Below are 419,853 nucleotides of genomic sequence, written 5' to 3' on the forward strand. Positions count from 1 at the left end.
GCCACAGTGAACTCTGGACATTACCTACAAAGCAGTGTGTGTGCCAAGGCCACAGTGAACTCTGGACATCACCTACACAGCAGTGTGTGTGCCAAGGCCACAGAGAACTCTGGACATCACCTACACAGCAGTGTGTGTGTGTGCCAAGGCCAAAGTGAACTCTGGACATCACCTACAGCAGTGTGTGTGCCAAGGCCACAGTGAACTCTGGACATTACCTACACAGCAGTGTGTGCCAAGCCCACAGTGAACTCTGGACATCACCTACACAGCAGTGTGTGTGCCACGGCCACAGTGAACTCTGGACATTACCTACACAGCAGTGTGTGTGCCAAGGCCACAGTGAACTCTGGACATTACCTACACAGCAGTATGTGTGCCAAGGCCACAGTGAACTCTGGACATCACCTACAGCAGTGTGTGTGCCAAGGCCACCGTGAACTCTGGACATCATCTACCCAGCAGTGTGTGTGCCAAGGCCACAGTGAACTCTGGACATCACCTACACAGCAGTGTGTGTGTGCCAAGGCCACAGTGAACTCTGGACATCACCTACACAGCAGTGTGTGCCAAGGCCACAGTGAACTCTGGACATCACCTACACAGCAGTGTGTGTGCCAAGGCCAAAGTGAACTCTGGACATCACCTACACAGCAGTGTGTGCCAAGGCCACAGTGAACTCTGGACATCACCTACACAGCAGTGTGTGTGCCAAGGCCACAGTGAACTCTGGACATCATCTACACAGCAGTGTGTGTGCCAAGGCCAAACTGAACTCTGGACATCACCTACAGCAGTGTGTGTGCCAAGGCCAAACTGAACTCTGGACATCACCTACAGCAGTGTGTGTGCCAAGGCACAGTGAACTCTGGACATCACCTACACAGCAGTGTGTGTGTCAAGGCCACAGTTAACTCTGGACATCACCTAAAGCAGTGTCTGTGTCAAGGCCACAGGAACTCTGGACATCACCTACACACCAGTGTGTGTGCCAAGGCCACAGTGAACTCTGGACATCACCTACACCAGTGTGTGTGCTAAGGCCACAGTGAACTCTGGACATTACCTACACAGCAGTGTGTGTGCCAAGGCCACAGTGAACTCTGGACATCACCTACACAGCAGTGTGTGTGCCAAGGCCACAGTGAACTCAGGACATTACCTACAGCAGTGTGTGTGCCAAGGCCACAGTGAACTCTGGACATTACCTACACAGCAGTGTGTGCCAAGGCCACAGTGAACTCTGGACATTACCTACAGCAGTGTGTGTGCGAAGGCCACAGTGAACTCTGGACATCACCTACACAGCGGTGTGTGTGCCAAGGCCAAAGTGAACTCTGGACATCACCTACGCAGCAGTGTGTGTGCCAAGGCCACAGTGAACTCTGGACATCACCTACAGCAGTGTGTGTGCCAAGGCCAAAGTGAACTCTGGACATCACCTACACAGCAGTGCGTGTGCCAAGGCCAAAGTGAACTCTGGACATCACCTACACAGCAGTGTGTGTGCCAAGGCCACAGTGAACTCTGGACATCACCTACAGCAGCGTGTGTGCCAAGGCCACAGTGAACTCTGGACATCATCTACACAGCAATGTGTGTGCCAAGGCCACAGTGAACAATGGACATTACCTACAGCACTGTCTGTGCAAAGGCCACAGTGAACTCTGGACATCACCTACAGCAGTGTGTGTGCCAAGGCCACAGTGAACTCTGGACATCACCTACACAGCAGTGTGTGTGCCAAGGCCACAGTGAACTCTGGACATCACCTACAGCAGTGTGTGTGTCAAGGCCACAGTGAACTCTCGACATCACCTACAGCAGTGTCTGTGCCAAGGCCACAGAGAACTCTGGACATTACCTACACAGCATTGTGTGTGTGTGCCAAGGCCAAAGTGAACTCTGGACATCACCTACAGCAGTGTGTGTGCCAAGGCCACAGTGAACTCCGGACATTACCTACACAGAAGTGTGTGCCAAGCCCACAGTGAACTCTGGACATCACCTACACAGCAGTGTGTGTGCCAAGGCCACAGTGAACTCTGGACATTACCTACACAGCAGTGTGTGTGCCAAGGCCACAGTGAACTCTGGACATTACCTACACAGCAGTATGTGTGCCAAGGCCACAGTGAACTCTGGACATCACCTACAGCAGTGTGTGTGCCAAGGCCACCGTGAACTCTGGACATCATCTACACAGCAGTGTGTGTGCCAAGGCCACAGTGAACTCTGGACATCACCTACACAGCAGTGTGTGTGTGCCAAGGCCACAGTGAACTCTGGACATCACCTACACAGCAGTGTGTGCCAAGGCCACAGTGAACTCTGGACATCACCTACACAGCAGTGTGTGTGCCAAGGCCAAAGTGAACTCTGGACATCACCTACACAGCAGTGTGTGCCAAGGCCACAGTGAACTCTGGACATCACCTACACAGCAGTGTGTGTGCCAAGGCCACAGTGAACTCTGGATATCACCTACACAGCAGTGCGTGTGTGCCAAGGACACCGTGAACTCTGGACATCACCTACACAGCAGTGTGTGCCAAGGCCACAGTGAACTCTGGACATCACCTACACAGCAGTGTGTGTGCCAAGGCCAAAGTGAACTCTGGACATCACCTACACAGCAGTGTGTGTGCCAAGGCCACAGTGAACTCTGGACATCACCTACAGCAGTGTGTGTCCCAAGGCCACAGTGAACTCTGGACATCACCTACAGCAGTGTGTGTGCCAAGGCCAAAGTTAACTCTGGACATCACCTACACAGCAGTGGGTGTGCCAAGGCCAAAGTGAACTCTGGACATCACCTACACAGCAGTGTGTGTGCCAAGGCCACAGTGAACTCTGGACATCACCTACAGCAGTGTGTGTGCCAAGGCCACAGTGAACTCTGGACATCATCTACACAGCAGTGTGTGTGCCAAGGACACAGTGAACAATATACATTACCTACAGCACTGTCTGTGCCAAGGCCACAGTGAACTCTGGACATCACCTACAGCAGTGTGTGTGCCAAGGCCATAGTGAACTCTGGACATCACCTACACAGCAGTGTGTGTGCCAAGGCCACAGTGAACTCTGGACATTACCTACAGCAGTGTGTGTGCCAAGGCCACAGTGAACTCTGGACATCACCTACTCAGCAGTGTGTGTGCCAAGGCCACTGTGAACTCTGGACAACACCTACAGCACTGTGTGTGCCAAGGCCACAGTGAACTCTGGACATCACCTACGGCAGTGTCTGTGCCAAGGCCACAGTGAACTCTGGACATCACCTACACAGCAGTGTGTGTGTGTGCCAAGGCCAAAGTGAACTCTGGACATCACCTACAGCAGTGTGTGTGCCAAGGCCACAGTGAACTCTGGACATTACCTACACAGCAGTGTGTGCCAAGGCCACAGTGAACTCTGGACATCACCTACACAGCAGTGTGTGTGCCAAGGCCACAGTGAACTCTGGACATTACCTACACAGCAGTGTGTGTGCCAAGGCCACACTGAACTCTGGACATTACCTACACAGCAGTATGTGTGCCAAGGCCACAGTGAACTCTGGACATCACCTACAGCAGTGTGTGTGCCAAGGCCACCGTGAATTCTGGACATCCTCTACACAGCAGTGTCTGTGCCAAGGCCACAGTGAACTCTGGACATTACCTACAGCACTGTCTGTGCCAAGGCCACAGTGAACTCTGGACATCACCTACAGCAGTGTGTGTGCCAAGGCCACAGTGAACTCTGGACATCACCTACACAGCAGTGTGTGCGCCAAGGCCACAGTGAACAATGGACATTACCTACAGCACTGTCTGTGCCAAGGCCACAGTGAACTCTGGACATCACCTACAGCAGTGTGTGTGCCAAGGCCACAGTGAACTCTGGACATCACCTACACAACAGTGTGTGCGCCAAGGCCACAGTGAACTCTGGACATCACCTACACAGCAGTGTGTGTGCCAAGGCCACAGTGAACTCTGGACATTACCTACAGCAGTGTGTGTGCCAAGGCCACAGTGAACTCTGGACATCACCTACAGCAGTGTGTGTGCCAAGGCCACAGTGAACTCTGGACATCACCTACAGCAGTGTGTGTGTCAAGGCCACAGTGAACTCTCGACATCACCTACAGCAGTGTCTGTGCCAAGGCCACAGTGAACTCTGGACATCACCTACACAGCAGTGTGTGTGTGTGCCAAGGCCAAAGTGAACTCTGGACATCACCTACAGCAGTGTGTGTGCCAAGGCCACAGTGAACTCTGGACATTACCTACACAGCAGTGTGTGCCAAGCCCACAGTGAACTCTGGACATCACCTACACAGCAGTGTGTGTGCCAAGGCCACAGTGAACTCTGGACATTACCTACACAGCAGTGTGTGTGCCAAGGCCACAGTGAACTCTGGACATTACCTCCACAGCAGTATGTGTGCCAAGGCCACAGTGAACTCTGGACATCACCTACAGCAGTGTGTGTGCCAAGGCCACCTTGAACTCTGGACATCATCTACACAGCAGTGTGTGTGCCAAGGCCACAGTGAACTCTGGACATCACCTACACAGCAGTGTGTGTGTGCCAAGGCCACAGTGAACTCTGGACATCACCTACACAGCAGTGTGTGCCAAGGCCACAGTGAACTCTGGACATCACCTACACAGCAGTGTGTGTGCCAAGGCCAAAGTGAACTCTGGACATCACCTACACAGCAGTGTGTGCCAAGGCCACAGTGAACTCTGGACATCACCTACACAGCAGTGTGTGTGCCAAGGCCACAGTGAACTCTGGATATCACCTACACAGCAGTGCGTGTGTGCCAAGGACACAGTGAACTCTGGACATCACCTACACAGCAGTGTGTGCCAAGGCCACAGTGAACTCTGGACATCACCTACACAGCAGTGTGTGTGCCAAGGCCAAAGTGAACTCTGGACATCACCTACACAGCAGTGTGTGTGCCAAGGCCACAGTGAACTCTGGACATCACCTACAGCAGTGTGTGTCCCAAGGCCACAGTGAACTCTGGACATCACCTACAGCAGTGTGTGTGCCAAGGCCAAAGTGAACTCTGGACATCACCTACACAGCAGTGTGTGTGCCAAGGCCAAAGTGAACTCTGGACATCACCTACACAGCAGTGTCTGTGCCAAGGCCACAGTGAACTCTGGACATCACCTACAGCAGTGTGTGTGCCAAGGCCACAGTGAACTCTGGACATCATCTACACAGCAGTGTGTGTGCCAAGGCCACAGTGAACAATAGACATTACCTACAGCACTGTCTGTGCCAAGGCCACAGTGAACTCTGGACATCACCTACAGCAGTGTGTGTGCCAAGGCCACAGTGAACTCTGGACATCACCTACACAGCAGTGTGTGTGCCAAGGCCACAGTGAACTCTGGACATCACCTACACAGCAGTGTGTGTGCCAAGGCCACAGTGAACTCTGGACATTACCTACAGCAGTGTGTGTGCCAAGGCCACAGTGAACTCTGGACATCACCTACTCAGCAGTGTGTGTGCCAAGGCCACTGTGAACTCTGGACATCACCTACAGCAGTGTGTGTGCCAAGGCCACAGTGAACTCTGGACATCACCTACAGCAGTGTGTGTGTCAAGGCCACAGTGAACTCTCGACATCACCTACAGCAGTGTCTGTGCCAAGGCCACAGTGAACTCTGGACATCACCTACACAGCAGTGTGTGTGTGTGCCAAGGCCAAAGTGAACTCTGGACATCACCTACAGCAGTCTGTGTGCCAAGGCCACAGTGAACTCTGGACATTACCTACACAGCAGTGTGTGCCAAGGCCACAGTGAACTCTGGACATCACCTACACAGCAGTGTGTGTGCCAAGGCCACAGTGAACTCTGGACATTACCTACACAGCAGTGTGTGTGCCAAGGCCACACTGAACTCTGGACATTACCTACACAGCAGTATGTGTGCCAAGGCCACAGTGAACTCTGGACATCACCTACAGCAGTGTGTGTGCCAAGGCCACCGTGAATTCTGGACATCATCTACACAGCAGTGTGTGTGCCAAGGCCACAGTGAACTCTGGACATTACCTACAGCAGTGCGTGTGCCATGGCCACAGTGAACTCTGGACATCACCTAAAGCAGTGTGTGTGCCAAGGCCACAGTGAACTCTGGACATCACCTACAGCAGTGTGTGTGCCAAGGCCACAGTGGACTCTGGGCATCACCTACAGCCGTGTGTGTGCCAAGGCCACAGTGCACTCTGGGCATCACCTACAGCCGTGTGTGTGCCAAGGCCAGAGTGAACTCTGGGCATCACCTACAGCCGTGTGTGTGCCAAGGCCACAGTGAACTCTGGACATCATCTACACAGCAGTGTGTGTGCCAAGGCCACAGTGAACTCTGGACATTACCTACAGCAGTGTGTGTGCCAAGGCCACAGTGAACTCTGGACATCACCTACACAGCAGTGTGTGTGTGCCAAGGCCACAGTGAACTCTGGACATCACTGTAGGAAAGTACCATCTTGCCTGGCATGTTACCCCCATTTTTCACTGTATATATGTTGTTTTAGTTGTATGTGTCACTGGGACCCTGCCAGCCAGGGCCCCAGTGCTCATAAGTGTGCCTGAAAGTGTTACCTGTGTTATGACTAACTGTCGCACTGAGGCTCTGCTAATCAGAACCTCAGTGGTTATGCTCTCTCATTTCTTTCAAATTGTCACTAACAGGCTAGTGAGCAATTTTACCAATTTACATTGGCTTACTGGAACACCCTTATAATTCCCTAGTATATGGTACTGAGGTACCCAGGGTATTGGGGTTCCAGGAGATCCCTATGGGCTGCAGCATTTATTTTGCCACCCATAGGGAGCTCTGACAATTCTTACACAGGCCTGCCACTGCAGCCTGAGTGAAATAACGTCCACGTTATTTCACAGCCATTTTACACTGCACTTAAGTAACTTATAAGTCACCTATATGTCTAACCTTTACCTGGTAAAGGTTGGGTGCTAAGTTACTTAGTGTGTGGGCACCCTGGCACTAGCCAAGGTGCCCCCACATTGTTCAGGGCCAATTCCCCGGACTTTGTGAGTGCGGGGACACCATTACACGTGTGCACTACATATAGGTCACTACCTATGTGTAGCTTCACAATGGTAACTCCGAATATGGCCATGTAACATGTCTAAGATCATGGAATTGCCCCCTCTATGCCATCCTGGCATTGTTGGTGCAATCCCATGATCCCACGGGTCTCTAGCACAGACCCTGGCACTGCCAAACTGCCTTTCCCGGGGTTTCACTGCAGCTGCTGCTGCTGCCAACCCCTCAGACAGGTTTCTGCCCTCCTGGGGTCCAGCCAGGCTTGGCCCAGGATGGCAGAACAAAGGACTTTCTCTGAGAGATGGTGTTACACCCTCTCCCTTTGGAAAATGGTGTGAAGGCAGGGGAGAAGTAGCCTCCCCCAGCCTCTGGAAATGCTTTCATGGGCACACATGGTGCACATTTCTGCATAAGCCAGTCTACACCGGTTCAGGGACCCCTCAGCCCTGCTCTGGCGCAAAACTGGACAAAGGGAAGGGGAGTGACCACTCCCCTGACCTGCACCTCCCCTGGGAGGTGCCCAGAGCTCCTCCAGTGTGCTCCGGACCTCTGCCATCTTGGAAACAGAGGTGCTGCTGGCACACTGGACTGCTCTGAGTGGCCAGGGCCAGCAGGTGACGTCAGAGACTCCTTCTGATAGGCTCCTTCAGGTGTTGCTAGCCTATCTTCTCTCCTAAGTAGCCAAACCCTCTTTTCTGGCTATTTAGGGTCTCTGCTTTGGGGATTTCCTTAGATAACGAATGCAAGAGCTCATCCGAGTTCCTCTGCATCTCTCTCTTCACCTTCTGCCAAGGAATCGACTGCTGACCGCGCAGGAAGCCTGCAAAACTGCAACAAAGTAGCGAAGACGACTACTGCAACTCTGTAACGCTGATCCTGCCGCCTTATCGACTGCTTTCCTGGTGGTGCATGCTGTGGGGGTAGTCTGCCTCCTCTCTGCACTAGAAGCTCCGAAGAAATCTCCCGTGGGTCGACGGAATCGTCCCCCTGCAACCGCAGGCACCAAAGAACTGCATCACCGGTACCCTGGGTCTCCTCTCAGCACGACGAGCGAGGTCCTTTGAATCCAGCAACTCTGTCCAAGTGACTCCCACAGTCCAGTGACTCTTCAGTCCAAGTGTGGTGGAGGTAAGTCCTTGCCTCCCCACGCCAGACTGCATTGCTGGGAACCGCGACTTTTGCAGCTACTCCGGCCTCCGTGCACTTCCGGCGGAAATCCTTTGTGCACAGTCCAGCCTGGGTCCACGGCACTCTAACCTGCATTGCACGACCTCCTAAGTTGTCCTCCGGCGGCGTGGGACTCCTTTGTGCAACTTCGGGTGAGCACCGTTTCACTCCACTTCGTAGTGCCTGTTCCAGCACTTCTGCGGGTGCTGCCTGCTTCTGAGAGGGCTCCTTGTCTTGCTCGACGCCCCCTCTGTCCCCAGACGCAATTGGCGACATCCTGGTCCCTCCTGGGCCACAGCAGCATCCAAAAACCCTAACCGCACGATTTGCAGCTAGCAAGGCTTGTTGGCGGTCTTTCTTCAGGAAAACACTTCTGCACGACTCTCCACGGCATGAGGGGTCCGTCCTCCAAAGGGGAAGTTCCTAGCCCTTGTCTTTCCTGCAGAATCTTCAGCTTCTACTGTCCAGTAGCAGCTTCTTTGCACTCACAGCTGGCATTTCCTGGGCATCTGCCCATCTCCGACTTGCTTGTGACTTTTGGACTTGGTCCCCTTGTTCCACAGGTACCCTCGTTTGAAAATCCATCGTTGTTGCATTGCTGATTCGTGTCTTTCCTGCAGAATTCCCCTATCACGACTTCTGTGTCCTTTGGGGAACTTTAGTGCACTTTGCACTCACTTTTCAGGGTCTTGGGGTGGGCTATTTTTCTAACCCTAACTGTTTTCTTACAGTCCCAGTGACCCTCTACAAGGTCACATAGGTTTGGGGTCCATCCGTGGTTCGCATTCCACTTTTGGAGTATATGGTTTGTGTTGCCCCTATCCCTATGTGTCCCCATTGCATCCTATTGTAACTATACATTGTTTGCACTGTTTTCTAATACTATTACTGCATATTTTGGTATTGTGTACATATATCTTGTGTATATTTCCTATCCTCATACTGAGGGTACTCACTGAGATACTTTGGCATATTGTCATAAAAATAAAGTACCTTTATTTTTAGTATAACTGTGTATTGTGTTTTCTTATGATATTGTGCATATGACACTAAGTGGTACTGTAGTAGCTTCACACGTCTCCTAGTCCAGCCTGAGCTGCTTTGCTAAGCTACCATTATCTATCAGCCTCAGCTGCTAGACACCCTATACACTAATAAGGGATAACTGGGCCTGGTGCAAGGTGCAAGTACCCCTTGGTACTCACTACAAGCCAGTCCAGCCTCCTACTATCACCTACACAGCAGTGTGTGTACCAAGGCCACAGTGAACTCTGGACTTCACCTACACAGCAGTGTGTGTGCCAAGGCCACAGTGAACCCTGGACATCACCTACAGCAGTGTGTGTGCCAAGGCCACAGTGAACTCTGGACATCACCTAAAGCAGTGTGTGTGCCAAGGCCACAGTGAACTCTGGACATCACCTAAAGCAGTGTGTGTGCCAAGGCCACAGTGAACTCTGGACATCACCTACAGCAGTGTGTGTGCCAAGGCCACAGTGAACCCTGGACATCACCTACACAGCAGTGTGTGTGCCAAGGCCACAGTGAACTCTGGACATCACCTACACAGTAGTGTGTGCCAAGGCCACAGTGAACTCTGGACATCACCTACAGAGCAGTGTGTGTGCCAAGGTCACAGTGAACTCTGGACATTACCTACAGCAGTGTGTGTGCCAAGGCCACAGTGAACCCTGGGCATCACCTACACAGCAGTGTGTGTGCCAAGGACACAGTGAACTCTGTACATTACCTACACAGCAGTGTGTGTGCCAAGGCCAAAGTGAACCCTGGGCATCACCTACACAGCAGTGTGTGTGCCAAGGACACAGTGAACTCTGTACATTACCTACACAGCAGTGTGTGTGCCAAGGCCACAGTGAACTCTGGACATCACCTACACAGCAGTGTGTGTGCCAAGGTCACAGTGAACCCTGGGCATCACCTACACAGCAGTGTGTGTGCCAAGGCCACAGTGAACTCTGTACATTACCTACACAGCAGTGTGTGTGCCAAGGCCACAGTGAACTCTGGACATCACCTACACAGCAGTGTGTGTGCCAAGGTCACAGTGAACCCTGGGCATCACCTACACAGCAGTGTGTGTGCCAAGGACACAGTGAACTCTGTACATTACCTACACAGCAGTGTGTGTGCCAAGGCCACAGTGAACCCTGGGCATCACCTACACAGCAGTGTGTGTGCCAAGGACACAGTGAACTCTGTACATTACCTACACAGCAGTGTGTGTGCCAAGGTCACAGTGAACCCTGGGCATCACCTACACAGCAGTGTGTGTGCCAAGGACACAGTGAACTCTGTACATTACCTACACAGCAGTGTGTGTGCCAAGGTCACAGTGAACCCTGGGCATCACCTACACAGCAGTGTGTGTGCCAAGGACACAGTGAACTCTGTACATTACCTACACAGCAGTGTGTGTGCCAAGGTCACAGTGAACCCTGGGCATCACCTACACAGCAGTGTGTGTGCCAAGGACACAGTGAACTCTGTACATTACCTACACAGCAGTGTGTGTGCCAAGGCCACAGTGAACCCTGGGCATCACGTACACAGCAGTGTGTGTGCCAAGGTCACAGTGAACTCTGTACATTACCTACACAGCAGTGTGTGTGCCAAGGTCACAGTGAACTCTGGACATCACCTACACAGCAGTGTGTGTGCCAAGGTCACAGTGAACTCTGGACATTACCTACAGCAGTGTGTGTGCCAAGGCCACAGTGAACCCTGGGCATCACCTACACAGCAGTGTGTGTGCCAAGGCCACAGTGAACCCTGGGCATCACCTACACAGCAGTGTGTGTGCCAAGGCCACAGTGAACCCTGGATACCAGCTTCACTTGCAGTCGGGTCACTAGGGATGGGCACTCACCCCCTGCTGTGCAGGAGGGCAGCCCCTGCCAGAAGCCGTGTGTCGGGCACAGGGCGAGGGTGCAGGGGGGGTCTCCACCGGATGGGTCAGGGGCTCTGCGGGAGAGTTTGGGGTGTCCAGAGGGAGTGTGTGGCCTTCCCTGCCCAGAGAGATGTCTGTGGTGTTGCTGATGCCACGAGGCCGCCTGGTCCTGACCGCACCGGGGTGGGAGACGGGCCTTAGGACGGGGCGCAGTCCCCCCACTCCTGGGCGTCCTCCCGTGTGCCCCCCATGTCTGTCCTCTCTCACTGGCCGGTGGTGGGCTCGGGTGTTGCCTCTGGTTGTCCACTCAGGAATGTAAGGTGCTCGGGTAGGGGGTGAGGTCAGCTGGGGGGACCTCCTGGGCCCCCCGTGTGGCGCCTCCGAGGCTCCCATCACCAGTGACGCTCCTCGGAGTCCAGAACTGATCTCCTTCCTCTGCCCCCCTCTCCCATCACTCCCTCACCCGTCTCTTCCCCGCCCTCCTCACCTCTCGCCTCACCCCTCTCTTCCCTTCCCTCCTCACCTCTCTCATCCTCACCTCCCTCCTCCCTCCCTCTCTCCTCCTCACCCCTCTCTTCTCCTCACCTTCTCCCTCCCTCCTCCCTCCCTCTCTCCTCCCTCTCTCCTCCTCACCTCTCTCTCGCTCCTTCCTCTGCACCCCTCTCCCATCACTCCCTAACTCGTCTCTTTCCCGTCCTCCTCACCTCTCGCCTCCTCACCTCCCTCCTCCCTCCCTCTCTCCTCCTTACCTTCCTCTCTCCTCACCTTCTCCCTCCCTCTCTCCTACTCACTTCCCTCCCTCCCACCTCCCCCCCCCTCTCCCTCCTCTCTCCTCCCTCTCTCGCTCCTTCATCTGCACCCCTGTCCCATCACTCCCTCACCCGTCTCTTCCCCGCCCTCCTCACCTCTCTCCTCAGCCCTCTCCGTCTCCCTCCTCACCCCCTCACCTCTCTCCTCACACCCTCTCCCCATCTCCCATCTCCCTCCTCCTCTCCTCCCTCCTCTCCTCCCTCCCCCCTTCCTACTTCTCTCCTCCCTCCCTCCTCACCCCTCCACCTCACCTCTCTCCTCAGCCCTCTCCGTCTCCCCTCTCCCTCCTCACACCCTCCCTTCTGTCCTCACCTCCTCACCCTCATCTCCCTCCTCCTCTCCTCAGCCCCCTCCATCTCCTCCTCAACCCCTCCTCCTCACCTCTCTCCATCTCCCTCCTCACCTCTCCACCTTCCCTCTCTCCTCCTCACCTCTCTCCTCAGCCCTCTCCCATCTCCTCCTCAACCCCTCCTCACCCCTCTCCATCTCCTCTCTCCCTCCTCACCCACTCACCTCTCTCCTCAGCCCTCTCCGTCTCCCTCCTCACCCCCCTCCTCACCTTTCTCCTTACACCCTCTCTCCTACTCACCCCATCTCCATCTCCTCTCTCCTTCCTCACCCCCCTCCTCACCTCTCTCCTCACACCCTTTCTCCTCCTCACCTCTCCCCCTTCCCTCTCTCTCACCTCCCTCCCTCCATCTCTCCTTCTCACCTCCTCTCTCCTCCTCAGCTCCCTCCCTCTCTCTCCTCCTCACCTTCCTCCCTCTCTCTCTCTCTCCTCCTCACCTCCCTCCCTCTCTCCTCACCTCCCTCTCTCTCTCTCTCCTCCTCACCTCCCTCCCCTCTCACCCTCCCTCTCCCCTCCTTACCTCCCTCCTTCCCTCCTCCCTCCCTCCATCTCTCCTCACCTCTCTCCCTCCTCACCTCTCCCCCCCCTCCTCCTCCGCTCTCTCCCCTCCTCTTCACCTCACCTCTCTCCCACTGTCCTCAGCTCTCTCCCCTCCCTCTCTTCCTCACCGCTCTCTCCTCCCTCCTTCCTCCCTCTCGCCTCCTCACCTCCCTCTCCCCTCCTCAGCTCCCGCCCTCCCTCTCTCCTCTCCTCCTCACCTCCCTCTCTCTCCCTCCTCCCTCCATCTCTCCTCCTCACCTCCCTCCATCTCTCCTACTCACTTCCCTCCCTCCTGCTCACCTCCCTCCCTCCATCTCTCCTCCTCACCTCCCTCTCTCTCTCCTCCTCTCCTCCTCCGCTCTCTCCCCTTCTCTTCACCTCACCTCTCTCCCACTGTCCTCAGCTCTCTCCCCTCCCTCTCTTCCTCCTCCCTCCATCTCTCCTCCTCACCTCCCTCCCTCTCTCCTCATCACCTCCCTCCCTCCCTCCTGCTCACCTCCCTCTCTTCCTCCTCCTTCGATCTCTCCTCCCTCCCTCTCTCCTCCTCACTTCCCTGTCTCTCTCCTACTCACTTCCCTCCCTCCTCCTCACCTCCCTCCCTCTCCTCACCTCCCTCCCTCCTGCTCACCTCCCTCTCTCCTCCTCAGCAACCCCCCCCCCCCTCCACCGCCGGTGCCAGCGCTGCCTCCCCATGGCCCGGCCCTGCACTGGGAGCTCCCGGGGTGTGACAGGAGGACGTCTCCAGGCAACAGACAACAAGTCCGGCCAGGAAACTCCTTCATAATTCATCGGAGAAGCGGCCTGTGAGGGGGAGCACCTTTCACTGCAAGCCAGGAGCACCCCCACTGCAGGTCAGGAGCATCCCTCACTGCAGGAGCACCCCCTTACTGCAGCAGCACCCCTCACTGCAGGAGCACCCCCACTGCAACCCAGGAACACCCCTCACTGCAGGAGCACCCCCTTACTGCAGCAGCACCCCTCACTGCAGGAGCACCCCCACTGCAACCCAGGAACACCCCTCACTGCAGGTCAGGAGCACCCCTCACTGCAAGCCAGGAGCACCCCTCACTGCAGGAGCACCCCCTTACTGCAGCAGCACCCCTCAGTGCAAGAGCACCCCTCACTGCAGGTCAGGAGCACCCCTCACTGCAGGAGCACCCTTCACTGCAACCCAGGAACACCCCTCACTGCAGGTCAGGAGCACCCCTAACTGCAGGAGCACCCCCTTACTGCAGCAGCAACCCTCACTGCAGGAGCACCCCTCACTGCAACCCAGGAGCACCCCTTACTGCAGGAGCACCCCTCACTGCAAGCCAAGAGCACCCCTCACTGCAGGTCAGGAGCACACCTCACTGCAAGCCAGTAGCACCCCTCACTACAGGGGCACCCCTCAATGCAACCCAGGAACACCCCTCACTGTAGGTCAGGAGCACCCCCACTGCAGGAGCAGCTCACACTGCAAGCCAAGAATACCCCTTACTGACAGAAGCACCGCTCACTGCAACCCAGGAGCACCCCCCACTGCAGGTCAGGAGCACCCCTCACTGCAGGGGCACCAATCACTGCAGGTGCACCCCTTTACTGCAGCAGCACCACGCTGGAAGCCAGGAGCACTCCTCACTGCAGGTCAGGAGCACCCCTCACTGCAGGAGCACCCCTCACTACAAGGGCACCCCCTTACTGCAGCAGCACCCCTTACTGCAGGAGCACCTCTCATTGCAAGCCAGGATCATCCCCCACAGCAGGAGCACCCCTCACTGCAGGACAGAGGCACCCCTCACTGCAAGCCAGAAGCACCCCCACGGCAGGGGCATTCCTCACTGCAAGCCAGGAACACCCCTCACTGCAGGGGGTACACCCCCTTACTGCAGCAGCAGCACCCCTCACTGCAGGAGCATCCCTCACTGCAGGTCAGGAGCACCCCCTTACTGCAGCAGCACCCCTCACTGCAGGAGCACCCCTCACTGCAAGCCAGGAGCACTCCTCACTGCAGGAGCACCCCCTCTGCAGGTGGTCAGGAGCACCCCTTACTGCAGGAGCACTCCTCGCTGCAAGCCAGGAACACCCCTCACTGACAGGAGCACCCCTCACTGCAAAGGCACCCCCTTACTGCAGCAGCACCCCTCACTGCAAGCCAGGAGCACCCCTCACTGCAGGAGCACCTCTCACTGCAAGCCAGGATCACCCCCTCCCACCTGCTGGAGCACCCCTCACTGCAAGCCAGGAGCACCTCTCACTGCAGGTCGGGGCACCCCTCACTGCAGGGCCACCCTCACTGCAACCCAGGAGCACCCCTCACTGCAGGTGCACCCCCACTGCAGGAGCACCTCTCACTGCAAGCCAGGATCACCCACCCCACTGCAGGAGCACCCTCTCACTGCAGGTCAGGGGCACTGCTCACCACAAGCCAGGAACACCCCTCACTGCAGGGGCACCCTCCATTGCAGGAGCACCCCTCACTGCAACCCTTAAGCACCTTTTACTGCAGATGCACCCACCCCCACTGCAGGAGCACCTCTGACTGGCAGCCAGGATCACCCTTCACTGCAGTGGCACTGCTCACTGCAGGCCAGGAGCAACCCTCACTGAAGGTGCACCCTCCACTGCAGGGACAGCCCTCACAGAAAGCTAGGAGCACCCCCCACTGCAAAAGCATCCCTCACTGCAGGTCAGAAGCACCCCTCACTGCAGGGGCACCCCTTGCTGCAGGCCAGGAGCACCCCTTACTGCAGCCCAGGAGCACCCCTCACTGCAGGCCAGGAGCACCCCTCACTGCCAGGGCTCCTCCCACTGAGAGGAGCACCCCTAACTGCAAGCCAGGAGCACACCTCACTGCCAGGGCTCCCCCCACTGAGAGGAGCACCCCTTACTGCAGGTCAGGAGCACCCTTCATTGCAAGCCAGGAGCATCCCTCACTCCTGGAGCACCCCTCAGTGCAAGCCAGTAGTATTCCTCACTGCAAGCCAGAAGCACCCCTCACTGCAAGCCAGGAGCAACCCCTACTGCAGGCCAGAAGCACCCTTCACTGCAGGCCAGGAGCACTTCTCACTGCTGGCCAGGAGTACCCCTGACTGTAGAGTGAACCCCTCACTGCAAGCCAGGAGCACCCCTCACTGCAGGCCAGGAGCACTCCTCACTGCAGGCTAAGACCAACCCTCACTGCAGGAGCACCCCTCACTGCATGCCATTAGCAGCCCTTACTGCCAGGGGCACCTTTACTGCAGGCCAAGAGCACACCTCACTGCAGGCCAGGGGTACCCCCCATTGCAGCCAGGAGCAGGGGGAACCCTCACTGTAGGAGCACCCCTCACTGCAGACCAAGAGCACCCTCTACTGCAAGTCAGGAGCACCCCTCACTGCAGCAGCATTCCTCACTGCAGGTCAGGAGTACCCCTCACTGCAGGTCAGGGGCACCCCCTCACTGCAGCAGCACACCTCACTGCAGGGGCACTCCTCACTGACAGGACCAGTTCTCACTGCAGACCAGGAGCAGCCCTCACTGCAGGAAGAGAGACACCTTTCATTGTTGAAGCAGGAGTGGCTGCCAGTCTCTGGACCTGTCCTCTGAACTCTTACCTTCAGTGACCCAGAGCTCTGAACCCCACCTCCCTGAACCCTGTCTCCAGTGGCCTATGTCAGTTAGCCCTCCTCTCTCTGAATTGTAGTCTCAAGTGACCCAGAGCTCTGACCCTTGAACTCTGGACTGGCCTACAGTGGCCCCTGAACTCCCTTCTTGTGTCTCCCCGACACCCAGGACTTCACCATTCCCTGGACCCTGAGGCATGAAATGCACAGAGGTACTTCTGGTGAGACCCTCTAGGCGCTAAGCACTCACAGAATCGGAGACCGCCCTCTGCCCTAAGTCTCGCAGGAGGCCCACCCACCCCTCTCCTGACCCTCTCATGAGGTGCCTCAAAGGCCCACCCCTCTCCTGACCCTCTCATGAGGTGCCTCAAAGGCCCACCCCTCTCCTGACCCTCTCATGAGGTGCCACTGAGGCCCACCCACCTCTCCTCCTCCTGACCCTCCGAAAAGGTGCCTCTGAGAACACCCAAGTCGCCTGGCTCCTCTGAAGAGACTGGATCATGGATCAGATGCTGCTGCTTTGAAGGTGAGTGACTGACCCTCTGTTGGAGACTCGTGGGGAGGGAAGGGTCCCTGGGAGCGGGGGTCAGTGAAGGATGACCAGTGCCACCTCCCTTTGCCCCCTCTGAAACGTTGTTTTTCTTTGACTGAACCCTGGCAAACTCTCTGCTCCTGTCCTTAGACAGCTGCCTCTGTTCCTCTCCGTAGTCAGCTGCCTCTGCTCCTGTCTGTAAACAGCTGTCTCTGCTCCTGTCCTTAGACAGCTGCCTCTGTTCCTCTCCGTAGTCAGCTGCCTCTGTTCCTCTCCGTAGTCAGCTGCCTCTGCTCCTGTCCTTAGACAGCTGCCTCTGCTCCTGTCCTTAGACAGCTGTCTCTGCTCCTCTGTAGACATCTGCCTCTGCTCCTGTCCGTAGGCAGCTGTCTCTGCTCCTGTCTGTAGACGGCTGCCTCTGCTCCTGTCGGTGGAAGGCAGCCACTGCTCCTGTCTGTAGACAGCTGCCTCTGCTCCTGTCTGTAGATGCCTGCCTCTGCTCCTGTCTGTAGACAGCTGCCTCTGCTCCTGTCCTTAAACAGCTGCCTCTGCTCCTGTCCTTACACAGCTGCCTCTGCACCTGTCTGTAGACGCCTGCCTCTGCTCCTGTCTGTAGGCAGATGTCTCTGCTCCTGTCTGTAGGCAGCTGTCTCTGCTCCTGTCTGTAGGCGGCTGTCTCTGCTCCTGTCTGTAGGCGGCTGTCTCTGCTCCTGTCTGTAACCGGCTGCCTCTGCTCCTGTCTGTAGCCGGCTGCCTCTGCTTCTTTCTCTAGATGGTGGTCTCTGCTCCTGTCAGTAGACGATGGTCTCTGCTCCTGTCCTTAGCTTTCTCTGCTCCTGTCTTTAGCTGCCTCTTCTCCTGTCTGTAGACGGCTGCCTCTGCTCCTGTCTGTAGGCAGCTGTCTCTGCTCCTGTCTGTAGGCGGCTGTCTCTGCTCCTGTCTGTAGGCGGCTGCCTCTGCTCCTGTCTGTAGTCGGCTGTCTCTGCTCCTGTCTGTAACCGGCTGCCTCTGCTCCTGTCTGTAGCCGGCTGCCTCTGCTTCTTTCTCTAGACGGTGGTCTCTGCTCCTGTCTGTAGACAATGGTCTCTGCTCCTGTCCTTAGCTTTCTCTGCTCCTGTCTTTAGCTGCCTCTTCTCCTGTCTGTAGATGGCTGCCTCTGCTCCTGTCTGTAGGCGGCTGTCTCTGCTCCTGTCTGTAGGCGGCTGCCTCTGCTCCTGTCTGTAGTCGGCTGTCTCTGCTCCTGTCTGTAACCGGCTGCCTCTGCTCCTGTCTGTAGCCGGCTGCCTCTGCTTCTTTCTCTAGACGGTGGTCTCTGCTCCTGTCTGTAGACGATGGTCTCTGCTCCTGTCCTTAGCTTTCTCTGCTCCTGTCTTTAGCTGCCTCTTCTCCTGTCTGTAGACGACTGCCTCTGCTCCTGTCTGTAGGCAGCTGTCTCTGCTCCTGTCTGTAGGCGGCTGTCTCTGCTCCTGTCTGTAGGCGGCTGCCTCTGCTCCTGTCTGTAGTCGGCTGTCTCTGCTCCTGTCTGTAACCGGCTACCTCTGCTCCTGTCTGTAGCTGGCTGCCTCTGCTTCTTTCTCTAGACGGTGGTCTCTGCTCCTGTCTGTAGACAATGGTCTCTGCTCCTGTCCTTAGCTTTCTCTGCTCCTGTCTTTAGCTGCCTCTTCTCCTTTCTGTAGACGGCTGCCTCTGCTCCTGTCTGTAGACGGCGGTCTCTGCTCCTGTCTGTAGACAGCTGCCTCTGCTTCTGTCTGTAGACTGCAGTCTCTGCTCCTGTCTGTAGACGTCGGTCTCTTCTCCTGTCTGTAGACGGTGGTCTCTGCTCCTGTCTGTAGACGGCTGTGACCGCTCCTGTCTGTAGACGGCAGCGTCTGCTCCTGTCTGTAGACAGCTGCCTCTGCTCCTGTCCATAGACGGGTGTCTCTGCTCCTGTCCTTAGACAGCTGCCTCTGTTCCTGTCTGTAGACAGCTGCCTCTACTCCTGTCCATAGACGGGTGTCTCTGCTCCTGTCCGTAGACAGTTGTCTCTGCCCCATCCTTATGGCTGTCTCTGTTCCTATCTCACAGCCCTTCACTAGTGAATGACCCAGTTTTTCCATGGTTGCAGCACGTCTCACCACCTGGGCCCTCCATGTTAAGGACAGAGCCATGTGTGCGACTGGCAGCCCCAGAGAGGAGACACCCACTGTCTCTTGTTATAAAACAGAGGAGGGGGTCTCCTTTATTGGTGGCTCTTTATCCAGCAGTGTCTGATGTCGGGCCTGGGGCTGGGTGCAGTCTGGGGGAGCATGAAATTACACCGTTGCCACATTCATCATGCCCGGGTGTAGACAAACTGTGTCATGCCAACTTCACCGTTGTTTTGTAGAAATGCGAGCTCAGCAGACCCCAGACTGCAGTACCCCGGGCCTGGGTCAAAGCTCCATCAGGCCCAGGGGTGCAGTCACCTGGGCTCCATTAGCCAGCCTGCCATGATACAGAGGGCCCAGGACGGGGTTAGCAGGACCCAGGAGGGTTCCCCTGCTTTGTTGGGGTGGAAAGCTATGACCTCATTCAGTGCTCCATGAGGTGCCTCCATGCCTGGTTCTGCCCCCTGTCTGTGGGGTCCTACACGCCCAGCTGGACCCTCCAAGGGCAAGCAGAAACTCCCCTCAGATGGCTGTTACCCAAGCCCAGGCAGCTGGTGGTGCTCTTCCATAATGGTTTAGATCTTCCCCTGCAGTGGTGCAATCTGTTCTCCACCTACCACGTGGCCCAGAAAAACCACTTTCCCCTGCCCTATCTGGCACTTTGAGGCCTTGATAGTGAGGCCTGCCTTCTGCAGGGCCTCCAAAACTTTCCACAGGTGGACCAGGTGCTCATCCCAGGTGGAGCTAAAGACAGCTATATCATCTAGATATGCTGCACTAAAGGCTTCCAGCCCTTGCAGGACTGTGTTCACCAACCTCTGAAAAGTGGCAGGTGCATTTTTCATTTCAATGGGCATAACTGTGAACTGATAGTGCCCTCCAATGTTTTTGGTTTAGCATCTTCTGATAACTTAATCTGTCAATACCCTGAAGTTACATCGAAAGTGCTTAGATACTTGGCAGAAGCCAGTGCATCTATCAGCTCATCTACCCTGGGTTTAGGGTGAGCATCAGTTTTTGTTACCTGATTGAGACCCCTATAGTCCACACAAAATCACATTTCTTTTTTTCCATCTTTACTATAAGGTTTGGGGGCAAGCACCACTGGGCTGGCCCAGGGGCTCTCAGAGAGTTCAATCACTCCAAGATCTAACATTTTCTGTACCTCTTGTTTGATACAGTCTCTGGCATGGTCAGGCTGTCTATAAATATTACCTTTGATAGGTAAACTGTCTCCAGTATCAATTGTGTGCTCACACCAGGTAGTTGTGAGAAGGGGTCAAAGAACTGATCACGGAGATTTATGCAGTTGTCCTTCTGCTCAGCAGTAAGGCAATCTGCCAATACAACTCCCTCCACTAAGCCATCAGCCTCAGTGATGGAGAGGAGGTCAGGGAGAGGGTCACTCTCTTCCTCCTGCCCCTCATCTGTGGCCATGAGCAGGGTTATGTCATAATAAGGTTTAAGGCGATTGACATGAAGCACCCTAATGGGGCTTCTGCCAGTGCCCAGGTTCACCAAATAGGTGACCTCACCTTTCTTCTCCACAATGAGATGGGGTCCACTCAGTTTGTCCTGGAGTGCTCTTGGTGCCACAGGCTCCAATACCCACACTTTCTGTCCTGGGTGGTACTGAGTCAGAACAGCCTTCTGGTCATGCCATTGCTTTTGGCTGGCCTGGAGGTTTTTACTGGCCTTTTTCATGTACTCATCCATCCTTGATCTGAGGCCAAGTACATAGTCCACAATGTCTTGTTTGGGAGCTTTTAAAGGTTGTTCCCAACCCTCCTTTACAAGGGCAAGGGGACCTCTTACAGGGTGTCCAAAGAGGAGTTAAAAGGGGCTGAAGCCCACTCCTTTCTGGGGTACCTCCCTATAAGCAAAAAGGAGGCATGGCAACAGGACATCACATCTCCTCCTGAGTTTTTCAGGGAGTCCCATGATCATGCCTTTGAGAGTTTTATTAAACCTATCAACCAATCCATTTGTTTGTGGATGATAAGGGGTGGTGAACTTGTAGGTAACACCATACACCTTCCACATTGCCTTGAGCTATGCAGACATGAAGTTACTACCTCTGTCTGATACCACTTCCTTAGGGAAACCCACTCTGGAAAAGATTCCCAGGAGGGCTTTTGTCACTGCAGGAGCTGTAGTGGTCCTTAAGGGTATAGCTTCAGGATACCTAGTGGCATGGTCCACTACTACTAGGATGGATCTATTTCCTGAAGCTGTTGGAGGATCAAGGGGGCCAGCAATGTCAACCCCTACCCTCTCAAAGGGCACCCCAACCACTGGAAGTGGAATTAAGGGGCCTTAGGTGTGCCACCAGTCTTGCCACTGGCTTGGCAGGTCACACAGGAGCGACATAACTCCTTGGTGTCCTCTGACATATGAGGCCAGTGAAACAATGGAACAAGTCTGTCCCATGTTTTACTCTGGCCCAAATGCCCAGCCAAAGGAATGTCATGAGCCAAAGTCAGAAGAAACTCCCTATATTGCAAAGGGATGACCAATCTCCTGGCAGTTCCAGGTTTAGGGTCCCTTGCCTTAGGATAGAGAAGGTTGTCTTCCCAATAGACTTTGTGGGTATCAGTGACATCCCCATTCTGCTGTTTGACAGCTTGCTGTTTTAAACCCTCTAGTGTGGGACAGGTCTGCTGTGCCACACTCAGCTCTTCCCTAGCAGGCCCCCTGCCCCCAAAAGCTCAGCAGTGTCTGCTGCCAGCTCATCTGGTGTAGGTTCTGCACAGGGAGAGGATTCCTCTTCCTCAAAAGGGGAATCTTCTGGAGAGGAAGGGATAGTGGGCAAGGATTTACCCTTTCTTCCCCTAGCTTTTGGGAGCACTTGGTCCATTTTTCCAGGATCCAAGTTTCTCTGTCCTCCTTGCTTCTGGGCATGAGCCCTTGTGAGAGCAAAGATATGCCCTGGAAGGCCCAGCATTGCTACATGAGCCTCCAACTCCACTTCAGCCCAAGCTGATGTTGTAGGAAAGTACCATCTTGCCTGGCATGTTACCCCCATTTTTCACTGTATATATGTTGTTTTAGTTGTATGTGTCACTGGGACCCTGGTAACCCAGGCCCCCAGTGCTCATAAGTTTGCCTGAATGTGTTACCTGTGTAGTGACTAACTGTCTCACTGAGGCTCTGCTAATCAGAACCTCAGTGGTTATGCTCTCTCATTTCTTTCCAAATTGTCACTAACAGGCTAGTGACCATTTTTAGCAATTTACATTGGCTTACTGGAACACCCTTATAATTCCCTAGTATATGGTACTGAGGTACCCAGGGTATTGGGGTTCCAGGAGATCCCTATGGGCTGCAGCATTTCTTTTGCCACCCATAGGGAGCTCTGACAACTCTTACACAGGGCTGCCACTGCAGCCTGAGTGAAATAACGTCCACGTTATTTCACAGCCATTTTACACTGCACTTAAGTAACTTATAAGTCACTTATATGTCTAACCTTTACCTGGTAAAGGTTAGGTGCAAAGTTACTTAGTGTGAGGGCACCCTGGCACTAGCCAAGGTGCCCCCACATTGTTCAGAGCCAATTCCCTGAACTTTGTGAGTGCGGGGACACCATTACACGCGTGCACTACATATAGGTCACTACCTATATGTAGCTTCACAATGGTAACTCCGAATATGGCCATGTAACATGTCTATGATCATGGAATTGCCCCCTCTATGCCATCCTGGCATAGTTGGCACAATCCCATGATCCCAGTGGTCTGTAGCACAGACCCTGGTACTGCCAAACTGCCCTTCCTGGGGTTTCACTGCAGCTGCTGCTGCTGCCAACCCCTCAGACAGGCATCTGCCCTCCTGGGGTCCTGCCAGGCCTGGCCCAGGATGGCAGAACAAAGGACTTCCTCTGAGAGAGGGTGTTACACCCTCTCCCTTTGGAAAATGGTGTGAAGGCAGGGGAGGAGTAGCCTCCCCCAGCCTCTGGAAATGCTTTGTTGGGCACAGATGTGCCCAATTCTGCATAAGCCAGTCTACACCGGTTCAGGGGACCCCTTAGCCCTGCTCTGGCGCGAAACTGGACAAAGGAAAGGGGAGTGACCACTCCCCTGACCTGCACCTCCCCTGGGAGGTGTCCAGAGCTCCTCCAGTGTGCTCCAGACCTCTGCCATCTTGGAAACAGAGGTGCTGCTGGCACACTGGACTGCTCTGAGTGGCCAGTGCCACCAGGTGACGTCAGAGACTCCTTCTGATAGGCTCCTTCAGGTGTTAGTAGCCTATCCTCTCTCCTAGGTAGCCAAACCCTCTTTTCTGGCTATTTAGGGTCTCTGTCTCTGGGGAAACTTTAGATAACGAATGCAAGAGCTCATCCGAGTTCCTCTGCATCTCTCTCTTCACCTTCTGATAAGGAATCGACTGCTGACCGCGCTGGAAGCCTGCAAAACTGCAACATAGTAGCAAAGACGACTACTGCAACTCTGTAACGCTGATCCTGCCGCCTTCTCGACTGTTTTCCTGCTTGTGCATGCTGTGGGGGTAGCCTGCCTCCTCTCTGCACCAGAAGCTCCGAAGAAATCTCCCGTGGGTCGACGGAATCTTCCCCCTGCAACCGCAGGCACCAAAAAGCTGCATTACCGGTCCCTTGGGTCTCCTCTCAGCACGACGAGCGAGGTCCCTCGAATCCAGCAACTCTGTCCAAGTGACCCCCACAGTCCAGTGACTCTTCAGTCCAAGTTTGGTGGAGGTAAGTCCTTGCCTCACCTCGCTGGGCTGCATTGCTGGGAACCGCGACTTTGCAGCTACTCCGGCACCTGTGCACTTCCGGCGGAAATCCTTTGTGCACAGCCAAGCCTGGGTCCACGGCACTCTAACCTGCATTGCACGACTTTCTAAGTTGGTCTCCGGCGACGTGGGACTCCTTTGTGCAACTTCGGCGAGCACCGTTTCACGCATCCTCGTAGTGCCTGTTTCTGGCACTTCTCCGGGTGCTACCGGCTTCAGAGAGGGCTCCTTGTCTTGCTCGACGTCTCCTGCTGGTCCAATTTGCGACCTCCTGGTCCCTCCTGGGCCTCAGCAGCGTCCAAAAACGCTAACCGCACAATTTGCAGCTAGCAAGGCTTGTTGGCATTCTTTCGGCGGGAAAACACTTCTGCACGACTCTCCACGGCGAGAGGGATCCGTCCACCAAAGGGGAAGTCTCTAGCCCTTTTCGTTCCTGCAGAAACCTCAGCTTCTTCTGTCCAGTAGAAGCTTCTTTGCACCCGCAGCTGGCATTTCCTGGGCATCTGCCCTTCTCCGACTTGCTTGTGACTTTTGGACTTGGTCCCCTTGTTCCACAGGTACCCTAGATTGGAAATCCACAGTTGTTGCATTGCTGGTTTGTGTCTTTCCTGCATTATTCCTCTAACACGACTTCTTTGTCCTTAGGGGAACTTTAGTGCACTTTGCACTCACTTTTCAGGGTCTTGGGGAGGGTTATTTTTCTAACTCTCACTATTTTCTAATAGTCCCAGCGACCCTCTACAAGGTCACATAGGTTTGGGGTCCATTCGTGGTTCGCATTCCACTTTTGGAGTATATGGTTTGTGTTGCCCCTATCCCTATGTTTCCCCATTGCATCCTATTGTAACTATACATTGTTTGCACTGTTTTCTAAGACTATACTGCATATTTTTGCTATTGTGTATATATATCTTGTGTATATTTCCTATCCTCTCACTGAGGGTACACTCTAAGATACTTTGGCATATTGTCATAAAAATAAAGTACCTTTATTTTTAGTATAACTGTGTATTGTGTTTTCTTATGATATTGTGCATATGACACTAGGTGGTACTGTAGTAGCTTCACACGTCTCCTAGTTCAGCCTAAGCTGCTCTGCTAAGCTACCATTATCTATCAGCCTAAGCTGCTAGACACCCTATACACTAATAAGGGATAACTGGGCCTGGTGCAAGGTGCAAGTACCCCTTGGTACTCACTACAAGCCAGTCCAGCCTCCTACATTGGTTGTGCAGCGGTGGGATAAGTGCTTGAGACTACTTACCACTCTTGTCATTGTACTTTTCATAAGAGAAAAATATACAAAACAAGGTCAGTGTATATACACATAGCCAAAAAGTTTTGCATTTCCTCTTTTCACTCTTTTCTAAGTGCTGAAAAGTACTTATAACTTTCTAAAAAGTTCTAAAAAGTTTTAAAAGTTTTTTTCTCTGTCTTTCTAAAAGCTCTGACAAACTTTTTATCTTTCACTATCACTTTAACTCTCTCTAAAAATGTCTGGCACAGGCCAAAATGTTGATCTGTCCAAACTTGCATATGATCACCTTAGCTGGAAAGGAGCAAGGAGTCTCTGCATAGAGAGAGGTTTGAGTGTAGGGAAGAATCCTTCCTTAGAACTGTTAATTAACATGCTTAGAGTACAGGATAAGGCCATATGTGCCCAATCTGTAGAAAAAGTAGCTAATGGTTCTCAATCAGATCCAGGGACTCCCCCAGGAAAAGATTCAGGAAAGAAACTCCCTAGCCTGCCCATTACTAGACAGTCTAGCATAGTTGGTAATGATGATGAGCCACACCATATAAATAGTGTTGTCTCACATCATAGCAAAAGCATTTATTCTCACCATACTGGTAGTGATGTTTCTGTTAGCCAAGCTGTTAGGGTGGCTTCTGTAAGGGACAGGTCTCCTTCTGTCCATTCTCACCATACTTCTGTTTCAAGGCATGTCCCTCTCACCCACCCTGATGACAGATTGTTAGAAAGGGAGCTCAATAGATTGAGAGTGGAACAAACCAGACTGAAGCTCAAGAAGCAACAGCTGGATTTGGATAGACAGACTTTAGAAGTAGAGAAGGAGAGACAGAAACTGGGTTTAGAAACCCATGGTGGCAGCAGCAGTATTCCCCATAGTCATCACGCAAAAGAGCATGATTCCAGGAATCTGCACAAGATAGTTCCCCCTTATAAGGAGGGGGATGACATTAACAAGTGGTTTGCTGCACTTGAGAGGGCCTGTGTTGTACAAGATGTCCCTCAAAGGCAGTGGGCTGCTATCCTATGGCTATCATTTAGTGGAAAAGGTAGGGATAGGCTCCTTACTGTGAAAGAAAATGATGCTAATAATTTCCAAGTTCTTAAGAATGCACTCCTGGATGGTTATGGCTTAACCACTGAACAGTACAGGATAAAGTTCAGAGAGACCAAAAAGGAGTCTTCACAAGACTGGGTTGATTTCATTGACCATTCAGTGAAGGCCTTGGAGGGGTGGTTACATGGCAGTAAGGTAACTGATTATGACAGCCTGTATAACTTGATCCTGAGAGAGCATATTCTTAATAATTGTGTGTCTGATTTGTTGCACCAGTACTTGGTGGACTCTGATCTGACCTCTCCCCAATAATTGGGAAAGAAGGCAGACAAATGGGTCAGAACAAGGGTGAACAGAAAAGTTCATACAGGGGGTGACAAAGATGGCAACAAAAAGAAGGATGGTAAGTCTTCTGACAAGGGTGGGGACAAATCTAAAAATGAGTCTTCATCAGGCCCACAAAAACACTCTGGTGGGGGTGGTGGGCCCAAATCCTCTTTTAATCAGAACAAGGAAAAGAAACCATGGTGCTATTTATGTAAAATAAAAGGCCATTGGACAACAGATCCCAGTTGTCCAAAGAAAGGCACCAAGCCTCCTACCACTACAACCCCTACTGCTACACCTAGTGTCCCTACTAATAGCAGTGGTGGTGGGAGCAAACCTACTAATAGCCAATCCAAGGGAGTAGCTGGGCTCACTATTGGTAACTTAGTTGGGGTTGGCCTTGTTAGGGAGGCCACAGAGGCTGTGTTAGTCTCTGAGGGGGCTATTGATTTAGCCACCTTAGTTGCTTGTCCCCTTAATATGGATAAGTACAAGCAGCTACCCCTAATAAATGGTGTTGAGGTTCAGGCCTAAAGGGACACTGGTGCCAGTATGACTATGGTCATAGAGAAACTGGTCCACCCTGAACAACACCTACTTGGTCACCAGTACCAAGTAACCGATGCTCACAACAACACACTTAGCCACCCCATGGCTGTTGTTAATCTCAACTGGGGGGGGGTTACTGGTCCAAAGAAAGTTGTGGTAGCTTCAGATTTACCTGTAGACTGTCTATTAGGGAATGATTTGGAGACATCAGCTTGGTCAGATGTGGAGTTGGAGGCCCATGCAGCAATGCTGGGCATCCCAGGGCATATTTTTGCTTTGACAAGGGCTCAGGCCAAAAAGCAAAAAGGACAGGGAAGCTTGGATCCTGGAACAATGGACCAAGTGCTCCCTAAAGCTAGGGCTAGTAGAAGCAAACCACTTCCTACTATCCCTCCCTCTACAGTGGATTCTACTTCTGAGGAAGAAGAATTCCCTCCCTGTGCAGAACCTACACCAGAGGAGCTGGAAGCAGACACTGCTGAGCTTTTGGGTGAAGGGGGGCCTGCCAGAGAGGAGCTGAGTGTGGCACAGCAAACCTGTCCCACATTAGAGGGTCTCAGACAGCAAGCTGTCAAACAGGCTAATGGGGATGTCAGTGACTTTCACAGAGTTTACTGGGAGGACAACCTCTTGTACACTGAGCATAGGGATCCTAAACCTGGAGCTGCCAGGAGATTAGTGATTCCTCAGGAGTACAGAAAGTTCCTCCTAACCCTGGCACATGACATTCCCCTAGCTGGGCACCTGGGGCAAATGAAAACTTGGGACAGACTGGTTCCATTGTTTCATTGGCCTAGGATGTCTGAGGACACAAAGGAATTTTGTAAGTCCTGTGAAACCTGTCAAGCCAGTGGCAAGACAGGTGGCACCCCAAAGGCACCCCTTATTCCACTGCCTGTGGTTGGGGTTCCCTTTGAAAGGGTAGGGGTTGACATAGTTGGCCCCCTTGACCCTCCTACTGCTTCAGGCAATAGATTTATCTTGGTGGTAGTGGACCATGCCACAAGATATCCTGAAGCTATTCCTTTAAGGACCACTACAGCACCTGCAGTGGCAAAGGCCCTCCTGGGAATATTTTCCAGGGTGGGCTTCCCAAAGGAAGTGGTATCAGACAGGGGAAGCAATTTCATGTCTGCATACTTAAAGGCCATGTGGAAGGAGTGTGGTGTAACGTACAAGTTCACAACACCCTATCATCCACAAACAAATGGACTGGTGGAGAGATTTAATAAAACTCTCAAAGGCATGATTACGGGTCTCCCTGAAAAACTCCGCAGGAGATGGGATATCCTTCTACCATGCCTCCTTTTTGCCTACAGGGAGGTACCCCAGAAAGGAGTGGGCTTCAGCCCCTTTGAACTTCTTTTTGGACACCCTGTTAGGGGTCCACTCACACTTGTAAAGGAGGGTTGGGAACAACCTTTAAAAGCTCCTAAGCAGGATATTGTGGATTATGTACTTGGCCTCAGATCAAGGATGGCTGAGTACATGAAAAAGGCCAGTAAAAACCTTCAGGCCAGCCAAGAGCTCCAGAAGCAATGGCATGATCAGAAGGCTGTTTTGGTTCAGTACCAACCAGGGCAGAAAGTGTGGGTCTTGGAGCCTGTGGCCCCAAGAGCACTCCAAGATAAATGGAGTGGACCCCACACAATTGTTGAAAAGAAGGGAGAAGTCTCCTATTTAGTTGACTTAGGCACTGCCAGGAGTCCCCTTAGGGTGCTCCATGTCAACCGCCTTAAACCCTACTATGACAGGGCTGATCTCACCCTGCTCATGGCAACTGATGAGGGACAGGAAGAAGACAGTGATCCTCTACCTGATCTCTTCTCTTCCACAGAACAAGATGCTCTGGTGGAAGGTGTAGGTTTGGCTGATTGTCTTACTGCTGAGCAAAAAGACAATTGCATAAATCTCCTAGATCAATTCTCTGAACTCTTCTCTACTGTGCCAGGTACCACTTCTTGGTGTGAGCACACTATAGATACTGGAGACAGTTTACCTGTCAAAAGTAAGATCTATAGGCAGCCTGACCATGTCAGGGACTGCATAAAGCAAGAGGTCCAGAAAATGTTAGAACTGGGAGTGGTTGAGCACTCTGACAGTCCATGGGCTTCTCCTGTGGTACTGGTACCAAAACCCCATTCCAAAGATGGAAAGAAGGAAATGCGGTTTTGTGTAGACTATAGAGGTCTCAACTTGGTAACCAAAACTGATGCTCACCCTATACCCAGGCCAGATGAGCTCATAGATACACTGGCATCTGCCAAGTATCTAAGCACTTTTGATTTGACTGCAGGGTATTGGCAGATCAAATTATCAGAAGATGCTAAACCTAAGACTGCATTTTCTACCATTGGAGGACATTACCAGTTTACTGTAATGCCTTTTGGTTTGAAAAATGCACCTGCCACTTTTCAGAGGTTGGTGAACACAGTCCTGCAAGGGCTGGAAGCTTTCAGTGCAGCATATTTGGACGATATAGCTGTCTTTAGCTCCAGCTGGGATGATCACCTGGTCCACCTATGGAAAGTTTTGGAGGCCCTGCAAAAGGCAGGCCTCACTATCAAGGCTTCAAAGTGCCAGATAGGGCAGGGTAAGGTGGTTTATCTGGGACACCTTGTTGGTGGGGAACAGATTGCACCACTTCAGGGGAAAATCCAAACAATTATTGATTGGGTTCCCCCTACCACTCAGACCAGGTGAGAGCCTTCCTAGGCCTCACTGGGTATTACAGGAGGTTCATTAATAACTATGGCTCCATTGCAGCCCCTCTTAATGACCTCACATCCAAGAAAATGCCTAAAAAGGTATTATGGACAGCAAACTGTCAGAAAGCTTTTGAGGAGCTAAAGCAGGCCATGTGCTCTGCACCTGTCCTGAAAAGCCCTTGTTACTCTAAAAAATTCTATGTCCAAACTGATGCATCTGAATTAGGAGTAGGGGCAGTCCTATCACAACTTAATTCTGAGGGCCAGGATCAACCTGTTGCTTTTATTAGTAGGAGGTTGACCCCTAGAGAAAAGCGTTGGTTCGCCATTGAGAGGGAGGCCTTTGCTGTGGTCTGGGCTCTGAAGAAGTTGAGGCCATACCTGTTTGGCACTCACTTCATTGTTCAGACAGACCACAAACCTCTACTTTGGCTAAAACAAATGAAAGGTGAAAATCCTAAATTGTTGAGGTGGTCCATATCCCTACAGGGAATGGACTATACAGTGGAACATAGACCTGGGAGTAGCCACTCCAATGCAGATGGACTCTCCAGATATTTCCACTTAGACAATGAAGACTCATCAGGTCATGGCTAGTCTTATTGTCCTTCGTTTGGGGGGGGGTTGTGTAGGAAAGTACCATCTTGCCTGGCATGTTACCCCCATTTTTCACTGTATATATGTTGTTTTAGTTGTATGTGTCACTGGGACCCTGGTAACCCAGGGCCCCAGTGCTCATAAGTGTGCCTGAATGTGTTACCTGTGTAGTGACTAACTGTCTCACTGAGGCTCTGCTAATCAGAACCTCAGTGGTTATGCTCTCTCATTTCTTTCCAAATTGTCACTAACAGGCTAGTGACCATTTTTACCAATTTACATTGGCTTACTGGAACACCCTTATAATTCCCTAGTATATGGTACTGAGGTACCCAGGGTATTGGGGTTCCAGGAGATCCCTATGGGCTGCAGCATTTCTTTTGCCACCCATAGGGAGCTCTGACAACTCTTACACAGGGCTGCCACTGCAGCCTGAGTGAAATAACGTCCACGTTATTTCACAGCCATTTTACTCTGCACTTAAGTAACTTATAAGTCACCTATATGTCTAACCTTTACCTGGTAAAGGTTAGGTGCAAAGTTACTTAGTGTGAGGGCACCCTGGCACTAGCCAAGGTGCCCCCACATTGTTCAGAGAAAATTCCCTGAACTTTGTGAGTGCGGGGACACCATTACACGCGTGCACTACATATAGGTCACTACCTATATGTAGCTTCACAATGGTAACTCCGAATATGGCCATGTAACATGTCTATGATCATGGAATTACCCCCTCTATGCCATCCTGGCATAGTTGGCACAATCCCATGATCCCAGTGGTCTGTAGCACAGACCCTGGTACTGCCAAACTGCCCTTCCTGGGGTTTCACTGCAGCTGCTGCTGCTGCCAACCCCTCAGACAGGCATCTGCCCTCCTGGGGTCCAGCCAGGCCTGGCCCAGGATGGCAGAACAAAGGACTTCCTCTGAGAGAGGGTGTTACACCCTCTCCCTTTGGAAAATGGTGTGAAGGCAGGGGAGGAGTAGCCTCCCCCAGCCTCTGGAAATGCTTTGTTGGGCACAGATGTGCCCAATTCTGCATAAGCCAGTCTACACCGGTTCAGGGGACCCCTTAGCCCTGCTCTGGCGCGAAACTGGACAAAGGAAAGGGGAGTGACCACTCCCCTGACCTGCACCTCCCCTGGGAGGTGTCCAGAGCTCCTCCAGTGTGCTCCAGACCTCTGCCATCTTGGAAACAGAGGTGCTGCTGGCACACTGGACTGCTCTGAGTGGCCAGTGCCACCAGGTGACGTCAGAGACTCCTTCTGATAGGCTCCTTCAGGTGTTAGTAGCCTATCCTCTCTCCTAGGTAGCCAAACCCTCTTTTCTGGCTATTTAGGGTCTCTGTCTCTGGGGAAACTTTAGATAACGAATGCAAGAGCTCATCCGAGTTCCTCTGCATCTCTCTCTTCACCTTCTGATAAGGAATCGACTGCTGACCGCGCTGGAAGCCTGCAAAACTGCAACATAGTAGCAAAGACGACTACTGCAACTCTGTAACGCTGATCCTGCCGCCTTCTCGACTGTTTTCCTGCTTGTGCATGCTGTGGGGGTAGCCTGCCTCCTCTCTGCACCAGAAGCTCCGAAGAAATCTCCCGTGGGTCGACGGAATCTTCCCCCTGCAACCGCAGGCACCAAAAAGCTGCATTACCGGTCCCTTGGGTCTCCTCTCAGCACGACGAGCGAGGTCCCTCGAATCCAGCAACTCTGTCCAAGTGACCCCCACAGTCCAGTGACTCTTCAGTCCAAGTTTGGTGGAGGTAAGTCCTTGCCTCACCTCGCTGGGCTGCATTGCTGGGAACCGCGACTTTGCAGCTACTCCGGCCCCTGTGCACTTCCGGCGGAAATCCTTTGTGCACATCCAAGCCTGGGTCCACAGCACTCTAACCTGCATTGCACGACTTTCTAAGTTGGTCTCCGGCGACGTGGGACTCCTTTGTGCAACTTCGGCGAGCACCGTTTCACGCATCCTCGTAGTGCCTGTTTCTGGCACTTCTCTGGGTGCTACCGGCTTCAGAGAGGGCTCCTTGTCTTGCTCGACGTCCCCTCTCTCTGCTGGTCCAATTTGCGACTTCCTGGTCCCTCCTGGGCCTCAGAAGCGTCCAAAAACGTTAACCGCACGATTTGCAGCTAGCAAGGCTTGTTGGCGTTCTTTCGGCGGGAAAACACTTCTGCACGACTCTCCACGGCGAGAGGGATCCGTCCACCAAAGGGGAAGTCTCTAGCCCTTTTCGTTCCAGCAGAAACCTCAGCTTCTTCTGTCCAGTAGAAGCTTCTTTGCACCCGCAGCTGGCATTTCCTGGGCATCTGCCCATCTCCGACTTGCTTGTGACTTTTGGACTTGGTCCCCTTGTTCCACAGGTACCCTAGATTGGAAATCCACAGTTGTTGCATTGCTGGTTTGTGTCTTTCCTGCATTATTCCTCTAACACGACTTCTTTGTCCTTAGGGGAACTTTAGAGCACTTTGCACTCACTTTTCAGGGTCTTGGGGAGGGTTATTTTTCTAACTCTCACTATTTTCTAATAGTCCCAGCGACCCTCTACAAGGTCACATAGGTTTGGGGTCCATTCGTGGTTCGCATTCCACTTTTGGAGTATATGGTTTGTGTTGCCCCTATCCCTATGTTTCCCCATTGCATCCTATTGTAACTATACATTGTTTGCACTGTTTTCTAAGACTATACTGCATATTTTTGCTATTGTGTATATATATCTTGTGTATATTTCCTATCCTCTCACTGAGGGTACACTCTAAGATACTTTGGCATATTGTCATAAAAATAAAGTACCTTTATTTTTAGTATAACTGTGTATTGTGTTTTCTTATGATATTGTGCATATGACACTAGGTGGTACTGTAGTAGCTTCACACGTCTCCTAGTTCAGCCTAAGCTGCTCTGCTAAGCTACCATTATCTATCAGCCTAAGCTGCTAGACACCCTATACACTAATAAGGGATAACTGGGCCTGGTGCAAGGTGCAAGTACCCCTTGGTACTCACTACAAGCCAGTCCAGCCTCCTACAGATGTTTCCAAATAATTTCCTAGTAAGCAGTCTACGGGTAAATTAGTGGCTATCCCAACTTTCTTTGGGCCAGTAACCCCCCCCCCCCCAGTTGAGATTCACAACAGCCATGGGGTGGCTAAGAGTGTTGGTATGAGCATCAGTCTCTTGGTACTACTGACCAAGTAGGTGTTGTTCAGGGGCAACCAGTTTCTCTATCACCATGGTGACACTGACTCCTGTGTCCCTGTAGGCCTCAACCTCAACACCATTTATTAGAGGTAGTTGCTTGTACTTACCCATATTAAGGGCACAGGCAACCAAGGTGGCAAAGTCAATACCACCATCAGAGACTAAGTCCCTCATTACAACCCTGGCGTTCAAAGACCGCCAGGGCTGTTTCGTCAGATGCACCGCCAACAGGCTGGCGGTGCAATTCTGTGTATTACGACCGCGGCAGAAGCCCCGCGGTCCCACCGCCGGGACTGGCGGTTTACCGCCACAGTGGTCCCAGAGGATTTAATCCTCCGGGGCAGCGCTGCTTGCAGCGCTGCCAAGGGGATTACGAGTCCCCCTCCCGCCAGCCTTTTCATGGCAGTAGTAACCGCCATGAAAAGGCTGGCAGAAAGGGGAGTCACGGGGCCCCTGGGGGCCCCTGCACTGCCCATGCCTTTGGCATGGGCAATGCAGGGGCCCCTTGGCACAGCCCCATGGAGCCCTTCACTGTCTGCATAGCAGACAGTGAAAAGCGCAACGGGTGCAACTACACCCATCGCACTGCCGCAACACCGCCGGCTCCATTTGGAGCCGGCTCCCGTGTTCCGACCGAGATCCCCGCTGGCCCAGCGGGGATGTTGTAATGGCCACCGCGGAAGTGCGGCTGCTGTGGTTACAACTTGGCGGGCGGCGGTTGCCGCCCGCCAAAGTTGTAATGAGGGCTGAAAACAGCCTCTGTGGTCCAACCCGTACTACACTACCAATGGTGATCCCAGCTACATGCTTTGACTAGCTATTTGTAGTGTTCTTCCCACCACCACTGCTATTACTAGGGGCACTAGTGGATGCAGTTGGGGTTGTGGTGGTGGGAGCCTTGATGTTTTTCTTTTGACAAGTGGGGTCACTTGCCCAATGGCCTTTACTTTTACATAAATAACACCATGGCTTCTTTTGATTGTGTGAAGAGGATTTGGACCCGCCTCCCCCAGAGGATTTTTGTGGGCCTGATGAAGACTCAGAATTCTTTTTGTCTTTGTCCCCGCCCTTGTCATGAGACTTACCATCCTTCTTCTTCCCATCCTTGTCACCTCCTGTATGAGCTTTTCTGCTCACTCTTGTTCTGACCCATTTCTCTGCCTTCTTTCCCGATTCTTGGGGAGAGGTCAGATCTGAGTCCACAAGATACTGATGCAACAAGTCAGACACACAATTATTCAAAATATGCTCTACCAAAATTAGATTATACACGCTTTCATAGTCAGTGTAGGAAAGTACCATCTTGCCTGGCATGTTACCCCCATTTTCTACTCGTGTGTCAGTTTGTTTTTGCCTATCTCACTGGGATCCTGCTAGCCAGGACTCCAGTGCTCATAGTTGTGGCCTGAATGTGAGTTCCCTGTGTGGTGCCTAACTGTGTCACTGTGGCTCTGCTAATCAGAACCTCAGTGCTTATGCTCTCTCTGCCTTTAAAATTGTCACTGCAGGCTAGCGACCATTTTTACCAATTCTAATTGGCACACTGGAACACCTTTATAATTCCCTAGTATATGGTACCTAGGTACCCAGGGTAGTGGGGTTTCAGGAGATCCTTATGGGCTGCAGCATTTCTTTTGCCACCCATAGGGAGCGCAGACAATTCTTACACGGGACTGCCACTGCAGCCTGAGTGAAATAACGTCAAAGTTATTTCACAGCCATTTTACAATGCACTTAAGTAACTTAGAAGTCACCTATATGTCCAACCCTCACTTGGTGAAGGTTAGATGCAAACTTACTAAGTGTGAGGGCACCCTGGCACTAACTAAGGTGCCCCCACATAGTTCAGGACAATTTACCCGGCCTTTGTGAGTACGGGGACACCATTACACACGTGAACTACATATAGGTCAATACCTATATGTAGCGTCACAATGGTAACTCCGAACATGGCCATGTAACATGTCTAAGATCATGGAATTGTTCCCCCATTCCAAATCTGGTATTGGGGTGCCAATCCCATGAATCCCCGGGGCTCCAGCATGGACCCCAAGTACTACCAAACTAGCTCTTTTGGGTTTTCACTGCAGCTACTGCTGCTGCCAACCCACAGACAGGCTTCTGCCCTCCTTGGGTCTGGGCAGCCCAGTCCCAGGAAGGCAGAACAAAGAATTTCCTCTGAGAGAGGGTGTTACAGCTATCAAGGCTTGTTTGCGGTCTTTCTGCATAGAAACAACTCTGCATTCTCCAGCACGCCGTGGGACGTCTGTGCAAAGGAGAAGTTCCTGGCATCTTCCGTTGTTGCAGAATCTTCAGCTTCTTCCATCCATAGGCAGCCATTCTGCACCTTCATCCGAGGTTTAGTGGGCTCCTGCTCCCCCTGGACACTTGCATGACTCTTGGACTTGGTCCCCTTCCTTTGCAGGTCCTCAGGTCCAGGAATCCGTCTTCAGTGCTTTGCAGTCAGTTGTGGTCTTTGCAGAATCTCCTATCACGACTTTAGTGTGTTTCTGGGGAAGTAGGGTAACTTTACTCCTACTTTTCAGGGTCTTGGGGTGGGGTATCTTGGACACCCTTAGTGTTTTCTTACACTCACAGCGACCCTCTACACACTACACTAGGCCTGGGGTTCCTAACTGGTTCGCATTCCACTTTCTTAGTATATGGTTTGTGTTGCCACTAGGCCTATTGCATCCTATTGTATTCTACAGTGTTTGCACTACTTTTCTAACTGTTTACTTACCTGATTTTGGTTTGTGTGTGTATTTTGTGTATTTTACTTACCTCCTAAGGGAGTATAGCCTATGAGATATTTTTGGCACATTGTCACTAAAATTAAGTACCTTTATTTTTAGTAACTCTGAGTATTGTGATTCTTATGATATAGTGCTATATGATATAAGTGGTATAGTAGGAGCTTTACGTGTCTTCTAATTCAGCCTAACTGCTCTGCTATAGCTACCTCTATCAGCCTAAGCTGCTAGAATACCTCTAATCTACTAATAAGGGATAACTGGACCTGGCACAAGGTGTAAGTACCAGTTGGTACCCACTATAAGCCAGGCCAGCCTCCTACATTGGTGGTGCAGCAGTGGGATAAGTACTTGTAACTGCTTTACCACTTTCTCATTGGTGCTTTTCATAAGAAAACCATATTCTAAATTCTTAGAAATATACACAAGTAACCTTAACAGTCTTACTTTCACTCCAAAAACTTTCTGAAAAGTCGCCACTTGGGAGAGGAGACAGAGTGTGCCCTTAGCAACGTAGAGAGCCCACGGACAAGAAGGAAGTACCCGCAGAAGTCCTTGAACACAGGTTCAAGAAGTCTGAACACAGCGGTCATCTCAGCACTGCAAAGAGAGGTCCTACGACACCCGAGATCAACTCAGGGAGCTGAGCATCGCAGGACAGAGTGCTGGGGACCTAGGCTCAGCTGTGCATGCAGAATGTCTTGGAAATGTGCACAGAAGCCCTTGTAGCTGCAGATCATGTGATGCACAGGATTACTGTCTGGAGAGGGGAGGCAAGGACTTACCTCCTCCAAATTTGGACAGTTGGACCACTGGACAGTCTGGGTCACTTGAGTCCACCACCTGTGTTCCAGGGGCCACGCTCGTCAGGATGAGAGGGGACCCAGAGTACCGGTGATGCAGAAGTTTGGTGCCTGCTAGAGCAGGTGGAAGATTCTGTCGACCCACAGGAGATTTCTTTGTGGCTTCCAGTGCAGGGTGAAGGCAGGCAGCCCCCAGAGCATGCACCATCAGGAAACTGTCGAGAAAGCTGGCAGGTTTAGGTGCTACAATGTCGCTGGTAGTCTTCTTGCTACTTTGTTGCAGTTTTGCAGTCGTCCTGGAGCAGTCAGTGGTCGATCCTTGGCAGAAGTCAAAGAGAGAAGTGCAGAGGAGTCCTGCTGGATTCTTGCAAGTCGTTATCTGAGGAAAAGCCCAGTGGAGAGACCCTAAATAGCCCTGAGAGGGGATTGGCTACCTTATAAGGTAAGGACCTATCAGGAGGGGTCTCTGATGTCACCTGCTGGCACTGGCCACTCAGAGCACTCCTGAGTGCCCCCGCACCTTGCAAAGCAAGATGGCTGAAGTCTGGGACACACTGGAGGAGCTCTGGGCACCACCCTTGGGGTGGTGATGGACAGGGGAGTGGTCACTCCCCTTTCCTTTATCCAGATTCGCGCCAGAGCAGGGCTAGGGGATCCCTGGACCATTGTAGACTGGCTTATGCAAGGAGGGCACCATCTGTGCCCTTCAAAGCGTTTCCAGAGGCTGGGAGAAGCTACCCCTCCCCCGCCTTTAACACCTATTTCCAAAGGGAGATGGTGTAACACCCTCTCTCAGAGGAAATCCTTTGTTCTGACTTCCTGGGACTGGGCTGCCCAGGCCCCAGGGGGGCAGAAACCGTCTGAGGGTTGGCAGCAGCGGTAGCTGCAGAGAAAACCCCAGAGAGCTGGTTTGACAGAACCCGGGGTCCATAGTGGAGCCCCGGGGATGCATGGAATTGGCTCCCCAATACCAGATTTGGAATGGGGGGACAATTCCATGATCTTAGACATGTTACATGGCCATATTCGGAGTTAACATTGTGACGCTATACATAGGTAGTGACCTATGTATAGTGCACGCGTGAAATGGTGTCCCCGCACTCACAAAGTCCGGGGAATTTGCCCTGAACGATGTGGGGGCATCTTGGCTAGTGCCAGGGTGCCCACACACTTAGTAACTTTGCACCCAACCTTTACCAGGTAAAGGTTAGACATATAGGTGACTTATAAGTTACTTAAGTGCAGTGGTAAATACACATTCAGACCACAAACTATGAGCACTGGGGTCCTGGCTAGCAGGATCCCAGTGAGACAGTAAAAACCATACTGATACACATGTAAAATTGGGGGTAACATGCGAAGAAAGATGGTACTTTGCTACACATAGTGGAGCGTTTGGTGGTCCAGACCATTTAGTGGTAGCATCTCAGGGCAGATTTGAGCATATTTTCAGTCTGCATTGTCCTGGTTCATTCTCCACTGTTTGGAGTGGCATTTCATCAGTCTGAGTTCATCCTGGGACTAACTGACCTGGGGTCTAGATCTTGTTATGGTGCTGCGTTTGTTAGGGTTCAGGGATTCACTGAAAGCAGTCATCTGGTTATTGAAATTCTTGGTGGCTTTGGTGAGGCGGCTGTTGTGTTCGGGTCAGTGGATGTTGACAACGGTCTTCCAGTCTTTGCCAGCGAGTTGGTCTGTCATTGTTGGGTGCACGTTGGACTGGGGCAGGGATACTGAAGTTGACAAGGGTGTAGTCTGGCCAGGAGGCTTGTTAACTCCGATATTGTTGAGGTGGTGAAAATATGGTCCAGGAAGTGTCTGTCGATATGGGCATGCCCCTTTACTCATTGGATGATGCCAAGACTCCAGGGTCTTTGACAAGTGCTTTTTACGGGGTCTGCATAGTCTTCCAGGTGGAAGTTCTGGTCACTGCGTACGATGTAATTGCTAGCGTTGAGAGTGGGTGGTGCTACAAAGTCCATGATGGTGTTGGTAAAGTTGGTGCTCAGTCCCAAGTTGTTTATTGATGAAAGAGCTGTTTAGCATGAAGCTGGCTGTGATATTGAGGTAGAATGACGTGTTCATGTTGGAGGATGATGTGCTCATTGAGGTGACGTTCTTGTGGATGATGGCGATTCTGCCTCTGGGCTTGAGAAATCAGACTTTCCTGGCAATCTTGTAGTTGGGGAGGATTGCATTGTTGATAATGGTGCAGATGCTGGGTTCACACAGGTTTCCGCGAAGAAAAGTAGGTCTGGCGCATTGTTGTGCAGCAGCTCCCAGATCTCTGTGGTGTGTTAGGTGATTGATCGGGTGCTGAGGAGCTGCATGCAGGAGAGATTGGTGTTGAGCGCTGTCACTGTGGATGCAGTGAGCGTCTGGTGTCTGTGAGCACATGAACACTTGCAGGAGGTGAAGGTGAACGCTCCCTCTGTGTTCAGGGTGCTGCAAGGCAGCAGCATGTGGAATGGCAGCCGAGGTTGAGGGTGCAAAGGGTTGCAGGAGGGTAGCGGTGAAACGGGTGAGAACCAGGTCTTCTGGGCCTTAGCATGGCCCAGGTGCTGATGGGCCTCCGGCGCGCGAGCACTGCAGCATCACCGTGCCCTCCATCGAGTAGCCCCTGGGAGGGAGAAGGAGTGATGTCATGTCATGTGCAGATGGATGATGGGAAATCCAGTAATATCACTTCCTGTGCAAATTAGTCCCCTTGCTTGGCTTTTTCTTTTAAAAACAGTTTTGGCTTGAAACAGTGATGTCACTTTGTGTCCTCCGTCACTATTCCTGATTGGATGATTTAGCGAGGCCCTGGGATAGGCCCTGCTGTTGCCAGATACGGCCCTTGCAGACCATTGAGAGGACAATCAAACTTCACTATCTAGAGGAAGTGAAAGTCATACTTTTCTGTAGATGAAACTCTGGATGGATCCTTAAGGTTGTAGCTGCCTGTGTGACCGTGACACCCTGGACCTCGGCTGCCTCCCAGATGGAACCAGTTTAAGTACATCTATCAGTTAACACTTTTCCACTTTAAAAACACATTTTGGCTAAAACATCACTAGGGATGCTTTGTTCTCTATATCAGGCCAATGGACAAATATGGGTGTTCTAACGCTGAATCTGCCCAACAACCATGTATTATTTTTGTACTTAAACATCACAACCAAGCAGTTGTAATTAATTTTGCACATCCCTGGTACATTCCTGTCAGAGCCCACAGGGTAGTCCAGTGCCTACACTGTGGCTCAAGGACTATGTTAACTTTCTTCCAGGCCAGCCCCTTATCTAAGGCTCCAGGTCTGCACTTTCTGATGACCCCTGTCTTTCAGCAGCTCCAAGGTTCATCTCATGCCCCACTCGCCCAGGCAGCGTCACAAATGACGTAGGCCTTCCTCAGTGGATCCTGACTTTGGAACACAGTAGCTGTCTCTTCGACCCAGAAGATGTCAGCAAGTCTAAGCCCATCCCTTTGCTTATCCACGAAAAGCGAGTGACTAATGATTATCTCATTGTCTCTGTCCATGGCATGACCAGCTTGAGGATGCCATCTGTGGTGGGGAGGGGAGCTCTGCACCATGTTTACACCGTGGAGCATCTTTGAGATCCAAAGATTGGCAGAGTGGGGAATCACTGGCACCACATTTATTAGTTTGGGCCCTCTTCCTTCTTCCTTTCAGGTGAAGAGGTTGGCAGTTCCTCCGTGCCCCCCACATTATTTAACATTAACTGGGGTTGCATGAGGAGCGTACTTTGGTAATTCTAGTGTTCTCCCACATCTACCAAGAAAATGTAGTTTGAGGCAGAAGTCTGGTAACAAAAAGCAGGGTCCATAAACAACCAGACAGTGGCTACACAACAAATGTTTAGGCATCGGCTCCTGTTCTTTGAAGTGCACCTAAGTGTGCTATTCTGACACACCAGTAGATCTGTCAAGCAGGTCTTGACACTTCAGCAGGATTTGGCACTGTGATGTCAAGAAGAAGCCCACTGTGATTGGGGCAGGTATGGCTGACAGACAAGAGAGTAATGCAGGCCTGGGTGTTAGATCTGCTTCTGACAGGGTATGCCTCTTCAAGGTAACCATGTTCCTGAGCCCAGCCCACAGGCCATCCTGCCAAGGGCACAACAACACCTCCCCACAGCCAGGACATTATGTACTGTCCTGGGAGCAAGCCAACACCTATTCAGAGGCTAATAACTGGCTGACATAAGCAAGAGACAAAAATAGGTTAGCATGCGTGCTTTAGTATAATTGTGTTTAGTTTAATCTGGTTTGGATCGTTACTAACCACACCAAGCATGCACCATATGATTGTTTCCTACTATACGGAAGCCATTCAGAGCATCCCTATAGATGTGAGAAGTACCATTGCATAACGCTGAGCATGCGAGAGCGTCTAAATTGTTACCAGTCAAGACAGTTGAGGTTTGACTAGCATTTAAGCACTTTTCAGAAGATATAAGTCTGTTTGAACTCTAGTTGTGCATGCCATGCATGATTGGGTACTCCATGGAGTGAAGTAACAGATATTAGTCAACCCTGGACTGGTGCACCGGTTGAGTAATGGCAGAAAACACATTATGGTGATTTGAAATCTTCTCTTCTCGTAGTAATTTCATGTAGGAAGTTGGCTCTGTAAATACTATATCAAAGTGGGAGATAGTGTGCACAGAGTCCAGGGGTTCCCCAGAGGTTAAAGTAGATAATACTAATGCTCTATTTTGTGGTAGTGTGGTCGAGCTGTAGGCTTATCAGAGGGTAGTGTTAAGCATTTGTTGTACACACACAGGCAATAAATGAAAACACACACTCAAAGACTTAACTCAAGACCAATGGTTTTTATATAGCAAAAATATTTTTTTCTTGATTTATTTTTCGAACCACAAGATTCAAGTTGCAGGTAAGTACTTCAATAGATTCGTATCATGTATCAACAGTACTTTCTGTGAATTTGATAAGTTATACAGTTTTTTAAATGTTGGCAATAATCTGTTTTAAAACTGGACACACTGCAATTTTCAGAAACAGTTCCTGGGGGGAAGAAAAGTTAGATCATTTTACAGGTAAGTACAGCACTTACAGATCCAGTCTCTGGGGTTAGGGAGTCTGCAGGTTGGGGTTCAAGATAGCCCCAAACACCCACCACCAGCAACAGGGGGCTGGCCGGGTGCAGAAGTCAAAGTGTGGCAAATTTATCATGGGCTCCTATGGAGACTGGGGGCACTTGGTTTCAGATCTGCAGGCAGGTAAGCACCCATGTCTCCGCAGCGCGGACCTGGGAGGTTTAGAGGAGCACTGGGGGGGCCACAAGTAGGCACCATACATACACCCTCAGCGGCGCTTGAGGATGGGGGCGGGTGCAGGGTGCAAACAAGGTGTCGGGTCTCCAGTGATTCTCTATGAGGGAACACCGGGGGTACCTCAAAGGCTGCAGGCGAGGCCCAGGGGGTCGTCTCGGGCAGACCACAGGCTGGACAGGGAGGAGGGCCACCTGCTGAACGTTGCTGTACCGGGTGTCGGTTTCTCCAAGGCCTGGGGTCTGCGGTGCACTGTGTCTTTAGGCGTCTGATATCTTCGTCCAGAGCTTTCGCGGTTAGGGATTCCCTCTGCAGGCGTCGTGGAAGGGTGGAGAGGTCTACCCAGGATGGGCACTTGCTGGGAATCACCTGGGGATCCTCTAGCTGGTTGGGCCACCTGGTCACGGGCCGTGGGCGTTGGGAGCAGAGTGGTTAGGACTCACACATTCGGAGTGAGGTGGGAGTTCTTAGTTGTTTTTTTCTTGGACAGGGCAGAGGGATGTGGTCCCGCTGGATGCGTCGCTGTTCTTTTGCAGGTTCTTTGAAGCAAGAGACAGGCTGGTAGTGCTGGGGAAAAATCAGTTGTCATCTTCCTTCTCCTCTGTTGGGGGTTCAGCTATGCAGTCCTTCTTCTTCTTGTGGGTCACCAGGAATCTGCTGAGCTGTGTTCAGGGAGGCCCTTAAATCCTAGATTTAGGGGCATTTTAGGGCTCAGAGGGCAGTACCCAATGGCTACTGTCCCTGAGGGTGCCTTCTCCCTCCTTGTGCCCACTCAGTTTGGGGAGGAGGGCAGAAACCTACTCCTATTGGTCCCTAGACTCCAAACCAAGATGAAGGATTCTGCAGAGAGGGGGTCACCTCAGCTCTGGATACCTTAGGGGTGGCCCTAACTGGGGTGGTCACTCCTTCCTGTTTCCCCTAATTTTCTCACGGACTTGCCGCCAAACGTGGGGCTTTGTCCGGGGGGAGGGCAGCTCCACTAGCTGTAGTGCCCTGGAGTGCTGTAACAAAGGGGGTGAGCCTTTGAGGCTCACCGCCCGGTGTTACAGTTCCTGCAGGGGGAGGTGAGAAGCACCTCCACCCAGCACAGGCTTTGTTCCTGGCCACAGAGAGCACAAAGGCTCTCACCCCATAGGGTTGGAAACTTGTCTGAAAGTGGCAGGCTGGCACAGATAGCAGTTTGGCTAACATACAAGGGGCATCTCCAAGATGCCCTCTGTGTGCATTTTCCAATAACTCTCACACTGGCATCAGTGTGTGTTTGGGCTGAGAAGTTTGATACCAAACTTCCCAATATTCAGGGAAGCCATTATGGAGCTTTGGAGTTCGTAATGACAAACTCCCAGACCATATACTCTTAAGGCTACTCTTCACTTACAATGCCTAAGAATGGCCTTAGACACTGTAGGGGCATAGTGCTCATGCAGCTATGCCCTCACCTGTTGTATAGTGAACCCTGCCTTAGGGCTGTAAGGCCTGCTAGAGGGGTGTCCTACCTATGCCACAGGCAGTGATTGGTGGGCATGGCACCCTGAGAGGGGTGTCATGTTGACATTGCCTTTTTCTCCCACCAGCACACACAGGCTGCATAGGCAGTGCACATGTGCTTGGTAAGGGGTCCCCAGGGTGGCATAATACATGCTGCAGCCCTTGGAGACCTTCCTGGGCCACAGGACCCTTGGTACCATGGGTACCTTTTACAAGGGACTTAACTGTGTACCAAGGGTGTGCCAATTGTGGAAACAAAGGTACAGATTGCGGGAAAGAACACTGGTGCTGGGGCCGGTTAGCAGGGTCCCAGCACACTTTCAATCAAAGTTGGCATCAACACTAGGCAAAAAGAGGGGGGTAACCATGTCAACAGTGGCACTTTCAGACATTTCACACGTGTTGGTGGCATAATTTGTATCTTTGGAGTGGGAAACAACACATTTATTTATGTGTTTTACAATTGTAATGTATTTACTTCACAAATCTTGTGTGATAGATGTTTGAGTTCTATCATATTTTCCAATTATTAATTACCTTTGTGCTTCTTCGAGGTTTAAGTTAGTGAGCAGCTATATCTTCACCCTGATGAAGGATACCCAGTCCAAAATGCATTGGGAATTATTTTGATAAAAGGTTGGATCATCGTTTTGATTGCTGAGCATATGGCAGATGCCATTGAAAGACCACCAAAAAGATTTTGTTTTGAAACAGTTTTTGAAGAAAAATACATCTAGAATGTGTTCTGTTTAGTACCGCAGTGGCCATCATTAGGCTATTGTCAGTGGACTGTTGCTGATCTTTCATCATTAAATTCATACTTCTTGACCCCTGCTTCTTCTCAGTCCTCCATACTGTGACTTTGTACGGTTGTAGGCACCTGGGCACCTAGCTTGCCTGTTGCCTGTAACTTCCTGTTCCTGTTTGTTCCAGCCTGATCCAGTTGCCACCGATTGACCAAGCCACTCTGCTGTTTCCCTCTCACCATTCTTCCCACCAACAGAAGCCCCAACCACCCCATGACCTACTTAATGCAGGCTGTAGCACGACAGCGCAGTGGATGCATGCATCAGGAGCACCGCCAGCACGTCAGAGATAAGGTCGTCGACCCATGGATCATGCCCATTGAAGAACCCTGGCTCCATAATCATGCAGAGCAACACTACGGCCACAGCTGCCACGGAGCCAACAGACGCCACCACTGCTCCTCGGCCATCCTCCATGACCTCACAACACACACCAGCAAACACATGGCACCCACACATCCCCCACACCATGGTAGGGCCTTTCTCCTACATACATTGTTATTTCACTTGTGACACCTCAGATGCCAATACCACTACCTCCTAACAACCAACGCACGCCACCTCCTCCATCCCACCCCAACTATCTGCCATGCTTCTCGACATCCATCCCTTGGGAAACACTCCACCGAAATATGGGACCCCCTCAACAGCAACACATCCAGCCTTCTCTTCCTGGCCGAAACATGGCTGAACCCAGCCTCCCACCCAGACATCATCGCAGCCATCCCACCGGCCGAAAAAAACATACACCAAGACGACCGACCCCCAAACCAGGTGGAGGACTCACGATCATGATCTACAAAACCATGATTTGCCTGCACAACCTCCGCGGACTCGGATACCAACCTCATGGAACACCTACACTTCAAAATACGAACAAACTACAACGCCACCCTGAAGGGATCCCCGCCTACCTGTCCCCTGGGCCACTGAGCGAAATTCTGCAAACACATTGCAAGCTTCATCGCTCCCTTCCCATCAGATCAACCAACTACATCAACCAAGTACATCTTCCACCACTCAGACGGCCCGCTCACATGGTCTGACCACTACATCATACACTTCTAGATATCTGCCCATGAAGCCACCACACCAGAAAAACCCAAAGCATCATCAAGACATTGAGGTAAAATATCCAAAGAAAACTCAACCAAGACACTACAGGAATGCCCACCCAACCACACTGGGAACCTCGATGTTGACACCAAGCTGTTCAATAAACGGCTGACAGACTGCACCAGCCGCACTACTCCCATCACAAACAAGACCTTCAAAAACAACAAACAACCCAGCAGGTACACAAGCGACCTCAGGGAGTCCAAGCGCCACTGCAAATAACTTGAGAAAAAATGGAGACTTGACAAAAACATGACCGCAAGATCCATGTACAAAGACACCCTCATCCTCTACCACCAACAACTACGAGGCGCAAAGAAAAAGGCCCTAACTGACTCAAAGCCAGCCCCAACAATGCCAAAGAACTCTTCACCATCGTCAAGGAGTTCTCCAACCCTGCAGATGCCAACAACAACATCATCCCATCCCAAGCACTGTGCAATGGCCTCTAAAACTTCTTCAGACAAGATTGCCAAGAACTACAACACATTTGACCCACAGCATACCAATACAAACGTCAGACAGGACACCTCTCTCATTGCCAAACAGCATCTAAGCAACTGGAAGCCCCTCACAAATGAGGACACCACTGCCCTGTTGTGTACCATCCACTCAGGAGCCCCCTAAGGCACATGCCCCCTTCATATCCCACTTTAGATGAACCACCACCTCCCCTGCGCTCAGTGGTAAAAGCATAAATCAACACCCTATTGAAGAAACCAACAGCGGATCCCAACACCCTCTGTAGCTACAGACCCATCTTGTTCCTGCCTTTTCCAGCAAAAGCCATGGAGAAATCAGTCAATACCCAACTCGCAGACCACCTTGAACTCCATCAGCACCTAGACAGCTTTCAATCTGGCTTTCTCACCAATCACACCACAGAAACAGCCCTCATTGCAGCCACCTATCACATCGTAAGCATTCCTAACTGAGGGGAAACACCACACTCATCCTCCTTGATCTCTCTGCAGTGACAGTCTCCCACAGCTCACTCAGAAAGCTGCAGCACATGCGCATCTGTGGACCAGCCCTCAGGTGGATATCAGTATTCCTCACGGACAAAACTCAAGGTGTTAGATTTTCCGCCTACATCTCAGAATCCAAGAAACTCATTGTAGGAAAGTACCATCTTGCCTGGCATGTTACCCCCATTTTTCACTGTATATATGTTGTTTTAGTTGTATGTGTCACTGGGACCCTGGTAACCCAGGGCCCCAGTGCTCATAAGTGTGCCTGAATGTGTTACCTGTGTAGTGACTAACTGTCTCACTGAGGCTCTGCTAATCAGAACCTCAGTGGTTATGCTCTCTCATTTCTTTCCAAATTGTCACTGACAGGCTAGTGACCATTTTTACCAATTTACATTGGCTTACTGGAACACCCTTATAATTCCCTAGTATATGGTACTGAGGTAACCAGGGTATTGGGGTTCCAGGAGATCCCTATGGGCTGCAGCATTTCTTTTGCCACCCATAGGGAGCTCTGACAATTCTTACACAGGCCTGCCACTGCAGCCTGAGTGAAATAACGTCCACGTTATTTCACAGCCATTTTTCACTGCACTTAAGTAACTTATAAGTCACCTATATGTCTAACCTTTACCTGGTAAAGGTTAGGTGCAAAGTTACTTAGTGTGAGGGCACCCTGGCACTAGCCAAGGTGCCCCCACATTGTTCAGAGCCAATTCACTGAACTTTGTGAGTACGGGGACACCATTACACGCGTGCACTACATATAGGTCACTACCTATATGTAGCTTCACCATGGTAACTCCGAATATGGCCATGTAACATGTCTATGATCATGGAATTGCCCCCTCTATGCCATCCTGGCATTGTTGGTACAATTCCATGATCCCAGTGGTCTGTAGCACAGACCCTGGTACTGCCAGACTGCCCTTCCTGGGGTTTCACTGCAGCTGCTGCTGCTGCCAACCCCTCAGACAGGCAGCTGCCCTCCTGGGGTCCAGCCAGGCCTGGCCCAGGATGGCAGAACAAAGAACTTCCTCTGAGAGAGGGTGTGACACCCTCTCCCTTTGGAAAATGGTGTGAAGGCAGGGGAGGAGTAGCCTCCCCCAGCCTCTGGAAATGCTTTGTTGGGCACAGATGTGCCCAATTCTGCATAAGCCAGTCTACACCGGTTCAGGGACCCCTTAGCCCCTGCTCTGGCGCGAAACTGGACAAAGGAAAGGGGAGTGACCACTCCCCTGACCTGCACCTCCCCTGGGAGGTGTCCAGAGCTCCTCCAGTGTGCTCCAGACCTCTGCCATCTTGGAAACAGAGGTGCTGCTGGCACACTGGACTGCTCTGAGTGGCCAGTGCCACCAGGTGACGTCAGAGACTCCTTGTGATAGGCTCCTTCAGGTGTTAGTAGCCTTTCCTCTCTCCTAGGTAGCCAAACCCTCTTTTCTGGCTATTTAGGGTCTCTGTCTCTGGGGAAACTTTAGATAACGAATGTAAGAGCTCATCCGAGTTCCTCTGCATCTCCCTCTTCACCTTCTGATAAGGAAACGACCGCTGACCGCGCTGGAAGCCTGCAAACCTGCAACATAGTAGCAAAGACGACTACTGCAACTCTGTAACGCTGATCCTGCCGCCTTCTCGACTGTTTTCCTGCTTGTGCATGCTGTGGGGGTAGCCTGCCTCCTCTCTGCACCAGAAGCTCCGAAGAAATCTCCCGTGGGTCGACGGAATCTTCCCCCTGCAACCGCAGGCACCAAAAAGCTGCATTACCGGTCCCTTGGGTCTCCTCTCAGCACGACGAGCGAGGTCCCTCGAATCCAGCGATGCTGTCCAAGTGACCCCCACAGTCCAGTGACTCTTCAGCCCAAGTTTGGTGGAGGTAAGTCCTTGCCTCACCTCGCTGGGCTGCATTGCTGGGAACCGCGACTTTGCAGCTACTCCGGCCCCTGTGCACTTCCGGCGGAAATCCTTTGTGCACAGCCAAGCCTGGGTCCACGGCACTCTAACCTGCATTGCACGACTTTCTAAGTTGGTCTCCGGCGACGTGGGACTCCTTTGTGCAACTTCGGCGAGCACCGTTTCACGCATCCTCGTAGTGCCTGTTTCTGGCACTTCTCCGGGTGCTACCTGCTTCAGTGAGGGATCTTTGTCTTGCTCGACGTCCCCTCTCTCTGCTGGTCCAATTTGCGACCTCCTGGTCCCTCCTGGGCCCCAGTAGCGTCCAAAAACGCCAAACACACGATTTGCGTGTAGCAAGGCTTGTTGGCGTCCTTCCGGCGGGAAAACACTTCTGCACGACTCTCCAAGGCGAGAGGGATCCGTCCACCAAAGGGGAAGTCCCTAGCCCTTTTCGTTTCTGCAGAAACCTCAGCTTCTTCTGTCCAGTCGAAGCTTCTTTGCACCCGCAGCTGGCATTTCCTGGGCATCTGCCCATCTCCGACTTGCTTGTGACTTTTGGACTTGGTCCCCTTGTTCCACAGGTACCCTAGATTGGAAATCCACAGTTGTTGCATTGCTGGTTTGTGTCTTTCCTGCATTATTCCTCTAACACGACTATTTTGTCCTTAGGGGAACTTTGGTGCACTTTGCACTCACTTTTCAGGGTCTTGGGGAGGGTTATTTTGCTAACTCTCACTATTTTCTAATAGTCCCAGCGACCCTCTAGAAGGTCACATAGGTTTGGGGTCCATTCGTGGTTCGCATTCCACTTCTGGAGTATATGGTTTGTGTTGCCCCTATCCCTATGTTTCCCCATTGCATCCTATTGTAACTATACATTGTTTGCACTGTTTTCTAAGACTATACTGCATATTTTTGCTATTGTGTATATATATCTGGTGTATATTTCCTATCCTCTCACTGAGGGTACACTCTAAGATACTTTGGCATATTGTCATAAAAATAAAGTACCTTTATTTTTAGTATAACTGTGTATTGTGTTTTCTTATGATATTGTGCATATGACACTAAGTGGTACTGTAGTAGCTTCACACGTCTCCTAGTTCAGCCTAAGCTGCTCTGCTAAGCTACCATTATCTATCAGCCTAAGCTGCTAGACACCCTATACACTAATAAGGGATAACTGGGCCTGGTGCAAGGTGTAAGTACCCCTTGGTACTCACTACAAGCCAGTCCAGCCTCCTACATTGGTTGTGCAGTGGTGGGATAAGTGCTTGAGACTACTTACCACTCTTGTCATTGTACTTTTCATAAGAGAAAAATATACAAAACAAGGTCAGTGTATATACACATAGCCAAAAAGTTTTGCATTTCCTCTTTTCACTCTTTTCTAAGTGCTGAAAAGTACTTCTAAACTTTCAAAAAGTTCTTAAAAGTTTAAAAAGTTTTTTCTGTCTTTCCAAAAAGTTCTGAAAACTTTTTTCTCTTTTTCTATCACTTTAACTCTCTCTAAAAAATGTCTGGCACAGGAAAAAATGTTGAACTGTCCAAACTTGCATATGATCACCTTAGCTGGAAAGGAGCAAGGAGTCTCTGCATAGAGAGAGGTTTGAGTGTAGGGAAGAATCCTTCTTTAGAACTGTTAATTAATATGCTTAGAGTACAGGATAAGGCCATAAGTGCCCAATCTGTAGAAAAAGTAGCTAATGGTTCTCAATCTGATCCAGGGACTCCCCCAGGAAAAGGTTCAGGAAAGAAACTTCTCAGCCTGCCCATTACTAGACAGTCTAGCATAGTTGGTACAGAGGTTGAATCACATCATACTGATGATGTGCTCTCACATTATGCTGGTAGCCAAGCTGTTAGGGTGCCCTCTGTAAGGGACAGGTCTCCTTCTGTTCATTCCCATCATACCTCTGTATCTAGAAATGTCCCTCCCACCCACCCTGATGACAGATTGTTAGAAAGGGAGCTCAATAGATTGAGAGTGGAACAAACCAGACTGAAGCTCAAGAAGCAACAGCTGGATTTGGATAGACAGTCTTTAGAAATAGAGAGGGAAAGACAGAAGTTGGGTTTAGATACCCATGGTGGCAGCAGCAGTATTCCCCATAGTCATCCTGCAAAAGAGCATGATTCCAGGAATCTGCACAAGATAGTTCCCCCTTATAAGGAGGGGGATGACATTAACAAGTGGTTTGCTGCACTTGAGAGGGCCTGTGCTGTACAGGATGTCCCTCAAAAGCAGTGGGCTGCTATCCTATGGCTATCATTTAGTGGAAAAGGTAGGGATAGGCTCCTTACAGTGAAAGAAAATGATGCCAATAATTTCCAAGTTCTTAAGAATGCACTCCTGGATGGTTATGGCTTAACCACTGAACAGTACAGGATAAAGTTCAGAGATACCAAAAAGGAGTCTTCACAAGACTGGGTTGATTTCATTGACCAGGCAGCGGAGGCCTTGGAGTGGTGGTTACATGGCAGTAAAGTTACTGATTATGACAGCCTGTATAACTTAATCCTGAGAGAGCATATTCTTAATAATTGTGTGTCTGATTTGTTGCACCAGTACTTGGTGGACTCTGATCTGACCTCTCCCCAAGAATTGGGAAAGAAGGCAGACAAATGGGTCAGAACAAGAGTGAACAGAAAAGTTCATACAGGGGGTGACAAAGATGGCAACAAAAAGAAGGATGGTAAGTCTTCAGACAAGGGTGGGGACAAATCTAAAAATGAGTCTTCATCAGGCCCACAAAAACACTCTGGTGGGGGTGGTGGGCCCAAATCCTCCTTTAATCAGAACAAGGAAAAGAAACCATGGTGCTATTTATGTAAAATAAAAGGCCATTGGACAACAGATCCCAGTTGTACAAAGAAAGGCACCACAGCTCCTACCACTACAACCCCTACTGCTACACCTAGTGTCCCTACTAATAGCAGTGGTGGTGGGAGCAAACCTACTAATAGCCAATCCAAGGGAGTAGCTGGGCTCACTTTTGGTAATTTAGTTGGGGTTGGTCTGATTAGGGAGACCACAGAGGCTACTTTAGTCTCTGAAGGGGCTATTGATTTAGCCACTTTGGTTGCTTGCCCCCATAACTTGGAGAAGTACAAGCAACTAACCCTAATAAATGGTGTTGAGGTCCAGGCCTACAGGGACACAGGTGCCAGTGTCACAATGGTGATTGAGAAACTGGTGCACCCTGAACAACACATACTTGGACACCAGTACCAAGTAACCGATGCTCACAACATAACACAAAGCCACCCCATGGCTGTTGTAAATCTCAACTGGGGGGGGTAACTGGTCCAAAGAAAGTTGTGGTAGCTTCAGATTTACCTGTAGACTGTCTATTAGGGAATGATTTGGAGACATCAGCTTGGTCAGATGTGGAGTTGGAGGCCCATGCAGCAATGCTGGGCATCCCAGGGCATATTTTTGCTTTGACAAGGGCTCAGGCCAAAAAGCAAAAAGGACAGGGAAGCTTGGATCCTGGAACAATGGACCAAGTGCTCCCTAAAGCTAGGGCTAGTAGAAGCAAACCACTTCCTACTATCCCTCCCTCTACAGTGGATTCTACTTCTGAGGAAGAAGAATTCCCTCCCTGTGCAGAACCTACACCAGAGGAGCTGGAAGCAGACACTGCTGAGCTTTTGGGTGAAGGGGGGCATGCCAGGGAGGAGCTGAGTGTGGCACAGCAAACCTGTCCCACATTAGAGGGTCTCAGACAGCAAGCTGTCAAACAGGCTAATGGGGATGTCAGTGACTCTCACAGAGTTTACTGGGAGGACAACCTCTTGTACACTGAGCATAGGGATCCTAAACCTGGAGCTGCCAGGAGATTAGTGATTCCTCAGGAGTACAGAAAGTTCCTCCTAACACTGGCACATGACATTCCCTTAGCTGGGCACCTGGGTCAAATGAAAACTTGGGACAGATTGGTACCATTGTTTCATTGGCCTAGGATGTCTGAGGACACAAAGGAATTTTGTAAGTCCTGTGAAACCTGTCAAGCCAGTGGCAAGACAGGTGGCACTCCAAAGGCACCCCTTATCCCACTGCCTGTGGTTGGGGTTCCCTTTGAAAGGGTAGGGGTTGACATAGTTGGCCCCCTTGACCCTCCTACTGCTTCAGGCAATAGGTTTATCTTGGTGGTAGTGGACCATGCCACAAGATATCCTGAAGCAATTCCTTTAAGGACCACTACAGCTCCTGCAGTGGCAAAGGCCCTCCTGGGAATATTTTCCAGGGTGGGCTTCCCAAAGGAAGTAGTATCAGACAGAGGAAGCAATTTCATGTCTGCATACTTAAAGGCCATGTGGAAGGAGTGTGGTGTAACTTACAAGTTCACACCACCCTATCATCCACAAACAAATGGACTGGTAGAGAGATTTAATAAAACTCTCAAAGGCATGATTATGGGACTCCCTGAAAAACTCCGCAGGAGATGGGATATCCTTCTACCATGCCTCCTTTTTGCCTACAGGGAGGTACCCCAGAAAGGAGTGGGCTTCAGCCCCTTTGAACTTCTTTTTGGACACCCTGTTAGGGGTCCACTCACACTTGTAAAGGAGGGTTGGGAACAACCTTTAAAAGCTCCTAAGCAGGATATTGTGGATTATGTACTTGGCCTCAGATCAAGGATGGCTGAGTACATGAAAAAGGCCAGTAAAAACCTTCAGGCCAGCCAAGAGCTCCAGAAGCAATGGCATGATCAGAAGGCTGTTTTGGTTCAGTACCAACCAGGGCAGAAAGTGTGGGTCTTGGAGCCTGTGGCCCCAAGAGCACTTCAAGATAAATGGAGTGGTCCACACACAATTGTTGAAAAGAAGGGTGAAGTCACCTACTTGGTTGACTTAGGCACTGCCAGGAGTCCCCTTAGGGTGCTCCATGTCAACCGCCTGAAACCCTACTATGACAGGGCTGATCTCACCCTGCTCATGGCAACAGATGAGGGACAGGAAGAAGACAGTGATCCTCTACCTGATCTCTTCTCTTCCACAGAACAAGATGCTCTTGTGGAAGGTGTAGTTTTGGCTGATTGTCTTACTGCTGAGCAGAAAGATAATTGCATAAATCTCCTAGGACAATTTTCAGAACTCTTCTCCATTGTGCTAGGCACCACTTCTTGGTGTGAGCACACTATAGATACTGGAGACAGTTTACCTGTCAAAAGTAAGATCTATAGGCAGCCTGACCATGTCAGGGACTGCATAAAGCAAGAAGTTCAGAAAATGTTGGAACTAGGAGTGGTTGAGCACTCTGACAGTCCATGGGCTTCTCCTGTGGTACTGGTACCAAAACCCAATTCTAAAGATGGAAAGAAGGAAATGAGGTTTTGTGTAGACTATAGAGGTCTCAACTTGGTAACCAAAACTGATGCTCACCCTATACCCAGGGCAGATGAGCTCATAGATACACTGACATCTGCCAAGTATCTAAGCACTTTTGATTTGACTGCAGGGTATTGGCAGATCAAATTGTCAGAAGATGCTAAACCTAAGACTGCATTTTCCACCATAGGAGGACATTACCAGTTTACTGTAATGCCTTTTGGTTTGAAAAATGCACCTGCCACTTTTCAGAGGTTGGTGAACACAGTCCTGCAAGGGCTGGAAGCTTTCAGTGCAGCATATTTGGATGATATAGCTGTCTTTAGCTCCAGCTGGGATGATCACCTGGTCCACCTTTGGAAAGTTTTGGAGGCCCTGCAAAAGGCAGGCCTCACTATCAAGGCTTCAAAGTGCCAGATAGGGCAGGGTAAGGTGGTTTATCTGGGATACCTTGTTGGTGGGGAACAGATTGCACCACTTCAGGGGAAAATCCAAACTATTATTGATTGGGTTCCCCCTACCACTCAGACTCAGGTGAGAGCCTTCCTAGGCCTCACTGGGTATTACAGGAGGTTCATTAAGAACTATGGCTCCATTGCAGCCCCTCTTAATGACCTCACATCCAAGAAAATGCCTAAAAATGTATTATGGACAGCAAACTGTCAGAAAGCTTTTGAGGAGCTGAAGCAGGCCATGTGCTCTGCACCTGTCCTGAAAAGCCCTTGTTACTCTAAAAAATTCTATGTCCAAACTGATGCATCTGAATTAGGAGTAGGGGCAGTCCTATCACAACTTAATTCTGAGGGCCAGGATCAACCTGTTGCTTTTATTAGTAGAAGGTTGACCCCTAGAGAAAAGCGTTGGTCTGCCATTGAGAGGGAGGCCTTTGCTGTGGTCTGGGCTCTGAAGAAGTTGAGGCCATACCTGTTTGGCACTCACTTCATTGTTCAGACAGACCACAAACCTCTACTTTGGCTAAAACAAATGAAAGGTGAAAATCCTAAATTATTGAGGTGGTCCATATCCCTACAGGGAATGGACTATACAGTGGAACATAGACCTGGGAGTAGCCACTCCAATGCAGATGGACTCTCCAGATATTTCCACTTAGACAATGAAGACTCATCAGGTAATGGCTAGTCTTATTGTCCTTCGTTTGGCGGGGGGTTGTGTAGGAAAGTACCATCTTGCCTGGCATGTTACCCCCATTTTTCACTGTATATATGTTGTTTTAGTTGTATGTGTCACTGGGACCCTGGTAACCCAGGGCCCCAGTGCTCATAAGTGTGCCTGAATGTGTTACCTGTGTAGTGACTAACTGTCTCACTGAGGCTCTGCTAATCAGAACCTCTGTGGTTATGCTCTCTCATTTCTTTCCAAATTGTCACTGACAGGCTAGTGACCATTTTTACCAATTTACATTGGCTTACTGGAACACCCTTATAATTCCCTAGTATATGGTACTGAGGTACCCAGGGTATTGGGGTTCCAGGAGATCCCTATGGGCTGCAGCATTTCTTTTGCCACCCATAGGGAGCTCTGACAATTCTTACACAGGCCTGCCACTGCAGCCTGAGTGAAATAACGTCCACGTTATTTCACAGCCATTTTTCACTGCACTTAAGTAACTTATAAGTCACCTATATGTCTAACCTTTACCTAGTAAAGGTTAGGTGCAAAGTTACTTAGTGTGAGGGCACCCTGGCACTAGCCAAGGTGCCCCCACATTGTTCAGAGCCAATTCACTGAACTTTGTGAGTACGGGGACACCATTACACGCGTGCACTACATATAGGTCACTACCTATATGTAGCTTCACCATGGTAACTCCGAATATGGCCATGTAACATGTCTATGATCATGGAATTGCCCCCTCTATGCCATCCTGGCATTGTTGGTACAATTCCATGATCCCAGTGGTCTGTAGCACAGACCCTGGTACTGCCAGACTGCCCTTCCTGGGGTTTCACTGCAGCTGCTGCTGCTGCCAACCCCTCAGACAGGCAGCTGCCCTCCTGGGGTCCAGCCAGGCCTGGCCCAGGATGGCAGAACAAAGAACTTCCTCTGAGAGAGGGTGTGACACCCTCTCCCTTTGGAAAATGGTGTGAAGGCAGGGGAGGAGTAGCCTCCCCCAGCCTCTGGAAATGCTTTGTTGGGCACAGATGTGCCCAATTCTGCATAAGCCAGTCTACACCGGTTCAGGGACCCCTTAGCCCCTGCTCTGGCGCGAAACTGGACAAAGGAAAGGGGAGTGACCACTCCCCTGACCTGCACCTCCCCTGGGAGGTGTCCAGAGCTCCTCCAGTGTGCTCCAGACCTCTGCCATCTTGGAAACAGAGGTGCTGCTGGCACACTGGACTGCTCTGAGTGGCCAGTGCCACCAGGTGACGTCAGAGACTCCTTGTGATAGGCTCCTTCAGGTGTTAGTAGCCTTTCCTCTCTCCTAGGTAGCCAAACCCTCTTTTCTGGCTATTTAGGGTCTCTGTCTCTGGGGAAACTTTAGATAACGAATGCAAGAGCTCATCCGAGTTCCTCTGCATCTCCCTCTTCACCTTCTGATAAGGAAACGACCGCTGACCGCGCTGGAAGCCTGCAAACCTGCAACATAGTAGCAAAGACGACTACTGCAACTCTGTAACGCTGATCCTGCCGCCTTCTCGACTGTTTTCCTGCTTGTGCATGCTGTGGGGGTAGCCTGCCTCCTCTCTGCACCAGAAGCTCCGAAGAAATCTCCCGTGGGTCGACGGAATCTTCCCCCTGCAACCGCAGGCACCAAAAAGCTGCATTACCGGTCCCTTGGGTCTCCTCTCAGCACGACGAGCGAGGTCCCTCGAATCCAGCGACACTGTCCAAGTGACCCCCACAGTCCAGTGACTCTTCAGCCCAAGTTTGGTGGAGGTAAGTCCTTGCCTCACCTCGCTGGGCTGCATTGCTGGGAACCGCGACTTTGCAGCTACTCCGGCCCCTGTGCACTTCCGGCGGAAATCCTTCGTGCACAGCCAAGCCTGGGTCCACGGCACTCTAACCTGCATTGCACGACTTTCTAAGTTGGTCTCCGGCGACGTGGGACTCCTTTGTGCAACTTCGGCGAGCACCGTTTCACGCATCCTCGTAGTGCCTGTTTCTGGCACTTCTCCAGGTGCTACCTGCTTCAGTGAGGGCTCTTTGTCTTGCTCGACGTCCCCTCTCTCTGCTGGTCCAATTTGCGACCTCCTGGTCCCTCCTGGGCCCCAGTAGCGTCCAAAAACGCCAAACGCACGATTTGCGTGTAGCAAGGCTTGTTGGCGTCCTTCCGGTGGGAAAACACTTCTGCACGACTCTCCAAGGCGAGAGGGATCCGTCCACCAAAGGGGAAGTCTCTAGCCCTTTTCGTTCCTGCAGAAACCTCAGCTTCTTCTGTCCAGTCGAAGCTTCTTTGCACCCGCAGCTGGCATTTCCTGAGCATCTGCCCATCTCCGACTTGCTTGTGACTTTTGGACTTGGTCCCCTTGTTCCACAGGTACCCTAGATTGGAAATCCACAGTTGTTGCATTGCTGGTTTGTGTCTTTCCTGCATTATTCCTCTAACACGACTATTTTGTCCTTAGGGGAACTTTGGTGCACTTTGCACTCACTTTTCAGGGTCTTGGGGAGGGTTATTTTTCTAACTCTCACTATTTTCTAATAGTCCCAGCGACCCTCTAGAAGGTCACATAGGTTTGGGGTCCATTCGTGGTTCGCATTCCACTTCTGGAGTATATGGTTTGTGTTGCCCCTATCCCTATGTTTCCCCATTGCATCCTATTGTAACTATACATTGTTTGCACTGTTTTCTAAGACTATACTGCATATTTTTGCTATTGTGTATATATATCTTGTGTATATTTCCTATCCTCTCACTGAGGGTACACTCTAAGATACTTTGGCATATTGTCATAAAAATAAAGTACCTTTATTTTTAGTATAACTGTGTATTGTGTTTTCTTATGATATTGTGCATATGACACTAAGTGGTACTGTAGTAGCTTCACACGTCTCCTAGTTCAGCCTAAGCTGCTCTGCTAAGCGACCATTATCTATCAGCCTAAGCTGCTAGACACCCTATACACTAATAAGGGATAACTGGGCCTGGTGCAAGGTGTAAGTACCCCTTGGTACTCACTACAAGCCAGTCCAGCCTCCTACACTCATCTGCGGAGTCTCTCAAGGATCTTTGCTCAGCCCAACACTCTTCAACCTCTGCATGATGCCCCTCGCGGATATCGTCAAAGCCCACAGCAGCAACATAGTATCCTACACCAATGACACACAGCTGATACTCTCCCTCCCTCAACCAGCACCACCAAAGCAAACCTCACTAACTGCATGAGTAACGTCACTGCTTGGATGAAAAACAACTGCCTCCAGCTTAACACAGACAAAACCAATGTACTTATCTTTGGTAACAACCACTCCTTCTGGGAGCCTCTTTGTGGCCCTCTGAACTTGCCCACCCCCCACCCACTCCTCCAGACTATGTCAAGGACCTGTGGATCACCCTGGACACCAACCACTCCATGAGCAGACAGATCAACGCCATCGCCTTATCATGTTTCCACATCTAGCGGATGCTACCCAAGTTTTTCAATCAGATCCCACTTAACACCAGATGAACAGTCACCCAGGCTCTTATCACAAGTAGATATGACTACAGAAACGCCCTCTTCGGTATCCCAGCCCATGTTCTACAACGTTTCCAAATCACCCAGAATGCCGCTGCCATACTCATCTTGAACATCCTGCAAAATAACCACATCTCTCCACACCTCAACAATCACCACTGACTCCATGTCCAGAAAAGATGTAAGTTCAGGCTACTTACCAACCCTACAAAGATCTCAAACAAGACTGTCCAGCATACCTCAACCTCCGCCTCAACATCTACCCACCCACCAGACACCTTTGATCTGCGTTCCAGGCAAGAGCACTCCTCCCTCACATCAAGAAGACCAGAAGAGGAAGATGCTCCTCATACCTTGTAGCCAAGACCTGGAACGGCCTCCCACAACACCTCAGAACCTCCCCCTCCCTCATGGATGTCCGAAGGGACCTCAAGACATGGCTCTTCCAGACGACAGGGATGATTCCTCCCCCGACCCTAAATCCCCGCCAACAGCCCACTCCCCAGCTAGGCCTGCCCTACTCAGAGCCTGGATACCCTCAGCGTGATTAGCCGTGCCCTACAAATCCACATAACATAACACAGTACACGCTGAAAGCTGTAAAAACATTCATTGATCTTATTTCTTATAATGAATACATCTGAAGAAGAATAGATTACACTGAGAAGAGATGCTTATTGTGTCAAGTAAAAATGCATTTGTATTATGGATGGATGCTGTAGGAAGTTGGCTCTGTATGTGCTATTTCAAAGTAAGGAATAGCATGCACAGAGTCCAAGGGTTCCCCTTAGAGGTAAGATAGTGGCAAAAAGAGATAATACTAATGCTCTATTTTGTGGTAGTGTGGTCGAGCAGTAGGCTTATCCAAGGAGTAGTGTTAAGCATTTGTTGTACATACACATAGACAATAAATGAGGTACACACACTCAGAGACAAATCCAGCCAATAGGTTTTTGTATAGAAAAATATCTTTTCTTAGTTTATTTTAGGAACCACAGGTTCAAATTCTACATGTAATATCTCATTCGAAAGGTATTGCAGGTAAGTACTCTAGGAACTTCAAATCATCAAAATTGCATGTATACTTTTCAAGTTATTCACAAATAGCTGTTTTAAAAGTGGACACAGTGCAATTTTCACAGTTCCTAGGGGAGGTAAGTATTTGTTAGGTTAACCAGGTAAGTAAGACACTTACAGGGCTTAGTTCTTGGTCCAAGGTAGCCCACCGTTGGGGGTTCAGAGCAACCCCAAAGTCACCACACCAGCAGCTCAGGGCCGGTCAGGTGCAGAGTTCAAAGTGGTGCCCAAAACACATAGGCTAGAATGGAGAGAAGGGGGTGCCCCGGTTCCGGTCTGCTTGCAGGTAAGTACCCGCGTCTTCGGAGGGCAGACCAGGGGGGTTTTGTAGGGCACCGGGGGGGACACAAGTCCACACAGAAATTTCACCCTCAGCGGCGCGGGGGCGGCCGGGTGCAGTGTAGAAACAAGCGTCGGGTTCGCAATGTTAGTCTATGAGAGATCTCGGGATCTCTTCAGCGCTGCAGGCAGGCAAGGGGGGAATTCCTCGGGGAAACCTCCACTTGGGCAAGGGAGAGGGACTCCTGGGGGTCACTTCTCCAGTGAAAGTCCGGTCCTTCAGGTCCTGGGGGCTGCGGGTGCAGGGTCTCTCCCAGGCGTCGGGACTTTAGGTTCAAAGAGTCGCGGTCAGGGGAAGCCTCGGGATTCCCTCTGCAGGCGGCGCTGTGGGGGCTCAGGGGGGACAGGTTTTTGTACTCACAGTCTTAGAGTAGTCCTGAGGTCCCTCCTGAGGTGTTGGATCGCCACCAGCCGAGTCGGGGTCGCCGGGTGCAGTGTTGCAAGTCTCACGCTTCTTGCGGGGAGCTTGCAGGGTTCTTTCAAAGCTGCTGGAAACAAAGTTGCAGCCTTTCTTGGAGCAGGTCCGCTGTCCTCGGGAGTTTCTTGTCTTTTCGAAGCAGGGGCAGTCCTCAGAGGATGTCGAGGTCGCTGGTCCCTTTGGAAGGCGTCGCTGGAGCAGGATCTTTGGAAGGCAGGAGACAGGCCGGTGAGTTTCTGGAGCCAAGGCAGTTGTCGTCTTCTGGTCTTCCGCTGCAGGGGTTTTCAGCTGGGCAGTCCTTCTTCTTGTAGTTGCAGGAATCTAATTTTCTAGGGTTCAGGGTAGCCCTTAAATACTAAATTTAAGGGCGTGTTTAGGTCTGGGGGGTTAGTAGCCAATGGCTACTAGCCCTGAGGGTGGGTACACCCTCTTTGTGCCTCCTCCCAAGGGGAGGGGGTCACAATCCTAACCCTATTGGGGGAATCCCCCATCTGCAAGATGGAGGATTTCTAAAAGTTAGAGTCACTTCAGCTCAGGACACCTTAGGGGCTGTCCTGACTGGCCAGTGACTCCTCCTTGTTTTTCTCATTATTTTCTCCGGCCTTGCCGCCAAAAAGTGGGGCCTGGCCGGAGGGGGCGGGCAACTCCACTAGCTGGAGTGTCCTGCTGGGTTGGCACAAAGGAGGTGAGCCTTTGAGGCTCACCGCCAGGTGTGACAATTCCTGCCTGGGGGAGGTGTTAGCATCTCCACCCAGTGCAGGCTTTGTTACTGGCCTCAGAGTGACAAAGGCACTCTCCCCATGGGGCCAGCAACATGCCTCGGTTTGTGGCAGGCTGCTAAAACTAGTCAGCCTACACAGATAGTCGGTTAAGTTTCAGGGGGCACCTCTAAGGTGCCCTCTGGGGTGTATTTTACAATAAAATGTACACTGGCATCAGTGTGCATTTATTGTGCTGAGAAGTTTGATACCAAACTTCCCAGTTTTCAGTGTAGCCATTATGGTGCTGTGGAGTTCGTGTTTGACAGACTCCCAGACCATATACTCTTATGGCTACCCTGCACTTACAATGTCTAAGGTTTTGTTTAGACACTGTAGGGGTACCATGCTCATGCACTGGTACCCTCACCTATGGTATAGTGCACCCTGCCTTAGGGCTGTAAGGCCTGCTAGAGGGGTGTCTTACCTATACTGCATAGGCAGTGAGAGGCTGGCATGGCACCCTGAGGGGAGTGCCATGTCGACTTACTCGTTTTGTCCTCACTAGCACACACAAGCTGGCAAGCAGAGTGTCTGTGCTGAGTGAGAGGTCTCCAGGGTGGCATAAGACATGCTGCAGCCCTTAGAGACCTTCCTTGGCATCAGGGCCCTTGGTACTAGAAGTACCAGTTACAAGGGACTTATCTGGATGCCAGGGTCTGCCAATTGTGGATACAAAAGTACAGGTTAGGGAAAGAACACTGGTGCTGGGGCCTGGTTAGCAGGCCTCAGCACACTTTCAATTGTAAACATAGCATCAGCAAAGGCAAAAAGTCAGGGGGCAACCATGCCAAGGAGGCATTTCCTTACACAACCCCCCCCCAAACGAAAGAGGATGAGACTAACCTTTCCCAAGAGAGTCTTCATTTTCTAAGTGGAAGAACCTGGAAAGGCCATCTGCATTGGCATGGGCAGTCCCAGGTCTGTGTTCCACTATAAAGTCCATTCCCTGTAGGGAGATGGACCACCTCAACAGTTTAGGATTTTCACCTTTCATTTGCATCAGCCATTTGAGAGGTCTGTGGTCAGTTTGAACTAGGAAGTGAGTCCCAAAGAGGTATGGTCTCAGATTCTTCAGGGACCAAACCACAGCAAAGGCCTCCCTCTCAATGGCACTCCAACGCTGCTCCCTGGGGAGTAACCTCCTGCTAATGAAAGCAACAGGCTGGTCAAGGCCATCATCATTTGTTTGGGACAAAACTGCCCCTATCCCATGTTCAGAGGCATCAGTCTGCACAATGAACTGCTTAGAATAATCTGGAGCTTTTAGAACTGGTGCTGAGCACATTGCTTGTTTCAGGGTGTCAAAGGCCTGTTGGCATTCCACAGTTTCTTGGGCATTTTCTTGGAGGTGAGTTCAGTGAGGGCTGTCACAATGGATCCATATCCCTTCACAAACCTCCTATAGTACCCAGTCAAGCCAAGGAATGCCCTGACTTGAGTCTGGGTTTTTGGAGCTTCCCAGTCCAGAATAGTCTGGATCTTGGGTTGGAGTGGCTGAACTTGGCCTCCACCTACAAGGTGGCCCAAGTAAACCACAGTTCCCTGCCCTATCTGGCATTTGGATGCCTTGATAGAGAGGCCTGCAGATTGCAGAGCCTTCAAAACCTTCTTCAGGTGGACCAGGTGATCCTGCCAGGTGGAGCTAAAGACAGCAATATCATCAAGATAAGCTGTGCTAAAGGACTCCAAGCCAGCAAGGACTTGATTCACCAACCTTTGGAAGGTGGCAGGGGCATTCTTTAAACCAAAGGGCATAACAGTAAACTGATAATGCCCATCAGGTGTGGAGAATGCTGTTTTCTCTTTTGCTCCAGGTGCCATTTTTATTTGCCAGTACCCTGCTGTCAAGTCAAAGGTACTTAAGAATTTGGCAGCACCTAATTTATCTATGAGCTCATCAGCTCTTGGAATTGGATGAGCATCTGTCTTGGTGACAGAATTGAGCCCTCTGTAGTCCACACAAAACCTCATCTCTTTCTTGCCATCTTTGGTGTGAGGTTTGGGGACTAAGACCACTGGGCTAGCCCAGGGGCTGTCAGAGCGCTCAATTACTCCCAATTCCAGCATCTTGTGGACTTCCACCTTGATGCTTTCCTTAACATGGTCAGATTGTCTAAAGATTTTGTTCTTGACAGGCATGCTGTCTCCTGTGTCCACATCATGGGTACACAGGTGTGTCTGACCAGGGGTTAAGGAGAAGAGTTCAGGAAACTGTTGTAGGACTCTCCTACAATCAGCTTGCTGTTGGCCAGAGAGGGTGTCTGAGTAGATCACTCCATCTACTGTGCCATCTTTTGGGTCTGATGACAGAAGATCAGGGAGAGGTTCACTCTCTGCCTCCTGATCCTCATCTGTTACCATCAACAGATTCACATCAGCCCTGTCATGGAAGAGCTTAAGGCGGTTCACATGGATCACCCTCTTGGGGCTCCTGCTTGTGCCCAGGTCCACCAGGTAGGTGACCTGACTCTTCCTTTCTAGCACTGGGTAAGGGCCACTCCATTTGTCCTGGAGTGCCCTGGGAGCCACAGGCTCCAGAACCCAGACTTTCTGCCCTGGTTGGAACTCAACCAGTGCAGCCTTTTGGTCATACCAAAACTTCTGGAGCTGTTGGCTGGCCTCAAGGTTTTTGGTTGCCTTTTCCATGTACTCTGCCATTCTAGAGCGAAGGCCAAGTACATAGTCCACTATGTCCTGTTTAGGCTCATGGAGAGGTCTCTCCCAGCCTTCTTTAACAAGGGCAAGTGGTCCCCTTACAGGATGACCAAACAGAAGTTCAAAGGGTGAGAATCCTACTCCCTTCTGTGGCACCTCTCTGTAAGCGAAAAGCAGACATGGCAAGAGGACATCCCATCTCCTTTTGAGTTTTTCTGGGAGCCCCATGATCATGCCTTTTAATGTCTTGTTGAATCTCTCAACCAAGCCATTAGTTTGTGGATGGTATGGTGTAGTGAATTTATAAGTCACTCCACACTCATTCCACATGTGCTTTAGGTATGCTGACATGAAGTTGGTACCTCTGTCAGACACCACCTCCTTAGGGAAACCCACTCTGGTAAAGATACCAATGAGGGCCTTGGCTACTGCAGGGGCAGTAGTCGACCTAAGGGGAATAGCTTCAGGATACCTGGTAGCATGATCCACTACTACCAGGATATACATATTTCCTGAGGCTGTGGGAGGTTCCAGTGGACCAACTATGTCCACACCCACTCTTTCAAAGGGGACCCCCACCACTGGAAGTGGAATGAGGGGGGCCTTTGGATGTCCACCTGTCTTACCACTGGCTTGACAGGTGGGGCAGGAGAGGCAAAACTCCTTAACCATGTTGGACATATTGGGCCAGTAGAAGTGGTTGACTAACCTCTCCCACGTCTTGGTTTGTCCCAAATGTCCAGCAAGGGGAATGTCATGGGCCAATGTTAGGATGAACTTCCTGAACAGCTGAGGCACTACCACTCTCCTAGTGGCACCAGGTTTGGGGTCTCTGGCCTCAGTGTACAGGAGTCCATCTTCCCAATAGACCCTATGCGTTCCATTTTTCTTGCCTTTGGACTCTTCAGCAGCTTGCTGCCTAAGGCCTTCAAGAGAGGGACAGGTTTCTTGTCCCTTACACAGCTCCTCCCTTGAGGGTCCCCCTGGGCCTAAGAGCTCAACCTGATAAGGTTCAAGCTCCAAAGGCTCAGTTCCCTCAGAGGGCAGAACTTCTTCCTGAGAAGAGAGGTTCCCTTTCTTTTGCTGTGTTGTAGTTGGTTTCCCAACTGACTTTCCTGTTCTCTTGGTAGGCTGGGCCATTCTTCCAGACTCCAGCTCTACTTGTTCACCCTGTGCCTTGCACTGTGCTCTTGTTTTCACACACACCAGTTCAGGGATACCCAGCATTGCTGCATGGGTTTTTAGTTCTACCTCAGCCCATGCTGAGGACTCCAGGTCATTTCCAAGCAGACAGTCCACTGGGATATTTGAGGAGACCACCACCTGTTTCAGGCCATTGACCCCTCCCCATTCTAAAGTAACCATTGCCATGGGATGTACTTTTCTCTGATTGTCAGCGTTGGTGACTGTGTAAGTTTTTCCAGTCAGGTATTGGCCAGGGGAAACCAGTTTCTCTGTCACCATGGTGACACTGGCACCTGTATCCCTCAGGCCCTCTATTCTAGTCCCATTAATTAAGAGTTGCTGTCTGTATTTTTGCATGTTAGGCGGCCAGACAGCTAGTGTGGCTAAATCCACCCCACCCTCAGAAACTAGAATAGCTTCAGTGTGGACCCTGATTTGCTCTGGGCACACTGTTGATCCCACTTGGAGACTAGCCATACCAGTGTTACCTGGATGGGAGTTTGGAGTGGAACCTTTCTTGGGACAGGCCTTGTCTCCAGTTTGGTGTCCATGCTGTTTACAGCTATGACACCAGGCCTTTTTGGGATCAAAGTTTTTACCCTTGTACCCATTGTTTTGTGAAGAGGCTCTGGGCCCACCCTCCTGTGCAGGTTTTTGGGGGCCTGTAGAAGACTCTTTACTATTTTTAGCTTTGGCTGTCTCATCACCCTTCCCCTGGGGAGTCTTTGTGACCCCTTTCTTTTGGTCACCCCCTGTTGAAGTCTTGGACACCCTTGTCTTGACCCAATGGTCCGCCTTCTTTCCCAATTCTTGGGGAGAAATTGGTCCTAGGTCTACCAGATGCTGATGCAGTTTATCATTGAAACAATTACTTAACAGGTGTTCTTTCACAAATAAATTGTACAGCCCATCATAATTACTTACACCACTGCCTTGAATCCAACCATCTAGTGTTTTCACTGAGTAGTCAACAAAGTCAACCCAGGTCTGGCTCGAGGATTTTTGAGCCCCCCTGAACCTAATCCTGTACTCCTCAGTGGAGAATCCAAAGCCCTCAATCAGGGTACCCTTCATGAGGTCATAAGATTCTGCATCTTTTCCAGAGAGTGTGAGGAGTCTATCCCTACACTTTCCAGTGAACATTTCCCAAAGGAGAGCACCCCAGTGAGATCTGTTCACTTTTCTGGTTACACAAGCCCTCTCAAAAGCTGTGAACCACTTGGTGATGTCATCACCATCTTCAAATTTTGTCACAATCCCTTTGGGGATTTTTAACATGTCAGGAGAATCTCTGACCCTATTTATATTGCTGCCACCATTGATGGGTCCTAGGCCCATCTCTTGTCTTTCCCTTTCTATGGCTAGGAGCTGTCTCTCTAAAGCCAATCTTTTGGCCATCCTGGCTAACAGGAGGTCATCTTCACTGAGAGCATCCTCAGTGATTTCAGAAATGTGGGACCCTCCTGTGAGGGACTCACTATTTCTGACTAACACAGTTGGAGACAGGACTTGAGGGGTCCTGTTCTCCCTATTTAGGACTGGAGGAGGGACATTGGCCTCCAAGTCACTAATTTCTTCCTCTGTGATGTCATCATCAGAGGGGTTGGCTTTCTCAAACTCTGCCAACAGCTCCTGGAGCTGAATTTTGGTAGGTCTGGAGCCAATGGTTATTTTTTTGATATTACAGAGAGACCTTAGCTCCCTCATCTTAAGATGGAGGTAAGGTGTGGTGTCGAGTTCCACCACATTCATCTCTGTATCAGACATTATTTTGCTAAAAGTTGGAAGACTTTTTAAAGAATCTAAAACTGTTTCTAGAATCTAATTTCAAACCTTTAACAAACTTTTAAACTCTAAAAGACAATGCTAAACAGGGACTTAACACACAAGGCCCTAGCAGGACTTTTAAGAATTTAGAAAAATTTCAAATTGCAAAAAATCAATTTCTAATGACAATTTTGGAATTTGTCGTGTGATCAGGTATTGGCTGAGTAGTCCAGCAAATGCAAAGTCTTGTACCCCACCGCTGATCCACCAATGTAGGAAGTTGGCTCTGTATGTGCTATTTCAAAGTAAGGAATAGCATGCACAGAGTCCAAGGGTTCCCCTTAGAGGTAAGATAGTGGCAAAAAGAGATAATACTAATGCTCTATTTTGTGGTAGTGTGGTCGAGCAGTAGGCTTATCCAAGGAGTAGTGTTAAGCATTTGTTGTACATACACATAGACAATAAATGAGGTACACACACTCAGAGACAAATCCAGCCAATAGGTTTTTGTATAGAAAAATATCTTTTCTTAGTTTATTTTAGGAACCACAGGTTCAAATTCTACATGTAATATCTCATTCGAAAGGTATTGCAGGTAAGTACTCTAGGAACTTCAAATCATCAAAATTGCATGTATACTTTTCAAGTTATTCACAAATAGCTGTTTTAAAAGAGGACACAGTGCAATTTTCACAGTTCCTAGGGGAGGTAAGTATTTGTTAGGTTAACCAGGTAAGTAAGACACTTACAGGGCTTAGTTCTTGGTCCAAGGTAGCCCACCGTTGGGGGTTCAGAGCAACCCCAAAGTCACCACACCAGCAGCTCAGGGCCGGTCAGGTGCAGAGTTCAAAGTGGTGCCCAAAACACATAGGCTAGAATGGAGAGAAGGGGGTGCCCCGGTTCCGGTCTGCTTGCAGGTAAGTACCCGCGTCTTCGGAGGGCAGACCAGGGGGGTTTTGTAGGGCACCGGGGGGGACACAAGTCCACACAGAAATTTCACCCTCAGCGGCGCGGGGGCGGCCGGGTGCAGTGTAGAAACAAGCGTCGGGTTCGCAATGTTAGTCTATGAGAGATCTCGGGATCTCTTCAGCGCTGCAGGCAGGCAAGGTGGGAATTCCTCGGGGAAACCTCCACTTGGGCAAGGGAGAGGGACTCCTGGGGGTCACTTCTCCAGTGAAAGTCCGGTCCTTCAGGTCCTGGGGGCTGCGGGTGCAGGGTCTCTCCCAGGCGTCGGGACTTTAGGTTCAAAGAGTCGCGGTCAGGGGAAGCCTCGGGATTCCCTCTGCAGGCGGCGCTGTGGGGGCTCAGGGGGGACAGGTTTTTGTACTCACAGTCTTAGAGTAGTCCTGGGGTCCCTCCTGAGGTGTTGGATCGCCACCAGCCGAGTCGGGGTCGCCGGGTGCAGTGTTGCAAGTCTCACGCTTCTTGCGGGGAGCTTGCAGGGTTCTTTCAAAGCTGCTGGAAACAAAGTTGCAGCCTTTCTTGGAGCAGGTCCGCTGTCCTCGGGAGTTTCTTGTCTTTTCGAAGCAGGGGCAGTCCTCAGAGGATGTCGAGGTCGCTGGTCCCTTTGGAAGGCGTCGCTGGAGCAGGATCTTTGGAAGGCAGGAGACAGGCCGGTGAGTTTCTGGAGCCAAGGCAGTTGTCGTCTTCTGGTCTTCCGCTGCAGGGGTTTTCAGCTGGGCAGTCCTTCTTCTTGTAGTTGCAGGAATCTAATTTTCTAGGGTTCAGGGTAGCCCTTAAATACTAAATTTAAGGGCGTGTTTAGGTCTGGGGGGTTAGTAGCCAATGGCTACTAGCCCTGAGGGTGGGTACACCCTCTTTGTGCCTCCTCCCAAGGGGAGGGGGTCACAATCCTAACCCTATTGGGGGAATCCTCCATCTGCAAGATGGAGGATTTCTAAAAGTTAGAGTCACTTCAGCTCAGGACACCTTAGGGGCTGTCCTGACTGGCCAGTGACTCCTCCTTGTTTTTCTCATTATTTTCTCCGGCCTTGCCGCCAAAAAGTGGGGCCTGGCCGGAGGGGGCGGGCAACTCCACTAGCTGGAGTGTCCTGCTGGGTTGGCACAAAGGAGGTGAGCCTTTGAGGCTCACCGCCAGGTGTGACAATTCCTGCCTGGGGGAGGTGTTAGCATCTCCACCCAGTGCAGGCTTTGTTACTGGCCTCAGAGTGACAAAGGCACTCTCCCCATGGGGCCAGCAACATGTCTCGGTTTGTGGCAGGCTGCTAAAACTAGTCAGCCTACACAGATAGTCGGTTAAGTTTCAGGGGGCACCTCTAAGGTGCCCTCTGGGGTGTATTTTACAATAAAATGTACACTGGCATCAGTGTGCATTTATTGTGCTGAGAAGTTTGATACCAAACTTCCCAGTTTTCAGTGTAGCCATTATGGTGCTGTGGAGTTCGTGTTTGACAGACTCCCAGACCATATACTCTTATGGCTACCCTGCACTTACAATGTCTAAGGTTTTGTTTAGACACTGTAGGGGTACCATGCTCATGCACTGGTACCCTCACCTATGGTATAGTGCACCCTGCCTTAGGGCTGTAAGGCCTGCTAGAGGGGTGTCTTACCTATACTGCATAGGCAGTGAGAGGCTGGCATGGCACCCTGAGGGGAGTGCCATGTCGACTTACTCGTTTTGTCCTCACTAGCACACACAAGCTGGCAAGCAGAGTGTCTGTGCTGAGTGAGAGGTCTCCAGGGTGGCATAAGACATGCTGCAGCCCTTAGAGACCTTCCTTGGCATCAGGGCCCTTGGTACTAGAAGTACCAGTTACAAGGGACTTATCTGGATGCCAGGGTCTGCCAATTGTGGATACAAAAGTACAGGTTAGGGAAAGAACACTGGTGCTGGGGCCTGGTTAGCAGGCCTCAGCACACTTTCAATTGTAAACATAGCATCAGCAAAGGCAAAAAGTCAGGGGGCAACCATGCCAAGGAGGCATTTCCTTACAGATGCGTTTCCCAGTTGATGAAATATTTCCCTCCATATTTTTACATTGTGAAGAATTATAGATTCTGAGATCAATAGGGAAATCTTAATAAAATATTTTACTACTGCAAGTTTAATATGATTTTGGAGGGCTTCGGTAATTTTTGTGATTTTCTGTAGTTTTAGGATTTAATTGCCTGGACTTTGCTTCATGTTCCACTAGTGTGGTTTGTCTGTTGCATCGTTACCTGCCCCTCCGTGCTCGGTCTCCCACCTGGAGAAGAGCAGTGCCTGCACTTCAGAGCCTCGATCCCCCCGGGGCAGGATTGACTCCACTGAGCCACGGCCGGCCCACCTCTTTCCTGAGGTTAGTCTAAGACCACGGCCTCTTCTCAAGTGCTAGAATTGCTCTCTCTTGTCTCAGTATAGTGCCTTCCAGTGTGTTTGTCTAACTGCTAGCATCCCACAGAAACAATACATTCTCTATTTTTTTTTTCAAATAGGAGATCCGTGTATGTACCTTCCCTAGTCGGTGCAGCTCGTTATGTGTACAGCTGGTAGGAGCCAACCACAGTGACCTCCATATTAGGATGGTAGGAGAGTCTTCCCAAAGCAAAGATGGAGCGAAGGAGCCTACCTGGGTCTCAGAGCAGGAGCCGTGTATCGGTGAGTCTGGGTTTATACCCTTGCTTCCCAGCCATCACATCTTGTGTTTCTTCCAGTCGTGCCTCTTTTGTCTTCCATGTGCTTTGGGTCTTTCATTTGTGCCTTGTGTCTACTCCTTTTGTGCCTCGTGTCTCATCCTTTTGTGCCTCGTGCCTCGTGTCTCATCCTTCAGTGCCTCGTGTCTCATCCTTTTGTGCCTCCTGTCTCATCCTTTTGTGCCTCCTGTCTCATTGTTTTGTACCTCATGTTTCTCATCCCTTTGTACCTCATGTCTCATCTTTTTGTGCCTCGTGTCTTCCCTTATGTGCCTCCTTTGTCTTTCTTCTGTGCCTTGTGTATTCCATGTGTGCCTCCTGTGTCTTGCCTTTTATGCCTCACGTGTCTTTCTCTTTATACCTCGTGTCTTTCCTTTTATGCCTTGTGTCTCATCCTTTTGTGCCTCATGTCTCATCCTTTAGTGCCTTGTGTCTCATCCTTTTATGCCTCGTGTCTCATCCTTTGGTGCCTCATATCTTATCCTTTGGTGCCTCGTGTCTCATCCTTTGGTGCCTCGTGTCTCATCCTTTTGTGCCTCATGTCTCATCCTTTAGTGCCTCGTGTCTCATCCTTTGGTGCCTCGTGTCTCATCCTTTGGTGCCTCGTGTCTCATCCTTCTGTGCTTCCTGTGTCTTTGCTTTTGTACCTCATGTCTAGCTTCTGCACATCACCTCAGAATTGTTTATTTCCGTGCACATTGTTAGGCTGGGCACAGAGAATAACAGAAACTCTTAACAAAGTAAACAGTGACACACTGTGAAGATTGAGTCAATGAAGGTTTAATAATGGTTGAACTGGTGCAAACTGCTGTTTTCTTTGCACCTTTTTGAGGGTGAGAGAGAATGCAGAGATGTTTGTTGCCAGGTTCCTATGCTTATCTATTTCTTATGATCTAGCATATTTTGCGTTTGTCATTGTTTTCTTCGAGAGCCCAGATTACAGGATATTGGTAATCAAGAGTCTGCAAAAAGTGCCAGACCCCCCACCACCCCCACGTCGCCCTGGTGATGTCACTGGTGGTTGTCCTGCTGCTGCCGCCTCCCCCAGGTCCGCCATTGAACCTAGCGTGACATTGCCATGGTGACAAGTCAGTGATAAAGGCAATAGGCCTGGTAGCTTCATTGAGAAATGTTATGTTGCGTGCCATAAGTCCGATCTGTTTTGTGAAGATCTTTGGTTCACAGTTGAGAGCCCAGTAGTCTGATAATTATTTATATGAAATCTCACAGGTGGTCTCGTAGGCCAGGGTTTGGTTATTCCCTCTCATGCACTGGGTTAGTCCACAGATGGTCTTGTAGGCCAGGGTTTGGTTATTCCCTCTCATGCACTGGGTTAGCCCACAGGTGGCCTCATAGGCCAGGGTTTGGCTATCCCTCTCATGCACTGGGTTAGTCCACAGATGGTCTCGTAGGCCAGGGTTTGGTTATTCCCTCTCATACACTGGGTTAGTCCACAGGTGGGCTCGTAGGCCAGGGTTTGGCTATCCCTCTCATGCACTGGGTTAGTCCACAGATGGTCTCGTAGGCCAAGGTTTGGTTATCCCTCTCATACACTGGGTTAGTCCACAGATGGTCTCGTAGGCCAGGGTTTGGTTATTCCCAGTCATGCACTGGTTTGCACTAGTCAGTGGGTTAGCCCACTTCAGCCACTGGCTCATTGCTATGTGAGTGACCACATTTCACCTGAACACGTGCACAGCTGTCAGAAAATGTGTGCTTCAGTGCCATGGCTGGTGGACTGGTATTTCTATTTTTTGTTCCAGTACTTGGAAACTCCACAGGCAGTGCTGCTTGGCAGCTCACTTGGTGGTCATTGTTGTGGGCCTCGAAATCAGGTGGCCATCTTGGCATGGTTTTGTCTGTAGTGTATCATTATTTTATCATTCCAAGATTGCCATCATGTTTAAAAGCAGCATGTTGGCAGTTTTGGATCACTAAAACAATAATACATTGTGCGCAATACCATTCCAAGAGGGTTGCCAATTGCAGTGTTTACTGAGCACTCATCTTACATCGTGCATTCTGCATGATGTATCATTGTTGTACTGTTCCAAGATGACTGATGCACTGATTCTAAACATGGCAGCCATGTTGGAGCTTTAAAGCAATGATACATTATTCCCAACATCATTTGAAGACAGCAGTTTTTAGCTATATATTTTTTTTTTTTACTTTTTCCATTTTAAGTATACGCTTGGCACATTTAGGCAGCTACATCTTAACTTTTTTTTATTTTTATTTGCATGTAGGATTCTTAGGGTGCTGTGATCAGTGCTCTCCGACTCCTGTAACCGGTGAACCTGAGCCTGTAGACGGGTGTCACCACCGTGCGGGATTCCCAGGATGTTTTGGTCAGCGCTGTCTGACTCCTCTTACCAGTGACGCTGAACCTGTAGGCCAGGCATCACCGCCTGTAAGATTCTGAGCCTGTAGACGGGTGTCATCACTGTAGGAGGCTGGCCTGGTTTGTAGTGGGTAACAAAGGTATTTACACCTCACACCAGGTCCAGTTTTCCCTTGTTAGTGAAGTGTAGTCAGTGTCTAGCAGCCAGGCTGCCAAGGGGTAGCTGTAGATGAGCAGCCAAGGCTTATCTAGGAGACATGCAAAGCTCATGCAATACCACAGTAGTCACACAGCATTTACACACATGAAGGAACCACACAGTGTTACAAAAATAAAGGTACTTTATTTTTAGTGACACAATTCCAAAAATACCTAAGAGACTATACTCCCTTTGGAGGTAAGTAAAATACACCGTATATACACTAGAATGCAGAAATAGTTGTAAAAACAGTTAGAAAACAGTGAAAATAGTGAAAATCATAATTGGTTGCAATGGGTCTACAGGGAACACAAACCATATACTAAAATAGTGGAATGCGAAAGTTGGTTTTCTACCTAGGCAAGTGTAGTGAGTAGAGGGGCGCTGGGAGTGTAAGAAAACACCAAAGGTAAGTACTAGGACCCACCCCAGAGCCCAGGAAAGCAGGAGTAAATCACAGTAAGTTTCCTAGAACACACAAGAAGTTGTGATAGAAAATAATGCAAGAACCAGAAGAGACTGCAAGACACCAACAATGGATTCCTTGACCTGAAGACCTGTGGAAGAAGGAGACCAAGTCCCAGAAGCACTGAAGAGTCCAGGGAGAACAGGAGCCCCTGCTAACCCGGATGAAGGTGCAAATGAAGAACCACCGGTGAAGAAGAACAGTCAGTACACACCCAAGAAGACGGATGTGGGTTCCTGGTTGGTGCAGATGATGTCCCACGCCGGATGGATGATTGCAGTCTGGTTTGCGTCGCTGGATTCCGCCAACAAGCCTTGGCACACGCAAAGCTCACGGTTAGTGGAAAATGGCGCTGCCCAGGAGGGACCTGGTGGCCTCTACCCAGGGGGGAGAGACAGAGGGGGCTCTCAGCAACTCAGAGAGCCCTCAGAAGACCAGGCAGCACGCACAGGAGTCCCACAGCACGGAGACGAAGGAGGTGCAAATGGAGGCACACCGAGCACTACACAAAGGATCCCACGACCCCGGAGAGGATGGAGTGCTGGGGGCCAGAGCTGTGCTGTGCATGAAGAACTTCATGGAAGGTTGCACACAAGCCTTGGCAACTGCAAGTCACGCCGTGCACGGGGGTACTGTCTTGCGTGGGGAGGCAAACCCTTACCTCCACCAAAGTTGGACAGCTGGACGTTGGGGCCATCGGGACAATTTCAGCCCACTACCTGTGTTGCTGGATCCACGCACTTCTTCAGGAGAGGGGACCCACGCCACTGGTCATCGCTGCAGAGAGGTGCCTGTTGAAGAAGGGAAGTGACTCCTTCACTTCACGGGAGATTCCTTCGGTTCTTCTGGTGCAGGCTGAAGGCAGGCAGTCCTCAGAGGATGCATGATCTGGACACATTTGCAGTAGCTGGCAGGAGCTGAAGATACATGTTGCAGAAGTCGTCTTTGCTTCTTTGTTGCAGTTTGTAGAGTTCCTGGAGGGTCCAGATGCAGTTTTGTTGGTAGAAGGTGAAGTAAAGGATGCAGAGGATTCCTGCTGGAGTCTTGCAATCCGAATCTGAGGAAACACCCAGAGGAGAGACCCTAAATAGCCCTGAAAGGGGGATTGGTCAGCTACACAGGTAATCACCTATCAGGGGAGGGCTCTGACGTCACCTGCTGGCACTGGCCACTCAGATGCTCCCAGAGTCCCCCACCACCTTGGAATCCAAGGTGGCAAAACCCAGGGACCCTCTGGAGGAGCTCTGAGCACCACCCCGGGGTGGTGATGGACAGGGGAGTGGTCACTCCCCTTTCCATTGTCCAGTTTCACGCCAGAGCAGGGGCTGGGGGGTCCCTGAACCGGTGCAGACTGGTTTATGCACACAGGGCACCAAATGTGCCCATCAAAGCATTCCCAGAGGCTGGGGGAGGCTACCCCTCCCATGCCTGTAACACCTATTTCCAAAGCGAGAGGAGATGTCATTACCATTCAGGATTCTGAACCTGTAGACAGGTGTCACCACCAGGCAGGACTCTCAACCTGTAGACATGTGTCAGCACCAGGGAGGATTCTGAACCTGTAGACAGGTGTCACCACCATGCAGGATTCTGAGCCTGTAGACAGGTGTCACCGCCATGCAGGATTCTAAACCTGTAGACAGGTGTCACCGCCAGGCAGGATTCTAAACCTGTAGACAGGTGTCACCGCCAGGCAGGATTCTAAACCTGTAGACAGGTATCACTGCCAGGCAGGGTTCTGAACCTGTAGACAGGTGTCAGCACCAGGCAGGATTCCGAACCTGTAGACAGGTGTCACTGCTATGCAGGATTCTGAACCTGTAGACATGTGTCACCACCAGGCAGGATTCTGAACCTGCAGACAGGTGTCAGCACCAGGGAGGATTCTGAACCTGTAGACAGGTGTCACTGCCAGGCAGGATTCTGAACCTGTAGACAGGTGTCACCGCCAGGCAGGATTCTGAACCTGTAGACAGGTGTCTCCACCAGGCAGGATTCTGAGCCTGTAGACATGTGTCACCACCAGGCAAGATTCTGAACCTGTAGACATGTGTCACCGCCAGGCAGGATTCTGAACCTGTAGACAGGTGTCACCGCCAGGCAGGATTCTGAGCCTGTAGACAGGTGTCACTGCTATGCAGGATTCTGAACCTGTAGACATGTGTCACCACCAGGCAGGATTCTGAGCCTGTAGACAGGTGTCACCGCCAGGCAGGATTCTGAACCTGTAGACAGTTGTCACCGCCAGGCAGGATTCTGAACCTGTAGACAGGTGTCACCCCCATGCAGGGTTCCTAGGGAGTCGTGCAGAGCTGGCAGTGCTGCAGCGTTGGTGCACTGCAATGGAATCCAGACTGAGGCTTGTTCAGAAGGGTGGATATGAGGATAGGAAGCTGGTGCCTGAGAAGGGAGGTTTGGCTACTGGTATGAAGTTCAAGGGCTGTAAGGGTTTGTGGATTGGCTTGAGTGAGGGGGAATAATGCGCTCTTACTGGCTGCTGATGATGTTTCGGGGTACAGAAGAGGTGTCTGGAGCCTGAGGGTTAACAGGTTGCTGGGATAGGATCAGCGGCTCATCGAGGGTTAGTAAGTGTTTGACTCTAGCGGTTGGAAGGCTTCCCACGTAGTAATGGTTCTTGCTGGAATGTGAGAGAGCTATGCATTTTTGGCAGTGAATTTTGGTTCCTTTTGCATATTTTGTATTTTGTCCGAAAAGATGATAATAGCTTCTGTGCTGGTCATTTTCTGGTGGTGGCAGGGTATGAGCGCTGCAGGGCGCTGTGCCCTGGAAGAGAGAGGAACATCTGGAGGCTGCTTTGATTTGGTTTCTTCAGTGAATTGGGTCAGGCATTTGTAATCTGGTGTTTATTTTTCTCTGTGTTCGTTTCTGCAGGAGCACTGAAGGATTGTTTATGAAGCTCAGTGTTGAGAGGTGGTAAACACTGGTGAGGGATTCAGTCGAGGTTTGGGTGTTTCCTGTATTTATTTTGAGCTCCTCTGAGAGTGTTTGCTGGAGATAGTAAGTGAAATACATGATGTTAGAATCCCTTGGAGAACCTTTGGAAGCAGGATGTAGAAATCAAAGTACAGTCCTTTCACTCCCAGGACAGAAGCAGCAAGCAGCAGGCCAGCACAGCAAAGCGACAGGCAGAGTGGCAGTCCCTCCAACAGCATCCAGCTCTTCTGCCTGGCAGCATGTCCTCAGTCCAGAAGGATTCTAACTGTGTGGGGTCAGAGGCCCTGGATTATACCTGTTTCTTCCTTTGAAATAGGCAAACTTCAAAGAGAATTCTTTGTAGTGCATAAGACCCTGCCTCTTCCTACCCTAGCCCCAGAAACACTCCAGGGGGTTAGAGACTTTGTGTAAGGACAGACGGAGCCCTGGTGTAAATGTCAGCTCGTCCCACCACTCTAACTCAGGAAGACCCATCAGGATATTCAGGACACACCTCAGCAACCTTTGTGTGACTGTCTAGAGTGAATTCACAAACAGCCCAACTGTCAGTCTGACCCAGACGTGTATTCAGCAGACAGGTAGACGCACAGAATGGTTAAACAAGGAAATGGGCAGTTTCTGAAAGTGTCATTTTCAAACTTAGAATTTAAAAAACAACTTCACCAAAAGATGTATTTTTAAATTGTGAGTTCAGAGACCCCAACCTCTAAATCACTATCTGCTCCCAATGGGAAATGACACTTAAAATATATTTCAAGACAATCCCCATGTTATCCTAAAGGAGAAATAGGCCTTGCAATAGTGAAAACCGAATCTGGCAGTATTTCACTGTCCGGACAAGTAAAACACATCAGTACATGTCCCATCTTTAACATACACGGCACCCTGCCCATGGGGCTTCCTAGGGCCTACCTTAGGGGTGCCTTACATGTAGTAAAAGGAAAGGTTCAGGCCTGGCAAGGGGGTACGCTTGGCAAGTCGAACTGGCAGTTTAAAACTGCACTCAGGGACACTGCAGTGGCAGGTCTCAGCCAGGGTTACAGGGCTACTAATGATGAATTAATTAATACATTTATTGTACAGTTAATGAAAACCATTACAAAAGTACATTTATATTTGTCACTTTAAAAACAATAATTAAAGTATAATTAAAACACATTAATCATTCCTCAACCTGAAGACCTGTGGAAGAAGGGGACCAAGTACATTAATCATTGCATTCTCTTTTAAAAAAAAAAATAGACATTTTTAAACAAGGTCAACAACCACCTAAAATGAGTTGCCTGCACCCTCTCTAAAGATATGTTGTAAGGATATCCTTGTTATGAGAGAACAATTTAAAAAAAAATATTGATTAATTGTCTTCATTAGTTACAATTCGTGCAAAGTGCAATTGTGCATATACATGTCCGCAGATGAATTCATAGACAGAATTTAAATGGATGAGAGGAAATCTTTTCATTTCTCAAGTTGTAATAAAAAAAAAACTTCCAAATATTTTACTTTTAACCAAACAGGCTGTTCTTTTATTTTGTTGCACTTTTATAGGCTCGGACAACAAAGCAGAAGGGTATTCTTGATTTAACATGTCCTGCTTTCCTGGCTTCTAACCACTTACAGCATCTTAAGTAAGGGTAATAAACCATTTATCTGTAACAGTTAACAATTATATGAACTACGGTTGCGCATGTCCAACATAAAGTTAGGATATATACAAATGTAAAGGAGCAATTAATTTGCTTAACGGACATTGCAATTACTCACTGACCTGCTGTGGCGGGGAGTCTATACTCCGATTTGCTAACACCACGTATTGGTGTCTTGAAGAAACATCTCTGCCGCTTTTAGGAATTTAACCATATGTGAATTCAGGATTGGATCATGTGGTTTAAGACATGCAATTACTGCTTGTCTACATGTTCGTATTCCAAGTTGGTTAAAAATATATTTTAACAAGAATCTTCTTTCCTGCGCTAAGGCGGGACAGACACATAGAAAGTGTGTTAGATTCCTCCTTCCGTCTTTACATGACCTACAACTCTCCATCAAGGTCTCCCTTTCTCGAAATGTCTTACTGTGTTCACCAGGCAGTTATCACAATCGGAAATGCATAAAGCCTGTTTTTAAAACAAAGGAGCACCCAGCTGCAAAATACAGTTGATATCAAAGGAACTTATAGTCATTCAACATCCCCCATTCATGTGATCTTTTTGATAATAATTCTTTATCTTTCAACAAAGACAACCTTTTCATATTACTGTTTACTACTCTCTTAAAGCATGCCACCGATAGAGCACTTTCCCAGATGTCACTCAAACCCAAACTCCAAACAGAGGGACCTGGGGGTTCTGCTGCTTCTTCGAAGTTCTTGCCGCAACGCCTGACGCAGTTCATTCTTCTTAGTCATTCCTATTCGGTACCAAATGATCTGGTTGACTTGCCCTGGTGGTGTCTTTGTGGAATGAAGAATAGTTGTCTGTACATTTTTATTATTATTGTATTTAAGCGTACTGACTCTCGTCCACGCAGTGCTTCACCACTGTAAATTAAGCTCGGTACCAACTTGGCTGATATCACTTTTAATAATGGTGAGTGCTAGGGCCAGTCAAAGATCTTTTTAAGGAAGAAAATGCCAGGCCCAACGGCGAACCTTTTCTCTTTAGCTCTTTCATATGTTGAGTAAAACATCCACATAAATCAAACAATATTTGAATTTGCTCCACCTGTTCTGCGTTTAAATACACTACAACTCATGTGGGTGGCACAATCAGTGCTGCAGGTTTACTAATAGCATTTGATTTACAGGCCCTGGGCACACCTGCTGCCCTATACTAGAGACTTACTAGTAAATCAGATAATGACAGTCATGGAGAAACCAATCACCACTTCATTTTAGACAGAAGGCAAATGCACTTTAGCACTGGTTAGCAGTGGTAAAGTGCCCAGAGTCCTAAAGGCAACAGGTCAGAAAAAACTGGAGGAATAGACAAATAATTTTGAGGTAACCGTGCAAAAAGTGCCATTTTCAACACTGGACTGTAGTGTTTAGTTGTCTGAAGTAAAAAAGAGAGAGCAGTTATTTGAATTGTAGGAAACAACATTTTTTGTGTTGTCAGAACACATTGTGTTTGTAAAAGGAAGATATTGTTGAAGCTGTTCTCTAAAACGTGCAGCTAACAATGGGCACAGATTAGGATTATAATCTTCAACGTTTGTGACCTTTCTTTTAATAGATTGTGGATAAAACAATAGATAATAATCTGAGCCATGAGATAAAACAATGGATTATGGTTGATCCAGTTAATAAAACAATGGATAATAATCTGAGCCATTAGATAAAATAATGGATGATAGTCTGAGCTAGTAGATAAAAGAATGGGTAATAGTCTGAGCCTGTGGATAAAACAATGGATGATAGTCTGAGCCACTAGATAAAATATTGGATGATAGTCAGAGCCACTAGATAAAACAATGGATGGTATTCTGAGCCATTAGATAACGTTTGTCCCCTTTCTTTTAATAGATTGTGGATAAAACAATGCATAATAATCTGAGCCTTGAGATAAAATAATGGATAATAGGTGAGCCAGTTAATTAAACAATGGATGATAATCTGAGCCATTAGATAAAACAATGGATGATAGTCTGAGCCAGTAGTTAAAACAATGGATGATAGTCTGAGCCAGTAGATAAAACAATGGATGATAATCTGAGCCAGCAGGTAAAACCTTGGATGATAGTCTGGCCCAGTGGATGAAACAATGGATGATAGTGTAAGCCAGTAGATAAAACAATGGATGATAGTCTGAACCATTAGTTAAAACGTTGAATGATATTCTGAGCCACTAGTTCAAACAATGGTTAATAGTCTGAGCCAATAGATAAAACAATGGATGGTAGTCTGAGCTAGTAGATAACACAATGGATGATAGTTTGAGCCAGTAGATAAAACAATGGATGAGAGTCTGAACTAGTGGATAAAACAATGGATGATAGTCTGAGCCAATGGATAAAACAATGGATGACAGTGTGATCCAGTAGATGAAACAATGTATAGTAGTCTGAGCCAGTAGCAGTATGTGATCAATGGCAGAGGGTATACTGCAATATTACACATTTTCTGCACTTGCAACATAATTTTAGGAGCTACAAAATATGTTGTTTCAAGCTCAAGGTGATGAATGCTGCATATTTTGCTTTTTTTAATGTATAATTTAGAAAACTCTGCTGTATAATTCAACCTTCCATTACTACATAATAGCAGTGGCCCTGGTAAATGTAAAGCCCGGAAGATCCACAATTTCAGAATCATCCTCCTGTCCCTGTTAATCTCAAAGCTCCTAGAATTACTAGTTACTGCATAGTGCCAATCTTGTGTTGTAAAACATAATATCTGGGCTGCTACCCAGGCTCGTTTCAGACGTGGCTTTGGAACTGAACCCTTCATCACTTCAGCCATCGTTGACTTTGGAACGATTGTGGATAACGGGGATTCATGAGTTGCAGTCCTGGACAGATCTGCCGCGATTGACACCATCGACCACAAGATCCTGCTTCAACATCTCAAACGCGTTCATGTAGGAGAGGAGGCCTTTCAGTCACTAGAGTCCTTTGCCTCCACCAGGACACAACGAGTACAACTAGGAGAGTGTTCATCCTTCTGTACCCCCATACATTGGGGCGCTCCACAGGTGTCCACTCTCACGCCTGCATTTAAGTCTCCAGGTCCAACCTCCAGCCACTTCAAGGCGACCGCCTGCTTATTCATTGATGACACACAACTCACCATCGGCCTAAATGAGGATTCAACTAAATCTACCTGTGGGTTCCCAGGAACTGTGAATGTTATGTACATCCGGATGGGACAACATTTCCTCATATGTCATGTCAAAATTAGAGACATCATATTTAATAATGTCAATTTATGGGACACATCATTATGGCCCAAGCTTGGAATCTGCCCTCATCCTGTGCCATCAGTAGAAGACCTAGGAGTGATCCTCTAGTCTGAACTGAATATTGAAAATAAAATTGTAAATGTCACTAACTCTTGCCTTGTTTGGATTCAAGGCCTGAGATGCGATTAAGCCTTTCATGTCCTTTGCGCATAAAATCATGGTCGGGAACACCTTTGTACAATCTCACCTTGATTATAGCAACTCCTCCTACCTGGGAATCTTTTTTTTTTTCACTTTCAGAAAATAAAAATGTGATCCCTATGTCAAATTACCTGCCCTAACTCTGCTCTTCCTGTACAGAAGCATATTCTTCTAAAGCCTTTTTTATGAAGTGCATACGTTCCTGGTAGAAAAGTTGAAGAATATGTCCCTGTCAGAAACCTCAGATCAGAAAGCCATGCAGAATGTGTGATTCCCAACCCCAAATAACCACCCGCAGCATAGGGCTGTGGGGGGTCAGGGTGCTGCGCTCTGGAATAAGATCCCGCTTAAGACCCGGACTCTATCCCAGATCCTAAACTTCAGGAGGGCTCCACGAACTGCCTCCTTCCTGAACAGCCGACCTGGTCCTTGGCTACAACCGTATTCACCTGCTCCGGAAAACCAAGAAACTGTTCTTGAGTGCAGCTGCCTTACAAAATCCAATGAATGAATACATAGATTTACAGAGGCACATAATTACCATATTTCACAGCTCCCTCTGAAAAGTGTTGTTTTACACTATTGCATTTTGTCCAACAAAAAGCATCCCAAATATGTAATATATGTAATATCTACAAGTCTAATCTGCCTGACTCTAAAGGTGGCTTGTTTCTGGTGACCACCGAGGTTGCCGGTCCGTTTGTTCTGTCAAACGTTCAACAATCGGAATTAACACAGCACTTGTGGAGATGTGTGTGATTCCGTTATTCACAAATATGCCATCCTGTTACAGGATGGTAAAATTACACGCGGGTGGGAATAAAGGAATCACACAAATCTCTACAAATGCTCTGCTCTTTAGAATTGTTGAAGGTTTTTGCGCGTGTCTATGTGTGTGTGTGTGTATATATTTACATATTGTGAGAGGAGGCCTCTTTTTGTATGGTTAGCCCCCACTTTTTGCCTGATGTTGATGTGTTCTAGAAGTTGGTGGTGCCCGGGGCTCCCGCTAACCAGGCTCCCTGGGCCAGAGCTCCTTCCCTAAATCTGTTGTGCTGCCTCGATTCACTCTTACCTATCACTGTAAGAGCCTAGTAAATGGGTGCCCAGGACCCAGGGCATGGGATAGTATGGGTAGGCCCCTGAGGGCAGCCGCACTGATTGTGCCACCCTCTAGGGCCCTGCACCCAGATACCCTCAGCACTGCCAGTGCAGGCTGAGTGTACTGGGGCAACCCTAAAAAGGCAAACTCAACATGGCACCCACTCTGTGTGCCTGACCACCCTGCACTGCACATGACATGGGTAAGTCACCCCTCTGGTAGGCCTTACAGCCCTAGGGCAGGGTGCACCATACTCTATGTGAGGGCGTAGCTGCATACGTTGTTATATTAGATACTTATGAACCCCTGCGTTCGTTTTTATATCACACTGATCAAATCTTTTATTATCATAAGCATTTCACTATTCGAGAATTGAGGAAAAAAATGAATGTTAGAAAAGTACACTCAATAATTAACTTCAGATATTACAAATCTTGAAAGTCTGTGTTTATACAATACTGCTTTTCTTCTCATATTATTATACCCATTATTATATTCCTTGAACATATATTCCCTTCCTGTGTATTTACATATCTATTTATTACTCTAGCGTACTGTACTAGAATTGGTCCAGGAAGCATACACACCAGGGCAGGGTATAATTAAGGAAGACACACACCCCCTTACTTTTTTGGAATATTGCAGGCCTAACTAACAAGATAGGTAATGATATCTGGGTGAACTTTATAGAAGATTTCTCATGTATTTTTCTACAAGAGACTTGGCTTTTAAGTCCTGTCCATATTAACGGCTACAAAACATTTCACACACCAGCCGCCCAGACTAGACATGGTACACCAAAAGGAGGATTGTGCACGTACATTTCTAACAAGTTACGCTTACAGAACTTAGAGGTGCAAACCATGAGTCTGCACTATCAGATGATAGAGAGTAACCTGGATCATAAGACCCATCTAGTAATCATTAACTTTTATAATAACGCATCTCCAGGACAATTCTTGAATATTCTAGTGGCGATGGGAAATGATCTAAAAAAAATATGTGCAAATAACAATCGCGAGATTCTCATCATTTGGGGTGGTGATTTCAATATCCATCCTTGCAAAGAAATCTGGGATAAGGGATGTGGCTGGGATCCTGAAGGCGCTGGTCTAAGACTCCACTTCTCACATAACACTCAAGGAGACGCAAGGAACCTAATGGCTCAAACTTATAATTTGTCCTTTGTAATGAATTACACTTGGATGAATCTCAGTTTAAACCAACTTATAATGGAAGGGGCGCTAACACTGTGACTGATTATGTCTTAATGTCAAACCATTGTGCACACTACCTCACGAATTATATTCTGCACAACATTGCAATTAGCGATCACTTCCCCCAGAGCCTGAACCTCGCACTAACTCCTTTTATAGCAGCTAGGGGCAATAGGGCCACGCTGGTAGATGATATTGAATTAGTGCCACGCAATGGATACACACTGAAATGGTCTCAGACAGACCCAAAGTCTCTGCTGAAACAGTTAATATGTGATTGCAATCAAGCCTTTGCAGACTGTCTCACTGAGAACTTAGACCCAGGAATATGCTTAAGTGCTTTTACACAGATCACGCAAGCCATAAAAGAAGCTCTTACTATTAGAGGAGGTAAAATTGGACAGAAAAGGGATACTGGATGGTTTGATCACAACTGTACAAAAGCACATAAGAGATTAAAAAAGACTTTAACCGCCCCAAAAAAATCCTTGACTGATATACGTAAGTGTAGACAGGAATACAAGACAGCAATGAAGAAAAGAAAACTGACCTTGAAAAGTACCTTGTGGGAACTCTACATACAGCAAGCTGCACGAAAGATAATATCCTTTCTGGAAAACAATAAATTCTCCTGTGCTAGGGGAGAGAGATACCCCTAGGATGGAATTTGCGATCTCTGAAGAGGACTGGATTGCATACTTTTCCAAAATATGATCCCAGGCCAGTGACATAGAGCCCGCAGATCCCGTACATGGCCCAGGCCGACAGGAAGGCCTACGTCTGTTCATAACCCCTCAGTTCAGCCTAGAGGAGATAGAGGAAGCCATAAATCTAAGCAAATCAGGGAAAGTGCCGGGCCCCGATGGCGTTCCGATAGATTTATACAAGGCCAATATACAGCTATGGGGCCCTGTATCAGACATTGAGGGCCATTTGCATACGCGGACCCTTACCATCTTGGCGAGACTCCAATATTATCCCAATATACAAAAAAGGTGATCGCCATAACCCAGCTTGCTACAGGCCAATCTCCTTGCTGGATACAACAGCTAAACTAGCAGGGAGAATTATTCTGAATAGACTGCAAATATGGGCGGAAGAAAAGGGCGCTTTATCCTTAGTACAGTATGTCTTCCTGAAAGGAATTGTGACAGTGGAGCAGAGCCTGAATTTAAGTATTATTATTGGAAAGTATACAAGGATCAGAGCAGGTAACTTGCATTTGGCCTTCATAGACTTATCATCAGCATTTGACTGTGTACTACATGACAAGCTATGGGACATCTTAAGCAGCATGGGGGTAGAACCAACTATAATTCAATTCATACGGGGATATATACACAGGGTGTAGAGCAAGAGTAAGGTATGAGCTAAAGGGGGAATGTACTCGCCCTTTTGGCATATGTAGGAAAGTACCATCTTGCCTGGCATGTTACCCCCATTTTTCACTGTATATATGTTGTTTTAGTTGTATGTGTCACTGGGACCCTGGTAACCCAGGGCCCCAGTGCTCATAAGTGTGCCTGTATGTGTTACCTGTGTAGTGACTAACTGTCTCACTGAGGCTCTGCTGATCAGAACCTCAGTGGTTATGCTCTCTCATTTCTTTCCAAATTGTCACTGACAGGCTAGTGACCATTTTTTACCAATTCACATTGGCTTACTGGAACACCCTTATAATCCCCTAGTATATGGTACTGAGGTACCCAGGGTATTGGGGTTCCAGGAGATCCCTATGGGCTGCAGCATTTCTTTTGCCACCCATAGGGAGCTCTGACAATTCTTACACAGGCCTGCCACTGCAGCCTGAGTGAAATAACGTCCACGTTATTTCACAGCCATTTTACACTGCACTTAAGTAACTTATAAGTCACCTATATGTCTAACCTTTACCTGGTAAAGGTTAGGTGCAAAGTTACTTAGTGTGAGGGCACCCTGGCACTAGCCAAGGTGCCCCCACATTGTTCAGAGCCAATTCACTGAACTTTGTGAGTGCGGGGACACCATTACACGCGTGCACTACATATAGGTCACTACCTATATGTAGCTTCACCATGGTAACTCCGAATATGGCCATGTAACATGTCTATGATCATGGAATTGCCCCCTCTATGCCATCCTGGCATTGTTGGTACAATTCCATGATCCCAGTGGTCTGTAGCACAGACCCTGGTACTGCCAAACTGCCCTTCCTGGGGTTTCTCTGCAGCTGCTGCTGCTGCCAACCCCTCAGACAGGCATCTGCCCTCCTGGGGTCCAGCCAGGCCTGGCCCAGGATGGCAGAACAAAGAACTTCCTCTGAGAGAGGGTGTAACACCCTCTCCCTTTGGAAAATGGTGTGAAGGCAGGGGAGGAGTAGCCTCCCCCAGCCTCTGGAAATGCTTTGTTGGGCACAGAGGTGCCCAATTCTGCATAAGCCAGTCTACACCGGTTCAGGGACCCCTTAGCCCCTGCTCTGGCGCGAAACTGGACAAAGGAAAGGGGAGTGACCACTCCCCTGACCTGCACCTCCCCTGGGAGGTGTCCAGAGCTCCTCCAGTGTGCTCCAGACCTCTGCCATCTTGGAAACAGAGGTGCTGCTGGCACACTGGACTGCTCTGAGTGGCCAGTGCCACCAGGTGACGTCAGAGACTCCTTGTGATAGGCTCCTTCAGGTGTTAGTAGCCTTTCCTCTCTCCTAGGTAGCCAAACCCTCTTTTCTGGCTATTTAGGGTCTCTGTCTCTGGGGAAACTTTAGATAACGAATGCATGAGCTCAGCCGAGTTCCTCTGCATCTCCCTCTTCACCTTCTGATAAGGAATCGACCGCTGACCGCGCTGGAAGCCTGCAAACCTGCAACATAGTAGCAAAGACGACTACTGCAACTCTGTAACGCTGATCCTGCCGCCTTCTCGACTGTTTTCCTGCTTGTGCATGCTGTGGGGGTAGTCTGCCTCCTCTCTGCACCAGAAGATCCGAAGAAATCTCCCGTGGGTCGACGGAATCTTCCCCCTGCAACCGCAGGCACCAAAAAGCTGCATCTCCGGTCCCTTGGGTCTCCTCTCAGCACGACGAGCGAGGTCCCTCGAATCCAGCGACACCGTCCAAGTGACCCCCACAGTCCAGTGACTCTTCAGCCCAAGTTTGGTGGAGGTAAGTCCTTGCCTCACCTCGCTGGGCTGCATTGCTGGGAACCGCGACTTTGCAAGCTTCTCCGGCCCCTGTGCACTTCCGGCGGAAATCCTTCGTGCACAGCCAAGCCTGGGTCCACGGCACTCTAACCTGCATTGCACGACTTTCTAAGTTGGTCTCCGGCGACGTGGGACTCCTTTGTGCAACTTCGGCGAGCACCGTTTCACGCATCCTCGTAGTGCCTGTTTCTGGCACTTCTCCGGGTGCTACCTGCTTCAGTGAGGGCTCCTTGTCTTGCTCGACGTCCCCTCTCTCTGCAGGTCCAATTTGCGACCTCCTGGTCCCTCCTGGGCCCCAGCAGCGTCCAAAAACGCCAAACGCACGATTTGCGTGTAGCAAGGCTTGTTGGCGTCCATCCGGCGGGAAAACACTTCTGCACGACTCTCCAAGGCGTGGGGGATCCATCCTCCAAAGGGGAAGTCTCTAGCCCTTGTCGTTCCTGCAGTATTCACAGTTCTTCAGCCTAGTAAGAGCTTCTTTGCACCAACCGCTGGCATTTCTTGGGCATCTGCCCATCTCCGAGCTGCTTGTGACTTTTGGACTTGGTCCCCTTGTTCCACAGGTACCTTCAGACAGGAATCCATCGTTGTTGCATTGCTGATTTGTGTTTTCCTTGCATTCTCCCTCTAACACGACTATTTTGTCCTTAGGGGAACTTTGGTGCACTTTGCACTCACTTTTCAGGGTCTTGGGGTGGGTTATTTTGCTAACTCTCACTATTTTCTAATAGTCCCAGCGACCCTCTACAAGGTCACATAGGTTTGGGGTCCATTCGTGGTTCGCATTCCACTTCTGGAGTATATGGTTTGTGTTGCCCCTATCCCTATGTTTCCCCATTGCATCCTATTGTAACTATACATTGTTTGCACTGTTTTCTAAGACTATACTGCATGTTTTTGCTATTGTGTATATATATCTTGTGTATATTTCCTATCCTCTCACAAAGGGTACACTCTAAGATACTTTGGCATATTGTCATAAAAATAAAGTACCTTTATTTTTAGTATAACTGTGTATTGTGTTTTCTTATGATATTGTGCATATGACACTAAGTGGTACTGTAGTAGCTTCACACGTCTCCTAGTTCAGCCTGAGCTGCTTTGCTAAGCTACCATTATCTATCAGCCTAAGCTGCTAGACACCCTATACACTAATAAGGGATAACTGGGCCTGGTGCAAGGTGCAAGTACCCCTTGGTACTCACTACAAGCCAGTCCAGCCTCCTACATTGGTTGTGCAGTGGTGGGATAAGTGCTTGAGACTACTTACCACTCTTGTCATTGTACTTTTCATAAGAGAAAAATATACAAAACAAGGTCAGTGTATATACACATAGCCAAAAAGTTTTGCATTTCCTCTTTTCACTCTTTTCTAAGTGCTGAAAAGTACTTCTAAAACTTTCAAAAAGTTCTTAAAAGTTTAAAAAGTTTTTTCTGTCTTTCCAAAAAGTTCTGAAAACTTTTTTCTCTTTGTCTATCACTTTAACTCTCTCTAAAAATGTCTGGCACAGGCCAAAAAGTTGAACTGTCCAAACTTGCATATGATCACCTTAGCTGGAAAGGAGCAAGGAGTCTCTGCATAGAGAGAGGTTTGAGTGTAGGGAAGAATCCTTCCTTAGAACTGTTAATTAATATGCTTAGAGTACAGGATAAAGCCATAAGTGCCCAATCTGTAGAAAAAGTAGCTAATGGTTCTCAATCTGATCCAGGGACTCCCCCAGGAAAAGGTTCAGGAAAGAAACTTCTCAGCCTGCCCATTACTAGACAGTCTAGCATAGTTGGTACAGAGGTTGAATCACATCATACTGATGATGTGCTCTCACATTATACTGGTAGCCAAGCTGTTAGGGTGCCCTCTGTAAGGGACAGGTCTCCTTCTGTACATTCCCATCATACCTCTGTATCTAGAAATGTCCCTCCCACCCACCCTGATGACAGATTGTTGGAAAGGGAGCTCAATAGATTGAGAGTGGAGCAAACCAGACTGAAGCTCAAGAAGCAACAGCTGGATTTGGATAGACAGTCTTTAGAAATAGAGAGGGAAAGACAGAAAATGGGTTTAGACACCCATGGTGGCAGCAGCAGTATTCCCCATAGTCATCCTGCAAAAGAGCATGATTCCAGGAATCTGCATAAGATAGTTCCCCCTTACAAGGAGGGGGATGACATTAACAAGTGGTTTGCTGCACTTGAGAGGGCCTGTGCTGTACAGGATGTCCCTCAAAGGCAGTGGGCTGCTATCCTATGGCTATCATTTACTGGAAAAGGTAGGGATAGGCTCCTTACTGTAAAAGAAAATGATGCTAACAATTTCCAAGTTCTTAAGAATGCACTCCTGGATGGTTATGGCTTAACCACTGAACAGTACAGGATCAAGTTCAGAGATACCAAAAAGGAGTCTTCACAAGACTGGGTTGATTTCATTGACCAGGCAGTGAAGGCCTTGGAGGGGTGGTTACATGGCAGTAAAGTTACTGATTATGACAGCCTGTATAACTTAATCCTGAGAGAGCATATTCTTAATAATTGTGTGTCTGATTTGTTGCACCAGTACTTGGTGGACTCTGATCTGACCTCTCCCCAAGAATTGGGAAAGAAGGCAGACAAATGGGTCAGAACAAGAGTGAACAGAAAAGTTCATACAGGGGGTGACAAAGATGGCAACAAAAAGAAGGATGGTAAGTCTTCTGACAAGGGTGGGGACAAATCTAAAAATGAGTCTCCATCAGGCCCACAAAAACACTCTGGTGGGGGTGGTGGGCCCAAACCCTCCTCTAATCAGAACAAGGAAAAGAAACCATGGTGCTATTTATGTAAGATAAAAGGCCATTGGACAACAGATCCCAGTTGTCCAAAGAAAGGCACCACAGCTCCTACCACTACAACCCCTACTGCTACACCTAGTGTCCCTACTAATAGCAGTGGTGGTGGGAGCAAACCTACTAATAGCCAATCCAAGGGAGTAGCTGGGCTCACTTTTGGTAATTTAGTTGGGGTTGGTCTGATTAGGGAGACCACAGAGGCTACTTTAGTCTCTGAAGGGGCTATTGACTTAGCCACTTTGGTTGCTTGCCCCCATAACTTGGAGAAGTACAAGCAACTAACCCTAATAAATGGTGTTGAGGTCCAGGCCTACAGGGACACAGGTGCCAGTGTCACAATGGTGATTGAGAAACTGGTGCACCCTGAACAACACATACTTGGACACCAGTACCAAGTAACCGATGCTCACAACATAACACAAAGCCACCCCATGGCTGTTGTAAATCTCAACTGGGGGGGGGTATCTGGTCCAAAGAAAGTTGTGGTAGCTTCAGATTTACCTGTAGACTGTCTATTAGGGAACGATTTGGAGACATCAGCTTGGTCAGATGTGGAGTTGGAGGCCCATGCAGCAATGCTGGGCATCCCAGGGCATATTTTTGCTTTGACAAGGGCTCAGGCCAAAAAGCAAAAAGGACAGGGAAGCTTGGATCCTGGAACAATGGACCAAGTGCTCCCTAAAGCTAGGGCTAGTAGAAGCAAACCACTTCCTACTATCCCTCCCTCTACAGTGGATTCTACTTCTGAGGAAGAAGAATTCCCTCCCTGTGCAGAACCTACACCAGAGGAGCTGGAAGCAGACACTGCTGAGCTTTTGGGTGAAGGGGGGCCTGCCAGAGAGGAGCTGAGTGTGGCACAGCAAACCTGTCCCACATTAGAGGGTCTCAGACAGCAAGCTGTCAAACAGGCTAATGGGGATGTCAGTGACTCACACAGAGTTTACTGGGAGGACAACCTCTTGTACACTGAGCATAGGGATCCTAAACCTGGAGCTGCCAGGAGATTAGTGATTCCTCAGGAGTACAGAAAGTTCCTCCTAACACTGGCACATGACATTCCCTTAGCTGGGCACCTGGGTCAAATGAAAACTTGGGACAGATTGGTACCACTGTTTCATTGGCCTAGGATGTCAGAGGACACAAAAGAATTTTGTAAGTCCTGTGAAACCTGTCAAGCCAGTGGCAAAACAGGTGGCACTCCAAAGGCACCCCTTATCCCACTGCCTGTGGTTGGGGTTCCCTTTGAAAGGGTAGGGGTTGACATAGTTGGCCCCCTTGACCCTCCTACTGCTTCAGGCAATAGGTTTATCTTAGTGGTAGTGGACCATGCCACAAGGTATCCTGAAGCAATTCCTTTAAGGACCACTACAGCTCCTGCAGTGGCAAAGGCCCTCCTGGGAATATTTTCCAGGGTGGGCTTCCCAAAGGAAGTAGTATCAGACAGAGGAAGCAATTTCATGTCTGCATACTTAAAGGCCATGTGGAAGGAGTGTGGTGTAACTTACAAGTTCACAACACCCTATCATCCACAAACAAATGGACTGGTGGAGAGATTTAATAAAACTCTCAAAGGTATGATTATGGGACTCCCTGAAAAACTCCGCAGGAGATGGGATATCCTTCTACCATGCCTCCTTTTTGCCTACAGGGAGGTACCCCAGAAAGGAGTGGGCTTCAGCCCCTTTGAACTTCTTTTTGGACACCCTGTTAGGGGTCCACTCACACTTGTAAAGGAGGGTTGGGAACAACCTTTAAAAGCTCCTAAGCAGGATATTGTGGATTATGTACTTGGCCTCAGATCAAGGATGGCTGAGTACATGAAAAAGGCCAGTAAAAACCTTCAGGCCAGCCAAGAGCTCCAGAAGCAATGGCATGATCAGAAGGCTGTTTTGGTTCAGTACCAACCAGGGCAGAAAGTGTGGGTCTTGGAGCCTGTGGCCCCAAGAGCACTCCAAGATAAATGGAGTGGTCCACACACAATTGTTGAAAAGAAGGGTGAAGTCACCTACTTGGTTGACTTAGGCACTGCCAGGAGTCCCCTTAGGGTGCTCCATGTCAACCGCCTGAAACCCTACTATGACAGGGCTGATCTCACCCTGCTCATGGCAACAGATGAGGGACAGGAAGAAGACAGTGATCCTCTACCTGATCTCTTCTCTTCCACAGAACAAGATGCTCTTGTGGAAGGGGTAGTTTTGGCTGATTGTCTTACTGCTGAGCAGAAAGATAATTGCATAAATCTCCTAGGACAATTTTCAGAACTCTTCTCCATTGTGCCAGGCACCACTTCTTGGTGTGAGCACACTATAGATACTGGAGACAGTTTACCTGTCAAAAGTAAGATCTATAGGCAGCCTGACCATGTCAGGGACTGCATAAAGCAAGAAGTTCAGAAGATGTTGGAACTAGGAGTGGTTGAGCACTCTGACAGTCCATGGGCTTCTCCTGTGGTACTGGTACCAAAACCCAATTCTAAAGATGGAAAGAAGGAAATGAGGTTTTGTGTAGACTATAGAGGTCTCAACTTGGTAACCAAAACAGATGCTCACCCTATACCCAGGGCAGATGAGCTAATAGATACACTGGCATCTGCCAAGTATCTAAGCACTTTTGATTTGACTGCAGGGTATTGGCAGATCAAAATGTCAGAAGATGCTAAACCTAAGACTGCATTTTCTACCATTGGAGGACATTACCAGTTTACTGTAATGCCTTTTGGTTTGAAAAATGCACCTGCCACTTTTCAGAGGTTGGTGAACACAGTCCTGCAAGGGCTGGAAGCTTTCAGTGCAGCATATTTGGATGATATAGCTGTCTTTAGCTCCAGCTGGGATGATCACCTGGTCCACCTTTGGAAAGTTTTGGAGGCCCTGCAAAAGGCAGGCCTCACTATCAAGGCTTCAAAGTGCCAGATAGGGCAGGGTAAGGTGGTTTATCTGGGACACCTTGTTGGTGGGGAACAGATTGCACCACTTCAGGGGAAAATCCAAACTATTATTGATTGGATTCCCCCTACCACTCAGACTCAGGTGAGAGCCTTCCTAGGCCTCACTGGGTATTACAGGAGGTTCATTAAGAACTATGGCTCCATTGCAGCCCCTCTTAATGACCTCACATCCAAGAAAATGCCTAAAAAGGTATTATGGACAGCAAACTGTCAGAAAGCTTTTGAGGAGCTGAAGCAGGCCATGTGCTCTGCACCTGTCCTGAAAAGCCCTTGTTACTCTAAAAAATTCTATGTCCAAACTGATGCATCTGAATTAGGAGTAGGGGCAGTCCTATCACAACTTAATTCTGAGGGCCAGGATCAACCTGTTGCTTTTATTAGTAGAAGGTTGACCCCTAGAGAAAAGCGTTGGTCTGCCATTGAGAGGGAGGCCTTTGCTGTGGTCTGGGCTCTGAAGAAGTTGAGGCCATACCTGTTTGGCACTCACTTCATTGTTCAGACAGACCACAAACCTCTACTTTGGCTAAAACAAATGAAAGGTGAAAATCCTAAATTGTTGAGGTGGTCCATATCCCTACAGGGAATGGACTATACAGTGGAACATAGACCTGGGAGTAGCCACTCCAATGCAGATGGACTCTCCAGATATTTCCACTTAGACAATGAAGACTCATCAGGTAATGGCTAGTCTTATTGTCCTTCGTTTGGGGGGGGGTTGTGTAGGAAAGTACCATCTTGCCTGGCATGTTACCCCCATTTTTCACTGTATATATGTTGTTTTAGTTGTATGTGTCACTGGGACCCTGGTAACCCAGGGCCCCAGTGCTCATAAGTGTGCCTGTATGTGTTACCTGTGTAGTGACTAACTGTCTCACTGAGGCTCTGCTGATCAGAACCTCAGTGGTTATGCTCTCTCATTTCTTTCCAAATTGTCACTGACAGGCTAGTGACCATTTTTTACCAATTCACATTGGCTTACTGGAACACCCTTATAATCCCCTAGTATATGGTACTGAGGTACCCAGGGTATTGGGGTTCCAGGAGATCCCTATGGGCTGCAGCATTTCTTTTGCCACCCATAGGGAGCTCTGACAATTCTTACACAGGCCTGCCACTGCAGCCTGAGTGAAATAACGTCCACGTTATTTCACAGCCATTTTACACTGCACTTAAGTAACTTATAAGTCACCTATATGTCTAACCTTTACCTGGTAAAGGTTAGGTGCAAAGTTACTTAGTGTGAGGGCACCCTGGCACTAGCCAAGGTGCCCCCACATTGTTCAGAGCCAATTCACTGAACTTTGTGAGTGCGGGGACACCATTACACGCGTGCACTACATATAGGTCACTACCTATATGTAGCTTCACCATGGTAACTCCGAATATGGCCATGTAACATGTCTATGATCATGGAATTGCCCCCTCTATGCCATCCTGGCATTGTTGGTACAATTCCATGATCCCAGTGGTCTGTAGCACAGACCCTGGTACTGCCAAACTGCCCTTCCTGGGGTTTCTCTGCAGCTGCTGCTGCTGCCAACCCCTCAGACAGGCATCTGCCCTCCTGGGGTCCAGCCAGGCCTGGCCCAGGATGGCAGAACAAAGAACTTCCTCTGAGAGAGGGTGTAACACCCTCTCCCTTTGGAAAATGGTGTGAAGGCAGGGGAGGAGTAGCCTCCCCCAGCCTCTGGAAATGCTTTGTTGGGCACAGAGGTGCCCAATTCTGCATAAGCCAGTCTACACCGGTTCAGGGACCCCTTAGCCCCTGCTCTGGCGCGAAACTGGACAAAGGAAAGGGGAGTGACCACTCCCCTGACCTGCACCTCCCCTGGGAGGTGTCCAGAGCTCCTCCAGTGTGCTCCAGACCTCTGCCATCTTGGAAACAGAGGTGCTGCTGGCACACTGGACTGCTCTGAGTGGCCAGTGCCACCAGGTGACGTCAGAGACTCCTTGTGATAGGCTCCTTCAGGTGTTAGTAGCCTTTCCTCTCTCCTAGGTAGCCAAACCCTCTTTTCTGGCTATTTAGGGTCTCTGTCTCTGGGGAAACTTTAGATAACGAATGCATGAGCTCAGCCGAGTTCCTCTGCATCTCCCTCTTCACCTTCTGATAAGGAATCGACCGCTGACCGCGCTGGAAGCCTGCAAACCTGCAACATAGTAGCAAAGACGACTACTGCAACTCTGTAACGCTGATCCTGCCGCCTTCTCGACTGTTTTCCTGCTTGTGCATGCTGTGGGGGTAGTCTGCCTCCTCTCTGCACCAGAAGATCCGAAGAAATCTCCCGTGGGTCGACGGAATCTTCCCCCTGCAACCGCAGGCACCAAAAAGCTGCATCTCCGGTCCCTTGGGTCTCCTCTCAGCACGACGAGCGAGGTCCCTCGAATCCAGCGACACCGTCCAAGTGACCCCCACAGTCCAGTGACTCTTCAGCCCAAGTTTGGTGGAGGTAAGTCCTTGCCTCACCTCGCTGGGCTGCATTGCTGGGAACCGCGACTTTGCAAGCTTCTCCGGCCCCTGTGCACTTCCGGCGGAAATCCTTCGTGCACAGCCAAGCCTGGGTCCACGGCACTCTAACCTGCATTGCACGACTTTCTAAGTTGGTCTCCGGCGACGTGGGACTCCTTTGTGCAACTTCGGCGAGCACCGTTTCACGCATCCTCGTAGTGCCTGTTTCTGGCACTTCTCCGGGTGCTACCTGCTTCAGTGAGGGCTCCTTGTCTTGCTCGACGTCCCCTCTCTCTGCAGGTCCAATTTGCGACCTCCTGGTCCCTCCTGGGCCCCAGCAGCGTCCAAAAACGCCAAACGCACGATTTGCGTGTAGCAAGGCTTGTTGGCGTCCATCCGGCGGGAAAACACTTCTGCACGACTCTCCAAGGCGTGGGGGATCCATCCTCCAAAGGGGAAGTCTCTAGCCCTTGTCGTTCCTGCAGTATTCACAGTTCTTCAGCCTAGTAAGAGCTTCTTTGCACCAACCGCTGGCATTTCTTGGGCATCTGCCCATCTCCGAGCTGCTTGTGACTTTTGGACTTGGTCCCCTTGTTCCACAGGTACCTTCAGACAGGAATCCATCGTTGTTGCATTGCTGATTTGTGTTTTCCTTGCATTCTCCCTCTAACACGACTATTTTGTCCTTAGGGGAACTTTGGTGCACTTTGCACTCACTTTTCAGGGTCTTGGGGTGGGTTATTTTGCTAACTCTCACTATTTTCTAATAGTCCCAGCGACCCTCTACAAGGTCACATAGGTTTGGGGTCCATTCGTGGTTCGCATTCCACTTCTGGAGTATATGGTTTGTGTTGCCCCTATCCCTATGTTTCCCCATTGCATCCTATTGTAACTATACATTGTTTGCACTGTTTTCTAAGACTATACTGCATGTTTTTGCTATTGTGTATATATATCTTGTGTATATTTCCTATCCTCTCACAAAGGGTACACTCTAAGATACTTTGGCATATTGTCATAAAAATAAAGTACCTTTATTTTTAGTATAACTGTGTATTGTGTTTTCTTATGATATTGTGCATATGACACTAAGTGGTACTGTAGTAGCTTCACACGTCTCCTAGTTCAGCCTGAGCTGCTTTGCTAAGCTACCATTATCTATCAGCCTAAGCTGCTAGACACCCTATACACTAATAAGGGATAACTGGGCCTGGTGCAAGGTGCAAGTACCCCTTGGTACTCACTACAAGCCAGTCCAGCCTCCTACAGCATACATAGAGGAGTGCGCCAAGGCTGTGTTCTCGCCCCGTTCTTGTTTTCAATGTACATAAATAATTTAGAAAACGAATTGGCAAGTAAATGTAAAGATCTACCCCAAATAGGTAATCGCGCTGTCCCGGTATTACTCTATGCAGACGACGCAGTATTAATGGCCAGGGCCCCACTGGCTCTCCAAAAACTCTTAACTACTTGTATTACTTTTATTTCAGACCTGGGACTTGCCGTCAACCGTTCCAAAACGTTTATTATGAATTATGGTGGGAAACGCGGTAAGACTTACAACACTACCACCCAGGACGGGAGGGTTGAAATCGCTCGAACATTTTCATATTTGGGCATAATGTTTGACAAACAGGGTTCCTGGGCCAACTGTATGAAAACAAAAAGAGATAAGATTATTAAAACAACAGCAGCTTTAACGCTTTTCTCAAAAAGGCTCGGGGGGATTACCCCGCTGAATATGATAAAAATTTATAAAGCTAAGTGCATTCCGGCTGCTATGTATGGGTTAGGAATATGGGGGTACGCTAACTACAACCCGGTTCAGACGGTGGAAAATGATTTCTTGAGACATCTGCTGATGGTACCAAATGGTACATCATCGTACATCATCCACTCGGAACTGGGGGTCCCCTTTATTGCAGACTTGATAAAGATTCAACCATTATTGCTATGGCATAAAGTCTGGACCTCAGAATATACTGGATTAAATAAGGCCATTCTGTCTGACTGCATGAAGTCAACATACTCAACGAGGGTTCCTTGGTTGAGATATATTATGACCTTTTTTTAAAACATGGGTAGTAAAGACTATTGCACAAACCCAGCCTCGCTGGGAAAAATCACCAGGAAGGATAAATAAATAAAAATAATATAAATGTACTCTCTTGTAAGCTTTACTCTCTCTCCCAATCACCATATGTCATGTCTCTATCAGTCTATCCTCCATCCCACTCTGACTCATTCCAAACCCATTCTACTACGTTCATCTCCTAAATAACCCTGCCTAAGCTCTTCCCTCCTCTTCCACATCTAACTCACCCAAACCTCCGTTTAGTACCATGATCTCCCAAACACCCTACTAAATTCTCCCTCATTTATCTCACCTTTGACTCTTCCAAAACCCCTCCTGCTACTATGATCTCCCTCACCCTTTCCACAGACTCTTCCCTCCTCCATCACTCCTTTACTCATCCCAAGCCTCATCCTATTACTATAAACTCCCAATTAACACTTCTGGATTCTTCCCTCCTCCATCCCCCCATTACTCCAGTCAACCCAACTAACAAACTCACACATCCGCGGCTCAAATTAACTCATAAACATACTAAAACTGCACTCATATTTCCCTATTCTAGTACTGTACTCATACCTCCCTATACTAGTACTGTACCCATACATCCCTATACTAATACTGTACTCATACCTCCCTATACTAATACTGTACTCATACCTCCCTATATTAATGCTAATGCTGTACTCATACCTCCCTATACTAATACTGTACTCATACCTCCCTATACTAATGCTAATACTGTACTCATACCTCCCTAAACTAATACTGTACTCATACCTCCCTATACTAATGCTGTACTCATGCCTCCCTATACTAATACTGTACTCATACCTCCCTATACTAATGCTAATACTGTACTCATACCTCCCTATACTAATACTGTACTTATACCTCCCTATACTAATGCTAAAACTGTACTCATACCTCCCAATATTAATACTGTACTCATACCTCCCTATTATAATGCTAATACTGTACTCATACCTCCCTATACTAATACTGTACTCTTACCTACATATACTAATGCTAATGCTGTACTCATACCTCCCTAAACTAATACTGTACTCATACCTCCCTATACTAATGCTGTACTCATGCCTCCCTATACTAATACTGTACTCATACCTCCCTATACTAATGCTAATACTGTACTCATACCTCCCTGTACTAATACTGTACTCATACCTCCCTATACCAATGCTAATACTGTACTCATACCTCCCTATACTAATACTGTACTCATACCTCCCTATACTAATGCTAATACTGTACTCATACCTCCCTATACTAATACTGTACTCATACCTCCCTATACTAATATTGTACTCATACCTCCCTATACTAATGCTAATACTGTACTCATACCTCCCTATACTAATACTGTACTCATACCTCCCTATACTAATGCTAATACTGTACTCATACCTCCCTATATTAATACTGTACTCATACCTCCCTATACTAATACTGTACTCTTACCTCCCTATACTAATGCTAATACTGTACTCATACCTCCCTATACTAATACTGTACCAATACCTCCCTATACTAGTACTAATACTATACTCTTACCTCCCTATATTAATGCTAATACTGTACTCATATTTCCCTATACCAATCCACACCTAATTCCTCTTGGTTTCCGGAGTAACGTGCGACTCGCCAAAAAGCGATTTGACGCCTCGTCAGGGGTAGTATGCGCTATATAAGTACTATTACAATACAATAAAATGAGCAATATGCCCCCACTGTGTCCTTGCCAAACCTGAGACATAGTGAGTGAACAGAGCAGCCACTTTTAGTACATGTGCTGGACACTGGTCAACACGAGTTTCCCAGCTACATGATGGCTACTCTGAATCCTGGGTTGTTTGGTATCAAACAACTCTGACTGATAAATCCAAACTGGTACCAGTATTGGATTTATCCCTCAATGTACCCAGGGGTCACCTTAGAGGTGTCCTCTGAAAAAGCTAACCTAACTGGCACGGGTGCTGACTGGTTTCATACAGCCACCTCTAGACAGCCAATATACAAACCTTGGGGGGAGCCCTGTCTTTCTGATTTGTAAGACAATGCCCTTCCTGGGTGGAGGAGCTAAGACCCCCTCCCTTTGGAATGTGCACTCCCCTGGCCGTGAGCTTCAAAGGGCTACCGCCCTTGAAACTCAAGTCCCCGGGCCTGTTGCTAGCAGCAGATAGCCTCCCCCTTTGTCAACCCCCACTTTTGGCAGGAGCAAAGGTGGGAAACCACACAAAGGGTAGGAGGAGCATGCATCACCCCTAGGGGCTTGCAAGCGAAGTGGACCCTCCATTTCATTTTCCTCCATGTTGGATTGCAGGAAAATAGCCGGAAAAAAGCCATTGAGGTTTAGGGAAGTGGCCCTTCCCACAGAAAGTGGTCACGCGTAGTGGGTGTAGCCAACCAGGGTAAGTGCCCCATTGGACACTACGAGGTTCCCCCTAAAATGCCCACTAAATTCAGTATTTAGTGGGCTCCCCTAGACCAAGAAATCAGATTCATCAGGAAGAAAAGAAGACGGCACCAAGGAACCCAACAGCACGAGAACGGAGGACCTTCTGCACCAGAAGAGGCACCCAGACCCCTGCTTGCTGCACCAGTGTCCCCACAATTGCCGCTGCAGAGGAGATGACCACTGTACCGACCTCAAGAGACCCAAAGACCCTGCAGGCGTCGCAAATAGCCAAAATTTCCCTCCTGAGTGGAGGCACCACTCAAGAAACCAAAGAAACCTGCAAAGAACCAGCCAACCGGTGAGGGTCACTTCACTGACCAGACGATATCTCCGCAACCGGAAGTCGCAGCTGGACCCGACGACACACCAACGACAGCCCCAACGAGACCTACAAGTGTGCCAGCTTTGGTGGCACAGTGCCCTCCTGTTGCCGAGTTATGCCAATACCCCAGGTACTGATCAGTACACGTCAGACAATAGCAAAACTAGCTCCCCCAGAGCTGCAACTGGACCAAGAGGAAGCCCCAATCGAGGGACTTCAGGAACACCTTGGACCTCCCATCAGACCATCCTAGTTGTCCTACAAGGCCCCCGGAAGAAGACTTACCTCCAGCTCCAAAGGGTTCCATTGCGCACAGCCTCCAAGACCTCCAACTCGCCCTGAGCCCTGCATTGTGGAACCAGACGCATGCCACGGGTCCCTGACCCCTTGCGACCTCAACAGCCCAAAGGCACCCTGAAGCACCACCTTTAATTCTGCAAACCAGCTCCTTTTCCAGGTGGCCCCTCCCAGTGGCCCTGTGCCAAGAGACTTTCCCGCTCTGCTCTTGTCGGAACCGGGAGCCGCTCGCGCCTCTCCAGCTGGCCACGCCCTGCGACCAATCCAGCGCCGTGCGCTGGTTGGACGCCTGGGACGGGTTCAGTTCAGGCCACAACCTGCACCCAACCCTACACCGTGCGCTTGGGGTTGACTGCCTGAGAGGGGTTGAGATCAAGCCACACCCTGCACCCAACCCTACACTGTGCGCTTGGGGTTGACTGCCTGAGAGGGGTTGAGGTCAGGCCGCACCCTGCACCCTACCCTACACCATGCACTGGGGGTTGACTGCCTCAGAGGGGTTGAGGTCAGGCCGCACCCTGCACCCAACCCTACACCGTGCGCTTGGGGTTGACTGTCTGAGAGGGGTTGAGATCAAGCCACACCCTGCACCCTACCCTACACCATGCACTGGGGGTTGACTGTCTGCGAAGGGTTAAGGGCAGGCCACACCCTGCGACCAATCCTATAGTGTGCACTGGGGTTGACTGCCTGCGAGGGGTTGAGGTCAGGCCACACTCTGCAACCAGCCCTATGCCATGCACCGGGGGTTGGATGCCAGAGATGGATTGAGTTCAGGCCAGACCCTGCGCCCAACCCTACACCGTGCACTGGGGGTTGACTGCCTGCGAGGGGTTGAGGTCAGGCCACACCCTGCGGCCAGCCCTATGCCATGCACCGAGGGTTGGACGCCTGGGATGGGTTGAGTTCATGCAAGGCCCTGCGCCCAACCCTACACTGTGCACTGAGGGTTGACTGCCTGTGAGGGTTTGAGGTCAGGCAACACCCTGCTGTCAGCCCTACCCCATGCGGCCGGGGTTAGATGCCTGAGAGGGATTGAGTTCAGGCCACACCCTGCACCCAACCCCACACCGTGCCCTGGGGGTTGACTGCCTGCGAGGGGTTGAGGTCAGATCACACCCTGCGGCCAGCCCTATACCATGCACTGGGGGTTGGATGCCTGAGAGGGGTTAAGTTCCGTCCAGGCCCTGTGCTCAACCCATGCACTGGGGGTTGACTGCCTGTGAGGGGTTAAGGGCAGGCCACACCCTGTCCATGGTCTGTAGTCTTCTAGTGAGTTACTTGGTGATCCTGCATAGAGGGTGTTTGCATAGTCCAACTTGGTGGTGAATAGGATGTGAGTAACATTTTTTAGAGTTGCTTGGGAGCCATTTAAAGATCTTCAGAGTGTGGAAGCAGGACACAATTACGGATTTGAGTTGTGCAGTCATGTCCACTTTTTGTTAATGGGTGTTGAGGTTGTGCGCATGGATGACGTTTGTCAGAGGGATCATGTATGTGTTGAAGAGGGTGGGACTGAGAGATGAACCTTGAGGCACTCTACAGATGGCTTTGCAGTATTCCAAGGAATAATGTGCCAGGCTGATAGCTTGTCTTGTGTCTGTTAACAAGGAGCCAATCCAGCGGAGATTGAGTCCATGCAGATGCCTGATGAGGATGGGGTGTGAGACTGTCAGTTACTTCAGAGAGGTCCATGGGAATGAGGGCTTCTGTGTCTCCTCTGTCAAGGATCATGCAGTCTGTGACAGCAGTGAGTGTTGTTTCTTTACTGTGGTTGGGCCTGAAACTGGACGGCGTGGTCTCAAGGAGCTGGTGGTTGCTGAGGTGGTCAGTAATGTGTCTGTTAATTTGTTTCTCTAAAGGCGGTGCTGCGAAATCTTAGATGACGGTAAAGATTTCCTTGGTGCTGTTAGTGCTGGCGTTAATGCGATCTGCAAGAGCTATGCGCTTGGTGCTCCGTCTCTGCTGGTGGAAGTGTCTAAGGACTAATTTGAAGATGCCTTTATATGCGGTGTCTTGACTTTTTCTCTATCTGAGCTCCAGTTGCAAACAGTGGCATTTTGTCAGTCTGACTTTGCCAGCATACCACCTGGCCTGCGGTCTGGCTCTTGATGTTTAGTTTTACTTGAGGAGAGATTGATGACTTCCAGCAAATCACTTGTGCGCTTGTGCCAGTGCTTGGAGAGGGCAGAAGCCCACTCCTCTTCTGACGTTCTTTTCCAGCTGCAGCGTGCAGTTCCGGGTGTGGTAGGTCTGTGATGGTGCAGGATGGATATTTTGAAACTGATGCGGTGTGATCTGATCATAGTTGCTGGCTTGTTGACTTTGATGTTGTTGATTGAAGAGAAAATCGGGTCCAGTAGGTGTCCGGTGGAGTGGGTGGGCTCTGTAACATGCTGAAAGAGACCAAAATTTGCGAGGTCTTTTAGGAGGACCGTAGCATTTTGGTCAATGAGGTCTTCTCTGTGAAAGTCCAATCAGTAATTTGTTAAGCGCGCTACTCACCCGGAAGGGTCTCAAGGCGCTGAGGGGGGGGGGGGGTGCTACTGTTCGAAGAGCCAGGTCTTGAGGGGCTCCTGAAGGTCAGGAGGTCCTGGGTCAGACGTAGGTTGACGGGGAGGGAGTTCCAGGTTTTGGCGGCGAGGTGGGAGAAGGATCTGCCGCCAGTTGTGGTACGGTGGATGCGGGGAGTGGTTGCGAGGGTGAGGTTGGCGGAGCGGAGCTGGCGTGTTGGGATGTGGAAGTTCAGACGCTCGTTGAGGTAGGCAGTTAAGGTCTCCAAGAAGGATGGAAATGGTGGCATTGATAATAGACTGTTGTGTAGCCATTTTAGCGATAGTTCCATGCACGTTATTTTAACACACTAGGCCGCTGTGCACTCTAACCTAGATATATTTTATTCAGCTTTATTTTATTATTGTTACAATAGCCACTTTTACGGTCTTGTTTTATTTTCCGTTTATCTAACAGTTTTTGCCTAGGCCAGCACTCTGTTCTCAAACAAGACATTCTTGCTCACTCTGTGCTTCTTCCAAGGCTACAGCACAGTACATTGCCGGTGAACGTGGTATAAGTTTAGTCTCCGACATTCGTAGAAAACACACACCCTTATGTAGGGACACTTTTTCAGAATATTAGCTGTGTTATTATAAAAACACTTCCCTGTCCCTTACACGTTAGAAGGAGATTCCAGCCAGGGAACCACGACTGTATGCTGATTGTTGAATGCTTCGCTACAGATGCTAACGCAGACCGCAGGCCTTTGCTCAGGTATAGGTGATGATGTCTTCCCAGGGGAACCTGAAGGGCAGAATTAGAGCTTAACATGCTGTGCTCTATCATAGCCCAGGTACGAGTTAGTCCATTGACTCTGGTGACAATATGATAGCGTTATTTCTATGCTTCACTCTACTCGTCACAATTTTACTACTGTTATGCTGTGTCGTCCTGGTTATTGCAGCTCACGCTTTGCTATCTAAGATGCGGTTGTTTTATTAAAATCATTATTAAAACACACACTGCCTCTGTTTGTCATTTATATATGAGACTAAGGTAACTGAGAGAAACGCATAAGACCTGAGTGACCACGGCTTCCCTGAGAAACTAATTATGTCATGGGCTCGGCTGCCCAGTCATCCCCACCCGTCGGTGGAGATGAGGCACTGCTAGTTGCCCAGAGCAAAACCCGGATTGGAGCGACAGGCGTCACCCACAGTGGGTCAGACTTAGGGGGTCATTATGAACACAGCGGTGTTTACCACTGTGTTCATGCTGACGGTCATTTCACTGACTGCCAGCCCCCCTGGCGCCCCGCCGGCCCTGCAGAAAGTATGGCCGGGACATTGGCACTGTGTGGCGGGTGCAGCTGCACCCGTCGCGCAGATCACTACCCGTAAATCAGGCAGTGACCTGCGTGATGGGGAACTGCACAGGCGCCTCTGTACTGCCCATGCCAAATGCATGGGCAGTGCAGGGGCCCCCAGGGGGCCCCAGAGCACCCCTTCTGCCAGCCTTTCCCTGGCGAAAGGCTGGAGGTAGAAGGGATCATTATCCGAGGGGCAGTGCTGATTGCAGCGCTGCCCTGTTGGAAAATTATTCCCTCCACTGTCAGGCTGCCTGTCGGCTGCAGCCTGGCGGTGGAGGAGGGCCGCCAGAGACGGCCCTCCCTGTGTTGTTTATATGGCGGTTCAGACCGCCATGCCGGTGGCAGTCTTTTTTACGCCGTCGCCAGCATGGCAGTCTGAACCACCATGTACATAATGAGGGCCTTCGTCTCCCACTCCGCGGGCGATTCTGCCGCTCAGAATCCAGTAGTCTCATTAGAATAATGAGAACCTACACGACATGGCGCCACCAATGTTTGGTCAGGCTCTAATTTTTGGGTCCTCCAGAGTATCTCCGTCTCATTATATACAATAATACCTCAATACTGTATATGGAGACGTCCGTGGTACTGAGGATTTCCGCCCGAGCTACGTAGGTTATCCTATCTGGTGCTGGAGGTTGTTCAAGCTTGAACTCTAAAAGGAAAAACCGTATTTGGTGTGCCTTCTCTGAACATATCTTCTGTCTAGGATGGCGAATCCACAGGAGGTAGCAATAGCTGTCAATATGAGACAATCTCTGACTACACATTTATTAGCAAATGGCCTAACGGCCCAGGGGGATCCAGTCACATTTGTGGTGGACGCTCATCCAGCTTATAGAACACAACTCGCCTATTCTCGGGTCACATTTCCAGCAGTTCATGGGAACACACACACATTTCATCATTATACACTTGCACATAAGTGCTATTTGAGGCCAACCACAACTTTAGTGTGGGTCAGACACAGAAACCAGGTGTAGGAAGTTGGCTCTGTATATACTATTTCAAAGTAAGAAATAGTGTGCACAGAGTCCAAGGGTTCCCCTTGGAGGTAAGATAGTGGCAAAAAGAGATAAATCCCATGCTCTATTTTGTGGTAGTGTGGTCGAGTAGTAGGCTTATCAGAGGATAGTGTTAAGCATTTGTTGTACACACACAGGCAATAAATGAGGAACACACACTCAAAGACAATTCCAGGCCAATAGGTTTTTATATAGAAAAATATCTTTCCTTAGTTTATTTTAAGCACCACAGGTTCAAGATTTACAAACAAAACCTTAAATGAAAAGTATTTCACATAGGTACTTTAGGAACTTTGAATTATCACAATAGCATGTACAGTTTTGGCAAAAATGGCAATAAGCTATTTTAAAAGTGGACACAGTGCAAAAATCAACAGTTCCTGGGGGAGGTAAGTAAATGTTAAGTTCACAGGTAAGTAAAATGCTTACAGGGTTCAAAGTTGGGTCCATGGTAGCCCACCATTGGGGGTTCAAGGCAACCATAAAGTTACCACACCAGCAGCTCAGGTACGGTCAGGTGCAGAGGCCAAAGTGGTGCCCAAAACACATAGGCTTCAATGGAAATAGGGGTGCCCCGGTTCCAGTCTGCCAGCAGGTAAGTACCCGAGACTTCAGAGGGCAGACCAGGGGGGTTTTGTAGGGCACCAGGGGGGTCACAAGCAGGCACAGAAAGTACACCCTCAGCGGCACAGGGGCGGCCGGGTGCAGAGTGCAAGCAGGCGTCAGGTTTTCAGAAGGAATCAATGGGGAGACCCGGGGGTCTCTTCAACGATGCAGGCAGGCACAGGGGGGGGCTCCTCGGGGTAGCCACCACCTGGGCTAGGCAGAGGGTCGTCTGGGGGTCGCTCCTGCACTGGAGTTAGGTTCCTTCAGGTTCTGGGGGCTGCGGGTGCAGTGTAGTTTCCAGGCGTCGGGTTCCTTGAAGCAGGCAGTCGTGGTCAGGGGGAGCCTCTGGATTTCCTCTGCAGGAGTCGCTGTGAGGGCTCGGGGGGGTCAACTCTGGCTACTCACGGGCTCGCAGTCGCCGGGGAGTCCTCCCTGTAGAGTTAGTTTTCCGCAGGTCGAGCCGGGGGTGTCGGGTGCAGAGTGGAAAGTCTCACGCTTCCGGCGGGAAACGTGTGGTCTTTAAAAGTTGCTTCTTTGTTGCAAAGAGTTGCAGTTTCTTGAACAGGGCCGCTGTTCTCGGGAGCTCCTTGGTCCTTTAGATGCAGGGTAGTCCTCTGAGGCTTCAGAGGTCGCTGGACCCTGTTGGATGCGTCGCTGTTGCAGTTTTCTTCGAAGTAGGGAGACAGGCCGGTGGGGCTGGGGCCAAATCAGTTGTCGTCTCCGTCTTCACTGCAGGGCTTCAGGTTAGCAGTTCTTCTTCTTCTTTAGGTTGCAGGAATCTATCTTCCTTGGTCTGGGAGCCCCTAAATACTCAATTTAGGGGTGTGTTTAGGTCTGGGAGGGCAGTAGCCAATGGCTACTGGCCCTGAGGGTGGCTACACCCTCTTTGTGCCTCCGCCCTGTGGGGAGGGGGCCACATCCCTAATCCTATTGGGGGAATCCTCCATCTGCAAGATGGAGAATTTCTCAAAGTAAGAGTCACCTCAGCTCAGGACACCATAGGGGCTGTCCTGACTGGGGATTGACTCCTCCTTGTTTTTCTCATTATCTCCTCCAGCCTTGCCGCCAAAAGTGGGGGCAGTGGCTGGAGGGGCGGGCATCTCCACTAGCTGGGATGCCCTGTGGCGCTGTAACAAAGGGGGTGAGCCTTTGAGGCTCACCGCCAGGTGTTACAGTTCCTGCAGGGGGAGGTGAGAAGCACCTCCACCCAGTACAGGCTTTGTTCCTGGCCACAGAGTGACAAAGGCACTCTCCCCATGTGGCCAGCAACATGTCTGGTGTTTGGCAGGCTGGCAAAAACTAGTCAGCCCACACCGGAAGTCAGGTATGTTTTCAGGGGGCATCTCTAAGGTGCCCTCTGGGGTGTAGGTTACAATAAAATGTACACTGGCATCAGTGTGCATTTATTGTGCTGAGAAGTTTGATACCAAACTTCCCAGTTTTCAGTGTAGCCATTATGTTGCTGTGGATTTCGTGTTTGACAGACTCCCAGACCATATACTCTTATGGCTACCCTGCACTTACAATGTCCAAGGTTTTGCTTAGACACTGTAGGGGCATAGTGCTCATGCACCTATGCCCTCACCTGTGGTATAGTGCACCCTGCCTTACGGCTGTAAGGCCTGCTAGAGGGGTGACTTATCTATGCCATAGGCAGTGTGAGGTTGGCATGGCACTCTGAGGGGAGTGCCATGTCGACTTAGTCATTTTCTCCCCACCAGCACACACAAGCTGGCAAGCAGTGTGTCTGTGCTGAGTGAGGGGTCCCCAGGGTGGCATAAGACATGCTGCAGCCCTTAGAGACCTTCCCTGGCAACAGGGCCCTTGGTACCAGGGGTACCAGTTACAAGGGACTTACCTGGGTGCCAGCATTGTGCCAGTTGTGGAGACAAAGGTACAATTTAGGGAAACAACACTGGTGCTGGGGCCTGGTTAGCAGGCCTCAGCACACTTTCAAATGATAACTTGGCATCAGCAAAGGCAAAAAGTCAGAGGGTAACCATGCCAAGGAGGCATTTCCTTACACCAGGTTTGACCCAATCTGAGGATTTACCTTGGGACTTAAGCCCTGATTATGACTTTGGCTGTCTTTTTGCAAGACCGCCAATGCCACGGGCGCCAGAAGACCGCCAGTGCTGCCAGTCTTCTACCAACCATATTACGAGTACTGCTGGATTTCTACCACATTTTGGGCCGAAATCCAGCAGTAGTCGTGCTGGCGGGTGGAGGCGCTGGGGCGGTACCACCACCGGCCTGCCCTCCAAAAGGACTCCGCCAGCCGTATTACGAGCTGTAATACGTCCTGGCAGTGTCCTAATGGCGGGGCGCTGCCGGAGGTGGAAGCGCTCAATCCCTGCCAGACGACCTCATTCTCAGACCAGGTAAGTTGATCATCCGACAGGGGAGGAGGGTGGGAGGGTGGAGGTGTTGTGTCTGTGTGTGTGAGTGGGTGTTCTGTGTGTGTGTGCATGTATGTGTATATGCGTAGTTGAATGCGTGTATGAACGTAAGTGTGAATGTGTGTGTGTATGCATGTATGAACGTTGGAGTGAATGCGAGTATGAACGTTGGAGTGAATGCGAGTATGAACGTTGGAGTGAATGCGAGTATGAACGTTGGAGTGAATGCGAGTATGAACGTTGGAGTGAATGCGAGTATGAGGGGCAACCTCACTGACCTGGTCAGTGATCTGCTCTTTTGCCGCGTAGCTCCACCGGCAAGTGAAGCCCGTCTGTCCCTAAACTCTGACCTTTGTCAGTAGTTCGAGGCCCTCCTCAGTCACAGGCTTCTGCCTGCGCCTCATCCCCGATGTCTAGCTGGAGAGCTCTGCTCTTCTGCTGGGCTGCCCTCTGCCTCTTTTCTCTTTTCTCCTCATTTTTTTCTTTTGTTTGCTGTATTTTGTGCCTTTCACTTTCTGCGCTTTCCTCTATCTTTTCCTCGTTTTCTCCTCACTCCTCTCTTTCTCGCATCTCTCTCTCCTCCCCTCTCTCTCACTCACCTTGCCAATACGGCCCCGCCCCCTCCTCTCTCTCATTCTCGCCGCCGATGCTGCCCTCACGGCCGTACCCCCCTTTTTCCCTCTGTTTCCCGCTCCCACTCCCGCCTCCCAGCTGTCTTCTCCTTCCCCCTCCCTCCTTGATTGACGGCCGCTGGCGCGCCAAATTCAAGGCCATCTGCACCCGACCGCGACCAGCGCCAGGACCCCTGGTCCTGCCACCCGCCGCCTCTACACATAAGCAGCACTCGTCGCACTCAATCCAGGACGCAACAACAACCACTGCAAGCAAGTATCACCAGCCGACACCCACGGTCCCTTCAGCTGCCTCCGCTGCCGCCAAACTTACACCACCACCAAGACCTAGGACCAAGCACAAACCACCGGCAACAACACTCTGACCACAAAAACTCTGAAGTACATTCTCCTCAACGTCCGCTCCCTCCATAAATGCGCTACAGAAATCTGGGACCTCCTTGACAACACCACCCCGGACGTCGCGTTCCTCACCAAGACCTGGACCAACACCACCGCAGGCCCGGACATCGCCATCCCACAGGGATACAAGATCACCTGGAAAGACCATCCCAGCTGCCCTGGGGGGGCAGAGTCAGTGTCGTCCACAGGTCCAACCTCCGCCTGAACACACACTCTGAAGAAACTGGAGAAGAATAACCAACGATTACCTCACCACCGCCCTTGCCATCACCGCCCCCACCATCGCACACATCGACGTCCCAAACACCGCAGCACACACCTTCTACAAGTAGATCGCCGACTGCGCCAAGACCATAGCCCCCCTCAAAAGGAACAACAACACCCATGCAAAGAAAGCCAGCTGGTTCACACCAGAACTCCGAGAATGTAGAAGCACTTGTCGCAGCCTCGAGAAAATCTGGAGAAACACCAAATCCACAGAAGCCCATAGCAACTTCAGAGCCGCCACCACCAACTCATCAGAAACACCAGAAAGAAAGCTATACAAGACATGCACACAACACCAAGGAACTCTTCAGCATCATCAAGAAATTCGCCCAACCCAACAGTGAAACAACGGACATCCCACCCTCACAGGACCTCTGTGACAGACTCAACACCTACTTCCACCACAAAATCAAGACCATCTACGACAGTTTCAGCAAGGGCAACCTACGCGCATAACCCCCTCTACCAAAACCGGACACCAACAAACCAACAATCACCACCTCGACCCCCCTCACCACCGAAGATACGCTGAGAACAATGAGGTCTGTACACTCCGAGGCCCCCATGGGCCCATGCCCCCACCACATCTTCAACAGAGCTGCAGACACCATCTCCCTCAAGCTCCACCTCACCATTAACCGCACACGAGCTGCCGCCAACTTCCCCAACGACTGGAAACACGCTGAGATCAATCCCCTCCTCAAGAAACCCTTGGCAGACCCCATTGACCTCAAAAACCTACTCCCATTTCCTGTGAATGTCATCGAAAAAGCAGTCAACAGCCAACTCGCCACATTCATAGAAGTCCACAACATCCTCGACATCTCCCAATCCCGATTCAGGAAAAACAATAGCACCTAAACAGCCCTACTGGCCGCAACAGACGACATCCCCTCCCTGCTCGACAAGGGAGAGAGGACGGCACTCATCCTACTAGATTTCTCGGTGGCATTCGACACAGTCTTCCATCACACCCTGATAAGAAGACTTCATGAAGCTGGCATCAGAGACAAGGCCCTCGACTGGATCCAATCCTTCCTCTCCGGCAGAACTCAATGAGTGAGACTCGCCCCCTTCCTCGCAGAACCCACAACCACCACCTGTGGAATGCCCCAAGGATCCTCCCTCAGCCCCACGTTGTTTAACGTCTACATGGCCCCGCTAGCCACTGTAGGAAAGTACCATCTTGCCTGGCATGTTACCCCCATTTTTCACTGTATATATGTTGTTTTAGTTGTATGTGTCACTGGGTTACCAGGGCCCCAGTGCTCATAAGTGTGCCTGAATGTGTTACCTGTGTAGTGACTAACTGTCTCACTGAGGCTCTGCTAATCAGAACCTCAGTGGTTATGCTCTCTCTTTCTTTCCAAATTGTCACTAACAGGCTAGTGACCATTTTTACCAATTTACATTGGCTTACTGGAACACCCTTATAATTCCCTAGTATATGGTACTGAGGTACCCAGGGTATTGGGGTTCCAGGAGATCCCTATGGGCTGCAGCATTTCTTTTGCCACCCATAGGGAGCTCTGACAATTCTTACACAGGCCTGCCACTGCAGCCTGAGTGAAATAACGTCCACGTTATTTCACAGCCATTTTACACTGCACTTAAGTAACTTATAAGTTAACCTATATGTCTAACCTTTACCTGGTAAAGGTTAGGTGCAAAGTTACTTAGTGTGAGGGCACCCTGGCACTAGCCAAGGTGCCCCCACATTGTTCAGAGCCAATTCCCTGAACTTTGTGAGTGCGGGGACACCATTACACGCGTGCACTACATATAGGTCACTACCTATATGTAGCTTCACAATGGTAACTCCGAATATGGCCATGTAAAATGTCTATGATCATGGAATTGCCCCCTCTATGCCATCCTGGCATAGTTGGCACAATCCCATGATCCCAGTGGTCTGTAGCACACACCCTGGTACTGCCAAACTGCCCTTCCTGGGGTTTCACTGCAGCTGCTGCTGCTGCCAACCCCTCAGACAGGCATCTGCCCTCCTGGGGTCCAGCCAGGCCTGGCCCAGGATGGCAGAACAAAGAACTTCCTCTGAGAGAGGGTGTGACACCCTCTCCCTTTGGAAAATGGTGTGAAGGCAGGGGAGGAGTAGCCTCCCCCAGCCTCTGGAAATGCTTTGTTGGGCACAGATGTGCCCAATTCTGCATAAGCCAGTCTACACCCGTTCAGGGGACCCCTTAGCCCTGCTCTGGCGCGAAACTGGACAAAGGAAAGGGGAGTGACCACTCCCCTGACCTGCACCTCCCCTGGGAGGTGTCCAGAGCTCCTCCAGTGTGCTCCAGACCTCTGCCATCTTGGAACCAGAGGTGCTGCTGGCACACTGGACTGCTCTGAGTGGCCAGTGCCACCAGGTGACGTCAGAGACTCCTTCTGATAGGCTCCTTCAGGTGTTAGTAGCCTATCCTCTCTCCTAGGTAGCCAAACCCTCTTTTCTGGCTATTTAGGGTCTCTGTCTCTGGGGAAACTTTAGATAACGAATGCAAGAGCTCATCCGAGTTCCTCTGCATCTCTCTCTTCACCTTCTGCCAAGGAATCGACTGCTGACCGCGCTGGAAGCCTGCAAACCTGCAACATAGTAGCAAAGACGACTACTGCAACTCTGTAACGCTGATCCTGCCGCCTTCTCGACTGTTTTCCTGCTTGTGCATGCTGTGGGGGTAGTCTGCCTCCTCTCTGCACCAGAAGCTCCGAAGAAATCTCCCGTGGGTCGACGGAATCTTCCCCCTGCAACCGCAGGCACCAAAAAGCTGCATTACCGGTCCCTTGGGTCTCCTCTCAGCACGACGAGCGAGGTCCCTCGAATCCAGCGACTCTGTCCAAGTGACCCCCACAGTCCAGTGACTCTTCAGTCCAAGTTTGGTGGAGGTAAGTCCTTGCCTCACCTCGCTGGGCTGCATTGCTGGGAACCGCGACTTTTGCAGCTACTCCGGCCCCTGTGCACTTCCGGCAGAAATCCTTTGTGCACAGCCAAGCCTGGGTCCACGGCACTCTAACCTGCATTGCACGACTTTCTAAGTTGGTCTCCGGCGACGTGGGACTCCTTTGTGCGACTTCGGGTGAGCACCGTTTCACGCATCCTCGTAGTGCCAGTTTCTGGCACTTCTCCGGGTGCTACCTGCTTCAGAGAGGGCTCCTTGTCTTGCTCTACGTCCCCTCTCTCTGCTGGTCCAATTTGCGACCTCCTGGTCCCTCCTGGGCCTCAGCAGCGTCCAAAAACGCTAACCGCACGATTTGCAGCTAGCAAGGCTTGTTGGCGTTCTTTCGGCGGGAAAACACTTCTGCACGACTCTCCACGGCGAGAGAGATTCGTCCACCAACGGGGAAGTCTCTAGCCCTTTTCGTTCCTGCAGAAACCTCAGCTTCTTCTGTCCAGTAGAAGCTTCTTTGCACCCGCAGCTGGCATTTCCTGGGCATTTGCCCATCTCCGACTTGCTTGTGACTTTTGGACTTGGTCCCCTTGTTCCACAGGTACCCTAGATTGGAAATCCACAGTTGTTGCATTGTTGGTTTGTGTCTTTCCTGCATTATTCCTCTAACACGACTTCTTTGTCCTAAGGGGAACTTTAGTGCACTTTGCACTCACTTTTCAGGGTCTTGGGGAGGGTTATTTTTCTAACTCTCACTATTTTCTAATAGTCCCAGCGACTCTCTACAAGGTCACATAGGTTTGGGGTCCATTCGTGGTTCGCATTCCACTTTTGGAGTATATGGTTTGTGTTGCCCCTATCCCTATGTTTCCCCATTGCATCCTATTGTAACTATACATTGTTTGCACTGTTTTCTAAGACTATACTGCATATTTTTGCTATTGTGTATATATATCTTGTGTATATTTCCTATCCTCTCACTGAGGGTACACTCTAAGATACTTTGGCATATTGTCATAAAAATAAAGTACCTTTATTTTTAGTATAACTGTGTATTGTGTTTTCTTATGATATTGTGCATATGACACTAAGTGGTACTGTAGTAGCTTCACACGTCTACTAGTTCAGCCTAAGCTGCTCTGCTAAGCTACCATTATCTATCAGCCTAAGCTGCTAGACACCCTATACACTAATAAGGGATACCTGGGCCTGGTGCAAGGTGCAAGTACCCCTTGGTACTCACTACAAGCCAGTCCAGCCTCCTACAGCCACCCTCGTCAGAAGCTACGTAATCAACATAATCTCCTACACCAACGACACTCAACTCATCCTCGCCCTCTCCAATGAACCCAACACAGTCAGACACAACTTCCACAAAGGCATGGAAGCAGTCACCAACTGGATGAGAAACAGCTGCCTTCAACTCAACGCAAACAAAACAGAAGTACTCATCATGGGCCCTCAACCCAACGAGTAGAACGACTCCTGGTGGACACCCACCCTCTGAAACCCACCCACCACCACCAGCCATCCCGCAACCTCTGAATCATCCTGGACTCCAACCTCAGCATGAACCATTAAATCAACTCAGTCACCTCCATCTGCTTCCGCACCCTCCACCTCTTACGCAAGTCCTTCAAGTGGATCCCCCTCAAACATAGAAAGACCATCACACACGCCCTCATCACCAGCAGACTGGACTATGGCAACGCACTGTATGCCGGAAACAACAAGAAACTCACTGCAAACTACAAAACATCCAGAATGCCGCCACCAGACTGGTCCTCGACCTACCTCGACTGCCACATCTCAAAACACCTGGGTACACTGCACTGGCTTCCCATAGAAAAAAGAATCACCTTCAAGATCCTCACCTAAGCACACAAAGCCCTCCACAACACTGGACCAGCTTACCTGAAACAGCGACTCAACCGCCACGTACCCCACAGTACCCTACGCTCAGCCCCGCTCTCTCTTGCAGAAGTACCCTGCATCAGGAAAACCAGAACAGAAGGACGCTCCTTTTCATACCTCGCAGCCACTGCCTGGAACGCCCTACTGCCCCACCTCAGACAGACTACACCCCTCCTCAACTTCACAAAAGAGCTGAAGATATGGCTTTTTTAAGAACCAACTTACCGGTATACGCTACACTCCCCACCCCCAGCGCCTTGAGACCCTAACGGGTGAATAGTTGCGCTATACAAACACTGATTTATTGATTGAATGAGTGTGAGTATGAGTGTTGTTGTGAATGCGAGTATGAGTGTTGTGCTGAATGCGAGTTGAGTGTTGTGATAAATGCGAGTATGAGTGTTGTTGTGAATGAGAGTATGAGTGTTGTGGTGAATGAGAGTATGAGTGTTGTGGTGAATGAGAGTATGAGTGTTGTGGTGAATGCGAGTATGAGTGTTGTGGTGAGTGCGAGTATGAGTGTTGTTGTGAATGCGAGTATGAGTGTTGTGCTGAATGCGAGTTGAGTGTTGTGATAAATGCGAGTATGAGTGTTGTTGTGAATGAGAGTATGAGTGTTGTAGTGAATGAGAGTATGAGTGTTGTGGTGAATGCGAGTATGAGTGTTGTGAATGCGAGTATCAGTGTTGTGGTGAATGAGAGTATGAGTGTTGTGGTGAATGAGAGTAGGAGTGTTGTGGTGAATGAGAGTATGAGTGTTGTGGTGAATGAGAGTATGAGTGTTGTGGTGAATGAGAGTATGAGTGCTGTGGTGAATGAGAGTATGAGTTTTGTGGTGAATGAGAGTAGGAGTGTTGTGGTGAATGAGAGTATGAGTGTTGTGGTGAATGAGAGTATGAGTGTTGTGGTGAATGAGAGTATGAGTGTTGTGGTGAATGAGAGTATGAGTGTTGTGGTGAATGAGAGTAGGAGTGTTGTGGTGAATGAGAGTAGGAGTGTTGTGGTGAATGAGAGTATGAGTGTTGTGGTGAATGAGAGTAGGAGTGTTGTGGTGAATGAGAGTATGAGTGTTGTGGTGAGTGCGAGTATGAGTGTTGTGGTGAATGCGAGTATGAGTGTTGTGGTGAATGAGATTTGAGTGTTGTGATAAATGAGAGTATGAATGTTGTGGTGAATGAAAGTTGAGTGTTGTGATAAATGAGAGTATGAGTGTTGTGGTGAATGCGAGTATGAGTGTTGTGGTGAATGCGAGTATGAGTGTTGTGGTGAATGAGAGTTGAGTGTTGTGATAAATGAGAGTATGAGTGTTGTGGTGAATGAAAGTTGAGTGTTGTGATAAATGAGAGTATGAGTGTTGTGGTGAATGCGAGTATGAGTGCTGTGGTGAATGAGAGTTGAGTGTTGTGGTGAATGCGAGTATGAGTATTGTGAATGCGAGTATGAGTGTTGTGATAAATGCGAGTAGGAGTGTTGTGCTGAATGCGAGTATGAGTGTTGTGGTGAATGCGAGTATGAGTGTTGAAGTGACTGCGTGTATGGATGCATGTGAGTGAATGCGTATATGTCAGTATTGCTGAATGAGTGCATGCGGGGTGCATATGGGTGTCTGTGTGCATGTATGCGGGGACAGGGACGCTGTACATGGAGGGCTGGTGTAGGAAGCTGGCTCTGTATATACTATATCAAAATGAGATATAGGGGGTCATTCCGACCCCGGCGGGTGGCGGGCACCGCCCCCCGGGCGGAAAACGCCCAAACAGCGCCCCGCAGTCAAATGACCGCGGGGAGCATTCTAACTTTCCCGCTGGGCCGGCGGGCGATCTTCAAAAGATCGCCCGCCGGCCCAGCGGGAAAGCCCCAGCAAAGATGAAGCCGGTGGATTTGCTGGGGTGCGACAGGTGCAGTTGCACCCGTCGCGATTTTCAGTGTCTGCTTTGCAGACACTGAAAATCTTGATGGGGCCCCCAGGGGCCCCACGACACCCGTTCCCGCCAGCCTCTTCCTGGCGGTGTAAACCACCAGGAACAGGCTGGCGGGAAGGTGGTCGGAATCCCCATGGCGGCCCTGCATGCAGCGCCGCCGTGGAGGATTCCCTGGGGCAGGGGAAAACCGGCGGGAAACCGTCGGTTCCCCTTTTCGGACCGCGGCTTTACCGCCGCGGTCAGAATTGCCCCAGAAGCACCGCCAGCCTGTTGGCGGTGCTTCCTCCGTCCCCGGCCCTGGCGGTTCATGACCGCCAGGGTCGGAATGAGGCCCATTGTGTGCACAGAGTCCAGGGGTTCCCCAGGAGGCTTGACAGAGGCAATAATAGATAATACTAATGCTCTATTTGTGTTAGTGTGGTCGAGCAGTAGGCTTATCAGAGGGTAGTGTTAAGCATTTGTTGTACACACACAAGCAATAAGTGAAAACACACACTCAAAGACTTAACTCCAGGCCAATTGGTTTTTGTATAGAAAAATATTCTTTTATTAATTTATTTTTAGAACCACAAGATTCCTTTAGCAGGTAAGTACATTAAATGAAAGGTACTTTGCATAGTAATAGTTGAGACATTGAATAGATTCAATATCGTACACAGTTTTCATTAAAATGGCGAAAATCTATTTTAAAAGTGGACACTGCAATTTTCAATAGTTCCTGGGGGAGGTAAGTAGAGTACAGTTTCAGAGGTAAGTACCACACTTATGGGTTCAATCTTCAGGGCATAGGTAGCCCACCTTTGGGCGTTCAAGGCAACCCTAAACACCCAGCAACAGAGGGACGGTCAGGTGCAGAGGTCAGACAGGAGCCAAAATAACGTGGGATCCTATTGAGACAGGGGGTACTCCAGTTCCAGTCTCCTTACAGGTAAGTCCCCAGGTTGTCGGAGGGCAGACCAGGGGGGTTTGGAGGAGTACTGTGGGGCCCAAATAGGCACAAAAACCACACCCTCAGTGGCACAGGGCGGCTGGGTGCAGTACGCAAACAGGGCGTCCGGGTCTCAATAGAACTCTATGGAGGGACCCGGGGGTCACTTAGGCACCGCAGGCAGGGCACAGAGGGGCCTCTCGGGCAAACCACTGACTGGGCAAGGGTGAGGGCCGCATGCTGGTCATTGCTGCTCCAGTGGTCGGTTTCTAACGGGCCTGGGGGCTGCGGGTGCAGTGCTTCTCCAGTTGTCGGATATCTTCGTCCCGGGCAGTTGCGGTCGGGGGTTCCTCGGGATTCCCTCTGGAGGTGTTGTCGTGGGGGTGTAGAGAGGTCAGCCCAGAATGGGCACGTCGTCAGAGACACCTGGGGGTCCTCTCTCGATAGTTGGTTTCTCTGAACACAGGCTGGGGCGTCGGGTGCAGAGTAGTGGGGTCTCACGCTTCTGGAGTGAGGTGGGAGTCCCTTTAAAGTTGGATGTCTTTTCTTCTGGTTGGGCAGAGCCGCTGCCCACAGGAGTTCTTGGTCCTCTGTGATGCAGGCTGTCCCCTGGAGACTTTTCAGGGGTCGCTGGTCCTGTAGAACACCTCGGTTTTCGGTTGCAGGGTCTTTGAAGCAGGAGAAGGCCAGTAGGGCTGGGGCCAAGTCAGTTGTCATCTCCTTTTCTTCTCTGCTGGGTTTTCAGCTCAGCAGTCCTTCTTCTTCTTGTGAGGTCATCAGGAATTGGAAGAGCTGGGTTCAGGGTCGCCCCTAAACACTAAATTTAGGGGTGTGTTAGGGTTAGAGGGCAGTAGCCAATGGCTACTGTCCCTGTGGGTGGCTACAGCCTCCTTGTGCCCACTCCCTATGTGGGGAGCACATCCCTATCCCTGTTGGTCCTAATCCAACCAAAGCAAGATGGAGGATTTCTCAAGGAGGGGGTCACTTCAGCTCTGGACACCTTAGGGGTGGACCTGGCTGAGGGGGTAACTCCTCCTTGTTTTTCTCATTATCCTTCCGGACCTGCCGCCAAAAGTGGGGGATCATCCGGGGGGTGGGCATCTCCAGTAGCTGGAGTGCCCTGGGGCATTGTAACACCAGGCTTGAGCCTTTGAGGCTCACCGTCAGGTGTTACAGTTCCTCCAGGTGGAGGTATGAAGCACCTCCACCCAGGACAGGCTTTGTTTCTGACCACAGAGTGCACAAAGGCACTCACCCCATGTGGTCAGAAACTCGTCTGGAAGTGGCAGGCTGGCACACACCGGTCAGCCTTGCACTAGCAGTTGGGCTAACATACAGGGGGCATCTCTAAGATGCACTCTGTGTGCATTTCTCAATACATCCCACACTGGCTTCAGTGTGGGTGTATTGTGCTGAGAAGTTTGATACCAAACTTCCCAATATACAGTGTAGCCATTATGGTGCTGTGGAGTTGGTAATGACAGACCATATACTCAGTGTGGCTACCCTGCACTTACAATGTCTAAGAATTGACTTAGACACTGTAGGGACATATTGCTCATGCAGCTATGCCCTCATCTGTGGTATAGTGCACCCTGCCTTATGGCTGTAAGGCCTGCTAGAGGGGTGACTTACCTATGCCACAGGCAGTGTGAGGTTGGCATGGCACTCTGAGGGGAGTGCCATGTCGACTTTTTCTTTTCTCCCCACCAGCAGACACAAGCGGAAAAGCAGTGTGCATGCACTGATTGGGGGGGTCCCTGATGATGGCTTAATACATGCTGCAGCCCTTAGGGACCTTCTCTGGCCACAGGGCCCTTGGTACCAGGGGTACCTTTTACAAGGGACTTAACTGTGTGCCAGGGCTGTGACAAATGTGGGAACAAAGGTACAGTTTAGGGAAAGAACACTGGTGCTGGGGCCTGGTTAGCAGGGTCCCAACACACTTCCAATCAAAGCTGGCATCAACACTAGGGAAAAAGTGGGGGGTGACCATGCCAACAGTGCCCTTTTCCTACAGGTGGGTATTGGGTGAGGGAAGGGCACTGTTCATGGAGGGGGGTGGGGGGTTGGGGGGGATTGTGCTTGCTGGGGGGGAGGTGTAGGAGGAGTCGTCTGCCAGTGACAGGGAAGAAATTCCTTGGTACCGGTGGCCTTTCTGCCATGGTTTTCGTGGCGGTGCTACTGCCCCGGAAACCCTGGTAGAAAGACGGCTCCTAATACTGCCGGTGGTCTTCTGTGGACTGCCAGGTTGGAGATGCTCATCTCCGGCCCAGTGGGTCTGACTCCCCTGGTGGTATGAGCAGAGATGTGGTGGGTTGGCAGAGGCCAACCCGCCACACTCATAATGTGGTGGTCTTCACCACCAGCCCGTCATCGGTAAAAGCGCCACCGTGGCCCTGGTGATCAGTAGACTGCCAGATTCATAATGGAAGTCAAAAAAATCGTCAGCGGGGCAAGGCAGCAGGCTGCAGCCAAAGAGGGTTCTACGAAGCCAGATAGCAATTGTACAAGGTCTCAGTGAAGCTGATGGTTTTTGGCAGGAAAGCTCCTAGTGGGAATGATTCACCTTGCTGGGTACACCTTGGACCATATACTAGGGGCTTATATGTAAGTTAGGCCAATTAGAGGGTACCAATAGACCATGTTAAAAGGGGGAGCACAGGCACTTTGCAACTGGTTAGCAGCAGTTCTAGCATTGAGTTCTACAGCCAGTAAAAAACAAATATGACAAAAATCTGGGGATCCACTGCACAAACGATGGTCACTTCCCACGCAACCTTTTCTTGGCAGGTTCTTTGCTCCTCTCCCTGAGGCCTGCCTGTTCTATTTGGGCTCCTTTCCTGCTTACCCTGAGGCTGCCTTCCCTGTTGGACCCCTCTCCTGCCGATCCAGAGCTCATGCCTGTCCTACTTGGGGCCCTTTCCTGCTTACCCTGAGTCGCCTTCCCTGTTGGACCCCTCTCCTGCCGATCCAGAGCTCATGCCTGTCCTGCTTGGGCCCCTTTTCTGCTTACCCTGAGGCTGCCTTCCCTGTTGGACCCCTCTCCTGCCGATCCAGAGCTCATGCCTGTCCTGCTTGGATCCCTTTTCTGCTTACCCTGAGGCTGCCTTCCCTATTGGACCCCTCTCCTGGCGATCCAGAGCTCATGCCTGTCCTGCTTGGGGCCCTTTCCTGCTTACCCTGAGGCTGCCTTCCCTGTTGGACCCCTCTCCTGCCGATGCAGAGCTCATGCCTGTCCTGCTTGGGGCCCTTTCCTGCTTACCCTGAGGCTGCCTTCCCTGTTGGACCCCTCTCCTGCCGATCCAGAGCTCATGCCTGTCCTGCTTGGGCCCCTTTCCTGTTGGTTCTAAGGCCTGTGTGTCTTGTGGGGCCCCTTTCCTACTCCTGTTCAGGCCAGCCTGTTCTTTTGGGCCCATTTTATTCTGATGCTGTGGTCCTGTCTGTCTTGTTGGGCCCCTTTCCTACTTATCCTGAGGCCTGTCTTTAATGGAGAGCCCCTTTTATGCTCAGCATGAGACCTGTCTGTCTTGTGGGGTCCCTTCTCTTCTCACTCTCAGGTCCAACCTGCCCTTTGGGTCTCCTTTCCAGCTCACCATGAGACCTGCCTGCCTGTGAGATCGCTTCCTTGCTAACCCTGAGGCCTGCCAGTCCCGTGGGACCTGTTTTCTGCAGACCCTGAGCTTGTATCTGCCCTGTGGGCCCCCTTTCCTGTTGTCCTACCTGTCCTATGGTGCCACGTACTCACCCTGAGGTCCTTCCTGTCCTGTGGGACTCCTTCCTTTTCCTTCTGGCCCCAAGCTTGGGTCTGCCTTGTTAGGCCCCTTTTTGCTGACCCTAGGGTCCTACCTGTCTCGTTGTGGCTCCTTTGCTTCACAACCTGAGACCTGCCTGTTTTGTTTGGGCCTCTTTCCTGCTCAATTTTAGGCCTGCCTTCCTTGTTGGGCCCCTTTCCTGCTGACACTGATGCCTTTCTTTGTTGTGGGGCCCCTTTAATGGTGACTCTGAGGCCCGCGTATTCTGTGAGGTCCCTTTAATGCTGACTCTAAGGCCCACATGTCTTGTGAGGCCCCTTTAATGCTGACTCTGAGGCCTGCCTTCCTTCTTGGGCCCCTTTCCTGCTGACACTGATGCCTGCCTTCGTTGTGGGGCCCCTTTTATGCTGACTCTAAGGCCCACATGTCTTGTGAGGCCCCTTTAATGCTGACTCTGAGGCCCGCATGTTCTGTGAGGCCCCTTTCCTGCTGACACTGAGGCCTGCCTTCCTTCTTGGGTCCCTTTCCTGCTGACACTGAGGCCTGCCTTCCTTCTTGGGCCCCTTTCTTGCTGACTCTGATGCCTTTCTTTGTTGTGGGTGTGAGAAAGTAGCCTCTTTCTAGCCTTGTTACCCCCACTTTTGGCCTGTTTGTGAGTATATGTCAGGGTGTTTTCACTGTCTCACTGGGATCCTGCTAGCCAGGGCCCAGTGCTCATAGTGAAAACCCTATGTTTTCAGTATGTTTGTTATGTGTCACTGGGACCCTGCTCGCCAGGACCCCAGTGCTCATAATTTTGTGGCCCATATGTATGTGTTCCCTGTGTGATGCCTAACTGTCTCACTGAGGCTCTGCTAACCAGAACCTCAGTGGTTATGCTCTCTCTTCTTTACAAATTGTCACTAACAGGCTAGTGACCAATTTCACCAATTTACATTGGCTTACTGGAACACCCTTATAATTCCCTAGTATATTGTACGGAGGTACCCAGGGTATTGGGGTTCCAGGAGATCCCTATGGGCTGCAGCATTTCTTTTGCCACCCATAGGGAGCTCTGACAATTCTTACACAGGCCTGCCACTGCAGCCTGAGTGAAATAACGTCCACGTTATTTCACAGCCATTTACCACTGCACTTAAGTAACTTATAAGTCACCTATATGTCTAACCTTCACCTGGTGAAGGTTGGGTGCTAAGTTACTTAGTGTGTGGGCACCCTGGCACTAGCCAAGGTGCCCCCACATCGTTCAGGGCAAATTCCCCGGACTTTGTGAGTGCGGGGACACCATTTCACGCGTGCACTATACATAGGTCACTACCTATGTATAGCTTCACAATGGTAACTCCGAACATGGCCATGTAACATGTCTAAGATCATGGAATTGTCACCCCAATGCCATTCTGGCATTGGGGAGACAATTCCATGATCCCCCGAGTCTCTAGCACAGACCCGGGTACTGCCAAACTACCTTTCCCAGGGTTTCACTGCAGCTGCTGCTGCTGCCAACCCCTCAGACAGGTTTCTGCCCTCCTGGGGTCTGGGCAGCCCCAGCCCAGGAAGGCAGAACAAAGGACTTCCTCAGAGAGAGGGTGTTACACCCTCTCCCTTTGGAAAAAGGTGTCAGGGCTGGGGAGGAGTAGCCTCCCCCAGCCTCTGGAAATGCTTTGATGGGCACAGATGGTGCCCATCTCTGCATAAACCAGTCTACACCGGTTCAGGGATCCCCCAGCCCTGCTCTGGCGTGAAACTGGACAAAGGAAAGGGGAGTGACCACTCCCCTGACCTGCACCTCCCCTGGGAGGTGTCCAGAGCTCCTCCAGTGTGCTCCAGACCTCTGCCATCTTGGAAACAGAGGTGCTGCTGGCCCACTGGACTGCTCTGAGTGGCCAGTGACAGCAGGTGACGTCAGAGACTCCTTCTGATAGGCTCTTACCTGTGTTGCTAGCCTATCCTCCTTCCTAAGTAGCCAAACCTCCTTTTCTGGCTATTTAGGGTCTCTGCTTTGGGGAATTCTTCAGATACTGAATGCAAGAGCTCACCAGAGTTCCTCTGCATCTCTCTCTTCACCTTGTGCCAAAGGATCGACTGCTGACTGCTCAGGACGCCTGCAAAACCGCAACAAAGTAGCAAAGATGACTACTGCCACCTTGTATCGCTTCATCCTGCTGGCTTTCTCGCCTGTTTCCTGGTGGTGCATGCTCTGGGGGTAGCCTGCCTCCTTCTTGCACCAGGAGCTCTGAAGAAATCTCCTGTGGGTCGACGGAATCTTCCCCCTGCAACCGCAGGCAACAAAAGACTGCATCACCGGTCCTCTGGGTCCCCTCTCAGCACGACGAGCGTGGTCCCTGGAACTCAGCAACTCTGTCCAAGTGACTCCCATAGTCCAGTCACTCTTCAGTCCAAGTTTGGTGGAGGTAAGTCCTTGCCTCCCCACGCTAGACTGCATTGCTGGGTACCACGTGATTTGCAGCTGCTCCGGCTCCTGTGCACTCTTCCAGGATTTCCTTTGTGCACAGCCAAGCCTGGGTCCCTGACACTCTAACCTGCAGTGCACAACCTTCTGAGTTGTCCTATGGCGTCGTGGGACTCCCTTTTGTGTCTTTGGGTGGACTCTGGTTCACTCCTCTTCCAAATGCCTGTTCCGGTACTTCTGCGGGTGCTGCCTGCTTCTGTGAGGGCTCCCTGACTTGCTGGGCGCCCCCTCTGTCTCCTCATCCAAGTGGCGACAGCCTGGTCCCTCCTGGGCCACAGCAGCATCCAAAAACCCTAACCGCAACCCTTGCAGCTAGCAAGGCTTGTTTGCGGTCTTTCTGCGTGGGAACACCTCTACAAGCTTCTTCACGACGTGGGACATCCATCCTCCAAAGGGGAAGTTTCTAGCCCTCTTCGTTCTTGCATAATCCACAGCTTCTACCATCCTGTGGCAGCTCCTTTGCACCCTCAGCTGGCATTTCCTGGGCATCTGCCCACTCTCGACATTGTCGCGACTCTTGGACTTGGTCCCCTTGTTTCACAGGTAGTCAGGTCCAGAAATCCACTGTTGTTGCATTGCTGGTGTTGGTCTTCCTTGCAGAATCCCCCTATCACTACTTCTGTGCTCTTTGGGGAACTTAGGTGCACTTTGCACCCACTTTTCAGGGTCTTGGGGTGGGCTATTTTTCTAACCCTCACTGTTTTCTTACAGTCCCAGCGACCCTCTACAAGCTCACATAGGTTTGGGGTCCATTCGTGGTTCGCATTCCTCTTTTGGAGTATATGGTTTGTGTTGCCCCTATACCTATGTGCTCCTATTGCAATCTATTGTAACTTTACATTGCTTGCATTACTTCCTTTTGATATTACTGCATATTTTTGGTTTGTGTACATATATCTTGTGTATATTTCTCATCCTCATACTGAGGGTACTCACTGAGATACTTTTGGCATATTGTCATAAAAATAAAGTACCTTTATTTTTAGTATATCTGTGTATTGTGTTTTCTTATGATATTGTGCATATGACACCAGTGGTATAGTAGGAGCTTTGCATGTCTCCTAGTTCAGCCTAAGCTTCTAGAAACACCTCTTCTACACTAATAAGGGATAACTGGACACAAGGTGTAAGTACCTCTTGTACCCACTACAAGCCAGGCCAGCCTCCTACAGTGGGGCCCCTTTAATGGTGACTCTGAGGCCCGTGTGTTCTGTGAGGCCCCTTTCCTGCTGACACTGAGGCCTGCCTTCCTTGTTGGGCCCCTTTCCTGCTGACACTGAGGCCTGCCTTCCTTGTTGGGCCCCTTTCCTGCTGACACTGAGGCCAGCCTTCCTTTTTGGGCCCCTTTCTTGCTGACTCTGATGCCTTTCTTTGTTGTGGGGCCCCTTTAATGCTGACTCTGAGGCCCGCGTGTTCTGTGAGGCCTCTTTCCTGCTGACACTGAGGCCTGCCTTTCTTGTTGGCCCTTTTAATGCTGACTCTGAGGCCCGTGCACTTTACCAATGTTAACCAGTGCTACATTGCCTGTGGTCTCTCTTTTAAACATGCAGAATTGGTTTACATCCAGTCTGCACAATAAATGTACTTATAAGTTCCTCATAGAGTGGTACTATGTGTACCCATGCCCATATGTGCCACTCACTTATGGAACTTTTCTGCCACTGCACCCTGTGTGCAGTTTTAAACTGCCAGTTCTAGTTCTCAATATAAGCCTTTTGCTAGGCCTAAACCCCTTCTTTTGTAATACAGATGTCACCCCTAAGGTAGGCCTTAACAGCCCATAGGTCAGAGGGCATTGTATTTAAAATGTTGGACATGTAGGTTTTACATGTCCCAGTAGTGAAAACCCCCTGGAATAGTTTTATACAACTGAGCGGGCTGCTTTAGGGTCGCATTGGGTTACTTTGTTACATTTAATCAGTGTTAAAGTTTGCTTGGGAACAGGTAAAAATTTAATTTTGATCTCTAAAGAATTGTGATTTCAAATCACCTTTAATGGTAAAGCTGGATTTTAAGTCACATTCTGAAAATGGCACTTTTATAAAGCTGTCATTTTCTTGTCCTAACCATTTGGTGCCTGCAGCCTGTGTCCTGGGTCACATGACTCTCATTAGCATGGCAGTCGCCCTTTGTGTATTCCTTCCAGACAGTGACCCAAAGGGGAACTTGGCGTAGGCAGGATGAGCCATCCTGTCAGGATCGGAAGGGTGGAGCTGTGCACAGCCCCACTTACATTTCAGAGGAGCTGCTTCAGCACAGTCACAAAGGACCTCACATTGCCTTTTGTCACCTCGACACCAAGGAGCCTGGACAAGAAACAAGGAAATTCTAGAACCATATGCAGGGGGAAAGCTCTAGAAGTTTCTCCCACATCAAAGCTGGAACCAGGTATAAAAATAGGACCCTCTGATCCACTCTTCAGTACACTCCTTGACCCGTGGAAGACTACAGATGGATTGCCTTGAGGCTCAGAGGACTGCCCTGCTGCTACCAGAGGACCGCCCTGCTGCTTGAGGCCTGCCTTGGTCCCCAGAGGACTGCCCTGCTGCCTGAGGCCTGCCTTGTTCTTCCGAGCACTGCCCTGCTGCTTGAGGCCTGCCTCGTTCTCCTGAGGACTGCCCTGCTACTTGAGGCCTGCCTTGAGGCTCAGAGGACTGCCCTGCTGCTTGAGGCCTGCCCGGTCCTTGGCCCTTGGCTGGCATCAGCTGGCCACCTCTTGTGAAATCCTAAAGTTTTGAACTATGTGCGCCAGACTTTGAGAAGGTAACTTTTTCCAACTGGACTAACCTGGTCCCTGTATCCAGCCCGCACTCCATTGCAGTTGGTCTGAACTTGTGACTTTGGCCTGGTGTAGCGCAACCAGGTACCCACACTTTCTGCTTCTTGACGCTATTTTTACTTACAGTTTTATCTATTGATGGATTTTTGTGTCATTTTGGTCTGATTTTAGTTAGTAATTTACTCTTTTTTTCTTAAATTGGTGTGGAATTTTTCTTATGTTGTTTTCACTTTAGTATTGTTTGTGTGCGGCATAAATACTTTACAGATTGCATCTTAGTGAAGCTCGGCTTCTTTTATGCCAAGCTACCAGAAGGTTCAGCACAGGTTTATTTAGTGACTTTTGTGGTTCACCCTGACAAACTAAACTGTAAACTTTGCACTTGTATAGCACTCTACTCACCCGTTAGGGTCTCAAGGCGCTGTACTCATACCACTATGGAAACCCTCCTGGCTTTTCCCTGTGAGGTGCCCACTCCTGGGCACTCCCAGGGTGAAGCCAGGCATCCAAGCGCTGTTGGGGCCGTTGTGGAGATTAAGCAAGCTATTGCCCAGAGTTGCAGAGTGGGACCCACTAATTAGATTAGGCACGGAGGCGAGAATTTTCTGGTCCAAGGGAATTGAGCCCAAGACCTGCTGAAGCGGGACTTGAACCCTGGTCTTGAGCCAGATCTTTGCTTCAGGGTCTGCTGCTCTAACCATTGTGCCACACTTCTCCACAAGGATTGTGGTTGTTGCCAGAGTGGGGTTTCCACCCCTGAACTGATAACTAATTCCTTCCAGGGTCCAATCTGTCTTGTTGGGGCCCTTTCCCGCTCACCCTAAGGTACTACCTGATGTGCGGGGCCCCTACCCTGCTCACCATAAGACCCACCTGCCCTGCGGGCCCCTACCCTGCTCACCATAAGACCCACCTGCCCTGCGGGGCCCCTACCCTGCTCACCATAAGACCCACCTGTCCTGCGGGGCCCCTACCCTGCTCACCATAAGACCCACCTGCCCTGCGGGGCCCCTACCCTGCTCACCATAAGACCCACCTGCCATGCGGGCCCCTACCCTGCTCACCATAAGACCCACCTGTCCTGCGGGGCCCCTACCCTGCTCACCATAAGACCCACCTGTCCTGTGGGGCCCCTACCCTGCTCACCATAAGACCCACCTGTCCTGCGGGACCCCTACCCTGCTCACCATAAGACCCACCTGTCCTGCGGGGCCCCTACCCTGCTCACTAGAAGACCCACCTGTCCTGCGGGGCCCCTACCCTGCTCACCATAAGACCCACCTGCCCTGTGAGGGCCCCTACCCTGCTCACCATAAGACACACCTGTCCTGCGGGGCCTCTACCCTACTCAGCATAAGACCGACCTGTCCTGCGGGGCCCCTACCCTGCTCACCATAAGACCCACCTGTCCTGCGGGGCCCCTTCCCTGCTCACCATAAGACCCACCTGTCCTGCGGGGCCCCTTCCCTGCTCACAATAAGACCCACTGGTCCTGTGGGGCCCCTACCGTGCTCACCATAAGACCCACCTGTCCTGCGGGGCCCCTACCCTGCTCACCATAAGACCCACCTACCTGCGGGGCCTCTACCCTACTCACCATAAGACCCACCTGTCCTGCGGGGCCCCTACCCTGCTCACCATAAGACCCACCTGTCCTGCGGGGCCCCTTCCCTGCTCACAATAAGACCCACCGGTCCTGTGGGGCCCCTACCGTGCTCACCATAAGACCCACCTGTCCTGCGGGGCCCCTACCCTGCTCACCATAAGACCCACCTACCTGCGGGGCCTCTACCCTACTCACCATAAGACCCACCTGTCCTGCGGGGCCCCTACCCTGCTCACCATAAGACCCACCTGCCCTGTGGGGCCCCTACCCTGCTCACTATAAGACCCACCTGTCCTGCGGGGCCCCTACCCTGCTCACCAGAAGGCCCACCTGTCCTGCGGGGCCCCACCCTGCTCACCATAAGACCCACCTGTCCTGCGGGGCCCGTACCCTACTCACCATATTATTTGCAGACATACGGCCTTATTGCGACCCTGACGGAGGAGTTTCCTCCATCACAAATGTGGTGGATATCCCACCCGCTGTATTATTATTATCCTCATTGAATATAATGGGATCATAAGACGGCGGACGGGATATCCGCCACTTTTGTGATGGAGGAAATCTCTCCGTCAAGGTTGTAATAAGGCCTTTAGTGTTCTTGCAACGCTTTCTGGTCAGGTTGCTACCTTTTTGTCCTGAAGAAGACCCCATTCAGCTTTCAGGGGTCGAAACGTCGGCGGTTGCGTCTTAACCACAGTTGCGTTGCCTGCCTGGCGCTAAGAAATGCCGAACATGTGCTTTTGTGTGGATTCCGTTTTGCATTGGTGTCCTGAGCGTTGAGACATTTATTAGTTCTGTGCTGTGTATTGTTTTGTGTTTACGTCTTGTTTATTCACTCATTTTCACGACACTCTGGCGTCACACGTAGCGCCTGCTTTTTGTATTTGAATTGTCATTTCTACATTTCTGTTTATTTACATAAAACAATCAAATTGAATGTCTGACTGATTTCTGGACCTTGTGATAATGGGGCAACTGAGTAGGAGGCCCTTGTAGAGGTGGAAGCTCTTTTAACTCACTCCTCTTGGTCCCTCAGTGGCAGCGCCTGGAAGACCGGCCTGAAAAGATGCGACCACATTACTCTGCTTTTGAACATTCGCTCAGTCTGAACCGGTGTGGCGCAGCTGAGCATCGCCTGTGACTGAGTCATGGCACTAGCTCCTGTGAGTGAGTCACTGAGTCATGGCACTAGCCTCCTGTGTCTTCATCCACGGAGATGTGACTCAGTGTTGTGCAGCGCCAGTCACTGAGTCACTGAGTCATGGCACTCGCTCCTGTGCCTTCATCCGCAGCGTTATGACGCACTTCCCCGGCGTACAGTGCTCTTCTCCGATGCACAGAACACTTCACCAGGGCACAGGACTCTTCTCTGGTGCACAGGGCTCTTTCTCGGTGCACAGAGCTCTTCCCTGGTGCACTGGACTTTTCCCCGGTGCACAGCACAGGACGTTTCCCTGGTGCAGAGGACTCTTCCCTGGTGCACAGCGCTCTTCTCTGGTGCACAGCACTCTTCTCTGGTGCACAGCGCTCTTATCTGGTGCACAGCACTCTTATCTGTTGCACAGCGCTCTTATCTGTTGCACAGCGCTCTTCTCTGGTGCACAGCGCTCTTCTCTGGTGCACAGCGCTCTTATCTGGTCCACAGTGCTCTTCTCTGGTGCACAGCGCTCTTCTCTGGTGCACAGCGCTCTTCTCTGGTGCACAGCGCTGTTTTCTGTTGCACAGCGCTGTTTTCTGTTGCGCCACGCTCTTCTCTGGTGCACAGCGCTCTTCTTTGGTGCACAGTGCTCTTCCTCAGTGCCTAGCCCTCTTCCCTAGTACACAGCACTGGACTCTTCACTGGTGCAGAGGACTCTTCCCTGGTGCGCAGCACTCTTCCCTGGTGCACTGGACTCTTCCCTCGTGCACTGGACTCTTCCCTGGTGCACAGCACAGCACTCTTCCGAGGTGCAGAGGACTCTCCCTGGTGCACAAAGCTCCTATCTGGTGCACAGCAGAGCACTCTTCCTTGATGCACTGGACTCTTCCCTGGTGCATAGCGCTCTTCCCCGGTGCACAGTGCTCTTCCCCGGTGCATTGGACTCTTTCCCCGTGCACAACGCACTTCTCTGTTGCACAGCACTCTTCCCTGGTGCACAGCGCTCTTATCTGGTGCACAGGACTCTTCCCCGGTGCACAGCACTCTTCCCTGGTGCACTGGACTTTCCCTGGTGCACAGCGCTCTTCTCTGGTTCCTAGCGTTCTTCCCTAGTACACAGCACAGGACTCTTTGCTGGTGCAGAGAACTCTTCCCAGGTGGACAGCGCTCCTATCTGGTGCACAGCGCTCTTCCCCGGTGCACAGCACTCTTCCCCGGTGCACTACACAGGACGTTTCCCTGGTGCTTAGGAATCTTCCCCGGTGCACATCACTCTTCCCCGGTGCACTGGACTCTTCCCTGGTGCACAGCACAGCACTGTTCCCTGGTGCACTGGACTCTTCCCTGGTGCACCGCACTCTTCCCCGGTGCAGAGTACTCTTCTCTGGTGCACAGCGCTCTTCTCTGGTGCACAGCGCTCTTCTCTGGTGCACAGCGCTCTTCTCCGGTGCACAGCGCTCTTCCCTAGTGCACAGCACAGGACTCTTCGCTGGTGCAGAGGACACTTCCCAGGTGGATAGCGCTCTTATCTGGTGTGCAGGACTCTTCCCCGCTTCACTGGACTCTGCCCGATGCTGACCCAGTGCGCAGCACTCTTCCCCAGTGAATAGCACAGCACTCTTCCCTGGTGCACTGGACTCTCCCCAGTGCACAGCACAGGACGTTTCCCTGGTACAGAGGACTCTTCTCCGGTGCACAGCGCTCTTCCCTGGTGCACAGCGCTCTTCCCTGGTGCACAGCACAGCACTCTTCCCCGGTGCACTGGACTCTTCCCTGGTGCATAGCACAGCACTCTTCCCCGGTGCACTGGACTCTTCCCTGGTGCACAGCGCTCTTCACCGGTGCGCAGCACTCTTCCCCGGTGCACTACACAGGACGTTTCCCTGGTGCTTAGGAATCTTCCCCGGTGCACAGCGCTCTTCCCTGGTGCACAGCACTGTTCCCCGGTGCACTGGACTCTTCCCTGGTGCACAGCACAGAACGCTTCCCTGGTGCAGAGTACTCTTCCCCGGTGCACAGCGCTCTTCCCTGGTGCACAGCACTCTTCCCTGGTGCACCGCACTCTTCCCCGGTGCACAGCACAGAACGCTTCCCTGGTGCAGAGTACTCTTCTCCGGTGCACAGCGCTCTTCCCTGGTGCACAGCACTCTTCCCCGGTGCACTGGACTCTTCTCTAGTGCACAGCACAGCACTCTTCCCCTGTGCACTGGACTCTTCCCTGGTGCACAGCGCTTTTCCCCTGTGCGCAGCACTCTTCCCCGGTGCACTACACAGGACGTTTCTCTGTTGCTTAGGAATATTCCCCGGTGCACAGCGCTCTTCCCCGGTGCACAGCGCTCTTCCCTGGTGCACAGCACATCACTCTTCCCAGGGCAGAGGACTCTCTCTGGTACACACCTCTCTTCTCCGGGGCACAGCTCTCTTCTCCGGGGCACAGCTCTCTTCTCCGGGGCACAGCTCTCTTCCCTGGTGCACAGCTCTCTTCCTCGTTGCACAGCTCTCTTCCCTGGTGCACAGCACAGGACTCTTCCCTGGTGCGCAGGGCTCTGCCCCCGTTGTGTAGCGCTCTGCCCCGGTACACAGCAATCTTCCCCAATGCACAGCACAGGACTTTTCCCTGGTGCACAGCACTCTTCACTGGTGCAGAGGACTCTTCCCCAGTGCACAGCACAGGACTCTTCGCCGGTGCACAGCACTCTTCCCTGGTGCAGAGGATTCTGCCTCGGTGCACAGCACTCCTCTTCCCCGGTGCACAGCACTCTTCTCCAGTGCACTGCACTTTTTGCCAGTGCACAGCACAGGACTCTTCTCTGGTGCACAGCACTCTTATCCGGTGCACAGCTCTCATCCCCGGTGCACAGCTCTCATCCCCGGTGCACAGCACTCTTCCCTGTTGCACAGCAGAGGACTCTTGGCCAATGCACAGTTCAGGACTCTTCCCTGGTGCACAGGACTCACAAGACTCATCCTAGGTGCACAGGACTCTTCCCCGTGGGAACAGGACTCTTCCCCGGTGCACAGCGCTCTTCCCTGGTGCACAGCACTCTTCCTCGGTGCACAGCTCTCTTCCTTGATGTACAGCTCTCTTTCCTGGTGCACAGCACAGGACTCTTCCTTGGTGCACTGGACTCTTCCCTGGTGCGCAGGGCTCTGCCCCCGTTGTGCAGCACTCTTCCCCGGTGCACAGCACAGGACTTTTCCCTGGTGCACAGAACAGGACTCTTCCCCGGTGCACAGCACTCTTCCCTGGTGCAGAGGATTCTGCCTCGGTGCACAGCACTCCTCTTCCCCGGTGCACAGCACTCTTCTCCAGTGCACTGCGCTTTTTCCCAGTGCACAGCACAGGACTCTTCTCTGGTGCACAGCACTCTTATCCGGTGCACAGCTCTCATCCCCGGTGCACCGCACTCTTCCCTGGTGCACAGCAGAGGACTCTTCCCCAGTGCACAGTACAGGACTCTTCCCTGGTGCACAGGACTCACAAGACTCTTCCTAGGTGCACAGGACTCTTCCCCGTGGGAACAGGACTCTTCCCTGGTGCGCAGCACTCTTCCACAGTGCACTGGACTCTTCCCTGGTGCACAGCACAGCACTCTTCCCCGGTGCACTGGACTCTTCCCTGGTGCACAGCGCTCTTCCCTGGTGCGCAGCACTCTTCCCCGGTGCACTACACAGGACGTTTCCCTGGTGCTTAGGAATCTTCCCCGGTGCACAGCGCTCTTCCCTGGTGCACAGCGCTCTTCCCTGGTGCACAGCGCTCTTCCCTGGTGCACAGCACTCTTCACCAGGGGAAAATGGACTCTTCCCTGGTGCACAGCACTATTCCCCGGTGCACTGGACTCTTCCCTGGTGCACAGCACAGCACTCTTCCCTGGTGCACCGCACTCTTCCTCGGTGCACAGCACAGAACGCTTCCCTGGTGCAGAGTACTCTTCTCCGGTGCACAGCGCTCTTCCCTGGTGCAGAGCGCTCTTCCCCAGTGCACAGCACAGCACTCTTCCCCGGTGCACTGGACTCTTCTCTAGTGCACAGCAGAGCACTCTTCCCCGGTGCACTGGACTCTTCCCTGGTGCACAGCACTCTTCCCTGTTGCGCAGCACTCTTCCCCGGTGCACATCGCTCTTCCCTGGTGCACTGGACTCTTCCTTGGTGCACTGGACTCTTCCCCGGTGCACTACACAGGACGTTTCCCTGGTGCTTAGGAATCTTCCCCGGTGCACAGCGCTCTTCTCTGGTGCACAGCGCTCTTCCCTAGTACACAGCACAGGACTCTTCGCTGGTACAGAGGACTCTTCCCAGGTTGACAGCGCTCTTATCCGGTGCACAGGAATCTTCCCCGGTTCACTGGACTCTGCCCCAATGCTTCCCCAGTGCACAGCACTCTTCCCTGGTGCACAACACAGCACTCTTCCCAGGGCAGAGGACTATCTCCGGTGCACAGCTCTCTTCTCCGGGGCACGGCTCTCTTCCCTGGTGCACAGCTCTCTTCCCTGGTGCACAGCTCTCTTCCTCGGTGCACAGCTCTCTTCCTTGATGTACAGCTCTCTTTCCTGGTGCACAGCACAGGACTCTTCCTTGGTGCACTGGACTCTTCCCTGGTGCGCAGGGCTCTGCCCCCGCTGTGCAGCACTCTTCCCCGGTGCACAGCACAGGACTTTTCCCTGGTGCACAGCACAGGACTCTTCCCCGGTGTACAGCACTCTTCCCTGGTGCAGAGGATTCTGCCTCTTCCCCGGTGCACAGCACTCTTCTCCGGTGCACTGCGCTTTTTCCCAGTGCACAGCACAGGAATCTTCTCTGGTGCACAGCACTCTTATCCGGTGCACAGCTCTCATCCCCGGTGCACCACACTCTTCCCTGGTGCACAGCAGAGGACTCTTCCCCAGTGCACAGTACAGGTCTCTTCCCTGGTGCACAGGACTCACAAGACTCTTCCTAGGTGCACAGGACTCTTCCCCGTGGGAACAGGACTCTTCCCTGGTGCGCAGCACTCTTCCCCGGTGCAACGGACTCTTCCCTGGTGCACAGCACAGCACTCTTCCCCGGGGCACTGGACTCTTCCCTGGTGCACAGCGCTCTTCCCCTGTGCGCAGCACTCTTCCCCGGTGCACTACACAGGACGTTTCCCTGGTGCTTAGGAATCTTCCCCGGTGCACAGCGCTCTTCCCTGGTGCACAGCGCTCTTCCCTGGTGCACAGCACTCTTCCCCGGTGCACTGGACTCTTCCCTGGTGCACAGCACTCTTCCCCGGTGCACTGGACTCTTCCCTGGTGCACAGCACAGCACTCTTCCCTGGTGCACCGCACTCTTCCCCGGTGCACAGCACAGAACGCTTCCCTGGTGCAGAGTACTCTTCTCCGGTGCACAGCGCTCTTCCCTGGTGCACAGCACAGCACTCTTCCCCGATGCACTGGACTCTTCTCTAGTGCACAGCACAGCACTCTTCCCCGGTGCACTGGACTCTTCCCTGGTGCACAGCAGAGGACTCTTCCCTGGTGCACAGGACTCACAAGACTCTTCCTAGGTGCACAGGACTCTTCCCCGTGGGAACAGGACTCTTCCCTGGTGCGCAGCACTCTTCCCCGGTGCACAGCACAGGACGTTTCCCTGGTACAGAGGACTCCTCCCCAGTGCACAGCCCAGCACTCTTCCCTGGTGCAGGGGACTCTGCCCCGGTGCATGACACTCTTCCCCGTTGCACAGCACTCTTTCCCGGTGCACAACGCTCTTCCCCAGTGCACAGCACAGGACTCTTCCTTGGTGCACAGCACAGGACTCTTCCCTGGTGCACAGGACTCTTCCTAGGTGCACAGCACAGGACTCTTCCCTGGTGCACATGACTCTTCCTAGGTACACAGTGCTGTTATCTGGTGCCCATTGCTCTCCACGGTATACATCTCTCATCCCCGGTGCACAGCACTCTTCCCTGGTGCACAGCTCTCATCCCCGGTGCACAGCGCTCTTCCCTGGTGCACATCTCTCATCCCCGGTGCACAGCACTCTTCCCTGGTGCACAGCTCTCATCCCCGGTGAAAGGACTCTTCCCCGTGCACAGTTGTAGGAAAATGACCCTTGTTGCAGTTACCCCCCCCCCCCACACACTTTTTGCTTGATATTGATGCTGACTGGACTGAGAGTAACTGCTAGCCAGGCCCCAGCACCAGTGTTCTTTCACTACAAATGTACCATTGTTTCCACAATTGGCACACAGATAAGTCCCTTGTAAAAGGTACCAGTGGTACCAAGGGCCCTGTGACCAGGGAAGGTCCCTACGGGCTGCAGCATGTGTTGTGCCACCCTAAGGGACCCCTCACCTAACACATGCACACTGCCATTGCAGATTGTGTGTGTTGGTGGGGCGAAAAAGGCAAAGTCGACATGGCATCCCCCTCAGGATGCCATGCACACAAAATACTGCCTGTGGCATAGGTAAGTCACCCCTCTAGCAGGCCTTACAGCCCTAAGGCAGGGTGCACTATACCACAGGTGAGGGCATAGCTGCATGAGCAATATGCCCCTACAGTGTCTAAGTCTATTCTTAGACATTGTAATTCCAGTGTGGCCATATTAAGTATATGGTCTGGGAGTTTGTCAAAAACGAACTCCACAGCTCCATAATGGCTACACTGAATACCGGGAAGTTTGGTATCAAACTTCTCATAACAATAAACCCACACTGATGCCAGTTAAGAAATGCACACAGGGGGCATCTTAGAAGATGCCCCCTGTATTTTACCCAATTGTTCAGTGCAGGACTGACTGGTCTGTGCCAGGCTGCTGCTGAGAGACGAGTTTCTGACCCCGTGGGGTGAGGGCCTTTGTGCTCTCTGAGGACAGAAACACACTGGGTGGAGGTGCTTAACATCTCCCACCTCCAGGAACTGTAACACCTAGCAGTGAGCCTCAAAGGCTCAGGCTTCATGTCACAATGCCCCAGGGCACTCCAGCTAGTCTCTAGGGCTGTGCTCTCTACACCCCCACAACAACGCCTGCAGAGGTAATCCAGAGGACCACTGAACCGCGACTGCCCGGGACGAAGATATCCGTCGCCTGGAAAAGATCTGCACCCGCAGCCCCCAGGCCCGACCACTGTTGCAGCAACGACCAGCAGGCGACCCTCACCCTTGCCCAGTTGGTGGCTTGCCCAAGAGCCCCCCTGTGCCCTGCCTTCAGCGCCTAAGTGACGCCCGGGTCTCTCCATAGAGTTCTATTGAGAACCCGACGCCCTGTTTGAACACTGCACCCAGCCGCTCCCGTGCCACTGAGGGTGTGGTTTTTGTGCCTACTTGGGGCCCCTCCAGTGGTCCTCCAAACCCCCCTTGGTCTGCCCCCGACAACACGGGTACTTACCTGCAAACAGACCGGAACCGGAGTACCCCCTGTCTCCGTAGGGGCCATGTTATTTTGGCTCCTGTTTGACCTCTGCACCTAACCAGCCTGTGTTGCTGGTGCTGGGTGTTTTGGGTTATCTTGAACCCCCAACGGTGGGCTACCTATGCCCCGGAGATTCAACCCGTAAGTTTGGTACTTACATTAAAAACTGTATTTTACTTACCTCCCCCAGGAACTGTTGAAAATTGCAGTGTCCACTTTTAAAATAGCTTTTTGCCATTTTAAAGAAAACTGTATGCATTGTTGATTCCATTCAAAATCCTAAGTATTACTGTGTAAAGTGCCTTTCATTTAATGTACTTACCTGCTAAATGAATCTTGTGGTTCTAAATTAACAAAATAATATTTTTCTATATAAAAACCTATTGGTCTGGAGTTAAGTCACTGAGTGTGTGTTTTCACGTATTGCTTGTGTGTGTACAACAAATGCTCAACACAACCCTCTGATAAGCCTACTGCTCGACCACACTACCGCAAATAGAGCATTAGAATTATCTATTATTGCCTCTGTGAAGCCTCTTGGGGAACCCCTGGACTCTGTGCACACTATGGGGGTCATTCCGACCGCCGGGGACCGCGGAAGCACCGCCAACAGGCTGGCAGTGCTTCTTGGGCCATTCTGACCGCGGCGGTAAAGCCGCGGTCAGAAAAGGGGAACCGGCGGTTTCCCGCCGGTTTTCCCCTGGCCCAGGGAATCCTCCATGGCGGCGCTGCTTGCATCGCCGCCGTGGGGATTCCGACCCCCTTCCCGCCATCCCGTTCCTGGCGGTTTTTACCGCCAGGAACAGGATGGCGGGAACGGGTGTCGTGGGGCCCCTGGGGGCCCCTGCACTGCCCATGCCACTGGCATGGGCAGTGCAGGGGCCCCCTAACAGGGCCCCATAATGATTTTCCGTGTCTGCTTTGCAGACACTGAAAATCACGACGGGTGCCACTGCACCCGTAGCACCCCAGCAACTCCGCCGGCTCCAGTCGGAGCCGGCTTCATCGTTGCTGGGTCTTTCCCGCTGGGCCGGCGGGCGGCCTTTTGGCGGTCGCCCGCCGGCCCAGCGGGAAAGCCAGAATGGCCGCCGCGGTCTTTTGACCGATGTGCGGTCATTCGGCGGTTCCCGCCAGGCGGGCGGCTACCGCCGCCCGCCGCGGTTGGAATGACCGCCTATATCTCACTTTGATATAGTACATACAGGGCCGGCTTCCTACAACAGTGCTCTTCTCTGGTGCACACCTCATGCACCAGCCACTTCACTCACCAGAGCAGAGTCCTGTTGGTCTGCAGGTCAGACTTGCATCTCTCACCCCCACCCTCCCGAGGTGTCTGGTTGGCACAGAGGGTGGGAGGGCATCACATCTCCAGCTCTGGTCTTTTCACACTCACAGGAGGGCTCATTGACCGGGCAGTGAAAGGAGCAGCTGAGCAGCCAGAGGTGGGAGGGTCTGTGGACAGGACTTATAGGCAGGGTCTCTGGGAAGGGCTAGAGGTCAGGGCCTGTGATCAGGGTCATGGTCTGTGGTCAGGGTCTGTGGTCACGGTCTGTGATCAGGGTCATGGTCTGTGGTCAGGGTCTGTGGTCACGGTCTGTGATCAGGGTCCTGGTCTGTGGTCAGGGTCTGTGATTAGGGTCTGTGGTAAGGGTCAGGGCCTGTGGTCACGGTCTGTGATCAGGTCAGGGTCTGTGGTCAGGGTCAGGGTTTGTGGTCAGGGTTTGTAGTAAGGGCCTGTGGTCAGGGTCTGTGGTCAGGGTCTGTGATTAGGGTCTGTGGTCAGGGTCTGTGGTCAGGGTCAGAGTGTATGGTCAGGGTCTGTAGTCATGGTCCACTGGAAGGACCTGTAGGCAGGGTCATGGTCATGGTTTGTGGTCAGGGTATGTGGCCAGTGTTGGGGTCTGTGGTCTATGATCAGGGTCAGGGCTTGTGGTCAGGGTCTGTGGTCAGGGTCAGAGCTTCTGGTTAGGACCTGTGGTCAGGGTCTGGGTCTGTGGTAAGGGCCAGTGATCAGGGCCTGTGGTCAGAGCTTGTGGTCAGTGTCAGGGCCTGTGGTCAGAGTCTGTGGTCATAGCATATGGTCAGGGTTTGTGGGAAGGGCCTTTGGGCAGGGTCATGGCCTGTGGTCGGGGTTTGTGGTCTGGGTCCAGGGGAAGGGATTGTGGGCAGGGCCAGAGTCCGTGGTCAGGGTCAGGGCATGTGGTTAGGGCCCGTGGCCACGGTCAGGGTCTGTTGTCAGGTCCTGTAGGCATGGTCTACGGGAAGGCCTCCACTGGCCTTGCCTGAGTTCAGTCACCAATGTTTTGCGTCTGTAGTGGGTAACTGTAGCGCCTGGATGTTGTGCGCATTGTTCTGTAGGATGTAGCGGTTGTACAGCGTTATAGGTGAGCTGTGAACTAGTGCATTGTGTCTACACACATCCCTTGGCCCTCCCATTTCTCCCCTCTGCCTCATACCCACGTTCCCTCCGCCTCACACCTCTGTGCCACCAGCATTGCCTTCTTTCTCAACCCACAACAGTCCCCTCAGCTCCACACTGCCTGCCCCAGACCTGGCCACCTGCACTGATGCACCAGCTGGAAACCTCAGACACCATCACACTCTACAACCTCAGCCACCATCACACTCTACAACCTCAGACACCATCACACACTACAACCTCAGACACCTTCACACTCTACAACCTCAGACACCATCACACACTACAACCTCAGACACCATCACACACTACAACCTCAGACACATCACACTCTACAACCTCAGACACCATCACACACTACAACCTCAGACACCATCACACACTACAACCTCAGACACCTTCACACTCTACATCCTGAGACACCATCACACTCTACAACCTCAGACACCATCACACACTACAACCTCAAACACCATCACACTCTACAACCTCAGACACCATCACACACTACAACCTCAGACACCATCACACACTACAACCTCAGCCACCATCACACACTACAACCTCAGCCACCATCACACTCTACAACCTCAGCCACCATCACACTCTACAACCTCAGACACATCACACTCTACAACCTCAGACACCATCACACACTACAACCTCAGACACCATCACATACTACAACCTCAGACACCTTCACACTCTACATCCTCAGACACCATCACACTCTACAACCTCAGACACCATCACACTCTACAACCTCAGACACCATCACACTCTACAACCTCAAACACCATCACACTCTACAAGTTCAGACACATCACACTCTACATCCTCAGACACCATCACACTCTACAACCTCAGACACCATCACACACTACAACCTCAAACACCATCACACTCTACAACCTCAGACACCATCACACACTACAACCTCAGACACCATCACACACTACAACCTCAGACACCATCACACACTACAACCTCAGACACCTTCACACTCTACAACCTCAGACACCATCACACTCTACATCCTCAGACACCATCACACTCTACAACCTCAGCCACCATCACACTCTACAACCTCAGACACCACCACACTCTACAGCCTCAGACACCATCACACACTACAACCTCAGACACCATCACACACTACAACCTCAGCCACCATCACACTCTACAACCTCAGCCACCATCACACTCTACAACCTCAGACACCATCACACTCTACAACCTCAGACACCATCACACACTACAACCTCAGACACCATCACACACTACAACCTCAGACACCATCACACACTACAACCTCAGACACCTTCACACTCTACAACCTCAGACACCATCACACACTACAACCTCAGACACCATCACACTCTACATCCTCAGACACCATCACACTCTACAACCTCAGCCACCATCACACTCTACAACCTCAGACACCACCACACTCTACAGCCTCAGACACCATCACACACTACAACCTCAGACACCATCACACACTACAACCTCAGCCACCATCACACTCTACAACCTCAGCCACCATCACACTCTACAACCTCAGACACATCACACTCTACAACCTCAGACACCATCACACACTACAACCTCAGACACCATCACATACTACAACCTCAGACACCTTCACACTCTACATCCTCAGACACCATCACACTCTACAACCTCAGACACCATCACACTCTACAACCTCAGACACCATCACACTCTACAACCTCAAACACCATCACACTCTACAAGTTCAGACACATCACACTCTACATCCTCAGACACCATCACACTCTACAACCTCAGACACCATCACACACTACAACCTCAAACACCATCACACTCTACAACCTCAGACACCATCACACACTACAACCTCAGACACCATCACACACTACAACCTCAGACACCTTCACACTCTACAACCTCAGACACCATCACACTCTACATCCTCAGACACCATCACACTCTACAACCTCAGCCACCATCACACTCTACAACCTCAGACACCACCACACTCTACAGCCTCAGACACCATCACACACTACAACCTCAGACACCATCACACACTACAACCTCAGCCACCATCACACTCTACAACCTCAGCCACCATCACACTCTACAACCTCAGACACCTTCACACTCTACATCCTGAGACACCATCACACTCTACAACCTCAGACACCATCACACACTACAACCTCAAACACCATCACACTCTACAAGTTCAGACACATCACACTCTACATCCTCAGACACCATCACACACTACAACCTCAAACACCATCACACTCTACAAGTTCAGACACATCACACTCTACAACCTCAGACACCATCACATACTACAACCTCAGACACCTTCACACTCTACATCCTCAGACACCTTCACACTCTACAACCTCAGACACCATCACACACTACAACCTCAGACACCATCACACACTACAACCTCAGCCACCATCACACTCTACAACCTCAGACACATCACACTCTACAACCTCAGACACCATCACACACTACAACCTCAGACACATCACACTCTACAACCTCAGACACCATCACACACTACAACCTCAGACACCATCACATACTACAACCTCAGACACCTTCACACTCTACATCCTCAGACACCATCACACTATACAACCTCAGACACCATCACACACTACAACCTCAAACACCATCACACTCTACAAGTTCAGACACATCACACTCTACATCCTCAGACACCATCACACTCTACAACCTCAGACACCATCACACTCTACAACCTCAGCCACCATCACACTCTACTCAGAATGAGGGCCTAAGTGATGTTTCTGGAAGACTTTCATCTTCACCGGGGCACCACAGTAGTGTCTGCAGTAAACCTCTTCACCTCCAGTCTCTCCTCCGTTGACCTGGTCCAACATAACCACAAACCAAGACATACAAGAGGTTTCGACCAGACCTAATGATCTCCAGAGAAGACCGACTCCTAGTGAATGAACCGGCAGGCTGGTCGATCATTTCCTTGTTCCCTTCACCTTACGACTCACTCACACCGTGACAACGGGCCAACCAAAAAGAGCATCCGGATACCAAGTACTTGGACATCGGAGTACTCGGCAACGCTGTCCAGAAAGTACTACCTCCCCTCTGCCCCATCACAGATGTCAACGACTTGACCTCCCGCAGCCTTGGATGTCTCTCAGACCTCCTTGAAGGTGTACCTATAGTTCAAAGCAAAAAGAACCAACCCAACCATCAGCCTCCTGGTTCAACAAGGCCTTATGCCAGGAAGAGAAAGCCTTCAGGGTTCTAGAGGAGACATGAAGACAGTCGCCCTCCTCCACTACCCTCATATGTCTCCAGAAAGCAAGGTTCTTGTACAAAAGATCTGTCTGTTTAGAAATCCAATCACCTCCTGAATTCAGCCAAGAACTGATCGAGGCAAGCCTGTGATCCAGTCAAAATTGCCAACAGCCCCTCGACTTGCACATCCATTAAATTTGATGAGGAACCAACGAAAGCAGAAGAGTTTGTACAGATCTTCAACTCTATGACTTCTGTGCCAAGATGTTCACCCTCCCCCGCTGTGATGTGCAAAGACACTTGGCAAATATTCAACATCATTACAGAGGATGACTTACTCCAAAGCATCATGGAAACCAAACCTTCAAACCACTTTGTAGACCCACTCCCAGTTACATTGCCAAAGACCTTTATTCTCACATGCTGGCCTACTGGACTAAATTGGTGAAAGTCTCCCTTGGTGAGGCGCCTTACCTGACTGCCTTCAATCATTCCTCATGGGCAGATCGCAGAGGAAACAAATTGATGAGACTCTTTCTAAGCCAATGGCGGTTAAGCATGACCATATTCAACCTGCACATCAGCCACTTAGAGTCCTCCTCCAGAGAGCAGAGATTTTCATTCATCAATATGAGATGAGACAGCTGTATCTGAAGGTCTTCTCTCCAAATGACATCTTGCACCTCGCCATCACCCTAAACTCCCTACTGGATGACTTCTCATCACCTAAAACTGAACCCTTCCAAAACCGAATTCCTCCTATCTGCCCTTCGAAATTAACACTTCCATCACAATCCTGGATGAACACAATCTCCTCAACAGTAAACCTGCCATCGCTGACAGTGCCAAATCCCTGGGAATCATCCTAGACTAGAAGCTTACAGACTCAAATCAGCTCCTTGGCTAGAAATGCGCCCTATCAACTGTGTCGTCACTGGGGATCTGAAATCTATTGCTCATAAAATTGGGGCTCTCCCTAGTCAACTATTGTAACTCCCTCCAAAAGCCCAAATCCCATATCACACGCCTGAAAGTGGTTCTACACTCAGCAGCACGATTCATCTCCAGGGCCAGAAGTAATGAGCACATCACGCCTACGCCGGCCTCTCTCCATTGGTTGCCCATTGATGCCAGGACTATTTACAAGACTGCTTGCATCACCCATAAGGCCCTACACACATCCACACCCTGGTACCCTGGTATCTGGCGGACAAACTCCATCTTTCAGGAGGTTCTAGACCATTGTAAATCACTGAAGCATTGCTGCTAGAACCCCTGTCGTTAAAAAAAGGAACAACTCCTGGCGCAACTCCTCTCGGGTAGCGCAACCAGAAGTGGAGCTCACTGTCTCCAAACCTTCACACTATCACCTCACTGGTGACCTAACCGTAAGTGACAGCTGGATTCTTCAGCTGTCACTGCAGCCCGTTCCCCTCCACTGAGAACGTGGTCGTCGCCTCGTGGTACAGAACCACACGACCTTCACTCCATCAGCTGCTGCCAGATATCTCCCCGCTGTGGTCACGAGGGTTTCACTGCTCTACACACCTAACATATATCTTACTTCCTTCTGCTATGTTGCAATTCTAGATTGTGAGGCAATTGTTTGTGTTATATGGTGTGGTTGTGCGACCTCAGCATGCGGTACACTTACCAACCCCTTTAGGACCTGTAGGTTTTACCTGTAAAACCCTCAGCTCAACCCTAGGTAGCTGCCACCCTGCGCAGCAAGGCTTACGCAAGGACACAAGTGCAAAGCGTTTAGACAGCACCGAAACGTTTGAAGAGCAAAGAAATACAACACCATTTTATAAAAATAGATTCAGTTTCAATGTAATGTTGACACCAAAATAAAAAAGATCCACTGGGGAATTCCAGAGATACAGAATTTACAAGATAAATTAAATCATCACTTTTTACTTAACCGTGAACAAGCATTAGCAAATTCAATGAATTTGACACTTAGACATATTTCCAGGAAAAACTTTGGTAAGTATCAATGCAGTTACTTTGAGTTTTTTTAGGCGACTAACTCTGGCAGGGAACAAGTCAGGGGCACCAGCAAGGTCCACAGAAGCAGTTACTCCTCCATGAAAAGCAGCGTTCAGTTAAGTTTAGCATCAGTGGTCTTTGCCTTTGACTTTCATGGAATGGTCCTGATGTAAGGGTTACGGGGTACTGAAAATGCTGTGCAGCCCGATGAGGATCTTCCAGGGGCTACTTCTATCACTTTGGCTTGGTGAGGTGATCGTGGCTAGAGGGTAGATGTCCCTCGAAGTTCTCTTGAGCTGGGGAGGAGTCCAGTTGCCACTGAGCTGCCAGGTGCCCAGTCAACCAGTCTCAGTGGTTTCCATCTTTTGGAGCTATCTTGCCCTCTGGGTGACTCTCACGGGTTCTGCAAACTCAGGGGAACTTTTGAGCATTAAGGCCCTCATTACGACTTTGGCGGTCTTACTAAAAGACTGCCGAAGCCGCAGGCACCACTATACCACCCAGCAGAAAAGCCACATCAACATTGCAGCCGGCTTATAATAGAGCCGGCGGCACTGATGATGTGCAGCGGGTGCAGCAGCACCCGTTGTGCATTTCACTCCCCGAAATTCGGGCAGTGAAATGCGCGATCGGGTTGTACCTGGGGGCCCTTGCACTGCCCATACCAAGTGCATGGGCAGTGCAGGGGGCCCCCAGGGGCACCTCAAGTCCCCCTTACTGCCAGCCTGACAGGCTGGCGGTTGGGGATTATGACCGCCTGGCAGAAGCCTGGCGGTCAGTTGGAGGGGCCAGCGGTATGGCTAATGCACCACGGTCATAATACACCGCCGGACGCCAGGGCCGTAATGAGGCCCTAAGTCTTGCTGTACAGCTGCAACAAGCGGTGCTGCGATCAGGAGGTCAGCCATCTGTCCCTTGGAGTCTCTTGCTTCGGCTGGGCTCATGGGTCGACTTCTTCATGAGCAGGCACAGTCCCTTCTCCTTTGCCAGCCAGCAGGTGCAGTCCATATTGGTGCAGCCTCTCGTCGTCAGTCGCTTGGTGCAGCAGAGCAATCCTCCTTTGAACCTCTTCTGCCCCTTGAGATCTGAGTGCCTGGGTTCTCTTGTTATGCCTGGAAAGTGCCACCCGAGTCGGTTGCAGTCACCTGCCAATGGGCTACCAGGTTCCCTCTCACCTGTTGACAACTTCCGTGAAGTGGGCATCTGGCTGTCCCAGAAGTCTTTATTCTGCCCACTTTCAAGATTGCAGAACCCTCTCTTGGCCTGCAGTGCTCCCTAGCCAAACCCACATGTGGCTACCAAGGCGCCTACACATCCCTGGAAAACAGGTCCCTAGTGCCAGCCTGTCCGCCTAAAGCGTTTCCCATTTTTTCTTCAAAGGCGGCTTCGCCATTGAAGCTCGCCTTTTGGGCTAATGTCCGCGTGGCTTCTTGCAAGAGAGAGGTAACACTTCTCCCCCATGCAGGCTTCTGTTGTGTCCTTCCCTAGAAGTCGTATGCACATATTCCCACGAGGGCACAAAGCTCTCTCAGGGACAGACCTCATGTGCAACAGTCGGTGACCACAGGAGACTTTGGGCAATTTGAAAAAGTTGGCACACTGTCACAAGTTGTATTAAGTTTGACTTGTGCATCAAGTTGGGCTCAATATAAAGAGCCATTTGACACCTTAAAGAACCAACTTTAGTTCGAGTCAGCCGTTCGCAGGGCAAAGGTCCTGCTTGTAACTCCGCACTCGCCAATGGGCGACTAGCCTTTTCCTCGATAATTGCAGGTTTTTACTGTTGGAACATGTAAACATACATATTCCACTTCCTGATATACAGCACCCTGCCTCAGGGCTAAATAGGCCTACCTTAGGGGAGACTCATGTATATTAAAGTGGGAGCTTTGGGCTTTGCCAGTACCTTAAATGACAAAATGGAGTTAGCAGGGTATTCATTTTTATGGATCAAACCTGTTTATTGGTATTTAACATACAAAACAATACAAAGGTCTGTATCAATCCTCCAAACATTTCGACTAGCGACATGTCAAAAGTCCCTTATCGTGCACGTTTAAGGGCTAGTCCATAGGATCATTGCTCCCCGCCGGGGAAGAACTTCCTCCCCCGTCCACCCCGGCTCATATAAGAATCTGGGCAGACAAAGCACAACAGTCAGGATCTCTCAGAGCTAACCACAGAGAACAGATAACATGAAGAAGTAACTGCACTGGATCCAGGACCTGAACCCAGGATCCAGCCCATACAGCTCCAGCACCTGAAAAAGATAAGGCCAGTGGACTCTATCGAACGCCTTCTCCGCGTCAAGAGAGGAGGCGCGCCTCCCTACGAGATCTGCTAGTTTTATCCATTAAATGCAGAAGTCGCTTCGTATTGTCGCCGCACTGTCGATGAGGTATGAAGCCCGCCTGATCCGGATCTATACGACCAGGCACGTAGGGATTAAGGTGATGAGCCAGTATACCAGTAAACAACTTGGCATCTATATTCAGGAGCGAGATGGGCCTGTAAGAAGCACACTCTTCCGGGTCCTTCCCCGGCTTGTGAATGACCGCGATGGTGGCCTCCAGCATGCTAGGCGTGAGGGCCCCGGACACTCGGAAGGAGTTAAAGAGCCGCGCCAACTCCTGGCAGAAGGTTTTATAAAAAAGTGCCGTAAAGCCATCTGGGCCAGGGGATTTCCCAACCTTTAGACGCGATATCGCACAAATAACCTCCTCCACCTTAATAGGCTGATCTAGGGAGGACGCATCACGCTCACCAAGCGGAGTGATTGTACTTTCCGCAAGAAAGGCGGCAGGGTCCACGTCACATTGTGTATCCGCGGCATACAGCTCCCTGTAATACTCAGCAAACACCTCCACCATTTGATCATCTGTTCGCACCTCACCTTTAGAGGGGGAGCGTACCATCTTTATCGCCATAGCCGAGCACTGCGCTCTCAACTGGTGCGCAAGAAGCTTCCCACACCTATTGATCTCAGTGTAATATTTGTGTTTAAGCCGCGCTATCGCATATTCTGCCCTGTCCCAGTCCAGCCGCTTCAACTGCTGGTGCGCCTTCTCTAGCTCTCTCCACACTCTAGGTGCGCCAGTATACTTGTGGGAGCGTTCTAGTGTCGCCACTTTTTGCTCTAACACCGCCCTCTGCTCCCTCCTTGCTTTATTATCTTTAGTCGAGAGCGACATGACTTCCCCTCAGACTACTGCTTTCAGAGCCTCCCACAGGGTCTCCAAACTAGTTCTCCCATCGTCATTAAAAACTAAGATAGTCCGCAATCACGCGCCGCAGCGTCTCCTCAACCTCCCTATTCTGCAGCATGCCAGCTCGGAATCCCCACTCGCCCCACGTCAAGACTGGCCATCAGAGTAATAGGTGCATGGTCTGTTAGGGCACGAGGCTCAATTGTGGTCTCACTAATCCAAGAGATGAACTCCGTAGATGCCAGGAAAAAATCTATACGTGTATACGTCTTGGAGGCCGCAGAATAGAATGAGTAATCCCTAAGCGTTGGATGCGCCTTCCTCCAAACATCCTCCAGACCACAGTCAGCCAACCACTGTCGCCCCGCTACAGTCAATGCCCCAGTCTGCCCAAATCGATGCCCAGACCTATCCAACTCATTGTCCATTACCAGGTTGAAGTCCCCCCCACCAGAAGAGCTCTGTCCGGTGCACTGAGCATTGGGGAGAGGGCCTGCCTCATAAAGGCTTCTTGTTGCATGTTAGGAGCATACAAAGTAGCAATGGTAAAGAAGGCGGCCCCCACCCGCATCCTAAGAGCCAGGAACCTACCCTGCACCTCATGTATCTTGGCTACCACCTCCCCAGGGAAGGCCCTCGACAGAAGTATCGATACCCCAGCATGTTTCGTAGGAGCAGAGGACCAAAACTGCCTGGGGAACCACTTTGAGCGCATACGGTATGTGTCCTTGGACAATAAGTGCGTCTCCTGCAAAAGGCAGACATGGCTCCCAGACCTCTCAAGGACAGACAGGATCGCCAATCTCTTAGCTGGACTGTTGAGCCCCCGGACATTCAAGCTTAGACACTTAAGGGACATGTGGCACCAAACCGGCTATGCTCTGAGGGCGGGGACCACTACGTAGGGGCAGGGGCCAGAAACAGCACTGGAGCAGCTCCCACACCCAGGGACAGCTAGCAAGATCAACGCCCATGTGGATTCCAGGGGACGCACACCAACACACAACCATAACGCACAACAGGTGCTTACAACATAGAAGTCCTCTGACACACATCTCCAGAGAGGCAAAGTCCCGACAGGGGCAGTAAAACCACCCGAGTTCATCGCCTAAGATCCAGCGACTCCACCACCCAAGCCCCTCCCAAATGGTCTTAAGATCTAAACTGACGCGACCCCAGATCAGTGTAGCAGCACCCAGGTGCCCATTGCTTAGGCATTGGTCCCAGCGGCCAAACTACTCAGTACTGATTGTCTTTCCAGCGCCTGCTCCGTCGTGGTAGGCCGCTGCTGTCTCCTCTTCCTCTCCTTCCACCGCCAACGCGTACGCTCCCCGGCAGCAAACTCTGCACGCATACCAACATCACGTTCGATCTCCTCTAAGTGCAGAATCTTCCGTGCCTCTAGCACCGATTTCACCTGGTGCAACTGGTCCTCCAACCGAAACATAAGGCGGAAGGGGTGACCCCAGGAGTAAGACGCAGAATGCGCCCACAAGTGCTCTGTGATGGGTTTAAAATTCCTGCTGCCTTTGCAAAGTCTGCAGCAAGAGGTCTTGAAACAACTGAAGCGCGTGCCCACGGTACTGTACCTGAGAGAGGTTTCGGGTTCTCTGCAGGATGCTTTCTTTAATTCCATAGTTATGGACACACGCTAAAATTTCAGGTGGACGGCCCCCGGTACCTCCCGGGCAGCCCACATGGTGAACCCGATCCAACATAATCTCTCGTAGATCATCAGGGCCTAGGACAGAGCGGAACAGCGCTGTGATGAACTCTCCAATGTCCTCCTTCACTGCTCCGGTCTGGGCTCCCCTGATATGTATATTATGCCGTTGCGACCGATTCTCCAAGTCCTCAACCGCAATCTGCAGGAGATCCTGCTGCTCACGAAGACGTATGATCTCCTGCTGCATGTGTTCGACCTCCTCCCCTGAGAAATCTCGCCATCCTCAACATTCACCACTCGTTCTCCTAGGGACGTGACCTTCGCACGCAGCTCCTTCATCTCTTGGGAAATGTCCCTCCGAAGTTCTTGCAGATCTCTCCTAAGCGAATCAAACAAGGAGGCGAGAAAACCCTTCGTGACTGGGGCCTCGCCATCATCTTCCGCCTCTCCACGTCCATCGGGACCCCTCGTCGCAGTCGACCCCTCAACCGGTCTACTCTGTACTGGGTGGGATCTGGTCAACATTTCCCTCACTGACTGGTCCCTTTTGGTTTTAGAGGATGCCATGAGATGTCCACTCCTGCACCAGCTTAATGTTGGGCCCGGTATCAGACCTCGTCCACCTCGCCTTAGGCCCCTTCGTCTTGCGAGCGCGTCTCACTCACCAGTGGTCTCCTCTAACTATCCGTCGCCGACCAGGATGGCGAAAATGATGTCTCCTCACGCCCTCGCACTCTGGCCAGAGCCTGGGGCCTTCGACGCACTCTGCCTCTCCTGGGGAGCAGCCCAGCCTGACCGCACGTGCCCCACCTCGTCCCGGGCAAATCCACCGCGGGCCGACTGCACCGCCGACCAGGGGGCCCCACGTCTCCGTGCCACGCAGGGCCCCTTTACCGGGGACCCAGAGGCAGACCGGTGACACCTCACTGCCGCCCCACCTTTCACCAGGGTCCCTCCACCGGCTTGCGGCACCAAAATAGCCGCCCCAGCCCCTGGAGGCCAAACTCACTAGGCTCGTCCTGGTACACGGCCCCCAGGCGCAAGGCTCCTCCGGCTTCCTTCACTGCCGCCTAATCCTCACTCTGCACCTCCGCTGGCCCCACCGGGCCATCCACGGTGCTGCCGCCTGCCGGGCCGCACCACGCGGCCGTCACCACCACGTTCAGCATCCGCGAACGTGGGCCAGGGCCGGAAGGCCCGATGCCGCGGGCTCCCCGCACCTGTGGGTGATCCCCAGGTCCCTCCTCGGGGTGCCCGTAACTTCCTGCCACCCCTCTCTGAACAGGGGGGGTCCAGGGTGCAGTGATCTGGAGTCGCAATGCCTTTGATGGGGCAATGCCTTTGATGGGGCGGAGCTCGCGAAGACGCATCCGCTCACGCCGCCATCTTGGCCACGCCCCCGGGTATTCATTTTTAGAAGATATTTTTATTAGTAACAAGGCAAGTGCATACATTGCACACAAAAGCATGTCATAAAAAAATCGCACCAGTATAAGAGACATAGGCCCTCATTATGAACTCGGCTGGAAATCCGCAGAGTTTGGCGCTGGCAGTCTACAGAAGACCGCCAGTGCTTTGAAGACCCTGCCGGCCACATTAGGGACATTCAGCTGGGCCGGATGGCAGAAACAGTGTTTCCGCCAGCCGGCCCAGCTGAATGCAGGGCCTGTACATTGACTCCAGCTCGAAATGGAGCCGGCGGGAATGTAGCAGTGCGGCGGGTGCAGCAGCACCCGTCGCGCATGTCACTGCGCGATGGGGCTGTGCACGGGGGCCCCTGCACTGCCCATGGCAAGTGCATGGGCAGTGCAGGAGCCCCCATGCCTGTACCTACACCTGCAGAGCCCTGTACTTACCCCTGTGGAGCCCTGAACCTACCCATGTAGAGACCTGTACCTACCCCCTAGAGACCTGAAACTACCCCCTAGAGACCTGTACCTACCCCTGTGGAGCCCTGTACCTACCCCTGTAGAGCCCTATACCTACCCCCTAGAGACCTGTACCTACCGCTGTACAGACCTGTACCTACCCCTGTAGAGACCTGTACCTACCCATGTAGAGACCTGTACCTACCCCTGTAGAGCCCTATACCTACCCCCTAGAGACCTGTACCTACCGCTGTACAGACCTGTACCTACCCCTGTAGAGACCTGTACCTACCCATGTAGAGACCTGTACCTACCCCCTACAGACCTAAAACTACCCATGTAGAGACCTGTACCTACCCCCTACAGACCTGTAACTACCCCTGTAGACAGCTGTATCCACCCCTGTAGAGACCTGTACCTACCCCTGTAGAGCCCTGAAAATACCACCTACAGACCTGTACCTACCCCCTACAAACCTGAAACTACCCATGTAGAGACCTGTACCTACCCCCTACAGACCCGTAACTACCCCTGTAAACAGCTGTACCTACCCCTGTAGAGCCCAGTACCTACCCATGTAGAGACCTGTAACTACCTATGTAGAGACCTGTACCTATCCATGTAGAGACCTGTATTTACCCCTGTAGAGACCAGTACCTACCCATGTAGAGACCTGTACCTAACCCTCTAGAGACCTGTAACTACCCCTGTGGAGACCTGTAACTACCCCTGTGGAGACCTAACTACTCCCGTGGAGACCTGTACCTACCCCTGTGGAGACCTGTAACTACCCCTGTGGAGACCTGTAACTACCCATGTATAGACCTGCAACTACCCATGCATGGACAGAGATCTGGTGTGAAGCGCTCTGGCACCTTCGGGCGACGTTGGCGCTATATAAATATGTACAGTGAATAGATAAACATTGGCTTCTCCTCCGCCCTCCCTAGACTGCTGCTGCCTGCTGCCCTCCTCCCCCCCCCACTGACTCAGCTCTTCTCCACTGATCCGCATTCTGCTGAGAGGAGGGAATGTGACAGGCGACGTCACAGCCCAGCCCTGCGCTCCCCCCTCTCCACTGGGGCCATCACCACACTGTGCAGTACTGTGTACTGCCCTCTGTACTGTCCCCTGTACTGTCCCCTCTACCACCCTGCACTCCCCCCTCTCCACTGGGGCCATCACCACACTGTGCAGTACTGTGTACTGCCCTCTGTACTGTCCCCTGTACTGTCCCCTCTACCACCCTGCACTCCCCCTCTCCACTGAGGGCCATCACCACACTGTGCAGTACTGTGTACTGTCCCCTGTACTGTCACCTGTACTGTCCCCTGTATGTCCCCTCTACCACCCTGCACTCCCCCCTCTCCACTGGGGCCATCACCACACTGTGCAGTACTGTGTACTGTCCCCTGTACTGTCCCCTGTACTGTCCCCTCTACCACCCTGCACTCCCCCCTCTCCACTGGGGCCATCACCACACTGTGCAGTACTGTGTACTGCCCTCTGTACTGTCCCCTCTACCACCCTGCACTCCCCCCTCTCCACTGGGGCCATCACCACACTGTGCAGTACTGTGTACTGCCCTCTGTACTGTCCCCTGTACTGTCCCCTCTACCACCCTGCACTCCCCCTCTCCACTGGGGCCATCATCACACTGTGCAGTACTGTGTACTGCCCTCTGTACTGTCCCCTGTACCACCCTGCACTCCCCCCTCTCCACTGGGGCCATCACCACATTGTGCAGTACTGTGTACTGCCCTCTGTACTGTCCCCTGTACCGTCCCCTCTACCACCCTGCACTCCCCCCTCTCCACTGGGGCCATCACCACACTGTGCAGTACTGTGTACTGCCCTCTGTACTGTCCCCTGCTCTGTCCCCTATACCACCCTGCACTCCCCCTCTCCACTGGGGCCATCACCACACTGTGCAGTACTGTGTACTCTTCTCTGTACTATCAGTGCGTGTACAGCACTCTAGTACTGGACTGCACGATACTCTTGCACTGTATCCAGTACTGTACTGCCCAAGGGAGTGTAAAGGAGGGATGTGCAGGGCAGGGATAGGAGGGTAAATGGGGGAGTCGAGGTCACGAAGGGAGGGAGGTAGGGAGGGAGTGACAGGGCTGGAGGGAGGGAGTGACGTGGATTGAAGGAGTGACATGGCTGGATGGAGTGACATGGATGGAAGGAGTGACATGAAGTTAGGGAGTGAGCTGGAGAGAGAGGGAGTGACCTGGAGGGAGGGAGTGACACAGAGGGAGTGACATGAAGTTAGGGAGTGAGCTGGAGGGAGGGAGTGACACAGAGGGAGGGAGTGACACAGAGGAAGCGAATGATATGGATGGAGGGAGGGAGTGACCTGGAGGGAGGGAGTGACCTGGAGGGAGGGAGTGAACTGGAAGGAGGGAGTGACATGGAGGAAGTGACATGAAGTTAGGGAGTGAGCTGGACGGAGGTAGGGAGCTGGAGGGAGGGAGTGACATGGAGGGAGGGAGTGACATGAAGTTATGGAGTGAGCTGGAGGGAGGGAGTGACCTGGAGGGAGGGATTGACCTGGAGGGAGGGAGTGAACTGGAAGGAGGGAGTGACATGGAGGAGGGAGTGACAGGGGGGGAGGGAGATGGAGGGAGGGAGGGAGTGACATGGAGGGAGGGAGTGACATGAAGTTAAGGAGTGAGCTGGAGGAAGGGAGTGAACTGGAAGGAGGGAGGGACATGGATGGAGGGAGTGACATGGAGGGAGGCAATGACATGAAGTTAGGGAGTGAGCTGGAGGGAGGGAGTGACATGGAGGAAGGAGTGACATGAGAGGGAGTTTCATGGAGGGTGGGTGTGACCTGGAACGAGGGGGCAACATGGAGGGAGGTAGGGGGTGAGCTGGAGGAACGGAATGATATGTGAGGGGAGGGTGTAACCTGTTGGGAGGGAGGGAGCCGGAGAGAAGGAGGGAGCTGGGGGAGGGAGTGACATGGGAGGGAGTGATATGAAGGGAGGGAGTGAGCCGGAGGGAGGGGATAACCTGGGAGGGAGGGAGTGAGCCGGAGAGAAGGAGGGAGCTGGGGGAGGGAGTGACATGGGAGGGAGTGAGCTGGAGGGAGGGAGGGAGCCGGAGGGAGGGGATAACCGGGGAGGGAGGGCGGGAGTGTGAGGTGGGGAGGAGAGGGGGCGGGTGCAGTGAGCCTGAGCTGAAGGAACAGATCGACCAGCAGGACAGGAGCACGGGGGGCCCCAGGGCAGTCCCGCAGTGACATCAGCTAGTGAGAGTCCCACAGTGAGGGCCCCCCAGGAGAGAACTGCAGTGACCCCCCCACAGTGACACCCCCACAGTGAGGGCCCCCCAGGAATAACCCCACAGTGACAGCCCCACAGTGAGAGCCCCCCAGGAAGAACCCCACAGCGACACCCCCACAATGAGGGCCCCCAGGAGAGAACTGCAGTGCCCCCCCCCCACAGTGACACCCCCACAGTGAGAGCCCCCCAGGAAGAACCCCACAGCGACACCCCCACAATGAGGGCTCCCAAGAGACAACTGCAGTGACCCCCCTCCCCCCACGTTGACACCCCCACAGTGAGGGCCCCCCAGGAAGAACCCCAACGCGACACCCCCACAGTGAGGGCTCCCCTGGAAGAACCCCACAGTGACACTCCCATAGTGAGGGCCCCCAAGAGAGAACTGCAGTGACCCCCTCCCCCACAGTGAGATTACCACAGTGACACCCCCACAATGAGGGCCCTCAGGAGAGAACTGCAGTGACCCCCCCCCCACAGGGAGGCTCCCACAGTGACACCCCCACAGTGAGGGCCCCCCAGGAAGAACCCCACAGCACACCACCACAGTGAGGGCCCCCCGGGAAGAACCCCACAGCGACACCCCCACAGTGAGGGCCCCCCCGGGAAGAACCCCACAGCGACACAGCAATAGTGAGGGCCCCCCAGGTAGATCCCCACAGCGCCACCCCCACAGTGAGGGCCCCCAGGAGAGAAGTGCAGTGACCCTCCTTATCCCCCTCCCACAGTGACACCCCCACAGTGAGGGCCCCCGGGAGAGAACTGCAGTGACCCCCCTTATCCCCCTCCCGCAGTGACACCCCCACAGTGAGGGCCCCCAGGAGAGAAGTGCAGTGACCCTCCTCATCCCCCCACAGTGACACTCCCACAGTGACATCCCCACTGTGAGGGCCCCCGGGAGAGAACTGCAGTGACCCCCCTTATCCCCCTCCCGCAGTGACACCCCCACAGTGAGGGCCCCCAGGAGAGAAGTGCAGTGACCCTCCTCATCCCCCCACAGTGACACTCCCACAGTGACACCCCCACAGTGAGGGCCCCCAGGAAAGAACTATAGTGACCCCTCCAACCCCACCAGAGTGAGGTTCCCATAGCGCCACCCCCACAGTGAGGGCCCCCAGGAGAGAATTGCAGTGACCCCCTCCCCCCACAGTGATGATCCAACAATGACACCCCCACAGTGAGGGCCCCCAGGTAAAGAACCGTCGTGACATCCTCCCTCAGCTGACATCACCCAGCGACCTCCCCCTCCCACCCCCCAGTGAGGGCCCTCGAGAGATAACCGAAGTGACACCTCCCCATGACCCCCCCCCCCCTCAGTGAAGGCTGCAGTGACACCCCTCAGTGAGGGCCCCCAGGGACAGACTGACAGTGAGCCCCCTCCCGCAGTGACCCCCAGGAGGGCCCCTCAGTGACCCCCAGGAGATCCATGCCAGACGAGGTAGGTGCTGACCCTGCAAAGCAGAAGCGGGAGTTTGACCATTGGGGCGGGTCAGTGGGGGAGGGGTCAGGGGTGTGCTGAGGGCAGAGGAGGGGGATCCTGGGGTGGCTGAGGGCAGTGGATGGGGGTTCGGGGTGTGCTGGGGCGGTAGGGTGAGTTCAGGGGGTGGCTGAGGGCAGTGGAGGGGGTCCGGGGGTTGGCTGAGGGCAGTGGAGGGGGTTCAGGGGGTGGGGTGAGGGCTTTGGAGTGAGTCCAGGGGGTGGGTTGAGGGCAGTGGAGGGAGTTCAGGGGGTGGCTGAGGGCAGTGGAGGGGGGTTCAAGGGGTGGGGTGAAGGCTTTGGAGTGAGTTCAGGGGGTGGGTTGAGGGCAGTGGAGGGGGTTCAAGGGGTGCTGAGGGCAGTGTAGGGGGTCCGGGGGTTGGCTGAGGGCAGTGGAGGGGGTTCAGGGGGTGGGGTGAGGGCTTTGGAGTGAGTCCAGGGGGTGGGTTGAGGGCAGTGGAGGGAGTTCAGGGGGTGGCTGAGGGCAGTGGAGGGGGGTTCAAGGGGTGGGGTGAAGGCTTTGGAGTGAGTTCAGGGGTGGGTTGAGGGTAGTGGAGGGGGCTCAAGGGGTGCTGAGGGCAGTGTAGGGGGTCCGGGGGTGGGCTGAGGGCAGTGGAGGGAGTTCAGGGGGTGGGATGAGGGCTGTGGAGTGAGTTCAGGGGGCGGGCTGAGGGCAGTGGAGGGGGTTCAGGGGGTGGGGTGAGGGCTGTGGAGTGAGTTCAGGGGGTGGGCTGAGGGCAGTGGAGTGAGTTCAGGGGTTTGGCATTCACCCTCCCCTGCCCATCGCTTACCCTTTCCATCACCCTCTCACCTCTTCTGTGCCTACACTTACTCAGTGGTTGTCCCCCTCCCTCCCTCCCTCCTCTCCTCTCTCCCCTCTACTGCCCTCTCTTCACTCTCTGTCCTGGTTGTTTAATCTCTCCCCGCTGTCCTCTGCCCTTCCCCTCCCCTCCCCTCTACTGCCCTCTCTCTTCCAGTCCTTGTCCTGGTTGTTTAATCTCTCCCTGCTGCCCTCTGCCCTTCCCCTCCTCTCTCCCCTCTATTGCCCTCTCTTCACTCCCTGTCCTGGTTGTTTAATCTCTCCCCGCTGTCCTCTGCCCTTCCCCTCCCCTCCCCTCCTCTCTACTGCCCTCTCTCTTCCAGTCCTTGTCCTGGTTGTTTAATCTCTCCCTGCTGTGCTCTGCCCTCTCCTCCTCTCTCCCCTTTACTGCCCTCTCTCTTCCAGTCCTTGTCATGATTGTTTAATCTCTCCCCGCTGTCTTCTGCCCCTCCCCTCTGCCCTCTACTGCCCTCTCTCTTCACTCCTTGTCCTGGTTGTTTAATCTCTCCCTGCTGTCCTCTGCCCCTCTCCTCCTCTCTCCCCTCTACTGCCCTCTCTCTCTCTTCACTCCTTGTCCTGGTTGTTTAATCTCTCCCTGCTGTCCTCTGCCCTCCCCTCCTCTCTCCCCTCTACTGCCCTCTCTCTTCCACCCCCTGTCCTGGTTGTTTAATCTCTCCCTCCTGTCCTCTGCCCTCCCCTCCTCTCTCCCCTCTACTGCCCTCTCTCTTCCACCCCCTGTCCTGGTTGTTTACTTTCTCCCCGCTTTCCTCTGCCCTCCCCTCCTCTCTCCTCTCTACTGCCCTCTCTTCACCCCCTGTCCTGGTTGTTTAATCTCTCCCTGCTGTCCTCTGCCCCGCTCCTCCTCTCTGCCCTCTACTGCCCTCTCTCTTCACTCCCTGTCCTGGTTGTTTAATCTCTCCCTGCTGTCCTCTGCCCCTCCCCTCCTCTCTCCCCTCTACTGCCCTCTCTCTTCCAGTCCTTGTCCTGGTTGTTTAATCTCTCCCTGCTGTCCTTTGCCCCTTCCCTCCTCCCTCCCCTCTACTGCCCTCTCTCTTCACTCCCTGCCCTGGTAGTTTAATCTCTCACCGCTGTCCTCTGCCCCTCCCCTCCTCTCTCCCCTCTACTGCCCTCTCTTCACTCCCTGTCCTGGTTGTTTAATCTCTCCCCGCTGTCCTCTGCCCCTCCCCTCTTCTCTGCCCTCTACTGCCCTCTCTCTTCACTCCCTGTCCTGGTAGTTTAATCTCTCTCCGCTGTCCTCTGCCCTCCCCTCCTCTCTCCCCTCTACTGCCCTCTCTCTTCACTCCCTGTCCTGGTTGTTTAATCTCTCCCCGCTGTCTTCTGCCCCTCCCCTCCTCTCTCCCCTCTACTGCCCTCTCTCTTCCACTTCTTGTCCTGGTTGTTTAATCTCTCCCTGCTGTCCTCTGCCCCTCCCCTCCTCTCTCCCCTCTACTGCCCTCTCTCTTCACTCCCTGCCCTGGTAGTTTAATCTCTCTCTGCTGTCCTCTGCCCCTCCCCTCCTCTCTCCCCTCTACTGCCCTCTGCCCCTCCCCTCCTCTCTCCCCTCTACTGCCCTCTCTCTTCACTCCCTGCCCTGGTAGTTTAATCTCTCTCTGCTGTCCTCTGCCCTCCCCTCCTCTCTCCCCTCTACTGCCCTCTCTCTTCACTCCCTGTCCTGGTTGTTTAATCTCTCCCCGCTGTCTTCTGCCCCTCCCCTCCTCTCTCCCCTCTACTGCCCTCTCTCTTCACTCCCTGTCCTGGTTGTTTAATCTCTCCCCGCTGTCTTCTGCCCCTCCCCTCCTCTCTCCCCTCTACTGCCCTCTCTCTTCCAGTCCTTGTCCTGGTTGTTTAATCTCTCCCTGCTGCCCTCTGCCCCTCTCCTCCTCTCTGCCCTCTACTGCCCTCTCTCTTCACTCCCTGCCCTGGTAGTTTAATCTCTCCCTGCTGTCCTCTACCCTACCCTCCTCTCTCCCCTCTACTGCCCTCTCTCTTCACTCCTTGTCCTGGTTGTTTAATCTCTCCCTGCTGTCCTCTGCCCTCCCCTCCTCTCTCCCCTCTACTGCCCTCTCTCTTCACTCCCTGTCCTGGTTGTTTAATCTCTCCCTGCTGTCCTCTGCCCCTCCCCTCCTCTCTCCCCTCTACTGCCCTCTCTCTTCACTCCCTGCCCTGGTAGTTTAATCTCTCTCTGCTGTCCTCTGCCCCTCCCCTCCTCTCTCCCCTCTACTGCCCTCTGCCCCTCCCCTCCTCTCTCCCCTCTACTGCCCTCTCTCTTCACTCCCTGCCCTGGTAGTTTAATCTCTCTCTGCTGTCCTCTGCCCTCCCCTCCTCTCTCCCCTCTACTGCCCTCTCTCTTCACTCCCTGTCCTGGTTGTTTAATCTCTCCCCGCTGTCTTCTGCCCCTCCCCTCCTCTCTCCCCTCTACTGCCCTCTCTCTTCACTCCCTGTCCTGGTTGTTTAATCTCTCCCCGCTGTCTTCTGCCCCTCCCCTCCTCTCTCCCCTCTACTGCCCTCTCTCTTCCAGTCCTTGTCCTGGTTGTTTAATCTCTCCCTGCTGCCCTCTGCCCCTCTCCTCCTCTCTGCCCTCTACTGCCCTCTCTCTTCACTCCCTGCCCTGGTAGTTTAATCTCTCCCTGCTGTCCTCTACCCTACCCTCCTCTCTCCCCTCTACTGCCCTCTCTCTTCACTCCTTGTCCTGGTTGTTTAATCTCTCCCTGCTGTCCTCTGCCCTCCCCTCCTCTCTCCCCTCTACTGCCCTCTCTCTTCACTCCCTGCCCTGGTAGTTTAATCTCTCCCTGCTGTCCTCTACCCCTCCCCTCCTCTCTCCCCTCTACTGCCCTCTCTCTTCACTCCTTGTCCTGGTTGTTTAATCTCTCCCTGCTGTCCTCTGCCCTCCCCTCCTCTCTCCCCTCTACTGCCCTCTCTCTTCACTCCCTGCCCTGGTAGTTTAATCTCTCCCTGCTGTCCTCTGCCCTCCCCTCCTCTCTCCCCTCTACTGCCCTCTCTCTTCCAGTCCTTGTCCTGGTTGTTTAATCTCTCCCTGCTGCCCTCTGCCCCTCTCCTCCTCTCTCTCCTCTACTGCCCTCTCTCTTCACTCCCTGCCCTGGTAGTTTAATCTCTCCCTGCTGTCCTCTGCCCTCCCCTCCTCTCTCCCCTCTACTGCCCTCTCTCTTCACTCCCTGTCCTGGTTGTTTAATCTCTCCCTGCTGTCCTCTGCCCTCCCCTCCTCTCTCCCCTCTACTGCCCTCTCTCTTCACTCCCTGTCCTGGTTGTTTAATCTCTCACCGCTGTCCTCTGCTTCTTCCCTCCCCTCCGGGGATGTAAATGACCACAGCAGGGCGCAGTGACCTTACACTTCTATTCCCTGTTTGTGGGTGTAAAGTTACTCCCAGGTGTAGACTTACACATCTCTACCCCTGGTGAGCATCCTACAGCAGGATTTATGAGAGTAACTTTACTATCCATATCCTTTCATACCTGGGTTAAGATCCCTGCCACTTTTCTTTTTTATTTAATGTGTATTATTATTTAATAAAAGTTTTCTTGATTCAATTAATTTCAGTTAGTTAATCAGTTTAATTTTAATATTAAGACAAGTTTATCTTTTAATTTCATAGCATTATTCTGTACTCATTATATATAAAAAAAATTACATTAAACAAAATGTGTAAGTATATTTTTTAAAAGCTCAAACACTTCTATTTAGGTCACATTATGTCCTCTGGGGTGTTATGTTAAATCCCTGGCTGCAGTGTTTTCTATGAGGCTGTGCTGCAGTACCTGTGAGTGGCCACGGGTGGCGCTGGACTACGGTGGGGCTGGAGTACACTTACAACTGTGGTGGGCCTCCTTGGGTGCACGAGACTCAGAAGTGCTGTAGGAAGTTGGCTCTGTATGCACTATTTCAAAGTAAGGAATAGCATGCACAGAGTCCAAGGGTTCCCCTTAGAGGTAAGATAGAGGCAAAAAGAGATAATTCTAATGCTCTATTTTGTGGTAGTGTGGTCGAGCAGTAGGCTTATCCAAGGAGTAGTGTTAAGCATTTGTTGTACATACACATAGGCAATAAATGAGGAACACACACTCAGAGACAATTCCAGGCCAATAGGTTTTTGTATAGAAAAATATCTTTTCTTAGTTTATTTTAAGAACCACAGGTTCAAGATTTACAAGTAATACTTCAAATGAAAGGTATTGCAGGTAGGTACTTTAGGAACTTTGAATTAGCAAAATAGCATATACCGTTTTAACATATAGCTATTTTAAAACTAGACACAGTGCAATTTTCAACAGTTCCTAGGGGGAGTAAGAGTTTGTTAGTTTTTGCAGGTAAGTAAACCACCTACGGGGTTCAAAGTTGGGTCCAAGGTAGCCCACCATTGGGGGTTCAGAGCAACCCCAAAGTTATCACACCAGCAGCTCAGGGCCGGTCAGGTGCAGAGGTCAAAGAGGTGCCCAAAACGCATAGGCTTCAATGGAGAAGGGGATGCCCCGGTCCCAGTCTGCCAGCAAGTAAGTACCCACGTCTTCGGAGGGCAGACCAGGGGGGTTTTGTAGGGCACTGGGGGGGACACAAGCAGGTACAGAAAGTACACCCTCAGCAGCGCGGGGGCGGCCGGGTGCAGTGTGCAAACAGGCGTCGGGTTCGCAATAGGATTCAATGGGAGACCAAGGGGTTTCTTCAGCGATGCAGGCAGGCAAGGGGGGGGGCTCCTCGGGATAGCCACCACCTGAGCAAGGGAGAGGGCCACCTGGGGGTCGCTCCTGCACTGGAGGTCGGATCCTTCAGGTCCTGGGGGCTGCGGGTGCAGAGTCTTTACCAGGCGTCTGGTCTTTGAAGCAGGCAGTCGCGGTCAGGGGAAGCCTCGGGATTCCCTCTGCAGGCGTCGCTGTGAGGGCTCAGGGGGGTCAACTCTGGCTACTCACGGTCTCGTAGTCGCCGGGGAGTCCTCCCTGAAGTGGTTGTTCTCCACAAGTCGAGCCGGGGGCGTCGGGTGCAGAGTGCCAAGTCTCACCGGCGGAAAACGCAAGTTGTTTCAAAGTTGCTTCTTTGTTGCAAAGTTGCAGTCTTTGGTGAACAGAGCCGCTGTCCTCAGGAGTTCTTGGTCCTTCTAGATGCAGGGTAATCCTCTGAGGCTTCAGAGGTCGCTGGTCCCTGTGGAAAGCGTCGCTGGAGCAGTGTCTTTAGAAGTGGGGAGACAGGCCGGTAGAGCTGGGGCCAAAGCAGTTGGTGTCTCCGTCTTCTCTGCAGGGCTTCAGGTCAGCAGTCCTTCTTCATCTTAGGTTTCAGGAATCTGAGTTCCTAGGTTCTGGGGAGCACCTAAATACTGAATTTAGGGGTGTGTTTAGGTCTGGGGAGTTAGTAGCCAATGGCTACTAGCCCTGAGGTTGGCTACACCCTCTTTGTGCCTCCTCCAGAGGGGAGGGGGGCACATTCCTATCCCTATTGGGGATCTGCAAGATGGAGGATTTCTAAAAGTCACAGTCACCTCAGCTCAGGACACCTTAGGGGCTGTCCTGACTGGTCAGTGACTCCTCCTTGTTTTTCTCATTATCTCCCCTGGACTTGCCGCCAAAAGTGGGGGCTGTGTCCAGGGGGCGGGTATCTCCACTAGCTGGAGTGCCCTGGGGCATTGTAACATGAAGCCTGAGCCTTTGAGGCTCACCGCTAGGTGTTCCAGTTCCTGCAGGGGGGAGGTGTGAAGCACCTCCACCCAGAGCAGGCTTTGTTTCTGTCCTCAGAGAGCACAAAGGCCCTCACCACATGGGGTCAGAAACTCGTCTCTCAGCAGCAGGATGGCACAGACCAGTTAGTCCTGCACGGAACAATTGGGTAAAATACAGGGGGCATCTCTAAGATGCCCTCTGTGTGCATTCTTTAATAAATCCAACACTGGCATCAGTGTGGGTTTATTATTCTGAGAAGTTTGATACCAAACTTCCCAGTATTCAGTGTAGTCATTATGGAGCTGTGGAGTTCGTTTTTGACAAACCCCCAGACCATATACTCTTTATGGCTGCCCTGCACTTACAATGTCTAAGGTTTTGCTTAGACACTGTAGGGGCATAGTGCTCATGCACTTATGCCCTCACCTGTGGTATAGTGCACCCTGCCTTAGGGCTGTAAGGCCTGCTAGAGGGGTGACTTACCTATGCCACAGGCAGTGTGAGGTTGGCATGGCTCCCTGAGGGGAGTGCCATGTCGACTTAGTCATTTTCTCCCCACCAGCACACACAAGCTGGCAAGCAGTGTGTCTGTGCTGAGTGAGGGGTCTCCAGGGTGGCATAAGACATGCAGCAGCCCTTAGAGACCTTCCCTGGCATCAGGGCCCTTGGTACCAGGGGTACCAGTTACAAGGGACTTACCTGGGTTCCAGGGCTGTGCCAATTGTGGAGACAAAGGGACAGGTTAGGGAAAGAACACTGGTGCTGGGGCCTGGTTAGTAGGGTCCCAGCACACTTCTCAGTCAAGTCAGCATCAGTATCAGGCAAAAAGTGGGTGGTAACTGCAACAAGGAGCCATTTCCTTACAAGTGCACTTTGTGAACAGCAATGGGCTCACTCTTGAGGGCGGGTGCAGGATGCTGGCCTGTGTGTGGTGGGCACCGATGGTATCACCCTGTGCCAGGGCCCAGGGGCGCTCCCCCACTGGGGCGTGGTAAAAGGGGCGGGCCGTGGAGGTGACGGGCGGTGAGGGGAGTGCACAGAGCACTCCCCTCTGAGCGCATGTGTTTGCCCGGCTGTCTCGTGCAGGAGGGTCTCCAGCGCTGCGCTGGAGCGAGCAGGCACAGGCTCCCAGTCTGCCCGCGGGCGCCCAGGCCGGGCACTCCCAGCCAATCCTAACGCTGCTCTGAGAAGCGCCACGATTGGCCGCAGGGCAGGCTGGGGGCCTGCAGCAGAGGAGCGACGCGGAGGAGGTACGTTCTTATTTTAGGTTATTTTTTAAAATTAAATGTTACCCCCCCCCACGCATGCGCTGCACCCGCCTCGCCCCTTCACAGGACAGCGAGCCACGACTGTCAGGTCCAGGTATCTCCTCTTCGTGTAGTGCAGGCAGTGCCTAAAAGCCAGACTCTCTAGAGGTAGCTGTGGATGAGCAGCCAAGGCTTATCTAGGAGACATGCAAAGCTCATGCCGTACCACTGTCACACAGCACTTACACACATGAAAGAAAACACTCAGTTGTACAAAACTAAAGGTGCTTTATTATAGTAACACAAGTAATAGCATACTGATAGGCATAACTCTACTAGCAGGTGAGTAAACACACTATTACATACACATTAGCAATCAGAAAAGAGCATAAAAAGCACTAAGCATTGGCAAACGTATAGGTAAACAGTGAGGACCCTGGGGGAGGGCCAAACCATATACTAAGAAAGTGGAATTTCAAAGGCAGCCCCCACCCAAGGAAGTGGGATCAGTAGAAGAGAGCTGGGGGAACGAGGAACCCCAAGAGATGAGTACCAGAGTGACCCTCAGCGACCAGGAGAGCAGAGGTAAGTACCTGGTTTTCCCCAAAACCAACAGGAGAACTTTGGAAAAGGATAATGCAAGACTCAACCAAGAGTGGAAGAAACCAAAGGTGAATCCTGTCAGAAGAGGACCTGAGAAGGAAGGGGATCGAGTCCAGTTCGAGTTGAAGTGTCCGGTTGTGGCAGCAGCCGCTACCCACCCTTCTGTGGCTGCTGGACCAGGTCGATGGTGGATGAAGAAGGTCAGCAGTGCAGCACTGGAGATGAAGAGAAGTCCCAGGTGTGATGCAAGTGGTGTCCCAAGCCAGCGGTCGAGATGCAGTCGGTTAGTAGTGCTGGATGACCACCAACAAGCCTTGGCAAATGCAAGAGGTGGAGAAGAAGGTTTACAAGGCTGAAGAGGACCAGCAAGGTCCAGGGGACTCGATCCAAGGAGGGGAGTCCGGGGTGACCCTCAGCAGCTGGTAAAGTCACAAGAAGAGGAGGCAGCCCCCACAGGCAACCAACAGGCAGCAGGCACAGCAGTCGCAGCGAGGCCCACTCGGCACACCTCAAGAAGAGTCCCACATCGCTGCAGCAGCAGGCAGGAGAATGTGCTTTGCAAGAAAGAGTGCTGGAGGCCGGGGCTACATGGAACCTGAATATCCCTTGGAGGAGGAGCAAACAAAGCCTTGATAGCTGCAAGAGTCACGGTGCACAGGGGTACTGTCCTGCAAGGAGAGGCAAGGGCTTATCGTCTCCCAAGTTGGACAGCTGGTATAGAGGGCCAAGGGGACCACTGCAGACCACCACCTATGATGTATGATTCACGCAGCTCAGTATGAGGGGAGATCCATGCAGCCGGTCGTAGTTGCAGTTGGTGCCTGCGGATGCAGGGGAGTGACTCCTTCACTCCAAGGAGATTCCTTCTTACTTCTTGTGCAAACTGAAGACTCGTCACCCTCAGAGGATGCACATCCGGGGAAATGTTGCAGTTGCTCAAAGGAGCTGGACAAACAATGTTGCAGAGCTGAGTCGTCGCTGAAGATGCAGATTGTCGGTTCCTGAAGAATCCAGTTGCGATTCCAGTGGCCAGAAGATGAAGTAAACAAATGCAGACGAGTCCTGGGGGAATCTTGCACGTCGAATCTGAGGACCCATCCAAGCTGGAGACCATAAAAAGCCCTAAAAGGGGGTTTTTAATCACCTACTTGGTGACCTTGATCACCTATTGTTAGGGGGCTGTGACATCACCTGTCTGCCCTGGCCACTCAGATGCCTCCTGGGGCCTCTTCAAATCTTGGATTCAAGATGGCAGAACCAAGTGGCCACCTGGAGGAGCTCTGGGCACCACCCCTGGGTTGGTGATGGACAGGAGGTGGTCACTCCCCTTTCCTTTGTCCAGATTTGCGCCATAGCAGGGGTCCCTGGACTGGTGCAAACCGGTTTATGCAAGGAGGGCAGCAAATGTGCCCTTCAATGAAAACCGGTGGCTTGGGGAGGATACCCCTTCCAAGCCATGTTGCACCTATTTCCAAAGGAAGAGGATGTTGCCTCCCTCTCCCACAAGAAATGCTTTGTTCTGCCTTCCCCTGCTTGAACTGGTCAAGCAACAAGAGGGTAGAAACCCATCTGGAGGGTGGCATCAGCGCAGGCTGCTTGCAAAATCCTGAAAGACTGGTAAGAGCAACACTGGGGGGTCCACTTAGGAGTCCCCTGAGGGCATGGAATCATGCCATCAATACTGGCAACAGTATTGGGGAATAATTCCAACATGTGTGATACCAAACATGCCCATGTTCGGAGTTACCATTATGTTGCTGGACACAGTGACCTGTGTCCAGTACACAAGTAAAATGGTATCCCCGCACTTACGAAGTCCAGTGCAATGGAGCTGGAGTTCATAGGGGCACCTCTGCTCATGCGGGGGTGCCCTCATACACATGTACCTGCACCCTGCCCTCTAGGGTGACTTACAGTGTGACCTGGTGCAGTGACCTGTAGTGAAAGGGTGCATGCATCTTTTCACACAGGCTGCAATAGCAGGCCTGTAGATACATTTTGCATGGGCTCCCATAGGTGGCATAATACATGCTCAGCCCACGGGAAACCCCTGGTGCCCCAATGCCCTTGGTACCTAAGTACCATATATTAGGGACTTACCTGGGGGCACCAGTATACCAATTGTGGGGTATGCAAAGTCCTAGGCAACCAAATTTAGAGGGAGAGAGCACAATCACTGGGGTCCTGGTTAGCAGGATCCCAGTGAAGACATTCAAAGCATACTGATGTTTACTGACAGTATCTATGGTCTGTTGAGGGGCAGGCATTGGTTACTGGGTAGTATCTGTGGCGGCTCAAGGGGCAGTTAGTGGTTTCTGGGCCGTGTCTGTGTGGGTCTGGGGACAATTAATCATTATTGTGTTCTGCTTGGGAGCAGCTGTTGGTTACTGGACAGTTATGATGTTTCGATTGCTTCAGATGGTGATCAGGGTAGAGTCCATGTTTCGATTCATCAGGGTAGAGTCCATGTTTCGAGCGCCCCAGATGGCGATCAAGGTAAAGTGAATGTTTTGAACACCCCAGATGGCAATCAGAGTATGATCCATGCTTCAATCGCCTCAGATGGCCATCAGGGTAGAGTCCATGTTTCAATCACCTCAGATGGTGATCAGGGTAGAATCCATGATTCGATTGCCCCAGATGGCCATCAGGGTAGAGTCCATGTTTCGATTGCCCCAGATGGTGATCAGGGTAGAGTCCATGTTTCGATTGCCCCAGATGGCCATCAGGGTAGAGTCCATGTTTCAATCACCTCAGATGGTGATCAGGGTAGAATCCATGATTCGATGGGCTCAAATGACGATCAGAGTAGAGTCCACGTTTCGATGCCCCCAGATGGCAATCAGGGTATAATCCATATTTTGATCGCCTCCGATGGCGATCAGGGTAGAGTCCATGTTTCAATTGCCTCAAATGGCAATTGAGGGTATGATCCAGGTTTCGGTCGCTCCAGATGGCGATCAAGGTATGATCCATGTTTCGATCGCCTCGGATGGAGGTCTGGTTTGAGTAGTTATGTCTTGTTGATTTCTCAAGGGCAGATTGGTAGATTCTGTTGAGTCTCTGGAGGTGATTTTTGTGGATCAGAGTTCTTGATTTCTTCTAGTTGGACCTTGCATAGCCTTCCTCTCTGGTTTGTGTGCCCGGCCTCTCTGACTGTAGAGAGGTCTTACAATGCCGCAGGTGTCATCGAGGAGGTTGGACAGTGTGTCTTGTGTGAGGACTGTCAGGGTCTTTGTACTCGTAACAGTACTTCCCAGTTACTCCTTGTACCTGAGGCCCCTGCTAGACGTCCGGTCTTCCTCTTTACAACACTTCCTGTGATGTTATAGTACAGCCAGTTGTGATTTAATCATCTTCATTCCTTCATTGTCCAGAGGGTCCAGTGTTATTCAGGCTGGTGGGTGGTTTGTCATGGATGAGTTTATTGAAGGCTTTGGAGAGCCAGTTGGACAGCTGCTCACATATTTTATTTGGTTGAGTGTTGCGGGTGCTGAGAGTTCACAAGTTGCAAGAGGTTTCATTCCTTCCTGTGTCCACAGCTGGAAGAGGTTTCATTCCTTCCTGTGTCCACAGCTGGTTCATGTCATTCTTGAAGGGGTCTTCAGGGAAGAAGCGATGAGGTGGTGTTGCTCCCAAAGCTGGGGTCATTCTTCAGGTTGTGATGAGCCCAGATGCCTTTGAAGCTCATGGACCAGTTTAGAGAAGTTGACAGTTTCCCGGTTTGTTGTAGTGCTCGTGCCTTGGCAGGGAAGGTGGGTTGAACCAGATGTTTGGGTCACCCAGAATACAGAGGTTGAGATGGTGGGGGGTGACCTAGAAGGCAGCCATGAAAGCTGCGTTGTTGGGTAGTGGTCTGTAGGTCAGTGGTAACGCACATGGAAAGGTAAGGGTGGAAGGTGCGACTGACTGCCAGACATTCCCCATCTACTGAGTATGTCTTCAGTGTTGGTGGCTTGTTGGCTGTCCTCTCCCCTCCTTTGCCTCTCACTCACCTGTCCTCTCTCCTCCCTTCTCCTCGCCTCTCCTCTCCTCTCCTCTGCTCTCACTCACCTGTCCTCTCCCCTCTCCCATCCCCTCTCCTCTCACCTCCCCTTCCCTCTCCCCTCCTCTGCCTCTGCCTCTCACTCACCTGTCCTCTCTCCTCCCTTCTCCTCGCCTCCCCTCTCCTGTCCTCTCCTCTCACTCTCCTGTCCTCTCCCCTTTCCCATCCCCTCTCCTCTCTCCTCCCCTTCCCTCTCCCCTCCTCTGCCTCTTACTCACCCGTCCTCTCTCCTCCCTTCCCCTCTCCTCCCCTCTCCTCTCCTGTCCTCTCCTCTCCTCTCACTCACCTGTCCTTTCCCCTCTCCCATCCCCTCTCCTCTCCTCTCTCCTCCCCTTCCCTCTCCTCTCCTCTCCTCCCCGACCCTCATCTCTACCCACCACTCTCTGACATCAGTCCCTCCTTGTCTCTTGTCCTCTGGCCCCCTCTCCTCTCTCTCTCTCATTGCTGTGCTTTTCTCTCTCAGCTGCTTCAGTCCCTCCTGTTCTAGGCTCTCACTCCTCTCCATGTTTCTAATCTCTTCCCTCCTCTTTTATACAGCCCCTCTCTCCCTTCCCCTGTCTCTGACTCCTTCCCGTTTCTCACCCCTTCCTGTCTCTCACCCCTTCCTGTCTCTCACTCCTTCCACTGTCTCTCACTCCTTCCCCTGTCCCTCTGGTGAAGACTGTGACTGACTCCCTCTTCGTCGGTCAGTGCTGGCCTGTAGTCCAGTGTGTGAAGGTCCTGGTCATGGCTGCTCAGTTCTCCTTTATTATCACAGCAGGCGCCAGTTCTAATATGTTGTAGGAAAGTACCATCTTGCCTGGCATGTTACCCCCATTTTTCACTGTATATATGTTGTTTTAGTTGTATGTGTCACTGGGACCCTGCCAGCCAGGGCCCCAGTGCTCATAAGTGTGCCTGAATGTGTTACCTGTGTTATGACTAACTGTCTCACTGAGGCTCTGCTATCCAGAACCTCAGTGGTTATGCTCTCTCATTTCTTTCAAATTGTCACTAACAGGCTAGTGACCAATTTTACCAATTTACATTGGCATACTGGAACACCCTTATAATTCCCTAGTATATGGTACTGAGGTACCCAGGGTATTGGGGTTCCAGGAGATCCCTATGGGCTGCAGCATTTCTTTTGCCACCCATAGGGAGCTCTGACAATTCTTACACAGGTCTGCCACTGCAGCCTGAATGAAATAACGTCCACGTTATTTCACAGCCATTTTACACTGCACTTAAGTAACTTATAAGTCACCTATATGTCTAACCTTTACCTGGTAAAGGTTAGGTGCAAAGTTACTTAGTGTGAGGGCACCCTGGCACTAGCCAAGGTGCCCCCACATTGTTCAGAGCCAATTCCCTGAACTTTGTGAGTGCGGGGACACCATTACACACGTGCACTACATATAGGTCACTACCTATATGTAGCTTCACAATGGTAACTCCGAATATGGCCATGTAACATGTCTATGATCATGGAATTGCCCTCTCTATGCCATCCTGGCATAGTTGGCACAATCCCATGATCCCAGTGGTCTGTAGCCAGACCCTGGTACTGCCAAACTGCCCTTCCTGGGTTTTCACTGCAGCTGCTGCTGCTGCCAACCCCTCAGACAGGCATCTGCACTCCTGGGGTCCAGCCAGGCCTGGCCCAGGATGGCAGAACAAAGAACTTCCTCTGAGAGAGGGTGTGACACCCTCTCCCTTTGGAAAATGGTGTGAAGGCAGGGGAGGAGTAGCCTCCCCCAGCCTCTGGAAATGCTTTGTTGGGCACAGATGTGCCCAATTCTGCATAAGCCAGTCTACACCGGTTCAGGGGACCCCTTAGCCCTGCTCTGGCGCGAAACTGGACAAAGGAAAGGGGAGTGACCACTCCCCTGACCTGCACCTCCCCTGGGAGGTGTCCAGAGCTCCTCCAGTGTGCTCCAGACCTCTGCCATCTTGGAAACAGAGGTGCTGCTGGCACACTGGACTGCTCTGAGTGGCCAGTGCCACCAGGTGACGTCAGAGACTCCTTGTGATAGGCTCCTTCAGGTGTTGCTAGCCTATCCTCTCTCCTAGGTAGCCAAACCCTCTTTTCTGGCTATTTAGGGTCTCTGTCTCTGGGGAAACTTTAGATAACGAATGCAAGAGCTCAGCCGAGTTCCTCTGCATCTCTCTCTTCAGCTTCTGCCAAGGAATCGACTGCTGACCGCGCTGGAAGCCTGCAACACTGCAACAAAATAGCAAAGACGACTACTGCAACTCTGTAACGCTGATCCTGCCTCCTCCTCGACTGTTTTCCTGTTTGTGCATGCTGTGGGGGTAGCCTGCCTCCTCTCTGCACCAGAAGCTCCGAAGAAATCTCCCGTGGGTCGACGGAATCTTCCCCCTGCAACCGCAGGCACCAAAAAGCTGCATTACCGGTCCCTTGGGTCTCCTCTCAGCACGACAAGCGAGGTCCCTCGAATCCAGCAACTCTGTCCAAGTGGCCCCCACAGTCCAGTGACTCTTCAGTCCAAGTTTGGTGGAGGTAAGTCCTTGCCTCACCTCGCTAGACTGCATTGCTGGGAACCGCGACTTTTGCAGCTACTCCGGCCTCCGTGCACTTCCGGCGGAAATCCTTTGTGCACAGTCCAGCCTGGGTCCACGGCACTCTAACCTGCATTGCACGACCTCCTAAGTTGTTCTCCGGCGACGTGGGACTTCTTTGTGCGACTTCGGGTGAGCACCGTTTCACGCATCCTCGTAGTGCCTGTTTCTGGCACTTCTCCGGGTGCTACCTGCTGTTGAGAGGGCTCCTTGTCTTGCTCGACGTCCCCTCTCTCTCCTGGTCCAATTTGCGACCTCCAGGGCCACAGCAGCGTCCAAAAACGCTAACCGCACAATTTGCAGCTAGCAAAGCTTGTTGGCGTTCTTTCGGCGGGAAAACACTTCTGCACGACTCTCCACGGCGAGAGGGATCCGTCCACCAAAGGGGAAGTCTCTAGCCCTTTTCGTTCCTGCAGAAACCTCAGCTTCTTCTGTCCAGTAGAAGCTTCTTTGCACCCGCAGCTTGCATTTCCTGGGCATCTGCCCATCTCCGACTTGCTTGTGACTTTTGGACTTGGTCCCCTTGTTCCACAGGTACCCTAGATTGGAAATCCACAGTTGTTGCATTGTTGGTTTGTGTCTTTCCTGCATTATTCCTCTAACACGACTTCTTTGTCCTTAGGGGAACTTTAGTGCACTTTGCACTCACTTTTCAGGGTCTTGGGGAGGGTTATTTTTCTAACTCTCACTATTTTCTAATAGTCCCAGCGACCCTCTACAAGGTCACATAGGTTTGGGGTCCATTCGTGGTTCGCATTCCACTTTTGGAGTATATGGTTTGTGTTGCCCCTATCCCTATGTTTCCCCATTGCATCCTATTGTAACTATACATTGTTTGCACTGTTTTCTAAGACTATACTGCATATTTTTGCTATTGTGTATATATATCTTGTGTATATTTCCTATCCTCTCACTGAGGGTACACTCTAAGATACTTTGGCATATTGTCATAAAAATAAAGTACCTTTATTTTTAGTATAACTGTGTATTGTGTTTTCTTATGATATTGTGCATATGACACTAAGGGGGTCATTCTGACCCCGGCGGTCTTAGACCGCCGGGGCCAGGGTCGGCGGGAGCACCGCCGACAGGCCGGCGGTGCCCCGCAGGGCATTCTGACCGCGGCGGTAAAGCCGCGGTCGGACCGGCAATACTGGCGGTCTCCCGCCAGTGTACCGCCGCCCTTTGGAATCCTCCAAGGCGGCGCAGCTAGCTGCGCCGCCGAGGGGATTCCGACCCCCCCTACCGCCATCCAGTTCCCGGCGGTCCGCCCGCCGGGAACCGGATGGCGGTAGGGGGGGTTGCGGGGCCCCTGGGGGCCCCTGCAGTGCCCATGCCACTGGCATGGGCACTGCAGGGGCCCCCGTAAGAGGGCCCCTACAAGTATTTCACTGTCTGCTTGGCAGACAGTGAAATACGCGATGGGTGCAACAGCACCCGTCGCACCTTCCCACTCCGCCGGCTCGATTACGAGCCTGCATCCTCGTGGGAAGGGAGTTTTTCCCTGGGCTGGCGGGCGGTCTTTTGGCGACCGCCCGCCAGCCCAGGGAAAAACTTAGAATACCCTCCGCGGTCTTTCGACCGCGGAGCGGTATTTCGGAGGGGGGAACTCTGGCGGGCGGCCTCCGCCGCCCGTCAGGGTCAGAATGACCCCCTAAGTGGTACTGTAGTAGCTTCACACGTCTCCTAGTTCAGCCTAAGCTGCTCTGCAAAGCTACCATTATCTATCAGCCTAAGCTGCTAGACACCCTATACACTAATAAGGGATAACTGGGCCTGGTGCAAGGTGCAAGTACCCCTTGGTACTCACTACAAGCCAGTCCAGCCTCCTACATAGCTTCACAATGGTAACTCCGAATATGGCCATGTAACATGTCTAAGATCATGGAATTGCCCCCTCTATGCCATCCTGGCATTGTTGGTGCAATCCCATGATCCCACGGGTCTCTAGCACAGACCCTGGCACTGCCAAACTGCCTTTCCCGGGGTTTCACTGCAGCTGCTGCTGCCGCCAACCCCTCAGACAGGTTTCTGCCCTCCTGGGGTCCAGCCAGGCTTGGCCCAGGAAGGCAGAACAAAGGACCTCCTCTGAGAGAGGGTGTTACACCCTCTCCCTTTGGAAAATGGTGTGAAGGCAGGGGAGGAGTAGCCTCCCCCAGCCTCTGGAAATGCTTTCATGGGCACACATGGTGCCCATTTCTGCATAAGCCAGTCTACACCGGTTCAGGGACCCCTCAGCCCTGCTCTGGCGCGAAACTGGACAAAGGGAAGGGGAGTGACCACTCCCCTGCACCTCCCCTGGGAAGTGCCCAGAGCTCCTCCAGTGTGCTCCAGACCTCTGCCATCTTGGAAACAGAGGTGCTGCTGGCACACTGGACTGCTCTGAGTGGCCAGGGCCAGCAGGTGATGTCAGAGACTCCTTCTGATAGGCTCCTTCAGGTGTTGCTAGCCTATCTTCTCTCCTAAGTAGCCAAACCCTCTTTTCTGGCTATTTAGGGTCTCTGCTTTGGGGATTTCCTTAGATAACGAATGCAAGAGCTCATCCGAGTTCCTCTGCATCTCTCTCTTCACCTTCTGCCAAGGAATCGACTGCTGACCGCGCTGGAAGCCTGCAAAACCGCAACAAAGTAGCGAAGACGACTACTGCAACTCTGTAATGCTGATCCTGCCGCCTTCTCGACTGTTTTCCTGGTGGTGCATGCTGTGGGGGTAGTCTGCCTCCTCTCTGCACTAGAAGGTCCGAAGAAATCTCCCGTGGGTCGACGGAATCGTCCCCCTGCTACCGCAGGCACCAAAGAACTGCATAACCGGTACCCTGGGTCTCCTCTCAGCACAATGAGCGAGGTCCCTTGAATCCAGCAACTCTGTCCAAGTGACTCCCACAGTCCAGTGACTCTTCAGTCCAAGTTTGGTGGAGGTAAGTCCTTGCCTCCCCACGCCAGACTGCATTGCTGGGAACCGCGACTTTTCCAGCTACTCCGGCCTCTGTGCACTTCCGGCAGAAATCCTTTGTGCACAGCCAAGCCTGGGTCCACGGCACTCTAACCTGCATTGCACGACTTTCTAAGTTGTCCTCCGGCGACGTGGGACTCCTTTGTGCGACTTCGGGTGAGCACTGTTTCACTCTTCTTCGTAGTGCCTGTTCCGGCACTTCTGCGGGTGCTGCCTGCTTCTGAGAGGGCTCCTTGTCTTGCTCGACACCCCCTATGTCCCCAGACGCAATTGGCGACATCCTGGTCCCTCCTGGGCCACAGCAGCATCCAAAAACCCTAACCGCACGACTTGCAGCTAGCAAGGCTTGTTTGCGGTCTTTCTTCAGGAAAACACTTCTGCACGACTCTCCACGGCGTGAGGGATCCGTCTTCCAAAGGGGAAGTTCCTAGCCCTTGTCGTTCCTGCAGAATCCTCAGCTTCTACTGTCCAGTAGCAGCTTCTTTGCACCCACAGCTGGCATTTCCTGGGCATCTGCCCATCTCCGACTTGCTTGTGACTTTTGGACTTGGTCCCCTTGTTCCACAGGTACCCTCGACTGGAAATCCATCGTTGTTGCATTGCTGGTTTGTGTCTTTCCTGCAGAATTCCCCTATCACGACTTCTATGTCCTTTGGGGAACTTTAGTGCACTTTGCACTCACTTTTCAGGGTCTTGGGGTGGGCTATTTTTCTAACCCTCACTGTTTTCTTACAGTCCCAGCGACCCTCTACAAGGTCACATAGGTTTGGGGTCCTTTCGTGGTTCGCATTCCACTTTTGGAGTATATGGTTTGTGTTGCCCCTATTCCTATGTGTCCCCATTGCATCCTATTGTAACTATACATTGTTTGCACTGTTTTCTAATACTATACTGCATATTTTTGGTATTGTGTACATATATCTTGTGTATATTTGCTATCCTCATACTGAGGGTACTCACTGAGATACTTTTGGCATATTGTCATAAAAATAAAGTACCTTTATTTTTAGTATATCTGTGTATTGTGTTTTCTTATGATATTGTGCATATGACACTAGTGGTACTGTATGAGCTTCACACGTCTCCTAGTTCAGCCTAAGCTGCTCTGCTAAGCTACCATTATCTATCACCCTAAGCTGCTAGACACCCTATACACTAATAAGGGATACCTGGGCCTGGTGCAAGGTGTAAGTACCCCTTGGTACTCACTACAAGCCAGTCCAGCCTCCTACATTGGTTGTGCAGTGGTGGGATAAGTGCTTGAGACTACTTACCACTCTTGTCATTGTACTTTTCATAAGAGAAAAATATACAAAACAAGTTCAGTGTATATACACATAACCAAAAAGTTTTGCATTTCCTCTTTTTACTCTTTTCTAAGTGCTGAAAAGTACTTCTAACTTTCTAAAAAGTTCTAAAAAGTTTTAAAAGTTTTTTTCTCTGTCTTTCTAAAAAGCTCTGACAAACTTTTTATCCTTTTTCTATCACTTTAACTCTTTCTAAAAATGTCTGGCACAGGCCAAAATGTTGATCTGTCCAAACTTGCATATGATCACCTTACCTGGAAAGGAGCAAGGAGTCTCTGCATAGATAGAGGTTTAAGTGTAGGTAAGAATCCCCCCAGAGAACTGTTGGTTAACATGCTTATAGAACAGGATAAGGCCAGAGGTGCCCCTTCTGTTGAAAAAGTAGCTAATGGTTCCCAATCTGATCCAGGGACTCCCCTAGAAAAAGATTCAGGAAATAAACTTCCTAGCCTGCCCATTGCAAGACAGTCTAGCATAGTTGGTACTGATGTAGAGTCACACCATACAAATAGTGTTGTCTCACATCATAGCAAGAGTATTGCTTCACATCATAGTAGAAGTGATGTTTCTGTTAACCAAGCTGTTAGGGTGCCTTCTGTAAGGGATAGGTCTCCTTCTGTACATTCTCATCATACTTCTGTTTCAAGGAATGTCCCACCCACCCACCCTGATGACAGAGTGTTAGAAAGGGAGCTCAATAGATTGAGAGTGGAACAAACCAGACTGGAGCTCAAGAAGCAACAGCTGGATTTGGATAGACAGTCCTTAGAAGTGGAGAGGGAAAGACAGAAATTGGGTTTAGAATCCCATGGTGGCAGCAGCAGTATTCCCAATAGTCATCCTGCAAAAGAGCATGATTCTAGGAATCTGCACAAGATAGTTCCCCCTTATAAGGAGGGGGATGACATTAACAAGTGGTTTGCTGCACTTGAGAGGGCCTGTGTAGTACAGGATGTCCCTCAAAGGCAGTGGGCTGCTATCCTATGGCTATCATTTAGTGGAAAGGGTAGGCATAGGCTCCTTACTGTGAAAGTAAGTGATGCCAATAATTTTACAGTTCTTAAGAATGCACTCCTGGATGGTTATGGCTTTACTACTGAACAGTACAGGATGAAGTTCAGAGAGACCAAAAATGAGTCTTCACAAGACTGGGTTGATTTTGTTGACCATTCAGTGAAGGCCTTGGAGGGGTGGTTACATGGCAGTAAAGTTACTGATTATGAAAGCCTGTATAACTTGATCCTGAGAGAGCATATTCTTAATAATTGTGTGTCTGATTTGTTGCACCAGTACTTGGTGGACTCTGATCTGACCCCTCACCAAGAATTGGGAAAGAAGGCAGACAAATGGGTCAGAACAAGGGTGAACAGAAAAGTTCATACAGGGGGTGACAAAGATGGCAATAAGAAGAAGGATGGTAAATCTTCTGACAAGGGTGGGGACAAATCTAAAAATGAGTCTTCATCAGGCCCACAAAAACACTCTGGTGGGGGTGGTGGGCCCAAATCCTCTTCTAATCAAAACAAAGAAAATAAACCATGGTGTTATTTATGTAAAATAAAAGGACATTGGACAACAGATCCCAGTTGTCCAAAGAAAACCACCAAGCCTCCTACCACTACAACCCCTGCTGCTACACCTAGTGCCCCTAGTAATAGCAGTGGTGGTGGGAGCAAACCTACTAATAGCCAATCCAAGGGAGTAGCTGGGCTCACTTTTGTTAACTTAGTTGGGGTTGGCCTTGTTAGGGAGACCACAGAGGCTGTGTTAGTCTCTGAGGGGGCTATTGATTTAGCCACCTTGGCTGCTTGTCCCCTTAACATGGATAAGTACAAGCAACTACCCCTAATAATTGGTGTTGAGGTTCAGGCCTACAGGGACACTGGTGCCAGTGTTGCAATGGTAATAGAGAAACTGGTCCACCCTGAACAACACCTACTTGGTCACCAGTACCAAGTAACCGATGCTCACAACAACACACTTAGCCACCTCATGGCTGTTGTAAATCTCAACTGGGGGGGGAGGGGTTACTGGTCCAAAGAAAGTTGTGGTTGCCTCAGATTTACCTGTAGACTGTCTACTAGGGAATGATTTAGAGACATCAGCTTGGTCAGATGTGGAGTGGGAGGCCCATGCAGCAATGCTGGGCATCCCAGGGCATATTTTTGCTTTAACCAGGGCTCAGGTCAAAAAGCAAAAAGGACAGGGTGACTTGGATCCTGGAACAATGGACCAAGTACTCCCTAAAGCTAGGGCTAGTAGAAGTAAAGCACTACCTACTATCCCTCCCTCTACAGTGGATTCTACTTCTGAGGAAGAAGAATTTCCACCCTGTGCAGAACCTACACCAGAGGAGCTGGAAGCAGACACTGCTGAGCTTTTGGGTGAAGGGGGGCCTGCCAGGGAGGAGCTGAGTGTGGCACAGCATACCTGTCCCACACTAGAGGGTCTAAGACAGCAAGCTGTCAAACAAGCAAATGGGGATGTCAGTGACTCACACAGAGTTTACTGGGAGGACAACCTCTTGTACACTGAAGCAAGGGATCCTAAACCTGGAACTGCCAGGAGGTTAGTGATTCCTCAGGAGTACATAAAGTTCCTCCTAACTCTTGCTCACGACATTCCCTTAGCTGGACATTTGAGGCAAATGAAAACTTGGAACAGGCTTGTTCCCTTGTTTCATTGGCCTAGAATGTCAGAGGACACAAAGGAATTTTGTAAGTCCTGTGAACCCTGTCAAGCCAGTGGCAAGACAGGCGGCACACCAAAGGCACCCCTTATTCCACTGCCTGTGGTTGGGGTTCCCTTTGAAAGGGTAGGGGTTGACATAGTTGGCCCCCTTGACCCTCCTACTGCTTCAGGCAATAGGTTTATCTTGGTGGTAGTGGACCATGCCACCAGATATCCTGAAGCAATTCCTCTAAGGACCACTACAGCACCAGCAGTGGCAAAGGCCCTCCTGGGAATATTTTCCAGGGTGGGCTTCCCAAAGGAGGTGGTATCAGACAGGGGAAGCAATTTCATGTCTGCTTACTTAAAGGCCATGTGGAAGGAGTGTGGTGTGACATACAAGTTCACTACACCCTATCATCCACAAACAAATGGACTGGTGGAGAGATTTAACAAAACTCTCAAAGGCATGATTATGGGACTCCCTGAAAAACTCCGCAGGAGATGGGATATCCTTTTACCATGCCTCCTTTTTGCTTACAGGGAGGTACCCCAGAAAGGAGTGGGCTTCAGCCCCTTTGAACTCCTCTTTGGACACCCTGTGAGAGGTCCCCTAACACTTGTTAAGGAGGGTTGGGAACAACCTTTAAAAGCTCCAAAGCAAGACATAGTGGACTATGTACTTGGCCTCAGATCAAGGATGGCTAAGTACATGAAAAAGGCCAGTAAAAACCTTCAGGCCAGCCAAGAGCTCCAAAAGCAATGGCATGACCAGAAGGCTGTTTTGGTTCAGTACCAACCAGGGCAGAAAGTGTGGGTCTTGGAGCCTGTGGCCCCAAGAGCACTCCAAGATAAATGGAGTGGACCCCACATAATTGTTGAAAAGAAGGGTGAAGTCACCTACTTAGTTGACTTAGGCACTGCCAGGAGTCCCCTTAGGGTGCTCCATGTCAATCGCCTGAAACCCTACTATGACAGGGCTGATCTCACCCTGCTCATGGCAACTGATGAGGGACAGGAAGAAGAGAGTGACCCTCTCCCTGATCTCTTCTCTTCCACAGAGCAAGATGCTCTAGTGGAAGGCGTAGTTTTGGCTGATTGTCTCACTGCTGAGCAGAGAGACCATTGCATAAATCTCCTGGGTCAGTTTTCTGAACTCTTCTCTACTGTGCCAGGTACCACTTCTTGGTGTGAGCACACTATAGATACTGGAGACAGCTTGCCTGTCAAAAGTAAGATCTATAGGCAACCTGACCATGTCAGAGACTGCATAAAGCAAGAGGTGCAGAAAATGTTAGAACTGGGAGTGGTTGAGCACTCTGAAAGTCCATGGGCTTCTCCTGTGGTACTTGTACCAAAACCTCATTCCAAGGATGGAAAGAAGGAAATGCGGTTTTGTGTTGACTACAGAGGTCTCAACCAAGTAACCAAAACTGATGCTCACCCTATACCCAGGGCAGATGAGCTCATAGCTACACTGGCATCTGCCAAGTATCTAAGCACTTTTGACTTGACTGCAGGGTATTGGCAGATCAAATTATCAGAAGATGCAAAAACAAAAACTGCATTTTCAACCATTGGAGGACATTACCAATTCACAGTAATGCCTTTTGGATTGAAAAATGCACCTGCCACTTTTCAGAGGTTGGTGAATACAGTCCTGCAAGGGCTGGAAGCTTTTAGTGCAGCATATCTGGACGATATAGCTGTCTTTAGCTCCAGTTGGGATGATCACCTGGTCAACCTATGGAAAGTTTTGGAGGCCCGGCAAAAGGCAGGCCTCACTATCAAGGCTTCAAAGTGCCAGATAGGGCAGGGGAAGGTGGTTTATCTGGGACACCTGGTTGGTGGAGACCAGATTGCACCACTTCAGGGGGAAATCCAAGCTATTATAGATTGGGTTCCCCCTACTACTCAGACCCAGGTGAGAGCCTTTTTAGGCCTCACTGGGTATTACAGGAGGTTCGTTACGAACTATGGCTCCATGGCAGCCCCTCTTAATGACCTCACTTCAAAGAAAATGCCTAAAAAGGTATTGTGGACAGCTAGCTGTCAGAAAGCTTTTGAGGAGCTGAAGCAGGCCATGTGCTCTGCACCTGTCCTGAAAAGCCCTTGTTACTCTAAAAAATTCTATGTCCAAACTGATGCATCTGAATTAGGAGTAGGGGCAGTCCTATCACAACTTAATTCTGAGGGCCAGGATCAACCTGTTGCTTTTATTAGTAGGAGGTTGACCCCTAGAGAAAAGCGTTGGTCTGCCATTGAGAGGGAGGCCTTTGCTGTGGTCTGGGCACTGAAGAAGTTGAGGCCATACCTGTTTGGCACTCACTTCATTGTTCAGACAGACCACAAACCTCTACTTTGGCTAAAACAAATGAAAGGTGAAAATCCTAAATTATTGAGGTGGTCCATATCCCTACAGGGAATGGACTATACAGTGGAACATAGACCTGGGAGTAGCCACTCCAATGCAGATGGACTCTCCAGATATTTCCACTTAGACAATGAAGACTCATCAGGTAATGGCTAGTCTTATTGTCCTTCATTTGGGGGGGGTTGTGTAGGAAAGTACCATCTTGCCTGGCATGTTACCCCCATTTTTCACTGTATATATGTTGTTTTAGTTGTATGTGTCACTGGGACCCTGCCAGCCAGGGCCCCAGTGCTCATAAGTGTGCCTGAATGTGTTACCTGTGTTATGACTAACTGTCTCACTGAGGCTCTGCTATCCAGAACCTCAGTGGTTATGCTCTTTAATTTCTTTCAAATTGTCACTAACAGGCTAGTGACCAATTTTACCAATTTACATTGGCATACTGGAACGCCCTTATAATTCCCTAGTATATGGTACTGAGGTACCCAGGGTATTGGGGTTTCTAGGAGATCCCTATGGGCTGCAGCATTTCTTTTGCCACCCATAGGGAGCTCTGACAATTCTTACACAGGCCTGCCACTGCAGCCTGAGTGAAATAACGTCCACGTTATTTCACAGCCATTTTACACTGCACTTAAGTAACTTATAAGTCACCTATATGTCTAACCTTTACCTAGTAAAGGTTGGGTGCTAAGTTACTTAGTGTGTGGGCACCCTGGCACTAGCCAAGGTGCCCCCACATTGTTCAGGGCCAATTCCCCGGACTTTGTGAGTGCGGGGACACCATTACACGCGTGCACTATATATAGGTCACTACCTATGTGTAGCTTCACAATGGTAACTCCGAATATGGCCATGTAACATGTCTAAGATCATGGAATTGACCCCTCTATGCCATCCTGGCATTGTTGGTGCAATCCCATGATCCCACGGGTCTCTAGCACAGACCCTGGCACTGCCAAACTGCCTTTCCCGGGGTTTCACTGCAGCTGCTGCTGCTGCCAACCCCTCAGAAAGGTTTCTGCCCTCCTGGGGTCCAGCCAGGCTTGGCCCAGGAAGGCAGAACAAAGGACTTCCTCTGAGAGAGGGTGTTACACCCTCTCCCTTTGGAAAATGGTGTGAAGGCAGGGGAGGAGTAGCCTCCCCCAGCCTCTGGAAATGCTTTCATGGGCACACATGGTGCCATTTCTGCATAAGCCAGTCTACACTGGTTCAGGGACCCCCAGCCCTGCTCTAGCGTGAAACTGGACAAAGGTAAGGGAAGTGACCACTCCCCTGACCTGCACCTCCCCTGGGAGGTGCCCAGAGCTCCTCCAGTGTGCTCCAGACCTCTGCCATCTTGGAAACAGAGGTGCTGCTGGCACATTGGACGGCTCTGAGTGGCCAGGGCCAGCAGGTGACGTCAGAGACTCCTTCTGATAGGCTCCTTCAGGTGTTGCTAGCCTATCTTCTCTCCTAAGTAGCCAAACCCTCTTTTCTGGCTATTTAGGGTCTCTGCTTTGGGGATTTCCTTAGATAACGAATGCAAGAGCTCATCCGAGTTCCTCTGCATCTCTCTCTTCACCTTCTGCCAAGGAATCGACTGCTGACCGCGCTGGAAGCCTGCAAAACTGCAACAAAGTAGCGAAGACGACTACCGCAACTCTGTAACGCTGATCCTTCTGCCTTCTCGACTGTTTTCCTGGTGGTGCATGCTGTGGGGGTAGTCTGCCTCCTCTCTGCACTAGAAGCTCCGAAGAAATCTCCCGTGGGTCGACGGAATCGTCCCCCTGCTACCGCAGGCACCAAAGAACTGCATCACTGGTACCCTGGGTCTCCTCTCAGCATGACGAGCGAGGTCCCTTGAATCCAGCAACTCTGTCCAAGTGACTCCCACAGTCCAGTGACTCTTCAGTCCAAGTTTGGTGGAGGTAAGTCCTTGCCTCCCCATGCCAGACTGCATTGCTGGGAACCGCGACTTTTGCAGCTACTCCGGCCTCTGTGCACTTCCGGCGGAAATCCTTTGTGCACAGCCAAGCCTGGATCCACGGCACTCTAACCTGCATTGCACGACTTTCTAAGTTGTCCTCCGGCGACGTGGGACTCCTTTGTGCGACTTCGGGTGAGCACCGTTTCACTCCTCTTTGTAGTGCCTGTTCCGGCACTTCTGCGGGTGCTGCCTGCTTCTGAGAGGGCTTCTTGTCTTGCTCGACGCCCCCTATGTCCCCAGACGCAATTGGCGACATCCTGGTCCCTCCTGGGCCACAGCAGCGTCCAAAAACCCTAACCGCACGACTTGCAGCTAGCAAGGCTTGTTTGAGGTCTTTCTTCAGGAAAACACTTCTGCACGACTCTCCACGGTGTGAGGAATCCGTCCTCCAAAGGGGAAGTTCCTAGCCCTTGTCGTTCCTGCAGAATCCTCAACTTCTACTGTCCAGTAGCAGCTTCTTTGCACCCACAGCTGGCATTTCCTGGGCATCTGCCCATCTCCAACTTGCTTGTGACTTTTGGACTTGGTCCCCTTGTTCCACAGGTACCCTCGACTGGAAATCCATCGTTGTTGCATTGCTGGTTTGTGTCTTTCCTGCAGAATTCCCCTATCACAACTTCTATGTCCTTTGGGGAACTTTAGTGCACTTTGCACTCACTTTTCAGGGTCTTGGGGTGGGCTATTTTTCTAACCCTCACTGTTTTCTTACAGTCCCAGCGACCCTCTACAAGGTCACATAGGTTTGGGGTCCATTCGTGGTTCGCATTCCACTTTTGGAGTATATGGTTTGTGTTGCCCCTATCCCTATGTGTCCCCATTGCATCCTATTGTAACTATACATTGTTTGCACTGTTTTCTAATACTATACTGCATATTTTTGGTATTGTGTACATATATCTTGTGTATATTTGCTATCCTCATACTGAGGGTACTCACTGAGATACTTTTGGCATATTGTCATAAAAATAAAGTACCTTTATTTTTAGTATATCTGTGTATTGTGTTTTCTTATGATATTGTGCGTATGACACTAAGTGGTACTGTAGGAGCTTCACTCGTCTCCTAGTTCAGCCTAAGCTGCTCTGCTAAGCTACCATTATCTATCAGCCTAAGCTGCTAGACACCCTATACACTAATAAGGGATACCTGGGCCTGGTGCAAGGTGTAAGTACCCCTTGGTACTCACTACAAGCCAGTCCAGCCTCCTACATATGCGCCCTCAGTCTATGGAGCTCAGGCATTCAGTGAGGGGCAGAGGTGACTCAGTCTGTGTCCTGATAGCTTACTCTCCTCAGCATCTCCTGCCTCCCAGCCCTGTCAGCAGAACATAGACCCAGTGGGCAGACTCTTCATAGAGCCCAGGATGTGGCCACTGGTCATGACTGTGGTGGTCATTACGACCCTAGCGGTTTCATCGCCCACAGGCTGGCGGTGAAGGCCACCACATTATGAGTGCGGCCACATCTCCACTCATACCACCGTGGCGGTTGGACCCGCTGGGCCGGAGATCAGCATCTCCGGCCTGGCAGTCCATAGAAGATCGCTGGCGGTACTAGGAGCGCCTTTCCACCAGGAGTTCCGTGGCGGTACCACCGAACCCTGGCGGAAAGGCTACGGTAGACGACTCCTCCCCCCCCAGAAAGCACAACTCCCGCCCCCCCTTCAGGTACAGCACCCCCTCCGCCACCCCCTGCCTCCCTTCCCGCATACATGCACACAGACACCCACACGTACCACGCATACACTCATTCACTAGCACTGACATAGACGCATTCACTCACATGCATCCATACTTGCATTCACCACAACACTCACTCTCGCATTCAATACAACACTCACTCTCGCATTCAATACAACACTCACTCTCGCATTCACCACAACACTCACTCTTGCATTCAATACAACACTCACTCTCGCATTCACCACAACACTCACTCGCATTCACCACAACACTCACTCGCATTCACTACAACACTCACTCTCGCATTCACCACAACACTCACTCTCACAGTCACCACAACACTCACTCTCGCATTCACCACAACAATCACTTGCATTCACCATAACACTCACTCTCGCATTCAATACAACACTCACTCTCGCATTCACCACAACACTCACTCGCATTCACCACAACACTTACTCTCGCATTCACCGCAACACTCACTTGCATTCACCACAACACTCATACTCGCATTCACTACAACACTCACCACAACACTCACTCGCATTCACCACAACACTCACCACAACACTCAATCGCATTCACCACAACACTCACTCTCGCATTCACCATAACACTCATACTCGCATTCACCACAACACTCACCACAACACTCACTCGCATTCACCACAACACTCACTTGCATTCACCACAACACTCATACTCGCATTCACAATACTCATACTCGCATTGACCACAACACTCACTCTTGCATTCACCACAACACTCATACTCGCATTCACCACAACACTCACTCGCATTCACCACAACACTCATACTCGCATTCACAACACTCATACTCGCATTGACCACAACACTCACTCTTGCATTCACCACAACACCCACTCTCGCATTCACCACAACACTCACTCACATTCACCACAACACTCACTCACATTCACCACAACACTCACTCTCGCATTCACCACAACACTCACTCTCGCATTCACCACAACACTCACTCGCATTCACCACAACACTCATACTCGCATTCACCACAACACTCACTCTTGCATTCACCACAACACTCACTCGCATTCACCACAACACTCATACTCGCATTCACCACAACACTCACTCGCATTCACCACAACACTTACTCTCGCATTCACCGCAACACTCACTTGCATTCACCACAACACTCATACTCGCATTCACTACTACACTCACCACAACACTCACTCGCATTCACCACAACACTCACCACAACACTCAATCGCATTCACCACAACACTCACTCTCGCATTCACCATAACACTCATACTCGCATTCACCACAACACTCACTTGCATTCACCACAACACTCATACTCGCATTCACAATACTCATACTCGCATTGACCACAACACTCACTCTTGCATTCACCACAACACTCATACTCGCATTCACAATACTCATACTCGCATTGACCACAACACTCACTCTTGCATTCACCACAACACTCATACTCGCATTCACCACAACACTCACTCGCATTCACCACAACACTCATACTCGCATTCACAACACTCATACTCGCATTGACCACAACACTCACTCTTGCATTCACCACAACACCCACTCTCGCATTCACCACAACACTCACTCGCATTCACCACAACACTCACTCGCATTCACCACAACACTCACTCTCGCATTCACCACAACACTCACTCTCGCATTCACCACAACACTCACTCGCATTCACCACAACACTCACTCGCATTCACCACAACACTCATACTCGCATTCACCACAACACTCACTCTTGCATTCACCACAACACTCACTCGCATTCACCACAACACTCATACTCGCATTCACCACAACACTCACTCTTGCATTCACCACAACACTCACTCTCACATTCACCCCAACACTCATACTCGCATTCACCACAACACTCACTCTCGCATTCACCACAACACTCACTCTCACATTCACCCCAACACTCACTCGCATTCACCACAACACTCATACTCACATACACACACATACACACATACATGCACAGATGCAAACACACACACTTACATGCGTACACGCACTCACTTCTACATTTAGACACGCATACACACATTCATGCACACATGCAGACAACACCCACTCACACATTCACACACAACACCCCTCCCCTGTCGGACAATCAACTTACCTGGTCCGGGGAGGAGGTCGTCCGGCAGGGAACAGGCGCTTCCACCTCCGGCAGCGCCTTGCCATCAGGACGCCGCCAGGCCATATTATTGCACATAATACAGCGGGTGGAGTCCTTCTGGTGGGACGGGACGGGTGGTAGAACCAGCCCAGCGCCTCCGACCGCCACCACAACTACAGCTGGATTTCCACCCAAAATGTGGCAGAAATCCAGCAGTACCCGTAACATGGCGGTCTTCTTGCACCCGTGGCTTTGGGGTCTTGCTCAAAGACCGCCAAAGTCATAATGGCCACCTGTGTATATAATGTAGCGCTTAGAAATAGCTGTAGGGGCTATGATGCCAGGAACTTTCTAAACATCTTAGAAATGTTTATCTTATTCTCGCTGCTTCTGACATGCATAACTGCTTTCATATTCTCACGCTGTGTGGTTCTGTGCACATTGTGAGTACTACATGAAAACTTCTTAAATAAAGGTTTTAAATCCCTCTTGCTCCTGGTGCTTTTCAATACTCATGGTTATGTTGTTCAAGAACAGAGGATTCTTTTGTAGGGGAGCTGACATCGCCCTGCGCAGGATTGCTCGATGGGTTAGTGACAGGGCTGCAGTTCAGATGGTGCTTCTTCCTCCTCATAGTGTCCTGAACTACTCATGGATTAGAGACCCAGAGCTGGCCTCACCTCTACCCTCCTTGTCTCGCTCCTCTCCCTCCCCCATGGCCTTCCTCTGCCTTTCTCTTCTCCCAGCCTCTCTCATGTCTCTCCTCTCCTCTCTCATGGCCTCTCTTCCTGTCCCCACCCTGTCCTTCTCTCCTCTCCCTGCCCCTCTTCTCTCCTCCACTCTATCATGGCCCCTCTTCCTGTCCCCACCCTGTCCTTCTCTCCTCTCCCTGCCCCTCTCCTCTCCTCCCCTCTCTCATGGCCTCTCTTCCTGTCCCCACCCTGTCCTTCTCTCCTCTCCTCCCCTCTCTCATGGCCCCTCTTCCTGTCCCCACCCTGTCCTTCTCTCCTCTCCTCCCCTCTCTCATGGCCCCTCTTCCTGTCCCCACCCTGTCCTTCTCTCCTCTCCCTGCCCCTCTCCTCTCCTCCCCTCTCTCATGGCCTCTCTTCCTGTCCCCACCCTCTCCTTCTCTCCTCTCTGGGTCTCTCCTTCTCTCATACCCTTGCCTCCTGCCTGTCCTGCTGCGTGTTGCCCCCTCGCCTCACTGCCTCTCTCTGTGCCTCACTGCCTCTCTCGCCTCACTGCCTTCTCCATGGCCCTCTCTCGCCTCACTGCCTCTCTCTGTGCCTCACTGCCTCTCTCTGTGCCCTGCTCCATGGCCCTCTCTCTCCTCACTGCCTCTCTCTGTGCCTCACTGCCTCTCTCTGTGCCTCACTGCCTCTCTGTGCCCTGCTCCTTGGCCCTCTCTCGCCTCACTGCCTCTCGCCTCACTGCCTCTCCCTGTGCCCTGCTCCATGGCTCTCTCTCCCCTCACTGCCTCTCTCTGTGCCTCACTGCCTCTCTCTGTGCCCTGCTCCATGGCCCTCTCTCGCCTCACTGCCTCTCTCTGTGCCCTGCTCCATGGCCCTCTCTCGCCTCACTGCCTCTCTCTGTGCCCTGCTCCATGGCCCTCCCTCGCCTCACTGCCTCTCTCGCCTCACTGCCTCTCTCACCTCGCTGCCTCTCTCTGTGCCCTGCTCCTTGGCCGTATCTCGCCTCACTGCCTCTCTCTGTGCCTCACTGCCTCTCTCTGTGCCCTGCTCCATGGCCCTCCCTCGCCTTACTGCCTCTCTCTGTGCCCTGCTCCATGGCCCTATCCCCCTCACTGCCTCTCTCTGTGCCTCACTGCCTCTCTCTGTGCCATGCTCCATGGCTCTCTCTCTCGTCTCACTGCCTCTCTCGCCTCACTGCCTCTCTCCCCTCACTGCCTCTCTCTGTGCCCTGCTCCTTGGCCCTCTCTCGCCTCACTGCCTCTCTCTGTGCCCTGCTCCTTGGCCCTCTGTCGCCTCACTGCCTCTCCCTGTGCCCTGCTCCATGGCTTTATCTGTCCTCACTGCCTCTCTCTGTGCCTCACTGCCTCTCTCGCCTCACTGCCTCTCTCTGTGCCTCACTGCCTCTCTCTGTGCCCTGCTCCTTGGCCCTCTCTCACCTCACTGCCTCTCTCTGTGCCTCACTGCCTCTCTCTGTGCCCTGCTCCATGACCCTCTCTGTGCCTCTGTGCCTCTCTCTGTGCCTCACTGCCTCTCTCTGTGTGCCCTGCTCCATGGCCCTCTCTCGCCTCACTGCCTCTCCCTGTGCCCTGGTCCACGGCCCTCTCTCTCCTCACTGCCTCTCACAGTGCCCTGCTCCATGCCCTTCTCTCGCCTCACTGCCTCTCTCTGTGCCCTGCTCCATGGCCCTCTCTCGCCTCACTGCCTCTCTCTGTACCTCACTGCCTCTCTATGTGCCCTGCTCCAGGGCCCTCTCTCGCCTCTGCCTCTCTCTGTGCCCTGCTCCATGGCCCTGTCTCGCCTCACTGCCTCGCTCTGTGCCCTGCTCCTTGGCCTTCTCTCGCCACACTGCCTCTCTCGCCTCACTGCCTCTCTCTGTGCCTCACTGCCTCTCTCTGCGCCCTGCTCCATGGCCCTCTCTCGCCTCACTGCCTCTCTCTGTGTCCTGCTCCATGGCCCTCTCTCGCCTCACTGCCTCTCTCTGTGCCTCACTGCCTCTCTCTGTGCCCTGCTCCATGGCCTCCTCTCGCCTCACTGCCTCTCTCTGTGCCCTGCCCCATGGCCCTCTCTCGCCTCACTGCCTCTCTCGCCTCACTGCCTCTCTCTGTACCCTGCTCCATGGCCCTGTCTCGCCTCACTGCCTCTCTCGCCTCACTGCCTCTCTCTGTGCCCTGCTGCTTGGCCTTCTCTCACCTCACTGCCTCTCTCGCCTCACTGCCTCTCTCGCCTCACTGCCTCTCTCTGTGCCCTGCTCCATGGCCTCCTCTCGCCTCACTGCCACTCTCTGTGCCCTGCCCCATGGCCCTCTCTCGCCTCACTGCCTCTCTCGCCTCACTGCCTCTCTCTGTACCCTGCTCCATGGCCCTCACTCGCCTCACTGCCTCTCTCTGTGCCCTACTCCATGGCTCTCTCTGTGCCTCTCTGCCTCTCTCTGTGCCTCACTATCACTCTCTGTGCCCTGCTCCATGGCCCTCTCTCGCCTCACTGCCTCTCTCTGTGCCCTGCTCCATGGCCCTCTCTCGCCTCACTGCCTCTCTCTGTGCCTCACTGCCTCTCTCTGTGCCCTGCTTCTTGGCCCTCTCTCACCTCACTGCCTCTCTCTGTGCCTCACTGCCTCTCTCTGTGCCCTGCTCCATGGCCCCCTCTCACCTCACCGCTTCTCTCTGTGCCCTGCTCCATGGCCCTATCTATCCTCACTGCCTGTCTCTGTGCCCTGCTCCATGGCCCTCCCTCGCCTCACTGCCTCTCTCGCCTCACTGCCTCTCTCGCCTCACTCCCTCTCTCTGTGCCCTGCTCCATGGCCCTCTCTCGCCTCACTGCCTCTCTCTGTGCCCTGCTCCATGGCCCTCTCTCACCTCATTGCCTCTCTCTGTACCCTGCTCCTTGGCCCTCTCTCCCCTCACTGCCTCTCTCTGTGCCCTGCTCCATGGCCCTCTTTCGCCTCACTGCCTCTCTCTGTGCCCTGCTCCGTGGCCCTCTCTCGCCTCACTGCCTCTCTCTGTGCCCTGCTCCATGGCCCTATCTATCCTCACTGCCTCTCTCTGTGCCTCACTGCCTCTCTCTGTGCCCTGCTCCATGGCCCTCTCTCGCCTCTGCCTCTCTCTGTGCCCTGCTCCATGGCCCTGTCTCGCCTCACTGCCTCTCTCTGTGTCCTGCTCCATGGCCCTCTTTCGCCTCACTGCCTCTCTCTGTGCCCTGCTCCGTGGCCCTCTCCCCCCTCACTGCCTCTCTCTGTGCCCTGCTCCATGGCCCTATCTATCCTCACTGCCTCTCTCTGTGCCTCACTGCCTCTCCCTGTGCCCTGCTCCCTCCATGGCCCTCTCTCGCCTCACTGCCTCTCTCTGTGCCTCACTGCCTCTCCCTGTGCCCTGCTCCATGGCCCTATCTATCCTCACTGCCTCTCTCTGTGCCTCACTGCCTCTCTCTGTGCCCTGCTCCATGGCCCTCTCTCGCCTCACTGCCTCTCTCTGTGCCTCACTGCCTCTCTCTGTGCAATGCTCCATGTCTCTCTCTCTCGTCTCACTGCCTCTCTCGCCTCACAGCCTCTCTCTGTGCCTCACTGCCTCTCTCTGTGCCCTGCTCCATGGCCCTATCTCGCCTCACTGCCTCTCTCTGTGCCCTGCTCCATGGCCCTCTCTCTCCTCACTGCCTCTCTCTGTGCCTCACTGCCTCTCTCGCCTCTCCCCCTCTCTGTGCCCTGCTCCATGGCCCTTTCTCGCCTCACTGCCTTTCTCTGTGCCCTGCCCCATGGCCCTCTCTGTGCCTCTGTGCCTCACTGTAGGAAAGTACCATCTTGCCTGGCATGTTACCCCCATTTTTCACTGTATATATGTTGTTTTAGTTGTATGTGTCACTGGGACCCTGGTAACCCAGGGCCCCAGTGCTCATAAGTGTGCCTGAATGTGTTACCTGTGTAGTGACTAACTGTCTCACTGAGGCTCTGCTAATCAGAACCTCAGTGGTTATGCTCTCTCATTTCTTTCCAAAGTGTCACTAACAGGCTAGTGACCATTTTTACCAATTTACATTGGCTTACTGGAACACCCTTATAATTCCCTAGTATATGGTACTGAGGTACCCAGGGTATTGGGGTTCCAGGAGATCCCTATGGGCTGCAGCATTTCTTTTGCCACCCATAGGGAGCTCTGACAATTCTTACACAGGCCTGCCACTGCAGCCTGAGTGAAATAACGTCCACGTTATTTCACAGCCATTTTACACTGCACTTAAGTAACTTATAAGTCACCTATATGTCTAACCTTTACCTGGTAAAGGTTAGGTGCAAAGTTACTTAGTGTGAGGGCACCCTGGCACTAGCCAAGGTGCCCCCACATTGTTTAGAGCCAATTCCCTGAACTTTGTGAGTGCGGGGACACCATTACTCGCGTGCACTACATATAGGTCACTACCTATATGTAGCTTCACAATGGTAACTCCGAATATGGCCATGTAACATGTCTATGATCATGGAATTGCCCCCTCTATGCCATCCTGGCATAGTTGGCACAATCCCATGATCCCAGTGGTCTGTAGCACAGACCCTGGTACTGCCAAACTGCCCTTCCTGGGGTTTCACTGCAGCTGCTGCTGCTGCCAACCCCTCAGACAGGCATCTGCCCTCCTGGGGTCCGGCCAGGCCTGGCCCAGGATGGCAGAACAAAGAACTTCCTCTGAGAGAGGGTGTTACACCCTCTCCCTTTGGAAAATGGTGTGAAGGCAGGGGAGGAGTAGCCTCCCCCAGCCTCTGGAAATGCTTTGTTGGGCACAGATGTGCCCAATTCTGCATACGCCAGTCTACACCGGTTCAGGGGACCCCTTAGCCCTGCTCTGGCGCGAAACTGGACAAAGGAAAGGGGAGTGACCACTCCCCTGACCTGCACCTCCCCTGGGAGGTGTCCAGAGCTCCTCCAGTGTGCTCCAGACCTCTGCCATCTTGGAAACAGAGGTGCTGCTGGCACACTGGACTGCTCTGAGTGGCCAGTGCCACCAGGTGACGTCAGAGACTCCTTGTGATAGGCTCCTTCAGGTGTTGCTAGCCTATCCTCTCTCCTAGGTAGCCAAACCCTCTTTTCTGGCTATTTAGGGTCTCTGTCTCTGGGGAAACTTCAGATAACGAATGCAAGAGCTCATCCGAGTTCCTCTGCATCTCTCTCTTCACCTTCTGATAAGGAATCGACTGCTGACCTCGCTGGAAGCCTGCAAACCTGCAACATAGTAGCAAAGACGACTACTGCAACTCTGTAACGCTGATCCTGCCGCCTTCTCGACTGTTTTCCTGCTTGTGCATGCTGTGGGGGTAGTCTGCCTCCTCTCTGCACCAGAAGCTCCGAAGAAATCTCCCGTGGGTCGACGGAATCTTCCCCCTGCAACCGCAGGCACCAAAAAGCTGCATTACCGGTCCCTTGGGTCTCCTCTCAGCACGACGAGCGAGGTCCCTCGAATCCAGCAACTCTGTCCAAGTGACCCCCACAGTCCAGTGACTCTTCAGTCCAAGTTTGGTGGAGGTAAGTCTTTGCCTCACCTCGCTGGGCTGCATTGCTGGGAACCGCGACTTTGCAGCTACTCCGGCCCCTGTGCACTTCCGGCGGAAATCCTTTGTGCACAGCCAAGCCTGGGTCCACGGCACTCTAACCTGCATTGCACGACTTTCTAAGTTGGTCTCCGGCGACGTGGGACTCCTTTGTGCAACTTCGGCGAGCACCGTTTCACGCATCCTCGTAGTGCCTGTTTCTGACACTTCTCCGGGAGCTACCTGCTTCAGAGAGGGCTCCTTGTCTTGCTCGACGTCCCCTCTCTCTGCTGGTCCAATTTGCGACCTCCTGGTCCCTCCTGGGCCTCAGCAGCGTCCAAAAACGCTAACCGCACAATTTGCAGCTAGCAAGGCTTGTTGGCGTTCTTTCGGCGGGAAAGCACTTCTGCACGACTCTCCACGGCGAGAGGGATCCGTCCACCAAAGGGGAAGTCTCTAGCCCTTTTCGTTCCTGCAGAAACTTTAGCTTCTTCTGTCCAGTAGAAGCTTCTTTGCACCCGCAGCTGGCATTTCCTGGGCATCTGCCCATCTCCGACTTGCTGGTGACTTTTGGACTTGGTCCCCTTGTTCCACAGGTACCCTAGATTGGAAATCCACAGTTGTTGCATTGCTGGTTTGTGTCTTTCCTGCATTATTCCTCTAACACGACTTCTTTGTCCTTAGGGGAACTTTAGTGCACTTTGCACTCACTTTTCAGGGTCTTGGGGAGGGTTATTTTTCTAACTCTCACTATTTTCTAATAGTCCCAGCGACCCTCTACAAGGTCACATAGGTTTTGGGTCCATTCGTGGTTAGCATTCCACTTTTGGAGTATATGGTTTGTGTTGCCCCTATCCCTATGTTTCCCCATTGCATCCTATTGTAACTATACATTGTTTGCACTGTTTTCTAAGACTATACTGCATATTTTTGCTATTGTGTATATATATCTTGTGTATATTTCCTATCCTCTCACTGAGGGTACACTCTAAGATACTTTGGCATATTGTCATAAAAATAAAGTACCTTTATTTTTAGTATAACTGAGTATTGTGTTTTCTTATGATATTGTGCATATGACACTAAGTGGTACTGTAGTAGCTTCACACGTCTCCTAGTTCAGCCTAAGCTGCTCTGCTAAGCTACCATTATCTATCAGCCTAAGCTGCTAGACACCCTATACACTAATAAGGGATAACTGGGCCTGGTGCAAGGTGCAAGTACCCCTTGGTACTCACTACAAGCCAGTCCAGCCTCCTACACTCACTTCCTCTCTCTGTGCCCTGCTCCAGGGCCCTCTCTCGCCTCACTGTCTCTCTCTGTGCCTCACTGCCTCTCTCTGCGCCCTGCTCCATGGCCCTCTCTCGCCTCACTGCCTCTCTCTGCGCCCTGGTCCATGGCCCTCTCTCTCCTCACTGCCTCTCTCTCACCTCACTGTCTCTCTCTGTGCCTCACTGCCTCTCTCTGCGCCCTGCTCTATGGCCCTCTCTCGCCTCACTGCCTCTCTCTGCGCCCTGGTCCATGGCCCTCTCTCGCCTCACTGCCTCTCTCTGTGCCCTGCTCCATGGCCGTCTCTCTCCTCACTGCCTCTCTCTGTGCCCTGCTCCATGGCCGTCTCTCTACTCACTGCCTCTCTCTGCGCCTCACTGCCTCTCTCTGTGCCTCACTGCCTCTCTCTGTGCCTCACTGCCTCTCTCTGTGCCTCACTGCCTCTCTCTGCGCCTCACTGCCTCTCTCTGTGCCTCACTGCCTCTCTCTGTGCCCTGCCCCATGGCTGTATCTCGCCTCACTGCCTCTCTCTGTGCCTCACTGCCTCCTGTACTTGTACCTCACAGGCCATGACTCAGGGGAGCACGGTGAGCAGAAAGTCTCGCAACGCAAAGCGAAGGATCTTCTGGAGATTGCGGCAGAAGTGGAAACTTTTGGGACTCTTTGAAATTGACCAAGAACATGAGTTTTACAGCTTTACCTGCATCCTGAAGGAGGGCCTGAGGGGCGCTGTGCAGGCCTCCATCGATGCGCCGCGCCTGGTGAGTGTCCACTCTGTGAGTGTCCTTTCGTGTGTGTCCACTCTGTGAGTGTCCTTTTGTGTGTGTGCACTCTGTGAGTGTCCTTTCGTGTGTGTCCACTGTGTGAGTGTCCTTTCGTGTGTGTGCACTCTGTGAGTGTCCTTTCGTGTGTGTGCACTCTGTGAGTGTGCACTCTGTGAGTGTCCTTTCGTGTGTGTCCACTGTGTGAGTGTCCTTTCGTGTGTGTGCACTCTGTGAGTGTCCTTTCGTGTGTGTCCACTGTGTGAGTGTCCTTTCGTGTGTGTCCACTCTGTGAGTGTCCTTTCGTGTGTGTCCACTGTGTGAGTGTCCTTTCGTGTGTGTGCACTCTGTGATGGCCTGTGTTGAACCAGGATCCTGGATGAGGGTCTAAGGGACACGGCGCAGACCTCCATTGACAACTGCGTCCTTGCAGGTGAGTGTCCTCCATGTTAGTGTTGTCGCTATTGAGTGTACTCTTTGTAAGTGTCCTCTATAAGAATTATTAGTTTGGGGGTGGGGTAGGTACCCACCTCAGGCCTCAGGTAATACCCACAACTCTTGTAAGGGTGAACCACTAAAGTCACTAAATAAACCTAAATAAACCTGAGCTCAACCCCCTGGTAGCTATGGGACAGAGCCGACAGGCGCAACATAGAGGCAATGTCTGAAGTACTTATGCAGTACTAAAGCAGGAATAACGTTGAAATGGAAAACAAAATGAATTAGAAAAACTGAGTAAAATCTATTAAACAAAATGACACTAAAGGGGCCAACGACCGCAGGCTGGCGGTGCTCCCATGGGCATTCTGACCGCGGCGGTACAGCCGTGGTCAGAAAAGGGAAACCGCCGGTTTCCCGCCGGTTTTCCCCTGGCCTGGGGAATCCTCCAAGGCGGCGCTGCAGGCAGCGCCGCCATGGGGATTCCGACCCCCTTACCGCCAGCCTGGTTCTGGCGGTTTTGACCGCCAGAACCTGGCTGGCGGTAACGGGTGTCGTGGGGCCCCTGGGGGCCCCTGCAGTGCCCATGCCACTGGCATGGGCACTGCAGGGGCCCCCTAACAGGGCCCCACCAAGATTTTCAGTGTCTGCATAGCAGACACTGAAAATCGCGACGGGTGCAACTGCACCCGTCGCACCCTTCCCACTCCGCCGGCTCCATTCGGAGCCGGCTTCCTCGTGGGAAGGGGTTTCCCGCTGGGCGGGCGGGCGGGCGGCCTTCTGGCGGTCGCCCGCCCGCCAAGCGGGAAACTCAGAATACCCGCGGCGGTCTTTTGACCGCGCAGCGGTATTCTGGAGGTTCCAGCCAGGCCGGCGGCTTCCGCCGCCGGCCAGGGTCAGAATGACCCCCTAAATTGACAAAAATCCAATAAGGGGTCCCGGAGATATGAATTTTTAACGTTATAAGGAGAAATAGCGATATAAGGAAAATAATCTTTTCTCACGATCACCCCCAGTTTTTGGACTGATGCTGCTGGTTTTCTGACTCTAGGAGGGTTGCTCTGTTCTTGTGGCAACAGACTTGGAACTGCATGACCGACCCTGGTCCTTGGCGCAAACTCGGCACTCCCTACCAGACAGACCCACATGGACAACAGAAGTACCCTCAGTCTCCCCTGGGCTAATGGCACTAGTCCCCTGCACGTAAAAATGCACACTGGATCCAAAGAATCACTGGCCGTCGGCCCTCCGTGGAATTGCCCAAATCCAGGTGGTCCAGTGCATTGTGGGAGTTGTAGTCTCACCTGCCTCAAAGGTTCAGGCTGCTACATCACTCCCTCAGACCCCATGACGTTCCCAAAGTTTTTTGTTGTTACTGCTGCCAAGTCTTGTTTGTCGACCCCCACACTAGAAGCTGCATCTGTGCGACCTGCATCTGACCTCGACAACCAGGCCTCTGCTGTGTTTGTTGCAGCAGCCCGTGTGAGCGGTACATTTGTCACCAGCGCGGCTCCGATTCTGCACCATGGACAACTCTGCATCTGGACTCCATAAGCCACATATCATGGAACCGACTGCCGTGGCCTGGTCCTAGGGCTCGCACCATCGTACCCCTCCACGAAACTCAACCTCAAAGTGGCCGATTTCCACTCATGATTTGTCTCATTGACCATGATGTTAAGTTTTTTGTGTTTGATCTTGCATTGATTTAATATAACTTCTAAAATCTATAACTCCAATTATATTGGTTCAATTCCGTTTGTTTTGGTGTCTAAAATAAGATTTAAAATAAGCTCTATTTTTATAAATTGGTGTTGAATTTCTTTTGATTCGTGTCAGTTGCTTATCGTCCTGCTGGTGCTCTGAAATGCTTAGAAGATCTTCCTCTATAAAAGCCTGCCTGCTCGTTGCCACGCCCCCAGGACTGAGATGAGGATTAATTAGTCTGAATCCAAGGATCCTCTCTGGGGTATTGTGAGAGTATTACATGCTGAGGACTAACCCGCACACCATATAACCCTCCACTCTCCTAAAGGGACCACTGAATACAGTACTTAAACGTATTAAATTGATTGTTACACTAAACCTGACGTGTTGTTGAAGTTGGATTTAAGATCATTTTTGATAGGAGGGTGTCCGAAACGTCTAGTGGCTGCTTCTGAATAACTGGGTCAGTTTTCACCCTCGGCAATCTGCTGCTCTTCTGCTACGAGGTGTGGCGCGCTCCGAGGAAGGGAAGCAAAGGGTCTGCTGGAGGCACGAGGTGTGACTGACTCCTGTCAGGATGGCCCTGCGGCTCTGGCCGTAAGCGGCCCTGCTTCACAGGGGCTACCGCCTCTGAGAGGTCAATACGACAACACCTTAGCTTGCCCATTTCGATGTGTTGGTGACAAGCTAGTATCTCCTCCAGGCGGGGACATCCATTGCCGAACCAGTTTTCCAGGAGGGGTGGTTCACTGTTGTAAGCACACCTCGGGTGTGCCCATGGCTCTCCCCAGGGAAAAATGTCCTGACATCTTGGATTTGGGCATAGAGATGCGCTGTGGGACTGTTTAGTGTCAACGCTACAGGAAGTGATGTGAAAGTGGGTACGGTGGCCCTGTGGTGACTGTAGCCCTGTTGTCTACTGAGCCCACCTTACTTGAAATGGGCATAAAAGCGGCACCCCCTGGCTTCCAGCCTCAAAACACCACTGGACGTGGAGAGAACAGGAGAAGAACTGCACCTGCTGGACCTGTGCCCCAGATAGAGAGGCTGCACCAAGAAAGACTGCATCCGCCACACCAAGACAAGGCTCTGGAAACAGGAGGGCTGCTCCTGACGTTAAACCCACGCAGAGAGACCCCAAGAGCTGGACCTGCTCCCGCCTGTGACAAGGACTAGCGGATGGACTCCAAGGCCTAGTAGGCTACCCTCCTGTTGAGCTTCAGGGACATAAAGCAAAAAAACTCCCAGGAGCTCCTGGATCCTTGGCTAGTGCTGGAGCGAGCGCTTTGTCATCAGAGGACTGCAACATGTGCGCCATAGACAACGCTTTTTGAACACAGAGCCTTAGGCTCATAGACTACCACTATTTGTCGGTTTTAGGTGGCCTTCCACTCTGCTGGGAACCGAGGCCTTCACCAAACTCCTGGACATTGCTGATCCATCAATGTCGAACCCAAGTCCAGACTCTAGCTGCTGAGGGTCCCGCCGACCTCACAGGCGACGCAAAAAAGACCCGGAAAAGTTTCTAAGTGCGAAGATAAAATCTTGACCTGCACCAACACTGATTTCCATCAAGGTTGGTCTGAAACTTTGACTTTGCCTCAAGTTCAAGGTTCATAGATTACTGTTAAGAATTTAAAGCAGTGAGTTACAAACTTTTAAAAACGTTTCCAAAATATTTTGAGCGAAAAGTAGTGATTTATGAAAATCTTAAAAAATCATAGATCCAGTTCTCTTCATCTGACTTTTGTCATTTTGGTGTCTTGTTGAAATTAACAATATACTCTATTTTTCTACGTTGAAATGTGGTTTTTATTCTGTTGCGTTTATTACTTATTGACTGGTTTGATACTGATAAATGCTTTACGTTTGTTTTAATGTGAGTTAAGTCTGACTGCTCTGTGCCACAGCTACTCAGGATTGAGCTAAGGTTTCATCTAAAGAAACTTAAGTGGACCAGAAACAGTTTCTGCTAACCTGGACATCTGCCACCTCGTTTAGAGTTGAGTGGACCTTCAGTGTATAGAGGAGACTGCTCCTTCACCGCTGCCTGTACCCACCTCTGACGGAGTAAGGGAGATCAGAGCTTTGCCCACATGTCCACCTGCCATATTTAAACTGGGCGGACACATGGCCAGTTTTCCCTGCCCATCACCGCCATAGAAAAAGGGGCTGTACATCATTGTCCTGGGTGAACAGGTCCATTCCTTTAGGGCTGTAGTGTCTTCCCACACAGAACACCAAAATCCAGTTTGAGGCAGTGTCTCTACCCCGAGCAATAAGGTCTACTTAGAAGTGACAATAATACTTAAAAAGAAGGTTTTGACCTATCATAAGGGTTCATTTTGAGAGGTCGAAACACGTGTCAGCTGTTCAATGGAAGATTTAAATCACATTAAGGATTGTATTTACGAACACATATGTTAATCATTTCAGAAATGACCGTCAATTTTTTTAAAGAAAGTGTTGTCAGTCCATATCATGTTGACTGTCCTAGAAAAACTGGGTAGGTGGATCACTCCCAATCAATCAATCAATCAATCAAACATTTATTGAGCACAGCAAATCACCCGTGAGGGTCCTGAGGCGCTGGAGCTGTGTGCTGCTGTGTGGAGAAATGATCATTTAACCATCCATGTCTTTAGCTCTCTTCGGAATCGCTGGAGTGGCGGTGCTGTCCTGAGGTGCAGGGGGAGGTTGTTCCAAGCCTTGGCTGCCAGGTGCGAGAATGAGCGTCCTCCGCTGTTGGCTCGACAGATCCATGGGGTGCATGTGAGGGAGAGTGAAGCTGATCGAGGTGTCTGGTCGGTTGGTGGAAAGTCAGGCGATTATTGATCTATGCTGGTCATTTGCTGTGCAGGGCCTTGTAGGTGTGGGTCAGCATCTTGAACTGACATCTCTTCTGGATCAGGAGCCTGTGTAGGTTCTTGAGATGGGGTGTGATGTGGGTCCTTCTAGGGCGGTCGAGTTTGAGTCTTGCCTCTGAGTTCTGTTTTGTCTGGAGTCTCTTCAGAAGACGTGCTGTGATTCCTACGTAGAGCGTGTTTGCATAGTCCTGTCTGCTGGCGATGAGGGCCTGTGTGATCGTCCTTCTGGTGTTTGCTGAGAGCCAGTTAATTACAAGAGGCACACATAAATCATTCTTCCGTACTTATGAATTAGTTATAAGTTCAAATGAAACAGTGCTCATACGCAACTAATCATTCAATCATGAGTAGATTTATGTATTACTGTAGGATAAAAGAAAAATTTAAATTCACTCTGTTTGTCAGTGTCCTTCAAATGCGTATCAATGTCCAAATCCAAAACGACCAAATAATCAGAATTAATTGCTTCCCGCTTTTTATATATTCCAGGTTCAAAGTTCTGAAATTTCTTCAATTCAGAAAATCCTTATGCCTCAGATATCTTGCAATTCGTGTTACTTCCACTCCTTGTTCAGATTCACAGCCAACACGTGTTTCGTCAGGGAATCTCCCAATGACTTCATCAGGCCTGTAATTGTACAAGTATCCATTATTATAGTCTTGGTCCACTCATATGAATAAAGAGACCATCACCAGTGTGATATAAATGGTGAGATGGGCAATCATGCAAGTTCTTAGGGCATCTTTGTGTTATGTGATGTGTTAATGTGAATTATTATTATTGTGTCACATGCCACTCCATCAAGTATAGAGGCATAGAAAAGTGCTCAAAAATAGAAGTTAGTAGAACATGTGTGCCCAAAAGGGTTGACTAATAAATGGTCACCTATCCAGCATGACCTCCATCCCTAATAGTGACTTTGCTTGGTATGGTGCAGAAATTAACCCAAACTCTTACCAACATTGTATTGGTCCTCAAGAAATATACCTTAAGTAATCCTTATTGTCGTATCCAAAAAGCTCCTATTCTGAGATATCTATTAATAAGAAAAAACACTCGATAAAAACCAAACAATATAGAAACCTCAAATAACCCATAGTACTCAGCTGACTGGGGCCACACATCAGATTATCTAATCAAGCATCACTATCTCTATTTATCTATTAGCCCTGAACATGTCTGGTATCCGGATTTGTAAAGATATGTGAGGAAATCGCGAGAAGAATAGGCACAGTCACGAGCTGCAAACGCTAATTATAGAGGCCCCTATTGCCCCACGCCTATTTTTGAGATATAGAACCCGAAAGCAAAGTAATGCTAGTTAATTATTCACTATCTTCAAAATTATTTGTAGCGCAATTGATGTCCTCACTCTAGTAAAAAAATATATCACCGCCCTCTATTAACTCACCTCATTTGTGAAAGTGCAGAGTAACCCGTCAAATAAAACCCATAGCGAGTACGCGTAGGGTTGTACCGTATCAAGCCGCCGTCGGTATCGTCTCCGCGATCACAAATACCCGTAGGGCTGGACGCTACTTAAAGTCTCGCGTGGATATCGAAATCCACATCATGAGTAAACATTGAAACCGCTCGCCATCTTACTAGTTTAAGGAGGCCATTGTTAACAAAAATAATCATAAATATAGAAAAGGGACTAAAGCCTCCCGTCATCTAGTTGATAGTATGACACCCTTAGGAGAATCATTATTCATGAACTAAAGAAAGGACTATAAGATTGGTGGCCATGTTGGGACTGAAATAATGTAGCTATACAAAAAACTGCGTTTGCTGGGAGCCATGTGAAGATCCTGCGGAGCATGCGAAGGGTGTGGAGGCAGGAGGATGAGACTGTGTTGACTTGTTTCATCATATCTTGTTATCCAGGATGATGCTGAGGTTGTGGGTGTGGCCTGTGGGGGCGGGGAGGGTGCCGAGCTCTACTGGGCACCATGTGTCAGTCCATGGTGAGGTGTTGTTCCAAAAGATGAAGACTTCTTTTTCTTCAGTGTTGATTTTGAGACAGTTGTCCTTCATCCAGTCCGCTACAGTCATCATGCATTTGTGGAAGTTAGTGGTGGGATATCCAGACAGTGAGAGGATGAGCGGTGCGTTGTCGGCGTAGGAGATGATGTTAAGTCCGCGTGGTCCAACGGTGATGGCCTGGGGGGTCATGTTGGTGTTGAAGAGGGTTGGAAAATCTGTCTCTATCATGTATTGTTTGCGCTCTCCCCTGTCTCGCTTTCCTTGAACCTGTGCCTATTATACATTGATTGCTAGCTCCCTCTCTCATCTTCCCTGAGTTTGCACTCCTCTCCTTGACCTCTGACCCTCTCTCTTTCCCTAGGATGCCCCAAGTGACACGGACTACAAGGCAGTTCTCACCCAGAGTCATGAGGTAAGTGCATGACGGTTGAGTCACCAAAGTGCGAGAAGGGCCGGAAATAACATCATAACCCCTTGGACCCCAGATGACGTCACGTTGTTGAGCCCTTCTGTCTCCTCTGGATGTGTTGGGCAAGCAGAGACCACATGGAGTAAACCTGTCTTTTCATGTGTTCTCCACCAGGTCTGCTGCAGCTTGAGACCAGGGCAGCAAAGGCAGGACGGGGGTGGGGGAGCAGGGGGCAAGACTTACAGAGCAGGAAGTGAGTGCAAACGATGAAGAGAACGAGGCTGAGAATGAAAACCCATCCACCAAAACCCTGGCACTTGTATTCAGAACAGTTCATGGACCCCCCTGGTTACCTGCTGACACCTAAAGTGTGTACACCGTCACCAGGCCTGAACCTCCTGTATCCCTAAACCTCTCCTGCTGCTACCAGAATCACTCTACTCAATGTCTCTGTCCCCTCGAACAGCCCCCGATACACAAGGAACGCCACCTGATTACCTGCTGACACCCCACGTTTTCACCTTCACAACATCTGAACCCCTAAACCTCTCCTGCTACCCCCAGAATCACTCAACTCAACGTCTGTGTCCCCTCGAACAGACCCCTGATGGACAAGGAACGCCACCTGGTTACCTGCTGATACCCCACGTTTACACCTTCACAACATCTGAACCCCTAAACCTCTCCTGCTACCCCCAGAATCACTCAACTCAACGTCTCTGTCCCCTTGAACAGACCCCTGATGGACAAGGAATGCCACCTAGTTACCTGCTGATACCCCACGTTTACACCTTCTCAACATCTGAACCCCTAAACCTCTCCTGCTACCCCCAGAATCACTCTACTCAACGTCTCTGTCCCCTCGAACAGCCCCCCGATGGACAAGGAATACCACCTGGTCACCTGCTGACACCCAACGTTTACATCTTCACAACATCTGAACCCCTAAACCTCTCCTGCTACCCCCAGAATCACTCTACTCAGTGTCTCTGTCCCCTCGAACAGCCTCCCCCGATGGACAAGGAACATTACCTGCTGACAACCAACGTGCATACCTTCACAACATCTGAACCCCTAAACCTCTCCTGCTACCCCCAGAATCACTCGACTCAAGACCTCTGTCCCCTCGAACAGACACCCCCCTGAAGGCAGAGGAACGCCCCCTGGTTACCTGCTGACACCCCACGTATACACCTTCACAACATCTGAACCCCTAAACCTCTCCTGCTACCCCCAGAATCACTTGACTCAAGACCTCTGTCCCCTCGAATAGACACCCCCCTGAAGGCAGAGGAACGCCCCCTGGTTACCTGCTGAAACCCCATGTGTACACCTTCAGTAGGTCTGCACCCCTAAACTTCTCCTGCTGCCCCCAGAATGAGTCTACGCAAAGCCTCTGTCACCTCGAAAAGACCTCCCTGACAGTCCAACCCTCCAAGTTAGTGAATGTAAAACTGCTTTAGTGGTGAGGGAGCCCCAACACACTCTGCAGAGGCCTGACCACTGCTTATACCCCCCAGCCTGTGCTGTCATGATGAATAGCTGTGAGTGTGTGAGGGGGAGGAGCTGTGGCACATCTTGTGTAGACCTCTGCCCTGTCACACATTGTGTCCCAACAGTTCAAGTGTTTGACTTGCACAGCGCCTAGCCTCACGGACACCAGACTCAGGTACTTTGATTCTTTCCATAGGGTTTCCAGATGCGCACCTACGCTGCCCCTGTCTTTGCGCACCTGCGCCAGTCGCTGGGCCTGTCGGAGAAGGAGTACCAGCTGTCCCTGTCCTCCGAGGCCTCTTACCTGCAGTTCATTAGCAACTCCAAGAGCAAGGCCGACTTCTTTCTGACGTGAGTCCCCGGAGCCTCTGTGTGCTTGGGAGGCGTTGCGTGTACAGTAAACAGATGTGCCTGTCCATAAATAGGTGGAGGGTTGTGTGTGCTGTCAACAGATGTGTGTGTCTGTAAACAGGCAGAGGGTTGTGCGTAATGTAAACAGGTTTGTGTCCATCCACTGTGTAAACAGTTTGAGGGATATGTGTTCTGTAAATAGTTGTGCCTGTCTGTAAACAGGTGGAGGGTTGTGTTTATAGGAGGCTGGCCCTCTATGTAATGTGCAAAGCTAGGCACACTGTGCAGGGGATCCAAGCAACCACAGGTTGGTTTCCAGAGGTAAACACTAGATCACCTAATGCTCTAATTTTGATGGTAGCTTGGTCGAGCAGTTAGGCCAGTTTTGGAGAAGTACAAACCATTTGTTGCACTCACAATATTAGTCTTGCAACTCACGCTCAAAGGAATAACTCGAGACCAATTTATAAAAATACATAAGATTTCATATAAATTTTAAGACCAAGGTCATCAGAATTGGGTAAGTATTTTTCGAGACATGAATTTCTGAAGTTTAATAAAAATAGCCGTCTGCTTGAGTTCCCGGACCGCGCGGAGGGGTCCACGGTTGAAAGCTTTGTGGAGAGTTGGATTAAGGGTGTTTTGCAGCCGGTCGGGCTGTCCAGGGTGCTTGTGGTGGAGCGTGCTCACAGGGCCCTGGGGGCGCTTCTCCGGCCCGGTGCACTGCAAGGGCTATCATTGCCCGTCTTTTGAATTATAAAGATAAAGACTGTGTCCTGTGGGCGGCCCATGAATCTGACAGGGCGGTCTTTGAGAACTGTAAAATTTCCATCTATCCTGATTACATGAACAAGGTTCAGAGCTCCAGAAAGGGGTTCCTGGAGGTGAAAGCAAAGCTCTGTGCCATGAACATCAGATATATGTTGTTGTACCCGGCACACCTAGAGGTGCTCTCCGATGGCAAGCCCCACTTTTTTGAACGTCCAGAGGAGGTTTGGAGATGGCTGGAGATGTGGCACAAAGTTACTCCTGGCAGACCAGAGAGGACCGGTGTGGTGGCTCATCGGGCTTCTGGCATGGATGGCCCGGACTGGAGTACTCATGGGGACAGCCAAGTGGAGGGTACCACAGCACATGTGGTAACTACTGATACTGATCATAGAATTGAGATGCAACAGGATGGGACAATGGCGGTGGTGACTCCTGGGTCGGCGGATGGATCGAATGGGGAGCTGGAACAGGGGGCGGATAGGATCCTTGTGCATGTTTGACCTGGAGATTGCTGTCGCGCCCTCTTTTTGGGTGGCCTGTGTCTGAGTGAGAGACACTTGTACTGCATGGTTGGGTGCCTGGGGATCAGGTTTCTGACGGGGCTCTACTTGAATTTACAATTGTATTCTACATGGGGGTGTCGACGAGATCACTGAGCTATGTTGGATTGGGATTCAGGCACAAGTATTGTGAATCCGGGGTGGGGGTGGTCACTCCACGATTGTGGTAGGACTTCGTAACTGGGAAGTTGGGGATTAGGCTGTTGTCCTGGCAGCATCTATAACATGGATCTACAGTATGGTTTGATGTGTTTCTTCTACTGTTCATCCGGGGTTGGTGATGGGGGAGTTGGGTCACTCGGTTGGTAAGGTGTATCAATGTTTGAATTTCATAACAGCAGTGCATGCATGTATGCGAGAGGGGAAATGGGTATTCGCCTTGTCTTCCCTCCTTTGGGGAGAGGTGAGGGGTGGAGGATTAGAGGGACGGATGGCAGTAAGGCTAAGGCATGGGCCGACAGATTAACGTGCTGCCATGGAATGTCAGGGGGTTGAGGAGGTACACCACGCGTTACAGGGTACACTCCATTCTGAGGAGACTTAAGGTTCAAATAGCCTGATTCAGGAAATGCACATGACTGAGGAGGAAACACAAAAACTATCCAAGAAATGATGGGGTCAGATGTTCTCTTCCTCCTTCTCCTCTTACGCAAGGGGCGGGACAGTATGGGTGGCCCCAGGGATCCCATTTACCCATGTTTATGGTGAAGTGGATGCGGAGGGTAGATATGTACTCCTACAGGGCACCTTGGATGGGTCGCCCATCACTATTCTCAACACTTATGCGCCCAATACAGATGATCACTTCTTCTGTGCTAGCATACCTGAGATCTTGGGGGATGGGGTGTAAGCGCCTATTGTGTGGGCCGGTGATTCGAATTGTATTTTGGATGGTGAAAAGGATCGTCTCCTGCCCAAGTTGGGGACTAAACCCTTGATGGTGAGATCCCTCGCGGAAGTTATGAGTAACTTAGCGTTGTGGGACGGATGGAGGGAACTACACCCGGAGGGTAGGGAGTACACCTGTCATTCTAAGGCACACAACACATATAGTCGGCTAGATCGGTTTCTTCTGGGTGGACTGAACTGCTCACAGGTGCTGGATATCAAGCACCTGGGTAGGTTTGTATCTGATCATGCACCGGTGTTGATGCAGCAGCAGTGGGGAGCCGATAATACTGGATTAGCACGTAGTTGGCGTATGCCTGCCAATTTTCTGACTTGATGCAGGATGCCGGGACAAGGTGGCGGTTGCCACTAAAGGCTATATGGACTTGAATTGGAACACAACGAAGTCTTGGGGCACGGAATGGGAGGCCTTGAAGGCCATAGTGAGGGGGGTCGGCAGAGGCACCGTTGTGGGGTACGCAAACAAATGGAACAAGAACTCACTAGTTCGGAGGATAAGTTTGTAGTTCTGCAGCATCAGACACCGACTACAAGAGAGGCTGAAAGAGAGCAACTCAGGTTGTATAAGTCAGTTAACAACTGCTGGGACACGCTGAGCAGGGTAACACTTAGAGCATACAGGCAGCACTTGCACAGAAAGGGGGATAAATCGGGAAATATTTGGCGTGAATCCTAAAATGGGAGGTAGAGGGGCCCCCCATCGTAAGGATATCCTTCTGGTGTTGGTGGAACATCCATAGAGAGTATCAAGGGCTGGTGCTCCAGTCCCAGAAGACGATTTAAGGGAGGTCCTGACGTGGATGCGGCTCCCGTGGTTGGAACCATAGAGTAGGGATGCTCTAGAGGCTGCGATAATGGTGGAGGAAGTGAGTGAGGCAGTGGAAGCATTGATGAAATCTAGGTCTCCGGGGGGTGACGGGTTCCCGGCCGAGATGTACCAAACGTTCTCCCTCCTCCTGCGAGAGAAATTGCTGGCGGTGTTTGAGGAGGCCCGGCTGCGAGGCACATTGCCGGAAACCATGCGTCAAGGCATTGTGTGTTTGATGCTCAAGCCTGGAGGGGATCCTGGGGATCCTTCCTCCTATCGCATGCTTTCTATGCTGAACAGCAATGTAAAGATCCTGTGCAAGATATTGGCTACTCGGCTTCGTGGGGTGATCCGGAGCTTGGTGCATGACAATCAATGCGGTTTTATCCCTGGTCGTAGCACGACCTACAACTTGCATCGCTTTGCACATGTACTGCATGAAACCGAGGGTGAAGAGGGCGAACTGGTGCTAGTGTCATTGGACCTGGAGAAGGCCTTTGACACAGTGGAGTGGGGCTATCTTCTGGAGGTGCTGTGGGGCTTGGCCCACACTTTCGTGTGTGGGTGAGACTGTTGTATACCGCACCCTCCGCACGTGTCCGGGTGGGAGGAGAGCTCTCGGAATCCTGGGAGATTGGTAGGGGAACCAGGCAGGGATGCCCACGTTTGCCGCTCCTTTTCGCCTTGGCTGTGGAGCCGCTGGAGATCTGGCTCTGAGAGGAACTGGGACCTTGGGGTATCCAGGTGGGGCAGCTTACACACATTGTTTCCCTATATGCAGATGACGCGTTGGTGTATCTTCTGCAGCCCAGTGTTTCGGTGCCTTTGTTGCTGCGGCTGTTGGAAGCCTTTGGAGTTGTGTCTGGTCTTCAGGTGAATCAGAAAAAGTCACTTCTGTTTCCTTCGGGGTCACTGTGTGGTGTGCCTCAGGAGGATTTACCGAGGGTGGGGATCAGGTGGGAGATTGAGAGCTTCCAGTATCTAGGTCTTTGGGTCGCTCACACTGGTGGCGCACCAAAAACACAATGTAGAACGAGTGGTTGCCGTCCTGGAACGCTCGGTTTTGTTCTGGAATAGATGACCTCTTTAAGTGATGGGGAGGGCGCCTGTGGCTAAGATGGTGTTCCTGCCACGGTGTCTTTACCGGGTTCAGAACTCTCTGTTTCCGTTATCTGCTCGGCTCTTCAGCTGTCTAGATTGCTTGCTGATTTCATTGGTGTGAGCTGAGCGACGTAGTAGGGTGGCATTGTCTGTGCTGCCGAGGGATATGGAAGAGGGAGGGCTGGCGATTCCCAATATTAGACATTATTAGTACGCAGCACATCTACGACACGCTGCTAAGTGGATGACTGAATCGGACAATTGGGAGACAAGACTGTTTGCAGGAATACTGGGCGGGAAGATGTTGGCGCATCTGTTGATGTCAAGCAGTCGGTCTGAATCTGCCGTCCCCTGTTTGATCAGAACCACTGCCTGGATCTGGGAGCAGGCCGTTGAGAATGTGCTACGACGGGCCTCGTTTAATAGAGAATTGAGGGTTTGGGACTTAGTACCCTTCAGTGACATGGACAACTTAATGTCCATAGAGGGTTGGAGGCTGGGAGGATGTGAATTGGCAGGAGATTTATACCCCAGTGGTGAGTTTATCTCCTTCACTGATGCTCGGGACACGTTCGGTCTGGGACCGGTCAGTTCTTGCAGGATGCAAAAACGAAGAGTCTGGCTCATGAGATCTGGAGTTGTTTTTCGGTGGCCCCTCACACATCGGCGGTGCTGAGTGGACTGATTAATTGGGGCGAGGGGACTCATTTGATCACTCAGTTGTATAAAGCCCTTCGGGATGATCATCCAGGCGCAATAAGTGTGGCGCGTAGGGCTTGGAAGCGTGAACTGGAGAACCACAGTCGGTGCTATCGACCCTTGTCTTGGATTTTATCTTAACTCTGTCCTCCAGTTATGTGACAAAATGATACTGTAATATCTCGCATTGATATGCATCGCACTGTATTATTGTTGGTTATGTTTTCCAAACTCAATAAAAACAGAGTTATCAAAAGTTTTTATATTGATTCCAATGGTGTGTAATTATGGATAAAAGTACTTACCCATTCTGATGATCTTGGTCTTAAAATGTAAATGAAATCTTTTGTATTTTTATAAATTGGTCTTGAGTTATTCCTTTGAGTGTGTGAGTTGCATGATTGATGCTGTGAGTGCAACAAATGCTTAGCACTTCTCTGCTATTGGCCTAACTGCTCGACCAAGCTACGTGCAATAGGTGGTCCAGTTGTGACCTCTGTAGACCAACGTGTGGTTGCCTGGACCCCCTGCACAGTGTGCCTGGTTTGCACACTGCATAGAGGGCCAGCCTCTGACTGCAATCTTTAAAGACCTCGAGTATTTCTGTTGCTAGGTGCTCTGAAACGTGTCCGAGCATCACATTGTCCTCCTTTTCCCAGTAGGTGTGTTTATGCTTTCTTGCCTTGGCACAGCACAAGAATCGTGCCCTCCTGGGACCATGCCAGAATCACACCCTCCTGCCTGGCGCAAACAGGACTTCTGCATTTCCATGTCGGCAGCATCCCTCATCACCCCACCCCCCGCCACGCTCACCAATCAGCATGCAGACGCACAGGCAGCACTGCCTCTTCACGGCCCCCTTTGACCGTCACTCAGCTCCTCACGTTTTTTTTTTTTTTTAAGTATATTTCATTATTTTTTGCGGTATCACACCACATATAAACAGTATTACAGATGATCATTTCACTTGGTTGCCGTAATGCTTGGAGCAATCATCTTTTTTTTTTGTTTAACTTCAAATAAGCAAGTTTATGCCAGCCCCTCCAACTACCACCCCCCCATGCCGCTTCTGGTACTTCTCAGGTCCTAACATATCGGTACATTTAGGCCCTCATTACAACCTCTGCGGTCTTTTCAAAAGACCGCCGAGGCTTCGGGAGCCAGAATACCGCCAGTGCTGGCGGTATTTCTGGCTCCCTATTACGATTTTTCCGCTGGGCCAGCGGACGGTAACACTGAAAAGTCAAATCAACATTGCTGCCGGCTCGTAATAGAGCCGGCGGCAATGCTGATGTGCGCGATGGGGCTATGCCTGGGAGCCCCTGCACTGCCCATGCCAAGTGCATGGGCAGTGCAGGGGCCCCCAGGGGCACCCCAACTCCCCCTTACCGCCAGCCTTTCCATGGCGGTGTTTACCACCGTGGCCAGGCTGACGGTCGGGGACTCATAATCCCTAGGGCCTGCTGCCCTGGGGATTATGCCGCCTGGTGGTATAGTGGAGGGGCCGGCGGTATGGCCGTGGCTATTGCACCACGGTCATAATAGCTGGCAGAACACCGCCAGCCTGTTGGCGGTGTTAACGCAGCTTACCGCCGGCCGCCAGGGTCATAATGAGGCCCTTAGTGTCTATTTTCCACATCGTTATACATTTTTTGCCCCATCAGCTACACCTGCTGCGTCGAGTCTGCACAGTGATCAGATACATAAACATTTATCATTCCTGCTCCCACCTCCCCGTACCACAGCTCACTCTGGTAATCCCCAGCACCTGCCGATGTTCTAAGTCTCCCTGACTTCCCTAGATGGGTTATTTGGCGTCTTTAGATCTTGCTCCATCTGGGCCCATGTCAATTTATCTTCTGCCAGTTTTGGATCTGTGCGGACGTGTTTCATCCGGACTTCTTCCGCTATTGCCCATTCGCTGAAGTCTCGTCACCAGTCTTCATATCTCGGTAGGGTGGGGTTGAGCCATTTAATCGCTATGCGACTCTTTGCCAACAAAAGTCCTGCATTATAAAGTAACGGGTTAAGTGTTTCCCCTTATGCGTGGGAAGTATCCCCAGCAGTATCACTCTGGGGGTCCGTACCAGTCTCCACTCAGTAACCCCCTCCAAGGCCGCCACTATATTCTCCCAGTATGAGTCCAGACACTACACTGCCATACTATATGGAAGAAGTCTGCTGAAGCCATAGCGCTGCGCGGGCAACAAGGGAATCTCGCTGGGTGTGTACGCTGAAGGATGTTGGGCGCCAGGTACGCCTGGTGATTATAATTATATTGTATGAGTTTGGACCTGCATTGGAACTGCTGGTCCTAGTCCCCTCATCTACGCGTTTGCGTTCTGTGGCTGAATACTCCTCCAGCACTGCCCACCATCTACGCGGCGCCACTGGGTTAATACACAGTATATCCTCTCTCAGGGCTTTATAAATGCAAGAAATCAGCCTCCGCCCCCTCCCCCCCAAGGGACAACAATGCATCCAGGGTGGCTGAGGCCGGATGTTCATCAGGAAACCCAGACCACAGACCACAAACTGTCGCCACCATTTTTGCATACTGTAGACACTGCCCTCTCCCTAACTGGAAAGCGTCCGTAGCATCCTGCTAGGTGATAAATTTCCCCACAAGGAAAAGATCTCCCGTTACCTCACATCCCCTGTCCTTCCATTTCTTCATAGGAATCCATGGCAACTTTCGCAAACGCCTGCATATCCCACGTGGGTGCGTCCCTGGAGTAAGGGTCGCAGCGCAACACAGAGGACACCACTCGGGTCCACACATTACAAATCTGGTTCACTATATAGGGGGCTCCTTCTCGCACCGTCCGGTTCCCCAGTAATAGGGCCGGCAGGGTATGTCCTTCACACACACCCTGTAGGAGTTTCTTCTCCCAGTTAATGTCAGGGTCGAGCCAGTGTACTGCGTGCTGCAGCTGGGAGGCAAAGTAATAAAGCTCCATATGTGGGATCTCCATTCACCCGCGTTCCCATGTTTGTCGCAGCATGGCCAGTCCCACCCTCTTCCTCTTCTTTGCCCATAACAACTCTAGGATTAGACTATCTATTCGTGCAAAGTGTGATCTAGGCACCTCGTATAGGGTATTCTTTAGCTCGTATAAGTGGCATGGCAGGATAACCATCTTTGTAATGGCTGCCCTGCCCATCAGTGCTTCCAAAACCTGACAGAAGTCTTCAATCTCTCCAGCACTCTGCCATGATTGAGGTTATAATATTTTTCAGCAGTATGTGCCAATCGTCCCTAGCTATAGCACCCATCGGGAACAGGTAGGACTTACGGAGACTTACCCAGAGTCCAGAGCACTCCCCATATTTCTCCAAGGCACGTAAAAGAATAGGAATCAGTGCCTCTGGGTGCCACACATAGACTAGCACATCATACGCATATAGGGAGACCACATGGGTAGTCCCCCCAATGCATAAGCCCGAGGGTTCAGCTGCTCACGCAAGTGCGCCGGTATTTGCTCCATTGCCATACCAAATAGGAGAGGGGACATCCGGCAGCCCTGTCGCGCCCCCCTCCTCAATTGGACAGCATCTGATGACACCCCCCCAGTTAGCACACAAGCCACTGGTCGCTGATATAAGAGTTGGACCCAAGCAATATACTTCGGGTCAAAACCTAATTTGGCCATAACTTGCCAAAGATACCCCCAATCCATGGAGTCAAAAGCCTCTTCTATATCCAGGAGTGCAAACGCTACTGGTTCCTTCCACTGTAGGTATGTGTGATATATATGGGTGAGGCAACGAATACTAAACATTGTGCTGCAGTGGGGTATAAAACCACATTGATCCTCATGAATAAGGGAGGCTAAATGAGGAAGCAGGCGGGCCGCCAGAACTCTACTTAGTATCTTAATATCCACATTCAGGACAGTGGTCTATATGCAATGAGATCCATTGGATCTCTATCCGGTTTGGGAATAAAAGCCACCCATCTAACCCGTCAGGCAGCCATGGGCAGACGCCTCTTGGTATACTGCCAACAGTTTCTCAGAAAGGATATCAACATATTTTTGATAGAACTCTGCTGGGAGTCCATTAGAACCAGGCGTTTTTGATGTTTTTAACTGTTTTATGGCCCCTTGTATTTCTTCCCTATCGAGAGGGGCATCTAATAGAGCCCTGGCAGTCCATGTCAGTCGAGGAAGTGGGACCCTGCCCAGGAAGGCCGCCCCAGCCTCCAGGGGGGCACCCGTGGGCAAAGCATGAAGTCTATCAAGATGAACCCGGGACACCGTGTACATACTCTCCGCCTGTAATGTGTACCCGGGCAGCGACAGGCTTACGATCAGCATTTTGTTTGAGCAGGCACACCGAAAGCGCACCCGCCCTATCGCCCTCCGCATGCAGACGCTGGTGGTATGCCCCATAAACATATCGCTCCAGTCATCTAGTAGTGACCATCGAGTCTGCCGGCATTCTTCCATTCTCTGTGGCTGCGTTGGAAGTCATTCTCCAAGTCTCGGAGCTTGGCTTCGTGATCAAGAACATCTTTCTCAAGCTGACGCCTAACTCCGTAAGTAGTCTGCAAGTAAATACCCCTGATCTCAACCTCCATCGCTTCCAGTCACATCCCCTGGTCATGGACGTTCCCCAGTTTGTGTAAAAGTATTGCGTCAGCCCATCCTGGACTGCCCCTCAAACGGGGCATCCGACAAGGCCTCTGGTGGCAACCGCCAGGTCAAGACCACGGGTCGTGTATAGCCTTTATTCAATTTTACTAGAAGAGGCGAGATCCGATATGTAACTGGCAAAGTATTCAATGGCCTGGATTAGCGGGGATAAGGTTTCAAACACTAAGTGTAAGGAAATGCCTCCTTGGCATGGTTACCCACTGACTTTTTGCCTTTGCTGATGCTAAGTTATGATTGAAAGTGTGCTGAGGCCTGCTAACCAGGCCCCAGCACCAGTGTTCTTTCCCTAAACTGTACCTTTGTTCCCACAATTGGCACAGCCCTGGCACCCAGATAAGTCCCTTGTAAATGGTACCCCTGGCACCAAGGGCCCTGATGCCAGGGAAGATTGGTAAGGGCTGCGGAATGTGGTATGCCACCCTGGGGACCCCTCACTCAGCACATTCATACTGCTTGCCAGCTTGTGTGTGCTGGTGGGGAGAAAAAGACAAAGTCCACATGACACTCCCCTCAGAGTGCCATGCCAACCTCACATTGCCTATGGCATAGGTAAGTCACCCCTCTAGCAGGCCTTACAGCCCTAAGGCAGGGTGCACTATACCACAGGTGAGGGCATAGGTGCATGAGCACTGTGCCCCTACAGTGTCTCAGCTAAACCTTAGACATTGTAAGTGCAGGGTAGCCATAAGAGTATATGGTCTGGGAGTCTGTCAAACACGAACTCCACAGTTCCATAATGGCTACACTCAAATCTGGGAAGTTTGGTATCAAACTTCTCATCTCAGCACAATAAATGCACACTGATGCCAGTGTGGAATTTATTGTAACATGCACCCAGAGGGCATCTTAGAGATGCTCCCTGAATACCAATCCGACTCCTAGCGCTAGGCTGACCAGTTTCTGCCAGCCTGCCACACACCAGACATGTTGCTGGCCACATGGGGAGAGTACCCTTGTCACTGTGGCCAGGAACAAAGCCTGCACTGAGTGGAGGTGCTTCACACCTCCCCCTGCAGGAACTGTAACACCTGGCGGTAAGCCTCAAAGGCTCACCCCTTTTGTTACAGCACCCCAGGGCATCCCAGCTAGTGGAGATGCCCGTCCCTCCGGCCACTGCCCCCACTTTTGGCGGCAAGGCTAGAGGAGATAATGAGAAAAACAAGGAGGAGTCACCCACCAGTCAGGACAGCCCCTAAGGTGTCCTGAGGTGACCCCTGCCTTTAGAAATCCTCCATCTTTAGTTTGGAGGATTCCCCCAATAGGATTAGGGATGTGTCCCCCTCCCCTCAGGGAGGAGCACAATAGCCACCCTCAAGGACAGTAGCCATTGGCTACTACCCTCCTGACCTAAACACACCCCTAAATCTAGGCTCCCCAGAACCTAGGAAATCAGATTCCTGCAACCTGAAACAAGAAGAAGGACTGCTGACCTGAAAGCCCTGCAGAGACAACGGAGACGACGGAGACGACAACTGCTTTGGCCCCAGCCCTACCGGCCTGTCTCCAGACTCAAAGAAAACTGCACAGCGACGCATCTGACAGCGACCTCTAAAACCTCAGAGGACTGCCCTGAAATCCGAAGAACCAAGAAACTCCCGAGAACAGCGGCACTGTTCACCTACAGCAACATTTTTGCAACAACTTTCAAAGAACTCACTCTTCCCGCCGCTCTGCACCCGACGCCCTCGGCTCGAGCTCCAGAGAACCCACACTACAGGGAGGACTCCCAGACAACTGCAACCTCGTGAGTAACCCTAGACGACCCCCCTGGATCCTGACAGCGACGCATGCATAGAGAATCCAGAGGCTCCCTCTGACCGCGACTGCCTGTAACAAGGAACCCGACGCCTGGACCAAGCACTGCACCTGCCGCCCCCAAGACCTGAAGGAACTGAACTCCAGTGCAGGAGTGACCCTGAGGGTGTGATTTGTGTGCCTACTTGTGTCCCCCCAGTGCTCTACAAAACCCCCCCTGGTCTGCCCTCCGAAGACGCAGGTCCTGCTGGCAGACTGGAACCGGAGCACCCCTGTTCTCCATAGGCGCCTATGTGTTTTGGACCCCTCTTTGACCTCCGCACCTGACTGGCCCTGTGTTGCTGGTGCGGTGACTTTGGGGTTGCCTTGAACCCCCAACAGTGGGCTGCCTATGCCTAGGAACTTGAACTTGTAAGTGCCTTACTTACCTGAAAAACTAACCATTACTTACCTCCCTCAGGAACTGTTGATTTTTTGCAGTGTCCACTTTTAACATAGCTTATTGCCATTTTAACTAAAACTGTGTATGTTACTGCTCTAATTTTAAGTTCCTTACCTGTGTGGAGTACCTTGCATGTTATGTATTTACTTCAAATCTTGAATCTTGTGGTTCTAAAATAAATTAAGAAAATATATTTTTCTATATAAAAACTATTGACCTGGAGTTAAGTCTTTGAGTGTGTGTTCCTCATTTATTGCCTGTGTGTGTACAACAAATGCTTAACACTACCCTCTGATAAGCCTACTGCTCGACCACACTACCCCAAAATAGAGCATTAGAATTATCTAATTTTGCCACTATCAACCTCTAAGGGGAACCCTTGGACTCTGTGCACACGATCTCTCACTTTGAGGTAGTATATACAGAGCCAACTTCCTACACTAAGCAATAGTCCAGTCTACTGAAAGTATTTGCTGCCGGGGTGTAACAGAAGTATTCTCTAAGAGTGGGGTTCCTATGGCACTAGATATCCTGCAACTGAAGCTCTCGCATAGTATCTACCTATTGTCTCGTCAGGTGGGGATTTGTACGCTGCCGCAGGGAATCCCGGTCTAACATACCATCCAGGACACAGTTACAGTCTCCTGCCAAAATAACTTCTGCTGTTAGATATGGGGAGTCAGCCCACACTACGTCCCCAAAGTAAGTCCCACTATCTACATTTGGGGCATTTACGTTTATCAAGCATAGTTGCAGTCTGTCCACGGTTCCAAACAGCACCATATATCTTCCGTCTGGATCGAGCACATGATTTTTGTGTTGGAATGAGACCCTCAGGGCTATCTAAATCAATACTCCCCTTGCATAAAAAGAAGAAGCCGCGTATAACTGGCCCCTCCAGCATTTTTGAAGACTCGGGATACAACTTCCCCACGTATGCGTCTCCTGGAGCATTGCTATCGAAGCGTGACAGTGCTGGGGATAATCATGTACCTGGTGCCGCTTAATTAGCTGGGTCAAATCTTGTACATTCCATGATATTAATGTTTGAATGTCAGTCATGAGTGCATCCTAGTATATATCTCAAAGACAATTATTCTGCACATCAGGACCGAGAAGTACACTTTTCCAAAAACCATCACAAGCAGTGAAAAAATGAACATTCCCAAACGTACCCCCTCCCATAGGCAGTGACCCGGACCCATCCCATGTGAACCAAAATGGGTTAGGGGCCGAAAGGCCCCACCTCATGACCTGATTAGGCAGTAAAAACAGATTAGATTAGTAACCCATTAACCAATTATGTGTATCACTACGTATCGTCAGAGGTCATCACCGAGCCTAACCACAAGGCAGAGCCTCCAGTAGTCAGTACTCCACATGCACCCCTGATGGGGTATAGGGCCAACAAGCTCTGCATATTGGTATAGGACATTTAGGGGGTGATTCTAACCCCGGCGGTCTTAGACCGCCGGGGCCAGGGTCGGCGGGAGCACCGCCGACAGACCGGCGGTGCCCCGCAGGGCATTCTGACCGCGGCGCTTTGGCCGCGGTCAGTGCAGGAAAACCGGCGGTCTCCCGCCGGTTTTCCGCTGCCCCTTGGAATCCTCCAAGGCGGCGCAGCTTGCTGCGCCGCCGAGGGGATTCCGACCCCCCCTACCGCCATCCAGTTCCCGGCGGTCCGCCCGCCGGGAACTGGATGGCGGTAGGGGGGGTCGCGGGGCCCCTGGGGGCCCCTGCAGTGCCCATGCCACTGGCATGGGCACTGCAGGGGCCCCCGTAAGAGGGCCCCTAAATGTATTTCACTGTCTGCTGTGCAGACAGTGAAATACGCGACGGGTGCAACTGCACCCGTCGCACAGCTTCCACTCCGCCGGCTCGATTCCGAGCCGGCTTCATCGTGGAAGCCTCTTTCCCGCTGGGCTGGCGGGCGGCCTGACGGCGGCCGCCCGCCAGCCCAGCGGGAATGTCAGAATTACCGCCGCGGTCTTTCGACCGCGGAACGGTAACCTGACGGCGGGACTTTGGCGGGCGGCCTCCGCCGCCCGCCAAGGTCAGGATGAGGGCCTTAGCATTTCTTGTTAATGTATAACTCATCGTGTAAGGCCAGAACAGGTTCAGCCAGCAGGAGTCATTCTCAGGACTTGTGCAGTCGTCATCCTTTCATTTATCCAGTGCAATTTCCCCCCTCGTTCCCTAGGACCACATTGCCATAGGCAGTTCTTTCTTTCAACACTGTCAAGGCTGACCATCCCCTGTAACATCTTTGTGTGAGTCAGGGTATCCATGCTGTTCTCCAAGTGCGTCGTGACCATACAGTTCATCTCCCTCATCGGCCAGAGTGCCATCCGGTTGCACAGTAATTCTACCCATTGGAGCTAGTGCTCGGGCGCCAGTCTGCGATGGCTCCTGGGGGCGTTTCCTTGCACACCGGCCCCCACAAGCTTCTGGTCTGTCAGTTTCCGGAACTCAATGGGATCACACTTGTGGGGACACCATGTCCACCCATTTGCTCCATTCTTGCAGGTTGGTAAAAAAATGAATCTTATTATTATGTTTTACTCTGAGTTTTGCCGAAAACATAGATTTAAATCTTTCATCCTTTTCTTAACATTCATAAAGGATTTTCTGAGATTCTGCACTTTCTGGGTGTAGTCTGGAAACGCCAATATGTGGTGCCCATCATAGAGTGGCTGTCCATTTTTCCGCACCTGCTGGAGGATCACATCTTGGTCCCTGTAGTGAAAGAACTGGGCAATAGTGGCACGCTGCAGCACCCCTGGCCGCGGAGGAGGCATCAGGGCCTTATGGGCGCGCTCAACATTGAAAAAGGGGGAGTACTTCTCCAGGGGGGCTGTCGCGACCAACCATGTTTCCAGAAATATCTCCATGTTTAATCCTTCAACCCCCTCCAGAAACCCCATGAAGCATAAATTGTTCCTGCGGGACCTGCCCTCCGCGTCTTCCGCCCGCTCCTCAAGTCCCACCGTAAGCCTATGAAAAGAGGACACAGTGTATTTCAGGGTATCCACCTCTCGGTTAAGCACTCCAATGGCGTCCTCCGCCTCGCTCACTCTCTCTGCCACTTTGCGTAGGTCTGCTCGCAGTAGTGTAACATCCACTGCCACTGTGTTGATTTTGGTGACCAGTTCAGTGTGTGTGCCCTTGATTTTGTTTAGGGTGTCAGGCATGGAGGGTTCTTTGGGGTCGTGGCTTTCTACGATGCCAGAGTGTCGTCCGGGGTAGTTATGTCTGTCCTATCTTTAACATGGGTGACTTGCACATAATTAACAATCTTATTGGCCTGGGACTGTCGCCCTCCTTTATCCTTGCCCATGTCTCCAGTGCTAGCCTCTGACGTTCAAAGCCAGGACCGGTACAGTAGGGTTTCACAAGTCTTTTTAGTGGCCTGCCAGGCAATCTCCAGAAGCCTTCTCAGTCTCAAAACACAGCTCAGACAGCTCCTTCAGCTGCCCACCAGTCAATCAGCCATTGAGGTCTGTTGCGCCGTGCCCCCGCCTATCGCACGCGTGGGCTTCCACTGTACAAGCTTTACTCCCCGGCTAGGGGGACCCTGGCGATTCCTGTGTTCCCCCCATGCCTTCAAGTATCAACTCTAAATCACAGGTCCTTTTTGGTTGTTCATGCACTCTGGGCCCATTTAGTTAATGCTGCACAGTTTATATTCTGGGGGCCTCTGTCTCAGCACATTCCGGGCCCTGCGTAGGTATTTTTTTGGGGAGGGGTGGGGAAATTGTGGACCCAGTGCCCTCCTCCTGACCGCTGTTTATGTTACCTCCAAGGCCTCCCTCTACACGTGGCTCTTCATCTGCGGGACAGCCATTTGCCGCAGCACAGGCCCCACCATCCGCCGTTCCCGCTGACTCTGCTTCCCGTCTCCTTTCTTTGGTGGGGGTGCTTCGCCCCGACCCTCGGGTAGCACCAAGGATTCCCTGGCCTACAGCCTCCGCTCAACATCGTCCCACAGTCGCCAGCTCCCACAAGCTGACCGCCGTCACACTGCCTTCGTCCCCTGCCACCGCACCATCACGGGGGGCACATCACTTGCCTGTCGGTCACATTCGTCGATCTCAGGCAGCACAGCGGTTGGGTCGCGCCATATGTGTGACTCGACTCAGCCCAGAGGAGCACTGCTTCACCGGGGCCTGCCCCAGTCAGGGAGAGACACTACTTCAGCTGCCACCTGCAGTGTCACGGCTGGCCTGCACCTCAGGGCTTGCCTGCACTAGTTTAGGCCTCGCAGGGCGCCAGCAGGGGATTGTCTCAGCGGTTAATGTACCGGGCTTCATCCCCAGGTGAATGTACATGACCGTACACAGGATTTTGCTGCAGGATTGCTAGGATTCTTAACGGGGCCAGTCGGAGCTCGATGAAACACGTCTAGTCGGCCATCTTGTTGGCTCTGCCCCCCTACTCCTCAGCTCCTCATTCCTGCGATTTCCGCTTCCTGCTAGCACATGTGGGTGCCTCACCTGAAGAAGTATTTTAAGGCAAACAAAGAGACTGACGGCGAGACCAAACACTCCCTGCGTCTGCACTAAGGGGGGAGGAAGTCTTTAAATTGTTTGGCCGCCTTCCTTGGAACCAGCACAGATGATGATTACAATAGCATCATTGCAGCCCTCAATAATTACTTTTATCCCCATATGAACCATGTTTGAGTGCAAGTCCATCATTGCTGTTTATGCTTGCCTGTTTGAGCTTGCCAGTACCTGCACAGAGAACGATCCACTGAAGGAAGTGCGTGCCCATTTCATACAAGGCTACCATTCCACCGCACTTCGACAGCACATCCTGCAGCGGCCCAACATGCACCTTGATGAAATCTTGACGCTCACCTGCTCTCCCAAGCTGCTGATCGAGCAGACCAGATTGAGCTAGCACTTCAGAAGTCTACTGCTCGACCCATTAAAACTGAATTGGTGGTGGTGTCTCCTAAGGACCCCCATGGGACACCAACTAGAGTTCTGCCTCAGCAGGGCTCCCACCCATAGACCACTGCAGTTACTGTGTTTTTTCCCATCACCCACTAGCTGACTGCCCAGCCAGAAGACCTGATCTGCTCAACATGCCTTAGTCCAGACCACTTCACCAAGGTCTGTCGAGGTGGTCATCGGACACACCACGTTCTGGAATAGTGGTGCGTCTAGACACCAAGGAGTTAAAGCGGTTGTCCATGACTACACCTCTGACGTGGAGGGTGCACTGCGCACTGTTGAGGAGGAGGATAAAATCTTCTTTATCTCTTGCGCTCTCTAACCTGAACCGTTTGAGCACCACTTCCACCCCACCTGCTGAGTCCAGCTTGACCGCACCCTGATCACCACTCTCATTGGCAGAGGGATGTCAGTAAATATCACCAGCGTGTCACAATACCACACCCCGGTGCCGCAGCAACCACTGAAACCAACGAAAGCCTGCATCCTAGCCTATGACAGCTCTACACCCATCCCACGGGCGATTGTCTTCACCTGTTCCATGTCCTACAGCACTCACTCCTGCCCAGCATGTTTCTCTGCCACTTTTTCAGACTCACTCTCGTCAGCTGTGACACTGCAGAACGCCTCACCCTATTTATTTTGCCACAACTATCTTTGACCTGTCATGCGACATTGATTGCATCCTTCAGGACTTTCCTCTCCTTTTCTCCATCCTCAGCCATCTGATAGGACCTCCAGTCTCCCTCCACATATACCCCACTATCCGCCCTGTTGTCCTGTGCCACCATAAAGTACCCTTTCACCTTCGCACTGCGGTGGAAGTGGAACTTCAGAATTTGGAGCACGCTTGAGTCATCGAAAAGGTATCTGTCCCAACCCTGTGGGTTTCTCCTTCGGTGGTCACAAGCCCAAACAACCAGGGTGCATTTGAATCTGCATAGACATGCATCTGCCAAACCTGGCCCTAAAAAGAGAGTGGCACATATTCCCCATAATTGATGACCTCATAGATGACATCAACGGCTCGGTATCATTCTCAAAGCTGGATCTAAACTTGCCCACCAGCTTGAACTCCACAAAGACAGCAGATATATATTGACATTTTCCACATACGTCAGCTCCCACTGCTGCAAGAGACTTAACTTTGTAATATCGTCAGCAGCAGAGGTGTTCCAAAATGCTACCAGGGAGGTTCTCACGGCCTTCCAAAGGTTTGTCAGCGATGACATCCTTATTCATCCATCCAATCTCAAAACCACTGCCACCGTTTACATGTCGCTTTCAGTAGAGCTTATTCAGCTGGCCTCACTTTCAACTGAGCATAATACCAATATTTTTTCCAGGCGATCGAGTTTTTCAGTTACATCATCTTTGCCACAGGTTCAGGGTTGACCTCCCCTAACATGCTGACATTGTTTAAGTGTCCACTGTGGGAAAGTACCTTCTTTTTGGCATGGTTACCCCACTTTTTGCGTATCGGTGTGCTTAGAGTGTCTCACTGGGTTCCTGCTAAGCAGGACCCCAGTGATTGTGCTCTCTCTCTCTCTCTCTCTCTCTCTCCAAATTGGGTTACCTTGGACCTCTGTGCACTACACAGTTGGCATACTGGTGCCCCCTATAAGTCCCTAGTATATGGTACTTAGGTACCCGGGGCATTGTGGAACCAGGGGTTCTCCATGGGCTGCAGCATGTATTGTGTCACCCATGGAAGCCCATGTCTGCAGGCCTGCCATTGCAGCCTGTGTGAAAGGGTGCACAAACCCTTTCACCACAGGTCACTGTAAGTCACCCCTATGGTAGACCTTTCGAGCCCAAAGGGCAGGGTGAAGGTCCCTGTGTGTGAGGACACTCCTGCATGAGCAGAGGAGCCCCTACAAACTCCAGTTCCATTGCACTGAACTTCCTAAGTGCGGGGAAGTCATTTTACCTGTGTACTGGACATAGGTCATTACCTGTGTCCAGCTACATAATGGTAACACTGAACCTGGGCATGTTTGGTATCAAACATGTCGGAATCATACCCCAATACTAATGCCAGTATCGGTTGTATGATTCCATGCACTCTGGGGGCTCCTTAGAGGACCCCCAGCATTGCCTCTACCAGTTTCCAGGGTTTTCCGGGCAGCCCCAGCGGCTGCAGCGCTTGACAGGTTTCTGTCCTCCTGCTGCTTGACCAGCTCTGGGAGGGGAAGTCAGAACAAAGGGGTTCCTGTGGGAGAGGAAGGCAATACCCTCTCCCTTGGAAATAGATGTTACATGGCTTGGGACGGGTAGCCACCCCAAGCCACCGGTTTGCTTTGAAGGGCACATTTGGTGCCCTCCTCTCATAAACCGGGTTGTACCAACTCAGGGACCCCCCAGTCCCTGCTCTGGTATGAAACTAGACAAAGGGAAAGGGAGTGACCACTACCCTTTCCATCACCACCCAGGGGTGGGGTCCAGAGCTCCTCCAGGTGGCTGCTTGATTCTGCCATCTTGAAACCAAGATGTGCAGACGCCCCTGGTAGCATATGAGTGGTCAGGTCAGGCAGGTGACGTCAGAGACCCATCTTGATGGGTGGTCAGTGCCTATCAATGTGCTTAGACTGTCTCACTGGGTTCCTGATAACCAGGAGCCCCCTTTTATGGCTATTTACGGACTCCCTTGTGGGTGGGTACCCAGATTCAACATGCAAGACTCCACCAGGACTCCTCTGCATTGTTTACTTCTACTTCTGGTCCCTGGAAACTCAACTGGACACTTCAGGAATCGACAAGACTGCAACTCCAAAGACAGCCTCACATTGCAGCATTGTTTCTCTGCCTCCTTCCAGTAATTGCAACATTTCCCTGGCTGTGCATCCTCTGGGGTCAGCAAGACTTCAGCTGCACCAAAGAAGCAAGAAGGAATCTCCCTTGGAGTGAAGAAGTCACTACCCTGCATTTGCAGGCACCTACAGCAACGACGTCCAGCTGCGTGGATCTGCTGTCCTCTGGAACTCTGGCATCCTGCATCACAGATGGTGGTTTGGAGTGGTCCCTTGGTCCTCTCTGCCAGCTGTCCAACTTGGCGACGGTGAGTCCTTGCATCTCCTTGCAGGACAGTACCTTTGGGAAGTTGGCTCTCTATATACTATCTCAGGGTTCTGCAAAGTCGGTCCTGGAGAGCCGGGTCCATGCCACATTTTTAGCATATCCACATTTAGAAAAATGTAGATTTCTGAAACATCTTTTTTCGAAATGTGGATATGCTAAAAATATGGCATGGACCCGGCTCTCAAGGACCGATTTTGCAGAACCCTGTACTATCTCAAAGTGAGAGATAGTGTGCACAGAGTCAAGGGTTCCCCTTAGAGGTTGATAGTGGCAAAAGTAGATAATTCTAATGCTCTATTTTGTGGTAGTGTGGTCGAGCAGTAGGCTTATCAAAGGGTAGTATTAAGCATTTGTTGTACACACACAGGCAATAAATGAGAACACACACTCAAAGACTTAACTCCAGACCAATAGGTTTTTATATAGAAAAATATTATTTTCTTAATTTATTTATTATAGAACCTCAAGATTCAGAATTTTGTTAAGTACATAAATTCTAAGGTACTTCACACAGGTAAGTATGGAACTTTGAATTAAAACAGTAATGTACACAGTTTTGGCAAAAATTGCAATAAGCTAAAAGTGCAAAAATCAACAGTTCCTGAGGGAGGTAAGTAATGGTTAGTTTTTCAGGTAAGTAAAGCACTTACATGTTCAGTCTCCTGGGCATAGGCAGCCCACTGTTGGGGGTTCAAGGCAACCCCAAACCCACAGCACCAGCAACACAGGGCCGGTCAGGTGCAGAGGTCAAAGGAGGGCCCAAATAACATAGGTGCCTATGGAGAATAGGGGTGCTCCGGTTCCAGTCTGCTAGCAGGTAAGTACCTGCGTCCTCGGGGAGCAGACCAGGGGGTTTTGTAGAGCACTGAGGGGGGGACACAGGCACACGAAATACACCCTCAGCGGCACAGGGGTGGCCAGGTGCAGTGTGCAAAGTGGGTATCAGGTTTTGCGTTGAAAGCAATAGAGGGACCCGGGGGTCACTTTGGCGATGCAGGAAGGGCATAGGGGGGCTTCTCGGGCCAGCCACCGACTGTGCTAGGATGAGGGCCGCCTGCTAGTCACTCCTGCACTGGTGGGTGGTTCCTCTCGGTCCTGGGGGCTGCGGGTGCAGTGCTTGGTCCAGGCATCGGGTTCTTTTGTTACCAGGCAGTCGCGGTCAGGGGGAGCCTCTGGATCCTCTCTGCAGGCGTCGCTGTGGGGGTGCAGGGAGGTTGACTCAGGGTGTCCACATCGTTGGAGTCACCGGGGAGTACTCTCTGCAGTGTTGGTTCTCCTGAACTCGAACCGGAGGGCGTCGGGTGCAGAGAGTGAAGTCTCACGCTTCCGGAGTGAGGCGGGAGTCTCTTTAAAGTTGGTTTGTTGTTGCTGTTTTTTAACAGAGCCGCGGTTCAAGGGAGGTTCTTGGTCCTTTAGGTGCAGGGCAGTCCTCTGAGTCCTCAGAGGTCGCTGGTCCCGCTGGATGTGTCGCTGTGCAGGTTCTTTGTGTCTGGAGATAGGCCAGTAGGGCTGGGGCAAAGTCAGTTGTTGCTGTCGTCTCTGCGGGGCTTTCAGGTCAGCAGTCCTTCTTCTTTCTTCAGGTTGCAGGAATCTGATGTCCTGGGTTCAGCATCACCCCTAAATACTCATTTAGGGGTGTGTTTAGGTCTGGTCATTTAGGAGTGTGTTTAGGTCTGGGGGCAGTAGCCAATGGCTACTGTCCTGGAGGGTGGCTACACCCTCTTTGTGCCTCCTCCCTGAGGGGAGGGGGGCAAATCCCTAATACTATTGGGGGAATCCTCCAAAACAAGATGGAGGATTTCTTAAGGCAGGGGTCATCTCAGCTCAGGACACCTTAGGGGCTGTCCTGACTGGTGGGTGACTCCTCCTTGTTTTTCTCATTATCTCCTCTGGACTTGCCGCCAAAAGTGGGGGCTGTGTCCAGAGGGGCGGGCATCTCCACTAGCTGGAGTGCCCTGGGGCATTGTAACACGAAGCTTGAGCCTTTGAGGCTCACCGCCAGGTGTTACAGTTCCTGGAGGGGGAGGTGAGAGACATTCACCCCATGTGGTCAGAAACCCGTCTGGATGTGGCAGGCTGGCAGGAACTGGTCAGCCTAACACTAGCATTTGGACTGGTATACAGGGGGGCATCTCCAAGATGCCCTCTATGTGCATTTTTCAATAAATCCCACGTTGGCATCCGTGTGGATTTATTGTGCTGAGAAGTTTGATACCAAACTTCCCAGAATTCAGTGTAGCCATTATGGAACTGTGGAGTTCGTGTTTGACAAACTCCCAGACCATATACTCTTATGGCTACCCTGCACTTACAATGTCTAAGGTTTTGCTTAGACACTGTAGGGGCATAGTGCTCATGCACCTATGCCCTCACCTGTGGTATAGTGCACCCTGCCTTAGGGCTGTAAGGCCTGCTAGAGGGGTGACTTATCTATGCCATGGGCAGTGTGAGGTTGGCATGGCACTCTGAGGGGAGTGGCATGTCGACTTAGTCATTTCCTCCCCGCCAGCACACACAAGCTGTGAAGCAGTGTGTCTGTGCTGAGTGAGGGGTCCCTAGGGTGGCATAAGACATGCTGCAGCCCTTAGAGACCTTCTCTGGCATCAGGGCCCTTGGCACCAGGGGTACCAGTTACAAGGGACTTACCTGGATGCCAGGGTGTGCCAGTTGCGGAGACAAAGGTACAGTTTAGGGAAAGAACACTGGTGCTGGGGCCTGGTTAGCAGGCCTCAGCACACTTTCAATCATAACTAGCATCAACAAAAGGCAAAAGGTTAGGGGGTAACCATGCCATGAGAGACATTTTCCTACAGTACCCCTGTGCACCGCAACTCCTGCAGCAACCAAGGCTTCTTGTCTCCTGCTCCAAGGGATCTTCAGGCTCCAAGGAGCCCTGGCCCCCAGCACTTCATCCTTGCAAGGACAGTCTGTCCTCTGCTGCTCCAGCGACGTGGGACTCCTGTCCAGGTGTGCTGATTGTGCCTCACTTCAACTTACTGTGCCTGCTGCCAGTGGGTTTCTGCTGATTATTGTGACTGCTGAGGGTCAGTCCACACATCCTTCCAAGGATCGAGTCCCCTGGACCTTGCTGGTCCACTTCAGTCTTGCAACTCTTCTTTTGCCTCCTCTTTCATTTGCCAAGGCTTGTTGGTGGGTCTCCTGACCACTGACCATCTGCAACGTCGTGACCAGCGTGGTACATTATCTGCACTGCTCCAAGGACTCCTCTGCAGCTCCTGGTCTCCACAGCTGTTCTTCTTTCTCTGTCGAGCTGGATCGTCAACCATAGAAGTGTGGGTAGTAGCTCCTGCCCCGACTGGACACTACGTCCTGGACTGGACTCTGTCCTCTTCATTTGCAGGTCCTCTTCCGGAATCCACCTTTGGTTTCTTCTGGTCCAGTCCTGTTCTTGCACAATCCATTGTCTAAGTCCTCTTGTTAGTCCTTGGGAAGACCAGGTACCTACCTCTGCTGTCCTGGTCACTCGGGGTCACTTAGGTACTCACCTCTGGAGGTCCCGAGTTCTCTCAGCTCCCCTTTAACTACTTCATACCCATGGGTGGGGGACTTCACTTTGCATTTCACTATTTTAGTGTATGGTTTGGCCCTCCCCTAGGGCTCTCACTATTTTTCACTAATTCCTACCAATGCTTGTAGTTTCTTGTGCTAATTCCTAATTATTATTGTGTATATGTATATGTATAGTGTGTGTGCTTACCTTCATTCAGGGGGGGGGGGCTATAAGTAATCTAGTGTAGTGTTACTGTAATAAAGTACCTTTTGGAAATTTGAACTTCAAACACTCTCAAAAGCAACAAAGGACACCCCTTTCAAGGCCAGGAGTTTTCACTCTACCTGCAATCCTTTATGATCACCCATAGAGAGATCACACCTCGCTGGCCCCGAGCTAATGGTGAGGTCGAGAGACTGACATACTCAATAAAACCATTTGAATTGTGTGTGAACAGCAAACCGATGCGGACAAGGCCATCCACAAGACCGTGTGCATGTGCAGGCACACTCCACACAGCACAGCGAGGGGAGTACCTGCTGACGTATGATTCGGGAGAACTGATTGAGACAACATTCCCCATGGATGCTGCTGCCACGCAGTAGAGGCGCCTGCAGAGGAACAACAAGGACAGCCATACCCGGAGAGCTAAAGACTCTGACATTGAGGTACGGGACTGGGTCTTCCTCCAGTATGGACTACTGGGGGGAAGTTCCGGCTACCTTTTGAATCACGTACTCTACAAGTCGTTGTTAGAAAAGGCACCATGAGCACAGCGAAAAATAACTCTGACTGCGTCACAAGGAATATAGCTCCCTGTGCATCTGGATTAAAGGTGAAAGACGTTCAGACAACTGCAGACAAGTGGAGGGGGAGATCCTAGACCTTGCCCAGACCAAAGGCACATGGGGGACTGCCCCATCCCCGCAGGTGGTGCCATCCCCTCGCCCGAGATACACCAGATCCTCTGAGACGCTCTATGCCCCCACCAGTCCAAGGTCCTTCCTACCAGCTGAGATGCTCCATCATAAGGCCCAAGAACCTCGAGGACTACCTGCGTGACAGAAGGACAGCATCGCAGCGTCGGCCAGGCCCAGCTGGAGCTGATGCTGAATCACAGTTTTCAAGGGTGTTAGTTATTTCTTTGCCGCAGGTTTTGCTTGAATGTCATACAGCACCTGGGTGTGCCCGATACTGTATTGGCTGACACGCACCTTCACCTCGAGTTGGCAGTGAGGATGAATGAATGAAAGCCCCCGGCTTGGACACTCAGGGCACATCGATGAGAGGCTTGGATGATGGCGCATCACTTTCAGTGACGCAGCAGCCGCGCAAACCTCTCCACCATATCTATGAGACCACGCAAAGCCACTTTGTGTGGCTTTTCATGGCCTCATAGATATGGAGCAAGGCGAGGCAGCACATTTCGCAGTGGTACATTACTCTGCGCCAGGAAGGCATTCCATGGGTGTGTCTGATGCCGTATTCACCGACACACCTCCACACCCTGACCTCACGTTGGAGGTTGGGGCAAGTTTATAAAAGCCCCCGGCTTGTATAGATCCGATTTAAGAGCAGACACCGTCTCTGGGGTGATTATTTCTGTCCGTTGGGCCCCTGTGCTACAATTGGGTGCTATACGCAACTAACAGAATTTACTTTAAGGAGTCTGCGGAAGTGATTTAATGTAAACCTGAAAGCATATAATTTATTTCATGGAATGTCTCAGCTAATGCACCCTGCACCCCCAAAATATCTGCCTTTGAAGGGGGTAGTCAGTGCTAAATACAGCCATGGAGATCCACCGGTGGGGCTGGGGGGTGAGATGGGGGGAACAAGTAAGGCACCTGAGGCTTCCAAAGCCCTCATTCCTGAAGCTCTTTTCTGTTCCCTCAGGAACGATAAGCGGTTCTTCCTGAAAACGCAAAGTAAGCGAGAAATCCACTTCCTGCTTCACAACCTGAACAAGTATGTGCAACACCTGGAGTCCTACCCACACTCCCTGCTCGTCAAGTTTCTAGGTAAGGAGGTGTGTGTGTGTGTGTGTGCGCATGTGTGTGTGTCCATCACCTGGAGTCCTACCCACTCTGTGCTTATAACATTTCTGGGTAAAGAGGTGTGTGTTTGTATGTATGTGTATGTATGTGCAACACCTGGAGTCCTACTCACTCTGTGCTGGTCAAATTCCTGGGTAAGGAGATGTGTGTGTATGAATGGGTGTGTGTGTGTGTGTATGTATGTGCAACACCCGGAGTCCTACCTGCATTCTCTTCTCAACAAATTCCTGAGTTATAAGGTGTGTGTGCCTGTGCGTGTGTGTGTGTGCATGCGTGCAACACCTGGAGTCTGGCTCACACACTCTGCTTGTCAAGTTCCTGGGAAAGGAGGTGTGTGTGTCTGTGTGACCATCATCTGGAGTCCTACCCATTCTGTGCTGGTCAAATTCCTGGGTACAGAGGTGTGTGTGTCTGTGTGTATATGGGTGAGTATGTATGTGCAACACCTGGAGTCCTACTCACACTTTCTGCTCATCAAATTCCTGGGTAAGGAGGTATGTGTACGCACGCATGCGTGCAACACCTGGAGTGCTATTCGCACACTCTACTCGTAAAATTCCTGGGTAAGAAGATGTGTGTGTGTGTGCATGTGTGTATATGTGCAACACGTGGAGTCCTACCCACACTCTCTGCTCGTCAAATTCCTGGCTAAGGAGGTGTGTGTGGTTGTGTGTGTGTGCGTGTATGTGCAACACCCAGAGTCCTACCCGCATTCCCTGCTTGTCAAATTACTGGGTAAGGGGGTGTGTGTGCGCATGCGTGCAACACCTGGAAGCCTACCCACACTTTCTGCTCATCAAATTCCTGGTAAGGAGGTGTATGTGCAACACCTGGAGTCCTACCCACACTCTCTGCTCATCACATTCCTGGTAAGGAGATGTGTGTGTGTGTCCATCACCTGGAGTCCTACCCACTCTGTGCTAATCAAATTTCTGGGTAAAGAAATGTGTGTGTTTGTATGTGTGTGAATGTATGTACAATACCTCGAGTCCTACTCACTCTGTGCTTGTCAGATTCCTGGGTAAGGAGATATGTGTGTACGAATGGGTGTGTGTGTGTGTGTGTGTATGTGCAACACCTGGTGTTGTACCTGCATTCTCTTCTCAACAAATTCCTGGGTAAGGAGGTGTGTGTGTGCCTGTGTGTGTGTGTGTGTATGCATGTGTGCAACACCTGGAGTCCTACTTACACACTCTGCTTGTCAAGTTCCTGGGAGAGGAGGTGTGTGTGTCTGTGTGACCATCACCTGCAGTCCAACCCATTCTGTGCTCGTCAAATTCCTGGGTACGGAGATGTGTGTGTCTGTGTGTGTATATATGGGTGTGTATGTATGTGCAACACCTGGAGTCCTACTCACACTTTCTGCGCATCAAATTCCTGGGTAAGGAGGTGTATGTGTGTGTGCGCGCATGTGTGCATCACCCGAAGTGCTATTTGCACACACTACTCGTCAAAGTCCTGGGTAAGGAGATGTGTGTGTGTGTGCATGTGTGTATATCTGCAACACCTGTAGTCCTACCCACACTCTCTGCTCGTCAAATTGCTGGCTAAGGAGCTGTCTGTGGTTGTGTGTGTATGTGCAACACCTGGAGTCTTAGCCGCATTTCCTGCTTGTCAAATTCCTGGTAAGGAGGTGTGTGTGGTTGTGTGTATGTGTGTGTATGTGCAACACCTGGAGTCCTAGCCGCATTTCCTGCTTGTCAAATTCCTGGTAAGGAGGTGTGTGTGTATGTGTGTGTATGTGCAACACCTGGAGTCCCACCCGCATTTCCTGCTTGTCAAATTCCTGGTAAGGAGGTGTGTGTGTATGTGCAACACCTGGAGTCCTACCTGCATTCTCTCTCTCCAGAGTCTTGGGTAAAAAGGTGTGTGTGTGTGTGTGTGAATGTGTATGTATGTATGTATGGGTGTGTGTGTGTGCGCAAAACCTGGAGTCCTATTCACACTCTGATTGTCTTGGGTAAGGAGGTGTGTGTGTGTGTATGTGCAACATCTGGAGTCCACTCTGCTTGTCAAATTCCTGGGTAAGGAAGATTGTGTGTATGTGTGGTCTAAGGGTGTCATCAATGTCAGTGATGGCATATGGGTGTACGCCTTCTCTCTAGAAGAGCATAGTGCTTGGCTTTGAAAAGTCTTCTAAAGTGTGGTTTTACCTTGCATCAAGAAAAGTAAGAAACCCTGCACTCGCACAGCAGCTTCCTCAGCTGCCACTTTTTGTGTGCTAGGGTGGTTTCTGACCAAACCAAAGTACGAGACATGAAGTCAGCACCTGCCTCAAACTCCGTCGGCAAGGTGAGGAGTTTGTTGGGCATGGTCAACTACTGTGGGCAACTTGACTTCCCTCACTGCCCCCTACGTGACAGCTGAGACGTGGGTGTGGGCTGGGACTCGAAGCGGCATTCGCAAATATGAAGAATGCATTATCTGCTGAATCTGCCCTTGCCAACTTCGATCCACCCAAAGAATCTGACCAAGGTAATCAAAAACAATGTGATGAATGGAATGGTTGAATTATTCTCAGCCACTGGCAATTGCTGTGAGCCACATCCCAATCCATTTTGTTTCACCCACCATGCCCCCCCTGCTCCTAGAAAACAGTCCAGCCCGAACTGTCAGGCAGGGCCTTCCCTGAACCAAACACAAGCAACCCAGGACCAGTTTTGTCCTTATTAAGGCTCATCCGCCATGCTTAGCTTGGTTCCAGTGACACCGTGTGCACTAAACCCACGTCTGGGCTTACCCATCCTACTTAGGGCGTCACACTGAAATATACAAAAAAAATGGATGGATGGAATGCTTGAATTAATCTCATTCACTGGTAATTAGTCAGGGCCTCCTCCCAGTCCATTGTTGTTTTGCACATCATGCCACCTCAGTTGTGGGCCCAGCTATATGCAAATCAGTCTTGACTGCTCCAACGGGCTCCCAAACCCAGAAGATTACTGTGAGGAAATGGGTTACATTATATGGTGTGGGTGTGCGACCTCATTGTGTAATAAACTTACCAACCCTTCTAGGACCAGTCAGGTGTCATTTGTCAAACCTTAGCTCAACCCTGGGTAGCCATGGCTTCGATCTGTCAGACTTCCACAAAGGAACGTGTGTAAAGCATCTAAACAGCACCAGAACAATTGAAGAAGAAGGAAACATGACTCTCAAAAACCTGACACCGATTTATAAAAATAGTCTGTATTTTTGTGTCTTTATGGACACCAAAATTAAAAAGATCCAGCTGGAGCGTTCCAGAGATACATATTTTTAAAGAAACAATAAATCACAACTTTTCACTTAACCGTTAACAAACATTGACAAATTCAACAAATTTGACACTTTGAAACTTTTCAAGATAATTGTCAAAGTGAAATGTGGTTACTTAGCCACTTTAAGCGACCAACTCCAGCAGGGATCCAGCCAGGGTGACCAACAAAATCCAAAGAAACACCTTCCAAGGAAAGCAGTCTCCAGTCCAGCTCCAGTGTTAGTAGCCAGTTACCGTTAACTTCTATGAAGTGGTCCTGGTGCAAGGGAGTCAAGATGCTCAAAGTTGCTGAAGATGCTGTGCAGTCCACGGGGTTCATTCTGGGCCTACTCTTTGGTCCAGAGTCCTGGTGAGGTATATTTGGCCACAGAAATCGATGTCCCTCTAAGTCCTCTTGGATTCAGCAAAAGTCCAGTCACCTCTGGACTACTGGTTGCTCAACACAACAAAATCTGTGGTTTTCCTCTTTTGGCAAAACCTCTCCTTCAGGGGACCAAAATGGACTCCAACAACTCTCCCAGGTCCAGCAGACGTGGGTAGAACTTTTGAGCGTCGGGTCTTCCAGGCTGCATGGGGGCGAGGAGTGATGATCCGGTGACCTCAGCTGCCTACTTGCCAGACAGGTTTCTTCAGCTTTTGTGCCCTGTGCCGCAAATAAGGTAGGTTGCAGTCACTAGCCAATGAGCTACTATGTTCCCATGCGTTTAATGAGAACTTCCTGTGAAATGTGTCATCTAGCTATCCTAGAATGCTCTATTTTGCCCACTCTCAAGATGTCAGGACCCTTGTCTTGGTGTGTGGTGCTTGGTGTCCCATGCTATAAGTGTGTCTGCCTGGTGGCTCACGCCCATGGAAAGACCTGCTTGCAAATGTTTTCATCCTCTCTATCCATCACACCTACCTGTAGGAAAGTACCATCTTGCCTGGCATGTTACCCCCATTTTTCACTGTATATATGTTGTTTTAGTTGTATGTGTCACTGGGACCCTGGTAACCCAGGGCCCCAGTGCTCATAAGTGTGCCTGAATGTGTTACCTGTGTGGTGCCTAACTGTCTCACTGAGGCTCTGCTAACCAGAACCTCAGTGGTTATGCTCTCTCATTTCTTTCCAAATTGTCACTAACAGGCTAGTGACCAATTTTACCAATTTACATTGGCTTACTGGAACACCCTTATAATTCCCTAGTATATGGTACTGAGGTTCGCAGGGTATTGGGGTTCCAGGAGATCCCTATGGGCTGCAGCATTTCTTTTGCCACCCATAGGGAGCTCTGACAATTCTTACACAGGCCTGCCACTGCAGCCTGAGTGAAATAACGTCCACGTTATTTCACAGCCATTTTACACTGCACTTAAGTAACTTATAAGTCACCTATATGTCTAACCTTTACCTAGTAAAGGTTAGGTGCAAAGTTACTTAGTGTGAGGGCACCCTGGCACTAGCCAAGGTGCCCCCACATTGTTCAGGGCCAATTCCCCGGAGTTTGTGAGTGCGGGGACACCATTACACGCGTGCACTACATATAGGTCACTACCTATATGTAGCTTCACAATGGTAACTCCGAATATGGCCATGTAACATGTCTATGATCATGGAATTGCCCCCTCTATGCCATCCTGGCATAGTTGGCACAATCCCATGATCCCAGTGGTCTGTAGCACACACCCTGGTACTGCCAAACTGCCCTTCCTGGGGTTTCACTGCAGCTGCTGCTGCTGCCAACCCCTCAGACAGGCATCTGCCCTCCTGGGGTCCAGCCAGGCCTGGCCCAGGATGGCAGAACAAAGAACTTCCTCTGAGAGAGGGTGTGACACCCTCTCCCTTTGGAAAATGGTGTGAAGGCAGGGGAGGAGTAGCCTCCCCCAGCCTCTGGAAATGCTTTGTTGGGCACAGATGTGCCCAATTCTGCATAAGCCAGTCTACACCGGTTCAGGGGACCCCTTAGCCCTGCTCTGGCACGAAACTGGACAAAGGAAAGGGGAGTGGCCACTCCCCTGACCTCCCCTGGGAGGTGTCCAGAGCTCCTCCAGTGTGCTCCAGACCTCTGCCATCTTGGAAACAGAGGTGCTGCTGGCACACTGGACTGCTCTGAGTGGCCAGTGCTACCAGGTGACGTCAGAGACTCCTTGTGATAGGCTCCTTCAGGTGTTGCTAGCCTATCCTCTCTCCTAGGTAGCCAAACCCTCTTTTCTGGCTATTTAGGGTCTCTGTCTCTGGGGAAACTTTAGATAACGAATGCAAGAGCTCAGCCGAGTTCCTCTGCATCTCTCTCTTCACCTTCTGCCAAGGAATCGACTGCTGACCGCGCTGGAAGCCTGCAAACCTGCAACATAGTAGCAAAGACGACTACTGCAACTCTGTAACGCTGATCCTGCCGCCTTCTCGACTGTTTTCCTGGTGGTGCATGCTGTGGGGGTAGTCTGCCTCCTCTCTGCACTAGAAGCTCCGAAGAAATCTCCCGTGGGTCGACGGAATCTTCCCCCTGCAACCGCAGGCACCAAAAAGCTGCATTACCGGTCCCTTGGGTCTCCTCTCAGCACGACGAGCGAGGTCCCTCGAATCCAGCAACTCTGTCCAAGTGGCCCCCACAGTCCAGTGACTCTTCAGTCCAAGTTTGGTGGAGGTAAGTCCTTGCCTCACCTCGCTAGACTGCATTGCTGGGAACCGCGACTTTTGCAGCTACTCCGGCCTCCGTGCACTTCCGGCGGAAATCCTTTGTGCACAGTCCAGCCTGGGTCCACGGCACTCTAACCTGCATTGCACGACCTCCTAAGTTGTTCTCCGGCGACGTGGGACTCCTTTGTGTAACTTCGGGTGAGCACCGTTTCACGCATCCTCGTAGTGCCTGTTTCTGGCACTTCTCCGGGTGCTACCTGCTGCTGAGAGGGCTCCTTGTCTTGCTCGATGTCCCCTCTCTCTTCTGGTCCAATTTGCGACCTCCTGGTCCCTCCAGGGCCACAGCAGCGTCCAAAAACGTTAACCGCACGATTTGCAGCTAGCAAGGCTTGTTGGCGTTCTTTTGGCGGGAAAACACTTCTGCACAACTCTCCACAGCGAGAGGGATCCGTCCACCAAAGGGGAAGTCTCTAGCCCTTTTCGTTCCTGCAGAAACCTCAGCTTCTTCTGTCCAGTAGAAGCTTCTTTGCACCCGCAGCTGGCATTTCCTGGGCATCTGCCCATCTCCGACTTGCTTGTGACTTTTGGACTTGGTCCCCTTGTTCCACAGGTACCCTAGATTGGAAATCCACAGTTGTTGCATTGTTGGTTTGTGTCTTTCCTGCATTATTCCTCTAACACGACTTCTTTGTCCTTAGGGGAACTTTAGTGCACTTTGCACTCACTTTTCAGGGTCTTGGGGAGGGTTATTTTTCTAACTCTCACTATTTTCTAATAGTCCCAGCGACCCTCTACAAGGTCACATAGGTTTGGGGTCCATTCGTGGTTCGCATTCCACTTTTGGAGTATATGGTTTGTGTTGCCCCTATCCCTATGTGTCCCCATTGCATCCTATTGTAACTATACATTGTTTGCACTGTTTTCTAAGACTATACTGCATATTTTTGCTATTGTGTATATATATCTTGTGTATATTTCATATCCTCTCACTGAGGGTACACTCTAAGATACTTTGGCATATTGTCATAAAAATAAAGTACCTTTATTTTTAGTATAACTGTGTATTGTGTTTTCTTATGATATTGTGCATATGACACTAAGTGGTACTGTAGTAGCTTCACACGTCTCCTAGTTCAGCCTAAACTGCTCTGCTAAGCTACCATTTTCTATCAGCCTAAGCTGCTAGACACCCTATACACTAATAAGGGATAACTGGGCCTGGTGCAAGGTGCAAGTACCCCTTGGTACTCACTACAAGCCAGTCCAGCCTCCTACACTACCTGTCTACCCAGGCCAAAGAGCAGCCAGTATGTGCAAGGATGCAGAGCTTATTTCTTTATCCTGATCGTTCATCCTGCTGTGATTGTGGCACATCAACTGCTGTTGTCACAGAATAACATGTAAAGCATATTCAGTCTTTTCTTCTGTTAGTAAATATTTACCACAAATCGATTCACATTTTATCAAAACAAAGTGTAGGTGCATGAAGCATGTAGATTATATATCCTTCAAGAAAAGCACAGTCCATCGTAAACATGTTAACCGGGTGTTCTGCACATTTATTGGGTATCCATGAACCTATCCCGAGTTAGTTCGATTCAGAAAAGAACTCGGGTCTTGTGCCTTCTTAGTCCAACAATTGTTTAGTTATTAAAGTCAATCATTCCATTGTTTAATGGCTTTGGATGAAATCCTCAAAGGAAAAATCATTGAGACATTTCGGTCTATCACTTTGGGGTCTCATCAGGACAAAAGACCAGTGGACCACACACAGTGACCGTTAGGGGGTCAGCCAGGGTAACTGGCTGCTCGACTTTAAACATAGGAGCACCCAGGCTGCTTCAAGGCTGCTCCATCATGGGCAGAGGAAGCCTCCGTTCCGTTCTGCCGCACGATTCAATTGGCTCTGTAAGTTCGGTTAGACTGGTCAGGGCTCCTGATTCTAAGGTCACGTTTGTGTCAGCGTATGTGAGTGCCTGCACCTATGGAGTCGACTCCATTCTGTGGTAAACTGAAATATTAACTAACAGAAGGAAAGATTGTGTATGCCCTAAATGTTAATCAGTGATACCAATGATTGATATATGACAAGGACAGCTAGGAAGTAGTATGAATGACGCCCGTGCCCAGACACAGCACTTTTGCCTGGTAATGACTATGAGGCACCCAACATGCCCTCAATGAACGTACTGTGCTCTGCATGCGCTGAAACTATCACAGTGCAAAGCAGTCCCCAAGGTAGGACCTGAAGTGCTCACCACGTGCTCATCCAGGTCGGGTGCAGCTCTCTTCATTCGCTGGGCCAGCAGAAAAAAAAAATGAGGTGCTTTGCCTGCACCGGGTGGCACAATAAGGAGGAGTGAAGCACTGCCCCAGACGTTATATGTGGAGATGAGGTGAATCTTCAAAGTGCTCACCAGACGCAGGAGGAAAATTACAGTGGTCACCCCCAGAGCCTAACAGCTCTGAGGGAGCAGGGGTCAGTCCGCAAGCCCCTGGAGAGCACTTGCAGTTGGGGCCAAGCAGGCAGCTAGCAGTGGGTAGGCAGACCAGCACAGCAAACACTGGTGATCCCTCCTGGCAGTCCCACAGTGCCTTACAGGACAGAGCCAGGGAGCAGCTGTCAGCAGGGAAACAAGCAGAAAAGCAATCTAGATGTGTCCTTTGTGCCATCCAGCAGACACCAGGCACCAGGCAACAACAGAAGAGCAGTCCAGATGAGTTCTTTGTGCAGTCCAGCAGTCCTTCTGGCAGTGGTCCAGTTCCAGTTCCAAAAATGCTCTAAAATCATGGGGCAAGAGCCCCTGTACTTATACTCCAGGTGCCCAGATTCTAGAAGGTGGGTGAAGTTTCCAGCCAGATCTGACCAGTTCCAGTGATTTCCCTTCTTGTCCACCCTGGCTCCAGACATCAGTAGGGGGTAAACAATCCATTTATGTGAAAGCAGGACACAGCCTATGCAAGTGTAAAGTGTGCCCCACCTCCCTCTCTCCCATCCCAGGAAGACCATCAGTATGTAGATGAATGGATGGCTGTCTGGGGAGTGTGTACAAAGTGGAGCTGTCCCCATGCCCTAGATGTGGATTGTGGCCATGCTGCAAAGCACCAAAGATGTAAGGACAAGAAATGCCCAGCATTTCTGAAATAGTAATGTAAACTCTACCTACACCAGTAATCAGGATTTCTCACTACCACTTTAAACATACCAGACATGCCCATTCTACTCCTTATAGATCAGAAATTACCACTTAGACATATAAGGCAATTCCCACGGCAAACCTATGCGAGGAACAGCACTCACAGCAGTGAAAAACAAAATGGGCTGTTTGTCACTACTAGGACATGTAACACATAAAAAATATATGTCCTTCTTATACATACACCGCTCCCTGCCCATAGGGCTATCTAGGTCTACCTTAGTGGGTGACCTAGGTGTAGTAAAGGGAGTTTAGGCCTTGGCAAGTAGTTTGACTTGCCAAGTCAGTGTGGTAGTAAACTGTGCAATCAGGCACTGCAGTGGCAGGCCTGAGACAGGTTTGAAAGACTACTTCTGTGGGTGGCACAATCATCGCTGCAGGGCCTACTAGTAGCATTTAATTGTCGGGCCCTGGGTATACGATATACCACTTTACAAGGGTCTTACAGGTAAATAAATAAGCCAAACAGTTGCAATCCAATTATACCAAGTTTTAGTGGAGAGAGCACTTGCACTTTAGTACTGATTAGCAGTGGTGAAGTGCCCGGAGACCTAAAGCCAACAAAAAGAGGGTCAGAGAAATAGGAAGAGAAAGGCAAAACATTTGGGGATAACCGTGCAGAAAGAGCCATTTACAACACTTGCCAATATTGACTTGTGCTTTATTGTGCTAGAATCAATCCTGAAGGGAACAGTTTTTAGGTGTACATTACTTATCTCGGCACCTTCGATCAGCTACCTCTGAAGAAGAGGCCAGAGCTCAAGACACTGAAGAGTTTGTGATATTTGTTGTTGAGTGTTCTCTGGAGTTAATCAGATGTTCCTCAGAAACTGATGACTGCATACAGCTCCCCTCCTCGCCGTCCGGACTGGAAACTGGAGTGTTTGAAGACCTACGTCGTTCGATTTCAAGAAGTACAGCAGACACTGGCCTCCCTATACAATATTTGGCATTAAGTGGCAGTTTCCACTAAAGGCTGTCTCCTACGAGGGCACCTGGCCAGTATTCTGTGCTGCCTTATTATGCAAGTTATTCATTTCGTTCACATAGAGCACCAAGTTAAATGAGGTGATGGGAACGCATGGTGAAGAAATGCCATGTATTCCCCATATGGGAACACGTGGTGAAGGAATACCACATATGGAAGCACGTGAAGGAATGCCACATATGCAAAACGTGTGGTGAAGGAATGCCACATATTCCCCATATGGGAACATGTGGTGAAGGAATGCCACATATGGTAGTGCGTGATGAAGGAATGCCATAATGCATGCGTGTGGTGAAGGAATGCCACATATGCCACATATGGGAAAGAATGCCACATATGGGAACGTGTGGTGAAGAAATGCCACATATAGGAACGCATGAAGGAATGCCACAGATGCCACATATGGGAGTGCGTGATGAAGGAATGCCACAGATGCCACATTTGGGAAAGCGTGGTGAAGGACTGCCAAATATGCAAAGGCGTGGTAAAGGAATGCCACATATGGGAATGCGTGGTGAAGGCATGAAACATATGGGAATCAAGTGGTGAAGAAATGCCACATATAGCAACGCGTGAAGGAATGCCACAGATGCCAAGCATCTGGGGCTGACCGACCAGTGCTCACCCTCAACAAAGAAACTCCAAAATCTCCCTTGGAGGAGGGGCGGGCTGCTCATGAAATATGATTGAGAACATATAACCCTCAATAATGCTCTGTGCCTGATGAGTCTCTTTGAAAGGAATAATGTGGTAATTTAGAATTGAGCAGTAAGAAGACACCAGCAAAGCTCCTGGACCCCAAGAGCCCCCAGTGTCCCACTTCATTCTACATCCTCAGTCCCCCCAACCCACAAGAGCCTTCTGTGCCCTCACTTCCATTCCATACCCTCAGTCCTCTGGACCCCAAGATAGTCCATTCCACCCAGTTGCATTCAACACCTTCAGTGCCCATGGACCTTGAAAGCTTCCAATGCCACTGCTTACATTCCAGACCCTAGGAGCCCCCAGTGCCCCACTTATATTCCACACTCTCCGTCCCCGGACCCTAAGAGCCGCCCTTGAACATGCACCCAAGGCCGCCCCAGCCAGTATTGACCCCAGCCCCACACTGCACAAGGCCTCTGCTAGAATGGGGTCAAGTGGGCATGTTTGGGTTGTGGTACCCCAATCTGTTCTGAAATCAACCCCTGGACCTGCAGCCTACTGGAAAAAGGCCAGAGTGAGGGAACGGTCAGTTTGACCCTACAAACAGGACGTCCATAAACAGATCTTGCATGTCTCCCTGGCTGCCACACCCTCAGTGCCCCCATCTAATGTAGAGGAACAAGAGGCGGCTTCCGTGACTTCACTGTTGGCAACTCTCTTAAGGGGACCACTTCTGGCAAGAGCTTTGCTAGCAGGTCCTCTGAACTCTTCTAAACCCGCTGCCCTGCCCGTGCTGGAAGGAACATCCTAAATAGGGCGGCCCCTCTTCCATGGCCGTGCTGGACAACCATCCTAATTAGGGCGACCCCTCTGCCATTGCCGTGCTGGAACGGCCATCCTAAATAGGGCGCCCTCCTGCTATGGCCATGCTGGAAGGGCCATCCTCAATAGGGCTGCCCCACCACTATGGCCTTGGCCATATGTGACGGATATCCTGTCCACAGTATTACGATTCCAGTGTAGCCAATGGAGATAGTAATACGCTGGCAGGGATATTGTTTGTGATGGAGTAACCCCTCCACCGAGATCTAAATCGGGCCCTAAGCCCTAAAGTGCCAGTGGAATGATAGAACAGCTAAGGAAGCTCAGAGCTGAAGAACCTGTGTGTGTGGAGGATTGAATCTGTGACATGTCTACCTAGTAGTCAAGTGAATGTGCACATAATGACAATATTAAGATGCTAACTTTAATGTTATTAATCACTGTATGCTCTCTTTCTCCCCTCCTCCTCTCCCTCTGCAGGTGTCCACAGTGTAATTCTACCCGAGGAGGGCAAGGTAGGAGCAGAGACCCACACTCTGCTGTGGTGAGAGGGTCATTGTAGCACTCTTGTCCACCTCTCTGACCTTCCTTTTCTGTCTCTCTTCCATTCCGTCTTCCTTTATGAAATCTCCATATTTATGTATATGTGCAGCTATATGGTGTTTCTATGGCAAACCTACATCTAAAGACAGCAGTGTCATTTACAGGGTCAAAGACTAGCGTAACGTCCACGAGTGATGGGAGACATAGCTGGGCTGTGGAAGTTTAATCAGGTGTGATGTAGTGCTCTTTCAAGAAGTGCGTCTGCAGCTCTTTTCTTACTTTGTGCAGCTTTGGGGCCGTCCTAATGAAGATGGGGTTTGCTTCCTGATCCTGGTTGTGATGGTGTCCTGGCTGCAATTGTGCCAAGAACCACCAGAGGTGGTGAGCTTGTCTGCAGGATAAACAGTGGTGCTGATCACTTTGGCTTTGTATAGGATACAGCTGGCTTTGTGCTGGACAATGAGGGGAACAGTGAGTTCCATCAGGATGTGGGGTTGGTATAACCATCTTTCCTCAGGCCTTAGATGAGATCTGCTGCAGTGAGGACAGTGTCCCTAAGGGGTATCAGTGTGGAGTATGGAAGGCCCATGCCCCTGAAGGGTGCAAATGAGGAGTCTGGGAAGCCCAGTGCCCCGGAGGGGTGCAAGTGTGGAGTCTGGGAGGCCAGTGCCCCTAAGGCATGCCAGTGTGGAGTCTGGGAGTCCAGTGCCCCTAAGGGGTGTAAGTGTGGAGTATGGGTGGCCATTGCCCCTGAGGGGTGCCAGTGTGGAGTCTGGGACGCTTAGTGCCCCTTAGGGGTGCCAGTATGGAGTCTGGGAGTCCAGTGCCCCTAAGGGGTTACAGTGTGGAGTCTAGGAGGCCAGTGCCCCTAAGGGGTGTCAGTGTGGAGTATGGGAGGCCAATGCCCCTAAGGGGTGTCAGTGTAGAGCTGGAGAGGCCCAGTGCCCCTAGGTGGTGCCATTGTGGAGTCTGGGATGCCAGTGCCCCTAAAGGGTGCCATTGTGGAGTCTGGGAGGCAAATGCCCCTGAGGGGTGCCAGTGCTGAGTCTGGGATTCTGATCCCCCTAAGCTGTATCAGTGTTGACTGTGGCAGGCTGGTGCCCCTGAAGGGTGCCAGTGTGGAGTCTGGGAGGCCCAATGCCCCTGAGGGGTGCCAGTGTCGTGAGGAGAGGCTGCACCATCTCCAGAGTCCTTCTCCCGCTGCTACTGACAGAACCCGGAGCCACCTGAAGTTCTCCAGCTGTCACAGTGAGTCCACAGACAACCTCAACCAAACTGCAAAAAAAGAACTTGGTAAACCCACTGTACGATTTTATATGTATTTTTAAAGGTGATCTTCCATTGATTTCTATAATGCGTAATTACGCATACAAAGACTATTTTTATTCAACTTCAGAAATTCATATCTCGAAAAGTACTTATCCAATTCTGATGATCTTGGTCTTAAAATGTATATAAAAATGTGAAGTATTGTTATAATTTTTTCTTGAGTTACTCCTTAGAGTGTGTGATTTGCAAGATTGATGCTGTGAGTACAACAAATGATTTGCACTCCTCCAAGATTGGCCTAAATGCTCGACCAAGCTACCTTAAAAATTAGAGCATTAGGTGACCTAGTTTTACCCCTGTGAACCAACCTGTGGTTGCCTGGACCCGTTGCACAGTGTGCCTAGCTGTGCACACTACAGAGAGGGCCAGCCTCTTACATTTGGTTTATCAGCAGTGGGATAAAGGCTTTGCATTTGCTGATACCACTTTGTCAATTTTGTGAGCACACAGGTAACTCGCCAAATTGCTTTTAGTTAATTAATTTTTAATTTTTAATTAACTAAACATTTTTTGGCAAATTTTTTAAATAATTGCTATGGCCCTGGTTAGGTCCCTACAACTTTAGCACAAAGTTTTAAAAAGTCCTTACTTTAGTTGGCCTATACAAAAAGGGTATTCTAAATTCTTAAAAAGGTCCGAGCTTTAGTAAAATAAAAATGACAGATGCAGAGACCCAGAACCAGGAGCTCAACCTGGGACCTTATGAGACATATAGCTAAGACGAATTAAGGAAAATTGGCATACTGTACAAAATTCATACTGGAAAAAGCCCCAAAACAGAGACACTTAGGTTTCTAGTGGCCCAGCATGAAAAAGATAGTCCCCCAGATAAAGTAGACGACGATGCATTTATGATGGATGAAAATGCTGTGGACAATGGAGATGAGGGGAGCTCCTCTCACTAAAGCACTAGTGCACCCACAGAAACAGACCTGGATATTGCCATGCTGACCAAGAGACTGTCCTTAGAGAGTCAGCTTTTGGATATGGAGAAACAGAGAAAAGAGTTGGGCCTGGTAGCCATCTGTGGAGGCAGCATACAAGTTGTGAAGGAGAAATCCTTCAACATCAAACTCCCAAAAGGAGTTGTCCCGCCCTTCACTAAAAGAGATGGTGTAGTCAAATGTTTTTCTGCCTTTGAACGAGCCTGCATTGGGTGGGAAATTGAGAAAAAACATTGGGGCACACTCTTGTGGGAGTTAGTCTCAGGAAAGTGCAGGGATGGGCTCCTGACACTAAATGAGGCAGATTCTAAAACCTGTGACCTCATGAAGGGTACCCTGATTGAGGGCTTTGGATTTATATCTAAAGAGTACAGTATAAAGTTCTGGGAGGCGCAAAAAAAACAGAGCCAAACTTGGGTAGACTTTGAGGACTACTCAGTAAAAATGCTGGGTGGTTGGTTAGCTGTGAACAAGGTAGAAGACTATGATGGGCTGTATAACCTGTTCATGAAAAAAGTATCTGCTAAGTAAATGTTTCAGTTATAGGCTACATCAATATCTGGTGACCTAGGTTCACTTTCCCCTCAAGAATTGGGGAGGATGGCAGACCATTGGGTCAAAACAAGGGTAACCAAAACTATCACAGGTGGGGGAGACCAAATGAAAGAGGCCAAAAAGCCCCCCAAGGGAAAGATGGGAGCTAAGACAAAAATAGTCTTCTTATGGCCCCCAAAAACCTGCACAGGAGGGTGGGCTCAGAGACTCTTCACAGTCTAGGGGAGTCTAGGCCATGACATTCCCATATCTGGGCCAAAATAAAACTTGGAGTAGGTTAGTTAACCACTTTTACTGGCCAGGAAATGTCCCAAAAAGTGAAGGACTTTTGTCAGTCCTAGCCCACCTGCCAGGCCAGTGGCAAAGCAGGTGGACACTTAAAGGCCCACTTAATGCGACTACCTGTGGTTGGGGTACCCTTTGAAAGGGTAGGGGACAGCATCAGGACACCAATACACACTAGTGGTAGTGGATCATACCACTAGGTAGCCCAAGGCTATACTCATTAGGACCATTACTGCCACAGCAGTTGCAAAAGCCCTTCTGGGTATTTTCACCAGGGTAGGGTTCCCTAAGGAAGTGGTATCAGACAGCAGTTCAAACCTCATGTCAGCATACTTAGAACAAATGTGGAAGGAATGTGGAGGTGACTTATAATTCACCAACCCATACCATCCCCAAACAAATGGGCTGGTTGAAAGATTTAATCAGACCCTAAAAGGAATGATTGGAGGACTCCATGAAAAACTCGAAAGAAGATGAGATGTCCTGATTCCCTCCCTGCTGTTTGCCTACAGGGAAGTGTCACAAAAGGGAGTAGGTTTCTCTCCATTTGAACTTTTATTTGGGCACCCTGTTAGGGTACCACTAAGTTTTGTTGAGGAAGGCTGGGCGAAGGCCACTTATCTAGTTGACCTAGGCAGTTGCAAAACCCCAAAAAGAATTATACATGTCAATTGCCTAAACCCCTTCTATGACAGAGCTGATGTGACCATGCTCATGGTTACAGATGAGGGATAGGAAGATGAGAGTGAGCCTCTCCCTGATCTCCTCTGCAGCAACCCACAAGATGGTTCTGTGGATGGAGTGCTCTTATCAGACACCCTGACGGAACAACAGCAAACTGGTTGCAGGCAAGTCCTCAACCAGTATGCTGAATTATTCTCTCTGACCTCTGGAAAAAAAAACTGGTGAACCCATGATGTAGACACTGGTTACAGCTTGCCTATCAAAAACAAGATTTATAGACAGTCAGACAATGTCAGAGAGAGTATTCAAGCAAAGGTTAAAAAGATTCTGGATTTGGGTGTCATTGAACCCTCTGAGAGTCCCTGGCTAGCCCAGTAGTTTGTCCCCAAACCTCACTCCAAAGGAGAGAAGAGGGAAATGAGGTCTTGTGTGGATTACATGGGCCTCAACTCTGTGACAAAAACTGATGCACACCCAAGTTCAAGAGCTGACGAGCTCTTGAATAGTGAGTTGTCAAAAGGCCTTTGCCACTCTGAAGAATGCTATGTGCTCTGCTCCAGTCCTACTAGCATCTGACTACTCCAGGCAATTCATAGTCCAAACAGATGCTTCTGAAATGGGGATAGAAGCGGTCCTTTCCCAGAAAATGAATGATGGACATGACCAGCCAGTTGCTTTTATAAGCAAGAAACTACTCGCTAGGGAACAAAATTGGAGTGCCATAGAGAGGGAAGCCTTTGTTGTAGGTTGGGCCCTGAAGAAGCTGAGGCCATAGCTGTTGGGCTTTCACTTCATAGTTCAGTCTGACCCCAGGCCTCTCAGATGGCTACAACAGATGAAGAGTGAAAACCCCAAACTGCTTAGGTGGTCCATTTCCCTACAGGGAATGGATTTTCAAGTGGAACACAGACCTGGGACTGCCCATGCCAATGCAGATGGCCTTTCCAGGTCTTCCACTTAGAATATGAAGACTCACTAGGGAAAGGGTAGTCTCTGTGCCCTTTCCCCACAACCCCCGGACGCCCGGTTCACAACGATAGCTGCAGTATAACCATAAAGGTGTAGCCTGCTGTGTATGGTCTAACGGTCTGTTGTGATGCCGTGCCATACATACCCATAAGCAGAACAAACAGGACTTAGAACATACCCAGCAGTAATGCCCGCACCTTGCCCAAGCATGTGTAAGCCTTAGTAAGACAGTCTAAGAGTTGAGGCAAATGAGAAGATGGAAAAAGGGGGGAAGTTGAGAGGAGTGAACCTCGCTGAGTGTAACGAAGGACTACCCAACACTATGAAGTTCCAGCATTCCAGGTCCAAACGTGGGGGGGAGGGTGATTATGCACACGCAGTTGGGGTGCCCTATGGCACAGTGATCACCAAACTAAGCATGTGTCGCACCAACAATACCCATCATGAAGGTCTATGCTCCTGGCGTGACAACCGTTGGAGACATTGTTACTCATAAAGTATTTCTTGCTTCTAACATGAAGGTTTCAACATGTGCTAGAAGAAGGGAGGCTTGTGCCCACTAGCTGGTGGCCAACCAGACAGTCCTCAACTTTTGAACTTTAAATAAGATCACCTGCCGGTTGCGGGGTTACTTATGGTTGTCATTGTCTTCACTGGAGGAAGGTGATTGCTTGTTTCCATCACGACTCCCGAAGGAGTCCATGGCAAAGCATGTTGACTGTGCATATGGCCCACCTTTGCCATTTAAAGTAATGCAAAGCATGTGTAAGTCACCCCAGTGGCAGGCCTATTGAGTCCTAAGGCAGGGTGCAACATATCTCATGGCCAAAAACACAAAACTGTTGTTTTTACTGTGGAAAGCCTTGGTTGACCCTTTGGTGAGTACAGAGTTACACGCTGATCCCTCAGCTCTGCTAACTATGGAACAGTGCTACCTAAGCAGACACTCCAGGGTGTCAAACAACTTGTCATATTAAGGCCGATTCTCAAGTCTAAATTAATGTAACAAGTTGCTATGGGCAACGTAAGCAAAGTTGCCACTTTGTTGTCTTTAGTCCCTGTGCCCAATCCCGGAGCTCATGGAATCCTGTCGCTGAGACAGCTTTTTAGTCTCCTAGGGACATGCTAACGACGCCCAGGAAAGGATACAGTAGGAGTCTGCTCTGGAAGGAGGTGTCACATACACCCTGCAGGAAACCACGTGGGTGCTTGCCCAAAAGGCGAGTTTCAAAGGAGAAGCCACCTTTAAAGGGTACATGGGTAATAACTTGGGAGAGGGGCTGCATTATTGTTCTTTCAGACAGGCTGGCACTAGGGACAGGAAAGGAGAAACCAGTTGCCATTTCAGTTTTCCAGAAGCTTGTCGCCCCCTTGGTAGCCACCCCCCTGGGTTGGGCTCCACATGCTGGCGGGGGGTCCTGCCATATTGGAAGTGAGCAGAATGGTACATCCTGGGAGGCCCAGGTGCCATACCTCACAAGAAGTGGTTATCAGCTGGGGGTGGACCTGGTAACCCACTGCCTACCCACCACATCCTGCCCTCAGGGCACTTTCTGAGCATAAGTACGGCATCCCTTCCACCCCAAACACAGAGCCAGGCGACCAGCTGAGAAAGTCAATCGGAAGAAGAACGGGAGCTCGACTACCAGAGGGAGGCATTTTTATAAAGTGGTTTTTGATTTCTTGAGTGTCTTGTGTATTTTCCTCACAGACTGTCTCTGCTTCCCGGTGGTCGGCTCTTTCTGCCTCCCTCTGGTACTCGAACTCCCTTTCTTCTTCTGTTTGACGTTCTCAGCTGATAGCTGGCTTTGTGTCTCATTCTGATCATCTGTCTCTCTCTCTCTTCTAGACTCTCGGGACAGCTATTGTTCTCATTACAGTAGGCTGTCGCTGCCTCTCTCTGACTCCCTGTTTGTAATAAGCTGTCCGTTTCTGTGTCTCCCTCTCACGTCTCCTTTCTCCTCTCTCTGCCTCTCTTTTCACTTCCCCTGCTTGTCCTTCCCACAGTTTCACTCCACATCCATCCTGCCTCTTCTCTCTCACCTGCCTCCCCCTTTCACCTGTTTTTCTCTTCTTTCACCCTCTGTCCTCGCCTCTGCCACCTGTCCCTCTCTCCATTCTGTCCTCATCTATTCTGCTTCGCTCCTCTTCTTTCAGCTGTGCCTGTAAAATGGTCTCATGTCTTTTCTTTTCAGAGATATTTGATCATTATGCAGAGTGTCTTTTACCCGGATGAGCGGATTACTGCCCGGTGAGCACTGAACCATCTTAACCAACTTGTGAAGATGTAAAAGTGAAGTCCATGATGGGTAACAATGGATTAATGGCTGTGTGGCTCGATGGGTGGAAGGATGCATGGAGAAATACCTCATCACTGTCTTGGTTCTTGAAAAGCGACAAATGAACCCATGTTTATAGGAGGCTGCCCTGGTGTGTGGTGGGTACCTATGGAACTTACACCTTATACCAGGTCCAGGTATCCCCTCTTAGTGAAGTGTAGGCAGTGTCTAGAAGCCAGACTCTCTAGAGGGAGCTGTGGATGAGCAGCCAAGGCTTATCTAGGAGACATGCAAAGCTCTTGCAAAAGCAATGTAGTCACACAATACGCACACACATGAAAGAAAATCCACAGTGTTACAAAAATAAAGGTACTTTATTTTAGTAACACAAATACCAAAAATACTATACAAATACTAAAAGACTATACTCCCTTATGAGGTAAGTAATACACAAATTATATACACTAGTATACAGAAACAGACATAAAAACAGTTAGAAAACCGTGCAATTAGTGGAAATCACAATAGTTAGAAGTGGGCCTAGGGGGAGCACACCCCATATACTAAGAAAGTGGAATGTGAAAGTTGGTCCCCCACCTAGGCAATTGTAGTGTATAGAGGGGAGCTGGGAGTACTAGAGAAGCACAAAGGTAAGTACCACAACCCACCCCAGTGACCGGGAAAGCAGGAGTAAATCACAGTAACTTTCCTAGAACACACACAGAAACTAGAAGAAGAATTATACAAAACCCAGAAGAGACCGCAAGACACCAACAGTGGATTCCTGGACAAGAAGACGTGTTGAAGAAGGGGACCAAGTCCAAGAAGCATAGAAGGGTCCAGGAAGAGCAGGTTCAGTAAAAATGGCAGTGAAAGGGTACTTGCACTATTTCACACAGGCTGCAAGGGCAGTCCTGCAGAAGCCTTTGCATGGGCTCCCTATTGGTGGTAAAATATATGCTGCAGCCCATAGGGATCTCCTGAACCCCAATGCCCTGGGTACCTAGGTACCAAATACTAGGGACTTATAAGGGGGCACCAGTATGCCAATTGTGAGTGAAATACCAAGTTTTGGGAGAGAGAGCATACTCACTGGGGTCCTGGTTAGCAGGATCCCAGTCAACACAGGCAGAAAATAAGTGTAACCATGCCAAGAAAGAGTCTACTTTACTACAGTGTTTACCACCCAAGTGGGAAGTAGGCACAGGAGGTAAGAGGCTGAAATCAAGAACATCTCAGTATGTTCCTTCACTTGTGCAACAGTTTGTGGCAAGAGTCTGGCGCTTGCTCAAGTCCCTGGGCTTTCTGCACCTATTGGAATAAACACGCCTCAACAGGAGGCTTCAATGTGGAGGAGGTTCAGCGGGTGGCACCTTATTGGGCGTGCTTTCTTTTGTTATTTTATGTTATGTGTATTTGTACTCCCTTAGGCTCTCCTGGCGCTCAGCAGGTTGTGTGCTGAGCCCTTCCTAGAGCCGGTTGCTTAATTGAAAATTCAGGTCTTCAGTTTATGGTTGAATTTAAGAAGAGGAGGAGACTCTGACATGAAGTGGGAGGTCGTTCCACGGTTGAGGAGAGATGCAAGAGAATGCCCGTCCTCCTCATCTGGTTTTGTGTGTGCGTAGGAAGTGTGCGAGTAGGAGCCCTGCAGAGCGGAGGTGTCTGAATGGTTGGTAGAAGGATGTGTGACTTTTCAGGTAACTGGGGCCTGAGTTGTGTAGTGCCTTGAATGTGTGTGTGAGGAAGCTGAAATGAGCATGCTTGTTTATTGGGAGCCTGTGGAGCTCACTCTCTTAGGTATGATGTGAGTTCTGTGTGGGAGACTGAGGATGAGTCTGGCTGCAAAGGTTTGCTTGTTGACCCCGATGTAGAAGGGTTTCCCCTAGTCTAACTTGCTGGTGACTAGGGAATGAGTGACAGTTTTTCTAGTGTTGCTTAGGAGCCATTTGAAGATCTCCCTCAGTATCTTTACAGTGTGGAATCAGGATGCATTGATGGCGTTGACTTGTGTAGTCATGTCCAGTTTGCGGTCAGTAATAATTCAGAGGTTTCTGGCAGGGGTGCTGTTGTGGGACAGAGCTCGTCTGTCCACCAGCTGGAGTCCCATGGTGACGTGTTCTTGCCGAAGATCACTGCTTTTGTCTGTCAAGGGAAAGGATGTAGTGCAGCGGTCAGAACGACTACCTCAGGAGCTGGAGATCCGGGTTCGAGCCTCGGCGCAAGGTCCTGTGATTCTGGGCAAATCACTTAAGGCCTCATTCTGACCCTGGCGGACGGCGGAGGCCGTCCGCCAGGGTACCGCCGCTGAATGACCGCACCGCGGTCAAAAGACCGCGGCGGCCATTCAGACATGTCCTCTGGGCCGGCGGGCGCTCTCCAAAAGAGCGCCCGCCGGCCAGAGGAAATGCCCCTGCAACGAGGACGCCGGCTCAAAATTGAGCCGGCGTAGTTGCAGGGGTGCGACGGGTGCAGTTGCACCCGTCGCGTATTTCAGTGTCTGCTTAGCAGACACTGAAATACTTTTCGGGGCCCTCTTACGGGGGCCCCTGCCGTGCCCATGCCATTGGCATGGGCACAGCAGGGGCCCCCAGGGGCCCCGCGGCACCCCCTACCGCCATCCTGTTCCTGGCGGGCGAACCGCCAGGAACAGGATGGCGGTAGGGGGTGTCAGAATCCCCCATGGCGGCGCAGCAAGCTGCGCCGCCATGGGGGATTCTAAGGGCAGCGGTAAACCGGCGGGAGACCACCGGTTTGCCTCTTCTGACCGCGGCCGAACCGCCGCGGTCAGAATGCCCTGCGGGGCACCGCCGGACTGTCGGCGGTGCTCCCGCCGACCCTGGCCCCGGCGGTCTTAGACCGCCGGGGTCAGAATGACCCCCTTAATCTCCCTGTGCCCAGGGACAGTGTCTTACGACCCTCACGGGTGATAAGCCGCGCTATATAAATCTATATTTCATTTCATTTATCAGAAGAAAGTTGCCTTTCATCCAGTTAGCAACTAGCGTGTTTAGTTTTCACGGGTCTCAGGAGTTTGCTTAGCCTTCTGGCTTGCAGGCCTGTGCCCCCGTCTCCTGGTGACTTTTAACCCACTTAGACTGCTCTGTTTTAGCCTAGTTATTAATTATTTGTTTTAAGATGGCTGCCTCTGTTTCGAGCTAGAGTAATGTTTTGATTTACGTTCTCAGTGACACTGTGAAGGCGTCACTATCAGCGTCAAAATTAAGTGCTGTACGTAGGTATTCATATCATGTCCCTTTCCCACTTACGTGTGACAGGAACATAATGTACTTTTGGTGGGAATTGTTTACATAATTGCCGCCACAAGCCTGGCCCTAATCTATTGTTTGGAAACATACCTGCGTCAGCGGTTCTACAAGATCTGTGTAAATACATCTCAAACAGACAAGGTTATCAGAGGGATTCCTGCCAGATGCTATCGACATCATCCATGCTGCACATCGCCTTGATGCAGACCCAGCCTTCGTGTCACCACGGAGTCTGACCTAGACCTCATTCCACGGTATAGAGGGGCACTTCTCATGCACATGGTACTGGGGTTTAGATTTATCACACCTAGCTCTCCTTAGGTTAGGGATCAGGTTCTCTATGCTAGGGATTTTACATTTCATTTTTATTGTAAGATGGTTGGGGGTCTTTGTATTCATGACTCATTTTTACAATTATGCTTCTTTTATTATGCATTATTCTAATTATTGCAGCTCATGCATTTTATCGTAGATTGCAGACTTTTCAAGAAACTCATTGAAAATTCTCCTGCATCTCCTTCATTGCATGTGTGTGACTAAGACTTATTTGTAAAGTGAGAAAAGGGTAACTTCCGTTCCACCAGGACTCCCCTGAGAGGTCGCAATCTAGAGTCCATGTGTAAGGCTGCCAGAAGTCACCTTTTTACTGTTTGGGGTTTTTTGTGAGGTACTGCTTGTGAGACCGGAGGGTTGGGCCGACAGTTACAACTTGCTGTAGCAGTGACCTAGTCGCCTACAAAAGTACTTTCCTCATCTAAACCAGCAGTCTCGCCTAGGAGCGAGAATCCAACTACAACAGTGGTACAGGAGTTGAACTTGTTTCTTGTGTTGAGAGTCTTGTCCAAGAGTGGGAGATTATGAGTTTTGTTTTATGTTAGTGTGCACTGGTGGCCAGTGACGCCAGAAGTGGGGGTGGTATATGTTATTGTAGTGAGGACACGGAGTTGAGACTCATGATTAGGTTACAACTGATCTATTAATGCAGAATAACTGATGAATGGCGCTTCCAAGCCAGGACCTGACTTTGCAGCAAACACCCCTCAAAAGCGCCAATAACATCAAGTACAAGACTCCGTATGGTGTCCTTCTGTAAAGCTATATATGACTAAAAAGTAATAAGCATAAATAAAAACAAGCCAAATGCTGCATGACAATTTTTCAAGGAAGAGTTTAATGAAATTTCAAGAAATAAGGTTGGACATAAAAAAAAGAAGCTTAAGCAAACCAGGGTTCACACAATGTTATTATATCATGGTGTCATCATACACCCGGAAGTAGGGGCAGGCCATTGGTTTACCAGAGGTAATCCTAGAGTCTGACAGGGTGTTTTTCACGCATAGACACCTTGTCTAGGGCCAAAAGTGTGTGTGCGTACGTAGATCATGCTCAGTTCGGGCTTGAGGTACTGCTCTCCATGCCATCTTGCCACTGTTACAGTCACTCCTTTCCTTGGGGATGCTCGGGCCTGATGTGGTTGGCTATTTAGTACTGTAGATGCAAGCTCACTACACTTCTCATACTTCCATTTTGTTTTACTCGTAGGTTTCTGCATATGTGATCTTTCAAATATACTTGTGTTATACAGTAACGTTTAGAGTGGCTCAGTATTGTCCACAGAGCCTCTGACAAACTTTGCATAAAGGACGTTAATTGTTCATTATCTTGTGATTCTACATCTCCCTTAGCAGCACTCTCCAAGTCTGCCTTTGGTCTCACCCAGCTTGCAGAAGTGGTATATACTACGTATTCCATCTTCTCGTCCAAGAATTCATATTTTTCTCTATGTAGAGGGAATCTCAGCCTGTCCAAGACTTCCTTCAAGGACATGTTGTTTTCCTCTACAGTCCGTCCGAAAACGAGGGTGTCATTATTGAGGAACACAACCTGGCTCTTATCTTTTAGTATATCAGGTATCATTCATTGGGGCAATCTCGTAGCCAGTGTGAGACCAAAAGGCACATGGATGAATTGAAACATACTCTCCGGAGTGATAAAAGCTATTACTGACTTTTGGCTCTGGTTGTAATTTGATCTGGTTATAAGCACATCTCAAAAGTGTCTTTGAGAAGTATTTAGCGTCCTTCACAAACTAGAACATTTGTTGGGCAGAATAAAGCTGCCCAGTACTATGTTCTGACCTAAACTGTGAAGATCCACACAGAACCTTAACTTGCCATCAGATTTTTTTTTTTACAATCACTACCAGCGAATCCCTATTTTCTATCATGTATTTTTTCTTCATCATATTTTTGACCCCTTCACTGGTCAAAATCACAATTTTTCTGGTATAGGGTTTTAACAACAATTTCTCCCTCTATCACTGTATCAGTGTTATCGTACAGATGTACCACTTTAACAGCCCCGGTTTCCTTTCAAAAACAAATTTAGTTTCCCTCACCAATTATTCATCATTGGCTGTCCTCACTGCCAAGATTTGACCCTTGCCATGGAGTTGCTGACTACATGTAGGTAATAATGATGCACCCAAACCAAAATTGGTGGTCCAGACTTTGCATCATACACTGTGTCCCATCTTCGTCCCCCAGAACGTTATTTCCACCTATGTGTACTCTATAAAATTGTTACAATGGTCTGGTAACCACTAGGGTTAATGTCCTTTGGTCCACACAAGCTTTCTACAGAGCCCTCGGGTGATGTGGTGTACAACTGATCCTGAATCTACCATTACATGTATGTTTTTGTCACTCATTATAAGAGTTGTTTTTCACCTACAGTTCCTCCCAAGTCTTTCTTTACCACGTGTAACACTTCACACTCTGTGCTTCCTCCATGTCCTCACTGACCGAGGCAGTACTGCTTTTAAACTACCCATGCCACTGACATTGGCAGCCACCTCACTACATTTCCTCCTCTCAACTTCTCAATTTCTTTCATTGAAACTGTGATTCCTCAACAGTTTTTGCAGTGCTTATTTCAAGAAGGGATTCCTTGATGCCCACAGATGATGATGTTGCACCTTCTTGCTTCAGCAGTCTACAGTGAGCTAATTTTTAATGAATTTGTCTGTGATATCATCAAACTGAGATACCACTTGTAAGCTCCTGTGTAGTGGGAGTGTCTGAGTTGGTGATTTTAAAGTTTTTAAAAGGTTGTCAATACCCATTGCTGCACACCTGCAGCACTGACTAAACAAAGATGATGCTATGACTCTTCATGGAGAAAAGTACTGACAAGAGGATGTTGAACTTATCTCTGTATACTAATCATCGAGATATATTGCTGTAGTAAATATTCTGGCTATGATAGTTTTGTAGGAATATATCTTAAACATAGCCTGACATGCCTCCTGAAGGAGATCCCTAAATGTAAGAAAACTAGTCCAGCCCCACCAACCTTTCAGATGTCCTCATGATGTGCTTGCCCATGCCCGAAACCTTCTGTCCTTTCAGAGGCAACAGTGGCTTGTGTTGATGGTTATATGGCACCTGCTCTTTATTTTAGAGTTCTCTTTTATCTTTAGGTACGACATAAAGGGATGCCAAGTGAGTCGCTGGACAGAACCAGCTCCTGAAGGCAGCAAGCTGATAGTTGTGCTGAAGGACCTCAACTTTGAAGGGAACTACATCAGTCTGGGTGAGTGCCCGTGGTCCTGTCACATCTGTTTGGGTTACTTTTCATTGGTTTTGCATGACACCTACCATGTGATGGGAGAGACCTAATTGGTTGAGCACAACCATTGTCTTGAGACATCTGGGTGGGAGAGTCCTCATTGGATGGAGGAATAGAATGTGTCTTTAATTTTTTCAAAAAATGTGACTCTTCTAACACAAGCTCTGCAAACTGACATGCACAAATGTTTGCCCAGGTACTAATTCAATGCCAGAAACGTGCCCTTCACCTTCCAAGAACAGAGGTTTGGTTTGATGACCTAAAGAGATGTATCAACATTCTGTAGACACTCCCTACCCCAGTGCTGAGAGGAGGACATCTCGCAGGAGGACCCGCCGGCTTCATTGTCTTGTCTTTTGGGCTCCCCAGCCTCTGCTGCTAGAGAGGGACTCTTGTGTACTATCCTTCCTCTGGACCAGAAGAGGAAGAGAGGGGGCTGAGAAGACCAGTCTCTTTTATTAGTTGAGTGATTGAATGATTTTGTATAGTGCAGTATTATCCAAAAGGGCACTCTTTATATATGATATGAGTAGAGAGAATAAATATTTATGTATCCAGAAATAAAGGTGGTGTGAGCTGTACTAGGACAGACTCCTAACAAATTAATTGGATAAGACTTTTGACAATCATGAGGTAGGTGCTAGGGTCAAATCAAATATATGTTCAATATATACAGTGTGCTTTGCCATGTAGGTAGTCCATGCAGTTGTAGATGAGAAGGGAGCTCTCGGAAATCATTTTGAGTCTGTACAGATGGGCTTCTAAAGATGAGTCTATTCTCGATCTTGGTGAGACCAGAGTTGGAGACGAGAAGGGAGTTCACGGAAATCATTTCGAGGCTGTGCAGGTGGGCTTCTATAGATGGGTCTGTTCTCGATCTTGGTGAGACCAGAGTTGGAGGAGAGAAGGGAGTTCACGGAAATCATTTAGAGGCTGTACAGATGGGTTTCTGTAGATGGGTCTGTTCTCGATCTTGGTGAGACCAGAGTTGGAGACGAGAAGGGAGTTCACGGAAATCATTTAGAGACTGTACAGATGGGTTTCTATAGATGGGTCTGTTCTCGATCTTGGTAAGACCAGAGTTGGAGATGAGAAGGGAGTTCACGAAAATCATTTTGAGCCTGTACAGATGGGCTTCTATAGATGGGTCTGTTCTCGATCTAGGTAAGACCAGTTTTGGAGACGAGAAGGGAGTTCACGGAAATCATTTCGAGCTTGTACAGATGGGCTTCTATAGATGGGTCTGTTCTCGATCTTGGTAAGACCAGAGTTGGAGACGAGAAGGGAGTTCACGGAAATCATTTCGAGCCGGTACAGATGGGCTTCTATTGATGGGTCTGTTCTCGATTGTGGTGAGACCAGAGGAGGAGTGATAGAAGGTGGAAGTCTTTGTGCATTGTTTGCTTTCTAGGGGTTGACAGTTTGTATCTAAAGCAGCCTCTTCTTCAGGCAGTGAGTTGGGCTGGGTCTTATTACTTTTAAAAGTATAGACATTGGCCTGAATGTACATTGTCCTTGGAGAGGGAGCCATGTGTTCTCGGTTAACACAGCAGTGGCGTGGGTAATCCCTGTGGAAGCAATTCCCTTTTCTCTTTCTGATAGCCTTGGTCTTTTTCTTAAAGTAGTTGAGGTCTGCACCGTACTCCGCTGGGACTTGGTCAGATTTACAAACATCCTTAGTTTGGGCTTTAAGAATGCTAAAATGTTTCTTGGTTTGATATTTGGTGACTCGTATCTGTGCTTATTCCGTACTATGATGGATCTGTGTGCAGTTGATTTTTTAAAATTTTTCACTAGAGTGGTTTATGGCATTAATTAACATTTTATGTTAGGAGTACCAGCTTGTCTCTCTACTACTAAGGTCTGGGTGAACCAGTTTTTGCTATTACTTTTTAAATATTTTTTAGAGACTGGGGCTAAGGTGTCTGTAATAGTGAGGATGGAGCTGCTGTAGTGGTCTTCTATAATGAGGGAAACATTTTTCTCTGGATAAATGCAAAGATGGCGGTGCTTAGGTTCTCTAGAGAAAGGTATTCTGTTTTCCTGATTCAGGCGCTCTTGGGTACTTAGCTGGGCTCTCAAGGATTGTTTGGAGATGAGGAGAAGGAGATTATAAACTGGCCTGAAGAATCTGTTTGGATTGGGTTGGCAAGAGTTCTGAATTTTGGATCAGCTGTAACTGGGTCGAGGATGGTCCCAGGTGGTGGGTACGTTTTTGAGGTGCCTGTGTTGGGTCTTTGCTTAGTTGGATTGAGCACAGAATCCCTACAAGCATAAGTTCCATCCATCAATGATATCCCAGGCTTTTCATGACTTGGCTGCTCCTCCGAAGTAAGTGGTAGTGCTCAAGCATGGGTCCCACTTCAATCGTGGCAGACAAATGTTCCAAGTCTCAACTTTTGAGCCAACCTGGACACACTCCAACCTTCACTCGAGTCCAGCACAACCTCATTCCTCTTCATGGGCATCCACAGGGGAGGGAGGGAGGGAGGAGTAGGCTGGGGTTGACCAAGGGGATTTAGGTACATCCGGGTGTGCAGGCTTGCACTGGGGTGTAACACTACAGATGCCGTAGAGTTATGCTCCCTGCACTAGTACGGCTGCAGCCCCCACCAAAAACAGTCCGGGATGTCGCGGACCGTGGTGGAGGGTCACAGCAGGTGTCCCCTCCCCCCCTGAAAAAATGTCTGCGCTTGCCCATATTACCCTTCACAAACTTTGATCCCCTCCTTTCTTGCCCATCCAGGTTTGTTGACATAAACCTTCTAACCAACCAACCACTCTTCATCCCCACAGGACATTGTTATCAGAGCGTTCCTTGTTCCTTATCTGACAACGCTTCCATTTCTCAGAGATTCACTTCTCCAGTCTCCTTCCTTCCGCTTTCTGCAAAAGTTCTTCTCATCCGCAGTGAATTCAGTTTAGATTCTGGCGTTCACTATTGAAGGCACATAAATGGGAACAAGCTACTAACACTATTAGGAGTGAAATGATGTGTTCACAAATCTCAATCAGTGCCTCGTTGAAGGTCACCCTGCGATCAGAAGCCATCTGAAGATCAGATTTAACCAGACTATTCATAGACTCCACAAGGCATTCGCCTGCGTGGAGTACAGAGCTGTCGCTTGATGCACGGTGGAAAGATTCTTCCCCCACACATGCCTCTCATACGCGCAGAATCATCACTTGATAAATCAACTGTTTGCACCTCACTAGTCTTGCACACGCAAGCAGAATTACTTATTTTTCCACTTGTTTTACATTCTTGTGAATTAATATAAACTGGTTGCTGTGTGACCTGGATTGCCACATTTAAAATGCATTATCCCTGACTCTTTACGAGGTCAGGACTTTGAATTTTCCATCCTAACCCCGGCACCGCTTCACCCTCATCCTTCTAAATCCCTTTAACCGGTAGTGCTGCACTCACACCATCTGTTTTATCAACCCAGTGTGCCCTCGTTTCCTTAACCCACTGGAGGTTGATCCATCCCCTCCAGAGCATCAATGGCTTCTCTCAATGAGGGATTCTTGGTAACGAGCTTCTCTTGTGCCCTGGGTTGTTTGTACACCTCACTAGCTGACCTCTTATCAATGAGTCTGTGAGTTCCCCAAGTTCACATGTACGTGCTGTTGTTCTGAGGGTACCAACATCGTTTCCCAGCTCTACATTGTTAGCTTGAGTTCTGCAAAATAATTGATGGCACCCCGGCACTAGATGGATTCTGAGCCCCCAATGTCCGTCCAACAATTTAATGGCCTAAGTGTCCCTCGGTCCACCATCGGTCCACCATCAGCATTACCTGAAGGAAGTTCTTCCATCCTTATAAATGTTCCTTCCTTCAGTTCCCAGATTATGCAGCAAGACTCCCTTCTTCCTTGATGGGGAGCATTTTCAGCCCAGTGGCTATCAGAAGTTCACAGTTTCAGATAGGAAAGCAGGCGGTGGAGACATGCTCGCTGCCGCCGTCGAAGGAATAAGAGATAATACAACAAACTAAAACAGAAGATTGAAAAAGCTGATGTAATAACAGAGTAAAAAGTTAACACAGTATTACGCCGTATGGATGCCGGTGTTGTGAATAGTTCCTCAACATTACGCTTCCAGTGTAGTCACTGTAGGAAGTACACCTGGTGCTGGCCAGTGGGTTCTCTAACTCATCTTAGCATGAGTTATTCCACTGAAATCCTCGGATCATTGACAACTATTTGCAGGAGTTCTCCTGTGGCCGGTGTCCTGAAACCCTCTAGAGGTTCAACCGTAATCACCTGAAGATGAAATCAGATCAGTTCCATATGAAGGGTCTTTGTTCTTTTTTTATATTGTTCAAACACGGCGCTCCTTACTGCCCCCACATTGCACTGTTGTTAGTTTTTATCGACTACGAGTGGACAGGCGGTGTGTGTTTTATTGCACGTTCAGTCACACTGTGTCATTGTTGCTGGTTCCCTTAGCCACAGTGTCCAAAGTGCACGTGCTGACGTCACGACGTAATCCATGTGTTTCAGTCGAAGCACCACGCTGTCCAGCGATGAAAGCACGTGTCCACGTGAGTGGTCTGGTGGTGGCACGTGTCAGGAACTTCTAATCTTAGGTATTCAAGCAATTCTTCATAGAGGAATCTAAAACAGCAATTCCCAGTAAAATACATTTTTAGAACATCTTGTGGCAATTCTGTGTATCTTGAGGGGTGGCGATGGGGCCCCCCCACTTCAGGCCAGTCATCACCAATGTTGTAAAGTCGCTTGGCACAAAGTAAAAACTCTGCAGAAAGTCTTCCTCCACGCGTATTTATTGAGAGTTTTGGGATCACCATCAAAATGAGCATCTTCTCCACAGCCCGTCTCAACTGCCCATTTTACATTTGTCTTACATTCCACATCACACTCCACATACACTCGACAAAGAACACAGACCATAACACTTTGTGCTTCTAGAAGTACCGAATATTCCTTCCCAGCCATTCTGGATTATCTTCAGATGGCGGCTGACATGAACCCTGAAAATGTCTGTAGTGTCGTGTGAGTTATGAATGAGCAAACCCTCTTTGCTCCCGATGGACTACGTAGAACTGTGGCATACGTGTTAGAGCGCTATGAAGTGAATGCAGGTTTAGAATATGGAGTTAGGCACAGAAGAATGCGAGAAAAACGCTTCAGTGTTCATGTTTAATTGGACGTGGCAGCAGCCTTCATCTCTTGCATCATCACCTTCTAGCCTCTCCGAGTGTCAGAGACCATAAGCTGCCTTAACATTCTTAAAAATTGTTTTTTTTTTTTTGCAGCCACACCCAAAAGGTAATTCTGAGCAACTTTCCACTCCTCCTTCATTACAAACTGGAGAGCCTCAGGTTTGGATGGCCTCTCTCGCCCTATTTTTCAAACTTCTCGTCTCAGATTTATCATGAAGTTGTGATGCTCCGTTTTCACATAACAGTCAGCTTTGCCGGAATAGTTGCAGCCACAATAAGTTGCCATCTACAGACAACTGACAAGACATTAAGGCCCTCATTCTGACCCTGGCGGTTTGAAACCGCCAGGGCAGAGGGCAGAGGAAGCACTGCCAACAGGCTGGCGGTGCTTCTTGGGCCATTCTGACCGCGGCGGTAAAGCCGCGGTCAGAAAAGGGGAACCGGCGGTTTCCCGCCGGTTTACCCCTGGCCCAGGGAATCCTCCATGGCGGCGCTGCTTGCAGCGCTGCCATGGGGATTCCGACCCCCTTCCCGCCATCCTGTTCCTGACGGTTTTTACCGCCAGGAAGAGGATGGCGGGAACGGGTGTCATGGGGCCCCTGGGGGCCCCTGCACTGCCCATGCCACTGGCATGGGCAGTGCAGGGGCCCCCTAACAGGGCCCCATAATGATTTTCAGTGTCTGCTTTGCAGACACTGAAAATCGCGACGGGTGCCACTGCACCCGTCGCACCCCTACAACTCCGCCGGCTCCATTCGGAGCCGGCTTCATTGTTGATGGGGGTTTCCCACTGGGCCGGCGGGCGGCCTTCTGGCGGTCGCCCGCCGGCCCAGCGGGAAAGCCAGAATGGCCGCCGCGGTCTTTTGACCACGGTGCGGTCATTCGGCGGTTCCCTCCAGGCGGGCGGCTCCCGCCGCCCGCCGGGGTGAGAATGACCCCCTAAGTCACTCTGCAGCATGCTAGGGAGAAGTTGTCCAAACTGCTCCAGGTATCTCAGCCAAACCTGCTCCGTTCAAGCTTCATCGGTTGCCCGTACAAGAATCCTCACCAGACCTGTGTCTTGACCTCAAACACCGGTATGACTCGGCACCAGACAATCTTAAAAACCGACTCGCTGTCTTTGTGTTTCTTGAGCAAATCTTCATGCATGCAAGTCCCTAAATTCAGAACACTATCTCAGGTTGCACATCCTTTATTGTCTTGGCCTCCAAGTCTTGGAACAACCTTCTTACTGAGCTGAAAGGGGTACTTTAATCTCAGAACAAGCTCCTTACTGAGCTGAAAGCGGTACTTTAATCTTGGAACAAGCTTCCTTCTGAGCTGAGAGGGGGCGTTTAATCTTGGAACAAGCTTCCTACTGTGTTTAGAGGGATACTTTAAACTTGGAACAAGCTTCCTACTGAGCTTGGAGGGATACTTCAATCTTGGAACAAGCTTCCTACTGAGTTGAGAGGGATAATTTAATCTTGGAACAAGCTTCCTACTGAGCTTGGAGGGATACATCAATCTTGGAACAGGCTTCCTACTGAGTTGAGAGTGATAATTTAATCTTGGAACAAGCTTCCTACTGAGCTGAGAGGTGGACTTTAATCTTAGAACAAGCTTCTTCCTGAGCTGAGAGGGGTACTTTAATCTTGGAACAAGCTTCTTGCTGAGCTGAGAGGGGTACTTTATTCTTGGAACAAGCCCCTTACAGAGCTGAGAGCGGTACTTTAATCTTGGAACAAGCTTCCTACTGAGCTGAGAGGTGCACTTTAATCTTAGAACAAGCTTCTTACTGAGCTGAGAGGGGTACTTTAATCTTGGAACAAGCTTCTTGCTGAGCTGAGAGGGGTACTTTAATCTTGGAACAAGCCCCTTACAGAGCTGAGAGCGGTACTTTAATCTTGGAACAAGCTTCCTACTTAGCTGAGAGGGATACTTTAATCTTGGAGGGGTAATTTAATCTTGGAACAAGCTTCCTACTGAGCTGAGAGGTGTGCTTCAATCTTGGAACAAGCTTCCTACTAAGCTGAGGGGATAGTTTCTCACTTTTCCTTCAGAAAAATACATTAAACCGAGCTCTCTTCATCATAATCTTTTGACCATCCTCTCAGCCTAAGCTTCATCGCCAAGAGGCCTTTGGCGTTCCAAGGCTAGCGTGGTTGGCCAGTGCAGCCATCATCTTTGGTACACTGCTTCCCCCGAAAGGAAAGACAGGGTTATTAAAGAAGGAAAAGGCAGGTCCTGGACCTTTCCAGGCCATTAGAGGTACGCAGAGGCACAGAGGATGAGAAAAGCTCCTAGGCACTAAATGGTGAGAGGTATTGATTTACCTCTAAAGTGGAGAGGTACTGGCCTGTGCGATGAATGAAAGAGCAGTGAGGGGAGAAGTACTGACCTACTCTGTGAGGGGAGAAGTACTGGCCTACTCTGTGAGGGGAGAAGTACCGGCCTACTCTGTGAGGGGAGAAGTACCGGCCTACTCTGTGAGGGGAGAAGTACCGGCCTTCTCTGTGAGGGGAGAAGTACCGGCCTACCCTGTGAGGGGAGAAGTACCGGCCTACTCTGTGAGGGGAGTAGTACCTTCCTACTCTGTGAGGGGAGAAGTACTGGCCTACTCTGTGAGGGGAGAAGTACCGGCCTACTCTGTGAGGGGAGAAGTACCGGCCTACTCTGTGAGGGGAGAAGTACCGGCCTACCCTGTGAGGGGAGAAGTACCGGCCTACTCTGTGAGGGGAGAAGTACCGGCCTACCCTGTGAGGGGAGAAGTACCGGCCTACCCTGTGAGGGGAGAAGTACCGGCCTACTCTGTGAGGGGAGAAGTACCGGCCTACCCTGTGAGGGGAGAAGTACCGGCCTACTCTGTGAGGGGAGAAGTACCGGCCTACTCTGTGAGGGGAGAAGTACCGGCCTACTCTGTGAGGGGAGAAGTACCGGCCTACCCTGTGAGGGGAGAAGTACCGGCCTACTCTGTGAGGGGAGTAGTACCTTCCTACTCTGTGAGGGGAGAAGTACCGGCCTACTCTGTGAGGGGAGAAGTACTGGCCTACCCTGTGAGGGGAGAAGTACCGGCCTACCCTGTGAGGGGAGAAGTACCGGCCTACTCTGTGAGGGGAGAAGTACTGGCCTACTCTGTGAGGGGAGAAGTACCGGCCTACTCTGTGAGGGGAGAAGTACCGGCCTACCCTGTGAGGGGAGAAGTACCGGCCTACTCTGTGAGGGGAGAAGTACCGGCCTACCCTGTGAGGGGAGAAGTACCGGCCTACCCTGTGAGGGGAGAAGTACCGGCCTACTCTGTGAGGGGAGAAGTACCGGCCTACCCTGTGAGGGGAGAAGTACCGGCCTACCCTGTGAGGGGAGAAGTACCGGCCTACTCTGTGAGGGGAGAAGTACTGGACTACTCTGTGAGGGGAGAAGTACCGGCCTACTCTGTGATGGGTAGAAGTACTGGACTACCCTGTGACGGGAGGAGTACTGGCCCACACTGTGAGGGGTAGAAGTACTGGCCTACCCTGCGAGGGGAGAAGTACTGGCCTACTCTGTGAGGGGAGAAGTACTGACCTACATTGTGAGGGGAGAAGTACCGGCCTACTCTGTGAGGGGAGAAGTACCGGCCTACTCTGTGAGGGGAGAAGTACTGGCCTACCCTGTGAGGGGAGAAGTACCGGCCTACTCTGTGAGGGGAGAAGTACCGGCCTACTCTGTGAGGGGAGAAGTACCGGCCTACTCTGTGAGGGGAGAAGTACTGGCCTACTCTGTGAGGGGAGAAGTACCGGCCTACTCTGTGAGGGGAGAAGTACCGGCCTACCCTGTGAGGGGAGAAGTACCGGCCTACTCTGTGAGGGGAGAAGTACTGGCCTACCCTGTGAGGGGAGAAGTACCGGCCTACTCTGTGAGGGGAGAAGTACTGACCTACTCTGTGAGGGGAGAAGTACTGGCCTACTCTGTGAGGGGAGAAGTACCGGCCTACTCTGTGAGGGGAGAAGTACCGGCCTACTCTGTGAGGGGAGAAGTACCGGCCTACCCTGTGATGGGTAGAAGTAGTGGACTACCCTGTGACGGGAGGAGTACTGGCCCACACTGTGAGGGGAGAAGTACCGGCCTACTCTGTGAGGGGAGAAGTACTGGCCTACCCTGTGAGGGGAGAAGTACCGGCCTACTCTGTGAGGGGAGAAGTACCGGCCTACCCTGTGAGGGGAGAAGTACCGGCCTACTCTGTGAGGGGAGAAGTACCGGCCTACCCTGTGAGGGGAGAAGTACCGGCCTACTCTGTGAGGGGAGAAGTACCGGCCTACTCTGTGAGGGGAGAAGTACTGGCCTACCCTGTGAGGGGAGAAGTACCGGCCTACTCTGTGAGGGGAGAAGTACCGGCCTACTCTGTGAGGGGAGAAGTACTGGACTACTCTGTGACGGGAGGAGTACTGGCCCACACTGTGAGGGGTAGAAGTACTGGCCTACTCTGTGAGGGGAGAAGTACTGACCTACTCTGTGAGGGGAGAAGTACCGGCCTACCCTGTGATGGGAGAAGTACCGGCCTACTCTGTGAGGGGAGAAGTACCGGCCTACTCTGTGAGGGGAGAAGTACTGGCCTACTCTGTGAGTGGAGAAGTACCGGCCTACTCTGTGATGGGTAGAAGTACTGGCCTACCCTGCGAGGGGAGAAGTACTGGCCTACTCTGTGAGGAGAGAAGTACCGGCCTACTCTGTGAGGGGAGAAGTACTGGCCTACTCTGTGAGGGGAGAAGTACTGGCCTACTCTGTGAGGGGAGAAGTACCGGCCTACTCTGTGATGGGTAGAAGTACTGGCCTACTCTGTGAGGGGAGAAGTACCGGCCTACCCTGTGAGGGGAGAAGTACCGGCCTACTCTGTGAGGGGAGAAGTACCGGCCTACTCTGTGAGGGGAGAAGTACCGGCCTACTCTGTGATGGGTAGAAGTACTGGACTACCCTGTGACGGGAGGAGTACTGGCCCACACTGTGAGGGGTAGAAGTACTGGCTTACCCTGCGAGGGGAGAAGTACTGGCCTACTCTGTGAGGAGAGACGTACTGGCCTACTCTGTGAGGGGAGAAGTACTGACCTACATTGTGAGGGGAGAAGTACTGACCTACTGTGTGAGGGGAGACGTACTGGCCTACACTGTGAGGGGAGGAGTACTGGTGAGTACTGACCCTGGTAAGCTGAACGACTAGTAGGGGGAGAAGGACCTGCCTGAACTGTGTCTGGTGAATGATAGCGCAGCGGGGGAGGGACCTTCCAGTGTTACTTCTGGTTGTCATTCCTCACTGATGCGCCACGTGAGGTCATTGTCAGTGTGGCCAGTGGACATGAGATGAACGGTCAGTTGTGTGGTGTTGCGATAACTCCTAACATTATTTATATTTTGCTAACCCTGATCTTGATTTTCATGGCTGTCACCCTCATGTATTTCACTCAGGACACTGGATCAGGTGAAGGGCATTTGTGGCACTGGTTGTGTTTTCACGCTCAACGCTGGGGTTATAGCGCCGATACCCATCGGAGGGGCCTGGGCGACGCTATCCCGTGGGATCGGGTCAGGTCCGTGGGGGCTTCCAGGCGCGGGGCGCCCTGTAGAGGCCGGGCCCATATATCTATGTACAGACGCTGTGAGGGTCACTGGTCGGTCCCACAGGCGGTGACCCCGAGCTGGAGGATCGGCAGATTCACCACAAACACTCAAGGAGAGGACCCCCGGAGGGGCACCGCGCAGGTGTCATGCAGGGCAGGGCAGGGTAGGGCAGGGTAGGGCAGGGAGGGGCAGGGCAGGGGTAGGGCAGGGCAGGGGCAGGGTAGGGCAGGGCAGGGTAGGGCAGGGCAGGGTAGGGCAGGGGTAGGGTAGGGCAGGGTAGGGCGGGGCAGGGTAGGGCAGGGAGGGGCAGGGCAGGGGTAGGGCAGGGCAGGGGCAGGGCAGGGAGGGGCGGGGCAGGGGTAGGGCAGGGCAGGGAGGGGCAGGGCAAGGCAGGGCAGGGAGGGGCAGGGCAGGGCAGGGGTAGGGCAGGGGTAGGGCGGGGCAGGGCAGGGCAGGGCAGGGTAGGGCAGGGCAGGGTAGGGCGGGGGTGGGGCGGGGCAGGGCAGGGCAGGGTAGGGCGGGGCGGGGCAGGGTAGGGCAGGGGTAGGGTAGGGCAGGGTAGGGCGGGGCGGGGCAGGGTAGGGCAGGGAGGGGCAGGGCAGGGGTAGGGCAGGGCAGGGGCAGGGCAGGGAGGGGCAGGGGTAGGGCAGGGCAGGGAGGGGCAGGGCAAGGCAGGGCAGGGAGGGGCAGGGCAGGGCAGGGGTAGGGCAGGGGTAGGGCGGGGCAGGGGTAGGGTAGGGCAGGGGTAGGGCAGGGGTAGGGCAGGGTAGGGCAGGGCGGGGCAGGGCAGGGGTAGGGCGGAGCAGGGCAGGGGTTGGGTAGGGCGGGGCAGGGGCGGGGCAGGGCAGGGGTAGGGCGGAGCAGGGCAGGGTAGGGTAGGGTAGGGCAGGGCAGGGGTAGGGCGGGGCAGGGCTGGGTAGGGCAGGGCAGGGCAGGGGTAGGGCGGGGTAGGGCGGGGCAGGGCAGGGGTAGGGTGGGGCGGGGCAGGGCAGGGGTAGGGCAGGGCAGGGGTAGGGCAGGGCGGGGCAGGGCAGGTGTAGGGCAGGGCGGGGCAGGGCAGGGCACGGCAGGGCAGGGTAGGGTAGGGCAGGGCAGGGGTAGGGTAGGGCAGGGCAGGGGTAGGGCAGGGGCAGGGCAGGGCAGGGGTAGGGCAGGGCGGTGCAGGGCAGGGTAGGGCAGGGGCAGGGTAGGGTAGGGCAGGGGTAGGGCAGGGTAGGGCAGGGGCAGGGTAGGGTAGGGCAGGGGTAGGGCAGGGGCAGGGCAGGGCAGGGGTAGGGAGGGGCGGGGCAGGGCAGGGGTAGGGCAGGGTAGGGCAGGGGTAGGGCAGGGCAGGGGTAGGGCGGGGCAGGGTAGGGCAGGGCACGGCAGGGCAGGGTAGGGTAGGGCAGGGCAGGGCAGGGCAGGGCAGGGCAGGGCAGAAGAGAGTGAAATATCACATCATTGGTGACGAGGATAGAAATAATGCCTGATCCAGATTAGTAATGTTATCTTACGGGGACAACATTCATCTGTACACCCTATTTGATGTTCATCACTCAATGCATTTACCAGGGATCTCTAAGGACTGAGGCCCTCATTCTGACCTTGGCGGGCGGCGGAGGCCGCCCGCCAAAGTCCCGCCGTCAGGTTACCGTTCCGCGGTCGAAAGACCGCGGCGGTAATTCTGACATTCCCGCTGGGCTGGCGGGCGGCCGCCTTCAGGCCGCCCGCCAGCCCAGCGGGAAAGAGGCTTCCACGATGAAGCCGGCTCGGAATCGAGCCGGCGGAGTGGAAGCTGTGCGACGGGTGCAGTTGCACCCGTCGCGTATTTCACTGTCTGCGCAGCAGACAGTGAAATACATTTAGGGGCCCTCTTACGGGGGCCCCTGCAGTGCCCATGCCAGTGGCATGGGCACTGCAGGGGCCCCCAGGGGCCCCGCGACCCCCCCTACCGCCATCCGGTTCGCCCGCCGGGAACTGGATGGCGGTAGGGGGGGTCAGAATCCCCTCGGCGGCGCAGCAAGCTGCGCCGCCTTGGAGGATTCCAACGGGCAGCGGAAAACCGGCGGGAGACCGCCGGTTTTCCTGCACTGACCGCGGCCAAAGCGCCGCGGTCAGAATGCCCTGCGGGGCACCGCCGGGCTGTCGGCGGTGCTCCCGCCAACCGCGAGCCTGGCGGTCACAGACCGCCAGGCTCGTAATGAGGGCCTGAGTGAGGTAAAGCACAAGAGTGATGTATCCCCACTCAAGAGCTGTTTACTTGCAGAATAGAAAATAGAAGCTAAGCGCATTCTTCCCTGCACCCCGTGAGGGAGTGCAGTAGCCATCATTCATGCCCCAGCAAGGAGGGAGATGCCCTGTGCAGTAGAAGGGAGACTTGTAAGGGTCTCTCGGCAGGGATTGCCCAGCAAGGAAGGAGCTGGACCAGTGAGTGAAAGGCGGCTGTGGGGGGTCACTGATTTCAGATGCTCAGTCTGTGCGACAAGCATAAGAGGAGAGTCTTCGGAAGCAGGCCGTGCCTGCGCTGGGACTCACCCCTGCTGCGCCTGATGCTTGCAGAACAGGGTGTCTAGAGGTGCAGCCCCCCCCCAATAAGGATTCACATATACTGTCCCTGAATACTTCTGCATTTCACACACCCCCTCGCAGTGCCGCGTGCACGATGACGTTTCACCCTGTGTGCATGTATGTGTTTCTCTTTGTCTCAGGGTGCATGTATGTGTTTCTCTTTGTCCCAGGGTGCATGCATGTGTTTCTCTTTGTCTCAGGGCGCATGTATGTGTTTCTCTTTGTCTCAGGGTGCATGCATGTGTTTCTCTTTGTCTCAGGGCGCATGCATGTGTTTCTCTTTGTCTCAGGGCGCATGTATGTGTTTCTCTTTGTCTCAGGGTGCATGCATGTGTTTCTCTTTGTCTCAGGGTGCATGCATGTGTTTCTCTTTGTCTCTGTGTTTCTCTTTGTCTCAGGGCGCATGTATGTGTTTCTCTTTGTCCCTGGGTGCATGCATGTGTTTCTCTTTGTCTCAGGGCGCATGTATGTGTTTCTCTTTGTCTCAGGGCACATGTATGTGTTTCTCTTTGTCTCAGGGCGCATGCATGTGTTTCTCTTTGTCTCAGGGCGCATGTATGTGTTTCTCTTTGTCTCAGGGCACATGTATGTGTTTCTCTTTGTCTCAGGGCGCATGCATGTGTTTCTCTTTGTCTCAGGGCGCATGTATGTGTTTCTCTTTGTCTCAGGGTGCATGCATGTGTTTCTCTTTGTCTCAGGGTGCATGCATGTGTTTCTCTTTGTCTCTGTGTTTCTCTTTGTCTCAGGGCGCATGTATGTGTTTCTCTTTGTCCCTGGGTGCATGCATGTGTTTCTCTTTGTCTCAGGGCGCATGTATGTGTTTCTCTTTGTCTCAGGGTGCATGCATGTGTTTCTCTTTGTCTCAGGGCGCATGCATGTGTTTCTCTTTGTCTCAGGGCGCATGTATGTGTTTCTCTTTGTCTCAGGGCACATGTATGTGTTTCTCTTTGTCTCAGGGTGCATGCATGTGTTTCTCTTTGTCTCAGGGCGCATGCATGTGTTTCTCTTTGTCCCAGGGTGCATGCATGTGTTTTTCTTTGTCCCTGGGTGCATGCATGTGTTTCTCTTTGTCCCAGGGTGCATGCATGTGCTTCTGTTTGTCTCAGGGTGCATGCATGTGTTTCTCTTTGTCTCAGGGTAAATGCATGTGTTTCTCTTTGTCCCAGGATGCATGCATGTGTTTCTCTTTGTCCCAGGGTGCATGCATGTGTTTTTCTTTGTCCCTGGGTGCATGCATGTGTTTCTCTTTGTCCCAGGGTGCATGCATGTGTTTCTCTTTGTCTCAGGGTGCATGCATGTGTTTCTCTTTGTCTCAGGGCGCATGTATGTGTTTCTCTTTGTCTCAGGGCGCATGTATGTGTTTCTCTTTGTCTCAGGGCGCATGTATGTGTTTCTCTTTGTCTCAGGGCGCATGTGTGTGTTTCTCTTTGTCTCTGTGTTTCTCTTTGTCTCAGGGCGCATGTATGTGTTTCTCTTTGTCCCTGGGTGCATGCATGTGTTTCTCTTTGTCTCAGGGCGCATGTATGTGTTTCTCTTTGTCTCAGGGTGCATGTATGTGTTTCTCTTTGTCTCAGGGCGCATGTATGTGTTTCTCTTTGTCCCAGGATGCATGCATGTGTTTCTCTTTGTCCCAGGGTGCATGCATGTGTTTTTCTTTGTCCCTGGGTGCATGCATGTGTTTCTCTTTGTCTCAGGGCGCATGCATGTGTTTTTCTTTGTCCCTGGGTGCATGTATGTGTTTCTCTTTGTCTCAGGGCGCATGTATGTGTTTCTCTTTGTCCCAGGGTGCATGCATGTGTTTTTCTTTGTCCCTGGGTGCATGCATGTGTTTCTCTTTGTCTCAGGGTGCATGCATGTGTTTCTCTTTGTCTCAGGGCGCATGTATGTGTTTCTCTTTGTCTCAGGGCGCATGTATGTGTTTCTCTTTGTCTCAGGGCGCATGTATGTGTTTCTCTTTGTCTCAGGGCGCATGTATGTGTTTCTCTTTGTCTCAGGGCGCATGTATGTGTTTCTCTTTGTCTCAGGGTGCATGTGTGTGTTTCTCTTTGTCCCAGGGTGCATGCATGTGTTTTTCTTTGTCCCTGGGTGCATGCATGTGTTTCTCTTTGTCCCAGGGTGCATGCATGTGTTTCTCTTTGTCTCAGGGTGCATGCATGTGTTTCTCTTTGTCTCAGGGTGCATGCATGTGTTTCTCTTTGTCTCAGGGTGCATGCATGTGTTTCTCTTTGTCTCAGGGCGCATGTATGTGTTTCTCTTTGTCTCAGGGCGCATGTATGTGTTTCTCTTTGTCTCAGGGCGCATGTATGTGTTTCTCTTTGTCCCAGGATGCATGCATGTGTTTCTCTTTGTCCCAGGGTGCATGCATGTGTTTTTCTTTGTCCCTGGGTGCATGCATGTGTTTCTCTTTGTCTCAGGGCGCATGTATGTGTTTCTCTTTGTCCCAGGATGCATGCATGTGTTTCTCTTTGTCCCAGGGTGCATGCATGTGTTTTTCTTTGTCCCTGGGTGCATGTATGTGTTTCTCTTTGTCTCAGGGCGCATGTATGTGTTTCTCTTTGTCCCAGGATGCATGCATGTGTTTCTCTTTGTCCCAGGGTGCATGCATGTGTTTTTCTTTGTCCCTGGGTGCATGTATGTGTTTCTCTTTGTCTCAGGGCGCATGTATGTGTTTCTCTTTGTCTCAGGGCGCATGCATGTGTTTCTCTTTGTCTCAGGGTGCATGTGTGTGTTTCTCTTTGTCCCAGGGTGCATGCATGTGTTTTTCTTTGTCCCTGGGTGCATGTATGTGTTTCTCTTTGTCTCAGGGCGCATGTATGTGTTTCTCTTTGTCTCAGGGCGCATGCATGTGTTTCTCTTTGTCTCAGGGTGCATGTGTGTGTTTCTCTTTGTCTCAGGTTGCATGCATGTCCCTTCAGGGGTGCAGCCATGCATCCGGCGCACGCTGGCGTGTCGTGGTGTGGTTGTGTACTCTGACTGATACAACATAGACGTGACACCTGCTGCTACAATCATACAATCTGTGACTCTTTCCTCTTTTATCTGCTTCAGGCGCTTAATAGATGCTCAGAAACACCGGGAGTCGGCCTGGTCATGCGTCTCCTGTTCTGTATGTTCAGGGTAATAGGGCCGGGACGGTTTCAGAATAACAAACTAGTGAGAGGGGACTTAGCCGAGTCCTGACGGATTCCTCTCGCCTTACTGGCTACAAAGAGAAGGTTGAAACACGTCTCTTTCTGTGAGAGTTAGGAATGGGCTTGTGGTGGGTCAGGATGTGCCCCTCCGCCGGGCAGCACCCACCCTCTAGTCAGGGTGAGTTACACAGCAGTGATAACCTGTGCCCACCCCGTAGCTTGGCACAGGGCAGTCGGGCCTATCCCAGAGGTCACGTGTGAAGCGTTTGCGCAACAGACACACCACGGACACAATAAATACACCACAAAGGAGACCACACAGGATTATATGAATATCTTTCTTATCTCGTAAATAAATGTACCATAAGATAACAAGAAGATATATCCAGGGAGCAGTGTTCGGTAGAAGGACCCCGGGCGCTGACAATGCGGGCATCAGCCTAGAAAGGCCCCTCAAGGCCTCTCCTTACTTAGGACATGTAGAGGGAGGACCTCATGAACAGGTCATACATGAATCACGAGGCATCCCTGCGAGTCACTTCACCTGCTGAGAGCCCAGAGTCCTGGCACATCAGTCCTCACCACAGTCAGTGGGTGAATGAGGTAGGAATGAAGCAAGGGTACCTGAGAGAGGATGCCCAGCGAGAAGTGCAGGAACTCCTGCGCACCTACATGGGGTAACACGGTGCACAAGGGGGGCTCCGTGGAGGTCTCACCCCGTAAAGTCACCCTGCGCTACCCCGGGCCCGAGGTAGGAGCCCCCACTTCTGAATCCTACAGTGAGACCAGAGCGCACAATTAACGGAGTCATTTGGGGTCACCGCCCCTCTCTCCTACAGGGGGCGCGTCTGCTCCCTCATCACTTCCTCTCTGGCGCCTTGAGGCCTGAATTAGTGCTTTCCCCTCCTGTCCGCAGTGACGGGCAGCTGCGCATTCCCAGTCCCGAGCGGGGGCTCCTTGCCACCTCCTAGGGCCAGAGGACGGGACCTTGAGCTCCTTGGGTATCCGGCGCCTCCGGGCCCGCGAGGGGTCACTCGAGCTGTGGGGGGACACAAAGCCCGAGCCTTGGGCGAGCTGAGGCCAGACAGCCCCCCCACTGCATGAACACCCGGATGAAGCGCCCACCGCCCTGCGCCAGGGGTGAGGCCGGCCCTTGGGCTGTCGCAGCGCATTCCTGTGCCAAAGCCAAGCGGCGTCGATTTCCGCGCACTCTGCATTTTCTAATGATCATTCGTACTACGAGCTTCTAATACTATGGACTCGGCAATACGTTTCCATCATACTCTGTGATTTTACCAGCGGTGAGAAGATTGCAATGCACGAAAAACTGTTTTTTCTTTCCATAGATTTACAATGTGTCTGCCACAACTCTGCCAGCAGGAGATGCTAATTCTTAAAGTTAATATATTGGCCCTCATTCTGACCCTGGCTGGGCTGAACCTCCATGGCGGCGCTGCTTGCCAGCCTGTTTCTGGCGGTTTTGACCGCCAGGAACAGGATGGCGGGAACGGGTGTCGTGGGGCCCCTGGGGGCCCCTGCACTGCCCATGCCACTGGCATGGGCACTGCAGGGGCCCCCTAACAGGGCCCCATTGAGATTTTCACTGTCTGCTTAGCAGACAGTGAAAATCGCGACGGGTGCAACTGCACCCGTCGCACCCCTGCAAACACCGCCGGCTCCATTCGGAGCCGGCTTCTGTGTTGCAGGGCCTTTCCCGCTGGGCCGGTGGACGCTCCTTTGGCAGGCGCCCGCCGGCCCAGCGGGAAAGCCAGAATGGCCTCGCGGAGCGGCCAAATGGCGGTGACCACATGGCGGGCAGCGGTCAGAATGACCGCCATTGTGGGGGTCATTCTGACCCCCGCGGGTGGCAGAAGCCGCCCGCCTGGCGGGAACCGCCAGAAGACCGTACCGCGGTCAAAAGACCGCGGCGGTCATTCTGACTTTCCAGCTGGGCCGGCGGGCGCCTGCCAAAAGGCCGCCTGCCCGCCCAGTGGGAAAGCCCCAGCAACGAGGAAGCCGGGTCCGAATGGAGCCGGCGGAGTTGCTGGTGTGCGACGGGTGCAGTTGCACCCGTCGCGATTTTCAGTGTTCATGCCAGTGCCCATGCCAGTGCCCCCAGGGGCCCCACGACACCCGTTCCCGCCATCCTGTTTCTGGTGGTGAAAACCGCCAGAAACAGGATGGCGGGAAGGGGGTCGGAATCCCCATGGCGGCACTGCTTGCAGCGCCGACGTGGAGGATTCCCTGGGGCCGCGGGAAACCGTCGGGAAACCGCCGGTTTCCCTTTTCTGACCGCGGCTGTACCGCTGCGGTCAGAATGGCCCCAGAAGCACCGCCAGCCTGTTGGCGGTGCTTCCGCGGTCGTTGGCCCTGGCGGTCCATGACCGCCAGGGTCAGAATGACCCCCTGTGTCTTTCGCTGTTCTAAGGTCTCCACCTGTGATTCTAAGTGTGTCTTTAGTATTTCCAGTACCCCCCCCCCACCCCCCCCCCCCTCCATCTCCCCCCGGCCCTTCTTGCAGCTTCTATTGCGGAACAAGCTGGTTTCTTCTATAGGGAGTATCAGTTCCCTAGCATCAGTGGAACTAAAGCCCCCGACCTGCTGAATTGTGTCATTGAAAACTTTTAAATCTTTGGGGTAAGTATCTACAGGAGAGAGACTGACTGTTTCCTGTACCTGCCCCCCTCCACCCCATCTCACTCGCCACCTGTAGAGGGATCACCTGGTCCTCACCATTATACTTCCTTAGAAATACGGGTGATAAATGATTTTGGGGGTTATTACAACTTTGGAGGAGGTGTTAATCCGTCCCAAAAGTGACGGTAAAGTGACGGATATACCACCAGCCGTATTACGAGTCCATTATATCCTATGGAACTCGTAATACGGCTGGTGGTATATCCGTCACTTTTGGGACGGATTAACACCTCCTCCAAAGTTGTAATAACCCCCTTTGTGTCTTGAAAGAAATGCTTGAGTCAGAATTGTGGAATTCTTGTACTATCAACAGGTATCAGGGTCAGCTCTGCGTTCTGGTGGTCCTTTACAAGAGGGAAGTTTTCAACAACTGGTTCTCTCTCTCACATCGGCATGGAGCAGTGTTCCCACCACTTGATCGGATGCAGCATCCCTGTGGCATTTATCATCTGGAGACAGCAGTCCTCACATTGGCGTAAACAGTACAAATCCCTGTAATTAGTAGTGTTGAGGTGCGGATTTGCATCATACCAGGGAGCGTGGGACTGGGGGTCCCCAAGCTAGTTCTTTGCAGTGTTTTCAGCCAGTCACTTGCAGAAGCTCCTGGCAATAAAATGTCGTCTAGGTCCAGATGAAAGGCAGCTTCGCTAGGTGCCCAGTGCAGGTGCCCAGGCACTACAGCTGCTTCGCCTAGGCAGCTTCGCCTAGGGGCCACCATCTCGCGGTGGGTGGCTCCTCAGTTGACTGTAGGCACATGGGATGCGCTCCTGCGGTAGATGCACCTATCACAGCCTCTCGGCTTCTCTCCTGTGGACTTGGATTCTCCTTCAGTTCCATCGTGCGCTCTTTGGACAAGAAACACCACATTGAAGGCAAGTTATAAATTATATCCATGCCAGTGCTATGCAGTCATCTCGATTACATCCCTAAACTCAGCCCGTCTGCTTCACTTGTTTAGGTTTTTCTTCTCCACAAGTCATTGCAGGTCTGTGGTTCTATTCATCATTAGTGATTTCCTTTATACTGAAGGTCTCACATTCTGATGACTCGGACTCGGTAGTTTGATTCAGGGATCTTTCCTGGTACTCAGGTATGTTTGTCACTGCAGGAGCAGACGGCGTCTCCACAGTCTTCCGCTCAGGATCACACTCATCCTCAGTCACCGCCTGCACCTCCTCGCTCGTCATCTGGCGGGGTCCCCCCGTTGCCACCGTTTGTAATGTCTCTCACAGCAGCAATGGCTGACTGCAAAGGGTGGATTCACTGATTTTATGGACACTTGTACCCTTTTAACCATGGAAGGATCTCCCGTATTGTTCCTTCGTTTACTATGACTGACAGGACTGAGCTCTTCTTTCCCTCCCACCCAACCACAGTTTCAGCAGCCCTGCCAATGGCAGCAGGTGCCCAGGCACTACAGCTGCTTGTGCTTGACTGTGCCAAGTGAGATGCAGGCCCTGTAACAGATCAAGGAGCCGCTGACCATGAAGGTTCTCCTCTCCCACAGCATCTGCCATCATGCCCAGTGCTGAACAGTATCTCATAGTTTGGGTGGTTCCTCGGTGCCTTTCTCCGTGTGTTATTTAGGATTATATGACGGAACACCGAATTAAAAACAACTACTAACCTTAACAACGAGGTCGGAACACCGACCTCGTCCTTACTACTAATGATTTTACCACGAATGCCTTAACAACGATATTTCGTTGTAAAGGCATTCCTGATAAAATCATTAGCAATAGGCACCATTCACCCTACATCCCTCACCCCACCCTCCCAACCCCACCCCAAAACCTAAAACCCCCTGACCCCCCACCCACTCCCCAAAAGCAAAAACGCCCCACCCCCCCAACCCCACCCCAAAACCTAAAACCCCCTGACCCCCCACCCACTCCCCAAAAGCAAAAACGCCCCACCCCCCCAACCCACCCCAAAACCTAAAACCCCCTAACCCCCACCCTGTCCCCAAAACCAAAAACGCCCCACCCCCCCAACCCCACCCCAAAACCTAAACCCACCACTTACCTTCGCCAACTCCCTTCTTTGTACCTTAACCACGCATGTTCGTTGTTCAGAACATACGTAGTTAAGGCACAAAAATACAAAGTCGTGTTTAAAAAAAGCGTTGTTACGCTTTCGTTAACCACGACTTTCGTAATAAAAAAGTCGTAAAAAAGGATGTTTCCCGTTATTTAGAGGTGTCTGTGCCTTATATAGGTTATTCAGCTGGGTCCCCTTTAGATACAACCCTTGTAGTCGAGGCTTATTGAGGCCTGCTGCCGGCTCGCTCGACAACTAGCCCTAAAGGGTTGCGAGGAGAGAAGACGTGCTCCCACTGCCGTAGACGCCACCGCCAACACTTTGGAGTACAAGCTTAACCTTCATCTGAGTGTAAGGCGCTCACTCCCTCCGTCACTAGTAAGTACATCAGATCTTCTCTGACTGCAGGAGCTGTGACCCAGAGCTGTGGTCGCACAACTTCATGCAACTACAGGGGCAACCAATATGCATCCTTATTTCACTATTGGTTTGTGTGGACTGACGCAATCAAGGTAAACTATGTGGAAGGACTGACGCAATCGCAGTAAATTATGTGGAAGGACTGACGCAATTGAGGTAAATTATGTGGAAGGACTGACGCAATCGAGGTAAATTATGTAGAAGGACTGACGCAATCGCAGTAAATTATGTGGAAGGACTGACGCAATTGAGGTAAATTAGGTGGAAGGACTGACGAGATTGAGGTAAACTATGTGGAAGGACTGATGCAATTGAGGTAAATTATGTGGAAGGACTGATGCGAACAAGGTAAATTATGTGGATGGACTGACGCGATTGACGTAAATTATGTGGAAGCACTGGCGCGATCAAGGTAAATTATGTGGAAGGACTGAAGCGATCGAGGTAAAGTATGTGGAAGGACTGATGCGAACGAGGTAAATTATGTGGATGGACTGACGCGATTTACGTAAATTATGTGGAAGCACTGGTGCGATCAAGGTAAATTATGTGGAAGGACTGAAGCGATCGAGGTAAAGTATGTGGAAGGACTGACGCAATTGCAGTAAATTATGTGGAAGAACTGACGCAATTGAGTTAAATTAGGTGGAAGGACTGATGCGATCGAGGTAAACTATGTGGAAGGACTGACACTATTGAGGTAAATTATGTGGAAGGACTGACGAGATTGAGGTAAACTATGTGGAAGGACTGATGCAATTGAGGTAAATTATGTGGAAGGACTGACACAATTGAGGTAAATTATGTGGAAGGATGGTGGTGCCTTCAGTAGAGGGGTTTGTAGTGAACTCACTACTGTGGAAGATTGTATCTTTTGGCTTTTGGCCACCGGTAGCTTCCCCCCAATATACAGAGTGACAGAGACTCCTGTATGTGCTCAACCAACCCCATATCTGCTGCTTTCATTCATTCAGACCTAACCAATGAACTCAGTCTATCTCATCACCTGTTCTTGGTTTACGGCTCCAGGGACCTTCTCCCATGAAGAAGTTCCACTCACTTCACAGCCTGGATGTGCCTTGTGTGATCATTGTACTGGTGAATATTTTTCCAGACCACCTCTGGTCTATGACTGGGTAACGCTGCCTCCTTCACGCATGCTCTGCACATGTCGCAGCTGGATTGCCTTTTGAATGATCTCCTCACTCCGGTGTGCCAGGGTGTCAGGAGCAGTGTTTCCAGTACAGTACGCCCGGTGCAGTGTTCCCGGTACAGTGTGTCAGGCACAGTGTGTCCAGTGCAGTGTGTCAGGCACAGTGTGTCCAGTGAAGTGTGTCAGGTACAGTGTGTCCAGTGCAGTGTGTCAGGCACAGTGTGTCCAGTGCAGTGTGTCCAATGCAGTGCATCCAGTGCAGTGTGTCAGGCACAGTGTGTCCAGTGCAGTGTGTCAGGCACAGTGTGTCAGGTACAGTGTGTCAGGCACAGTGTGTCCAGTGCAGTGTGTCAGGCACAGTGTGTCCAGTGCAGTGTGTCAGGCACAGTGTGTCCAGTGCAGTGTGTCAGGCACAGTGTGTCCAGTGCAGTGTGTCAGGCACAGTGTCCAGTGCAGTGTGTCCAGTGCAGTGTATCCAATGCAGTGCATCCAGTGCAGTGTGTCAGGCACAGTGTGTCGAGTGCAGTGTGTCAGGCACAGTGTATCCAGTGCAGTGTGTCAGGCACAGTGTGTCCAGTGCAGTGTGTCCAATGCAATGCATCCAGTGCAGTGTGTCAGGCACAGTGTGTCCAGTGCAGTGTGTCAGGCACAGTGTGTCCAGTGCAGTGTGTCCAATGCAGTGCATCCAGTGCAGTGTGTCAGGCACAGTGCGTCCAGTGCAGTGTGTCAGGCACAGTGTGTCCAGTGCAGTGTGTCAGGCACAGTGTGTCTAGTGCAGTGTGTCAGGCACAGTGCGTCCAGTGCAGTGTGTCCAATGCAGTGTATCCAATGCAGTGCATCCAGTGCAGTGTGTCAGGCACAGTGTGTCCAGTGCAGTGTGTCCAATGCAGTGCATCCAGTGCAGTGTGTCAGGCACAGTGGGGGTCATTCTGACCCTGGCGGTAACATCCGCCAGGGCCAACGACCGCGGGAGCACCGCCAACAGGCTGGTGGTGCTCCCATGGGCATTCTGACCGCGGCGGTACAGCCGCGGTCAGAAACGGGAAACCGGCGGTGTACCGCCGGTTTTCCGCTGCCCTGCGCCGCCATGGGGATTCCGAGCCCCATACCGCCATCCTGTTCCTGGCGGTTTTGGCCGCCAGGTACAGGATGGCGGTATGGAGTGTCGTGGGGCCCCTGGGGGCCCCTGCAGTGCCCATGCCAATGGCATGGGCACTGCAGGAGCCCCCGTAACAGGGCCCCACCAAGATTTTCAGTGTCTGCCAAGCAGACACTGAAAATTGCGACGGGTGCAACTGCACCCGTCGCACCCCTTCCACTCCGCCGGCTCCATTCGGAGCCGGCATCCTCATGGAAGGGGGTTTCCCGCTGGGCTGGTGGGCGGCCTTCTGGCGGTCGCCCGCCAGCCCAGCGGGAAACTCAGAATTACCGCGGCGGTCTTCTGACCGCGCAGCGGTATTCTGGCGGGCCCAGCCAGGCCGGCGGCTTCCGCCTCCGGCCGGGGTCAGAATGACCCCCAGTGTGTCCAGTGCAGTGTGTCCAATGCAGTGCATCCAGTGCAGTGTGTCAGGCACAGTGTGTCCAGTGCAGTGTGTCAGGTACAGTGTGTCCAGTGCAGTGTGTCCAATGCAGTGTATCCAGTGCAGTGTGTCAGGCACAGTGTGTCCGGTACAGTGTATCCAGTGCAGTCTGTCCAATGCAGTGTGTCAGGCACAGTGTGTCCAGTGCAGTGTGTCAGGTGCAGTGTGTCCAGTGCAGTGCACCCTGTTCAGTGTGCTTTGTATAGTGTGCCCGATACAGTGTGTCCAGTACAATGTATCAGGCACAGTGTGCCCGGTACAGCGTGTCTAGTAGTGTGCGCCAGGTACAGTGCATCCGGCACAGTGTGCCCGGTACAGCGTGTCTAGTAGTGTGCGCCAGGTACAGTGCACACGGCACAGTGTGCCTGGTACAGCGTGTCTAGTAGTGTGTGCCAGGTACAGCGTGTCTAGTAGTGTGTGCCCGGTACAGCGTGTCTAGTAGTGTGCGCCAGGTACAGTGCATCCGGCGCAGTGTGCCCGGTACAGCGTGTCTAGTAGTGTGCGCCAGGTACAGTGCACCCGGCACAGTGTGCCCGGTACAGCGTGTCTAGTAGTGTGCGCCAGGTACAGTGCATCCGGCACAGTGTGCCCGGTACAGCGTGTCTAGTAGTGTGCGCCAGGTACAGTGCACCCGGCACAGTGTGCCCGGTACAGCGTGTCTAGTAGTGTGTGCCAGGTACAGCGTGTCTAGTAGTGTGTGCCCGGTACAGAGTGTCTAGTAGTGTGCGCCAGGTACAGTGCATCCGGCGCAGTGTGCCTGGTACAGCGTGTCTAGTAGTGTGCGCCAGGTACAGTGCACCCGGCACAGCGTGTCTAGTAGTGTGCACCAGGTACAGTGCACCCGGCACAGTGTGCCCGGTACAGCGTGTCTAGTAGTGTGCACCAGGTACAGTGCATCCGGCACAGTGTGCCCGGTACAGCGTGTCTAGTAGTGTGCGCCAGGTACAGTGCATCCGGCACAGTGGGCCCGGTACAGCGTGTATAGTAGTGTGCGCCAGGTACAGTGCATCCGGTACAGTGGGCCCGGTACAGCGTGTCTAGTAGTGTGCGCCAGGTACAGTGCATCCGGTACAGTGTGCCCGGTACAGCGTGTCTAGTAGTGTGCGCCAGGTACAGTGCATCCGGTACAGTGTGCCTGGTACAGCGTGTCTAGTAGTGTGTGCCAGGTACAGCGTGTCTAGTAGTGTGTGCTTGGTACAGCGTGTCTAGTAGTGTGCGCCAGGTACGGTGCATCCGGCGCAGTGTGCTTGGTACAGCGTGTCTAGTAGTGTGCGCCAGGTACAGTGCATCCGGCACAGTGTGCCCGGTACAGTGTGTCTAGTAGTGTGCGCCAGGTACAGTGCACCCGGCACAGTGGGCCCGGTACAGCGTGTCTAGTAGTGTGCGCCAGGTACGGTGCATCCGGCACAGTGTGCCCGGTACAGCGTGTCTAGTAGTGTGCGCCAGGTACAGTGCATCCGGTACAGTGTGCCCGGTACAGCGTGTCTAGTAGTGTGCGCCAGGTACAGTGCATCCGGTACAGTGTGTTTGGTACAGTGTGTCTAGTAGTGTGCGCCAGGTACGGTGCATCCGGCACAGTGGGCCCGGTACAGCGTGTCTAGTAGTGTGCGCCAGGTACAGTGCACCCGGCACAGTGTGCCCGGTACAGCGTGTCTAGTAGTGTGCGCCAGGTACGGTGCATCCGGCACAGTGTGCCCGGTACAGCGTGTCTAGTAGTGTGCGGTACAGTGCATCCGGTACAGTGTGCCCGGTACAGCGTGTCTAGTAGTGTGCGGTACAGTGCATCCGGTACAGTGTGCCCGGTACAGCGTGTCTAGTAGTGTGCGCCAGGTACGGTGCATCCGGCACAGTGTGCCCGGTACAGCATGTCTAGTAGTGTGTGCCAGGTACAGCATGTCTAGTAGTGTGTGCCCGGTACAGCGTGTCTAGTAGTGTGCGCCAGGTACAGTGCACCCGGTACAGTGTGCCTGGTACAGCGTGTCTAGTAGTGTGCGTCAGGTACGGTGCATCCGGTACAGTGGGCCCGGTACAGCGTGTCTAGTAGTGTGCGCCAGGTACGGTGCACCCGGCACGCAGTGGGCCCGGTACAGCGTGTCTAGTAGTGTGCGCCAGGTACGGTGCACCCGGCGCAGTGGGCCCGGTACAGCGTGTCTAGTAGTGTGCGCCAGGTACGGTGCACCCGGCGCAGTGTGCCCGGTACAGCGTGTCTAGTAGTGTGCGCCAGGTACGGTGCACCCGGCGCAGTGTGCCCGGTACAGCGTGTCTAGTAGTGTGCGCCAGGTACGGTGCACCCGGCGCAGTGTGCCCGGTACAGCGTGTCTAGTAGTGTGCGCCAGGTACGGTGCACCCGGCGCAGTGTGCCCGGTACAGCGTTTCTAGTAGTGTGCGCCAGGTACAGTGCACCCGGCACAGTGGGCCCGGTACAGCGTGTCTAGTAGTGTGCGCCAGGTACAGTGCATCGGGCACAGTGTGTCCAGTACAGTGTGCTTGGTACAATGTGCCCGGTACAGGGTGCCCAGTGCAGTGTGCCCGTTACATCGTGTCCAGTACAGCATGTCCAGTGCAGTGCGCCCGGTACAGTGCACCCGGTAGTGTGTCCGGTACAGTGTGCCTGTTACATTGTGGCCGGTAAAGTGTGCCTGAGACTGTGCGCCCAGTACAGTGTACCCGGTACAGCGTGTCCAGTACAGTGAGCCCAGTGCAGTGTGCCTAATACAACGTGTCTAGTACAGCGTGTCTAGTGCAGTGCAGCCGGTACAGTGCATCCGGTGAAACGTGTCCAGTACAGTGTGTCCAGTACAGTGTATCTGGTACTGTGTCCAGAACAGTGTGTCCGGTACAGTGCGCCCAGTGCAGTGTGGCCGGTACGGTGCAGCCGGTACAGTGCGTTTGGTACAGTGTGCATTGTACAGTGCGCCCGGTACAGTGCACCCTGTACAGTGTGCCAGGTACAGCGTGTCCAGTACAGTGCACCTAGTGCAGTGTACCCAGTACAACGAGTCCTGTACAGTGCGCCACTACATTGAGTCTAGTAGAGTCTGCCCAGTACACAGTAAATTGTACAGTGCGCCCGGTACAGTGTAGCCGGGACAGTGTGCATTGTATAGTGAGTCTGGGATAGTGTGCCCAGTACAGTGTGCATTGTACAGTGCGTCTGGTACAGTGTGCCCGGTACAGTGTGGCCGGTGCAGTGCGCCCGGTACAGTGTGCATTGTACAGTGCGTCTGGGATAGTGTGCCCGGTACAGTGTGCATTGTACATTGCACCTGGTACAGTGCGCCCGGTACAGTGCACCCTGTACAGTGGGCCAGGTACAGCGTGTCCAGTACAGTGCACCTAGTGCAGTGTACCCAGTACAGCCAGTCCTGTACAGTGCGCCACTACATTGAGTCTAGTAGAGTATGCCCAGTACACAGTAAATTGTACAGTGTGGCCGGGACAGTGTGCATTGTACAGTGCGCCCGGTTCATTGTGCCCAGTACATTGTGCCCAGTACGTCCACCAATAGAAGCTGACTTTTGAAGTCAGTAACTCATGCCCAGAGCTGCTTTCCTCCGATTGTTGGACCTCATGAGTCTTTGTAATCATTGGACTCCTGATGGCTGAAGCCTGCATTAACCCCCGGTACACAAAATGGGAGTCAAACAATAGGTGTGGGGCCAAAGTGTTTCTTTTTGTCAGAGTAAGTGAGGTTCATTTAGTTCTACTATGTGTGCAGTTGAATAAGCTAAGGGCTGAGAAGTATGTGCTTTATTGTAAATTCAGAATAATCGCATAACTCCTTCTGGTGCTGCAGAAGTAGCGGAGTGTCTGTGTTTTGTGCAAACCGCCGGTTGCATCAATCCATCTCTATAAACAACTGTGTGATAGACCTTTAATAGTTTCACTAATGGCTCTGTGGGCTTACTTGTTCATATTGTAGGGATTCCTGTGTTCTTGGTGTCATTTTGCACTCCAGTGAAAAGTCCGGACGTCTCTGACTTGTGTCCATGGCACCTGACACCCATGTACGGTTCTCACAGATTTGTTAACTTGCTTTAAAGGCTGCATCAGATGACGGGACCAGTGAAGTGTTTGCCTTTTGCACTGTTTGTATCTATTGATGTAAAGTGTCCTTTGCTGCAGAATTCAAATGGGATTTACATGCAGTTGGCGTAGGCTGACCTTTATTGTAGGCCATGGGCCTGATTACGACCTTGGCGGATGGGATACGTGACGGATATCCATAGGATATAATGGAGCTTGTAATACGGCGGGGGGGATATCCGTCACGCTTGTGATGGAGTATCCCGTCCGCCAAGGTCGTAATCAGCCGTGTGTATGTAACGCCAGCCTGACTATGTATGATTCTTCCCCCTAAATTGTATTTGTTTTTCTGTGTTTGTAAATGTGCACTTGTAATCCTGAGTTTCTGTACATGCCTGAGGATTTGAGTGTGTTCTTCCTTCCAGTCCTTCCTGTAAATACAAGCATGAGTAACTGGCACAGTGGTTTTGCTCTTTCTGTATAATGCGGGAGATATGTTCATCCAAACGGCGAAATCAAAGCCTGTAATTTTTTTGTGTGTACCAAATTTTAATAGAACTCTGATGTGAGTCCTTTCCCTTCACCGGACAGATCGTATCCTAGAAAATCACACAGAAACACCACATTTTAGAGTTTCTGACGTCAAGGTTGTAGCTTGTTCTACAGGTCTTGCGACCATTCTGTCTACGTTTTGAAGATGCTCATTTAATTCATTGTGATGTATATGTCATACACCGTGGTCTTCCTTCAGCAGTTCGATTATCAGGGCCGAGAAGACCATTGGGCTATTCTTATACCACTGAGGTAAGCGGGTAAATACATACTATACCCCCCTGAATTTAAATGCGGTCACGAAATATGATTTGCGTAAAGAACACGTTTGCTATATCAGTTGTGTTTTTATATTTTTTATGTGTGATTTGTGTTTTTATCCAGCATCATGTGCATTTTGCCAGTCCTGGTTTGCTGGTTCAGATTTTAATCATCTATTACTAATCTCCAAGTTTTATCTGGTTTGAATACTCGAAAAGGAGCAGTATTGTAGATGGGCAGAGGGCAGTTTTTCCCTGATACTACAATGCATCCGAAATTCATTTTGAATCCTACCTTGGGTCTGGGATATATTGGATATTACGTCATAGCCTGTGGTTGTACTCGCAAGGGGCTCGCATGGGGACATACGACCTTTTCTCTCCTTGCAGCTCAGATGCACTTGCAGGTCTCCCCGGTGTTCGGCTGAGCTCCTGTTCCCCGTGTGCCTCAGCAGTTCTTTGTATCTCTCCTGCAGCTCTGCAGCACTCCCATGTCTCTCCTGAATGTGTGATGACCTCTTGTCTCTATTTCATCCAGCTAAGATCTTTACTCTCTTTGCAGCTCAGCAGCGCCCATGGCTGGTGCACCAGGTAGAACTGGACACCAAATTCCTGCGAGAGATGAATGTCTTGGATTACAGCCTCCTGGTGGCGTTCCAGCCTCTTCATGCTGACGAGAGATCCCAGAGCTGGTCCTTTGCCAACCTCATCCTCCGGGCCAAGCAGTGAGTTGGGGCCATTATTATTGCAATATATTTGTGGAATAAAGATGGGGTGATGCACTGAGAGCCTTAGAGGACTCGTGTGTGCCTTACGGCCATGCGCCCCTCTCACTCATCCAATGAGGGTCCCATTTGGTGCCTTTCATGCATGGTGGCACCACCTTACTCGGAGTACCTCGGTGGCTGCCTAGATTCTTCTCTTCGTAGCAGCATCCCAAGGTGAGCCAGGGACATATGACACTAACATTCCCACACTTTGGCGGTCATTCCAACCCTGGCGGTCCGAGACCGCCAGGGTTGGGGACCACGGGAGCACCGCCAACAGGCTGGCGGTGCTCCCTTGGGCATTCTGACCGCGGCGGTACAGCCGCGGTCAGAGATGGAAAACCGGCAGTGTACTGCCGGTTTTCCGCTGCCCTGGGGAATCCTGGGATTCCGACCCCGATACCGCCATCCTGTTCCTGGCGGTTTCGGCCGCCAGGAACAGGATGGCGGTATGGGGTGTCGTGGGGCCCCCTAACAGGGCCCCACAATGATTTTCAGTGTCTGCCATGCAGACACTGAAAATCGCGACGGGTGCAACTGCACCCGTCGCACCCCTTCCACTCCGCCGGCTCCATTCGGAGCCGGCATCCTCATGGAAGGGTGTTTCCCGCTGGGCTGGCGGGCGGCCTTCTGGCGGTAGCCCGCCCGCCCAGCGGGAAACCCAGAATAACCGCGGCGGTCTTCTGACCGCGCAGCGGTATTCTGGCGGCTCCCGCCGGCCCTGTGGTTACCGCGGCCGGCGGGAGTCAGAATGACCCCCTTTGTACCTAATCAGAATCTTTCCAATTGGCCTGGTTTCCTAGTTCAGATTCCTCTCCTGATTTCCGTTTCCATGCACTAACCAGTGTTTAATCAGAGATTCCTCAGAGATACAGTCCTTGCAAGAGGAATGCTGTCCAGTTCGTATAACAGTAACATTTACTGCGGTACAAGCGGTCCCTCGGAGGGAGAGCTCTGAGGTGGGATATGTGTACTCTCTGCATCCATATGTGCCCTAGGACTGGAAGAACCCTGCGCTCTGGGATGTTATTATGAAATCTTCAATATTCCTGTCATTGTGAAGTGAAAATCTTCAATCTAATCCTCGGCTGGGGCACACTGGTGTAAAAGTCCATTTTACTTTGTGCCTTGCCTGTTTTACCAAAACAAATGCTCATTTTCCCTGCTGGTGTAATTGTATGTTCTATATGTTTGTGCACATTGATGCATGTTGTCTGCCAGTCAGGACACACAAATGCATCCCAGCCCAGGTTTGGGGCCATGGACCCCTGCAGTGAACCTTCACTCAGATTAAAATCCTTACAGAGCCAAATTCATATAATGTGTTAAAGTATTCTAACCTCTTGGCCCTTTTTCACATTACCACATAAAATACAAGTGAATAGAGCCTACACAGAGACATTCATTCATTTCAGTAGAAAGGAACAAATGTAAGAGCTCAGTCACTTCTTTGTAAACTCCTGACTCATACAGTGATATTGCTCCTGTGGGATATCATTGGACTGGGTACAGGGGCCTTCCATCAAGGTCTCGCGCAATAGAAGGCTCTTGTTTAAGTCTTGATGCAGAACCATCCTATTTATCATCAGAGTAACGTTACTCATCTCAGTGTATAATGACATTTCAAGGTATGAACTACACCACTCAGGTTACAAATGGTTATATAAAAATAGCCAGGTGTTGGTTGTGTGCATGGCACATTCTAGTCCTGGGATATATTTCAACTCTGCACACAACACAACACTGGTGTCCTATTCTTGGGTGTGCGCCATCACATCTGTTTGTCAATCTGACTCAACACGCACAATCAAACCTCTGTTTATAGATCGCCTGTGGAAAGAGAACAGGGATTTGCTTTACAACTATTTGGGTTTTCAACTCATTTGAGAACAGTTTTCAAACATTTAAGACTATTTTCCTAGTCTTGTGCACACATTTGGTTTAGTAGAAGCTTCGTACTGAACTTGTTCATTAAAGGACCTGATATCACCATCCAGAAAACATACGCCGTCTCTTCCTGTATCCAACTTAATCTAATAATAGTATATGTGCTAATTCACATTAAACTACCCCCCTCTTTCCAGATTATCATTTCTGTACCTCGCCGGGGCCTGTGTGTATGTACACCACTCCCTCCTATTATGTGTTCACCGTACATGTTCCCATAGTGAGAGGCCAATGGGACCCCATTAATGTTCTCCTTAGTTACATGTCATAAGCATCTAGAAAACAAAACTACCTCTGTGCGACCCCATCTGCAGTAAGAAGGGTAAAACCAACAGACTTTCTGCCTCATTTTCCAAGACAGTCTTCCCCAGAGCCACGATGCAGAGAATGATCCCAGCGTTTATGTATACAATGTATACATCTAAAGACTGCAGGTTAGTATTCCAAAGTGCATCCCGTAAAAAACATATATATCTTTGAAAAATGTAGTTCCGTTCACTAAATAGCGCAAATAAAAAAATAATTCTTTAGCAAAAAATGTATGTCTGAGCAGCTATGGTGGGAACACGATGTCAGTCAACCCACTGCATTGGAGGGGCATCAACCGTGGCCACGTATGGTCTGAACATGATGCTACTAACCCCCGGCACTGCAGGGGCATTAAACATGGCCATGTATGGTCTGAACATGAAGCCATTAACCCCACGGCACTGGAGGGGCATTAAACGTGGCCATCTATGGTCTGAACATGAAGCCATTAACCCCACGGCACTGGAGGGGCATTAACCGTGGTCACGTATGGTCTGAACATGAAGCCATTAACCCCCGGCACTGGAGGGGCATTAACCGTGGCCACGTATGGTCTGAACATGATGCCATTAACCCCCGGCACTGGAGGGGCATTAAACGTAGCCACGTATGGTCTGAACATAAAGCCATTAACCCCACAGCACTGGAGGGGCATTAACCATGGACACGTATGGTCTGAACATGAAGCCATTAACCCCACGGCACTGGAGGGGCCTTAACCATGGCCATGTATGGTCTGAACATGAAGCCATTAACTCCTCGGCACTGGAGGGGCATTAACCATGGTCACGTATGGTCTGAACATGAAGCCATTAACCCCACGGCACTGGAGGGGCATTAACCGTGGTCACGTATGATCTGAACATAAAGCCATTAACCTGACAGCACTGGAGGGGCATTGACCATAGTCACATATGGTCTGAACATGAAGCCATTAACCCCACGGCACTGGAGGGGCATTAACCATGATCACGTATGATCTGAACATAAAGCCATTAACCTGACAGCACTGGAGGGGCATTGACCATAGTCACATATGGTCTGAACATGAAGCCATTAACCCCACGGCACTGGAGGGGCATTAACCATGGTCACGTATGGTCTGAACATGAAGCCATTAACCCCCGGCACTGGAGGGGCATTAACCATGGTCATGTATGATCTGAACATGAAGCCATTAACCCCACTGCACTGGAGGAACATTAACCATGGTCACGTATGGTCTGAACATGAAGCCATTAACCCCCGGCACTGGAGGGGCATTAACCATGGTCACGTATGGTCTGAACATGAAGCCATTAACCCCCGACACTGGAGGGGCATTAACCGTGGTCACGTATGGTCTGAACTTCATGACATTAAACCCAAGAGATTGGAGGGGCATTAAACGTGGCCACGTATGGTCGACAACACAAAGCCAGTCAATCTGTAGGTTTGTGTGCGCATCTGTGTGCACAGACGAGGAGCCGTATAATGACCACTGTCGAGAGCATGAATCGTCATTCCTTTAATCAGGTTGCTGCCATGACTCATTAGTAGGCGTCTCTAATTATTGAACGTCTCCCTTAGTGAAGGTTTGACTGAGCTCAAACTAAAAAGCTGTTTCCATCTATGTGTGACTGGTTATTTTTATGACTGTTTTTACCTTTTCAAATATACAGTATAGGCCCTCATTACGACCTTGCGGGCGGCTGAAGCCGCCCGGCGGTCAGACCTTGGCCAATGCAGTTACACTCCCACCGCGGCCATCAGGAGATCCCCGCTGGGCTGGCAGTCGGAAACCTGGTTTCCACCCGCCGGCCCAGCGGGGATCTCAGCCGCAACACAGGAGCCGGCTCCAAATGGAGCCGGCGGTGATGCGGCCATGCGACGGGTGCAGTTTCACCCGTTGCGCTTTTCACTGTCTGCATAGCAGACAGTGAAAAGCTGCACAGGGCCATGGCAGGGGGCCCCTGCACTGCCCATGCCACTGGCATGGGCAGTGCAGGGGCCCCCAGGGGCCCAGTGACTCCCCGTACCGCCAGCCTTTTCCTGGCGGTTCAAACCGCCAGGAAAAGGCTGGCGGTAGGGGGACTCGTAATCCCCTGGGCAGCGCTGCAAGCAGCGCTGCCCTGGCGGATTAAAACCGCTGGGACCACTGTGGCGGGAAACCGCCTGTCCCGGCGGTGCGACCGCGGCGCGTAATTCCCTGTGAAGCACCGCCAGCCTGTTGACGGTGTTTCCTCCGAAACAGCCCTGGCGGTCTTGGACCGCCAGGGTTGTAATGACCCCCATAATGTCTTCTGTATGTTCAGGTTTTGAGAAGAATATTGCAATGTCCCTGTTGTTTGCCTTCCACACAATCAGAGCGGTTGTTGCAGCGAGCCTGTGCCTGCTTCCTTTCCAGCGACTGTAGGGAGCCTGCAAAGCCAATAAATGGCCTCTTTTACGTCCAAGAAGGTCATCACAAGCCTCTTGTAGTAGGATAACCAATGGTCTCTTGTGAGAAGGTAGCCTCTTTCTAGCCTTGTTACCCCCACTTTTGGCCTGTTTGTGAGTGTATGTCAGGGTGTTTTCACTGTCTCACTGGGATCCTGCTAGCCAGGGCCCAGTGCTCATAGTGAAAACCCTATGTTTTCAGTATGTGTAGGAGGCTGGACTGGCTTGTAGTGAGTACCAAGGGGTACTTGCACCTTGCACCAGGCCCAGTTATCCCTTATTAGTGTATAGGGTGTCTAGCAGCTTAGGCTGATAGATAATGGTAGCTTAGCAGAGCAGCTTAGGCTGAACTAGGAGACGTGTGAAGCTACTACAGTACCACTTAGTGTCATATGCACAATATCATAAGAAAACACAATACACAGTTATACTAAAAATAAAGGTACTTTATTTTTATGACAATATGCCAAAGTATCTTAGAGTGTACCCTCAGTGAGAGGATAGGAAATATACACAAGATATATATACACAATAGCAAAAATATGCAGTATAGTCTTAGAAAACAGTGCAAACAATGTATAGTTACAATAGGATGCAATGGGGAAACATAGGGATAGGGGCAACACAAACCATATACTCCAAAAGTGGAATGCGAACCACGAATGGACCCCAAACCTATGTGACCTTGTAGAGGGTCGCTGGGACTATTAGAAAATAGTGAGAGTTAGCAAAATAACCCTCCCCAAGACTCTGAAAAGTGAGTGCAAAGTGCACCAAAGTTCCCCTAAGGACAAAATAGTCGTGTTAGAGGGAAAATGCAAGGAAAACACAAATCAGCAATGCAACAACGATGGATTCCTGACTGAGGGTACCTGTGGAACAAGGGGACCAAGTCCAAAAGTCACAAGCAGCTCGGAGATGGGCAGATGCCCAAGAAATGCCAGCGGTTGGTGCAAAGAAGCTCTTACTAGGCTGAAGAACTGTGAATACTGCAGGAACGACAAGGGCTAGAGACTTCCCCTTTGGAGGATGGATCCCCCACGCCTTGGAGAGTCGTGCAGAAGTGTTTTCCCGCCGGATGGACGCCAACAAGCCTTGCTACACGCAAATCGTGCGTTTGGCGTTTTTGGACGCTGCTGGGGCCCAGGAGGGACCAGGAGGTCGCAAATTGGACCTGCAGAGAGAGGGGACGTCGAGCAAGACAAAGAGCCCTCACTGAAGCAGGTAGCACCCGGAGAAGTGCCAGAAAGAGGCACTACGAGGATGCGTGAAACGGTGCTCGCCGAAGTTGCACAAAGGAGTCCCACGTCGCCGGAGACCAACTTAGAAAGTCGTGCAATGCAGGTTAGAGTGCCGTGGACCCAGGCTTGGCTGTGCACGAAAGATTTCCGCCGGAAGTGCACAGGGGCCGGAGTAGCTTGCAAAGTCGCGGTTCCCAGCAATGCAGCCCAGCGAGGTGAGGCAAGGACTTACCTCCACCAAACTCGGGCTGAAGAGTCACTGGACTGTGGGAGTCACTTGGACGGTGTCGCTGGATTCGAGGGACCTCGCTCGTCGTGCTGAGAGGAGACCCAAGGGACCGGAGATGCAGCTTTTTGGTGCCTGCGGTTGCAGGGGGAAGATTCCGTCGACCCACGGGAGATTTCTTCGGAGCTTCTGGTGCAGAGAGGAGGCAGACTACCCCCACAGCATGCACAAGCAGGAAAACAGTCGAGAAGGCGGCAGGATCAGCGTTACAGAGTTGCAGTAGTCGTCTTTGCTACTATGTTGCAGGTTTGCAGGCTTCCAGCGCGGTCAGCGGTCGATTCCTTATCAGAAGGTGAAGAGGGAGATGCAGAGGAACTCGGCTGAGCTCATGCATTCGTTATCTAAAGTTTCCCCAGAGACAGAGACCCTAAATAGCCAGAAAAGAGGGTTTGGCTACCTAGGAGAGAGGAAAGGCTACTAACACCTGAAGGAGCCTATCACAAGGAGTCTCTGACGTCACCTGGTGGCACTGGCCACTCAGAGCAGTCCAGTGTGCCAGCAGCACCTCTGTTTCCAAGATGGCAGAGGTCTGGAGCACACTGGAGGAGCTCTGGACACCTCCCAGGGGAGGTGCAGGTCAGGGGAGTGGTCACTCCCCTTTCCTTTGTCCAGTTTCGCGCCAGAGCAGGGGCTAAGGGGTCCCTGAACCGGTGTAGACTGGCTTATGCAGAATTGGGCACATCTGTGCCCAACAAAGCATTTCCAGAGGCTGGGGGAGGCTACTCCTCCCCTGCCTTCACACCATTTTCCAAAGGGAGAGGGTGTCACACCCTCTCTCAGAGGAAGTTCTTTGTTCTGCCATCCTGGGCCAGGCCTGGCTGGACCCCAGGAGGGCAGCTGCCTGTCTGAGGGGTTGGCAGCAGCAGCAGCTGCAGAGAAACCCCAGGAAGGGCAGTCTGGCAGTACCAGGGTCTGTGCTACAGACCACTGGGATCATGGAATTGTACCAACAATGCCAGGATGGCATAGAGGGGGCAATTCCATGATCATAGACATGTTACATGGCCATATTCGGAGTTACCATGGTGAAGCTACATATAGGTAGTGACCTATATGTAGTGCACGCGTGTAATGGTGTCCCCGCACTCACAAAGTTCAGTGAATTGGCTCTGAACAATGTGGGGGCACCTTGGCTAGTGCCAGGGTGCCCTCACACTAAGTAACTTTGCACCTAACCTTTACCAGGTAAAGGTTAGACATATAGGTGACTTATAAGTTACTTAAGTGCAGTGTAAAATGGCTGTGAAATAACGTGGACGTTATTTCACTCAGGCTGCAGTGGCAGGCCTGTGTAAGAATTGTCAGAGCTCCCTATGGGTGGCAAAAGAAATGCTGCAGCCCATAGGGATCTCCTGGAACCCCAATACCCTGGGTACCTCAGTACCATATACTAGGGAATTATAAGGGTGTTCCAGTAAGCCAATGTAAATTGGTAAAAATGGTCACTAGCCTGTTAGTGACAATTTGGAAAGAAATGAGAGAGCATAACCACTGAGGTTCTGGTTAGCAGAGCCTCAGTGAGACAGTTAGGCACCACACAGGGAACATATACATGCACACCTATGAGCACTGGGGCCCTGTGTGACAGGGTCCCAGTGACACATACATATAGGCCACAAACCTATGAGCACTGGGGTCCTGACCAGCAGGATCCCAGTGACACATAACAAACATACTGAAAACATAGTGTTTTCACTATGAGAACTGAGGCCTGGCTATCAGGATCCCAGTGAGACAGTGAAAACAGTGACAAACACCCTGACATACACTCACAAACAGGCCAAAAGTGGGGGTAACAAGGCTAGAAAGAGGCTACCTTCTCACACAACCCCCCCCCAAACGAAGGACAATAAGGCTAACCTTGGCCAGTTGAGACTTTATTGTCTAAGTGGTGATAAGTAGAGAGTAGCTCTGCAATAGACTGGTTACTCCCTTTATCATCCACTATATGGTTACTTCCCTGTGGGGATGTAAACCACCCTGTTTGAAGTTTTTTAGCTAACCAACAATGTGAAGATGTATTTTCAGAGTTTCTATCAGTAAGTTTTAGTTTAGAGCAGTGGGAATTATCCACTGAACCTATTTGTAATGATGGAAATGCCAGACAGGGATGCTGTCTCAGTAAAGCCATAGCTGGACAAAAACTTTGTCCATTTGGCTGGAAGAGAGAACAGGGATGCTGTTTCTCTTGAGTTGGAGCAGGGCAGGGATGCTGTCCTATGAGCTCCACACTAGGGAAGGGATGCTGTCCTAAGTGTTGTGAGGCAGTACAGGGTTTCTGCACTAAAGTTTCTCTGGGAGGGTTGGAGGGATGCTCCATGTTAACTAAAATGGTGCTCTTTTTGTCACCAATGTTAGTTATCCCACAGAGAGGTACTTCTACCTCAGGGAGTCCAGCTATGCCAGCTGATGATTCCCTTGGAACAGGTGCCACCCCAGGAGAGGTTTCTCCCACCACAGGAATAGTATCCTGAATGGTAGGGTGGTTAGGGGATACTGTGATACCCTTTTTACCTGTTGATGGAGAGGGATCCTGAGTTTTCAGGCCTTCTCTCCTTTGCTTTTTCATTTCACTTGAAATGAGAGGGAACAATTCCTCAGGGATGCCCAGCATGGCTGCATGGGAATAAAACTCTACATCAGCCCAACCTGAGGCCTCTAGGTCATTACCTAAGAGACAGTCTACAGGTAAGCTAGGTGATACCACCACCTGCTTAGGGCCAGTAACTCCACCCCAACTAAACTGAATTATAGCTAAGGGAAGAAACTTAGTGGAGTTATGGACATCAATAATCTTATACTGTTGTCCAATGATGTGTTGATCAGGGTGCACTAGGTTTTCAGTCACCAAAGTGAAACTGGCACCTGTGTCCCTGTAGGCCAAGGCCTCAACACCATTTATTGAAACTGTCTGCCTGTACTTATCCATTGTAAGGGGACAAGCAGCCAGTGTGGCAAGGCCAATGCCACTAGGTGTGACAGAAACTGTCTTGGGACTGATGACATCAGTTTCCACTATGGACCCATAAGTGAACCCAACTACACCCTTTGCTTGACTGTTGCCAGCAGTCCCACCACTATTACCACTACTGCTAGGGGCACTAGAGCTTGATGTATTAGTGGTGGTAGGCTCAGGGGGTTTACCTGGACAGGACTTATCCCCTGGCCTATGGCCTCTATTTTTACACACAAAGCACCAAGGCTTTTTAATGTGTGCAGGTTGGGAAGAAGAGGAAGAATTTGTTTTATCCCCACCCTCTGAAGAGTGTTTAAGATTTGAAGTGGGATCTTTGGTTTTACCCTTATCCCCATGCTTATCTTGAGATTTTTCACCATCTTTCTTCTTATTGCCATCTTTGTCACCCCCTGTATGAACTTTTCTGTTCACCCTTGTTCTGACCCATTTGTCTGCCTTCTTTCCCAATTCTTGGGGAGAGGTCAGATCAGAGTCTACCAGGTACTGGTGCAACAAATCAGACACACAATTATTAAGTATATGCTCTCTCAGGATTGTGTTATACAGGCTTTCATAATCAGTAACTTTACTGCCATGTAACCACCCCTCCAAGGCCTTCACTGCCTGGTCAATGAAATCAACCCAGTCTTGTGAAGACTCCTTTTTGGTCTCTCTGAACTTTATCCTATACTGTTCAGTGGTTAAGCCATAACCATCCAGGAGTGCATTCTTAAGAACTTGGAAATTATTGGCATCATTTTCTTTCACTGTAAGGAGCCTATCCCTACCTTTTCCACTAAATGATAGCCATAGGATAGCAGCCCAGTGCTTTTGAGGGACATCCTGTACAGCACAGGCCCTCTCAAGTGCAGCAAACCACTTGTTAATGTCATCCCCCTCCTTATAAGGGGGAACTATCTTGTGCAGATTCCTGGAATCATGCTCTTTTGCAGGATGACTATGGGGAATACTGCTGCTGCCACCATGGGTATCTAAACCCAACTTCTGTCTTTCCTTCTCTAATTCTAAAGACTGTCTATCCAAATTCAGCTGTTGCTTCTTGAGCTTCAGTCTGGTTTGTTCCACTCTCAATCTATTGAGCTCCCTTTCTAACAATCTGTCATCAGGGTGGGTGGGAGGGACATTTCTAGATACAGAGGTATGATGGGAATGAACAGAAGGAGACCTGTCCCTTACAGAGGGCACCCTAACAGCTTGGCTACCAGTATAATGTGAGAGCACACCATCAGTATGGTGTGATTCAACCTCTGTACCAACTATGCTAGACTGTCTAGTAATGGGCAGGCTGAGAAGTTTCTTTCCTGAACCTTTTCCTGGGGGAGTCCCTGGATCAGATTGAGAACCATTAGCTACTTTTTCAACAGATTGGGCACTTATGGCCTTATCCTGTACTCTAAGCATGTTAATTAACAGTTCTAAGGAAGGATTTTTCCCTACACTCAAACCTCTCTCTATGCAGAGACTCCTTGCTCCTTTCCAGCTAAGGTGATCATATGCAAGTTTGGACAGTTCAACATTTCTTCCTGTGCCAGACATTTTTTAGAGAGAGTTAAAGTGATAGAAAAAGAGAAAAAAGTTTTCAGAACTTTTTGGAAAGACAGAAAAAAACTTTTTAAACTTTTAAGAACTTTTTGAAAGTTTTAGAAGTACTTTTCAGCACTTAGAAAAGAGTGCAAAGAGGAAATGCAAAACTTTTTGGCTATGTGTATATACACTGACCTTGTTTTGTATATTTTTCTCTTATGAAAAGTACAATGACAAGAGTGGTAAGTAGTCTCAAGCACTTATCCCACCGCTGCACAACCAATGTAGGAGGCTGGACTGGCTTGTAGTGAGTACCAAGGGGTACTTGCACCTTGCACCAGGCCCAGTTATCCCTTATTAGTGTATAGGGTGTCTAGCAGCTTAGGCTGATAGATAATGGTAGCTTAGCAGAGCAGCTTAGGCTGAACTAGGAGACGTGTGAAGCTACTACAGTACCACTTAGTGTCATATGCACAATATCATAAGAAAACACAATACACAGTTATACTAAAAATAAAGGTACTTTATTTTTATGACAATATGCCAAAGTATCTTAGAGTGTACCCTCAGTGAGAGGATAGGAAATATACACAAGATATATATACACAATAGCAAAAATATGCAGTATAGTCTTAGAAAACAGTGCAAACAATGTATAGTTACAATAGGATGCAATGGGGAAACATAGGGATAGGGGCAACACAAACCATATACTCCAAAAGTGGAATGCGAACCACGAATGGACCCCAAACCTATGTGACCTTGTAGAGGGTCGCTGGGACTATTAGAAAATAGTGAGAGTTAGCAAAATAACCCTCCCCAAGACTCTGAAAAGTGAGTGCAAAGTGCACCAAAGTTCCCCTAAGGACAAAATAGTCGTGTTAGAGGGAAAATGCAAGGAAAACACAAATCAGCAATGCAACAACGATGGATTCCTGACTGAGGGTACCTGTGGAACAAGGGGACCAAGTCCAAAAGTCACAAGCAGCTCGGAGATGGGCAGATGCCCAAGAAATGCCAGCGGTTGGTGCAAAGAAGCTCTTACTAGGCTGAAGAACTGTGAATACTGCAGGAACGACAAGGGCTAGAGACTTCCCCTTTGGAGGATGGATCCCCCACGCCTTGGAGAGTCGTGCAGAAGTGTTTTCCCGCCGGATGGACGCCAACAAGCCTTGCTACACGCAAATCGTGCGTTTGGCGTTTTTGGACGCTGCTGGGGCCCAGGAGGGACCAGGAGGTCGCAAATTGGACCTGCAGAGAGAGGGGACGTCGAGCAAGACAAAGAGCCCTCACTGAAGCAGGTAGCACCCGGAGAAGTGCCAGAAAGAGGCACTACGAGGATGCGTGAAACGGTGCTCGCCGAAGTTGCACAAAGGAGTCCCACGTCGCCGGAGACCAACTTAGAAAGTCGTGCAATGCAGGTTAGAGTGCCGTGGACCCAGGCTTGGCTGTGCACGAAAGATTTCCGCCGGAAGTGCACAGGGGCCGGAGTAGCTTGCAAAGTCGCGGTTCCCAGCAATGCAGCCCAGCGAGGTGAGGCAAGGACTTACCTCCACCAAACTCGGGCTGAAGAGTCACTGGACTGTGGGAGTCACTTGGACGGTGTCGCTGGATTCGAGGGACCTCGCTCGTCGTGCTGAGAGGAGACCCAAGGGACCGGAGATGCAGCTTTTTGGTGCCTGCGGTTGCAGGGGGAAGATTCCGTCGACCCACGGGAGATTTCTTCGGAGCTTCTGGTGCAGAGAGGAGGCAGACTACCCCCACAGCATGCACAAGCAGGAAAACAGTCGAGAAGGCGGCAGGATCAGCGTTACAGAGTTGCAGTAGTCGTCTTTGCTACTATGTTGCAGGTTTGCAGGCTTCCAGCGCGGTCAGCGGTCGATTCCTTATCAGAAGGTGAAGAGGGAGATGCAGAGGAACTCGGCTGAGCTCATGCATTCGTTATCTAAAGTTTCCCCAGAGACAGAGACCCTAAATAGCCAGAAAAGAGGGTTTGGCTACCTAGGAGAGAGGAAAGGCTACTAACACCTGAAGGAGCCTATCACAAGGAGTCTCTGACGTCACCTGGTGGCACTGGCCACTCAGAGCAGTCCAGTGTGCCAGCAGCACCTCTGTTTCCAAGATGGCAGAGGTCTGGAGCACACTGGAGGAGCTCTGGACACCTCCCAGGGGAGGTGCAGGTCAGGGGAGTGGTCACTCCCCTTTCCTTTGTCCAGTTTCGCGCCAGAGCAGGGGCTAAGGGGTCCCTGAACCGGTGTAGACTGGCTTATGCAGAATTGGGCACATCTGTGCCCAACAAAGCATTTCCAGAGGCTGGGGGAGGCTACTCCTCCCCTGCCTTCACACCATTTTCCAAAGGGAGAGGGTGTCACACCCTCTCTCAGAGGAAGTTCTTTGTTCTGCCATCCTGGGCCAGGCCTGGCTGGACCCCAGGAGGGCAGCTGCCTGTCTGAGGGGTTGGCAGCAGCAGCAGCTGCAGAGAAACCCCAGGAAGGGCAGTCTGGCAGTACCAGGGTCTGTGCTACAGACCACTGGGATCATGGAATTGTACCAACAATGCCAGGATGGCATAGAGGGGGCAATTCCATGATCATAGACATGTTACATGGCCATATTCGGAGTTACCATGGTGAAGCTACATATAGGTAGTGACCTATATGTAGTGCACGCGTGTAATGGTGTCCCCGCACTCACAAAGTTCAGTGAATTGGCTCTGAACAATGTGGGGGCACCTTGGCTAGTGCCAGGGTGCCCTCACACTAAGTAACTTTGCACCTAACCTTTACCAGGTAAAGGTTAGACATATAGGTGACTTATAAGTTACTTAAGTGCAGTGTAAAATGGCTGTGAAATAACGTGGACGTTATTTCACTCAGGCTGCAGTGGCAGGCCTGTGTAAGAATTGTCAGAGCTCCCTATGGGTGGCAAAAGAAATGCTGCAGCCCATAGGGATCTCCTGGAACCCCAATACCCTGGGTACCTCAGTACCATATACTAGGGAATTATAAGGGTGTTCCAGTAAGCCAATGTAAATTGGTAAAAATGGTCACTAGCCTGTTAGTGACAATTTGGAAAGAAATGAGAGAGCATAACCACTGAGGTTCTGGTTAGCAGAGCCTCAGTGAGACAGTTAGGCACCACACAGGGAACATATACATGCACACCTATGAGCACTGGGGCCCTGTGTGACAGGGTCCCAGTGACACATACATATAGGCCACAAACCTATGAGCACTGGGGTCCTGACCAGCAGGATCCCAGTGACACATAACAAACATACTGAAAACATAGTGTTTTCACTATGAGAACTGAGGCCTGGCTATCAGGATCCCAGTGAGACAGTGAAAACAGTGACAAACACCCTGACATACACTCACAAACAGGCCAAAAGTGGGGGTAACAAGGCTAGAAAGAGGCTACCTTCTCACAGTATGTTTGTTATGTGTCACTGGGACCCTGCTAGTCAGGACCCCAGTGCTCATAAGTTTGTGGCCTATATGTATGTGTTCCCTGTGTGGTGCCTAACTGTCTCACTGAGGCTCTGCTAACCAGAACCTCAGTGGTTATGCTCTCTCATTTCTTTCAAATTGTCACTAACAGGCTAGTGACCAATTTTACCAATTTACATTGGCTTACTGGAACACCCTTATAATTCCCTAGTATATGGTACTGAGGTACCCAGGGTATTGGGGTTCCAGGAGATCCCTATGGGCTGCAGCATTTCTTTTGCCACCCATAGGGAGCTCTGACAATTCTTACACAGGCCTGCCACTGCAGCCTGAGTGAAATAACGTCCACGTTATTTCACAGCCATTTTACACTGCACTTAAGAAACTTATAAGTCACCTATATGTCTAACCTTTACCTGGTAAAGGTTAGGTGCAAAGTTACTTAGTGTGAGGGCACCCTGGCACTAGCCAAGGTGCCCCCACATTGTTCAGGGCCAATTCCCCGGACTTTGTGAGTGCGGGGACACCATTACACGCGTGCACTACATATAGGTCACTACCTATATGTAGCTTCACAATGGTAACTCCGAATATGGCCATGTAACATGTCTATGATTATGGAATTGTCCCCTCTATGCCATCCTGGCATGGTTGGCACAATCCCATGATCCCAATGGTCTGTAGCACAGACCCTGGTACTGCCAAACTGCCTTTCCTGGGGTTTCACTGCAGCTGCTGCTGCCAACCCCTCAGACAGGTTTCTGCCCCCCTGGGGTCAAGCCAGGCTTGTTCCAGGATGGCAGAACAAAGGACTTCCTCTGAGAGAGGGTGTTACACCCTCTCCCTTTGGAAAATGGTGTGAATGCAGGGGAGGAGTAGCCTCCCCCAGCCTCTGGAAATGCTTTGTTGGGCACAGATGTGCCCAATTCTGCATACGCCAGTCTACACCGGTTCAGGGGACCCCTTAGCCCTGCTCTGGCGCGAAACTGGACAAAGGAAAGGGGAGTGACCACTCCCCTGACCTGCACCTCCCCTGGGAGGTGTCCAGAGCTCTTCCAGTGTGCTCCAGACCTCTGCCATCTTGGAAACAGAGGTGCTGCTGGCACACTGGACTGCTCTGAGTGGCCAGTGCCACCAGGTGACGTCAGAGACTCCTTCTGATAGGCTCCTTCAGGTGTTAGTAGCCTATCCTCTCTCCTAAGTAGCCAAACCCTCTTTTCTGGCTATTTAGGGTCTCTGTCTCTGGGGAAACTTTAGATAACGAATGCAAGAGCTCATCCGAGTACCTCTGCATCTCTCTCTTCACCTTCTGATAACGAATCGACTGCTGACCGCGCTGGAAGCCTGCAAACCTGCAACATAGTAGCAAAGACGACTACTGCAACTCTGTAACGCTGATCCTGCCGCCTTCTCGACTGTTTTCCTGCTTGTGCATGCTGTGGGGGTAGTCTGCCTCCTCTCTGCACCAGAAGCTCCGAAGAAATCTCCCGTGGGTCGACGGAATCTTCCCCCTGCAACCGCAGGCACCAAAAAGCTGCATTACCGGTCCCTTGGGTCTCCTCTCAGCACGACGAGCGAGGTCCCTCGAATCCAGCGACGCTGTCCAAGTGACCCCCACAGTCCAGTGACTCTTCAGCCCAAGTTTGGTGGAGGTAAGTCCTTGCCTCACCTCGCTGGGCTGCATTGCTGGGAACCGCGGCTTTGCAAGCTACTCCGGCCCCTGTGCACTTCCGGTGGAAATCCTTCGTGCACAGCCAAGCCTGGGTCCACGGCACTCTAACCTGCATTGCACGACTTTCTAAGTTGGTCTCCGGCGACGTGGGACTCCTTTGTGCAACTTCGGCGAGCACCGTTTCACGCATCCTCGTAGTGCCTGTTTCTGGCACTTCTCCGGGTGCTACCTGCTTCAGTGAGGGCTCTTTGTCTTGCTCGACGTCCCCTCTCTCTTCAGGTCCAATTTGCGACCTCCTGGTCCCTCCTGGGCCCCAGCAGCGTCCAAAAACGCACGATTTGCGACTAGCAAGGCTTGTTGGCGTCCTTTCGGCGGGAAAACACTTCTGCACGACTCTCCAAGGCGAGAGGGATCCGTCCACCGAAGGGGAAGTCTCTAGCCCTTTTCGTTCCTGCAGAAACCTCAGCTTCTTCTGTCCAGTAGAAGCTTCTTTGCACCCGCAGCTGGCATTTCCTGGGCATCTGCCCATCTCCGACTTGCTTGTGACTTTTGGACTTGGTCCCCTTGTTCCACAGGTACCCTAGATTGGAAATCCACAGTTGTTGCATTGCTGGTTTGTGTCTTTCCTGCATTATTCCTCTAACACGACTTCTTTGTCTTTAGGGGAACTTTAGTGCACTTTGCACTCACTTTTCAGGGTCTTGGGGAGGGTTATTTTTCTAACTCTCACTATTTTCTAATAGTCCCAGCGACCCTCTACAAGGTCACATAGGTTTGGGGTCCATTCGTGGTTCGCATTCCACTTTTGGAGTGTATGGTTTGTGTTGCCCCTATCCCTATGTTTCCCCATTGCATCCTATTGTAACTATACATTGTTTGCACTGTTTTCTAAGACTATACTGCATATTTTTGCTATTGTGTATATATATCTTGTGTATATTTCCTATCCTCTCACTGAGGGTACACTCTAAGATACTTTGGCATATTGTCATAAAAATAAAGTACCTTTATTTTTAGTATAACTGTGTATTGTGTTTTCTTATGATATTGTGCAAGTGACATTTGTGGTACTGTAGTAGCTTCACACGTCTCCTAGTTCAGCCTAAGCTGCTCTGCTAAGCTACCATTATCTATCAGCCTTAGCTGCTAGACACCCTATACACTAATAAGGGATAACTGGGCCTGGTGCAAGGTGCAAGTACCCCTTGGTACTCACTACAAGCCAGTCCAGCCTCCTACATCTCTGGGCCATCTTTATTAGAAGTAATTCTCCTTGCGTTCACTAGTAGCACCAGAATGTCATAAAGAGATCTGAAACACTATGGCCCTGATTCTTACCTTGGCGGGCGGCAGAGGCCGCCCGCCAAAGTACCCCCGCCAGAACACCGCACCGCGGTCGTCAGACCGCTGCGGTGATTCTGGGATTTCCACTGGGCTGGCGGGCGACCGCCAAAAGGCCGCCCGCCAGCCCAGTGGAAATCAACCTTCCCACGAGGACGCCGGCTCTGAATGGAGCCGGCGGAGTGGGAAGGTGCGACGGGTGCTGTTGCACCCGTCGCGTATTTCAGTGTCTGCAAAGCAGACACTGAAATACAAAGTGGGGCCCTCTTACGGGGGCCCCTGCAGTGCCCATGCCATTGACACCCCATACCGCCATCCTGTTCCTGGCGGCATGGGGTGTCAGAATCCCCATGGCGGCGCAGAGAGCTGCGCCGCCATGGAGGATTCTTATGGGCAGCGGAAAACCGGCGGGAGACCGGCGGTTTTCCTCTTCCGACCGTGGCCAAAGCGCCACGGTCAGAATGCCCTGCGGGGCACCGCCAGCCTGTTGGGACCGCCGGGGTCAGAATGACCCCCTATATATAAGATGCTCTTTCTCATTTGTAAAATGAATGAATGAATGTACTTAATTGTACTTTCATTTACTCGAAATAAAGAGAGGTGCATTCATTAATGCATATTCATGACTTTCAAAACTACATCAATAGGGACAATAAGAGAGAAGGGAAACCATAAGTACAACGGTGCAAGACTGATTAAACCTCCCTGACATTCCCCCTGCACCCTCATGCCTAAAGTGCTGCGCCCGAGCAGTCAGACATGTCGGAGAGCTGTCCTGTGTCAGGATCCTGAAAAAAAAAACGGTCATAACGTTTCGGCTTCTGACAATACTCACATGAAGCCTTCTTCTGGGCGAAAGTAATCCAGGTACAAGGAGATCACACAGTGACACCCGTCTCTTCAGCAATACTCTAATGCCCTTTAAGACCTAGAAACAAATAAAAATATGAGAAAAGCACTTTGCTCGTAAAACCAAACCGTCTTCTAACATTAGTTTGCCTCTGGTGTGAAATAAAACACTAAGGCAGTCATTCCAACCCTGGCGGTCCGAGACCGCCAGGGTTGGGGACCGCGGGAGCACCGCCAACAGGCTGGCGGTGCTCCCTTGGGCATTCTGACCGCGGCGGTACAGCAGCGGTCAGAGACGGAAAACCGGCGGTGTACCGCCGGTTTTCCGCTGCCATGGGGAATCCTCCCCAGGGCGGCCGCCATGGGGATTCCGACCCCCATACCGCCATCCTGTTCCTGGCGGTTTCGGCCGCCAGGAACAAGATGGCGGTATGGGGTGTCGTGGGGCCCCCTAACAGGGCCCCACTATGATTTTCAGTGTCTGCCATGCAGACACTAAAAATCGCGACGGGTGCAACTGCACCCGTCGCACCCCTTCCACTCCGCCGGCTCCATTCGGAGCCGGCATCCTCATGGAAGGGTGTTTCCCGCTGGGCTGGCGGGCGGCCTTCTGGCGGTCGCCCGCCAGCCCAGCGGGAAACCCAGAATAACCGTGGCGGTCTTCTGACCGCGCAGCGGTATTCTGGCGGCTCCCGCCGGCCCTGCGGTTACCGCGGCCGGCGGGAGTCAGAATGACCCCCTAACTGACTTCAACCTGGTGTCCAAGGAGTCACAAGTCATTCTGCAGCCCCTTCAAGCAAAGGGTCCAGTTTCCTCTTGAACGAGTGGAGGTGTCTTCCATTTTCTTTATAAAACAATAAATGAATGAAAATGGCAGAGGTTCGAAGTGGGGCAGGTCCTATGAAGTCCGTTTTGTCTAGAATTGATGGGAATAAACATGCAGCACTGGTGAGACTGTGGGACATCCTTACAGACTGAGGGGGTCATTCTGACTCCCGCCGGCCGCGGTAACCGCAGGGCCGGCGGGAGCCGCCAGAATACCGCTGCGCGGCCAGAAGACCGCCGCGGTTATTCTGGGTTTCCCGCTGGGCTGGCGGGCGACCGCCAGAAGGCCACCCGCCAGCCCAGCGGGAAACACCCTTCCATGAGGATGCCGGCTCCGAATGGAGCCGGCGGAGTGGAAGGGGTGCGATGGGTGCAGTTGCACCCGTCGCGATTTTCAGTGTCTGCATGGCAGACACTGAAAATCATTGTGGGGCCCCCAGGGGCCCCACGACACCCCATACCGCCATCCTGTTCCTGGCGGCCGAAACCGCCAGGAACAGGATGGCGGTATGGGGGTCAGAATCCCCATGGCTGCGCCGCCATGGAGGATTCCCCAGGGCAGCGGAAAACTGGCGGTAAACCGCCGGTTTTCTGTCTCTGACCGCGGCTGTACCGCCGCGGTCAGAATGCCCAAGGAAGCACCGCCAGCCTGTTGGCGGTGCTCCCGCGGTCCCCAACCCTGGCGGTCTCGGACCGCCAGGGTTCGAATGACCGCCTGAATGCGGTCAGTGGTGGAAGAAGTGTCCCATGGAGGACGGTTCTTCACCTGATAACCCCTGCCTAGACCCTCCGCGAGTCAACGGGGGAAACGAAGACTCCTATTGTGGACATAAACAGTGGGTGGCAGAATAAATGGATATTTTCAAAGGACTGTGCTTCAAGCACAGTCATTAGGACAAATGCACATTTCTGAAGTTTCTGGGCGGTGGAGAAACACAGCGAGTTGCCTCAGTGTTGGGCTGTCTGGGATGAAGGATGTGCTCTCCGTCCACCAGCTAGGGGGAGGTCCAGCTGCTGCTCCCTCCAGATAAAGGGAGACTCAATCCAGCTGTTACACTTATCTGGGAATCAAACCTTGATATTAGGTGAGATCGCCATATCATAAGCGAGTAACCCCCATAAACCGGTCAGAGGGAAAAGGGGTATCTCAACGCATATCAAATGGGGCGAACCAAGGGACACCGACCACTGGAGGGAGAGACAGGGACCACAGTATGCGAAACCTTAAGTGCCCACTTCAAGGAGCCCATTGACGGGTGTCAGTCCAATCAGTACAAACTTGCAGCAAGAACATATTTATTTATTTAGTGCTAAAGCGCCTCCAAGGCCTCCCTAGTTAAAGAGTTGTTTTAGTTCCTGTTGTAGTTAGTGAGGGTCAGTTCTGCTTCTAACTCTCTTCCCCCTAGTTAAAGAGTTAGTTCTTGTATTTAGTGTGGCTAGTAATGTTTCTAACTCTTCCTCACTGGTTAAAGAGTTGTTTTAGTTCTTGTTGTAGTTAGTTAGGGCTAGTACTGCCTCTAACTCTCCTCCTCCCTAGTTAGAGTTGCGGCTAGTACTGTTTCTAATTCTCTTCCGTGCTAGTTAGAGCGTTGTTTTTGTTGCTGTAGTTTCTGAGGGCTACTACTTCTTCTAACTCTCTTCCTCCTTCCTTAAATTAAAGAGTTGTTTTTGTTCTTGTTGTAGTTAGTGAGAACTAGTACTACTTCTCTCATCCTTCCTAGTTAAAGAGTTGTTTTAGTTCTTGTAGTTAGTGACAGCTAGTGCTGCTTCTAACTCTCTTCCTCCCTAGTTAGAGTTGTTTTAGTTCTTGTAGTTAGTGACGGCTAGTTCTGCTTCTACGTCTTTCTCTGTAATTAGAGTTTTTAGTTCTTGTTGTAGTTAGTGCAACTAATACTGTTTCTAACTCTCTTCCTCCCTAGTTAAGGAGTTGTTTTAGTTCTTGTAGTTAGTGAGGGCTAGTGCTGCTTCTAACTCTCTTCCTCCCTAGTTAAAGAGTTGTTTTAATTCTTGTAGTTAGTTAGTGAGGGCTAGCACTGATTCTACCTCTTTCTCTGTAATTAGAGTGTTTAGTTCTTGTCGGAGTTAGTGCAACTAATACTGTTTCTAACTCTCTTCCTCCCTAGTTAAAGAGTTGTTTTTGGTTCTTATTGTAGTTAGTGTGGCTAGTATTGCTTGTTAGTCTAATTCTCCCTAGTTAAAGAATGTTAAGTGCTTGTTGTAGTTAGTGTGGCTAGTACTGCTTCTAACTCTCTTCCTCCCTAGTTAAAGAGTTGTTTTAGTTCTTTGGTGTAGCTAGTGAGGACTAGTACTGCTTCAAACTCTCTTCCTCCCTAGTTAGAGTTGTTTTAGTTCTTGTAGTTAGTGAGGGCCAGTGCTGCTTCTAACTCTTTTCCTCCCTAGTTAAAGATTTTTTAGCTCTTGTTCTAGTTAGTGCAGCTAGTACTTCTTCTAACTCTCTTCCCCCTAGCATTTTTAGTTCTTCTTGTAGTTAGTGCCTCTAGTACTGCTTCTAACTCTATTCCTCCCTAGTTAGTGTTTTTAGTTCCTGTTGTAGTTAGTGAGGGCTAGTACTGCTTCTATCTCTTTCTCTCTAGTTAGAGTTGTTAGTTCTTGTTGTAGTGTACCTAGTACTGCTTCTAACTCTCTTCTTCCCTAGTTAAAGAGTTGTTTTTGTTCTTGTTGTAGTTAGTGTGGCTAGTACTGCTTCTTAGTCTCGTTCTCCCTAGTTAGAGTTTTAAGTCCTTGTTGTAGTTAGTGTGGCTAGTACTGCTTATAACTCTTTTCCTCTCTATTTAAATAGTTGTTTTAGTTATTGTAGTTAGTGAGGGTTAATACTCCTTCTAAATATCTTCCTCTCTAGTTAGAGTTGTTTTAGTTCTTGTAGTTAGTACGGCTAGTACAGCTTCTAACCCTCTTCCTCCCTAGTTAAAGAGTTGCTTTAGTTCTTATTGTGGTTAGTGAGGGCTAGTACTGCTTCTGACTATCTCCGTAGTTAAGGAGTTTTTAGTTCTTGTTGTAGTTAGTGTGGCTACTACTTCTTCTAACTCTCTTTCTCTCTAGTTAAAGAGTTGTTTGTTGTTGAAGATGGTTCCTCTAGTACTGCTTCTAACTCTCTTCCCCCTAGTTAAAGAATTGTTTTAGTTCTTGTAGTTAGTGAGGACTAGTACTGCTTCTAACTCTCTTCCTACCTAGTTAAAGAGTTGTTTTAATTCTTGTTGTTGTTAGTGAGGATTAGTACTGCTTCAACTCTCTTCCTCTCCCTAGTTAGAGTTGTTTGAGTTCTTGTAGTTAGTGCCGCTAGTACTGCTTCTAACTCTCTTCCTCCCTAGTTAAAGAGTTATCTTAGTTCTTCTTGTAATTAGTGAGGACTAGTACTGTTTCTAACTCTCTTCCTCCCTAGGTAAATAGTTTTTAGTTCTTGTTGTAGCTAGTGCAGCTAGTACTTTTTCTAACTCTCTTCCTCCTTAGAAAGAGTTGTTTTAGCTCTTGTTGTAGTTAGTGAGAACTAGTACTGCTTCTCTTCCTCCCTAGTTAGAGTTGTTTTAGTTCTTGTAGTTAGTGCAGCTAGTACTGCTTCTGACTCACTTCCTCCCTTGTTAGTTGTTTTAGTTCTTGTAATTAGTACAGCAAGTACTGCTTCTCTCTTCCTCCCTAGTTAAGGAGCTTTTAGTTCTTGTTGTAGTTAGTGCAGCTTGTACTTCTTCTAACTCTCTTCCTCCCTAGTTAAAGAATTGTTTTAGCTCTTGTTGTAGTTAGTGAGGACAAGTGCTGCTTCTCACTCTCTTCCACCCTAGTTAAAGAGTTGTTTTAGTTCTTGTTGTAGATAGTAAGGACTAGTACTGCTTCTAACTCTCTTCCTCCCCCTAGTTAAAGAGTTGTTTTAGTTTTTGTTGTAGTTAGTGAGGGCTAGTACTGCTTCTAACTCTCTTCCTCCCTAGTTAGAGTTGATTTAGTTCTTGTAGTTAGTGCGGCAAGTACTGCTTCTAATGCTCTTCCTCCGTAGTTAGAGTTTTTAGTTCTTGTTGTAGTTAGTGCAGCTAGAACTTCTTCTAACTCTCTTCTTCCCTAATTGGAGTTGTTTTAATTCTTGTTTTAGTTAGTGAGGGTTAGTACTGCTTCAAACTCTTTTCCTCCCTAGTTAAAAAGTTATTTTAGTTGTTGTTGTTACTGAGGGCTAGTACCACTTCTAACCCCACCCCCCAAGTTAGAGTTGTTTTAGTTCTTGTTGTAGTTAGTGTGACTAGTATTACTTCTAACTCTCTTCCTCTCCCTCCTCACTTCTCTGCAGATCCATCAATGGAGCTGGGAGCCCCACCACCTCAACGCGCACCCTGGTACCTGGCGTGGTGGAGGAGGACTCTGCCCTGGACCAGGAAGCCCTGAGCAGGACAGACATGCCCCAGGAGGGCTGGACGGGGCGTCGAGCCACCCTACAGAGAGCGGGCCCTCAACTCAGCGCGGAGTCAGACCTTTCAGACATCCTGGCCCAGAACCGGCGGCTGTTGCCCAACTACAAGAACCCTCTGCACGTTATTGACGGGCCCGAGCTGCGATACTTTGTGGGTATCATTGACATCTTCACTGTCTACAGCTTCCGTAAGAGGCTGGAGCACCTCTGGAAGAGCATCCGGTACCGCGGACTCGCCTTCTCCACCGTCAGCCCTACGCAGTACGCCAGGCGGCTCTGCCGGTGGGTGGACACCCACACTGCATGACCTTTGAGTGACATTGCACTTCAGACCTTTGACATTGCACCCACATTGTATGACATTACCCTGGTCAGAGGTGACACCACATTGGAACAGTGAGGCATCACAGTGGTACCATTTTGGTGTCGTTGACATCACACCAATACATTATGCCATTACACACTCCTTGTGCATAGACTACAGATTGGCACACATCCTGCCTTCGGTGGAAAGGGAGGCACTGCTCTGCAACGGCTGTTATGCTCCACTGTGTTTGCGCTTGTAGTATGTGCATGTGGAAGACTGAGGGGATGTGCATGAGTTCATGGGTCACAGAGGAGACACGTCTACTTCTAGGGTTTTAGAGTAAACTGGTGCGTGCCAGTACCATGAGCCATCAACTGTGCAGCATTGGAACATGCCAAAAGGCCCAGGTGTAGGGTATGAGACTACCGGGACCCCATTGTGTAAATTATTTTCCCACAACTGTTTTGAACAGGTCAGCTTGTACTGATCAGTGCATTCTTCTTGCATGCATGCCGCTTGACAAGTACATTACTAATCGGTCCTGGACCCCTGAGCAGTGCATGCAGATCGAGCCAATACACACGTCCTCAGCTCGTGTTCACGTACCCGCAGTGGATAACTACACACTGAACCAATGCTTGCTTTCTTGTCCTCTGCTACATGAGCTCTTCGTCTGCACAAGGACACTTCCTTCTGTGACTGGACAGAGTCCCACCAACTCGCTCATTGTTCCACCTGCTTGTACTCTGCTAGTGCGCCTGACCGTTTTGGTTCTGCCTCACGGTAGTGATTGATTTTATGTTCCCAGGAGATGGACTTTGGACTTTACTCACTTGCAGACTCTACACGCTGGACTGTGACGGAAGGAAGAGGAGGTTGGTCCAAACCTCTTGTAGAGAGTAACCCTCCCTCACCCAGTCCAGGCAGAGTAGACCGCCTGATTTCCTCTAGACGATTCAACAGATTGAAGTAGTCGATGGTCTCAAAGGCTTTGGAGAGCTCAACAAAATCACCAGCTTGTTTGGCTGCTACCCTTCCGAAGGTTTAGCCTCAGCTGGAAAGAGAGAGGTTGGTTAGAAGGTGGAGAGCTCTTGGGGGTTGGCACCAGGTTTCTTTAAGACGGACAAGATCAAGACAGACTTGAAGTGGCCAGTTGAGTCGGACTCTGTAGTGCAAGGGATTACCTGGGGAGAAGGAGCTACAGAGTGAGAGAAAGGAGTCGTGCTGAAGCCGGCAGTAGTTACCCAAGTACAGTTCGGGATGGCCGTATCTTCACAGAAGAGACTCCAGGAGCCACTGAGGGCCTCGGAAGGAGTGCCGGAGACTGGAGGGTCAGCAGTCCATAGTGTGATAATCTGCTCTTTAGGTTCGTCTGGTTTCCTCTACCTTGGGTTGAATAAGGGGATTGGCATTAGAGGCTGTCCGAGCTTCCGTAAGCCTGGAGGGCAGCTGTAGTGAGAAGACGGGATCCTGCTCGTAGCTACGGTGCTGCATGTCTTCAGCTTGAGAGGGTTTAGTTTACTTAATAAGGCAACATGTCAATCAAAAAGTAGAGCCGACCTGGCCTGAAGGTTGTAATTTTAGGTTTCAGAGGTGACAGTAACCCTGAAGCGAAGTCGTATCGAGCTGTCCGAGGTGCATCAGGGTAGGGCACACTTGACCTGAGGTGCTCAGCAGGAACGGCTGAGCTGCGTGTGGGAGACCAGCGGCTTCAGGTGTTTTTTTTCTCACAGGTGAACATCATAAACTGGATGAGGAAATGAGAATGTAATCAAGTAGTCCTCTGTCCATATCATTTGCTTAGATTAAGTTTGCCCAATAAAGGAACTTGTCCAATAGCGAGTCACCTCTGAAGGATATTCAGTGAACATGACCCCCTAAACTGTTGAGTTAACAAGTTACAGTCTTCCCCTGAGATACCTCACTTTGTCTCGTAGGCTCATGTTTTATTCCAACTTTATTCTGAAGGTTCTTTCAAACTTTCATCTGAATCAGTAAATGTTCCTTTTTACTTTCCTACATAATTAAAGGGCTCTCTTGCAGCGGGGCTCGGCATTACTTAGACCATACAGAGCCGTTTGTGCCTTCAGACCAACCCTTTGTAACATGGCTGCGTCACACAGAGTTATAGGTTTAAGATGTCGTCTGTACTGCAGGGAGGTCTGCCCTTTGCTTGTGTATTCCCCTCAGAGCGTCTACTTGCCCCAACCTACAGACATCACTTTCTCTTGATGTTTCCTCAGACCACCTCTGGAAGGATACCCTATGCAAGGATACCCCACGCAAGGATACCCTACTCAAGGATACCCTACGCAAGGATACCCCACGCAAGGATACCCCACGCAAGGATACCCCATGCAAGTATACCCTATGCAAGGATACCCTACGCAAGGATACCCCACGCAAGGATACCCTACTCAAGGATACCCTACGCAAGGATACCCCACGCAAGGATACCCCACGCAAGGATACCCCATGCAAGTATACCCTATGCAAGTATACCCTATGCAAGGATACCCCACGCAAGGATATCCCACGCAAGGATACCCTACTCAAGGATACCCCACGCAAGGATACCCCACGCAAGGATACCCCACGCAAGGATACCCCACGCAAGGATACCCTATGCAAGTATACCCTATGCAAGGATACCCCACGCAAGGATACCCTACTCAAGGATACCCTACGCAAGGATACCCCACGCAAGGATACCCCACGCAAGGATACCCCACGCAAGGATACCCCATGCAAGTATACCCTATGCAAGGATACCCTACGCAAGGATACCCCACGCAAGGATACCCTACTCAAGGATACCCTACGCAAGGATACCCCACGCAAGGATACCCCACGCAAGGATACCCCATGCAAGTATACCCCATGCAAGGATACCCTACGCAAGGATACCCTACTCAAGGATACCCTACGCAAGGATACCCCACGCAAGGATACCCCACGCAAGGATACCCCATGCAAGTATACCCTATGCAAGTATACCCTATGCAAGGATACCCCACGCAAGGATATCCCACGCAAGGATACCCCAAGCAAGGATACCGCAAGCAAGGATACCCCACGCCGCACTGTTTGTAAATCCTTGGCATTGACATCAGTTCCAGAGCTCATGCCGATTTTGGTTTTTCCACACAGCACCAAGAGGACATTATATTTGTAAAGGGGCTAGATTGGCGGCGTCGCTCGGAAACAGCTGTTAAAAGGCTTCCTCCCAAAGGTTTGCAGTTTGCATCTAGGAACCTTGGCAGCTTCCTCGTGCTGCTCTTAGGAGTTCATGAAAATAAAATAAGTATGTTTACAGCACTTGTGGTTCTTAGTGTGATCAGTAGAGTTCTGCTTTTGGGGTCATTCGATATTTTGGTTGCACAGTGTCTGTGTAGGTGAACACACTCAGCAGTCGAACACTTCATCAGGACATGTCAAAGGATGTTTTACCCCTTCCTGGAGCATTTCCACAATGTCTGAAAACATTCAATGCCTCTGAACAATCTCAAGAATGACCTCTCCCAAGAATGTAGAAGAATGTTTTTCGCTCATTAAACATTATTTTATCACTTTACAGTTTTATTCCATGCAAACGTGACATAAAGTGTGTCTCAGCACTGTACGGTGAATACATGCATGACTGAATGGTGGTGTGTATACCATGCGCACTAGCGAGGGGGTCTCTCTTGGAGCTGTACAGTGAGGACAAGCACAGCAAAGCCATGGAGATGCCACTGGGTAGTTATAGTTAGTACCACGTTTCCATAGCAACTGGATTTTTTAGTACAATATTAACTTTGGTGCCAGTTGATGAATCCTCCCTAAACTTTCCCCCAAAAAGTTGTTTCCACCTCAGTTTCTTCCTGGAAGGTTTCAAAGTGATCCGTCATGCGGGGGACAAAAAAAGGGCTAAAAGTGAGTAGGGTAGGGGGAACCCAACCCTGTATCACGATGGAGGGGATGGGGGGGGTAGAAAGGGAACTTCAAACAAAAAGAAAAAACTGAGATTGTTCCGTGGATCTACTGATCCACTGTGAGCCCCAGTGTGATCCCCTGGAGGATCACAACATAATCACAGACTCGTGTTGCAAAAAAAACACAAAAAAAAAGGTGTTGGCTTTCTGGGGAGGATTGGGGGGGGGTGGTGTTCACCATGATGTGCAGGCCTTTGGCTGTACGCAGCGGCACACATGGAATCACCATTTTACTTTGGTGAAGAAAGTAGAGAAAATCACTGAAAAAAACAAAGGTTAAAGTGACATATCTGGAAATTGTGATAATATGTTACTTTACATAAAATAAATTAACTAATTGAAAAAAACAAATCTTAAAGGGGCGTTACAGTTCGGTGAAAATGTAAGCTTAAACATAACGCTTTGAACTAACAAACCAAGAGAGCCTTGTTTTCTTCTGTCTTCTGAAGCATGCATGCTCCTAGATGCTTCGAGCGCTGGCTGCTAGCGAGTGCAGGAGCTTATGGTAGGGTGATATGATGATCGGTGGTGAAGCCTGGAGCACAGTGTTCTGTTTTGTTTGTATTGCTTGGATTTAACTTGTAGGAGCTTTTCACCTCAGCTGGGAATGACTCTAGTTTCAGGGACTGGAGTGGGCTACAAGGTACCTACCCTGCACAGGTGGCATAAAGGCGAGCTTTGAAGTTGTTTGGAGCTGCTGTGTCTGGCTTGATCCTCATGGCCTGCTTGCAATAATAACAGCACATCTTTTTCTGGGAGTGTATTGAAAGCTAGTATGTGGGCGCTTGCTTTAGTCTCTTTCTGGGGTGGTTAGGTTATGCATTGGAATGAGTTCTTGTGAGCAAGAAATCACAGCTCGTGCCTGCTACAGTTAGGATACCCTAAGGTGAAGCAAAGTGGTGTCACATTCGGGAATAAAATGCCTTTGCAGGTCATCGATGATGCTTTATTCCTTCCATTGGAAAGGAATCGGGATCATGGGCACTGAAGCCAGTGGGCACATGGGAGCTCAGCCAGCATGAAGAAAGGTTCAGCTCCTGTTTTCATTGACTCAAAACTTGCAGGAAACCTTTGTCCTTGCAGGCTGGTCTCTTCTTTCTGGAAAAGGTGGTCAGCCCATGTGATTGACTTCTTAATGCCCACCCAAACTAGCTTCCTGAGAAGAGGGCTAGTGAGACCATGTGAGGGATCATACAGCTGACTGGGCTGTCCACACCACGGATTGTAGGCCAGAGCTGTTGGCTGGAGGGTGGACTGCACCTTTGTTGCGTCTGTGTGATGCCTCCAGACGCAAGACCTCCTCTGTCAGAAGGTCTGGTGTCTCCTGCACTAAGTTCCGCTTGCAGTGCGATGAGTGGATCCAAGAAGGCAGTTCCCAGATACATCAGGTCCTCCAAACCTGAAGACTAGGTGCAAAGTACCTGTGTGTGAGGGCACCCCTGCACTAGCATAGGTGCCCCCACGTCATCCAGGCCCATTTCCCCAGACTTCGTGAGTGCGGGGACGCCATTTTAAGTGTGCACTGCACATAGGTCAATACCTAAACCCAGCTTCACAATAGCAACTCCGAATATGGCCAAGGAAGGTGTCTAACAACTGAGAATTGTACCTCAATACTGATTCAAGTATTGGTTGCACAATCCCATGCACTCTGGGGGCTCCACAATGGACCCCTAATACTGCCATACCAGCCTTTGAGGTTTTCCAGGCATCCCCAGCTGCTGCCACCTCACAGACAGGCTTCTGCCCTCCTGGGGCTTGAGCAGCTCAATCCCAGGAAGGCAGAACAAAGCATTTCCTTTTTGGAGAGGGGTGTTACTCCCTCTCCCTTTGGAAATAGGTGTTACAGGCATGGGAGGGGTAGCCTCCCAGAGCCTCAGGAAATGCTTTGAAACGCACAGAAGGTGCCCTCCTTGCATAATCCAGCCTACACCAGTTCAGGGACCCCCAGTCTCTGCTCTGGCGTGAAACTGGATGAAGGAAAGGGGAGTGACCACTCCCCTGTCCATCACCACCCCAGGGGTGGTGCCCAGAGCTCTTCCAGAGTCTACCTGGGTTTTGCCATCTTGGATCCCAAGGTGGTGGGACACTCAGGGAGCATCTAAGTGGCCAGTACCAGCAGGTGATGTCAGAAACCCCTCCTGATAGGTGCTTACCTGGATAGGTGACCAATCCCCCTCTCAGGGCTGTTAAGGGTATTTCCTCTGTTTTTGTTTTCAGATTCAGATTGCAAGACTCCATCAGGAATCCTCTGCAACCTTTACATCATCTTCTACCAATGTATCAACCGCTGACGGCTCCGGAAACTCTACAAAACTGAAACAAAGAAGCTAAGATGACTTCTGCAACATTGTATCTTCAGCTCCTGTCAGCAACTACAACAGTTTACAGGTCGTGCATCCTGCGAGGACTGCCTGTCTTCAGCCTGCACCAGAAGAACCGAAGGAATCTCCCGTGGGGTGACATAGTCACTTCCCTGCTTCAGCAGGCACCACTCTGCAGCGACGACCGGTGGCGTGGGTCCCCTCTCCAGATCACAGGCCTGGATCCAGCAAGACGGGTGGTGGACTAAAGTGACTCCAACAGTCCCAACGTCCAGCTGTCCAACTTTGGTGGAGGTAAGGTTTTGCCTCCCCACGCAAGACAGTACCCTCATGCACCACATGAGTTGCAGTTGCCACGGCTTGTGTGTGACCTTCCAAGACGTTCTTCGTGCAGAGCATCCCATCCTGCGACGCACAGCTTCTTGAGTGATTCTCCTGCAGTGTGGGAATCCTTTGTGTCGTGCTGCGGGGGCCTCCTTTTGCACCTTCTTTGTCTCCGGACTGTGGGACTCCTGTGTGCTGCCAGGTCTTTTGAGGGCTCTCTGAGTTGCTGAGAGCCCCTTCTGTCTCCCCCTCCTGGTCCCGTTGTAGGAGGCTGGCCTGGTTTGTGGTGGGTACCTTGGGTCCAGGTCCAGTTATCCCTTATTAGTGAAGTAGTAGTGTTGTAGCAGCTTAGGCTGAACTAGGAGACATGCAAAGCTCATGCAATACCACTTATAGTTACACAGTACTTATACACAAGTAAAGACAATACTCAGTGTTACCAAAAATAAAGGTATTCATTTGGGTGACACAGTACCAAAAATATCTTAGAGACAATACTCCTTCTGGAGGTAAGTATTATACACAATATATACACTAGACCCCAAAATTAGACAAGTAAATAGTCTTAGAACAATGCAAACAGTAGGAAATCCTATAGAATGCAATGGGAGAAAATAGGCCAAGGGGCCACACAATCGTATACTAAAAAAGTGGAATGTGAATCACAAATTCCCCCCTAGACAAGTGTAGTGTGTGCACAGTCGCTGGGAGAGTAAGAATACAGTAAAGGTAAGTAAATTACCCCACCCCAGAGCCCAGAATAGCAGGAGTAAAGTACTGCAAGTTTCCTTAGGACACACTACACATTGTTTTTGGGATTTTGCAGCAGCCAACCCAGTCTGCAAAGAACAACTGCTGGATTATTGGACCTGAAGACCTGCAAAGGAAGGGGACCAAGTCCAGAAGTTGAAAGAAGTTCCAGGAAGGACAGGAGCCCCTGCCAACCCAGGAGAGGGTGCAAAATAAGAGTCCCTGGTTAGTTAAAGACTGCAGAAATGCACCCTAGGAAGAGGCCAGCGGGTTCCGGCATGATGCAAAAGATGTGCCACGGCGTGAAGATCGTTGCAGATGAGATTTCGTGTTGGACCTTGCCAACAAGCCTTGGCTACGAGAAAAGTGTGCTTTTTGTCAAAATGTCGCTGGATGGACCCAGGAGGGACCTGGGGGCCTCAACTCTGTGTGAAGAGGAAAGGGGGGGGGGGCTCTTAGCCCTTTAGAGAGCCCTCAGGATGCCAGCCACTACCCCCAGGAGCCGCAGGACTTGGGTTCAAAGGACGTGCAAAACACGGTTGATGCAGCACAAAAACAGAAGGTTCCACGCCGCCGGAGAACAGCTCAGTGAGTTGAGCGTTGCAGGGTGGAGTGCTGGGGACCTGGGCCAGGCTGTGCACGAAGGAATTTTGCAAAGAGTGCACAGAGGCCTCAGGAGGTGAAGAAGACACTGTACACAGGGGTACCGTTGTTCTCAAGGAAGGCAAGGTCTTATCTCCTTTATATTGCGTCCGCAGGACCTCAGGACAGTCTATGTCGATGATGTCCACCCTCTGTGTCCTTAGAAGCACGCTCGTCACTGTGAGAGGAGTCCCAGGGTACCGGTCGTCGTCTTGGAAGGTGCCTCCTTGGAGCAGGGGAGTGACTCTGTCACTCCACTGGAGATTTCTTCGGTCCTTCTGGTGCAGGATGAAGACAAGGAGTCCCCAGAGTGTGCACACTAGGAAACTGTTGCAGTTGCTGACTTGTAGCTGAGGTTGCTGAAGATAAGTGTCTCTTCTAGATGCTTTGTTGCAGTTACGGCGTTTCTTGGAGCCGGCTGCGGTTGATCCGAGGTCAGAAGAGTCTGAAGTTGTTGCAGAGGATTCCTGAAGGAAATTTGCAAGCAGAATCTGAAGAGAACCCACAGGAGAGACCCTAAATAGCTCTGAGAGGGGGATTGGCTACTTTATCAGGTATGGACCTATCAGGAGGGGTCTCTTACGTCACCTGCTGGCATTGGCCACTCAGAGCGCTCCAGAGTGCCCCCACACCTTGCAAAGCAAGATGGCTGAAGTCTGTGGCACACTGGAGGAGCTCTGGGCACCACCACTGGGGTGGTGATGGACAGGGGAGTGGTCACTCCCCTTTCTTTTGTCCAGTTTCCCACCAGAGCAGGGGAGAAGGGGTCCCTGGACCGTTGTAGACTGGTTTATGCAAGGAGGGCACCATCTGTGCCCTTCAAAGCATTTCCAGAGGCTGGGGAAGGCTACCCCTCCCCAGCCTGTAACACCTATTTCCAAAGGGAGAGGGTGTAACACCCTGCTCTCAGGGGAAATGCTTTGTTCTGCCTTCCTGGGACTGGGCTGCCCAGACCCCACAAGGACAGAACCCTGTCTGTGAGGTGGCAGCAGCTGTAACTGCAGTGCAAGCCTCAGAGAGCTGGTTTGGCAGTACTGGGGGTCCATGGTGGAGACCCCAGGATGCATGGAATTGGCTCCCCAATACCAGATTTGGAATGGGGGACAATTCCATGATCTTAGACATGTTACATGGCCATATTCGGAGTTACCATTGTGAAGCTACATATAGGTATTGACCTATATGTAGTGCACACATGTAATGGCGTTCCCGCACTCACAAAGTCCGGGGAAATGGCCCTGAACTATGTGGGGGCACCTTTGCTAGTGCAAGGGTGCCCTCACACTTAGTAACTTTGCACCTAACCTTCAGCAAGTGAAGGTTAGACATATAGGTGACTTATAAATTACTTAAGTGCAGTCAAAATGGCTGTGAAATAACATGTGCGTTATTTCACGCAGGCTGCAGTGGCAGGCCTGTGCAAGGGTTTGCCTGAGCTCCCTATGGGTGGCAAAAGAAATGCCGCAGCCCATATGGATCTCCTGGAACCCCAATGCCCTGGGTACCTATGTGCCATATGGACTTATAAGGGGGGTCCGGTGTGCCAATTGAAATTGGTAAATGAAGTCACTAGCCTACAGTGACAAATTTAAAAGCAGAGAGAGCATAAGTACTGAGGTTCTGGTTAGCAGAGCCTCAGTGACACAGTCAAGCACTACTGACAACACACACATTAGGGCACAAACTATGAGCACTGAGGTCCTGGCTAGCAGGATCCCAGTGACACAGCAAAAACACACTGACATACACTCACAAACAGGCCAAAAGTGGCGTTTTCCCCATATTCATTATTCCTCAAGTTCTCAGGAAGATTCGCCATGACCGGGCCCTAGTCACTCTCATTGCCCCTGATTGGTGAACAGGGATGTGATATGCAGACCTTCTGCACTTCTTCACATGTCCCCTGCTTCACCTTCCATTCGGGCTGGCCATTCTCTCCCAGTCAGGAGGATGGATTCTACACCCCAATCACACTTTTTGCCTGATTTACGGTACAGCCTAAGAAATTGTAGTGCCCGTGGCCCCTGCTAACCAGGTTCCCTGGGACAGAGCTCTTTCCCTAAACCTTTGTGATGCATTGGCACAATTGGGTACACCTTTAGCTACCACTGTAATTCCCTAGTAAAAGGTACTTAGGTACCCAGGTCATGGGGTAATATGGGTAAGCCTCTGAGGGCAGCAGCACTGATTGTGCCACCCTCTAGGGCCAGGCATCCAGATGCACCCAGCACTGCCATTGCAGGCTGAGTGTCCTGGTACAAATCTAAAACACAAACTCAGCATGGCACACTCTCTGTGTGCCTGTACACCACGCACTGTATACACTATGGATAAGACACCCCACTGGCAGGTCTTCCAGCGCTAAGGCAGGGTGCACTATCTTATATTTGAGGGCATAGCTGCACGAGCTGCATGAGCAATATGTCCCCACTGTGTCCTTGCTATACCCTGGACATAGTGAGTGAACAGAGCAGTCATTTTAATGCATGTGCTGGACACTGGTCAACACGAGGTTCCCAGTTCCATGATGGCCACTCTGAACACAGGGTTGTCAATCCAAACTGGTGCCAGTATTGGATTTATCTGTAGATGTAACCAGGGGTCACCCTAGAGGTGTCCCCTGCAAAAGCTAACTACCCTGGCATGGTTGCCGACTGGTACTATCCAGCCCGCCACCTCCAGACACCCAATCTACAAACCTTGGGGGAGACATCTCTCTCTCTGATTTGTAGAACAATGCCCTTCCTGGATGAAAGTGCTAACACCCCCTCCCTCAGGAATGTGCACTGCCCTGGCAGCGAGCTTCAAAGGACTTACGGCCTTTGAAACTTGACCCCCAGGCCTCCTGCTAGCAGCAGCTGGCATCTGTAGGAGGCTGGCCTGGTTTGTAGTGAGTACCAAGGGGTACTTACACTCTGCACCAGGCCCAGTTATCCCTTATTAGTGTATAGGGTGTCTAGCAGCTTAGGCTGATAGATAATGGTAGCTTAGCAGAGCAGCTTAGGCTGAACTAGGAGACGTGTGAAGCTCCTACTATACCACTGGTGTCATATGCACAATATCATAAGAAGACACAATACACAGATATACTAAAAATATAGCTACTTTATTTTTATGACAATATGCCAAAAGTATCTCAGTGAGTACCCTCAGTATGAGGATAGCAAATATACACAAGATATATGTACCCAATACCAAAAATATGCAGTAATAGCAATAGAAAGCAATGCAAGCAATGTACAGTCACAATAGATTGCAATGAGAGCACATGGGTATAGGGGCAACACAAACCATATACTCCAAAAGTGGAATGCGATCCACAAATGGACCCCAAACCTATGTGAGCTTGTAGAGGGTCGCTGGGACTGTAAGAAAACAGTGAGCGTTAGAAAAATAGCCCACCCCAAGACCCTGAAAAGTAGGTGTAAAGTCCACCTAAGTTCCCCAAAGAGCACAGAAGTCGTGATAGGGGAATTCTGCAAGGAAGACCAACACCAGCAATGCAACAACGATGGATTTCCGGACGAGAGTACCTGTGGAACAAGGGGACCAAGTCCAAGAGTCTCGACAAAGTCGAGATTGGGCAGATGCCCAGGAAATGCCAGCTGAGGTTGCAAAGAAGCTGCCACCGGATGGTAGAAGCTGTGATTTCTGCAAGAACGAAGAGGACTAGGAACTTCCCCTTTGAGGATGGATGTCCCACGTCGTGAAGAAGCTTGCAGAGGTGTTCCCACGCAGAAAGACCGCAAACAAGCCTTCCTAGCTGCAAGGGTCGCGGTTAGGGTTTTTGGATGCTGCTGTGGCCCAGGAGCGACCAGGATGTCGCCAATTGCGTGAGGAGACAAAGGGGGCGCCCAGCAAGACAAGGACCCCTCTCAGAAGCAGGCAGCACCCGCAGAGGTGCCGGAGCAGGCCCTATGAAGAAGAGTGAACCGGAGCTCACCCGAAGTCACAAAAGAAGATCCCACAACACCGGAGGACAACTCAGGAGGTTGTGCACTGCAGGTTAGAGTGTCGGGGACCCAGGCTCGGCTGTGCACAAAGGAAATCCTGGAAGAGTGCACAGGAGCCGGAGCAGCTGCAAATCACGCGGTGCCCAGCAATGCAGTCTAGCGTGGGGAGGCAAGGACTTACCTCCACTAAACTTGGACTGAAGAGTCACTGGACTGTGGGAGTCACTTGGACAGAGTTGCTGAGTTCCAAGGACCACGCTCGTCGTGCTGAGAGGGGACCCAGAGGACCGGTGATGCAGTCTTTTGTTGCCTGCGGTTGCAGGGGGAAGATTCCGTCGACCCACGGGAGATTTCTTCTGAGCTTCTAGTGCAGAGAGGAGGCAGACTACCCCCTCAGCAATAGTTGAGAAGGCGGCCGGATCAGCGATACAAGGTTGCAGTAGTCGTCTTTGCTACTTTGTTGCGGTTTTGCAGGCGTCCAGAGCAGTCAGCGGTCGATTCCTTGGCAGAAGGTGAAGAGAGAGATGCAGAGGAACTCTGATGAGCTCTTGCATTTGTTATCTAAAAAATTCCCCAAAGCAGAGACCCTAAATAGCCAGAAAAGGAGGTTTGGCTACTTAGGAAGGAGGATAGGCTAGCAACACAGGTAAGAGCCTATCAGAAGGAGTCTCTGACGTTTACCTGCTGGCACTGGCCACTCAGAGCAGTCCAGTGTGCCAGCAGCACCTCTGTTTCCAAGATGGCAGAGGTCTGGAGCACACTGGAGGAGCTCTGGGCACCTCCCAGGGGAGGTGCAGGTCAGGGGAGTGGTCACTCCCCTTTCCTTTGTCCAGTTTCGTGCCAGAGCAGGGCTGTGGGATCCCTGAACCGGTGTAGACTGGCTTATGCAGAGATGGGTACCATCTGTGCCCATCAAAGCATTTCCAGAGGCTGGGGGAGGCTACTCCTCCCAGCCCTGACACCTTCTTCCAAAGGGAGAGGGTGTAACACCCTCTCTCTGAGGAAGTCCTTTGTTCTGCCTTCCTAGGCCAAGCCTGGCTGGACCCCAGGAGGGCTGAAACCTGTCTGAGGGGTTGACAGCAGCAGCAGCTGCAGTGAAACCCCGGGAAAGGTAGTTTGGCAGTACCCGGGTCTGTGCTAGAGACTTGGGGGATCATGGAATTGTCTCCCCAATGCCAGAATGGCATTGGGGTGACAATTCCATGATCTTAGACATGTTACATGGCCATGTTCGGAGTTACCATTGTGACGCTGTACATAGGTAGTGACCTATGTACAGTGCACGCGTGTAATTGTGTCCCCGCACTCACAAAGTCCGGGGAATTTGCCCTGAACAATGTGGGGGCACCTTGGCTAGTGCCAGGGTGCCCACACACTAAGGGGGTCATTCTAACTCTGACGGGCGGCGGAGGCCGCCCGCCAGAGTTCCCCCCTCCAGAACACCGCTCCGCGGTCATAAGACCACTGCGGTGATTCTGGGTTTCCCACTGGGCTGGCGGGCGACCGCCAAAAGGCCGCCCGCCAGCCCAGTGGGAAACACCCCTCCATGAGGATGCCGGCTCTGAATGGAGCGGGCGGAGTGGAGGATGTGCGACGGGTGCAGTTGCACCCGTCGCGAATTTCAGTGTCTGCTCAGCAGACACTGAAATTCTTTGTGGGGCCCTCTTACGGGGGCCCCTGCAGTGCCCATGCCATTGGCATGGGCACTGCAGGGGCCCCCAGGGGCCCCACGATACCCCATACCGCCATCCTGTTCCTGGCGGGCGACCCGCCAGGAACAGGATGGGGGTATGGGGTGTCAGAATCCCCATGGCGGCGCCGGGGTCAGAATCAGGCCCTAAGTAACTTAGCACCCAACCTTTACCAGGTAAAGGTTAGACATATAGGTGACTTATAAGTTACTTAAGTGCAGTGGTAAATGGCTGTGAAATATCGTGGACGTTGTTTCACTCAGGCTGCAGTGGCAGGCCTGTGTAAGAATTGTCAGAGCTCCCTATGGGTGGCAAAAGAAATGCTGCAGCCCATAGGGATCTCCTGGAACCCCAATACCCTGGGTACCTCAGTACCATATACCAGGGAATTATAAGGGTGTTCCAGTATGCCAATGTGAATTGGTGAAATTGGTCACTAGCCTGTTAGTGACAATTTGGAAAGAAATGAGAGAGCATAACCACTGAGGTTCTGGTTAGCAGAGCCTCAGTGAGACAGTTAGTCATCACACAGGGAACACATTCAGGCACACTTATGTGCACTGGGGCCCTGGCTGACAGGGTCCCAGTGACACATACAACTAAAACAACATATATACAGTGAAATATGGGGGTAACATGCCAGGCAAGATGATACTTTCCCACACAATCCCCCTTTGCAAACCCCCACTTTTGGTAGGATCAAATGTGGGAAACTACACAAAACGTAGGGAGAGTGGCCTCACCTGGCATGCACCACCCCTAAGGTGTTGCCTGCGAGGTGGACCCTCTATTTCATTTTCCTCCATCTTGGATGGAAGGAAATTATTCAATAGGGGATAGGGAAGTGACCCTTCACACGGGAAATGGTCACTATAGTGGGTGTAACCACCCAAAGGTAGATGGCCCGGGGCTGAAAAAGGACAGGAGGAAGCCCCATTTGAGGGAGTTCAGGAACACCCTGGACCTCCCACCAGAGTGGCCCCCGTTGTCCTGTGAGCAGCCCTCAACAAGACTTACCTCCAACTCCAAAGGGCACCTTTGCATACAGCTCCTGGATCCCCAACTAGCCCTGCACCGGCTGCCTTGTGCCCTGCAACGAAGAACCTGCTGTGCCCCAAGGGTCCCTCACCCCTTGCAACCTCGACACCCCAAGGGGACCCCAAGGAACCAGCTTTAACCTGACCAGAGCAGACCTTTTCCAAGTGGTCCCACCTCAGTGGCCCTGCACCAGCTCCGAGAGACTTTCCACTGCTGCTTCTGCTGCCCACTGAAGACCTCGACCAACCTGCAAAAGTGGAACTTGGTAAAGCAACTGTGAATTTTTCAAGGGGACTCCTATTGATTCCTATGGTGCGTAATTACGCACAGAAAGACTGCATTTATTAAAACTTCAAAAATCCATATCTTTAAAAGTACTTAATCAATTTTGATAATCTTGGTCTTAAAATGTATATACAAATCTGGAGTATTTTTGTAAATTGGTCTCGAGTTATTCCTTTGAGTGTGTGAGTACAACAAATGCTTTGCTCTTCTTCAAGAGTAGCTTGACTGGTCGACCAGCTACCTTAAACATTAGAGCATTAGGTGATCCAGTGTTTACCTCTGGAAACAAACGTGTGGTTGCCTGGACCCCCTGCACAGTGTGCATAGCTTTGCACACCACATAGAGGGCCGGCCTCCTACAGCCATAAAAGCAATAAATAAACAAATACATATAACTCATACAAACACCATATCAACATTAAAAGATCACCTTTAGCAGCATGTCCAAAATTCAGATTTACAGCAGGCAAGTATTTCCATTATCCCTGAAATAAGTTTATGATACCAAAACTGCAGCTGATAAAGATATTAAAATAATCACTGTATATACAAATATAAGCATTAAAACCTCAAATCACATGACACCAGTAGCAACCCTCTTGTTTGTCCACATCAAGCCCAGGTGCAGTCATACAAGGGAAGTGGATCTGTTCTTAATATCCTTAATGCTACCTGTTGATTTCGGGTGCCCAGCTGCCTACACACGGGCGCAATCCAAAAGGAGCAAAACTTTGCATAGGAAGGACATACGAAAAAGCGCATGTGGGATTTGGACTTCACAGAACGGGCAATCCTCGCCCGCTGAGCCCTTCCACTTGGCAGTGAATGCCTTTACAGGGAGTGTGCCCACTCTAACCTGATGGCATGCGTCCCTCTCAGGAGGGGCAGTAATCCCATCCCAGCACTGCTCTAACACATGCGTGGTCTTGAAATGTAGGAATTCTCTAGTCAACATAGCATCCCCGCCCTACACTTCTCTCTCCACAAGGAATAGGCCCAATAATGTTTTTTAGCATACTGTTTGAGGGAATTTTTTATACCTCCGGGTGGAACCCAGAGTCACCAAAACCAAGCACCGTCAATAACTGCTTAAGAGGGGAGAGCCATGGCACGGTATTGGCTTCATCCATCTTGATTATCTCCTCTAAAGTGGCAGCATAATGTGCCAGCTCCGGAGTAAGCCAGATCCTGCACCAACAAAGGAGAGTGTGCAGAGCGGCTTTACGTGCTACCCTTTCCGGTCCCATCTACATGCATACGGGGCACAATGGGGTACTAGTTGGAAGTGAAACCAATTCTCTTACAAACTTACTCTGATTTCGCTTTACTCGTGATGTCACCAAAACCCCAAAGCACCGCACCACCACCTCCACGGGGACCACTGAGCTCCTTTCAGCTGCCATCAGAGGTGGTTGACGTCATCTCATTTGCGTGTCGCCCCTCTACTAATTTGGCTTATTCCGTCAGATTTAGTGTATGGTGTGCGGAGAATGGTGTGGATCTCCTACAGCTCAAAATATCACTAGTGCTGCAATTTGCACATTCCCTTGCTCAGAGGGGATGTTCTGCTGTCACTGTAAAGGGTTATTTAGCCACCTTGTCTGCATTCTCCTGTCTGCCAGATCAGCTGTCCCTGTTTAAACCCCCTGTTGCAATGCTTTTTCCAAGGGCCTGACTGTTTCCCTCCACTCCCTTTGTGGTTCCTCTGTTGTACTTGAATCTAGCACTTACACTTTTGATGGGGACTCCATTGGAGCCCCTTCACAGTTACACCCTTCTTATGTTGACCCTCAAAACTGTATTTTTGGTTGGAATAACGTTTGCCAGGAGGGTCAGTGAATTGCAGGCCCTTAGCTGTTGCCAACCCCTCACTACTATCTTTCCAGACAAGTGGGTGTTGCAAATCAAGGTTTCCCTACTTCCTAAGGTGGTCCCTTCCTTCCACCTTGACCAATCCATCACTCTCCTGACTTTCTACCCTTCCCCAACCCACGAGAGAGGAGGAGCGATGTCATTGGTTGGATCCTAGGTGGGCGAGCAGTTAACACCTACGTGGCCCTCTCAAAGGAATACCGCATGGATGGCCAACTCTTCATTGATTACTTCATCAAAAAAGAGCCCCCAAGGGGAACCGTTCCCATTCCACAAGGACCAAGTCCACTACTTGTCTGCTTGTACGAGGCGTCCCGATTACAGAAGTCTGTAAGGCGACGAAGTGGGCTTCTTTACACACCTTTGCAAAGCACTACTGTCTGGATTCAGAGGTGCGTAGGGATGAATACTTTGCCAGGTCCACCTTTCAAGATTTCCTGGTTCAATGATCATCATCCGTCAACCCTCCTCTTGGGGCAGGATACTGATCGAAATCTGTTCTACAGGTGAAGAACCTGCACGAAGAAGTATCCATCGGAAGAAAGAGTTACTCATCTGTGGTAAAGATCTTTTGTGTGGATTCTCTGTCTATCTGTAGATTCCTCACTGACCAGTCCGCCCCGTTTGATGGATGATTCATAGGGACAGTTCATAGGATCCCACCTTACATCGATTTTGTTCTGCAATGTTTTCTCAGTGTCATTCTACCTCTCACCTGGAAAATAACTGGCACTGGTGCCGTGGGTGGCACTTTATGACCCCGCTGGTGTCCCCTGATGTCTCTTCCAGATCCCTTTGCCGGCTACCACATTGCTTTGAGGTTTCAGGATCCACTCTGGCTTTGAGTATGTTCTACAGGTGAGGAATATGCAGGTAGGGAGAATCCACCAAAAACATTGTTACCGCAGGTAAGTAACTATGGCCCTCATTATAACATTGGCGGTAAAAAACACCTACCGCCGCGGTGACAGACGCCAAAATACCATCGCCGTGGCTACCACCCGTCCGCCAAATTATGACCGCAGCCGGAATTCCACCAGAAGGATGGCGGAATTCCGGCTGTGGCCATGCCGGCGGATGGCGGTAAGGTGGCACTGCTGCGAGCAGCAGCGGCACGCCAGTAGACCGCTGCAGATGTATCATGACACATGATACGGCCTGACGGTGTTCTGCTGGCAGACCAGCAGCGCCCGTCCCGTCTCCTGCCAGAGGACCCCCTGACATCAGGTAAGTCGGGTGCTCTGACAGGGGTGGGGGTGGAGGGTGTTGTTTGTGTGGGGTGGTGTGTGTGTATGTATGTGTGTGCGTGGATGCGAGTGTGCATGTATGGATGTGTGAGTGCGTGTATGTTGTGTTGTGTGAACGCATGTGTACATGTATGTATGGAAGTGTGTGTTGATGTGTGTGTGAATGGATGTATGCATGCGTGGATGGATGTGGGTATGAGTGTGTATATGCGTGTGTTCGATGGTGCGTGAAGGTGCGTGTATGTTGGGGGGGTCTGGAGTGGGAGGTGGGGGGAAACCTGGGGAGGGGAAGGGGTGCGGGGCCCTGCCCTGTCCCTGCCTACCGCCATGGTTTTCGTGGCAGTAGGGAAGCCACAAAAACCATGGTAGTAGGTGGAGTCATAATCTCGTGGGCGGGCTACCGACGGGCGCCTGGCTGGAAACTGAAGTCTCCAGCCCGATGGCTGTTATCACCGTGGCAGACGGAGTGGTACATTGGCGGTTTGGCTTGAGCCAAACCGCCAATGTCATAATATGGCGAAATGTACCGCCAGCCTGTTGGCACTACATTTCTCCATTTTACCGCCGTCCGCCAGGGTTGTAATGAGGGCCTATGTCTTTCAAACCCCGCTCGAGTGCGTCCAAGGCTCTCGCCTCACTTCTGCTTCTCCTCTCTCACTCTCTTTCTCCTTCAGGTTTGTTGTTGCCTTGGCTTCTATTTTGCTACCGCTTTTCTTGTTTATTGTCATTTCTGCTTTATTTTCTCGCTGCCTCTGTCGCTCAATTCTGCCCACTTTCCCTCTTTATCACTTTCTCTCGTTTCTGCCAGTTCTCTCTTTCTGTCACTTTCACTTATTTCTGTTTTTCTGTGTGCCACTGCTGCTCTTTTCAACTTTGCCTCTTGCTGCCTTTTGATCATTTTCTCGCTCTTTCATTGCTCTCACTGCTTCATTAGGCCTTCTCCTCCACTTTTCCTCCCCTCTGTCCCCGTGCGCTCTTCACCTATTTTCCAATTGCCCTTACTCTCCTGCTTCCCACACCCCATCACAGACCCACCCACCGCCCCTGCTCTCATCTCCCTTACTCCCTCCTGGGACCTATTTATTGGGAGCCATCACGCAGACGCGCTGAAGGTATGCCAAAAGGCAAGCCCATCTGCACCTGTCCACGCCCTGCAGCCAGTGCCAGAGACCCTGGTCCTCCCCCGACTCACAGCTACCCCATCGCAATCCTCTGTGCTCTCAACCCCGACCACGTCTTGCCACACTGCACCACACAACGCCAAAGGAGAGCTTTCCTGCATTACCTGCAAACACTCATGTACTGTCCTACCCCCTCGCACCAAGCGAACCCAGTACCCGATTCTCTCAGACCACAGACAACACGTCACTTCACACTCTCATGCATTCTCACCAACACCAGCCCACAGACAGCACATCATCACCTCCCCTCGCTACCTGGTGAATAAACTGAAACTCTCTGGGGGCTCCAGACCATCACGTAATGCAGAAAAGTTATTGCTTGAACCTCCCATTTTCAAGAAGGAAAGATCGATGGCCCAATCCTTCTCAGTCAACGCAGTGAGAATCTGGAACTCACTTCCGCCTCAGCTTCGGACCACCACCTCTTCCCAGGCCTTCAAAACTGACCTCAAAGCACTCCTCCTTCAAAGACACTTCCACATTTAATTCAAGCCCTCTGTTTTCTGAAGGAAGTCCTTCCATTATAGGAAATTCTGTTCTCCATGCCTATAGAAGTGGCTTCCCAGGGTGTTTTTGTGTTTTGAGTGTCTGCCACTTAATGCAGTATTATACCTCTACCTGTATTTTGTACTCTTTTGTAACATGCACACGGCACCTTTCCTTTTACAACGTATCATTTGCTACCTCTTTTATCTTGTTTACTTTTGATACATGCACAACGGCCACCACTGCCTCATGTAACGGAACTATTGTTTGAGTGTTTTGAGTGTCTACCATTTATTGCAATTTTTTTTTTTCTCCTTTTTTTTTTTACCTCTACTCGTACTTTATTTGCTCTTGTAACCTGCACACGTCACTTTTTCCTTTCGTAACGTATCGTTTGCTACCTCGTGTATTTTTTTTTTTTGTTGTTGCTCTTGATACTTGCACAATTATCACTATTGCCTCATGTAATATAACGTTTGTTTTTGTAACAGGCTCACTTGTAATTCTTCTCCTCTTGTATCTTTACTTTGCCTATTGTGAAGCGCTCTGACACCTTCGGGTAAAGTCTGCGCTATATAAAAACGCATTAAATAAATAAATAAATAAAATAAAAATCATGTGGCACTCTCATTCATGCTCCTCAACCTCCGCTCACTCACCAAACACGCCACAGAGGTTTGGGACCTGCTGCACGACCATGCACCAAACCTGCTATTCTTAATGGATACCAGCCGAACACCGCATCAGCCCCCGACACTGCGAGACATCCTTCCTGGCTACAGGATTGTCAGGCAGGACAGACAACACCACTGCAGTAGTAAAATCACCATTGTCTTCAAGTATTGCACTACCTCCTGGGACAGAACCTCAACAACATGGAACGCCCGTCTTTCAAGCACCACATCAGCCAACTGCACCATGAGCAGCAGCCTCATCTACAGACCGCGCACCAACAACATGTACACCACGTGGACTTTGTTGCACTCCTCATCCTCAACGCAAGCGCCTTCATCCTCCTCAGAGACCTAAACATCCACCTGGAAGATCACGCCAACCAGAACATGGCTGCTCTAATCGACGACCAAGGTAACATTGGCCTTACCCAACGTGTGACAGTACCCACAGCCTCCACTGGTCACCTGCTGAACCCTATTTTCACCACCTTCATCAACATCTTGACTGACAAGCCCGTGCCAGTCACCTGGACCGACCACACCCTCGTCAGTTTCACCATCTTGTCCTGTACCAGCTCAGAATAGCCACCACTGAGCCATTACATCGAACGTGGAACAAAATCCCAGAAGAAGCCTGGGTTACCATACTTATGGAATGCCAGCCAGAGCACAGCAACAGCCTTCTTGTCTCCATCACAAACATCACCAACAGGATCACAGCCTGCAACGATAAACTGGCTTCCCTCAAGCCGACAAAAGCCACAAAATGCAGAACACAAGCCAGCCGGTACACAGGATGAGGCTGATGCCCCACAGCAAACAACTGGAGCACTGCTGGAGAATAAGGCAAGAATACACACACAGAAACATCTTCACCCGTAGATGCTACCACAAGCAGATCTTTACCGTCGAAGGCTCTGGGTTCCCAAGCCGCATAGACACCAACAGCAGCAAAGAGATCTTCGCCATCATGAAAGAGTTCACCTCACCCAGCAGCTGCTTCCAACAACATCACCCCTTCACAGGACCTCTGTAAGAAGCTGCCACAGTTCTCCTGCAGCAAGATTCCCTACTTCGGTCAATGAAACCACTATGACTACTTGGCTTGCCATCTCTATCTACTCCAGTGCTCATTTGATCCCTACCCCTCCCACACCTTCACCAAAGGACTACAAACCATCAGCGCAGCACTCAACCAAATCCTACCTGGAAACACACCACAGTACTTCCACTGTTCAAGAAATGCTCTGCGGCCCCCAACATTGTTCACCAACTTCAGACCTCCCTGCTTCCGTACCTAGCCAAAATCCCATAAAAATGTATCAATGTATGCCTCACCAACTATCTCAATGAGTACTAACTCCTCAATGTCACTCATGTCGGATTTAGACCCTGTTACAGCACAGAGATAGCCCTCATTGCCACTGCCGGAGATATCCAGATGATGCTGGGCAGAGGAGACGCGGCTGCCCTCATCCTCCTGGACCTCTCTGCGGCATTCAAGATGCTATCCCATCCCATCCTCACCCAATGCCTGCATGAGATTGGAATCCAAAGACATCCTCTTTCTGGATATGCTCCTTCCAAACTGAAATGACAGCCTGATCCCTGAGTTTTGGATGCCCTCAACCTCATCAGCAGGTTACCGCAAGGATCCTCACAGAGCTCGACCTCTTCAGTGAATGCATGATACCATGAGCATGCATCATCTGCACCCTCAACATCAATGCCTTATCCTATGCCAAGGACACTCACCATATACTATCCCTCTGGGACAAGAAGCCCAACGCACCAACCATGTTCACCACCTGCGTGACTAAAGTCTCGACTGGACGGAGGCCAACTCTCTCAATCTTAATTCAGACAATACAGAAGTAATGATCAGCAGAAAAACCTATCCACACGGGACTTCACTTGGTGGCAAACTGAATTCAGACACTCCACCGCCACCACAGCCGACTCCAGGAACCTTAGAATCCTCATTAACATTCAAGTCAAGACATTCACCCATGTCAGCGCCGTCTGTTTCATGCTTCATCTCCAAGAAGATGCTGAAAAAAACCCCATCAAATTGCTTCCAATCAGCACCCACAAGACTGTCACACACGCGCCCTTGCCAAAAGCAAGCTGGACTATGGGAACATCCGCTATGCCGGAATCAGCAAAGAAGCATGAAGGTAGCCTGCGTAGACTGCGGCTAGGCACACCATTCAGGAGAAGCATCTTTTCGATATGGAACACTCTTTTTTGATGATCGCTTGGCAATTGGTGATTCACCCCCACTAGTTTCTGAACCCCACTGCCTCAGGTTTCCTTTCCGGTTCACAGTGCTTTGTTTTACAAGTTCTCTTCCTTTGCATATCTTCCTCAGCCTTTTCTCTTTCAGGAACAGTCTCGATCTCTTTGCTTTCTCTGACTTGAGCTCAGTCCTGAACCCGTACTTCAACTTGAATTTGATCTAGCACCTTGACCAACCTCTGTCTCTGTCCGCTCCGTCCACAGTAAACGTCCTCTTTCCAGAGGGGGTCTTTGTAACTTTGATGCTCAACTGCAGCTTTTCACTGGTCAGATCAGGCACAACTTCTACTGCTGCCACCCAGGCTTTTGTCTCTTCACTCTGATCAATGTCCTGAAACTGGACTTCAGTAGTTTCAGGATCTTCATCAGAACTTTCACTCAACATAACTTTCAGCCCTTCTGTTTGCTTTTGCACTTTGTCGTCACCAGTTCCAGAAAAATCTTCACCCTTTCTTGATTCACACTGCAACCTCGAACGTGGCTTGGAGCTTGACTGAATGTGTGCCTTGATCACTTGAACCATCCACTGCTTCAGCTACTCTCACTCTCTTTGTGTTAGCAATGTGGGTCAACTGAGGCGCCCACACCCTTCACACAGTATTTGTCACACTTAGGGGGTCATTCTAACCCTGGCGGTCGACGACCGCCAGGGCTAAAATGACGGGAGCACCGCCAACAGGCTGGCGGTGCTCCCATGGGCATTCTGACTGCGGCGGTACAGCCGCGGTCAGAAACGGGTGTCCCGCCGGTTTCCCGCTGCCCTAGGGAATCCTCCACGGCGGCGCTGCTTGCAGCGCCGCCATGGGGATTCCGACCCCCTTACCGCCATCCTGTTCCTGGCGGTTTTCACCGCCAGGAACAGGATGGTGGTAACAGGTGTCATGGGGCCCCTGGGGGCCCCTGCAGTGCCCATGCCAATGGCATGGGCACTGCAGGGGCCCCCTAACAGGGCCCCACTAAGATTTTCAGTGTCTGCATAGCAGACACTGAAAATCGCGACGGGTGCAACTGCACCCGTCGCACCCTTTCCACTCCGCCGGCTCCATTCGGAGCCGGCATCCTCGTGGAAGGGGGTTTCCCGCTGGGCGGGCGGGCGGCCTTCTGGCGGTAGCCCGCCCGCCCAGCGGGAAACACAGAATTACCGCGTGTAGGAGGCTGGACTGGCTTGTAGTGAGTACCAAGGGGTACTTGCACCTTGCACCAGGCCCAGTTATCCCTTATTAGTGGATAGGGTGTCTAGCAGCTTAGGCTGGTAGATAATGGTAGCTTAGCAGAGCAGCTTAGGCTGAACTAGGAGACATGCAAAGCTCCCACTATACCACTGGTGTCATATGCACAATATCATAAGAAAACACAATACACAGTTATACTAAAAATAAAGGTACTTTATTTTTATGACAATATGCCAAAGTATCTTAGAGTGTACCCTCAGTGAGAGGATAGGAAATATACACAAGATATATATACACAATAGCAAAAATATGCAGTATAGTCTTAGAAAACAGTGCAAACAATGTATAGTTACAATAGGATGCAATGGGGAAACATAGGGATAGGGGCAACACAAACCATATACTCCAAAAGTGGAATGAGAACCACAAATGGACCCCAAACCTATGTGACCTTGTAGAGGGTCGCTGGGACTATTAGAAAATAGTGAGAGTTAGACAAATAACCCTCCCCAAGACCCTGAAAAGTGAGTGCAAAGTGCACTGAAGTTCCCCTAAGGACAAAGAAGTCGTGTTAGAGGAATAATGCAGGAAAGACACAAACCAGCAATGCAACAACTGTGGATTTCCAATCTAGGGTACCTGTGGAACAAGGGGACCAAGTCCAAAAGTCACAAGCAAGTCGGAGATGGACAGATGCCCAGGAAATGCCAGCTGCGGGTGCAAAGAAGCTTCTACTGGACAGAAGAAGCTGCGGTTTCTGCAGGAACGCAAAGGGCTAGAGACTTCCCCTTTGGAGGACGGATCCCACTCGCCTTGTAGAGTCGTACAGAAGTGTTTTCCCGCTGAAAGAATGCCAACAAGCCTTGCTAGATGCAAATCATGCGGTTAGCGTTTTTGGATGCGGCTGTAGCCCAGGAGGGACCAGGAGGTCGCAAATTGGACCAGGAGGTAGAGGGGACGTCGAGCAAGACAAGGAGCCCTCTTAGCAGCAGGTAGCACCCGGAGAAGTGCCAGAAACAGGCACTATGAGGATGCGTGAAACGGTGCTCACCCGAAGTCGCACAAAGAAGTCCCACGTCGCCGGAGAACAACTTAGGAGGTCGTGCAATGCAGGATATAGTGCCGTGGACCCAGGCTGGACTGTGCACAAAGGATTTCCACCGGAAATGCACGGAGGCCGGAGTAGCTGCAAAAGTCGCGGTTCCCAGCAATGCAGTCTAGCGAGGTGAGGTAAGGACTTACCTCCACCAAACTTGGACTGCAGAGTCACTGGACTGTGGGGGCCACTTGGACAGAGTTGCTGGATTCGAGGGACCTCGCTCGTCGTGCTGAGAGGAGACCCAAGGGACCGGTAATGCAGCTTTTTGGTGCCTGCGGTTGCAGGGAGAAGATTCCGTCGACCCACGGGAGATTTCTTCGGAGCTTCTAGTGCAGAGAGGAGGCAGACTACCCCCACAGCATGCACCACCAGGAAAACAGTCGAGAAGGCGGCAGGATCAGCGTTACAGAGTTGCAGTAGTCGTCTTTGCTACTATGTTGCAGGTTTGCAGGCTTCCAGCGCGGTCAGCAGTCGATTCCTTGGCAGAAGGTGAAGAGAGAGATGCAGAGGAACTCGGCTGAGCTCTTGCATTCGTTATCTAAAGTTTCCCCAGAGACAGAGACCCTAAATAGCCAGAAAAAAGGGTTTGGCTACTTAGGAGAGAGGATAGGCTAGCAACACCTGAAGGAGCCTATCACAAGGAGTCTCTGACGTCACCTGGTGGCACTGGCCACTCAGAGCAGTCAAGTGTGCCAGCAGCACCTCTGTTTCCAAGATGGCAGAGGTCTGGAGCACACTGGAGGAGCTCTGGACACCTCCCAGGGGAGGTGCAGGTCAGGGGAGTGGTCACTCCCCTTTCCTTTGTCCAGTTTCACGCCAGAGCAGGGCTAAGGGGTCCCCTGAACCGGTGTAGACTGGCTTATGCAGAATTGGGCACATCTGTGCCCAAGAAAGCATTTCCAGAGGCTGGGGGAGGCTACTCCGCCCCTGCCTTCACACCATTTTGCAAAGGGAGAGGGTGTAACACCCTCTCTCAGAGGAAGTCCTTTGTTCTGCCATCCTGGGACAAGCCTGGCTTGACCCCAGGGGGGCAGAAACCTGTCTGAGGGGTTGGCAGCAGCAGCAGCAGCAGCTGCAGTGAAACCCCAGGAAAGGCAGTTTGGCAGTACCAGGGTCTGTGCTACAGGCCACTGGGATCATGGGATTGTGCCAACTATGCCAGGATGTCATAGAGGGGGCAATTCCATGATCATAGACATGTTACATGGCCATATTAGGAGTTACCATTGTGAAGCTACATATAGGTAGTGACCTATATGTAGTGCACGCGTGTAATGGTGTCCCCGCACTCACAAAGTCCGGGGAATTGGCCCTGAACAATGTGGGGGCACCTTGGCTAGTGCCAGGGTGCCCTCACACTAAGTAACTTTGCACCTAACCTTTACCAGGTAAAGGTTAGACATATAGGTGACTTATAAGTTACTTAAGTGCAGTGTAAAATGGCTGTGAAATAACGTGGACGTTATTTCACTCAGGCTGCACTGGCAGGCCTGTGTAAGAATTGTCAGAGCTCCCTATGGGTGGCAAAATAAATGCTGCAGCCCATAGGGATCTCCTGGAACCCCAATACCCTGGGTACCTCAGTACCATATACTAGGGAATTATAAGGGTGTTCCAGTAAGCCAATGTAAATTGGTAAAATTGGTCACTAGCCTGTTAGTGACAATTTGAAAGAAATGAGAGAGCATAACCACTGAGGTTCTGGTTAGCAGAGCCTCAGTGAGACAGTTAGGCACCACACAGGGAACACATACATATAGGCCACAAACTTATGAGCACTGGGGTCCTGACTAGCAGGGTCCCAGTGACACATAACAAACATACTGAAAACATAGGGTTTTCTCTATGAGCACTGGGCCCTGGCTAGCAGGATCCCAGTGAGACAGTGAAAACACCCTGACATACACTCAGAAACAGGCCAAAAGTGGGGGTAACAAGGCTAGAAAGAGGCTACTTTCTCACACAACCCCCCCCCCAAACGAAGGACAATAAGGCTAACCTTGGCCAGTTGAGACTTTATTGTCTAAGTGGTGATAAGTAGAGAGTAGCTCTGCAATAGACTGGTTACTCCCTTTATCATCCACTATATGGTTACTTCCCTGTGGGGATGTAAACCACCCTGTTTGAAGTTTTTTAGCTAAGCAACAATGTGAAGATGTATTTTCAGAGTTTCTATCAGTAAGTTTTAGTTTAGAGCAGTGGGAATTGTCCACTGAACCTATTTGTAGTGATGGAAATGCCAGACAGGGATGCTGTCTCAGAAAAGCCATAGCTGGGCAAAAACTTTGTCCATATGGCTGGAAGAGAGAACAGGGATGCTGTTTCTCTTGAGTTTGAGCAGGGCAGGGATGCTGTCATATGAGCTCCACACTAGGGCAGGGATGCTGTCCTAAGTGTTGTGAGGCAGTGCAGGGTTTCTGCACTAAAGTTTCTCTGGGAGGGTTGGAGGGATGCTCCATGTTAACTAAAATGGTGCTCTTTTTCTCACCAAAGTTAGTTATCCCACAGAGAGGTACTTCTACCTCAGGGAGTACAGTTTTGCCAACTGATGATTCCCTTGGAACAGGTGCCAACCCAGGAGAGGTTTCTCCCACCACAGGAATGGTATCCTGAATGGTAGGGTGGTTAGGGGATACTGTGATACCCCTTTTACCTGTTGTTGGAGAGGGATCCTGAGTTTTCAGGCCTTCTCTCCTTTGCTTTTTCATTTCATTAGAAATGAGAGGGAACAATTCCTCTGGGATGCCCAACATGGCTGCATGGGCATAAAACTCTACATCAGCCCAACCTGAGGCCTCTAGGTCATTACCTAAGAGACAGTCTACAGGTAAGCTAGGTGATACCACCACCTGCTTAGGGCCAGTAACTCCACCCCAACTAAACTGAATTATAGCTAAGGGAAGAAACTTAGTGGAGTTATGGACATCAATAATCTTATACTGTTGTCCTATGATGTGTTGATCAGGGTGCACTAGGTTTTCAGTCACCAAAGTGATACTGGCACCTGTGTCCCTGTAGGCCAAGGCCTCAACACCATTTATTGAAACTGTCTGCCTGTACTTATCCATTGTAAGGGGACAAGCAGCCAGTGTGGCAAGGCCAATGCCACTAGGTGTGACAGAAACTGTCTTGGGACTGACTACCCCAGTTTCCACTATGGACCCATAAGTGAATCCAACTACACCCTTAACTTGACTGTTGCCAGCAGTCCCACCACTAGTACCACTACTGCTAGGGGCACTAGAGCTTGATGTATTAGTGGTGGTAGGATCAGGGGGTTTACCTGGACAGGACTTATCCCCTGGCCTATGGCCTCTATTTTTACACACAAAGCACCAAGGCTTTTTAAATTGTGTAGGTTGAGAAGAAGAGGAAGAATTTGTTTTATCCCCACCCCCTGAAGAGTGTTTAAGATTTGAAGTGGGATCTTTGGTTTTACCCTTATCCCCATGCTTATCTTGAGATTTTTCACCATCTTTCTTCTTAGTGTTCTCTTTGTCACCCCCTGTATGAACTTTTCTGTTCACCCTTGTTCTGACCCATTTGTCTGCCTTCTTTCCCAATTCTTGGGGAGAGGTCAGATCAGAGTCCACCAGGTACTGGTGCAACAAATCAGACACACAATTATTAAGAATATGCTCTCTCAGGATCAAGTTATACAGGCTGTCATAATCAGTAACTTTACTGCCATGTAACCACCCCTCCAAGGCCTTCACTGAATGGTCAATGAAATCAACCCAGTCTTGTGAAGACTCCTTTTTGGTCTCTCTGAACTTTATCCTGTACTGTTCAGTGGTTAAGCCATAACCATCCAGGAGTGCATTCTTAAGAACTGTAAAATTATTGGCATCACTTTCTTTCACAGTAAGGAGCCTATCCCTACCTTTTCCACTAAATGATAGCCATAGGATAGCAGCCCACTGCCTTTGAGGGACATCCTGTACAACACAGGCCCTCTCAAGTGCAGCAAACCACTTGTTAATGTCATCCCCCTCCTTATAAGGGGGAACTATCTTGTGCAGATTCCTGGAATCATGCTCTTTTGCAGGATGACTATGGGGAATACTGCTGCTGCCACCATGGGTTTCTAAACCCAACTTCTGTCTTTCCTTCTCTAGTTCTAAAGACTGTCTATCCAAATCCAGCTGTTGCTTTTTAAGCTTCAGTCTGGTTTGTTCCACCCTCAACTTATTGAGTTCCCTCTCTAACAATCTGTCATCAGGGTTGGTGGGAGGGACATTTCTAGATACAGAGGTATGATGGGAATGAACAGAAGGAGACCTGTCCCTTACAGAGGGCACCCTAACAGCTTGGCTGACAGTGTAATGTGAGACCACATCATCTGGATGATGTGACTCCACCTCAGTACCAACTATGCTAGACTGTCTAGGAATGGGCAGGCTAAGAAGTTTCTTTCCTGAACCTTTTCCTGGGGGAGTCCCTGGATCAGATTGAGAACCATTAGCTACTTTTTCAACAGATGGGGCACTTTTAGCCTTATCTTGTTCTCTAAGCATGTTAAGTAACAATTCCAAGGAAGGATTCTTCCCTACACTCAAACCTCTCTCTACACAGAGACTCCTTGCTCCTTTCCAGCTAAGGTGGTCATATGCAATCTTAGACAGGTCAACATTTTGGCCTGTGCCAGACATTTTTAGAGAGAGTTAAAGTGATAGAAAAAGAGAAAAAAGTTTGTCAGAGCTTTTAGAAAGACAGAGAAAAAAAACTTTTAAAACTTTTTAGAACTTTTTAGAAAGTTAGAAGTACTTTTCAGCACTTAGAAAAGAGTGAAAAGAGGAAATGCAAAACTTTTTGGCTATGTGTATATACACTGACCTTGTTTTGTATATTTTTCTCTTATGAAAAGTACAATGACAAGAGTGGTAAGTAGTCTCAAAGCACTTATCCCACCGCTGCACAACCAATGTAGGAGGCTGGACTGGCTTGTAGTGAGTACCAAGGGGTACTTGCACCTTGCACCAGGCCCAGTTATCCCTTATTAGTGTATAGGGTGTCTAGCAGCTTAGGCTGATAGATAATGGTAGCTTAGCAGAGCAGCTTAGGCTGAACTAGGAGACGTGTGAAGCTACTACAGTACCACTTAGTGTCATATGCACAATATCATAAGAAAACACAATACACAGTTATACTAAAAATAAAGGTACTTTATTTTTATGACAATATTCCAAAGTATCTTAGAGTGTACCCTCAGTGAGAGGATAGGAAATATACACAACATGTATATACACAATAGCAAAAATATGCAGTATAGTGTTAGAAAACAGTGCAAACAATGTATAGTTACAATAGGATGCAATGGGGAAACATAGGGATAGGGGCAACACAAACCATATACTCCAAAAGTGGAATGCGAACCACGAATGGACCCCAAACCTATGTGACCTTGTAGAGGGTCGCTGGGACTATTAGACAATAGTGAGAGTTAGAAAAATAACCCTCCCCAAGACCCTGAAAAGTGAGTGCAATGTGCACTGAAGTTCCCCTAAGGACAAAGAAGTCGTGTTAGAGGAATAATGCAGGAAAGACACCAACAACAACTGTGGATTTCCAATCTAGGGTACCTGTGGAACAAGGGGACCAAGTCCAAAAGTCACAAGCAAGTCGGAGATGGGCAGATGCCCAGGAAATGCCAGCTGCGGGTGCAAAGAAGCTTCTACTGGACAGAAGAAGCTGCAGTTTCTGCAGGAACACAAAGAGCTAGAGACTTCCCCTTTGGAGGACGGATCCCTCTCGCCGTGGAGAGTCGTGCAGAAGAGTTTTCCCGCCGAAAGAACGCCAACAAGCCTTGCTAGCTGCAAATCGTGCGGTTAGCGATTTTGGATGCTGCTGTGGCCCAGGAGGGACCAGGAGGTCTCAAATTGGACCAGGAGGTAGAGGGGCCGTCGAGCAAGACAAGGAGCCCTCTTAGCAGCAGGTAGCACCCGGAAAAGTGCCAGAAACAGGCACTACGAGGATGCGTGAAACGGAGCTCACCCGAAGTCGCACAAAGAAGTCCCACGTCGCCGGAGAACAACTTAGGAGGTCGTGCAATGCAGGTTAGAGTGCCGTGGACCCAGGCTGGACTGTGCACAAAGGATTTCCGCCGGAAGTGCACGGAGGCCAGAGTAGCTGCAAAAGTCGCGGTTCCCAGCAATGCATTCTAGCGAGGTGAGGCAAGGACTTACCTCCACCAAACTTGGACTGAAGAGTCACTGGACTGTGGGGGCCACTTGGACAGAGTTGCTGGATTCGAGGGACCTCGCTCGTCGTGCTGAGAGGAGACCCAAGGGACCGGTAATGCAGCTTTTTGGTGCCTGCGGTTGCAGGGGGAAGATTCCGTCGACCCACAGGAGATTTCTTCGGAGCTTCTAGTGCAGAGAGGAGGCAGACTACCCCCACAGCATGCACCACCAGGAAAACAGTCGAGAAGGCGGCAGGATCAGCGTTACAGAGTTGCAGTAGTCGTCTTTGCTACTATGTTGCAGGTTTGCAGGCTTCCAGCGCGGTCAGCAGTCGATTCCTTGGCAGAAGGTGAAGAGAGAGATGCAGAGGAACTCGGCTGAGCTCTTGCATTCGTTATCTAAAGTTTCCCCAGAGACAGAGACCCTAAATAGCCAGAAAAGAGGGTTTGGCTACCTAGGAGAGAGGATAGGCTAGCAACACCTGAAGGAGCCTATCACAAGGAGTCTCTGACGTCACCTGGTGGCACTGGCCACTCAGAGCAGTCCAGTGTGCCAGCAGCATCTCTGTTTCCAAGATGGCAGAGGTCTGGAGCACACTGGAGGAGCTCTGGACACCTCCCAGGGGAGGTGCAGGTCAGGGGAGAGGTCACTCCCCTTTCCTTTGTCCAGTTTTGCGCCAGAGCAGGGCTAAGGGGTCCCCTGAACCGGTGTAGACTGGCTTATGCAGAATTGGGCACATCTGTGCCCAAGAAAGCATTTCCATAGGCTGGGGGAGGCTACTCCTCCCCTGCCTTCACACCATTTTCCAAAGGGAGAGGGTGTCACACCCTCTCTCAGAGGAAGTTCTTTGTTCTGCCATCCTGGGCCAGGCCTGGCTGGACCCCAGGAGGGCAGATGCCTGTCTGAGGGGTTGGCAGCAGCTGCAGTGAAACCCCAGGAAAGGCAGTTTGGCAGTACCAGGGTCTGTGCTACAGACCACTGGGATCATGGGATTGTGCCAACTATGCCAAGATGGTATAGAGGGGGCAATTCCATGATCATAGATATGTTACATGGCCATATTCGGAGTTACCACTGTGAAGCTACATATAGGTAGTGACCTATATGTAGTGCATGCGTGTAATGGTGTCCCCGCACTCACAAAGTCCGGGGAATTGGCCCTGAACAATGTGGGGGCACCTTGGTTAGTGCCAGGGTGCCCTCACACTAAGTAACTTTGCACCTAACCTTTACCAGCTAAAGGTTAGACATATAGGTGACTTATAAGTTACTTAAGTGCAGTGTAAAATGGCTGTGAAATAACGTGGACGTTATTTCACTCAGGCTGCAGTGGCAGGCCTGTGTAAGAATTGTCAGAGCTCCCTATGGGTGGCAAAAGAAATGCTGCAGCCCATAGGGATCTCCTGGAACCCCAATACCCTGGGTACCTCAGTACCATATACTAGGGAATTATAAGGGTGTTCCAGTAAGCCAATGTAAATTGGTAAAATTGGTCACTAGCCTGTTAGTGACAATTTGGAAAGAAAAGAGAGAACATAACCACTCAGGTTCTGATTAGCAGAGCGTCAGTGAGACAGTTAGTCACTACACAGGTAACACATTCAGGCACACTTATGAGCACTGGGGCCCTGGGTTACCAGGGTCCCAGTGACACATACAACTAAAACAACATATATACAGTGAAAAATGGGGGTAACATGCCAGGCAAGATGGTACTTTCCTACACAACCCCCCCCCCCCCCCCCAAACGAAGGACAATAAGACTAGCCATGACCTGATGAGTCTTCATTGTCTAAGTGGAAATATCTGGAGAGTCCATCTGCATTGGAGTGGCTACTCCCAGGTCTATGTTCCACTGTATAGTCCATTCCCTTTAGGGATATGGACCACCTCAACAATTTAGGATTTTCACCTTTCATTTGTTTTAGCCAAAGTAGAGGTTTGTGGTCTGTCTGAACAATGAAGTGAGTGCCAAACAGGTATGGCCTCAACTTCTTCAGCGCCCAGACCACAGCAAAGGCCTCCCTCTCTATGGCAGACCAACGCTTTTCTCTAGGGGTCAACCTCCTACTAATAAAAGCAACAGGTTGATCCTGGCCCTCAGGATTAAGTTGTGATAGGACTGCCCCTACTCCTAATTCAGATGCATCAGTTTGGACATAGAATTTTTTAGAGTAACAAGGGCTTTTCAGGACAGGTGCAGAGCACATGGCCTGCTTCAGCTCCTCAAAAGCTTTCTGACAGTTTGCTGTCCATAATACCTTTTTAGGCATTTTCTTAGATGTGAGGTCATTAAGAGGGGCTGCAATGGAGCCATAGTTCTTAATGAACCTCCTGTAATACCCAGTGAGGCCTAGGAAGGCTCTCACCTGAGTCTGAGTGGTAGGGGGAACCCAATCAATAATTGTTTGGATTTTCCCCTGAAGTGGTGCAATCTGTTCCCCACCAACAAGGTGTCCCAGATAAACCACCTTCCCCTGCCCTATCTGGCACTTTGAAGCCTTGATAGTGAGGCCTGCCTTCTGCAGGGCCTCCAAAACTTTCCATAGGTGGACCAGGTGATCATCCCAGCTGGAGCTAAATACAGCTATATCGTCCAAATATGCTGCACTGAAAGCTTCCAGCCCTTGCAGGACTGTGTTCACCAACCTTTGAAAAGTGGCAGGTGCATTTTTCAAACCAAAAGGCATTACAGTAAACTGGTAATGTCCTCCAATGGTTGAAAATGCAGTCTTAGGTTTAGCATCTTCTGACAATTTGATCTGCCAATACCCTGCAGTCAAATCAAAAGTGCTTAGATACTTGGCAGATGCCAGTGTATCTATGAGCTCATCTGCCCTGGGTATAGGGTGAGCATCAGTTTTGGTTACCAAGTTGAGACCTCTATAGTCTACACAAAACCGCATTTCCTTCTTTCCATCTTTGGAATGGGGTTTTGGTACAAGTACCACAGGAGAAGCCCATGGACTTTCAGAGTGCTCAACTACTCCTAGTTCTAACATTTTCTGCACCTCTTGCTTTATGCAGTCCCTGACATGGTCAGGCTGCCTATAGATCTTACTTTTGACAGGTAAACTGTCTCCAGTATCTATAGTGTGCTCACACCAAGAAGTGGTACCTGGCACAGTAGAGAAGAGTTCAGAGAATTGATCTAGGAGATTTATGCAATGGTCTTTCTGCTCAGCAGTAAGACAATCAGCCAAAACTACACCTTCCACAAGAGCATCTTGTTCTGTGGAAGAGAAGAGATCAGGTAGAGGATCACTGTCTTCTTCCTGTCCCTCATCAGTTGCCATGAGCAGGGTGAGATCAGCCCTGTCATAGTAGGGTTTCAGGCGGTTGACATGGAGCACCCTAAGGGGACTCCTGGCAGTGCCTAAGTCAACTAAATAGGTGACTTCTCCCTTCTTTTCAACAATTGTGTGGGGTCCACTCCATTTATCTTGGAGTGCTCTTGGGGCCACAGGCTCCAAGACCCACACTTTCTGCCCTGGTTGGTACTGAACCAAAACAGCCTTCTGATCATGCCATTGCTTTTGGAGCTCTTGGCTGGCCTGAAGGTTTTTGCTGGCCTTTTTCATGTACTCAGCCTGTCACGGTTTCGGGCGGGGCTGATCAGGACTTTGGTTGGGACACCCCTTGAGGTCACCGAATATCCTAAAGAGGTAGTGTACAGGGGCAGAAGAGCAGCTAAAGGCATACACGGAAAGGACAGCTATGGATAGGCACAGGAAACAGGAAAGTAAAAGCAGAGCAACCCTTGTGTGAACAAACAGGAAACGGATTACCAGTGGACAAACACGTTGGGGTTGTACACAGAGTAAGGCGCAGAACCTCCCACAGTGACAGGGAATCTCAATGCCTCTGTGCAGTTTGCTCTTACAGATAGTCACCCTGCCAGCCCCATAGAAAGGAGGCAGCAGAAGTGATTCTGTCTCTGGACCCTAGAGCACAAACAAGGATAGTACTTACATACACAGGACACGCTCTTGTGGGTCCAGCTGGAAACACAGTGGCGATTCCTGAGAAAACAGCAATAGCACACTGTCACTGTTGGGCACGAAATAAAACGTATAACACTGGACAAGGATGGGGGCTGGAATTGCCTCCTGGAAACCAGGAGCCAACCCCAGTACACAGGAGGACACGTATACACTGGTGAAGACTGATAGAACACTTACCAGACACAAAGAACCAAGAAGAAACAGAAACAGAAGGGAACAAACAAAGAGGCAGAGGCAAGAACTAGGAACAGGCTCAGGCTGAAGCAAAGGCGGGTCTAGGACTTGAAAACAGGGCGCAAACTTCTGGCTGGGACAGACAGAGGCAGGACTGGGAAACTGAGAACAGGCTCTGGCTGGAACAGGCAAGGACAGGACTGGAATACAGGGAGTAGGAAATGAGCAGTAAACAGGACTGGGAAACAGAGAGAAGGTTCAGGCTGAAACAAGGCAGGAGCAGGGCAGAGAAACAGGGAGCAGGCTTTGGAAGAAACAAACAGGTACAAGGCTAAGAAGAAGGGAGCAGACTCTGGCTGGAACTATCAGGAGCAGGGCAGAGAAACAGGAAACAGGATCAGGCTGGAACAGAACAGGAACAAAACTGGAACACCATCCGACAAGGGGTCTGTAACACAAAGGAATCGAAGTCCGATGCACGACAAAGATCTTGAGGAAATGGCTGCTTATAAGCAGTTCCAAGCTGGGCTGCACAGGAGAGGTTTCAGGTGTGTGTGGTTTCGGACACTTGCAAGTCCTGGAGGAGAGGATCCAGTGAAAAGGAGCAACTGGACTTCTCCCATTGAAAACAATGGGAAACAGAATCCGGGTTTTCCTGACTACCAAGCTGTGCATTATGGGATTTGCAGTCCCAAGAAACAAATGTAGTCCTACACAAGTGTACCATGGAGAAAAGAGAAACAAACAGGAGTCAGCAAGGGACTCTAGGTAGGTGTTCAAGGTGATTCCCAGGCTTCTGACAGTCCCCTTACAGCGCCCCCTGGAAATGGGACGACCGAGTCGTAACACAGCCATCCTTGATCTGAGGCCAAGTACATAATCCACAATATCCTGCTTAGGAGCTTTTAAAGGTTGTTCCCAACCCTCCTTTACAAGTGTGAGTGGACCCCTAACAGGGTGTCCAAAAAGAAGTTCAAAGGGGCTGAAGCCCACTCCTTTCTGGGGTACCTCCCTGTAGGCAAAAAGGAGGCATGGTAGAAGGATATCCCATCTCCTGCGGAGTTTTTCAGGGAGACCCATAATCATGCCTTTGAGAGTTTTATTAAATCTCTCCACCAGTCCATTTGTTTGTGGATGATAGGGTGTTGTGAACTTGTAAGTTACACCACACTCCTTCCACATGGCCTTTAAGTATGCAGACATGAAATTGCTTCCCCTGTCTGATACTACTTCCTTTGGGAAGCCCACCCTAGAAAATATTCCCAGGAGGGCCTTTGCCACTGCAGGTGCTGTAGTGGTCCTTAAAGGAATTGCTTCAGGGTATCTTGTGGCATGGTCCACTACCACCAAGATAAACCTATTGCCTGAAGCAGTAGGAGGGTCAAGGGGGCCAACTATGTCAACCCCTACCCATTCAAAGGGAACCCCAACCACAGGCAGTGGAATAAGGGGTGCCTTTGGAGTGCCACCTGTTTTGCCACTGGCTTGACAGGTTTCACAGGACTTACAAAAATATTTTGTGTCCTCAGACATTCTAGGCCAATGAAACAAGGGATCAAGTCTGTCCCAAGTTTTCATTTGTCCCAGATGCCCAGCTAGGGGAATGTCGTGTGCAAGAGTTAGGAGGAACTTTCTGTACTCCTGAGGAATCACTAATCTCCTGGCAGCTCCAGGTTTAGGATCCCTATGCTCAGTGTACAAGAGGTTGTCCTCCCAGTAAAATCTGTGAGAGTCACTGACATCCCCATTAGCCTGTTTGACAGCTTGCTGTCTTAGACCCTCTAATGTGGGACAGGTTTGCTGTGCCACACTCAGCTCCTCCCTGGCAGGCCCCCCTTCACCCAAAAGCTCAGCAGTGTCTGCTTCCAGCTCCTCTGGTGTAGGTTCTGCACAGGGAGGGAATTCTTCTTCCTCAGAAGTTGAATCCACTGTAGAGGGAGGGATAGTAGGAAGTGGTTTGCTTCTACTAGCCCTAGCTTTAGGGAGCACTTGGTCCATTGTTCCAGGATCCAAGCTTCCCTGTCCTTTTTGCTTTTTGGCCTGAGCCCTTGTCAAACCAAAAATATGCCCTGGGATGCCCAGCATTGCTGCATGGGCCTCCAACTCCACATCTGACCAAGCTGATGTCTCCAAATCATTTCCTAGTAGACAGTCTACAGGTAAATCTGTGGCTACCACAACTTTCTTTGGACCAGTAACCCCCCCCCAGTTGAGATTAACAACAGCCATGGGGTGGCTAAGTGTGTTGTTGTGAGCATCGGTTACTTGGTACTGGTGACCAAGTAGGTGTTGTTCAGGGTGGACCAGTTTCTCTATGACCATAGTCACACTGGCTCCAGTGTCCCTGTAGGCCTGAACCTCAACACCATTTATTAGGGGTAGCTGCTTGTACTTATCCATATTAAGGGGACAAGCAACTAAGGTGGCTAAATCAATAGCCCCCTCAGAGACTAACACAGCCTCTGTGGCCTCCCTAACAAGGCCAACCCCAACTAAGTTACCAATAGTGAGCCCAGCTACTCCCTTGGATTGGCTATTAGTAGGTTTGCTCCCACCACCACTGCTATTAGTAGGGACACTAGGGGTAGCAGTAGGGGTTGTAGTGGTAGGAGGCTTGGTGCTTTTCTTTGGACAACTGGGATCTGTTGTCCAATGGCCTTTTACTTTACATAAATAGCACCATGGTTTATTTTCTTTGTTTTTATTAAAGGAGGATTTGGACCCACCACCCCCACCAGAGTGTTTTTGTGGGCCTGATGAAGACTCATTTTTAGATTTGTCCCCACCCTTGTCTGAAGACTTACCATCCTTCTTTTTGTTGCCATCTTTGTCACCCCCTGTATGAACTTTTCTGTTCACCCTTGTTCTGACCCATTTGTCTGCCTTCTTTCCCAATTCTTGGGGAGAGGTCAGATCAGAGTCCACCAAGTACTGGTGCGACAAATCAGACACACAATTATTAAGAATATGCTCTCTCAGGATCAAGTTATACAGGCTGTCATAATCAGTAACATTACTGCCATGTAACCACCCCTCCAAGGCCTTCACTGAATGGTCAATGAAATCAACCCAGTCTTGTGAAGACTCCTTTTTGGTCTCTCTGAACTTTATCCTGTATTGTTCAGTGGTTAAGCCATAACCATCCAGGAGTGCATTCTTAAGAACTTTGTAATCATTAGCTTCATTTTCTTTCACAGTAAGGAGCCTATCCCTACCTTTTCCACTAAATGATAGCCATAGGATAGCAGCCCACTGCCTTTGAGGGACATCCTGTACAGCACAGGCCCTCTCAAGTGCAGCAAACCACTTGTTAATGTCATCCCCCTCCTTATAAGGGGGAACTATCTTATGCAGATTCCTGGAATCATGCTCTTTTGCAGGATGACTATGGGGAATACTGCTGCTGCCACCATGGGTTTCTAAACCCAGTTTCTGTCTCTCCTTCTCTACTTCTAAAGTCTGTCTATCCAAATCCAGCTGTTGCTTCTTGAGCTTCAGTCTGGTTTGTTCCACTCTCAATCTATTGAGCTCCCTTTCTAACAATCTGTCATCAGGGTGGGTGGGAGGGACATTCCTTGAAACAGAAGTATGGTGAGAATGGACAGAAGGAGACCTGTCCCTTACAGAGGGCACCCTAACAGCTTGGCTAACAGTATAATGTGAGAGCACACCATCAGTATGGTGTGATTCAACCTCTGTACCAACTATGCTAGACTGTCTAGTAATGGGCAGGCTGAGAAGTTTCTTTCCTGAATCTTTTCCTGGGGGAGTCCCTGGATCAGATTGGGAACCATTAGCTACTTTTTCAACAGATGGGGCACTTTTAGCCTTATCTTGTTCTCTAAGCATGTTAAGTAACAATTCCAAGGAAGGATTCTTCCCTACACTCAAACCTCTCTCTATGCAGAGACTCCTTGCTCCTTTCCAGCTAAGGTGATCATATGCAAGTTTGGACAGATCAACATTTTGGCCTGTGCCAGACATTTTTAGAGAGAGTTAAAGTGATAGAAAAAGAGAAAAAAGTTTGTCAGAGCTTTTAGAAAGACAGAGAAAAAAACTTTTAAAACTTTTTAGAACTTTTTAGAAAGTTAGAAGTACTTTTCAGCACTTAGAAAAGAGTGAACAGAGGAAATGCAAAACTTTTTGGCTATGTGTATATACACTGACCTTGTTTTGTATATTTTTCTCTTATGAAAAGTACAATGACAAGAGTGGTAAGTAGTCTCAAAGCACTTATCCCACCGCTGCACAACCAATGTAGGAGGCTGGACTGGCTTGTAGTGAGTACCAAGGGGTACTTGCACCTTGCACCAGGCCCAGTTATCCATTATTAGTGTATAGGGTGTCTAGCAGCTTAGGCTGATAGATAATGGTAGTTTAGCAGAGCAGCTTAGGCTGAACTAGGAGACGTGTGAAGCTACTACAGTACCACCTAGTGTCATATGCACAATATCATAAGAAAACACAATACACAGTTATACTAAAAATAAAGGTACTTTATTTTTATGACAATATGCCAAAGTATCTTAGAGTGTACCCTCAGTGAGAGAATAAGAAATATACACAAGATATATATACACAATAGCAAAAATATGCAGTATAGTCTTAGAAAACAGTGCAAACAATGTATAGTTACAATAGGATGCAATGGGGAAACATAGGGATAGGGGCAACACAAACCATATACTCCAAAAGTGGAATGCGAACCACGAATGGACCCCAAACCTATGTGACCTTGTAGAGGGTCGCTGGGACTATTAGAAAATAGTGAGAGTTAGAAAAATAACCCTCCCCAAGACCCTGAAAAGTGAGTGCAAAGTGCACTAAAGTTCCCCTAAGGATAAAGAAGTCGTGTTAGAGGAATAATGCAGGAAAGACACAAACCAACAATGCAACAACGCTGGATTTCCAATCTGGGGTACCTGTGGAACAAGGGGACCAAGTCCAAAAGTCACAAGCAAGTCGGAGATGGGCAGCTGCCAAGGAAATGCCAGCTGCGGGTGCAAAGAAGCCTCTACTGGACAGAAGAAGCTGCGGTTTCTGCAGGAACACAAAGGGCTAGAGACTTCCCCTTTGGAGGACGGATCCAATTCGCCTTTTAGAGTTGTGCAGAAGTTTTTTCCCGCCGAAAGAACGCCAACAAGCCTTGCTAGCTGCAAATCGTGCGGTTAACGTTTTTGGATGCTGCTGTGGCCCAGGAGGGACCAGGAGGTCGCAAATTGGACCAGGAGGTAGAGGGGATGTCGAGCAAGACAAGGAGGACTCTTAGCAGCAGGTAGCACCCGGAGAAGTGCCAGAAACAGGCACTACAAGGATGCGTGAAACGGTGCTCACCCGAAGTCGCACAAAGAAGTCCCACGTCGCCGGAGAACTACTTAGGAGGTCGTGCAATGCAGGTTAGAGTGCCGTGGACCCAGGCTGGACTGTGCACAAAGGATTTCCGCCGGAAGTGCACGGAGGCCGGAGTACCTGCAAAAGTCGCGGTTCCCAGCAATGCATTCTAGCGAGGTGAGACAAGGACTTACCTCCATCAAACTTGGACTGAAGAGTCACTGGACTGTGGGGGCCACTTGGACAGAGTTGCTGGATTCGAGGGACCTCGCTCGTCGTGCTGAGAGGAGACCCAAGGGACCGGTAATGCAGCTTTTTGGTGCCTGCGGTTGCAGGGGGAAGATTCCGTCGACCCACGGGAGATTTCTTCGGAGCTTCTAGTGCAGAGAGGAGGCAGACTACCCCCACAGCATGCACCACCAGGAAAACAGTCGAGAAGGCGGCAGGATCAGCGTTACAGAGTTGCAGTAGTCGTCTTTGCTACTATGTTGCAGGTTTGCAGGCTTCCAGCGCGGTCAGCAGTCGATTCCTTGGCAGAAGGTGAAGAGAGAGATGCAGAGGAACTCGGATGAGCTCTTGCATTCGTTATCTAAAGTTTCCCCAGAGACAGAGACCCTAAATAGCCAGAAAAGAGGGTTTGGCTACCTAGGAGAGAGGATAGGCTAGCAACACCTGAAGGAGCCTATCACAAGGAGTCTCTGACATCACCTGGTGGCACTGGCCACTCAGAGCAGTCCAGTGTGCCAGCAGCACCTCTGTTTCCAAGATGGCAGAGGTCTGGAGCACACTGGAGGAGCTCTGGACACCTCTCAGGGGAGGTGCAGGTCAGGGGAGTGGTCACTCCCCTTTCCTTTGTCCAGTTTCGCGCCAGAGCAGGGCTAAGGGGTCCCCTGAACCGGTGTAGACTGGCTTATGCAGAATTGGGCACATCTGTGCCCAAGAAAGCATTTCCAGAGGCTGGGGGAGGCTACTCCTCCCCTGCCTTCACACCATTTTCCAAAGGGAGAGGGTGTCACACCCTCTCTCAGAGGAAGTTCTTTGTTCTGCCATCCTGGGCCAGGCCTCGCTGGACCCCAGGAGGGCAGATGCCTGTCTGAGGGGTTGGCAGCAGCAGCAGCTGCAGTGAAACCCCAGGAAAGGCAGTTTGGCAGTACCAGGGTCTGTGCTACAGACCACTGGGATCATGGGATTGTGCCAACTATGCCAGGATGGTATAGAGGGGGCAATTCCATGATCATAGACATGTTACATGGCCATATTCGGAGTTACCACTGTGAAGCTACAAATAGGTAGTGACCTATATGTAGTGCACGCGTGTAATGGTGTCCCCGCACTCACAAAGTCCGGGGAATTGGCCCTGAACAATGTGGGGGCACCTTGGCTAGTGCCAGGGTGCCCTCACACTAAGTAACTTTGCACCTAACCTTTACCAGGTAAAGGTTAGACATATAGGTGACTTATAAGTTACTTAAGTGCAGTGTAAAATGGCTGTGAAATAACGTGGACGTTATTTCACTCAGGCTGCAGTGGCAGGCCTGTGTAAGAATTGTCAGAGCTCCCTATGGGTGGCAAAAGAAATGCTGCAGCCCATAGGGATCTCCTGGAACCCCAATACCCTGGGTACCTCAGTACCATATACTAGGGAATTATAAGGGTGTTCCAGTAAGCCAATGTAAATTGGTAAAATTGGTCACTAGCCTGTTAGTGACAATTTGGAAAGAAATGAGAGAGCATAACCACTGAGGTTCTGATTAGCAGGTGGTACTGAGGTATTGGGGTTCCAGGAGATCCCTATGGGCTGCAGCATTTCTTTTGCCACCCATAGGGAGCACTGACAATTCTTACACAGGCCTGCCACTGCAGCCTGAGTGAAATAACGTCCACGTTATTTCACAGCCATTTACCACTGCACTTAAGTAACTTATAAGTCACCTATATGTCTAACCTTTACCTGGTAAAGGTTGGGTGCTAAATTACTTAGTGTGTGGGCACCCTGGCACTAGCCAAGATGCTCCCACATTGTTCAGGGCAAATTCCCCGGACTTTGTGAGTGCGGGGACACCATTACACGCGTGCACTACACATAGGTCACTACCTATATGTAGCTTCACAGTGGTAACTCCGAATATGGCCATGTAACATGTCTAAGATCATGGAATTGCCCCCCCCCATTGCCATCCTGGTATTGGGGAGACAATCCCATGATTCCCCGGGTCTCTAGCACAGACCCGGGTACTGCCAAACTGCCTTTCCTGGGGTTTCACTGCAGCTGCTGCTGCTGCCAACCCCTCAGACAGGTTTCTGCCCTCCTGGGGTCCAGCCAGGCTTGGCCCAGGAAGGCAGAACAAAGGACTTCCTCAGAGAGAGGGTGTTACGCCCTCTCCCTTTGGAATAAGGTGTCAGGGCTGGGGAGGAGTAGCCTCCCCCAGCCTCTGGAAATGCTTTGATGGGCACAGATGGTGCCCATCTCTGCATAAGCCAGTCTACACCGGTTCAGGGATCCCTCAGCCCTGCTTTGGCGCGAAACTGGACAAAGGAAAGGGGAGTGACCACTCCCCTGACCTGCACCTCCCCTGGGAGGTGCCCAGAGCTCCTCCAGTGTGCTCCAGACCTCTGCCATCTTGGAAACAGAGGTGCTGCTGGCACACTGGACTGCTCTGAGTGGCCAGGGCCAGCAGGTGACGTCAGAGACTCCTTCTGATAGGCTCCTTCAGGTGTTGCTAGCCTATCCTCTCTCCTAGGTAGCCAAACCTCCTTTTCTGGCTATTTAGGGTCTCTGCTTTGGGGAATTCCTTAGATAACGAATGCAAGAGCTCATCAGAGTTCCTCTGCATCTCTCTCTTCACCTTCTGCCAAGGAATCGCCTGCTGACCGCGCTGGAAGCCTGCAAAACTGCAACAAAGTAGCAAAGACGACTACTGCGACCTTGTAACGCTGATCCTGCCGCCTTCTCGACTCTTTTCCTGGTGGTGCATACTGTGGGGGTAGTCTGCCTCCTCTCTGCACTAGAAGCTCCGAAGAAATCTCCCGTGGGTCGACGGAATCTTCCCCCTGCAACCGCAGGCACCAAAGAACTGCATCACCTGTCCTCTGGGTCTCCTCTCAGCACGACGAGCGAGGTTCCTTGAACTCAGCAACTCTGTCCAAGTGACTCCCACAGTCCAGTGACTCCTCAGTCCAAGTATGGTGGAGGTAAGTCCTTGCCTCCCCACGCCAGACTGCATTGCTGGGAACCGCGTGTTTTGCAGCTACTCCGGCTCCTGTGCAGTCACCGAGGATTTCCTTCGTGCACAGCCAAGCCTGGTTCCCCGGCACTCTAATCTGCATTGCACGACCTCCTGGGTTGTCCTCCGGCGGCGTGGGACTCTCTTGTGCAACTTCGGGTGAGCACCAATTCACTCCACTTTGTAGTGCCTGTTCCAGCACTTCTGCGGGTGCTGCTTGCTTCTGAGTGGGCTCCTTCTCTGGCTGGACGCCCCCTCTGTCCTCTGACGCAATTGGTGACATCCTGGTCCCTCCTGGGCCACAGCAGCATCCAAAAACCCTAACCGCAACCCTTGCAGCTAGCAAGGCTTGTTTGCGGTCTTTCTGCGGGAAAACACTTCTGCACGACTCTTCACGACGTGGGACATCCATCCTCCAAAGAGGAAGTTTCTAGCCCTTGTTGTTCATGCAGAATCCTCAGCTTCTACCATCCGGTGGCAGCTTCTTTGCATCCACAGCTGGCATTTCCTGGGCATTTGCCCACTCCCGACTTGATCGTGACTTTTGGACTTGGTCCCCTTGTTCCACAGGTACTCTCGTCTGGAAATCCATCGTTGTTGCATTGCTGGTGTTGGTCTTTCCTGCAGAATTCCCCTATCACGACTTCTGTGCTCTTTGGGGAACTTAGGTGCACTTTGCACCCACTTTTCAGGGTCTTGGGGTGGGCTATTTTTCTAACCCTCACTGTTTTCTTACAGTCCCAGCGACCCTCTACAAGGTCACATAGGTTTGGGGTCCATTCGTGGTTCCCATTCCACTTCTAGAGTATATGGTTTGTGTTGCCCCTATCCCTATGTGCCCCCATTGCATTCTATTGTGACTATACATTGTTTGCACTGTTTTCTATTGCTATTACTGCATATTTTGGTATTGTGTACATATATCTTGTGTATATTTGCTATCCTCATACTGAGGGTACTCACTGAGATACTTTTGGCATATTGTCATAAAAATAAAGTACCTTTCTTTTTAGTATATCTGTGTATTGTGTTTTCTTATATTATTGTACATATGACACTAGTGGTACTGTAGGAGCTTCACTCGTCTCCTAGTTCAGCCTAAGCATGAAACGGTGCTCGCGAAGTTGCACAAAGGAGTCCCACGTCGCCGGAGACCAACTTAGAAAGTCGTGCAATGCAGGTTAGAGTGCCGTGGACCCAGGCTTGGCTGTGCACAAAGGATTTCCGCCGGAAGTGCACAGGGGCCGGAGTAGCTGCAAAAGTCGCGGTTCCCAGCAATGCAGCCCAGCGAGGTGAGGCAAGGACTTACCTCCACCAAACTTGGACTGAAGAGTCACTGGACTGTGGGGGTCACTTGGACAGAGTCGCTGGATTCGAGGGACCTCGCTCGTCGTGCTGAGAGGAGACCCAAGGGACCGGTAATGCAGCTTTTTGGTGCCTGCGGTTGCAAGGGGAAGATTCCGTCGACCCACGGGAGATTTCTTCGGAGCTTCTGGTGCAGAGAGGAGGCAGACTACCCCCCACAGCATGCACAAGCAGGAAAACAGTCGAGAAGGCGGCAGGATCAGCGTTACAGAGTTGCAGTAGTCGTCTTTGCTACTATGTTGCAGGTTTGCAGGCTTCCAGCGCGGTCAGCAGTCGATTCCTTATCAGAAGGTGAAGAGAGAGATGCAGAGGAACTCGGCTGAGCTCATGCATCCGTTATCTAAAGTTTCCCCAGAGACAGAGACCCTAAATAGCCAGAAAAGAGGGTTTGGCTACCTAGGAGAGAGGATAGGCTAGCAACACCTGAAGGAGCCTATCACAAGGAGTCTCTGACGTCACCTGGTGGCACTGGCCACTCAGAGCAGTCCAGTGTGCCAGCAGCACCTCTGTTTCCAAGATGGCAGAGGTCTGGAGCACACTGGAGGAGCTCTGGACACCTCCCAGGGGAGGTGCAGGTCAGGGGAGTGGTCACTCCCCTTTCCTTTGTCCAGTTTCGCGCCAGAGCAGGGCTAAGGGGTCCCCTGAACCGGTGTAGACTGGCTTATGCAGAATTGGGCACATCTGTGCCCAACAAAGCATTTCCAGAGGCTGGGGGAGGCTACTCCTCCCCTGCCTTCACACCATTTTCCAAAGGGAGAGGGTGTCACACCCTCTCTCAGAGGAAGTTCTTTGTTCTGCCATCCTGGGCCAGGCCTGGCTGGACCCCAGGAGGGCAGATGCCTGTCTGAGGGGTTGGCAGCAGCAGCAGCTGCAGTGAAACCCCAGGAAGGGCAGTTTGGCAGTACCAGGGTCTGTGCTACAGACCACTGAGATCATGGGATTGTGCCAACTATGACAGGATGGCATAGAGGGGGCAATTCCATGATCATAGACATGTTACATGGCCATATTCGGAGTTACCATTGTGAAGCTACATATAGGTAGTGACCTATATGTAGTGCACGCGTGTAATGGTGTCCCCGCACTCACAAAGTTCAGGGAATTGGCTCTGAACAATGTGGGGGCACCTTGGCTAGTGCCAGGGTTCCCACACACTAAGTAACTTTGCACCTAACCTTTACCAGGTAAAGGTTAGACATATAGGTGACTTATAAGTTACTTAAGTGCAGTGTAAAATGGCTGTGAAATAACGTGGACGTTATTTCACTCAGGCTGCAGTGGCAGGCCTGTGTAAGAATTGTCAGAGCTCCCTATGGGTGGCAAAAGAAATGCTGCAGCCCATAGGGATCTCCTGGAACCCCAATACCCTGGGTACCTCAGTACCATATACTAGGGAATTATAAGGGTGTTCCAGTAAGCCAATGTAAATTGGTAAAAATGGTCACTAGCCTGTTAGTGACAATTTGGAAAGAAATGAGAGAGCATAACCACTGAGGTTCTGATTAGCAGAGCCTCAGTGAGACAGTTAGGCACCACACAGGGAACACATACATATAGGCCACAAACTTATGAGCACTGGGGTCCTGACTAGCAGGGTCCCAGTGACACATAACAAACATACTGAAAACATAGGGTTTTCACTATGAGCACTGGGCCCTGGCTGGCAGGATCCCAGTGAGACAGTGAAAACACCCTGGCATACACTCACAAACAGGCCTAAAGTGGGGGTAACAAGGCTAGAAAGAGGCTACTTTCTCACACAACCCCCCCCCCCAAACGAAGGACAATAAGGCTAACCTTGGCCAGTTGAGACTTTATTGTCTAAGTGGTGATAAGTAGAGAGTAGCTCTGCAATAGACTGGTTACTCCCTTTATCATCCACTATATGGTTACTTCCCTGTGGGGATGTAAACCACCCTGTTTGAAGTTTTTTAACTAAGCAACAATGTGAAGATGTATTTTCAGAGTTTCTATCAGTAAGTTTTAGTTTAGAGCAGTGGGAATTGTCCACTGAACCTATTTGTAGTGATGGAAATGCCAGACAGGGATGCTGTCTCAGAAAAGCCATAGCTGGGCAAAAACTTTGTCCATATGGCTGGAAGAGAGAACAGGGATGCTGTTTCTCTTGAGTTGGAGCAGGGCAGGGATGCTGTCCTTTGAGCTCCACACTAGGGCAGGGATGCTATCCTAAGTGTTGTGAGGCAGTGCAGGGTTTCTGCACTAAAGTTTCTCTGGGAGGGTTGGAGGGATGCTCCATGTTAACTAAAATGGTGCTCTTGTTCTCACCAATGTTAGTTATCCCACAGAGAGGTACTTCTACCTCAGGGAGTCCAGCTTTGCAAGCTGATGATTCCCTTGGAACAGGTGCCACCCCAGGAGAGGTTTCTCCCACCACAGGAATGGTATCCTGAATGGTAGGGTGGTTAGGGGATACTGTGATACCCTTATTACCTGTTGATGGAGAGGGATCCTGAGTTTTCAGGCCTTCTCTCCTTTGCTTTTTCATTTCACTTGAAATGAGAGGGAACAATTCCTCAGGGATGCCCAGCATGGCTGCATGGGCATAAAACTCTACATCAGCCCAACCTGAGGCCTCTAGGTCATTACCTAAGAGACAGTCTACAGGTAAGCTAGGTGATACCACCACCTGCTTAGGGCCAGTAACTCCACCCCAACTAAACTGAATTATAGCTAAGGGAAGAAACTTAGTGGAGTTATGGACATCAATAATCTTATACTGTTGTCCAATGATGTGTTGATCAGGGTGCACTAGGTTTTCAGTCACCAAAGTGAAACTGGCACCTGTGTCCCTGTAGGCCAAGGCCTCAACACCATTTATTGAAACTGTCTGCCTGTACTTCTCCATTGTAAGGGGACAAGCAGCCAGTGTGGCAAGGCCAATGCCACTAGGTGTGACAGAAACTGTCTTGGGACTGACTACCCCAGTTTCTATGATGGACCCATAAGTGAACCCAACTACACCCTTTGCTTGACTGTTGCCAGCAGTCCCACCACTAGTACCACTACTGCTAGGGGCACTAGAGCTTGATGTATTAGTGGTGGTAGGCTCAGGGGGTTTACCTGGACAGGACTTATCCCCTGGCCTATGGCCTCTGTTTTTACACACAAAGCACCAAGGCTTTTTAATGTGTGCAGGTTGGGAAGAAGAGGAAGAATTTGTTTTATCCCCACCCTCTGAGGAGTGTTTAAGATTTGAAGTGGGATCTTTGGTTTTACCCTTATCCCCATGCTTATCTTGAGATTTTTCACCATCTTTCTTCTTATTGCCATCTTTGTCACCCCCTGTATGAACTTTTCTGTTCACCCTTGTTCTGACCCATTTGTCTGCCTTCTTTCCCAATTCTTGGGGAGAGGTCAGATCAGAGTCCACCAAGTACTGGTGCAACAAATCAGACACACAATTATTAAGAATATGCTCTCTCAGTATCAAGTTGTACAGGCTGTCATAATCAGTAACTTTACTGCCATGTAACCACCCCTCCAAGGCCTTCACTGAATGGTCAATGAAATCAACCCAGTCTTGTGAAGACTCCTTTTTGGTCTCTCTGAACTTTATCCTGTACTGTTCAGTGGTTAAGCCATAACCATCCAGGAGTGCATTCTTAAGAACTTGGAAATTATTAGCATCATTTTCTTTCACAGTAAGGAGCCTATCCCTACCTTTTCCACTAAATGATAGCCATAGGATAGCAGCCCACTGCCTTTGAGGGACATCCTGTACAACACAGGCCCTCTCAAGTGCAGCAAACCACTTGTTAATGTCATCCCCCTCCTTGTAAGGGGGAACTATCTTGTGCAGATTCCTGGAATCATGCTCTTTTGCAGGATGACTATGGGGAATACTGCTGCTGCCACCATGGGTTTCTAAACCCAACTTCTGTCTTTCCTTCTCTAATTCTAAAGACTGTCTATCCAAATCCAGCTGTTGCTTCTTAAGCTTCAGTCTGGTTTGTTCCACCCTCAACTTATTGAGTTCCCTTTCTAACAATCTGTCATCAGGGTGGGTGGGAGGGACATGCCTTGAAACAGAAGTATGGTGAGAATGGACAGAAGGAGACCTGTCCCTTACAGAAGCCACCCTAACAGCTTGGTTAACAGAAACATTACTACCAGTATGGTGAGAATAAATGCTTTTGCTATGATGTGAGACAACACTATTTGTATGGTGTGGCTCATCATCATTACCAACTATGCTAGACTGTCTAGTAATGGGCAGGCTAGGAAGTTTCTTTCCTGAATCTTTTCCTGGGGGAGTCCCTGGATCAGATTGAGAACCATTAGCTACTTTTTCAACAGATTGGGCACTTATGGCCTTATCCTGTACTCTAAGCATGTTAATTAACAGTTCTAAGGAAGGATTCTTCCCTACACTCAAACCTCTCTCTATGCAGAGATTCCTTGCTCCTTTCCAGCTAAGGTGATCATATGCAAGTTTGGACAGATCAACATTTTGGCCTGTGCCAGACATTTTTTAGAGAGAGTTAAAGTGATAGTAAAAGATAAAAAGTTTGTCAGAGCTTTTAGAAAGACTGAGAAAAAAAACTTTTAAAACTTTTTAGAACTTTTTAGAAAGTTAGAAGTACTTTTCAGCACTTAGAAAAGAGTGAAAAGAGGAAATGCAAAACTTTTTGGCAATGTGTATATACACTGAGCTTGTTTTGTATATTTTTCTCTTATGAAAAGTACAATGACAAGAGTGGTAAGTAGTCTCAAAGCACTTATCCCACCGCTGCACAACCAATGTAGGAGGCTGGACTGGCTTGTAGTGAGTACCAAGGGGTAACTTGCACCTTGCACCAGGCCCAGTTATCCCTTATTAGTGTATAGGGTGTCTAGCAGCTTAGGCTGATAGATAATGGTAGCTTAGCAGAGCAGCTTAGGCTGAACTAGGAGACGTGTGAAGCTACTACAGTACCACTTAGTGTCATATGCACAATATCATAAGAAAACACAATACACAGTTATACTAAAAATAAAGGTACTTTATTTTTATGACAATATGCCAAAGTATCTTAGAGTGTACCCTCAGTGAGAGGATAGGAAATATACACAAGATATATATACACAATAGCAAAAATATGCAGTATAGTCTTAGAAAACAGTGCAAACAATGTATAGTTACAATAGGATGCAATGGGGAAACATAGGGGTAGGGGCAACACAAACCATATACTCCAAAAGTGGAATGCGAACCACGAATGGACCCCAAACCTATGTGACCTTGTAGAGGGTCGCTGGGACTATTAGAAAATAGTGAGAGTTAGAAAAATAACCCTCCCCAAGACCCTGAAACGTGAGTGCAAAGTGCACTAAAGTTCCCCTAAGGACAAAGAAGTCGTGTTAGAGGAATAATGCAGGAAAGACACAAACCAGCAATGCAACACTGTGGATTTCCAATCTAGGGTACCTGTGGAACAAGGGGACCAAGTCCAAAAGTCACAAGCAAGTCAGAGATGGGCAAATGCCCAGGAAATGCCAGCTGCGGGTGCAAAGAAGCTTCTACTGTACAGAAGAAGCTGAGGTTTCTGCAGGAACGAAAAGGGCTAGAGACTTCCCCTTTGGTGGACGGATCCCTCTCGCCGTGCAGAGTCGTGCAGAAGTGTTTTCCCGCCGAAAGAACGCCAACAAGCTTTGCTAGCTGCAAATTGTGCGGTTAACGTTTTTGGACGCTGCTGAGGCCCAGGAGGGACCAGGAGGTCGCAAATTGGACCAGCAGAGAGAGGGGACGTCGAGCAAGACAAGGAGCCCTCTCTGAAGCCGGTAGCACCCAGAGAAGTGCCAGAAACAGGCACTACAAGGATGCGTGAAATGGTGCTCGCCGAAGTTGCACAAAGGAGTCCCACGTCGCCGGAGACCAACTTAGAAAGTCGTGCAATGCAGGTTAGAGTGCCGTGGACCCAGGCTTGGCTGTGCACAAAGGATTTCCACCGGAAGTGCACAGGGGCCGGAGTAGCTGCAAAAGTCGCGGTTCCCAGCAATGCAGCCCAGCGAGGTGAGGCAAGGACTTACCTCCACCAAACTTGGACTGAAGAGTCACTGGACTGTGGGGGTCACTTGGACAGAGTCGCTGGATTCGAGGGACCTCGCTCGTCGTGCTGAGAGGAGACCCAAGGGACCGGTAATGCAGCTTTTTGGTGCCTGCGGTTGCAGGGGGAAGATTCCGTCGACCCACGGGAGATTTCTTCGGAGCTTCTGGTGCAGAGAGGAGGCAGACTACCCCCACAGCATGCACAAGCAGGAAAACAGTCGAGAAAGCGGCAGGATCAGTGTTACAGAGTTGCAGTAGTCGTCTTTGCTACTATGTTGCAGGTTTGCAGGCTTCCAGCGCGGTCAGCAGTCGATTCCTTATCAGAAGGTGAAGAGAGAGATGCAGAGGAACTCGGCTGAGCTCATGCATCCGTTATCTAAAGTTTCCCCAGAGACAGAGACCCTAAATAGCCAGAAAAGAGGGTTTGCCTACCTAGGAGTGAGGATAGGCTAGCAACACCTGAAGGAGCCTATCACAAGGAGTCTCTGACGTCACCTGGTGGCACTGGCCACTCAGAGCAGTCCAGTGTGCCAGCAGCACCTCTGTTTCCAAGACGGCAGAGGTCTGGAGCACACTGGAGGAGCTCTGGACACCTCCCAGGGGAGGTGCAGGTCAGGGGAGTGGTCACTCCCCTTTCCTTTGTCCAGTTTCGCGCCAGAGCAGGGCTAAGGGGTCCCCTGAACCGGTGTAGACTGGCTTATGCAGAATTGGGCACATCTGTGCCCAACAAAGCATTTCCAGAGGCTGGGGGAGGCTACTCCTCCCCTGCCTTCACACCATTTTCCAAAGGGAGAGGGTGTCACACCCTCTCTCAGAGGAAGTTCTTTGTTCTGCCATCCTGGGCCAGGCCTGGCTGGACCCCAGGAGGGCAGATGCCTGTCTGAGGGGTTGGCAGCAGCAGCAGCTGCAGTGAAACCCCAGGAAGGGCAGTTTGGCAGTACCAGGGTCTGTGCTACAGACCACTGGGATCATGGGATTGTGCCAACTATGCCAGGATGGCATAGAGGGGGCAATTCCATGATCATAGACATGTTACATGGCCATATTCGGAGTTACCATTGTGAAGCTACATATAGGTAGTGACCTATATGTAGTGCACGCGTGTAATGGTGTCCCCGCACTCACAAAGTTCAGGGAATTGGCTCTGAACAATGTGGGGGCACCTTGGCTAGTGCCAGGGTGCCCACACACTAAGTAACTTTGCACCTAACCTTTACCAGGTAAAGGTTAGACATATAGGTGACTTATAAGTTACTTAAGTGCAGTGTAAAATGGCTGTGAAATAACGTGGACGTTATTTCACTCAGGCTGCAGTGGCAGGCCTGTGTAAGAATTGTCAGAGCTCCCTATGGGTGGCAAAAGAAATGCTGCAGCCCATAGGGATCTCCTGGAACCCCAATACCCTGGGTACCTCAGTACCATATACTAGGGAATTATAAGGGTGTTCCAGTAAGCCAATGTAAATTGGTAAAAATGGTCACTAGCCTGTTAGTGACAATTTGGAAAGAAATGAGAGAGCATAACCACTGAGGTTCTGATTAGCAGAGCCTCAGTGAGACAGGCACCACACAGGGAACACATACATATAGGCCACAAACTTATGAGCACTGGGGTCCTGACTAGCAGGGTCCCAGTGACACATAACAAACATACTGAAAACATAGGGTTTTCACTATGAGCACTGGGCCCTGGCTGGCAGGATCCCAGTGAGACAGTGAAAACACCCTGACATACACTCACAAACAGGCCTAAAGTGGGGGTAACAAGGCTAGAAAGAGGCTACTTTCTCACAGAAGCCCTCACCTCCAGCTGGGGCATAGCAGCCCTCACCACCAGCAGAAGCTGCCCAGGAGACCACCTCCCCCAGCAGAGACACAGCAGCCCTCATCTCCAGCAGAGGGCATGTAGGCCACCCTCCAGGGACCGTTGTACATGGATCCCCATCCAGAAGCAGTGGGCAAGTTCCCCACCTCAGAGACTGTGACCTTGCACTCCCCAGCATTAGGAAATGGGCATGGAGCCCCCTCCTGGAACAGTGGGCAAGTTCCCCACCTCAGAGACTGTGACCTTGCACTCCCCAACGTTGGGAAATGGGCATGGAGCCCCCTCCAGGAGTTCCTGACTTCAGCTGAGGTGCCACCCCACCCCTTCCCCCTGAGGTGCCTGTCTACTTCCGAGATGTTTCCCCTGCACAGTGTTGTGCGGACTTCGTCAGGATCAAGTTGGGACTTGGACTGTGCCCTGTGGCCATGTGGGCCTTATGTACTTTAGACTGGGCATTGGCCCTTTCTGGACAATTGTTCATGTATTTTTGTTCGAAAATTGGTTCATATGGTGGGTGTTGCCTTGCTATTGCAATGTCAGTGCTGTCTATCTGCAGTCCTTGTATTATTATGCTGTACGTTGTGTGCCATTGGTTTACGCCTGCAGCTGGTTGTGTGTATGGTGTGTGTTGTGTCACTCTCCTTTTCCTCCCTCCCTTCCTTGAGTGCGAGGCGGCTGTACTCACCGTCGTTGGTGTTCCAGGTGGAGCATGGCGTGGAGGAGCATCACAAAGACTTACAGTTCTGTTCCATGGCGGCGTTGATCTTCTCTGTGTCTCTGGTGGTGAGTCTTTCGTCTTGTGTGTTCTGTTGCCGCCAGGCTTTGGATGGTGTTCGTACTGCCCCGGAAATCGTGGCGGTTTGCAGTGTCATAATATGGTGGGCGGTACCTTAGCTTCCATCTGGCTGTTAATGGCTACCGCCATGGTCAGTGTTAACGCCCTGGTGGATGGTGTGGTACATTGGCTGTCTATGGGAGTTATCACCGCCATGGCCATAATTAGGTGGTAATTACCGCCAGCCTGTTGGCCTTATTAACGTCACTTTAACAGTCACCGCCAGTGTCATAATGACCTCCTATGTCTGCGCTTAGGCTACGTAAGGGAAGGAAAGCGGCAGGCCCTGATGGTATCCCGATAGAATTATATAAAGTATTGGGGGAAGCAATTGTGGCAATTATGTTAGCTTTGTTTGAAGAGATTTATGACAAGGGGGAGAAACCTCCTGAATCTTGAATCCTGAATCTTGTAATAATAACTTTGGTTTTGAAGTCAGGCAAAAATCCATCTAGATGCGAGTCCTATAGACCGATCTCACTATTGAACGCAGATTATAAGATCTTTGCTAAGGTGTTGGCGGAGAGGCTGAATAATGTGGTGGGTGGGCTTCTTCGTAAGGATCAGAAGGGCTTCACAAAAGGTAGGCTACTGATCTGGCAACAACGTTTAGCCTCCCTTTAGCAGTTGTAACTTTGCATGCCTCGAAAGCTTTCGATAGAGTGAACTGGGTCTTTTTTGTTACCATCTTAAAGGACTACGGTTTTGGGGATAAATTCTCCAGATGATGAGCCATATCTATTTGAATCCCTCAGCTAGGGTACTGGTAAACAGGAGTTTGACTTCTGCTTTTCAAATAACTAGGGGCACGAGGCAGCGGTGTCCGCTCTCACCGATATTGTTTAATTTATACATTGAACCTTTAGCCAGAAGAATAAGGCAGGACCAGAGGATTTTCCCCTTTTTGTATGGTGGATGGGAGAAAACAGTCTCTCTATATGCCGATGATTTGCTTCTGTGTTCGCCGGTTTTACATACATTGCCGGCAGTCTTGCATATAGTTGAGGAGTTTGGAAGAGTGTCGGGCTATCAGGTCAGCGCTGAGAAGACAGAAATAATGGTGTGGAATCAGAGGTTGGGGAGCCTGCTAATAAAAACTGAAATGAGATACTTAGGCATTAAGTTGTGCAAGATATCAAGCAGATTTCAGCTGTTAACCTTAAAAAAGTGCATGCGGAGTGCTGCAGTTTGATGAAAGGCTGGATGTATTTACCTCTGTCAATTTTTGGTAGAGTGAACTTGGTTAAGATGGTAATTCTGCCCAAGGTTAGTTTTTTATTGAATTCAATCCCGTTACAATTCAATATAATGCTGGTGGCCAAGGTCCAACAAAACATTGACTCATTTACATGAGCACAGAAGGGAGTAAGAATCTCATGGAAGAAGCTACGCAGAAGAAGGGAGAAAGGAGGATTAGCGTTGCCTGATTTGCAGCGATATGGTTGGGCCTTCCAGCTGAAGAACGCTAGGATGCTCTTCTCCGCCCCCGAAACCACAGAGGTGGGACGCATTTTTAAGGCTATGCTAGGAGAAGCGAAGGGGGGTTCAAATTATTTTCTGTTTAAATTTGGGAATCCTAAATTTTTCAAAAAAATAAAACTAAAAGTGTTGAAAGATGCAGCAAAATTATGGTATAGCGTAAGATGTTTGTGTAAAGTAGAATATTATAGTTACTGGGAACCTATTTAGGATTCACCAGGCACGCCAGAGTACCTTAAAGATGTGTTGGCCACTCCAATCAAGAATGCAGGGTTTAAAAGCTGGGATGATTTACTCAAGGAAGGTAGTTTACTCCCATGTGAGGAAATCTGAGTGAAGACAGGTGGGGATTTGTCAAGGTTAAATCACCTCCAATTGAAAGGGTGGGCACAGAAGTGGGGTAGGAGTCTTGGCTCGGAGCATCAGATAGAGGCAAAGATAATGGAAGACCCCTGTAGGAAGTTGGCTCTGTATGTACTATTTCAAAGTAAGAAATAGTGTGTACAGAGTCCAAGGGTTCACCTTAGAGGTAAGATAGTGGCAAAAAGAGATAATTCTAATGCACTATTTTGTGGTAGTGTGGTCGAGCAGTAGGCTTATCACAGGGTAGTGTTAAGCATTTGTTGTACACACATAGGCAATAAATGAGGAACACACACTCAAAGACAATTCCAGGCCAATAGGTTTCTATATAGAAAAATATATTTTCTTAGTTTATTTTAAGAACCACAGGTTCAGGATTTACAAGTAATACTTCAAATGAAAGGTATTTCACTCAGGTACTCTAGGAACTTTTAATAATCACAATACAATATACAGTCTTTGTAAAAATGGCAATAAGCTATTTTAAAAGTGGACACTGCAAAAATCAACAGTTCCTGGGGGAGGTAAGTAAAGGTTACGTTTGCAGGTAAGTAAAACACTTACAAGTCTCAAATTTGGGTCCAAGGTAGCCCAGCGTTGGGGGTTCAAGGCAACCCCAAAGTTACCACACCAGCAGCTCAGGGCCGTCAGGTGCAGAGGTCACAGAGGTGCCCAAAACACATAGGCGGTCATTCTGACCCTGGCGGTCGGTGATAAAGCGGCGGCCAACCCGCAAACAGGCCGGCGGTAAAAAAAATGGTATTCTAACTCTGGCGGGAACCGCCAACACAGGCCGCCACATTAACACTCTGACCGCCACGGCGGGACCGACAAACAGCGTGGCGGTCACCGCCAACAGGCAGGCGGCAGACAATGTACCGCCCACCCTATCACAACTCACCAATCCGCCACCTTTTCCGGGGCGGGAGCCCCGCCGATAAAAACGCGGCGGAAACAGACTACGAACGGGAAAACGCTCACCTATACACACTCCACGAGGACGGAGGACAGCATGGAGCCCGAATTACACATCCTACCAGCTATTGTCTACCTGCTCATCTACCAGGAGTACGAACGCCGGCTGTAGGAAAGTACCATCTTGCCTGGCATGTTACCCCCATTTTTCACTGTATATATGTTGTTTTAGTTGTATGTGTCACTGGGACCCTGGTAACCCAGGGCCCCAGTGCTCATAAGTGTGCCTGAATGTGTTACCTGTGTAGTGACTAACTGTCTCACTGAGGCTCTGCTAAACAGAACCTCAGTGGTTATGCTCTCTCATTTCTTTCCAAATTGTCACTGACAGGCTAGTGACCATTTTTTCCAATTTACATTGGCTTACTGGAACACCCTTATAATTCCCTAGTATATGGTACTGAGGTACCCAGGGTATTGGGGTTCCAGGAGATCCCTATGGGCTGCAGCATTTATTTTGCCACCCATAGGGAGCTCTGACAAATCTTACACAGGCCTGCCACTGCAGCCTGAGTGAAATAACGTCCACGTTATTTCACAGCCATTTTACACTGCACTTAAGTAACTTATAAGTCACCTATATGTCTAACCTTTACCTGGTAAAGGTTAGGTGCAAAGTTACTTAGTGTGAGGGCACCCTGGCACTAGCCAAGGTGCCCCCACATTGTTCAGAGCCAATTCACTGAACTTTGTGAGTGCGGGGACACCATTACACGCGTGCACTACATATAGGTCACTACCTATATGTAGCTTCACCATGGTAACTCCGAATATGGCCATGTAACATGTCTATGATCATGGAATTGCCCCCTCTATGCCATCCTGGCATTGTTGGTACAATTCCATGATCCCAGTGGTCTGTAGCACAGACCCTGGTACTGCCAGACTGCCCTTCCTGGGGTTTCTCTGCAGCTGCTGCTGCTGCCAACCCCTCAGACAGGCAGCTGCCCTCCTGGGGTCCAGCCAGGCCTGGCCCAGGATGGCAGAACAAAGAACTTCCTCTGAGAGAGGGTGTGACACCCTCTCCCTTTGGAAAATGGTGTGAAGGCAGGGGAGGAGTAGCCTCCCCCAGCCTCTGGAAATGCTTTGTTGGGCACAGATGTGCCCAATTCTGCATAAGCCAGTCTACACCGGTTCAGGGACCCCTTAGCCCCTGCTCTGGCGCGAAACTGGACAAAGGAAAGGGGAGTGACCACTCCCCTGACCTGCACCTCCCCTGGGAGGTGTCCAGAGCTCCTCCAGTGTGCTCCAGACCTCTGCCATCTTGGAAACACAGGTGCTGCTGGCACACTGGACTGCTCTGAGTGGCCAGTGCCACCAGGTGACGTCAGAGACTCCTGCTGATAGGCTCCTTCAGGTGTTAGTAGCCTTTCCTCTCTCCTAGGTAGCCAAACCCTCTTTTCTGGCTATTTAGGGTCTCTGTCTCTGGGGAAACTTTAGATAACGAATGCATGAGCTCAGCCGAGTTCCTCTGCATCTCCCTCTTCACCTTCTGATAAGGAATCGACCGCTGACCGCGCTGGAAGCCTGCAAACCTGCAACATAGTAGCAAAGACGACTACTGCAACTCTGTAACGCTGATCCTGCCGCCTTCTCGACTGTTTTCCTGCTTGTGCATGCTGTGGGGGTAGTCTGCCTCCTCTCTGCACCAGAAGCTCCGAAGAAATCTCCCGTGGGTCGACGGAATCTTCCCCTGCAACCGCAGGCACCAAAAAGCTGCATTACCGGTCCCTTGGGTCTCCTCTCAGCACGACGAGCAAGGTCCCTCGAATCCAGCGACACCGTCCAAGTGACCCCCACAGTCCAGTGACTCTTCAGCCCAAGTTTGGTGGAGGTAAGTCCTTGCCTCACCTCGCTGCGCTGCATTGCTGGGAACCGCGACTTTGCAGCTACTCCGGCCCCTGTGCACTTCCGGCGGAAATCCTTCGTGCACAGCCAAGCCTGGGTCCACGGCACTCTAACCTGCATTGCACGACTTTCTAAGTTGGTCTCCGGCGACGTGGGACTCCTTTGTGCAACTTCGGCGAGCACCGTTTCACGCATCCTCGTAGTGCCTGTTTCTGGCATTTCTCCGGGTGCTACCTGCTTCAGTGAGGGCTCTTTGTCTTGCTCGACGTCCCCTCACTCTGCAGGTCTAATTTGCGACCTCCTGGTCCCTCCTGGGCCCCAGCAGCGTCCAAAAACGCCAAACGCACGATTTGCGTGTAGCAAGGCTTGTTGGCGTCCATCCGGCGGGAAAACACTTCTGCACGACTCTCCAAGGCGTGGGGGATCCATCCTCCAAAGGGGAAGTCTCTAGCCCTTGTCGTTCCTGCAGTATTTACAGTTCTTCAGCCTAGTAAGAGCTTCTTTGCACCAACTGCTGGCATTTCTTGGGCATCTGCCCATCTCCGAGTTGCTTGTGACTTTTGGACTTGGTCCCCTTGTTCCACAGGTACCCTCAGTCAGGAATCCATCGTTGTTGCATTGCTGATTTGTGTTTTCCTTGCATTTTCCCTCTAACACGACTATTTTGTCCTTAGGGGAACTTTAGTGCACTTTGCACTCACTTTTCAGGGTCTTGGGGAGGGTTATTTTTCTAACTCTCACTATTTCCTAATAGTCCCAGCGACCCTCTACAAGGTCACATAGGTTTGGGGTCCATTCGTGGTTCGCATTCCACTTCTGGAGTATATGGTTTGTGTTGCCCCTATCCCTATGTTTCCCCATTGCATCCTATTGTAACTATACATTGTTTGCACTGTTTTCTAAGACTATACTGCATATTTTTGCTATTGTGTATATATATCTTGTGTATATTTCCTATCCTCTCACTGAGGGTACACTCTAAGATACTTTGGCATATTGTCATAAAAATAAAGTACCTTTATTTTTAATATAACTGTGTATTGTGTTTTCTTATGATATTGTGCATATGACACTAAGTGGTACTGTAGTAGCTTCACACGTCTCCTAGTTCAGCCTAAGCTGCTCTGCTAAGCTACCATTATCTATCAGCCTAAGCTGCTAGACACCCTATACACTAATAAGGGATAACTGGGCCTGGTGCAAGGTGCAAGTACCCCTTGGTACTCACTACAAGCCAGTCCAGCCTCCTACATTGGTTGTGCAGCGGTGGGATAAGTGCTTTGATACTACTTACCACTCTTGTCATTGTACTTTTCATAAGAGAAAAATATACAAAACAAGGTCAGTGTATATACACATAGCCAAAAAGTTTTGCATTTCCTCTTTTCACTCTTTTCTAAGTGCTGAAAAGTACTTCTAAACTTTCAAAAAGTTCTTAAAAGTTTAAAAAGTTTTTCTGTCTTTCCAAAAAGTTCTGAAAACTTTTTTTTTCTCTTTGTCTATCACTTTAACTCTCTCTAAAAATGTCTGGCACAGGCCAAAATGTTGAACTGTCCAAACTTGCATATGATCACCTTAGCTGGAAAGGAGCAAGGAGTCTCTGCATAGAGAGAGGTTTGAGTGTAGGGAAGAATCCTTCTTTAGAACTGTTAATTAATATGCTTAGAGTACAGGATAAGGCCATAAGTGCCCAATCTGTAGAAAAAGTAGCTAATGGTTCTCAATCTGATCCAGGGACTCCCCCAGGAAAAGGTTCAGGAAAGAAACTTCTCAGCCTGCCCATTACTAGACAGTCTAGCATAGTTGGTACAGAGGTTGAATCACACCATACTAATGGTGTGCTCTCACATTATACTGGTAGCCAAGCTGTTAGGGTGCCCTCTGTAAGGGACAGGTCTCCTTCTGTTCATTCCCATCATACCTTTGTATCTAGAAATGTCCCTCCCACCCACCCTGATGACAGATTGTTAGAAAGGGAGCTCAATAGATTGAGAGTGGAGCAAACCAGACTGAAGCTCAAGAAGCAACAGCTGGATTTGGATAGACAGTCTTTAGAAATAGAGAGGGAAAGACAGAAGATGGGTTTAGATACCCATGGTGGCAGCAGCAGTATTCCCCATAGTCATCCTGCAAAAGAGCATGATTCCAGGAATCTGCACAAGATAGTTCCCCCTTATAAGGAGGGGGATGACATTAACAAGTGGTTTGCTGCACTTGAGAGGGCCTGTGCTGTACAGGATGTCCCTCAAAAGCAGTGGGCTGCTATCCTATGGCTATCATTTACTGGAAAAGGTAGGGATAGGCTCCTTACTGTAAAAGAAAATGATGCTAACAATTTCCAAGTTCTTAAGAATGCACTCCTGGATGGTTATGGCTTAACCACTGAACAGTACAGGATAAAGTTCAGAGATACCAAAAAGGAGTCTTCACAAGACTGGGTTGATTTCATTGACCAGGCAGTGAAGGCCTTGGAGGGGTGGTTACATGGCAGTAAAGTTACTGATTATGACAGCCTGTATAACTTGATCCTGAGAGAGCATATTCTTAATAATTGTGTGTCTGATTTGTTGCACCAGTACTTGGTGGACTCTGATCTGACCTCTCCCCAAGAATTGGGAAAGAAGGCAGACAAATGGGTCAGAACAAGAGTGAACAGAAAAGTTCATACAGGGGGTGACAAAGATGGCAACAAAAAGAAGGATGGTAAGTCTTCTGACAAGGGTGGGGACAAATCTAAAAATGAGTCTTCATCAGGCCCACAAAAACACTCTGGTGGGGGTGGTGGGTCCAAATCCTCCTTTAATCAGAACAAGGAAAAGAAACCATGGTGCTATTTATGTAAAATAAAAGGCCATTGGACAACAGATCCCAGTTGTCCAAAGAAAGGCACCACAGCTCCTACCACTACAACCCCTACTGCTACACCTAGTGTCCCTACTAATAGCAGTGGTGGTGGGAGCAAACCTACTAATAGCCAATCCAAGGGAGTAGCTGGGCTCACTTTTGGTAATTTAGTTGGGGTTGGTCTGATTAGGGAGACCACAGAGGCTACTTTAGTCTCTGAAGGGGCTATTGATTTAGCCACTTTGGTTGCTTGCCCCCATAACTTGGAGAAGTACAAGCAACTAACCCTAATAAATGGTGTTGAGGTCCAGGCCTACAGGGACACAGGTGCCAGTGTCACAATGGTGATTGAGAAACTGGTGCACCCTGAACAACACATACTTGGACACCAGTACCAAGTAACCGATGCTCACAACATAACACAAAGCCACCCCATGGCTGTTGTAAATCTCAACTGGGGGGGGGTATCTGGTCCAAAGAAAGTTGTGGTAGCTTCAGATTTACCTGTAGACTGTCTATTAGGGAATGATTTGGAGACATCAGCTTGGTCAGATGTGGAGTTGGAGGCCCATGCAGCAATGCTGGGCATCCCAGGGCATATTGTTGCTTTGACAAGGGCTCAGGCCAAAAAGCAAAAAGGACAGGGAAGCTTGGATCCTGGAACAATGGACCAAGTGCTCCCTAAAGCTAGGGCTAGTAGAAGCAAACCACTTCCTACTATCCCTCCCTCTACAGTGGATTCTACTTCTGAGGAAGAAGAATTCCCTCCCTGTGCAGAACCTACACCAGAGGAGCTGGAAGCAGACACTGCTGAGCTTTTGGGTGAAGGGGGGCCTGCCAGGGAGGAGCTGAGTGTGGCACAGCAAACCTGTCCCACATTAGAGGGTCTCAGACAGCAAGCTGTCAAACAGGCTAATGGGGATGTCAGTGACTCTCACAGAGTTTACTGGGAGGACAACCTCTTGTACACTGAGCATAGGGATCCTAAACCTGGAGCTGCCAGGAGATTAGTGATTCCTCAGGAGTACAGAAAGTTCCTCCTAACACTGGCACATGACATTCCCTTAGCTGGGCACCTGGGTCAAATGAAAACTTGGGACAGATTGGTACCATTGTTTCATTGGCCTAGGATGTCTGAGGACACAAAAGAATTTTGTAAGTCCTGTGAAACCTGTCAAGCCAGTGGCAAGACAGGTGGCACTCCAAAGGCACCCCTTATCCCACTGCCTGTGGTTGGGGTTCCCTTTGAAAGGGTAGGGGTTGACATAGTTGGCCCCCTTGACCCTCCTACTGCTTCAGGCAATAGGTTTATCTTGGTGGTAGTGGACCATGCCACAAGATATCCTGAAGCAATTCCTTTAAGGACCACTACAGCTCCTGCAGTGGCAAAGGCCCTCCTGGGAATATTTTCCAGGGTGGGCTTCCCAAAGGAAGTAGTATCAGACAGGGGAAGCAATTTCATGTCTGCATACTTAAAGGCCATGTGGAAGGAGTGTGGTGTAACTTACAAGTTCACAACACCCTATCATCCACAAACAAATGGACTGGTGGAGAGATTTAATAAAACTCTCAAAGGCATGATTATGGGACTCCCTGAAAAACTCCGCAGGAGATGGGATATCCTTCTACCATGCCTCCTTTTTGCCTACAGGGAGGTACCCCAGAAAGGAGTGGGCTTCAGCCCCTTTGAACTTCTTTTTGGACACCCTGTTAGGGGTCCACTCACACTTGTAAAGGAGGGTTGGGAACAACCTTTAAAAGCTCCTAAGCAGGATATTGTGGATTATGTACTTGGCCTCAGATCAAGGATGGCTGAGTACATGAAAAAGGCCACAAAAAACCTTCAGGCCAGCCAAGAGCTCCAGAAGCAATGGCATGATCAGAAGGCTGTTTTGGTTCAGTACCAACCAGGGCAGAAAGTGTGGGTCTTGGAGCCTGTGGCCCCAAGAGCACTCCAAGATAAATGGAGTGGACCCCACACAATTGTTGAAAAGAAGGGTGAAGTCACCTACTTGGTTGACTTAGGCACTGCCAGGAGTCCCCTTAGGGTGCTCCATGTCAACCGCCTGAAACCCTACTATGACAGGGCTGATCTCACCCTGCTCATGGCAACAGATGAGGGACAGGAAGAAGACAGTGATCCTCTACCTGATCTCTTCTCTTCCACAGAACAAGATGCTCTTGTGGAAGGTGTAGTTTTGGCTGATTGTCTTACTGCTGAGCAGAAAGATAATTGCATAAATCTCCTAGGACAATTTTCAGAACTCTTCTCCATTGTGCCAGGCACCACTTCTTGGTGTGAGCACACTATAGATACTGGAGACAGTTTACCTGTCAAAAGTAAGATCTATAGGCAGCCTGACCATGTCAGGGACTGCATAAAGCAAGAAGTTCAGAAAATGTTGGAACTAGGAGTGGTTGAGCACTCTGACAGTCCATGGGCTTCTCCTGTGGTACTGGTACCAAAACCCAATTCTAAAGATGGAAAGAAGGAAATGAGGTTTTGTGTAGACTATAGAGGTCTCAACTTGGTAACCAAAACTGATGCTCACCCTATACCCAGGGCAGATGAGCTTATAGATACACTGGCATCTGCCAAGTATCTAAGCACTTTTGATTTGACTGCAGGGTATTGGCAGATCAAATTGTCAGAAGATGCTAAACCTAAGACTGCATTTTCTACCATTGGAGGACATTACCAGTTTACTGTAATGCCTTTTGGTTTGGAAAATGCACCTGCCACTTTTCAGAGGTTGGTGAACACAGTCCTGCAAGGGCTGGAAGCTTTCAGTGCAGCATATTTGGATGATATAGCTGTCTTTAGCTCCAGCTGGGATGATCACCTGGTCCACCTTTGGAAAGTTTTGGAGGCTCTGCAAAAGGCAGGCCTCACTATCAAGGCTTCAAAGTGCCAGATAGGGCAGGGTAAGGTGGTTTATCTGGGACACCTTGTTGGTGGGGAACAGATTGCACCACTTCAGGGGAAAATCCAAACTATTATTGATTGGGTTCCCCCTACCACTCAGACTCAGGTGAGAGCCTTCCTTGGCCTCACTGGGTATTACAGGAGGTTCATTAAGAACTATGGCTCCATTGCAGCCTCTCTTAATGACCTCACATCCAAGAAAATGCCTAAAAAGGTATTATGGACAGCAAACTGTCAGAAAGCTTTTGAGGAGCTGAAGCAGGCCATGTGCTCTGCACCTGTCCTGAAAAGCCCTTGTTACTCTAAAAAATTCTATGTCCAAACTGATGCATCTGAATTAGGAGTAGGGGCAGTCCTATCACAACTTAATTCTGAGGGCCAGGATCAACCTGTTGCTTTTATTAGTAGGAGGTTGACCCCTAGAGAAAAGCGTTGGTCTGCCATTGAGAGGGAGGCCTTTGCTGTGGTCTGGGCTCTGAAGAAGTTGAGGCCATACCTGTTTGGCACTCACTTCATTGTTCAGACAGACCACAAACCTCTACTTTGGCTAAAACAAATGAAAGGTGAAAATCCTAAATTGTTGAGGTGGTCCATATCCCTACAGGGAATGGACTATACAGTGGAACATAGACCTGGGAGTAGCCACTCCAATGCAGATGGACTCTCCAGATATTTCCACTTAGACAATGAAGACTCATCAGGTAATGGCTAGTCTTATTGTCCTTCATTTGGGGGGGGGTTGTGTAGGAAAGTACCATCTTGCCTGGCATGTTACCCCCATTTTTCACTGTATATATGTTGTTTTAGTTGTATGTGTCACTGGGACCCTGGTAACCCAGGGCCCCAGTGCTCATAAGTGTGCCTGAATGTGTTACCTGTGTAGTGACTAACTGTCTCACTGAGGCTCTGCTAATCAGAACCTCAGTGGTTATGCTCTCTCATTTCTTTCCAAATTGTCACTGACAGGCTAGTGACCATTTTTTCCAATTTACATTGGCTTACTGGAACACCCTTATAATTCCCTAGTATATGGTACTGAGGTACCCAGGGTATTGGGGTTCCAGGAGATCCCTATGGGCTGCAGCATTTATTTTGCCACCCATAGGGAGCTCTGACAAATCTTACACAGGCCTGCCACTGCAGCCTGAGTGAAATAACGTCCACGTTATTTCACAGCCATTTTACACTGCACTTAAGTAACTTATAAGTCACCTATATGTCTAACCTTTACCTGGTAAAGGTTAGGTGCAAAGTTACTTAGTGTGAGGGCACCCTGGCACTAGCCAAGGTGCCCCCACATTGTTCAGAGCCAATTCACTGAACTTTGTGAGTGCGGGGACACCATTACACGCGTGCACTACATATAGGTCACTACCTATATGTAGCTTCACCATGGTAACTCCGAATATGGCCATGTAACATGTCTATGATCATGGAATTGCCCCCTCTATGCCATCCTGGCATTGTTGGTACAATTCCATGATCCCAGTGGTCTGTAGCACAGACCCTGGTACTGCCAGACTGCCCTTCCTGGGGTTTCTCTGCAGCTGCTGCTGCTGCCAACCCCTCAGACAGGCAGCTGCCCTCCTGGGGTCCAGCCAGGCCTGGCCCAGGATGGCAGAACAAAGAACTTCCTCTGAGAGAGGGTGTGACACCCTCTCCCTTTGGAAAATGGTGTGAAGGCAGGGGAGGAGTAGCCTCCCCCAGCCTCTGGAAATGCTTTGTTGGGCACAGATGTGCCCAATTCTGCATAAGCCAGTCTACACCGGTTCAGGGACCCCTTAGCCCCTGCTCTGGCGCAAAACTGGACAAAGGAAAGGGGAGTGACCACTCCCCTGACCTGCACCTCCCCAGGGAGGTGTCCAGAGCTCCTCCAGTGTGCTCCAGACCTCTGCCATCTTGGAAACAGAGGTGCTGCTGGCACACTGGACTGCTCTGAGTGGCCAGTGCCACCAGGTGACGTCAGAGACTCCTGCTGATAGGCTCCTTCAGGTGTTAGTAGCCTTTCCTCTCTCCTAGGTAGCCAAACCCTCTTTTCTGGCTATTTAGGGTCTCTGTCTCTGGGGAAACTTTAGATAACGAATGCATGAGCTCAGCCGAGTTCCTCTGCATCTCCCTCTTCACCTTCTGATAAGGAATCGACCGCTGACCGCGCTGGAAGCCTGCAAACCTGCAACATAGTAGCAAAGACGACTATTGCAACTCTGTAACGCTGATCCTGCCGCCTTCTCGACTGTTTTCCTGCTTGTGCATGCTGTGGGGGTAGTCTGCCTCCTCTCTGCACCAGAAGCTCCGAAGAAATCTCCCGTGGGTCGACGGAATCTTCCCCCTGCAACCGCAGGCACCAAAAAGCTGCATTACCGGTCCCTTGGGTCTCCCCTCAGCACAACGAGCGAGGTCCCTCGAATCCAGCGACACCGTCCAAGTGACCCCCACAGTCCAGTGACTCTTCAGCCCAAGTTTGGTGGAGGTAAGTCCTTGCCTCACCTCGCTGGGCTGCATTGCTGGGAACCGCGACTTTGCAGCTACTCCGGCCCCTGTGCACTTCCGGCGGAAATCCTTCGTGCACAGCCAAGTCTGGGTCCACGGCACTCTAACCTGCATTGCACGACTTTCTAAGTTGGTCTCCGGCGACGTGGGACTCCTTTGTGCAACTTCGGCGAGCACCGTTTCACGCATCCTCGTAGTGCCTGTTTCTGGCACTTCTCCAGGTGCTATCTGCTTCAGTGTGGGCTCTTTGTCTTGCTCGACGTCCCCTCTCTCTGCAGGTCTAATTTGCGACCTCCTGGTCCCTCCTGGGCCCCAGCAGCGTCCAAAAACGCCAAACGCACGATTTGCGTGTAGCAAGGCTTGTTGGCGTCCATCCGGCGGGAAAACACTTCTGGACGACCCTCCAAGGCGTGGGGGATCCATCCTCCAAAGGGGAAGTCTCTAGCCCTTGTCGTTCCTGCAGTATTCACAGTTCTTCAGCCTAGTAAGAGCTTCTTTGCACCAACCGCTGGCATTTCTTGGGCATCTGCCCATCTCCGAGTTGCTTGTGACTTTTGGACTTGGTCCCCTTGTTCCAAAGGTACCCTCAGTCAGGAATCCATCGTTGTTGCATTGCTGATTTGTGTTTTCCTTGCATTTTCCCTCTAACACGACTATTTTGTCCTTAGGGGAACTTTAGTACACTTTGCACTCACTTTTCAGGGTCTTGGGGAGGGTTATTTTTCTAACTCTCACTATTTTCTAATAGTCCCAGCGACCCTCTACAAGGTCACATAGGTTTGGGGTCCATTCGTGGTTCACATTCCACTTTTGGAGTATATGGTTTGTGTTGCCCCTATCCCTATGTTTCCCCATTGCATCCTATTGTAACTATACATTGTTTGCACTGTTTTCTAAGACTATACTGCATATTTTTGCTATTGTGTATATATATCTTGTGTATATTTCCTATCCTCTCACTGAGGGTACACTCTAAGATACTTTGGCATATTGTCATAAAAATAAAGTACCTTTATTTTTAGTATAACTGTGTATTGTGTTTTCTTATGATATTGTGCATATGACACTAAGTGGTACTGTAGTAGCTTCACACGTCTCCTAGTTCAGCCTAAGCTGCTCTGCTAAGCTACCATTATCTATCAGCCTAAGCTGCTAGACACCCTATACACTAATAAGGGATAACTGGGCCTGGTGCAAGGTGCAAGTACCCCTTGGTACTCACTACAAGCCAGTCCAGCCTCCTACACCGGCGCAGACGACAACGGTGAGTACTGCACCCACGACACAGGGGGGGGGAGGAGAAAAGCTTACGGGCACACACATGCGCCATACACCCACCCCACACCACAAATACCTACACCCCAATGCCGAGCAACAAGTCAGAGTGACACCACACAAACCCCCCGGAATAATGCAAAGACACACTTTAAATGTTCGATAAAATATATGTATAAATAGCTCCATTGAAGGAATGGCAAATATGCCATATAAAAGATACAAAAATAAGGAATGAACATAGTCAACAAGATATCCATAGGCAAAAAGTTCTGCACATTCCGTCAAAGTTCCATAGTCCATGGGCCAATGTGCACAAACACATGGGCAAAGCCCACACAGGAGACCAGATACCATTGGAGAGAACACTGCAGGGGCATCAGATGATAAAACTACAGGCACCTTAGGGGGAAGGGAAGGGGGGGCACCTCAGCCACATGAGTCCACGACGCCAGATCCACGAGGGGCCTCCATGCCCACTGTCCATCAGATGGATTACCGACTCCACTGTTATTGGAGGAGGCATGGTGCCCGAGTGCTTCCTGAAGCCCTGCTCGACACAGAACCGGCACTGTCAATGGGCCAGCGGTGCTTGAGATGAAGGGCCCAGCGGAGCGGTGCTTGAGATGAAGGGCCCAGCGGAGCGGTGCTTGAGACGGCGGGGCCCAGCAGAGCGGTGCTTGACAGGAAGGGCCCAGTGGAGCGGTGCTTGAGATGAAGGGCCCAGCGGAGCGGTGCTTGACAGGAAGGGCCCAGCGGAGCGGTGCTTGAGATGAAGGGCCCAGCGGAGCGGTGCTTGAGACGGCGGGGCCCAGCGGAGCGGTGCTTGACAGGAAGGGCCTAGTGGACCGGTGCTTGAGATGAAGGGCCCAGCGGAGCAGTGCTTGAGATGAAGGGCCCAGCGGAGAGGTGCTTGAGATGAAGGGCCCAGCGGAGCGGGCCTTGACAGGAAGGGCCCAGCGGAGCGGTGCTTGAGATGAAGGGCCCAGCGGAGCGGTGCTTGAGATGAAGGGCCCAGTGGAGCGGTGCTTGACAGGAAGGGCCCAGCGGAGCGGGCCTTGACAGGAAGGGCCCAGCGGAGCGGTGCTTGAGATGCAGGGCCCAGCGGAGCGGTGCTTGACAGGAAGGGCCCAGCGGAGTGGTGCTTGAGATGAAGGGCCCAGCGGAGCGGTGCTTGAGATGAAGGGCCCAGCGGAGCGGTGCTTGACAGGAAGGGCCCAGCAGAGCGGGCCTTGACAGGAAGGGCCCAGCGGAGCGGTGCTTGAGACGGCGGGGCCCAGCGGAGCGGTGCTTGACAGGAAGGGCCCAGTGGAGCGGTGCTTGAGATGAAGGGCCCAGCGGAGCGGTGCTTGAGATGAAGGGCCCAGCGGAGCGGTGCTTGACAGGAAGGGCCCAGCGGAGCGGTGCTTGAGATTAAGGGCCCAGCAGAGCGGTGCTTGAGATGAAGGGCCCAGCGGAGCGGTGCTTGAGAGGAAGGGCCCAGCGGAGCGGTGCTTGAGATGAAGGGCCCATTGGAGCAGTGCTTGAGATGAAGGGCCCAGCGGAGCGGTGCTTGACAGGAAGGGCCCAGTGGAGCGGTGCTTGACAGGAAGGGCCCAGCGGAGCGGTGCTGGAGATGAAGGGCCCAGCGGAGCGGTGCTTGACAGGAAGGGCCCAGCGGAGCGGTGCTTGAGATGAAGGGCCCAGTTCAGCGGTTCTTGTCCCGGCGGGGCCTGTTCAGCGGTTCTTGTCCCGGCGGGGCCCGTTCAGCGGTTCTTGTCCCGGCGGGGCCCTGTTCAGCGGTGCTCCTCCCGGCGGGGCCCTGTTCAGCGGTGCTCCTCCCGGCGGGGCCCGTTCAGCGGTTCTTGTCCCGGCGGGGCCCTGTTCAGCGGTTCTTGTCCCGGCGAGGCCCTGTTCAGCGGTGCTCCTCCCGGCGGGGCCCTGTTCAGCGGTGCTCCTCCTGGCGGGGCCCGTTCAGCGGTTCTTGTCCCGGCGGGGCCCTGTTCAGCGGTTCTTGTCCCGGCGGGGCCCTGTTCAGCGGTGCTCCTCCTGGCGGGGCCCTGTTCTGCGGTGCTCCTCCCGGCGGGGCCTGTTCAGCGGTGCTTGTCCCGGCGGGGCCCGTTCAGCGGTTCTTGTCCCGGCGGGGCCCGTTCAGCGGTTCTTGTCCCGGCGGGGCCCGTTCAGCGGTGCTTGTCCTGTGTGTCTAGGGAGCCAGACCTGGGCAAGACTTCCCGCTCATTCACCATCCGAACTTGCGGTCGTGGCGCCCTCCTGTGATGGAGTCCTGCGCCCGTGGGTGTCGTCCGTCACACCCGGAATGGGGCTGGTGGGGCCCTCCTGGGCAGCTCGCCTGCTGCCTGACTTCTCCACCCTGCTGCCCTTGCCCTCCTTCGCTGGAGCTCTGTGGCCCTTGCCTCCCTTGGATGATGTGGCAGGTGACGGGGCAAGGCTACTGTCCTTGGTGGCAGCCGTCACAGGCTTGTCGCGCCGGGCCTTTTTCTTTTTGTCCTCTTCCCAGGGGGGGGGCTGGCTGTCCCCTTGGTGCTGTCCGATGTTCCTGCCCTAGGATCTGTTGGACTCCAATAGCCCTGCACTATGGTCACAGTAGATGCAGGGCTGGTGGTGGCTGAGGTGCTTTTTTTGGTCTTACCAGATGGAGGGGGTGGGTCAGTGATTGGAACGAGTTCAAGGTTGGAAAGGAAAAGGACTTGGGGAGGACAGGGACAGGTAGGTGTAGTGGGTTTGGGAGTGGAGGAAGAGGATGTGGTTGTAGGAGAGTCAAGTGTGCTGTCTTTGGGTGCAGGTGCTTGTGACGGAGGCTGTCGTGAGGTGGATGGCTGTTGGGTGGGTGGCTGCCTGCGTTTGTGTGCTTTGGAAGAGGGGGTGACAGACACACTGGGAGAGGACACAGGGGACGTGTAAATGGCAGTGGGGGTGGTGACTACACGTGTGCGGACTGTAATGGAGGGTGTGCTGGTGATGGAAGTACTGGCTGATGGTGGTGTGCATGCAGGTGTGAGTGGAGACGTCACAGGGAGGGAGGAGGGAGATGAGGAGGTGGGGGACACAGAGGTGGTAGTGACTGTTGGCATGTCTGCATCTGGATGTTGCTTGGGTGAATGCTTGTGGGATCTGTGGTGCTTATGTCTGGATGAGCTGCCCTTGGGTGTAGAGGTGTGTGCAGGCTGGTCTGATGGTGTGGATGGGATAGGCAGAGGAACAGGAGACTGGGACTGGGTGGAGGGAGTCAGAAAAGGGAGGCTGGAGACAGGGACAATGGCTGCCGTCAGTGCTGAGGCCAGAGCGTTGAACGATCGCTGATGGGCAGCCTGACCCGAATCAATGCCCTCCAGGTATGCATTGCTCCGATGCACCTCCCTTTCTACACCCTGGATGGCATTCAAAAGGGTAGACTGCCCAACAATGAGTGTCCTGAGGAGGTCAATGACCTCCTCACTGAGAGCAGCAGAGGTAACTGGGGAAGGGCCTGAGGTGCCTGGGGCGAAGGAGATGCCCGCCTTCCTGGGCGAGTGGGCACGGAGCGAAGGCTGAGGGGCTGCTGGGAGGGCGGGGCTGGTGCGCTGGGTGGCGGCTGTACCTGTTGTGGCGGTGGGCACGGATGTTGCCGCCACCGCTAGGGAGCTCCCTTCTGAGGACGTGTCGGTGTCGCTGACGTCTCCACGGGTCCCCGTTGTGGAGCTCCACTCGCCCTCCGTCTCACTGGTGTACTCGGAGTCTGTCGTATGGCCCTCCGGGGCCATGTGAGATGCAGCTCCCTCGTGCTCCAATGCCACTTCTCCTCCGCCAGATGATGCTAATGCACACATGAACAGGAAGACAAAGAAAATGGGGGGGGGGTGGAGAAATGAAGACAGATTGAGTGCATGCATTGGCAACACCGTTGTCGGAGAGTATAGACACAGAAGCCCCCTGAACTAGGCCACGCAATGGGGGTACACTACTCAGTTATTGTGACTAGTCCTACGGGTCTATGGACGACAAATGCACACATGGGTGAGGCCGGACCATGGATAGCTGTACTTGGCACCCTACAGAGGTGGGGGGCGGGGGCACAGGGCCGTGTCTAACGGAGGGGCCTAGCCTACAGAATGCGCCCTGGCCTAGAGATAGCCACAGCCCTCCTCCCCCACCCAGACACCTTCCCTGCGCGCAAAGATAGCAGAATGTGCTGATACTCACCCCCTTGTGTCTGCTGTGATGTCCTCACGCGCCCATCCAAATCGGGGTAGGCCACCGCCAGGAACCGGGACATCAGGGGGGTCAATTGGCGGCTGGCACCCCTCCTACGTTGGGAGGCCATCCCCAGCAGAGACTCGTGGTCTTTCTGGTCCCGCGGCGGATGTCCTCCCACCTCTTTCGGCAGTGGGTGCCCCGTCTGTTGTGGACCCCCAGGGCCCGGACGTCCTTGGCGATGGCACGCCAAATGTCAATCTTCTGATGGGCGCTGACCTATGTGACATGTACATGGTGGTAAAAGAAATCGCATCAGTTTTCTGCCTGGTCAATGTGAGTGGCCCCCCCTCCCCAACCTTGCCATGTGGCACATGCTCTCATCTTTCGTGCGTTGCAGTCCTCATTCGCTCCCCTCCCCACCATCTTACATACACCCCACTCTACACAGGCATAGCCCATTCAACGTGCACCCTGTGTACTAACCTGTTGGTCTGGAGGACCGTAGAGTAGCGCATACTGAGGGAGGACCCCATCAACAAGTTCCTCCAATTCTTCGGCAGTGAAGGCAGGGGCCCTTTCCCCAGTCGCAGCAGCCATTGTATCTCCCAGACCGAGGTCACAGCAGCACTTGCAGTATAGGTCCTCTCCTGTGGATGATCAGGTCTCGAGTGATTAATCAGATAGAAAATGGCGGTCACGCCCGCGGCGGTGCGTACCGCGGCGGTGCGTACCGCGACCGCCGGCGCACATCGTCATTGGCTCCTGAGACCCATAGGGTTCAATGTTAACCAATGCTGCTTTGTGCCGCGGTCTTCGACCGCCTACCGCCACGGTGTGCCACGCCAGCGCAGTGACCTCACATCCCACTGTCACACTTCACAGGTCAGGCAGCCGCCATTTCAAGGGCCCACATGGCATGATTTCTACTGCGTCACACAGGCCTAGGCCTTGCATAGCCACTCATACAAGCCGTTCCATGCATAGCGATTCATGTACTGTGCAAGCTGTGTGAATTAACCTGTGGGTTGCTTGACTCTGTGCTCCATGTTGTCCTTCCTAGGCACCGTCCGCTGGGACTTGCGAGGAGAAGGATGAATCCTCCCGTGTACCGACCGCTGGTGGACCTGTCGACAATGGAAGAACGACATATCATACTTACATACCGGCTTGACAGAGCAACTATACATGAACTATGTGCCCAGCTGGAGCCAGACCTGATGTCCCCCATCCGCCAACCCACGGGGATTCCCCCTCTGGTGCAGGTTCTGTCAGTACTCCATTTTTTGGCAAGTGGGTCTTTTCAGACAACAGTGGCCATGTCATCTGGAATGTCTCAGCCTATGTTTTCTAAGGTTTTGTCCAGAGTGTTGTTTGCCCTGATGAAATACATGCGGAGCTACATTATTTTCCCAGAGGTGAGCGAATTGGCTACAGTGAAGGGTGATTTCTATGCCCTTGGACATATCCCCAACATCATTGGTGCCATTGATAGGACCCATGTGGCTTTGGTTCCCCCCAAAGACAGTGAGCAGGTGTACAGAAACAGAAAAAGTTATCATTCGATGAATGTCCAGGTGGTCTGTTTGGCTGACCAGTACATCTCCCATGTAAATGCCAAGTTCCCTAGGTCAGTGCATGACGCATATGTCATGCGAAATAGCAGCATTCCTTATGTGATGGAACAGCTACAGAGACACCGTGTGTGGCTAATTGGTGACTCTGGTTACCCCAACCTGTCGTGGCTACTGACCCCAGTGAGGAATCCCCGGACCAGGGCAGAGGAACGGTACAATGAGGCCCATGGGTGATCTAGGAGGATCATAGAAAGGACCTTCGGGGTCCTGAAGGCCAGGTTTAGGTGCCTGCATATTACAGGGGGATCCCTCATGTACTCACCAAAGAAGGTGTGCCAGATCATCGTGGCCTGCTGTATGCTTCACAATCTTGCATTGCGACGCCAGGTGCCTTTTCTGCAGGAGGATGGTCCAGATGGTGGTGTTGTTGCAGCTGTGGAGCCTGTGGAGAGTGAAGAGGAGGAAGACGACGGGGACGACACGGACAACAGGGATACAGTCATACAACAATACTTTCAGTAGTACACAGGTAAGAAACAGCCACCCCAATTTACATTTACTTGAGCCTCATGCGTCTCCACTGTCTGTGTTTCCCCCCAGTTCCTGTTAACTGATTTTTGACTTTCCCTTCCCTTTTCAGAGCTGTATGACCCACTGCCTGACTTCAGCTTTGTTTGCCCATGGACTAAAGCTTATTGAAATTGGTATGTTGTCATCACAAAGTAACTGGCCATTATTGCACCGTTATGTGTAATACATTTGTTAAGAATACAAGCAGACTCCTGTTTTTTTAAGTGGAATAAGTGATTTATTTTAAGTGCTACATATAGGTGAATGATTGGGAAGCAGGGATGGGTGGGGGTGGAGTAATGTCCATGGCAGAGTCCAGTTCTCAGTCGCATAGGTGCATTGTCCATATGCCTGTGGAAGGATGGAGCAAGGGCAGTTCAAGGTTGGACAGGGTGACAATGTGGGACAGTGGGATGACATCAGGGGGTATCTTAGGCTGGCGGGGGTCTTGCAATCCTACTCTGTCTTCTTGTGAGATCTCAGGTTCCGCTTGGGGGGTGGTTCATCTTCTGCAGGAGGTGGGGTTCTGGTGGCCTGTCGTTGTGTGGGGGCCTTCTGTCCACTAGCGCTGGCGGAGGTGGTAGGCTGTTCCTGGCCTGGGCTAGTGACAGGGGCCCTTTGGGGTGCCACATGGTCCCGCAATGTGGTGACGATCTGGGTAAGGGCCAGGACGATGGTCCCCATTGCGGAACCGATGTTCCTCAGTTCCTCCCTGAACCCCATGTACCGTTCCTCCTGCAGTTCCTGGATCTCCTGGAACCGGGCCAGTACCGTCGCCATCGTCTCCTGGGAGCGGTGGTATGCTCCCATGATGGTGGAGAGGGCCTCTTGGAGAGTCGGTTCCCCGGGCCTGTCCCCCCCTGTCGCAGAGCAGCCCTCCCAGTTCCCCTGTGTTCCTGGGCCTCTGTCCCCTGGCCGGTGTGCCCACTACCACTGCCCCCAGGTCCCTGTTGTTATTGGGGGGGTGGGTCAACCTGGGTGCCCTGTAGTGGTGGACACACCGCTGATTTACGTGCCCTGGAGACAGAGGCATGGGACCGCTGGGTGGGAGCTGTGCTGGTGTTCCCAGAGGGGGTTGGGTCTGGTGTAGCCTGTGGCTGTCTTTGGGGAACCGACTGTCCAGAGGTCCCCGATGCGCCGGGCTGGTCGTCTGGCTCCAGAGAGACAGAGCTGATGTCATCGCTGGGGGCCTCTTCTGGGGGTGGGATGGACATCTCTGGACCCTCCGTGGCGGTGTGGTGGCGTTCGGGTCCTGCAGGGGTATAAAGGTATGGTTATTGCTTCTGTGTGTGGCATTTCGTGTGATGGGTGGGTGTCCGTGTACCCATGTGCAGGCATTTCCTTGTGGGGACTTTTGTGAGGGTGGCTTGTGGGGGTGATGTGTGTGTGCAGTGGGCATGCTTTGGTGATGGGTGTCCATGCTTTGGGGTCGCATGCAGGGCTTGGTGTTGGGATGGGTGGGTTGTGATGGTGAGCCTTTTGCTAGGGGTTGGTGTGATGGGGGAGGGGGTGAGGGTGGGGGTATGATTTGGCATGCAGGTGGGGTGGGGGTGGGAAGCAGTAGTGAAGATTTGCCTTACCAGAGTCCATTCCTCCGCCTACTCCTGCGAGGCCCTCAGGATGCAGGATGTGCAAGACTTCCTCCTCCCACGCGGTAAATTCTGGGGGAGTAGGTGGGGGTCCGCCGCCAGTCTTCTGCACCGCAATGTTGTGCCTTGATACCATGGAACGCACCTTCCCCCGTAGGTCGTTCCATCTCTTCCTGATGTCCTCCCGATTGCGTGGATGCTGTCCCACCGCGTTAACCCTGTCCACTATCCTTTGCCATAGCTCCATCTTCCTGGCAATTGTGGTGTGCTGCACATGTGCCCCGAAGAGCTGGGGCTCTACACAGACTATTTCCTCCACCATGACCCTGAGTTCGGCGTCACTGAACCTGGGGTGTCTTTGGGGTGCCATGGGGTGGTGTGGTTGAGATGTGGGGTGGCGTTTGTGGTGCTGAGTGTGGTGCGGGTGGTGGTGTGTGGTGTTTGGTGCGTGGATTCTGTGTGGGTGATGGTGTTGTGTGCCTCTGTGTTGTGGGATTCTCTATTCTGTGCTCTGTCTCTCGCCTTCATCAATGATTTCGGGTCGTAGGGGCTTGTGGGTGATGTGGGTGTGTGCTTTATATTGTGTTGGGTGTGTGGGAGTGGTATTAGTATGTGTATCAGGTGTGCGTATTTCGAACTGACCAATGTTGCTGAGTTTTCTATGTGTGTGTGTATTTTGACCGCGGCGGTGTGTACCGCCAATGGAATACCGCGTTTGAAAGACCGCCCCGTGGATTTGTGGGTCAGAATGGTATGGGCGTTTTTCTGTTGGCGTGACGGTGGAGGTTTGGTCAGCGCCATTTTTTCGCTGTCCTTTGGTGTGGCGGATTTTTGTGGATGTCGGGTTTTTGGCGGTTTGCCAGTTGCGGGTCAGAATGACTGTGGCGGTTTACCGCGGCCGCGGCAGTGTTATGGCGGCCTTCTGGCCAGCGGTAAGCGACTTTTACCGCCGAGGTCAGAATGACCCCCATAGGCTTCAATGGAGAAGGGGGTGCCCCGGTTCCAGTCTGCCAGCAGTTAAGTACCCGCGTCCTCGGAGGGCAGACCAGGGGGGTTTTGTAGGGCACCAGGGGGACACAAGCAGGCACAGAAAGTACACCCTCAGCAGCACAGGGGCAGCCGGGTGCAGTGTGCAGACAGGCATCGGGTTTTAGATAGGAGGTAATGCAGGGACCCAGGGGTCACTTCAGTGGTGCAGGCAGGCACAGGGGGGGGCTCCTCAGGGTAGCCACCACTTGGGCTAGGCAGAGGGTCACCTGGGGGTTGCTCCTGCACTTGAGTATGGTTCCTTCAGGTCCTGGGGGCTGCGGGTGCAGTGTTGGTTCCAGGCGTAGGGTCCCTTGTTACAGGCAGTCGCAGTCAGGGGGAGTCTCTGGATTTCCTCTGCAGGCGTCGCTATGGGGGCTCAGGGGGGGTCGTCTCTGGTTACTCACGGGCTTGCAGTCACCCGGGAGTCCTCCCTGAAGTGTTGGTTTTCCGCAGGTCGAGCCGGGGGCGTCGGGTTCAGAGTGAAAAGTCTCACGCTTCTGGCGGGAAACGTGAAGTCTTTAAAGTTGTTTCTTTGTTGCAAGAAAGCTGCAGGTTGTTGAACAGGGCCGCTGTTCACAGGAGTTTCTTGGTCCTTTAGTGCAGGGCAGTCCTCTGAGGCTTCAGAGGTCGCTGGTCCCTGTTGGATGCGTCGCTGTTGCAGTTTTCTTCGAAGTTGGGAGACAGGCCGGTGGGGCTGGGGCCAAAGCAGTTGTCGTCTCCGTCTTCTCTGCAGGGCTTCAGGTCAGCAGTCCTTCTTCTTGTTAAGGTTGCAGGAATCTAGTTTCCTAGCTTCTGGGGAGACCCTAAATACTGAATTTAGGGGTGTGTTTAGGTCTGGGAGAGCAGTAGCCAATGGCTACTGTCCTTGAGGGTGGCTACAGCCTCTTTGTGCCTCCTCCCTGAGGGGAGGGGGGCACATTCCTAATCCTATTGGTGGAATCCTCCATCCACAAGATGGAGGATTTCTAAAAGTAAGAGTCACCTCAGCTCAGGACACCTTAGGGGCTGTCCTGACTGGTGGGTGACTCCTCCTTGTTTTTCTAATTATCTCCTCCAGCCTTGCCGCCAAAAGTGGGGCCGTGGCCGGAGGGGGCGGCCATCTCCACTAGCTGGGATGCCCTGTGGCGCTGTAACAAAGGGAGTGAGCCTTTGAGGCTCAGCGCCAGGTGTTACAGTTCCTGCAGGGGAAGGTGAGAAGCACCTCCACCCAGTACAGGTTTTGTTCCCTGCCACAGAGTGACAAAGGCACTCTCCCCATGTGGCCAGCAACATGTCTGGTGTGTGGCAGGCTGTCAGGAACTGGTCAGCCTACACTAGAAGTCGGGTATGTTTTCAGGGGGCATCTCTACGATACCCTCTGGGTGTATTTTACAATAAAGCGTACACTGGCATCAGTGTGCATTTATTGTGCTGAGAAGTTTGATACCAAACTTCCCAGTTTTCAGTGTAGCCATTATGGTGCAGTGGAGTTCATGTATGACAGACTCCCAGACCATATACTCTTATGGCTACCCTGCACTTACAATGTCTAAGGTTTGGCTTAGACACTGTAGGGGCATACTGCTCATGCACTTATGCCCTCACCTGTGGTATAGTGCACCCTGCCTTAGGGCTGTGAGGCCTGCTATAGGGGTGACTTACCTATGCCACAGGCAGTGTGAGGTTGGCATGGCACTCTGAGTGGAGTGCCATGTCGACTTAGTCATTTTCTTCCCATCAGCACACACAAGCTGTGAGGCAGTGTGCATGTGCTGAGTGAGGGGTCCCTAGTGTGGCATAAGACATGCTGCAGCCCTTAGAAACCTTCCCTGGCATCAGGGCCCTTGGTACCAGGGGTACCAGTTACAAGGGACTTACCTGAGTGCCAGGGTTGTGCCAATTGTGGAGACAAAGGGACAGGTTAGGGAAAGATCACTGGTGCTGGGGCCTGGTTAGCAGGCCTCAGCACACTTTCAAATCATAACTTGGCATCAGCAAAGGTAAAAGGTCAGGGGGGAACCATGCCAAGGAGGCATTTCCTTACATCCCCCAAAAAAGTAGTGGCTGTCTGGTATTGGGAAATGGTTGATGTAGTGGATGGTGAATTTAAGTTAGCCAACGACTTATGGGGCGATTCCTTCCTGGAAGTAAACTGCAGGATGTGTGGCAGGCATCTATGCGTACTTTGTACTCTGTGGTTGAACCGGCCCCTTACAGAAGAAACCACCTATAGGTAATGCATAGGGCATATTTGTCACCTTGCAAGCTGTCAAAAATGGGAAAGGATGGGGTGGCAAAATGTGGAAAGTGTGGAATGGAAAAAGGCTACGGATGTCCACATGTTTGTGGAATGTCTGGAAATCCAACATTTTTGGGAGGCAGTGAGGAAAATGGTCTCAAAGGTATTGGGGGGTTGAGATTCGGATTAACCTCCTTTTAGTTATCTTTGGTAGATTTGAGCAGATTTCAGCAGATGGGAAACCTTGAAAGGGACTCCCGGAAACTGCAGTTTTATGCAATATTGTTAGCTAGGCGAGAAATCTGCAGGAAATGGGTAGGCAAGGCTCCCCCTTCTTATATAGAGTGGATGGACCAACTGGCATTTGCATTTAAAATGGACATGGTAATGGGGATCACCAAGGCAAAGAAATGTTGGTTACTGTTTAAAGCTTGGATGGAGAAACACATGGTGATGACATAATATCGTGTCCTATGTGTACTCTCCTTCTGTGTCTCTCAAAGCTGTTTAACCCAGTTTGGTATATCAACCCCGTGTGGGTTGAGAGAGAAGAAGGCCCTCCCAGTTACGGGAGCAGGTTGTCACAAAGAGTGTGAGGAAGTCCTGGGGCTGGGGGTGAATGAGGACAAAAAAATGACAGTCTCACACACACTTGGACACCAACAGAGACACTCTCACACCCACTCACACACCAAGACATACCCTGTGACACTCAATCTCACACCCAGACAGACTCTCACACCCGGTCTCACAGTAGCCGTGCGGCTCTTTGTCCGGCTACTCACGGCCACGGCGGATCAGCAAAAGGGTGCTCCGGGGACACCGCTGGGGAAGACCCGGAACCAGAAAAGAGAGGGAACCTGGATATCCGGGTTTCCTACGAAACAAAAGGAGGACAACCGGCGCAGGCGGGGAGGAGAAGGAGACAGAGACACCGGAGGCAGACAGAGACACCGGAGCAGACAGAGACACCGGAGCAGACAGAGACACCGGAGGCAGACAGAGACACCGGAGCAGACAGAGACACCGGAGGCAGACAGAGACACCGGAGCAGACAGAGACACCGGAGGCAGACAGAGACACCGGAGGCAGACAGAGACACCGGAGCAGACAGAGACACCGGAGCAGACAGAGACACCGGAGGCAGCAGAGACACCGGAGGCAGCAGAGACACCGGAGCAGACAGAGACACCGGAGGCAGCAGAGACACCGGAGCAGACAGAGACACCGGAGCAGACAGAGACACCGGAGCAGACAGAGACGCCGGAGCAGACAGAGACACCGGAGCAGACAGAGACACCGGAGCAGACAGAGACACCGGAGGCAGACAGAGACACCGGAGCAGACAGAGACACCGGAGGCAGACAGAGACACCGGAGCAGACAGAGACACCGGAGCAGACAGAGACACCGGAGCAGACAGAGACACCGGAGGCAGACAGAGACACCGGAGGCAGCAGAGACACCGGAGGCAGCAGAGACACCGGAGCAGACAGAGACACCGGAGGCAGCAGAGACACCGGAGCAGACAGAGACACTGTCGGAGCAGACAGAGACGCCGGAGCAGACAGAGACACCGGAGGCAGACAGAGACACCGGAGGCAGACAGAGACACCGGAGCAGACAGAGACACCGGAGCAGACAGAGAAGATGTACGGAGAAGGTGACAAGAATGAACCTCGGACGACGCAGGACACCAAGGCCCCTCTAGAACTCGTCAACCGCCACATCCCTGGAGGGGCGTGGCTAAGGCAGGTACGTTCCTGCCTCCATAAACATTACTGGGCAGTCCTCAGGAGGGAGGAAGGAGCGGGAGGTGGCAGGGGTTAGACGGGGTCGCCTATCACTCTGACAAGGAGCGACCTGGGCAAGACTGGAGAACTCGCATTTAAATAAATAAATAAATAAATAAATAAATATAGGGATATATATTTGTTTTCTTTTTCTTTTCTTGGCTAATAAGGATATGTGGGTTTACAAGTGATGAGATAAAACCCGTACTGAATTCTGTCACATCAACTTTGGGAAGAAGTTGTTTCTTTACTCCTTTTCTTTTTTTTCCCTCTTCTTTCTGTTCTGTTATCCATTCTGGCTTTTCCCTTTGGGCCAGGCCCCAATTCCCAATAACCCACTATACCAAGGCACTAGGAGAACTGTGAAACCAACAGTCCTCCTACTGAGGGTTACTTATTGGTTTTTTTTCTGTTCTCTCTCAATGGGATAACTTTTCGCCTTTAGATGTCACTGGAAACTGAGGGCAGCACAATTTGGGTGACAGAGTGTACCGGTGGCGGTTACCCTGACATCCCCAGCACCTACCTGCACCTCCCCCTTCCTAACCCAGACCACTAGTCTGAAGATATCCGACTTACCTTTCTTTTCCTTTTTGTTGTTTCCCTTCCTTGGCCGAATTGACGACGCTGAATCTTCATCTCGGAGGCACCAGAGAGTAGAACCCGGAAGTCCCACCTGAAAAGAAGAAAAGAATCGTCGTAAAAGGGAGGAGGGAGTCAGGGCAGAACCTAACTGAATGTATAAAGGAAACAATACAGAAGAAAAATAAAGTTCAACCAAAGCCCTTTTATTTCACGGCTGGTTTCCGTTCTGTTCGCCACCACGCTACACCCACCCCTCTTTACAGTGGTGTCAGGAGTGAGATTAGAAGTAGCGGCGAACAGAGAGATAAAGAGCCTTTGTTGCCATGGAGGCGAAACCATCAATTGAGGACATGATCCAGCAACTAGCGGAGGGACAACGCCATCTCCAAATTGTGTGGGAGGAACAGCAGAGGGAAGCCAACGCTGACTGAGAAAACCTCCAGAACGCCCTTAAGAGCCAGACCACTATAATCGCAAATAACCAGCTGGTGCATGAGACTGCATTACAAAAGCTCACCGATATGATAGCTGTCACCAAAGTCCACCCTAACGTCCTCAGCTCGGTCCTTCAAAAGTATCAGGAAGGTGAAGACCCTGGCGCGTTCTTCATGAATTTCGAGAGGGTGGCCACCTCCGCTAGTTGGCCAGTAGACAGATGGGGACAATACAGCAGTTAGTCCTGCCGGAACCACCCCATACACGGAAATTAAGACAAGCATTTTAGAGCGTGTTGGGTATGATACTGAGTATTACAGACTTACATTCAGGAAGACTAAGTGGTGTCCATCCGAGAATCCCAGGACTCTTTACTATAGAGTAAAGGATCTGGGACTGAAGTGGCTGGGACCTATTGGGACTGAGAGGGAGGATATAATAAAGACAATCATCTTGGAGCAGTACTTAGAAACATTACCCACTGTTACCCGTAACTGGATTAAGCAACACCCCAACATTGATACGACATTAGCAATCGATCTGGCTTGCGCATACCATTGTTCGACAGAGTTTAGACCGGGTCAGTCAAAGGCCGCCAGTCCAGTCAGTCGACCGCTAGGAACCCCCTTTCGGCCTACCCCACAGAAAAACACCGAAGAGGGCCCTAATCCCAGATTTGGTGAAAAACTCCCAACACAACAGCCACACTGTTACAGTTGTGGAGAGTGTGGCCAACAGCTCCAAACCTCCCAACAGCTCATGTCTATCTGTTGTATACGTGGGGAGCTGAGAGACTATCCACTGGTTTCGGTATTCCTCGAGTGGGAGGGAAGATGAGAGACGGTAGAAATGGGAGTCATTGACCACTTAGAGGAAGAATGTATTGTAGGGACGGACTATCCGAATTTCACTGACCTATTGAACAGCATATCAGAGAAGAGCCAACTGGAGACTTGGTAGGAGGAGGCACCGTTTTCAGACACCCCTATAAAGGCGGGACCCGAGAAACACAAACCCAGAAGGAAAGAGAAAAGAGAGAGGAAGAAGTTATATCTGTTGACAGAAAAGAAAGAAGAACCAGTGGATAAATGGACTATAGCAGCAACTCCCATATCCCTTTTCCACAGCAGCCAACAGGAGGACACCACCCTCCAAAATGCCTGGAAGGCAGCTAAGATTGAGATCACAGGCGAGGTGGGTCCTTATTTTGTAATACAAAAAAGACTCTTATATCAAGTCACAAATTATAACCACCAAGAGAAAAAACAATTGGTCATCCCCAAACCCTATCGTATTCAAGCACTCCACTTAGCTCATAGTCAGATGGGAGGGGGGCATTTTGGCAGGGACAAAACGGAAGAATACCTTTTACACCGGTTCTATTGGCCTGGAGTATATGCCCACAGTTGGAGGTTTTGTCTACAATGCCCTAGGTGTCAGATGATAGACCCTGGGCCCAAAAAGAAAGCACCCCTATATCCATTACCCATCATTGATATACCTTTCTCAAGAGTGGGGATGGATTTAGTGGGACCCCTCACCCCTTCGTCCAAGGGATATACCTACATACTGGTTCTAGAGGACTATGCGACCCGATACCCGGAAGCCATACCCCTCTCCAGCATGACCACGAAGAACGTAGCTCACACGATGGTGGGATCATTTTCGCGAGTAGGGTTCGCAAAGGAGCTTTTGACCGACCAAGGAACTCCATTCATGTCCAATCTAATGACCGAAATCTGCCAGATCATAGGAGTCAAACATTTAAGGACCTCTGTATACCATCCACACACAGACGGACTCGTTGAGAGGTATAATCGCACGCTAAAGTCCCTTTTGAAAAAAAACATTTCAGAGACCGGGAGGGCCTGGGATAAGAAGTTGCCCTTAGTCTTGTACGCTATAAGGACTCATGTCCAGGCCTCTACCGGCCACAGCCCGTTCGAGTTGGTCTTCGGGCGTCAACCCTGGACCCTTCTCGATATGGCGGCAGAACTGTGGGAAGAGGAAGAAGGGGCAAAAAACCCATATTAGAGTATACCCAACAATTGAAGTCCCAAATGCAGACGGTGTGGGAAGATGTGAGAACACATCTTGAGACAGCCCAAGAAAAACAGAGACACTATCATGAAAGTTACAGACCAGGTCCTTATTTTACTTCCTAGTTCGGACAATAAGTTGTTAGCCAAATGGCAAGGACCTTATAGAGTAGTGAAGGCCATAACACCTGTCACCTATATGGTCGAATTGGCAAAGAATCCTAGAAAGACCCAAATCTATCAGATTAATCTGTAAAAAACATGGGAAGATCCCGAAACACTGCTTCTGACCGTGTCCACTGGGTTCCTTGTTACTCCCAACGAAGGAGCTAGGCATCGAACTTTGTCCTACAGATCAAACTTCGGGGTCTGAAAAACCTCAATTAAATCCCTCTCTATTGGCTCAGCAAAAAGCACAACTTAACACCCTCCTTCATCAGCACAAAGGATTTTTTTCTTTAAAACCTGGAAGAACCAGTTTGACACAGCATCAAATCAAAAACCCCAATAGGAAAGGTCGTTTGCCTCTGACCGTATCGTATCCCAGAAGCCCGTAAACATGTAGTAGAACAAGAGGTACAGAAAATGCTGCAAATGGGTATAATAGAACCCTCGGTAAGCCCGTGGTGTTCTCCAGTCGTCCTGGTTCCAAAACCAGACGGCTTGTTCGTTTCTGTATTGACTTTAGGCAGTTAAATGCTATATCACATTTTGACACATACCCAATTCCCCGAGTGGATGAAGAGTTAGAAAAATTAGGGAAAGCCCGCTACTTATCCACTCTGGATTTGACGAAGGGGTATTGGCAAATATCTTTGGCACGTGAAGATCGAGAAAAGACAGCCTTCTCCAAACCATCGGGTCTCTATCATTTTACTGTGCTCCCATTCAGATTACACAGGGGCTCCAGCAACCTTTCAAAGGCTTATGGACCAACTATTGCGATCCCATAGTGAGTATGCTTGTGCATATTTAGATGACATAGTAGTCTATAGTGAGTCTTGGGAAGAACACCTCACTCACCTAGATAAAATATTCCACCTACTATATACTGCCGGCCTCACTGACAACCCTGCAAAGTGCCACCTAGCCTGCAACAAAATTGCACATCTTGGGTACTACATAGGAAAAGGACAAATCAAGCCTAAAAAAATAAGATAGAAGCTATCCTGCAAATACCTGTCCCATCCACGAAAAGGGATGTGCGCTCCTTCCTCGGGCTCGTAGGGTACTATAGGAGATTTATACCCCATTATTCTACCTTAGCCGCCCCACTGACCGATCTATTGAGAAAGGGAAAGCCAGCGAAGATAACATCCTTGACACAGGCACAGCTACATAGCTATCACACCCTAAAACAATGCCTCACCACCGAACCGGTATTACGTTGCCCAGTGTAGGAAGTTGGCTCTGTATATACTATTTAAAAGTAAGAAATAGTGTGCATAGAGTCTAAGGGTTCCCCTTAGAGGTAAGATAGTGGCAAAAAGAGATAATACTAATGCTCTATTTTGTGGTAGTGTGGTCAAGCAGTAGGCTTATCAGAGGGTAGTGTTAAGCATTTGTTGTATACACACAGGCAATAAATGAGGAACACACACTCAAAGACTTACTCCAGGCCAATAGGTTTTAACATAGAAAAATATATTTTCTTAGTTTATTTTAAGAACCACAGGTTCAAGATTTTCAAGTAATACTTCAAATGAAAGGTATTTCACTCAGGTATTCTAGGAACTTTGAATAATCACAATAGCATGTACAGTTCTGACAAAAATGGCAATAAGCTATTTTAAAAGTGGACACAGTGCAAAAATCAACCGTTCCTGGGGGAGGTAAGTAATTGTTAAGTTCACAGGTAAGTAAAACACTTACAGGGTTCAAAGTTGGGTCCAAGGTAGCCCACCGTTGGGGGTTCAAGGCAACCCCAAAGTTACCACACTAGCAGCTCAGGGCCGGTCAGGTACAGAGGTCAAAGTGGTGCCCAAAACACATAGGCTTCAATGGAAACAGGGGTGCCCCGGTTCCAGTCTGCCAGCAGATAAGTACCCGCGTCCTCGGAGGGCAGATCAGGGGGGTTTTGTAGGGCACCGGGGGGGGGGACACAAGCAGGCACAGAAAGTACACCCTCAGCGGCACAGGGGCAGCTGGGTGGAGAGTGCAAACAGGCGTCGGGTTTCAGAAAGGAATCAATGGGGAGACCCCGGGGTCTCTTCAACGATGCAGGCTGGCACGGGGGCTCCTCGGGGCAGCCACCACCTGGGCTAGGCAGAGGGTCACCTGGGGGTTGTTCCTGCACTGGAGTTCAGTTCCTTCAGGTCCTGGTGGCTGCAGGTGCAGTGTTAGTTCCAGGCGTCGTTGCCTTGAACCCCCAAAGGTGGGCTACCTTGGACCCAACTTCAAACCCTGTAAGTGTTTTACTTACCTGTGGACTTCTACTTACCTACCCCAGGAACTGTTGATTTTTGCAGTGTGTCTACTATGAAAATAGCTTATTGCCATTTTTGCCAAAACTGTACATGCTATTGTGATTATTCAAAATTCCTAACGTACCTAAGTGAAATACCTTTCATTTGAAGTATTACTTGAAAATCTTGAACCTGTGGTTCTTAAAATAAACTAAGAAAATATATTTTTCTATATAAAAACCTATTGGCCTGGAGTAAGTCTTTAAGTGTGTGTTCCTCATTTATTGCCTGTGTGTGTACAACAAATTCTTAACACTACCCTCTGATAAGCCTACTGCTTGACCACACTACCACAAAATAGAGCATTAGAATTATCTCTTTTTGCCACTATCTTACCTCTAAGGGAAACTCTTGGACTCTGTGCATACTATTTCTTACTTTGAAATAGTATATACAGAGCCAACTTCCTACAAAAGGTCAGTGATAAACTGGCGATAGCAAAACCTACACCGTCACACCAACAAGAATATGCCCACACTATCACGACCCACGAATCAACGCAGCAGTCTTTCAACCGCGGTAATACATTGCCGGTACACACTGCCGCGCTCAAAATACACACACATTTACAAAACACAACCAGATTGGACAATGAAATACTCACACCTGATACACATACACACACCACACCCACATACCCACAAACCATTACAACGAACACATTTGGAAGAAGCCCAGAGAGAGAGATTATCAAACACACACCAGCATACACAGACACACAACACCATCACTCATCCAACATCCACGCACCTCAAACAACACACACCAACACATCCCCCCACACATCACAACAGACAGCACCTCACACATCACCCACACCACATCATGGTACCTCAAAGACACCCCAGGTTTTCTGAGGAGGAGCTCAGGGTCATTGTGGAGGAAATCATCCTGGTTGAGCCACAGCTTTTCAGATCACAGGTGCAGCACACCTCCATTGCAAGGAAGATGGAGCTATGGTGGAGAATCGTCGACAGGGTCAACGCAGTGGGACAGCATCGAAGAACACGGGATGACATCAGGAAGAGGTGGAACGAACCTACGGGGGAAGGTGCGTTCAGTGGTATCAAGACACCAGATTGCTGTACAGAGGACTGGGGTGGACCCCCACCTCCTCCCCCACAACTAACAACATGGGAGGAGCAAGTCTTTGCAATACTGCATGCTGATGGCCTCGCAGGAGTAGCAGGAGGACTGGACTCTGGTAAGTCATATCTTTACTATGATATCCCCCACCCGACCTGCATGCCATCACATACCCCCTCCCTTACCCTCACTCCCATCACACCATCATCTCACATATGTCCCACTATCACAACCCACACATCCCAATACCAAGGCCCTGCATGTAACACCTATGCATGGACCACCGTCACCAAAGCATGTTCAGTACAGATACCCACACAGACCCCAAACCAACTATCACAAAAGGGCAAACACAATTATGCAAGCACAGGATTAGAGGGTACCTCACCCAATGCACGAGATGGCACACACAGATACTAAAACTATGCATTTACACCCCAACAGGACCCATACCCAACGTCACCAGACAGGAGGTGCCAGACATATCCAGTCCCCCCACAGAAGAGGCCCACAGTGATGACAGCAGCTCTGCACGCCTGGATCAAGATGACCAGACCAGCCCATCAGGGACCTCTAGACAGTCGGTTCCCCTGCCACTGTCACAAGCCACCACAACCTCCCCCCTCAGGAAACACCACCACAGCACCCACCCAGCGGGCCCATCCCTCTGTCCCCAGGACATGTCAATCAGCAGTGTGTCCACCACTACAGGGAACCCAGGCAAACCCACCAACCCCCAAAAATCGGGGACCTGGGGTCAGTGGCAGTGGGCACACGGTTCAGGGGACAGAGGCACAGAGGCACAGGATAACAGGGAAGGTGGGAGGACTGCTGTGCGATAGGGGAAGGACAGGCCCAGGGTGTCACGGTTTTCAATGGGCTTACCGTCGAAGTTGAGTGGCGTAGGGGAACGGCCCCGGTTCCGGCAGGTTCTGCTCTGGCCGAGGTAGGGCCGACCCCTTCCGGTAGCCACGGTGCTGTTTGGTATGAGCAAACCACTACAGTCCGTGCCCTCCAGAAGGAGTCCCAGAGGAAAAACCCCAGTAGGGTAAAAAACCTCCACAGGAACTCCCTGAAACGAAAGGAGGACACCAGGGCGTTAGGACTGAAGATCAGGAAGACTGGAGAACAAGGCAGGTCAGGAACACACGGGATTCGCAGGAAGAAATTGATCAGAGCGTGACTACCACCAAGGAGTGTTGCAACGCAATGAACAAGCAGCTGAATTCCCCTTATATACCCCTAGACAGGAAGTAGGAAATAGGAAGTAGAAATACCACCATCTTGGATTGGGGAAAAGAAAGCAATAGTGAATCAGGTACGTGCGTCTAACAAAGAGAAAACGATGCATGCTGGACAGAGAGGAAGTGGTCAGCATGCTGGGAAGGAAAAGGCAGGTATAAAGTACACCATGTGCAAGGGTTCTGTTTTGTTCTGGAGATATCGGTAAGTGGTGAGCAGAGGTAATGCATAATGCAGGAAATTAAATGTAAAGCGCGTAATGCGCTATACGCTGTCAGGCCTGAAACCCTCTAGGGGTCTCAAGCCCTGCCGCGTCTGCCTTTATGGCAGAACTTAAAGTAAGGGAAGCGGCGAGTGCCGCGACCCCTAAATAAGCTCCTTGGAGCATCCGCGGTCCGAGCGTCAGCCGCGGCGTCCCCCGCGGCCCGAGCGTCGGCCGCGGCGTCCCCCGCAGCCCGAGCGTCGGCCGCGGAGTAAATAAAGTGCCGCGCTGCGGCAACGTGAGCCCGCGGCTGCGGCAAGCGCCGTGGCCGCCGCGGCATAACAGTATGCCCCCCCGAGGCCCCGGGTTTGTGAGGGAAGAGCCGAAAAAAGCGATGGACCAAAAGAGGAGCATGAACTGAAGAGGCATCCTCCCAGGAACACTCACTCATCGGGTATCCCTTCCAGTGAATAAGATATTGGAGGCGCCCATGGAAAAACCGAGAGTCACAGATTTCCTGGACCTCGTACTCAGGCACATTATCAACTAACAGAGGAGGGGGACAGGGTAATTGCCTAAGAAAAGGATCAGGACGGTAAGGTTTCAGTTGAGAGACATGGAATACAGGGTGGATCTTCCACGTCCGGGGTAGGCGAAGACGCACATTAATCTTGGTTAATCTTTTTGAGAATTAGAAAGGGACCATAAAAGCGGGGTTTGAATTTGTTCTGAGTGAGTCGGAGAGGTAGGAATCTAGAGGAGAGCCAGACTTTATCATGGACCTGATATTGAGGAGCCGCACAGCGTCTCCTATCTGCTATCCTTTTCATACGGGACTTGGTGGACACAAGGTTGGAATGGATAATTCGTTGTATACCCCGTAGCTGTCGAACGTAGGAGGAGATGGCAGGAAGATTGGAGTTATCTCTCAGGGGAGTTGGGAAGGCCCTGGGATGGAACCCGTAGGAGCCATAGAAAGGAAAGACCTTCGAGGCACTGTGTAGAGAGTTGTTATAGGAGAATTCTGCAAGCGGTAAGTAGGTAGCCCAATTACTTTGTGTAGCATTGCAGAAGCTACGTAAGTACTGTTCGAGGCCCTGATTGAGTCGTTCCGTTTGTCCGTTGGTTTGAGGGTGGAACCCGGATGATAAGGCCACCTTGATTCCCAAGGTCTTACAGAATTGATTCCAGAATCGGGAGATATATTGAGGACCCCTGTCCGATATAATGACCTGAGGTAACCCATGAAGCCGAAAGATTTCTTGAGTAAAGATCTGACCTAATTCTTTTGCCGTTGGTAACTTTCTTAAGGCCGTGAAGTGAGCCATCTTGGTGAAGGAGTCCACAGTTACCATTATGACGTGGTTTCCCATTGAAGAAGGTAATGCGCACATAAAATCTGTGGAGATAGTGTGCCATGGGCCTGGGGGAACAGGTAATGGGCGGAGTAATCCCACTGGTCTGCTTCGGGGTGTCTTGGCTTGAGCACATATAGGACAGGATAATACATATGCCTCAGTGTCAGCCTTGAGAGTTGGCCACCAGAAGGAGCGCAACAACAGGTCTTGAGTGGCTTTCATTCCTCGATGACCTGCGACAGGGGAATCATGGCACATGTGTAAAGCTTCAGTTTGCACTGCTTTAGTGGGTAAAAACAGGGCCTTGTCATGATAATAATAGCCATGATCTGTATGCAGTTGCGGACGCAACTTATTTAGCTCTGTTTCGTGTAGACGGGCGTATTCGGACTTGACTTGGTCTAAAAAAGTCTGTGCTACCCCTATGATCTTATTGTTGTCAAATAAGTTCTGAACAGTGGAATCGCTGCACTCAGGATAACGTCGGGACAAGGCATCCGCCAGGGTGTTCTGAGAACCAGGGATGTAGGTGATATAGAAGTCATATTGGCTAAAGAAGAAAGCCCATCGAGCCTGCCGGCTATTTTGACACTGAAAGTTTCTTAAGCACTGTAGATTTCTGTGATCGGTCCGGGCTTCAAATGGTTCCTTTGATCCCATCAAGAAGTGTCTCCATTCTGTGCACGCGACTTTTAAGGCGAGTAATTCGCGTTCTAGCACGGAATAGTTCCGCTCAGAATCAGATAGAATGTGTGATAGGTAAAATACAGGGTGTTCTAGATCATCATCGTCTTGTTTTTGCAACAAGGCAGCCCCAATGGCTCTTTCTGAGGCGTCTGTGACAACAATGAATTGTTTGCTGGTGTCTGGGTGTCGTAGAATAGGGGCTTGAATAAAGACTTTCTTTAAATCCTGAAAGGCTGACTCTGCGCCTGGTGTCCAACAAAAACCTTTCTTTAGATGTTCTTTTTTAAGGGTTTGAGTAATGTAGCTGGTTCTCTGGGCAAAGTCTGCTATGAACTGTCGGTAGAAGTTGGCTAGTCCCAGAAAACATTGAGGGGGTCATTCTGACACTGACGGGCGGCGGAGGCCGCCCGCCAGAGTTCCCCCCTCCGAAATACCGCTCCGCGGTCGAAAGACCGCGGAGGGTATTCTAAGTTTTTCCCTGGGCTGGCGGGCGGTAGCCAAAAGACCGCCCGCCAGCCCAGGGAAAAACTCCCTTCCCACGAGGATGCCGGCTCGTAATCGAGCCGGCGGAGTGGGAAGGTGCGACGGGTGCTGTTGCACCCGTCGCGTATTTCACTGTCTGCCAAGCAGACAGTGAAATACTTGTAGGGGCCCTCTTACGGGGGCCCCTGCAGTGCCCATGCCAGTGGCATGGGCACTGCAGGGGCCCCCAGGGGCCCCGCGACCCCCCCTACCGCCATCCGGTTCCCGGCGGGCGGACCGCCGGGAACTGGATGGCGGTAGGGGGGGTCGGAATCCCCTCGGCGGCGCAGCTAGCTGCGCCGCCTTGGAGGATTCAAAAGGGCGGCGGTACACTGGCGGGAGACCGCCAGTGTTGCCGGTCTGACCGCGGCTTTACCGCCGCGGTCAGAATGCCCTGCGGGGCACCGCCGGCCTGTCGGCGGTGCTCCCGCCGACCCTGGCCCCGGCGGTCTAAGACCGCCGGGGTCAGAATGACCCCCTGAGTCTCCTTGATGGAAGAAGGAGATGGCCAATTCAATATAGCCTGTACCTTGTCTGAGTCCATGGCAACTCCGGTTTGGTTTATGCAGTATCCCAAGTATTATACTTCTATCTGATCAAACTCGCATTTTTCAGGTTTGCAGAACAAATGATGTTGTCGGAGTCTCTCTAAGACTTGGCGAACATGCTTGGAATGTTCCTCTGGATGAACCGAATAGATTAGGATATCGTCAAGATACACCACCACTGTTTGTTGCAAAAGATCAGAAAAGATAGAATCCATGAATCTTTGAAAAATGGACGGGGCATTAGTGAGTCCAAATGGCATTACTCTATACTCGTAGTGACCAAAAGGTGTTCTAAAGGCGGTCTTCCACTCATCACCTTCTCTTATTCTTAGTAGATGATAGGCTCCTCGGAGATCCAGCTCGGTGAATCTCTTGGCTCCTCTGACTGCTTCTAAGATGTCCTTTATGAGGGGTAACGGATACCGGTCTTTAATAGTGATCCTGTTTAATCCTCTGAAATCGATACAAGGACGCAAATCTTTGGTTTTCTTTGGTACAAAGAAAAGAGGAGCCCCGGCGGGTGAAGAGGAGGGAGTAATCAACCCACTTTGTAGGTTCTCATCTAGGTACTCCTTCAATATCTGTTTCTCTGGTTCTGTGAGAGAGTACATCCGCCCAAAAGGAACCACTGTATCTGGTTCTAAAGGGATGGCACAGTCGTATTCTCTGTGGGGTGGCAGTTCAGGCTTTTCTGGCTCTGGAATACATCGGCATAATCCTGGTAATGTCTGGGAACTCCCTGTAGGACATTAATGGATCCTCCCACCTTAGAAGGTGCTGTTGAGAGACTTTTTGGGGACCAATAATCCCCGGCGGAATAGCAGTGGTGTTGGCAAAAGTGGGAGGACAACGAAATGGTTTTTGTTTCCCAGTTGATGTAAGGATTGTGCCGTGTAAGCCATGGAATTCCCAGGATCATGACGTGGTGTGGTGATGAAATTAAGTCAAACGAAAGATTTTCTTGGTGTTTTCCAAACTGTAAACAGAAGGTAGGGGTGGTATATTGTACAGGTCCAGAGGCCAAGAGTGACCCATCAACGGTGTGTACCTGTTCTGGTACTTCCTTGGGTATTTGTGCTATCTGTCGTTCCTTGGCCCAGGTTTCATCTAAATAGAGGCCACTGGCTCCGCAGTCCAATAAGGCCAAGGTTCTTTCTTCCCGACCATCAGTTAAATGAAGGATAACTGGTAAGAGAAAAAGAGCAGTTCCTTCCTCCCTGGAAGAGCAAATAGAAGGTATATCACGATATCCCGTCCTCACCCTTCTTACTGAGGACGGGAGTTGGCGTTTCCCAAGGGCTTGGTTGGACGAATGGGGCAAGCGCGAATTAGGTGACCAGCTGCACCACAATATAGACAAAGCCCCTTCCTTCGTCTATGTTCCCTTTCACTGGCTGATAAAGGTCCTCGAGCCGTGTCAATCTGCATGGGCTCTTCCTCGGTATTCCCTTTAGGTTCAGGACGGACTTCCTCGGTACGATGAGAGAAGGAGCGAGACGGTACTGAGTGAGATGGCAAACGACTCTTCTTTTTCTCCATTCTTCGTTCATTCAACCGATATTCTATCGTCAGAGCCTGGTCCATTAATCCTTTAAGGTTTTCTATTCTAGCAGAGTGCACTAGTTCATCTTTAATGTCCTCTCTGAGACCTCTACGGAACAGTGTCACCAAGGTACGTTCCACCCAGGTTGTTTCTGCAGCTAATTGTCTGAAACGGGTGATGTATTGTAATACATCTTGACTCCCTTGTTGGACTTCGCAAAGAGCCTCTTCTGCTGACGCCTCGAGTCCAGGGCGTTCAAACATCTGTTTAAAAGTAGTGATAAAGGTGGAATAATTAGATAGGCAGGGATCGTTTCTGGTTACTAGAGGTGTGGCCCAAGCCAAGGCTGGCCCCGATAAGGCACTAATCAAATACCCCACCTTGGTCTTGTCTTGTACAAATTGCGAGGGGCGAAAGGCAAAGTACACCGTCAAGGCATCCAGGAATTCTTTTAATTTGGTAGGATCCCCGGAAAAACGAGGTGTAGTGGCAGCTACTGCGGGGACATCTGTGGTCCTGGAGGTAAAGGCTTGTCGATAAACAGTATTTTCAGTACGTAACTGCTGGAGTTCTTGAGCCTGTTGTTGTATCGTCATCAGCAGGGTCTGGCTCGTAGGTTCCGTGTTTGCCACTGGATTATCCATAATACCGGACTGCAACTGGAGTTTTGGGCGTTGCAATCTGTCACGGTTTTCAATGGGCTTACCGTCGAAGTTGAGTGGCGTAGGGGAACGGCCCCGGTTCCGGCAGGTTCTGCTCTGGCCGAGGTAGGGGCGACCCCTTCCGGTAGCCACGGTGCTGTTTGGTATGAGCAAACCACTACAGTCCGTGCCCTCCAGAAGGAGTCCCAGAGGAAAAACCCCAGTAGGGTAAAAAACCTCCACAGGAACTCCCTGAAACGAAAGGAGGACACCAGAGCGTTAGGACTGAAGATCAGGAAGACTGGAGAACAAGGCAGGTCAGGAAGGTATAAAGTACACCATGTGCAAGGGTTCGGTTTTGTTCTGGAGATATCGGTAAGTGGTGAGCAGAGGTAATGCATAATGCAGGAAATTAAATGTAAAGCGCGTAATGCGCTATACGCGGTCAGGCCTGAAACCCCCTAGGGGTCTCAAGCCCTGCCGCGTCTGCCTTTATGGCAGAACTTAAAGTAAGGGAAGCGGCGAGTGCCGCGTCCCCTAAATAAGCTCCTTGGAGCATCCGCGGCCCGAGCGTCAGCCGCGGCGTCCCCCGCGGCCCGAGCGTCGGCTGCGGAGTAAATACAGTGCCGCGCTGCGGCAACCTGAGCCCGCGGCTGCGGCAAGCGCCGCGGCCGCCGCAGCATAACACAGGGAACCGATACTCCACGAGGCACTCTCCAACATAATGGGAGCATACCACCATTCCCAGGAGACCATGGGCACAGTACTGGCCAAGTTTCAGGAGACCCAGCGGCTGCAGGAGGAACACTACCTTGGGATCAGGGAGGACTTGAAGTCCATCAACACCACCATAGTCACCATTGCAGGGGTGCTGGTAGACCTTGTCAACACCATGAGGGACACAGTGGGACACAAACGGGGCCCCTGACACTAGCCTGGACGATGAACATCCCTCCTCCTCCACCGGCGCTGGTGGACAGGAGGCATCACCAGCAGCCCACCCCCTGCAGAAGGAGAATCACCCCACAAACGGTCCCTGAGATCCAGGAAAAAGGCAGAGACCATTGCCAAGACCCCCACCAGGAAATAAGACCCTCCTGAATGTCACCCTTCTGTCCCACTTTGTCACCCTGTCCATCCTTCAACTGCCCTTGCTCCACTTCCTATGCCCCATTGGACAATGCACCTGTGAGACCAAGAGACTGGACTCTGCCATGGACATTCCTCCACCATCACCCCAGCCCAATGCACACCCCCCTCCACTTATTAGCACAGAAATAAACACCCTTGAATCATAAAACAATCTAGAGTCAGTCTGTGCTTTCACAAATGTGTAATTGCAACCTCTCAGAAATATAGCAATGTCAATGTACTTGTTCACATACCAATGTTACACAGTTGTTTGGCAGCAGTAAACATAGCAGAGGGCACAAATTGGGACCCAGATCTGTGAAATGGAAAGCCAAAGTGACAAGTCAGGGTCCATACACAGAGGTAAAAAGGCAGATTTATGCTAGGTCCTACAATAGTATGAGATGTGGGAAGCAGTGCCATCCTCTTACCTGTATCTCGCTGGAAGTATTGCATGATGATGTTGTTTCGGTTGTCTACATCTTCTTCTTCTGCCTCCTCTTCCTCACTGTCCACAGGCTCCACAGCTGCCACAAGACCACCATCAGGCCCATCCTCCTTCAGAAAAGGCACCTGGCGTCGCAAAGCCAGGTTGTGCAACATACAGCAAGCCACGATGATCTAGCACACCTTCTTCGGTGAGTAGAATAGGGATCCACCTGTCATATGGAGCCACCTGAACCGCGCCTTCAGGAGGCCGAAGGTGTGCTCTATTATCCTCCTAGTTCACCCATGTGCCTCATTGTAGCGTTCCTCTGCCCTTGTCCTGGGATTCCTCACTGGGGTCAGTAGCCATGACAGGTTGGGGTAACCAGAGTCACCTGCAAATATCGAGGGACAACTGTTAGACATACTCCAAACATTAGGGAATCTCCCACACCCAGACACCAAATTAAACTGTGTGGGGACTTTAGGCTCACCTATTAGCCACACACGGTGCCTCTGGAGTTGCTCCATCAAATAAGGGATGCTGCTATTCCTCAAAATGTAAGCGTCATGCACTGAGCCAGGATACTTGGCATTCACATGGGAGATGTACTGGTCTGCCAAACACACCACCTGCACATTCATTGAATGGCAGCTTTTGCGGATTCTGTACACCTGTTCATTCCTGCGGGGTGAGACAAATGCCATCAGGTCTGGCTCCATCTGGGCACACAGTTCCTGGATTGTGGCACGATCAAGTCTGTAAGTGATAATGATGTGTCTGTCTTCCATTGTCGACAGGTCCACCAGGGGTCTGTACACCGGAGGATGCCGCCATCTCATCACCTGCCCCAGCGGACGTGCCCTATGGAGAAGAACGGTGAGCTGAGGGTCATACAACACATACGTTTCACAAGGCTGTTTAGCACAAACGTTAAATTTTCTCTATGTGCCTTTGTCTGTCCGTATTCCTGGCCTAAACAGGTGTGACGCAGTTATTTGGCCTGCCATGTGGCCCCCTGAAATGGCGGCTGCCTGACCTGTAAGGTGGGACAAGGGGAAATGAGGTAACTGCGCTGGCGTTGTACACCGTCGCGGTAGGTGGTCAAAGACTGCAGCGCAATTCAGCATTGGTTATCATTGGGCTTCCATGAGCCAATGAAGATGTACGCCGGCGGTGACGGTACGCACCGCTGCGGACGTGACCGCCATTTTCTATCAGTTCCCTCACTTGATACCTGACCTTCAACAGGAGAGGACCTACACTGCAAGTGCTGCTGTGACCTGAGTCTGGAAGCGACAATGGCTACAGTGTCTGGGGAGAGGGCCCCTGCCTTCACTGCGGAGGAGTTGGAGAAACTGGTGTCTGGGGTCCTCCCCAGTACACGCAACTGTACGGTCCTCCAGACAAACAGGTGAGTAAACTGTGTGCATGGTGGATGGCACATGATTGTATGGAGTGTCGTGGATGGAAGAGACGGGGGGACAGGCCAGCATGTGAGGATGGTGTGTTTATGAATATCTGGGCCAGAGTGGGAGGTTTGTGGCCAATGTGTGAGAAGAACTGTACGTGAGAGTAACATCCGTTTTTACTTCACTTATCCTCTAGGTCGGCGCACACCAGAAGAAGGGGATTTGGCGTGCCATCGCCAAGGAAGTGCGTACCCTGGGGGTCTACCATAGACAGAGCACCCACTGCCGGAAAAGATGGGAGGAACTGCGCCGCTGGACCAAGAAGACTGTGGAGGCCCAGCTGGGGATGGCCTCCCAATGCGGAAGGGGTGCCCGTTGCACCATGACCCCCCTGATGTACCGGATCCTGGTGGTGGCATATCTGGAGTTGGATGGGCTCTTGAGGGCATCACAGCAGCCACAAGGGGGTGAGTACACTCTCATTCAGCTGACTCTGCGTGCATTACGAGGTGTCTGGATGGGAGAGGTGGGCTGTGGGTTCCCCTAGGCCATGGCAGACGCGCAAAGGTAGATCCATTGATTAGCAGCCTCATTCCCTGTCCAACCCCAAAGGTGGTATTTGCCCTCTACACCCAGTCAGGCTCCTATGGCTTCCAGCTGTGCATAACATGGTTCTCGACAGAGTCCCCTATGGGAATGTGCTTTTCCTCTGCCCTGTCAATGCATGGCTTAGTGCATAAAGCTGCTCCCTGTGTGTTGTGTCTGCCAACGGTAGTGGTGTTGCAGGCATTGACCATGTGTCTTTTCTGTCTCCCCGCCCCTTTTTGTTTTGTCACCCTGTCCTTGCGTGCATTAGCATCATCTGGCGGAGGAGCAGTGGCACCATAGCAGGAGGGAGCTGCATCCCACATGGCCTTGAAGGGTGAAGTAACGAAGTCTGAAGGCACCGAAGGTGGAGAAGTGTGGCACAATGGTTAGAGCGGCAGACCCTGATGCAGAGATCTGGTCTGGGACCAGGGTTCAATTGCCACCTCGGCGGGTCTTGGGCTCAATTCCCTTAGAGCAGATAATTCTCGCCTCTGTACCTAATCTAATTAATGGGTCCCACTCTGTAACTTTGGGCAATAGCTTGCTTAATCTCCACAACAGCCCTCACAGCGCTTGGATGCTTGGTTTCACCCTGGGGCTGTCCAGGAGTGGGCACCTCACAGGGAAAAGCCAGGAGGGGTTCCACAGCGGTATGCATATAGCGCCTTGAGACCCTAACGGGTGAGTAGTGCGCTATACAAGTACAAAGTTTACAGTTTACCAGTGGGACAGAGGGCAAGGGAAGCTCCACGACGGGGACAGGAGCAGACACCAGCGACAGCAACTCCTCCTCTGATGGGAGCTCCCTTGCAGTGCCGGGCCCATCTGTGCCCACCACATAAACAGGTACAGCCGCTACCAGCACCGCCCTCCCAGCAGCCCCTCGAGTTTCCCATGCCCGCTCACCCAGGAGGGTGGGCATCTCCTTCGTCGCAGGCACCTCAGCCCCTGCCACAGTCAGCCCTCAGTGAGGAGGCTATTGACCTCCAGAGATCCCTCACTGTTGGGCAATCAACCATTTTGAATGCCATCCAGGGTGTTGAGAGGCATTTGCAGCAAACAAATGCATACCTGGAGGGCATTCATTCTGGTGTGGCGGCCCAACAGAGAGCATTTTAGGCTCTGGCCTCAGCACTGATGGCAGCCATTGTCCCTGTGTCCAGCCTCCCCCCTCCAACTTCCTCTACCCAGACCCAATCCCCTCTACCTCAGCCTATCCCAAGCACACCATCAGACCAGAATGCACAATCATCAACACACAAGAGTGGACATGGCAAACATAAGCACCACACATCCCACAGGCACTCACACAAGCACCATCCCCATTCAGACACACCAACATCCACTGCCTCCATTGTGTCCCCCTCCTCCACGTCCTCCTCCTCCCTCCCTGTCTCGTCTCCACTCACACCTGCATGCACTACATCTTCATCCACTACCTCCATCACCAGCATTCCATCACCACACACCGCTCATGTGCACTCACCACCCCCACTACCATTCACACATCCCCTGTGTCCTCTCCCAGTGTGTCTGTGAGCCCTCCTCCCAAGTACACAAACGCAGACACACACCCACCCAACAGCCATCCACCTCACAACAGCCTCCAGCCCATGCACCTTCACCCAAATTTAGCAAACGTACACCTCCTGCAACCACTACCTCTTCCTCCACTCCCAAACCCCCTCCATCTTCCTGTCCAGTGTGTCTAAGAAACTCTTCCTGGCTAACATTGACCTCTTCCCTACACCTCCCCCCCCCTCCTTCCCCTAGGGCCAGGCTGTCCAGGGCCCAGCCCAGCACCTCAGCCACCAAATCCTCTAGCCCAGTGGTGTCACCAAGTCCAGTCACATCATGGGCGGCACCCATCAGGGCTGCCAGTGTGCCACCTAGCGAGGCCAAGGAGCAGGCCATTCCGCCACCTGCCAAGGTGAAGAAGGTGCCCACGTGCCAAAGGGAGAAGCCGCACCTACCAGCAAACAAGGGCTCCTCCAAGCCAAAAGGGGACAGTGGCAAGGCACCAGCTGCGACATCAAATGTGGGGAAGGGACACAAGCCGAAGAGCAGGTCAGGGCAGGGCACGGAGGCTCCGAATCAGGGACCAGAGTCACCCCTTCTGTCAACCACAACATAAACCAGTACAGCGGTGGACACCGCCACCTGCACTGCCACCTGCACCGCCACCAGCACCACCACCAGCACCACCACCTGCACCACCACCAGCACCGCCACCTGCACATCTGCTGCCTCACCAACAGTCCCCAGCATCATCCCCAGTGGGCAGCCGTCCGAGGCTGCAGGAGACGTCCTGCTGTGTCCCTCAACAGGTGCAGTCACATGCACCTCCACCACAGACACCGCCGCAACCACCGCCACCAGCCCTGCAACGTGCTCAGACAGTGCCACCACAGCTGACATGGCAATCATCCCCAGTGGCCAGCCGTCCGAGGCTGCAGGAGATGTCCTGGACCCTGCCCAGTGTACATGAGGCATGACTCCCAGCACTGTTTGTACCAGCAGGTGGCAGGCGGAGTCGCAGCAGGGTGGAGTGTGTCTCTGCCTCCATAGAGTATCATGCTACCTGTTCCCAGGCAATCTCATAGCACACTGCATGTGAAGCACTCTGGGCACAAAGCCCCCTCCAGAACCAGTGGAGATTCACATCCACTACCTCAGTCCTGGGCAGGATGAAGCACTCTGGGCTCCAAGCCCCCTCCAGAACCAGTGGAGACTGTTATCCACTTGTGAGACTGTGGCTTTGCACTCTCCAGGACAAAGCAGTGGGCAAACCACCCACTTGTGAGACTGTGGCTTTGTACTCCCCAGGATAAAGCAGTGGGCAAACCACCCACTTGAGAGACTGGAGAGACTGTGGCTTTGCACTCCCCAGGATAAAGCAGTGCGCAAACCACCCTCTTGAGAGACTTGTGAGACTGTGGCTTTGTACTCCCCAGGACCAATCAGTGTGCATGGATCCCCCTCGTGGAGCAGTGGCGTCATCTGTTCATCCGGCGGAGGTGTACCCCCTGAGGTGCCTGTGTATTTTCAATCTGATGCCTCTGCAGTGTTCTCTCCATTTCGAGTCAGGTATCTTGTGTGGGCTTCGCCCATGCGTTTTGGGACACTGATCCACGGACAATGATTTCATTAATATCCGGACTTGTGTAGTTGGTGTACATATTTGTATATACTGATATTTGAATTTGGCCTATCTGATATTTAATTGATTACACTCGTTACAATCATTTCCTTTCGTCCTTGCGTTCTTCCAGGGAGTGACGGGGTGTATATGTAATGTTGCTGCATGTATTTGTGTGTATGGTATTGTGGGTGAGGGTGCAGTACTCACCGTGGTCCTCGCCGGCGTCTTTGCTGCTCCTGATACAAGAGGAGGTAGACCAGCATGGGCAGGACCTGTAACTCGGGCTCCATGGTGTCCTGGTTGTTCGTAAAGTGTCAAAAGGTGAGTGGTTTCCGTTCCAAGTCCTGTTTCCTCTGTGCTTTTGATGTCATTTGTACCGCCCCGGAAAAGGTGGTGGATAGGCGTGTTGTAATACAGTGGACGGAACCTTGTGTTCCGCCTGTCTGTTGACGGTTACCGCTGCGGTGTTTGTTTCTACCGCCATGGCGGTCTGAGTGTTAAAGTGGCTGTCTATGTTGCTGTTTCCACCATGGTCATGATTCCATTTTTTTTTCCGCTGGCCTGCTGGCGGTATTACCACTGCTTTAACACCAACCGCCAGGGTTGTAATGAGGGCCTAACTTCTGCATTCTACGCTGGTTCATGGAACTACAACCCTTCTCCCTTCAGGTGCAACACATCTCAGGATCACAGCAATGTACAGCATATTACTTATCGTGATACCCCATGTACTCGGAACTCCAACAGTCCCTCTCTAGGGGAGGGATGTGTAGCCAGGCGGCTCTCCGTCCGGCTACTCACGGCCACGGCAGATCGGGGGCACCGCTGGGGAAGACCCGGAACCAGAAGAGGGATGGAACCCGGATATCCGGGTTTCCTCTGAAACAAAAGGAGGTCAACCGACACGGGCGGGGGAGGAGAAGGAGACAGAGACGCCGGAGCAGACAGAGACACCGGAGCAGAGAAAGACACTGGAGGCAGCAGAGAAGACGTAGGGAGAAGGTGACAAGAACGAACCTTGGACGATGCAGGACACCAAGGCCCCTCGAGAACTCGTCAACCGCCACATCCCTAGAGGGGCGTGGCTAAGGCAGGTACGTTCCTGCCTCCATAAACATTACTGGGCAGTCCTCAGGAGGGAGGAAGGAGAGGGAGATGGCAGGGGTTAGACGGGGTCGCCTACCACTCTGACAGGGAGCAAGCTGGGCAAGACTGGAGAACTCGCATATAAATAAATAAATAAATAAATAAATAAATAAATAAATATAGGGATATATATTTGTTTATTTTTCTTTTCTTTGATAATAAGGATGTGTGAGTATCCAAGTGATTAGATAAAACCTGTACTGCATTCTGTCATATCAACTTTGGGAAGAAGTTGTTTCTTTTCTCCTTTTCTTTTTTTCCCCCTCTTCTTTCCATTCTGTTATCCATTCTGGTTTTTCCCTTTGGGCCAGGCCCCAATTCCCAATAACCCACTATACCAAGGCACTAGGAGAACTGTGAAAGCAACAGTCCTCCTACCGAGGGTTACTTATCGTTTTTTTAAATTTTCTGTTCTTTCTCTATGGGATAACGTTTCGCCGTTAGAAGTCACTGGAAACTGAGGGTAGCACAATTTGGGTGACAGAGTGTACTGGTGGCGGTTACCCCGACATTCCCAACACCTACCTGCACCTCCCCCTTCCTAACCCAGACCAGATCCTTTTTGGTGCTTCCCTTCCTTGGCTGACTTGACGACGCTGAATCTTCATCTCGGAGGCACCAGAGAGTAGAACCCGGAAGTCCCACCTGAAAAGAAGAAAAGAATCGTCGTAAAGGGAGGAGGGAGTCAGGGCAGAACCTAACTGAATGTATAAAGGAAACAATACAGAAGAAAAATAAAGTTCAACCAAAGCCCTTTTATTTCATGGCTGGTTTCCATTCTGTTCGCCACCACGCTACACCCACCCCTCTTTACACTCACTCCAAGACAGAGACTCTCACACCCATTTGGACACCAACAGAAACACTCTCACACCCACTCTCATACCAAAACTTACCCTGTCACACCCACTCTCACACCCAGTGAGACTCTCTCACATCCACTGTCACACCAAGACAGACATTCTCTCACCCACTCTCATACCCAGACAGACTACTGGGGTTCAAATATATGTGGCACAACAGAAATAATTGGGAAGAGAATGAGAAAAATTGTGTTTTTTTTTGTTTGTTTTTGAGATCCGCAGATCCGGATGAGATTTTTAAAATAAATTACGTATTTAGACATAAATTATTATATGTATGGTAAAAGGATTGGCTCTGAAAAGAACCTTTGTGTTTATGATGGGTAGGTGATCACTACACATGAAACAGGATGCAGTCTCTTATGTTCTGCAGGAACACACTGTTGCCTTTCTCTTTCAGGTGAACTCAATCATTCCAACATATACCATCCATATCAAACCATGTTATGATCTCTGAGGAATGCAGAAACAGTTTTATTAACATGTTTCCTGGATTTGTATATTGATGGACAGGATTCACTTGACCACTTCCACTTCTGCCTTTAGCAAATGTTAGAAAAAATCAAAGCAGTGTGTGGGGAAAGTGTCATTCATTTTCCAAAGGTATCCTTCATTAGGATTTCCAATCTCACCCCAGTAACTGTGCCCAGGTCATTGCCACCACAGTGCACAATCATAAGGTCTGGATTTTGGCAATCATTAATGGTTTCAAGCAAAGGGGGCAAATGATGTCAGTTTAACCCTCTCTGGCCAATCCAAATGATGTCCACATTAGATAGACCCAGGTCCCTGCCAATGTCACTTCTTCTTGCACTCTCTCTGGCCCAAAACACATAGCTGCATACCCCAGTCTTCATTCTGAGCATTCTGGAAGGACAGTGGAGTACTACAAAAGACAAGGCACTGGCACAGCTGAGGGCTTTTAGTGTGTGAAATTCTGTGCACTGATGGAGATGCGCCTGAGTTCCCAGCACTGGTGCAGCAGGGTGTACTGTCTGCAAGAACTGAAGTGCGCTGGCAGACAACGTGCGTGGGGGTCCTGACACTGGCACGGCTGACGACTTGGATCGTGTGAACTAGGTGCACTGATGGAGCTGTGCCGGAGGTCCCAGTAATGGAACAGCAGAGTGTACTGACTGGAAATACTGAAGTGCTCGGGCAGACAGCATGTGTGGGGTTTCTGGCACTACCATGGCTGAGGGCTTGGAGTGTGTGAACTGTTGTGCACTAATGGAGCAGCGCCTGAGGTCCCAGTACAGGAGCAGCAGATTTTACTGGCTGCAAGAACTGAGGTGCTCTGGCTGACAGCATGTGGGGGGTTCCTGTGTCGAGGTCCCAGTACTGGAGCAGCAGAGTGTACAGGGCCCCAGTGCTCATAGTGAAAACCCTATTTGTCAGTGTGTTTTGCCTGTCTCACTGGGATCCTGCTGGCCAGGAACCCAGTGCTCATAGTTTGTGGCCTGAATGTGTATACCTGTGTAGTGCCTAACTGTGTTACTGAGGCTCTGCTAACCAGAACCTCAGTGCTCAATCTCTCTCTGCCTTTGAATTTGTCGCTATAGGCTTGTGACCACTTTTACCAATTCCAATTGGCATACTGGAACACCCTTATAATTCCCTAGTATATGGTACTGAGGTACCCAGGGTATTGGGGTTCCAGGAGATCCCTGTGGGCTGCAGCATTTATTTTGCCACCCATAGGGAGCTCAGACAATTCTCACACAGGCCTGCCACTGCAGCCTGAGTGAAATGACATCCACGTTATTTCACAGCCATTTTCACTGCACTTAAGTAACCTATAAATCACCTATATGTCTAACCTTCACTTGCTGATGGATCGGTGCAAAGTTACTAAGTGTGAGGGCACCCTTGCACTAGCAAAGGTACCCCCACATAGTTCAGGGCCATTTCCCCGGACTTTGTGAGTGCGGAGACACCATTACACGCGTGCACTACGTAGCTTCATAATGGTAACTCCGAATATGGCCATGTAACATGTCTAAGATCATGGAATTAGTCCCCCATTCCAAATCTGATATTGGGGAGACAATTCCATGCATCCCAGGGCTCCACTATGGACCCTGGGTCCTGCCAAATCAGCTCTCTGGGGTTTTCTCTGCAGCTACCGCTGCTGCCAACCCCACAAACAGGGTTCTGCCCTCCTGGGGTCTGGGCAGCCCAGTCTGTGGAAGGCAGAACAAAGGATTTCCTCTGAGAGGAGAGGGTGTTACACCCTCTCCCTTTGGAAATAGGTGTTAAGGGCCTGAGAGGAGTAGCCTCTCCCAGCCTCTGGAAATGCTTTGAAGGGCACAGATGGTGCCCTCCTTGCATAAGCCACTCTAACCAGTTTAGGGAACCTCCAGTCCCTGCTCTGGCGTGAAATTGTGCAAAGGAAAGGGGAGTGACCACTCCCCGAGGGGTGGTGCCCAGGCTCCTCCAGTGTGTCCCAGACCTCTGCCATCTTGAATCCAGAGGTGTGAGGGCACAGTGGAGGCCTCTGAGTGGCCAGTGCCAGCCGGTGACGTCAGAGACCCCTCCTGATAGGTGCTTACCTGTCTAGGTGGCCAATCCTCCTCTGAGGGCTATTTAGGGTCTTTTCCTCAGATAACGACTTTCAAGAATTCACCAGAGTTCCTCTGCATCTCCCTCTTTGACTTCTGCCAAGGATCGACCGCTGGCTGCTCCAGGATGCCTGCAAAACCGCAACAAAGTAGCAAGAAGACTACCAGCAACATTGTAGCGCCTCATCCTGCCAGCTTTCTCCACTGTTTCCTGGTGGTGCATGCTCTGAGGGCTGTCTTCCTTCACCCTGCACTGGAAGCCAAGAAGAAATCTCCAGTGGGTCAACAGAATCTTCCCCCTGCCAACGCAGGCACCAAACTTCTGCATCACTGGTCCTCTGGGTCTCCTCTCATCTTGACGAGCATGGTCCCTGGAACACAGGAGCTGGGTCCAAGTGTCCCCGACATTCCAGTGGCCCTTCTGTCCAAATTTGGTGGAGGTAAGTCCTTGCCTCCCCACGCCAGACAGTAATCATGTGTACTGCGTGAACTGCAGCTGTTGGGCTTCTGTGCACTTTTGCAAGACTTCCTTTGTGCACAGCACAGCCCAGGTCGCCAGCACTCCGTCCTGCATTTCCCAACTTGCTGAGTTGACCTCCGACTTTGTGGGACTCCCTTTTGTTGTGCTGAGACGACCGCTGTGCTCAGATCTTCTGAACGCCTGTTCAGGTGCTGTTGCGGGTGCTGCCTGCTTCTACGTGGGCTCTTTGTATTGCTGAGCACCCTTTGTGTCTCCTCCTCCAAGGGGCGACCTCCTGGTCCTTCCTGGGCCCTGGCAGCACCAAAATCCTCAACCGCAACTCTTGCAGCTAGCAAGGCTTGTTTGCGGTCTTTCTGCATGGAAACAACTCTGCATCCTCCAGCACACCGTGGGACATCTTCTGACCAAAGGAGAAGTTCCTGGCACCTTCCATTGTTGCAGAATCTTTGGCTTCTTCCACCTGGAGGCAGCCCTTTTGCACCTTCATCCGGGGTTTAGTGGGCTCCTGCCCCCCCTGGACACTTGCGTGACTCTTGGACTAGGTCCCCTTCCTTTGCAGGTCCTCAGGTCCAGGAATCCGTCTTCAGTGTTTTGCAGTCAGTTGTTGTCTTTGCAGAATCCTCTATCACAACTTTAGTGTGTTTCTGGGGAAGTAGTAGCACTTTACTCCTGCTTTCCAGGGTCTTGGGGTGGGGTATCTTGGACACCCTTAGTGTTTTCTTAGACTCCCAGCGACCCTCTACACACTACACTAGGCCTGGGGTCCATTTGTGGTTGCCATTCCACTTTTGGAGTATATGGTTTGTGTTGCCCCCAGGCCTATTGTCTCCTATTGCGTTCTACAGTGTTTGCACTACTTTTCTGTTTACTTACCTGATTTTGGTTTGTGTGTTCTACTTACCTCCTAAGGGAGTATATCCTCTGAGATATTTCTGACACATTGTTACTAAAATAAAGTACCTTTATTTTTAGTAACCCTGAGTATTGTGTTTTCTTATGATATAGTGCTATATGACATAAGTGGTAGAGTAGGAGCTTTGCATGTCTCCTAGTTCAGCCTAAGCTGCTTTGCCATAGCTACTTCTATCCGCCTAAGCTGCTAGAACACTACTAATCTACTAACGAGGGATAACTGGACCTGGCACAAGGTGTAAGTACCACAAGGTACCCACTATAAGCCAGGCCATCCTCTTAAAAAAAAACAAAGGTTACAGGGATGTTAGTCTCACATTTTAAATGTACAAACCATAGAAATCCACCTGTTATAGTTATCTCAAGTGATTATAACTTGTGCCCTAAGGTAACTGTAACCTGCGCCCTGCCATGCACTGCCAATTACCCACACATTAATGCCATCATGACACCTGTGATGACATCATTGATAAGATCAGTGTACTATTTGCAGAAAATTTTGACAAAAAAAACTGTGCAAGTTGGGTACGGGGGCCTTGCTCTCCGCCGCATGCCTGGGGACCACCGCCTCCCCAGGGCTACTAACAAATTGTGTTTACAAAGAAATGATGCATTGCTGCGTCCATGCTACACTTGTCAAGAGGAGCATTTCACACTGCATGATCATGGAACCGCTGTGAACTGTGACTGAGATGCAGCTGTGCTGATTCCGACCTCCATCCTGTTAAGGAAGATAATCTGTACACTTAGACCCATATTTACAAGGAGATTGCGCTTGAATTGGCTGTTTCGAGTCAGAATTAATACATGCAAGGTAAGCGTTCCTTCGTAAAATCCCATGCAAAACTGATGCATCCATATTTACAGGTTCTCAAGTTAGTGACACATCGTTGGCAAATGAGAAGCAAATTCCTACGCCTCCTTACTCAGGCGTAAAAATGAAGCATGAGCTTTGCAATAGGGATCTGACCAGCTGAAGTCACTTCACACATCACAAGGCAGCAGGGTCTTTCCCGGCCTTGGTATGCAGATTTATTATCCATCCTGCTGGAGTAGGTGGTAACAACTTCCTCTGGAGCAGGCATTGTTTCGGGCCTCTGAGAGCGCAGAATCTCACATCCAGGGGGTCAGAAGCATGCCTGAAACGAGTCAGCCAACACAACAGACCTCTAAGGTGCCGACTGTGTGCACAGCCTAATAAATCCAAGACTGGCATGAGTCTGGATTTATTAAGATGAGTTGTTTGATACCAAACACCATAGGTTTCGGTGAAGCCATTATGTACCTGGGGAAATCATACTGACAAGTGCCCAGTACATACCTTAAGATGGCTTCCCTGTTGTAGGAGGCTGGACTGGCTTGTAGTGAGTACCAAGGGGTACTTGCACCTTGCACCAGGCCCAGTTATCCCTTATTAGTGTATAGGGTGTCTAGCAGCTTAGGCTGATAGATAATGGTAGCTTAGCAGAGCAGCTTAGGCTGAACTAGGAGACGAGTGAAGCTCCTACAGTACCACTTAATGTCATATGCACAACATCATAAGAAAACACAACACACAGTTATACTAAAAATAAAGGTACTTTATTTTTATGACAATATGCCAAAAGTATCTTAGTGAGTACCCTCAGTATGAGGATAGCAAATATACACAAGATATATGTACACAATACCAAAATATGCAGTAATAGTCTTAGAAAACAGTACAAACAATGTATAGTTACAATAGGATGCAATGGGGACACATAGGGATAGGGGCAACACAAACCATATACTCCAAAAGTGGAATGCGAACCACAAATGGACCCCAAACCTATGTGACCTTGTAGAGGGTCGCTGGGACTGTAAGAAAACAGTTAGGGTTAGAAAAATAGCCCACCCCAAGACCCTGAAAAGTGAGTGCAAAGTGCACTAAAGTTCCCCAAAGGACTTAGAAGTCGTGATAGGGGAATTCTGCAGGAAAGACACAAATCAGCAATGCAACAGCAATGGATTTCCAAACGAGGGTACCTGTGGAACAAGTGGTCCAAAAGTCACAAGCAAGTCGGAGATGGGCAGATGCCCAGGAAATGCCAGCTGTGGGTGCAAAGAAGCTGCTACTGGACAGTAGAAGCTGAAGATTCTGCAGGAACGACAAGGGCTAGAATCTTTCCCTTTGGAGGACGGATCCCTCACGCCATGGAGAGTCGTGCAGAAGTGTTTTCCTGAAGAAAGACCACCAACAAGCCTTGCTAACTGCAAATTGTGTGGTTAGGGTTTTTGGATGCTGCTGTGGCCCAGGAGGGACCAGGATGTCGCCAATTGCGTCTGGGGACAGAGGGGGCGTCAAGCAAGACAAGGAGCCCTCTCAGAAGCAGGCAGCACCCACAGAAGTGCCGGAACAGGCACTACAAAGTGGAGTGAAACAGTGCTCACCCGAAGTCGCACAAAGGAGTCCCACGTCGCCGGAGGACAACTTAGGAGGTCGTGCAATGCAGGTTAGAGTGCCGTGGACCCAGGCTGGACTGTGCACAAAGGATTTCCGCCGGAAGTGCACGGAGGCCGGAATAGCTGCAAAAGTCGCGGTTCCCAGCAATGCAGTCTGGCGTGGGGAGGCAAGGACTTACCTCCACCAAACTTGGACTGAAGAGTCACTGGACTGTGGGAGTCACTTGGACAGAGTTGCTGGATTCAAGGGACCTCGCTCGTTGTGCTGATGAGCACGGCACGCCCCGTAAGAGGGCCCCACAAAGTATTTCAGTGTCTGCCTAGCAGACACTGAAATACGCGACGGGTGCAACTGCACCCGTCGCACCTTCCCACTCCGCCGGCTCAATTCTGAGCCGGCCACCTAGTGGGAAGGTTGATTTGCCCTGGGCTGGCGGGCGGTCTTTTGGCGGCCGCCCGCCAGCCCAGGGCAAATCTCAGAATCACCGCCGCGGTCTTTTGACCGCGGTGCGGTGTTCTGACGGCGGTACCTTGGCGGACGGCCTCCGCCGTCCGCCAAGGTCAGAATGACCCCCTAAGTAACTTAGCACCCAACCTTTACCAGGTAAAGGTTAGACATATAGGTGACTTATAAGTTACTTAAGTGCAGTGTAAAATGGCTGTGAAATAACGTGGACGTTATTTCACTCAGGCTGCAGTGGCAGGCCTGTGTAAGAATTGTCAGAGCTCCCTATGGGTGGCAAAAGAAATGCTGCAGCCCATAGGGATCTCCTGGAACCCCAATACCCTGGGTACCTCAGTACCATATACTAGGGAATTATAAGGGTGTTCCAGTATGCCAATGTAAATTGGTGAAATTGGTCACTAGCCTGTTAGTGACAATTTGTACAGAGAGAGCATAACCACTGAGGTTCTGGTTAGCAGAGCCTCAGTGAGACAGTTAGGCACCACACAGGGAACACATACATATAGGCCACAACCTTATGAGCACTGGGGTCCTGACTAGCAGGGTCCCAGTGACACATAACAAACATAATGAAAACATAGGGTTTTCACTATGAGCACTGGGCCCTGGCTAGCAGGATCCCAGTGAGCAAGTGAAAACACCCTGACATACACTCACAAACAGGCCAAAAGTGGGGGTAACAAGGCTAGAAAGAGGCTACTTTCTCACACCTGTTCACTTGCAATGTCCAGCATTCCAACTAGACATCACACGGCCATATATGCTCATGCAGATATCCCCTCATATTAAATATAATGCACCCTGCTTTAGGGTTCCAAGGCTTGCTGTAGGGGTGACTTACATATATTTAGACGCAGTGGGTGTGGCATGTTGTGTTTTCACCTGGTCTGCACCAGGACATGTAGACTGCAAGGCCAGCCATGTGCAGCTATTTAGGGTGGGTCCCTGAGGGTGGCACAATACATGCTGCAGTCCTTAAGGACACTCTCCAGTACCCAGGCCCTAGGTACCAAAGGTACCATTTACTAGGAGTGTGTGCCACATTGTACCTGCTTTAGGGAAAGAGTATCGGCCCTGAGGACCTGTTTAGCATGGCCTCAGTGCACCTCAGTCAAAGGCCCTCAGTAGCAGTGAGCAAAAATGTGGGGTTGCCCATGTCCAAAAGGGACACTTTCCTACTATAATCTATCATACTCACACTGCATTGTAAAGCTATATTTTATGCTAACAGAAACAGCCTTTATTTAAATCTGTGATTCTTATCTCCGCGTCAGGATTTGCATGCAAACCTATTCATTTTTTTAATTTTCACTGTACCCCTGTCTATGTTTTCTTTCTGAGCTGTAGATAGTTTACTAAGTGTTACTTCCTGCTCCTTGATGCCTCTGGTTTACACCCTCTAGTGCTCTCTGGAACGTACCTTGACTCTGCACCTTTGCAGCCCTGGAGGTTCACGTGCCCACTGGTTGTCCAATAAGAGAGCAGTGGTATCCGGGGGCTTGTGACACCCCTACCATGGTACTGCCCAGCAGCCCCCCACTGCACTGTGGAGGGGGTGACATGCCTCACACAAGGACAGCTATAGTTTGTGTAGAGAGGTGATGTACACTACACTGTGGCAGGTACATGGGTAGGTGAAACCTGGAGGCGTGATGTACAATCTAGTGTCTTAGGACTGTGAGTGCTAGGATCCTGTGGCTTGGGCGGACTAAAGACTTTGACTACAAGCTCTGTGTGTGACGTGTTCTTGTGCATGCTCCCGGGCTGGGGAGGACGCAACAACTGCTGACGAAGGTGCGACGTGTCCCAAAGAAACATAGCTG

General features: G+C 50.8%; 1 protein-coding gene across 2 annotated transcripts; it reads left to right on the forward strand.

The window, feature by feature from the left end:
• Positions 1 to 16,841: 16,841 nt before the first annotated feature.
• On the forward strand, positions 16,842 to 311,299 carry PIP5KL1 (phosphatidylinositol-4-phosphate 5-kinase like 1). 2 transcript variants are annotated; one of them, XM_069236934.1, is made up of 11 exons: positions 16,842 to 16,980; positions 70,290 to 70,452; positions 193,726 to 193,920; positions 201,281 to 201,331; positions 203,019 to 203,173; positions 228,320 to 228,444; positions 240,489 to 240,523; positions 247,513 to 247,568; positions 254,344 to 254,456; positions 284,224 to 284,386; positions 307,555 to 311,299. In XM_069236934.1, exons 2-11 carry the CDS (start codon positions 70,405 to 70,407, stop codon positions 307,979 to 307,981), a joined length of 1,368 nt encoding a protein of 455 aa, XP_069093035.1. In that variant the 5' UTR covers positions 16,842 to 16,980; positions 70,290 to 70,404; the 3' UTR covers positions 307,982 to 311,299. The 2 variants fall into 2 exon arrangements, with proteins under 2 accessions (XP_069093035.1, XP_069093036.1); XM_069236935.1 differs by lacking the exons at positions 16,842 to 16,980; positions 70,290 to 70,452 and adding an exon at positions 155,538 to 155,587.
• The last annotated feature ends 108,554 nt before the right edge of the window (positions 311,300 to 419,853 follow it).

Source organism: Pleurodeles waltl, chromosome 6 (assembly GCF_031143425.1).
Source record: "Pleurodeles waltl isolate 20211129_DDA chromosome 6, aPleWal1.hap1.20221129, whole genome shotgun sequence".
NCBI classification, from domain to species: domain Eukaryota; kingdom Metazoa; phylum Chordata; class Amphibia; order Caudata; family Salamandridae; genus Pleurodeles; species Pleurodeles waltl.

Bases quoted from the DNA above. Each gene is read 5' to 3' on its own strand.
- PIP5KL1 (XM_069236934.1), top strand. From the start codon at position 70,405: ATGGAGCGAAGGAGCCTACCTGGGTCTCAGAGCAGGAGCCGTGTATCG. The intron at 70,453-193,725 runs GTGAGTCTGGGT...TGTACCTCACAG, and splicing joins AGAGCAGGAGCCGTGTATCG to GCCATGACTCAGGGGAGCAC. The intron at 228,445-240,488 runs GTAAGGAGGTGT...CTCCCTCTGCAG, and splicing joins CCTGCTCGTCAAGTTTCTAG to GTGTCCACAGTGTAATTCTA.